Genomic DNA, 576,716 nt, shown 5'->3' on the forward strand with positions numbered 1-576,716 from the left:
TATAAATGGACCCTTATATCTACTCAGTTAACCTATTATAGCTAGCGATGTGCACAAATGTCTAGAAAAAGAGGACATTGTTATGATTGTGTTGTAATGATTGTTTCATGTGTATGTGAAAGAATAAGGTGCCACCTCCTTTAGACTACTTTGCCCAACAAGGAATGCCCATCATCTTGGGGACAATGGGAAAACTATGTCATTCAGTGGGAAGTGCTCCCTTCAAATCTTTATTATCACTATGGGAGGAGCAGATCTTCTCTTTGGCGCGGTCAAACTAACACCTTTTAAGGAGGCTACTTAACATGGAAGGTATCGTGTGTAGTATTTTATTATTACTTATTTGGAGGAAGAGTTGAGAACATTATGTTTGGTAGTATCTTGGAGAGAGTACTCAACTTAATAGGGGACACTCATTCAAGTCAAAGCAATGTCCATCATAGAAGAAGCATTTGGAGTTTATCAAGGCATAATTTGAGGGGGGCAAGGAATTTCAAAGAGATTGTTTGGGCTCAAGAAAGAAGATAAAGCACAAAAGACTTTGTGATTAGATAAATTTAAATTATATATTTTTATTATTTAAAAAATAATTATGAATATATAAATTATTTATTGATATTTAAAAAAATATTATAGAAGTTAAAAATATGATATTTTAATTTTTTTTCATTTAAAATTTACTAATGTTATTTTATTATAAAAGATAAAGTTAAAAATTCTATTTAAAGATTAGTTTGTATATTTGTTTCTCATGGTTTAATTGATAGGACAAACCCCTCTAAGCTTAGTTGAACATCATTTTAGGAGAGAGTAAATGTACAAGCAAGTATATATAAGACTTTCATAATTCCTGTCTTTTCTTTTGAATGATCATGGTATTATGCTAGAGTGATTAGTGTTTCAATTGGTGGAAATGATCTATTTTGAAGGTAAATCTTTGCATGTGAGAAGGACTAAGTTTGAGGTTCTCAATGCTCATTCTTTGATGTAAACTTGGATATTCATGAATCGTTCCACTGTAATAAATTTTTTGATGTTTGCATATGTTATTGGCTCAATTAATTCTGTGAGATTGTTATTGAAAATATGACTTGTTACTTGGGCTTTCCATTCCCTTAAAGGATGTCTTTCTTGATCCTCTTAGTTATAATCTCATGTTATGGTGATGGGGCATTTGTTTTTAGATCCTACAATCACTCTCATATAACCTAAAAATCCATTTAGATCAGCCATAGCATATTAGTGTAGGGCTTGATTGACTCTTCTTTGTATTGTTTTAAGCTCATTTTTATTTGGATTCCTTGACTAGAGAAATTTACTTACAATATCTAAAAAGTTTGAACAAAAATTTACACAAAAAAAATTCTAAATTTCTAGTTAAGTGAATACAAAATAGTGATGAATATCAGGTATATAAATAATTCTAAAATCAATCATAATGCCAATTAATCAAAAGATACCCGTAGGACAAACAAATAACTAAAATAAATAATCGTTGGTTTGGTGTCATTGGATTTATACAATGTAGTGTTCAAATTCAAGAAATATTGCTAATATTGAATATGTAGTGTTGCAATTCAATGGATTTTTAGGTTATATGAGAGTGATTGTAGGATCTAAAAACAAATTAGCTAGTTCACAATATTGAAATTAGCTTTGTTCGAGTGATTTTATCCATGGATAGAATTTGAAACCATATGTCCACCTCCACCCAACTCTTGAAGGCTAAGACTCAATGTTAAAACTTTTTCTTAAATATTTATATTTATGTTCAATTTATTTATTTTAATATTTATATTTAATTTATTTAAAAATAATGTTGAATAAGTGATCATTTTTTATAAATATATTTGAATCTTTTACACCACTTATTCAATAAACATTAATTTAAATATATATATATATATATATATATATATATATATATATAATTTCAAATATTTTTCTAAATTTTAAGGTGGTATTAAAGTAGTGTAGGTGGTGTGGTTTATTCTATTTAACTTCATGGTGAGAATTGATAAGGGAGTTGTATAATGCATTATATTACTAGCAACATGGGTACCAATTGATTGATTGAGTGGACTTGAGTGAACATTGAAGGTTTCAAAGGCTTAAATGTTTGAAAACATCTCATCCCACCCTCAAGTAGCTAGTAAGAGTTAGATTTTTTGTACACTTGCCAAACCCAATCAACACATAAGGAGAAAACCTATTACGAAAAATATTTGAAGCTAGGTGGAGAGGATAACATCTTTCTTTAACCATCAAATAATACCTCATTGATAATATGTGATATACTATTAATTAATATTGTGTGTGTGTGTATGTGTGTTGATTATTTCAATATATTATTAATTAATACACACCCAAAGGGGTTAGATCCAGTGGTGGAAAGTGAGGAGTTTTTCACCATTGGTCAAGGTTCAATTCACATGAGGACCTAGCATTGAAACCATGGGGGCACCTTGGGGTAGTGGCTGAACATGTGGTTGCACCCATAGAGACTATATTAAAAATGGTCTCATCACCCATGCACACATAAATGGATCAAAGCCCATCTCATTGTCCTTTTCTGATAAAAAAATGAAGATGGGGTGAACAGGGTGAGCACTCTTGCTGCCTCCCAACTTTAGCAACCAATCCAAGGCATACATGGGAGCTCTGCCACATGTCCCACATGCAAGCTATAATTAAAACAGGGGTTCAATGTAGGTGCTTGGGTTGTTTACGAAAACTGTCAAGCACTGCTGCCATTTCCATTCTGATCTAGTCTTTGATACCTTCATGTTGAATCCAAACATCCTTCGATCGTGTGAACTGGACGAAGGAATGATTATAGTGACAACTAGGTTCCTTGGCCCAATGTGGGAGGTATGTTATGTCAAATTTTCAACATATTGTTTGCATTTGTTCTACATTTGTTTTATGAATGGTAGGCATAAGCTTGGTCTACTCTCCCTCTTGGCCCCTATCACCTGCATGTTTCATTTCTTGCCCCAAGTATTTGGTTCTCTATTGTTTTAGCTATGTGCAGGGAGACTTACCATGTCGAGGGGAAGATATCCATGCCCTATGCATCAAGATAGTGATGGCCCCTCTAGTTCTCGGGTTGAATAGAGGGGCACCTACAGTCAAGGAGGACACCTTGGGAACACCTCTTCACAAGTGTTGGAACAAGCTTGAGAATATGTAAATATCTTCTAGGAGCAAGTAACTTCCATATTAGAGAATTGTTGAATAGGAAATTTGGGGGAGCATGGAGTGATTTTGAACTGGGATATTGATGTTGAATTAGAGAATTGGATTCCCAATATGGGGAACACTAAGGGGAGAGAAATAAAATATTGAAATAATGTAGACATATATTGGCACATGAAAACACTAGTGGGCAAGTTGTTGATGGAGAGGATTGTAGCCAAAGAATAAATTGTGCTCCAACGAGATGAAAATCTACTCAAGTTGAAAGATATTAGTGCTAAACTACCAACCTTGACTTAGCAAGAGCACAATCACCAATCCATCTAATGTTTCTCTAAGGCTCCAACATTAGGCAAATCATCTCCTCTATCGAGTGTTGATTACCATGTAAGATATGAGTCTCTAATCTTTTCTATATCTTTAGTCAATGAATTTGCAATATATAGGGTCTTATGTCTTTTTTTGGTTGATTAATAACTTCTTTGAACACACTCAAACTTCTCTTATGTCATGATTTTGATACTAAACTTATCTTAGAAATCATGGGTAAAAAATCTATTCCAATGCTATTGGTCTGGTTTCCCAAGTGTCATGCTAGTAGCACTGATAATTTTGTATAGTTTTTCTATTTAAATTTTAATGAAAGACTAGCTTATAGAAAAATTTATTATGGATTCCACAAACCACTAAGCTTTAATGCACCAAATCCTAAGCATTAACCCACTAAACAACCAATTAATCCACTAAATTGGACACCCAATAAGTGACTAAACCCATAACCCCAATGCTCAAACCCTTAATCCACCAACCCTTACATTGACCCATAACAATTGAACCTCAAAATCTAAACCATTAACTGCTAATCCCCAAAACACCAAACCTACTAACCTTTTAGCCATTCATCCACTAATTGTTTAATTCCTTAACCCACTAACATAGTAATTCTCTAATTGGTAACCCAATATAACCTATACCCACTAACCCACCAACACCTTAACCCATTGACGCACTAATCCATTAACCTTCTAACTATGAATCCATTAATGCCATAGTAATCCTCTAATCAATAACCCATAACCCACTAAGCCACCAACCCCTTAACCCATTGATGCACTAATCCATTAACTTTCTAACTATGAAACCATTAATGCCTTAACCAATAATCCACAAAATCCAAGTGCTAATTCATCCACCCATTAAAATTTCCTAACTCATTAAAAAATTACCCCCTAACTCATCAATTATTGAATGAGTAACCATTTAACCCACTAACCTTGAAACCATACCGCTAACCACTAACCTACTGACTTAATGACATCCTAACCCAATAATTAACAAACCCCTAACTCACAAAAGAAGTAAACTTATAACCACTATCCCAATAACCCCCAACTAACTAAGCAATTTACCCCTTGAATCATTAACCAAGTACACCTCTAACCATGATAACTCTAAACCCAACAAAAAAACCCATAAACTTATGAGGTGAAAATGGCACATTGTAGAAATGAACACTACATTCAACGTAAACTAGGTGAAATTCATAGGAAAGTGAAGTAGCGCAAACGAGGAACCGAAGAGGCCTAAAAGTCTACGATGAATTTGACTCTCTAATGGAGTCACTCGCAAGAGGCTAGGGTGGATAAATTGATTGCATAAGTTCATGAGCAAGACTAATCTATTGTTGAGACCATCACTCAATTAAAGATATGGTGGAATGGATGGGAGTCCATGGAATTCGCGTCGGTACAAAGGGGCAAAAAATGGGAACTTAATCTAAAATTGAAAATAATAATCTCATTGGCAGCACATATTATTAGTTTTCTCAATCTCACATAGAGGGTAATCCAATTCCTCCCTCTTATTTCTAAATCCTCGGAAAATCCTCTTCCCATAGTTCATCGGGGCCTAGGTATGAGAGACAGGAGGTTCAACACTCTCAATTTGATTTGGAAGCTATTACAAAAGGAACATTCCCTATGAACAAATCAGATGAGGAAAATGTTGGACATTGGATATACCAATGCTCGTGTGTTTCGCAAGATGGATTGACTGCCTCTCGTTGATCCTTATCTCTAGTGATGTGATCGTTCACTAACACAAACATGTTTTGATCTAACAATAATCATGATTCCCAACAATTGGTATCAGAGTGCAGGTCACAAGTTCGATACACATCCAGCTCGCGTTGGGGGGGATTGTTGGACATTAGATAAACTAGTGTTCCTCATGTGTTTCATGACATGAACTAACTGCCTCTCATGGATCTTTATCTTCGGTGATGTGTTTGTTGACTAACACTTGGAGGTTTTGGTTTAACGACAATCGTGACTCCCAACAAACAAGTGCAACAAGGAGCTCACCAAAAACATCTATGTAACAAAATATGCCCTTCATAGGCCAAGATTCTAGGAATGCCCTTATTAGATCAGTTTGTGCAACAATAAACCTACAATGTTAATCATTTTAGAACTTAGTTGCACAACCATAAGGTTTTATGGAACAAGGACATTGTAATTTTATTAATTGGCTAGGGTCGAATCCTACTCTATTTGTATTATGAAAAAAATTGTTTCAACCACGAATTTTTTCTAATGCAATGATAATCATTATTGTAATAAAATAAAATAAAAAATAAAAATTTCAGTTGTACAATTTGATTTGAACGATTCTCATGTAAAATTTGTTTAGCTTTATCTTTTCTTACAACTACATTAACCTCAGGTATATTCAACCCCTTCTTCTCATAGGGTAATGCTAATAGGGAACCAGTATGAGTGAGAGACAACAACTAGTCAAAAGATGGGATAACAAACATCGGGAATGATAACAAGTGTCAAGTATGAATAACATGCAATCCTACTATCATCCAAGCTTGCTATTTGTGGTCTTCCTAGATAGTGAAAGAAAGATCCTGAGAAAAGTCACATTGGACTAGGGACACATGATGGCCTCCTAGATGGAGTAAGGGAACAAAAACACAGCCAACAACAATCCATAATCCAATTTCAACATGTGATCCATACTAGAATGCCTTAAACATTAAATGAAATCACTTGAATGAAAAACTGATTAAGTATTTCATAGTAGATGATCCACGATTAGGCTATATCAATGAGTACACTAAACAAAATGGATAAAAAGCATTTGAAAATTGACTATCATGGTGGATCATGGTAAGGATGCTAATTGGCAAGCTGCAATGTAGGAAAATGTATATGGATGAGTAACGAGCCCAAAAAGGATTAAATCAAAATCTTTATTTCCGATTCTATTCTTTTAGTATAAAAGATTAATCTCATTCCGTACTTTTTCAAATTGTTAATTAAAAGAATTATCCTCACTTGAGTACTTGATTACCTTATGAAAAACATTTAAACTAATACAAAACAAGTGATATTTTATTTATCTGATCTTCATAAAAAGAAAAGTAAGATTGCTATAATCTGTTCTAAAATCCATTTTAATTCGCCACGTTAATAAAACAACGATAACAAATTTTTTTAATTACATTAACCAAGAGAATAATTTATTTATTTATTTTAATATCATGATCATTCAACTCTTTCCATAAACAAAATAAATTGTTCAAAGATCGTTTGTATATTATAAAATTGTTGTGCATATATCTAAGATAAAAACAAGCATATAAATAAAAATTAAAATTAAAAATCAAAGTAACAATACAAAACGACAACATAAATGATGGAATATGATGGCCTTTTCTGTCCAAAAAATTGAGCTTTATTCTTAATATTATCTACGTAAAGTTTGCTTTTGATATTATATGTTATTGTCAAGAATTACTCATACTGATATAGAATATATTAAGTTAATTAACCAAATGAGTTATAAGGATAGTAATCGTGTAACGTGTCATCACAAAAATAACATTTCAAAATAAACCAAAAGCACATTCATACAGAGAGATCATCTACAGCCAAGTTGCTTCCACCTTGCTTTAATTAGGCAGTCACCACTCAATTCGGCATGTTGTTCACCTGAGTTTTCTCCATGTTCATTTGGAGGACTGAATTTGGAGCAGCTGGGTTTGAATTTGCTGGAGGTTTTTGTCCAATCATTTAGCAGCGTGGTGAGCAATGTGAGCAGCAGTATGAGCATGGCTGAGCAGTGTGGTTAGCAGTGAACAATGAGCAGTGTGAGAGCAAGGAGTTTTTATGCAACAGAAGTATCGAGCAGCGAGAAAGCAACAACAAACGGATTCAAACATGACAAAGGAACCAGAAATTTCAGAGCATGTGGAGACAAATGATTTAGGACAAGTGAAAATTGCCTCATCCGCCAAAGCTGGGAAGTGGGTTTGGGTGAATGCCAAACAATATCGGGGAATTTTAAAACGAAGACTAGCCCGTCTAAAATGGGAGCAAGCAAGGAAGAAACAGTCTCAAAAGAAAAGTAATCGAGCCCTTCGCAAAAAGCACTCAAACAAGTCTCCTCCACAAGCACGTGGCAACAAGAAGTCCAAAGGAAAAGTCATTGATGATTCTATCTTATATAGTACAACATCCACACCTTTCACCTCGTCCTCTGATCTTTATGTGAAAGAATTGTTAAATGCAAAACAAAAGTTGGAGGTTTTAGAAGCTAAAGGGCAGGAAAGAGATCATAAAATTCATATAATAACGACTGAGAACAATAAGTTAACAAAAAGCAATAAAATTTTAAAAGAACAATTGGCATTGCTACAGGAAGCTCTCCTGATAGGGAAGACAGAACAACAACGCATGAAGGCGGATGTGCAAAACATAAAAAAAATCTGTAGTGTAAAGTACAGAGGTGGTGAATGTGAAATCATCCTAGGATAAAGGGAAAATGATTGCCCAAATAAACAACCATGAAGAGAACACAAGAGAAGAAACGAAAGGAGATTCCACAAAAGTTTCCAAAAGTTGAGCTTAAGTTATTAGCAATTCTGCTAATAAGGAAGGAGAAACAAATATTCAGGTTGACAACATGCAAGATAGTGACGGCAAGGAAAGAAAAAATAGGGTAGCAAACATAATTATTAAAGGGGTGAAAGACTATGAGAAAAATGAATGTACTTTTGACCTTGCAAGAGACTTCTTGAAAGACAAGTTGCTATGGCAAGGACAAATATGTCAAACATGGAGGGTGGGTAAGTTTAATGGGGAGAGAGCCAAGCCCATAAAAGTCATTATGCCTAGTTTGCGTGATAAATATATTATTCTAAGCAAGAAACATCTCTTGAGGGGCTCTTGTTTTTTCCTAGAAGAAGATTTAACTGTAAAACAACAGGAGGAAAGAAGGGAGGTTAAGGCAGCAAGAGATGAAGGAAAGAGAGCATGGATTTATAAAGGCAAAGATGTGATAGCGCAATTTGGACCTCATTCCAGAACACAGCAACAAGATGGTAATAAAGAAAAGGCAACAAACTCTTCAACATGAAATCAAAAAGCAAGGTCGGTATGGGAAAATAGGGACAAAGACTCAACTGTGAGTCTTGTATGTCAAAATAAATAGCAATCAAGTCATACCCAGGTTTCCTTAAGATTAGTTTGTTGGAACTGCAGAGGACGAAGACCTGGGTTAGGGCCTATTGCGGAAAATAGAGACATAATTTGCCTCATAGAAACACATGAGCATGAAGGGTGCAAGACACTTTTGTTTGAAAGATACTGGAAGATGGCAGTGTGGAACAGGGCAGTAGGGAATGGCAAAGGGCACGGGGGTATCATGGTTTTAGTAAGGGAGAAAGAAGGTCATCTTATTCAGTTAGAAAAAGAAGACTCAAATAAGCAATTCATTTGGTTTAAAATATCAGAAAATGGAAACCACATCAGAATTGCAACACGCTATTTTGCGCCACAGGTTTCAAAAATCTACAAAGGTAGAGGGCTTGACCACAAAGATCTATTTGCAGCTTTAAAAGCGGATATTGCAACATATTCACAGCTAAGTGAAGTCCTTATAATGGGTAAATTTAATGCTAAGACTGCAAGTGAGCAAGCTAGCATTATTTGTTGTAAAGATGATTGTGACCCTATTTGGCTTACAAAAGAAAGTAATCATCATTGGGAAAGAATTTTAGAGGACAAGGGTTGCAATCTCTTTGGTGAACAATTGCTTACTCTATGTGGAGCCTTTGATTTAGTCATTTGTAATGGCTTGACTAGATGGGAAAAGTCCAGTAATTTCATTTGCAATACTTACAATGGAGCAAGTGTGGTAGATTATGTAATTTGCTCGCATGGTTTGTGTGAGAAAATGGAATAAGTTCTGGTTGGAGATCAACTGTGGGATTTGAAATCGGATCACAAGCCAATTTGTTTATGTTTCTCTTGGATTGGAAAAAAAACAATTAGAGTAAAAAATTCAGCATGTCCAACAAATCTCCCACAAGGCAGAATTCTTTTGACACCAGAAAATTGTAATACCTTCAAAATGACGCTAGAGAGACTCTTTAAGATGGAGAAAATTACAATTCACAGCCTTCATAGTCATGAATTAACACATTTAATTCAATGTGCACTTGCAAAGTGCAAAAGAACAAAAATTAAGAAGTCCAAAACAAATTGCTTTCTGGTTAATGCTTGGTTTGACAAGGAATGCAAAAAGGAAAGGAGAATGTGGAAAGGCTCAAACAAGGATAACATAAAGCTCAAATTGTACAAGCAGTTATTAAGCAAGAAAAAGGCTAATTTCATGGTTTCAAGGAGGGAAGAACTAATCTTCCTTGGAAAAATAATCCCAAATTATTTTGGAAGGAGCTCCAACTGAAAAATATACAAATTGGAAATAATATTACATCTTCTAAATGGTTTGACTATGCAAGACATCTCTATGAGCAGGTTCCCAGGTTGACCCTCACCCCTTGGTCAACACTGATACCGAACTCTTCACGGTACAAGAGGTAGAGATGGGTATCAAGAAGTTGGGTGTTGGAAAAGCAAAAGACTTAGCTAAACTCCAAGCTGAATATCTAAAGTGGGGCTCAAAGATTCTTGCACCACACATTACAAAAATGTTCAACAACATCATACAACAAGGGCTCCCCACAGATTGGTCAATTAGTCTGGCAATACCTCTTTTCAAGAGCGGTGACATCAATAATCCCTCCAATTATAGGACCATCATGATAAACCCTTTGTTTGCAAAGCTATTTGGAAGCATGCTAGAAAACAAAATTAGCAAGTGGGCAGAAGAAAGAGATAAGCGTGCTAAAGGGCAAGCAAGTTTTAGACCTAAACATTCCATAGTTGATCATTGCATAACTTTAAGGCACATCATTGAAAAAGTTTGGGAGAAAAAGGAAGAAGTCTTTTGTTGCTTTGTTGATTTCAGAAAAGCGTTTGACTCGGTTCCTAGGGATAAACTTTGGCAGAGAATGGAGGAACTTGGGGTTCCTAAACATTTGAGAGCAGTTGTGCATAGGCTATATGAAGATGTGAAAGTCAAAATTAGAACTTCAACAGGCATTTCTGAAAGTTTTAGAAGCGATATTGGGGTCAAGCAAGGTTGCCCACTGTCTCCTACCCTTTTTGGTTTATATATCGACAAGCTTGAGGAGTGGTTAAATTCGCAAGGGGGTGATGGTATCTATTTGTGCAAGTTTGTTATAAGCCTTCTTTTGTATGCATACGACCTTATTCTGATTGCTAAATCGGCTCTTGGTTTGCAAGAGCACTTACTATCCCTTAAGCATTTTTGTAGAAGTGTGGGGATGCAAGTCAATATCAGCAAAACAAAAGTAGTGGTCTTCTCTAAGAAAAGAAAACATAACCAGCATAAGTTCTACTTTGAAGGCAACATTTTGGAAGAAGTTGTGGATTACAAATACCTCGGGATTGACTTCAACAAAAATCTAAGTTGGAATGGTTGTAGAAAGAAAAGAACTTTGGGGGGTTAGAAAGCATTTTATGCTTTTCAAAATAGGTGTAGAGAGGCAGCGTTATGGGACTGGAAGACCACTCAAACTCTTTTTGGGCTTCTAGTGATTCCGGTGATTCTCTATGGTTGTGAACTGTGGGCTAGCAGTGCCTCCGACATGTAGTGGAAACAAATTGAGAAAATTTAGAAGCGTTTGATTACAAACAAATTTAAGATTAAAAGTGCAGTTCCTTATGATATCTTGTTAAGTGAAACAGGGATTGCTCCTATTGAAGCAATTGCTATGGTGCGAGCCATAAGGTATTTAAAAAAAATTGAGCAAATGGAAGAGTGTAGATGGCCTAAGGTTGTCTTTAATGATAGATTGTGCAAGAGCAAAAAAACTTGGATGTAGCAAAATAACAAATGGGTTTAGTAAATGGGGTATTTGCTTGAATGCGTGTCCCATAAACAGCAAAGAGATAAAATCTTTTGTTATGGAAAAGTTCCACAAATGTACTTGGGATAAGGAACTAAGAAGAAAGAAAAATTACTATATTGAAGTGTTTAATCCCACTCATAATCATCAACCAAAAGCATACATAGAGGCCAATATTTCTTATAGAGCCAAAATTCTTATTGCTCAATTAAGGACTAATTCTCATCAACTCCGTTGTGAAACAAGGTGTTGGAAAAGGCCAAAGGAAGTGTGGGAGGAAAGGGTATGCATTTTTTGTTCTTCCGGAAAAGTGGAAACAGAAAAACATTTCATTTTAGAATGTGAGGCCTTCAAAGACAACAGGGAAAGTTATGCAGATATGCTGGCAGCTAGCTCTTGGGATAATCTATTTAGCGAGGGGTTTGTCGAGAAGTTGGGAGCATTTATTGTGAAGCTTCACAGAAAAAGGGCCGAATACATCAAACAGATGAAGAAGCAATCTGTCCCATAGGCTATCTTTAGCCTTGTGGACGTTAAAATAATTTCTTTCTTTCTTTCTTTCTTTCTTCTACAGTTAACTGCACGATCAGAATGCCAAAAGCTAAAAAGAACACCATAATATTAGGATCAAATGAAATGAAATGCAATGAAAAACCCATTATCTTTAGCAAAGATATCAATTGCTTTATCTTGAACAAGAAACTCATTTTATTCTCTTCCCGGATGTCTTCATTTCAATTCTCAAGAAAAACATTAATTAGTATTAAAATCTTGCTACAAGCAACAAAAATGTCTAGTGCTATGAATTGTCTCCAATGCACTAAAAGAGGTCCCCATTTTTTTTTAATGAAAACAGTTTCATGATGTATCTTTGTGCATGTTTAACGCTTCCCAAATAAAGGGTTTGCAACACCCAAGAAACAATGCATAGGCAGGGAAAATTTTAAGGATCCAAATTATCTATCTTATAGTGTACAAATCTTGATGAATCTTACTATTTCCTAAAATGCTACTATAAAATGTTTGTTAAAATATTCAAACTTCTAGGTTTTATATAGTTTCTAAAAAAAATTGCTGATCTTTAGACTAAAATACTTTTATTTTACAGAATTCGGGTGTAAAATTTTTGAGGAAAAATGAAAATTAGTGAACCTATTTTTGGAAAAAAAAACATGGAAAATTAGTCCATGGAAGAATTTTAGCGGCTAAAATTCTCGCTGCTTCCAAGTTGGGCACCATACCCTTTAAGAATTCTGGCTATTTCTAACAGGATCTCCTGTTCCGTTGACAAGAATTCAATTTTTCTCTGCATTCATCAGACATGAGGGAACTGTAAGAATTAAATAAGATTAACATTGGCTTATCAATCACTACCGGAAAACTATATCCCCAGACAAAATGCTTCAAGCCTTTGTAAACTGATAGAGATTCAGATTCCCCATTCTCACTTCTAATTGACATGCAAAGGAAGTGCCCATCTTTGGATGGTGACTATATGAAGCCTAAGCATTAAATTAAGACCAAATTAATCATTTGTAAGGAGTTTCACAAATATGGTAATAGAAAATTTCTTTTGGCGTTAGAGCATGTAAAGATCTTTGCAGTGAAAAAAAGAGAGGTGCTCCGTGTTTGTCTCCCTGCTAGTGTGTGTTACTCTATTGTAATATTTAAGACAAAAAGAGAAGATATCTTATTTTTGTGAATTATAGGGAATCTAACAAATGTGCAAATAGAAAATTTATTTTGGAAACCTAACATGGAAAGACCTTTGCCCCGGAAAAAAGTGAGAAGTTTCCGACAGTTTCTGCATGAAACACTAATAAAACAAGGCGAAAAAAAAGGAATTAACATCTTGTTTTTTTTCTAATAGTAAAACATAAAGAAACTGACCTACTATCTTACATTAAAGTTTAAAAAATAATAAATAAGCTAGAATAGAAGCATATTGTCATTGAATCCATTTGTGTGAATCCATTACGTGTGGAGCAGGATCATAAAAGGAGAGGTGAAAACATAAATGTTTATTAAATAGTATGAGGGTCGAAAAACATTGAAGTTTACACCTCAACCATTTTTTACCCCTCTTGGTGCTTAATAGATCTGGAGTTAAGAATCAAGAATTAAATTTTTCTATAGTAAAATACTTTCTTATGAAAGTATAAAGATCTATGGTAGTATACTTTTTTATGAAAAACAATTTGCCCAATGAAAAGGCATAGACATGATTTACATGTTCTATGGTGCTTAATAGATCTGGAGTTAAGAATCAAGAATTGAATTTTTCTATAGTAGTATACTTTCTTATGAAAGTATAAAGATCTATGGTAGTATACTTTTTTATGAAAAACAATTTGCCCAATGAAAAGGCATAGAAATGATTTACATGTTCTATAAAACTTATCACTATAGAAGGCTTATGGATGATTTCCATGTTTTATATAACTCATCACTAATTGGTAAAGGATCAATTTGATAATTATCACTCCTAAAAGTATTGCAATATAACCACTCAAGATTGCATTTCATAACATCATGGATCGAGCAGAAAGGTTGTTGAATTTTACTGGATTTGGCTAAAAATTGGAAACATGGACATGTTTTGAATATAGATTTTACATTTTTCCTTTTATTTATCGAGAGAGTATATTTATCAGAAGCAGTGATACTAAGCTGAAAACTTGACTGGAAAATGCAGGCTTGTTTTTCATTTTAAAAAACATCGATTGGATGAATAATAATTGGCCCTAGCTGACACAAATAATATAGAACTTTTAACCGTTCAAAATATTAAATATGGAAGCGTGACATAAGAGTTGAGCATTATCAACTGTGGCCTTTATTACCTTGACAGCTATCTTGGCTCCAAGCTACTAACCAACTTTCCACGTTTGAAGAAATATCATCCGTGAACACCTAAATTTTTATAAGAAAATATTGATCTGAATTCAAAGATGTACAAATTTGACCAACCTAAGGTTGGGCAGAGCACATCATATACAGTGTACACCATTGTAGACCCAGCTCAAAAATTGAGAAAAAATACCACTAAAAGGTATTATCCAACATGTTTTGAATATAGAAGATGAGCCATGCACATGTTGCGGAAAAATGTAACTAGGGTCGGTCTTCATAATTATATTTGAGTCATGCAATGTATATGTCAAAAGAAAAGAAAAATATTTTTTATTATTAAAGAAATTGACTTATTAAAGCATGGGTTTCATGCTTGGGTAACCATTTTTAGTTCAAAGCCTCCATTGAAGGCTTCTAGGGTGATGTCAAGTATCTTTGTCCATGTCATAATGTAAAAGTGTAATGACCTTGCTAAATAAAGAGCCATTACTGAGCGGTGAAACTGTAAAGATTGCTGAACTGTGAAACTGTAAAGATTGCTGAACTGATTGAAATGGTATTATTGATTTGATGAAGTACTTTGTGTGCACCTTTTGCTGATTTTAACTTTCCTACCTGTCATAACTTCTTCAAGTTTGTGTTCAATTCATCAAACGCTGAGAATGATCAATTCTCCAAACATTCACCAAACTTGGTTCGCACAATTCAGCCACAGCCATCTAACTCTGACATCATATTTTGCTATGGCTAAATTTTTTTTTTTTATGGATTTTGTCTAAGAGAGTCAAAAAATGCTTGAACCGTGCACTGAGCATGTGTTCCTAGCCCTCATAATCTAATGAATTTACTCTCGGTTCTCTGTCAAAGCTTAGAAGCTGATTCTAGGTGACAGGCCTATTTCAGGTGTCGTTGAGAAGGGAAGCGGTGGACTCATAGATGGAGAGAGAACCACCGCTAATAATCGGTACATAAGAAGAGGCCGAGGGGGAAGAGGGGCCCGGGGTTCTTGGCCTGAGAGGCTATTTGTTGTGAGTAGGAAAACTGATTCGGGTGCTGTTGAGAGGAGGAAGGAGAAATTTATACATACTGGTTATGAATCGGAACTATTGAGCCTTGCTTGTTTTGGAAGTTTCTGGGCACGGGGGAACGGTATGCATCGGTTGAGAAGCATACTGGATCGAGTATCTAGGTATATTCGGTTTGGCTGGGTGGTTTTGGTTATTCGGTAATGAGAGCGCGGGAGCAGTTCTGGAGCACCCTCACCGCAACAGCAGTAGCAGGCCAGGTAAGTACTTCATCAAATCAATAATACCATTTCAATCAGTTCAGCAATCTTTACAGTTTCACAGTTCAGCAATCTTTACAGTTTCACCGCTCAGTAATGGCTCTTTATTTAGCAAGGTCATTACAAAAAGACCCTTTTTGGGCTCTATTTGTCAAGAAAGAAATTTATCATAATGTAAATTAGGTCAATTAGGCCTCCTCCAACAAGTCGGCCTCAAACTCAGGGGCATAAACACCTATATAAAGGTAGCAACTCGACTTCATTTGACACTCTCACTCAACAAGTTCGATCTACAGTTGTAGGACGTTGGAAAGGTGCGAAATTCTAAGGAAGAAGAGGAAAAGTCTAAGGGAAAATAAGGTCTCTCTCAAGGTCTAGAAGTCGAAATTTCTCTTTTCTATCCTACACGTGCGAAGTTTTGGAGTGTTGTAGGAAGCTGAAATTCTGCAGTAGTTGGGGGGGCGAAATTTTAGAGAAGCTGGGAAGCCAAAATTCTAGATTATTGTTGGGTTGAAGCTGCTAGACAAGAGACTACTAAAGTTTGTTGAATCTACTTGGAAGGCTAACTTGGTGGAGGAGGAAGGTATGTTGGTCTGGTCTATCTCATTTTGAATCTATTGAAGGAAGAGTTTTTGATTGGGTTTTTCCCTATAAAGGGGTTTTAGCCTTGGCTAAGTGCCTACTTTTAGTGTCCTTGATATTCGTGTTTTACTTTGATGATTTCTTGATGAGAAGAAGATAAAAGAACATAAAGAAGCTAATAAGAACATAATAATATTACAAGTAATTATCAATATAAGAAAATATTTCTGCCTTTCCAATTTTCTAACATGGTTTCAAAGCTAAGATGAAGAAGGAATAGAAGGCAAACTGAAGATCTATTGAAGAAAAGGGGATCAATCAAAGGTCATTAGCGAAAAAGATTATATAAGAAGAGAAGCCCACTGTCTACAGGAACTATGACAACCTCAATGAAGGGATGAAACAAGCTAGAAGGAGCCTCCAACTACACGACATCGAAAAAGAGGATAGATTTTATCCTCAAAAAGAACAAAGTTTTGAATCTTGTTCAAGGAAAAGTCAAGAAACCTATTAAGGAAGCAGAGAAAGAGAAGTTCAGAGAAACTGAAATCTTGGCAATGAACCTAATAGTGTATGGAGTACATGATTCCATACATATCCAACATAGATTATGCTCAAGAAACATATGAGGCTTTCTCAAAATTATTCACCATCAAGAACATTGGACAAATAGCAAGCCTCAAGAATGAACAAAGAATTATTAAGATGAGGAAAGACAATATTGTAAAATCCTACTTTATAAGGATATGTAGAATCAGAGATGAACTCCAAGTAATAGATGAAGTTGTACCGGAAAAAGAGCTCGTAATTATTGGTTTTCTAGGCCTGCCGAAATATTGAGTGTTTTTGCACGAATTAACACTTGGAAGGATACTCCAACATTTGAACAAATATGGAATGCATGCAGTCAAGAAGAAGCCCGAATATCATTAGTAAACAACGAGGATGAAGAAGAAAACACCTCGATGCATATTCTTCTCATCACAAGAACAAGGGAACCCTCAAGAAGTTCAAGGGACCAAAGAAGAAAGTTTACCTATCCAAAATTGAATGTTACAATTGTCATAATATGGGCCATTATAAGAATCAATGTTTTCAGAATCCAAGGAATAAGAAGAGAGATAGGGATCAAGCAAATATTGTCGATAAAGCTCCACTGAAGAAGAACAAGATTGAGGAATTGGAGGTCAAGGACTTATACTACTAAGTCCTCTCCTACATATCCTTCTTAGTCTCATATTTTTTTCCTTTATGTTTTGATTTTTGGAGCTCATAGATCTAATATGCCTTGTTAGGAATTCTTGAATTGTTTTTGCAAGTTGTAGGTATCCCTCAAAAGGATTGGATTAAGAGGGAGCCTTCATCATTTTCCAAAAGACAAGTATATTGTTCTTTGTTTCACCTTTCATGTTTGGTTTCCTCCTCACATCAAGACTTGTTTGTATTATATGCTAATAACCTTTTCTTTGAATTTTCCTTGGTAGGAAAATATTGCAGAATACACAAAGGTTATGGAAGAGACTTCAAAGAATAAACTTGAAACATGGTAGAAGTTCTATTGCAAAGGAAGCCCTTCAAGAATTAATGTCCTACAAGGTTTGTTAAGGAACAACTCAAGGTGTGTCTTAGAGTATAAGCTTTGTTATAAAATTCTCTTCATGTAAAAGGTATCATCATTCTATTTTGAAATTTGCTCTACCTTAATGACAACGTTATGGCTAGAGTTTTGAATCACAAAGATTCTTGTTAGGGTGATTAATCATTAGATTGAATCTACTCTCATGATATTATTTGATCATTCTTGTGTAACCCTAACCTTTAGGGTTCATTATAAAACCCTAACCTCTTGTTGCTAAGGGTATGCCAATATTGATTATGAAACCCTTGTCTACCTAGGATTATTGATGAAATATAGAATTCCTATTCTTTTTTGATGTTTAGGTTTTGGTATTGTTATGATAAAAACCCTAGCCCTTTAGGGTTTGTTGTTAATGTCTAAGTTATGTATTGAAACACTAGATCTTTAGGGTTTGGTGAATTGCGTTTATGAGCAAAACCGTTGTAATATTTATAGTAAGATTCTAGGAATGAAATCCTAGGTGTATAGTCATCTGATTGAAACCCTAGCCTGGAGAAAATTATTGTGTATCTAACTTCGATGTATTGATATTGATGAGAAATGCTAGTGTATGAAATCCTAGATATGTATATGCGAGTATGCTAACCTAATTGTTGATACTCATGTTTTAGTTTGTAAATTCTAGGGTTTGTAACAAAGCCCTAGTAGAGATTGATATTCTACGAAATGATGATGTTGTTTTCAATTGTTGATATGTTTAAATTTGATGATGAAAATCTAGGGTTTGCAATAAGCTGAAATAAAGATTTAGGTGTTTGATGTCCAAAAAGGATGGGTAATGAGCCCAAAAAGGATTAAACCAAAATCTTTATTTCAAATTCTATTCTTTTAAACCCTACTCTAGTTCTTCCCTGTCATCATTGGCATTTCAACATCCCAACACCATGATCATAACAAAAAAAAGGAAACCTAAAAGATGAACCACATAGACATACCCATCATGCTTGTTGATTCTTGAGAATAACTTGCTACATACAATAGAGTGATGGAGAAGGACAAATGGGAAAGTGTCGGAGAAAAGAACATCCAGGTATTCAACATAGTAAATATACTAATTTACAACAAAAGGAGTAATTTAAAAGAAAAAAAACTAAGAGCCTTTCTCTTCAGATCTTGATGGTGGCTGAATGTAACTATGGCAACCTTCAATCTCCCTTCCAAGCTCCCACAAATTGCATTCTTCAACCTCCCTTCCAATCTCTTACAAAATCTATTCCCCAACAACTAACAAACAACCCACTCACGACCCTAGCAGAAATGAGTGAAATGAGAAATACAATAAGAGAAAATGGAGTGAATGTAATCCACCAAAAAACCCTATCCATGCCTAAACCAATATTTTGTAAACTTTTCTTGGTTCCTTTTACAGAAAAATCTCACACCTTAGTGCAAAGCATCACTAGGTGACTAAGACAATGAGTAACATGGGAAAGTTATCACTATCACTTCAACAACTACTCCACTCATTTTAGTGGTGGATACAATCCAACAAAAAGGAGGCTTCCCTAGTAGATCTTAGGGAACAAATGGCACAGTCAAACCAAGTCAAGAACCTCCTAAGGATTCTTCTTCTACTTCTTTCAATCTAGGAGATCAAACAATTAGGGTTTATGGTGGATTTCAAAGTAATTTCCAGATTTTAGTTCAAAGGGTCCTATGGCTCTTTTATAGGCTTAGTGTTAGTTTCTTAAAGCCCAAATCTGATTTCTATTATTTCGCCCCACAGAGAAAATGCTAAAAATTATTACAGCAATTAATGAACCTGTACAATTAAGGAATTTCTTGCAAATCATGGCCAGAATTCAGTCCATCCTTTTCCCAACGTTGTATGGCCTCCTTGGGATTCATGCCACCTCAAAAATCGTGCCAGAAGCTGCCCCAATTTGCATGCAGCAGATCTGCACTTCCATGCTTCCCTATGCTCACTTGTACGGTTTGTACGACCTACGCAATTGCACCCAGCAGCCTTGGGACCCATGCAACAGTATAGCCCCCATGAGTTTGCTAATTTGGGATGCATGCAGCCCCAAAAAGATCAACCTCTCTTCTCCTCAGCAATTTCTCTTCCTTGCAAATCGATTTCCTTCCTCTTCAGCTCAAAAAATGATTACTTGTTCAAGTGTTGTGTCTTTTCCTCTCCTTAGATCTCCTTTTATATATTTACAATGACTAAAACCCTAATATCTTGTCAAGATCTAATATTGATCACTTTAGATCAACAGTTAGGACTTAATCTCTCATTGACAACCTAAATAACTTTTAGTCATCAAGAAATAAAGTTGCTTTAATTTTATAAAAATAAAGCTAATATCTAAAGGGTGTCTTTCAGACGCTTCCACATGCTAGACACAACACAATGTAGAAGTACCTTTCCGAGCTACCACATCTAACACTTAGGTCAACCAATATAGGCTCAAGGAACACACAAACAAACAAACAAAAATACATTGCTGAAGTAAACTAGCATGAAAAATAGGAAAATTGTAGCAAAACACTAATTTATAGCAGCGAAACTAACCCAAAATATATGATAATAAAGTGAAAAAAATTAGGGCTATGTTTAAATCAAGCAAGAGAATTAATTACAACAATTTTTTTGTGATAAAAGGGCATATCACAGCACTAAACTCTAGACGTCAACCCTAAATTATCGCTGAAAATACACTTTAAATGACGTTTTTGGTTTTCCAATATGTTCAAAACCCTAGGTCCCAGGACAACGACATCCAAGCTAAATAGTGCTAAAAATAAATGATTTTGTTACAATTAAACCCTAATTTACCCTAAAACAATAAAAAGAATGATTTCTAAACTATAGGTGATTGTCATAACAAAGAGATCTAGTGCCTTTCTCAATGTAGGGCTAATGGAGTCAAGGATCACTAAGCTTGGGTCAAAAAGACATGGATTTAGGTTCAAATACTATGTACGTATGACGGTGTGAGTACATGTCCCTTTTGAAATATCACAACAAATCTTCTATCCTCGATAGGTGAGACTAAGAGCAAGTTCTTCCTCAACCCTCACACATGTAGCACTTCCTTAGCCTCCAATGACCCTCCAAACTCGAGTTGGAACATGATGGTTCCAACACCCCTTACTACATTGGGCATCGTTGCCAAGCTCCACATGTAAATCTGATCCTTTCTCTGTCAAACTGTTGAAGAAATCTCATGCTGCTATCATGTCATGTGATTCACCACCGTCCAAATACCAAGTACTCCTAACAATGGTGTTGGTAGATAGATAGGAGACCAAGAAGAATTCAAACTTTGTTGCAAACTGATCAACCTGTGTTGATGTTGTTGCCTATTGCAATTTTCCCTCCCCTTCTTCTCTAGACATTGTGATGCATAATTCCTATTCTTGAGGCAAAAGAAGCCAAGTCTCAAAGTAGAAGACAGGTTGGATGGTGCTACTAATTTCAGATGTTGGAAGACCAGAATACTTCTTATCTTGGAAGAAAATGACCTTCAAGATCATGTGAAGGAAGTCATTCCAGAACCAGAGGGAGTTGAGGAGAAAGCCAAGCATAAGAAGAATGAATTCAAGGCTAAGAGAATCTTGATAGATTCAATAAAGGGCTGTACGAAATTTTTATATGCTGGCAGCTCTCACAGTTTCAAAGATTTTGCAAGAATTTAATGGCCACAGCCCCAATAAATATTAGCTGATATAAAAAATTTAATAGCAAATTTATTTGAAACATTTTACAGCTACCTCTACCATTTTGTTTTCAGCTGATATGTAAGAAAATAAAACAAGCTCACACAGAAATTTTACATAGTGGTTTTGGTCTAAAGACCCTGGAAAAACACACAAGGGGAAACCAGTCTTCAAGGAGGATTTTAATTGCTTTTAAGGAAAATATTTGCAATAGAGATAAAGTCAACTTATCTCCCTTTTGAGTTGATGATGTCACTGCTAGGTCACTAGGAAATTCGAGCCCTCTTTTCAGTCATCAAACACAGATCTAATCTCTCTTGAATTCGTGCTAGAAGTCACCCAACTATCCATAAAAACTCATGCCAGGTTGAGCAGATATATAGCAGAAATTTTCTACCTCCTCACTGCCTCAAGTTCTGACTGCAAATTCCTTGAAATCTGAGCAGGAAGAGGCCCGAAATTTCCATTGTCTGGTCTCTTCCTTGATTCTCGGCCCTGTTCTGAATATGGCAGTCTTTAACAATTGGAACAGTCATTAAATCACCCACCGAGACTTGCTGAGACTCCCTCCCAACTTGTAATATCCCAAATTTTGTGAGCTTGTGAATTTTGCCCAATTTTTGGTAATATTAATTAAAGGGGGCAAATATTATTTTGGACTCTGGAGAAAGGTGACAATTATTATTTTATTGGAGATTAGTGGCAAATTATTAATTTATTAAAATGAAGGAAAGAGTCCCTTAGTGGAAAATGGCCCCCACCAATAAAATAATAATTAAAAGGGGAGTCTCGAAGCATGGGGAGAAATTATAAAAAGAGCAGGGACTCATTTGTTGATCATATTTTTGACTATTACACTTCACATTACATTTTCTCTTGGAGTTGTTTAGCACAAGAGTTCCAAGCAGAATTCCACCCTCATTTCGGAGAACTTCAAGTGTCTCCATAGTGAGAAAATTTGGGGAGTCCAATTCAAGATTTCCACAAAGCTTTGTTGCAGGTGTTCACCCAGTTCTGTGCACTTTCCGGGCGCAGAGGCAGTTTGTGGAGCACAAATTTCTTCAGCTAGAGTGAGTCGGGAGATCCAGTGATTTGCAAAGAGATCTCCTACCTTGAGACTGGAATTTTGGTAGTTTTTGCAGGGCATAAGTCTTGGCCATTTGGTGGGCCGAATTTATCCATTTTGGCAGTGCGCAAAGCTCACTAGAGAAAGCTTGCGCAAGGGAAGAGGGAAACTAATTTCCGGAGGAGATTGGCTGGAGGAGAAAGTAGTTTCCGGAGTGGATTTTGTGTGGAATTTTAGTGACATTTCAGCAGAGGATTTGGGAGTTTTTGGAGCATTATTTCACAGCAGTGCATGTAACCAGCTAGAGGGCCACTCGCACTATTTTATGGGCTCTCTCCTCACTTGGAATCAACCCAAACCTGTTTTGGGGTTTTGTGGGTATTTGGGGAGGAGTCTATGACTGCATTTTCAGTGTGATTCAGACAGTATTCAAGCCAGAAATCCACTTTCTTTCAGCAGTACGTTTTACTAGTCAGCTAGCAATTTGCACCACTTTGTGGGTTTCCTGGAGAGTTGGTTTGGGGCCAATCCCTTTCTAGGTTTTGTTGGCCTTGTTGAGAAAGTGCACCAGCTAATTTCTCAGAATTTTCTGAGCACTTTTTAAGGGAAAATTTTCCATTTCCTATCTGGCAGCAGCAGTAGAAATTTATTTGGTCAGCGTAGAAATTGGGGAGGAGCTTCTACAAAACTTGGGCTTCATTATTATCACCTGATTTTTGCCTTGATTGCTTGTAGTAAGCCCAGATTCTACTATTACCATCTATTGTACCCATTCTGTTCATATTAATAAAATGGCTCAGAGCTTTGGTTCATATTTTTGGTGTTTAACTCTTGTGCTTGCATGTTTTTGAGATTGCAGTTTGTAGTTAGTTCATAGCCTCTATTATTTCCTGCATTTTCCTATTAGGAATATTAAAGTGGTATCAGAGCATGATCTTGGCCAGTCGTGTGGAAGCTAACTAGATAATGGAGTTGATGAGGAAAAACCAACAGATTCTAGAGAGGATGCAACAAATGTTACATAATCATCAATGCAAATGCACGCACAACCGAACAGAACAACACCCATACGTATGGCCAGTCTGGCCATCCTACAATGCCTCATTTTCTGGACGAACAAGAGAAGGAGGGGAAGCCAGACACCTTTGCAGATTTGATGAGGTCTTTTGTAGATATGATTGACGAGTATGAGGCATTGGACACCAAGTTCAAGAGGGCTCCCTCGTTTCAGGAACACAGATCAAGAGTTGGATCATCATATTGGTGCACCACGGCCAAGGCTTGCTACATGAAGGGGATTCTCGAAACTGAGCATGAGGAGGAGATCGCGCATGAGGTAGATAACCCTAGTGTTTGTGAGGAGGACATAGATCGAGCTAATGTGATTCCAGAGTCACCACTATGGGAGAGCACCATGGTGGCATAAGTTGAGGCATTGGTCGAGAGAGCAGAGCACACACTCGTAGGGCCACCCATGGACGAGGTGCCGAGAGACACAAAGATGTCCATCGTTGATAAGGTGCCATTTGTTGTTGAGGTATTCATCGATGAGATGTTCAGGTCCGTGTCTAAGTTTTCAGACGATAGCAGCCGCCAACATATTGATGAGGCGCCAGGAGACATATCCGCAATTGATGGGTGCCAGGTGACACAAAGGTACCTAGAGTTGTGACCGTGTTTACATATGTTGGCTGCCCACAACAGTTTCATCAACTCTAGGCTGACCTTCTAGCATTGAAAAAGAAGGCCGTGACAGTCTAGAGACCATTATGCAACAGAATGAGGAGTTCAAGGGCATGCCAGCGGTTTGTGCCGAGTTAATGGCCAAGTTGGCTCACGCTAGGGAACGGTTGGATTCCCTAGCGACACAGCTAGAGGAGTACAAATTGGAGCGTCAGAGCAACCCTCTCTAGGAATACATAGATGGGGCTAGTAATGTTGTTAGATTACCTTTGCACATGGGAGAGAGAGAGACAGAGTTACCTAGACCGATCTCATGTGTTGGCCAAGACAGTGAGATGAGGCGACATGAGTTGCGAAGTGTGCAACGTTCGAATGTTGAGATTATTGCGCGTACTGGTACATTTACGTTCAATCTTGCCCTTTGGGTCAAATGCCAAGAGATTTTGAGTTGGTACCCGGTGGCATGGGCTAGACATATGCAGATGGTCATAGTCAGGAGTGAAGCTTACCAGGAGCTTTCACACATTGAGGGTACTGGAGGCCTAGGTTGGCATTGGGATCCAGGTGGGGCTTCCTATCATATATCAGACATGTGGGATGGCTATGACATCAATGAGATAGTTGACCTAATGACTGAGCACATACATTCCTTAGGGGAGTTCCAGTTAGCACTAGTGGCTAGGCGGTTTGTGAGTAGACTCCATGGATTGTTTTGGCATGTTTGTTGTGCATTGGGTCACAGGATGATTAACATTCTCTGGCAGGGGCTTGTTAGAGGAGGCAGCATGGGTAGCCCACCAAATAGGGCATTATGTGGAGACGATGCTCTCCCATTGATGTATTGGGCACATGAGCCATCAAGGATCGACACAACAATGATATCCCTTCTAGCAGGTGTGGAGTTAGGCCACTCAGGTCTACCAGGACAGATGAGGAGATATGACGTGCGTCGTGGCGGATTTACTAGCATTGTGGCATATACTATGGCACATGCAAGATACCATATGTTACAGGGTGGTACGACAGTAGGCAATGGTACCCAGGAGTGCACAAAGTTATGCCACAAAGTCCAATGTTATGCAGAGGGATGTGACCTAATGCATACAAACCCAATTTTAGACCATAGCATCCAGTGGTGTATAGGGCTATGCAGTGAAGAGCAGTGGCCTGCAAAGGAGAATGGAGGTGCATGATGGTGTGTCATGGTGCATGAGTTTGCACCATGGAGTACGAGGAGCGACTCATACTGCATTGGTTTCGCGGGTGGAGTGACAGATGCATTGCTACATATGAGACACCATAAGATAAGGGGTGACACAGTAGCAGGCGATGGCATTTAGTGGTATATAGCGGTATGCCACAAGGCACAATGGTATGCAGGAGTGTACAAGGACACATGGTTGTGTGCAGTGGCGTATGGTGCTGCACAACGAGATCTTGGAGCGTTATCTCCAAGGAGGACTCCTGATAGAGACGTTAGGCATATCATTGGGTTTGGCTTACCCGAAGTCAATGAGGGGATGGATGAGCGTATAGGGACATTGTGTTCAGTGGAGACAAGTCTTCAATTGAGTTATCAACAAATCTGAGGCGGAGAGAGGGACATCCATAAGATTACCTTTGAGTATCCATATGGGCTCTTGATCCTACCCTTGGGGACCTATACACCTATCACTCTCCAATATTGCCTACATTCATAGAGAGTTTGGTTTCTGCCCCTTGATGCTCTCAATACAGGCAGCAGGACATAGGAGGCTTACTTGAGACAATTGGATGGGACATAGTGTATCCAGAGGGAGACTTCTGGACAGTGGCATTTGGTCAGGGCAGGAGCTGACCGATACAGGCCCAGGGATTGTGTAGTTTGACGCAAAGGTATCATATGTTCCAACTTCCACCCCTGAGCTCACACTTAGGGGGATGATAGTGAGGGAGTCGCATGACGCACTTTCAGCAGGATCGTCTGAGGCGTTATATGAGCGTGAGGTATAGTGGATGATAGACTTTGTCTACAGGAGGGTGTCCAGACTCCAGGCAGTGTCCGGGTGCATCAGCGGGAGTCGGAACATAGAGTTCATTGTGTGGTCTGGTAGAAGCAAAGTAGTTTGGCATGTACAAGACTGATTCTTGATGAATGATGGCCATTTGAATACATACAGGAGTCAGAAATGAGGCACAGATGGGTTCTAGCAGATAGCAGGGCTTCACAGCCGTAGCCAGTGAGGATAGGGAGTTGTGAACTTCCAATGTGGTTTTGGGATCCAAGGATTCAGTTGACTGATGGATTGCTTCACTTCATGGTGAGTATGACCATGACAGCAGGTGATTCAACTCATTCTTTGGTTGACACATGGGGAAGCGTCGTGGTCCTCATCATATGGCAAGGTAGGTTACTGCTCAAGATCGAGGCTAGCCATGGACTGGTACACTCTCGCACTATTGAGTTGCCCTTGCAGGTTGGGCATAGCTTTGATCATGACAAATATTGTGGCCAAGCGTTACAGGAGAGGAGGCTTCGGTACGAGCATGCTGTGAGTCACGACCGAGATGTTGCGATGTCCGCAAGGCAGTTTCACACTGCGATGGGATAGGATCCTGACATCACAAGATTTGGCAGTTCAATTACCCTTAGGGATGAGTTGGTTCCTTCAGGGGAAGATCATTCAGATCTTCCATTGGGTTTTAGTGGTTTGTTGTTGGCATGGGTGACTTCACCAGCATGGTGGGATGACTAGTAGGACTCTATACCTGGTTGGACAGTGGGTGGAGCAAAGGGTGCTTCACGTTCATTAGGATGGCTTGGGAATCAGATCCTAGTATCGAGGGATTCCTCAATGATAGGATAGTGCATGGGGCAAGGATGACTCAGTGGCACATTTGGGATCATGGTGCTGTTGGAAGTGACTGTTTAGGCCAGCAAATAGTGGAGGCACTTGTTTAGGCATTGTTGGAGGACAAGCAATTTTTGGCGAGGAGCAATATCTCCAATTTTGTGAGCTTGGGTGTTTTGCCTAATTTTGGTAAATATTAATTAAAAGGGGCAAATATTGTTTTGGAGAAAGGTGACAAGAATTATTTTATGGAGATTAGCGACATTATTAATTTATTAAAATGAAGGAAAAAGTCCCTTAATAGAAAATGGCCCCCACCAATAAAATAATAATTAAAAGGGGAGTCTAGAAGCATGGGGAGAAATTATAAAAGGAGGGACTCATTTGTTGATCATCTTTTTTACTATTACACTTCACATTACATCTTCTCTTGGAGTTGTTTAGCATAAGAAGAGAAGTGTTGTTTAGAACAGGAGTTCGAAGTAAAATTCCACCTTCATTTTGGAGAACTTCGAGTGTCTCCCTAGTGAGGAAATTTGGGGAGTCTAATTTAGGATTTCCACAGAGCTTTATTGCAGGTGTTTGCCTAGTTTTGCGCACTTTCTGGGCGTAGTGGCAGATTGTGGAGCACAAATTTCTTTAGTTGGAGTGAGTCGGGAGATCCAGTGATTTGCAGAGAGATTTCCTACCTTGAGACTAGAATTTTGGTAGTATTTTGCAGGGAAGAAGTCTTGGCCATTTGGTGGGCTGAATTTCTCCATTCTAGCAGTGCACAAATCTCACTACAGAAAGCTTGCGCAGGGGAAGAGGGAAACTAATTTCTGGACAACATTGGATTGAGGAGAAGGTACTTTCCGAAGGGGGTTTTGTGTGGAATTTTAGTGGCATTTCAACATAGGATTTGGGAGTTTTTGGAGCATTATTTCACAGCAAAGTGTGTAGCCAGCTAGAGGGCCACTCACACTAGTTGGTGGGCTCTCACCTCACTCGGAATCAACCCAAAACTTTTCTAGATTTTTGTGGTTATTTGGAGAGGAGTTTGTGGCTACATTTTTAGCGTGATTCAGGTAGAATTCAAGCCAGAAATACACTTTCTTTTAGCAATGTGTTTTACTAGTCAGCTGGCAATTTGCACCACTTTGTGGGTTGCCTGGAGAGTTGGTTTGGGGCCAATCCCTTTCTGGGTTTTGTTGGCCTTATTGAAAAAGTGCACCAATTAATTTCTCAGAATTTTTTGAGCACTTCTGAGGCAGATTTTCCATTTCCTATCTAGCAGCAGTAGTAGAAATTTATTGAGTCAGTGCAGAAATTGGGGAGGAGCTTCTACAACACTTGGGCTTCATTATTATCACCTGAGTTTTGCCTTGCTTGCTTATATCAATCCCAAGTTCTACTATTACCATCTATTGTACCCATTCTACTCATATAATTAAGATGGCTCAGAGCTTTGGTTCATGTTTCTGGTGTTTAATTCCTTTGCTTGCATGTTTTTGAGATTACAATTTGTAGTTAGTTCATCACCATTGTTATTTCCTACATTTTCCTATTAGGAATATTACACAATTGCTCCACATACAAACACAGACTTCTAGCCTAAATTTTGGCCAGAAAAACCAAGAAACTCAGACCTAAACTGCTAACCCAAAATTCTCGGGATTCATGCCAGAAATTTTGGGTTCTGTGTTAGGGTTGTACGTTGTCCTTCGCTGCAACCAAAACTTCCTCTCCTTAACCCTGCAATCTCTGCCTCCTTGCTCTTTCCTCTCTAGCTCTCCTTCCTTTCTTCTCAATAGCTCATGAGAATAATGAATAATGAATTACTTTCCTTGTCCCTTTTGTCATCTTTAAAGGAGGATAAACCTAATGTTGGAACTTCTAAGTCTAACTGTTAGAAACCATTCATGTACTTTTCTGATTTATTTCTGCCTACTTGTTCTGATTAATTAACAAGTTATTTACCATGTAAATACTGAAAATAAATAGAAGTACATGCTCAACACATTATATATCATCAACTAAAGGAAACAAAACAAGCACACAAGTGACACCATTGTTTTTGGACCAATGTCCTCGGAAAAACCTAATGCGGGAAAATCGTTGCAGCTATCTGAGGGTTTTAATATTATGCAGTTTCTGAACACAATATGGGTGCCAAAACCAGCTCACCCAACAGAAAATAATCTCGGCATTAGTTCCTCTCTACTCGAAGGCAGATATTCCGGTTGAAACCCTGGATAAACACTCCTATAGCTCCCAGCTCCAATCTGCCCCACGAAAACCCCAGTGTCAACCTCTAGGGACTGCGTCAGACCTTTCTAGCCCAACATCTGCCCAGCGTCACCCTAGCTTGCCTTGCGTCAGCCCTTAGAGCCTCTTCGTCACCCACGTTGGCTCTTTGAGACACTGCGCAACTCCTCGCTGCCTCTGCGTAAGCCCTGGCTGGCTCTGCGTGAACCTTTGGCTAGCTCTGCGTCCCTCTCTCCCGGCTTCTGCGCTAATCCTCCTGGTACTATCTTTGCCTCTCTGCTTTTGTATTCATTGACCCTCAACTGCAATTTTGATCACTCTTTCGCCTTCCTCAGCAAACACTTCCTTAGAAAAATCGAAATCTTGATCAACTCGGTGTATTCTCCAAGTGACCCTCAAGCCTCCTTTTATACTTTTCTTGTTGAAAAATCAACGGCCGAGATTAATTCCCTAAGCAACGACTAAGATTAACTCTGGTTTGATCCATGACTTTTGGACCCTTCTAACACAATTTTATATTAATTCACATTAATATTTTATTTTCCCTAAGTTTAGACTTAGGGACTCCATTAAAAATATTAATTATTTTAATATCTCCCAAACTGTTTAGAATCTGCCCAAACCATTTTTAGGTATTGGAGATCTCATGTGCTTTAGCCTCTCCAATTTTTGTGGCTAGAGCACATCCGATGCTACCCCAAATCAACACTCCCTCTTAGCGAGGACTGTTCTCTAGTAATACTCTTCACTGAGCATCACCCTGATCATTCTGCATCGATCTTGGTGTTGATGCTAGGCTTATTGCCCAACATCCTCTGCACTGCTGCATCATGTACTGCTACCCATGGCCCTGCCACTGCCACTGCTGCATCCGTACGACAACCCCTCTCATCATGCTGCATTGTGCTGCCCATAGCACTGCCACTGCTAACTGTTGCACTGCAACTCAATTACTGAGAAGTAAGTAACTGATCTCCCAACTCTGACATCTTTGTCAGGCTAGAGACACCCATGATGTTGAAACTCCCTCTGTCGTTGACAAGTGCCCCTTTTCTGAGCTCTGCGCTGCTGCAACAACTCCATGCATCTCGCACTGCTGCCTCACGCTGTCCTGGGAATCCTACACTGTAGCTCCTATCGCTCCATCCGCATCCGTCTCTACTGACATCCGCCAGTACTGCTACTCCTCTTTGGGGCTCTCGTAGCAAAGGTATAATCCAAGAGGGTGGGTACCTCGAGGATCCTGCCCCTCATTGCCTGTAATCCATCTGACTACAGCTCGATGTCTCCCCACTTCTGCTCAAGTGGCGTGTGAACACTCATGGCATAGTCGTCATCTGTTTCCACTTCCTTCTCTGCCCTTGCTGGCGCAGCCTTGGTCCCGGAAGCCTCTCCTTTGCTCTTCTTCCTTGGACACTGGCTCGCATAGTGATCTAGTTCCCCACAGTTGAAGCATTTGACCTTGGAGAGGTCCTTCTTCTTTCGTTTCTCCCGCTTTCCCTAGATGCTAGGGCAACATCCTCCTCTTCCTCCTTGATTCTGACCCCCTTGCCGCTGCTTCTTGCCTTGTCAGCCTTCTGATCTCTTCTTGGCGAAGAGCCGCCCACATTTCCTCCCAATCTAGAAGGGTCGCCCTGCCTAGTATGCTCTGGACAAAAACCTCCCAGTCTTCAGAGACTGCATTCAGGGCTGTTCTCACCATCAATTCTTGATCCAGCGTGGCCCCTATGGAAGTCAGTTGATCCCGAATCTCCTTCAATCGACCGAGGAAGATGTCGATCTGTTCTCCCTTCTGCATTTGGTATGACCGCAACTGATTTTCTAGTAGCATCTTCCTTTGCACGAAAGTATGCTGATACAATTTCTTTAGGGCCTCCCACATCTCATTTGTCGTATTCTTCTCGGCAATATGTGGTACTATATGGTCCTTGACCCTGTCAAGGATGATGCTCTTAGCCCTCGCCATTGCATCCTCGTACTTATTGTTATCAGCCGGGTCAACTGGGACAGCTATTATCCTCAAGGCAAAGTGCTTGACATGATTCCTGTCTAGAATGGACAAGATTCTAGCCTTCCAGACTACGAAATTTGATGCTCCGTCCAGTATGTCCTGGTCTCTTACCTCGTTCTCTGCCATCTCGCTGCTCCTCTACTTCCCTCCTAGAAGTTCTTGGTGTGACTCCCTCTGAGCCTCACTTTCCCTCATGGAAACCCTTTTGCCAATGTCGAGATGCCCCCACTCCGATCGTTAGTGCAGTTGCACCACTAATCTAGATTTCTTGGTTGTAAATCCTTGGCAGCAACTCCCTCCTCCTTGGTCTTGCCCTGTTAGGTATTGTTCTGACCACAATACCCCATCAACTTCACTCTCCAACTTACCCACAGCCTCCCAAGCCCCAACAAACTGAAGGTTAGAGCTTCTAGGCTCTGTGCAATCCCGGCACCAGCAAAATCCGCACCTCTTGGCCACAGGCGTTAATCCTTCCTGACTGAGAAAGATGACCGGGCACTGCATAGGTCGAGTTGCTCCCCTCTGCCATTGTGCTGATCCTCTTCCCGGCTCAAACTTGATGATGCAGGCACTGCATCACCCCTTCCTTGCTGCTTCTCTGCTAGGAACAGCTTCTGTCACTTCGGAAAACTGTTTTCTGTTGCAATTGCTCTGCTCGGCTGATGTCCTCAATTCTCCTATGATCTGCAACCATGCTCTGATACCATGTTGGAATTTCTAAGTGTAACTGTTAGAAACCTTTCATGTACTTTTCTGATTTAATTCTGCTTACTTGTTCTAATTAATTAACAAGTTATTTACCATGTAAATACTGAAAATAAATACAAGTACATGCCCAACACATTACAGATCATCAACTGAAGGAAACAAAACAAGCACACAAGTGACATTGTTGTTTTTTGACCAATATCCCGGAAAAACCCAATGCAGGAAAACAGGTGCAACTATCTGAGGCTTATATTATTATGCAGTTCCTGAATACAATCTGGGTGCCAAAACCGACTCACCCAAAAGAGAATAATCTCAGCAATAGTACCTCTCTACTCGGAAGTAGATATTCTAGCTGAAACCCTGCATAAACACTCCGACAGCTCCCAGCTCCAATATGCCCCACGAAAACCACAACGTCAGCCTCTAGGGACTGCGTCAGCCCTTTCTCGCCCAGCATCACCCTAACTCGCCATGCGTCGGCCTCTAGAGGCACTGCGTCAGCCCTTAGAGCCTCTGCGTGACCTACGCTGGCTCTCTGAGGCACTGCGTAGCTCCTGGCTACGTCTACGTCCCTCTCTCCCGGCTTCTGCGCTGATCCTCCTAGTACTATCTTTGCCTCTCTGCTTCTGTATTCACTGCCAGTCTGCCCCTTAACTGCAATTCTGATCACTCTTTTTGACTTCCTTAGCAAACCCTGCCCTAGAAAAATCGAAATCTTGATCAACTCAGTGTATTCTCCAAGTGACCCTCAAGCCTCCTTTTATACTTTTCTCGTTGACAAATCAACGACCGAGATTAAGTCCCTAATCAATGGCTAAAATTAACTCTGGCTTGATCCATTAAATTTGGACCCTTTTACACAGTTTTAGATTAATTCACATTAATATTTTATTTTCCCTAAGTTTAGACTTAGGGACTCCATTAAAAATATTAATTATTTTAATATCTCCCAAACTGTTTAGAATCTGCCCAAACCTTTTCTGGATATTGGAGATCTCATGTGTTTTAGCCTCTCCACCAATTTTCGTGGCTAGAGCACATCCGATGCTACCCCAAATCAACACCTAACCCTAGAGATCTAATGGCTAAGATTAAATCTCAGCTCATTAGATCAAGGGTAGAGATCATTTCTCTCTCTTGACCCCTTTTCTCATGTTGTTTCCATCACTTAAAGAACTCCTAGTTACTTTAACATGTTTTGTACTATGTGCACTTTTTCTCTCATAAAGTCACTTTTAAAATATAAAAGTCGTGTTAATATTAAATAATACTTTGTACTTTTTCTCCCTAAAGTCACATTTAAATCATAAAGGGACTTAATTAAAAGGTACCTAGCACATGTACCACCTCATTAAGTGACTTTACTCCATGGCATTAATATAACACATAATGTCACATGACAAAAAGGTTATTAAAATGTTTTCCTAGAAAAAAAGCCAATGCACTAGGAAACATCTCCTTGGTACCATTTTTCTCAACAAGGACCACTTGATTCCACATGTTGTTGAGTTGAAGATTGCCAAAGAAGTGTATGATGCTTTGGCGGGATTCTTCCAGAGTGACAAGACTAGAAAGAAGTTAGCCTTGAGGCATTAGCTCCATAGTATCATGATGTCCATATCAGATTCTATTGTCTCTTATCTTATGAGAGTCCCTTAGTTGAGAGATTAACTTGGAGCTATTGGAGATACCATTAATGATGCAAAGCTTGTTACACTAACTCTCAGTAGATTTCCTTCCTCATGGGATCCATTTGTTCAGGGAATCTGTGCACAGGAAAAGTTGCCCAAGTTTGATAGGCTATGGACTGATTGTGTCCAAGAGGAGGCCAAATTGTTGTCGAAGGACAACTTGCAAAGACCACAAAAATTAAAATGAAGAAACTCAAGCTCTTGCAGCTCATGCAAGGAAAGATACAGGCAGAAAACTGGCTCCTATTTAGGATCAAAAGAAAAAGGCTATGTCAAAGATTAGATGCTTCAATTGTCATGATTTTGGACACTATGCCTCCCAGTGTCCTCAGAAGAAAAGGAAGGAAGAACAAATGCATCAACAGCCGATGTTGATGATGATGATGAACATCAACATCAAAAGAAGTAAAATGAATCTAAGCTTGATAAAATTGTTGATGAACTTTAGAAAGAATACTTTTTTTGTTTGCAGAATTGTCATTGATGTCAAAGAGTGAATGGGCCATTGACAAAGATGATACATAGCTCACATCATGTAGTTCAAATAATGTTGTATGGAGAAATGTAATTTTTGGAGTGTGAATTCCATTCACTATTTCTTACTTGGTTGTTGTTGGCACCTTGATTATGCTCATAAGAGACACAATTCGTCCCACATTAGTGCAAACTCTTTAGGCTTGTAACTACCGAGTAGCACAACCACAAAGAACGTGTTTGGTGTTCCTATAGGCCTCTCTGGCACTAAAAACATTCCTATGGAAAATCAGAGTATATTCTGAGATCACAAAGTTAAGCTAAGCCCACTCCACCCGACAGAGTGATGAGAATGAAACTGCGACAAGTGATTCATAACTTCTATCACGGTCTTGTATGTACTTTTGATAGATATCATTGGAAGTATTACCACTTTGAAGTCTCTTCTGGTTCTATGTTCACACAATGCATTGATTCACTTTACAGTGTTATTATCATCAAATATATGTAGAAGTGCCCCTAATGCAGAGCAGTGATGGTTTACTTCTTTGGTGTGTTGAGACTTATGCCCACCCCATACGAGATATTCATCATACAATAATTTCCTCCTGGGAAAAACAACTCATAATCCAATGATGAAAACGGTAGTTGTGTACTCATAACATTGTATAACAGGTCGGCTTCAACATAAAAATATGAATCACAGGTCATCTTCTAAAAGGACGTGATGGTTCGGCTTGTATAAACTAGTATAAATAAGAGACCGTACTTCTCCATTTGTCTAACCAACTCGTCTGAACAAAACGTAGAGTATTTTGGGCCTGAGAAGAGTATATAGGTTCATAACTCATGAACCTTAAGGTGAATTACATGAAGCAAGATTTGTTTATATTTTGTTCATGGCTGAAGGATATTGCAGGTCCTTTTGATCACAACCTGGATCATCTCTTTGGACTGTCATTGCCTCAAATCTCAGCCTAAGGAAACAACAGTAGTTTACCCCAAATTCAGTGTGACGTTGAGAGAAATCTTCGGCCTATCTATGGTCTGCAATTCCTCCCTGAGGTACCTGAAATTCAGCCCCCTCTCTGTGGATACTCGGTCACTATGGAGCTCTGAAATTTGGCCTCTTTGGAGCAAAAAGCTAAATCATTGTGGAAGCTCAGAATTCGACCTCTTTGGGGCAGAACACTCAGCCTTTATAGAGCACAAAACTCGTCCTTAAACTTAGCCTTTGTGAAGCACAGATCTCAGACTTGTGGAGCAGAAAATTTGGACCTCTATACCTTAGTCTGTGGAGTAGATTCTCAGCCCTAGACTAGGGCATCTTTGTGATATTTTTGACCAAGCATATCTGGAAGACAGTCCCTGTGTAGATCTGGAGTCACCGTTACAACAGATTTATAGAAATCTGTCAAGGCAATACTTTGAAGAACATTTTAGTGCAGCCCTTATAGCCTTTGTTTGAAGCAGACTTGAAGACATTTGTTGAAGCAGCTTCTGGAGACCCCTTGTTGCAGACATGACGCTGATCTGGAGAACTTGTTGAAGCTGATCTTGGAAGCAGACTTGAAGGTACCTATTGTAGCAGATTTTGAAGACTCTTTTGAAGCAGTGTTTTGAAAGTATTTTGAAGGGTTGGATCATGAGTTACATTGAGAGGATTGGAGTCCTCATACAAGGGTTGAACCTGGATTTATAGAGTCCTCTTACAAGATTGGAGCCTTGTGAGAGACCAGGTTAGAGCCTAGATTGATATTTGAGGATTGGAGTCCTCATTCAAGGTTCGAGCCTTGAAGAAGTTGGATACTTTGTTCTATGAAGAGGATTGGAGTCCTCACTTTCTTTATTAATAAATTTATTTTTATTATTTTTTGTGTTTTGGTATATTGTGCTTCTAATCAAAGAAAAATCTTAAGTAGCTAATTAACAATTGAAAGAAATATTGATTCACCCTCCTCTCAGTATTTCCAACACTTTTGACATTCATGAATCAGTTTTTCCCATGAAGGACAAGGATGAGGACTTCAACAAGGTCCAGGAGTTCAGGGGTCAAGTAGAAAACTTGACAGGGAATCCAAGGACATCAATGATTTTCTGCAAGGAGGCAAGGATCAAGAGGGAGTTGACAGTTCAATACAACCCTTAGCAATTTCTTCCTTGATCAAGAGATAAGTACTTCCATTCATATTTTTTTCTCCTTTTTATTTTTTGATCAGCCTCTTGTCCTTTTATTTTGTATGCTTTGGATATCAGAAATGATTGCTTGGTTAAGATATTTTCCTTTTTCCATGCGCTCCTAAATGGGGTTGGAGGAAAGGAAGTACAAGTCCATTGCAGAGGCTGCCAAGGTGATGATTCATGCAACAAAAGGCAGCATCGAGAAGTACAAAGCGAGGCTTTTTGGCAAGAGGGTTCTCTCATTAAGAGGGAGTGGAGTCAGTGGACTATGAGGAGACTTTACTCCGGTCGCCAAATGGTTAGGTTCTTGTATAGCCCAAGCGCTCGAGCATAAACTCAACAGGAGTGATTGGTGTTCGAAAGGGAGGATTCTACAAATTGTTAGGACATCTAGGACCATGCCATATGACTGAAAGAGCTTTTAGTTTAGAGGGAGTAGACAGTCAAGCAGATTGGAAGGAGTAACCTTCCAAGAGCATGTCATGGGTTGAGATTGTCAAACTAAATGCCCAAAGGAATAAGATCTCTAAGAGTACTATCCTTTTTATCAGGGGACCATGCCTAATAGTAGTGTGTGCTTCAGTCACAAAAAGAGCATCAGTAGCAGGAGGATTTGCTTCCATGACAAAGGGAGCAGCCAAGATTGCCACAGGAGGATCTACTTCAGTGTTAGAGGGAGCACCAACTCAGGGTGACCAAAAAGAAGTTGTGGTGATGGATCCAATGAAAGATGTTGGCCAATTTATGGTTGAGCTGAGGCATGCGGCAAAGCATGTGTTGAGGTACCTGCGTGGTATAGTTGAACATGGTGGTGCAGAAAGGAGCAATGAAACTCCAGCCCATAACCATAGTCGAGCAGATTGTAGACATTCTCAACGAAGTTTGTAAACTTCAGGGACAAGCTTGGCGTGATGTATAATGTCTCACTCAATAAGCGGGAGTGTTGATGTTTCTGCAACTTACAAAATAGGGCAGACTGTTGATTTTCCACGACACTTTACCTACAAGTCTATGTCTAAAATCACGATCATAAACACACTGAAATACCTCAACACTACTACTTTGCAGTTGCACAACGAAATAACATACATTAGTGAATCGACTAGTGCACATGACAATTTTTAACTTTTAACCCACTACTTGTTATATTACAAACTTTAATACAACAGTCTTAGGGCTCTCATACCAGGGATCATGTCCCTTACATACAACCCTGATACGAGGACACAACTAGGGCAAGATATCAACAACCATGACTACCAATCTGCCCTAAACAAAGTATACTTAACCTACTTGCCGAAGGTGCACATGCACAACACTTTTAGTCCACGTACCTTGAACACATCTAGCGAGTACTTTGCCTCACCATCTACTGATCACTATAACTTCTGCAACTTCAAAATGCTTGCATCTCCAGTTGCCCAATCTGCCACTATCAGCTCTCTTGGCTACTCCAAGAGTGACTGAACATAGGCTCACAGATCTGCCCACTAGCAATGACAAGGTTGTTCCATCATCACTGCTCTAAGGGTCTTTGTCATTTGCCCTATTATCATTCTGTTTGTCCTCCTACAATCCACTGAACTAGGGTACACAATCTACCCTCTTGTTGTCTCTTGGTAGCTCCAAGAATGACACGCCTAGGGCTTGCACAATCAACCCTCTAAACAACCTTTCAACTACCCTGAAAGATTGCTTCTCAGGGCATCCAAAACTACCCTCTTAACTGTCACAAGCCTGCTCCTTGTAGATAGTACTAGGGCATCACAAATTTGTTGTTCAAACCCTATGAATAGACCTCACTACTAGCACTCCACTTTATGACAGCTCCTGCACATCTTCCATACTTCTTACCACTGTTCAAACTTGGAGACACACTTATCCTCTTTCCAGACTCCTGAAATTAGCAGCCCTTAATACAGTGACAAGACAAACTTCTTGTCACGCTTCTTTGGGTCACTACTTTCCCAAACTAGCACAATAATCAAGGCTCTTTTGAACAAACTTTGATCGCAGAACTAGGTTCATTGTACATACACTGAAGCAACCCTAACTAGGGCTTCAAAATTTTGTCCTAAACCCTTTAGGACAAAACCTATCCAACCTTAGCAAATCATCAACCCAAGGTCACGAACTTGCCTCCATAGGAACTCGACATAGCTCATATGGAACCTCAGTTTTGGGCAATCACTTGACTGAATCTCAACCTCATTCATTGTCTTTGCAACCCCGCAGCTAGGGATACCTCAGAATTGTGGCTACCATCAAACACGTTGTCATACAATCATACAAAAACACTTGATAACTCTCTTCACGCACCTACGATCATTTGTGCAGTTTCTTGCGATAACACAACCCTCGTGTTGGAATTTCTAAGTCTGACATGTTAGAAACCTTCATGCACTTTACTAATTTATTCATACCTACTTGTTTTGTTAATTAAGAAGTTATTTACCATGTAAATACTGGAAATAAATACAAGTACATGCTTAACACATTACAGATCATCAACTGAAGGAAATAGAAACAAGCACACAAGTGACACCGTTGTTTTTGAACTAATGTCCCTGGAAAAACCCAATGCGAGAAAACTGGTGCAGCTATCTGAGGGTTTGATTTATTAAGCAGTTTCAGAATACAATTTGGGTACCAAATCTGGCTCACCCAACAAAGAAAAATCTCAGCAGTAGCACCTCTCTACTCGAAGGCAAATATTTTGGCTGAAATCCCGGATAAACACTCTAGCAACTCCACAACTCCAATCTACCCCACAAAACCTCAGCGTCAACCTCTAGGGAATGCGTCAGCCTCTTTTTGGCCCAGCGTTAGCCCAGCGTCACTCTGGCTTGGCCTGTGTCAGTTCTCTGGTCCTCTGCGTCACCCACGCTGGCCCTCTGAGGCACTGCGCAACCCCTGGCTAGCTCTGCGTGAGCCCCTTACTGCTTCTGTGTCCCTCTCTCTGGCTATTGCGCTGATCCTCCCGATGCTATCTCTGCCCCTCTGCTTTTGTATTCACTGCCCCTTAGTTGCAACTCTGATCACTCTCTCAACTTTCTTAGCAAACCCAGCCCCAAAAAGTCGAAATCTTGATCTCTTGGTGTGTCCTCCAAGTGACCCTCAAGCCTCCTCTTATACTTTTCTCGTTGACAAATCAACAGCCAAGATTAAGTCCCTAATCAATGGCTAAGATTAGATCTGGCTTGATCCATGACTTTTGGACCATTCTAACACAGTTTTATATTAATCGACATTAATATTTTAATTTCCCTAAGTTTAGACTTAGGGACTCCATTAAAAATATTAATTATTTTAATATCTCCCAAACGGTTTAGAATCTGCCCAAACCCTTTCTGGGTATTGGAGATCTCATGTGCCTTAGCCTCTCCACCAATTTCCGTGGCTAGAGCACATCCGATGCTACCCCAAAGCAACACCTCACACTACCTTGATTTATGCTCCAACTAGGAGTCTTGGACCTCCTACAAACACAAAATACTAATCTCAACCCTGTTACAGACAATTACCATAGATCAAACGAAAACATGCCCAAAAACATCATGCGTAGTCCTCCATGAACTTAATCAAACAAAACGTGAAACCGAAGACAAAACTCGTCCTTTCTACTTTGCCAACTTTGCTCCTTGAGGTTTGTGGCCTACTTGTGATCCTTCACATGATGATCTTGCTCTTGTGGATTCCTCTCAATGAACTAATTTCACCTCTACTTATATCAATCTTGTGTGAGTTCATTTTTCCTCAAGGGTCACCATTTTTAACCAGGCCAACTTGAGTTTTAGTACTCCAACATAGATAACTAAGAGATAAAAAGTATTTTCATTGTCCTTAGACCACACTATTGAAGCCATTGTTGCCCCTTAGCCTTTCAAGGGTGCCCCACACACTTTCAATGGTCAAACCATCCAAAAATCCACTTGGTTTCAAGCCCACAACTTTGGGTGTAAAACATTCAGCTTGGGTACTTTGCCCACAAAACCCTTTTGTGGTCGAACTTCTCACAAACCCAACACCTAGGGATGTGGAGTACCTCCCAAGCTGCATAAATCAACACTCCCTCTTAGCGAGGGACGCACTTCCACTGTACGGAAGTAACCATCATTTTCGACGACACTTGCCTAATCTCTGGCATTCACCACTACAACATACCTTGTAAAATGAACCACGCTCATCTCAGTAGTGTCTCCACCTCATCTCATCAAAATCTAAAGATTCAAACTTCCATAGGGCATCTCCCTCTAAAGCTAGACTCCCTCTAAGTCTACACAACCTCCACTGGTTCACACTGCTATTGGACTTGTGTCCTATAAGGTCAGGCCGAGTTGCGGTCAAACACGGGCCACATCACCACCGCAACCCAGCACAGCAAGCGATGTCATCCTCCTGGATCAAATACCACACATGCACATGGCTCCAATCTCGGATGTGTAACATCATGACCCAATGAAGAAACTAGCCTGCCATCATCTTGTCCATCACACGAAGCCAACTTGTCCATCCAAAGCACCCCACGAGGAGTCCCAACTATCCATGACAAGTCATCGAAAGTCCACGATCTACAACCTGCCTTACAACAAACTGTTGTTCACCAGGTTCTCCATGAATCCACTAGAACTCCCAGCCTATCTCATCAGCTAGCTAGTGGAGACCACATCTACATCTCCTCAACTGAACCTTTTGCTCCATCATCTAGATAATATAGCTCTCTCTGAGTTGCTTTGTTGTGCACACTCTGATCCACTAGCCCTTCAAAGTAGCTCCGATACCATGTTGATTTTTCCACTACACTTCAACTACAAGTCTATGTCTAAAATCACGATCATAAACACACTGAAATACCTCAACACTACTACTTTGCACAACAGAATAACATACATCAGTGAATCAAATAGTGCACATGACAATTTTTCACTTTTAACCCACTACTTGATATATTACAAACTTTAATACAGCAGTCTTAGGGCTCCAATACCAGGGATCACAACCCTTACATACAACCCTGATACCAGGACACAACTAGGGCTTGGTATCAACAACCATGACTAACAATCTGCCCTGAACAAAGTACACTTGACCTACTTGTTGAAGGTGCACACACTCATACCTTTTGTTGATTTGGGGTAGCATCAGATGTGCTCTAGCCGTGAAAATTGGTGGAGAGGCTAAAGCACATGAGATCTCCAAGACCTGGAAATTGTTTTGGAAAATTCCATCCGGATGAAAAGTTATTAAAATAATTAATATTTTTAATGAGTTCCCAAGTCTAAGCTTAAGAAAATAAAAATATTAATGGGTATTAAGAAAGATAAGGATGAGAAGCTTCTAAGAGATGAAGATCAAGTCTATTTTAATCTTAGCCATTGATTCGGGACCAGTGTTTTTAAAACCGGAACCGGTGACCGGACCGGTCCACCTAATGAACCGGTTTACCGACCGGAACCGGTCTAACCGGGACTGGTTTGGTCTAAACGAACCGGTTTTAGAAAAATACATTAAATAATTATTTTTTAATGAAAAAGACTATTTTTAAGATTTAAAACCATGATTCCAAGCCAATAGAGACAAAATATGCAAAGATTGCTCATTGATATACCATGTAAAGCCTTAAAGGTGAATATATCAAAATGGCACCGAGTGCAATACATATCATCGACAAAATACATAAGCAATGAGGCTCTAAATGGCCACTAGAGTGCAAAAATAAAGCCTACAAACTATGGGGCCAGTGGCCTACTACAAGACTTCAGTCTAGACTCTACATATATGATAATAGTAATACTATAATAGTGATCAACATTATCTCTTGAAGTTGAAACTTCTCATGAGTCTCAGTCATCATGATCAAACTCAGTTGGTTGAGTCTCGACTCCCAAACTGTGTAGCCACAAACTTCTCTATTGGTTCAGTGACTTGAGTCTCAAACTTCTGAAGGTATTCTGCCCTATTATTTCATTTGGTGCTCCACATGGCTTTGCATGGCCTCCTATCCCAGCCAAGTGTTGCTTGAACCTGTTAATACCCCCTCCTTGAATGGATTTTTGGCAATATTTGCAGATCATTTTGCCATCAATCATATCACAATGAGCCCATGCAGTATCTTCGGCTTTTGGAGGCATGATGACTCCCTGGATGGTAGATCATAGAAGTGAGAAGTTTATAACACAAAAAAAAAATTCATGGACAGCAGACTCAAATGAGGAATTATCAAGTGCAAATCCTTACCTGGAAATGCAAACTAGCTCCCTTAGCCTCCTCTTGAAGATGGCAACTCCACTGACAGCTACACACTATCTCCAAAATAGCTCCAACTCCAACTCCAAGATGACTACTTCAGCAAAAACTCCACACTCTCCAAGCTCACAAACAAACTCACAAACACTCACAAACACTCCAAATCAGTTGTGTGAGACAAATGAGAGTGAGAGGGGTGTCTTATAGCAAGTGTGAGGGTGTTTTTGGAGGGAAAACACCTTTCCCTGCCCCCCAAAACCCCTAAACCACCACTAACAGCCAAAACCGCAGCGCTTTTTCCTTTTGCCGGCGGCCTGTCCATAAACCGGCCGGTTCCGCCCTAAACCGGCCGGTTTTTACCGGTTAGGGCTATTTTTTGGGCAAGTGACTAAGGAAACCGGGTTAGAAGGGCCGGTTCGGACCGGCCAGGCCTCCAACCGGCCGGTTAGGCCGGTAACCGGTTTTCTGGGCCGGTTTTTAAAACTATGTTCGGGACTTAATCTCGGAAATTGATTCATCAACAGGAAAAGTATAAGAGAAGGCTAGAGGGTCAATTGGAGATATACTGAGGGAGACCAGTCAGTTCGCTTTTCTGGAGCGGGGCTTGCTGAGAAATTCGAACTAGATGATTGGATTGCAGTAAAAGGTAGCGAGTACGTAACTGAGAGGACCAGCGCAGAGATCAGAGAGGCAGGCGCAAAGCCACTCAGGAAGATGCAGACGCAACAGGACTGCGCAGTTACTGGAGGGCCTGCGTGGGTGATGCAGAGAGGCCAAGTGTTGATGCAGTGAGGCAAAGTGCTGACGCAAAGGGTCTGGGAGTTGCGTAGACGCTAGCTGGACTAATGCTGAGCCTAGGAGAGGTGTCAGAGAATTTATCTCTGTTGGGTGAGCCAGTTTGGCACCCTAGTTGTACTCAAGAAAAGCTAATTAATAAAATCTTCCTCTGTTGCACTGGTTTTCTCGCATTGGGTTTTTCCGGGGACAATTGTCCAAAAATAATTGTGTTGATGTGTTTGATCCTTGTGCTTGTACTTGTTTCTGTATAATGGCATGATATCTGCAGTAGAATTTATTTTGATATTTACTGAAGGGATTTACTGAAGAATAAGTAGGTAAAATAAATCAGTTGCTACAATAATAGATTTTTCACATGGTATCAAAGCAAGGAATCAAAGACAGGAAGGGAAAATCAATTATGGGTCGAGATCATGATGCATAGGCATCTACGTCAGGAGACTCATGCAGATTTTTCAGAAAATTGCCTAAAAGATAGTAAATTCGATTTCTCTATGTTGGCTTCCAGATTGGAAGAAGTTGCTTGTGTGACAAGCTCTGCATCATCAGAGGTATGGTATATAGACAGTGGAGCCTCCTAGCATATGACAAGAATCCGGGAATGTTTCTCAAATTATTAGGAGGAAAGGATGAATTTTTAGATCACCATGGGGTATAAAGCAAAGTGTACTCTAGTAGGGAAGGGAACCATAGTTTTTCAAACAGAAATGGGAGAGCGGTTCCATGCTACCAATGTGCTGCATGTGCTAGAACTGGGGATAAACTTATTTTCCGTATCACAGTTTCAAAGCAAGGGCTATGACCGTTTCTTCATTAAGGAGAAAGTATACGTCAAACACCCGGGTTGGAAAAAGAAAGTGCAGATCAGAATCAAAAGTAACAGGTTGTACATGTTACAACTAGAATCACCAATGGCACTGATAGGCAGTAATGGAAACAAGGATTTGAATGAACTATGACACAAAAGAATGGGACATTTGCAGCATGGGGCTCTGAGAATTCTTAGGAACACTGTAATAGGAGTTCCAAATCTTAATACAGAACGAGATGATGTATGCAAAGGATGTGCTTTGGGCAAGTATGCCAAAGCAACATTTCCTAGAAGTAAAAATAGGGCCAAGAGTGTACTAGGATTGATACACTCAGATATTTGCGGACCAATGTCCACTAAAGCTCTTAGTGGTGTCGAATACTTCGTCACCTTCATTGATGACCACTCCAAGAAAACTTGGATTTATTTTCTGAAAACCAAGGACGAGGTTTTCTGTCGATTCAAAGAGTTCAAGGCTCTAGTGGAGAATCTGATAGGGAAGAAAATAAAAGTTTTGCGCTTAGACAATGGTGGAGAATATGTCGATAAGGACTTCACTGATTTTTGCACTAGGGAGGGCATCAGAAGAGAGTGGACAACTCCTTACAATCCGGAGCAGAATGGAGTAGCAGAAAGGAAGAACAGGACTATCGTGGAAGCAGCTAGGGCCATGATGTATGATCAGGATATGCCAAAATTCTTGTGGGCAAAAGCATGCAACATGACAGTCTATGTCCAAAATAGAACTCCTCATAGGGCATTGGGCAAGATTACTCCAAAGAAAGTCTTCAACGGGAAGACACCTAAAGTCATCCATTTCAGGATATTTGGGAGTTTAGCATATTGCTGTATACCCGAGGAGAAAAGGAAGAAGTTAGATCAAATTGTAGAGAAAGGATATCTAGTGGGATATAGTGAGAATGTAAAGGCATATAGAATCTATCTTCCAGGGAGCAGGAAGGTAGTAGTTCGACGAGATGTGAAGTTCATGGAAGACAGGGTCTTGAGAAAATCTTGAGAAATGCCTTCCGAGGAGCAATCAAAAGATGAGCCATTGGTCAAACCACTTCAACCAGCGAAAGCCGAGAATTCTCCCTCAGAATAGGAAGAATCAAAGGAAGAGGAGATAACAGATGCACCTACTACCAGAGGAAGAACGAGCCAGGAACTTCGACAGATTCTACGGTATGCAGAAGATTTCATCGGTGCACCGAGAAACAATAAAAGGGAGCGAAAACAACCAAATAGATATCAGGCCTTAGTAGCTCAGGATGGGGAGCCTTCCAGTTTTCAGGAGGCCGCTCAACATCAAGTTTGGATGGATGCGATGGTAGAGGAATACAACTCTATAATGGTGAATGATGTCTGGGAAGTAGTGCCTAGGCCTCAAGACAGATCAGTGGTAGGTTCGAGATGGATCTACAAGATTAAATACGCTGCAGACAGCAGTGTCGAAAAATACAAACACAGGTTTGTGGCTAAGGGCTATGCTTAGAAGGAATTGACTACGAAGAGACCTTTGCCCCAGTAGCCAGGTATACATCTATTAGAACCGTGATATCTCTTGTAGCACAGATGGCATGGGAGATTCATCAGATGGATGTCAAAATGGAATTCTTGAACGGGGTAATAGAAAAGGAAGTATACATTGAACGACCAAAAGGCTTTGAGACACATGAGAAGAAGTCTCATGTATGCAGATTGAAGAAAGCCTTGTATGGGCTCAAACAGGCACCTAAAACGTGGTATGGTCGAATTGATGGCTACTTGCAGAAGATGGGGTTCTTCAAGAGTGATGCATATCCAAATCTCTACTATCTGGTTGTAGAGAATGAGCCTCTAATCCTAGTATTATATGTGGATGATCTCTTCCTGACAAGATCATCCAGGCTCAGCGAGGACTGTAAGAAGAATCTAGCCACAGAATTCAACATGAAGGATTTGGGACAGATGCATTGTTCCCTGGGGTTGGAAGTTTGGCAACAGAAGGGAGAGATCTTCCTTGGACAAGGGAGATATGCTACAGAAATTTTGAAGATCACCAACTGGAAGAAAATTGATGCATCAGAAGACAAGGATGTCGATCCCACCATATACAGGCAACTTGTAGGGTCCCTGATGTATCTGGTCAATACCACGCCAGACATTTGTTACACTATCAACACCCTCAGTCAGTTCATGGTGGAACCGAAGAGGGCGCACTAGGGCAGCAACCAAACATGTTCTCAGATATATACAGGGAACAGTCGATTATGGACTCTTGTGCACCAAGAGTAAGGATATCAGATTGAGTGGATTTACTGATGCAGATTGGGCTGGAAGTTCAGTGGATCAGAAAAGTACCTCTAGGTACTGTTTCAACATTGGATTGGGAATGACCTCTTGGTGCAGTAGGAAACAGAAATCCATAGCTCTAAGCTCAGTTAAAGAAAAATATATGGCCGCTAACACAACTTCGTGTGAAGCCATATGGTTTAGAAAACTGCTTTTGAACCTATTCAGAAGAAGGATGGAAGCGATCAGGATCATGTGTGATAATCAGAGTTGCATCAAGTTCTCTGAAAATCTAGTATTTCTTGATAGGTCAAAGCACATTGATATTCAGTGTCACTTTGTCAGAGACTGTGTCCAACGAGAAGTTATACAGTTGAGCTACACTACTACTGGAGAACAGGTGGCAGACATCCTTACCAAGGCCCTTGGAAGAACAAAGTTTGTTTATTTTAGGGAGAAGATGGGGATGATAAAGAATCCATTTTAGTAGTAGAAATGGGTATGATGTTGTAGTGCAGATGCAGTGTTGAGAAGAAGGACCAGCAACAGCACGGATGCAGAGGGAGTTGCAGTGCAGATGCAGTGTTGGGAGGAAGGACCAACAGCAGCACGGATGCAGAGGGAGCTACAATACAAATGTAGCAGTGGTAGTGGTAGAGCCATACGCAGCAGTACAAGATGCAGCAGTGCAAAGAATGTTGGGCAGAAAGGCCAAACATCAGCACACGTATCGGTGCCGGATGATCAGGGTGATGCTCAGTTGTGGAATATTACTAGAGCACATTCCTCGCTAAGGGGGAGTGTTGATTTGAGGTAGCATCAGATGTGCTCTAGCCATGAAAATTGGTGTAGAGGCTAAAGCACATGAGATCTCCAAGACCCAAAAATTGTTTTGGAAAATTCCATCTGGATGAAAAGTTAGTAAGATAATTAATATTTTTAGTGAGTTCCTAAGTCTAAACATAGGAAAATAAAAATATTAATGGGTATTAATAAAGATAAGGATGAGAAGCTTCTAAGAGACGAAGATCAAGTCTATTTTAATCTTAGCTGTTGATTAAGGACTTAATCTCGGTCGTTGATTCATCAACAAGAAAAGTATAAAAGAAGGCTTGAGGTTCAGTTGGAGATATACTGAGGGAGACCAGTCAGTTCGATTTTCTGGAGCGGGGCTTGCTGAGAAATTCGAACTAGAAGACTAGATTGCGGTAACAAGTAGCGAGTACGTAACAGAGATGCAGGGATAGTGCCGGAGGACCAGCGTAGAGATCAAATAGGCAGATGCAGAGCCACTCAGGAAGACATAGAGGCAACAAGATTGCGCAGTCACTATAGGGTCTACGTGGGTGACACAGAGAGGCCAAGTGCTGACACAATGAGGCAGAGTGTTGACGCAGACGGTCTGGGAGTTGCGCAGAGGTAGCTAGACTGACGGTGAGCCTATCAGAGGTGTCGGAGAATTTATCTTTGTTGGGTGAGCCAGTTTGGCACCCTAGTTGTACTCAAGAAAAGCTGATTAATAAAATCCTCCTCTGCTGCACCGGTTTTCCCGCATTGGGTTTTTCCAGGGACAATTGTCCAAAAATATTTGTGTTGATGTGTTTGATTCTTGTGCATGTATTTGTTTTTGTATAATGGTGTGATACCTGCAGTAGAATTTATTTTGATATTTACTTAAGGGATTTCGTAAATAACTTATTGAAGAATAAGTAGGTAAAATAAATCAGTTGTTGCAGTAATAGAATTTTCACACCTTTCAGTCCACGTACCTTGAATACATCTAGCGAGTACTTTGCCTTTCCATCTGTTGATCACTACAACTTCTGCAACTTCAGAACGCTGGCATCTCTAGCCGCGCAATCTGCCACTATCATCTCTCTTGGCTGCTCCAAGAGTGACTGAACATAGGCTCACAGATCTACCCACTAGCAATAACAAGGTTGCTCCATCATCCCTGCGCTTAGGGTCTTTGTCATTTGCCCTCTTATAACTCAGTTTGCTCTCCTACAACCCAATGAACTAGGGGACACAATCTGCCCTCTTGTTATCTCTTGGCAGCTCCAAGAATGACAAGCCTAGGGCTTGCACTATTGAATTTTCTAAGTCTATCTATTAGAAAATTAATCTGTATTCTACTGGTTTATTTCTTCTACTTGTAAATTCTAAACAAGTTATTTAAAACATTTAAATACCAAAATAAACACAATACAGTCACAACATCTACTGATCATCAACTAAAAGAAAACAAGTACACAAGTGACACCGTTACTTTTGGACAAATGTCCCCGGAAAAACCCAATGCCGGGAAAACCGGTATAGCTATTCAAAGGGTTATATTATTATGCAGTGTTTCTGAGTACAACTGGGTGCCTAACCGGCTCACCCGACAGAGAAAAATACACGACAACAATACCTCTATATTCGGAAACAGGTATTCAAAAAACCTGTGCAATGAAACCCTCTCTGGCACAACTAAAGCTCAGTGCTAGCCCTTTTGGTCTCTGTGTCAACCTCCTGTGTCAGTCCTCTGAGGCACTGCACAGCCTTTGGGACCCTCTGCGTCACTCCAACAGCCTCTGCGTGGATGACACAGTCCCTCTAGCCTCTGCACTGACTCTGCTAGGCTTTGCGTAGCCTAGACTAGTTGTTTCTCTCGCTCTTTACTTCTACATTGGTCTCTCAGTACTGTCTCTGCCTCTCTGCCTCATACTCACTACCCCTTGTTGCTGATCACTGATTCAACTTTGCTTAACAACCCCGCTCTAGCAAAATGAATGATTACTCTGGTGCGTTCTCCAACTGACCCTCAAGCCTCTTCTTATACTTTTCTCGTTGGTCCTTCAAGGACTGAGATTAAATCTTTAATCAAAGGCTAAGATTAGATTTGGCTTGATCCATGACTTTTGGAACCTTCTAACCCAGTTTTATATTAATATCCATTAATATTTTATTTTTTCTAAGTTTAGACTTAGGAACTCCATTAAAAATATTAATTATTTTAATATCTCCCAAATCGGGTACAATCTGTCCAAACAATTTCTAGGTCTTGGAGATCTCATGTGCTTTAGCCTCTCCACCAATTTTCGTGGCTAGAGCACATCAGATGCTACCCGAAATCAACACTCCCTCTTAGCGAGAACTGTGCTCTAGTAATACTCCTCACTGAGCATCACTCTGATTTTCCGACACTAGTCCCTGTGCTGATGCTAGGCCTGCCCACCCAACATCCTCTGCACTGTTGCATCCTATACTGCTGCCCATGGCTCTGCAAATGCCACTGCTGCATCCGTACGGCAACTCCCTATGCATCCATGTTGCTGCTAGTCCATCCTCCCAACATTGCATCTGCACTGCATCCCCCTGTCATCATGCTGCATCGTGCTACTGCACTGCAGCTTAGTTAGTGAGAAGTAAGTAACTGATCCACCCACCTTCTGACATCCTTGTTAGGCTAGAAACACTCCCAATCATGAAGCTCTCTCTGTCGCTAACAAGTGCTCCCTCTACTGACCTCTACGCTACTACAACAACTCCCTGCATCTCGCACTGTCGCACACCTCTCTGTGCCATCTTGCACTTGTGCAACACTCCTGTGTCTCTCGCACTGTTGTAGCCTACTAGCCTCGCACTGCTTGGGGACTCTTGCACTGTAGCACTCTCTGCTACTTCATCCGCATCTGTTTCTACCGACATCCGCCAGTCCTGCTACTCCACTTCGGGACTCTCGTAGTAAGGTATAATCCAAGAGGTTGGGTACCTCAATGATCCTGCCCCTCATTGCCTATAGTCCTCCTGACTACAACTCAATGTTTCCCCACTTCTTCTCAAGTGGCACATGAGCACTCATGGCACAATTGTCATCCTCCTTGACTTCTTTTTCCGCCCTCGTTGGCGCTGCCTTCGAGTTAGAAGCCTCTCCCTTACTCTTGTTCCTCGGACAACGGTTCGTATAGTGACCCAGTTCCCCATGATGGAAGCACTTGACTTTGAAGAGGTCCTTCTTCTTCCTCTTCTCCTACTTTCACGCAGATGCTAGAGTTGCATCCTCTTCCTCTTCCTTCTTGATCCTGACCCCTTTGTCGCTACTCCCCGCCTTGGTCAATCGTCTGATCTCTTCTTGACGAAGAGCCGCCCACAGTTCTTCCCAATCCGGAAGACTCGTCCTGCCCGCTATGCTCTAGACAAATGTCTCCCAATCCTCAGAGACTGCGTTAAGTGCAGTCCTTACCATCAACTCCTGATTTGGCGTGGCCCCTATGGAAGTTAATTGGTCACAGATCTCCTTCAACCGACCAAGGAAGACATCTATCTGCTCTCCCTTCTACATCTGGTATGACCTTAGCTGATTTTCCAAGAGAATATTCCTCTTCATGGAAGTATGCTGGTACAATGTCTTCAAAGTGTCCCACATCTCCTTTGCCATTTTCTTCTCAGCAATATGTGGGACCACATGATCCTTGACACCATCAAGGATAATAAACTTTGCCTTAGCCATTGCCTTCTCGTACCTTTCATTAGCTACCGGGTCAACTGGGATAGCCATCACTCTCAAGGTGAAGCCCTTGATATGATGTCTGTCTAGAATGGACAAGATCCAAGCCTTCGAGACCACAAAGTTGGACGCTCTGTCCAGCCTGTCCTGATCTCTCATCCCATTCACGACCATCTCATTGCTCTTCTGTCGACTCCTCTGAGTCTCCCTACTTCCCACCTGGAAGTTCTCGGTTCGACTCCTGCTGAGTCTCTCTACTTCTCGTATGGAAGTTCTCTTCTGGACTCCCTCCGAGTCCTGATTTCCGTCCTGGAAATCCTTCTGCCAACTGTCAAGTTGCTCCTCTCCGATCATCTCCGCAACTGCAACACTGATCCGAATTCCTTGGCTAGAAATCTCCCTCTGTAGCAACTCCCTCTACCTTGGTCTTGCACTGTTAGGTACTGTTCTAACCAAAGCACCCCACCATCTTCACTCCCACAAACTTCCCACAGCTTCCTTCGCCCCAGCAACTGAAGGATTGAGCCTCTTGGCTCTACGCAATCCTGGCACTGGCAAAACAGCTCCCTCAGCCAACTGTGTCAGCCCTCCGGCCCCTGCGTGAGCCTCTCTCTGCCCTCCTTAGCCTCTGTGTTGGCCTCTCTCTGGCTCAAACTGATGACGCAGTCCCTCTGCGTCAACCCTTCCTCTGTCGCTTTTGCAAGGATCAACTACTATCACTCGGGACAACTAATTATGCTGCAAATGCTCTGCTCAGCTGATGCTTTCAATTCTCCTGTGATCTGCAACCACGCTCTAATACCATGTTGAATTTTCTAAGTCTATCCATTAGAAAATTAATCTGTATCCTGTTGGTTTATTTCTTCTACTTGTAAATTTTGAACAAGTTATTTAAAACATTTAAATACCGAAATAAACACAATACAGTCACAACATCTATAGATCATCAACTGAAAGAAAACAAGCACACAAGTGACACCATTATTTTTGGACAAATGTCCCTGCAAAAACCTAATGCGAGAAAACCAGTGCAACTATTCAGAGGGTTATATAATTATGCAGTCTTTCTGAGTACAACTGGGTGCCTAACCGGCTCACCCAACAGAGAAAAATACACGGCAACAATACGTCTATATCCGAAAATATGTATTCAAAAATCCTGTCCCAAGAAACCCTCTTCGGCACAACTAAAGCTCAGTGCTGGCCCTTTTGGCCTCTACGTCAGCCTCCTGCTAACCTGCGTTAGCCCTCTGAGGCATTGCGTAGCCTCTGGGACCCTCTGCATCACTCGAGCAGCCTTTGCGTGGATGACGCAGTCCCTCTGGCCTCTGCGCTGACTATGTTGGGCTCTGTGTAGATTAGACTGGTTGTTGCTCTCGCTCTCTCTGCTTCTACGTTGGTCTCTCAGTACTGTCTCTGCCTCTCTGCCTCGTACTCATTGCCCCTCGTTGCTGATCACTGATTCAACTTTGCTTAGAAACCCCGCTCTAGCAAAATGAATCACTGATCACTCTGGTGTGTTCTTCAACTGACCCTCAAGCCTCTTCTTATACTTTTCTCATTGGTCCTTCAACGACCGAGATTAAATCTCTAACCAACGACTAAGATTAGATTTGGTTTGATCCATGACTTTTGGAACCTTCTAACCCAATTTTATATTAATACCCATTAATATTTTATTTTTTCTAAGTTTAGACTTAAAAACTCCATTAAAAATATTAATTATTTTAATATCTCCCAAACCAAGTACAATCTATCCAAACCATTTCTGGGTCTTGGAGATCTCATGTGGTTTAGCCTCTCCACCAATTTTCATGGCTAGAACACATCCGATGCTACCCCAAATCAACATGCACAATCAACCCTCTAAACACCCTTTCAACTGCTCTGAAAGATTGCTTCTTAGGGCACCAAAACTACCCTCTAAACTATCACAAGCCTGTTCCTTGTAGATAGTACCAGGGCATCACAAACCCTATGAACAATCCTCACTACTAGCACTTCACATTATGTCATCTCCTACACATCTGCAATACTTCTTACCACTGTTCAAACTTGGAGACACACTTATCTTATTTCCAGACTCCTGAAATTAGCTTCTTATAACAGGGATCTGCAGCCCTTAGTACAATGACAAGACATACTTCTTGTCACCCTTCTTTAGGTCACGACCTTCCCAAACTAGCACAAAAATCAAGGCTCTTTTGAATAGAGTTTGATGGCAGAACTAGGTTCATTGTACATACACTGAAGCAACCTTAACTAAGGCTTCAAACTTTTGTCCGAAACCCTTTAGGACAACTTATCCAACCTTAGCAAATCATCAACTCAAGGTCACAAACTTGCCTCCATAGGAACTCGACATAGCTCATATGGAACCTCAGTTTTGGGCACTCACTTGACTGAGTCTCAACCTTATTCATGTTGAAAAGTGTAATTAGGTTCGATCTTCATAATGACATGTAATTATGATTTTATGTAATGAGATGTAAAGAAGAAAAATAAAATTATTGTATTGCTTGCTTCATGGGTTTCATGAGCAAGAGATTTTATTTTTGAGTCAAGACTCCCATTGAGAGTCTTTAGGAATTATTTGTCATCTAGTCATAAAATGATAGTCATTGTCATGTAATGAAGTCATGTTACACATTGTGAAAGGTCAAACTTGTCTATGTAAAGTATCCTCCAAGAACTTGCTAGAAGAAGTCGGCTTTCCTACTTGTGAACATGTTGGCCTAAAGGACATGAGATCGGTGTATAAGTAGCCACACTCGACCTCACTTAGACGCAAGCGACTCGATAAGCATTCGATCAAAAAGAAGTGTGAAGTAGAGAGCCCAACAGTAGAAGTGCAAAGAAAATATAGCGAAGGAAGGTTTCTTTTTTGGATAGCGAAGAAAGGATTCTTCTAGAATAGTGAAGGAATGATTCTTCTGGGTATAGTGAAGGAAAGTTTCTTCTGGGATAGCGAAGAAAGGACTCTTCTGGGATCAACGAAAGGACTCTTCTGGGATCAACGAAAGAAGGATTCTTCTGGGCTCTATCTTGGGTTATATACTCTCCCACAAGTGAAGGAAGAAGGAATGAAGGCATCACAAAAGGAGACTAGCGTTTCTGATCTGAGGTAAACCAAAGAGACTAAGATTCTCTGGGTGACTGAGATTCTCTAGAAGTGACCAGTGAAAGCCTAGAGACCGAAATTCTCTAGAAGAAGCCAAGAAGAAGCAGTGTGAAGGATAGAGACCGAGTTTCTCTAGAAGCAATATCGATCTCTCTTAAGGAGACTAGCGTTTCTGATCTGAGGTAAACCAAAGAGACTGAGATTCTCTGGGTCACTGAGATAATAGAGACCGAGATTCTCTAGAAGTGACCAGTGAAAGCCTAGAGACCGAGATTCTCTAGAAGAAGTCGCGAAGAAGCAGTGTGAAAGATAGAGACTGAGTTTCTCTAGAGGAAGCCAAGGAGAGCAGTTCGAGATCAAGAAGAAAGTCAAGAAAGGGAAGAAGCAGAACATCAAGGTTAGTGACAGGGTTCTTGGGAGGATACTAGAGTCAAGGGTCTTTGTATTTGTCAATTGAAGATCTATAAGAAGAATTTTGATTGGTTTTTCCTCTCAAGAAGTGAGAGGTTTTGGCCCTGGCTAACTAGCCTACACACTGTGTCACTTGTCTTCTATTGTGCATATTGGTAATTGTCTTGATGAAAAGAACACAATAATAATATAATGAAGAGAAGAATATAAGCTAAGTAAAAAGTATATCACAAGCAAGTATCAAGCAGAGAAATCTTTTAACTCCTTATGCCCTAGATTTCTCAACATGGTATCAGAGGTTAGGTGTTGAAGTCAAGAAGGGGCATTCAATCAAGAAGACAGCAAGCCTCGTAGAAGGATTGTAGCAAATTCAAAGACTACCAAGGTCAAGATCTTCAAAATCCTAAATCAAAGAAATCTACACCAACAAGAGTCTTGAAACCATTCAAGAAGGATCGTGAATCAAGCTCTCTCTCATCAATCCCTCAAGAAGCAAATCCTCTATCAACATCAAGATTAAGAAGGAAGCAAGCAACAATCACTCAAGTAAGTCTATGACTATATATGATAATATCAAAATGTCTTTTTGCAAGGAAAGCAATAAATTGGTTGGGGCTGCAAATTACCTTGCATGGAAGAAAAGGAAAGACCTAAATCTTATTGAGAATGAGGTCATGGATCACATCAAGGGGTCAATAACCTAGCCTCCAAAGGAAGATACTCAAGCACATGCTAGATTCATGAAGGGAGAAGTGAGAGCCCAGAGGATTCTTATAGAATCTATAAAAGACTCTCTAATCCCATATGTATCAAAGTTGGAGACTGCAAAAGCTATATATGACAAATTGGTAGAGTTGTTTTCTGTAAGTATTGTAGGAGAAGTAATCTCATTAAGGCAAGAACTCTACAAACTAAAGATGTCCAAGGAAGATGGAATAGCCTCATACTTCATGAGGATATCAGAAATTCGAGATCAACTACATGAGCTTGGAGAAGACATGTCTGCTAGAGAGATGACCACAGTGGTACTGAAGGCACTACCATAAGAATGGGGTAACTTCACTTCAAGTTTATATGGGAAGAAAGAGACTACTCCATTTCAAGATCTATGGTCACTTTGTAAGATCGAAGAAACCAGACTAAAGGCAAAGGTTGATGTAGGACCAAATGAGTAGAATCAAGCATATGCTGCTATGACAAGAAGAAAAGGGAAATTTGGAAAGTTTGGTCCTCAAAAGAAAAATAAGAACATGGCTAAGGTAAGATGCTATGGTTGTCAGGAACTTGGGCACTATAGAAGAGATTGTCCTAAACGTAATAAGGACAAGAGAGATAGGGAAAAAGCCCATATTATTGAAGAAGTGAAATATCTGAAGAAGTAAAATATCTCTAGTATTACTAAGATGATCTTCTTCACTAGAAGGTACTTTTCACTTGTAATTTATAGATATGAAGCAGTGTAAATAAGATAGGATGCATCAGATCAGAAAATAGCATCGTGATAGAAGCATTAGAAGTAAGACTTATTGACATGGGAAGCGAAAAGAATGTCTGGAATAAATTATATTGATTATAAATAATAAGAGCTCTTGGAAACATCATTGAGATCTCAAGTAATACTTATAAAAAAGAAGTAGAGGTCATCATCGACTGAGATCATCATACAATAATCAATAGGGAAACTGTTGATTTCAAGTAGCATCAGATGTGCTCTAAGTCTCAAAATTTGCAAGGAGGCTTAGACACATGCATTCTCCAATACCAAAAATTGTTTTGGGAAATTCCACCCAGAAACAGTTTTATTAAAATAATTAATTATTTTTAATGGGACCCTAAGTCTAAACTTAGGAAATTAAAATAATTAAAGGGTATTAATATAAACTATAGGTGAAACTTCTAGAAGAAGGCGGAGATCAAGTCAATATGATCCTAGCCATTGATAAGAATCTAATCTGGGTCATTGACTGATCAACGAGAGGTTTATAAGAGAAGGCTTGATGAGCACTTGGAGAACACACTAACGAGAGCTCAGAAGTTAGATTTTCTGAAGCAGAGCAGCTGCCGAAGAGATTTTTGATAGTGATATTATGCAGTGAGAGGCAGGGATAGTTTTGGTTGGAGATTTCTCTTGATCCGAGAATACTCAGCAGAGGAGGCAGAGCGAGATCTGGTAGAGGTAGCGATGAGCCAAAAGCGACTGACACAAAGCTATGCAGGGCTACGCAGAGGCAGCATAGGTTGATGCAGAGGCAAAGAAGAAACCGTTAGGGAGTCTGAAATTTGTTGGAGAGTTCGATTTATGTAGCTAGAAGCCGGGGTGTGAGACCAGGAGAGAAGAAGTTTGAATCTCAGAGGCAAATCGATCAGCCGGGAAGAGTGACGTAGGTCCTAGACAGTGCGACGCTGGGTTGACGTAGACACTGCACAGAGGCAGTGCAAAGGCAACCAGGGGTTGTTCATTCAAGGGTTGGATCAGCCAAGATTTCCAATGATAGTGTGAGGTAATCTCACACATCTCTCTGTGAGTGATATTCTTTGTAACTGGATTGCCGGGAAGGCTTCTAGAGATTATATTCAGAAATTACTACTGCATAATAATAAAACCCTCAAATCTGCTGCACCAGATTTCCCACATTGGGTTTTTCTGGGGACTTTTGTGCAAAAATAACGGTGTCATTGTGTTGTATTCTTTTCCTGTTCAATTTCTTGTTTCGGCATATTATTTTAAATAGCGAATGTTGCAGTTGTATTTAATTCAATATTTACCATAGAACACAGTAAATAACTTGTATGGATTAACAAGTAGGAGAAGTAACATAAGTTTGTTGCAGTAGGGATTCCGGGTTTAGGAAGTTTCACATGGTATCAGAGCTACAGGTGGAGCAAGAAGAACAAAGTTGGAAGACCCAACATTGAAGGAAGAAGGGAGTTCAAAATTCCTACAGAGGCAGAAATTTGAACCCCCTAAGGGTTTCCGCATTTTTGATGAGGGCCAGATTTTCGTGGTAAATCTCTCTCTAAGTGAGTCGACAGAGAGGTAAGATTTCCATATCGAAATCTGTCAACAACAAAGGGAGTAGCGCAGCAGAAGCTCCAACAAAGGGGTTTATCTGGTGGGATGCAGTTGTCTGCAACCAACTGCTAGGTAGAAAAGATGTCAGAGGGAAAAGAGAGACATGGTTGAGGGAATTCTTCCTCAAAGGACTTCCTGTGAAGGAATCTGAATTCTCACTAGCTAAGCAGTAGCGGGAAGGGCAGATCTACAAGCTCCAGAAGGGAGTGCGTAGGCTAGTCTAATGTTGCACAGAGGAGAGAAGAGGTTATTCGACATTTCTATTTAGCAGAGATGGCAGCCAATGGACTGAGAGATCAGGAAAGGTTGGATGGGGCATTCAACTAAGTGAAATGGAAGGCAAGGATGTCATGTCTTCTAGATGAGCATTTTCTCAAAGTTTACATCGATAGCGTGGTAATTGAGCGCATAGATCCAGATCAACTCAAGAAGTACAAGGGAGAAATGGCGAAAACAAAAGGAATGATCCTCGATGGAGTGAAGGATCATAAAGTTTGTCATATCGCTAGTAGAAACAATGCCCAGGAGATGTGGGATGCATTGTCGACGTTGTATCAAGGATCTTTCGAGCAGCGGAAGATGTACCTCGAGCAAAAGATGAGATCTACACAGATGTAGTAGGGGGACGCATTGATTTGTACCTCACAAAGCTTCAGGAGACGCGAGATGAATTGACAGATGTGGGGTCAACACCTCAAGGTTCCGAGATGGTTAAATTGGCCCTTAACTCAGTCTCAGAGGAGTGGCAAGTCTTTGTTCAGAGCATCTTGGGCAGGGTGACTTTGCCAAACTGGGATGAAATGTGGGCAGCTCTTAAGGAGGAGCTGAGGAGGGACTTAGTCAAGTGTAAACTTGACGGAAGCAACAACAGTGGGTCGAAGCCCAAGGAGGAGGAAGAGAATGCAACCCTTGCATCCAAGGGGCAAAAGGAGCAACGAAGGCGGAAGAAGGACATTTCGGAGATCAAATGCTTTTGGCGTGGTGAACTGGGTCACTACACAACACAGTGTCCTCTTAGGAAGAAGGACAAAGATGAAAACCATGATCCGAAGGTTACAGCCGCGAAGATGGAGGAGGATGAGTTTTCCATGACAGCCGAGATACCTCCAAGAGGGAGGTGGCTGATTTAGAGTTGTAGTTCGAAAGAGCTACAAATGGGCAAGATCCTTGAGGAGCCCACCTCTCAAATCAATTCCTTGCTATGGGAGCCCATATTAGTAGTAGCAGGATGGGCTCGTGTCAGTTGGTTCAGAGGACTATCGGAGTGACAATTGCAGAGGCTAGTAGCGCAGAGCAGAGTTGGCAGTAGTGCAGATGGCACAGAGCATAGGTCAGCAGCAACGCAAAAGCTTCAGAGGGTTAACGCAGAGACTAGCAACAGTTAGACTCCAGCAACGAGATGCATCATATTGAACATCAGTTCAATAATTTGGGATGATTTTCAGTTGCTGATGCAGTAGCAGCCGCAATAGGATAAGGTTGTAGTGTGGATGCAGAGTTGGCAGTGGCAAAGCTAGCAGTAGCACGGATGCAGAGTTGGCAGTGGCAGAGCTAGCAGTAGCACGGATGCAGAGTTGGCAGTGGTAGAGCTAGCAGTAGCACGGATGCAGAGTTGGCAGTGGTAGAGCTAGCAGTAGCATGGATGCATAATTGAGAGGGAGTTGCAGTACGGATGCAGTGTTGACAGTGGTAGATGCAGCATTTGCACAATAGTTGGTGGACAAGATGTCAGACATCAGCGGTGCAGAAGGAGATGTTACAGGAACAGAGTAATGCTTCAGCAGGTTGCATTGCTAGAACACATTCCTCACTAAGAGGGAGTGTTGATTTCTGGTAGCATCGGATGTGCTCTAAGTCTCAAAATTTGCAAGGAGGCTTAGACACATGCATTCTCCAAGACCTAGAAATCGTTTTGGGAAATTCCACCTAGAGAGTTTTATTAAAATAATTAATTATTTTTAATGGGACCCTAAGTCTACACTTAGGAAATTAAAATAATTAAAGGGTATTAATATAAACTACGGGTGAAACTTCTAGAAGAAGGCGGAGATCAAGTCAATATGATCCTAACCATTGATTAGAATCTAATATGGGCTGTTGATTGATCCACAAGAGGATTATAAGAGAAGGCTTGATGGGCACTTGGAGAACACACTAAGGAGAGATCAAAAGTTCGATTTTCTGAAGCAGAGCAGTTGCCGAAGAGATTTTTGATAGTGATCTTTTGCAATGAGGGGCAGGGATAGTTCTGGTTGGAGATTTCCCCTGATCCGGGAATACTCAACAGAGGAGGCAAAGAAAGATCTGGGAGAGGCAGTGCTGAGCCAGAAGACGCTGACGTAGAGCTACATTGGGTCACGCAGAGGCAATGCAAAAGCGTTGAGGGAGGCCAAAATTTGCTAGAGGGTTCAATTTCTGTAGCTGGAAGCTAGGGTGTGAGACTGGGAGAGCAGAAGTCTAAATCTCAGAAGCAAATCGATCAGTCGGGAAGAGTGACACAGGTCCTACACAGTGTGACGCTGGCAGTGATGCGGGGGAGCGCCCCCCCCCCCTACGAACCCGCTCCCGAAGCGCGCTCCGGGCGGGAGCGGCTCGGGAGCGGGTCGGGAGCGCGCTCCCCAAATCGCTCCCGGACGGGAGCGATTTTCGGGAGCGCGCTCCCGTAAAAAAATTTGCGCTCCCTGGTCTGTGAGGGAGCGCTTCAGGGAGCGATCGCTCCCGCGCTCCCGGAGCGCTTTTTAATGCCCGGGAGCGATCGGGGAGCGATCGCTCCCTGATCGCTCCCGGGCATTAAAAAACGCTCCGGGAGCGAATTTTAAATTTCCGGGAGCGATTCGGCGGAAAAAAAATCCGCGGACCCGAAAAAAACAAAAAATTAAACAAATTTTTTTGGATTTATAAGCCCAATGGGCCAAAACAAAATCATTCTAATGAGATTGAGGTTGAGTTTGAGAGCAAAGGAGCAAGGAGCAAGAGCTGAGGAGCAAGGAGCCAGAGCTGAGGAGCGAGGAGCAAGTGCCGAGGAGCGAGGAGCAAGCTTGCAGAGGTAAGTAACTTAATCATTTAGTTAGTTTAGCTGGTTAGGTAGTTAATTTGGTTAGTTTCATTTACCTGTTTGAGTTTAAAGATCATTAATTTAAATTAAATTAATAAATTAAATGAATTAATCCCAATAAACTAAATTAATTTGCAGATTCAAGACTCAAACCCTACAAACATCAAACACGATGGACCTGAGCATTTTTATTGGCATTTTCCTCTTCCTGGTCCCCTTTCTGGTTATTATGGTGGTGGAGAGTAGGAAACGGAGGGGGCCTGAAACTGAAGAGGTGGATGAAGAAGCCGGAGGAAGTCAAATAGGTGAAAACCCCAGTGAGGAGGATGTGGAGGGTGAACATGAGGGTCAAAAAACTAAACAAGACCAAACTCCATTGTGGAAATATGTTCAGAGGCCTGAAACAGGGAGAGGGGGTGGAACCACTAAATTTCATTGCCCCCATTGCAACACTGATTTCACAGGCTCATACACCCGTTTGAGAAGACACCTTTGCGGGAAAAGGGCATGGGATGGAGAGAAACAAATAGGAATCAGAACTTGCGACGCGGTGTCAACAGTTGATAGAGCCAAATACATAAAGGAAGAGGAGGACGCCCAATACAAAGCAAAAAGATCAAGGGGTTTCTTTGAACCAAGCTCACAAAGAACTCCTTCAGCATCCTCCCAAGGCAGTGGATATGGACATGGAGGCTCAGGGTCATCATCTTTACGCCGTAGAACCATATCAGATTTCCTTGATGAGGGGTGTAGGAATGATGTGGATTCAAAAATTTACAGGTTCCTCTATGCAAATGGGATACCATTCAATGTTCTACGCTCACCTTATTGGCACGAAATGGTTTCTGCCATAAATGATGCCCCTAAAGGATACAAGAGCCCTGGGTATGACAAGGCAAGAACAGTTGGCCTTGATCATGAAAAAGCAAAAATATCACATTCTTTGAATAAAATGACAAGTTCTTGGACTGACAATGGGGTGTCCATTGTATCTGATGGATGGACAAATGTAAAAGGCAAGCCATTGATAAGTGTTCTTGCTGTGTCCCGAAGTGGTCCCATTTTTCTAGCTGCACATGATTACTCAGACAAGTTCAAGACCGCTATCAACATTGCAGAAGCATTGCTTGAAACAATTGAGCGTATTGGCCCATACAATGTCATCCAAGTCATCACTGATAATGCTCCTAATTGTAAGGCAGCGGGAGCAATTATTGAGGATAGATACCCGAACATATTTTGGTCTGGATGTTTGGTTCACACATTGAACCTTCTGTTGCATGATATTGTCAAAAACAAAAATGAACAATACCAATGGATTGGGGATTTGTACAAGAGAGGAAAAAAAATGATAAAATTTATTACAAATCATAGCAATACCCATGGCCTTTTCCGCAGTCACTCGAGATTGGAGTTGCTGAAGATTGCGAGGACTAGATTTGGTAGCTATTACCTCACCTTCAGGCGCCTTTTGAAGGTAAGAGAGGGTTTAGCTAGCATGGTATCAAGTCCAAATTGGCAGGTGTTAAAGGAAAGGGCTACAAATGTAGCTGACATTGCAGGTTTTGAAACGGTGGAGGAGGCCGCTCTTGATGGGCAGTTTTGGACAGCTGTGAGACAGGTATTGGATTTCACCAAGCCAATTTATAACATGATTCGGTTTGCAGATACAGACAAACCAGTGATTGGCGAGGTGTATGAGCAAATGGATACCATGTTGGGGGAAATAAAAGACATTGTTAATAACAGAGATCCCGACTTGTACAATCTGATTCACGATTGTGTGTGTGAACGGTGGAAAAAGCTTAACCTTCCACTACATTGCTTGGCGTATATCCTTACGCCAAAATACTACTCAGATTCTTGGTTGGGCAAACCTGCAGCAGGGGGTGGTGTTAGGACCAAACCCCATTTAGATCGAGAGGTAACTAAAGGATATCTGGATGCATTAGAAAAGTTGGTGCCTGACAGGGAGGAATGTGCAGCTGTGCGCCTTGAAATAGGCAGATACTTCACTGGCAGTGGTTTGTATGGTAACTTCCATGCAATGGACGACAAAGATAAATTTGATTCTCTCACATGGTGGGAAACATATGGCGGCGACGGATCAATTTAAACATATGGTGGGAAACATATGGCGGCGGCGGCGGATCAATTTATGTTTTTTTATGTTTTTTATGTCTATTTCATCATTCTACATGTTTTTGTTGACATATATGTATCAAAAATTAAAAAATATAAAAAATATATATATTTTTAAAAAATCGCTCCGGGATTCGCTCCCAAACCGGGAGCTTCTGAAAATGGTCGCTCCCGCTCCCACTTCCGCTCCCGCTCCCGCTCCCAAGTAACACTGGACGCTGGGCTAACGCAGACACTGCACAGAGGCAACGCAGAGGTAGCCAGGGGTTGTTCATTCAAGGTTTGGATCAACCAAGATTTCCAGTGATACTATGAGGTAATCTCATAGATCTCTCTATCCGTGATATTGTTTGTAACTGGATTGTCAGGAAGGCATCCAGAGATTGTATTCAGAAATTACTACTACATAATAATAAAACCCATTGTATTCAGAAATTACTACTACATAATAATAAAACCCTCAGAGCTACTGCACTGATTTTCCCGCATTGGGTTTTTCCGAGGACTTTTGTCCAAAAATAACGGTGTCATTGTGTTGTATCTTTTTCCTGTTTAGTTTCTTTTTTCAACATATTATTTTAAATAGAGAATGCTACAATTGTATTTACGTCGATATTTACCATAGAACACAGTAAATAACTTGTATGGATTAACAAGTAGGAGAAGTAACATCAGCTTGTTGCAGTAGGGATTCTGGGTTTAGGAATTTTCACAGAAACATTTGCTGGGTGAGGATATGAAAGATCCTCAAGTTTCTGTGATGGAATCCTTATCAAAGGATTCACCGATCTAGAAAGGAAGCAAATGTTTCATCAAGAATTCCAACTCGTGGGATTCAAGGGATGATGGTATGATGACATAACAATGAAGCAGGTCTAAAGGATAAAGCTCTTTCGTTCAAATGAAGTTGCTACAGGAAGTTTGGATGACCCAAAAGAAAGATGAGGTATGTATGCTTACATAGGTTATTATGAAAGTCATGTCATATGTTTGCAGATTATATGGATCACTATTTCCATCTTGGGAAACATGATCAAAGAAAATGGGGATCTCCTCCTCTGAAAGTTGCAGTAAGGCATAAGTCACACTAGAAGAAATCAACATAATATGTTCTCATATGAAGCATAAGGGAGCTGACTACAATTAATGAACTTTGATTAGAAGGTCCTAGGAATGAAAAGTGTGAGGAAAAAGGAGGGAGAGGTAATGAGATATGCAATAATGGTAGAAGGCATTCAACATTTGAGACCAAGAATGTTTGACTAGGATATCTCCCAGGAATATATAAAGACTCTGATGAAAGTTGGAAAAAGATAGAGACCCTTGACAATGGATATCTTTGGGAGATGTGTCAACATGTATGCAAGATGTTGATACCTACAGGAAGATGTCATGATAAAAGACCATCACAAAGGTAATTTTTGGTTTTAAGTGTTCATTTCTTATTTTTGAACTAATACCTGGATGGGCTTATGTAGGATCGCAAATCCCGACGGCCTCCCATGGCGGACGAGAAGAAAGACGAGGGGGCAGGAGATCCCATCAAAATCTTGCTCGAAGAAGCGCTCGAGCGACAACGGAACGCGATGATGGACAGCTTTGCGCAGATCCTTCAGCGGCTACCCAGAAGCGGCGCATCGGCTTCCAGTAGCTCCTCTGGAAACGCCACACCCTTTAAGGTACAAGTTAATTTTGAAATCCCCATATTCGAGGGTCAGATAGACGCCGATGCCGTAGATAAATGGTTAAATCTGCTAGAGGGTTATTTTTCTGTTCATGAATTTTCGAGTCGGGAAAAGATTGTTTTTGCTCTTCTCAAAGCAGCCCCCCACGTCAAGGACTGGTGGGAAACCTACTGCGAGCAGAAGGATGAAAGTACTGGCTCACTATTTTCAGCCGCACCCACCTGGGATTCGTTCCGGGATGCCATCAAGAAGCAGTACTACCCTGTCGGAAGCTATGAGGATGAATACATAAAGTGGACCACGCTGCGCAGGGAAGGGACCAAGATGTGCCGTAGTTCACCAATCTTTTCCATACCCTTCGCACAAAGTTGGGTATCAAGGATTCGGAGCAACATTTGATACTCAAATACCGTGGCTGCCTGCACAAGTACATCCAGGAAGAAATACAGTTCTTAAACATCCCCTCGCTCGGCGCAGCATACCGGTATGCCGTCAAGGTCGAGCAGAAGTTTAAACAAAAGAAGCGAGACTTTGGATCTGTGAATCCAAAGCAGGGGAAAGGTGCCCCTAAACCACAGAACAAAGGACAAAGCCAAGGCGGGACAGCCCAAGAAAACCAGTCGAAGCTGCAAGCAAAGAGCAACGCCGCGAAGCCGAGAAAGGACACTGGAAAATGGTGCGAGTTCCATAAGAGCTCCACTCACAACACAAGTGAGTGTCGGGCCAAGCAGTCACTGGTGGCTGAGCTAAAGGTTTCAGAATCAGATGCATGTTCCGACTCTGAGTCAGAACCCGATAAGGGGTATGAAAAAGGGAAGCAGATCATTGATGCGGATCCCAGCGCCACTGTTGCTATCGCAAAGATCCAGAAAAATGAACCCGAAGATCCAGAGGAGGAGGAGCGTCTCTTCCACTCCCAGATGTGGGTAAAGGGCTCCCCGATACAGTTCATTGTTGATAGCGGGAGTCAAAAGAACCTCATTTCGGCAGAGGTCGTGAAGCGGTTGGGCTTACCGACCACAGCACATCCACAACCATACACCATTGGGTGGCTTCACCAAGGGCGAGATCTTCGCGTGAGCCAGCAGTGTCGCCTTCCATACAACATCAAGCCCTTCACGGATGAGGTATTGTGTGACATTGCTCCCCTTGAAGTTTGTGATGTATTACTAGGACAACCATACTTGTGGAAGCGACATGCTGTGTATGAATCAAGGCCCCGTGCTGTTATTATTACATTGGGAAATAAGTTGTTCAGGATACCAGAGGTAGCACCACCTGCCGCCATCTCTTTGATTACTGCAAAACAATGCAGTAAGATCATTTCCAAAACCAGGAAATTTGTTTTCCTGATGATACGCCCTCAAGGGAAGAAGAAGACAGTGGCCGCGGCCTCCAAACGGGGTTCCTCTGCACGGCAACTACAGATGGACAAGATTGTGGAGGAGTACGAAGACATCTTCACCTCCCCGGCAGGGGTTCCTCTGCACTGTCAAGTCAAGCACTCCATCGATCTGACCCCAGGTGCGCCGCTACCCAATGGACCAATTTATCGGCGCTCCGTTCTGGAGAACAATGAAATCAAGAGACAGATTCAGGAGCTCCTGCAGAAAGGTCACATTCGTCCGAGTTCTTCGCCCTGTGGGAGCCCGATAGTGTTGGTACAGAAGAAGGATGGGACGTGGAGACTCTGTATTGACTATCGGGCGCTGAACAAGATCACTGTCCGTAATAGGTACCCGATCCCGCGGATTGATGACCTCCTAGACCAACTAAAGGGGGCGAAATATTTCAGCAAGATCGATCTGAAGTCAGGATATCACCAGGTACCAATTGAACCCTCAGATGTGTGGAAGACTGCCTTCAAATCCAAGGAGGGCCTCTTCGAATGGTTGGTCATGCCTTTCGGATTGACGAATGCTCCTACAACCTTTATGAGGCTAATGGATGACATCTTGCGGCCATTCACCAACTCCTTTGTAGTAGTATACTTGGATGACATTCTGATCTTCAGCCAGAGTTGGGAAGAGCACCTCCACCACATCCGACAGGTTCTCCAAACACTGCGGCAACACAAGCTATGTGCCAATTTGGAGAAATGCACTTTTGGCATGACCGAGGTTCAGTATCTGGGATACATCATTGATGAACAGGGGGTGCATGTCGATCCAGCCAAGGTCCAAGTCATTCGGGATTGGCCCTCTCCAACCACTCTAACAGAGCTCCGCAGCTTTCTAGGTCTTGCCAACTTCTACCGCAGGTTTGTGTTGGGATTTTTCATATTTCTTGGCCCTTGAGTCAAGTCACCAAGGGCGGGGCGAAAGCAAAATTCTTTTGGTCTGAATCTCAACAGAAGTCATTCAGGGAGTTGAAGGATCGCCTCTGCACGGCACCAGTGCTCGCGTTACCAGATTTACAACAACCATTTGAGGTCGAGATAGATGCCTCTGACTATGCTATTGGGGCAGTCCTTACTCAACATGGACATCCAGTGGCATATCACAGTGAAACACTTTCAGACACAGTCCGGAAGTACCCCACTTATGATAAAGAGATGTATTCCATTGTACAGGCCTGCCGACAATGGAAGCATTACATTTTGGGGAAGGAAACAGTCATCCACACAGACCACCGACCTCTGCAGTTCATACAGACCCAAGGGAAATTGCAGAATGATCGCCATCAGAAGTGGTCTACATACCTGCAACAGTTTCACTTGAATATCAAGTATAAAAAGGGCAGCACCAATAATGTTGCAGATTGCCTCAGTCGACCACCGATCATGGCGCTAACCACCGTGCTCAACTCTTGCGGGCACGAGACTTCTGATTGGCCACTTCTCTACAAAAGCGACCCAGAATTCGGCCACACATACCAGACACTCTTGGAGGGTCGGCAGGTTGCAGATTTTCACCTCCAGGATGCCCTATTATGCCACCTCGGTCACCTCTGTGTTCCTTCAAGCGAGCGTGCCAAGATGATTTGGGAAGCACACTACAGTCGGGCTGCTGGGCATTTCGGGGTCGAGAAAACAGTGGCAGTACTGCAAAACTATTTCTATTGGCCGAATCTTCGACAGGATGTTGGGAAGTACATCCGATCATGTACTGCCTGTGCCATTGCCAAACCGACCATTAAGAAGCAAGGCCTCTATACCCCGTTGCCTACCCCTAGTCGACCTTGGGAATCCATCTCCATGGATTACATGTCAGGCCTTCCTTCCACTAAGCATGGAAATGACTGTGTTTTTGTGGTCGTCGACAGGTTCTCAAAGATGGCCATTATGATGGCCTGCAAGAAGAATATCACAGCAGAAGCCACTGCTAAACTCTTCTTTGAACGAGTGTGGGTGCACTTTGGGATCCCACAGTCTATCATCTCAGATCGGGACAGTCGGTTTCTAAGCACCTCTTGGTCCAGTCTCTGGTCAATGCTGGACACCAAACTCACGAAGTCCACAGCCTTCCATCCTCAAACTGATGGCCAGACGGAGGTTGTCAATAGGATGATTGTGCACATTCTGCGCATGTATAACTCAAAGCATCCACGCACATGGGACGAGAACCTCCCCTACGTTCAGCACAGCTACAACCGAGCTCTTCACAGCTCCACTGGCCATAGCCCTTTTCAGGTGGGTTTGGGATTCCAGCCACTATGCCCCATTGATGTGGCCATGCCACTTGCAGCTACTCACATGAATTCAGCTCATGTCCAGTCCGAAACAGATAAGGCCACCAGCTTCATTGAGCGAATCCAACATATTCGCCAGCAGGTCCATGACATTCTTGAGAAATCAAATGCCAAGTACAAGCAGCGACATGATCAACATCGGGTGCCACACAAGTTTCAGGTGGGCGACAAAGTCTGGTTGCATTTGCAAAAGGAACGCCTTACTGGAGCCTATCGGAAATTGAGACCACTCCGATATGGTCCTTACACCATTACTAAGGCTATGGGAGACAATGCATTTGAGCTCAGCATTCCCCCATTCCTTGGCCTGCACCCAGTATTTAATGTGGACCGCCTTCGGCCATACTTTCCACCATTGCTAGACACATCCGACATTGCAGAACAGCTCAAACCCACAGAATTAAATCCAGATTGCATGGAACAAGCTGCAACTGATCGGATCATGGACACACAGATCAAGAACACTCGCCAACAGAATATCCAACTGTGTCGAGTTGTCAAAGCGGGCCAACTCCTTCAGCAGGGCAAGTGGCTCACCAGGGAACAAGTTCAGCAGAAGTTTCCTCATCTCATGGAGGAGCTCAACGCAATGGGGACCATTGCTTCCTAAGGGGGGAGGAATGATCCAGGTGGATATTGGTGGCCACCTGCCAAGTCCACCTGGACCCCCACCATTGTCTTTCTCAACATTTTCAGTTTCCTTAATTGTAGCACAACTTACTATTTTTAGCAGTTTTTCGGGTCCTGAACTTCCGGAGCCGTTTTGAGACCCTAAACGACGTTTTGAGACCCTAAGTGGTAGTGCTCGGATAGATCTTTCTAACGAGCTATTGTACGCGTCAAACGGAAATCGTATGCCAAAGTTACGACCCCGGAAAGTTGATGTACCAATTTACCCAAACGGGGCCCACAGTTTGTCGTTTCATCTCCTAGGGTTAGGTTTTGGAATGTTAAGGGTTGCCCATTGTTTCTCAACAATAAATAGGCCTTCGAGCCTCATTGTAACACAGTTCAGAGGCATGTAGCCATCACATCTCTTCTCAGAGATAAGCTACCATCGCCCTAGCTAGTTTATTGCCATTTCTGTTTGTAAGCATATTTCAGTATTTTCCATTAATGAAATGAAGTATTATTTCCGCTGCATCTTTGTGTATATGGTTATCTCTGTAATTTGTTGCGTTCCTGTTTAAATCCGGATCACTCTCTCACACGTGTGGCAGAAGGATGAATTTTTCGGGCAAATTGCAAGGTCGAATTTCAGGACTGTTGCAGGAGTTTGACCAACGTTGATTGAGCACTTTCACTCATCCTTTGATTGTGATTTGTGAGAATTTTTTGTTTTTTGCAAGCCGTACAGTTTGGCACAGGAACCGAGAATTTCTAGGTGCTTTGACCATAGGGCTCACCACAGGGTTGACCGTAGAGTTGACCAAGTTTGACCACAGTTTTCAAGACTGTTTTGGGCTGAGCTTGACCACCTTATCAGGCTGATTTTGACTGGGTTCGACCGATATTCAAGAGGACTGTTTAACTATTGCATTGACCATCTTTGACTTTTTGGTTAGGGCTGAGTTTGACTGCAAATTCCACAAGGTTGTTTTGACTTTGATTTGGCAAGTCAAATTTGACTTTTGTACTCTCTCTCTCTTTGTTGAACATTTGATATAATAATAAGAAGAATTGATCAAAGGGTTTTCTCCACATTAGGGTTTTTTTCCTAACATCTACCAAATCTGGTGTCCTCTCGTCTTGGCTTGTATTCTGCATTTTATTTTATGTTCTATCTACAGTTACTGTCAATGTGACTTATGGTTAATGTGATTGCTATTGGAAAACTGAATTGAAATTGTCATTGGGATGCTAAAGGAACATTGATGTATGTGCTAAGCATAGAACATACCATTGTTAACTAAAATTAAAATGGTATCAGAGCCCATGTGAACACAAAGCCCAAGCAAGAGAGAGAAAAGAAATCACGAAGAAAGGTTTATTGGACAAGTTTCAATGCCTTCTTCATCTTACTTCAAGACTGAGGACAAGCTCAATGAAAAATCTGACAACCATGCATGGAAAATGACTTTGGAGGAGCATGGAGTATTGGACTAAGTGTAGAGAAAAGTGGTGGAGCCTCCTTCAAATGCAACAGCTACTGCTCAGACGAAGTATAGAAAAGGTGAGGTCAAAGAAAAGAAAATTTTAGTTGATTCTATTCAAAAGCATTTGGTTGCCTATATCTATGATTTGGGAACTTCTAAGGAAATATATGATAAGCTGGCTGGATGTTCAAAGTGAACAATGCAAATCAAATCCTCTTTCTCAAAAACAAGTTGAAGGACATCAAGATGGATAAAGGGGATTCCATCCAATCCTACTTCATGAGGATCACACAAGTGAAAAATGACCTTTTATCTATTGGAGAAGTTATTGCTGACAGGGAGCTCAATCTCATTGCACTTGGGGGTCTTTCAAGAGCATGCGCTGTGTTTAACACCACCATTCTCAACAATGACAGGATTCCTAGTTTCGATGAATTATTGGCTAGATGCACTCAAGAGGAGACAAGGATTATGGAGAGAGACAAGCCTTCAAATGGAAATGAACCCACTGCTTACTCCGCTCATGCAAAGAAGAAAAATAATGTTGGTCCAATCATTAATGAGACAGGGTCGAGGGTTCAAGGAAGGATTCAAAGAAAGAAGAAAAAGAAGGTGTTTCAATTGTAATAGGATCGGCCACTATGCTAGAGAGTGTCCTCACAAGAACTCTCCAAGGGATGACAACAAAAACAACAACAAAGGCAATGGAAATCAAAGGAACACCAGGTTCAATAATAAAGGAAAAAGGAATGCTCCTGCTACTAGATATGGAAAAGGTCGACCCCCCAAAAGATCAACAAACTCCGGGTATGAGGAAAGTAATGTTGTAGAAAAACAAAAGGAATTTTATCACATTTCCGCTCTATCTACTGCCTCTCCTCCGGACACTTTGGATCATTGGTTGATTGATAGTGGAGCCTCAAGGCACTTCACTGGGTACAAGGAGGCCCTCTCAAATTTGGTTGAAAAGTAGACTAATTTGGACATCATACTTAGAGATAATGCCACCTATCCCGTGAAAGGAATAGTTACTGTCATTCTTCACTTAAATCAAGGTCAAACCATTCATCTACAAGAAGTATTGTATGTACCCGATTTGAAGAAGAACCTTGTGTCTATTTCTGCGATGGAAGATAAAGGCTTCAACGTAGCATTTATTGATGGAAAGATACGTATTTGGCAAAGAAACCCTAAAGATGCATTTATACTTGGATTTAGGGTTGAAGGTCTATATCAATGTTGCACTAATCGTTATCGGGATAATTTCGGCATGGGGAAAATTCGGAAAAAATCGTAAAAATCGAGAAAAAAATCGGTAATAATCGGGAAAAAATCGTTACATACAAAAATATTCATTTTTTTTCAATTTTTTTAATATCTAAACCATCTACAACATAAAATAAATACATTGACACATAAATATGATAAAAGAACTAATATATAAGATGTTTAATATCATTTCTAGTGCTACATCACACATAACAGTGAATCATGTCCTGAATAGTAAGTCCTGACTCCTAAGTCCCAACTCAGCCTCAAAATATCAACAAAAAATATAATAATGTATCTCATGAGTCATATCATGAGTCATAATGTCATATACAATGAAATGAACAAAATAACTAAAGTCTAATACTATTGATTTCCTCTGCCCCTCTTGCGAGAAAATGCCATAGCTTTCCCTTTCCCTCTAGATGTAGATGTTAGTGCTGGTGGAGTTGGCAGTGGGCTCTGTTGTGCTCTATGAGCTAAAGAACTAGGAGTAGGAGCTATAAGAGGTAGACCACGTCCTCTACTGGTGGCAGGGGTAGCCCGGGCAAGTGGTGTCACATTTTCTTCCTGTTTCTCCAACTCCTTCTCCTCCTCCTCCTCCCCCTCCACTACATCCTACACTAACCGATCATCAGCAGACTCCATGAGAGGCCTCTCGGCCTCAACCCTCCATGCAGCAGCAGTGTCAATCCCATCCAATGAGATGGCCTCCATATCAAGTGTTCTCTCAAGTTGCCTCACCCACAATCGAAGATTGTAGTAGACGTAGACCATGTCATTAAGTCGTTGGGACTCCAACTTGTACAAAGATCATGAAATAATAATTATAAAAAAAATATTGTTTAATGAATTCAAAAAATTATTTGGAAATTTGCAATATTTTAAATTTTGAAGTGTTAACCTGTTGCACTTCTTGTTGTGTATTTTTTCAAATACACTCCAGTTGCGCTCACATCCTGAGGAGCTACATGTTTGGCTAAGGATTCGAATGGCAAACTTTTGCAGAAGGGGTACCCTGGCACCATAAATTCTCCACCATGTATCTACAACAAAATTACAAACAAAATTTTAAATAAACATAAGAAAAAAATGGAATTTGAAGAGACAATGAAATTTGAAACAAACTAAAAAATATCTGGCATTTTAATTGAGATTTTTGTACGTTCTGCTGGAGATCGCACCATCCTCTGGACACAGGTTAAGAATCCATCCATGATCTCAGCATCAAATACGAACCCACATGTGTAAGAAAATGCGGAGTTCAGGTAGATCCCTGCAGCATGAATGGGACGATAGAGTGTGTTGTTTCATCGTTTATCAATCACTCCCCATAGGAGGAGTTGTCTCTGAAACCCCTCATATCCCTTATCATCATAGTAGGTCTGAATGGATTCTTTCGCCCTGTCCATGGCCTCATACAAATAGCCCATTGCGGGCTTCTCACCATCAACTAATCAAAGAACCTCTACCAAAGGTTCAGTAACGGCACACACCTCCTGCACTCCAGTCCAGAAGTCTTCCTGGTATGAAACTAGTCTACATATGGCCTTTCCCTCTGGTTTGAGGCTCATTGTCAAAGCACGCCACTCCTCTGAAAGAAACATTCTCTTCACATCCCACATAGAATTCAAGAGGGATTGAAGAGATATGAAACTGGTGGCTAACCATGTAATGGCGGGGCGCACCAACTCTTTGTTGTTGGTGAATTTTCTCATCAAGCTAAGCACAGATGTATGATTATATATAAATTTTGTAATGCTTTTGGATGACTCAACAATATCATTGACAAAGGAAATTTTCCCTATGTCCTCCAACATCAAATCAATACAATGTGCAGCACAAGGTGTCCAAAATAAAGTAGGATGCCTGTCCATAAGCATCCTGCCAGCAGCAACATAATTTGCAGCATTGTCCGTTATGACTTGGACAACATTTTCTGCACCCACCTCCAAAATAAACAAATCAAGCAAATCACATAAAGTTATTGCATCTTTGATTTGTGCATATGCATCAACAGATTTGATAAACATAGTCCCCTTGGGACAACTAACCAAGAAGTTTATAAAGGTTCTCCCCTTTTGGTCAATCCAATCATTTGACATCACAGTGCATCCTATTTGTGCTCATGATTCCCTAAAATCCTCCAATCTTTTGGTGCAGTCAAGCTTTTCATTTTGAAGAATCCGACCTCTAATGTCATGATAAGAAGGGATTTTGTACCCTGGGCAATAGTGGCAATAGCATCAACAGCAGGCTGGAAAAATGGATTATTCCTTACAATGCTAAAAGGAATATCACTCCAAAGGAGAAATTTGACCAGCAACTTGTCAGCTTGTTCTTTCTCAGTTTTTTTAAGCATTGAAGTGATAGATGGTTATGAAGCAAATGTGGTTCGAGGAACAAAAAATGATGAGGCAGCTACCGGGTTGGTTGATGCTGAAGTAGAACCACTGCCACTTTCTTGTTCAGCTGAGTTTTTTAGTTGCCTCTTCATTTCTGCTTTGGCCTCTCTAGTGTGGTCTAAATTTTCCAATGATTTCATGGCTTTTCGGATGATTTCAGGATTTGTCTCTGTGTAAGGCCCTACATCAAATCCATGGATTTGTGCAAGGTGATACTTCAATCTGTACACCCCCCCGGACATATGGTGCCCACACAACTTGCAAGACAAGTTTATTCTATCATTCCCTCTATCAGGTTCACCAAATTCCCAGAGAGGGTCCAATTTCCTTGGCATGTTTGACTTTGAACTTTGAAGTTGAAAACTTGAATGGTGTTTCGGTGAACCTATGGCAAAATAAAGATTACAATTTACAAGTTACAAACTTACAATTTACATTGTACAAAAACTAAAAAACAATTACATAAAATTTAAGAAACCCCATTCCAAACCCAACCAAAAAAACTAAAAAAATTACATTGGACAAATGTCAAAAACCCCATTCCAAACTCAACCAAAAACATAGAAAAAAACAATGGGTTATCCAGATTCCAAACCCAACCAAAAACAATGAAAAAACGAAAAAAAAGTTACAAAACAGTGAAAACACAAAACCTTGGTGCCCATACCGGTTTTATGGAGAAAATTCGTCTCCTCCTTAGCTCACACTTCGTTTTTCTCCTCCAGATAGCAGATTCAACTCCAAAATTACCAAGTGCTCACTCCAAGACTCCAAACCCCCATCGCGCGCTTGTTTGCTGTCCAAATGAAAAATAAAATCGTGTTTTTCACTTAAAATATGTGCTGCCCGACAGGTTCACGATTTTTTCATAAAAATCTGCCAAAAAAATATGGGTTTTTATCGTGCGATAATATCGTTTTTTTTTTAAATCGCGATAAAACGATTTTATCGCGATTAGTGCAACACTAGTCTATATCAAGTTGGAGGAAGTCCTTTGGGAGACTTGACTTGCGATGCTTCACTTCAATCTGAGCTATGGCACCGAAGGTTCGCCCACTTACATTACAAAGCCTTACCTAGGGTAAGGAAGATGGTCACAGTTATGCCCGATTTCAACATGAATCATGAAGGAGTTTGTCAAGGTTGTGCAGTTGGGAAACCCACAAGGGGTCCATTCCCTTCAAGTGAAAGCCAAACTATCGATATTCTTCAATTGGTCCATTCTGACCTATCTAGTATGTTTCCCATAACATCATTGGGAGGATACTTATACTATGCAATTTTTGTGGATGACTTCTCTCGTAAAAAATGGATCTACTTCTTGAAGAAGGATGAAGTGTTCAAATGGTTTAGTTCTTTCAAATCCTTGGTGGAAAATCAAACAGGGAAGAAGATGAAGATATTGTGAACCGAGAATGGAACTGAATATGAATCAAATGAATTCAATGACTTTTGGAGAGAGGTTGGCATTAAGAGAGAGACAATTGTTCCATACACTCCTAAGAAAAATGGAGTTGCTGAAAGGAAGAATTGAACAACCATGGAAGCCACCCGTGAGGAGAGAAGTTGCCAACACTGTTGTGTATGTTCAAAATAGGAGCCTGCATCAAGCACTAGATTTCAAGACACTCGAAGAAGTTTTCACTGGTAAGAAACCCGTTGTTTCTCATTTTAGAATATTTGGTTGTCCCATGTATTTTCATGTGTCTAAAGAGAAAAGAAACAAGTTGGAAGCATCTGGAAAGAAAGGTATATTTGTGGGCTACAATGAAAATTCAAAGGCATATAGAATCTATGTGCCTGGTCAAAGAGAAGTGGAAATATGCCATGATGTCACCTTCGATGAAGACATTGCACTTGGGAAGGCCAGAGCTCCCCATTCCAAGGAAAGATAATGATGAAGCTGCAGAAACGCTGGATGAACCTCTAGCATATGAGCTTATGCCCGATGTTGAAGGCCCGATGGATCCCATTGATCCACCTCCTGGTGATCCCTCTGCCTCAAGGAAAAGACCTTTGTGGCTTAAAGATGCTCTCGAAGATAATGAAAGACATATTAATCAAAGAGGGGCATTCCATGAAAACAAGAAGTCGAATAGGTATCAAGGGTACTTAGTTGCTATGAGTACTATTGTTCAATCTAAGCCATGTACATTCGAAGAAGTCGTAAAGCACCAAGTCTGGAAGGATGCAATGAATGAAGAATATGAATCTATCATGAAAAATGATGTCTGGGATGTGGTGCATAGATCGAAGGACAAGTCCGTAGCCACCTCAAAATGGCTATACAAAATTAAACATGGAGTTGATGAGAGCGCTGAGAAATACAAGGCCAGGTTGGTTGCTCGAGGTTTCTCTCAAAAGGAAGGAGTGGACTATGACAAGATATTTACACCGGTTACCCGATATACCACTATTCTATCGATCATTGCTCTCGCTACTTCTCAAGGATGAAGCCTACATCAAATGGACGTTAAGACTGCTTTCTTGCATGGCTCGCTTAAGGAGGAAGCCTACTTGGAACAACCTTAAGGATTTGAAGTACAAGATTGAAGAACAAATGTATGTAGGTTGAAGAAAGCCCTCTATGGGTTGAAGCAAGCCCCTAGGGGTTGGTATGAGAGGATTGATAGCTATCCTATGAAGCTAGGATATACGAGGAGCGATGCTGATCCTAATTTGTACTTCAAGGTTCAAAAGGAAATGCCTCTCATCTTGGTCATTTATGTAGATGATCTATTTCTAGTAGGTGCAAACCCTCTCATTTATCAATGCAAGAGGGAGTTGACTCCCGAGTTTGAGATGAACTTTGAAGGACCTAGAACTGATGCACTAGTTCCTAGGCAAAAGCCAAGTGAGATTTTCCTTCCTCAAGGGAAATACATTTTGAAGTTGCTCGAGAGATATGGGATGATGGATTGCAAGTCTGTGTCTACTCCGATGGAACTCAACTTCAAGAAAATATGTGGAAGTGTCATTGGGCCCGAATTGGCAAACCCTTCTGAATATAGACAACTTGTGGGGGCCCTGATGTTCTTGGTAAACTTTCTTTTGGACATATACTTCACTGTGAATACATTGAGTCAGTTAATGGTCGAGCCTCATCACACACATTGGATTGCTGCTAAGAATCTCTTGATATATCTTCATGGCACAATCAACTATGGACTGAAATATATTGTCGGGAATTTGAAGCTACATGGATATACTGATGTTGACTGGGCTAGAAGTGTAGTGGATTGAAAGAGCACATCAAGATGTTACTTCTCATTAGGGTTTGCTTGGATTTCATGGATGAGAAGGAAGTAGAAATCGGTTGCTTCAAGCACTCCCGAGGTCGAATACATTGCAGCTAGTATGGCCTAGTGTGAAGCTATTTGGTTGAGGAAGCTCTTCAATGAGCTATTTGAGCACGTGTTGCATACCACAATGATCTTCTACGACAACTAGAGTGGGATTCGCTTTTCAAAGAATCTCGTGTTCCACGATTGCTCCAAGCACATTGATATCAAGTAACACTTTATCTAGGATATGGTATAGCGGGGAGCAATAAGGCTCCAACATAATAGGACTGACGAGTAGGTTGCAACATCCTCATGAAGCCCTTAGGGAAGTTCAAATAGCCTTCCAAGAGAGACTTGGAGTCGTGGAAAGACCCTCCCATGAGGGCCCCGCTTGAGTTGGACATTGAGCTCTGGGAGCTCCAAGGGACTTGGATACTTCTCGGAGCTATGAGCGACCATAGCGTGAGTGGTTCACCTTGCCCTATTAGTGCGCTATGTATAGGGTGAGTGGTTCACCTTCCCCTATTGGTGCGCTATGTATAGGTTGAGTGGTTCACCCTCCCCTTGTTGGAATTTCTAAGTCTAACCCGTTAGAAACCCTTCATGTACATTCTGATTTATTCTTGCCTACTTGTTTTGTTAATTAACATGTTATTTACCATGTGAATACTGGAAATAAATACAAGTACATGCTCAACACATTACAGATCATCAACTGAAAGAAACAAAACAAGCACACAAGTGACACCGTTGTTTTTGGACCAATGTCCCTGGAAAAATGCAATGCGGGAAAACCAGTGTAGTTATCTAAGGGTTTTATTATTATGCAGTTTCTGAATACAATCTGGGTGCCAAACCGACTCACCCAATAAAGAATAATCTCGGCAGTAGTACCTCTCCTTCGGAGACAGATGCTCTGGCTGAAACCTCGGATAAACACTCCAGCAGCTCCTTAACTCCAATCTACCCCACGAAAAACCCCAGCGTCAGCCTCTTCTGCCCTCTGCGTCAGCTTTCCCGAACGTTACGGCTATTCCCGACAGTTCAAACTTCTACCCGCTAGTGAGCTTCCCTGGTTGTTCCGGCTATTCCTGGCAATTCCGGCTTCTGCCCTCTGCGTTAACTTTCTTGACTGTTCCGGCAGTTCCGGCTTTTTCCCTCTACATCAACTTTCTCGACTGTTCTGGCAGTTCCCGACAATTCCGGCTTCTACCCTCTACGTCAGCGTTCCTAGTTGTTCCCGGCAGTTTCGGCTTCTGCCCTCTGCGTCAGCTTTCCCAGCTGTTGCACTGATCCCCCGGCACTATCTTTGCCTCTCTGCTTCCGTATTCACTGCCCCTCAACTGCAACTCTTATCACTCTCTCGACTTTCTCAGCAAACCCTGCCCTAGAAAGTCGAAATCTTGATCAACCCAGTGTATTCTACAAGTGACCCTCAAGCCTCCTCTTATACTTTTCTCGTTGACAAATCAACGGCCGAGATTAAGTCCTTGATCAATGACTAAGATTAGATCTAGCTTCATCCATGACTTTTGGACCATTCTAACACAGTTTTATATTAATTCACATTAATATTTTATTTTCCCTAAGTTTAGACTTATGGACTCCATTAAAAATATTAATTATTTTAATATCTCTCAAACTGTTTAGAATCCACCCAAACCCTTTTTGGGTATTGGAGATCTCATGTCCCTTAGCCTCTCCACCAATTTTGTGGCTAGAGCACATCTGATGCTACCTCAAATCAACACTCCCTCTTAGCGAGAAATGTGCTCTAGTAATACTCCTCACTGAGCATCACTCTGATCATCTGGCATCGGTCCTTGTGCTAATGCTAGGCCTGTTTCCTAACATCCTCTGCACTGCTACCCATGGCCCTGCCACTGCCACTGTTGCATCCGTACTGCAATTCCCTCTGCATCCGTGCTGATGCCCATGGCTCTGCCACTGCCACTGCTGCATCTACACTACAACTCAGTTACTGAGAAGTAAGTAACTGATCTCCCAACTCTGACATCTCCGTCAGGCTAGAAACACTCCTGATGTTGAAGCTCCCTCTATCACTGACAAGTGCTCCCTCTCTAACTTCTACACTGCTGCAACAACTCCATGCATCTCGCACCATTGCACACCTCTATGTGCCATCCTGCACTGGTGCAACACTCTCGTGCCTCTCACACTATTGCAACCTACTAGCCTCGCGTTGTCCTGGGAATCCTGCGTTGTAGCTTCCTCTATCGCTCCATCTGCATCCATCTTTACTGACATCGCCAGTACTGCTACTCCTCTTCGGGGCTTTCATAGCAAGGTCTAATCCAAGAGGCTAGGTACCTCGAGGATCCTGCCCCTCATCGCCTGTCGTCCTCCTGACTACAGCTCGATGTCTCCCCACTTCTTCTAAAATGGCACACAGAACAAACAAGATCCTAGCCTTCCAGGTGACAAAGTTGGATGCCTCATCCAACCTGTCCTGATCCCTCAACCCATTCATGGCCATCTCTCTGCTCTTCTTGTCGATTCCTCCAAGTCTCTCTACTTCTCACTTGGAAGTTCTCTGTTCGACTCCTGCTGAGTCTACTTCTTGTCTGGAAGTTCCCTGTTCAACTCCTACTGAGTCTACTTCCCGTCTGGAAGTTCTCTGTTCGACTCCTGCTGAGTCTCTCTACTTCCCGTCAAGAAGTTCTCGGTTCGACTCATGCTGAGACTCTCTACTTCCCGTCTGGAAGTCGTCGGTTCGACTCCTCTGAGTCTCTCTACTTCCCATTTGGAAGTTCTCTTCTGGACACCTTCTGAGTCCCAATTTCCCTCCTAGAAATCTTTCTGCCAACCGTCAAGTTGCCCCTCTCCGATCGTCTGTGCAACTGCAACACTAATTAGGATTCCTTGGCTAGAAATCTGCCTCGGCAGCAACTCCCTCTACCTTTGCCTTGCCTTCTTAGGTATTGTTCTGACTACAGTACCCCACCAGCTCCACTCTGCAACTTACCCACAGCCTCCTAAACCCCAGCGAACTAAAGGTTAGAGCTCCTAGGCTCTGCACAATCTCGACACTGGCAAATCAGTGTCCTCAGCCAACTGCGTCAGCCCTCCTAGCCTCTGCGTCAGCATGTCATTGCCTCCCTCAGCCTCTGCGTTGCCTCCTCCTGGTTCAATCTTGATGACGCAGGCACTGCATCACCCCTTCCTCGCTGCTACTCTGCTAGGAACAACGTCTGTCACTCGGGACAACTGTTTTTTGTTGCTGCTGCTCTATTCCGCTGATGTCCTCAGTTCTCCTATGATCTGCAACCACCCTCTGATACCATGTTGGAATTTCTAAGTCTAACCCGTTAGAAACCCTTCATGTACTTTCTAATTTATTCCTACCTATTTGTTCTGTTAATTAACAAGTTATTTACCATGTCAATACTGGAAATAAATACAAGTACATGTTCAACACAATACATATCATCAACTGAAGGAAACAAAACAAGCACACAAGTGACACCATTGTTTTTGGCCCAATGTCCCCGGAAAAACCCAATGCAGGAAAACCGGTGCAGCTATCTGAGGGTTTTATTATTATGCAGTTTATGAATACAATCTAGGTGCCAAAACCGGCTCACCCAACAGAGAATAATCTCGACAGTAGTACCTCTCCTTCAGAGACAGTTTGAAGAGGTATTGCTCCGGCTAAAACCCCAAATACACACTCCGGCAGCTCCTCAGCTCCAATCTGCCCTACAAAAAACCGCAGCGTCAGCCTCTAGGGACTGTGTCAACCTCTTCTGTCGTCTACATCAGCTTTCCCGATAGTTCCAGTAGTTCCGGCAGAACCCGACAGTTCTGGCTTCTGCCCTCTGCGTCAGCTTTCCCGACAATTCCCGGCAGTTCTGGCTTCTGCCCTCTGCGTAAGCTTTCCCCGTTGTTTTCGCAGTTCCCGACAATTCCGACTTCTGCCCTCTACATTAGCTTTCCTGATTGTTCCGACAGTTTCGGCTTCTACTCTTTGCGTCAGCTTTCCCGGTTGTTTCATTGATCCTCTCGGCACTATCTTTGCCTCTCTGCTTCTGTATTCACTGCCCCTCAGCTGCACTCTAATCACTCTCTCGACTTCCTCAACAAACCCTGCCCCAGAAAGTCGAAATCCTAATCAACCCGGTGTATTCTCCAAGTGACCCTCAAGCCTCCTCTTATACTTTTCACGTTGACAAATCAACGGTCAAGATTAAGTCCCTAATCAACAGCTAAGGTTAGATCTGGCCTGATCCATGACTTTTGGACCATTCTAACATAGTTTTATATTAATTCACATTAATATTTTATTTTTCCTAAGTTTAGACTTAGGGACTCCATTAAAAATATTAATTATTTTAATAACACTGAAACTGTTTAGAATCTGCTCAAACCCTTTCTGGGTATTGGAGATTTCATGTACCTTAGCCTCTCCACCAATTTTCGTGGCTAAAGCACATCTGATGCTACCCCAAATCAACACCCCTATGATACCCCATGATGGTCGACATGTGTGTAGGGTGAGTGGTTCACCTTCCCCTATGATTGATGACACGTGTGTAGGGTGTGTGGCTCACCTTCCCCTGCGATTGAAATATGCATAGGATGAGTGGTTCACCTTCTCCTTATTGAAGAAAATGTAACTAGGTTCGGTCGAGGAAAGGGCAACTCAAGAACACTCATCAAGGGAAGACATCTACCAGGTTGAAGCATCAAGCCAAATCTACTCAAAGAAAAGGAGGCCTACCATCTATCATTCCTCAAGAAAGACTACATATCAAGAAGAAGAGCCTTACACAAAGGCACCTACAAAGAAGAACAGATCAAAAAGGGACCTACATCTTCTACAAGTTACCAAGCAAATCTCTTCATCAAGCAAGTCCACTTGGAGAAGGCAACTTGAAGAACATCAAGATCCTAGGAAGGTAAGCCATCAAGTCTTCAAGGAGGAAGCAAATCCATTACATCTCAAAATCTATCAAGAGAATGAACTCCTAGAACATGTCAAAGGGAATATCACTATCCCTTCTAAGGAACAAACTCAAGCCTTAGCCAAGTACAATAAGGATGAGACAAGAGCTCAAAGGATTCTAATAGAATCTATCAAGGATTCTCTGTTAGTTTTTGGTAGCATCGGAAGTGCTCTAGCCTTGAAAATTGGTGGAGAGGCTAAGGCACATGAGTTCTAAAGAACCCAAAAACCGTTCGGTGAAATTCTACCCAGATTGTATTTTATTAAAATAATTAATATTTTTTATAGGGTTTCTAAGTCTAAACTTAGGAAAATTAAAATATTAATGGGTATTAATCAAAATATGGGTGAGAATGATCTAGAAAACGGATCAAGTCATGTTTTAATCTTAGCTGGTGATTAGAGACTTAATATCGGTCGTTGAAGACTCAACAGGAAAAGTATAAAATAGAGGCTTGGAGTTCATTTGGAAAGACAACACGGAGAGAACGAATTGATCAAGAATTTGATTCCTAGGGCAAGGTTTGCTAAGGATTTCGAGTTAAGTGATCATTTCGCAGCAGAGGGGCAGTGAGAATCTGAGAGAAGCACTTTCCGGAGAATACAAACAGAGGCGGAGAGAGCTAGCAGAGCAGAAAAGTTGCCTGTCACACAAAAGCCGGAACTATCAGGAACGACCGGAACTGCTGGAACAGCCGGGAAAGATGACGCAGAGAGTAGAAGTCGGAACTGCTGGAACTGATGGGAATTGGCAGAATAGTCGGGAAAGCTGACGCAGAGGGCAGAAGAGGTGACACAAAAATAGTCGGGGTTAGCTAGTCTTGTGCCAGATCAACTAGAATTCTGTTGGGTGAAGTAAGGTAAAACTCACTTAGATTTTCCGCCAACATTTTCTCTGTAAAGGAATGCTAGATGAGCATCCTAGATTTGTATTCAAATATTTCTCCATAATAATAAAACCCTCAGAGTTGTTGCACCGGTTTTCCCGCATTGGGCATTTTCGGGGGCTATTATGTCCAAAAATAAGTGTGTCCTATGTATCTTGTTCCTTTCTCTGTTTTTTGTTTTATGAGATCAAATATTTAATTAGTGTAGGCTGCAGAAGTAATTTGCTTCAGTATTCAGAATAATAACTTGATGAATGTTCTTTAAAAAAATCAAGTAGGTGAAGTAGATTCAGATTTGCTGCAGTAGGGGTTCCTTGGACTAAGAATTTTCACATGGTTTCAAAGTGTTGATTTTGAAACAGAAAGAGCAGATCCAATGTTTAACAGTGAGGCTGAAAGATGCACTTGGCAACAGTTTGAATCCCCTTGGAGAGATTGCGCAATCCTTATTGGGAAGCTGATCCGAGGAAATCTCTCTCTAAGTGAGTCGACAGAGGTACGATTTCCGAATCGTGACCTTGTAGAGGCAGAGGGAGTGACGGAGAGCCCCAGCACAGTGCTAGAAGGGCGCAGTTTCTCCTGGGGCAGAAATCCGCTGGAAAATAACGAAGACACATAGTAGGGGAATTTTCTCCTCAGAGAACTTTCCGCCAGAAAGTTTGAATTTCTCACTTGTTGGGCATTTGTGCTAAGCAATGACTAGAGGAGTCAGTTCAACAATTGGGTGAGATGGCATCACATGGGCTCAGAGATTAGGACAGGTTGGACGGAGCCTCCAACTATGTCATACGGAAGACCAGAATCTTAGTTGTTCTGGAGGAATACGATCTCGAGGCCTACGTCAAAAGTGTTGTGGTTGTTCCTGTTGACAATGATCTTAAGAAGAAATACAAGGTCGAATAGGGGAAGGCAAAGAGGCTGATTCTCGATGGAGTTCAAGATCATGTGGTCTCACACTTGCAAGGCAAGGATACAACCCGGGAGATGTGGGAAGCCTTTTCTTCTCTATATGAAGGCTCTTCTGAATAGCGAAAGATGTATTTGGAATAGAAATTGTAGCGGACTTTGATGCAGAAGGGAGAAGGGCTGAACCTCTATCTTCAACGTCTTCGGGACACTAGAGACCAGCTTGCTGCAATGGGGTCCACTCCTCACCCAACCGTGATGGTGAGGATAGCCCTGAATGGAGTCTCGAATGAATGGCTAGTTTTCGTCCAAAGCATTTTGGGGAGAGAAAAACTACATTCATGGGAGGAGATGTGGGCAGCTCTTCAACAGGAAGAGTTAAGGAAGGACCTAGTGAAGGTCAACCTCAATGGTAGTAGTGGGAGTGGCTCAAAGACGGAGGAGCAGGAGGAAAATGCAGCTCTAGCATCGAAGGGACAATAGAAGCAAAAGCGGAACAAGGACATTTCGAAGGTGAAATGTTTCAGAGGTGGCGAGTTGGGTCACTTTGCTTCTTAGTGTCCTTTGAAGAAAAAAGATAAGGACGAGAAGCATGATCCTAAGGTTGCAGTTGTGAAGATTGACGAGGAAGAGTATAACATGAGTGCTCACGCATCTCCGGGAGGGAGATGGGGCAATATTGTGTTGTAGTCGGGAGGACTACATGTGGGCAGGATCCTTGAGGAGTCCACCTCCTGGTTCAATTCCTTGCTACGGGAGCCCAAGATTTAGTAGTAGCGAGATGGACTTAGTGTTAGATGATGCAGTAGATTGTTTGGGGGACAGAGGCAGTAGCTTGGGACCAGAGACTGATCAACGCAGAGCAAGGTTGGTAGCAGTGCAGTTGTCACAGTGCAGGAGTCAGCAACAACGCAAAAGATTCAGAGGGTCAGAATCAACAACAATTAGGTTCCAGCATTCATTGTATTATGTTGAACACAGTTAAGTTCAACTAATTTTCGATGTTTTCCAGTTGCTTCTCTCAGCGATTGAGTTGCAATACGAATGCAGTGTTAGTAGTGGCAGTGCCAACAACATAGTAGAAGTAGAATTTGAGAGGAAGCTGTAGTACAAATGCAGCAGTCGCAGTGGCAGTGTCATGGGTAGTAGTATAGTAGCAGCAGCAACACAGTGTTGGTGGCAAAAACAGTGTAGAAAGGGAGATGCTTCAGAAGCAAAGCAACATGCAGTTGGCCATTGTTGCTAGAGAACTTTTCTCGCCAAGAGGGAGTGTTAGTTTTTGGTAGCATCGGAAGTGCTCTAGTCTTGAAAATCGCTAGAGAGGCTAAGGCACGTGAGTTCTAAAGAACCCAGAAAGCGTTCGGTGAAATTCCACCCGGATTATATTTTATTAAAATAATTAATATTTTTAATGGGGTTCCTAAGTCTAAACTTAAAATTAATATATTAATGGGTATTAATCAAAATATGGGTGAGAATGATCTAGAAAGTGGATCAAGTCATGTTTTAATCTTAGTCATTGATTAGATACTTAATCTCGGTCGTTGAAGACTCAACAGGGAAAGTATAAAATGGAGGCTTGGGGTTCATTTGGAAACACACACGGAGAGAACGAATTGATCAAGAATTCGATTCCTAGGGCAGGGTTTGCTAAGGATTTCAAATTAAGTGATCATTTTGCAGCAGAGGGGCAGTGACAATCCGGGAGAAGGACTTTCCATAGAATACAAACAGAGAGGTGGAGAGAGCTAATAGAACAAAAAAGTTGCCTGTCACGCAAACGCTAGAACTGCCAGAACAGTTGAGAAAGTTGATGCAGTGGGTAGAAGCCAGAATTGCCAGGAACAACCGGAATTGTCGGGCACTGCCGAAACAACCTGGAAAGCTGATGCAGAGGGCAGAAGTCAGAACTGCAAGGAACTGTCGGAACAGCCGGGAAAGATGATGCAGAGGGTAGATGCTGAAACAACCGAAACAGCCGGGAACTACCAGAACTACTAGGAAAGCTTACGCAGAGGGCAAAAGCCAGAACTGCCAGGAACAGCCGGAACTACTGGAACTGCCAGAAAATTTGGCGCAGAGGGCAGAAGGTGAAACTGTCGGAACTTCCGGGACCTGCCAGAATAACTGGGAAAGCTAACGCAGAGGGCAGAAGAGGTGACGCAAAAATAGTCAGGGTTCACCAGTCTTGTGCCGGATCAACCGGAATTCTGCCAGGTGAAGTGAGATAAAACTCACTCAAATTTTCCGCCAGTATTTTCTCTGTAAAGGATTGCTAGATGAGCATCCTAGATTTGTATTCAGATATTTCTCCTGCATAATAATAAAACCCTCAGAGTTGTTGCATTGATTTTTCCGCATTGAGTTTTTCCAGGGACTATTGTGTCCAAAAATAAGCGTGTGCTATGTATCTTGTTATTTGCTCTGTTTTCTGTTTCATGAGATCAAATATTTAATTAGTGTAGGCTGCAAAAGTAATTTGCTTCAATATTCAGAGTCACTTGATGAATGTAATTAAAAAAAAAAAAAAATCAAGTAAGTGAAGTAGATTCAAATTTGTCGCAGTAGGGGTTCCTTGAGTGTAGGACTTTTCACACACAAGTGGGTGACCCCTATAGGAGAACTTTTCTCCTACATTTCTCTTCAGCCGACAACCAACAACCCCTTACAGCCACCTGATAGCTCGATGTGTTATTTTTCTCCACCACCTGAGCCAGTCATTGTGTGCCCTCCCTCATATGTTAGGTAAGAATTTTCATTATGTAATTGGGTGTTCATGCTTGTTTTTCTTGGGCACATTTGGACATGGAGTAGTGGAGGGATTCAGCGGAAACAACAGCCTTTGGTTGTACTCTTGTTCCCTTACCTCAACTTGAGGGTTAATTTTGTATCCTAGTCCCGTGGGATCTCCTTTACTAGCTACTGTTGAAATATGTAACTAGGCTTTGCCTTCATAATGATATATGTAATCATGATTTTATGTATTTAATGAAAAAAGAAAATTGTTATTCTTAAGGCATGGGTTTCATGCTCAAGGGAGATTTATTTTTAAGTAAGGCACCCATTGAGTGCTTCTAGGACTTTTCATTGAGTTTACAAGTCAATTGATTCATTGTCATGTATGAAAGACCCTTTTGGGCATGTTACATATTGTAAAGAAAATTTATTTGAGTAAAAAGAAAGTCAAAGACCTCATCATAGCGCAAAGATCAAGTCGGCCTACATGAAGGGACAAGTCAGCCTAAAGATAGCAATTTGTACCCTTCAAAAGCCTATATATAAGAAGGAACTCGACCTCATTTGGACACACTCTCAAGCAACTTTGATCTCCTCAAGATAGAAGTTGGAAAAGGATGAAGAAGAAGAACAAGACCGAAGTTTTGGGTCTCCCTCTCTCTCTTTTGTTATGGTTTCTACCGTTACTGGGCAAGAGAAAATTGTGACGCTGCATCGAAATTGTGAAGCTACATCAAAGTTGTGAAGTTGCAACTAGGTCGAAGCTATGAAAGGTTGAAACTGTGAATCCGCTAGAGAGGTCGAAGTTGTAGTAGAATTTGGTAGTTGAAGTTGTAGAAGAATTTGCTAGGCAGAAGACCTCGTCATGGCACAAAGATCAATTCGGCCTACATGAAGGGACAAGTCGGCCTAAAGATAACAATTCGTACCCCCCCCATCAAAAGCCTATATATAAGAAGGAACTCGGCCTCATTTGGACACACTCAAGCAACTTCGATCTCCTCGAGATAGAAGCTGGAAAAGGACGAAGAACAAGATCGAAGTTTTGGGCCTCCCTCTCTCTCTCTTTTGTTACAGTTTCTACAGTTATTGGGCAAAACGAAATTGTGAAGTTGCATCGAAGCTGTGAAGTTGCATCGAAGTTGTGAAGCTGCATCGAAGCTATGAAACTGCATCGAAGTTGTGAAGCTGCATCAAAATTGTGAAGTTGTATTGAAGTTGTGACACTGCATTGAAGTTGTGAAGCTGCAACTAGGTCGACGCTATGAAAGGTCGAAATTGTGAATCTGCTGAAGAGGTTGAAGTTATAATAGAATCTACTAGAGAAGTCGAAGTTGCAGTTGAATTTGCTGGTCGAATTTGCAGAAGAATTTGCTAGATCTCGAAATTGCAGTAGTTGCTAAGGAACTGCTAGAAGGAAAGCTCGTCAAGGGACTTGGTCATGGAGGGTCTTGGTCAAGGGTCATAGGAATTCGTCAATTGAAGATTCTATAAGAAGAGAATAATTCTTGTGGGTTTTCCTTTCAAGCAAAGAATTTTTTGCCCTAGTTGATCACTTATATCCTGTGTCCTTTTGTCTCAATGTTCTTTATGGTTTGGTAGTTGTTTGATGAAAAGAACACAATATAATTAATGTGAAAAATAATCTAATCAAGATAAGAAAAACTACATCACAAGCAATTATCAAAGTAAGAGAAATCACATAATCTAGTTGCCCTAGATTTCTCAACATGGTATCAGAGCTAAAGGTGACTATATCAAGGAAACGCGACTTAAAGGACACTCAAGGGTCAAAGCACTAGAAGATCATAAAGAGCATCAATCTTCAAGAAGGACCATTCATCTCAAGGATCATCACACCCTAAAGAAAGAAGACCTCAAAACCCTAGCTCATCCAAGGAAGGGTTATACACTTGAAGCATTCTTGAGAAGCTCACATCATCAACACGAAGATAAGATCTATAGGACCCTACCTCCACTTAAAGAAGGGCTACTCATTGAAGCATTTTGAAGTCTCTACATTCAAGGGACACAAGAAGAGGTGTTGTCATCATCATCAAGGAATCAAGGTGATCTCCCCCTCTTTGAAGGATCACATTTGAAGGAAGACATCTTTTATTATCAACATCATCATCAAAATCAAGAAGGCATCAAATCGAAGATATTGTCATCAAGGAGCATCTTCACATGACAAGTAAGTACCTTTATATTTATCACTGAATCTATTATCAAATGACTTCATTTTGCAAGGAAAACAACAAATTGGTTTGGTGATCAAACTTTCTCGCATGGAAGAAGAGGACGGATTTGATCCTCAGAAAATGAAGTCGTTGAACATGTTAAGGGATCAATTTCCAAGCCTCCAAAGGAAGAAGCTCAAGCTCTAGCAAAATGTATGAAAGGAGAAGTAAGGGCTCAAAGGATTCTCATTGAATCCATCAAGGATCGCCTCATACCATATGTATCAAAGTTGGAGACATCAAGAGAAATATATGACAAGTTAATAGAATTGTTCTCCATAAGTAATGTAGGAGAAGTGATATCTTTGAGGAACGAGCTGTACAAAATGAAGATCTCAAAGGAAGATGGAATAGCCTCATATTTTATGAAGGTATCGGAAATAAGAGACCAACTACAAGAGTTGGGAGAAATAACGTCCAACAAAGAAATGACCACAATAGTTCTCAATGCACTTCTAGAGGAATGGGGCAACTTCACATCTAGCATCTTTGGAAAGAAGGAAGCCACCCCATTCAATGAACTTTGGTCATTGTGTAAAATTGAAGAAACCATGTTGAAAGAAAAAAGAGACGTTGGATCAAATGAACGAATTCAAGCATTCGCTGCCATGGCTAAAAGAAAAGGAAAGTTTGGGAAGTTCGGTCCTCAAAAGAAGAAGAAGGATATGTCGAAGATCCAATGCTATGGCTGTTAGGAATATGGGCATTGCAAGAGAGATTGTCTGAAATTCAAGAAGAACAACAAGAGGAAAGAAAGCAATGAGGCTCATATCACCAAAGAAGTGGAAGCACCTGATAAGAAGAAATCCAAAGGGATAGATCTTCACTATTAGGGTTTCTCCAATACATAGAAAGGACAAGTGGGAGGTGAAAAGACCTCCACCACGGTAGTCAAGATGAGAAGCATTATGACGAGATGCATCTTTGTAGAAGATGGCATCATACTAGAGGCATATTGTTGAAGCAAGAGCTCATGAAATCATTAGAAAAGCTTGAAAGATAGTTGAAGTAGAAGTCTATATCAATCATCATAAGAAGGAAGTAGCTCTTGGTAACCTCATAAAACGCATAAGTAGTACTTATGGGTAGAAGAAATTCATCTAGCATAGAGTTCATCATACATGATCATCATTAGAAAGGAGCATTTGCAGGATGAGGATAATCAAGATCCTTCGTTGGAATCTTCATTAGAAGGTTCACCTCTCTTGGGAAAAGTAAGTGTCTCGCTGAGAATTCCACCTTGTATGGATTCACTGATTAGCAGGTTGATGGTATGATGACAAAGGAGTGCAGTTGGTCAAGATAGTTGAAATACTCTCAATTAAGAAAAGGAAGCTGTTGAAGAAAGCCTAGATGACGAAAAGAAGGAAAGAGGTATGTATGCATGTATTTAATTGAGCCATGTCGTCATATGGATGCATGGGTAAATGCTCTATCTCATGAGCATGATCAAAGAAAAGGGATCTCTTCCTTTGGAAAGATGCATGAAGGAATGATTCACATATTGAAAATATGAAATCAACATAATATGTCCTCATATGAGGTGGTTGACAAAGCTGAAGGAACTATGGATGGAAGTTCCTAGCGAACAATATGTGAAGAAAGAAAGAAGATATCGTGAGAAGTGCAACTATGGAAATCAACATCCGATGACTAGAAGAATTGGTCATGATATCTCCATGGAGAAGGCATAAAGACCATGGTAAGGTCTACAAAGAAAGGAGACCCTGGACATTGAAATTCTTGGAGATGTGCCTATGAGTGTGCAGGATGTTGATGTTGCAAGCAAGATGTCATGATGAAAGGCCATAACAAAAGGTAACTTTGATTTGAAGTTCATTTTTTATTTTTGAACAACATCTGGATGGATTGACACAAGGCTACCGAAAGAGAGTTGTGGATGTTATCTACAACTACCACTCATGTGGTTGGATGAAAGATCCTAAAGGAAGTATGACTTGGAAGAGGTAGTTGTATGAAGAAAAACCAAATGCAAATTAGAAGATCACTTTCCGATGAAGAAAATGATGACATGTCAGACATAGTTCATAAAGGAAAGTGATGGATGGTCGATGCCCTAGGAAGAAGTCCCAAAAGATGAAGGCTCCATAATGTTGAATATGAACTTCATGACATCAAAAGGAGCCCCACAAGCAGCAGATAGTCCCATGATCTCTACCTAGAGCAAAAAGTTGATGCAAGCAAGTCCCTAGTTAAGAGGGAGCTTGTGTACATTCCTTTTATAGGAATGGGTATATCCTCCCTAGTTGAGAGGAAGAGATAGACACATCATTCTTGTATTCACTTTGGGAAGAAAGAATGGAGGATTGGGTAAGCATCTGGCATCCAATACTCTTTGAGGATGAAGTAGGGCATCCAAGATAAGAGTAGTCGAAGAGGACCGATATTCTTTGAGGACTAGAATCCAAGATAAGAATAGTCCTGAAAGGACATATTCTGTGAACACCCAGGTGGGGTATGTACCTTGAGAGACAATGATGATGGTGTCTATAAGTCATTGGTCTCACCAGCATTGTGCTCTGATCTTGTGGAGAGATAGAGTTGTTAGTCAAGGCCTTGCTATGTGACAATGCTGGATGACATGATGCTAAACAGATGGATTACCAATCTAACTCTTCTTATGAGAATTCTTCAAATTGAGAATGTCCAAGTACCTTGTATGGATTATGAATACCTCCCTGGTTAAGAGTGAGTGTTGAAATATGTAACTAGGTTGTCTTCATAATGACATATGTAATCATGATTTTATATATTTAATGAAAAGAGAAAAATAAAATTATTATCGTTATTCTTGAGGCATGGGTTTATGCTAAAGGGCGATTTATTTTTAGGTCAAGCACCCATTAAGTGCTTCTAGGGCTTGTCATTAAGTCTACAAGTCAATTGAGTTATTGTCATGTCTGAAAGACCCTTTTGGGCATGTTACATATTGTAAAGAAAATTTACTAGAGCCAAAAGAAAGTCAAAAGACCCTCTAAGACCTCGTCATGACGCAAACATCAAGTCGGCCTAAAGATAGCAATTTGTACCCCTCAAAAACCTATATATAAGAAAGAACTCGACCTCATTTGGACACACTCTAACACAACTTCGATCTCCTCAAGATAGAAGCTGGAAAAGGACGAAGAAGAACAAGAACAAGATCGAAGTTTTGGGCCTCTCTCTCTCTCTTGTTATGGTTTCTACAGTAACTGGGCAAGATGAAATTGTGAAGTTGCATCGAAGCTATGAAGTTGCATCGAAGCTGCGAAGCTACATCGAAGTTGTGAAATTGCATCGAAGTTGAAAAAGCTGCATCAAAGTTGTGAAGTTGCGGCTAGGTCAAAACTGTGAATCTGCTGGAGAGGTCGAAGTTGCAATAGAATCTGCTAGTCAAAGTTGCAGAAGAATTTGTTGGAGGTCGAAATTGCAGTAGTTGCTAAGGAACCGCTAGAAGGAAAGCTCATCAAGGGACTTGGACTTGGAGGATCCTAGTCAAGGGTCATAGGTCTTGGAATTCGTCAATTAAAGATTTTATCAGAAAATAATTCTTGTGGGTTTTCCTCTCAAGTGGAGAGTTTTTGGTCCTGATTGATCGCTTATATCTTGCGTCTTTTTGTCTCACAGTTCTTTATGGTTTGTTAGTTGTTTGATGAAAAGAACACAATAATAATTAAGGTGAAAAAGAATTTAATCAAGATAAGAAAAAATACATCACAAGCAGTTATCAAAGCAAAAGATATCACATAATCTAGCTACCCTAGATTTCTCAATAGCTACTAGCTTTAAGAGTGGCACTACATGGGAAATCCTAATTTCGATTGCGTGGTCTCACTTCCCGATACCATATATCTCACTCCCCTCTGCTCATTACAAGCCCTTTTCACATTTTCTCCATCTAGATCCACATTTGTCCATTGGGTCCACAAGGTGTTAGTTTCCCCTTCCTCTTGCCCACACCTTGGGTTGGGCTTGGAATGATGCCCCAGATGTCGATGCAACTAAAAAGAAAAAAGCATAATTTGTCCACTTACCATAGGGAATGTACCGCAAAATGCAAAAGATGGTAGGACATGAAAATTTAGCACATCGACAAAAACCAAACATCACCTCTACCCCTTATCACTATAGCCATCACCCTAGTTCCTAGGGCCCTTATGAATGACCCCTACATCATTAAGGTGTTGAAGAATGTAACTAGCTTCGATCTTCATAATTGTACTTGTCAAAAGAAAATTTTATTATTAAAGAAGAATGACTTATTAAAGCATGGGTTTCATGCTTGGGTCGATGTTTTCTAGGTCAAAGTCCCCATTGAGGACTTCTAGGTTCTGTCTTGAGTCATTAGAGTCATTGTCATTATTATTAGACCCTTCTTTGGCTTTTGTATCATGTAAAAAGAATTATTTTTTAAGTCAAAATGGTAATCTGTCACCTCCACACCATGTCAACCCTGCCCTCAACAAGTCAACCTAGATTAGGGCAATTCAACCTCGCAAGAAGCCTATATATTGAGCAATTCAACTTCATTTGGAGAGCATTATCAACAATTTTGATCTCTAAGAAGCAGTAGTTGGAAAATAGTGCGAAGTTGCAGGAGAAGGAGAGAAGCTGTGAAGAGGAAAATCGAGTTTTTGGACTACCTTTCTTTCACACGTGTGAAGATATTGCGCTGAAGTCGGGGCTGAAATTTTGTCTCTGTTGCTGGGACAGAAATTTTGATCTGAAGTTGCACTTTGAAGAGTTGTGACATGGAAGGCCAAGTAAAGGACATCTACAAGGAGGAAGGGTTGACTTGGTGGTTGGAGGAGGTCTTTGTCTAGGTCTAAGAAGTCTAGAAGTGTCTCATCTTGAATTGAATTACTCAAAGAATGGTTCTTCACTGGGATTTCCCCTTATAGAGGTTTTGCCCTGGTTGTGCACCTACATATTGTGTCTCTTGTTGTTGTGATCTTCTCACACACATAATTTGGTAATTGCTTGACGAAAGATAATCCAATAAAGTAAAAGAGGCTAGCATAATTCACAAGTAATTATCAAGAAAGAGGAATCAAACCCTAATATCTACTAGCATTGATTTCTCAACATGGAATTAGAGCTTGTTGGGTTGTGTTATATTCTTTCCACAACTACCCCACATGCGGGGGGGTTATAGGTGGGTTGGCTAGCCTCCCTGTATGTTGCATCAGGCACTGCCGGGGTGGCTACCCCCCTGTCGGGGGGTATGCAGGGGGGCAATAGCCCGCTTGCACAAGGTTCTGGGCAGTGCCCTGGGAATTTTTTTGGACCCTATATTAGGTGGGCGGACCTACCTATGATTTTGTGCATGGATTTCGCACATGATTTTGGGCATGATGGTTTTTAGTCCATGGTATTTTGTAGATCTGGTCAAAGGAACTACGATAATGTTCTAATCCAGGGTTAATGGATTGGGGTTTGTGGATGCTTCAACATGTATATATTTGTATTGTAACATTGAAAGGAACATAATGAAAAATCAATCTGGTAATCTCGGTTTAAAGATTACGGGGAAAATCTCTATGTATATCTATTTTATGTTTTATGCTCTCGCCATTGTTTAGTTTCTGTTTTTAGAATTCATATGCACGTAATTTTTGTATGGGGTTAAAACTTACATTTGGTATCAGAGTTGTTTTGGCTTCAAGGGGACGCCTTTGCTGCTAAAGGGTTTTTGCTCGGGCCTGTGGTAGACCCTGTTCAATGGGAAATCTGTGGGATCGATTCTTGTGGTGAAAGAAGATGCCAAGCAGTGGAAAGATAAAGATCGGGAAATTTAATGGTCAAAGCTTTGAGTTGTGGAAACTCAAGATGGAGGATCTGTTGGTGGATAAAAATCAATGAATTGCGGTAGATCCAGGTCCTAAACCAACAATAATGTCAGCTGAAGACTGGGCGAAGTTGGATCGGAAGGCAAAAAGCACAATACGATTGTGTGTCTCAGATTCAATATTGCTAAATGTATCAGTGGAAGCTTCGGTGAAGGCTTTGTGGGACAAGTTAGGGACTTTGTACCAATCTAAGTCTGGTGAATAAATTGTTCCTATGGAAAAAAATGTATAACCTAAGGATGAAAGATGTAGACTTGGTGACAAAGCATTTGAACGCATTTAATACTGTGGTAAGTCAGTTATTATCTGTTGATATTAAAATTCAAATGAAGATAAGTGTATCAGTTTGTTGTGTTCTCTATCAAATTCGTGGGATAGTCTGGTTGTTGCAATAGGTAGCAATGCAACTGCTTTGTAGTTTGATGAAATAGTCAAATCCTTGCTGTCAGAGGAGATGAGACGAAAAAATATGGAGGGCCAAAATGGTGATGCCTTGTCTATACGAGGACGGTCCCAGAACAGAAACAAAAATAAGTCCTCGAGTGGAAGATCTAAATCTAGAGGAAGATCTAAATCTCCAGGAATACATGTAAAGGTGTGTTGGAAATGCAGAAAGGAAGGGCACTACAAAAGGAACTGTAAATCTCAAGCTCCTGAGAAAGAAAAGGAATCTGATGATGCTCCTTCTGCACAGGCAAAAACCACCTCAGATGAAGGTGGGGATGCGTACTTGGCTTCTTCTTCAAGTAAACATGTAAATCATGAGGCATGGTTGATTGACTCAAGTGCATCCTTTCACTTCACTCCCCATAGAGAGTGGTTCTGCGAGTATGACAAATACGATGGTGGTGATGTCTTCTTAAGGGATGACAGGAAGGCTAGAATCATTGGTCGCGGAAAAGTCAAGTTGAAGTTACAAGGTGGAAGGATTAGAACACTTTCGGGTGTTCTACATATTCTTGCATTAGCCAGAAATTTGATTTTTGTAAGCAAGCTGGATGATGAAGGTGTAAAAACAGTGTTCGAGAAAGATACCTGGAAGATGGTTCGGGAAGCAGTGGTATTGATGCAGGGAGTTCGGATTGGAACTTTGTACAAGCTTCAAGGTAGCACTGCTATTGATGGGAGCAACAGTTCTATGGTTCCTGAAAGTCGAACAAAAAATCTAGTGGTCTATGGAGAAAAGACCATGCTATGGCATCAAAGGCTTGGACATATTGGAGAGAAGAGTCTTCGAATACTTCATAGTAAAAGTATGATAGAAGGTATGTCTAATAGCTCTCTGGACTTTGAATTCAGTGAAAATTGTGTATATGGGAAGCAGAATCGAGTGAGTTTTCTCTCTGGTGGTAAGAGGGCGAAACAAATATTAGAGCTTGTGCATAGTGATGTGTTTAGACCTGTGTCGGTTCCATCACTGGGAAAGTCCGTGTACTATGTATCAGTTATAGATGACTTCTCAAGGAATACATGGATATATTTCCTCAAGAAGAAATATGAAGTCTTTAACAGGTTTAAAGAATTTAAGGCTCTCATGGAAATCCAGATAGAGAAGAAGATAAAGGTGCTAAGGACAGATAATGGTGGAGAACTTTGAAAGAAGGAATTTGAAGAGTTTTGTAAGAAGTGTGTTATAGCACGGCAGAAGACTATTCCATACACACCTCAACAAAATGGAGTTGCAGAAAGAATGAACAAAACGTAAGAAGCATGCTCAGTGGGGTTGGGTTAGGACAGGAATTCTGGGTAGAGGCAGTGGGGATTGCATGTTACTTGGTCAACAGATCACCTTCATTAGCGTTGAAGGATAAGATTCCACAAGAGGTATGGACTGGTAAGAAACCTTCTCTTTCACATTTGAGGGTATTTGGATGTGATGCATATGTACATGTTCCAAAGGAGAAAAGAACAAAGTTGGATAGTAAATCTGAAAAGTACATCTTTATTGGATATAAGGATGGTTTAAAAGGTTTTAAGCTTTGGAACCCAAAAACAAGGAAGGTTGTGTACAACCAAGATGTGGTGTTTAAAGAGGTGAAAGATGTTATTAAACATGATGTCCTACCAAAGGAACCCAAAAAGATAGAGTTTGAGCTGAAGTAGGAAGAATCAAACTCTACAACAGAAGAGGAATCTGAAGATGAAGAGCCACAAAATCCAGTTGTGAGAAGACCAGTTCGAGAAAGAAGGCAGCCAAAAAGGTATAGTCCATCTGCTTTCTGTTCAAATTTTGCTTTACTAATGATGATCACAGAATTATGAGGGAAGCAGTAGATTCAAAAGATGGCAAACTCTGGAAAGAGGCCATGGTTGATGAAATGGCATCTTTGCACAAAAATGAGGCTTGGGATCTGGTGGAGTTGTCTGCTGGAAGGAAACCCATTGGCAGCAAATGGGTGTTTAAGAAGAAGATGAATGCAGAAGGAAAGGTGGAGAAATACAAAGCTCGATTGGTAGAAAAAGATTATTCCGAGGTGCCGAGAATTGATTTTGGTGATATTTTTTCTCCTGTTGCAAAGGTAGTTTCTATTAGATTACTTTTATTTGTTGTTGTTACTTTTAATTTTAAGGTAGAACAGAGGGATGTGAAGACAACATTTCTTCACGAGGATCTAGAAGAAGAAATCTACATGAACCAACCTGAAGGATTTGCCGTGAAGGGTAAGAAAGAACTGGTATGCAAGTTAAAAAAGTCTTTGTATGGGTTAAAACCAGTGTTGAAAATATCGGTATCGGCAAAATATCAGCAAGGGTCCAGAAAATATCTTATCGGCAATATCGGCAAAAATATCGGCAAACATAAAAAATAAATTTTTCAAATTTTTAAATATAGCCGATATTTTGCCAATATTTTCAAAATATCACAATATTTTGCCGATATTTTCCGATATTTGCCGATATTTGGAAAATATCGCGATATTTTGAAACTATCGCGATATTTTCAAAACAGAAAATATCGCGATATTTTCTCGGCGATATATCGTTTTGCCGAAAATATCGCGATATTTTCGAATATCGCCGATATTATCAACAATGGTTAAAACAGTGACCAAAGATGTGGTATCAGAAATTTGATACATTTATATGGGGACTTGGCTTCACCAAAAGGAAAGCAGATCATTGTGTGTATTTTAAATTAATTAGTGACTGTGTTATTTATCTGGTCTAGTATGTGGATGATATGTTGCTGGTTGGAAAAGACAAAGAAATTATCAAGGATTTGAAGACCCAATTGTCCTCCAAACTCGACATGAAATATCTTGGTGCAGGAGACTATATTTTGGGCATGGAAATTAAATAAGATAGGGCAAAGAGGAAGCTCTGATTAAACCAGAGGAAGTATGTCGAGACAATACTGCAGAGGTTTAATTCGCGAGATAGTAAACTAGTGAACGATCCTATTCCTGTAGGTGTAAAGTTATCTGCTAAATAGTGTCCCAAGACACAAGAAGAGGAAGAGGACATGTCCCGTGTTTCATATGCAAGTGCACGCAGTAGCCTGATGTATGCAAAGGTCTGTACTAGACCAAACATTGCACATGCAGTGGGAGTATGAAGCAGGTTTATGTCAAAACCAGGGAAGGAGCAATGGACAACGGTGAAGCGGGTTTTCAGGTATTTCCGTGGCACTAGTGATTATGGTTTGTGCTACCAAGGAAGACCAGGATTGGACAGAGTTTTGGACATTCGTGGCTTTGTTGATGCAAACTGGGCTGGAGATTTGGAACAGGGAAGATCTACAAGTGGGTAGGTGTTTAACCTATTTGGAGGTGCAGTCAATTGGATGAGTAAGAGAAAATTTGTAGTGGCACTTTCAACTACAGAGGCAGAATACATGGCAGCCACTCATGCAAGCAAGGAAGCAGTTTGGTTGCAGAGATTGTGTTCAACTCTGGGGTTAGTACAGCGAGCTATAAGGATAGACTGTGACAGCCAAAGTGAAATTTTCTTAACAAAGAACCCTGCTTATCATTCAAAGACAAAGCACATTGATGTTTAGTATCACTTTGTGAGGGATATGGTTGAAGACAAAAATATGTTGCTGGTAAAGGCGGACACTTTGAAGAATACTGCAAATGCATTGACAAAGTCTGTGAGCACTGAGAAGTTCTCGTGGTGTAGAGAAACAATGGGCATTGTTGGGTTGGATCAATGACTAAGCTCTCCTGTGGCCCCCTGTGGAAAGAAAACAACAAGTGGGAGAATGTTGGGTTGCTTCTCTACATATCCCCCTATACATTGCGTTGGGCGCTGCGGGGGGTCACAAGAGGGGTTGCTACACCCCTGTCAGGGGGTATGCAGGGCGGCGATAGCCCTCCTGCTCGAGGTTCAGGCAGCGCCCCGCAAAATTTTTTGGGACCTTATATTAGGTGGGCGAACCTACCTATGGTTTTGTGCATGGATTTCACACATGGTTTTGGGCACAATGGTTTTTAGTCCATGGTATTTTGTAGCTCCGGTCAAGGAAACTATGGTTATGTTCTAATCCGTTAATGGATTGGGGTTTATGGATGCTTCGGCATGTATATATATGTATTGTAACATTGAAAGGAACATAATGAAAAATCAATCTGGTAGTCCTGGTTTAGGGATCAAGGGGAAAATCTTTGTGTATATATGTTTTATGTTTTATACTCTCACCATTGTTTATTTCCTGTTTTTAGAATTCATATCCAGGAAATTTCTGTACGGTGTTAAAACCTACAAGTCGGCCTAGATTAGGGCAATTCAAACTCACAAGAAGCCTATATATTGAGCAATTTGACTTCATTTGGAGAGCATCATCAACAATTTCGATCTCTAAGAAGCAGTGGCTGGAAAAGAGTGCGAAGTTGCAGGAGAAGGAGAGAAGCTACAAAGAGGAAAATCAAGTTTTTGGGCTACCTTTCTTTCACACATGTGAAGATATTGAGCTGAAGTTGGGGCTGAAATTTTGTCTCTATCGCAGGATTGAAGTTTTGAAATTGGGGGCCGAAATCTGTTGCTAGGACCGAAATTTTGATCTGAAGTTGCACTTTGAAGAGTTGTGACATGGAAGGCTAAGTAAAGGACATCTATAAGGAGGAAGGGTTGACTTGGTGGTTGGAGGACGAATTTGTCTAGGTCTAAGAAGTCTAGAAGTGTCTCATCTTGAATTGAATTACTGAAGGAAGAGTTCTTCACAGGGTTTTCCCCTTATAGAGGTTTTGCCCTGGCTATGCACCTACATCTTGTGTCTCTTGTTCTTGTGATCTTCTCACATACATAATTTGGTAATTGCTTGACGAAAGATAATCCAATAAAGAAGTAACTAAGGCCAACATAAATCACAAGTAATTATCAAGAAAGAGGAATCAAACCCTAATATCTACTAGCATTGATTTCTCAACATGGAATCAAAGCTAAGGTCGAAGAAGGTTGGACATCACATTGTTGGCTTGGAAGAAAAGGTTACTCCCTCTATGACAAGTTACTTGAAGATGGGGTTCAATATAATCAAAATTGCAGGAAGCTGGATTGGAAAGATCATCTACAACTTATCTAAGAAAGTCAAAAGCGAAGGGTTCTTGGTTGCACTCACAGGTACTCTCAATGATGACAACACATGGATCATTGATAGTGGAGCATAAAGACATATGATTGGAGAAAGCAGACAACTTCATACTCTATCAAAGGAACAATCATCTCATGCAGTGGAGCTAGGAGATGACAACAACTATGCAGTCAAGGGCCTTAGATCTACATCTTTGAAGGTGGAAAATGGAGCAAAGCTACACCTCCACAATATACTCTATGTTCCAAGTTTGAAAAAGAATTTACCTTCAACTTCTTGTTTAGAAGATAAAGGAGATAGGGTTGCCTTTGTTGATGGTAAAGTTTTGGTTTGGGGAAAGGATTCAAGCATTGAAAAAGTGAAGGTTATTGGAATTCGTGAAGGAAGACTGTATCGATTTATAACACCATCTCCTCAAGGCCTAGTTCACATCGAAATCAATCCTATCGAACCATGGCATAGAAGATAAGGGCATTTACATTATGTTAGTTTTTTGTAGCATCAGATGTGTTCTAGCCATGAAATTTGGTGGACATGCTAAAATACATGAGATCTCTAAAACCCAGAAATTGTTTCTAGAAATTCCGCCTAGAAGTGACTTAATTAGATTATTAATCAATTTTTAAATATTTGCTAAGTCTAAACTTAGGGAATATGGTTAATTAATCAATATTAATTAAGTCAAGGCGAGAATCATATACAAACCCACACGGATCGATCCAGAGATGATCTTAGCCAACAATTATGTTTTAATCTTGGTCGTTGGTGCTCCAATAGTGGATTATAAGAGGAGGTCTATGTGGTGATGGAGAAAACACTTCAGCGGTGCAATTTCTGAGCAGATCGATTTCCAGAGTAGCAGCAGTCAGTTGCAAGAGAGAGAGAGAGCTAGAGATCGTAGCAGTGCGAGAGGGGCAGAGACAATGAGTTTGGAGTCATTCCAGATCCGGCGAGTGCATCTGCAGAGAGGTAGAAGAGCCACAGAGGCTGACGTTGGCGCAAGGCAGCAGCCTCTAGAGGCAAGATCGAATTGCTGAGAGAGATTGACGTCTTTAGTTCCAGAGGCCAGGGAGGAGTCCCAGAGTGTCGGAGAAGCATCTTTCCAGTCAGCAAAAGGCAGAACAACTTCATCGGAGATCAATTTGAGGCTAGACATCTAGCAGGGAACACAGAACAACGTAAAGGTTGACACAAAAGGCCGAATTTTATTAGAATAATGCTATTTTAGTGTTTAATGCTCGTTTATGTATGTCTGTGATCTTATTAGCAGTTTCTTATTAAAAACTTGTTGTTTCTATTTCTTAGTAGAAACTTGTTGTTTCTGTAAATATAGTTGTATTATTTATTGAGCTTCATTGCTCATTGTAAATCAATTCCATTCATTGATTATGGTATCAAAGCTCGGGTATTTTTTCGAAATAATTTTTCATTGTTGAAAAAATTTCGTGCTTCATTTCGAAATCGCTCTCTAGGAGTTTGAATTTTTTTTTTCTTGGGTACATTCACATGACGTAAAGCTTCTGCATGTAATCCCTGCGCACAAGAAATGCATAATTGCGTGGGGGTTCCTGCAAGTGCATGAAGGAGTGGGCGATGGGGCTGAAGACCGAAGACGAACACCACATTCACCAAGTATTAATCGAGCGGCTGCTGTTTTGATCTGACGCTGTTGATCGAGCCGCCAATTCAATATCCCTGGACGTGAATATTTTCATGGTCGTAGCCAAATTCTCTTAAGAAGACCGAGAATCACCATTGTGAGACTACTGCCATCGCCCAGCGTCACAGTCTGCCAGCGCCATTGCCTCCCCGAGATCCCGAATTGAAGCAGACGATTTCTGCGAGGGTGAACGATCTCGTCGCTAATTCGCACTTGTGTTTTGTATCGTGGGCTTTCACAAGGACCGACTTTAGTATTTTCTTGTGGTAGGAAAGCGATTCTTCATTTTCGTTTTGCTCATTTTTCTCCGCGTTTCGGCATCGTCGGAGGCTACGTTATCGAATTCGTCTAACAAGAACAAGAACAAGAATTTCAATGGGCTGGTAACCACAATTCGTCGGAGGCTACGTTATCGAATTCGTTTTGCTCATTTTTCTCCTCTGTAAATTTCAATGGGCTGGTAACCACAATTTCTGGTTGAGGAAGTCTTAAGGCAGTGGAAGGATACCGAGACCCAGTCTACGGTACATCAGCAAGGCATTTGGGTTTTGTCTGGAGGCCCTAGGGCCGAAATTTCTATGTGGTTTCATATTGGTCAACGCATTCTGCTCAAGAGCCGCGGAAGTCTCTTGTGGTATGTTTGGACACACCAAGCTTGAGAAAAAAAGGGTTCTGAGACGCATTCTTTCAATTTCAGTAGGTTGCCGCAGCACGTTTTTTTTGTGCTTTATTTGTGAAATTTCCGGTTTCGTAATTGGACTTCATACACAACGGTGAAGTTTCTGCTTAAGTATGTTACTCGTTGAACTTTCTCATTTTCGACAACCGCTTCTTTGCCAAAATATATAGGATTTTGGAACTTTTTGAAGGCGTGACAACTGCATGAAGAACTGAATTGATTGCATCTCTGCAAATACACTTGCCAAACGGATGTTTTACAGCGTTTTTGCTAGCAATTCATGCATTAAGCTAGTTGTCCGAGGTTAAAGCTGAAGGAATTAGGGCACTTCTATATCTCGTTTTGTTTCTCCCCAAGGCTACCTAGGGCAGCAGTGAATCCCCTTCTTTATCTGTCAGATTTTGTCTGGATCAGCCGACATCTGCATTGAAATCCGTGTTGTTGTTTTCTGTGTCTTGGGAAACGTGCAGATGGCCTCGCTAACCAACTTGATGTTGGAAGGCAGTCAGTGCTTTAATGACACCAATTATAACATCTGGAAACAGAGAATGTTGACCATTTTTGAATATAGGCGTCTTGACCAACTCGTTTTGGGAAAAGAGCTCAGTCCTAGTACACCTGGTGCTAATCAAGATAAGTTTGATGATCGAAATCGAGAGGTTGTTATGCTTCTCAAACTCTTTGTGACTGATGATCAGTTACCACAGATTCCTTCCGGCAAGACAGCTGCCGAAATCTGGCAACATTTGAAGGAATTGCACGAGACATCCGACAAGAGCAGAGCTTTCTTTCTAAAGAATCAGTTGTTCTCCATCATGATGGACAAACATATGTCTTTACAGGAACATCTTAACAAGATTAAAGACATTTGAGATCAGCTCGAAGCCATTGGTTGGACCATGGAGGAAGAAGATATGGTAGTCATCACTCTGAAAAGTCTACCAAAACCTTATGAGCACTTCATAGAAACACTCAACATTACCTCCACTAATGTTGATCTAAAGTTTCCGGAATTATGCACCAAACTCCTGCAGCAGGATCGTTGGAAACAGCAGTTTGGTAGTGGTGTTTCATTAGCTTCCTCAGAAAATACCTTAGCTGCCAAATATCAGTCCTCTCAGTCCTTTCAGCAGCAAGGTTCTTCTCAGCCTTCAGATCCTACTAAGAAGAAAAATGTGCAGTGTAATTACTGTCACAAGTTCAGCCACATGAAGAAAGATTGCCGACAGAGGATTGCTTCTGAACAGAAGAAGCAGGGAGGGTCTCATCAGAAAGCGAATTTTCTAGAACATTTCGAGCAAAAGGAATCTACCTTTTATGCCTTTATGGCTAAGAGGTCCTTAGATCATGCCCGGTCTTCTACCTGGTACATTGACTCTGGTGCATCACGTCATTTTTCTCACAGGCATGACTGGTTTACTGACTTATCATCTTTCAGTGATTCCGTGGTATTCAGCGGAGGTGAGGAGTACACAATGGTTGGCAGAGGTATAGTTCAGATCCAATGTGATGGGCGCACACTCATCTTCCTGAATGTGTACTATGTTCCTGGTATGGAAATTAATCTGTTGTCTGTCAGCCAGATTATGAGGAACTCTCCTCAGCTCGATGTGGTATTCAGTGCGCACAAGTGCTCCATTATTGACAAGGAAACCCGTCTTACGGTTGCTGTTGGCCTAGAGGATCATGGCCTATACAGGCTTCTTGACACTAGTGATTCTCCAGAAGTGGCTCTAGCAGCTCGTGTTTCTCCCATCAGCACTCTGTGGCATCAGAGATATGGGCATCTAAACATTCAGTATCTCTCTCAGCTATCTCGGAAGGGACTTGTGTCAGGGTTACCTGATATTGAAACCCAGTGTTTGGGAGTGTGCGCCGCCTGTCAAGCTAGAAAGCAACATCGGTCTTCATTCAAGGATGGCGAATCTTGGCGCGCATCTAAGGTACTCCAATTAATTCATGCTGATATTTGTGGTCCTATGAATACATCTTCAGTTACTGGTTGCAAATATTTTTTTCTTATTGTAGATGATTTTAGTAGAAAGATGTGGGTGTACTTTCTAAAACATAAATCTGATGTATTTAGTATCTTTTAGAAGTTTAAGTCCTTAGTTGAAAAAGAGTCTGGCTGTAATATCATAACTCTTAGGACAGATAACGGGGGGGGGGGGAATTGTGTTCATCTGCTTTCTCCAACTTTTGTGATACCCATGGCATCAAATGCCAGTTAACTACACCTTACACTCCTTAGCAGAATAGTGTTGTCAAACGTTGCAACCGTACAGTTGTTGAAATGGCCCGTTCCATGTTACAATACAGGAGTGTTCTGAACAAATTTTGGGCTGAAGCAGTGTTTACTGTTGTCTATCTTCTTAACCGATCACCTACTCAGGTTGTTAAGGGGAAGACTCCATAAGAGGTTTGGTCTGGTCGTAAGCCTAAGATCAGTCACCTCAAAGTGTTTGGCTCGGTTGCATATGTTTGGATTCCAACTGCTAAGCGCTCTAAGTTGGATTCCAAAAGCCAAAAACTCATGATGACAGGGTACAGTGATCACCACAAGGCCTATAGGTTGATAGATATAGACACTGATCGTCTTATCTTCAGTCGGGACGTAGTATTTGATGAAGACAGAGGGTTCTTTCAGTCCCCTCCTTCTGAGCAGTGTTCTGAGGATCAGCCTCACAGTGTTCTTCTTCCGTTAGGTCCACCTGATGGGAGGGATGATGTAGCATCAGTATTTGATGATGCACTACCTGAGTTCCCTTTGGAAAATAATCCTCCTCTCGCTGCTCCTGTTGTTCCTGAGCCTCCTCCACCTACTCCAAATATTGGTTCTTCTACTCTCCGACCTAAATGGTGGGCTAAAACTATTGGTGATCTCCGGGATAATGAGCTCCTTGAAGGTAGAACTTCCAGAAATAAGAGCAAACAGCAGCCTACAGTAAATTTTTCTCTTATGGCTAACCTACACAGTGTTTTTGAGCCTCAAACCTATTTAGAGGCTAAGGGTATACCTGAGTGGGAACAAGCTATGGAAGCTGAATTCCAGAGTCTTTAGAAGAATCACACTTGGACCCTTTTTGATCTTCCTGCAGGGAAGAAGCCCATTAGCTGCAAATGGGTGTATAAAGTGAAATACAAAGCTGACAGAACCCTAGACAAGTATAAGGCTCGCCTTGTTGCTCGAGGGTTCTCACAGAAGGAAGGCATAGACTATGAGGAGACCTTTGCTCCTACAGCCAAGAGGAGTACCATACGGCTCATCCTTGCCTTAGCAGCTCAGTTCAGTTTGAAAGTCCATCAGATGGATGTAAAGAGTGCCTTTTTGAATGGTGACTTACAGGAAGAAGTCTACATAACGCAGCCTCTAGGATTCAAGGTTGCTAGTCAAGAACAGAAAGTCTGTAGATTATTCAAAGCACTCTACGGTTTGAAACAAGCCCCTCGGGCTTGGTACATGAAAATTGATAAGTACCTAATAGATCATGGCTTTCAACGGAGTCCATCTGATGCAAACCTATATATCAAACATACTGGTGATGATATTCTGTTTGTGGTTGTCTATGTGGATGACCTTATCATTACTAGCAGTTCAACACATTTGATCCATGGGATCAAACAGGATTTGTGCAGCACTTTTGATATGACAGATTTGGGACTTCTTCATTACTGTTTGGGGGTTGAAGTCTAGCAGACTGAGAACAACATCTTTCTCTCTCAGTCCAAGCATGCCAGAAGTCTTGTGGACAGGTTCAGAATGTAGGATTGCAAACCTACCATGACTCTTATGGAACCAGGGCTCAAACTTTCAGCTCAGTCATCCTCACCACTTGTGGATGAATCTTTATTCAGGCAATTAGTGGGCAGCCTCATCTACCTTACTACCACTAGACCTGATATCAGTTTTGCAGTGAGCTACATTTCACGCTTCATGACAGCTCCTAAGGCTGATCATTGGATAGCAGCGAAGCATGTGCTACGTTATGTGAGTGGCACTCCTAATTATGGACTTCTGTACACTCAGAGTTCAGATCCTACACTCAATGGTTACACAGATTCCGACTGGGTAGGTTCGGTTGATGACCGTAAATCTACAGCTGGGTATGTGTTTAGTCTGGGATCCGGTGCTGTCACATGGACTAGTAAGAAGCAGCAGGCAGTGGCTCTCTCCTCGACAGAAGCAGAATATCGAGGAATAGTTAAGGCATCTTGTGAGGCAGTTTGGCATCGACGTATGCTTGTGGATATGCATGTTTCCCAAGCAGGTCCTACTCCCTTGTTCAGCGATAATCAGGGAGTGCTCAAACTCGCCAAGAATCCAATCTTCCATGAACGAACAAAGCATGTGGAAACCCATTGTCACTACATTCGACAGCTTGTTGAAGACGGATCCATTCTGTTGTTGTATGTTCCCACAACAAAGCAACCAGCGGACATCTTCACCAAGCCCCTTGGTCCTGATAAATTTGTAAAATTCAAAGGGTCTTTAGGTGTTGAAAATAGATTGAGCATTAAGGGAGGGTATTAAAATAATGCTATTTTAGTGTTTAATGCTCATTTATGTATGTCTGTGATCTTATTAGCAGTTTCTTATTAGAAACTTGTTGTTTCTATTTCTTAGTATAAACTTGTTGTTTCTGTAAATACAGTTGTATTATTTATTGAGCTTCATTGCTCATTGTAAATCAATTCAATCCATTCATTGATTAAATTTCTGAAGGCAAGTCGTGCCAGAAGGTTGCCTGTGGGGTGAGGAAAATTCCTCACTAGATTTTTGCCAGTGTTTTTCTCTGTAGGATTGCCAAATTTAGACATCTAGTTGTACCCAAAATTTCTCATTGTTGCCTAATAATAAAACCCTTAATTGCTGCACTAGTTTTCCCGCATTGGATTTTTTCAGGGACATTTGTCCAAAAATAATTGTGTTATATTTTATGGGTGTGTGGTAGCATTTTTCAGCTTCCAACATTTTATTTTTCTGCGGAATTTTATTTGTGAAGGTTGCAGTGTGTTTATTTCGATCTTTGTCATCGTAGATAAATTGTTAAATTTAATTAACAATTAGGAGAAATAACACCAGTTGCTGCACTAGGATTCCCCTTTGGAATTTTCACATGGTATTGCAATCACGTTTTTCATGTATTTTTTATTTTTCATGAAGCAAGATCCATCGAAAGTATGCAACATGGGTACTCCTTGGATGAGGAATTAAATTTCGCATCCAACAGGTGCTCCCGCTCGAAATTTGAGTAAAACTGTAGGGAGATACGCTGAAAATACGAGTTGAAAAATTAGTTTTTTCTTTTTTCCCTCTTAAATTTGTTGATGTAATCTAATCTTATTTTATTATTTTCATTATTATTTTATAATATTCCTTAGGAAGCTCATTTTAGACTTCAAAATTTCTCTAATGAGCACAGCGTCCTATCACCTTACTAAATGGTGTTTGGTCAATTAACTTTTAAAAACCACGAAAAGTAAAATAAGTATGTTCTGTGGAATATAGTAATATACAGAATTTTCTTGTTCTTTTAATCATTATAACTTTACATAGAGTTGAATTTCTAACTTAAGTGGTTCTTCCTTTGTATTACGATTGAATTTCTTACAGTTTCTTCACATCGATCATAGTCCCTTTCACGTTGGCTAGAATTGTGTCAAACTCAGTTTCCTTCACAATGGCTGCAAAAGTAATGTTATTTTCTTTATAGGATGGTGATATCCTAGAGGATAGCAACATTCTTCCCTTTTATTTGCAAGTGATCTTCAATATAATAATTGAGGAGGATTTCCAATGAAATAAGTATTGGATTTGATGAACATGAAATACAATTGTCTAGTTTTTGCAGCCTTTTAGAAGTAATTTTTCATTTTCCTTGAGAGCAGACCTATTTATGATGAGATTTACTTTTAAATTGCTTTATGAAATATGCAGATCTATTTTTGTCTCCAGTGATCAATTTTGTCACATGAACTGAGTAATGCAAAGACACGACTTTGAAGGAGAAATTCTTCCTCTCTTCTTTCACTTCGCTCACATCAGAATTGACGTTGATTTTTAAAACCAGCATGACACTCATGATGATACATCAGTATAGTGGCAGAAATTACTTCAATGTAAATTGTTTTATTTATTCAAATCTAGGTAATTTTGAGTGAGTTGAAGACTTGAGAAGCTAGGATCATTTACTTGCTTTGGCATCACTGCAATTATGGGGGTCATATGTCATAGTTGACAACTAGGTGTATAACCATTTATAAAGGCATGTAGAAATGCACTCTAGCAATAAAAAGCGATAACATATGAAGGTTGGTGGTTGGAGGTCCCAAGTCCTCAGCGACAAGATCAACATATGGTAATGACCAAATCAAGCTAATTCAGAGAATGGAGATGGAGTTTATCATAGGTCCAGTAGAATTATTATCTTTCCTTTCCCATTCTGAGATGCAATGTAATATACATTAAATTTCTCAGTTTAACATGTTGGGGAATAGAATGTTATTATTGACAATGATAGTACTTTGGGTGATGTTGACACTCACCAAGATCAAATGAATATTATGTAAAAGACATCCAATAAACAAAGCATTCATAACAAAAGTGAAAAACTGCAAATGAATTAAAAAACCCTACCATAGGTTGGATATTGCAGCTGACAGTTATCTCCCAACATGGTGATCCAATCTGTGAGACAAAACAATGAGGACTTTCTCGCTCCAAGAAAACCTTCGGATTATTCTTTAGCATTCTTTTGATAGCTTCTGTGATATTAGGTATCTCTTCAAAGTCTTCAATTTGAATTAGAACTTTAGCAACCATGCCACGCCATTTAGCACGTGATTTGTTCACAATTACCTGCACAGGAAAATCTGGATTAGCAATGTTGAAGAAAAAGTTAGGCTGTATAGACTACTTTCAGAAAGAAACGTTTGTTAGCTTCATATCAAAAGTGGTGTTCTATTTTGAATAGTAATATGTAATTTGACTCCTAGACTTGCTTCTAGTTTGTAGCTTGTTCTTAGATCTTAATATATTTTTCTGCTTTAAGCATAGATATAGGAGATGCTTTTGCACTCCCACTTTGTACCAGCACTGTATGTACTATGTAGTGCCACTGAACTACCTCTATGGTCATTTATTGGACATTAATAAAATTATCTTATCTATCTAAGCATCACAAAGGTTGACTAAAATTGAACATGGAGTGGAAGGAAAAGTTCCAAACTAGAAAGCATGAGATGGCTCATAGCAGCAAAAACCTCAAAGATATGTTGTCACTGCTGCATCCTGCACTCTCCAGATTGAGTAGAACATAACATTGTGGAGGAAAATGAACAGAGGAGCAATGGATTTCAAATGTTTTGTTATGAGTTGTATGGCAGAGTAAAAGGTCAAAGACAATACCAGTTGTATAACAAGAAAAGTTTTAAATTGTTTTACATAAAAACTAGTGCATTTCTCTCCAAATTACCAATATATAGTCTGATTTGAATAATATGCTAAGGTTTTTCCAAAAATGGTATTTTTAGAGTTACCAAAAAATCTAGCAGGCCTTAGAGAGGAAAACCCCACAAGACAAGAGCTAGACTAAGTGCTAACAATGGGGTAGAGGCCCAATGTCACCTCAGCCAAAACCTCTTGCTCTTTACGGACTTTCACCGATCGGAGGAGTCCCGGTAGGAAGATCACTTAAAATGGATATGTCAATAACTATGTATGAAGTGATTTCATAAAGTCCATTCAAGGAGAGACACAATAAAGGCTCAATGCTTCAAGGAAGCTATTTCTCTCTCCAAGAAATACTTTAGATGAGAAGATCAAGACCTAGGGTTTGAGATATGCAATTGTAATATTTTTTCCTAAGGTTGAGTTTCTCAAGTGAAGCATGACCTCTCAAAGGAGCTTTATGTGATGATTAGACACTTCAAATAGGTTTTTCGCTTCCTTAAGGGACCTACTAAGGACTTGCGCTAAACCTAGGATTTTTAGCGATAATCGTGGGAGGAAATTCCTCCAAGGTATTCACTAGGTCAAGGTAAGAGAGAGGAAAGGGTCTCTTATGATTTATTCTATTGAGCACAAGGCTCATACAACCCTCAAGAAAGCCACTTATCCAAGGAAAACAAGATAGGTTCCCTTTTAGGGCACATCTAGTGTACAAGGATTTATGGAGATTTAACTGTGAGAATTCCACCAAAATTTGAGGTAATCAAGGGGAGACACAAAGGAAGAGTTCTATCCAAATGAATCCCAAAATTCTTCTTCCAAGAGAATTTTCTTGATGCCCTAGTTAGCCATCCTAGGATAGAGGGGCAAAATTTTAGAGAGGATAAAAGAGAGAAAAAGGAGAGGTTGATCTCCAATTTTCTCAGCGCAGTGCCAAATCCCTTGGACTATAGAGTCTAAGATGATTCAAAATGGCCAAAATTGTCCTTAACGAGACTAAAGATTGATGCCTTAGCTACCAATCTTTAACATTTACCCACTCAAGATTTATAGATTTTCATTTAAGAAAAGCAAAACTTCATCCACAGGGAACATTCATCTATTGACATGCAATGAGTAACATATGCAATTGTTGTTGAAGAATGTAACTAGTGTCGATCTTCATAATTGTATTCGTCAAAAGAAAATTATTATTAAAGCAAGGTTTCATGCTCATTTATTTATTTTCTATGTTAAAGCCTCCATTGAAGGCTTCTAAGTTTTGTCATGAGCCAATAGAGTCATTGTCACTTTTATTAGACCCTTTTGGGGCTTTGTATCATATAAAAAGAATTATTTTTGAGTCAAAAGTGTCATTTGTCACCTCCTCACCAAGTTGGCCCTGTCCTCATGAAGTCGGTCTGGATTCGGGCTATTCGACCCAACAGAAGGAGTGTACACTGTATATAGAGAGGCAACTCAACTCATTTGAGAAACACACTCAACAAGTTCGATCTACAAGAGAAAGGGCCAGAAAAGAAGAGTGAAGTTGAAGATAAAGAAGGAAGAAGTTGGGGAAGACTGTAGACATATATTGCAGGTCCGAAATTCTGAAGCTAGGAGCTGGGGGCCGAAATTTTGGATTGAAGCTGCATCTAAGAAGCTGACACTTCGAGACTTTACAAGGATCATCCACTGGAAGGAAGGGTTGACTTGGTGATTGGAGGAGGTCTTTGTCTAGGTCTAAAGGGTCTTGGATTGTCTCATCTTGATTTGAATATACTAGTGGAAGAGTTGGACTAGGTTTTCCCCTAGATAGGGGTTTTGCCCTGGCTGAGTGCCTACACCTTGTGTCTCTAGTTGTAATCTTCATTGTTTGGCATTTGTCTTGATGAACAGAACATAATAAATTGAAAGAAGAACTGATAACAAGAAAAGAGCAATCACAACAAAATGTCAAAGTCTAAGAGAAATCTACCTAAAGAACCTAATCCATATGTTGCCCTAGATTTCTCAACAATTGCCAACCAAATAGCCTTTTAACAATGATATTCAACAAATTAGGGCACAAGAGCATTATCTACTTACTACAATTCCAAACATTAGACATTATTCAAGAGAAATCTTCAACAAAAAGCACTTACAAGATGACAATAAGAAATATCCAACCATACACCAAGATGTAGCTCCAAAGGAGATCGAAATTCTAGCTCCAAACATCGAAATGCATCAAAGAACCTTCAATAGTGTACCAAGAGAAAAGTGCAAATTGTTAGTTTTTGTATCATCGAATGTGTTCTAGCGTGAAGAAGCTAGAATACATGAGATCTCCAAAACCCAGAAATCGTTTATGGAAATTCTGCCTAGAAATGACTTAATTAGATTATTAACTAGTTTTTTTAATCTTTCCTAAGTCTAAACTTAGGGAATATGGTTAATTAATCAAAATTAATTAAGTCAAGGTATGAATGTTCTAGAAACTCACATGGATCATCTTCAAGTGAATCCTAGCCATCGATTAAGATTTAATCTTGGTCGTTGGAGTCCCAACAGAGGATTATAAGAACAAGTCGATGGGCACTTGGAGAACACACTTGAGCAGCAGTTCCTTGTGCAAATCGAGCTAGCAGCAATAGAGAGACGCAGTGTCAGTGAGGAGCAGGGACAGTGATTCGAAGGAATATTTCCTTATCTGGAGAAGCAGTAGCAAGAGACTGATTTATTCCAGTGTAGGAACACGAGTGTAGGAACGCGCGAGTGCAAGCAGCACGAGTGTCAAGTTTGCTTAGGGAATATTTCTTCCAGATTTTGTTGCTATTTGGATTGCCAGTTGGGCAGCCATAGATGTACTTAGATTTCACTGCTGCATAATAAAATAAACCCTCACTGTTGCACTGGTTTTCCCAAGTTGGGTTTTTCTAGGGACATTTGTCCAAAAATAACTGTGTCAATTTATGTGTGTGTGCTAGCATTTCTTCCAATGTTTATTCTTTCGCATTTTTATTTGTGTAGGTTGCAGTGTAAGTTGTTTATTATTTATTGTAGGGAACAATAAATAAATTGTTAAATTTAATTAAAAAATATGAGAATAATTTCCAGTTGTTGCAATAGGATTCAGGTTTCCAAATTTTCACATGGTACCAGAGCACAGATGATCAACGAGAGAGCTCAGTAGCGAAGAAAGGGGTTTCATTGTTCAGTGTGGGTAGCATATCGAAACCCCAAAGTGCAGTGCAACCACTTTGCCAAGAGGCCGAATTTCTTGAGGAGATTCTATTTTTCTGAGAGAGGGACTGAAAAAATCGATATCTCTGTATCGAGGGATTCCAGAGGCAAAGGGAGCAACCCAGTATTTTCGCAGAGCAAATCTCTAGCTAGACACAGTAGTTTTGCAGCAGTTTGCTAGTGCAGAGCTAGCGTCAGGTGGAAGAAGAGCACACATAGAGGGAAAATTTCTTTAAGAGGATCGAGTCTTAGAGATCTAATTTTTTCCAATTGCAGATTGACAGTTGCTATGAGCAGATTTTCTCACTCGAAAAGGGAGTGCGAGTAGCAAAATCAGCAGCCAAGCATAGGGGGAGAGGGATATTTTCGAGGTTTATTTTTCCAATTTTGAGTTTCCAAATTTTGTAGCTCTACAGGGATGGTCGTACGAGATTCCCAAAAGAGGTCATGCGAGTTAGCCATAGTGCAAATCTAGGCAGCAGATCGACTTCTCACTGTTGAAGGAAGTGCAAGTTGTCTAGTGTGAGTTGTAAAGAAAGGAAGGGTCCCAGCTAGGGACTAGGCTCGAAAGGAGATAGTGGGGCACCAGATCCAATTAGAGGAGGAGTATGAGACTTTGGTGTGCCAGATGACCAGGGTCCAGCGCAGTTACAACAAGGAGATCAGTTCCAGATTTTTGCAACGAGACCATCACCTTTGCTACAAGAGCCCACAGTATCATAGTGGCAGGTTCAGTGTCAGCAGATGCAATTTGCCATTAGACAGTTGCAAATCTAGTTGTAGTAAGTATTCGGGAGACAGTTGCAAAGCTAGATGCAGTGACACAGGCAATGCAAATTGCCCAGTTGCGGGATGCAGGTGTAATTCCAGCCAAAAGATTCCCAGTGCAGAGCTACGCAGTCCAGTTTCCATTATAGGAGGACAATGCGAGTTGCCAAGAGGGTGCAGAGAGATTTCCCATAGGGAGATCGAGACTTAAGAGGAGTCTAGTTTAAGAGTGAGCATCCCTATGGAAGCTAGTACTTCAGGATCTAGGGAGATCATACACATTATTGCAGTAGTTGCAACAACAGTGCAGAGGTAGGAGCAACAATATGAGTTAAACAAAGTCCCAAAGTTACAAAGATGGGCAGGATCCTTGAGGAAGTCCACCTCTTGGATCAATTCCTTTCTATGAGGGCCCATAGTATGTAGTAGCAGGGTGGATCAGTGGCAGTAGATGCAGTCAGATGCCAAAATGACAAATGAAGAGTCTAGTAGCAGTTAGATGTTGAGGAGCGCAACACAGAGTTGGTAGCAGTGCAGGTGGCACAATGTAGAGTCAACAACAACACATATTCTTCAGTGACAACGCAGATACTAGTAGCAATAAGGACTTAGGTGATAGATTCATTATATTGATCACAGTTGATTCAATATTTAGGATGTTTCTTAGTTGCAGTTGTAGCAGCGACAGATGAGAGGGAGTTGCAGTGCAGATGCAATGTTGGCAGTAGTTCAACAGGGTTAGCAACAACACAGATGCAACAAATATCATATTTATGCAATGGTTGGTGGTTAGCAGTGCTAGTGTGATAGGAGATGATACAGAAACAGGGTGTTGTCCCAGGATGTGCAGTAGAGCACTAGAACACATTCCTCGCTAAGAGGGAGTGTTAGTTTTTGTAGCATCGGATGTGTTCTAGCCTTGAAATTTTGTGGAGAGGCTAGAATACATGAGATCTCCAAAACCCAGAAATCGTTTCTGGAAATTCCGCCTAGAAATGACTTAATTAGATTATTAACTAGTTTTTTTAATATTTCCTAAGTCTAAACTTAGGGAATATGGTTAATTAATCAGAATTAATTAAGTCAAGGTGTGAATGTTCTAGAAACTCACACGAATCGACTTCAAGTTAATCCTAGCCATCGATTAAGATTTAATCTTGGCCGTTGGAGTCCCAACAGAGGGTTATTATTATTATTATTATTATTCAATTTTAAGGTCACAACCAAACCAGACGCCAAATTGGTGTATGAGACCTCCTTGTTTGTGGGACAAGGGACCCACCTCCGAGCAGCGATTTGACTGTTAAGTCTACGAAGGCATACATACTCTACCCACCACTGGTTTCGAACCTATGACTTCTTAGGAGGAAATACATGCTCTTAACCATAAGAAGAAGTCGATGGGCACTTGGAGAACACACTTGAGCAGCATTTCCTTGTGCAGATCGAGCTAGCAGCCGTAGAGTTCGAGCCAGAGAGCTACGCAGTGTCAGTGAGGGGCAGGGACAGCTATTCGGAGGAAGATTTCCAGATCTGGAGAGGCAGTAGCAAGAGACTGAGTTATTCCTAGTGCAGGAACGTGAGTGCAGGAACGCGAGTGCAGGCAACACGAGTGCAGGAAGTGCGAGTGTCGGGGTTATTTAGGGAATATCTCTGCTAGATTTTCTTGATGTTTGGATTGCCAGTTGGGCATCCATATATGTACTCAGATTTCACTGCTACATAATAAAATAAAACCCTCACTATTGCACCAGTTTTCCCAAGTTGGGTTTTCCCTGGGACATTTGTCCAAAAATAATTGTATAAATTTATGTGTGCGCTAGCATCTCTTCCCGCATTTATTTTTCCGCAATTTTATTTTTTTAGGTTGCAATGTGATTTGTTCAGTATTTGTTGTAGGAAACAGTAAATAAATTGTTAAATTTAATTAACAATTAGGAGAATAGTTTCCAATTGTTGAAATAGGATTCGGGTTTCCAAATTTTCACACAAATTAGTTTACAAGAGAAAGATCCAAGTGATGATGATGATGAGTCACTCAAATGAGGTATATTCTATTTATACATGTCTAATCAAGTCTAATTTTAGCCTAAAGCCCCTCTTAGTTGTCAAATGATGGGAAAAAACTAATTGTGGTTACAAACCAACCACATAGCCAATGTGAAATCATAAATATTAACCCACAAGAGGGTCGAAATTGGTGGGCCTCTTGGAGGCATGTGTTGAGCTCCCTTAGTGCCAAGTTGAGTCAATAGGGCCTCAAAAATCATCCACTAGGGGTTGGCCCCTGGGTATCCAATGTCCATGCAAATCATCATGTGGACCCCAGTTTTGTGTTTGGGGGCACAAAACGGATCTCATGGGTGTCCTGGTGATAGAATAGCCTGTTTCTGCTCCAACATTGAGGGCTTAGAGATTGATGCTAGTCCTCCCATGTCTCAAAGGGTGAGATGACCTCATTTGTGCCTCGGATCAGCTACCAAACCATTAGTGCACTGCTACATCGACTAGGGACACACTAGTCCAAGTGCATCTTATGAATAATATGGGGAAAAGTGCAGATTGTTGGGGTGTTGTAGGTTCCCATGGAGTGGAATGATGCTCTGCAAGTGATAAGAGTCCCATGGCTCTCAATGCTTCACCTATAGGGTGTCATATGCTCCTCTAGTGGACTTAGGCCCCAGTTAAGTTGCCCAGCCCATGATGAAACCATCTGCCAATCACACATAATGTCCAGTGTTGCATCTTCACCATTAAGTAACATTAATCATTTGTGCATCTAAGTGAACCAAGCTTGTTAATCAAGGGCAAATTGAGACTTCATATGGGGCTTCCCTTCCAAATTTGGGGTTTTGATCTCGTAGTAGTGTTACCTCCCTAGGTAGGAGTGGCTAATAGATGATCCTATTAGGTGTTCCCAGCCCCTAAGGGGAAAGACATGTCCCTAGTACATCCTTCAGTTAATAGGTGGCATATGAATGATGACGAAATGGATGGGGACATAAGGGTCTCATGCAGAAATGCCATGGGTACAAGGATAGCAATAATGAGGGAAGTCGACATATTGAGTATATAGATGTAAGAAGGGAGCAATCGTGGATACATAAGTTACCCCATCCTTTGTTTTTCCACCCTCCTTTATTTGCCTTTTGCCATTTCTTGATTTTTCTTTGTATTATTGATCAGGGCTCCAGGAAATGAGAGCAAGTTATGAATGATGTATAACAATGATTACCCACTTAAGGTGGGGCAGTTCATCGCTCACCAAGAGTTGGAACGTGCATGGGTTCCTTATGATGTGAGGGGCACTCATGGGCCCTAGGAACCAAGGTGATGGCCATAATGATATGGGGTAGAGCTCTTGTTTGGTTGTTGCCCACGTATTATTATTTAATGTCCCGACCATCTTTTGCATTTTATAATTTTATTTTTCTTTTGTTTCTTGTTTGTGGCCATGATATGCTTTTAAGTCTCTTTTAGCTGCGTCAACCTCCCTGGCAATGTTTCAACGTCCGACCCAGAAATTTGGACAAGGGGTGGGGGTGTGTTAGTGCCTTGTGGACCTAGCAAAAGAAAAGGATGAAATAGGGCTTGTAAAGTGTTGAGGGGAGTGAAACATGTGGAACGGGAAAACAAGACCACGCTACCAAAATCGGTGTTTCAGTTAATAGGGAAGATCCCACAAGACTAGGATTGATATTAACACCCCCATTTAAGGTGAGGGAACAAAACCATGGTCAAAGCCCTTCCTTCTGCCAAGTCACCTAATAATCCATACCCAAAATGACCAAAAAAAGAACAAGCATAAGCACATGATTGCACAATGAAAAACATATCTTTTGGATCAGATTGCCCACCTTCTAACATATGCTCTTGACAAATGGGCGAGGAAACATATAACCAATGCAGGGAACGGAGATAAAACAACACATCACATCGGCTATGAGGTGGCTCTCAGGGACTGTTGGCTGCGGGCTGAAGAAGATGAATAGGAGCAAGCCTCTCCTAGTGGTACCCACTTTTGGAAGGCAACAGTTAGCACCCAAGATTACGCCTTTGTAATCTCAGTGTAAACTACGACATCAACACTTGTATCCCAAGTTGGCAGTGTTGGGATTACTTTGAGGTTTCTTGGTGACAGAGCAGTTCCAGGGACTAGGTTGATTATTCCATCATCAGCTTCACTACACGTTGTTCTTTTAGTTTTACTATTTTTGGACAGATGCATGTATCCTTTGCACTGCAAAATTTTGTACTTCAGATATGATTTTTAGTGCACATAGGATTGGCAATGAGAAATTCAAGTGTATCCAAAGCTTCCTATCAACTTGCATGCAATTTGATGGTACTAATACTTTTATCAAGTGACGCTACAATGTTCGCATGTCAGATCTGATGGCATATTCTTGTTTCTTAGTGTCACAAGAATTTAATGGACCTATTTTTAGTGATGTGCATGAGGTTTTGTCATGTTATTTTTAGTAGGTGGGCTTATAGTGCTCAGGTGTTAGATTTGATGGCATAAACTTGTTCCTTGGTGTCATGACTCTAGTGATTTATTTTCAGTGACATGCATAAGGTTTTGTTAGATTTCTATACTTAGAAATTGCAAGCAATGACATTAGACCATGTAGACAGTGAGCGTGATGTTTTGGGTTGCATGCAATTTCTGATAAATGCATATCTATTTAGGGGAATTTTCTATTTTTAGCGGCATGTATTTTTGACATTACAATATTGAGGAAGTGGTCTCATTGACGATATTTTGGCAATTTGAGTAAAACTGGTGAACTTACTATTTTAAGTATGTTCCTATTTTTGGCATGTCTTATTCCAACAACACATGAGCTAACAAGGATCATGCAAGTTTCTAGTTGTTGTGGTGAAGCTTCATTTTTCAAGTTTCCTACCTATTTCAAGATCCATGCTATTTCAGTGATTTCAACTCTTAATAGTGTAATGATACATGTGTTAGCTTTTGGGGTTACCTCAAAAAATTTATACAATGATTGGGGTATTTCATGAGATTTGGGGTATGTTACACCTCATATTGTATGAGGTTCCACGTCGTGATTTCATCACGTTGATGGAGATTTGCTACTGGCTCCCCAGAGCTTTTGGACTGATTTTGTTTTGAGGGGGAGGCAGGGGGTCAACTTGGTGGATCCTTTTCTCTTCATGGCATTAGATCATTTGATGGAAGCTTTTGCTTGTGGGAGTCTCAGTTTTCCTTTGGTTGGATGACTGTGCTTGTCAATTGGGTAGTTTCCTCACATGTACTTGCCTTGTTGATCACCCCTTGATTTCTTATTTGATAGTATTTTGGACCATGCTATCTCATTACCATGCGGTTATGATTTACTTTTTTAGCTTGGGGATACTATATCTTGTTCATGGATGATGAGTCTAGGCCCATAAGGAATTAGATAATGATAGTGTTGGGAGGTAGATAATTTATGATGTTGTTGATGTTTCTTGGTAACTGGTGTGTTGATGTATGAAGTTGTTGTCACTAGGTGGGGTTGTTCTACAAGGTTCTTATCTGTTGGATGTGTGATGGGGGTTGTTCCCCTCGTTTCAATAGGCATACATTTAATACATATGCACATTTTCATTTTAGCGGCACCATTGTAAGCCTCAAGAATGCAATTCAAAAGACTTGTATGTCGTGTGGAGGCCCTTTTTTATGGTATCCTAAGCCTATTATGGTCGGCCATGGCCGGTCCTACTAGTACCCGCTCTCAGCTCCTTTCGTCCTAATAGGATTGGATGACTCAAGGTGGATCTTTTGGGACTCATGGTTTATAGGAACCATTGGTTTTGTAGGGGTGCTCATACATTGTAGGGAAAATCCAGTCCATGTCCCACGTGCACCTATGTCTTTCCCACATGGTTCGTTCATTGAGTATATATGCATTCTTTGGTCATGGTATATTCATCATTTCATAGTTCTTCAACATGGCAAACTCTCAACGTGATTTACTTGTTTAGCATGGAGATACTATATCTTATTCATGGATGATAAGTATAGCCCCATAAGGGATTAGAGAATGATAGTGTTGGGAAGTAGATATTTCATGATGTTGTTAATGTTCCCTAGTGACTGGTGGGTTGATGTATGATGTTGTTGTCACTAGGTGGGATTGTTCTACATGGTTCTCATGTGTTGGATGTGTGATGGGGGTTGATCCCCTCATTTCAAAATGCATACATATGCACATTTTCACTTTTGCAACACCACTGTAAACCTAAAGAATGCAATTCAAAAGACGTGTACATCGTCTGGAGGCCCTGTATTATGGTATCCTAGGCCTATTATGGTCAACCATGATTAGTCCTACTAGTACCCGCTCTCAACTCCTTTCGTCCTAATAGAATTGGATGACTCAAGGTGGATCTTCTAAGGCTCATGGTTTATAGGAACCATTGGTTTTGTAGGGGTGTGTTAAATTTGGACAACTAGGTCCAAACTCCATGTTCTGATGCTCAGATTAAGAGGCTAATATTTTTGTTGGATTCCTCTTTCTGAGAGGTGTAAAATCCATATAAAAATAGTCTTAATCTGATGAGCAGAACTTATATTTTGAATTTATTATTCTTAATAAATTATATGTGCAAAGGTCAGCCAGTTTTGTAATGTAGGCTCACATGCCCAACAGATGTGTCACACACCCTCATTGATGGATATATATATACAGGAAAAGTTGGAGAGAATTTGAACACAACACAACTCACATCTTCCTCTCTCATCCTTAAAAGTACGAGCTACCTGGAGGACGAATTTCAGCCACACGTGGGAAGGACGAAGAGGATGTTTCTGCTGCTAGGGTTTCGCAGAAGTTTGACCAGCGTTGATTTTGGTCAACGCTTGGTGCAAACAAGCTAAAAACTTGTGGGAGGTTCGATTTTTGAAGGCCATACTACCTGGCACAAAAATCGAGGTCAAAGGGTTGACCGTTTTGCTGCTGCGTTGACTTTTAGCTTGCTGCCCCTGCGTTGACTTTTCAGGACAGCGTTGACTTTTGTAAAACTGACTTGGGTTGACTCATCTACTTGTTGGAGGGTTGTTGTGAAACATGCTGGGCTGGCTGACCAAAGGAGACTTTGCTGGTTGAAGCATCCTGTTGACCGCCGAAACAATCACATACATTTTTCTTGTTTCTGATTTGTCTTCTGTAAGATCTGCTTATATGTTCTATCTGCATTTTGCTTATCTACTTGTATGATTGCTGTGAGAAAAGTGAAATTGCTCTTAGCATAGAACATCTACAAAACTTTACATGGTATCAGAGGTGAGGTGAAGACAAACTCTATCTATAGCAATCATCATCGAAGGAAATGGATTCCTCTAAGCTTGAATTCAGGGAGAATGACAAGCTGACTAGAAGTGATGACTTCCATGCCTGGAAGATGTTATTAGATCTCAAATTAGAAGATCATGATCTCCTAGATCATGTGACAGGGAAGATTCAAGAACCTCCATCAAATGCCTCTGCTGCTGTTAAACACATTCTTGAGTAGTCTCCTCCTCTCCACGTCTGGGATTTTGGTGAAGGTGAGAGATATCATGAATGATAGGCTGGTCACTAAAGTAATGCCCTCGCTGCTACGTTGCCCCAGCTGTAGATACCTAGCCACAGGTGATACCCTAGATGCAGTGATGCCCTAGCCGCAGTAAGCAACAGGCTTATGAAGAAATATAAACGCAGTCAATTGGTCAATAAAACGTAGTCAACGAGACCTGTTCACGCAACAGAACTTTGCATTCCTCTCTGCCATTCTACGTAAACTTGGGACACATATATACGCTATACAGGTATGGCCATTCTATGTGAAGTTTGGATACATATACATGATATATATATATATATATATATATATATATATATATACGCCATACAAGTGTGACAATTATAGCCGCAGTTGAGGAATAATGAATCCGCAAGAAATGAAGGAGTCGCAGTAGGGTTTGACTGCACTTTGTTTCGGTTTTAGATACAGTTATGATCTCGGCTGTATGGAGCAGTAATGACTTCGATGAGGACACAACAGTGAGGCAAGTTCTGGGCTAAATACATTCTCAAATTGCAGGTGCAAATCTCGGATAGATGGACCAGAGAAGATCTCAGATGAGGATGCAGTTTTGGCATGAAGTCTGAGCTAATCATATTCACGGCCTAATAGAGATCACAGTGATCTTGAAGATACTGTCTCAGTCTCGGCATATAATCTCGTTGAAGAGAATTTCAATGATCACTGTGTCTACTGCAATCTAAGCAGTGACAATCAAATCAAGAGCTACAGTCTCGGTATACTCAAACGGAGCAGTGACGGATCAACTCTCTCGGATCAACGAAGGTCATCTTGAATATTATCTCTATTTCATATATATTACTGTCTCAGCATAACCAGATTAATGAAGTATGTTTAGGTGATGACATTGATTCTCGGCATCCCTGAAAAGGAGATGTATCATATCAATAGTCTCCATTGTATTCGGATCTAGTGATCTCGACATGAATATGATCTCAGAAGCAGTCACAATGACAAGGGTCACAAGAAGTAGTAACATGATTATTACAGTTTAAGTATAATGAAAGAAGCAGTACAGTGAAGTGTTGTCGTGGTCTTTATGGTGCAGAGATCCTAAGGGCAACCATTCTCAACAATAATACCATCCCTAACTTTGATGAGCTTCTGTCTAGATGTATGCAAGAAGAAACAAGGATGAAGGAATTTGATAATGAAAGAAATGCTGCCTATGTTGCTCATTCCCGAAAGAAGAACTCTGGTGGTTCCAAGGACAAAGGAAGGACTAAGACTCAAAAGAAGAAGGGTAAATGTTTCACCTGCCATAGGACTGGACACTATGCTAGAGAATGCCCCTTCCAGAAGAATTCTCCCGATAGTGACGACAACAACAACAACCGAAGGAATGGGAATCAAAGAAATGACAAATCCAAAGGAAAGAGGAAGGCTCACTTTGAAGGAAACCATCCACCTTCTAAAAGGACCAGAAATACCAGGTATGAGGAGTCTAATGTTGTTGATAAAAGAAATGAGTATATTCTAATATCTGCTCTCTCAGCTGCATCTCCGCCCGACACTATGGATGTCTGGCTAATCGATAGTGGTGCCTCAAGACACATCACCGGATTCAAGGAAGCACTTTCTGACATGGTTGAAAGGGATACTAATCTAGAAATTATCCTTGGGGATAATGCCACTTATCCTGTGAAAGGGACCGGGACTATGACCCTCCACTTGTCTCAAGGACAAGTCCTCCATCTACAAGATGTACTCTATGTACCCAAATTGAAGAAGAACCTTGTGTCTGTATCTGCCATGGAAGTCAAAGGATTCAATGTAACTTTCTCTGATGGAAAGGTACTCATGTGGAAGAAGAGCTTCAAGGAAGCTATCTCAATTGGTTTTAGAGTTAGTACACTCTACCAGGTTGGAGGGAGTCCGTTGAGAGCAATGACTTGTGATACTATCCGTCAAACCGAACTACGGCACCGAAGATTTGGACACCTTCATTACAAGGCTCTTCCCGAAGCAAGGAAGGTGGTGACAGGGATGCCTGATTTTGGAAATAATCATAAAGGTGTATGTAAGGGCTGTGCTGAAGGAAAACATACAAGGGGACCTTTCCCCTCAAGTGTCACAAAGACATCTGAGATATTGCAACTGGTCCATTCTGATCTTTCCGGTATGTTGCCTGTAACATCCCTGGGGGATGTTCTTACTATATGACATTTACTGATGACTTCTCTCGCAAAACCTGGATATACTTCTTGAAGAAGAAGGATGAGGCTTTCATGTGGTTCCGTACCTTCAAAGCCTTGGTGGAAAATATGACCGGAAAGAAGATCAAAATTTTGAGGACTGACAATGGCACTGAATATGAGTCAAATGAGTTCAAAGACTTTTGCAGAGAAGCTGGCATTAAGAGGGAGACTACCACTGCATATACTCCTGAGCAGAATGGTGTTGCTGAACGCAAGAATAGGACTATTGTGGAAGCTGCCCGTGCCATGCTTATGTGACCAGGGTCTTCCAAAGTTTCTGTGGGGAGAAGCTGCAAATATTGCTGTGTACATTCAAAACCGATGCCCTCATTCCGCTTTGGACTCCAAATCTCCCGAAGAGGTTTTCTCTGGTAAGAAACCTGATGTCTCACATTTTAGAATTTTTGGATGTCATGTCTATTTTCATGTGCCGAAAGAAAAGAGAAGTAAGCTGGATGCTACTGGGAAGAAAGGAATGTTTGTGGGCTACAGTGAGACTTCTAAGGCATATAGAGTCTATGTACCTGGTCAAAGGGAAGTAGAGATAAGCCATGATGTCACTTTTGACGAAGATGCTTCCCTGAAGAAAGTAGTAGATCTTCCTAGATCTGAAGGAAAGCCTCTCATTCTAGTGCTGTATGTGGACGACCTCTTCCTGACAGGTGATGACCCTCTCATTCATCAATGTAAGAGGGAGCTCGCAGCTGAGTTCGAGATGAAAGACCTAGGACTGATGCACTATTTCCTAGGCCTGGAGGTCTGGCAGAGACCTGGAGAGATTTTCCTTTCTCAAGGAAAGTATATTGTGAAGCTTCTGGAAAGATTTGGGATGGTGGACTGTAAGTCCGTGTCGACACCAATGGAACTCAACTTTAAGAAGTTGAGTGGCAGCACTGCAGGGCCTATCTTGACCAATCCTACTGAGTATCGTCAACTCATAGGAGCTTTGATGTTCTTAGTGAACACCCGTCCGGACATATGTTTTGCAGTGAATACTTTGAGTCAACAGATGGTTGAGCCTCATCATTTTCACTGGGTTGGTGCCAAGAATCTTTTGAGATATCTTCGGGGCACGATAAACCATGGGCTGAGATACACTGCCGGGAGTGTGATACTCCGGGGATATACTGATGCCGATTGGGCTGGCAGTGTGGTGGATCGTAAGAGCACATCTGGATGCTGTTTCAATCTTGGTTCTGCTTCGATCTCATGGATGAGCAGGAAGCAGAAGTCGGTGGCTTTGAGCACCGCGGAGGCCGAATACATTGCTGCTAGTATGGCCTGTTGTGAAGCAGTTTGGTTGAGGAAGCTCTTTAGTGAGTTGTTCCAACATGTGCTAGATACCACTGTAATACTCTGTGATAATCAGAGTGGGATTCGTATGACTGAGAATCCTGTGTTCCACGACCGATCCAAGCATATTGATATCAGGTACCACTTTATCCGGGATATGGTACAGCGAGGCGCCGTAAGGCTCGATCATATAGGAACTGATGAGCAGGTCGCGGATATTCTCACTAAGCCCCTGGGGAAGGTCAAGTTCCTAACCTTCCGTGAGAGTCTTGGTGTCGTGGAAAGACCCTATGATGTGGGTCCTGTTGGACGATGAGCTCTGGGAGCTCTGGGGGGCTTTGGGGATAGCTTCTCGGAGCTATAAGCACTCATAATGCTTCTGCCCCACCCTTGTGATTATTGAGCTGGTTCGCCACTCATTTAATCTGTGCCCCGTATGCATCCTACCCATTGAGTTCAGGGCTCATGGGAAGTACCTCTCATTTGGCCAATGGGGTGTGGAAAAGCTAGAGACTATTAGCAAAGACTGATGGACGCATCAGAGATTGCCGTACTCTCTATCTAGGATGGCATGGTCCAACCACTTGATCTGGGATCAAGATTTGTGAGGTCTGGGACCTCTGGACTGATTATGTCAGTCGGGGAATGATGTCTTTGTGACTGACCCACTTCTGTTATGAAATAAAGAAGCCAGCAAAGCAAGTTTCGGCAGGATGACTCACGATGTTAATTGCACTAATAGATGGAGTTCTCCCTAGTTGAGAGGGAGTGTTAAATTTGGACAACTAGGTCCAAACTCCATGTTCTGATGCTCAGATTAAGAGGCTAATATTTTTGTTGGATTCCTCTTTCTGAGAGGTGTAAAATCCATATAAAAATAGTCTTAATCTGATGAGCAGAACTTATATTTTGAATTTATTATTCTTAATAAATTATATGTGCTGATGAGCCCCAATTTTGGTACAATTTGGGCTCATTTTTGGCCTATTTTGCTTGCTCAAACCATTCATTTTTATTGTTTATGCATACACTTCTTAGTTTATTCATGTTGTTTGTAGGAGAAAGGATAGGCACTTTATCCACGTAGCTAATGCATTGTGATTCCAGGTTTTGGCATTAAAAAGGAGCAAAAGACAACGAAAAGGTGGCAAGGAGACAACGAGTTGGCATTGCTGACATAAGGAGAGGTTGTCCACGGTTTTGGGGGACATTCCTCGTGATCCTCACCAAGAACTCCGAGCCCACTTCAGCCTCCCTCCGAGCTTAATACACGGCCAGCTGTTCTACAGGAACAGCAATTCAAAACTGCTCTACAGGAAACAGCATTTATGACCATCCTACAGGATCAGCAGTTAAACTATAGATTGAACAGCCGAGCTCCTAGAATCATGGATATCTGTTGGGAGCATCGTTTTGTATAAGTATAGAAGCCTTAGCCTTGGTTAGGTTGTTGTTGAACCTCTCGTATTACTATTGTAATTTTGGAGCACAGCTCAAGTTTCGTTCTCTTTTGTAAGCCAATTTGGCATGTTATCAGATTATGAATAAAGAAGGCCACTTTTGAGTTAGTTCTGAGTTTTCTCAAGGAGCTATAGCTCTCAGGTGAGGGCCCAACCTGAGAGCCATAGTCCTCCTCCGTGTTGTAATGCATTTACCATTAGTTCCAGCACTTGAGTTTGCTTAGTTTCCTATGCAATTCGGATTTCCAGCTTGTTGGTTTAGTTGTTTTCATTAGCATAGATAGGACTGGTATGATGCTTTGCTTTCAGTATTCGAGTTTGATAGGTTGGTAGAATAAATCTCTTGGAGCTCCATCAAAAACAGGTTGCAAAAGGCTCACTGCCATCTCACCGTTGGGATTGGAGTGTAGACCATGATCAGCCACCAAAAAGAACAGCAGTCGTTTCATCTCCACGCAAGTTGCCACATGAACGTTTTTATTGAAAATCCATTCATATATTCTCGACATTGATCCATACTGCACTCTCACGCATTAGTTTCATTTCTTGTTTTCCATTTCGGATTTGTAGGTTTCATGGCATAATAGGTTAATGAATCTCTTGTTTTGATGCACAGGTCATTTGTTTCATTTACGCTGCTCTTTCTCAAGCCACTTCCTTCGTCGTTTTCTCCATCCACCTGCAAGTTCTATTCATCCTCTACCTCACTCACTTGCCCTCCAACTCTCTCATTCCACGTACCGCTCCATTTCCTTCACTCTCGTTGATTTCACCCTTCCAAAACATCAACCCATTGCATGCGCCCTTCCTTCGTCTGACTTGCCATTTCCTAAGACATCATTAGGTCCATCTCCATCTCCCTTAGCCTCCCACAACACTCCATCCACTCCTAAAATCTCCACGACCAACCATCCTGTAGACGTGCACAGCCATCCTGTAGAAAACAGAGTATCCTGTAGAATTCCCAGCAGCCTTCCTGTAGGAGGCCATTCACTTCGTTGCCGAGCTTCTGAACGTGAGGGACCTCTGTGGATGGGTGTTGAGGATCCTTAGGAACCTCTCCAAGCCTCCCCAACTTGTCCCACACTTTCCTTCCATCTCCATCCCACCTGCACAATCAAACCCTAGTTAGGCCAAGGTCACAATCACTCCACACACTTTAAGGAAAAACACAAAAACACATTTCTCATGATGCCAGTAGCTTAGACCCATGCATTCATACTTGTTAGAGGCAATGACAGCATTCATAAGAGTTGCACCCACATTCTTTGCATTATAGAGGATAGACTAGTTAAATTAGGGTTTCATAGATTTACATGCTTTAAGTTGCTTTTGATTCAGTTTGTCAAGTAGAGTAGCCTTTCTTTGAAGTTAACTTTCGTCCATCATTGATAAAGCTTCTTCTGTGAGCCTATAGAAGTTGGCTTAAGCCCTAGCGGACTTGTGCCAGCTGACCAAGTGACAGCTGCGACAAGGGCTAGTACTTGTGCATACAGCACCGTCGCTTCCAAGTTTGTACGAACTACCGGGTTGATAAAATTAAGAGACAGGAAGCCCCAGGAGTTGTAGCATTATTGCTACAATACTGGAGCTCACCATCTTTTTGGCGCCGTTGCCGGGGAAGCGTCAGAGTATTAGCACCTGTTGCTTTTCCTCTACTTTCCTACTCTTACCTTCTGCTAAGTAGTTTGCTTCATTTCCATTCTGCAAAAGTAGCATAGACTTTCCTGCTTTCTTAGACTAGTATTTCCTGCTTTCTTAGATTAGTATTTCCTGCTTTCCTAGATTAGTATTTCCTGCTTTCCTAGATTAATATTTCCAATTCCGCAAATTTCATTTGAGCAATCTAGTTAGTTGTAGATCACTTTGTTTCAGTTTTGCAGGTACAAAAAAAAAGCAAAAGCACTAAAAACAGAGAAGAGTCCTTTCCCTTTCATGCCTCGTAGGAACCGAGATAGATCAGGCAAATTCCTACCAAACACCCCCACCACATCACTAAGTCACCCTTCTCTCTTCTTTGGTGACAGTGACCCAGAGGAACCTATAGGTGAACATCCCGAGATATACCAAGACCCTATAGACGAAGAAGAGTTAGAAACCACTCCATCTGAAGCCATGGCTGATAATGGGAGAGAAGATGAGAGAATAGAAGGAGCTTTCCCCATCCGAGAAACCAATGGGGATATGAAAATGAAAAACATTAGCCCCTCTGCCTTGCCTCACTTCCATGGACTGACCACTGAGGATCCGGATACCTTCTTGTTTGAGTTTGCTGTCCTTTGTCGAACCTATGACTATACTGAGGATGAGCAAAAGTTGAAGCTTTTCCCTTCCACTCTCAAGGATGCAGCACTACGTTAGTTCATGGGATTACCTGGGAATAGCATCACCACTTGGGCTCAGATGCAGCAAGCCTTCAATACCAAGTATAGGGATTATTGTAGGTCCAAGGAAACCAAGGGAGAAATCTTTCGAATGACCATGCGGAATGATGAGTCTTTAGAGGACTATGAGGAGAGGTTCCAACTTAGCTATAAACGGGCCAGGTGCACACTTGACCCTGAATCCCTCAAGTTGGTTCTACTCCGAGGAGTCCCTGAAGATCTCCTAGACACCCTTCACATGTTAGCTGGGGGGGACATTTACCAACTGCCTTATGAGGACATCAAAACTGTGTTTCGAAATCATTCCAGGGCAGCTAGAAAACGAGGTAGAGGAAACCTCCTCTCCACCGGTGTCCCTTTCTCCAAACATGAGCTTACAAACCAATTAGAAGATCTTAAGAGTGAGGTGAGACATACCATTGCCATGCAGCTGGACACATTCAGGATCCAGCAAAAGAAAGAGGAAGCTGAGAGAGCCTTGGCTGTCTTCTGCCCTAGGTGCACCAGAAGACACCCTAAGAACGAATGTCCATTGCATTCGGTTGAAGTGTGTTTCGTTTGTGAGGAGGACCACCCAACAAATCAGTGTCCAACCTTGCCTGGGTTTAAAGCCATGTACCAGGGAACTGAAGCCCCCATTGAACCTCTCTACTTCATCAACCAAAGGAGGCCTCAAGGATCTAGACCTTATCAGCAGGGGATGCAAGGGGCATCTCAAGCTTATTACAACCCCAACCACTTGACTCCCATGCCTTCCTGGGGTCCCCCTGCTCATCCTTCCTGGTCAATGCCTCCTCCATGGTCTTATCCACCTCAGTACCCTACTCAACCTACTTCTCATCCATATCACTCACATACCCAGTCGCAACCTCAATGGAGTGCTCCTCAGTCGGGGTGGAGGCCCCAATACAACACTCCTCCCGCCATTTTGCCTCCACCACCAGTTCAACCTCAGCCTTTACCTCCTGCTCCTCCAAGGCAACCTCAGATGCCTGCTCAACCGAACCCGAACCCCAACAATAGACAGGCTCAGCAGGTATATACTGGGGAGACCTCGTGCCCTACCTATGCTGTGGAGATCCAGGAAATCAATCTTAGATCTGGAAAGATTCTTCCAAATCGCCAACCTCCTCCCCCAGAGGATGAGGAAAACCATCAGGAGAGTGAACCAAAGCCTACTCCACCCTTTCCTGAGAGATTAACCGCCACCACACAACCGAACCCAGAAGAAGATGAGCTTTTGGGTGAGCTCAAACAGTTGTGTGTTAAAATCCCACTTCTCCAAGCCATCAAGGATGTGCCAATATATAACAAGCTGATTAAGGAGAAGTGTTTCAAACACCCAGGCAGACGGAAGAAAGATGCCTCAACTATCAACGTCATAGGACAACTGTCTGACCTTATGCTAGGACAAGTCATCTGCCCAAAATACCTAGATCCTGGAAGTCCTGTAGTAGATGTACACATCAATGGCACCATTATCCCCCACACCTTGATTGATCTGGGGGCAGCCATCAATGTGATGACCAGGGACACCATGCTTAAACTCAATCTTCAGGGTTCCTTGAGAAAGACTTCGACAGTACTGCAGTTAGCAGATCGCTCCACCGTGACTCCCGAAGGGATTGTGGAGGATGTCTTGGTCTCAATTGATTCTTGGGAATACCCTGCAGATTTCCTGGTCCTGCAACCAAAGGCCAAGCTTACTGGATATCCTCTCATCTTGGGGAGGCCTTGGTTAGCTACTGCAGATGCTTACATAAGTTGTCGGGCAGGGAACATGACCATCAAAAATGGTCCCATGTCCAAGCAGCTAGTCCTATACCCTCCTGCCCAACCTTCTTTAGAGCATGATTTACCACTCTGGTTGGAGGACGGAGAGGAAGACGAGGTGTACTCTGCACCTCTGTGCACCCTAGATACCGCTAGAAGAAATTCTCCTACCGAGGATGATTTAATTGAGACCCTGATCCAAAATCCACCTTCCAGTGCACTATCTTTAGAGAAGTTGGCGGAGGATGCCCAAGCTAGCCCCTTAGTGGACCTTTGTACAACCAGCCCTGTAACTCCCAGAGTCAAAAGTGTGGAGTTCGGCCCTGAGAGAGCGTTAAAGATCAGCTCCTCTCTGTCTCCTTCCCAGGAGAAGGAGTTGTGTAGCCTATTGGCCAGCCACTTAGATGCTTTTGCTTGGAGCTATAAGGAGATGAAAGGAGTCCACCCCTCGGTCTGTACCCATCATATATACATCAAAGAGGATTGTAAACCAGTTAGGCAACCCCAGAGGAGAATGAATCCAGCCCTTAAGGACATTGTCAAGGAAGAATTGCAAAAACTGTTGGACGCCGGATTCATTTACCCCATCTCAGATAGTGAATGGGTGTCCCCTCTGGTGTTGGTTCCCAAGAAGAATGGGAAGTGGAGGATCTGTGTAGATTACCGTGAGCTGAACAAAGCTACCAAGAAGGACCATTTCCCTCTACCCTTCATAGATCAAGTGTTGGATGGACTGGCAGGAAAGAAGTTCTTCTCTTTCCTGGATGGGTTCAGCGAGTACAATCAAATCCAAATCAGCCCGGAAGACCAAGATAAGACCACCTTCACTTGTCCTTGGGGTACCTTTGCCTATCGAGTCCTTCCCTTTGGGCTATGCAATGCTCCTGCTACTTTTCAGAGAGCTGTCTTGAGCATCTTCTCGGAGTTGGTCCATGATGCAGTGGAAATCTACATGGATGACTTTACCCCTTATGGGGCCAACTTCCAGGAAGCATTGTCCAACTTGGGAAAGGTCCTAACCAAGTGCATCGAGATGAACTTGTCCCTTAGCCCTGAGAAATGTGAATTCCTAATGACTGAAGGGACAGTGCTAGGCCATACCATTTCTTCTCAAGGACTGCAGGTGGATCCTAACAAAATTGCTCTCATCAAGAGGGTTCCACCTCCTCAAAAAGTAAGGGATGTCCGGAGTTTCTTGGGATTAGCAGGATACTACCGGAGGTTCATTAAAGACTTCAGCAAGTTAGCCTCACCGTTGTTTGGTTTGTTGGCAAAAGATGTGGAGTTTAATTGGACTGATGATTGTCAGAAGAGTTTGAATGAATTAAAAGACAAGTTAGTGTCAGCTCCAATCCTAAGAGGTCCAAACTGGGCCCTACCTTTCCACATCCACACTGATGCCTCGAACAAAGCCATAGGTTCAGCCTTAGGACAAGTTGAGCAAAAACTTCCATATGCCATTTACTTCGTTAGCAAAAACTTGTCCAAAGCAGAGCTGAATTACACTGTAACCGAGAAGGAATTCTTAGCTGTGGTTCATGCACTGAACAAGTTCCAACATTACATTACTGGTTACCAGACTTTTGTACATACTGACCATGCTGCTATTAGATACTTGATGAATAAACCAGATGTGAATGCTCGTATTATTAGATGGTTACTTTTGTTGCAGCAGTTTGATCTAACCATTGTTGATAAACCAGGAAAAGAAAATGTTGTTGCTGACTTCTTGTCTAGATTGGATTTGTCTGCAGATGAAGATGGGACGGTGGATGACCAGATGCCTGATGAGCATCTGTTTGCTATCTCAGTACTCTCTCCATGGTTTGCTGACATAGCAAACTACCTTGTTTCAGCTCAGTTTCCTCCGCACCTCTCTTCAAAAGAGAAGAGCAAAATCATCAGAAAGAGTGCCTCATTTACATGGATTGAGGGCAACCTGTTCAAGCTTGGCCCCGATCAGATCTTAAGGCGTTGTGTAAGGGAGGAGGAAGTCTTTGACATTCTCCTCACCTGTCATGATGGGCCTTGTGGAGGACATTTTGCGGCAAAGAGAACTGCCTTCAAGATCCTGCAGGCAGGCTACTATTGGCCCACACTTCATCAAGATGTCAGAAGATATGTTAGCCAGTGTGACCAATGCCAAAGAATGGGGAAACCGACCCAAAGGGATGAGATGCCTCTCCAACCTCAAGTGACTCTCGAGCCATTTGAGAAGTGGGGCATGGACTTTGTGGGCCCAATCAATCCCTCTTCGAGGCAAAAATCCTACATCATAGTGTGTACTGACTACTTGACAAAGTGGGCAGAGACTAAAGCAATCAAAGCAGCAACTGAAGAAAAGGTGGTTGAGTTCTTAAGAGAGAACATCTTCTACAAGTTTGGCTACCCAAGAGAGCTGGTGACCGATCAAGGGAGCCAGTTCACCTCTAACTTGGTTGAAGATCTATTGGCTCATCACAAGATCAAGCATAGGACTTCCACCCCTTATCATCCTCAAGCCAATGGGCAGGTGGAAGTCACCAATAGAGCTCTAGAAGGGATCTTGACCAAAGTGGTAGACAGCAGCAGAAAAGACTGGGCAGATCGCCTAGTTGAAGCCACATGGGCTTACAACACCACTTGGAAGACCACCACCGGTTTCACACCTTATGAGCTGGTCTATGGGAAGAAAGCTTTGCTGTCCATTGAATTTGAGTATAACACTTTGAGGTTGGCAGCTCAGCTGGACCTAGATCTCAGCCATGCACAGCAAGAAAGGCTATTGCAGCTGAATGGACTGGATGAACACCGCATGCAGGCCCTCCTTCACTCAGAGGTGGTTCAACTTCAGAGGAAGGTGTGGCATGACCAACATCTCCATGACAAGCAATTTCAGCCGGGAGATTGGGCTTTGTCCAGATTCAAAGATTTCAAGGGGAAGTTGAGAACCAGATGGCTAGGACCATATGTGGTGGAACAGTGCCATGACAATGGATCTGTCCTCATTCGAACCATTGATGAGGAATCCATTCCCATGCTTGTAAATGGGCACCGATTGAAGATCTATAGAAGACCTCTCTCAAGACAAGAGTTTATCAGCACTATGGAGAAATCTGTTTTGGTCATAGAGAAGGGTTCTGCATCCACTTTGGGCATACCCTAAAGGATCTAAAACACAAAAAAAAAAAAAAAAAAAAAAAAAAGGAAAAAATAAAGATCCGTGGGTGAAAACCTCTCTGAGGCGCCCAAGGCAGGTAGTAGGGGTGAAAACCTCATTGAGGCGCTCCTATTGTCTTTCAAGAAAAAAGAGGAAAATAAAGATCCTTGGGTGAAAACCTCTCTGAGGCACCCAAGGCAGGCAGTGGGGGTGAAAACCTCATCGAGGCGCTCCTATTGTCTTTCTAAAAAAAAAAAAAAAAAAAAAAAAGAGAAAAAAACAATCAACACAATAAAAAGGTTTGCATGCAGATGTTCTATGGAGGAGAAGAAGCCTCTCCACTCCAAGCCAGGGGCCTTCATCATGCTAGCAAAGGATGTCATCAGCACCTCCTCCAAGAACAGCAATGTTTTTAAGGTATGTGCAGTTATTATCATGCTTTGGATCTTCTACAGGAGGATACAGTTTTTCTACAGGAACAGACAGTCTTCCTACAGGAAGACATGGATCTTCTACAGGAAAGTGCCAAATTTCTACAGGAAGCTCTGTGTTCTACAGGAAACTTCCTGTAGAAGGTTACGATGGCCGAAATGTGTTTCAAATGAAGATCTAGCGACTGAGGAGTGGATTGAATGCATGCATGTCAATGATGGCACCCCTGAACATTGCCATTATCGTCCTCCACCACCCTCGTCGCCATGCAACCCAGATCCCTGCAGCAGCACACCAAAGTAATCAGTTCTCGTGAGAAAGCACCTGTCAAAGAGAAATTAAGCACCGAGAACCATACCACATCCATGTTGATACATCAGAAGCGCTGGGATCATGATCGAGAAGCCAGAACCGCCAGCATGCAGCATACACCCGAGAAGAAAGAACGGTGACAAGACCCCTCGCGGGGATCCTGTAACAGTTCGACCTGCTCAAGTGAAGACCGTTCACAGCACCGCCATCTGAGATCAAACACGGGCGCATGAACGCAGATCCATCCACTCCATCGCCAGCATCCTGTAACCACGAGCCTACAGGAATGTGCAGCCACATGCGGCAGGTGGATCCATCGCTAAAAAAATCAGGAAATCATGTGCAGCCGCGCGCAGGTAAGTGTTCTAATCCTTCTCTCCATCAAACTGCATGATTATTACTTCGATTTGTTTTGCATGGCATAAAGGTGAATGGTTGAGCGGCCTAAAGGCCAGTGATGGGCCACGTCGGTTAGTAAAGGGATAGTCAGAGGACGAGGTGGCAGCCACGACGAGAGACACACGCAGCAAGCACGTGAAGATCAGTCCCGTCAACCGAGAAGTGAAGTTTAACCGAAAAGGGCGGCGGCAGATCTGTGGGAATGAATGCGGCAACAAACGAATGTGCAGGCGGATGAGGGGTGACGTCACCCAACGGTCCGGCGGGGACAGCTCACCCCCGCGCCACGAGCTGCGCCGATTCAAAATCTAATCGGCTCGATTAAGCGTGTATCTCCATCAACCTCACTTCAAAACTCGAGTAGATCCTCTGCTTACCTCTGCATGTTGACACGCCGAGCTCTCGGCTACCTGAACGCTAGTAAAGCACCTCTCGACCGCCAGCCAGCTAAAAGCTCTTCCCGAAGCCTGCACACTGCTCCTACAGGAACGCCGTCCTACAGGAAGCAGTTTCTACAGGCACGCGGCTCTACAGGAAGGTGAAGTCTTCACGTAAAAAAAGGTGGCAAAAAAGAGGTAACCCTGCAACTCCTTCCGCAATTGGTTTTTTAAAAGGTGGCAAGGCAATTAGTCACAGTGTGGTCATAAAAAAATTTTGGTTTGCCGTGCCTATACTATCGCTCCTACAGGATAGCTGTATAATCACACTGTGGTCTGAAAATTCATTGCATGTTCTGTCTTTAAGACCGAATTTCCTGTGTATCCACCACCTCGGGTACAAACACTGTGTTCATCATGCCTGGCGGGTTTATCAGGCGAGAGCCCACTAATTCAAATGCATTAAGGAGAAACCCGGCAGTGGTTGAGCTCTTCACTAGAGCACAATGGATGCCTTTCTGTGATAAACTACAGGGCTACGATGAGGAAGTAGCCGAGGAATTTTTGCAGGCTCTGCAGCCTAAATCACAGACGTTGGCCACGGTAACCTTCAGAGGTCTCCGCCTCAAACTCACCCCCGAGCATATCAGTCGGATTACAGAGTTGCCCATGGGTCTGCCGTGGGACAAAGAAGAGCGGAAGCAGAGCCAGCAAGCAAAGAAGGAGTTCTTCCCACCGGAAGAGTCATTCACTGAAGACAAAAATGGAGTCAAAAGGGCAAGCCTGTTGCCGCCATGGAACGAAGTCAGTCTACAAATTATGAAATATATCACCTGTGAGGGCCGATATAGCATTGTATATGCGTATCACTTCAGACTGCTTAACGAACTAAGACACCAGATTGACCTCCCTGCAGCACAGAGGTTGAGCATTCCTTACTTTCTACTACAATCCTTAATGGAGTGTTCCACCAAGCTCAAGGACGGAATTCCGGACCAGATAGCCCACCATGGGCTAGTCAAGCTCCTCGTGGAGGATGCTCTCCGCTCATATAAAGTTCCCCTCGCTTGGGAATCATTTAGGAACTTATCAAGAACGGGGAACATAAAAATGTTGCTTGAAGAAGCGGAATCCTCTAACGAAGAAGAAGACGAGCCGGCAGCCGGGAGTAAGAAAGGAAAAAGCCAAAAAGTTCCGGCTCCAGCACAGAAAAAGGAACGAAAGAAGGAGGAGGGAGAAGATGACAAAGTCAAAGAGGACACCCTCATCCTATCAGCAAGAGAACAGAGGTTGAAGAGCAGGGCAGTCAAAGCTGAGGTGGCCCCTGCCAGCCCAAGCACCTCGTCAGCTTCTGCAGTCAAAGCCAAACGCAAAAGCCACGCAACAAGGCAAGAGAAGGTGGTGAGAATTGCATCTGCAGGAACGCAATCACAGGCTTCTACAGGAAGCCCGAAAACGCAAACTCAGGCTTCTACAGGAAACCCGAAAACGAAGGCAAAGGTTTCTACAGGAAGCCCGAAGATCAGTAAGGAGCAGGCTTCTACAGGAAGCCCAAGAGCAACGACCAAGGCTTCTACAGGAAGCCCGGAAATTGCTGGGAAACAGGCTTCTACAGGAGGCCCAAAGATGGAGATAAAGGCTTCTACAGGAAGCCCGACAGTACAACCACAGGCTTCTACAGGAACCCGAAGACAGAGACAGGGGCTCCTACAAGAATCACTTGAGAGGTGTAAAATCCATATAAAAATAGTCTTAATCTGATGAGCAGAACTTATATTTTGAATTTATTATTCTTAATAAATTATATGTGCTGATGAGCCCCAATTTTGGTACAATTTGGGCTCATTTTTGGCCTATTTTGCTTGCTCAAACCATTCATTTTTATTGTTTATGCATACACTTCTTAGTTTATTCATGTTGTTTGTAGGAGAAAGGATAGGCACTTTATCCACGTAGCTAATGCATTGTGATTCCAGGTTTTGGCATTAAAAGGGAGCAAAAGACAACGAAAAGGTGGCAAGGAGACAACGAGTTGGCATTGCTGACATAAGGAGAGGTTGTCCACGGTTTTGGGGGACATTCCTCGTGATCCTCACCAAGAACTCCGAGCCCACTTCAGCCTCCCTCCGAGCTTAATACACGGCCAGCTGTTCTACAGGAACAGCAATTCAAAACTGCTCTACAGGAAACAGCATTTATGACCATCCTACAGGATCAGCAGTTAAACTATAGATTGAACAGCCGAGCTCCTAGAATCATGGATATCTGTTGGAGCATCGTTTTGTATAAGTATAGAAGCCCTAGCCTTGGTTAGGTTGTTGTTGAACCTCTCGTATTACTATTGTAATTTTGGAGCACAGCTCAAGTTTCGTTCTCTTTTGTAAGCCAATTTGGCATGTTATCAGATTATGAATAAAGAAGGCCACTTTTGAGTTAGTTCTGAGTTTTCTCAAGGAGCTATAGCTCTCAGGTGAGGGCCCAACCTGAGAGCCATAGTCCTCCTCCGTGTTGTAATGCATTTACCATTAGTTCCAGCACTTGAGTTTGTTTAGTTTCCTATGCAATTCGGATTTCCAGCTTGTTGGTTTAGTTGTTTTCATTAGCATAGATAGGACTGGTATGATGCTTTGCTTTCAGTATTCGAGTTTGATAGGTTGGTAGAATAAATCTCTTGGAGCTCCATCAAAAACAGGTTGCAAAAGGCTCACTGCCATCTCACCGTTGGGATTGGAGTGTAGACCATGATCAGCCACCAAAAAGAACAGCAGTCGTTTCATCTCCACGCAAGTTGCCACATGAACGTTTTTATTGAAAATCCATTCATATATTCTCGACATTGATCCATACTGCACTCTCACGCATTAGTTTCATTTCTTGTTTTCCATTTCGGATTTGTAGGTTTCATGGCATAATAGGTTAATGAATCTCTTGTTTTGATGCACAGGTCATTTGTTTCATTTACGCTGCTCTTTCTCAAGCCACTTCCTTCGTCGTTTTCTCCATCCACCTGCAAGTTCTATTCATCCTCTATCTCACTCACTTGCCCTCCAACTCTCTCATTCCACGTACCGCTCCATTTCCTTCACTCTCGTTGATTTCACCCTTCCAAAACATCAACCCATTGCATGCGCCCTTCCTTCGTCTGACTTGCCATTTCCTAAGACATCATTAGGTCCATCTCCATCTCCCTTAGCCTCCCACAACACTCCATCCACTCCTAAAATCTCCACGACCAACCATCCTGTAGACGTGCACAGCCATCCTGTAGAAAACAGAGTATCCTGTAGAATTCCCAGCAGCCTTCCTGTAGGAGGCCATTCACTTCGTTGCCGAGCTTCTGAACGTGAGGGACCTCTGTGGATGGGTGCTGAGGATCCTTAGGAACCTCTCCAAGCCTCCCCAACCTGTCCCACACTTTCCTTCCATCTCCATCCCACCTGCACAATCAAACCCTAGTTAGGCCAAGGTCACAATCACTCCAGACACTTTAAGGAAAAACACAAAAACACATTTCTCATGATGCCAGTAGCTTAGACCCATGCATTCATACTTGTTAGAGGCAATGACAGCATTCATAAGAGTTGCACCCACATTCTTTGCATTATAGAGGATAGACTAGTTAAATTAGGGTTTCATAGATTTACATGCTTTAAGTTGCTTTTGATTCAGTTTGTCAAGTAGAGTAGCCTTTCTTTGAAGTTAACTTTCGTCCATCATTGATAAAGCTTCTTCTGTGAGCCTATAGAAGTTGGCTTAAGCCCTAGCGGACTTGTGCCAGCTGACCAAGTGACAGCTGCGACAAGGGCTAGTACTTGTGCATACAGCACCGTCGCTTCCAAGTTTGTACGAACTACCGGGTTGATAAAATTAAGAGACAGGAAGCCCCAGGAGTTGTAGCATTATTGCTACAATACTGGAGCTCACCATGTGCAAAGGTCAGCCAGTTTTGTAATGTAGGCTCACATGCCCAACAGATGTGTCACACACCCTCATTGATGGATATATATATACAGGAAAAGTTGGAGAGAATTTGAACACAACACAACTCACATCTTCCTCTCTCATCCTTAAAAGTACGAGCTACCTGGAGGACGAATTTCAGCCACACGTGGGAAGGACAAAGAGGATGTTTCTGCTGCTAGGGTTTCGCAGAAGTTTGACCAGCGTTGACTTTGGTCAACGCTTGGTGCAAACAAGCTAAAAACTTGTGGGAGGTTCGATTTTTGAAGGCCATACTACCTGGCACAAAAATCGAGGTCAAAGGGTTGACCTTTTTGCTGCTGCGTTGACTTTTAGCTTGCTGCCCCTGCGTTGACTTTTCAGGACAGCGTTGACTTTTGTAAAACTGACTTGGGTTGACTCATCTACTGGTTGGAGGGTTGTTGTGACACATGCTGGGCTGGCTGACCAAAGGAGACTTTGCTGGTTGAAGCATCCTGTTGACCGCCGAAACAATCACATACATTTTTCTTGTTTCTGATTTGTCTTCTGTAAGATCTGCTTATATGTTCTATCTGCATTTTGCTTATCTACTTGTATGATTGCTGTGAGAAAAGTGAAATTGCTCTTAGCATAGAACATCTACAAAACTTTACAGGGTGCTCATACATTGTAGGGAAAATCTAGTCCATGTCCCATGCACCTATGTCTTTCCTGCATGGTTAGTTTACTGAGTCTATACACATTCTTTGGTCGTGGTATATTCATCATGTCATAGTTCTTCACCATGGCAATCTATCAACATGATTTACTTGTTTATCTTGGAAAGACTATATATTGTTCATGGATGATGTGTCTAGCCCCATAAGGGATTAGAATATGATAGTGTTGGGAGGTAGATATTTCATGATGTTGTTGATGTTTCCTAGTGATGGTGTGTTGATTGTATGATGTTGTCATTATGTGGGGTTGTTCTACATGGTTCTCATGTGTTGGATGTGTGATGGGAGTTGTTCCCTCATTTCAATAGGCATACATATGCACATTTTCATTTTTGCAACACCATTGTAACCCTAAATAATGCAATTCAAAAGACTTGTATGCCACATGGAGGCCCTGTAGTATGGTATCCTAGGCCTATTATGGGCGGTCATGGCCGATCCTGCTAGTACCCGCTCTTAGCTCCTTTTGTCCTAATACGATTAGACGACTCAAGGTGGATCTTCTAGCACTCATGGTTTATAGGAACCATTGGTTTTGTAGGAGTGCTCATACGTTGTAGGGCAAATCCAGCACATGTCCCATGTGCACCTATGTCTTTCCCACATGGTTAGTTTATTGAGTCTATACACATTCTTTGGTCATGGTAAATTCATCATGTCATAGTTCTTCAACATGGCAATCTCTCAACACAATTTACTTGCTTAGCTTGGAGATACTATATCTCGTTCATGGATGATGAGTCTAGACCCAGAAGGGATTAGATAATGATAGTGTTGGGAGGTAGATATTTCATTATGTTGTTGATGTTTCCTACTGATTGGTGTGTTGATTTATGATGTTGTTGTCACTACGTGGAGCTATTCTACATGGTTCTCATGTTAGATGTTTGATGGGGGTTGTCCCTGTTGGAAAATGTAAAGTGGCATCTTGTAATTCTTATTTTCCTTAACCTTAATATTTGCTTGTGAACTTTATTAGTCTTCTTTATGTTCTTTAGTTAGATATTTTCATCAAACAAATATCAAGAATAAAATAGCAACAATAGAGGACACAGATCAACTAGGGAAAAACCCCTCCAAGGTGAAAACCCAGAAAAACTCTTCTCCTCTTAGAATTTGCTTCAAATGAGATACAAACACCCAACCCTAGACCAAGTCCTTCTCCAAGTACCAAGTCAGCCCTTCCAACAAGTCCTTCCTTGAACCTACAACAACCAGCTACAACTTCAACTTGACAGCCCCAACCTTGCAATTTGCAAGGCTACTTTGACCCTTCAGTCTATTACCTCAGTACTACACCTTCAGCCTGTTTTGTACCTTTGGCCTATTTTGCACCCAGTGTTGTACCTTTGGCCTGTTAGGCTGTTACACAACCAGTTTTGTACCTTCGGTCTGTTTCGCACCCGATTCTATACCTTCAGCTTGTTCTGCACCCAATTCTATACCTTAATCCTGTTACACACCCAGGTTATGTACCTTTGGCTTGTTACGCACTTGGTTCTATACCTTTGGTAGAAACTTTAGATGTCATGCTCGAATTTTTTTTCTTGGTTGAATGAGGTCGAACCACTCCTTTATATAGCCTTCTCAAGGGGTCGAATTCCCTCCTTTAGGCCGACTTGATCTTTCCAGGTCTGACTCGTACTTTAGGAGATTCTAGCACTTTCTAGACTCAAAAATAATTCTTTTTATAAATATATTTTACCCAAAGGGTCTTATAAACATGATGTTAACTCCTTTGACTCATGACAATAATCCTATGACCTAAGAAACCCTAGAAGAATGAAGAACATGCCTACACCTAGAAGACCATCAATAAAGAGCATGAAACCCATGCTTTAATAATAATAACTTCTATTTTTATTTTCTTGTTTGTTACATAGGATACATATTGAAATGAGTACAACAACAATTATGAAGATTGAAACTAGTTACATTTTAAACACTCCCTCCTTACAAGGGAGGTATTCATAATTGCACAACTAGTACAACATCATATCTCAAACTGAAGAGTTCTCACAAGAAGAGTCGGATTGATAAACCATAATGTAAGAATCATCATGACCAACAATGTCACTGATGCCTAACTAGACAAGCTCGTCTTTAATTAAGAGCATTATGTTGGGAGGTTTTACATTTGATACCACACCACCTCTACAAGGTACATACCCCATCAGGATGTCCACAAGGTATGCACTTTTACGACTATTCTTATCTTAAATCTCCAATCCTGAGTCCTCAAAGAATATTGGTCCTTTTAGACTACTCTTCACTTGGATTCCTATCCTATCCTCAATGAGTGTTAGTACCTTCCCTTTCTTATATGTTATATCCTCAAGGAAACCACAAATGCTTATCCGATCCTTCACCATTCTTTCTTCATCACCTGAAGCAAAGAATGCACATGCTATGTTTCACATCACTCCCTCTCAACCAGACAAAACATCTCTATTCCCTTAGAGAATAGATCCTTGCTCCTAATTTATGAGTCTCCTTTTGCTCCCTCTCAAAACCAGAGGAGATTCCAGACTTCTTTTCAATAGTGGAAACAAACACCACAATCCTTATGGCTTGTCTTCATGAGAGTATCAGCGACCTGATCTTTATAGCTACATGGCTCTCTCTTTCCTTCGCATCTCTTGAGCTTGCAGGCATCATGGAGCCATCTTCTCTCTTCAAACTTGCGACAGGATCCAGGTCATCTCTCTCGCTCATCACTTTCCTCTTCAACATCACAGATAAAGGCATTGTATTGGGCCTTTCCAATCTTCAAGTGGATCATATCTTTCTCATGAAAGTGATCTCCTTTGACCTTCAAGTTATCATCTCGCATTGCTACCTTCTAGTTCCAAGATGAACACGTCTTGACTTCATAGTTGCCAGGTACCAGGTATTGAGCTTTCCTTAATATTTTCCATCCATATAGTTGAACTTGTTGAAAAATGTGTAACTAGGTTCGGTCTGAATAAGTATGAAATGTATTCTTGTAAATATAAAATGAAAAAGAAATTATTATTATTATTGAAGCATGGATTTCATGCTCAAGTTCTTTTATTTTATAGGTCAAGCACCCATTGAGTGCTTCTAGGGTTTGTTCTAGGTATAAGAGTCATTGTCATATATTGAAGACCCTATGGGCATATTGTAAAGTGTAAAGAAAAAAATATTGTGTTTTTAAAGTGTCAAAATACCTCCAAGATCAAGTTGGCCTAAATGAAGAGCCATGCCCAACCTTGAAGAAGCCTATATATAAGAGAAACTCATCCTCCATTTGGATCACTCACTCACTCATCTCTGATGCGAAAAGGCAGAAGAAGAAGAAGTCAAGAAGGAAGTGCGAAGAAGACGAAGAAAAAAAAGTCGAAGATGTTGGGCCTTATCTATTCTTCTGGGAAGGTCGAAATTAGGGTTTTCCTGCGCTGGATCTTCTGGGGTTCGATTTTGAAGGAGAAGTAAAAGGAAGGCAAGCGAAGGTCTCTTAGGGCATCCTACTAGCCCTAGGAATCAATTCAAGGCAAGCGAAGACAAGAGGAAGGCTATTAGAGGGAGATCGAAGTCTCCTAGAGGAGAAGCGGCAGTTGCTAGGGAGCAAAATTTTCGGATCTACTAGGAGGTCAAAGATATTGCAACAGGAGGTCCTGGTAAACTTAATTTTGGTGTTGATTTTTGGTAGCATCGGATGTGATCTAGCCATGAAAACTGGTGGAGAGGCTAAGGCACATGAGATCTCCAATATCCAGAAATCGTTTGGGGAAATTCTACCCAGATGGAGAGGTATTAAAATAATTAATATTTTTAATGGGATTCCTAAGTGTAAACTTAGGAAAATTAAAATATTAATGTGTATAAATATAATATGGATGTGAAAATTATAAATAACGAGGATCAAGCCAGAGGTGAGTGGAGCTGAGAGGGTGACGCAGTCCTTGGACAGAGCAGTGGAGAAGCTTGGAGCAGCTTTCGCTATCCAGCTAAGGAGTTGTCGTAATTGTTGTGGGATCGATCATCTGGTGGCTGATCAGCTAGAATATCTGTCTCTGAGGAGAGGTACTTTTGCCAAGGAAATTCTCTAAAGGGTAAGCCATTTCTGGAACCCTAGTTGTATTCAGAAACTGCATAAATAATAAAACACTCATATATGGTACACCGATTTTCCCGCATTGGCTTTTTCCGGGGACGATTGTCCAAAAATAACGATGTCCCTTGTGTGTTTGTCTCAATTGTTGATTTGTATATGTGTGAAGGTTGCATTTGTGTTTATTTCAGTATTTATATTGATAAATAACTTGTTAATCGAAAGAACAAGTAGGAGCTAATAAACCAGATAATGCAGTAGGGATTTCTAATGTGTCAGACTTAGAAATTTCAACACTTCGAGGGTATTTGTCTAAGTCTAGGTCATGGTATTCGTCAATTGAAAGCTCTGAAAGATAAAGAAGAGATTTGCGTGCTTTCCCCGCAAGAGGAGGAGTTTTGGCTCTGGATGCAACCTATATATAGTGTCACAATTCTTACTATTTTGGTTGTTATTTGATGTATTGCACATTAGTATAATAACGAACAAAGATAAAAAGTAAAAAGGAAACACAAATAGTTATCAAGTTAAGAAAATTAACATATTCATTGCCCCATTGAATTCTCAACATGGAATCGAAGCTTTGGGTTGTTGAAAAATTTGTAACTAGGTTCGGTCTTCATAAGTATGAAATGTATTCTTGTAAATATAAAATGAAAAAGAAATTATTATTATTATTGGAGCATGTGTTTCATGCTCAAGTTCTTTTATTTTATAGGTCAAGCACCCATTGAGTGCTTCTAGGGTTTGTCTTAGGTATAAGAGTCATTGTCATATATTGAAGACCCTATGGGCACATTGTAAAGTGTAAAGAAAAAATTATTTTGTCTTTAAAGTGTCAAAATACCTCCAAGATCAAGTCGGCCTAATGCGTTGTCAAGTCAGCCTAAATGAAGAGCCATGTCCAACCTTGAAGAAGCCTATATACAAGAGGAAGTCGTCCTCCATTTGGATCACTCACTCACTCATCTCTTATGCAAAGAAGCAAAAGAAGAAGAATTCAAGGAAGTGTGAAGAAGAAGAAGTCGAAGTTTCTAGGCCTTATCTATTCTTTTGGGAAGGTCGAAATTAGGGTTTTCACTCCATTGGATCTTTTGGGATTTGATTTTAGGAGAAGCGAAAGGAAGGCAAGCGAAGGTCTCTTAGGGCATCCTTCTAACCCTGAGACTCAAGTCAAGGCAAACGAAGTCAAGAGGAAGGCAATTAGAGGGAGATCAAAGTCTCCTAGAGGAGCAGCAGTAATTGCTGGGGAGCAGAATTTTCGAATCTACTGGGAAGTCGAAGACATTGCAGCTAGAGGTAATGGTAGACTTCATCTTGGAGGGTATTTGTCTAACTCTAGGTCATGGTGTTCGTCAATTGAAAGATCTCAAACATAAAGAAGAGATTTACGGGTTTTCCCCTCAAGAGGAGGGGTTTTGGCACTGGCTTGCAGCATATATATTGTCATTGTTCTTATTGTTTTGGTAGTTGTTTGATGTATTGCACATTGGAATAATAAGGAACAAAGCTAATAAGAAAAAGGTAACACAAACAATTATCAAGTTAAGAGAATTAAAATATTCATTGCCCTTTTGAATTCTCAACATGGTATCAAAGCTTTGGTTCTCTAAGGGCATCATGAAGATCTCCTCTACAATGAAGAAGTTCATCAAGAAAATTGCAAGCCATCTCAAGAAAAGTATCAAGGAAGCATGGAGATTCTTATTCTCTTCAAAGAAGGCATAAATCAATGAAAGGGATGAAGGTCTCTTCTCAGCTCTCTCTAGTACATTACAAGACAAAGGCATCTAGGCAATTGATAGTGGTGTATCAACGCACATGAGTGGCCACTCCAACTAGTTGAAGACCTTATCAAAAGGAAAATTTTCTTACTCTGTGGAACTTGGAGACAACAAAAGCTATCTGGTGAAGGGCATTGGATCAACTTCAATAAAATTCAAGGACGGAAGCAACATCCACCTCAAAAACATCCTATTTGTTCCAGGTTTTCACAAAAAAATTTACTTTCTATTTCAAGTTTAGAAGATAAAGGAGATAGAGTATCCTTCATTGATGTTTAGCGAAAAGACTCAAACATAGATCAAGCTAAAGTTATTAGTATCCAAAAAGGAAGGCTTTACAAATTAATATCTCCTATAAACCAAGCCCTAGTTCACACTGAGATTAGTCCATGTGAACTTTGGCATCGAAGGTTTGGTCATCTACATTTTAAAATTCTTTCAACTTTAAGTTCCATTGTAGATGGAATACCGAATTTGAAGGAGGATCATGAAGGTGTCTGCAAGGGATGTGCATTGGGAAAAAATACCAAGAGACCATTTGGAAGCAGTGCTTCACGATCGAAAGAAATCTTGGATCTTATTCACTCTGAAGTATGTGAACCTATGACTCCAAAATCACTTGGAGGCCATCTATACTATGTCACGTTCATAGATGATCACTCAAGAAAGACCTGGGTTTACTTAATGAAAACCAAGGATGGAGTATTTACAAAATTTCAAGAATTCAAAGCTGAAGTGGAGAACCTTACAGAAAGAAGAATCAAGATAATAAGATCTGATAATGGAGGAGAATATACATCTAAAGAGATTATAGTATTCTGTAAGGAGTCTGGTATTAAAAGGGAGATGATAGTCCCATACAATCTTGAACAAAATGGAGTTGCCGAAATAAAGAACAGATCCATTGAAGAAAGTGTAAAAGCAATGTTACATGATCAAGATCTACCTAAGTTTCTGTGGGGAGAAGTAACCAAGGAAACTGTCTACATTTAAAATCAATGTCCTCACAAATCTCTAGGTATCAAGACTCTGGAAGAAATGTTCACTGGGAAGAAGCCATCTATAGATCATCTCCGACTCTTTGGGTGTCTTGTGTATATTCATATACCAAAGGACAAAAGAAAGAAGTTGGATCCTTCCAGTATGAAGGGGGCATTTGTTGGGTATAGTAACTCATCAAAGGCCTATAGAATCTATATGAGAGATGGACATCACATTGAAGTTAGTCGTGACGTCATATTTGATGAGAGTATAGCATTCAAGAAGTCAAAAGAAATTTCCATAGATTCTGATGATGAAGAACTTCAATATTTGAGGAGGAAGTTGACAAGGAAGGAGAAGGAGCACACCAAGAAGAATAAGGGCCAAGTGACCCTGTTCAACCCATGGTCATCCCGAAACAAGGGAAAGCCCTAATTGGTGAAATCCACACTGCTTGATGCAGAAGGTCACGGGGTGGCACAAGGATCATTTGGAGAAAGTAAGAGACCCAAGAAATATTCTGGGTACGTTGCATACATGACAAAATTAATAGAAGCAGAACCATCCACCTTTGAAGAGGTTGAAGAACATCGAGAATCAAAGGATGCCATGAATGAAGAGTATCAATCTATAATGAAAAATGGAGTCTGGGAGACGGTACCAAGGCCCGAAGACAAATCTATGGTTACTTCCAAGTGGATCTATAAGATCAAGCATGCAGCTGATGGAAGTATAGATAAGTATAAAGCAAGATTTGTGGCTAGAGGGTTATCTCAACCTGAAGGCAGCGACTATGAAGGAACATTTGCTCCAATAACAAGATATACAAAGATTCAGTCATTAGTCTCTTTGGCAGCGTCGATGGTATGGACCATCCACCAAATGGATGTGAAGAATGCGTTTCTAAATGGAACTATAGATGAAGAAGTCTATATAGCACAACCCTTAGGATTTGAAGTCAAAGATAGGAAGGCATATGTTTGCAAATTGAAGAAAGCATTATATGGCCTCAAGCAAGCACCAAGGGCATGGTATGCTAGAATGGATGCATACCTACAAAGAATAGGCTTCACAAAAAGCTTTGCTAACTCAAACCTTTATATTAATGTTGTAAACAATGAACCTATAATTATTCTTCTGTATGTAGATGATCTTCTCTTGACAGGTGTAGAAGGTTGAATTGAAGAATGTAAGAAGCAACTGGCAACAGAATTTGACATGAAGCATCTTGGGTTGATGCATTACTATTTGGTACTAGAAGTCTGGTAAGGACCTAATGAAATCTATTTGGGTCAAGGAAAGTATGTGATCGAGATTCTAAAGAAGTTTGACATGATGGATTGTAAACCTACGGCCACTCCGATGATCACAAACTTGAAAAGACTAAGGAAATTTGATTCAAGCCCTATGGATCCTTCCAGGTATAGACAACTCGTTGCCTCATTGATGTACTTGGTGAATACTTGACCAGACATATGTTTTGCAGTAAATGTACTCAATCAATTCCAAGAGGAGACGAAGCATGATCATTGGCTAGCAGCAAAGCATATTCTGAGATATCTGCGAGGAACCATCAACTACTGTCTGAATTATGATAGAAGGAATGATGTCCAATTGATTGGGTATACAAATTTCGATTGGGGAGGCAATGTACAGGATGGAAGAAGCACTATGGGAGGATGTTTTAGTTTAGGATCCTCCATGGTCTCATGGATGAGAAGAAAGCAAGAAATTGTTGCTTTGAGTAGTGTTGAGGCTGAATATGTTGCAACATGTGAAGTAAGAAAACAACCAGTCTGGTTAAGGACGCTGCTATCCGACTTCTTTGAAAGACCGATGAACCCTATAGTGATACTTTGTGATAACACTAGTTGTATTCATTTGTCTGAGGATCCAACGTTTCATGGAAAGACAAAGCATATCAACAACAAGTATCACTATATTCAAGAGCTAGTACAAAATGGTGTGTTGTAGCTATGGTATATCTCCAGTGGTGCGCAAGTAACTGACATATTGACGAAGTCACTTCCGAACAAGAAGCTTGTATACTTAAGGGACAAGATTGGTTTGGTAGATTTGTCCTCCCTAATTGAGAGGGAGAGATAAACACTACATTGTTGTCTTCACTTGGGAAGAAAGAATGGAGGATTCGGTAACCATCTGGAATTCGATACTCTTTGAGAATGTGGTAGGCCATTCAAGACAATAGTAGTCGTGGACCGATATTCTTTGAGGATTGGCTACTCAAGATAAGAATAGTCCAATGGGTGGTCATACTCTGTGAACACCCGAGTGAGGTATATACCTTGGGAGACAATGATGATGGTGTCTATATATATCATTCGTCCCGCCTGCATTGTGCTCTGATCTTGTGGAGAGATAGAGTTGTTAGTCAAGGCCTCGCTATGTGACAATGCTGGTTAATATGATGCTAGACAGATGGATTACCAATTCAAATGAGATCTCTTCAGATTGAGAACGACCATGTACCTCTTATGAATACCTCCCTAGTTAAGAGGGAGTGTTGAAAAATGTGTAACTAGGTTCGGTCTTCATAAGTATGAAATGTATTCTTGTAAATATAAAACGAAAAAAATTATTATTATTATTGGAGCATGAGTTTCATGCACAATTTCTTTTATTCTATAGGTCAAGCACCCGTTGAGTGCTTCTAGGGTTTGTCCTAGGTATAAGAGTCATTGTCATATATTGAAGGCCCTATGGGCACTGTTATCACTCCAGGAAACTCTTCTAGGTTGTAGTTCGGAGATGCATGGTAACATATAAATCTTCAATATTGTTCTCTGAACGATTGGAATGGATTAAGGTTTGGGTCAAGTCCGATGACTGTTTCAACTCTGTTTTCACTCCAGACATGCATGAACACCCTCAGCTTGACAAGGCTTTAGACCACTAATGCTCAATAGTTTATAGATTGAATGGATAGATGGAGAATACTGATTGTACCAGCAAATGCATACATAAACATATATGAATGGCTAGCTACAGAAAGTAAATGAAGCTTGCAAATCTAATTTATCAACGCAGAGATAAGATGACAGTTATCTGGCATTAAACACAGAAGAAAACATGAATAACCTATTCAAGTGCAAGCTTAGAACAGAGGAGAAGATGGCAATTGAACATATAACAGCAAAAGAAGAAGTATTACCGGAATGAAGATGAGACGGTGAGAGGAACAGAGTATCCACAGTCTCCAAAAGTTGAACCTTTGTTTCTTCTAACTTCCAGCCATTTATAGGCTTTTACAATGCTCTTGAGCTCTCTAGGGCTCGAGATGTCTTAATCTATCCCCTCTGGCTTCTAACTACTTGATGCCATAATTAGACAAGCATGAGCACAGGGGCTCTATTTCTAACAAACACAGTAACCAAATTCTAGTCATTTCGTCGCGCTGTCAGGTGGCTCGCACGTGTTGTGATGTTCCACGATCATTTTTGTTAATTCAGTTGCATTGTGTTGTTGTTTTTTCCTCTTTCAGCCATGGATTCCATTATTTCAGTTCAACTGTCCAACTATCACAAACACTGACAGAGCCAACAACTTTCCTCCCCGGGTGACTGATGGGAAGCGGGGTACGGGGGCATATGGGCCATTGGATGGGATGGATCAACGGTCAAGATGGTGGTCAGGTGGCGGAGGGTGAACTACGGTGATGGTGAACGAGGGCCGTTGGATCGAGGGAAATGGATGGAGGAGATCGAACGCAGGAGGCCTGAAGTCGTGGCGGGAGCGGAATGAGTCTGAGCCGTCAGATCTTGGATGGGCAGATCGTACGATTATTGAGCAATAGAAGTGTTCGAAAGATAACGCCCGGGAGCGGTTTCATTTGAGTGGAAATTGTTTCTATCGGGCGGTAAGCGGTAAAGGTCGGAGCCCACTCGATTCCATTCATCGGGCACCACATAGCAACGGAGGAGAGAGAGGAAACCATCTTTATCGGGTGGGTATCCCTCTCGCTTGTTGCCCAAGTGATATGAGTGGTAGCCGTTAGATCTAGCGGGAGTGATCTAACGGTGAAGATTGATCGAGCGCGTCTCGTCGGTCGGGTGAAGTGCGAACCGTTCGATCAGTGGGAAGATCGACAGCGGGGGGTGTAGAGGTACAAGATGTCCTCAAGCAATGTGCAAAGGGCGCGTATGGGCGAAAAGGTAAGGTTTTCAGGGCAAAAATGGGTTAATTTTCGTAAGGCTAGGGAAAAAGTGGGTTTTGTTAAGATGTGAGGGTTGGGTTAGGATATGAATGGACGTGAATAGGAGTGGAAGAGTGAGGAAAGTGGGGTGATGGACCGTGTGGGAACATTTCCATGACAACAAAACAAACCATTTCCTTCCTTTAGCCTTGAAAAATAGCAGTGCTGCACCTTAGGGCTAACACTGGCTCCTTTTAGGGATGAAAGCCTCACTATGAGGTTCAAGAACTGTAGACTACTGCCTTCCCAGTAACAACTAAAACAAACTTACCTCCTAGTGTTCCATTGGGCATGGAGTTTATTTGCATAGAAACAAAAACTGAAAAACCTATTACAATATTAAGGCATCAAAGCCTCATATGAAGTAAAGTTTCAAAAACTGCCCATTGACTGGGCCATCAAAAACACCTTTCCCCTCTAGATTGTGCAGAATGAAAGTATTGTTCATCTAAACTTGAGCAATGACAAACGGTCCTGTCCATAAGGCATCAAATTTATCATGTTTGCCCTTCTTTTCCTTCAATGCATCCCATTTGAGAACCCAGTCACCAACCTGAAAACTGACCACCTTTGCCTTTCTATCAAAAGTTTCTTTGATCTTCTTCTGATGAATTCTTGATTTCTCAACCAGTTGTTCTCTGATCTGCTGTAATTCAACCAAGTTACTCATTCTCCTTGCCAAGTCATTCTCTTCATCCTGCTCTTTTTGCAAGAATTTGGCCACAGGGAGAATTAGCTAGATAGGAAAAACAGCATCAGTGCCATAAACCAGCTTGAATGGAGAATTTCCTATGGACTTCTTGTTGATAACCCTATCAGCCCACAGTGCAAACTTCAACTTGGAATCCTAGCTCTTTTTGTTGTCCTCCAACAGTTTTTTGATTATCCTTGCAAGACTCTTGTTAGATGATTTTTCCAGGCCATTGCCTTGAGGATAATATGAGATAGAATGCACCAACTGAATGCCCATGGATTCACACATGTCTATCAATTTTTTTTCCCTGAAAGTTGCTGCATTATCAGTGACTAGTTTGGTTGGGCAACCAAATCTAGTGAAAATATTCTCATTCAAGAATTTCATGACAGCCTGATGATTAGCATTCTTAGTCGGTATAGCCTCAATCCACTTGGTGAAATAATCAGTGGCTACCAAGATCCATTTATGCTAGCCACTAGAATGTGGATTAATCTCACCTATGAAGTCCAAGCCCCACTGCTGGAAGGGACCATTGGCATGTACTGGCTTCAAGGGTAGAGATTTCAGCTGTTGTCTTCCTGCAAACCTCTGACATTTGTCATAAGACCTCACAAAAAAAAAACACATCAGAGAACAGAGTAGGCCAATAATACCCAACTCTCAAGGTCTTGTGGGCTATGGTTTTCCAATAATGATGCCCTCCGCAGATGCTAGAATGGAACTGGTGCATGACTTCCACAGATTGTCCCTTGTCTAGACATCTCAAGAGGATCCCTGATGGGTCTCTCCAATAAAGTAGGTTTTTATTAATGCAAAATTTGGTTGATCTGAGCTGAATGGCCTAAGCTTGACTTGAGCTAGAGCCCTGGAGGGACTTCTAGCTTCTGCAAAAAATGAACTACGCTGGAATACCATTCACAGGTTGCTAGACTTTTAGCCAAAGACTGATTCTGCTCTTGCTCTCCATGAATTGCAGACTCATTTTCTTTTTTCGCAAGCTTATAACGTACATCATTATGGTCAAACAACTTCTCTAGAGGTACCAATCCTTTGGGTATATGGTTACTAGGCAGCTAAACAATGTTATCCTGACCAATTTCGTCCTTTCGCTTGGACTAGTTGCATTCTTCAATGGTTTCGTTTTCTTGGTCAAATTGCATTTCAGAAAATTCATCAATGACTTGTAAAAACCTATTGATTTCATCATCATCTTCAAAAAAATTCCAGTATTTGACATTGTCAAGCAGAGATGGTCTATATTTCACCTAAACTTCATAAGTCAATTTATGAGGCAAAGGAGGGATAAACGTGCTAGCAGACACAGTAAGGGAATCAGCAAGCTGGTTCTTCAGTCTAGGGATGTAAGAAATGCTGAAACTATTAAAAGAACCCTTGAGCTTCCATACCTCATCTCTGTATGCTTTCAACCTTGGATGCTTTGCTTGGAAATTTTTGTTCACCTACTGAATGATAAGGTCTGCATCTCCAAACACCTTCAATCCTTTGATGCCCATTTCTTTAGCAGCGTTTGAGCCCAATACCAAGGCTTCATACTCTGCTATGTTGTTTGTGACCTGAAAAGTTAACTTGAAAGATAAATGAATGCATTCTTGCGTGGGGGACACAAGGACTACACCGGCCCCTGCAGCGTCCTTAGAGCAAGCTGCATCAAAGAACATGTCCCAAATTTGTGGGCCTTCTTCCTCTTTGATTTGGCAAACCAGTTGCCTAAGCTGCATGGAGGCCAACTGGGATTCTTCAATCTGAAGAATACAGGCTCTAAAATCAATGTTGACAGCATAGATGGGATGATTAGTGGGATTCTTTTCATCACTGATGATATAAGCCAATTGAGCTTCTCTGTATAATCTCCTACTCTCACCTCCAAAAACTGGGACAGTAGCATAGAACAGATCATTTTGCAATGTTCCACCTAATATCTTGATCCAACCTCTGGAAAGCAACATGCCAAACTTGGAAGGTACATCTACTACCACAATATCCATCATCATGCTCTTCATAGGCAGCTGAGACAAGGTGATGGCTAGGTCTTTGATTAATCCCAAACATTTCACTTTTCTAGAGTCAAAAGAAAACAGGTCATGATAAGGCTTGGTAATGTCAAGACCTAATTCATCCATGACAGCCTTGGGCATTAGATTATGGCTGGCTCCTGTGTCCAGAAGGCAGTTATGAAGGATCTTGTCATGAATAGTCAAAGAGACATAGAATGATGGGGAGTTGTCATCATAATTTTCAATCATTGGGCTGAGAACAACAGTTGGTTTGTCATCTTGCAGATTTACATAGTCAGTGGAGGCTTGGATGGCTTTAGGCTCAAGGGCCTCGAGGATAGATCTTTTGAAGGACTCATTCTTCACTAGTTCAATCAGAGGTATAGGTATTCTTAGTTTCTGAATTTCTGATTCAAAACTAAAAGGAGAAGGAGACTTGTCAAGGCCTCTTACCTTGTGAGCTGGAGCTTTGAGGATGATGGGATCAACTATCGGTTGTTTCTGCTTATTGGCTTGCTGCATTGCAGGGATAGCCGGCTTTTGAATAGGAGTTTCCTTCACATTATTCATCTTCGACCTCAGATCATATCTGTGCTGATCATCAGTTTGCAGAACAGCTTCACCATCCCACTCTTGGCTGATCTAGTCATTGAATAATGACTTTTCATAGGCAGCTAAGGTCAAAAAGGAGGCACTGCCTTTGTGATCCATACAATGGATCTCATCATCTTCATCAAACTGCTCCTCTTCCATGACTACATTTTGAAAAGGGGTCTTCACCCTTTGGTCTTTTTTGGCATCTTTGCTTCTTTGCAGAATCTGCTACTTCTCATTAGCTCTTCTATATGGATTTGGATTTCTAGGGGCAAAGGTATTAGGAACTCTTCCTTTCCCAGGGTGCTGCTCAACCTTTAATTTGGAGATTTCAGAGGCTAATGACTCTATCATCTTGGTTATTTTATCTATCTTGGGGTCTGAAAATAATGAAGATTCGCCCCTCTGTCTCCTCCTATCAACATTCCCCTTGAGCTTCTCTGCAGCCATGATGTTTGATTCTACCTCCAACGTTGCATCCTGCATATCAGCCAAGGTAGCACATCGTCTCTCCCTCAATAGTAGACAGAGGTCAACATCAAAAGCACTGGCATAGGTGAGTTTAGCATATGTAGTGGTAGGTTTTACTTCAGCTGGTATCTTGTTATATATGCAGTTAAACCTCATATTAAAATCAGACAACAACTCACCATTTTTCCTCTTTAAGTTCCCAAACTCGGTGTGGTAGTAGAGTAGATCCTTCTTATCCCCCCAATTCTTTAGGAATGCATCATCTAAAGCCTCAATATCTACTATAGACCTTGGGGTCAGTTCTCTGAACCATTTTCTAGCCTCTCCATCTAGGCTTTGGACAAAGACTCTCATCCACACATCATCTTCGCTAATGTCCAAGTTATCAGCATAGCTATAGAATGATTCAAGATGCTCCTCAGCTGCAACACCTTCAATCCTAGTGAACTTAGGCATATACTTTTGATATTCTCTAGTAGGCATGGCATTCAAAGGAGTGGGCAATACTAGAGGTCCATACCTAGCAGCTATGATTCTTTCCATTTTGGTAGGTGCTTGTGGTCCTACATAGTTGTGGTGGCTATAAGGGTACTAGAAGTCTGAATGATAGAGGGTTGAGGAGTGACTCATAGGACTAAAGGAATATGATGGAAAGGAGGAGAAGCTTCCTTTGGGCTTACAACCAAAGAAGAACCAGAAGAATAAGGAGCTCTATGGATTTCTGAGATTTTTTCTTCACTACTAGTATTAGAAGCTATACTCTCAACATGTATTTGTTCTATTACAGGATTTTCTTGAAGAGATATAGAATATTGTTTAGAACTACCTGAACCTGATGCTCCTTTCTACAACGCCTTTCTTTCTTTGATGATTCTTTCAGGGTCAGGTACTGGGTCAACTTGTGGCTTCTGAGGATTTCTCCAAGTATGCTGCACAAACTGAGCTAGCAATATGGAGTGGAGTCGCCAAGAGGTTCGTCCTTCAGTAGAGTCGCCAGATAGATGATTACAACCCAAATAGTGTCCAGACTTTGTCTATCATCAAAGCTGGATCTGTGTCGTTCCCCAGGGAAGCTGAGCTTCAGTCTCCTCTCCCCAACAGCGGCGCCAATTATGTTATCACTCCAGGAAACTCTCCTAGGTTGTAGCTCGAAGATGCCTGGTAACATATAAATCTTCAATATTGTTCTCTGAACTATTGGAATGGATTAAGGTTTGGATCAAGTCAAATGATTGTTTCAACTCTATTTTCACTCCAGACATGCATGAACACCCTCCGCTTGACAAGGCTTTAGACCACTAATGCTCAATAGTTCATAGATTGAATGGATAGATAGAGAATACTGACGGCACCAGCAGATGCATACATAAACATATATGAATGGCTAGCTATAGAAAGTAAATGAAACTTGCAAATCTAATTTATCAACGCAGAGATAAGATGACAGTTATCTGGCATTAGACACAAAAGAAAACATGAATAACCTATTCAAGTGCAAGCTTAGAACAGAGGAAAAGATGGCAATTGAATATGTAACAACAAAAGAAGCTTGTATTACTGGAATGAAGATGAGACGCTGAGAGGAACAAAGTATCCACAGTCTCTAAAAGTTGAACCTTTGTTTTTTCTAACTTTCAACGTGTTGACCACTATGTGTCAACTTCCCAGCAGTACACCCCCTTTTCTTCGCAAAAAGGGATAGCGCTTGATCGACATGTCCGTGCCATTCGACAGTCATCGTCGACTTGATCATATTATGTTGTAAACCCAGTCTGCATGTGTGAATTGTAAATAATCTTAGCAGATATGAGTCATGTATGTAAATTGCCTAGGTGGACCTAATTTCCTAGTGATAATCTACGTTCCGGAAGGTTTTTTGTCTCACCGATCTATGATCGGCAGAGTTTTCCTTCAGCCTAACCCCAAAGCCGGAATGGATTTTGTCATTAGAATCTTAGGAGAATCCTAGTGTGTTAATTTGCTAGATTATAGTTGTCGCAGAACTGGGTGGTTTATGATGGTCTATGTCAAGTGGGTTCTCCCCCTTGAGATGTAAAGTTGTAAAAGTCATGATGTAAAGTGTCTTGAGGGTTAGAAAATGTTTTAATCCCCTCATAAGTCCTAAGTCCTAGGTCCTAGGTGATTTTTCCAAAGGCTAAGTTCGAGGATCCATTTAAAAATAAATTAAAAATTAAAAAATAACTAAAAAATAAAAATTTTAAAAAATAAAAAAAATTTATAAAATTTATAAAAAAAATTAAAAAAAAATAAAGTAAAAACCTAAAAATAATAATATTTTGAGTAAATAAATGCAGAATTTCAATTTTTTAATGCATCCAAAATTCGACGAATGAAATTAAGAGATATCTTGATCCTCATCAACGGTCGAGATAAGTTTGACATGGATCACTCGAACTAGCTGTTGGGGATTTTTCCTTTAAATAGGGTGTTAGGGGTCACTTGAGAGGGAGATTAGATCTGAGAGTCTGGTGCTAAAGAAAGCTCTCTTGTAGTCATTTTTTGTGCAATAAGGAAAGACTTTGGGGTTAAAAATCTTGTTGGTGTTACTCTTCTGGAAATGCTGTAAGATTGTTTTATTTTTCTGCATAATTTTATTTTCAGCCATTTATGATAGCTTAATGAAGATTGATCTAGGCATAGGTATCTTGTCTGATCTTTGGGGTTTGAATGATAGTTTAGATTCTGAGATATAGTGGCAGGTATCTCCATTTGATCAAGGTTTCACTATCGTTTTTTCCCTCTATGTTAATGGTTGATTGTAAGCTGTGCAGGAAATCTTAGTTTTGAGTTTACCGGGCGTTAGGGGACGTTCTCGGCTGAACTAGCCAACTCCCGGGTTGTGTTTTCTGAAAGAGCCCAGCCAGTTCTTGATCCCGGGCTTATCATTTGAAATTTTTTGTAAATGCATGCAGGGTTTTCTAAAGCACCTCACATTAAGTTTGAAATTCTGAAAATATAACTGTGGATTATTGACAAATCTGGCTGCTAAAGAGCCTTAGATATTGTAAATTCATAGCTGGTTTGCAGGGTTTTATTTTTAATCCTTGCATGTTGTTTCTGGGTATTCTTTTTTGCCATTGCAGGTTACAGATCTGAAGGTGAGATTCAATCTTGAAACCAGATCTAGGCCCTGGAGGGTAAGATCTGGCCTCAGGATCAGCGCCAACAAGGATATTTGCTTCAGAACCACCTTTTTCTTTTTGCAGGTGCATGTTTCTGTTGTTCAGGGGTTTGAAAATCCGGCAAATTTTTATAAGGGTTGAATTGACAAATCTGAACCAGCACGATTCAAAATTTCTATTAAAATTTTTGGAAAATTTCTTCAAGGGTTTCTGGGACATCGGTTTGCTACCTGCGTTTTCAGTTTCTCTGTTGTTGTTTAAGGTCGACTTTTTTTTTGACAGAAAATTTCGAAATTTTTTGCTGTCAGCTGCTGCCTGGGGTTTCATTTTCGTTGCAGGAAAATTTTGACTTTGTGTTCATTGTTGTTTTTCTCAAAAACTTTCGGAATTTTTAAGGTCTGTCTGTGGATTTTAAAACTTTTTTTTACGGGATCTGGAAAGCTTCTGGGTCATTTTCCTACCTTCGCTTTTCTCCTACGCTACCCTAAATTCCTCACGCGGCTGCCTATTCTTCTCAACCTGCATTGCCATTCCTCTTCCGTTGTTGTCTGCGTTTTTCTCACAGCTGCTCCTTCAACCTGCAAAACGCATAAAAAAAAAACACACGTTCATCCCCAAAGCCACCACGCAGCCTGCACACCCATTTTTTCAAAACCTTCGACCCTCTTTGCCTGCGTGCATCCCTTCAATTCTCAACCTTCACGCAGCTTCATTCTTCCATCTGCATCATTCACCCTTGATCTGCAAACCCGCAGTCCATACCTTCGCTCTCCTCTGTCCAGCCTTGCTGTCCATAAGTCTACAGGTTCATTTCTTTTTGCCGTCGTCTTGCTCTCCAAACTGCATCGAGCTCCTCACACACCTGCGTTCACACATATAACACAAAAAAGGAAAAGGAAATCACGTTTTTCTTCTCTTAATCTTTTGTACGCTTATGCATTTACGTTTTCAGTTGAATATTTTTTAGTTTTCTTAGTTTAAAGTAATGTTAGATTCAGATTAAAATTAAGTTTTACTTTGGCTTAGTTTTTAGCTAGTATTTTTAGTTTAATTTTTCATTTTTCATTTTCATTTTTTATTTTTAATTCAGTTTTGGTTTTGTCCAAAATCAAATATAAAAAAAAGGTATAAAAAAAGAAAAGAAAAGAAGGATATATAAAATATAAAAAGGGCTTAAAAGAATTGTTCTTTCAGGTTTCATTTTTAGTTTTGTTTATCTTTTACTTCATTTAGATTTAAACTTTATTTTAAATTTAGAATTTTATAAAAATATAAAAGGTTTAAAAAAGAATTCATTTTTTTTTTATTTTAATTATTTTTTGACTTTAGATTTAAATAAATTGTTACTTTAGGCTTAGAGTTAGCGGTTTAATCTTTTAGTTTATTTAATTTAGTTTTAATTTCTGTTTAAAGTTGGAGCCATAAAAATATATAAAATAAAAACTAATTTTGTTTCACAATAGAGTAGTCCCGTTTTTGTTTAAATTTTGATTTAAAAAAAAAAAAAACAAAACGAAACAAAAAATTCATAAAAATATAAAAAATGATAAAAGGTTTCCTTTTAGTTTAGTTTAATTTTTTAAATTTCAATAAAAAATAAATAAATAAATTAAATTAATTTTCATTTTCTTATTAGGTGTTAGGTTAGAATTTAGATTTAATTTTTATTTTTGTCACAGTTTGGTTAAGTTTCATTTTAGGACCAAAAAATAAAAAATAAATAAAAAATAAAAAATAAAAAATTTCATAAAAACAAAAAAGATTAAAAAAGAGTTAAGTTTTATTTTAAGATTTAGATTTAATTTTTATTTTTGTTATAGTTTAGTTAAATGTTATTTTATTAAAAATTCATAAAAAAATATAAAATTATAAAAAGGAAAAAAGGTTTTTTTTATTTAGTGTAGATTTTTTTGATTTTAAATTTTGTTTTATTTGAAAATATAAAAATATTTTGGGAAATTTTTTGCCTTGGCTCGGGAATTTCTTAGTTTTCATCGTTTCTGCTAAAGCTAAAATGTTGATGTGGGAATTAATGTTTAACATGCTTTAATGTTCATATAAAGATCAACTACATGAATGTGATCTCTGGTTAATATTTTACGTGGTTATGTATCGAACTTTATCTTTCGAAATTGCTGGAGAATCATTAAGCCATTGAGCCTTTATTGATTCTCTCGTATCTGGTAAAAGTTAAGCTTTGATGATAAACGATTCTTGATAAGTCCATATTTTTGTAGCATTTGACAATTAATCGTTTATTCATTCATTTCATAAGGCACTGGTCCATTATCTTCTAAATCAATTAAGTGTTTGTTCCCCCCTCGTGTCTCCCAACCCAACTGGTCCCCAGTTGGTCATCCATTTTCCGATAGGGTCTACCCCCCTTAGCCGCGGGAGACAGGCTTAAATGGAGAGATCAGGGATCAGGGTGACACCCCACGGTCTAAGCGTTGTCGTGACAATTTGTGCGAAAACACAATGATTTATAGGCTTTTACAATGGTCTCGAGCTCTCTAGGGCTCAAGATGTCTTAATCTATCTCCTCTGGCTTCTAACTACTTGATACCATAATTAAACAAGCATCAGCACAGGGGCTCTGTTTCTAACAAACACAGTAACCAAATTCTAGTCATTTCGCTGCGCTGTCAAGTGGCTTGCACATGCTGTGATGTTGCTGTTCTTTCCTCTTTCGGCCATTGATTCCGTTATTTCAGTTCAACTATCCAACTGTCACAAACACTGACAGAGCCAACAACTTTCCTCCCCGGGTCACTGATGGGAAGCAGGGTACGGCAGCATATGGGCTGTTGGATGGGATGGATCGACGGTCAAGATGGTGGTCAGGCGGCGGAGGGTGAACTACGGTGATGGCGAACAAGGGTCGTTGGATCGAGGGAAATGGACAGAGGAGATCGAATGCAGGATGCCTGAAGTCGTCGCAGGAGCGGAATGAGTCTGAGCCGTCAGATCTTGGATGGGCAGATCGAACGGCTATCGAGTGGTAGAAGTGTTCAAAAGATAACGCCCAGGAGTGGTTTAATTTGAGCAGAAATTGTTTCTATCGAGCGGTAAAGGTCGGAGCCCGCCCGATTCCATTCATCGGGCGCCACATAGCAACGGAGGAGAGAGAGAAAACCACCTTTATCGAGCAGGTATCCCTCTCGCTTGTTGCCCAAGCAATATGTGCGATAGCCGTTAGATCTGGTGGGAGTGATCTAACAGTGAAGATTGATCGAGCATGTCTCGTCAGTCGGGTGCAGTGTGAACTGTCCAATCAGTGGGAAGATCAACGAGGGGGGCGCGAAGATATGGGATGTCCTCGAGTAATATGCAAAGGGCGCGCATGGGCGAAAAGGTAAGGTTTTCGAGACAAAAATGGGTTAATTTTCGTAAGGCCAAGGCGAAAGTGGGTTTTGTTAAGATGTGAGGGTTGGGTTAGGATATGAATGGACGTGAATGGGAGTGGAAGAGTGAGGAAAGTGGGGTGATGGACCATGTGGGAACCTTTCCATGACAGCAAAACAGAGCATTTCCTTCCTTTAGCCTTCAAAAATAACAATGCTTCACCTTAGGGCTAACAGGCACATTGTAAAGTGTAAAGAAAAAAATTATTTTCTTAAAGTGTCAAAATACCTCCAAGATCAAGTTAGCCTAATGAGCTGTCATGTCAACCTAAATGAAGAGCCACATCCAACCTTGAAAAAGCGGCAAGCCTATATATAAGAGGAACTTGTCCTCCATTTGGAGCACTAATTCACTCATCTCTTATGCGAAGAAGAAGAAGAAGAAGTCAAGAAGGAAGTGCAAAGAAGAGGAAGTCGAAGAAGTCGAAGTTTCGGGGCCTTATCTATTCTTCTGGGAAGGTCGAAGTTAGGGTTTTCTCTGCACTAGATCTTCTAGGGTTTGATTTTGAAGGAGAAGAGAAGGAAGGTAAGAAAAGGTCTCTTAGGGAATCTTTCTAGCCCTAGTACTCAAGTCAAGGCAAGCGAAGTCAAGAGGAAGGTTATTAGAGGGAGATCGAAATCTCCCAGAGGAGAAACAACAGTTGCTGGGGAGCATAATTTTCGGAGCTACTGGGAGGATGAAGACAATACAGCTGGAAGTCATGGTAGACTTGATCTTGGAGGGTATTTGTCTAAGTCTAGGTCATGGTATTCGTCAATTGAAAGATCTGAAAGATAAAGAAGAGATTTATCGGTTTTCCCCTCAAGAGGAAGGGTTTTGGCCCTGGCTTGCAGCCTATATACTGTGTCACAGTTCTTACTATTTTGGTAGTTGTTTGATGTATTGCACATTAGAATAATAAACAACAAAGCTAATAAAAAAAGGTAACACAAACAATTATCAAGTTAAGATAATTAACATATTCATTGCCCTACTGAATTCTCAACATGGTTCTCTAAGGGCATCATGAAGATCTCCTCTACAATGAAGAAGTTCACTAAGAAAATTGCAAGCCATCTCAAGAAAGGTATCAAGGAAGTATGGAGTCTCTTATTCTCTTCAAAGAAGGCATCAATCAATGAAATGGATGAAGGTCTCTTTTCGGCTCTCTTTGGTACATTCCAAGGCGAAGACATTTGGGTAATTGATAGTGGTGCATCAAGGCTCATGACTAGTCACTCCAACCAATTGAAGACCTTATCAAAAGGAAAATCCACTTACTCTATGGAACTTGGAGACAACAAAAGCTATTCGGTGAAGGGCATTTGATCAACTTCCATAAAACTCAAGGATGGAAGCAACATCCACCTCAACAACAATCTATTTGTTCCAGATTTGCACAAAAATTTACTTTCTATTTCATGTTTAAAAGATAAAAGAGATAGAGTAGCCTTCATTGATGGAAAGGTAGTTGTTTGGGGAAAGGAATCAAGCATAGATCAAGCTAAAGTTATTGGTAAAAGAGAAGGAAGACTTTACAGATTGATCTCCTGTAATCCATCCCCTAGTTCACACTGAGATTAGTCCATGTGAACTTTGGCATCGAAGGTTTGGTCATCTACATTTCAAAATTCTTCCACCTTTAAATTCCATAGTAGATGGAATCCCGAATCTAAAGGAAGATCATGAAGGTGTCTGCAAGGGATGTGCATTGGGTAAGAATACCAAGAGTCCATTTGGAAGCAGTGCTTCACGGTCGAAAGAAATCTTGGATCTTATTCACTCTAATGTATGTGGCCCTATAACTCCAAAATCACTTGGAGGTCATCTTTACTACCACATTCATAGATGATCATTCAAGAAAGACCTGGATTTACTTAATGAAAACCAAGGAGGAAGTATTTACAAAATTTCAAGAATTCAAAACTCAAGTGGACAACCTTATAGAAAGAAGAATCAAGATACTAAAATCTGATAATGGAGAGAATATACATCAAAAGAGATTATAGCATTATGTAAGGAGTCTAGGATTAAGCGGGAGTTGATAGTCCCATACAATCCCAAACAAAATGGATTCACAGAAAGAAAGAACAGATCCATTGTAGAAAGTGTAAAAGCAATGTTACACGATCAAGATCTACCTAAGTTTCTGTGGGGAGAGGAAACCTAGATAGCGGTCTACTTTCAAAATCAATGTCCTCACAGATCTCTAGATAACAAGGCTCTGGAAGAAGTGTTCACTAGGAAGAAGCCATCTATAGATCATCTTTGAATCTTTAGGTGTCCTATGCATATTCATCTACCAAAGGAAAAAAGAAAGAAGTTGCATCCTTTCGATATGAAGGGGACTTTTGTTGGGTATAGTAATTCATCAAAGGCCAATAGAATCATTATGAGATATGGACGTCACATTGAAGATAGTTGTGATGTCATATTTGATGAAAGTATAGCATTCAAGACGTTAAAATAACTTTCCATAAATTTGGATGACGAAGAACTTCCGATGTTTGAGGAAGAAGTTGACAAGGAAGGAGAAGGATCACACCATGAAGAAGGGCCAAGTGAACCTATTCAGCCCATGGTCATTCCCGAAACAAGGAAAATACCTATTGGTTGAAATCCATACTACTTGATGCAGAAGGTCTTGGGGTAGCACAAGATTCATTTAGAGAAAGTAAGATACCCTAGAAGTATTCTGGGTATGCTGCATTGTTAAAATTGGCAACTAGGGCCAAACTCCATGTGGGTCATCTTATTTATGGCAGCTGATATTTTTTCTAGATTCCTCTCGCCGAGAGCTGTAGGATTGATCTAACGATTATCTGATTCCGACAACTATTTATGGAGATATGAATTTAGTTGTATTTACTTGACAAATTGTCAAGGTTGGCTAGCAACGAAATGTGTGGCACACATTCCCAGCACCAAGTGAGGTTGAGTCATTATTCATTCATCTCATCTCAACTCATCTTCTCTCTCCTCATCTAATTGGGCCAGCGAAGGAGTAGCTTCTTTCACATGTGCAAGAAGGACACATTTTCAATTTAGGGCAGCGTTGACTTTCCTAGGGCTGCGTTGACCAATCGAAGGGTTGTTTTGTGAAGCGTTGACCAAGGGCTGATCTATGCATGCTGTTTCGGTGTTGTGTTGACCGGCATTGACCAAAACGTTGACTAGTTAGGGCCGACTGCAGACAGCTGATCTTTGACTGATGTTTAAATTGTTGACCAAGCGATATTTTGAGCTGCCGAAGTTTGCTATTGAAGACCAAGTTCTTCAAGGTTTGACTAGAGGTCAATCTGGTGCTGTTTGACTAGGATTGACTTTGCTGATTTAGGGTTTGTTGTTGTTATAGAATTACAAATTTCTGAATTGTGTTATTTCTCTCTGCTGAACTATTGAAGATTATAGAAGAATTGATCAAAGGGTTTCCCCGCATTGGGGTTTGTCCCTGGCTAGCCACCACATCTTGTGTCTCTTGTCTTAACTTGTTTTCTGTCGATCTATTAATGTTCATTCAACATTTTACTTTATGTTTATGTGATTGCTAAACAATGGCTAATAAGAAGAAATCGAAGTAAAGTGCACTAAAGCATAGAACATACCATAAACTAACATGGTATCAGAAGTGAGGTGAAGACAAAGCCAAAGCAAGAGCAAGAGCAAGAGCAATCACCGAAGGTTGTTGAAGCAATCTCAAAAACTTCATGCGTTCCTCATCACACTTCCCCGCTGAAGACAAGCTCCGTGAGAAGTCTGACTATCATCGATGGAAGATGTCTCTCGATCTGACATTAGGTGAGTAGGAAGTGTTGGACCATGTGAGAGGCGGACGTTGAGCCTCCATCAAATGCATCTGCTATTGCTAGGAACAAGTGGACCAAGGGAGAAGTCAAAGCAAAGAAGATCATCTGGGACTCTATTAACAAATGTCTGGTGGCCTATGTCTCTGAGCTGACCACCTCCAAGGAAATCTATGATAGACTGGTAAGCTTATTTAAAGTTAATGATGCAAATCAAGTTTTGTTCCTTAGAAATAAGTTGAAGGAAATTAAGAAGGGAAAAGATGAGAGTATGCAAGCATACTTCTTAAGGATCACCGAGATCAAGAATGATCTCCTATCAATTGGGGAAGTCGTTCCTGATAGGGAAATGACCATCACAACTCTCGGAGGGCTCCCATCTGAATGGTATATATTTAGAACCACTCTTCTCAACAATAATGTAATCCCAGGATTTGAGGAATTGATGGCAAGATGCATTCAAGAAGAAACTAGGATGGAAGAGCAGGAAATGCCTGCACTTAGAGGCAATCCCGCTGCATTCTCCTCTCATGCTAAAAGGAGAAATAATTTCAGGGCCAAAACTAAAGGAAAGGTCAAAACGAAGGGTGGAAGAAAAGGAAGATGTTACAATTGCAACAAAATGGGCCACTATGCAAGGGAGTGCCCTGATAAAAAGGACTCACATCATGACGATGATCAAAATCACTCCCGAGGCAATCAAAGGAATGGTAGGTTCAATGGCAAAGGAAAGAGGAATGCCAGAAATCAAGGAAGTGGTCAACCCTCCAAGAAGGCAAGAAACTCCAGGTATGAATCTAACATTGTTAACAATAAGCAAGATGAATATTATCTACCAGCGGCCCTCTCTACTACTACTCCCTCGGACTCGCTAGGAAATTGGCTTATTGATAGTGGTGCCTCAAGGCACTTCACTGGTTACAAAGAAGCTCTCTCTAATCTGATAGAGAAGGAGACCAACCTGGAAATTGTTCTTGGGGACAACTCAAAATATCCTGTGAAAGGCGTAGGGAATGTCACTCTTCAATTGAATCAGGGTAATACAATTCATTTGCAAAAATTCCTATATGTACCTGATCTCAAAAAGAACCTGGTGTCCATTTCGGCAATGGAAGACAAAGGCTACAAGGTGGCCTTCATCGATGACAAGGTACGTGTATGGGAAAACAATTTTAAAGATGCTTTCACTCATGGGTTTCGAGTTGATTCATTATATGAGGTTGGAGGAAGTCCGTTGGGTGTCATGTCTTGTGACACATCTCTTCAGTCCAAACTATGGCATCGGAGGTTTGCTCACCTTCATTATAAAGCTCTACCCGATGTGAGACAAATGGTGACAGGGATGCCCGAGTTCAAAGTAGAGCAAGAAGGTGTATGTCCGGGATGTGCCGAAGGAAAGCTCAAAAGGGGACCATTCCCCTCAAACCATAGCAAGACCTCCAATATATTGTAGTTGGTTCACTTAGACATATCTGATATGATGCCTGTGAACTCCTTGGGAGGATATTTATATTAGCTCACTTTTACAGATGATTATTCTCGCAAGACTTGGAGTCTTGGATATACTTCTTGAAAAGGAAGGATGAAGTGTTCTCCTAGTTTCGTCACTTCAAAGCCTTGATCAAGAATCAAACCGAAAAGAAGATCAAGATCTTAAGGGCTGATAATGGGATTGAGTATGAATCCACTAAGTTCCATGACTTTTGCAAAGAGGCTGGCATTAAGAGGGAGACTACAACACCATATACTCCTGAACAGAATGGTGTGGCGGAAAGGAAGAATCGTACGAATGTGGAAGCTATCCGTGTTATGCTCCATGATCAAAGGCTTCTGAAGTTTTTATGGGCCAAAGCTGCGAATACCGCCGTATACCTGCAAAACCGATGCCCTCATCAAGCATTGGGTTCCAAGACTCCCGAAATGTTCACTAGTAAGAAACCTGACGTATCTCATTTTGGAATTTTTGGAAGCCCTGTATATTTTCATGTGCCTAAAGAGAAAAAGAATAAATTGGGTGCATCTGGAAAGAAAGGAATCTTCATGGGCTATAGCGAAAATACTAAGGGCTATAGAATCTATGTGGTTGGTCAAAGGGAAGTCGATATTAGCCATGATGTCACCTTTGACGAAGATATGGCTCTTAGCAAAGTTGACAATCTTCCTACTCTAAGGGAATCTAAAGAAGCTGACACCAGGAAACCAGAGGAAAAGGAAGATGAGACGATGCCCGATGTGGAAGAACCTATGGATCCTATTGATCCCCCTCCGCAAGATCCTTCCTCTTCTAGGAAGACGCCTTCATGGCTCAGGGGGACACTTGATGATGCTGAAGGACACATTGCACCTAGAGGGACTTTCCATGAAAGTAAGAAGCCGACCAGGTATTAGGGATACTTGACCATCATGAGCACGATCATTCAAAATGAGCCTTCGTCGTTCGCAGAAGCTATCAAGCATCAAGTATGGAAGGATGAAATGATTGAGGAATATGAGTCCATCATGAAGAACGATGTCTAGGATGTGGTCCCTAGACCCCAGGACAAAGTCGTTGTCACTTCGAAATGGCTTTACAAGATAAAGCATGGAGCTGATGGAAGTGCTGAAAAATATAAGGCTCATTTTGTCACTCGTGGCTTCTCTCAAAAGGAAGGTATAGACTATGACGAGATATTTGCACCTGTTGCCCGATATACCACCATCCGCTCGATCATAGCCCTTGTTGCGTCACAAGGATGGAACCTAAATTAGATGGATGTCAAGGTCGCATTCTTGCATGGTTCGATCAAACAAGAAGTCTATGTGGAACAACCTGAAGGATTTGAGATTCATGATTGGGAACCTCACGTGTGCAGATTGAAGAAAGCCCTCTATGGGTTGAAGCAAGCACATCGAGCGTGGTATGAGAGAATCGATAGCTACTTGATGAAGCTGGGATTCACTAGGAGTGAAGCCGACCCTAACCTTTACTTTAAGGTTGAAGATGACAAACCTCTGATACTGGTGTTGTACGTTGACGACCTCTTTCTGACAGGTGCAGACCCTCTCTCATAGACAAATGTAAGAGGGAGTTGGCTTCTAAGTTTGAGATGAAAGACCTAGGAATGATGCACTATTTCCTAGGACTGGAAATCTGGCAGAAACCAGGGGAGATTTTCCTATTTCAAGGAAAATATGTGGCGACGATATTGGAGAGATTCAGTATGGTGGATTGCAAGCCCGTGACTACCCCTATGGAGCTTGACTTCAAGAAATTAAGCGGTAGTGTTGCCGGATTTGCTTTACAAAATGCTACCGAGAATCGTCAACTCATCACAGTATTGATGTTCTTGGTGAACTCCTGTCCGAATATATGTTTTGCAATCAACACATTGAGTCAACATATGGTTGAGCCTTACCACACACATTGGATTGGTGCCAAGAATCTATTGAGATACCTTCGTGGCACAAGCACTCATGGAATGAGATACACTGCCGAAAATGTGAGATTACATGGATATACCGATGTTGATTGGGCAGGCAGTGTGGTGGACCGAAAGAGCACGTCCGGGTGTTGTTTCTCTTTGGGATCTGCCTCGATATCCTGGATGAGCAGGAAGCAAAAGTCGATGGCTTTTAGCGTCGCTGAGGCAAAGTACATTGCTGTGAGTATGGCCTCTTGTGAGGTGGTCTGGTCGCGGAAGCTCTTCACTGCGCTGTTTGGATTTACATTGGATACTAAAATTGATCCTGTGTGACAACCAAAGCGGGATTCGTTTATCAGAGAATCCCGTATTTCATGATCGTTCCAAGCATATCGAAACTAGGTACCACTATATCCGGGAAATGGTGCAACGGGGAGCAATAAGGCTCCAAAATATCAATACATATGAGCAGGTCGCCGACATTTTGACGAAGCCCCTGGGAAAGGTCAAATTCTTGACTTTCTGAGATCGAATTGGTGTCATTGAGAGACCCTCTTATGAGGGTCATGTATGATGCATACATTGAGCTCTGGGAGCTCCGAGGGCCTTGGGATACTTCTTGGAGCTACATGCGACCACAGGGCGACTCACCCTCCCCTAGTGGTGTGCTATGTCCAGGGTGAAAGGTTCAACCTTCCCCTGTGATACACTGTGGCGACTTTGGGACAGGATGATTAGTTCTCCTGTCGAGGCATCCTACCCATGCAGTCTGGGACTCATGGGAAGTACCTCTCATCTGATCAATGAGTAGGGAAATGGGGTTAGGGACCATTAGTAGTACTATCGATGGACGCATCGTTGTATCTACTGTACTCCCTATGCTAGGATGACCTCCATTGATCTGGGATCAATGATATTGATCTAGGATCAGTGAGAGTGGTATGACACACTCTAAGACTGACTTCGGGTCAGTGGAAGATGGTATGATACATCATCAATCATTTCTTCTTCTTCATAGTTCAACAAAGCCGAGCAGTGTAGGGCAATGCATTTGATGGCAGAGATAGTACCAACGGTCAAACAGAGTAGCAGATGGAGTTCTCCCTAGTTGAAAGGGAGTGTTAAAATTGGCAACTAGGGCCAAACTCCATATGGGTCATCTTATTTATGACAACTGAATTTTTCCTAGATTCCTCTCGTCGAGAGGTGTAGGATTGATCTAATGATCATCCGATTCCGACAAGTATTTATGGAGATATGAATTTATTTGTATTTACATGACAAATTGTCAAGGTCGGCGAGCAGCTAAATGTGTGGCACACATACCCAACACATCATTTAAGTACAATTGAGGTTGAGTCATTATTCACTCATCTCATCTTCTCTCTCCTCATCTAATTGGGCCAGCGAAGGAGCAACGTCTCTCACACGTGCAAGAAGAAGGACACGTTTTCTGTTTAGGGCAGCGTTGACTGATTTTAGGGCAGCGTTGACTGATTTTATGGTTGCGTTGACTTTCTAGGCAGCGTTGACTTTTCTAGGGTTGTGTTGAGCAATCGAAGGGTTGTTTTGTGAAGCATTGACCAAGAGCTGACCTGCGCATGCTATTTGGGTGCTGCGTTGACCAACGCTAACCAAAGCGTTGACCAGCGTTGACTGGTTAGCGCTAACCAGAGACTGTTGATCTTTGACTATTGCTTTGACCATTGACCAAGGGTTGTTTTGGGCTGCCAAAGTTTGCTGTTGAAGACCAAGTTCTTCAAGGTTGATTAGAGGTCAATCCAAGGCTATTTGACTAAGTTTGACTTTGTTGATTTAGGGTTTGTTTCTGCTGTTATAAAATTACAGATTTCTGAATTGTGTTATTTCTCTTTGCTGAACTATTAAAGATTAAAGAAGAATTGATCAAAGGGTTTCCCCGCATTCGGGTTTGTCCCTGGCTAGCCGCCACATCTTGTGTCTCTTGTCTTGGCTTGTTTTCTGTCAATCTATTAATGTTCTATTAACATTTTACTTTATGTTTATGTGATTGCTAAACAGTGGCTAATAAGAAGAAATCGAAGTAAACTGCACTAAAGCATAGAACATACCATAAATTAACATGCATACATGACAAAATTAATAGAAGCATAACCATCCACCTTTGAAGAGGTTGTAGAACATCGAGAATGGAAGGATGCCATGAATGAAGAGTATCAATCTATAATGAAGAATAGAGTCTGGGAGATCATATCTAGGCCCGAAGACAAATTTGTGGTTACTTCCAAGTGGATCTATGTAATATCCCGTTTCAGAGATATTCTCCAATACCCCAGTAAACTCCAACCAAATACATACAATGATATAATAACCGGGAAACTCAAATGATAAAAATGATAGAGGTGCAATATATAATAATATAAACGTGCAATATAAGCAGATACTCAAGAAATGCAGAGAGAAATGCTAAGCCATTTTATTATACTGAGCAATAGAATGAGTACAGGAGGTGATCAGAAAGATGGCACCTCGACTTGCACAAGGCAAGTGAAGAAATACACTCAGAATAGCAAAGGAATGGCCTCTCTCAGAACTGCATGGAAGCTGCTGGAGAACTGTCGTGCTGCTGCTGCTACTGGAAATCAAATGAGGATTTGGGTTGTTCCCCTCCTCGGAAAATGCTGAAACTCTGGAATCGGACTCTACTCAAGAAACCCAGAAAAACCCAGAAAGCTTTCCTAGAATAGCCGACCCCCGAAAATCACCCCCTTGGGGTTCTGCGCAGTCCCTCAATGCTCTGCGCTGCCACTGAATGAAACCCTCCAAAAATCTGCCTGAAACCTCTGCCAAAACTCTCCAATATGCAAGGGCTGATCCCCTGCTCAATCTCCCAGCACAAATCCTACTGCAAACCCTCAATCCAAAACTCCTGCCAGAAAGAACTGCGTCATCCCTCTCAGTGTTGCGCAGTCCTCCAAGGTGCTCAATCCTCCTGCCAAAATGTTGATGAAACTACTGTTGAAATGCTAATGGAAATACCTTGCCCGAGCAGGCACTCGAAGTCCCCCGGGGCTAAGGGTGAGATCTTCGAACGGAGACACTCAATGCACTAAACAGTGCTGCAGACTAGCTAAACAGCCAGTGTGCTCTAAGTCGAAGCGACTATCTCAAATGCTCATAACTGAATGCCAAAATGAGGAAGCTCTTCTTTCCTTTATAGCCTTTGCCTCTCTCAATCCCAAGGCCCACCTTCTCTAGCGTAATTCCTCTCTTGCCACGTGTTTCTTCCCTTCTGCGTAGTCCCTCCAAGTGTCTGCGTGGGCCCCATCTCTGCATCCCCCTTTGGCCCCCTTGGCTCCCCTTTAAGTCACAACGTTTTGCTACTAGGAAGTGACTTTTATTCTAAAGGCGAGTCATGTCCCCTTTTCCTCACCTTTTTATACGTAAATAACTATAGAAGGCAAAAATAAGCAAAATTGAATATTCCAATTAGCCATGGCTAATTAGGAATATTACAATCTATAAGATCAAGCATGCCGCTAATGGAAGTATAGATAAGTATAAAGCAAGATTTGTGGCTAGAGGGTTCTCTCAACTTGAAGGCATCGACTATGAAGAAACATTTTCTCCAACAACAAGATATACAACAATTCAACCATTACTCTCTCTAGCAGCATCCATGGGATGGAACATCCACCAAATAGATGTCAAGGCTGCGTTTCTAAATGGCACTATAGATGAGGAAGTCTATATAGAACAACCCTTGGGATTTGAAGTCAAAGATAGGAAGGCATATGTTTGCAGATTGAGGAAAGCATTATATGGCCTCAAGCAAGCACCAAGGGTATGGTATGCTAGAATGGATGCATACCTACAAAGAATAGGCTTCACAAAATGTTCTGCTAACTCGAACCTTTATATTAAGGTTGTAAATAATGAACATGTAATTATTCTTCTGTATGTAGATGATCTTCTCTTGACAAGTGTAGAAGGTCGAATTGAAGAATGTAAGAAGCAACTAGCAGCAAAATTTGACATGAAGGATCTTTGGCTGATGCATTACTATTTGGGACTAGAATTCTGGCAAGGACCGAATGAAGTCTATTTGGGTCAAGGAAAGTATGTGATCGAGATTCTAAAGAGGTTCGACGTGATGGACTGTAAACCTATGACCACTTCGATGATCATAAACTTTAAGAGACTGAGGAGTTCTGAATCAAGCCTTCTGAATCCTTCCAGGCATAGACAACTTGTTGGCTCATTGATATACTTGGTGAATACTCGACCAGACACATGTTTTGCAGTAAATGTACTCAATCAATTCCAAGTGGAGCCGAAGCATGATCATTGGATAGCAGCAAAGCATATTCTAAGATATCTGCAAGGAACCATCAACTACTGTCTGAAATATGATAGAAGGAATGAAGTCCAATTGATTAGGTATATAGATTCCGACTAGGGAGGCAGTGAACAGGATGGAAGAAGCACTACGGGAGGATGCTTCAGTTTAGGATCCTCCATGGTCTCATGGATGAGCAGAAAGCAAGACACCGTTGCTTTGAGTAGTGCTGAGGCTAAATAGGTTGCAGCATGTGAAGTAAAGAAGCAGTCTGGTTAAGGAAGCTTCTATCCGACTTCTTTGAAGGATCGATGAACCCTACAACGATACTTTGTGATAACACTAGTTGTATTTGTTTGTCTGAGGATCCAGTGTTTCATGGAAAGACAAAGCATATCAACAACAAGTATCACTATATTCGAGAGCTAGTACAAAATGGTGTTTTGCAGCTACAGTATATCTCCATTGATGAGTAGGTAGTTCACATATTGGCAAAATCACTTCTGAACAAGAAGCTTGTATACTTAAGGGACATGCTTGGTTTGGTGGATTTGTCCTCCCTAATTGAGAGGGAGAGACAGACACTACATTCTTGTCTTTACTTTGGAAGACAGAATGGAGGATTCGGTAACCATATAGCATTCGATAGTATTTGAGAATGTGGTAGGGAATTCAAGACAAGGGTAGTCGTGGACTGATATTCTTTGAGGATTAACTACCCAAGATAAGAATAGTCCAATGGGTGGTCATACTCTGTGAACACCATAGTTTTAAAACTCCGACTCCGACTCCGACTCGGTCGAGGATCGACTCCGACTCCGACTCCGAAACGGTAATGACCCGGCCGGCTCGATTTCAATGACTCGATCGTTGTAAAAAATACATGAAATACTTATTTTTCTTATAAAAAAACATAATTTTAAAGATTTTCATTCATGTTTCCAAACACACAACATTATAATATAGATGGAAGACAACATATGATCAAAGTAGGCTCATGAACCAATCCATTATATAAAAATGGTACCCAATGGCAATACATAGTCAACTGTCATACATGATCGATGACTCAAAACAAAAAACACATAACCAAGGAGGCTAGAAATGGCCTCTACAACAAAAGTAAACTGTGATGGTGACCAGATTCCAGTACTAGTACTACTGGCTAGTAGCTACTGCCAGAGGAGCCAAGATCATGTCGATCAATCTCTGGATCATCATCATCAGAGTCAGACACGGGGCCCCATGGCTCCTCCTCATCATCATCATCTCCAACTGCAACTGTAGAAGTGGTACCACTAGCAGGTTATGCAACTGCAGCAGATCCAAGCTGAGATAGAGTAGATATGCGGCTGCGCTTCTGTCGTGGCTGAGCAGAGGAAGCACCTACAACTGGAGTCCTTGCTGGCTGTGAGACTGAGGCTGGTGGATTGGGATTTGCATTCAACTGAACAGGTTGAAGTTGAACAACATGTTCAAGTTCAACTGATGTCTCCATATCTAAATCTAAATCAAGATCCTCATCAGGATCAAACTCTGCTGGACGACTCTCCACTACCCAATCTGATGTTGGATCAATGTCTTCCAACACAATGGGATCTGAATCAGGCCTTTTGTTCAGCGAATGGTTTCGTCTGAGCCGAAGGTTGTATTGGACATAAACTAGAAGATTTAACCGTTTTTGATCCAAACGGTTTCTCTTCTTTGTGTGAATCCTCTCAAAGACAGACCAATTGCGCTCACACCCAGATGCACTGCAAGTTTGACTCAAAATACGAATTGCAAACCTTTGCAATTCAGGACAATGGCCACCAAAGGCCTCCCACCATTGTGCTGCAAAACACATAGGAGTGTAATGAGTTAGCTCAACAAAATTACAAATTATATCTAACTTTCAAATTATAAACGATTTAACAAACTTTAAAAAAAAAGTAAAACTATTAAGAATTTGAAAATTGAAATTTTTGTTTACCTGGCTCATCTGCTTCTCTTGCAATCTTTGCTAGGTTCTTCCCAAAGGTACCTGAAGCATTGCTGAAGATTGTGGCCTGTCGGTGTATCTCCAGCTGATCAGACTCCAATGGGATCATGCGATCAATGCAATCAATCAGTCCATCTCTGACCTCCCCCCTCAAAGCTCCTGACTCCTTAGCTTTATAATGATACCGTGGGTTCAAAAAATACCCAGCTGCATGTATAGGGCGATGGAGTTGATTGTTCCATCTTTCATCAATGATTGCCCAAATGGGCCCATACTTTTCCACTCTATCCTTGTATACTGTCTTTATTTGCTCCTTTGCTTGATCCATAGCCTCATAAATGAAGCCCATAGCCAACCTTTCCCCATCCACCAACCGCAACACCTTAACTAGTGGCTCAGCAAGCTTCACAATCTCTGCTGCCTTTCTCCAAAAAGTTTCTTCATAGACTTTCCTTTTCAATTCTTTGCCTTCCGGTTTGTTAGACCATTTGCTATGATTCCATTCATCACTGGAAAACATCTTTTGCAAGTTTCTATGTTGGGAAAGCATAGATTGCAATGTCAAAAAATGCGTAGCAAATCTAGTGATGGCAAGCCTAATAATATCCTTGCCCCCAGTGTGTTTCCTCATGAGGCTCAAAATCAATGTATGATTGTAGATAAATTTTGTTATGCTTTTGGCATGATCTATAGTGTTTTTGACCCAATCTAATTTTCCAATATCCTCAAGCATGAGGTCTATGCAATGTGCAGTGCATGGGATTCAAAAGATGGTCTTGTGTTTTTCCTCTAACAGTTTACCAGCAAGAGCATAGTTAGAGGCATTATCTGTGATGAGTTGAACAACATTAGCCACCCCCACCTCCTCAATAACCTGATCCAATAGCTGAAACAACAAGTGGCCATCTTTTACCTTATCAGATGCATCAACTGATTTTAAAAACATGGTTCCCTGTGGGCAGAAGACAAGAAAGTTTATGATGGTACGGGCCTTTGAAGCCTTTTCCAACAGCATGTATGGCATCAAACGTAGGCTCATAATATGGTGAACGAGCAACATTAAAGGGGATATCAGCATCATACCACCATCTAGCTATGCACTCACAAGCAGTCTCCCTCAATTCTTTCTTCCAATGGTCATCTAAAGTGGGCTGCATTTGAATTTTACTAACTTCAGGACCATGTGCATCTGATGGAGAGGAGGGAGTGAAATAACTTTTGATAGTCACATCACCCTTTTTCATTCTACCCTTTCCCTTATCTTGAACAGAACCAAAAGAGGGAGGAACATATCGGAAAGGGTTGGATGTATCAGTTTGAGGGATAGAGGAAGAACCCTCAAAATCATAATGGGGGTTGAGAGCCATCATTTTTTGTATCTCCCTCTTCCTCCCAATTTCAGCCTGTATGTCTCTTTGCCTAGCCTTATCTTCTTTAAATTTCTCAACGCTGGCCAACAAATTCTTCCTAATCTCCCCAATTTCTGGTGAGGTACATGGGGTAATTTGGCCTCTAATCCCTGCCAAGTGTTGTTTCAGCCTATTAATGCCCCCAGGACCTTCCTTAATTTTCCTATGGCAAAATTTGCATTGCATTTGACTATCAACCATTTCAACATATGCCCAAGCAAGATCTCTTGCTCTAGGTGCCATTTTTTGACTAGGAAATGAAAGCAAACAATCTGAAAATGAAAAAAAAAAAAAAAAAAACCTTGATTCAATGTTCATTTATTTGACAAAAAACACTCTCTAAGCTTTCTAGATATGCACCTAAAATTTACTAAGCAAAAACAGATTTATAGAGGTGAAAAAAAATACCTCCAAGCACAAACTGCCTCCTCAAGCTTGCTCCAAGAATCAGCGCCTCAATGCTGCTCCAAATGGCTGCCCAAGGAGGTCCTCACTCCAGCTACAATGCTCCTCCAAGACTCCTCACTGCTGCTCCAAAACAAGCTCAAGAACTGCTCACTAACTCTCAAAGAAGACTCCCACTCAAATGCATAAGATTGTTGTGAGAGAATGAGAGCACTTGGGTGTGTTAAATAGGGTTTGGGAGGGGGAAACGGACCCCAAAAGTCATTTAGCAAATTCATATAACTGCTTGGAGTCAAAACCAACCAAAAAACACTTTAAAAATCCATTAAAAATTTATTAAATCGCAGTTTGACGTGTGCCTGGGCGTTTTTTTGTGACTCGACCAAGTCATAACGGAAACGGCCGAGTTGGCCGAGTCATGGCTGACTCGGCCAGTCGAACCGTTCCAAGGGTCGAGTCACAGCAGAGGGTAATGGCTCGGATCAACCCGACCGTTTCGGTATCAAAACGGTCGTTTCTTAAAACAACGGTGAACCCCAAGGTGGGGTACGTACCTTGGGAGACGATGATGATGGTGTCTATATATATCATTGGTCTCCCAAGCATTGTGCTATGATCTTGTGGAGAGATAGATTTATTAGTCAAGGCCTTGCTATGAGACAATGTTGGTTACTCTGATGCTAGAGAGATGGGTTACCAATCCGACTCTTCTTATGAGATCTCTTCAGATTGAGAATGGCCATGTACCTCTTATGAAAACCTCCCTAGTTAAGAGGGAGTGTTGAAAAATGTGTAACTATGTTCGGTCTTCATAAGTATGAAATGTATTCTTGTAAATAGAAAATGAAAAAGAAATTATTATTATTATTATTATTGAAGCTTGGGTTTCATGCTCAAGTTCTTTTATTTTATAGGTCAAGCACCCATTGAGTGCTTCTAAGGTTTGTCCTAGGTATCAGAGTCATTGCCATATATTGAAGACCCTATGGGCACATTGTAAAGTGCAAAGAAAAATTTATTTTGTTTTTAAATTGTCAAAATACCTCCAAGATCAAGTCAGCCTAATGAGTTGTCAAGTCGGCCTAAATGAAGAGCCACGTCCAACCTTGAAGGAGCCTATATATAAGAGGAACTCGTCCTCCATTTAGATCACTAACTCACTCATCTCTTATGCGAAAAGGCAGAAGAAGAAGAAGAAGAAGAAGAAGTCAAGAAGGAAGTGTGAAGAAGAGGAAGAAAAAGAAATCTAAGTTTCTGGGTCTTGGGAAGGTCAAAGTTAGGGTTTTTCTGTGTTGGATCCTCCGGGGTTCGATTTTGAAGCAGATGTAAAGGGAAGACAAGCAAAGGTCTCTCGGGGCATCCTTCTAGCCCTAGGACTCAAGTCAAGGCAAGCAAAGTCAAGAGGAAGGCTATTAGAGGGAGATCGAAGTCTCCTAGAGGAGCAACAGCAGTTGCTAGGGAGTAGAATTTTCGAATCTACTAGGAGGTCGAAGATATTGCAGTTGGAGGTCGTGGTAGACTTGATCTTGGAGGGTAATTGTCCGAGTCTAGGTCATGGTATTCGCCAATTGAAAGATTTGAAAGATAAAGAAGAGATTTACAGGTTTTCCCCTCAAGAGGAGGGGTTTTAGCCCTGGCTTGCCACCTATATATTGTGTCATTGTTCTTATTGTTTTGGTAGTTGTTTGATGTATTGCACATTGGAATATGTTGAATTTCTAAGTCTCACTGTTAGAAACCCTTCATGTACTTTCTAATTTATTTCTGCCTACTTGATCTAATTAATTAACAAGTTATTTACCATGTAAATATTGAAAATAAATACAAGTATATGCTCAACACATTACAGATCATCAACTGAAGGAAACAAAACAAGCACACAAGTGACACCGTTGTTTTTGGACCAATGTCCCCGGAAAAACCCAATGCGGGAAAATTGATGCAGCTATCTAAGGGTTTTATTATTATGTAGTTTCTAAATACAATCTGGGTGTCAAAACCGGCTCACCCAACAGAGAATAATCTCGGCAGTAGTACCTTTCAATTGGAGACAGATGTTCTGACTAAAACCCCGGATAAACACTCCGACAGCTCCTAGCTCCAATCTGTCCCACGAAAACCCCAGCGTCTGCCTCTAGGGACTGCGTCAGCCCTTCCTGGCCCACTGTCAGCCCAATAACCCCTGTGTCAACCTCTAAAGGCACCGCGTTAGCCTCTAGAGCCTCTACGTCACCCACGATGGCTCTCTGAGACACCACGCAGCTCCTGGCTGTAATATCCCTAACCTGAAATATTCCTCAAACCCCAACAAAATCTCAACCAGAAAAACGCACAAGTGGTATAATAGCCGAGAAAATCACAGAGATATAATAGTAGTGCAGCAACAATAATGTATATATGAAATATAAACATATACACAAGAAATGCAGCGAGAAATGCTAAGCGATTTATTATACTGAGTAAAGAAATGAGTACAGAGGTGATCAGAAGGACGGCACCTCGACTTGCATAGGGCAAGTGAAGAAATACACTCAGAATAACAAAGGAATGGCCTCACACTGATCTGCATCCCAACTGCTAGAAAACAGTCGTGCTGTTGTTGCTTCTATAAATCAAATGAGGATTTGGGGCTACTCCCCTCCTCAAAAAAGGCTAAAACTCTAGAATCGGACTCTACTCAAGAAACACAGAAAAACCCGGAAAGCTTTTCTGAAATGGCCGAACCCCAAAAATCACCTCCTTGGGGTTCTGTGTAGTCCCTCAATGCTCTTCGCTACCACTGAATGAAACCCTCCAGAAAACTACTTGAAACTCCTACAAAAACTCTCCAATATGCAAGACTGGTCCCCTGCTCTACCTCTCAACACAAATCCTCCTGCAAACCCTCAACCCAGGCTCCTGCCAGAAAGAACTGTGTCCTCCTCTTAATGTTGCGCAGTCCTCCAAAACGCTGATGAAACTACTGCTGGAATGCTGATGAAACTACTGCTAGAATGCCAATGGAAATACCTTGCCTGAGCAAACACTCGAAGTCCCCCGGGGCTAAGGGTGAGATCTCCAAACAGAGACACTCAATGCACTAAACAGTGTTGCAGACTAGCTAAACAGCCAGCATGCTCTAAGTCGAAATGACTATCACAAATACTCATAATCGGGATGATCCAAAATGAGGGGACTCCTCTCTCTTTTATAGCTTTGCCTATCTCAATCCCAAGGCTTACCTCCTCCTGCGTGATTCCCCTCTTGCCACGTGTTCCTTTCCTCCTGCGCAGTTCCTCCATGTGTCTGCGTGGGCTCCATTTTTGCGTCCACCTTTGGCCCCCTTGGCTCCCCTTTAAGTCACAACACTGTGTTACTAAGAAGTGAATTTTTATTCTAAAAGTGAGTTATGTCCCCCTTCCTCACTTTTTATTTACAAATAACTATAGAAGGCAAAAATCGAACAAAATGTAATATTCCAATTAGCCATGGCTAATTAGGAATATTACACTGGCTTCCTCTGCGTAGGCCCTAGCTAGCTCTGCGTGGCCTCTGGCTGGGTCTGCATCCCTCTCTCCCGGCTTATGCGTTGATTCTACCGGTACCCTCTCTGCCTGTCTGCTTCTATATTCACTGCCCCTCAGCTACAACTCTAATCACTCTTTCGACTTCCTCAACAAACCATGCCCCAGAAAATCGAAATCTTGATCAACTCAATGTATTCTCCAAGTAACCCTCAAGCCTCCTCTTATACTTTTCTCGTTGACAATTCAACGGCAAAGATTAAGCCCCTAATCAACGGCTAAGATTAATTCTGGCTTAATCCATGACTTTTGGACCCTTCTAACACAATTTTATATTAATTCACATTAATATTTTATTTTCCTTAAGTTTAGACTTCGGGACTCCATTAAAAATATTAATTATTTTAATATCTCCCAAACTGTTTAGAATCTGCCCAAACCATTTCTGGGTATTGGAGATCTCATGTGCTTTAGCCTCTCCACCAATTTTCGTGGTTGGAGCACATCCGATGCTACCCGAAATCAACAGAATAATAACGAACAAGGTTAATAAGTAAAAAGGAAACACAAACAGTTATCAAGTTAAGACAATTAAGATATTCATTGCCCTATTGAATTCTCAACAGAACTTGCCTCAACTGTCATCATGAATTCCTGCAACATCTTTTCCAGGTAGAAAAATAATATGTTAACCAGATAACCAAACCATAAATAAAATAGACTTACCTTACCATGTTGACCTTCTCGAACCATCAACATCCTCATCGACCATCTCCACTTGAAATTTCCTTCTTGCATCAGAGTGCCCAAGGATCGAACTTGATTACCAAGTTACAACTTTTTCTCTTCCGGAGATTGGATGTTAATTATCATCTTACATATTTAGAGAAAGTCTTAATCTCTCATACATCCTAAATTAAGTCAAATTCTATTCTTTTCCAGCATCATAAATACTTAAGCATAATTTTATAACCAACTTTCTTTTCACAAGATTCTATATATATGAATCTTATCCAAAGTTTTCTTTTAACATGCAATTTGTCATGTCCCTTCTCAAATACATTTGTAACAGGGTATTGCTACACAATTTTGCACAATTTTGGGTAAGGAAAAGAACCCAACATTTTCGACTTAGGGACTTCGGAGGAAATTCGACTTTATTTGGCTATTAGTGGAATGTGGGGCCACCCACATGTGAATTTGAACTGGGCCATACAAATGGCTTGGAGAGAAGTCGAATAGCTAGATGGAGTGGCCACATGAGGCAAGGAAGGCCCAAGGAGTTAAAAGGAGGACGAAGCTCTCATTTGGATTTATTCTTACACCTTGCAAACAAAATTACTCGACTGTTCGCTTTGTTGTTTAGCTGAGTTAACCAGCTGTTAAGCCACAAATCTCTCAAGCGAGAGATTCAACCTTTCCCTCACAGGACCTTCCGTACCCACCCTAGGGAGGCAGTTCCATAATCATTTCAAGAGATCCAGGAGTGTGTTACAACTTACAGCACTACCAGTCAGCCACCAGCAGGGAGTGCGTATTTCTGGCTAGATGGAGAATACGCAGGAGGAGTTGGAGCTATCATTGTTCAGCCATTTGCCAGGAGAGCTAGAGGATTGGGAGAGCAGACGTAGACCAGCATTTCTTGTGAGTTTTGGAGCCAGTAGAACCAGCAACCCAGCAATTCGAATTACTGGGCTTGGGGACAGCGCAGACCTCCAGTCCAGCATTTTTGTGGAGCTTAGGAGCAGGTGCCATAGGCCGCAAGCCCATCCAGGAAGTCAGGGGGTTGATAGTAGGGGTCAGCCAATCACTGTGGGACCATTTCCGGGTGGATTTACAGGCAGATTCCAGCGGGCCGAGTTTTGCAGTTGCAGCTGAAGTTGGGCTCCAAGGGGATCAAATTTCAAAATTCTAAACCAACCAAATTCTTTCATGGGTTTTTCTAGGTTTAGGCCAAGGAGTCCGACGTTAAAATCTTATAATTTTTTGGGCATAGGAAGTGGACTTTCCAGCCATTTGAACCTAGCAGAAACGCAGTTTTCTGGGCATTGCAGTGCAGATTGGTGCAACAGTTGGAGCAGTCATCGAATCAACCATTTTCTCACCTGGGTTTGGTCATGCTTGTCCATTGAGACAAGCCCTGGTGAACCATTCTATTATCCATTGTATTTTGCCGTCAAAGAAGTAATAAAATGGCTTAGAGGTTCGATATTTGCAGCTCTTCTTTGGGTGTTTAATGTGTATTTCGTTTTTATAATTTGTTGCACAGATTATTTGCTTTATATCACTTGTATTCCTATTTAGGAACATTACAGTGGTATCAGAGCCTAGTTCTTGGCTCAGTTGTGGGGATTTTCTCCTATGAGAGAAGGGGACCAACAGAACATCACATACCAAAGGCAGAGGTACCGGAGCAGAGAAAGAGAGCTGGAGATTACTCCAGACACAAAGGACAGAGGGAAAGCAGTGGTAGAAGAGGAGGACATGGTGGAACCCAAGAGCAGGGAAGAGATGGCTTTCGACAGCCTCCTCAGAGCCCTAAGTGACTTAGACAAGGGGCAAAAAGATATGTTAGAAGAGATAAAGTTGTAGAACAGAGAGAGGACCACTCCTAGAGGGTTTATGTTTGGGGAAACTTCTGGAGCCTCTCAGCCATTCAATCACCCCTCACCAGTAGCACAGCACCCTTCAGCTAGTAAGCCAACTCGTGCCACACTACCCTCTTTTGTACCAGTGGTACAAATCGAACCTGCAAGGGGTGAAGACCCCATTCAGATGGGAGACTATTTCAGAGAGTGGCAGTCTATGGATGCAAACTTCAAGGAAGCACTCTCTTTCAGAGATTTCTGCAAGCTCAAGCAGAGTGAGAAGAACAAGGGTTATGGAGGACAGGGAACCCAGAACTATGAGCTACAAAGGACCATAGGGAGGATGTACTTCCCTACTTTTGATGGCACTACCAAGTGCATGGCTAGGGCTTGGGTTGAGAAGATGGACACCTACTTCCAACTCAACCGGATGACAGAACAAGAAGCCATCAAGATGGCCACGCTGCACATGGAGGGGGAAGCCCATGACTGGTGGTTTCATGGCTTGGCCACCCTAGGGCATGCCAATGTGGCTTCTTATGAGGACTTCACCAGGAGGGTGGTGGAGCGTTTTGACCAAAGAGATCTAGAGGCCCATTTCAGAGAGTTAACCCAACTGCGCCAAACAGGGAACCCGAAGCAGTACATCTCAAAGTTTCTGCGAGTATTAGTGATGGTTCCGGATCTATCAGAGGCTAGGAGGGTGTACACCTTCAATAAAGGCTTACTTGAGCCCCTGCGTTGACTGGTGAAGTCACGCAGACCCTCCACACTGCAGAAGGAAGTTTTGTGCACTAGAGATCTACAGGGGGCCATCCCCAAGACTAGAGCGCCTTTTCCTGCACGGACCACTTTTCCACAAAAGGGGCATGCGACTAGACCTCCACCTCAGAGGACCACATAGGGGCGGGGGCAGCTAGATGATGAAACACAAAACGACCTCAGGAGGAGGAAGTTGTGCTTCACATGCAAGGAGCCCTAGGCACCAGGCCATGAGTGCACTGCCATTAGAGCACACTATATTGAGGTTTCTTCTAACAGTGACTAGGAGGACGAGGTGGAGCAGGAGTGTGGTGTGGGAGAGAGTGAGCTGACAGATAAAGAGCCACCACCACCACCTCCACAGGGAGGGGCATCCCTTGCCCCAACCAGGGTTGTCCTTGGTTCCTTGTGCAGGATTCCCAAATTTTTGACATTGAGGATCAGGGCGTCGTACAGGGGCAGAGGGTGTCAGTCCTAGTTGACAGTGGAGCCACCCACAATTTCATAGATGCCCAGTTGGTTTGGAGGAGGGGCCTCACCACAGCTGAGTTCGAGGGCTTTTTAGTCCTAGTACCAGGTGATTGTACCATTCAGTGCACTCGATATGTGCCTACTTTGACAGTAATTATGGGGAACTACTTGATGACGAACCATTTCTTTGTGGTTGATGTGCCAAATACCAACGTGTTGATGGGTGTCCAATGGTTGTATTCCCTTGGGCGAGTCACGACAGATTGGAGGAAGCCAGAAATGGAGTTCATTGGGTCGGATGGCAAACTGGTAGTTTTGAGAGGCATGCAGTCTTATCCACCTCAAACAGTCTCGGCCCACAAGATGGAGGCAGATCTGTGACATGGGGACATTGCATGGGCAGTAGAGCTAAGGATTTCAGAGGTTGGGGGACAGGCTCAACCACCACCACCAGACATACAGGCTTTGCTGGACAAATACGTAGTTGTGTTTGGGGACATTCCACCAGGGCAGCCACCAGACAAGGGATTTGAGCACACTATTGAGTTGGAGCCGGGTGTGCAGGCAGTGATCACCACCCCTTATAGGCATCCCAAGGCCTATAAGGACGAGATAGAGAAGGCCATTCAGGAGCTGTTAGCATTGGGCCATATCAGGCCAAGTTCCAGTCCCTTCACTTCTTCAGTAGTACTAGTGAAGAAGAAGGATGGAACCCTTTGTATGTGCATTGACTATCGGGCCCTCAACCGGAAGACACTGAAGAACCAGTACCCCATTCCCCACATAGATGAGCTGATGGATGAGCTTAGAGGAGCCAAGTACTTCTCTAAGATCGATCTGTGTTTAGGGTACCACCAGATCAGGGTGAGGGATCAGGATATCCCTAAGACAACTTTTCAGTGCCACTATGGGCACTTCGAGTTCCTGGTCATGCCATTTGGGCTGACCAACGCTCCAGCCACTTTCCAATCATGCATGAACCATGTCTTCTGGGGACAGTTGAGGAGGTTCGTGCTGGTTTTCTTTGATGACATTCTGATTTATAGCCAGACATGGGAGGAGCATCCCTAGCACTTAGAAGAGATACTACGCATCCTAGAGGAGCAGCAGTTTTATGCCAAGCTATCCAAGTGCGAGTTTGGCCTGACAAAGATGCTCTACCTAGGGCATATCGTCGGTGTTGATGGGGTGAAGTTCCATGAGGAGAAGATACGGCCCATCCGGGATTGGCCAATACCCCGAGATGTCACTGCGCTGAGGGGTTTCTTGGGCATTTGCACCTACTACAAGAAGTTTGTCAAGGGGTTTTCATAGCTTGCAGCACCCTTGACCGATTTGACCAAGAGAGGGGCTTTCGCATGGACTGATGGAGCACAAGTTGCCTTTGATTGCCTCAAGGAGGTGATGAGCAGTTGCCTGGTCTTGGCACTTCCTGATTTTTCTCAACCCTTCACCGTGGAGTGTGATGCATTCGCGGTGGGAGTTGGAGCAGTTTTGTCACCGTATGGATATCCAATTGCTTTCGAGAGTCAGAAGGTCCTACCACTTGACCTGTCATATTCCATATATGACAAAGAGATGTTGGCCATCATGCATGCATTGGCCAAATTTCAATAATACTTGGGAGGCAACAGGTTTTGAGTGAAGACTAATCACAACAATCTTCGTCACTTCATGGGGCAGCAGGGCCTCAATGACAGGTAGCAGAGATGGGTCAGCAAGATGTTGGCCTATGACTTCAACATAGAATATGTGCAGGGAAAGCACAATGTGGTGGTCGATGCTCTATCTCGAAGACCAGCTAGTTTATCCCTCATGAGCATCTGCCATGATGGAAGGCTCAGCTATTGGTGGACTACTCCAAGGACAGGAGGGCATGCGAGGTCTTGGAGGGCACCCCATGCAGATGAGCGCTACCGAGTGACGGATGAGGTCATCTATTACAAAGGGCACATTTTCCTAGTACCCAACTCGTAGTTAAGAGAGAGGGTGCTTAAGGCAACACATGACTCACAATTATCCAGGCACCAGGGATTCTAGAAAACATATATGGCAGTCAGGGAGAGATTCACGTGGAAGGGCCTCAAGGGGGACATGCTGAAGCACGTACAGGAGTGTGAGGCATGTCATAGGAAAAAGGGGGAGTTGATCCACCCTATACGATTGCTACAACCACTTCCCATCCCCGAGGGGAAATGGGAAAGTATCTCTATGGATTTCATCACAGGGCTCCCCAAAGTGCAGGGGAAGGACTGCATCTACGTAGTGGTCAACAGGTTGACTAAATATGCCCACTTTTTCGCCATCCCCACCAGATACACAGCTGCATAGGTTGCAGAACCATTCTTTGAGATTTTTAGGTTGCACGGGCTCCCCAAGAACATTGTGAGTGACAGGGACAACAGGTTCATGGGAGGCTTTTGGCAGGAAATTTTCAGGTTGGTAGGGACAGAGCTCGCTCCTAGCATCAGCTACCATCCTCAGACAGATGGCCAAACTGAGAGGGTTAATCAGTGGTTGGAGGGGTACCTGAGGAACTACATGATCGGTCAGCAGAGGGCTTGGATTCGGTGGTTGCATCTGGGCGAGTACTGCTACAACACCACCCACCACATGTCCATTGGTATGACTCTTTTCCGTGCTTTATATGGATATGATGCATTATCTTTTGCTGACATTGTTTTTGGAGACAATCAGGCCCCAAAGGCCAAAGATTGGTTCTAAGAGAGACAAGACATCCTCAAGGCTCTCAAGGATAACTTGGTGACAGCCCAAAATCAGCAGAAAGTGTATGCAAACTAGCACAGGATAGAGAGGCATTTCGAGGAGGGGGACTTGGCGTACCTCCGACTATAGCCTTACAGGTAGTCTACGCTGAAACAGAAGGCGCCGAGAAGCTACAATGTTAAGTTTAGGTATGTTCTGTGCTAGAGAAATTTATTTAATTTCTTTTTCCATATTAGCAATCACATCAGCATAAAGTAAACTATAGATAGAACATGAATATAAATCGCAGAAGACAAGCCAACACAAGAGGACACAAGATGTGGCACTAGCCAGGGACAAACCCCACAATGTATGGGGAAACCCTTGATCAATTCTTCTTTTAGGTTCTTCAAAGTTCAGCAGAGAAAGAGAGAGAGAGATAGTACATTTACAATAGACCTCAACACTTTGACTTGACTAGATCTAGCATAGATCATTTCGTATAACGATGAGATCAGTTGAAGACATTTTGTTTCAACTGATTCTTCAAGGTGATGGCTTCACCTATCGTAGTGTTGCATCTAGTCCACTTGCTACACCACTGCATGCTGCACTAATCACAATTATCATCATGTTGCCCATGTCCATGATCTTATCCCTCATCATGCTTCATGCTGCCCATGATCTCATCATGCTTCATGCTACTCATGCATCATCATGCTTCATGTTGCCCATGCTGCCCATGACCTCATCACTATGCTACCCATACATCATGTTGTACTCCAAGTCACTGTTGCATGTCACCGAGATCCATGTACCAGATCTCTAATCCTCTTTTTCATTGTTGCTGAGATCCTCCTTATTTCAGCACCATTGGAGCCATTATTACGGAGATCTTCACTCTTGCTTCATATCAACGTGATCCACTCATTGTGATATCTATGCTTTCATTGATGCACTAAGACAGTCATTATTGAAGTCATCACTATGTGGACGGTTGTAATATATCTTTGCCATCATTGTATATTTGTTGAGACAATGAGTCTCATTACTGTGTTATTATGTGACCCTTGTCACTGTTACGCTGCTGAGACTATTCTTCACTGCGATGACGTTATTCATTGCTCTTGGCATTGAGGTTGTGACTGCACCGAAACCCTAGCTACAGCAAACCCTACTGCAGCTCTTCTCTATGTGACTGCGCCTTCCATTGCAACGTATACCATATCTGCATATGACCTACGTATATGTTATGTAGAGTTGCTGTGTATTCTCTTCATGAACTGTATATATAGATCTTTATGAACAGTGGTATGTCATGTGGTCAGCGTGTATATATTCAACATTGGACAGCGTTGATATATGTCATATGAAACAGCGTGTACATATATGAACTACGAGTTAATTATTCCCAGCTTATAAATGTCATGATCAACATTCCATGACAGCGCATAGGGTCCAGCGTACAAGGTTTTGCATCCTCATAAGCCTGCGGCTTACTACGACTAGGGCTACCAAGAATAGCATATTACATTTCTTCATTGCTGTGTGAATTTCCATACCTGACTGCTTTTCTCGTATGGACAACGGGTTCCATATATGCATTGCTTTTCCTAACTGCGACTCCATATATGAATGCAACTCTTTGTAACTGCATTGCTTTTAAATAAATGTCACGTATATCCCGCATATGAACGTAACCATGAACACCATATAAGTGTGCGTGTAAGAATCTCCAGGACTTGTGTATCAATGACCAGCGCATAATGTTTCCTGGACAGCGTATTGAGGCCTCTCTTTGACAGCAAATTAGGGCATCCATTGACTGTAATTTAGGGCTCAGTTTACTGTTTTTGTTCTCCAAGTCTTGTAGGCCAGCGTATTACTCTTGGTGTCTCACTCCTCCAAAAACCCAAGACGTGGAGAGGAGGAGATCACTCAAGAATGTGTGTTCAAATGACATCAAATCCTCATCTATTTATACCAAAAACATATAGGTTGAATAGACATGACGTTTGGGGTTCTAGAGCCTACATAAGAGCTGGTCGGCTTGATAATAATTACATAATCAAAATAAATTCATATCTCCATAAATACTTATCAAAATCGGATGATCTTTGGATCAATCCTACACCTCTCGACAGAGGGATCCAATAAAAATATCAGCTGCCATAAATAAGTTGACCCACATGGAGTTTGGCCCTAGTTTCCAATTTAACATACAGCCTCACTTCTATTGGCCCTACCGGGTGATTAGACGAGTTGGGGAGGTGGCCTACGAGCTAGAGCTGCCTCTAGGGAGCAGGATCCATAATGTATGTCATGTCTCATGCCTTAAAAAGGTGTTGGGACAACAGGTGACAACAACAGTAGATTTACCCCCACTAGATGATGAGGGCCACTTGGTTTTGGAACCTGAGGCCATCTTAGAGAGCAAGGAAAGGACACTAAGGAGCACGACCATTAGGGATTTCTTGGTGCATTGGAAGAACTTGCCAAATGAGAATGCCACCTGGGAGGGTGAGCATATTTTGGAGCACCCAACTCTGAGGTTGCTTGGGGGCAAGCAACATTTGGGAGGGAAGGATTGTCATGTCCCTTCTCAAATACATTTGTAATAGGGTATTGCTACACAATTTTGCACAATCTTGGCTAAGGAAGAGAACCCAACATTTTCGACTTAGGGAATTAGAAGGAAATTCGACTTTATTTGGCTGCTAGTGGAATGTGGGGACACCCACATGTGAATTCGGACTGGGCCATTCGAATGGCTTGGAGGGAAGTTGAATAGCTGGATGGAGAGGTCCACATGAGGCAAGGAAGGCCCAAGGAGTTAAAAGGAGGACGAAATTCTCATTTGGATTCATTCTTACACCTTGCAAACAAAATTACTTCATTGTTCGCTCTACGTTTTAGCTGAGTCAACCAGTTGTTTAGCCACAAATCTCTCAAGCAAGAGATTCAACCTTTCCTTCAAGGGACCTTTCGTGCCCGCCTTAGGGAGGCAACTCCATAATCATTTCAGGATATCCGAGAGCATGTTACAGCACTACCAGTCAGCCACAATCAGGGAGTGCGTATTTCTGGCTAGCTGGAGAATACACAGGAAGAGTTGGAGCTATCATTGTTCAGCCATTTGCCGGCAGAGTTACAGGATTGGGAGAGCAGCAGTAGACCAACATTTCTTGTGAGTTTTGGAGCCAGCAGAACCAGCAACCCAACAATTCGAATTACTGGGCTTGGGGACAATGTAGAGGGCCAGTCCAACATTTTCGTGAGGCTTAGGAGTAGGTGCCATAGGCTGAAAGCCCATTCGGGAAGTCATGGGATTGATAATAGGGGTCAACCCATCACTGTGGGACCATTTCCGGGAGGATTTACAGGCAGATTCCAATAGGCCAAGTTTTGTAGTTGCAACTGAAGTTGGGCTCCAAGGGGGTCAAATTTCAGAAGTCTAAACTAGCCAAATTCCTTCGTGGGATTTTCTGGGTTTAGGCCAAGGAGTCCGGAGTTAAAAGCTTATAATTTTCTGGGCATAGGAAGTGGATTTTCCAACCATTCGAACATAGCAAACAAGCAGTTTTCTGGGCAGCGCAATGCAAATTGGTGCAACAATTGGAGCAGTCATTGAATTAGCGATTTTCTCACCTGGGTTTGGTCATGCTTGTCCATTGAGACACGCCCAGGTGCACCATTCTATTATCCATTGTATTTTTCCCTCAAAGAAGTAATAAAATGGCTCAGCAATTCCATATTTGCAGCGTTTCCATCGGTGTTTAATGTGTATTTCGTTTTTATAATTTGTTGCACAGATTATTATCTTTATATCACTTGTATTCCTATTTAGGAACAATACACATTCCTATGCTTCCATCCACCCATCTAGCTTCATGCCCTAAAATGACCCTACAACTTGACCCCATTGCATTCCTTGATCCCTTTACCAATATTAATTCTGCATTCCATGGAATGTATAGTAATACTACCCTTGTCATGATGCCTTTCCCAAGGACCTTTCATAGTGATGGTCCTCCCAAGATCATGATGATCCATTTAGCCAATATGACAATCGTTGAAATAGGTACCTAGGTTCGGTCTTCATAAATATGAAATGTATGCTTGATTCTTGTATATTGTAAAAAGGAAGAAAATTGTTAGTATTATTTTTGTAGCATGGGTTTCATGCTCAAGGTCAATTTATTTATAGGTCAAGCACCCATTGAGTGTTTCTACGGTTTGTCATTGAGTGGAGAAGTCAATTGAGTCATTGTCAGGTATGAAGGACCCTTTTGGGCATGTTGTATCATGTCAAGATATTTATTATAAAGTCAAAATGTCAAAAGACACCCTCCAAGACAAGTCGACCTACAAGCAGTTATTCGACCATCATGAGAAGACTATATATATATATATAAGGAAACTTCGACCTCATTTAGGAGACATCAAACAGGCAGCAAAGTGTTCGATCAAGAAAGAGAAAGGAGACCTAGAAGGAGCGAAGAAGAGAAGACTGATAAAAGAAAAAAGAGCGAAGTTTTTGAGATCTATTTTCGGGTTAAAGTCTCTCACACGTGCAAAGAATTAGGGCATCAATCTGTTGCAGAAAGTAAGAATTACAAAGCCATCAACAAATCGAGTTTTGGTGCCAAGAAGAATTACTTTGGAAGTTGAATTATCAAAGAAGAAAGTGCTCTCCAAGCAAAGGAAAGAAAAGGAATTTCTCCATATTTTCCCACACATGCGAAGCTAGGTTTTTTGCAGAAGAGGCCGAAGTTGCAGTCAAAGTGTTGCAAGTCTGAAATTGTAGTCAAAGGGCAGTTGTAGTTGTTGTGAAGTAGGGTTGATTTGAGTTGACCTTGGGAAGAAGCAAGCTCATCAAAGAAGAAGTTGACTTGGTCTTGGAGGGATCTTTGACAAGAGTAATAGGTCTTGGAATTTGTCATTTGAAAGTTCAAGAAGAGAATAATTCTTGTCAGTTTTCCTCTCAAGAGGAGAGGCTTTGGTCCTGGCTTATAGCCTACATTTTGTGTCTTCTTGTCTATTTGATCTTCATAGTTTGGTAGTTGTCTGATGACAAGTACATAATAATAATCAAGAGGAAGAAGAAGCCAATAACAAGTACATCAAGTTAAGTAAATAAACTTCACAAGCAATAATCAAAGTAAGAGAAATCACCCATCCTAGCTGCCCCTTGATTTCTCAAGTTTCAACATGGTATTAGAGCTAAGGTGACAACAACAAGACAAAGAGGCAGCATGAAGATCATCAAATTGAATAATTACACATAAGGGTTGGGCACAAGGAAAATCATCAAGGAGAATTAAAGCATCATGAAGCATACATTTTGGGCTAAATATAAGAAGCACCTCAAAGGACCTCACCTCCAAGGAAGAAGGAATTAAAGCATCTTAAGAAGACTCTATCCAAAGAAAGAATACATCATCCAAGGAATCATGGCAATCTCCCTCGTCAAGGATCACACCCCAAGCAATCTATGAAAACACCTCTCATCGTCTAGAAGAAGCATTGTCATCAAGAAGGCATCTTCAATTTTCAACAGCAAAGGAGTAGTGAAAGTCAACATCATCAAGAAGACATTCATTGGAAGATATCATCATTAAGGAGGTATCTTCATTTCGTCAAGTAAGTATTTTATGCTTATGTCTGAATCTACCATCAAAATGACTTCATTATGCAAGGAGTGTAACAAACTTGTTGGGTCATCAAGCCACCTTACCTAGAAGAAACAAATAGATTTGATCCTCGTAGAAAATGAAGTCATTGAATATGTCAAGGGTTCAATCTCCAAACCTTCTCAAGGTCAACCTTAGGCACTATCGAAGTATATGAAAGGAGAAGGGCTCAAAGAATCCTCATAGAATCAATCAAGGATTCTCTCATCCCATATGTAGAAAAGTTGGATACATCAAAAGAGATCTAGGATAAGTTGGTAGAATTATTCTCTGTAAGCACTGTTGGAGAAATAATACCTCTAAGAACTGAAATATACAAGATGAATGTATCAAGAGAAGGAGTAGCTCCATATCTCATGAAAGTATCTCAAATAAGAGATCAACTACAAGAGCTAGGAGAAGTTATCTCTGATCAAGAAATGACCACTATCATACTCAATACACTACCAAGTGAATGGGGCATCTTTGTGTCAAGTATCTATGGAAAGAAGGAAGCCACTCCATTCAGTGAACTTTGGTAATTATGCAAGATTAAAGAAACAAGATTAAAAGCAAAGAGTGATGTTGGATCAAGTGAACAAAATCAAGCATATGCAGCTATGGCTAGAAAGAAAGGGAAGCCTTGAAAAAGGTTTCAAAAGAAGATAGACATGTCAAAGATCCAATGTTATGAATCTAATGAATATGGGCATTTCAAAAGAAATTGTCCTAAACTCAAGAACAACAACAAGAAGAGAAAGGAAAGAAATGAAGCCCATGTCACCGAAGAAGTGGAAGAACCAGATAAGACGAGATCCAAGAAGGAAGAGGTGGTAGAACTCCACTATTAGAAGGTCTCTCACACACTTAATCTATGTTCAAGAGTATAGAAGTTAACTAGTAAAAGTAGAAAGCATCACAAGTATGATAGGATGCATCATAAGTAGTGATTGATATGGCATAAGTCATCATGATAGAAAGGAAATAGCTAATGACATCATCATAGAAGCATGGAAGGAAAGTCAAAGTAGAAGTTGACATGGTTGAAGCTTTCTCCATAGCACATAGCATCTCCATTAGAAGCATAAAAAACCATAGTAGCAGTTTGAATGAAGAAAGTCATCTAACAAGACAAGAAATCATCACACCTCATCATCATTAGAAGGAAGCACATGCAGAATGAGGATCATCAAGATCCTACATTGGAATCTTTATTAGAAGGTTCACCACTACATAGAAGAAGCAAGTAGATGGTCCACATTCCACATAATATGGGATCCACAGTTTAGAAGGAAGATGGTATGATGACATAGATGTGCAGCATGATAAATTGGTTGAAAAATCTTCATCTCCGAACAAGGAAAGGAAGTTGCTAGAAAAAAGTCTAGATGACCATGTGAAGGAAAAGGTATGTATATACTTGGTTATAGATAGATAAAGTCATGTCATATGGTTGCAGATAGAATGGTTGAATACTCTGTCTCATGAGCATGATAAGAGAGGAAAAAACTCTTTCATTAGAATGATGCATGAAGGCATGTATATAATGTGCTTTGAACTCTTCTATATATTGACAAGATGAAATCAACATAATATGACCTCATGAGGAATATGAGGTGGTTGTCAACTATGGCTCCTGTGATGAAGGAACTATGTATAGAAGAACTTGAATATCTGAAGAAGATGAAAGAATAGTTCATGAGAAGATGCATCTATAAGATAGCATAAGTGATCAACATTTGATATCTAGGAGGATTAGCTATGACATCTCCATGAAGAACGTATGGAGACCCTTGGTAATCTATGGAGACAGATTCATACATGTGCAGGTTGTTGATACTACTAGAAGTTGATGTCAGGACGAAAGGCCATCATAAAAAGGTAACTTTGATTGGATGTTCATTTTAATTTTTACGAAAGAAACTAGATAGGTTGAAACAAGGCTATTAAAAGAGGGTTGTAGAAGTCACCTACAACTAGTACTCGTGAGAATGGATGAAAGATCCTGATAGAAACATAACTTGGAAAAGGTAGTTGTATGAAGAAAAGCTAGATGTCGACTAGAAGATCACTTTCCAATGAAATGACGATGACATGACTATTTGTTCAACACTATGGTTTGTTGAAGGGAAAGTGATGGAGAAGATTGTCGATGCACGACAATGAATTTATGAAGAAGATGGCTCCATAATAAAGAAGTTGAACTTCATCCATGACATGACAATGCATAAAGAGGAGCCCTAGAAGCAGTTGATAGTACCATGATCTCCACCGAAGAGCAGATAGTTGTTGAAAATGAGTCCCTAATTAAAAGGGAGCTTGGGCAAGTCCCTAGTTGAGAGGGAGCTTGGGAATATTCTTTTTATAGGAATGAGTAGATCCTCCCTAGTTGAGAGAGAGAGACAAAAACACATCATTCTTGTCCTCGTGTTAAGAAGAAAGAATGGACGATTAGGTAAGCATCTAAACTCCGATACTCTTAGGCAAGAGTAGTCGAAGAGGAAATTCCTTGAGGATGTGTTAATCCAAGATACAAATGGTCCTAGAAGGACATATTTGAACATCCAAATGGGGTATGTGGCTTGAGCGACAATGATAAAGGTGTCTATAAATCATTGGTCTCCCCAGCATTGTACTCCAATCTTGTGGAAAGATAGAGTTGTTAGTCAAGGCCTTGCTATGTGACAATGTTGGTTGATATGATGAGATGCACTAATATAAGTTGATAAGATAGCTTATGAGATGGGTTACCAATCCGACTCTTCTTATGAGAATTCTTTAGTAAGAATTTCCAAGTACCTTGTATGTGTTATGAATACCTCCCTAATTAAGAGGGAGTGTTGAAATAGGTAACTAGGTTTGGTCTTCATAAATATGAAATGTACTCTTGATTCTTGTATATTGGAAAAAGGAAGAAAATTTTTACTATTATTTTTGTAGCATGGGTTTCATGCTCAAGGTCAATTTCTTTATAGGTCAAGCACCCATTGAGTGCTTCTAGGGTTTGTCATTGAGTGAAGAAGTCAATTGAGTCATTGTCATGTATGAAAGAACCTTTTGGGCATGTTGTATCATGTTAAGAAATTTATTATAAAGTCAAAATGTCAAAAGACACCCTCCAAGACAAGTCAGCCTACGCATAGGACAAGCCGTCCTACAAGTAGTTATTCGACCATCATGAGAAGCCTATATATAAGGAGACTTCGACCTCATTTAGGAGACATCAATAAAGCAACAAGAAGTTCAATCAATAAAGAGAAAGGAGACCTAGAAAGAGTGAACAAGAGAAGACTAACAAAAGCAGGAAGAGAGAAGCTTTTGAGATCTATTTTAGGGCTAAAATCTCTAACATGTGTGAAGAATTAGGGCATCTATCTGCTGCAGAAAGACCGAATTACAGAGCCATCAAGAAGTAAAGCTTTGGTGCCAAGAAGAGTTACTTTGGAAGTTGAATTATCAAAGAAGAAAGTGCTCCCCAAGCAAAGGTAAGAAAAGGGAAATTTCTCCATATTTTCCTACACATGCGAAGCTAGGTTTTATGCAGAAGAGGCCGAAGTTGCAGTCAAAGTGTTGCAGGTCAGACATTGTCATCAAAGGAGCAGTTGCAGCTGTTGTGAAGTAGGGTTGATTTGAGTTGACCTTGGGAAGAAGCAAGCTCATCAAAGAGGAAGTTGACTTGGTCTTGGAGGGGTCTTTGACAAGAGTCATAGGGTCTTGGAATTTGTCATTTGAAAGTTCTATAAGAAGAGAAGAATTCTTGTGGGTTTTCTTCTCAAGACAGGAGGTTTTGGCCCTGGCTTATAGCCTAAATTTTGTGTCCTCTTGTCTATGTAATCTTCATAGTTTGGTAGTTTTTTGATGACAAGAACATAATAATAATAAAAAAGAAGAAGAAGCTAATATCAAGTACATCAAGTTAAGAAAAAAGAACTTCACAAGCAATTATCAAAGTAAGAGAAATCACCCATCCTAGCTGCCCCTTGATTTCTCAACAACTTCTATCATGATGCTAGATAATCATTGGATGAACATTATGCAAAATGGTCTTATCTATCTATCTAGATGATTTCTATAAAGCAACTTAAATCATGTAAATTCCAAATATGCTATTATCATATGCTTTCTTCCTATGATGCTTATGCAAAACATACTATCTTAAAAGAAAGATTAGTCCTCATAAAGAACTTGATAGTCAGTGAACCTTCTTTAGTAGTAAAGATCCTTCACTTCTTCCTTCTTTGCCTTCTTCTCAGGTTCTCCCACTTCTTCCACTACATGAGCTTCACTCCTTTATTTTCTCTTCTTGTTTTGTTGGTTTGAGCAATCCCTCTTGTTGTCGCACAAAATGTCTAGGCACCGCAACAACGCTCAGAGTAAGGGTTGTCACTCTTGATCCTTACTCCGTTTAGACTCTCTCCTAGGCAAGTCAAGGGGGGTAGTCCCTAAGGTAAATGAATGAGAAAGCCTGTGGAACACGTGCTCCAGGAGATTTTAATGATGAACAACTTGATGAATTTAAAGCAAGCCTCAGTTAATTACGATAGATGGATAAGATAAGACACGATTACAAGATATAAATAACTACAGACTAGTGCCTTTTATATTGAATTAACCATAGACTATGTAATAACAAGTAACTACAGACTAGTGCCTTTTATATTGAATTAACCATAGACTATGTAATAACAAGTCATCCAAATAAAACTTATAGATGTGGCAAAGCGACGATAATGAACAGTTAATGTAAATTCCCAACACTTTAACATGCATGAGATTCCAAATTTAAAATGATCTTCATTTAATGGCCCAAATCTAGAACATTTAATTTCTCCTACAGCCAATATAATTTAGAACATTTATAGCATCTTGACCATAGAAAAATATGAAAAATGCATTTAATCACCGAATAATACTAAGGAACTTTAGGTTTAAATTTTAATTATTCCTTAGCAATAACTTCAATGTGATAAACAAATAAATCGAAGTGAATCAAAGGATTAAACAAATTAAAATTTTAATGGGCCATAGGCCACATAACAAAACAAAACAAAAATTAATGTGAAAGCAAATACCTTTAATTTATTTCTTTTAATTCAATTCCTAAGAATTTTTTTAGATTTTTAGAATTTTAATGATTTTTTAATTTTGAGAATTTTAAATTTTTTAGGATTTTTAAATGCTTTTTAGGATTTTAAATTTTATGATTTTTTATTATAATTTTTAATGAAATTTTTAAATGAAAACAACAATAAAAATAAAAAATTGAAATCATAAATCAAAGATAAAAACTAAGGAAATAAAATAAATAAATAAAAAAGGACAAAACCAAATCGAACTTTGTTGCTTTTTATGTTTTTTTTTAAATAAAATTTCAAAGAAATTAACCAAAATCTAAGGGAATAAAATGAAATCTAAACTAAAAAAAAAGAAATAAGAACCTAACAAAATCAAAACACATACATAGCAATTTTAAAAATAAAATCGAATGAGCTTTAGCTGTGTGTGCAGGTGGATGCAAAGAGCATCTCGACAGCGGCGACAAGGGAGGAAATATGCAAGAGAAAAATGGTTGTTGTAGCAAGAACGAGCAAGGAGTGTGCAGGGTGAGGAGGACAGCAGCGTTTGAGAGTAGCTCGACCGCAGAACGCACTAAAAGGAAGAGCGATTTGATGGAAGAGGGCTTGACAAAGGGTAAATAGGGACTGCGAGCAACAAACACGCCAGATGATAGAGGAAGCGCTGAAGCAGTGAATTTTTGGAGGATATGAGAGCAGCGAGGGTGCGGATTTGTTTTGCAGGATGTGTGGAGAAGAGAAGACAACGAGGAAGATGGCAGATGGAGATCAGGAGATGCTACGAACAGGGTTGCAATGGAGGCTACGCGTAGGCAGAGAGGTTCGATAGGTAGTGCAAAGGGGAACGGTAGCAGTGGGGAATGAGGGGAGTTGTGGCTGCGGGCTAGGAGAAAGGAATAACACAGGGAGTAGCGACAGATTGAAAGGGAGAATGGGAATGGAGCTCTGATGCAGGTATGAAGGTAGCAAGAAGAAGTGGGGTTTAGGCAGATGCAAACAGCGTGGAATGACTGCGAAATGATAGAAGAGGGAGGACGCAAATCGGAAGAGGGTGCATCTAGGTATGAGGGCCGAGGGTTTGAAGGCAAATGAGCAGCGTGGAGGGAAAAGGAACAACGCAGGGAGGCCTACAATGGCAGAACTGTTTGATATGCAGAAGAATGGCAGCAAACAGCCAAGAGATAAAGCAGGCAGGAGTTTGATGGCTGAGAGCGTTTAAAAAAAAAATCGAATTTGCAAGTGAAACGCAAAAACAAGGCAACAAATCCCAGAAACCCTTTGAAAGCTTTCTGGAAATTTTAATTAAAATTTTGAATTTACCTGCTTCAAATTTAACCATGAAACCCTCACGAAATTTCCAGATCTTATAAAATTTTTCAGATTTGAAGCTCTTAAAACCCTTAGAGTGTAAAATTAATTGAATAATCTCCCTGCAAAATTATGCTGATGAACCTCAGAGATTCAAATCTTACCCTCCAGGGCCTAGATCTAGACTCTGCACAGTTTTCTTTTTCAGATCTGTAGCTGCAGGACAACAATAAAACACCCAAACGATATATACAATGAGCCAAAAAAACTAAAACCTAGAAAACCCAAGTCAGAAAAATGGCAATAATTACAGATCTGTGTACATGAATAACAAATCTATCAGATCTAGGGAGTGTGAATCCAACTCGGCTCCCAGATTTGAAAATCTGAGGCTCTCAACAGCCAAATTTATCGATTTAGCACGGAAAAGATAAAAAAAATTAAAGTTTAAAGGAGGTGCTAAGCTCAAAACCCTTCATGCATCACCCATAAAAAATATCTTATGATAAGCCCAGGATCAAATTAAGCTACGCTCTTTAGAAAACACGGATCGGGAGTTGGCTGGTGCAACTGAAAACTTCCCAGAACGCCCGATGATTTAAAAATCATGACTTTCCTGCAAAACTCAATTCAATCATCAACATAGAGCAAGAAAACGATAATAAAATTCAAATAAATAGAGACACCTGCTATTATATTTAAAACTTAAATTATCATTCAAACCCCAACGACTGAGCAAGACACCTGTACTCAAACCACTCTTCAAAAAGCTGTCATCAATGGCTAAAAAGAAATCTATGCATGAAAATGACACATCTTACAATATTTCCACAAACAGTGACACCAGCAGAAATTAACCCTAAAGTCTTTCTTTATTGCTCATAAAAAAATTACAAGAGAGATTTTCGTTTAGCACACAATCAAAAGATCGGATGAACTAACTGACAAATGACCTCCTATTTAAAGATAAATCCTCCAATGGCTAGTTCAAGTGATCCTCGTCAAAGCAATCTCGACTGTTGATGGGAACCAAAATTTCTTTTAATCTTATCCATCGAAATTTTAAATTCTTGAGGAAATTCACATTTTTCAATTTAATGTATTTTAATTAATTCAAAAATTAAATTTTTGAATTAATTTCCTCAAAATTTTACTTTGACTTATCCCCAGGGACCGAAGGCTTAAAATTTAGCAAAATAATCAATTTACTTTAGTCCCGAGACCTCTTAAAATTTAATTTTTAAGGACCGACGAATTTTGCCTTCAGAAAATTTAAATTTATCTAGGACCTAAAATTAATTAAATTTCTGGCTTAGGATTTTAATTAATTTTGGCCAAAAAATTTAATTAATTAACCTACAAGGGGATAAATTATTTTTCCAACCCTCAAGACACTTTACATCATGATTTTTACATTTTTTACATCTCAAGGGGGAAAACCCATTTGCAAAAGACCCTCCCCCCCCGTTCGAAGCTCCAAAGCGCGTCCCGTACAGAAGCGCCTAGGAAGCTTCATCGGAAGCGGCGCTTCGGCTTTTTAAGCCGCTTCCTGGAATTTCCGAAGCGCCGCTTCCATGCCTCCGAAGCGCGCTTCGTACGGTGCTTCGGGCCTCAAAAGCGCGGCGCTTCGGAGCAGGAAGCGCACGCTTCCGTACGCTTCGGCCAAACAGGGCGCGCGCAAGGGAAAAAGACACTCTTTTTTTAATTTTTTTTTTAAGTTATGTTAACTCAGCATTAAGGGGGTGGGTTAGAGTGAGGTTAAAGTGAGGAATGAAAAGAATAAAGCCCCCATTCATTCCTCATTTTCTCACTTTGAGTTTATGAGAGTTGGAGAAGAGAAGAGAGGAGAGGAGAAGAGAAGAGAGGAAAGGAGAGGAGAAGAGAGGAGAGCTTGGAGGAGTGAAGAAGGAGGAGCTAGGAGAAGGAGGAGGAGCTTGGAGCAAGAGCTTGGAGGACTTCATCTACAAGAGCTAAAGAGGTAAGTTCAAACCCCAAACTCCCTTGTTTTTTTGACAATTTTTTTGTATTTTTCTCCTCCCTCTCCTACTCTTTCCCATTGTTTCTACTTGCTCCTTTATTTACAGGTTGTCCACCACCTATATCCATATTCCAAGATGGTGTTCTTTTGGCTTCTATGTATCATTCCACTCTTGGTTTTAATGATGGCAAAGGTGAATAGGAATAGAAGGGAAGAAACAGAAGAGGACAGTGGTGATGGTCCCAATAGGAGTGACCCAATGTATGATGAGGAGGAAGGGTTTGAAGAGGAAGGGGATGAACCTGAAGGGGACACTGAAACACAAGATGGGAAAGCTACATCAACAATCCTGTGGAACTATGTGACCAAACTTGATGGGGGAAAGGGTGGTGGATCTTACAAATTTGTGTGCCCTCATGGTTGTTATGGAGGAAAACCATATTGTGGTTCATATACCCGTCTGAGGAGGCATCTTTGTGGGGTGTTGGACAGTGATGAAAAAAAGGGTCCTATGGGGGTACAAATTTGCCCAAACATTTCAACTGAAGAAAGAAGAAAATACATCCAAATAGAGATGGCTGCACAACAAAAAAACAAGAAACAAAAAACTCATTCTGAATCAAGTGCAACCTCTAAATTTGGTAGTTGCTCATCTCCTCATGGTACTTCTGCAAGCTCTGGAGGTAGAAGAACAATAGGGGATTTCCTTAATGTTGCTGGGAGGGATGATGTGGATGGAAAGATAGTCCGTTTTCTTTGTGCTTGCGGTGTACCATTCAATGTGCTTCTCTCTCCCTATTGGCATGAAATGGTAAAGGCCATCAATGAAGCCCCAAAAGGATACAAGGCCCCCAACTATGAGAAAGCTAGAACAGTGTTATTAGAAAGAGAAAAAGCTAAGGTTCAAAGAGCTTTGACACGTTTTACAAATGAGTGGGTAGATTCTGGGGTATCCATTGTATCAGATGGGTGGACAAATATTAGAAACCAACATTTGATAAATGTTCTTGGTGTTTCTTCTAGTGGTGCAGTATTTATTGCATGTCATGACTCCTCCTCCATCACTGCATCTGCACAAAACATTGCAGATCTCCTATTGAAATCAATCAAAGATGTTGGTCCGAATAATGTGGTTCAAGTGATCACAGATAATGCAGCAAATTGTAAGGCAGCAGGAAAAATTATTGAGCGTACTCATCCACACATCTTTTGGTCTGGGTGCCTGGTTCACACATTGAACCTTTTGATGCATGATATTGTGAAACACAAAGAATGTGGGTGGATTGCTGAGGTTTACAGGAGAGGGAAGCAGCTCATTAAATTCATCACAGGGCATACAAGGGTAAACCACTTCTATGGCACTTACTCCAAGTTGCAATTGCTTAAAATTGCAAAGACAAGATTTGCTAGTTATTACCTCACCTTTAGGCGGCTAGTGAAGGTGAGACAAGCTTTAACTAATCTGGTGTGTGCTGAAACATGGGATGAAATTAACACTGACATAGATGGTGCTAATGCAGTCAAGGGCACTGTGCTTGACAGTTACTTTGGGGACAGGTTAAATATGTTTTGCAATTCACCAAACCAATTTATTACATGATCAAGTTTGCAGATTCAGATCGACCAGTAATTGGGGAGGTGTATGAGCAAATGGATAGCATGTTGGGGCAGATTAAATACATTGTTGAGCCTAGAGATACCACCTTGTACAATTATATTCGTGTAGACGTGGAAAACCAATGGGAAATGCTAAATGTTCCATTGCATGCATTGGTATATGTTTTGACACCTAAATACTATCATCCATCATGGCTTTCAACACCAGCACCTGGGGGGGAGCCGGAGAAAACCACACGAAGATCAAGAGGTTCACAAAAAATATATGGCTGCATTGAGTAAATTAATCCCTGATGAGGAGGAGGCTGCATTGGTACGGAGACAGGTGAGCAACTATACGCTCAAGACTGGTCCATTTGGGAGCATGCATGCAATTAAAGATCGAGAGACTTTTTCTGCTCTTGAGTGGTGGAACATGCATGGAGGGGGTACTCCACTTCTACAGAGTTTGGCATTGCGGGTGCTATCACAGGTGGTAAACACTTCTTCTGCAGAGAGGTGTTGGAGCTCTTATTCTTTCATCCACATTGTTAAAAGGAACGGGTTGAATTTAGACCGGGCAGAGAGCTTGGTTTATGTTCATTACAACTTGCGATTGTTGTCCCATTACTGTGAAGATGCAAAGTCTAATAAAGACTTGTTGATTTGGGACAAGAATCCAGAGGAGCCCAATTTGGAGGATGGGGTGTTGCGATTAGAGCAATTAGAGGATGCTCTTATCCAGGTATGTCCATTGTGGTATGAATTTTCCAATTTTCCCTTATAAAGCATTTCTCTAATTCATGTTTTTAACTTTTTTGTTAACTAGTGTTTTTTTTTTTTTGCATGAATTTTTTGAGCGATTCTAGGATGATGATGACCGTGTTGATATGCCACCCCCACCCCCATCTGGTCCCTTGGTTCCTAGGTTCCATGGTTCAACACCAACAGCAGGGGGTTCTTCTTCATCAGTTTCAGTGCCACGACTTCCACAGGCACCATCTTCTTCATTGCCACCACGTGGAGGCCCGCCACCACGTTCTATTCGTGGTGGAAGGAGGAGAGATTAGTAGATATATTCACAATCTACTACTTTTTGTCATAGATTACTCATTAGACTTGTAGACTTGTGAATTTGAATTTTGAACCTTTTTGGCTTGGCGGTGACCAAGTGACATATTTTGTAAACATTATTATTTGAATTTTGGACATGACAAATGTTGACAGTTGCTCACTTGCTAGATAAATCATAATATGCTCTATGTTTTATGTTTTATAATATGCTTAAATGTTTTATGTTTTATAATATGCTTAAAAATTTGATGTATGTTTGTAATAGCTAGAATATAGATGATTGTTGTACATACTAGTAACTACAATGGAATCATGGATGCCATATCTATCTTGATTTATGCAAAAATATGTATGTTTTCATGTCTTCTACAATTAATTTGGTATTTGGGATGTTTGTTTTGAGTATAAATGCAAAAAAATATAAAAATATATATATATAGCAGACGCTTCCGCGGACGCTTCGCTTCCTAGATTTTTGGAAAATGACGCTTCGGCATCTCCGCTACCAAAAAACGCTTCCGCTTCGCTCCCGCTTCGTGCAACATTGACCCAGTTCTGCGACACAAATATAATCTAGCAGATCAAGCAATTTGTAATAAAATAACCTAACCAGGTAGTTAGGATTATTCCCAAATCACTTTTACATAGACTCGATCTAAAACACTAAGACTCCACTAAGATCCTAGTGACAAAATGCATTCCGGATTTGGGGTAAGGCTGAAGGAAAACTCTGCCGACCATCCGAGAATGGATCGGTGAGACAAAAAACCTCCCGGAATGTAGATCGTCACCAGAAAAGTAGGTTTACCTAGGTAATTACATACATGACACGAATATGCTAAGATTATTTACATTACACACATGCACACTAGGTTTACATTATAAGATGATGATCAAGCTGATCATGATAGTTGGAAGACACGAACACATCGATTAGACACTATCCCTTTTGCGAAAAAAGTGGGTGTGCTGCTATGGGTCGTTGACACGTAGTGGTCAACACTTCTTAAAGTGTCCAAACTCATTGCACTTGAAGCATGGAACCTTGGACATGTCTTGCTTCTTGGACTTACCAAACTTTCACTTCTTTAGCTTCTTGACTCGGGCTAGAAAGGCTTGAGATTGCTCATCTGATCCAATATCATCCTTGACCTTGATCCTTGATTCTTCCAATATGCATTGGGCCCACAACTCATCAAAGGGAGTTGAATCCTTCTTGGAGTATATGCTTGTTGCAAAGTTGCTCCATTATGGTGGCAATGCATTCAGTACATAGATAGTTACTTCTGAATCAGTAATTGGTTCCCCAAGTGCGTGTCGATGGTCTCTTATTTGAGAGACTCTCATGAGAAAGGATGCCACATCCTCATCCTTTGATTTCTTCATTTTGTATAATTTATTCCGTAAAGACATATTTTGTCCTATTGTACTTACAGAGCACAAATTCACTAGCTTGTCATACATAGCCTTGGAAGTCTTCAAGTTTGTAACATGGAACAAACTTGACTTTGCTTGGTTCTGTGATTTCCCCAATAACAGATTCCACTAATTCTTGTTTTGTGAGTATCAACTCAATCCTTTTCCTCCATGCTAGATAGTTTGATGCCCCAACTGTGAAAATTTCACCACAACAATTGTATTGCAGGAACTGGAATTAATTCTTCTAACTGATAAATTAATTATTCAGTTTATTGCTACGACAACAATGCATTAATTACACTGCAATCTTCGCAAATAAAAATACTACGGAAGATAAACTGGAATCTGAGAAAATACCAGCACACACACACAAGGATATGACAGTTATTTTTGGACAAATGTCCCTGGAAAAAACCAACTTCGGAAAAACGGTGCAACAACTCAGGGTTTTTATTTAAGCAATAGTGAGAAATTCAGAGTACAATAAATATCGCCAAACTGGAGAATCTATCTAACAAGAATACTACCAAAAATTAACTTACGGATTTTACCCTCTCTCCGAGCAATCCTCTACTTGACTGCCTTTGAAAAGCTAGTCGTCCAACTAGCGTTGCGCAGACCCTACGTTACCCTAGCACAGACCCTCACACACTCTGCCTGAATCAGCTGCCAATCTAGTCATCCTGCCTACTACTGACTAGGAAAATGTTTTTCCAGCCCTCTAGAAAACTTTACCGGCCACTAGAATTAAAAATGTCTTCCTCTTCAGTTGGATCAAACTGCTATTCTGAGGCTCTGCACTACCTCCTAGAGAAAATTTTCGACCTCCTCTTTTGGACTTTTCTTAACTGGAAAAATTCCTCTAGACTCACAGTCTCTGCCCCTCTTTGTCTCTGCTTCCCCTCTATAGCTCGATCTCTTCCAACAACTATTGTTGCTCTCTAGAAAATCGAACTGCCCAAGGAAATCGATCTCAAGTGTCTTCCTCAATCTACCCATTGACTTCTTCTTATAATATTACTGTGGGACTCCAACGCCCAAGATTAAATCTTAATCAATGGCTAAGATTATTTCCTAGTCGATTCGTGTGAGTTTCTAGAGAATTCTCACCTTTCTCACTTAATACTGATTAATTAACCAGTTTCTTAATTTTAGAGTTAGGAAATATTTAAAAATTGGTTAATAATCTAATTAATACATTTCTAGGTGGAATTTTCATAAACAATTTCTAGGTTATGGAGAACTCTTGTGTTTTAACCTCTCCACCAAGTTTTGAGACTAGAACACCTCCGATGCTACAAAAACTAACACTGCCTCTTAGCGAGGAAGGTGTTCTAGTGTTGAATTGCTCCAACACCCTATCTTTGCATCATCCTCTGTACACAATGTTGATGTATGGCCATTGTGACTGCCTACCACTGCCCACCAACCACTGCGCAACTTTGATGTTGCATCTGTGTTGCTATTGACACTGCTAAACTGTTGCCAACTCTACATCTACATCGTAACTCCCTCTCAACTGCTGCTACTACAACTACAACTACTGCAACTGAGAATCATCCAAAACACTAAAACAACTATGTCTCTGTGCTACATTTGTCTCTTGAGCATCTGACTGCTACTAGCTACTGCACTGTCCACTGAAGAATCTGTGCTGCTACTGACACTGCTACTGAGCCTTCTGCTCTGCTGTCAACACTGCTCTATCCTCCTCAGCGCCTGACTGCAACTAGTCTGTAGCTGTCACTATGAAATCGGTCTGCATCAACTAACATTGATCCATCCTGCTACTGAATACTATGGGCTCTTATAGTAAAGTAATGATCCATGACGAGGACACCATAATGGACCCTTCCCAAACTTCTACGCAACTCTGGTACTATAACTCCATATCGGCCCACCTCACTCCTGGAGTTATAGTTGCAAACATGGCGAAGTCTTCCTCCCACCTGGAGGAAAACTTGTCTATCTCTATGGATGTTGTCGCCTAGTCTTTCTTCTCCAGCTTGTCCTTCTTCCTAAGAGGACACTGAGTACTATAGTGGCCAAACTCACCACACTTGAAGCACTTGACCTTAGATAGACCCTTCTTCTTCTTCTTCCCCTGTCCCTAACTAGGACCCTTTGATTCTCCTCTTCCTTCTCACCCTTCAAACCCTTACTATTACTTTTGTTGATGGAGCTCTTTACTAGAGCTCGCCTCATCTCCTCCCGCTACAAGTCTGACCACATTTTGTCCCACCTTGGTAATGTGTCGCATCCTAAGATGCTTTGGACAAAGACTTGACATTCCTCTGAGATATTGTTTAGCACCAAACGCACAAGCTTTGTAGGCTTCCTAGGACGACACATCTGCACAGTTTCAAGCTGCAAGGCAGACTGAGCAGCTGAGGGAGAATACTGTGAATTTCTGATGACAGTGGGTTCCGGCTGGGGAAGGGCACTCGAGGAAACCACTGCGTAGTTTTGGATGCCAAGGGATGTTGGGGTCTCTACGCACTGCGGGGTTTTAGCAGGCAAGGGAGGAAGCTTGGTGGTTGCAGAACCAAAGTGCAAAGTTCCGAGATGCTGGATGGGGCTAGGTTGCTTGGGAAATGGCCAAGTATGAGATTAGTGATAGATGTAAACAATGATAGGACTCGACTGCAATCGCACACGAACACTTAGTGACAAGACGTAGACCATCCAGAATTAATAAGACATACTTTGCTTGATGCAACAACCTTCGTGACAAGAGTGTGTGAGGTGAGTGTGAAACATGTTTATGTGATGACAACCACTCCTATGCACGCAATTCCCTTGAAGCAAAACAACATTCCCTTTGTATGACAAACAACAATCTGATAAATTTAGGTATGTTCTATGCTTAGAGCAATTTATTTCAATTTTCATAGTTAGCTCAATAGATTTTCCAAACTAGCAATCACATCAGCATTAAAGTAAACTGCAGATAGAACATAAACATAAATCGCAAAAGACAAGCCAAGACAAGAGGACACAAGATGTGGCACTAGCCAGGGACAAACCCCAATGTGGGGAAACCCTTGATCAATTCTTCTTATATGTTCTTTAATAATTCAGCAGAGAGAGATAGTACATTTACAACAGAAGTCAACACTTTGACTTATCTAGATAAGAGCATAGATCATCTCTAAAAAGATGATACATGAGATCAGCTGAAGACATGTTGCTTCAACTTATTCTCCAAGGTGACTCCTTCACCTATCATTGTGTTGCATCTTATCATCATGTTGCACCTCATCGTGTTGCACCATGCTGCATTGTTGTCCCATGTGCCATTGTTGAACCATCTTGTCATACAACATGTATCATGTGCTTGCCACAGCTATTCATGGTGTCCATGCTTGCCATGTTGCACCATGTTGTCCATGATTGTTGTCCCATTGTGCCACTGCTGCACAATGTCATTGTTGTCCCATTGTGCCACTGCCTCATCATTGTGTTGTCCCATTGTGCCACTGCTGCTAGTACTGTTGTCCCATCACGGCTTGTTATCCCAGCAACCCAACATTGTTGTTGTCCCAACATACTTACACTGCTCTAAATATGTATGTACCATTGCCTAGCTGTCCTAGTTTTACTGTTGTAACAACTATACCTAACAGTCATGCCCAAAACATATAGCAGCCTTTAACACTTCCTTCAACTCACAGTTCTAGGGTCCTTGACGGCAGCAATCTTGGACTGGTTAGGGTACTTCCAACAACCCTTCAATCTGCCAAGAAATGCCCTCCTTTACTGCGGCTGCCCTTCAGAGAAAGGAGGAGACCCTATACTGCACTTTATTATTTAAACATCGATGAAAACACTATTGCAGATTACACATACAAACAGATCATGAATCGAATTAAAATGAGACAATCACACAAGGGACATCGCTATTTTTAGACAATCGTCCCCGGAAAAACCCAATTCGGGAAAACCGATGTAGCATATAGAGGGTTTGTATTATTAAGCAATTTTTTGAATAGAACTAGGGTGCCAAATCTAGCTCACCCAACAGAGAATAAACCTGGCAAAAGTACTTCTATCTGGAGACAGATATTTTGGCAAATCCAGCAACTGGATGATCAAACCCCACAGATGACAATGTTGTTCCCAGTGTTGGGCAGTGATGACTCCTCCAAGCTCTGCGCTGGAACTACGTCACCTCCTCTAGGAGCTATGTCACCCTCCCAGTGAGCCTTCCTTGCTCATATATCGATACATTGAACTGCTGCTATCTTTGCCTCAAAGAAACCCCAGCGCTACCTCTAAATGATTGCATCAGCCCCTTTGGCTTCTGAGTCACCCTCTCTGGAGCTGTGTTGTCTCTCCTGGTGTTGTTGTGCATCTCTGCTATGTATTCTCGGCTTAGCCTGAAGTCCCTCTTCCGAACTATTGCTCCCACTGCAACTCAGATCACTTGCTCAATTTTCTCAGCAAACCTCACCCCAGAAAATTTGAATTGGCTGATCTCTCAGGGTTATCTCTAACTGACCCTCAAGCCTCCTCTTATATTTTTTTTGTTGATGAATCAACGGCCAAGATTAAGTCCTTAATCAATAGCTAAGATTAAAACAGACTTGATCCTCGTCACTTAGAAGTTGCTCACCCATATTCTTATTAAGACCCATTAATATTTTTATTTTCCTAAGTTTAGACTTAGGAACCCATTAAAATTATTAATTATTTTGATAACTCCTCATCTGGGTGGAATTTCTCCAAACGATTTTTGGGTCTTGGAGATCACATGTGTTCTAGCCTTCCACAAAATTTTGAAGCTAGAGCACATCCGATGCTAACCAAAATCAACACTCTAGCTCCAAAATTTTACGGAGGGGCTAGAAAACATGAGATCTCTAGAACCCAAAAATCGTTTGGAGAAATTCGACCCAGATGAGGAGTTATTAAAATAATTAATATTTTTAATGAGTTCCTAAGTCTAAAGTTAGGAAAATAAAAATATTAATGTGTATTAATAAAAATATGGGTGAGAAGGTTCTAAGTGACGAGGATCAAGGGAGTTCTAATCTTAGTTGTTGATTAGAGATTATATTGTTGATTTGGGGTGGCATCGGATGTGCTCTAGCCATGAAAATTGGTGGAGAGGCTAAAGCACATGAGATCTCCAAGACCCAGAAATGATTTGGGGAAATTCCACCCAGTTAGAGAGATATTAAAATAATTAATATTTTTAACGGGTCCCTAAGTTTAAACTTAGGAAAATAAAAATATTAATGGGTATTAATATAAAACTAGGTGAGAAGGTTCTAAATGACATGGATCAAGCCAAATCTAAACTTAGCCGTTAATTAGAGATTTATTCTTGACCATTGAAGACTCAATAGAAAAAGTATAAGAGGAGGCTTGAGGGCCAATTGGAGATACACCAAGTTGATCAGTAAGTTCAATTTTCTGGAGCGGGGTTTGTTGAGAGAAATCGAACCAGTGATAGGAGTTGCAGCGAGGAGCAGTGACTGCATAGCAAAGAGGCAGAGATAGTGTCGAAGGACCAACGCAAAGGCAGAGAATGCTACGTAGAGCTAACAGGAGCCACGCAGAGGGCCAAAGGGATTGCGCAGAGGCTACCAGGGCCTACGTGAGTGACGCAGAGGGCCAAAGAGCCTGCGCAGAGCCTCAGAGGGTTGACGCAGAGGGTTCCAGGCTGACACAGAGCCTCAGAGAGGTGTTGGAGAGAATTTTGTGGAACAGACTTGCCGAATATCTGCTTCCGAAGAGAGGTATTACTGCCAGATTGATTTCTCTGTCAGGTGAGCCAGTTTGGCACCTAGTTGTACTCAAGAAAGTTGCTTAATAATAAAACCCTCAGAACTGCTGCACCAGTTTTCCCAAGTTGGGTTTTTTCAGGGACGATTGTCCAAAAATAATGGTGTCCCTTGTGTGTTTGTCTATTTCTTTTAGCCGACAATCTATAGATGGTTGGAACTACATTTGTGTTTATTTTCAGTATTTATATGGTTAAATAACTTGTTAAGTAATTAAACAAGTAGGTGAAATAAACCAGATAGTGCAGGAAGAATTTCTAACGGGTTAGACTTAGAAATTTCAACATGGTATCAGAGCGTTGCAGATCACAGGAGAACTGAAGGCACTAGCTATATCAGAAAATTTGCAGCAGAAACAGTTGTCCTGAGTGATAGAAGTTGTTCTTAAGCAAAAAGCAGCAGAGAAGGGGTGACACAAAGGGCCTGCGTCATCAATTCGAGCCAGAGAAGGGGCCAACACAGAAGCAATGAGAGGCAGATGAAGCTCACAAAGAGCCACGTCATCCTACTCAGCCAAGTAGGAGTGACGCAGTTGGCTAGTGGAGCGATTTAGCCACTGTCGGGATTGTGCAAAGCCAAGAGGCTTAGTTTCTTCAGTTGTTGGGGCCTAGGAAGCTGTGGGCAGATTATGGATTGTGAAGTTGGTGGGGTGTTGTTGTTGTTGAAGCAGAACAGTACCTAATGGGATAGAACCAAGGTAGAAGGGAGTCGCTACCTAGGCGGATTTCTAGCTAAGAAATCCAAATCAGTGTTGCAGGAGCAAAGGAGATCGGAGAGGTGCGATTCCACTGTTGGTAGAAGGATTTCCAGGAGGGAAATCGAGACTGAGCAGGAGTCTAGGAGAGGATTTCCAGGAGGGAAATTGAGACTCAGAAGGAGTCTCAGAGAAAACTTCCAGGAGGGAAGTAGAGACTTAGAGGAAGTCGAAGAGAAGAGCAAAGATGGCAATGAATGGACTGAGGGGTCAGGACAGGTTGGATGGGGCCTCCAACTTTGTCATCTGGAAGGTCAGGATCCTGTCTGTTTTGGATAGACATCGCATTAAAGCCTTCGCCTTGAGAACCATGGCTATCCCAGTCGAACCAGCTGATGACGAAAGGTATGAGGATGCAATGGCGAAGGCAAAGTGCAAAATCCTTGATGGGGTCAAGGATCATGTAGTTCGGCATATTGTCGAGAAGAATACGGTAAACGAGATGTGGGATACCTTGACGACATTGTATCAAGGCACTTCCATGCAGAGGAGGATGCTACTGGAGAATCAACTGCGGTCGTATCAGATGCAGAAGGGGGAGCAGATAGATCTATTCCTCAATAGGTTGCAGGAGATTCGGAACCAACTTACTTCCATAGGGGCCACGCCAGATCAGGAGTTAATGGTGAGGTCCGCCCTGAACATAGTCTCCGAGGAGTGGGAGACATTCATTCAAAGCATTTTGGGCAGAATGAATCTTCCAGGATGGGAAGAGTTATGGGCAGCTCTTCGCCAAGAAGAGATCAGACAACTGACCAAGAAGAGAAGTAGCAGCGAAGGAGATCGAATCAAGAAAGAGAAGGAAGAGGATGCGGCTTTGGCATCTACGAGACAGCAAGGGAAGAGGAAGAAGAAGGACATCTCCAAGATAAAGTGCTTCCATTGTGGGGAGCTGACCCATTATGCAACACAGTGTCCCAAGAAGAAGAATAAAGGTGAGGCTTCTGAATCCAAGGCAGTGCCAGCTAAGGCGGAGAAGGAAGTGGAGACTGATAACGACTGTGCCATGAGTGCTCATGTACCTCTAGAGAAGAGGTGGGGTGACATCGAGCTATAGTCAGGAGGACTACAGGAGATGAGGAGCAAGATCCTTGAGGTACCCAAACTCTTGGATCAGATCCGGCTACGGGAGCCCCGAGAGACAGTAGCAAGATGACGGATGTCGGTAGAAGCAAGATGCGGATGGAGCGGCAGAACAGTGCTAGAGTGCAGGGATCTGTAGCAGCGCAGTGAGGGTTGCAACAGTGCGAGAGGCACAGAGGAGGTTGCAGCAGTGCAAAAAGGCACAGAGGTGTTTGCAGCAGTGTGAGAGGCACAGGGTTGTTGCAGTAGCAAAGAGGCATCAGAGGGAGCACATGATAGCAACAGAGCGAGCTTCAGCATCAGGAGGGCTTCTAGCCTAACAAGGGTGTCAGTAGTTGGGTAGATCAATTACCAACGTCTTAGTAACTGAGTTGTCATGCAACAGTATCAATAGTAGTGATATGGGCAGCATGATGCAGCATGATGAGAGAGGGGTTAGCAAGATTAGAACTCCCTTGATCCTCGATGTCACCCCACCTCTTCTCTAGAGGTACATGAACACTCATGGCACAGTCATCATCAGTCTCCACTTCTTTCTCCGCCTTAGCTGGCACTGCCTTGGATTCAGAAGCCTCACCTTTATTCTTCTTCTTGGGACACTGTGTTGCATAATGGGTCAGCTCCCCACAATGGAAGCACTTTATCTTGGAGATGTCCTTCTTCTTCCTCTTCCCTTGTTGTCCCGCAGATGCCAGAGCCGCATCCTCTTCCTCCTCTTTCTTGATTCGATCTCCTTCACTGGTACTTCTCGTCTTGGTTAGTCGTCTGATCTCTTCTTGGCGAAGAGCTGCCCATAACTCTTCCCATCCTGGAAGATTCGCTCTACCCAAAATGCTTTGAACGAATGTCTCCCACTCCTGAGTAATATCCCTAACCCGGAATATTCCTCAAACCCCAGCAAAATCTCAACTAGAGAAACGCACAAGTGGTATAGTAGCCAAGAAAATCACAGAGGTATAATAACAGAGATATAATAGTAGTGCAGCAACAATAATGTACATATGAAATATAAACAGATACACAAGAAATGCTAAGCCATTTTATTATACTGAGTAAAGGAATGAGTACAGAGGTGATTAGAAGAACAGCACCTCGACTTGCATTGGACAAGTGAAGAAATACACTCAGAATAACAAAGGAATGGCCTCACACTAATTTGTGTCCCAACTACTGGAAAATTGTCGTGTTGCTGCTGCTGGAAATCGAATGAGGATTTGGGGCTGCTCCCCTCCTCAAAAAAGGTTGAAACTTTGGAATCAAACTCTACTCAAGAAACCCAGAAAAACCCAGGAAGCTTTTCTAAAATGGTCGACCCCCGAAAATCACCCCCTTGGGGTTCTGCGCAGTCCCTCAATGCTTTGCGCTGCCACTGAATGAAACCCTCCAGAAACTGTCTAAAACTCCTGCCAAAACTCTCCAATATGCAAGAGTTGATCCCCTGCTCTACCTCTCAGCACAAATCCTCCTGCAAACCCTCAACCCAGGCTCCTGCCAGAAAGAACTGCGTCCTCCTCTCAGTGTTGCGCAGTCCTCCAAAACGCTAATGAAACTGCTGCTGAAATGCTGATGAAACTACTGCTGGAATGCCAATGGAAATACCTTGCCCGAGCAGGCACTCGAAGTCCCCCACGGCTAAGGGTGAGATCTCCAAACGGAGACACTCAATGCACTAAACAGTGTTGCAGACTAGCTAAACAGCGAGCGTGCTGTCAAAATGACTATCACAAATGCTCATAACCAGAATGATCAAAATGAGGGGGCTCCTCTCTCTTTTATAGCCTTTGCCTCTCTCAATCCCAAGGCTCACCTCCTCCTGCGTAATTCCCCTCTTGCCACGTATTCCTTTCCTCCTGCACAGTTCCCCCATGTGTCTGCGTGGGCTCTATTTCTGCGTCCCCCTTTGGCCCCCTTGGCTCCCCTTTAAGTCACAACGTTGTGCTACTAGGAAGTGACTTTTTATTCTAAAAGTGAGTTTGTCCCCCTTCCTCACTTTTTATTTATAAATAACTATAGAAGGCAAAAATCGAACAAAATCGAATATTCCAATTAGCCATGGCTAATTAGGAATATTACAATCTCCCCCGGCAAAATGTTGCTTGTCCTCAAGCAACTGAAGTGATGGATGTTGAAAGATCTTCTCACTCTCCCAAGTGGCATCCTCATCCGACAAATTCTTCCACCTCACCAAGAATTCCCGGACCGTCCTGCTCCGCAGCTGCCTCTCCCTGGTATCTGCTTCTGCTCCAAAAAGAACTCGACGCTGTTGTGATCAGTCCTCACCCAAAACCTGTTACCCACCAAATACTGTCAGTACTTAGCCAATGCATGCATGATGGCCAGCATCTCCTTGTCGTATATGGAATACAACCTCTCGTGTGGAAGGAGTTTCCGGCTCTCAAAGGCTATAGGGTGACCTCCCCGCATCAATACTGCGTCGATCCCCTCTCCCGATGCATCACACTCCAAAACAAATGGTTGTGTGAAGTCTGGCAATGCAAGCACTGGGCAGCTGCTCATAACCTCCTTGAGCCTATCAAAGGCTCGCTATGCTGTATCCAACCAACTGAAAGCCCCCTTCCTCGTCAAATCTGTCAGGGGTGCAGCAAGCTATGAGAAACTCTTGACGAACTTCCGGTAGTAAGTACAAATGCCAATGAATCCTCGAAGTTTCGTCACATTTCTCAGCTCCGGCCATTCTCTGATGGCCCTGATCTTCTCCTCCTGGACCCTCACTCTGTCCACCCCTATGATGTGTCCCAGATACAACATCTTCGTCAACCCAAACTCATAGTTGGAGAGTTTGGCATAGAACTGCTGCTCCTGTAAGATCCGCAATACGGTCTCAATGTGCTGGAGATGCTCCTCCCAAGTCCTGTTGTAAATGAGAATATCATCGAAGAATACCAACACAAACTTCCTCAACTGACTACGGAAGATGTGATTCATGCAGGACTGAAATGTAGTTGGGGCGTTGGTTAGCCCAAAAGGCATCACCAAGAACTCAAAGTGCCCATAGTGACACCTGAAGGCGGTCTTGGGAATGTCCTTCTCCCTCACGCGAATCTGATGGTACCCAGATCTCAAATCAATCTTTGAGAAGTAACGTGCCCCTCTCAACTCGTCCATCAACTCATCGATCCTGGGTATGGGGTACCTGTTCTTCAGGGTCTTCTTGTTTAGGGCCCTGTAGTCAATGCACATCCTCAATGTACCATCCTTCTTCTTCACCAGCACCACAGAAGAAGCAAAAGGACTCGTGCTCAGTCGGATATGCCCAAGAGCTAGCAACTCCTGGATAGCCTGCTCAATCTCATCCCGATATGTCTTGGGGTGCCTATAGGGGGTGGTAATCACGGCCTGTATGCCCTGCTCAAGTTTGATGGTGTGCTCAAACCCCCGATCTGGTGGTTGTCCTGGTGGAATCTCCCCAAACACTATGGCATACCGATCAAGGATAGACTGTATCTCTGGATGTACCGTCTGCCCTGTAGTCCCTGCCTCTGATGCACATAGCTCCACTGCCCACTCTATGTCTCCCTTTCGGAAGACTGCCTCCATCCGATGAGCCGAAACAGTCTGAGGCGGATATGTGTGTTACCCTCGTATCTTCTCATGCCTCCCTGTTTTCTCATCATCCCACTCCATATCTAGGGTCTTCCAATCTGTCGTGACCTTCCCTAGAGTGATGAGCCACTGAACACCCAGTATCATGTTGGTGTCCGGAATATCGACCACGAAAAAGTGGTCAGTCAATGTGTAGGTGCCCATCGTCACTGATAGCTCTGGAACATAACGAGCACACATCATTGTTTGATCTTCTGGGACCAAAACTGAAAACCCATCGAAGCTCTCTGTATGTATACCTCTCCGCTCAACCATCTGTGCATCGATGAAGTTGTGGGTTGCCCCACTGTCAACCAAAACTGATACTCGCTGACCACGTACTGTCCCCCGTACGCGTAGCATCAAATACTTGGGAACTCCTCGCAATGCTGCAAGGGCCCCTCCGGTAGGTGCAAAAGTTGCACCACCTGCTGCTGGCGGTGGCAGTGGCAAAGGACCCTGCACGGCATGACTGTCTCCTGCCTCCACATCATCCTCCTCATCCTCTTCCCGCTACTCTCGGAGAAGACCTCAATAAAATGTGCTTTGCCAGCAGCACATCTATGTCCTCGTGCCCACGGCTCCTGACAGGTAAAGCCCAACCGCTTCTTCTTGAGCTCCCTCCTGATATCGTCATCAATCTGTGCTCATCCTGGATTCCCCTTTGGAGGCGAAATCCTCACATCCTTCCCCTTAGATTGGAAAGTTTGTCTCTGTGCGTATGATCTCCGGGTCCTGGGTAGGACATCCTATAAATCCCGGGTCCTGTAATAGCATCTTGGAGTGTGGCTGGTCTAGTGGATCAGACTAAACCCTGAACTGGCTCTGCTAACCCCTCAACATACATATATATCCTCCGTGGCGTGGATAGATCTAGCACCATCACTGAAACCCTCAAGAAATCCGCAATGTAGGTCTCTGGGCTCCCGGTCTGCTTGAGCCTCATCAGCTCGACAAAATGGTGCTCGGGATCCCTCTGGTCAAATCTCTCTATCAATCTCCGGGTGAAGTCGACATATGTCGTCACCGTGGAGTGTCCGAGTGTAACCATCCCATGGAACCACCAATCCTGGGCCTCACCATCCAAATGTAACATCGCCACTTTGATGGCCTCTGCCTCCGACATCTGGTTAAGCTGGAAGTAAATGTCCAACTTCCCCACCCTAGACTTTGCTGAACTGTTTGATGAACCATCAAACCTAGGCAAGTGAAATCTACTAGCTGCACGGTGGGTGTCACCATCATGATAATGCCGGTATCCTCGGTGATGGTCGCAGGATTTACTGTTCCGCTGGAGCTTAACAAAGTCTCTGAATGAGAGGGCTTCCCTGAACTCCTGCCCATAGGCCTGGTACTCTGCAAAATAATCGCCAATATGACTAGGCTATGCCTCCTGCTGGGCTACAGCCCCCGTGTCTGCTCCTAAGAAAGTGGGCATGGTAGAGCATGTAGGGACATGTGAGGCCACCTGCTGCATAGTATCCCGCTGCTCTGGCAAATGGTGGGATGCACCCGATCCCTCCCCAACCTAGAAAACCCGTGGGCTTTCACGTTGTCTAGCCTCTACTGCCGTGAATCTCTGCCCCATCACCTCAATCTGCCTCGACAGATCCTGCATGGATTTGAGGAGCATATCCGCAAATCTCTTCCCATCATCATCTGCCATCGGATCCTCCTGCTCTGCGTCCACCACAGGCTCCCTCTGTCCTGCGTCCACCACAGGCTCCTCCTGTTCTGCGTCCACCACCGGAACACAGTCTCCCTCTCCGTAAGTGTTCTCCAACCTACGCCCAGTGTCCCTGTATCTCCGACCTCTGTAACAGATGTAGGGTTTTTCCCCTGGTGTCATAGATTGCTAGCTCCACAGGCTGAGCCAGATCTATGCTCTGATACCACTATAATATCCCTAACCCGGAATATTTCTCAAACCCCAGCAAAAACTCAACCAAAGAAATGCACAAGTGGTATAGTAGCCGAGAAAATCACAGAGGTATAATAACAGAGATATAATAGTAGTGCAGCAACAATAATGTACATATAAAATATAAATAGATACATAAGAAATGCAGCAAGAAATGCTAAGCCATTTTATTATACTGAGTAAAGGAATGAGTACAAAGGTGATCAGAAGGACGGCACCTCGACTTGCACCGGGCAAGTGAAGAAATACACTCAGAATAACAAAGGAATGGCCTCACACTGATCTGCGTCCCAACTGCTGGAAAATTGTCGTGCTGTTGCTGCTGCTGGAAATCGAATGAGGATTTGGGGCTACTCCCCTCCTCAGAAAAGGTTGAAACTCTGGAATTGGACTCTACTAAAGAAACCCAAAAAAACTTAGGAAGCTTTTCTAAAATGGTCGGCCCCCAAAAATCACACCCTTGGGGTTCTGCGCAATCCCTCAATGCTCTGCGCTGCCACCAAATGAAACCCTCCAGAAACTGTCTAAACCTCCTACCAAAACTCTCCAATATGCAAGAGATGATCCCCTGCTCTACCTCTCAGCACAAATCCTCCTGCAAACCCTCAACCCAGGCTCCTGCCAGAAAGAACTGCGTCCTCCTCTCAGTGCTGCGCAGTCCTCCAAAACGCTAATGAAACTGCTGCTGAAATGCTGATGAAACTACTGCTGGAATGCCAATGGAAATACCTTTCCCGAGCAGGCACTCGAAGTCCCCCGGGGCTAAGGGTGAGATCTCCGAACGGAGACACTCAATGCACTAAACAGTGTTGCAGACTAGCTAAACAGCGAGCGTGCTCTAAGTCAAAATGACTATCACAAATGCTCATAACCGAAATGATCAAAATGAGGGGGCTCCTCTCTCTTTTATAGCCTTTGCCTCTCTCAATCCCAAAGCTCACCTCCTCCTGCGTGATTCCCCTCTTGCCATGTGTTCCTTTCCTCCTGCGCGGTTCCTCCATGTGTCTGCATGGGTTCTATTTCTGCGTCCCCCTTTAGCCCCCTTGGTTCCCCTTTAAGTCACAACGTTGTGCTACTAGGAAGTGACTCTTTATTCTAAAAGTGAGTTATGTCCCCCTGCCTCACTTTTTATTTACAAATAACTATAGAAGGCAAAAATCAAACAAAATCAGATATTCCAATTAGCCATGGGTAATTAGGAATATTACAGCCATGAGTGCTCATGTACCTCTACAGAAGAGGTGGGGTGAAATCAAGCTATAGTCAGGAGGACTACAGGAGATGAGGGGCAGGATCCTTGAGGTACCCAAACTCTTGGATCAAATTCGGCTACGGCAGCCCTCAGAGACAGTAGCAAGATGACGTATGTCGATAGAAGCAAGATGCGGATGGAGCGACAGAACAGTGCTAGAGTGCAGGGATTTGTTGCAGCGCAGTGAGGGTTGCAGCAGTGCGAGAGGCACAGAGGAGGTTGCAACAGTGCAAAAAGGCACAGGGTTGCGAGAGGCACAAGGTTGTTGCAGTAGCAAACAGGCATCAGAGGGAGCACATGATAGCTACAAAGGGAGCTTCAGCATCAGGAGGGCTTCTAGCCTGACAAGGGTGTCAGTAGTTCGGTAGATCAATTACCAATGTCTCAGTAACTGAGTTGCAGTGCAGCAGTATCAATAGTAGTGATACAGGCAGCACGATGCAGCATGATAAGAGAGGGTTGCAGTGCAAATGCAGTGTTGGGAGAAACATCCAGCAGCAGCAAGGATGCAGAGGGAGTTACAGTAGAAATGTAGCAGTGGCAGTGGCAGAGCCATGGGTAGTAGTACAGGAGGTAGTCGTGCAGAGGATGTTGGGCAGCAGGCCAAACATCAGCACAGGTACCGGTGCTGGATGATTCAGGTGATGTTCAGTGGCAGAGCATTACTAGAGCACATTCCTCGCTAAGAGGGAGTGTTGATTTGGGGTAGCATCGGATGTGCTCCAGCCATGAAAATTGGTGGAGAGGCTAAAGCACATGAGATCTCCAAAACCCAGAAATGGTTTGGGGAAATTCCACCCAGTTAGAGAGATATTAAAAAAATAAAACTTTTAATGGGTTTCTAAGTCTAAACTTAAGAAAATAAAAATATTAATGGGTATTAATATAAAACTGGGTGAGAAGGTTCTAAATGACATGGATCAAGCCAAATCTAATCTTAACCATTGATTAGAGATTTAATCTCAGTCGTTGAAGACTCAACAGAAAAAAGTATAAGAGGAGGCTTGAGGGTCAATTGGAGATACACCAAGTTAATCAGCCAGTTCGATTTTTTGGAGCGGGGTTTGCTAAGAGAAATAGAACCAATGATCAAAGTTGCAACAAGGGGCAGTGAGTGCATAGCAAAGAGGCAGAGATAGTGTCGAAGGACCAACGCAGAGGCAGAGAAGGCTACGTAGAGCCAGCAGGAGCCACGCAAAGGGCCAAAGGGATTGCGCAGAGGCTACCAAGGCCTGCGTGAGTGACGCAGAGGGCCAGAGAGCCTGCACAGAGCATCAGAGGGCTGACGCAGAGGGTTCCAGGCTGACACAAAGGCCAGGAGGGTTGACGCAGAGCCTCAGAGAGGCGTTGGAGAGATTTTTGTGGAGCAGACTTGCCGAATATCTGCTTTCGAAGAGAGGTATTACTGCCAGATTGATTTCTCTGTCAGGTGAGCCAGTTTGGCACCCAATTGTACTCAAGAAAGTTGTTTAATAATAAAACCCTCAGAACTGCTGCACCGGTTTTCCCAAGTTGGGTTTTTCCGAGGACGATTGTCCAAAAATAATGGTGTCCCTTGTGTGTTTGTCTATTTCTTTTCGCTAATGATCTGTAGATGGTTGGGACTACATTTGTATTTATTTTCAATATTTATATGGTTAAATAACTTGTTAAGTAATTAAACAAGTAAATGAAATAAACCGATAGTGCAGGAAGAATTTCTAACAGGTTAGACTTAGAAATTTCAATATAAATCATGGTCGTTGATTCATCAACAGGAAAAGTATAAGAGGAGGCTTGAGGGTCAGTTGGAGATACACCAAGAGAGATCAGTCAGTTCGATTTTCTGGGCCGAGGTCTACTTAGGAAATCAAGCAAGTGATCAAGTGCAGTGAGGGGCAATTTGGCAAGGGATTTTCATTCGAGGCCAAAGAATACATAGTAGAGAGGCAGTGCAGTGCCGGGAGAGACAGCGCAAACCCTAGAAGGGTTGATGCAAAGACCAAAGAGCTAACGCAGAGGATGCATAGGGTTGATGCTGGCAGCGCAGAAGCTGTAGAAGCCGGCGCAGGCAGCACAGAAGCCGTAGAAGCTGACACTAGGCCTCAGAGGTAGCGCTACGGAGATTTTGTGGGGCAGACTAGGAGAAGATCAACAGAATCAAATTTCTGAGAGGTGATGCAGCTCCTGGAGGAGTGACGGAGTTCTAGCGCAGTGCTTGGAGCACCATCGCTATCCAGCACAAGGAATAGTCGGAGTCGTTGTGGGGTTTGATCATCTGGTTATTGAATTTGCTGAAATATCTGTCTCCGGATAGAGGTACTAGTGCCAAGAATATTCTCTGTGGAGTGAGCCATTTCTGGAACCCTAGTTGTATTCACGAATCTTCTTAATAATACAAACCCTCTATATGCTACATCGGTTTTTCCGAATTGGGTTTTCCCAGCGACGATTGTCCAAAAATAACAGTGTCCCTTGTCTTATTGTCTCAGTTTATTTCAGTTCATGATCTATATATTTGTGTAGGTTGCAATAGTGTTTACATCAATGTTTATGAAATTAAATAACTTGTTAATGCAAAGAACAAGTAGGAGATTATAAACCAGTAATTGCAGTAAGGGTTTTTGATGTGTTAGATTCAAGAATTTTCACAATTAGACACTTGAAGGTAAGATTTGTGTGAAATATTTATGTGCCCCTCGCATTAGATATGGTCCATAATGATGCTTTATTGGATTTACGTCCCTAATGAAGTTGATCTCACTTGATGTTGAGAGGTTTTTTTCACGTGGTATCACAAACGCAGCAGAGATCCCTTAAGGGGTAGCTTGACTCTCCTTAAACACCTTCCAAGGGGATATTTTCCCCATTCTAACAACAAACATAATTTTGCAGACCCGACATTGCCCTTCCAAAAATGAGTATTGGGCCTTCAGTAGCTTCCACATGCTTCTACACCTCTTGATGAGCCCTCCAAATGCTGAAACATTGAGCTTAAAAGCTTTGGCATTAGACTATTTGATGATGTGCCCAAATGAACCAAGGGCACCCTTAGGTTGGCCTTGACCCTCTTTGATGGACAATGCCTTATTCCAGAGCCCAGATGAGGATGGTTGTCACCAAGATGACTAGAAAGGGCTAGCTCATCCCTCTTTGATGCTAATGTTTTCCATAAGTGGTGCAACATAACTCCTACATGCATGGAAAGGGTCACGTAAGCCTTCTTTTGGATGATTTCATGGTGAAGAAGATACCTTTTGGAGATGTAAACATGCAGAGGTTTTATTGAAGTGAGGAGCACTCTTGGACCAATGCCTCACTTACTTGATGTATTATTTTATAGGTTGATGTCATGGCGGAGACAATTTTTCTCCCACACGTGTACATTATTTTTGGCATTTTGTTATGTTTTAAAGTTATTCCAAGGTCCACTTCTAACCTTTGACCTAGTTGAACACTCAAGTAAACTTGTTTTACGGCTTTGATTGTAAACTCATGAAAATGTGACTAGGTTACCCTCATATAAATAGAGTGTAGTCGCTTTTCATTTTCATCATCATCATTCATCACACTTCTTCTTCTCTAAAAGTGAGCACTAGCTCTTGTCTTCTCTCCAACTTGGCTGCAATGTAATTTCATGGTGTGAATTGTCATTTTGAGGAGGATTTTTGCATGAGAAGGCTTCTTGGGATAGATTGAAGAGATTCTAGTAGAAATTTTGTAATTTATTGTTTATCTTTCAATTTTTTGCAGTGTGAAATAGGGTTTCTATGTGAACCATGTTAAAATTGCAATATTTATCTTGAAACCTTGAATTCCTCATTCTATGTGAAATTGGTTCTTTTAATCCTTAAAGAGAACTCTAATATGTGCATCTCTTGAACTTAAAATCTCCCATTTAAGAAAGCCATCAGGGTTTGTAAGAAGAAGCTCTTGCCCTCTAACCCTCTTCACCAAGGTCGTCTTCATTCAATTTGCCTTAAAGACTCCACTGCCCATTTAGATCAAGGCACTAGTCTAGGAGGAGTTGATCAACCTTCCCTCTATAATTATTTTCTCCTCTCTAAATTCTAGGTATCTAGGTTTAAGGTTAGGGTTTTCTTGAAATTATGCTAAATACTATTTTACTTGATGTGTTCTCATCCTCATAATAGGGATTGCATTTAATAATTAAAAGAAGGGAAAATTTAGGATTAATTATGTAATAAAGCCTTATAATTAGGGCTAATGCCATCATTTCCACTGTCATTTTATGCATGTTTCAGCCATAAAAGCTCACTTGTATACCTTAAGCCTTGCATGCCTAATTGATAGCCTTCTTACTTTATTGATCCATCATTGTAAGGTTATTTCTTCTAGTTATTGTATGGCATTGCATCCCATATCAATGAATATTTATCAAACCATAACTTAGAACAGCTCACTAATCTATTTAAGTGGTCTAAGACTAGAGTATCTAAACCTTGATAATCATCCCAATCCTTAGACCTTGCATCACCTTGAACCCTTCTTGTTGAATATCCTTTAGGCGATCTATATAGGGAAGCCTCCCTTTGATTTAGTTTATCACTAAACAGTTGGAGAAAGGCCACTGAGGTGACAGTTGTGACAATCTCTTGTTGCCATAAGGTCTAGATCTGCCTAGAAAGGCTTTGCACTAGGCCTGCTAGATTTTGCGGTAACAAGTCACACTCAAGCAAACCTCCTAATCACCCAAGTGTATGGTTTCTTCTCTAGTTAATTTCCATTTAACCAAGAGAGACTCCTAATTTCCCTACTACACATTAACACTTCTCTAGTTTGACTCCACTTAAACTACACTCAAGGATACTTTATTTCATGACAATTCAAAGTTTTTCTAGTGAAACTCAAGTGCTTAGCTACTTCACTCTACTCTTTCTCTAGATCAAGAGAGTTCACATTCACTTGGACTAAGGGATACCTTCACTTGATGACGGTTGGATGGCAAGTTCACTTCTAAACTAATTAATGTGCATGAGGATGGTTTGCATTCCTAATTCGACCTCCCTTTCTCACTAATGCGCATACGATGAAAGAGTCATTAGTGGTAGGAGGTTGCTCTGGTTTTGAGAGGGAATCTTCTTCAGTAGCAACACACTCTCTCTCTCTCTCTCATTTTCTCTCTCTCTCTTCTAGATTCTACATTCTTGCACTGGTTTTGTATCTATCTCTTTGGTGCAATCAACCTCCTCATATATGCAGAATATGTCCATTTTCCACTCTTCTATAATGTTACAATCACTTTAGCCTTCTTAACTTCAATTAGCAATCAGTTAAATCTTCCAATAATTAATATCAATTGTAGATAGAACAGAAAATGCAACGTACAATAAGAGACAATCAGAAGAAATGACAAGAGCCACAAAAATTGGTCAAAGACCAAGGAAAAACCCCACAAAGGGGAAAACCCTTTCAAATTCTTCTTCTTATTAGATTGTCATAAAATGTTCAGCAAAGAGAGTACAATGATCCAATGAGTCAATGAGTCAAAGTCAATCCTTTGACTATCCAACAAAGTCAACCAACCAATATCAAATGATGAGCCAATAGTCAAATCTGTCCCAAGTCAAATCTGGTCAAAGTCAAAGTCTGCAAATCTCTCAAAGTCAATAGCAGTCAAATGTGCCTTAACTATTCCAACAATCAATAGTCAAACTGTCCTCCAAAAGCTTGGTCAACAGTCAAAAAGACTCGGCCTTCAATGCTGGTCAAATCTCAGTCAAAATAGCTCCAAAAATCATGGACAAACCTGGTCAACGGAGAGAGAAGGTTTGCGGTCAACTACAGTCATCATGCCCAGAAAACCTCGGTCCTTGTGCCAATAAATGCAACCTTCCAAAATAGGTCAAAGTCTGGTCAAAGCAATTCAAAAGAGCCCAAAACAAAGCTGCTCAACGCTAGTCAAAGTCTCCCAAACAGAAGTAAGAATTCAGGCAATAGAAAAAAAAGACTTCCTCCTTCACAAATGTGAAGAGAAGCCTGCAACTTTTCAGATGTACGAACCAATGAGAGAAGAGAAAGATGCTTGATGTGATGTCTCCAAATGAGGTGCCTTGACTTGTATTTATAGGCATTGAAAGAGGGTTAATCAGCCTTTTAGGCTGACCTTGACTTCTGTGCCATTGTGGGTTTTCACTTCAAAAATTATTTTTTCCTTAACCAAATTAAATTCTCCCAAGAGCAATTTGAGACTTCTCAGGATGAGGAAGATTGTCCAATGGAGGGAATTTGTCCTTGAACTGCGAAATTAACAGAATAAAGCATTGTCATGCCTTTATCTGGCTCTCAAAGCTTCTTGATGTTTTGAATATTTCTCATGCAATGTTTTAGAAGTTTTCAGGCCTTTATGTTGATAAGAAATCCGACATTTAACATGTTCTTTTCTTAGCTTTCTTTCACCATTTAAAGCTACCATTAAAGGAAATCGTACCATTATTTATTAAACATTTTTATAACCCCTTTTGGCTGCTTGGTCACATGGCAATGAAGTTTTTGAGTGATGTGTTTTATGTGTCTATTTTACAAATCTAAACAGAAAGCATTCATCCAAGTCTAGGACACCGCCTAAGGTTAGCAATCACCAACCTGAACAAGGAGAGGAATTTGCATGTGACATTATTGGGAAGATTCCTTTAAATCTTACACCAAAATTTCCACCACAGGTTCATCAAGTTACTCACTTTTCTGGGGAGTGGATTTTTGTACTAGCAAGACCTGCTGATTAGAGCCAAAGCCTAGAAGTGTTTTATAACTCTACTGTACTTATATTGGAGTATGATGAAAAAAAAAATATTCCTACTTTGTAAAACATGTTGAGCTGCGAATTCTTATCACTATAAAAGTTCCAATACATTTACTGATGATCTAAGCAGATTGGTATATGGTGAAAAATGTTGGAAAATGTAACCAGTGTCGGTCTTCATAATGAAAGAAAAATTATTAATGAATTTATTTTTTATTTTATTGCTTATTCAAGCATGTTCTTCATGCTTTAGAATTCAAAAAGAGTCGAAGACATTTGTAATTGAGTCATGTCACCTTTGACATTTTGTACGAAAAATAAGAGAAATTTATTTTTGTCTAAAAGAGTCAAAAAGGTTCAAATCGGCCCCCTCTCAGTCAAAGTCGGCCTTGTTGACCCTGCCGCCTACACCTACCTACAAGTTAGTGAGAAAAGCCTTCAACCCCACAAGGTGTGGTTGGTGGCAAGGAACTCAGAGAAGGGGTTGTCAAACTAATCTCAACTTTCTTTGTTTGAGCTATTCCTAGGTTAGCTAAGGGGGGTGGTTCCTAATGAAAAGTTAAGTTAAAAATATGTGAGTTTCTAGGAGAATCGTTAGAGTTAAATAGATTATCTCTTTAAGATTTATAAGCAAAAACTGATATGAGCAATAATCATCATAAGGTAAGCATGAAATACATAAACAACCAATGCCTTCCAAGTATTGCTCTTTAAGACATGAAATTGTATTTCGCTTAAACTGAAGTGAAATGCTTTCAAATGGAAAGCCAAAATACCCGTGAAAAGTGAAACAATAAATTGTTAGCACAAGATATTATAAATGCTTTCAAGATGAATAAGTCTACAAATCAGACTTTGTATAGATCAGCGAACAAAAAATAGGGGGAACCCTAGCTCTGTAGCCGCCGCGAAGCCCTCAGCCGCCATGGGTTCTCAGAACGCCCGGGATGCGAATGGATGCAAGATCCGCAGGCACAGATCAAGGGATCTATCACTCTCAGCAGACGCTCAGGTTGATTTGGTGATTGATGGAGCCGCAGACAAGAATACCCGTGCAGATCTATGGGTAGATTGTTCTGAAGCAGCGCGGCATCAGGCCCCCACTTACACAAAATGCCCATGGATACATCATCTGACCAACGGCGTAGCAGCCAAGGGCGCTCTAGCAGAGCCCCTAGCAGCGTATTCTCAGATCCGGGTTATAGGGAAGGAAAAGACTGCTTCTCAGGGCGATATGCCTCCTCTGCAAATAAGGCAAATCCAAGATACGAAAACCAAACTTCGTGCATGCTGCCTCTCTACACAGATCGGCATTGGTAAGGGGCATTCGGGCTTCTCAGCATCCTTTCAGATACAAATCAAGCTCATTACAGGTAAAACTATGCTACAATGGGTTAACCAGTCGGATCTAGTGCAGAATCCCAAGCACACACTGAGCATCAAATTGGGAATCCCCTCTGCAGCTCAACGGCTTCTCCATGAAGGTAAACAACTTGAGGACCCCTATCCCCTCTCTTTTTTCGGCATAAAGAAGGATGCATGCATTATTTTAACCCTTCGTTTGAGGGGAGGAGCGGCAAGAGAGTCATCCTCAGCAAAAGTATCCTCTTACAAAGAAGCAGTCCATGCTAAAAAGCCTGAAAAAACAGATCAGCCAGTTCAAGCTCCTCCCAAACCCTTTCTGGTTGACAAATCGGAAGAGGTCCCCTCTGTTGAGATCTCTTACCCTGACTTAGCAGATTACACCCAGCAATTTGCTGAAAGAGCCATCATATGCAGATTCAATGGCCTATGGCCACGCTCAAAGGATCTTTATGACTGGATCAAGGACAACTGGACGCACCGATGCAAGATCCACTTCTGCGCAAAAGGGTACTTTATAGTTTTGTTCGAAAACCTCGAGGACTACAATGAGGCCTTAGAAGAAGGCCCTTGGTTCATGGGTTCGGCAGGCCTCTTCTTAACCCCATGGTTCCCAGACTTTGATCCTGTTTCTGCAGTTATCACAAAAGCCCCTGTCTGGATCAGACTCCCAAATCTTCCAATTCACCTGTGGAGCACTGAGGTATACAGGCAAATAGGCAACACTTTGGGTTGTTTCTTAATGGGAGATTACAAGAGGGAAATGCAGGGTCTTTACACATATGCCAGAATCTGTGTGGAGCTAGATTTAAGCAAGGGATTGCCAGAGCAAATCAATCTCAAGATCAAGGACTCAGTTTGGACTCAGTTTCTAGACTACGAGAACACTGCTTTTAGGTGTCGCCATTGTCACCTTACAGGACACCTGCAGAACTCTTGCCCATCGTTGACAGCAAGATCGAAAAAGGGACTCAATGCAAAAACCAAGCCCAAGCGTTGGGCTCCCTGCCCTCCTCAGCCGACTGGAAACCCCAGCTCCCCAGGTTCGAAGGATGGGGATAGCGATGCAGAACCAGATCAGGAACCTCAGCCAATGGATCCTCCCATGAATACCATGGGCCATTCCCCGGGCACAGCTATCGCCCTGAAGCGCAGCCATGAGACCTCCTCAGAATCTGAAAAGGAATTTCCAGTATCAGAGTTTCCCAGTCTTCAAGTTGTCCTAGCTCATCCTCCCCAGGATGGCTGGACAAAAGTCAACAAAAAGAAAGGGAAAAAACAATGCGTTGGAGCTACTACCCCCATGGGGTAATGATTATTTGATATGTTGTAATTTTTTGCTATCTGTTGTTGCCTTTAGTTTGAATCTTTTTACCGGGACCGAGGTTGATGGATACATCATTTCCGGTCTGCCGGTCTCTTGCTTCTCCTGATTGTACATTATTTTCTACCTAATAGAATTAGTCTTTACCGAGAAAAAAAAAATAAGTCTACAAATCAAAGCATTGAAACTATCTTGCTCAAAAGGATACAAAAAGAACTCAAATGTTACACCAACACGACAACATGCAATTAAGTAGGTTCAATAGACTTTTAGGGATCCTCTACTTGTATTGAATCCTCATTGTGAGATCCAAATATTTGGGCAAGAATGAGATCTGAGGACTAGAATTCAATTGTAACTTTGCCTTAGCACTAATCAAATAAAATGAACCAAGAACAACATTCCATCACATTTGCTTTGGTTTAAAATCTCACATGCAAATCTTGTTTCAAGAGGCACTTTGGATGCAAGCATTGTAATCTCTTATTTTTGCAACAAGTTTGATTTTCTTGTACTTGGAAATTGACTCATCTTTTGGTTTAATTGCATATTGTCATGAATAGTTGATTTCACTTTTGTTGATTTCGATTGGCATCGGATGTGCTCTAGTCATGAAAATTGGTAGAAATGCTAAAGCACATGAGATCTCCAAGACCCAGAAATGGTTTGGACAGATTTTAACCAATGTGGGAGATATTAAAATAATTAATATTTTTAATTGAGTTCCTAAGTCTAAACTTCGGAAAAATAAAATATTAATGAGCATTAATATAAAACTGGATTAGAAGGTTACAAAAGTCATGGATCCAGCCAAATCTAATCTTAGCCGTTGATTAGAGATTTAATCTTGGTCGTTGAAGGACCAACAGGAAAAGTATAAGAGAAGACTTGAGGGTCAGTTGGAAGACACAATGAGGGAGACCAGTCAGTTCGATTTCTGGAGCGAGGTTAGCTGAGAAATTCGAACTAGTGGTTTGGAGAGCAGTAGGAGGCAGCAAGTACAAAATAGAGAGTCAAGATCAGCAACAGAAGACCAGCACAAAATTAGGAGAGGCAGACACAGAGCCTTTCAGGCAGATGCAGAGGCAGCAGGACACTATGCAGTCACTAGAGAGCCTGCATGGGCGACGCAGAGAGGCCCAGGGTTGATGCAATCAATCAGGGGCTGACGTAGAGTGTCTAGGAGCTACACAAAGGTCAACCAGACTAACGTTGGGACTGGGAGAAGTGCTGGAGAATTTTTCTCTCTGTTGGGTAAACTAGTTTGGCACCCTATTGTACTGAAGAATTGTTGAATAATAAAATACTCCTTTGCTGCACCGGTTTTCCCACATTGGGTTTTCCGGGGACTATTGTCCAAAATATCTGTGTCAATGTATTGATTCTTGTGCATGTGTTTGTTTCTGTATTATGGTGTGATATCTACAGCAGAATTTATTTTAATGTTTATTGAAGGAATTTCATAAATAACTTGTAGAAAATAAGTAAATCAGATGTTGTAGTGATAGAATTTTCACATGGTATCAGAGTGAGTAATCAGAGACAAGAAGGGAAAATCAGTTATGGGTCAAGATAATGATGCAGAGGCATCCACGTCAGGGAACTTGCACAGATTTTTAGAAAATTGCACAAGAGAAAGAGATTTAGATTTCTCTATGTTGGCTTCCAGGTTGGAAGAAGAAGTGGTTTGTATGACTAGTTCTACATCATCAGAAGTATAGTATATAGACAGTGGAGCCTCTTGGCATATGACGGGAATCAAGAAATGTCTCTCAGAATATCGAGAAGAGAAGATGAATTTTCAGATCACCATGGGGAACAAGGCAAAGTGTACTCCAGTAGGGAAGGGTACCATAGTTTTTCAAACAAAATCGGGAGAACGGTTCCGTGCTACAAATGTGCTGCATGTACCAGGATTGGAGATGAACTTACTTTCCGTGTCGCAACTTCAAAGCAAGGGCTATGACGTCTACTTCATCAAGAAGAAGGTATACGTCAAATACCTGAGATGGAAAAAGAAAGTGCAGATCGGGATCAAAAGTAACAAGTTGTATAGATTACAACTAGAATCACCAATGGCACTAATAGGCAGTCATGGAGACAAGGACTTAAACGAACAATGGCACAGAAGAATGGGTCACTTGCACCATGGAGCTATGAGAATTCTCAAGCGGACTGTAACAGGAGTTTCAGATCTGAGTATGGAACTAGATGATGTATGTAGGGGATGTGCTCTAGGAAAGTATACCAAGGCAGCATTTCTTAGGAGCAAACACAGGGCCAAGAGTGTACTAGGATTGATACTCGGATATCTGCAGACTTATGTCCGTCAAAGCTCTCAGTGGTGCGGAGTATTTCCTTACCTTCATTGATGACCACTCAAGGAAAACTTGGATTTATTTTTTGAAAACCAAGGACGAGGTTTTCTATTGATTCAAAGAGTTCAAGGCTCTGGTGGAGAATCTGACTGGGAAGAAAATAAAAGTTTTGCGCTCAAATAATGGTGGAGAGTATGTTGATGAGGACTTCACTGATTTTTGCGCTAAGGAGGGCATCAGAAGAGAGTGGATAGCTCCCAAAAATCCGAAGCATAATGGAGTAGAAGAAAGGAAGAACAAGACTATTGTGGAAGCAGCGAGGGCCATGATGTATGATTAGGATATGCCAAACTTCACGTGGGCAGAAGCATGCAACACAACAGTCTATTCAGAACAGGATCCTCATTAGGCATTGGGCAAGATTACTCCAGAGAAAGTTTTTACAGGGAAGATGACTGATGTCGATCATTTCAGGATATTTGGGAGTTTAGCATATTGCCGCATACTTGAGGAAAAGAGGAAAAAGCTGGATCAAACTACGGAAAAGGGATATCTGGTGGGATATAGCGAGAACGCTAAGGCATACAGAATCTATCTTCCAGGGAGCAGGAATGTAGTATTTCGACGAGATGTCAAGTTCACAGATGATAGGGCTTTTAGAAAGTCTCATGAGATGCCTTCCTTTGGAGCAGTAAAAAGAGGAGCCATTGGTTAAACCTCTTCAACCAACGGAAGTAAAGAATTATTCCTCGAGTCAGGAAGATTCACAAGATGAGGAGGAGTAGCTAACACTGCTGGCAGAGGAAGAACTAGCAGGGAACTTCATCAGATTCTGCGAGATACAGAGGACTTCATCGATGCGCCAAGAAACAGTAAGAGGGAGCGAAAACAGCCAGAAAGATATCAAGCATTAGTAGCTCAGGATAGGGAACCTGCCAGTTTCCAGGAGGCAGCTCAACATCAGGTTTGGCTAGATGCGATGGTAGAGGAGTAAAACTCCATTATGGTGAACGATGTCTGGGAGGTAGTGCCAAGGCCTCAAGACAGATCAGTGGTAGGTTCGAGATGGATCTACAAGATCAAATATGTTGCAGACGGCAATGTTGAGAAATATAAGGCCAGGTTTGTGGCTAAGGGGTATGCTCAGAAGGAAGGAATTGACTACAAGGAGACCTTCGCCCCGGTAGCCAGGTATACATCTATTAGAACCGTGATATCTCTTGCAGCTCAGATGGGGTGGGAGATTCATCAAATGGATGTCAAAACAGCTTTTCTGAATGGGGTAATAGAAGAAGAGGTATAAATTGAGCAACCAGAGGGTTTTGAGACACATGAGAATAAGTCTCATGTATGCACGTTGAAGAAAGCCTTGTATGGGCTGAAACAGGCACCTAGAGCTTGGTATGGTAGAATCGATGGCTACTTGCAGAAGATGGGATTTGTCAAGAGTGATGCGGATCCAAATCTCTACTATCTTGTTGTAGAGAATGAGTCGCTGATCTTAGTATTGTGTGTGGATGATCTCTTTCTGAGAGGATCATCTCGGCTCATTGAAGACTGCAAGAAGAATCTAGCCACAGAAATCGATATGAAGGATTTGGGATGAATGCATTATTTCCTGGGGTTGGAAGTTTGGCAACAAGAAGGAAAGATCTTCCTTGGGAAAGGGAGGTATACTACAAAAATCCTGAAAAGATTCAGGATGGAGGACTATAGACCCATGGCTACTCCAATGATCACCAACTGGAAGAAGATTGATGCATCAGAAGACAAGGATGTTGATCCCACCTTATACAGGCAGCTCATAGGGTCCTTGATGTATTTGGTCAATACTAGGCCAGACCAGTGTTACTTGGGAGCGGGAGCGGAAGCGGGGAGCGGGAGCGGAAGCGGGAGCGGGAGCGACCATTTTCAGAAGCTCCCGGTTTGGGAGCGAATCCCGGAGCGATTTTTTAAAAATATATATATTTTTTATATTTTTTAATTTTTGATACATATATGTCAACAAAAACATGTAGAATGATGAAATAGACATAAAAAACATAAAAAAACATAAATTGATCATTGAACCATATCACATCAATCATCTAGAAATTATAATCGTCATCAACCTTAGTAAAATAATAAATTAAAATAACATTCAATTCAATAACATTTATCATCATTGATCACCAAAGTAACAAGTTGTACTTGTAAGCCAAGTTTAACCATTACAAGAAGTAATATCGAAGATATTTCTAAGTCCTAACTTCTAACTGTTAACATGATATGAAATGTTAAAAATTTATAAAATGAAACATGAATAATGAGATAAAATGAAACAACTTTAGTCTTTCACAAAGCATCATATTCATAATTCACAATCATTACCAATGAGTTATAATTGCCAAGGCCCAACTTCAAACTTCAAATTTTCATTGTCACAGTGATATAATGTTTACAAAAAATATCATAATGTCATAATGATATGAAAGAGTCAAGAGTCAAGAGTCAAGGACTCAAAACTCAACACTGAACAGTTATGAAAACTAAAGTGACAAGTCTAATAGAAACTAAAAAAGACAAGTAAACTGTAAATCTACAAGTGGCCCTTGCCACGAGAGTCTCCAGGAGTATAAGTAGGTCGTGGCGGTCTTCTAGGAGTCTCCCGCCCAGACCGACGACCAGAACTAGAGCCTCCACGCGAGGGTGTCGATGGAGGTGGCGACAGCAATGGAACAAGACTCGGGCCCCGAGAACTGCTACTGGATGGTGGAGGTGGAGGTGGCATGGCTGCTGCAGCTGCTTCAGCTTCATCCCGTACAAGCTCATCTTCTAGTTCTTCCATATGTACAATGCCATCCTCCAAATTGTCGTCCTCAGGGTGATTGTCCCAAATTTTATATGTGGGATCTTCATTAGCCCGATCACAGTAATGGCTCAACAACCTCAAATTGTAGTGCACATAAACCAAGCTTTCTGCTCAGTTTTCGTTGAGCCTGTTTCTTTTCACATTATGTATATAACTGTAGGTGCTCCAACACCTCTCTGCAGAAGAAGAATTTACAACCTGTGCAAGAACTTTCAATACCAATTTCCGCAAAAGTCCGTCGCCGCCATATGTTTCCCACCATGTGAGAGAATCAAATTTATCTTTGTCGTCCATTGCATGGAAGTTACCATACAAACCACTGCCAGTGAAGTATCTGCCTATTTCAAGGCGCACAGCTGCACATTCCTCCCTGTCAGGCACCAACTTTTCTAATGCATCCAGATATCCTTTAGTTACCTCTCGATCTAAATGGGGTTTGGTCCTAACACCACCCCCTGCTGCAGGTTTGCCCAACCAAGAATCTGAGTAGTATTTTGGCATAAGGATATACGCCAAGCAATGTAGTGGAAGGTTAAGCCTTTTCCACCGTTCACACACACAATCGTGAATCAGATTGTACAAGTCGGGATCTCTGTTATTAACAATGTCTTTTATTTCCCCCAACATGGTATCCATTTGCTCATACACCTCGCCAATCACTGGTTTGTCTGTATCTGCAAACCGAATCATGTTATAAATTGGCTTGGTGAAATCCAATACCTGTCTCACAGTTGTCCAAAACTGCCCATCAAGAGCGGCCTCCTCCACCATTTCAAAACCTGCAATGTCAGCTACATTTGTAGCCCTTTCCTTTAACACCTGCCAATTTGGACTTGATACCATGCTAGCTAAACCCTCTCTTACCTTCAAAAGGCGCCTGAAGGTGAGGTAATAGCTACCAAATCTAGTCCTCACAATCTTCAGCAACTCCAATCTCGAGTGACTGCGGAAAAGGCCATGGGTATTGCTATGATTTGTAATAAATTTTATCATTTTTTTCCTCTCTTGTACAAATCACCAATCCATTGGTATTGTTCATTTTTGTTTTTGACAATATCATGCAACAAAAGGTTCAATGTGTGAACCAAACATCCAGACCAAAATATGTTCGGGTATCTATCCTCAATAATTGCTCCCGCTGCCTTACAATTAGGAGCATTATCAGTGATGACTTGGATGACATTGTATGGGCCAATACGCTCAATTGTTTCAAGCAATGCTTCTGCAATGTTGATAGCGGTCTTGAACTTGTCTGAGTAATCATGTGCAGCTAAAAAAATGGGACCACTTCGGGACACAGCAAGAACACTTATCAATGGCTTGCCTTTTACATTTGTCCATCCATCAGATACAATGGACACCCCATTGTCAGTCCAAGAACTTGTCATTTTATTCAAAGAATGTGATATTTTTGCTTTTTCATGATCAAGGCCAACAGTTCTTGCCTTGTCATACCCAGGGCTCTTGTATCCTTTAGGGGCATCATTTATGGCAGAAACCATTTCGTGCCAATAAGGTGAGCGTAGAACATTGAATGGTATCCCATTTGCATAGAGGAACCTGTAAATTTTTGAATCCACATCATTCCTACACCCCTCATCAAGGAAATCTGATATGGTTCTACGGCGTAAAGATGATGACCCTGAGCCTCCATGTCCATATCCACTGCCTTGGGAGGATGCTGAAGGAGTTCTTTGTGAGCTTTCAAAGAAACCCCTTGATCTTTTTGCTTTGTATTGGGCGTCCTCCTCTTCCTTTATGTATTTGGCTCTATCTGTTGTTGACACCGCGTCGCAAGTTCTGATTCCTATTTGTTTCTCTCCATCCCATGCCCTTTTCCCGCAAAGGTGTCTTCTCAAACGGGTGTATGAGCCTGTGTAATCAGTGTTGCAATGGGGGCAATGAAATTTAGTGGTTCCACCCCCTCTCCCTGTTTCAGCCCTCTGAACATATTTCCACAATGGAGTTTGGTCTTGTTTAGTTTTTTGACCCTCATGTTCACCCTCCTCCACATCCTCCTCACTGGGGTTTTCACCTATTTGACTTCCTCCGGCTTCTTCATCCACCTCTTCAGTTTCAGGCCCCCTCCGTTTCCTACTCTCCACCACCATAATAACCAGAAAAGGGACCAGGAAGAGGAAAATGCCAATAAAAATCCCCAGGTCCATCGTGTTTGATGTTTGTAGGGTTTGAGTCTTGAATCTGCAAATTAATTTAGTTTATTGGGATTAATTCATTTAATTTATTAATTTAATTTAAATTAATGATCTTTAAACTCAAACAGGTAAATTAAACTAAACAAACTAACTACCTAACCAACTAAACTAACTAAATGATTAAGTTACTTACCTCTGCAAGCTTGCTCCTCGCTCCTTGGCACTTGCTCCTCGCTCCTCAGCTCTGGCTCCTTGCTCCTTAGCTCTTGCTCCTTGCTCCTTTGCTCTTCCTCAGCTCTCAAGCTCAAGCTCAATCTCATTGAAATGATTTTTTTTTGGCCCATTGGGCTTATAAACCAAAAAATTAGTTAATTTTTTTTGTTTTTTCGGGTCCGGCGGAATTTTTTTCCGCCGAACCGCTCCCGGATTTTTAAAATTCGCTCCCGGAGCGTTTTTTAATGCCCGGGAACGATCAGGGAGCGATCGCTCCCCGATCGCTCCCGGGCATTAAAAAGCGCTCCGGGAGCGCGGGAGCGATCGCTCCCTGAAGCGCTCCCTCACAGACCAGGGAGCGCAAATTTTTTTACGGGAGCGCGCTCCCGAGCCGCTCCCGCCCGGAGCGCGCTTCGGGAGCGGGTTCGAAGGGGGGGGGGGCTCTCCCCCGCAACAGTGGGCCAGACATTTGCTACGATATTAACAGCCTCATTTAGTTCATGGTGGAAGCAAAGAGGGCGCACTGGGCAGCAACTAAACATATTCTCAGATATTTACAGGGAACAGTCAATTATGGACTCTTGTACACCAGGAGTAAGGATATTAGATTGAATGGATTTACTGATGCAGATTGGGCAGGAAGCTCAGTGAATCGAAAAAGTACCTTTGGATATTGTTTCAACATTAGATCAGGAATAACTTCTTGGTGCAGTACGAAACAGAAGTCCATGGCTCTGAGCTCATCCGAAGCAGAATATATGGCGGCAAGCACAGCTTCGTGTGAGGCCATACGGCTTAGAAAATAGCTTGTGAACCTATTCAGAAGGAAAATGGAGGCGACCATGATCATGTGCGATAATCAGAGTTGCATCAAGCTCTCTAAGAATCCAGTGTTTCATGATCGGTCAAAGCATATTGATATCCAGTGTCATTTTGTCAGAGACTGTGTCCAACGAGGAGCTGTACAGTTGAGCTACACTCCTACAGGAGAACAGGTGGCAGACATCCTTACCAAGGCCCTTGGAAGAACCAAGTTTGATTATTTCAGGGAGAAGATGGGGATGATAAAGAATCCATTTCAGTAGCAGAAATGCATATGATGTTGCAATGCAGATGCAGTGTTGGCAAGAAGGACCAGCAGCAGCACGGATGCAAAGGGAGTTGCAGTACAGATGTAACAGTGGCAATGATAGAGCCATGGGCAGCAGTACAGGATGCAGCAGTGTAGAGGATGTCGGGCAGAGAGGCTTAGTGTCAGCACAGGTATCGATGCCGTATGATTAGAGTAATGCTCAGTGTGGAGTATTACTAGATCACAGCCCTCGCTAAGAGGGAGTGTTGAGTTGGGGTAGCATCGGATGTGCTCTAGCCATGAAAATTGGTAGAAAGGCTAAAGCACATGAGATCTCCAAGACCCAGAAATGGTTTGGGGAGATTCTAACTAGTTTGGGAGATATTAAAATAATTAATATTTTTAATGGAGTTCCTAAGTCTAAACTTGGGAAAAATAAAATATTAATGAGTATCAATATAAAATTGGGTTAGAAGGTTCCAAAAGTCATGGATCAAGCCAAATCTAATCTTAGTCATTGATTAGAGATTTGATCTCGGCCATTAAAGAACCAACAGGAAAATTATAAGAGGAGGTTTAAGGGTCAGTTGGAAGACACACTGAGGGAGACCAGTCAGTTCGATTTTTGGAGGAGGGTTAGCTGAGAAATTCGAACTAGTGGTCTGGAGAGCAGCAGGAGGCAGCAAGTACAGAACAGAGAGTCAGGATCAGAAACAGAAGACCAGCGCAAAGGCAGAAGTGGCAGACGCAGAGGCAGCAGGAGATGGCGCAATCACTAGGGGGCTTGTGTGGGTGACGCAGAGAGGCCCAGGGCTGACGCAATCAATCAGGGGTTGATGCAGAATGTCTGGGAGCTACACAGAGTTCAACCAAGCTAACATTGGGACTGGGAGAAGTGCTGGAGAATATTTCTCTCTGTTGGGTAAGCTAGTTTGGCACCCTGTTGTACTGAAGAATTGTTGAATAATAAAATCCTCCCCTGCTGCACCGGTTTTCCCACATTGGGTTTTCCCGGGGACTATTGTCCAAATTATCTCTGTCGATGTATTGATTCTTGTGCATGTGTTTGTTTCTGTATTATGGTGTGATATCTGCAATAGAATTTATTTTAATGTTTATTGAATGAATTTCATAAATAAATTATTGAAAATATGTAGGCAAAGTAAATCAGATGTTGCAATGATAGAATTTTCACAACTTTCAAGTACTATTATATTGGGTTGCAAACTTAATTGCATGTTGTCATCTTGGTCTAACATTTGAGTTCTTTTTGTATGTTTTTAAGCAAGATAGTTTCCATGCTTTGATTTGTAGACTTATTCATCTTGAAAACATTTATAATATCTTGTGCTAACAATTTATTGTTTCACTTTTCAAGGTTATTTTGGCTTTCCATTTGAAAGCATTTCACTTCATTTTAAGCAAAATACAATTTCATTTCTTAAAGAGCAAATACTTGGAAGGCACTGGTTGTTTATGTATTTCATGCTTATCTTATGATGGTTATTGCTCATAGCAGTTTTTGCTTATAAATCTTAAAGAGATAATCTATTTAACTCTAACAATTCTCCTAGAAACTCACATCCTTTTTAACTTAACTTTTCATTAGGGACCATCCCCCTTACATCCTTTTTAACTTAACTGTTCATTAGGGACCATCCCCCTTAGCTAACCTGGGAGATAGTTCAAACAGAGAGAGTCTGAATTAGTTTGATAGCCCCTTCTCTTAGTTCCCTGCCACCAACCACACCTTGTGGTGTTGAAGGCTATTCTCACTGACTTGTAGGTAGGTGTAGGAGGCAAGGTCAACAGGCTTGTGTGGCTATTTGATACCTCATGGACAGCTATATATATAAGAGAAACTTCGACTTATTGGATCCATCAAGTTTCGAAGAAACAAGTCGAATTTTGTGATTGAAAGAAGGAAAAACAAGCCAAAGTTCAGAAGTGACAAAGGAAAGTCAATGGATATGAAGACCGAACCCTACTTCTGATCCATTACAGTCACACGTGAGAGTTTCCTAAAATTCTGTGACAGGACCGAGAAAATCTGAAGTATCCTACAGTTTTTGTCAAGGCCAAAAATCTGAGTTTTCCTAAAGTTGTTAACATGGCCAAGATCTTTGTAGCTGGAGCGAAGTTTGAAGAATGTTGACTATATCTTGAGCAGAAAGGAGGTTGACTACATTTGACTTTGACTTGAGAGGAGAGCTATTGTGGAACCTTTAAGTGAGTCTTTGGTCTTGAGTTGGATATCTCATTTTGACTTGATTCAATAAGAAGAAGATTGTTGGGTTTTCCCCCTTCTAGGGTTTTGCCCTGGCTTGAAAGCCTAAATTTTGTGTCTCTTGCTTTTTTGTGATCTTGGAAGAATAATTTGTGTAATTGCTTGATGAAGAAGGAACAATAAAATAACAAAAGAAAGAAGATTAATTCTCACAAGTAATTACCAAGTAAGAAAATCTACATTATCTTTGATTTTCTAACAAAAAATAAGATAAGCCTTCAACTTTAATAGATATTGAGTCATTGGTAGACAAAGACGCAGTAAAGTATGTGTAATCAGAAAACAAAACAGTATCTGTAAAATCAGCATGTATCTTCTCTAGTTTTGACGTATTAAGAGTATAGCTTAAAAGAGCCATTCATTGAGCTCTAGATGCATTTTTCCATATGAAAAAACATAAGAACACATTAACATGTTTTGAGAGATGGAAACATGGTAAATGTAGCTGCACTATCTACTAGAATTTATCCTGATTTGGTAGATTTTAAAATTTTAAATTAAATACCACTGATATTGCAGTATTAAGTTGCAATGCACTCCATCTTTGACTAACAACATTCACTAGTTAGCTACTCTATGTAAATTGTATTCTTTAATGCCCATTTTTGGCTATAGAGGACATTGAACTCCACATACATGCTTTCACTTATGTCCGACTCTTTCATCCAATAACAAAATTCAGTTTCAGCTTTCTCAAAACCTATAGCAGATAAGTGAATCATTCGTAAACAAACTAAAACAGAACTATGAAATACCTGGCTCGAAAAAAATGAATTAGGCACAATGACAGGATATTTATCTGGGTTCAGCATAGAAGTTGATGTCAATCCCATTTCAATCACTTGTCCTTCAATCGACCCAGCCTTTCAAGCAATCAAAAGATAGTCTTCAGTTATTGCCTGCCAATTTTCTCACTATTGATGCAAATGGTGCAGAAATTTTAGAATAAGTACATGAATGTTGATCATGCTACTATATAGAAGCCAGTTGATCATAGCTCATAACCTGATTCGAAGTTTTTAAAAGTTTCCTATGAATAGTTTGTTTCCTTTCCAAGCAAAATTCCATATCAGAATAAAATTAATGTGCACACAAGCATCAGTTATTTAAATTTAGGCTAACGACACCTTGTGCATCACTACCAAACACTAAACATTCTAAACATCAACACTGGTATACTTTAATCGTGTCTCCAATTGAGAAGGGCTGAGAAAATTGCATGGATAATCCGGTAAGCATATTGCCAAGTATGTCCCTTGCTGCAATTGCAGTTGCAATACCTGCAATGAAATTACAAAATAACTTAGTAACAAATTGAAACCAGGGTCGGATAGAAATATGTAATAGAGAGAAAATTAACTAAACTGATAGACAATCAATACTGCCTACAATGACTCCAGAGCACAACATTTATGTGAGTTGTTTACTTTTCCATGACCTCTGTAACAGGCTATACTTTCTTAAGACACTCTACTGACTTTCTCAAACATGCTTGATTCCGATGAAATGCAAGAGAATTTATACCAAACATGTAATTTCGACAATTCCTTCCATCAAAGACTATAAACACAAAGTTTCCTATGGAGATTAGAACAATAAAGAAACATCCATTTTCAAAATCCATTATACATACTTTGAATCCACCGGAAAAACAAATATAGAATGAAATCCAATGTAACACAAGACCCTGTTTGTGCCCATGGCTGTTAGGGAGCGGGAGCAGAAGCGGGAGCGGGCAGCGACATTTTCAAAAGCTCTCGGGTCAGAAGCAATTTTGGGAGAAAAGTTTATATAATATATATTTATATATTATATATTTTGCTGCATATGTCAACAAAAGCATGTAGAATGATATATTAGTGATAAAAAAAACATAAAAACATGGATTAAACCATATAACATCATTCATCTAGTAGTTATAATCTTCATCAACCACAGGTTCACAAATTACAAGTTCTCATTTATATAACATATAGAGGTGCACATAACCAAAATAGAATCGAGTGCAATCCATCTCTGAACCGAAAATACATCAACAAATAGGCTCTAGATGGCCTCTAGCATCCAAAAAAATCATGCTACAACAAATACCTACATATCATCAAAATCATTTTATATCTTGCGATCTTTGTCATTAATATCACCCTCTAAGCATTAACATAAGATAGAAAAAACACAGCATGTCAAATCAAGATTTTGTTTGAGTGATAGGTACATTTTTAGTAGGGTCATGAAATAGGAGTTTGACAACCAATGTCACTAACATCAAGGTACATAGAGGGCTTGGTGCTTTTGATTAGATACGAGTTCCATACCCCAGTACATGACAAAATCCAATGGAAACATTGCAATCCCCCCACTACTAAAATCTTGAAAAACTCATAAGTCTGCTGGATTACGAGTGAGATCTGAAATTCTACTTTCTCTATATGAAAGTTAATGAGGTCAGAACCACTCTCAAACATCTTGGGTCATTTCATGGTAATGTTAAAATGTTAAGTAAAAGGATGAGAATGAAAGATAAGGGAGAATTTAACATTACCGTGAATTGCATATCAATACTAGGGCTATAGGCTTGAATATTAGGTTGCACCACTCAAAAACACTTGTTTCTTTGAAAAAAATTGCATTTGAAACCTCTTTGTGAAAGAAAAAAAATTGTGAAGAAAGCCAAGGGGCGAATTTTATTTGCAGGAGCGCACTCTCGAGTTGCTCCCGCTCGAAGCGCGCTTCGGGAGAAGATTTGAAGAGGTGGGGGGGACGCTCCCCCGTAGCCTTGTTTGTGCCCATGGGGAACCTATACATGAAGTTCTGTGTTCCAAGGAAATTTGGGATGAGGACAAAACATATCCAAATAGTTGGGAACATTCCCAACATTCCTAGCACATCCCCCACTAGATTTGGCAATGTCCTTGTAGAGTTCCTACCTATCAAGGAGTGTTTCAATGCTCCTCCACAAGAACTGGAAAGTGTATACATCCTTGGCCCCTGTCAAGGAGACAATGGATACTCTTAAACAAGAAATAAGACATTTGGACATTGTCATCCTATCAAGTGTCTAGACACTCATCAATAGGGCTCAAGACACCCAAATGTTCCTACACCCACTAGGTGCCATATAGGCATTGAAACAAGATTGTAACAGGGTTGTTTCACCACCTAGTCAACGAAGTGTGGGCCCAAATGGGCCTTTCTTGGCATGAAAACTAATTTGTAATTTATTAAAAAATAAACACAAAAAATAAGAAACACTAGGTATTTTGCTTCGGAACACTTGTTGTTGGTCAAACTCTCACCTACGAGAAAATTCCTAAACCCAATGAGGGAACCAAGAGGTAACTCTCAAGCAACCCACTGTTGCCTCTATGGCATGTGAAAATTCCTTGAAATGCAACAACTGGAATTTTTCTTCTAATTGATTAATTATGCAATTTATTTGTTACGGCAAATAACGAATAAATCACTACAATTTCTTCACAATAAAAACATTGGGGAAAATAAACTAGAAACTGAGAAATAGATGCACACACACAATAAGAAATGACACCAATATTTTTATACAAAAGTCCTCGGAAAAACCCATATGGAAAAACCGGTGCAACAAATGAGGGTTGTTGGGGCGCGACCCCTCCTCAAACCTGCTCTTGAAGCGGGCTCTGCTCGAGAGCAGATCGAGAGCGACATCGAGAGCACGCTCCCTTAAACAATAAATCACTCCCTGGTTTTTCGAGAGCGAACAAGGGAGCGGTCAAGGGCCGTTCGCTCCCTTACCACTCCCATTCGCTCCCTGTGGGAAAAAAAGGCACAATCGTGCAGGGGTTTTTGGAGGGAGGGGAGCGGCAAAATAAATAAAAGGCCCTCCTCCCCTCCCACAATTCACCATTTGCATATGAGAAAGCAAGAGAGGGCTTTTGGAATTGGAGCTTGAGTTGAGTAAGAAGATTGAAAGGGTTGCCTGGGAGCTTCAGGAGCTTGCAAAGGAGATTGAAGCTTGGGATTTGTTACCCACCACCTATGGGTAGTATCCATACGAGAAAATTTTCTCCTAGATTGTCCTCAGCCGGCAACCCCTTGCAGCCACTAGATAGTTCGATGTGCCACTATATCTGCCACCTGAGCCAGCCATGTGATCCCTTGCCCATCTGTTATGATCGTATGTTTGAAGGTGGGCCTCCCAACCCCAAAGGTATGGCTTTTCATTGGTATAGTTGAGTAATTTTGTTTACTTATAATGGACACTTTGGGTATGGATTGTTGGGGGTATTTGGCAGAAAGAGTGCGCTAGGTCTGTACTCTTGTCTCCTCTGCAAGATTTGGTGGTTAGCCTTGTATCTTAGTCCCGTAGGATCTCCTTTACTGGCTATTAGCTTTAGGGCTGGCACTACATGGGAAATCCTGATTTTGGTTGTGTGGTCTCGCTTCCCATCACCATATACATCTCCCCTCCACTCATTTGAACCCGATTTATCACTTTTCCCATCCAGGTCCACATTTGTCTATTGGGTCCACAAAGGCTTAGCCTCCCCCTCCTCTTGTCCACACCTTGGGTCGGGCCTGGAACGATGCCCCGGAGGTTGATGCAACTAAAAGGAAAAGAAAAAGCACAATTTGGCCACTCTCAACAGGAAATGTACCGCAGAACGTAAAAATGGTCGGGACATACAAATTTAGCATGTGGGCAAAAGCCAAAGATGAGCTCTACTCGTTATCTATGGCCATCACCCTGGTTCCTATGGGCCCTAGATGAGCCCCCTACACATTGAGGAACCCATTATTGTTCCAACCCCTGGTGGGCAATGAAATGCACCATCTTAAAGGGGGTATCTATTGTTGTATCCTACACATCATGCTCTCATCCCCTGGAGCCCCGAGTAGTTATGAAGAAAAATCAATCATAGGCAAAAGGCATATGAAGAAGGGTGGAAAAAAAGGGTCGAGGTAACTCAGTACCACGATTGCTCCCTCCTACACTCATATACCCAAGTGTGGGCTTCTCCTATTATAGTTATCTTTGTACCATGGCATGTGGCTTGGAGCCTTCTCCTGATCCCCACTCCATTCCATCATTATATTACATGCCACCAACCACTTCATGGATGTACCATGGACATGTCACCCCCTTTAGAGGTAGAAACCACCTAATAGGGTCCATGGTTAACCCCCTTATTGAGCTTGGAGACACTTGTACATGCTAAAGCCCAATACGGAAGGGCATGCCATCATAAAATGTCCATTTTATTCCATGATTGGTAAGGCCTTTTACTTGATTATTCTAACAATTTGTTGTACTGGAAGGCAAGGGAACTCATTGGATCTTATGTAGGATTGCACGTAGGGTCTCCATTTGAGGTTCGTTTCCCTATACAGAGTCCAAGCCCTCCAGAGGACCACAGTGGCACTTGTAGGGTGAACGTAGAGAGCCATGGGCCTCCACCATAGCAAGGAGCACTTCATGGATCCCCAACACCATTCAGTGATTGCTCGTGTTCCACCTTTTTGGACGAGGATGATGCACTTGGATCACCATGCCCAGTCGACTCCACACTTGTACCACACACTTGGCAAAGGTTTCAAGGTCTAGATGAGGATGTGTCTCATCGTTGGAGACAAAGGGAGGGCTTATGTCATCATCCTAGCCCTTACAATTGGTTTACAGGCATTATTGATCCACTTGGAGACCCATGAGTATGTCATTGTACCCTCACACCCACTTGGGGACACCACATGGGACGTGCTTGGATATCAAGGGACACCTTATTCGCTATGTTTGGAGTTTATTCTCTCACCTTGGCACACTTTCAACTCCACTAGGCCTTCTCAATGGCCTAACGGCTCATTATGTTTACTATTTTGCCCTCTTGAGAGGCTTATCTTTCTATTTTGGAGCTATCTTGATGGGCTTGTCACCAAGGGATGTTATTATTGCACATTATTTTATTATTTGGGGCTTAATTAGGTCTAATTAGGAAAATTGAACTCTTTAGGAAGGATATAAATAGATGAGAGGCTCATTCATTCCTCTCATCATCACTTGGATTGGATTAGTATCTCTTGAGAGATTTCTGCACTTGTTTCTGGGTTGAGATTTTTGGAGTTTCTTGATGCACTATGATGTTTGGATTTCCGCTATTGTCTTTGAAGCTTCTTTCTAATGTGAAGTTGACGAATGGATATACTTCTCCCATGTAAGTGAAATTTTAATGATATTATTGTTATCTTACTTGTCTAATGCATATTATTGATATCATTATTCTTGTATGGGTTAAAATAATGCGAGATTCTTCTAGAAACCTTGAATAAGTGATTTAATGCATGCATTGCTCTTTGAGGGAGTGGGTGAATGTTCCTAGAGGAACCTCATAGGTTGAAAGCCCTCGAAACTTCATCCCCTTTGCAATTCGAAGTAGAAATCCGACTTTGTTGTTGCACCTTAAAAGGATAGCGAAAGACATCTAGGGCTCCTTTGCATATGAAAATTCTCGATCCAGGTGTATCTTGACTCTATTAAGCCCAAGAAGCAAGGCGTTGATCCTCGCATCCCTTTGGTGGTCAAAATTACCCCTCTTTTCTCATCTCTTCCAATTTTAGGCCTAACCCTGGTAGGTCACCTAGGGCATCAAGCGAATTCTTTGTAGCCATCCAAAACCCTTGAATTTTGGTCCACTACTGCGTTGGGGCTTTCTCAAAAGGTCCTCAAAGTTTAAGGCAAATACAACAGTGGAATCCCTAGATATAGCAAGCCCTAGCCATAAAACCATCTCTTTCCTTAGGTTGATTTGGGTTAGTGTCCTCACTTGGGTCATTACATTTGTATTTCAAAAGAGCATTTGTCATTTGATTCTATTCTCCTCCCTAAATAGGTAAAGCCCCTCTAGTATTGGTTAACTCCATATCCTTAACCTAGTTTGGGCCCACTTTGGTTCTTTGTGGTCCCACAACTTTTTAATTCACATCCCACAAGGGTCACATGGAAGCCATTTCTCCTTTAGGATTTTTAGGTCTAGGACACCTCTAGTTAAAGGATGTTCCCTGACCCTAGGTCTAGGTATCCTCCTAGCCCTTATTAGAGAGCTAATCACCTTTCTTGCAAAGAATGCAAGCCAATTATTTGAGTCTCTCTTGTGAATAGGCTTTAGGTATCACCATATCTTACCATTGATCCATCTTTCCTCATGATTCCTCTCATACCGAGACTCCTCCCATCGATGAAAGTTCGTAAAGAGCAGGGAGCCTTAGCTGAGGTGACAGTGGGCTATCGTTCCATTGTTGCCTCTTGACCTAGTAGTTGCTCTATAGGATCCCTTCCTAGGACCCCTGCTAGTTTGAGCGATAACAGGATTGAAGGCCAAAAAGGTAGGATCTAGACTCTAATCTAGCATTTGTGTTTTTTATATGTTCATTGTTAAATGAAAATGTTGTCTTCTCTTTCCCATTCTCATTGCTCCATTTTATTGCAGGCAAAAAACTATAACTCCACCAAAGTTCAAAACTTCAAACATCATGGCTATATGGCTTGGCATTCTCTTGATGTTGGTTCCTTTTTTTTGTGATTATGGTGGTGGGAAGTAGGAGGAGGATGAAGAAGGTGGAGGACGCCACTCTTGATAGTCTATGTTGGGCATGTGTGAGGGAAGTTTTGCAATTCATCAAGCCCATTTATAACATGATTCGTTTTGCAGATATAGATGCACTAGTGATTGGGGAGATGTATGAGCAAATGGATAACATGTTGGGGCAAATAAAAGATATTGTTCAGGAAAAAGATCCCAACTTGTATGATATTATTCACAATTTTGTGAGTGCACGGTGGGCTAAACTTAATGTTCCACTACATGCCTTGGTGTATATACTTATGCCAAAATACTACTATCCATCTTGGTTGGGCAAACCTGCAACTGTGGATAGGGTTAGGGCCAAACCCCATACAGATCCAGAGGTACAAAATGGGTATATGACAACATTAGACAAGTTGGTCCCTAACAAGGAGGAGTGTGCTAGATTGCGTCTTGAATTAGGCAAATACTTCACTAGCACTGGAGTGTTTGGTTCTTTGCATGCAATGGAAGATAGGGACAGATTTGATGCTATCACATGGTGGGACGCATATGGCAGCCAAGGACTTTTGCCAAAATTGATAAAAAACAGTGCTTTCACAGGTTGTAAATACTTCTTCTGCAGAGAGGTGTTGGAGCACCTATAGCTTCATCCATAATGTGAGAAGAAACAGACTCAATGAAAACCAGGCAGAAAGCTTGGTTTATGTGCACTACAACTTGAGGTTGTTGAGTCATTATTGTGATCAGGCTCGTAATGCTACGTCATATACAACTTGGGGCAACAACCTAAAGGAAGATAATTTGGAGGATGGTGCTCTACATCTAGAAGAATTGGAAATATAACTTTTGAAAGATGATGATGAAGCAAAAACAACCATGCCACCCCCATCATCCAATAACAATGCTCGAGTTCCACAATCTTTGCCTTTGTCGTTGCCGCCTCCATCTACATCTACATCCTCACGTGGAGGTCATGTGCCTTCTGGTTTTGGTCATCTGACTATGACTACTAGTAGACCACCACGGCCTTTTCAAAAATTAGACATTTCTCATTGCAAGGGCCACAGGAAGCAGTAGATAATGGATTTACTTGTCTTTTCTAGTTTCTAGTAGTTTTAACTTTTTTTATAATTGTTGACTCTTTCATATTTATTATCATATTTTTTGTAAACAATATATCTTTAAGTTTGAAGTTTGAAGTTGGCAATTATAACTCATTGGTAATGAATTGTGAATATCTTATATGATGCTTTGTGAAAATTGGAAGTTGAAACATTTCATTTCATGTTAGATATTCTTTGTTATCGTTTGGTTACTTGGTAATCGTAATGGTTACAAGTACAAGTCACAACTTTAGTGATCAACGATGATAAATGTTAAATATTGAATTTTGAAAGCTTGAAACTTTAAGATTGATGAGTCATGAGACTCGATATGTTGTATGTTAATAACTTGTCGACGTGGTTGATGAAGATTATAACTTCTTGATGATTGATGTTATATGGTCCAATCCATGTTTTTATGCTTTTTATATCTAACTCGTCATTCTACATGCTTTTGTTGACATATATGCATCAAAATATATAAAAATATATATTATATAAAAATTTCCTCTTGTTTCGCTCCTGAACCGAGAGGTTTTGAAAATGCGCTCCCCGCTCCCGCTCCCAAGTAACCTTGCTCCAACAAGATAAACTAGCCAAGAATATTAGTGAGACAATTTGTCTCACTTGACACTAATTCCAGCTCTGAATCTGGCTCAAACTAGGTTGCTCGAAACCCCTACGTTAGCCTCTACGCAGGCTCTAATCGCACTGCCTATCGAGCTGCTCTGATGTTGTCATTCTACCAACTCAGCCTCTGAAGATGACTCTCTTGGCCTTCTGGAAATTTTCCTAGCCACTAGCAACTGAATCCACCTCATATCCAGCTAAATCGAACTGCCCTCTAAAGTTGCCTATGCAAGCCTTGCGTAACCTCACTAAAGAATAGTGCGGCCCTCTTGTTGTTGACTCTTTGGCACTGGAAATCCACCGAAAATCACTTCTGTTACTCCCTCTCACTTCTGCTTTCCTTTTGGTTCCAACTCTTTCTCCCTACTCGAATTTTGTAGCTGGATAGCTTGATCTGCCAAGGAACTCACTATCCTTATGTGTCTATGTCCATCCCCATCGTCCTGCTCTTATAATCTCTCGTTGGCTCACCAACAACCATGATTAGATCCTCATCAACAGCTAAGACCATCTCAAACTCAATCCATGTGAATTTCTAGAGCATTCTCACCTTTCCTTAATTAATTGTTATTAATAAACCAATTTTCCTAAGTTAGACTTATGAAAAATTTAAATGATGCTTAATTAATTTAATTGAGACCTTTCGCAAGCTTATCTCGCAAAACCTTTTCTAGGTTTTGAAGATCTTGTGTTCTTAGCCTCTCTGACACAAATCGAGACTAGAACACCTGTCTGATGCTACAAAAACTAACACTCCCTCTTAGCAAAGAAGGTGTTCTATTGTCTTCCCCTGTAACATCTTCTCTCACGCTGTTGATATCTGACATCTTGTCACTGCCCACCAAGCTATTGTGCATAGTCTAATACATCTACCAACACCATAGTTGAATTTTTCTTGCATCTGTGTTGTTGCTAACATTGCACTGTGCCACTCTGCATTACTGCTAACACTGCTTTGCACTGCAACTGATCTCGTATTTTTTATGCTACTGCAACTAAGAACCAAACTATGGATCCATTGTGTCTCTGCAACTGTGTCCTAAGTCTCTGACTGCAATTAGCATCTACACTGTCTACTGAGTAACTGTTTGCGCCTTGACTAGTTTTGGGCCCCTCAATAACTGGCTGCTACTAGTCTCTACAACTTTCTCTCATGATCTGACTACGCCAACTAACACCAACCCTCCTGCTACTAAAAATTGTGGGCCCTTGTAGCAAGGGTGACGATCCATGAGGCAACACCTATCTGATGCTATCCTCCTTAGACCCTTCCCAAATCTCTGCAACTCTCGGGTCTAGAGTTCAATGTCTCCCCACCTCTCTCCTGGAAGTATAGTTGCATACATTGCAAATTCCTCCATCCTAGAGGACAACTCATCTATGTCTGTTGAAGTTGCAGTCCGTTTCTCCCCCTTCTTGTCCTTCTTCTTCTTAGGACACTAAGTGCTATAGTGACCAAATTCACCACACTTGAATCCTTTGATCTTCGACAGATCTTCTCCTTCTCTCCTCCCTTTGAGAATCACCCCTAACTGGGACCGTTCTTCGCCTTCCCTTTACTGGCAAGGGCTACGTTCTCGTCCTCCTTCTCAACCTTCAACCCTTTGTTGTTGTCGCTGCTAGCATTACCCTTGACAAGGTTGAGCCTTAGCTCCTCTAGTGTGAAATCTCCACAGACATTCTCAATCAGGCAATCCGTCACGTCCAATAATTCCCTGGACAAATGTGGCCCACTCTGGGGTAAACCCATTGAGTGTTATTCACACAAGCTCACTTTCCTAGGGTTTCTCACCTACAGCTGCAAGCTCATCTTGGACATCTCGAATGTTGATTTGTGTAGCTTGGGAGGTACTCCAAGCCCTAAGGTTCAGGATTTGGAGGGCAAAGCACCACAAGGGTCACTTGTGGGTGTAGGGACCAACCCTATAAACTTTTTTTTTTAAATACCAAAAATACAACCATAAGAAAATAGCATTGGGAACTCAAAAGAAATTATTAGGCATTATATAAAACTTTCATGAATTTCACTTTATTGAACATATCATCTAATTTACATGTTATTAACTAAAACCATAATGAAGTCATACAAAAGAATATTATAACAACATAGGTACCGTTCACCAGGAGACGAGATTCAAACTTGACTTGCCGCTATTTGTCCTCCGTCGTTGTCGGTTGCCTCCAAGTGTGAATGTCGACGTGCTTAATCCGAATGCAATGACCCACCAGTTGACCTCCCAACCTACTCCTTGGGTACTCTTCTTTCCCGCGGACCCCCAAGCTACAATGGGGTTTGTACAATGAAGGAATGTATTAACTGGTAGAGGAGAGCACTCTTTGGCTCAAGAGTCCCCTCTCTAAAGTCCTCTACCTCACCAAACTCACTATAGCTCATAGTCACTACTCTGACATAGTCTCATCCATCCAACAATAGGGTAAAGAAAAGTCCCTTCTCCCATGGCCTGCCCCTTCTTTTATAGGAGTCCTCATAGGTGACACTTGGCATTTCATGCATAATTAATTATTTTTGATAATTCAATAGTTTGATTATTCACCCACCCATGTGTCACTTTCTCATCAAGGATCTCCAAAATTATTTACTTAAATTTTAATTTAAAACTAATATTTTTTTCTCGCCTCAACAAGATTCCTATTTCTTCTCCTAGTTGTCTCTTGATCCCCCTTTTTTACTCCTTAATTTGTGTTCATTACTAAAGTCAATTGATAAATCAAGATTTGATCCCCTATCTACTCCCTAATTTAACTCAAGTTATCTCTTAGATGGATATTCTTATATTGGTTGTTGCCACATGGAGGTTCTTTAAATTTCTCTAAAATTTAATTTATTAATCTTATTTTAATTCACCATCCTCCTCTTAATTAGGTTTAACTATTTTAATTACTCTAGAAAAGAGTTGTGATTTGGCCCGACGAAAATTTTTTTTCCCGTAACGAGGGTTTTTGGTATCCATGGCTGCCGCTTTCACCCCGTCTGTCGTCGGCGCTGCAAGAGATGGCAAGGCGCTGTCAACCAACAGTGGCTACAGAAACCCCAACCGCGATATTTCTCTCTCAGACACGGACGCGCTCCCTTCCTTCGCTTTTCTGGGAAATACGCTATCTCCTCCGTCGGCCCGCAAGTGGGAGGAGCTGCCATGGTTGAAAGCCCAGATTCCCTACAGCCTCGCCACAGCCATGGCCATCAAGCCGGAGCTCTCATTGAAGCTCTCGGGGTTCCTTTCCCCCAGCAAGATTCGGAGCTCCAGGATGAGGATGAACCCTATGGCGATTAGCCATGAAATGCACAAAAATGGAAGAGATCTCGCAGGGACTGCTTCACAGGGGTTCGGGAAGAAGAAAGCCTGCGTCGATTGGTGGCCTAGGGTGAACGAGACGACCAGAGCCGAAGCACTTAGGTTGGTCGTTGCAAAGGTCGCCAAATCCGTGGAGGATGCGGGGCATCTGTTTGACAAAACGCCTCTTCGAGATTTTATCTCATTCAGGGGCCTGTACTCTGTTTTAGCTCAAATGGAATGCGCCGAAAAGGTTTTAAGTCGCCGGCTTAACTCCCAAGTCCCAGCAGAAGCATGGTCTAAGCAAAGCCTTGCAACTCTTTCAACCGTGAGTCTCAGAAGCACCTCCCTCTCAGACAGATGCGTGCTCTCCAGCCCCCCTGGCCATCAGGGCCTCAGTAGCCCGCAGAGAACAGAAATCTCAGAACCATTCCAGATTCTGATTGTCCTCATTTCCGGTAAGTCAAAGCTGCTGTGGGTGAGATCTACTGATCTGGTGCAGCACCTCAAGCTACACCTGGAAAACAAGGAGGGCTACCCGGCAATCTTTCAGCGGCTCCTCTATGAAGGTAAACAATTAGAGGATTCTTGTCCCCTGTCCTGTTACAATATTCAAAGAAATGCCTCCATTTCCCTGTCCTTGCGTCTGAGAGGGGGCGCTGTTGGACAGCCTTCTTCAGCCGCTGCCTTTTCATATAAAGATGCAGTCCATTCTCAGAAGCCTAAGGATAGAGCTCCTCCTGCTCAAGCTCCCAAGCCCTTCCTAGTGGACAAGCTGGAAGAGTCCCCCACCATTGAAATATCACATCCCTTGTTGGATACGCAATATCAGGTGTTTGCAGAAAAGGGCATCATTTGCAGGTTCAATGGTCTTTGGCCTAACACAGCAGACCTATACCAATGGATTCATGCTAATTGGACCAACAATTGCAAGGTTATCTTCTGCTCTAAAGGCTTCTTCATAACTCTGTTTGTTGATAGCGATGATTACCAAAAAGCCTTAACTGGAGGCCCTTGGTTTTGGAATTCGGCGGGTCTGTTCCTCACTCCGTGGTTCCCAGAGTTCGATCCCTCCACAGCAGTCATCACCAAACTCCCGATCTGGGTTAGACTCCCTAACCTTCCGGCGCATCTCTGGAACTTTGTTGTATTTGAAGCTATCGGCAATTCCTTAGGTCGCTACCTCGACACAGATCCCTCACGAGGGCTAAAAGGAATTTATACCTTCGCCAGAATCTGCGCAGAAATAGACATAAGTAGAGGACTTCCTGATCAGATCATTCTCAAAATAGGCGATTTCCATTGGGCTCAACCTCTGGACTTTGAGAATACAGCATTTCGGTGCAGAAATTGTCATCTCACTGGGCACCTACAAAGTTCGTGTCCTTCATTACCTTTCCAAAAAAAGAAAGCTAATTCCAAGCCAAAATCTAAAAGCTGGAAACCTCATGATCCTCCCCCAATGGATAGCTTTTCCAGCTCAGATGAAGACGATGAGGAGGAAGAGGAGGAAGTCATGGACGAAACCCCAGATCAGGTTTCTCATCCAGCGCGTCACGAAGAAGCAACTGTCCCTCCTGTCTCTCAAAAACGAACTCATGTGTCTTCTCCGTCAGATTCAGACAAGGAGCTTTCGGCTCCAGCCCAACTCAGCATACAAATCGTTCATGACCAACAAGATCCAGCTGGTTGGGTCAAAGTCGGCAAAAAGAAAGGGAAAAAAGGTCGACCGAATGATTCCACCCTCGTTGTGTAGAATCTTTGGTTTGGACCGGTTCTGTTTGCTCAACTCTACCCTAGTCTATTCTTCTCTTGGGAGCCGAGGTGGATTGTTTCCTTTCCGGCTGCCCTGTCAGTCTTGTGGTTCTATGCCGCCCTGCGTGGTGGGCAGTCTATTCTTTTCTTGTCTCTTGTAGCTTGGCCTGCTGTTCAGCGGCCAGTTTTTCTGCAGTTTTGCAGAAGTTTTGTACTATATTTTCCTTTAATACAAACGCTAACTTACACAAAAAAAAAAGGTTTAACTATTTTAGGATTAATATTTATCCTTACATTAATGTCCCTCTTCCCCCTTTTTACCTAATTAAACTACATTATCTACCTAATATTTTCCAACATGGGAAAGGTAGAGTTTTTAAGGTAAAATATTTTATTTCTTCCTACGATCCTCTTAACCCAAGTTTTATTCTTGATTTAATTACCTGGGTTTCTAACATCATTTACCCTTGGCATGAATTCACCTGGTTCTCATATCTTGATTATATTTATTAATTTATCTATTTTTAATGGTTCCAAGGGTGCCAAGCTTGGTTGTGCCCTTCAAGAACTTCTCTTGAAGTTCCAAGGGTGTCACACCTAACAGTTTATTTGTGATGCCAAGGGTGCCAAGTTGGTCGTGCCCTTCAAGAAATTCCCTTGAAGTTCCATGGGTGCCACGCCATTTGCCCTTCAAGCATTCAGTGGCTACGAGGGGAAAGTATAGGTGCAACGACAGAGATCACTATCATCTCTTATGTCGCCTGCTATAGTGAGACTAATGGTGTCGGGGATCAAGGAATCCGCCTTGATGTGCGCCCCTTGGTAAAATCCTCATGAGCGACTCAACTTTGAGACTTTCCCTCATGACATCGTGATCTTCAAGGCGAAGGTGTTTCAACATTTCCAGCCCAAGTCACGGCGAGAGTGCTAGTGGGTGAGATCAGGGACACTGTCCCACCCCTCCCATGTAGTTCCATCCAATTGTACAACCCTATCACCCATATGTGAGTCATTCGGCCAAGCAACTAATCTGTGCATGCAACCACTAACATATCATCAGAATATAGATAAAAATATATAGCAGGTTTTCAAAATTGACTTAGAATTTCAAAGACAAAATATAAATTTTCATCAAACCAAGTGTCGTCAACTCGTCATATGCGAGTGCCTCTGGTGGTTTCCTGCCATACTCAATAATCATCAGTAACAAGGTTTCTCAGTGTTAGTCATTGTCATAATAACATCATCAATATCACCTAGTCATTCGCATCATTATTCATTGTGAACCAGAACTAATGCAAGTAGGTAACATAGGGGACACATCCATCATGGCTATCATCATCATAACATCAATGGAAACATACATATCCATCAAAGCTATCAACATCGTAACATAAATAGAAAACATACCTACCCATCAAAGCTATCATCATCATGATATCAATAGAGAGCATACGTATCCTTTACTTCTATCATCATCATAAATTCAACAGAGATCAATCATAACCATTTATGATACAATCATCATAATATCAATAGAGAACATGCATAGCCATTAATGCTACGATCATCATATTACCAATAGATAACATAAATAACCATTAATGCTATCTTCATCATAATATCAATGGAGAACATACATAAACATCACAACCATTAATATCCTAACCACTAATAATAGAGTCATGTGTCTAGATCCTCAACCTGAGGTCCTCAAAGAATAAAGTGTGGGCCTTAGGGCTAAATAAATTTGAATGTCATATCATTGTCAGTCAACTAGAGCGGGGCACTACAGTGGGCTTGGAACCCAAGGATGGTGTTTTGCACCTGTTGTCGCGCAGATTGACACGACAACGCTCAGACCGGGGGCTGTCACTCTGATCCCCGATCCCTCCGTTTAAGCCTGTCTCCCGCGGCTAAGGGGGGTAGACCCTGTGAGATGATGAGACCAACTGTCGACCAGTTGGTTGGGAAACACGAGACACGATGAGATAAGCACTAAAAGGATTTAATTGATTTGGCAGACCAGTGCCTTAAGAGATTGTTGTTAAAACGATTACTTGTTAGATGATCTAGAAACATAAACCGTGAACAGCAATCATTTGTCATCAAAAGATATCAGCTAAATCACAATGACCAAAACGATATCCAGCAACTGAGAATTTTGAAAAAGATAAATGCATTTAAACCACCACGAGAATCGTAAATCATTAACCAGATATCGTATTCGTATCTCGACTTGAAAATTTTAGATCTCAGCATGAAAGATGATAATATGATGATTCCCAAAAAACAACTGGATCTGACAAAGAAATTTTCCACAATATTTTTTATGCTTTTTTTTTTCAAAAAAAAATAATTTTTTTTTTTTTAAAACCAAAATAAAACAAAAATTGAAATCTAGTTAAAATCTAATTAAAGTTAAATCTAAAACATAAAATAAAACCTAACCAAGCCTAAGATCTAAAATCTAACTATAAAAATAAAACTAAGGCTAAAATTTTATAAATAAATATCTTTTTTATTTTTCATATTTAAAAGCAAAAATTAAAAGACTAAATTAAAATCTAGATAAAACAAAACCTAAACTAAATATAAATTAAGATCTAATTAAAATCTACGTTAATTAAAATCTAAAATTATAAAATAAAATCTAACAAAAATAAAACACGAAAACTACAATTAAATCCTAAAGAAAATGAAACATGAATAATCTACAAAATGAGACGCTACGGGTAACTCGACACACTGTGCAGACTCGTGACCCTGGAGAATCGATATCTGGATACGCATAAACTTTCACTGTGACAGAAGATGGCTAAGCGTGAGCATGTTGAAAACCGCCTCGAATTTTACCTGGCCCGAAAAGACTGAGCACACGCAGAGAGATAGTTTGAAGAAGGATGGCAAAACGTGAATCGATCTCATACCTATCTGAGCACTGAACGCAGAATGAAACTCGGAAAACTTACGCTATTAACATCAAAACGCATCGAATAATTCAAAACGTTAACATATAATTTCATGAAAACCTAACGTATTTGAAATACGATCTGCTACGCTGACGGAAATGATATCTACGCATACCTAGCCCAACTGTATGATATGTTTACCTGCGTGATGGCCTGAAGTCTTCGACGGCGGAATGATTTACCTCTGATAGCTGTTAAAAACCCTGTTCTCTGTGGATAGATTTCGACCTCAGATTTTCTGGTCATTTCCATGCAGGATATTGAGAACTCATTCACGCACAATAAAACTCGATTTTCCTTGCCGGTGGAACTTGGTGGCTTGCATGGAATGAGTGTTGCTCGCCTAAACGCTGCGAGATTCGATTAAATCGAGGGATTTGGATGTTGTTTGCAGGTTCGATGGCGGATGGAGCTGATGGAGCAGTAGCTGCTGACAGGGCATGGGAGCCACGGGTGAAATCTGATTTACCTGCCAAAAATGATTTCGAAAATTTTCATGTGATAAAATGAAACCTAAGAACCCTAAACCCTAGCAAAATTTTAAACCCTAGAACAGCGGATTAATGTACAGATTTTTGGCCCCTTAACAGCCAGATTCAGCAATGAGCACAGAAATATTTTGAAGAGATACAGATTTCAGATTTTCACTGTGAAGAACTTCATAAAATCTCTCATGCAAATTAGAAAAATAAACTGAATGATAGACCCAGGATCAAATCCAACTGGGCTCAGCAAAAAATGCTTGCGGGAGTTGGCTGGTTCAGCCGAGAACTTCCCCTAACGCCCGTTAATTCTTCTTCAGTAAGGGTTTTCTGCACAGCTCAAGACAACCATCAGTAAAGAGGGCAAAAATGCTGCTAGATCTCAAAAAGTAATGGAGATACCTGCCATTACTTCAGAAACCCTAACAACGCTCAAACCCCAGCAAGTGAACAAGATACATGTGCTCACAATACTCTACAATAAGCTATTATTAATGGCTGAAAATAAAATATGCAGAAAATTAAACAGTCTCACAGCATTTCAAGAGAGTAACACCAGCAAGATATGGACCCCAAAGTCTTCTTTTATTAACCATAAACAGATTTACAAGAGAGCTTCTTTAGTACCAGACTCACAGATCTTGTTTCATTGAAATGACCCCTAGCACTCTATATAAAGGAAAGATCCCAACGGCTAGTTCGAGTGATCCATGTCGAAATAATCTCGACCGTTGATGAAGATCAAGACATCTCTTAATCTCATCCGTCGATTTATTAAAAAATAATATTTTGCATGCATTCACTTAAAATATTATTATTTTATTATTTAGGGTTTTTTGCATTATTTTATAATTTTTTGTTATTTTATTATTTTTTAATTTTTTAATTTTAATTTTTTATTTTTTTATTATTTTATTATTTTTATTTATTTTCTCAAATGGATCATCGAACTAAACCTTCGAAAAAATCACCTAGGACCTAGGACTTAGGACTCATGAGGGGATTTACCACATTTTTCAACCCTCAAGACACATTACATCCTGACTTTTACAATTTACATCTTAACGGGACAAACCCACTTAACATAGACCCTCATAAACCACCCAGTTCTGCGACACAACTATAATCTAGCAGATTGACACACTAGGATTCTCCTAAAATTGGAATGACAAAATCAATCCCGGCTTTGGGGTCAGGCTGAAGGAAAACTCTGCCGATCATGGATCGGTGAGACGAAAAACCTTCCCGGACGTAGATTATCATTAGAAAGTTAGGTCCACCTAGGCAATTTTACATACATGACTCTGATCTGCTAAGATTATTTACATTTCATACATGCAGACTGGGTTTACAATTAAACTGATCAAGCTGCTGATGACTGTAGGCTGGCACGGACACGTCGTTCAAGTGCTACCCCTTTCTGCCAAGAAAAGAGGGGGTGTACTGCATGGGTAGTTGACCGGTAGTGGTCAACAGCACCCAATCGTGTTTGGGGCAATTCCAGTAGCACATTTCTACATCTGACGGCATGAGACGATAGAGGGCGGAAAGGAGAATCCAACGCTTCAGGAATCGTCGAATTCCAAGCTGTAGAAGTGGAGAAATGAATTTTTGAAGTTGACTAGTTTTCAAGTCATGTAGGCTTGAAATAAAATTTCTCCAATAGATGTGTCTCTTCATCAATTCGCGGAGCCCCTTTATTTGGGCATAAATAAAGGGTTAGTTGATTCATTTAGAGCATTCACTTGGGCAATACATACCTAAGAGAACAACTTGCATAGCTCTGAAATTGGACGTAGCTAGGAGGCTGAGAACAGTGTGAAGGAGAGGATCTGAAGTCTGTAATGGAGGCCGAGTGAGCTGAAGTGGCAGCAGATTGTTTTTGGGTTAAAAGAGAGCCACAAAAGGGTTGTTTGTGGAGGCCGCAGCGATAGGAGGAGCAGTAGAGGAGTTGTTGACTGTTTTGGAGGGTGGACAATCCTCCCAAGAGGTTGTCGCAGCCCTAGATTGGACTGTTGAAGGGTGTCGCAGTCCTCTTAGGGAGACAGTCCCACGTTTAGGGTTGTAACTACCCTAGGAGAGTAGCACAAAGGGGCAGCAATACTTGGAGGAGAAACGCAGCAAGAGGAGCAATTTTTGGGCATGTTTGTTGGGTAGTTAGGGACTGTGGTTAGTGCCCTAACTAGTCCCAGAAATTGCAGCGTTGCAGCAGTCAAAACATCAGTGTTTTGGTATGTGTTGGGTCACAGTTTGGTGACCAGATTTGGATCATTGTAGCAGCGTGTTGGTGTCTTGTGGAGGACCTCCCGCGGTGGCGAATAGTCTATCCTAGGAGCATAATCGACAGTTTAGTATTGGGTGCCATTGATCTGATTGGAGGGCAATGTGTTGGCTACCCAAAGTAGCCCTAGAGCAACGTACAAGAAGGATGTTGTTTTTTGCGTGGTTGGGTGAAGTTTGCAGCCTTATGAGTAGATCTTTGAAGGACAAAAGAGGCTACTAGAAGGCAAATTGGAGCTCGGGAATTAGGCCTACCCAAAGAACAGATTTATGAGCCCGTGTACATGCAGCATTGTTAGGTGGCATCCCTCCTAGAGTCTCGATGTGTAGTGACCTTGATGAACTAAGGCAGTACTAGTGAGCAGTACAGAAGCGAAAGAGCGGCAGGACAAGATACGACATCGAAGCTGCAGCGAAGGTTGTCATTGTATCTTGTATATCATAGACTGTTGTATTATTCAGATTTGCTAAAAATTGTGTATATTTGTGCATATGTGATTTACTGCTTTATATTTCCACTTGTGCAAAGTAGTTTATGGTTGGAATTCTTGGTTTGGTAGCGTCAGTGATTTTAAGACTCTAACATAGACCCAGGGTCGTGGAAATTCAACATCGAATCCTAGTGAGATATGGAGTTACGTCCTCACCTTTCTTCAGCTTCGTGGTCCTTAGTTTCTCCTTGAGAACCATTTTCATGTTCTCTGATGGATCCTAGTATAACTTAATGACGGCATCCCACATTTCCTTTATCATATTCTTGCAATGTGTGGAACGATATGATCTCAAACTCCATCCAAAACCATCCTCTTGGCTTTGGCCCGATCAATGTTGCACGAAGCGGGGACGAAACAGAGACGTTTTTTGGAAGCGGGGACGCGGAAGCGTCATTTTCCAAAAATCTAGGAAGCGAAGCATTTGCTATATATATATATATATATATTTGCATTTATATTCAAAACAAACATCCCAAATCACAAATTAGATGTAGAAGACATGAAAATATGCATATTTTTGCATACATCAAGATAGATATGGCATCCATGATTCCATTGTAGTTACTAGTATATAGTATGTACATCAATGATTAATTATTCGAGCATCAACCATCTATATTCTAGCAATTACAAACATACATCAAATTTTTACGCATATTATAAAACATAAAACATTTAAGCATATTATAAAACATAAAACATAGAGCATATTATGATTTATCTAGCAAGTGAGCAACTGTCAACATTTGTCATGTCCGAAATTCAAATAATAATGTTTACAAAATAGGTCACTTGGTCACCGCCAAGCCAAAAAGGTTCAAATTCACAAACCTACAAGTCTAATGATTAATCTATGACAAAAGTAGTAAATTGTGAATATATCTACTAATCTCTCCTCCTTCCACCATGAAGAGAATGTGGCGGCGGGCCTCCACGTGGTGGCAATGAAGAAGATGGTGCATGTGGAAGTTGTGGCACTGAAACTAATGAAGATGAACCCTCTATTATTGGTGTTGAACCATGGAACCTAGGAACCAAGGGACCAGATGGGGGTGGCATCTCAACACGATAATCATCATCCTGGAATCGCTCAAAAAATTCATACAAAAAAAATGGAGGAAGCTCGTGATCCATACACTTCGTACTCTGAAGCTTGATGCTTCGTACGACCGAAGCGTCGTCCTAAACGCGTTTCAGGCACATGCTTCCTGAAATTTCCAGGAAGCGTGTTTATCAGCCCGAAACGTGTTCCGATTTTTCCGAAACGTGTTCCGGACGACGCTTCCCCCACGCATCCGTACAGATCACAGATCGGGGTTTTGATCCAGGGGGGGGGGGCCTTTCCTGCAACTCTGGGCCCGATCCTTCCTATATTCGTGGCACTGGATCGGATCTCTCAGTATAGCTATGATTGTTGTCACAAAATTCTCAAGTCATGCTCATCCAGTAGGAATAACATCCTAGCCTTCCAAATACCAAAGTTCAAGGCTCCGTCAAGTCTATCCTTTTTTCTGAGACCTGTTGCGACCATTTCTACGAAACTCAAAAATTGGGAAATAAACAGGAATCTCTTCCCTTTCCTACTCAACCTCTCTCTTTGCTACTCCCACTCCATTTTGGAATGCGTAGATCTACAACTCTCTGCCTCCAGAAGTCCTTCTCTGACACTCACACTACCTTCTACCTCAACTAGGCAACTCACTAAACCTTCCGGAAGTACTTCTCCGAAATCCAGCACACAATTTCCTGCTCCTAAAGCTCACATTGTCTGACTAGCAAAACTGCTACGGCCTACTGCAATTGAAAATCACGAATTTCCTCCTAACGGTTGGATCTAGAAACCCTCTGAGAAATTCCTATTTGTGTGTTTTTCTCTTCCACCCAACATTGATCTCTTACTGTTGGACTAGCTGCAAACCAACTACACCCAGATTTTCCCAACGAACTAACTAATCTGCTCACCAGAACCCTCTATCCGGAAAATCCATTACCTGTTGGAACTACTACTACAAAAATCAAACTTTTCCACCTATCTAGATCTGGAAATTGAATTTCCTGCGAAACAATTCGAACTGCCTAGTTTGCCTACACAAATCCTGAAAATTGTCCTCAAAACTCCCTCTGAACCTGCACAGATTTTCCTTCTCACTACTGAACCTCTGATCTGATAAAAAATGCTCTGGTACCGTGTAAAAATTCCTAGAAATGCAAAAATTGGAATTTATTCTTCTAACTGATTAATTATGCAATTTATTTGTTACGGCAAATAACAAAAAAATCACACTACAATTTCTTCACAATAAAAACCTTGCAGTAAATAAACTAGAAACTAAGAAATAGATGCACACACATAATAAGAAATGACACCAATACTTTTGGACAAAAGTCACTAGAAAAACCCATCTAGGAAAACCGGTGCAACAAATTTAGGGTTTATTTTATTATATGCAGCAGCGAAATCTAAGAAAAAATTCTCGATGCCAAACTGGAAATCCTCCAGCAAGATAAACTGGCCAAAAATAATAGTGAGACAATTTGTCTCACTCGATACTAATCCCAGCTTTGAAACTAGCTCAAAATGGGCTGCTTGAAACCCCTGCATTAGCCTCTACACAAGCTCTACTCGCATTGCCTGTGGAATTGCTCTGATGTTGTCATTATGCCCAACTCAGCCTCTAAATATGACTCGCTTAGCCTTTTAGAAATTTTCCCGGCCACCAGCAACTGAATTCACCTCCTCTCCGGCTAAATCGAACTTCCCTCTTGTTTACAGTGTTGGATACCACCAACATACAGGAGGTCTCCCCGATGTGAAGACCCAATTAGACCTCACACTGTTTGGAGTGGTAGCCCCATCCGAAATATCGGCCTGGCCACCATAACACAAAGGTTCGTCTTGGTTTCAACGGATAACATAAGAGGTTATAGACGTAAACCTTGAATAAGCAAGTAAATTGACATTTTGAAACACCAATTGCATGATGTAAAAGGAAACCTTCACGAGGGGAGACAAAAAGTGAGTCTCTGAGAGGAAAGTAATAGTACTATACTAGAAGAGGCACACAAGAGCATGGAAACATTCGTTAGAGAAATAGTTCACACAACAATATTAAAGCGAATGCAACACACATTCAACAAGATGAGTATCGAGGCCACCAAAATAGTTCAATTTCTATAGTACATATGAACTCAACATACACTGTAGGCATCCCAAGAATAGTCCTAAAACATTTGTGATACATGCATGAAAATGTGTTGGCTTATAGAGCTTCAATTATAAGGTGAAAGATCAAGTACATCAATTACAATGGCGAACACTAGTTCCAATAGTGGAACATTAAGTCACTACTTGCTTCTCCAAAGAATAGTTTTTCTCTCTTATGCCAAGTAGAGAAGCAAAGACTAGCTCTCCAAAGCTTAAGCCTCCAAAAGCCTTTTGCCTAAGTTATGAGGTTGCTTTTACAATAAGGGGACTGACCTTTCATATCCCCATGACTCTTGAGTTACCATCATGACTCTTGGACTTCTAATGTGTCCTTTGGACTTCTAAACAACTCTTTAACTTCCAATGTGTTTTGCAATTCTCTACATGACTTTTGGACTTCTCCTAAAGACATTTTGTCCATATATGACTAAGTGACTTTCCACATTCCACATATGACTCTTGGACTTCCACACATTACATTTTGTCTTTTACAATGATTACAATACTACATCATGACTTCCACATCATCATATGATGAGACTTGACATGTCACTATCTTGGAGAACTGGGACTGATGACATGGATCTACTTTAATGGTGACATGGCTGCCACTGCGTCTGTTCTTTGTTCATCTTCTGATCATAGCGCTTCCAACCTCCAAGGGGTCTTCAATCTTGGAGTCTCTAGGGCACTTCAATCATCAAGTTTCAAGTGTGTTCTTGGTTCTTTTGTGCTTCCTTCGTTTATCCTCTTTGCCCCGATCTTCTTCATGTGTGCTCGCCATGAGGTCCCTGGAATACCTGTTTTTGCAATCCCTCATGACGAGCAACTATTAGTTAGAAAAATTTCCTACTCTACAATGTTTTTATGCAAAAATTCTTGTTCGTGCCTTTTCGGTGCGCTTAAAATGGTCAAAGGAGCTTCAGGGCGCAAGGGCGTACTCTGAAAGGCTGAAGGATTGAGGAGGAGGAGCTTCGATGCTTTTGCATGCACTCATGCTCCCTAAGGAAGAAAGCAATCAAGGCAGGGTGCATGTCCCAAGTACGAAGGCCAAAGGGGAAGGCTTCGAGCTTCCCAAGTGCACTATGCGCTCAAGGGAAAGAGGGAGGGTGCACTCCCAAACGCTAAAGGCAAAGGCTCCGTGCCTTCAGGATGCGCTCATGCACCTAGGAGGCCTTGGGAAGGGCTCAGACACACTCTTGAAGGTTGAATGTGGGGCTTCGTGCCTTCGGGATGCGCCAGTGCGCTCAAGCAGTTTAGGAGGGCACAAGGCACATAGGGGAAGGTTGAAGGATTGAGCTTCAGGTCTTCAAAGTGCGCCAGTGCGCTCAAGGAGGGCGCACTTCTTCAAGTCGAAGGAGTGCGCTCAAGGAAGACTTAGTCAATTTGGAGGGTGCAGTTCAGAACAGGGAAGGAGATTTGTGTTTTTGGAGTGCGTCCAGCTCTCCAAGAGGTCGCAGGGCGCACTTCTGAAGAATGAAGGGTCTCCCATCAAGGCTTCAGAGTACGCTCGTGTGCTATTGGCCTTAATGGTATCAATTTGCGACCGAATTTTTTCTAAGTCTGGATGATTGGTCAAGGGATGAGCAGGATGAGTTCTGAACATAAAACCATGTGCGACACATAATAACTCATTGAGAGATCTTAAGACAAATCTAATCAATGATGAATATACATCAACACGCCACTTTATGCACATTCCCAACTATAAACGGTGAAGTGTCTGCGACTGCGACCCAAAAGTGTCGTTTCACAGCAACAAAGGTGTTATGACCATGAAATGCATATAGAGATGTTTTATTGGATGTGACGACAATTGAGAACACTTAGACACATGAAACACACTTGATACAACCATGAAGTAGGCTCCAAAATTAGAATGTAGTGAATTTTTCGAGGGTGTTGTAGTAGCGACAACACTTGGCGACACACTGGACGAACTTCAGCTTCTTTGTCTAGGAATAGCTTTCAGTTGAGGGTTAGACCATCAAGAAGAATTGACTAGCCCAAGTTCCCCTTTTCGACCCGGTTTCATACATAGCATCTTGGCTTTTCTCTACTTGGTTGAACTCACACAAAGATACACCATATCACAATCAGTTCAATTCAAGAAAGGGTAATGTGTGTGGCGAGTTTATGATATTCAGAGTATAGGTTTTCATCTCTAGTGTTGCTCCGCTGCCAACAGGCCTGGACAGTACTTTGACGGAGTCACTTCAGGAGCACAAACGTTGCTTCGCTACCAGCGAGCCTAATCAGTGCCCTAGTGAAGTCGCTTGCTTCACCTCCCCGCACAGGAAGTCTTTCTCTTCTTTCACCCTTTATTTATTTATTCAATAGAACTGTGCATTGGCACTTATTATTTTCAAGAAGAGGAAGAAGGATCCCGACTTATTGAGAGCAGAGGAGGTTGCCCCTTCAGAGAAGTATTTTGAGACCTTTGATATAGGTTTTCTCGCTTTAGATTTTCCCCTTATCCTTTCTCTACTAGATTGGACAAGCATTAACACACAGGTAGATTTACACCAAGTTGAGTAGTTTAGACACTAGCATAGGCGCAGATCTAATAGGTTCCCTCGAGGTTCTCCTCTTGGACGAATCGTATTTTCCATTTGGACTTAGCTCAACCTATGGCATTTTCCCAAACAAAGAAGGAGAACAACAAAAAGCCAAGCATTGTGGTTGTCACACTTCTCTTTTATTCCATGACAAAGTTCTTTTGAGCCATGCACTTTTTCACACAAGGTCTTATTAAGCAAACACGAAAGAAAAACATACAAAACCAAAAGCAGAAACAAGAGACAAAGCAAATGGAGACTGAAGCCAAAAACATCATAGAAAAACAAAACAGATGCAGAGACTAGATGGAGAGCAGGAAAGAAGGTGGATGCAATGCAAGAGGAGCTAAACACAACTAAGCCTACTCCTAACCTAATTAGCTAGAAGGTTAGGGCTAAGTGTAATGATATTTCCAATGTAACCATTGTCATTCCCGACCTGCAACCACAAAGATACAAGCAATTAAAAGAAATATAAAACAATGTGCAATAGAAAAGATAAGAACTTTGAAATCTTGCACAATAAACTGAAGGTCTTTCTTATTTCCAAAAGAATGTCATACCGAACAGTTTTCACCTGTTTTGAACTTTACCTTGTTCATGGAAATATCGATCGTACAAAGCATTTACCTGTGTTTTCAGTTCTTGTGAACATCAAAAAATATTGAAACTTGTTATTTGCATAGGGGCTTCCCAAATAAGATTGTTCTAACGGTTTAGCGATTAGAACAATCCTTCGTTAATTCGGGTAAGTGCTCAATCCTTTGCTTTGGTTTTTCTCTTGTTTCCTTGGAAAGGGTTTTAAGTAATTTATTCAAGTTATAATTGATCTTGTTGGTTTTAATGCCCTACCTAATCTTATTACAAACATTGTGATAATAACCTTCATCCGAATTGGATCATTATATTGTTTGTCATCCATCTCGATGCATTTGGAGTGGAAAAAGATCAGGAATCAACTCACGGGACCATTTTTACAGCGGGGACTAGTTTGGCGAAAAGGGGTCTGAAACCTTTCGGGAGTGTTTGAGGCATCAAACGGCGTTTTTGGGGGTTAAAACTTTGCCACTATAGCGCCACACCATTTCATGCTATTCTACACACAAAGGCCTTTCCAACGGCGCAAGAAGCGCATCAATCGGAGTCTCTACGCAAAAGTTATGTCACTCAGAAGTTGACCTTCCTGTTTTCACACCTATAGTCAGGGAGGACACCGTGTCAACCCCCATTATTCATGGAAAAGGGGCTACCCACATGTTTGTGATGTAAAAGACTCTAGAAGAGTCGATTTTGTAACTCTAGTTAATAGTTGATGTATTCAAACTTAACCACTAGTAGGCTATCGGGTTGTGTTATAACCGGGCCACTAGGAGGAAGAGGCATTCCATCCTTTCGAGAGCATTTTGTTCCATAGCTGAGCAAAGGTAGATAGGAGAGAGAGGAGGTAAAGCACACAGAAAGGATTTGTGCACTGTAGCAGCCCACAGGCCACATGCATTACTTCTTTGTACCTGCAGCCATATTTCCAGACAAAGAAAGAGAGGAAAGAGCCTCCCGAAAGGGTTTCCCAGAAAGGATATCTTGTGTCTTATGTGTGTGTGAGCTTATTTTGTCATTCTCTACTTTTCTGCATAATTTATATTCGCATGCATGAACTAATTACAGTTAAATCCACAAATCTTAAAGTTTAAGAAAATGTAATGGTGTAAAATTTCGATATTTTAATATATTATTATCAGATCTGTTGTGGCGAACTGTCCAAGGGAATATCCATTGTAGTTTACGGATCATTTGATATTAGCGCAAGTTTCTTTGTGTATTTGTGGATATTTTCACGAGATCAAGGTCGGCGGGGTCAAAAATTGTAAAACCCTAATCATGGCCGACGAATTTGTAAACGAACCTCGTGATCCTGCAGAGGTGAGGTTTTCGCGGCTCGAACAACAAGTCACGGATATAAACCACAATGTAAACCTCCTCATGGCGGCCTGTTGTCGCGCAGATTGACACGACAACGCTCAGACCGGGGGCTGTCACTCTGATCCCCGATCCCTCCGTTTAAGCCTGTCTCCCGCGGCTAAGGGGGGTAGTCCCTGTGAGATGATGAGACCAACTGCCGGCCAGTTGGTTGGGAGACACGAGATACGATATAAAAAAGCACTCGATGGATTTAATTAATTTAGCAAACCAGTGCCTTAAGAGATTGTGGTTAAAACGATTACTTGTTAAATGATATAAAAATATGGACCATGAACAGCAATCATCTATCATCAGCTAAATCACAATGCTCTTAGAATGACCAAAATGATATCCAGCGATTGAGAATTTTCAAAAAATGAATGTTTTAAACCACCACGAATCATAAACCATTAACCAGATATCAATTTCGCATCTCGACTTGAAAATTTAGATCTCAGCATGAAAGATGATAAATCCCGAAAATGATTGGATTTGACGAAGAGAATTTTCCGCAAAAATTTTTCGAAATTTTTTTTTTTTTTAAATTTAAAACTATATTAAAATCTAAATAAAACCTAACTTAAACTATAGAAAATAAATTAAAATCTAATTACAATCTAAAACATAAAATTAAAATCTATTCTAAATAAAATCTAAAATATTAACTATAAAATAAAAAAAAACCTAAGTCTAAAAACTAAATAAAATCTTTTTATTTTGAAACCAAACTTAAAAAAAAAAAAAATCTAATTAAAATCTAACATTTATAAAATCAAAACAAACATAAATATTTTTTCGATTTTTTATTTTTATGAATCTATACTTAATAAAATGAAACTACTTCAAAACAAAAGAACTAAAATTTAATTAAACTAACAAAACCCTAAATTTCAAAATCTACGTTAAACAAAATAAATCTACTAAATCAAAAAACTAACAAAACGAAACTATGATTGAAACCTAAATTAAACTTACGCAATGCCTATCCCTTTTTATTTTGAACAAAATACGGCTTAACACCTAACGAAATTGGATGAAGCTACGCTAAACTGCGGCATGAGAATGGCAGTATCCCGTGATGATTGGCTGCGATGGACAAAGGGAGCTCACCTGAAACGCTGAATTTTTTTTTACCTGCTACTGCTCCTGCGTGAGAAAGAGTTGGATTGAAGATGACGGCGGATGTGATTTACCTGGGATAGCAGCCTGTTCTGATTTGGTGCACACGTTGAAACAGGTTATTCGTCTGAGCATTGAACGATAACTCCTTCAAATATACGCCTTGATTCTGATCCGTGGTTGATATGGCAAATCGAAATGCGAATTTTTGCAAATGCGTACAGGTGACAGCAGAGTGATTTACGAATATACTGAGTGCTTTAATTCTCAAACAGCAGATTCACTGTATTACTGCTGCCGCTGCAGAGTATTTTGGTGATCTGAAGGAATTGAAGGGGGATTCTAATCACCAGATAGCAGCAAAAACGCCTTTGCATTCACATTTCTCCAGCGGTGATCAATAAAACGCGTGGATATTCCTGACGTTGCACCTATTGAATGGAAACTGAAAGTGCCGGGAAAATTGATCCTCGCTCAATCTCAAAGGCTCAATCGATTTTCGTTTTGAATGGGTGCCGTTTTCATCATATTTTTGTTGGAGAGATTATACAGCCTCATGGATCAATTCCATTAACATAAAACAAATTTGATCTTCATGATAATAATGCGTAGGTGACTGTGTGGTTTTGAAAGGCATGCGGGTCCACAGGTTCATGTCATTGGCAGCCTAAAAAAAAAGATCACTGAAAACCCTAATTAAACCTATATATAAGCAAAACCCCCAAAAAAAAAGCTAATTAATTTACAAATCTTGGCCTTTCTTCAGCCAGATTCAGCAAATAAGAACCGGAATACTTTAGAATATCAGATAAGCTTCAGAAATCTCTCATGTAAACCAGAAAAGAAATTTTAAATGATAAACCCAGGGCAAAATCAGCTGGGCTCTGCAAAGAAAAGCCTGTGGGAGTCGGCTGGTTCAGCCTAGAACTTCCCCAAACGCCCACCAATATCCTTCACCTAAAGATTTCCTGCACATCTCAAGCAACCATCAGTAAAGAGAGCAAGAATGCTGCTAGATTTCAGGAAATAATGGAGATACCTGCCATTATTTCAGAAACCCTAACAACACTCAAACCCTAGCAAGTGAACAAGATACCTGTGCTCACAATACTCTGAAAACAAGCTATTATTAATGGCTGAAAACTGAAATATGCAGAAAAATAAACATCTCACAGCAATTCCAAAGAGTAACACCAGCAAGATTTTGGACCCCAAAGTCTTCTTTTATTAACCAGAAATCAGATTACAAGAGAGCTTTTTCAGTTACTAACTCACCGATCGAATGATCTGAAATGACCACCTAAGACCCTATATAAAAGAAATGATCCCAACGGCTAGTTCGAGTGATCCATGTAGAAATGATCTCGACCGTTGATGAGTATCAAGACATCTCTTGATCTCATCCGTCGATTTATTCACTTAAAATATTATTATTTTATTAGTTAGGGTTTTTGCTTTATTATTATTTTTTTTTTAATTTTTTATTATTTTTTATTTATTTCATTTTTTAATTTTTATTTATTTTATTATTTTTATTCATTTTTTAAATTTTTTTTTAATTCATTTTAAAATGGATCATCGAACTAAGCCTTCGGAAACATCACCTAGGACCTAGGACTTAGGACTCAGGGGATTTAAAACATTTTTCGACCCTCAAGACACATTACATCATAACTTTTACAATTTACATCTTAAGGGAGAAAACCCCTTTAACATAGACCCTCACAAATCACCCAGTTCTGCGACACAACTATAATCTAGCAGATCAACACACTAGGATTCTCCTAAAATTCCAATGACAAAATCCATCCCGGCTTTGGGGTCAGGTTTGAAGGAAAACTTTGCCGATCCATGGATCGGTGAGACGAAAAACCTTCCGGGACAAAGATCATCATTAGAAAGTTAGGTCCACCTAGGCAAATTTACATAAACGACACATATCTGCTAAGATTATTCACAATTCATACATGCAGACTGGGTTTACAATTGAAATGATCAAGCTGCTAATGACTGTAGGCTGGAACGGACACGTCGTTCAGGTGCTACCCCTTTCTGCCAAGAAAAGAGGGTGTACTGCATGGGAAGTTGACCAGTAGTGGTCAACATCTGGCTCTACTTGGGGACACGTTGCTGCTCTGTAGGAATGTGAGAATCCAGAATCTGCATCCATGCAACACACAACAAAATATAAGTAGCGTCTGTCCAAAATCATCATATACATTAAGCACAGGAAAGATAAAAGCTCTTCATTTATTAACTAACTAATAACATGAAAAGTAAATCTAATCCTAAAAACAGAAATGAAATGCTGAAAAGACAAGGAGTAGGGATAGAAATACAATACAGAAGATGCCCCATGGCATCAGATATCATCTCTGAAGAACAGCTTGAGCATTTGGCCGTTCGCTGGTAGATCAAGTGGTTCGCCATCCAATCTGCTCAAGTAGAATGAGTTTGGCCCAGCTATATCTCTAATGATGTATGGTCCCAGCCACAAACTATCAAACTTCTTATGTTTTCCCGGCTTTTCATTCTTGCGATCCCAAAGTAAAACCATATCTCCAACCTGCAAAGATCTAGATCGAGAGCATTTATCAAAGCTTTTCTTAATATTAGATTGATTTTTACATATAGCGTCAAAAGCTGTCCGACGAGCCTCATCTAATTCCACAATCTGATCTATCCTATTCTGAACAACATCTTTATTAGTGGAAAAATTTTGGAGACGCTGATAGGCTGGCAATTTCAGGTGCACAGGTAAGGTAACATCCAAGCCATAAACTAATTCAAAGGGAGATTTACCAGTAGACTTCTTCTTAGTAATTCTGTCTGCCCACAAAGCATACTTGATTTTGCTGTCCCAAGACTTCTTGTTATCTCCTACTATCTTCTTGATAATGGTTATGAGATTTTTATTACTTGACTCAGCCAAACCATTACCCTGAGGATAGTAATTCGACGAATGAGATAAGACAATGCCATATTTGAAACAAAAAGATGTAAACTCTGAAGAACTAAAAGCCTTGGCATTGTCCGTAGTGATCTTAGCGGGGACACCAAATCTAGTAATGATGTTATTCTCAATGAAATCCATAATCACCTTTTCAGTGGCATTCTTAGCAGGAATGGCTTCGACTCATTTAATGAAATAATCTGTGGCAGTCAAAATCCAAGAGTAGCCATTGCTAGAATTTTCATGGAATTTCCCTATGAAGTCCAGACCCCAATGCTGAAAAGGTGCCTCTACAATAACAGGTTGTAGAGGAAGGGCAGCAAGCTTCTGCTTCCCAGTGAACAGTTGACAGGCTTGACACGTTCTAACATACTTGTGCACATCAGAAAAAATCGAAGGCCAATAATAGCCAGCTCTCAGGATTTTGTGGGCGGTAGTTCTAGCGGCATAATGACCACCACAAAATCCTGCATGAAATTCGGAGATTAATCTTTTGGACTCAACATCGTCAACACACCTAAGCACTATGCCCTCAGGATTTCTCCATCCAAGGCCATCCTTCATAAGGCAGTACTTAGTGGCTTTTAGTCTAAGAGCCCTTCTCTTATGAGCGACTAAGTGGTTAGGACATGCAAGATTGGTTAAGTAGTATACTATGTCCTTATACCATTCGTGCTCTGCTAATCTTCTCAACTCTGGCGAAGATAGATCGTCAAGGCAAAACAAACCAAGAGTCTTTTCATTACTTTCTGTTAACATTTGAGCTAAACCTTGGCCTTTGATCAGCTTGGTGGGTCTAATTTCTAAATCATACTCCTGTATCTTAGTAACCCACCTAGCACGAGTCCCTAAGCAATCAGTTTGAGTTAATATGTCTTTAATAGCAGAATGTGGGACGAAAGCAATGATCTTAGAATAACCCACATAAGTTTTAAAATGCTTAAGAGACTTGACCAGGGCATAAGCCTGCTTTTCCATGGTATTGTACTTCAATTCAGAGTTTTGAAGTGCTCTACTCATGAAAGCAATAGGCTGCTCGTGACCATCTCGATTCTTTTGAAGCAAGACACCGGCAATGGTATCTTCAGAAGCGAAAGAAAAAATCATAAAATCCTTGGAGTAATTAGGACTAACCAAGACAGGAGCTTTTGCAATAGCGGAATTGATTTCTTGGAAAGCCTTTTTGCCCTCTTCTTGCCAGACAAATTTTGCATCTTTCTTCAGAAGATTTTGAATGGGCTTAGCTATTTCTGCATAATTTGGGATGAATCTTCTAATAAAATTTATCTTTCCAAGGAAAGACTGAAGGGATTTAAGATTATGCGGGAGAGGAATCTTTTGAATTGCTTCAACTTGTTCGGGATCGATTTTGATTCCTTCCTTAGAAATGATATGACCGAGTAATTTCCCTTCTGTTACCCCAAAAACAAACTTAGCTGGATTCAAAGAAATTCCATATTCTCTACATCTGTCGAAAACTTGCCTAAGATGATCTATATGACTGATACCATCTTTAGAGAAAACAGTAAGATCGTCTTGATAGATTTCGATAATTTTCCCGATTAACCCTTTGAAGGCATAATCCATGGCCCTCTGGAAAGTAGCCCCAGCATTTGTTAACCCAAATGGCATTCTGATGTATTCAAAAGTACCCCACGGTGTTGTAAATGTGGTCTTTTGTCGATCTTCCTTTTTAACCCAAACTTGATTATACGCAATGACATCATTCCAGACCCAGTTACTCTTTGCAACAAAGTTTCCATGTTTGGCAAAGGGTAATTATCCTTTTTGCATGCTAGATTAAGGTTTCTAAAATCGACACAAAGTCTTATTGAACCGTTCTTTTTCCTAACAATCACCAAATTCGAACACCATGTCGAATGCCTAGTTTGAGCGATGATCCCTGCTGAAAGCATCTTTGCAAGCTCTTTCTGGACCAAGGGGGCTAATTTCGGATTAATTTGCCTAAGTTTCTGCCGAAAGGGTTTAGCATTTTCATCCTTTAAGGGAATAGTATGCTCCATAACATCTTCCCTATAGCCTTTTAATTCATCATAGGAAAAAGCTAAAACGTCTCTATATTCATGAAGTAAATCAGTTAACTTTTTCCTTTCCTCCAAACTAGTACCTTTACCAATTTTAACTATTTTCGGATTTTCAGAAGTTCCAATGTTGATTTCGAGGTACTCGCCTGGGTTCATCTTGTTTTCTTCTCTAAGCTTCGTGGCATCATGCCGATCAAAATGTTGCTCTAAGGCAACCACATTTCTAGGAGTAGGATTTATGATATGTTCATGATTTAAAGATCCATCCTCCTGAGAAATTATCCGAAAATCTTCAAACTCATCCAAACTATTGAGAAAACGAACGACTTGTTTTTCATCATTAAAAACTTGCCAATGCTCTGAGTTGTCTGGAACAGATGGTCTGAATATTACTTCCATTTTAATTTTATCGTTAATTAACTCGTCAGACAACTGGAAAGTGGTAGCAGCTACGGCAAGTTCGTCCGCCAAACTATTTTGTTCACGAGGGATTGCTTCAAGGTTAAGGGCATCGAAGTGCTCCATAGTATCCCACACAGCATTTCGATAGTTTCTTAATCTCTGATTTCTACATGTGAATTTGTTTTTAAGTTGCATGATAACCAGATCGGAATCCCCCTTGTTGCTAAGAAATTTAATCCTCAAAGCTTTGGCCAATTCAAGACCCAACAATATAGCTTCGTATTCAGCGACATTGTTGGTTGCTTCAAATTCTAAACGATAGGCAAACTTGAATATGTGACCAAGGGGAGATTTAAGCACTATTCCCGCACCTTTACCATGACTAGAGGACGCACCATCGAAGTACATATACCAGACGTTATCCTTAAGATCCTTAATCTCATCATCGGGAGGAATTATGAAATTGGACATGATAGAGTAGTTCCCGATGTCAGATTGTTCTCTAATTATTTCGTTATGAGGCTTCTTAGGATCTTCAACATGAAATTTCCTCTCGGGCTCTCTATTTAGCCTAACAAAACCATCACCGCTAGGAGAAGGAATCATAGCATATGACCAATTCATCTGAATGCTTCCTCCTAGATCAGAGGCCCACTTCCTAGATAACAGCATACCCCAAGCATCAGGTACATCAACGACAACAATATCCATAACAACCATGATGTCCGGGTAAACTGAAAGGTGAACTCGTAAATCCTTGATCAAACCATGTACTTCGATTTTCTTAGAATCCATAGCACATATATTATAGTAGGGTCTAGAAACTCTTAAGTTAAGCTGTTCCATGACCCTTTTAGTCATAACGCAAGCAGATGCGCCTGAATCCAACATGCAGTTATTCAATTTATACCCGTTGACTAATAAGGTGATAAAGAAGGGTTGATGATCTTTGTTATCAGCATCTACGCTTTGCAGATAAATAGGAGCATCATGATAGTCAACCTCGCGAATCTTCTGCTGAGAAGTGTTGACTTGAGGACCCTGAATTGCCTTTAGCAACTTGTCTTTTTGGGAAGGGATCTTAGCGATCTTAGATACAGGAACCCAGATTTTTGCATTGTTAAACCAACTTCCCAAATCAACATCTATTCCAGAGTTTATGCCAGGGTTTAGAGTTCGAGGGGGAATTTGATTCCCGCTCTGATCTTTATCCCTTCTTTGGTATGTCAAACCTTTATCTCTAGCAATTTCTAAAATTTTCTCAGGAGAGGGTTTCTCACCATATAACCTAGCCAAAATGTCATCTTCATTTTCAAGGTTATTAATACTAAAAGCAGATGAAGGATCCATAACATCATAGCTCCTTTCCTTAATCTCTATCCAATCATTCATGGGCACAGGAAACTTGCTCCCTACTACGTTTATTTGCTCACCTGTCCCAAACATTCCATTATCCAAGAGTCTTCTGATAATGAGACAAGAGGACTCTTCGTGAAAAGCATCGCAAGCACGACAGTAAGGAGGAGCATCATCTACCAGATTAGTAAGCGGATTAGGGGGTCTCTGCTCACTAGATTGACCCCTTCTTTGCCAATTATTATTTTTGTTATTATTATTTCGAGGCTGAAAATTTTGCGATTGCGTTCTTTCCATCTGAATCAATCTATTCTGCAAAGTGTTTATCTCCTTATTATGATTAATTTCCATAGTTTCAATTTTTTGAAGCAATTTAAGAACAAGCTCACTTTCTGGCTCTTGGACTGCTTTTCCCTTAGGTTCCTTTAGTTTCGTAGCAGCCCTATCAAAACCTGGGATTTCAGACTTCCCAGACGCTGCCTTGTCCTTTTCAAGCTCTACAGCTAAGGCTTGGCAATCTCGATAATCAGTAAGTTTAGCACGCCTTAACTCATAAGATGGTTCAGGACCAAAGGCATCAATGTAAAAATCTTGGAGAGTTTTATCTGTAGGTTTATAGTCTTGGGGTAATTCTCTAATAATACCATTAAACCTTCTATTAAATTCTTCAATAGTTTCATCCTCTCTTTTTTTTATCAGAGTAAGAGCTCTTACGAGATGTCTTCCCTCTCTCTTATCTCCATATTTTTCTCTAAATGAATTAATGATTGATTGTAAAGAGTTAAATGAATTTGGAGGTTTTTCTGTAAACCAGTCATAAGCATCACCTGCTAGAGTCAAGATAAAAAGAGTCATCCTGACATCTTCATGATCAAAATCAGGAGATCTAGCATACTTAGCCATCCATATATTGAAATCTCGCAAGTGGGAATTAACAGTAATGGCATTATCTCCTTGAAAATTAGGCAATTTGTCTATCCCAACAGATGGAATAGCATTGGGGGATCCAGGAATGTTAGAAAAATCACATGGGGCATACAGACTCATGGTGCTGCGCCTAACTTGACCTTTAAAGAGCAAATGAATATCGGAAAGGGCTTCTTGTCCAAGATTTGCAAGGAGTGTACGAGAAGCAAGTTTGTGTGATCGCACCCTGTAAACCTTTTCAGGATCAGGAGTGGGGTTGCACAGACTGCATGGATGTCTTATAGTGTACACTCTTGCAGATAATATAGGAAGTGGAGTCGCCACTTGAACAAGAAGTTAGACACAGAAAAGCTTGAAATGTAAGAACCAAGGACAGAAAAACTCTATCCCCGGCAACGGCGCCAAAAAATGTTGTCGCGCAGATTGACACGACAACGCTCAGACCGGGGGCTGTCACTCTGATCCCCGATCCCTCCGTTTAAGCCTGTCTCCCGCAGCTAAGGGGGGTAGTCCCTGTGAGATGATGAGACCAATTGTCGGCCAGTTGGTTGGGAGACACGAGATACGATATAAAAAAGCACTCGATGGATTTAATTAATTTAGCAGACCAGTGCCTTAAGAGATTGTGGTTAAAACGATTACTTGTTAAATGATATAAAAATATGGACCATGAACAGCAATCATCTATCATCAGCTAAATCACAATGCTCTTAGAATGACCAAAACGATATCCAGCAATTGAGAATTTTCAAAAAAATGAATGTTTTAAACCACCACGAATCATAAACCATTAACCAGATATCAATTTCGCATCTCGACTTGAAAATTTAGATCTCAGCATGAAAGATGATAAATCCCGAAAATGACTGGATCTGACGAAGAGAATTTTCCGCAAAATTTTTTCGAATTTTTTTTTTTTTTTTTGGATCTGTGAGTCTGTACTGAAAAAGCTCTCTTGTAAACTGATTTCTAGTTAATAAAAGAAGACTTTGGGGTCCAAATCTTGCTGTTGTTACTCTCTGGAATTGCTGAAACCTTTAGGTGAAGAATATTGGTGGGCGTTTGGGGAAGTTCTAGGCTGAACCAGCCGACTCCCACAGGCTTTTCTTTGCAGAGCCTAGCTGATTTTGGCCCTGGGTTAATCATTAAGAGTTTCTTTTCTGGTCCATCTAAGCTGTACTGCTATCTGAGGTTTTCATTCGGAATTTTAGTGTTGGATCTTCATCGGAAGCGACCTTTTTCTAAAAGAATTCAAAGCTGCTCAGTCCATACCAAATCTTTGCATGCGGCTGCCTCTCTCATACCCCTCTGAAATTTTCCACACTGCTTTCCTCACACAGCCGTCTTTCTGCGTCCTTGTTTTCATCAATCTGCACTCCAAGAAATTCAAGTTTTTTTTTTGGAACTGTTGTCATTATCTCTTGCCTATTGTGCCTGCAAGCGTTGAACATAAGCCCAGAATCCAAAAATCATGTGAAAGCAAAGTCGTTCCCTGCATTTCCGTCTCCCTACGCGTTATTTTCTTAGAATCTCTGCGTTGTTTCTTGTCAGCACGTTGCCATCCGAAGTACTGAAAAAAATCCATTCAACCCTGATTCTGTCACGCTGCTCAGTTCGAAATTTTTTTTTAAAAACACGCAGGCATCAGGGGAAACCGGTTTCCTTGATTCGGCAAACGCTGGATATGATCCCAGCTGAAAATCGAAATTGCCCAGCGCTCAGGTAATAACATAAATCCTTTTCGAATTTTGTTGAGGGAGATCACGTGGTTCATCAAGCGTAAGTCTATCTGCGCCTTTGGGTTTACGGTTCTCTTTCGAATAGCCGCGTTTGGGATTTATTACATGTATAGACTCGCCACAGGTATCCATTCTGCTACATCTGCAGCGTTATCAAACAGGTAAATCGAATTTTTTTTGCATTTCGTGGCCATATGTGTAGCTCAGAGCCCTCAGGCCGCAATCGAATTTCCTTTCTTTTCTCTGCGTTGCACGTTTTTTTAGATTTAGATCATAGTTTCGATTTTTTAGATGCTAAATGTGTGTTAATAAGTTTACGTAGGTTAGTCTTAGTTTAGGTTTTTTGATTTTTTTTATATTTAGGTTTTGTTAGATTAATCTTACGTTTAGGTTAGCGTTAGTATTTAGTTAGATTTTGTTTTTTGTTGATTTGTTTTAATTAGATTTTAATTGGTTTTTATTAGATTTGTTTTATAAATTTTGTAAATTTTCTTTTAGAATATGATATAAAATAAAAAATGGTTAGGCATAGATTTTATTTGTCTAACGTAGATTTTAATTAGGTTTTGTATGGTATTGATTTTAAATTTTTAGATTTTAGTTTATTTCTTTAGCCTTTAAATTTTAGAGTTTATAAATTTAGATTTTAAATTTCATTTTCTAAAAAAAAAAAAAAAAAAAAAATTTGGAAAATTACTTGGCCAGTTTCAGTGTTTTTATTCATGCTATATCTTTCATGCTGAGATCTAAAATTTCCAAAGTCAAGATACGAAATAGATATCTGGTTAATGATTCTTAATTTCGTTGTTGTTTAAAGCATTGATCAAAGTGGTTGGATATCGTTATTTGATGAATTTTGTGGTTTACTGGATATTTAATGCATTGTTCTCATTATTTGATGATAAATGATTGTTGTTTATGGTTCATGTTCTTATATCATCTAGCAAGTAATCATTTAAGCACCAATCTCATAAGGCATTGGTCTACCAAATTAATAAAATCATTCTAGTGCTTCTCGTCTCCCAGCCCAACTTTTTGGCAGTTGGTCCTCATCATCTCGTAGGGTCTACCCCCCTTAGCCGTGGGAGACAGGCTTAAACGAAGGGATCGGGGATCAGAGTGACAGCCCCCGGTCTGAGCGTTGTCGTGTCAATCTGCGCGACAACACGGCCCTAAGCAGTAAGCTGGGGATATTTGGAGAAGGTGGGGGTTCGAATGCAAAGGACAAATCAGAAGGGGCATCGAGAGATCGGAAAGACACGGAGAACCAGCTGAAAAAAGAACCCGGAAAAGATCAACCAAGTTCGAGTGTTGTGAATCAATCCCTATTCAAAATGAAAGCAAAAGTCGATATCAAGTCATAACACAGCGAGATCGACGCTCTGAAGCTGAACCACTGGTTGCAGCAACTAGAAGTTTTTTTCAGCGTCTATCAGATCAAGCAAGGGTAAAAGATCTAATTCACAGACCTGAAATTAGAGGGCCATGCACTAACTTGGTGGGAGAGATACACGGAAACCCTGAGGTTGGAGGGAGAACCTCCAGTGACTAAGTGGGAGGATTTCAAAACCTTCATTAAGTTAGTTTTATCCCATTGGGTACGTGGAGGACCAATGGATCCAGTAGCATTACTTCAGGCAAAAGTCGAGCCAAAGCGTGCAGAAGTACACCACAGAATTTAGAAAGATGGCTATAATGTTCGGTATCTCTCCAAAGAACCTAGATGTATGTGAAAATTTGGTTGCCCAAATTTCTACTCTAGCAACTGATTACGTTTCTTCTATTTGTTACCTACTGGAAAAAAAAATACATATATATATATATATATATATATATATATATATATATATATATTTACTGTTTCCTATAGTGAACACCAAAACTAATACACTACAACCTTCACCATTTTAAATTATAAGCAGAAACAAGAAACTGAACGAGAAAGAAATATGCAACACATCTACACAGTTATTTTTGGACAAATTTCCCCGCAAAAACCTAGCGTGGGAAAATTGGTGCAGCAACTGAGGGTTTTATTATTATGCAGTAGTAACTTTTGAATACAATCTTTGCATGCCCTCCTCGCTATCAAGTACAGAGAATATCATTGACAGAGAGATAATTGGGATTACCTCACACTATCACTATAGATCTGACTAATCCAATGTTGATTTGTGGTAGCATCGGATGTGCCCTAGCCATGAAAATTGGTGGAGAGGGTAAAGCACATGAGATCTCCAAGACCCAAAAATGGTTTGGACAGATTGTACCCGGTTTGGGAGATATTAAAATAATTAATATTTTTAATGGACCTAAGTCTAAACTTAGGAAAAATAAAACATTAATGGGTATTAATATAAAACTAGGTTAGAAGGTTCCAAAAGTCATGGATCAAGCCAAATTTAAGCTTAGTCGTTGATTAGAGATTTAATCTCGGCCGTTGAAGGACCAATGAGAAAAGTAGAAGAAGAGGCTTGAGGGTCAGTTGGAGAACAGACCAGAGTGATCAGTCATTCATTTTGCTAGAGCAGGGTTGCTAAGCAAAAGTGAATTAGTGATCAGCAGCGAGGGGCAGTGAGTACTGGACAGAGAGGTAGAGGTAGTATTGAGATACCAGCGTAGAAGTAGAGAGAGCAAGAGTAGCAACCAGTTCAGGCCACGCAGAGCCCAGCAGAGACAGTGCAGAGACCAGAGGCACTGTGTCATCCACGCATAGGCTGCTGGAGTGACGCAGATGTTGTTGCAGTGACGCAGAGGGTCCAAGAGGCTGCGCAGTGCCTCAGAGGGCTGATGCACAAGGTCTTGGGGCTGACGCATGTCAGTAGGAGGCTAACGCAGAGACCAGAAGGGCCCGCACTGAGCTTCAGTTGTGCCGGAGAGGTTTTCGTGGGACAAGTTTTCTAAATATAGAGGTATTGTTGCCGTGTATTTTTCTCTGTCAAGTGACTCGGTTAGGCACCTAGTTGTACTCAAGGAAATACTGCATAATAATAAACCCTCAAAATAGTTGCACCAGTTTTCCTGCATCGGGTTTTTCCGGGGACATTTGTCCAAAAATAATGGTGTCACTTGTGTGTTTGTTTCCTTTCAGTTGATGATTTGTAGATGTTGTGACTGTATTGTGTTTATTTCGGTATTTAAATGTTTCAAATAACGTGTTCAGAATTTACAAGTAGAAGAAATAAACCAGCAGAATACAAATTAATTTTCTAACGGATAGAGTTAGAAAATTCAACATGGTATCAAAGGATGGTTGCAGATCACGGGAGAGTTGAAGGCATCAGCTGAGCAGAGCATCTGCAGCAGAATCAGCTATCCCGAGTGAGAGTAGTTGTTCCTTGCAAAAGCAACAGAGGAAGGATTGATGCAAAGGGACTACATCATCAGTCTGGGCCTGAGAGAGGCCAGCGCAAAGGTTGAGGAGCGTAGAAATAGGCTCACGCAGAGGCCAGGAGGGCTGACGCAATTGGTAGAGGAAGTTGTTTTGCCGGTGGCGGGATTGCGCAGAGCCAAGAGGCTCAATCCTTCAGTTGCTGGGGCAAAGGATGCTATGGGCAGTTTGCGAGAGCGAAGTTGGTGGGATACTGTGGTAAGAACAGTACCTAACAGGGCAAAACCAAGGTAGAGGGAGTTGTTGCCGAGGCAGATTTCTAGCCAAGGAATCTGAATTAGTGTTGCAATTGCATAGACGATCGGAGAGGAGCAACTTGATGGTTGGCAGAAGGATTTCCAGGAGGAAAATCGGGACTCAGAGGGCGTCCAGAAGTGAACTTCCAGACGAGAAGTAGAGAGACTCGGAGGAGTTGAACCGAGAACTTCCAGACGGGGCGTAGAGAGACTCAGCAGGAGTCGAACCGAGAACTTCTAGGCAGGAAGTAGAGAGACTTGGAGGAGTCGACAAAGAAGAGCAGAGAGATAGCCGTGAATGGGCTAAATGATTAGGACTCGCTGGACAGAGTGTCCAACTTTGTGGCCTAGAAGGCCAAGATCTTGTCCATTCTAGACAGATGTCGTATCAAGGGCTTTGCCTTGAGAGTAATGGCTATCCCAGTTGACCCGGTAGCTAATGAAAGATACGAGGAAGCAATGGCTAAGGCAAAGTAAAACATCCTTTATGGGGTCAAGGATCATGTGGTCCAACATATTGTCGAGAAGAAAACGGCAAAGGAGATGTGGGACACTTTGAAGACATTATACCAGCATACTTCCGTGCAAAGGAAGATGCTCCTAGAGAATCAGCTAAGGTCATACCAGATGCAAAACGGAGAGTAGATAGATGTCTTCCTCGGTCGGTTGAAGGAGATCCATGACCAACTAACTTCCATGGGGGCCACGCCAGATCAGGAGTTGATGGTGAGGACCGCACTTAACACAGTCTCCGAGGAGTGGGAGACATTTGTCCATAGCATACTGGGCAGGGCGAGTCTTCTAGATTGGGAAGAACTGTGGGCGGCGCTTCGTCAAGAAGAGATCAGACGACTGACAAAGACGGGAAGTTCCAGCAAAGGGGTCAAGATCAAGAAGGAAGAGGAAGAGGATGCGACTCTGGCATCTACGACAAAGCATGAGAAGAGGAAGAAGAAGGACCTCTCCAAGGTCAAATGCTTCCACTGTGGGGAACTGGGCCACTATGCGAACCAGTGTTTGAGGAAGAAGAACACGGGAGAGGCTTCTAAGTCTAAGGTAGCGCCAGCGAAGGCAGAGAAAGAAGTCAACGAGGATGACGAGTGTGCCATGAGTGCTCAAATGCCACTTGAGAAGAAGTGGGGAGACATTGAGCTCTAGTCAGGAGAACTACAAGCGATGAGGGGCAGGATCCTTGAGGTACCCAACCTCTTGGATGATACCTTGCTACGGGAGCCCCGAAGAGGAGTAGCAGGACTGGCAGATGTCAGTATAAACAGATGCGAATGAAGCGGCAGAGAGTACTACAATGCAGGAGTCCCCAGGCAGCGCGAGGCTAGCAGGTTGCAGCAATGCGAGAGGCATGGAGAGTGTTGCAACAGTGTAGGATGGCACAGAGAGGTTTGCAACGGTGCGAGATGCAAGGAGTTGTTGCAACAACGCAGAGGTCAGTAGAGGGAGCACTTGTTAGCGGCAAAGGGAGCTTCAACATCGAGAGTGTTTCTAGCCTGACAGGGATGTCAGTAGTTGGGTGGATCAGTCACTTACTTCTCAATAACTAAGTTGCAGTGCAGTAGCGGTTAGCAGTAGCACAATGCAGCATGACGAGAGGGGGTTGCAATGCAGATGCGATGTTGGGAGTAAGGACCAACAGCAACACGGGTGTAGAGGGAGTTTCCGTACGGATGTAGCAATGGCAGTGGCAGGGCCATGGGCAGCAATGCAGAGGATGTTGCGCGGGGAGGCCTAGCATCAGGACAGGTACCAGTGCCAGATAATTAGAGTGATGCTCAGTGAGGAGTATTACTAGACCACAATCCTCGCTAAGAGGGAGTGTTGATTTGTGGTAGCATCGGATGTGCTCTAGCCATGAAAATTGGTGGAGAGGCTAAAGCACATGAGAGTTCCAAGACCCATAAATGGTCTGGACATATTGCACCCGGTTTGGGAGATATTAAAATAATTAATATTTTTAATAGAGTTCTTAAGTCTAAACTTAGGAAAATAAAATATTAATGGGTATTAATATAAAATTGGGTTAGAAGGTTTCAAAAGTCATGGATCAAGCCAAATCTAATCTTAGCAGTTGATTAGAGATTTAATCTTGGTCGTTGAAGGACCAACAAAAAAAGTATAAGAAGAGGCTTGAGGGTTAGTTGGAGAACACACCAGAGTGATCAGTCATTCATTTTGCTAGAGCGGGGTTGCTAAGCAAAAGTGAATCAGTGATCAGCAGCGAGGGGCAGTGAGTACTGGACAAAGAGGCAGAGACAGTACTGAGAGACCAGCGTAGAAGCAGAGAGAGCGAGAGCAGCAGCCAGTTCAGGCCACGCAGAGCCCAGCAGAGACAGCGCAAAGGCCAAAGGGACTGCGTCATCCACGCAGAGGCTGTTGGAGTGACGCAAAGGGTCCCAGAGGCTGTGTAGTGCCTCAGAGGGATGATGCAAGTCAGCGGGAGGCTGACACAGAGGCCAGAAGGGCCAGCACTGAGCTTCAATTATATCGGAGAGGGTTTCATGGGACAGGTTTTCGGAATACCTGTTTCCGAATATAGAGGTATTGTTGTCGTGTATTTTTCTCTGTCGGGTGAGTCGGTTAGGCACCCAGTTGTACTCAAAGAAATACTGCATAATAATAAACCCTCAGAATAGCTACACCAGTTTTCCCGCATTGGGTTTTTCTGGGGACATTTGTCCAAAAATAACAGTGTCACTTGTGTGTTTGTTTTCTTTCAACTGATGATCTGTAGATGTTGTGACTCTATTGTGTTTATTTCGATATTTAAATGTTTTAAATAACTTGTTCAGAATTTACAAGTAGAAGAAATAAACCAACAGAATACAGATTAATTTTCTAATAGATAGACTTAGAAAATTCAACATACAACCACAAAATGGAAAGCTAGAAAATGGCCAGCCCCTGGTTGCCTCTGCACAATCTCTACGCAATGACTGCGTAGGCCCTGCGTCACAGCCACTGGGGTCTACGTCACTCCTCCCAGTTGATCGATTTGCTTCTGAAACTTTGACTTCCGCCCTCCAGGTCTCATACACTGACTTCTGGCTCTTAAAATCAATTCTCCAGCAAATTTACGAATTCCCTCTGGGCTTCTATGCTGCCTCTACTGGCCCTGCATCAGCCTCTATGGCTCTGCGCCGCCTATGCTGGATCTCTCTCTGCCTTCTCTGTTGAGTATTCTTGGATCAAGAGAAATCTCCAACCGGAACTATCCCTACCCCTCACTGCAAAGGCTCACTTCGAATTTTTCACCGACAGCTGCTCTACTTCAGAAATTTGATCTTCTGAACTCTACTCGATGTGTTCTCCAAGTGCCCCTCAAGCATCTTCTTATATCTTTCTGTTGGACAACCAACAGTCGAGATTAACTTATAATCAATGGCTCAGATCATTTTGGCTTGATCCTCGTCTTCTTCTAGAAGTTTCACCCACAGTTTAGATTAATACCCATTAAATATTTTAATTTCCTAAGTTTAAACTTAGGGACCCATTACAAATAATTAATTATTTTAATAAAATTGTCTCCAGGTAGAATTTCCCAAAATGATTTTTGGGTATTGGAGAATGCATGTGTCTAAGCCTCCCTGCAAATTTTGAGACTTAAATCACATCCGATGCTACCAGAAATCAACACTCCCTCTTAGTGAGGAATGTGTTCTAGCAATGCAGCTCGCTGAATCATCACTCTGTTTTGTAACATCTTCTTCTGCGTTGTTGATGTCTGACATCCTTTCCACCAACTACTGCGCAAGTGTTGCATCTATACTATTGTTGACCCTGCCACTATCAACACTGCATCTGTACTGCAAGTCCCTCTCAATTATGCATCCATGTTGTTGCTAGCACTGCCACTACCAATACTGCGTCTGCACTACAACCTTCTCCAACTGCTGCTGCTACTGCATCAACAACGAAAAAGCATCACAAATTACTAAACAAGTGTTCATTTTGACGCATCTCATTGCTGGAGTTCTTATTGCTGCTAGTCTCTACGCTAACCCTCTGAAGCCTCTGCGCCACTACTGACTCTGCTTTGTGCCAACTGCACTATTGTCAACTCTAGCTTTGCGTTGCTTAGTCTCTGGCGCTCCTAGCCACTCCAACTGTCACTACGGCACTCCTTTGCATCAACTGACCTAGTCCATCCAGCTACTACTGACCTGGGCTCACATATCAAGGTATTGATTCGAGAGGTGAACTCCTCAAGGATCCTGCCCATTTGCAATTCTTTCGAACTACAATTCTATATCACCCCACCTCTGGGCGACATAGCGAACTCCTCCTGGATCTTCACGGCTGCAACGTTTAGATCATGCTTCTCATCTTTTTCCTTCTTCCTGGGAGGACATTGTGTTGCGTAGTGACCAAATTCACCACACCTTAAGTAGTTGATCTTTGAAACATCTTTCTTATTCTTTCGCTGCTCCTGTTGCCCCTTGGATGCGACGGATGTATTCTCTTCCTCCTCCTTGGGCTTCGACCCACTGTTGTTGCTTCCGTCAAGTTTACACTTGACCCAATCTCTCCTCAGCTCCTTTTGCTTAAGATTTGCCCACATTCCATCCCAGTCTGGAAAATTTTCCCTGCCCATGATGCTCTAGAAAAAAACTTGCCACTCCTCAGAAACTGAATTCAAGGCCAGTCTTCCCATCTCGGAACCTTGAGGTGTTGACCCCACAGCTGCAAGCTCGTCTCGGGTCTCCTAAAGCTTAGTAAGAAACAGATCACTGTGTTCCCCCTTCTGCATCTGCATAGATCTCATCTTTTGCTCCAAGGACATCTTTCCTTGCTCGGTAGATCCCTAATATAGCATTGACAAAGCATTCCACATCTCCTTCGCAATCCCTCTGCCCGCGATGCGACAGACCACATGAACCTTCACTTTCTCGAGTATCATTCTCTTTGTCTTTGCCATCTCTCCCTTGTACTTTTTGAGCGGATCTGGATCTGTAAGCACAGCTACCACACTGTCAATGTAGGTCTTGAGAAAATGTTCATCTAGAAGGCATGACATCCTTGCCTTCCAGATCACATAGTTGGATGCACCATCCAACCGATCCTGATCTCTCAACCCACTAGCTACCATTTCTACCACTCGAAAAAGTCGAATGAACTCCTCTCTTCTATTGTTGCTCAGCAAATCAGAATTTGAATTCCTGGCTAGGAATTCTCTCACGAAGAAATTCCCTCAAGTGTCTCTTCTTTCTTCTGACGTCTTTCTACCTAGCAACTGCATGTAGAAAACTGCGTCGCACCAGGAACCCCTCTTTGTTGAAGCTTTTTCTACGTTGATCCATCTGTGTCTGACAAATTTCAATCTGGAAATCCTACCTCTCTATCAACTCACTCAAAGAGAGATTTACCACGAAAATCTTGCCCTCCTGGCCTGAACTGCGCACTCCCTCTGGGGATTCGATTTGCTGCCTATGTAGCACTTCGACTTCCCTACTACCTTCAACGTTGGGCTCTTCCAGTTGTTGATTTGGGGTAGCATCGGATGTGCTCTAGCCACGAAAATTGGTGGAAAGGCTAAAGCACATGAGATCTCCAATACCCAAGAATGGTTTGGGAAAATTCTAAATAGTTTGGGAGATATTAAAATAATTAATATTTTTAATGGAGTCCCTAAGTCTAAACTGAGGGAAAATAAAATATTAATGTGAATTAATATAAAACTGTGTTAGAATGGTCCAAAAGTCTTGGATCAAGCCAAATCTAATCTTAACCGTTGATTAGGGACTTAATCTCGGCCGTTGATGTGTCAACGAGAAAAGTATAAGAGGAGACTTGAGGGTCACTTGGAGAATATAGTTAGGGAGACCAATCAGTTCAATTTCTGGAGCGGGGTTAGCTGAGAAATTGAGCTAGTGGTCTGGTGAGCAGTCCAGGAGGCAACAAGTACGGAGCAGAGAGGCGCGATCAGCCACTGAAGATCAGCGCTGAGGCAGGTGAGGCAATCGCAGGGCTTTCTCAAGCAGAAGGAGAGGCAGCAGAAGACTGCGCAGTCACTAGCTGGGCCTGCTTGGGTGATGCAGAATGGCCCAGGGCTAACGCAGTCAAGCAAGGGCAGACGCAGAGAGTTGGAGAGCCACGCAAAGGTTAGCCAAGCTGACGCTAGGATTGGGAGAAGTGTTGAAGAATTATTTCTCTCTCTGGATAAGCCAGTTTGGCACCCTGTTGTACTTAAGAATTGTTGAATAATAAAAACCTCCCTTGTTGCACCGGTTATTCTGGGGACCATTGTCCAAAATAACTGTATCAATGCATTGATTCATGTGCATATGTTTGTTTCTGTATTACGATGTGATATCTGCAGTAGTATTTATTTTAATGTTTATTGAAGTTATTTCATGAATAACTTATTGTGGAATAACTAGGAAAGGTAAACCAGTTACTGCAGTGATAGAATTTTCACATGGTACCAGAGCGAGTAATCAGAGACAGGAAAGGAAAATCAGTCATGGGTCAAGACCACGATACAGAGGCATCCACGTCAGGGGACTCATACAGATTTTTAGAAGATTGCACAAGAGAAAGAGATGTCGATTTCTCTATGTTAGCTTCCAAGCTGGAAGAAGAAGGGGCATGTATGACTAGTGTTGCATCATCAAAAGTATGGTATATAGATAGTGGAGCCTCGTGGCATATGACGAGAATCAGGGAGTGTTTCTCAGAATATCAAAAAGAGAAGATGAACTTTCAAATCACCATGGTGAACAAGGCAAAGTGTACTCTAGTAGGGAAAGGTACCATAGTCTTTCAGACAGAATCAGGAGAATGGTTTCGTGCTACAAATGTGCTGCATGTACCAGGATTGGGGATGAACTTACTTTCTGTGTCGCAACCACAAGGCAAGGGCTATGACATCTGCTTCATCAAGGAGAAGGTATACGTCAAACACTCGAGCTGGACAAAGAAAGTGCAGATCAGGATCAAAAGTAATCGTTTGCATAGATTACAACTAGAATCACCAATAGCACTAATAGGCAGTCATGGAGACAAGAACTTGAACGAACAATGGCGCAGAAGAATGGGTCACTTGCACCATGGAGCTCTGAGAATTCTCAGGAGCACTGTAACAAGAGTTTCATATCTAAGTACGGAACAAGATGATGTATGCAGGGGATGTGCTCTAGGAAAGTATGCCAAGGCAACATTTCCTAGGAGAAAACACAGGGCCAAGAGTGTACTAGGATTGACACACTCGGATATCTGCGGACCTATGTCTGTCAAAGCTCTCAGTGGTGTCGAGTATTTCTTTACCTTCATTGATGACCACTCAAGGAAAACTTGGATTTATTTTCTGAAAACCAAGGATGAGGTTTTCTGTCGATTCAAGGAGTTCAAGGCGCTAGTGAAGAATCTAACTGGGAAGAAAATAAAAGTTTTTCCCTCAGATAATGCTGGAAAATATGTCGATAAAGACTTCATTGATTTTTGCACTAAGGAGAGCATCAAAAGAGAATGAACATGTTAAGTTATGGTATGTTCTATGCTTATAACAGTTTACTTCTTTTTCTTATTATATTCCACCGATTAGCAATCACATGTACATAAAGTAAAGTGCAGATAGAACATTAAACGATCGACAGAAAACAAGCCAAGACAAGAGACACAAGATGTGGCAGCTAGCCAGGGACAAACCCCACAATGTGTGGGGAAACCCTTTGATCAAATCTTCTTTTATCTTCAATAATTCAGCAGAGAGAAATACTACAATAAATCTGATTCATATCAGCAATAGCAAACCCTAGATCAGCAGCATCAGCATTAGCGGCGTCATTATCAAACTAGGGCAGACCATATCTCACAAACCGACAGTCGAATTGACTTCATTCCACCACCAAAAGTTTCGGCTTCCAGAGGAGGTTCAGATGAACCTACAGCGCAGTTCAGATGAGGCGATCTTCTAAGCCACGCAAGTCAATCTTTACTTCTGCAGTTGCAGCTTCAGTTTTAGCAGTTTCCGGCTTCAAACTAGGGCAGTCGATATCTTGCAAACCGTTCGTCGGATTGACTTCATTCCACCACCAAAAGTTGCGGCTTTCAAAGGAGGTTCAGATGAACCTACAGCGCAGTTCCAAAGAGGAGATCTTCTAGGCCATGCAAATCAATCTTTACTTCTGCAGTTGCAGCTTCAGTTTCAACAGTTTCCGGCTTCAAACTAGGGCAGTCGATATCTTGCAAACCGTTCGTCAGATTGACTTCATTCCACCACCAAAAGTTGCGGCTTTCAAAGGAGGTTCAAATGAACCTACATCGCAGTTCCAAAGAGGAGATCTTCTAGGCCACGCAAGTCAATCTTTACTTCTGCAATTGCAGCTTCAAATTCAACAGCTTCCGGCTTCACATGTATGAGAGAGAGAGACCCATTTCAGCGCAGTAGAGAAGAGACTCATATCTGCGCAGTAGAGAGAGAGAGAGATGTGATGAGATGAGTGAGTGCAAATGAGGAAAAGTCCTCTTATATTTATACACAACGTTGGTGGGTGAATAAATGCGACTGTTGGGCTTCTAAGCCTACATGAGTTGTAGGTCGGCTTGATAATAATTCCATAATCAAAATAAATTCATATCTAGATGAATACTTATCGGAATTGGATGATCTTTATATCAATCCTACACCTCTCGACGAGAGGAATCTAATAAAAATATTATTAGCCATAAATAAGATGACCCACATGAAGTTTTGCCCTGGTTGCCAATTTTAACAGAACAGCTCCCTACAATATGGAGGAGAAAGAGGTAGCAGAAAGAATGAACAGGATTATTTTAGAAGCAGCTAGGGCCATTATGTATGATCAGGATATGCCAAAATTCCTGTGGAGGAAGCATGCAACACAATAGTCTATGTTCAGAACAGGACTCCTCATCGGGCATTGGGCAAGATTACTCCAGAGAAAGTCTTCACAGGGAAGACACCTGAAGTCAGTCATTTCAGAATATTTGGGAGTTTAGCATATTGCCGCATACTCGAAGAAAAGAGGAAGAAGCTGGATCAAACTTGTGAAAAAAGGATATCTAATGGGATATAGCGAGAACGCTAAGGCATACAGAAACTATCTTCAAGGGAGCAGGAAGGTAATAATACGACGAGATGTAAAGTTCATGGAGGACAGGGCTTTCAAAAAATCTTGCGAGATGCCTTCCGAGGAGCAGTCGAAAGAGGAGTCATTGGTTAAGGCCTCTTCAACCAACAGATATAAAGAATTCTTCCTCAGGACAGGAAGATTCTCAGGATTAGGAGGATGAGCAAACAGAAGCACCTGCTGGCAGAGGAAGAACTAGCAAGGAACTTCGTCAGATTCTGCAAGATGCAGAGGACTTCATCGATGCGCCAAGAAACAATAAGAGGGAGCGAAAACAGCCAGATAGATATCAGGCATTAGTAGCTCAGGATGGAGAGCCTGCCAGTTTCAAGGAGGCAGCTCAACATCAGGTTTGGCTTGATGCAATGGTAGAGGAATACAACTCCATAATGGTAAACGATGTCTGGGAGGTGGTGCCAAGACCTCAAGACATATCAATGGTAGGTTCGAGATGGATCTACGAGATCAAATACACTGTAGAAGGTAGTGTTGAGAAATACAAGGCCAAGTTTGTGGCTAAGGGGTATGCTCAAAAGGAAGGGATTGACTATGAGGAGACCTTTGCCCCGGTAGCTAGGTACACATCTGTTAGAACCGTGATATCTGTTGCAGCCTAGATGGGATGGGAGATCCATCAGATGGATGTCAAAACGGAATTTCCGAACGGGGTAATAGAAGAAGAGATATACATTGAACAACCAGAGGGCTTTGAAACTCATGAGAAGAAGCCTCATGTATGCAGATTGAAGAAAGCCTTGCATGGGCTGAAACAGGCACCGAGAGCATGGTATGGTCAAATAGATGGCTACTTGCAGAAGATGGGGTTTGTCAAGAGTGACGCGAATCTGAATCTCTACTATTTGGTTGTAGAGAACGAGTCGCTAATCTTAGTATTGTATGTGGATGATCTCTTTCTGACAGGATCATCCAGACTCATTTGGGACTACAATAAGAATCTAGCCACAAAATTCGATATGAAGGATTTGGGACGAATGCACTACTTCCTAGGGTTGGAAGTTTGGCAGCGGAAGGGAAAAATCTTCCTTGGGCAAGGGAGGTATGCTATAGAAATCCTAAAAAGCTTCGGGATGGAGGACTATAGACCTATGGCTATGCCAGTGATCACCAACTGAAAGAAGATTGATGCAACAGAAGACAAGGATGTCGACCCCACCCTATATAGGTAGCTCATAGGGTCCCTGATGTATTTGGTCAATACCAGGCCAGACATTTGCTACGTTGTCAACTCCCTCATTCATTTCATGGTGGAACCGAAGAGGGCGCACTGGGTAACAGCCAAACATGTTCTCAGGTATTTACAGGGAACAGCCAATTATGGACTCTTGCACACCAGGAGTAAGGATATCAAATTGAGTGGATTTATTGATGCGGATTGGGTAGGAAGTTTAGTGGATCGGAAAAATATCTCTGGGTACTGTTTCAACAATGGATCGGGAATGACCTCCTGGTGCAGTAGGAAACAGAAGTTCGTGGCTCTGAGCTCATCTGAGGCAGAATATATGGTGGCAAGCACAGCTTCATGTGAGACCATAGGGCTTAGAAAATTGCTTGTGAACCTATTCATAAGGAATATGGAGGCGACCAGGATCATGTGCGCTAATTAGAGTTGCATCAAGCTCTATGAGAATCCAATGTTTCATGATAGGTCGAAACATATTGATATCTGGTGTCACTTTGTCAGGGACTGTGTCCAACGAAGAGTTGTACAGTTGAGCTACACTCCTACAGGAGAACAGGTGGCAGACATCCTCACCAAGGCCCTTGGAAAGACAAAGTTTGACTACTTTAGGGAAAAGATGGGGATGGTAAAGAACCCATTTCAATAGCAGAAATGGGAGTGATAACAGCAAGGATGCAGAGGGAGTTGCAGTGCGGATGCAATTTTGGGAGAAAGGACCAGCAGTAGCACGGATGCAGAGAAAGTTGTCATACAGATGTAGCAGTGGCAGTAGCAGAGCCATGGGAAGCAGTACAGGATGTAGCAGTGCAGAGGATGTTGGGCAGGGAGGCTTAGCATTAGCACAGGGACCGATGTTGGATGATCAGGGTGATACTCAATGAGAAGTATTACTTGAGCACAGTCCTCGCTAAGAGGGAGTGTTGATTTGGGGTAGCATTGGATGTGCTCTAGCCACGAAAATTAGTGGAAAGGCTAAAGCACATGAGATCTCCAATACCCAGAAATGGTTTGGGCAGATTCTAAACAGTTTGGTAGATATTAAAATAATTAATATTTTTAATGGAGTCCCTAAGTCTAAACTTATGGAAAATAAAATATTAATGTGAATTAATATAAAACTGTGTTAGAATGGTCCAAAAGTCATGGATCAAGCCCTGGGCCGTTGATGTGTCAACGAGAAAAGTATAAGAGGAGGCTTGAGGGTCACTTGGAGAATACACTTAGGGAGACCAGTCAGTTCAATTTCTGGAGCGGGGTTTGCTGAGAAATTGAGCCAATGGTCTGGTGAGCAGTCAAGAGGCAGCAAGTACGGAGCAGAGAGGCGAGATCAGCCACTGAAAATCAACGCCGAGGCAGGAGAGGCAAACACGAGGCTTTTTCAGGCAGACGCAGAGGCAACAGAAGATTGCACAGTGACTAGCAGGCTAAGTCACTGGATTCGTCCTAAACCACCTGCGAATCCCGAATCCGGCGAATCCGACACGATTCGGTCCGGATTCATGTCCAAATCACAAGACACGTCGTGTCCGTTTCGGACACATCGTGTCCGAGGGCGTGTCACGATTTTCAGGGGCGTGTCGCGATTTTAGGACACGTGTCCGATTTCCAGGACTCGCTAAGCTCAGTGCGGGAAAGAAAAGGGCGTGTTTGCTCATTAATATTTTCATTTGGCAAGTGATTTGAGCTGTTGCAGCAAGAAGTAGAGCATTTTGGCAGCTTCATGATCAAGTCTAGGCCCTAGTATTGATATGTTATTCATGGTAATGTTAAATTCTTAAAGTAAAAGTGACATTCTCCTTAATCTTCATTTTCATCCTTTTAGTTAAATTTTTAACATTACCATGAAATGACTCAGGATGTTTGAGAGTGGTACCAGCCTCATTGGATTTCATATGGAGAAAGTAGAATTTTAGATTTCATTCAAAATCCAGCAGACTTATCAGTTTTTCAGGATTTTAGGATTGGGGGATTGCAACGTTTCCATTGAATTTTGTCATGTATTAGGGTATGGAACTCGTATTTAATCAAGAGCACCAAACCAAGAGCTTCTGAATATGACGCTCCCGCTCCCGCTCCCAAGTAACACTGTTCCTAATGATATGGGTCTGGACACCACTGTTGAGTTGGCTTTGGCCAACATGGATCTCAATGATTCAGTGCTAGAGCCTATTAGATTTGATGACTTAGAGGGGTCAACCTCCATACCAACAAATGTAGAGGCGACTATGGATACAGGGGAGGAGGAGGATGTAGAGGAGAGCAGTGGGGACCAGTGTTGATAATATCGGTATCGGGAAAATATCGGCGAGGGTCCGGAAAATATCTTATCGGAAATATCGGCGAAAATATCGGCAAAATATCGGCAAATATCGGCAAGCATAAAAAATGCATAATATATTCATTTTTTTTCAGATTTCTAAACATATAAAGCAATAACAACATGAACTAAACACATTGGCACATAAATATGAAGAAGGCATTGATATATATGATGTCAAATAGAAATGATACATCAAACTTCAAAGGCGATACCAAATCCTGCTGATCCCTGATAATTGTCCAATCAAGGACTCAAACAAAATAACATCACATATCCTGCTGATCCCTGATAGTGATAATTGTCCAATCAAGGACTCAAACAAAACAACATCACATATATAAAACTTTAAAAGTATTTCATCATCATGAGTTATAAACTTATATGTAGCAAAAGTTGCAAAACAAGTAAAACTAGCAGCTATCTATCTGAGACCATTGGCCTCTCCCTAGCAGCTTTCTTTCTGTCTTGTTCAACAATTGCTTCACGAGCTTTTTGTATAACCTCTGCACTAGAAACCATACAAGGCATCACATCTGCATCATATGCAGAGAGTTTAGCCAGATGGTATTTCAATCGTGTAATCCCTCTTGACATCTTGGTCCCACACAAGTTGCATGATATATATGCCTGATTTGCCCCACCAACAGCCTCCCCATACTCCCAAAATGGGTCCAAGGCTTTTGGCATATTTGACATTTGTAGTGAACTAATTCAAACCTAGGGCACAAAAAAAACAAAAAATTGGCATTAAATGAGTATAACTATACAGTGCCCAACAAACACTCAAGAAACTATTTTAATTTTTAAAGCAACATCTTCATGTTCAGAATTTAAACAACAAAAGCAAGCATAAAAAATGCATAATATATTCATTTTTTTCAGATTTTTAAACATATAAAGCAATAACAACATGAAATAAACACATTGGCACATAAATATGAAGAAAACACTGATATATATGATGTCAAATAGAAATGATATATCAAAGGCGATACCAAATCGTGCTAATCCCTGATAATTGTCCATTCAAGGACTCAAATGTGGAGAACCAATACAAAATAACATCACATATAATAATAAAAGTATCTCATCATCATGAGTTACATGTAGCATAACAAATAAAACTAGCAGCTATCTATCTACTGCCCTCTCCCCCTTTTACGGGAAAACATGATGGGTTGTTTGCCAGGCCTGCCCCTAGTAGTAGAAGGCCCTGACACTGCCTCTGCACCTAATGTCAAATAATGAGTGATAGGCATGGAGCTATGCTCTCCTATATCTATAGCAGATGGTGTTGATGCTGATGCTCCCGCAGTGTCCTCCTCCTCCTGCTCCTCCTCTAAGTGCTGCTGCTCCTCTGACTCTGAGTCCTCCTCTTGCTGCCCCTGCTCTAATGGATCATCTGCCACTGGCTCTAACCATGAAGGTGACTCCTCCAATATGGGCTCCTGAGACTCCACCCTCCACGGAGACAATACATCAATATTGTCTAAGGAAATGGCATCTGGATCCACTGGTGATTCTATTTGCCTCACTCGAAGTCGGATGTTGTAATGCACATACACCAAATCGTTGAGGCATGCGAACTCCAACCTGTAAGAGTGTCAAAAAAAGTAATGAGTCTTGACTCTTGACTCTTGACACTTGAAGGTCATAAATTAAAAATTAAAAATTACAATAAGTGTAATTGCTCAACTGAAGGCTTGAGTTCAAAGTTATACCTGTTGCGCTTTTTGGCGTGTATTTTCTCAAATACACTCCAATTGCGCTCACACCCTGAAGAGCTACATGTTTGACTCAAGATTTGTATAGCCAAATTTTGCAAATTTGGTACCCTTGCACCATAGCTTCGCCACCAAAGATCTACAACAAAATAATGAAATAAAAAATTCAAAAACTTAAAAGTTAAAAGTTAAAAGTTAAAACATAATTAAATTCAAATTTCTAATTTCTAATGAGTGATGACTTGTCACTTACGTGGCATGAAGAGGGCCCTTTCCTTAATGGCATCATCAAAGCCAAATAGGCCAACACAATCCTGATAACTCTGTACCTCGCGCTTGATTTTGCTACGAAGCTCAGAATCAGGTACCATCCTCTGAATACAGGAATGGAGCCCTTCCATCACCTCGCCATCAACACGAAATTTGCATTTGTATGCAAATGCAGGGTTGAGGAAGAGTGCTGCTGCATGAATGGGTCGATGAAGCATCCCTGTCCACCGACTATCGATCACATCCCATAACATCATCTGCCTATTAAGGCCAGCAGAACCCTTGTCTGCATAATAGGAACGAATGGCCTCCTTGGCCCTATCCATGCCCTCATACAAATAAGGCATTGCAGGCTTCTCTCCATCCACCAATCTAAGAACCTTTACTATAGGTTCGCTAACTGCACATGCTTCTTGTACTGCACGCCAAAATGTCTCAGAGTACACCATTTTTTCAATGGCTCTCCCATCAGGTCTCCTGCTGTATCTACAAGCACGCCAATCATCAGACACAAACATTTGCTTCAACTCGAACTGACATCGAAGCAAAGACTGAAGAGTAATAAAGGTTGTGGCAAAACGTGTGATGGCAGGACGCCGCAACTCCTTGTTTCTAGTGAACCTCCTCATAAGGCTAAGAACAAAAGCATGGTTATAAATAAACTTGGGGATGCTCCTAGCCATATCAACTGCCTCCTTGATGAAGGAGAGTTTCCCCATATCCTCAAGCAACAAATCAAGACAATGCGCTGCACATGGAGTCTAGAACAATGTGGGATGCCTCTCCATAAGCATTCTGCCGGCAGACACATAATTAGCTGCATTGTCTGTTACGACTTGCACCACATTCTGCACACCAATCTCCTGAATGAACCCATCTAACAACTCACATATCGTTGCTGCATCTTTGATATGTTCTGATGCATCCAACGATTTAATAAACATGGTACCTTTAGGACAATGTACCAAGAAATTTAGAAGGGTCCTACCCTTCCTATCTGTCCAACCATCAGACATCACTGTGCATCCAGTGACTTCCCATGCCTGTTTCAACTCCGCCAATCTAGAGTTGATGTCCTGTTTTTCTGCTTGAAGAATTGGCCCCCGCAACTCCTCATATGTGGCACTTTTGTACCCTGGGCCCACAACAACAATAGCATCACACATTGGTTGCCAAAATGGATTGGTTTTTGTGATGCTGAGAGGTAAGTCGCTCCAAAAAATACACCTCCCCATGACTCTATCTGCTTCTTGCTTCTCCTTTTTTTTATAAAGCGATTTTATGCCAGGTTGTGCTCCAGCTCCTGTTCGTGGAACAAAAAATGATGACCTCGCATTCACACTAGCAGTAGCGCTAGCATGTGATGGTGTGCCAGTTGTGGAGCCCCTCCCACTAGGGCCAGTAGGGCCACTACCCTGAACATCAAAATCAGGAGAAGATATCCCAAAAGATCTACCTGCACGTTCAGCTTTGTTTCTTTCCGCCTCTTCCTTCTTTCTGTCCTTTTCTTCAATTGCCTCAAGAGCTTTTCGTATAAGCTCCGGACTAGAAACTTGACAAATGCCAACATCATGTCCAGTGAGTCTAGCAAGATGGTATTTCAGTCGTGTAACCCCACCTGTCATCTTGTCCCCACACAATTTGCATGAAAGATATGCACGATTTGTCCCACCATCAGGGATCCCATACTCCCAAAATGGGTCCAAGTTTTTTGGCATATTTGTATTTTGTAGTGGGCTAACTCAAAAGGAAACCTACAGCACCAAAAAAAATTTGGAATTAGTAACTTAATAACTTAATAAGTAATACGAATTTACGAAATTCCATGGGTGCAGGTCTCAATATCAAATCCTCATTCTTCAAAGACAAATGGACTAAACTTTAACAAAGTTCTACAAGAAAAATCCAAAGGTCTTGAAAGAAAATTAAATTTTTAATAGCCTAGCTTTTAAAAGTGTAAGAGCAATAACAATCACAAGCAAGGATAAACATCATGCACCCTGCAGCAGAGTAATAAATGCTGTATATCCTAACCTATACAACATCTATTACTTTGATGTTGGTTACTTGTTGACCCTCAAAAGCAAAGGGATTAACTAAGGAGATAACACCTGGAAACATGATATGATAGTAAGGCAGCAGGCTATTGACATTGGACAAAGGACATAGACATCTGAATTTGATATTAGTACTAGTTTTAACTTTTGATTGACAAAGGAGATAAACACCTAGAAGCATCATATATTAGTACTTAGATTGAGGTTATAACTTATAAGGAAGGTGATTGACAAAGGAGAGAGACACTTGGAGGTGATATTAGACTTTAGTACTAGTTTGAGGTCACAAGCAAGGGGATTGACAAAAGTCAAACACCTGGAAGCTATCCCGATTCCCTGGTATCAGATTGAGGGAAGATAAGGCAATTCTTAAGCACAAGCAATAAGCTCTATGCAGATTTTCTGCTCAGAACCTTCATTTGACAGGCTGGGCATATGGATAATGGGACCATACACATTTGCAAGGTTCTGGGAAGGTATTCTATATGTGGCTTATTGCTTGCCCCAAAAAACACCATGCAGCCGTGTAATGATATGATATATCTGTTTAGAAATAGGCAGAACCATGTAAAGGTTCCAAGCTCCATGCATAGTTGTGCCCATTACGGCATTACCGATGAGTGATTGCAAGATGAGCGTTGCATTTTTCAACAATAATGTTGGGCATTAATACATTAACATTGGTGCTGGAAAAACATGTAACGCTGCCACCCTCACAATATCAACGCTACAATCTGCAATATCAATGCTACAATAACGGTGGGGCATTCACATAGTATAATGTTGGAGTATTTGTGTATGAGAGAGAAACATTACCAACGCTGGAGCATTACCAATACTGGAGCATTCGGTATGAGAGAGCCGCATTGATAATATATATTACCAACATTGATACCATTATCAATTATGAAGCAATAATAATATCGCATTACTTTAATATTTCAGTCAGAAATTCTGCAAGGAGGACGGGCTAATCTGATAGCATCCACTGAACATTAAGATAGCATACCTGTAAACCCTCCTTCGCAGCCAAAGTTCAAACCCTCCTTCGCAGCGTCTCCAGCTCTCACGAAAACGAAATGACGTGAACGGTGAAACAAAAAACCAAAAACCAAATTTATACAGCCCGCCGGCGATATTTACTATCGTCGCGCGATATTTTAGAAAATATCGCCGAAATCTCGCAAATCTCGCGCGAAATTCAAAACAGGCAAATATCGCGATTTTTTCGGGGCGATATTTCGGCTCGCCGAAAATATCGCGATATTTGCGAATATCGCCGATATTTCGGCGATATTATCAACACTGGTGGGGACCATGATGATGGGGGCAGTGATGCTGATTAATGCCTTGAGGCTTGTATACCTGTAGTTGTTTTATATTTTCTATTTCTATTTGCCATTGGCATTGCACCAACACTACCTATGTAGCACATTTTGATTTGATGACTTAATGAGAAAACTACAATTGTTAGTGTATTTATCTTACTATCTTGTAGTTGTAAGTTGTCTTTCAGTTATGAATTATGAATCATGATTTAAATTTTTAATAGATTTATCATTTATGTGACCAGTACCACTGACATTTATTTGAATTTTGTATGTACTCTGCATGCTAATAGCTATAGATGAAGATCTATGTTTGAAATCAATAAATTTGTATCATTAATTAAAATTTGTGTAAGAAATATGATAATATCTAATTTTTAATATATATATCTATATTTTTTTAATAAAATAATATATAACGTGTCCTGTTCCAGGGGGTCAGCGTGTCCGAATCCGACACCATGAATCTCGAATCCTACGTGTCCCGAATCCCCGTGTCAGGTGACTTAGCTAGCTGGGCCTGCATGGGTGACGGAGAGAGGCCCAGGGTTGACACAGTCAAGCAAGGGATGACGTAGAGGGTTGGAGAGCCACGCAAAGGTCAGCCAGGCTGGCGCTAGGAATGGGAGAAGTGCTGGAGAATTATCTCTCTCTGGGTAAGCCAGTTTGGCACCCTGTTGTACTGAAGAATTGTTGAATAATAAAAACCTCCCTTTGTTGCACCGGTTTTCCCACATTGGGTTTTTTCGGGGACTGTTGTCCAAAATAATTGTGTCAATGTGTTGATTCATGTGCATATGTTTGTTTCTGTATTACGGTGTGATATCTGCAACAATATTTATTTTAATGTTTATTGAAATAATTTCATGAATAACTTATTGTGGAATAAGTAGGAAAACTAAATCAGTTGCTGCAGTGATAGAATTTTCACACCAGCACTGCTCTCTTGTTTCACCTACAGCTCTGATACCATGTGAAAATTTGGTTGCCCAAACTTCTACTACAACAACTGATTACATTTCTTCTATTTGTTAATTACTGAACAAAATTATTCATTGTTTCCTACAGTAAACACAAAAACTAATACACTGCAGCCTTCACCATTTTAAATTATAAACGGAAACAAGACACTGAACAAGAAATAAATACACAACACATCTACACAATTATTTTTGGACAAATGTCCCCAGAAAAACCCAGTGTGGGAAAACCGGTGCAGCAGCTGAGGGTTTTATTATTACGTAATAGTAATTTTTTAATACAAACTTTGGATGCCCTCCTCGCTATCCAGTACAGAGAATATAATTGATAGAGAGATAAGTGAGATTACCTCACACTATCACTGGAGATCTGAATGATCCGGCCGTAGAATAGCCAGCCCCTGGCTGCCTCTTCGCAGTCTCCACACAATCACTGCGTAGGCCCTACATCACAGCTACTGGGGTTTGCGTCAGCCTCTATGGCTTTGCGCTGCCTCTGCTAGATCTCTTTGCCTTCTTTGCTGAGTATTCCCAGATCAGGAGAAATCTCCAACTAGAACTATCCCTGCCCCTCACTGCAAAAGCTCACTTCGAATTTCTCACCAGCAGCTGCTATGCTTCAAAAATTCGATCTTCTGAACTCTACTCGATGTTTTCTCCAAGTGCCCCTCAAGCAACTTCTTATATCTTTCTGTTGGACAACCAACAACCCAAATTAACTTCTAATCAATGGCTCAGATCATTTTGCTTGATCCTTGTCTTCTTCTAGAAGTTTCACCCACGGTTTAGATTAATACCCATTAATTATTTTAATATCCTAACTTTAGACTTAGGGACCCATTAAAAATAATCAATTATTTTAATAAAACTGTCTCCGGGTGGAATTTCCCAAAACGATTTCTCGGTATTGGAGAATGCATGTGTCTAAGCCTCCGTGCAAATTTTGAGACTTAGAGCACATCCAATGCTACCAAAAATCAATAATGTACTCCTCAAGTATTTGGGGCGTCTACACTGCCATCTATGAGCAAGTGATGTTATTCAAGCAAAAACCGATGGGCAAGGCTTGTGTATAGGCACAGTACCTAGGGAACATAGGCCTGAAAAGAGAGCAATCAAGTGGATTGAAGAAGAAGGAGCAACATGAAGCTTCTAAGGAGGGGAAAAAGAAGCAAAATTGGGAAAAGATAAAAAGACGGCAACCACGACACACCAATGCAAAGATCCTAGCAACCACTATAACATTGATGGCCATACAGAGAAGTGTTGGAAGTTGCAGCTAGAGAAAAATATGAAGAATAAGAAGAAAGGTAATAAGAAGAACAATCTCATGGCCATTGATTTGAGCAACCAAGTTGAAAGTAGCTCGGACATGGATGAGAAGATCGTCTGTACATTAGTGCAGAAAGAGGTGAATTTGAGTAGCCTTCAACAACAGGAAGAGAAAGAATGAGCAAACTCTTCCATATAAAGATACAGGTCAAGAAGACAAAGATTGATGCTTTGTTTGACTCAAGATCGCAGGCGAATCTCATTGCAGCAGAGTTGGTCAAGAAGTTGGGGCTGGAAGTTTGTGATCATCCAGACCCATATCCACTAGGATGGGTACATAAGGATGTAGAGCTAAAGGTAACAAAATAGTGCAAAATTAGACTTGCTATCAGCGTTGATTTTATTAATTCAGTAGATCTGGATGTGGTTCCCCTTGATGTATCTGGAGTCGTGTTTGGGAGCCCATCTATGTTGCAGGAAACGTCGCATAGAGGTCCGTTTCCGTACGGAAACGGTTACGAAATGAGGAAACGCATTTGGTACGACCGTGAAATGCGTTTCCGGCCGTACTGCCACGTTTCCCGAAATGGAAACGTGGCCAGTACGGCCGGAAACGCGTTTCAAGGCCGTACGACCCACGTTTCCTCATTAACTTGTGTTTTTTTAATTTGTTTTTTAATTTACTTTTAGGGTATGTTAATGACTTCTAGATGTGTGTCTAAAGTTATAAAAGTGAATTTTTGCCCTAGTGTTGATATGCAGTTCATCAGGAAGTTTGAGGCATATGCAGTTCATGGTAATGTTAAATTCTTAAAGTAAAAGTGATATTCTCCTTTATTTTTCATTTTCATCCTCTTACTTAAATTTTTAACATTACCATGAAATGACTCAGGATGTTTGAGAGTGGTTTCGCCCTCATTGTATTTCATATGGAGAAAGTAGAATTTTAGATCTCACTCAAAATCCAGCAGACTTATTTGTTTTTCAGGATTTCAGGATTGGGGGGATTGCAATGTTTCCATTGGATTTTATCATGTACTAAGGTATGGAACTTGTATTTAATCAAGAGAATCAAGCCCTCTATGCAGGGGAAACTCCCAATAATCAAGATCATGTAGGGTACTAAGGTATGAAACGTGTATTTAATCAAGAGCACTAAGGTCATTCGACTATGTAGGAGGAGACTCCCAATACAATAGTGGTCCTTCTAAAGAATGGGATGTGGATGCAGAAAATCCTGATTTGGATCTCTCTCTTGCAGCCTTATAGTCTTTATTGTACTTGCAGCCTCATATATTAATATAAATAAAGGCTGATTTTGAGATTTGGATATATAATAAACGTTGCTTTTGCATATTCCAATATTTTTATTTTCATTATGTGATCATTCATGAGTAAATGTGATGTAAATTAAATCTTAATGTTTAAGTGTAATAAATTATAATGTATCATTTATGCTTTATGATTGCACATATATATATATATATATATTGAAAATATTTAAAAATATATATATATATATATATATATATATATATATATATATATATATTTTTAAATATTTTCAATATATATATATATATTCGCGTTTCCCCGTTTCCAAAATTTGGGGAGGTCGCGTTTCGTATCACTTCCCGTTTCGGAAACTCGTACCCGTTTCCCCGTTTCGTGCAACTTAGCAGCCCATACATGTACATGCGTGATGCAATATTCATGGGGAGAGCTAACCAGTACTAGCTCATCAAGGATGGAAAATCTTTCATCATCAACACGCACAAAGGCAAGTCGAAAATTTCACTAGTAAGTGCCCACCAGGCCAAGAAATTGATCGGTTCCAGCAAAAGGTATGTTTTATTGTTTTTAAGAGAAAGTCAATCTGAAGAGGAGTCAATAAGAGGCAAGGTATCCTTGGAGGGGTGTAATAAGAAACAAAAACAACAATTGGATGAGTTACAGGCATACAAGGATGTGTTCCGAGAACCTATAGGGTTACCACGTAAGAGAGAAGTGGAGCACGAGATTTAGCTATTGCCAAACTCCCCATTGCCAAATATTGGGTTGTACAAGCAGTTTGTTATAGAAGCAAGTGAGGTGAAGGAACAGTTGCAGCAACAGATTGAATAAGCTGTCATTTGACCGAGTACATCACCATGTGGGTCACCCATCATCATTGTGCCAAAGAAGGATGGGACTTGGCAGATGTGGATAGATTACAAGTCATCCCCTTGATTTTGACAAATTGCCCTGCTTATATATTGCCACTTGTTTTTGCAAGTGCTCTGCTTATCTATTTCATCCCCTTTATTTTGAAAAATTGCACTGTTTATATATTGTCACTTTTGTTTTTGCTATTGCATTGTTGTTCTTCTAAGTAATCTTCCATAGGGAGAGATTCTTGTAAATTCTTCCAAGTAAATCTTCCAAGAAATCTTCCAAGTAATAATGTTGTTGATTATTGTAACAACATTAACAGCAACAAGTCGATTAACCTATTAGAATATCAGATAAATGATTGACATCCGATTTCTGAACAAAGACTTGTATCTACTCAAATATGGGTGACTGACTGTTTTGCTTGATTGGTTTATTTATTTATTTATAATATATGGGTTTTGGGTGTTGGTTGGTCGCTTCACATTCTTAGACTTTCTTTATTTTCTTTTGTGCCATTAATATTGCAAGATTTCAATTTTCCATAGGTAAATCTATTTAGGTCCCTTTTCACCTTTGATTGATTTGCTTTCTTGTTTATGCAATTTGAGGTGCATGTGAGTGTGAATGTACACACACACAAAAGGAAAAACATACATGCATAAAAAAGGAAAAACATGTTTATAAATCGTACGCTATGATTTCAGTTTAGTTTAATTAACTGTTATGATGTTGAGTATAATGTTACATGAGGTTTCGTGATATAATGATAGGAGGATAATGATGCACATGTGGTTCCTATAGTGATGATGTATCCTTATGATGATGATGACATGCATAGGCATTATGATGTTATGTCGAGGTATATTGACATATTCATTTACTACGTGATGATAGGTATTTAATCTTGAACACTCATGATGGATATGATATGCATAACGTGGCATAGGAATTATGATGCTATAATATGAGGTTTATTAACATATGGTTCATTTATTATGTGAAGTCATGATATGTCTTTGATACAAATATGTTGATGTTATAACTTATGCTGGTATTTCATGAGGTGAAGCATGTCATAGTTGCGTACAAATTTATGACAATGCATGAGCATGCAATTCGTTATTATTCATAACATTGCGATTAACAATGATGAATGTTCTCATGATGACATACAAGACTTGGCATGTGGAATATTTTCTATGATACTATGATGGTATAGCTAATGCATTGGTTGCATGTTGAGGTGTGATGATTGACAAGACTCCACAAATGGGCCGAGAGGGCCGATTTATTTGATGATCTCATGCGAGCCCATACGCACGAGGGAGAATAAGTAACACCATATGGGCTGGGGACAAACTCAATCAACACTACATATGCCAGTGGTTCCTTTGTCTTGTATAGCTCTTGATGGATAGCTCTTGAGGGGGTATGGGACCATCTTGAGGAGGCCAAGTACCTGATATTGTAGGCTAGGTGCCTAGTATTGGATTGGGATGCCAAAGTCTGGTGGGGGTGTAAGGACTTCAATGACTGGGGTTGTGCGACTTAGTAGTTGTGGAGGGAGTGGGCCAACCTTGCTAGATGCCCGGAGTCATTGAGTACCATACCGGATGCCTGCCTTGGGGCAGATGAGGTCCAAGTCGGGCGCGAGCCTTGGGGCCAGCCTTGGACTAGGATACAAACCGAGGAGGCTTATGCCTGGTTCCAAAAGTGGGGAAAAGGACAGAAATTCCTTGGGATTTCCTGGGTGTTGTGAAACTTTCGATGCCTGCTAGTTATACTAGTTCAACAGAGGGTGTCGGCGAACATGAAGTAATAAATAACAAAATAAAATGTTAAATAATTCAACTTAACTTCGGGACGAAGTTCCTTAAAGTGGGGGAGTATGTAATGTCCCTTAATAATAAATAATAAATAATATATTATAATATTAAAATTCAACAAAATAAATAATAAACAATAAATAAAAAATAGTAATAGTAAATAAATAATAAATAATAATAAAATAATAAATAACAATACTAAAGCTCTAAATAAATATAAATAAAAATAAACAGAAAAATAGTAAAAAAAAAAATAAAACAAGAAAGCAGTAAAAATCAATAAAGCTATCAAAAAGTAAAAACAAAAGAAATAAAACAAGAAAGTAGTAAAGTTGCATGTGGACACATGGAGTGTGTGCATGTGGTTCCCCTTCCAATGTTTGCTCTATTTAATAGATGGTGAGAAAGATGAGAGGCATTCCATCATCCATTCTCTTAGGAGAATAGTGTTGTGAGACAAAGGATTCCCTGGCAGTAGTACGTTGATTGAGGGCTCGGAGGTGACTAGTTGTAGCAAGATTTTGTACAATTGAGCCTATGGTTGGGTGGAGAGTCGTCCCCAAGACTTTGTTGCAAGTAGCAAAATTCAACTAGCGTTCCACAGGTAAGTTGTCTCTCCTCACATTTCTTTTGAAAGTTAATGTTAACTAGTTGATAAATTGCTTGTTGATTATAAATCGCTTGATTAATCTAATTAATTATGTGTTGTTATTTCGGGGCTGTTACAGGTCACCCATCATCATTGTGCCAAAGAAGGATGGGACTTGGCAGATGTGTATATACTATAGATTACAAGGCGTTGAATAAAATCATGCTCGAGAACAGATACCCCCTGCCCAGGATAGATGATTTACTGGATCATTTGCAGCATGAAAAATACTTCACCAAGTTGGACTTGAAGTCTGGATATCACCAGGTTCGAGTCAAAGAAGAAGATACATGGAAGGTTGCCTTCAAAACCAGGCAAGGTTTGTATGAGTGGTTAGTTATGTCATTTGGCCTATGTAATGCACCAGCTACGTTTATGAGATTAATGAATGATATACTGCGCCATTTTATAGATTCATTTGTTATTGTCTATCTAGATGATATACTAATATATAGTGCTACCTAGGAGGAGCATATTTCACATTTGAAGCAGGTGCTAGAAACATTGAAGAATCACCAGCTGCTAGCAAATCTCAAGAAGTGTGGGTTTGTGCAACAGTCTTTGGTGTATCTGGGGTATGTGATCGATGGAGGAGAGCTGAAGATAAATCCTTCCAAGATGGAGGCCATCATAAAATGTTCGGTGCCTACTAATGTTTTTTGAGGTCAGGACTTTCATTAGGGCAGCATAGTACCTGAGGAAATTCATAGCCTCGTTTTCAATGGTAGCAGAACCACTCCACGCCATAACAGCAAGTGGCAAGAGTTTCCAGTGGGGAAAAGGTCAACAAAAGGCTTTCGAGGAGCTAAAGAAGAAGATCAGTCAAGCACCAATTCTGGCATTACCAAACTTGCAGCAGCCCTTTGAAGTGGAGATAGATGCGAGTGGGTATGCTATGGGAGTTGTCTTGATGCAAGGAGGAAGGCCTGTTTGCTACCATTCTGAAGTATTTCATGGGGTAGTTCTTAACTACCCTACCTACGATAAGGAGCTTTATGCCATGGTGCAAGTTGTGAAGAAGTGGAAGCACTATCTGATGGGAAAGGAGACAGTAATCCACACAGATCACCAGTCGTTACAGTACTTGCAGGCCCAGAGTAAGCTACAACAGACTAAGCATTACAAGTGGATGGGGTTTTTACAGCAGTTTCATTTGGTGATCAAGTATAAGAAGGGCAGCACAAACAAGTTGGCTGATATGCTTTCAAGGCCACCCACATCAAAGATTACAGCTTTGGGGACTCTTATGCACATGGAGCCATTCACCCATGATGCATACAAAGAGGCATATTCAAAAGATGAGGACTTCAAGGAGGTGTATTAGCAATTGCAAAGTCAGAGTCATGTGCACGATGGCGACAACACCGTTGACTACCATCTCCAGGATGGGTTACTCTATAGGTTGGATAAGCTATGTGTTCCTAAAGGTGAGCGTTTACAGCTGATTAGAGAGGCTCACACCTCCAAGGTTGCAGGGCACTTTGGTGTAGGGAAGACAATGGCTAACTTGCAAAGGTATGTGTATTGGCCCAAGATGCAAGAGCAGGTAGCTAGGTTCATAAGAGGATGCATGATTTGTTGTACCAGCAAGCCTAGCAACAGGAAACAGGGTCTATATCATCCCTTACCTGTACCTACTCGTCCTTGGGAAAGCATTTCCATGGACTTTGTGGGAGGTTTACCGACAACCAGGAAGGAACATGACTACCTATTCGTGGTAATTGACAGGTTCAGCAATATGTGTGTTTTGATGCCCTATAAAAAGACCATCAGTGGACAAGAAGCAGCAAACTTGTTCTTTGGACAGGTTTGGGTGCACTTTGGGATATCAAGGAGCATCATTTCAAACAGGGACACAAGATTTCTCAGTGCATTCTGGACTACATTCTGGGAGAAGATGCACATAAAGTTGAAGAGATCTACAGCATTCCATCCACGGATAGATGGGCAGACAGAAGTAGTCAACAGGGCATTGGTGCAGCTTCTGAGGGGATACAACCAGTAGCATCTGAAGACCTAGGATGAAAATCTGGTATATATACAACATTCTTACAACAGAGCAGTCCACACTTCTACAAGAAACCCCATTTGAGGCTTGTTTTGGATATTTGCCACCTGCACCTTTGGATATTGCATATGGGCAGTGTTGACCACTATGTGTCAACAACCCATAACAGTACACCCCCTTTTCTCGCAAAAGGGATAGTGCCCGATGGATGTGTTCATGCCGTCCAGCTATCATTATCAGCTTGATCATCATCTTATAATGTAAACCCATTCTGCATGTGTATAATGTAAATAATCTCAGCGGATTCGTGTCGTGTATGTAATTACCGAGGTAAACCTACTTTTCTGGTGACGATTTATATTCCGGGAGCTTTTTTGCAATGTTCCACCAAGGTTCCGGGACGAGGGGGCGAGGGAGCGAGGGGGCGCAGGAGGGGCCTATGCAAAAGCTCCCTACCATTTTTTAGGAAACGTGGGGGAGCGTCAAGGTCTTAAAAATTTATAAATATAAAATATAATTTATTAATTAATAATTGAGTCCACTATAAAAGGTACGTTGTTTTTTTTTTTTTTTAATTCCAAAACAATGTCTTGGGAAAGCAAATCATCAAGATTGAAAATACAAACTTTTGCATATATAACATTGAATAGACATGAGAATAGTAACAACATCATAAAATTCTAATTCAATTTTTTAAAATAAATAAAAATAAAATATTATCAATTAAATAATATTATGATTTCAATAAAATTTTAAATTAAAAAAAAAAAAAAAAAAAAAAAAATTAATTAAAAACAAAACAAATTTATTTACTTATTAAATCATATTTTAAAATATTCCAACCATTATTATATACATTCACTTAACGTAAATACAAATATAAATGTGTAACTTAACAAAACATTAACCTTAATATAAACCTATATCAATCATATCAACCTAACAAACTAGTATAAGAATGGCTTTCGAAAAACAAAATCTAAACCATTTTATTTTCTGTATCATCCTTAGAGGACAAACCGCCATTAACCATAGAAATGACTTGAAAAAAAAACCATTCTCTCAATTATTATTTTATAACTATTTTAATAATGCATATAATAATTCAGCAGGTGGTTGACATACGTCCAATAGCTTTGAGTGACACCAAGTTCCATTCAAAAGATGGTTTCTGACCTGTCAAACTTTTCAGAGAAGGTGAGTGAGCATCGTGGCTTCCTTAGCGTATGCAGGTCTGTAGATTTGCAGCTTATATATATATATATATATATATATATATATATATATATATATATATTGCGGTTACATATCACTTGCAGCATATATATATATATATATATATATACTGCAGTTACATATCACTCTCTCTGCTCAGTCCAATTTCATGCTCACAGAGGTCAGGGTATTAAATGATGCTGCCTATATATTTGGCAATGACAAGCATGGATTGGGGAATCAAATCCTGCCCATATATTTGTCTCTTAATGAGTTCGGACTTGATAGCGGAACACTATGGATGAGTAAGGAGGCGTGGGGAAGGGCATAATAATGAAGACACGCTGTTGCAATTTTCCTCAAGTAGAAAGTACGAATTTATAAAATTTTCACAGTATATATATAATATTTTTTTGACTATTTGAACTTTCGAATTGTAGCTGGTTGCTATTGACGCCAGGTGTGGGAATTTATATAAATTTGAACGAAACTATGGATGAGTTTACATAAATTGAATCTACAGACAATGTCATACGTGAAAGTAATTATGTCCCCGGTTTTGCAACCGTAAATTGAATCTACAAACAACGTAATACATGAATGCAATTTTGTCCCCGGTTTTGCAACCGTAAATTGAATCTACAAACAACGTAATACATGAATGCAATTTTGTCCCCTTAATTAAAGATTAAGTTCAGCATTTAGTTCATTAAAAATTTAAAATGGTTTTTAATGCATTAAAGGTGTGCCACGTCCCCCCTCGTCCCCCCATGCCCCCCCACGTCCCCCTTTTTGGAAACGCCCCCTTAGGGAAGGGAAACGTTTCCTTGGTACGTCCCCCTGAGTTTCCTCCATTTTGGGAGCATGGGGAAACGTCCCCTACTCGTCCCCAAGTCCCCAGAGCACGAGGGAGCGAGGAAACTAGACCCCTAGGGGGGGGCGAGTCCCCGTGGAACACTGGTTTTTTGTCTCACCGATCCATTCTCGGATAGTCGACAGAGTTTTCCTTCAGCCTTACCCCAAAGTCGAAATGGATTTTGTCACTGGGATCTTAAGGGAGTCCTATTATTCTAGATCAAGTCTATGTAAAAGTGATTTGGGAATAATCCTAACTATTCGGTTAGATTATTTTATTACAAATTGCTTGGTCTACTAGATTATATTTATGTCGCAGAATTGGATAGTCTGTGAGGGTCTTTTGCAAATGGGTTTTCCCCCTTGAGATGTAGAGTGTCTTGAGGGTTGGAAGAATAATTTATCCTCTCATAGGTTAATTAATTAAATTTTTGGCTTAGGATTTTAATTAATTTTTGCCAGAAAATTTAATTAATTAACTTATGAGGGGATAAATTATTTTTCCAACCCTCAAGACACTTACATCTCAAGGGGAAAAACCCATTTGCAAAAGACCCCACAGACTACCCAATTTTGCGACATAAATATAATTTAGCAGACCAAGCAATTTGTAATAAAATAACCTAACCGAAAAGTTAGGATTATTGCCAAATCACTTTTACATAGACTCGATCTAGAACGATAGGACTGCCCTAAGATCCCAATGAAAAAATCCATTCCGGCTTTGGGGTAAGGCTGAAGGAAAACTCTGTCGACCATCCGAGAATGGATTTTACATAGACTCGATCTAGAACAATAGGACTGCCCTAAGATCCCAATGAAAAAGTCCATTCCGACTTTGGGGTAAGGCTGAAGGAAAACTCTGTCGACCATCCGAGAATGGATCAGTGAAACAAAAAACCTCTCAGAATGTAAATCATCACCAGAAAAGTAGGTTTACCTAGGTAATTACATACACGACATGGATCTGTTGAGATTATTTACATTATTCACATGCGGAATGGGTTTACATTATAAGATGATATCAAGCTGATGATGATAGTAGGACGACACGAACACATCGATCAGGCACTATCCCTTTTGCGAAAAAAGGGGGTGTACTACTATGGGTTGTTGACACATAGTGGTCAACATCTGGCTCTACTTGGGGACACGTTGTTACACTGGAGGAATGTGAGAATCCAGAATCTGCATCCACGCAACACACAACATAACATAAGTAGTGTCCATCCAAAAATCATCATATAACGTTAAGCACAGGAAAGATATAAGCTCTTCATTTATTAACTAGTCTATCATGGAAGATTCTAATTAGGAATAATGGAAGTTAATCATTCTAATCAGATGTCCATTATTTAGTATCAAATAAAGGCTATGCAAGCTAATCATGTCACTCTGCAAGAAAGATTCGTGAAAACTGAACTCAATCAAGCGAAGTTAATAGTAAGACATGCCAGAGAAATGGGTTCACTACATAAGAGGCTGGAAGAGAGGAAATCACAGGTCCTGTCTTGTTGTGAATATCCTGAGAAAAAGGCTAACTCCATTAACGAAGATTTAACTAAGAATGACATGATCAAAGAAGAAATTAAAAAAGGTCAAGTTATTACTCATGACACTTGTGCGATTGATCCATCATTCTTGACAGAGCAAATGAAAAATGAAGAAAGACATGTTACGCATATCTTACATACTTCATCTGAGAGTTTTGAAGCAGAATGTTCCACATCATCAGTGATACAGCTTGCCACAAAGAAAAAGCACAAGAGAAAGAGAATGAGAAAGCGATTTGATGCATTAGATGGTCACGAACAGCTTGATTTTCGGATAGGCAAAAGCCCTACCGTATACAAGATTGGACATGGCACATCCGAGAAATAGTTGATAGATTTGCCTAAAAGCAAGCAAATGCTCAGTATGCACTATATTGAACGCATCTGATGCCATGGGGCGTCTTTGTATTGTATTTCTAACCTTATGCCCTGTTATTTCGGTATTTCATTTAGTAGTTAGATTTGTGTTCTTCATGTTGTTAGGTTGGTTAATAAATGAAGAGCTTATATCTTTCCTGTGCTTAACGTTATATGATGATTTTTGGATGGACGCTACTCATGTTATGTTGTGTGTTGCGTGGATGCAGATTCTAGATTCTCACATTCCTCTTGTGCAGCAACGTGTCCCCAAGTAGAGCCAGATGTTGACCACTACGTGTCAACAACCCATAGCAGTACACCCCCCTTTTTCGCAAAAGGGATGGTGCATGATCGATGTGTTCGTGTCGTCCAGCTATCATCATCAGCTTGATTATCATCTTATAATGTAAACTCATTCTGCATGTGTATAATGTAAATAATCTCAGCAGATCCGTGCCGTGCATGTAATTACCTGGGTAAATCTACTTTTTTAGTGACGATTTACATTCCGGGAAGTTTTTTGTCTCACGGATCCATTTTTGGATGGTTGGCAGAGTTTTCCTTCAACCTTACCCCAAAGCCGGAATGGATTTTGTCATTGGGATCTTAGGGGAGTCCTATTCTTCTAGATCAAGTCTATGTAAAAGTGATTTGGGAATAATCCTAACTATTCAGCTAGGTAATTTTATTACAAATTGTTTGGTCTGCTAGATTATATTTGTTGCAGAATTGGGTAGTCTATGAGGGTCTTTTGCAAATGGGTTTTCCCCCTTGAGATGTAAAGTGTCTTGAGGGTTGGAAAAATAATTTATCCCCTCATAGGTTAATTAATTAAATTTTCTGGCCAAAATTAATTAAAATCCTAAGCCAGAAATTTAATTAACTCTATGTCCTAGGTAAATTTAAATTCTCCGAAGGCAAAATTCGTCAGTCCTTAAAAATTAAATTTTAAGAGGTCTAGGGAATAAGGTAAATTAATTATTTTGCTAAATTTTAAGCCTTTGATCCCTGGTGGTTAAGTCAAAGTCAAAATTTTGAGGAAATTAATTCAAAAATTTAATTTTTGAATTAATTAAAATGCATTTAATTGAAAATTTTGAATTTACTCAAGAATTTAAAATTTCGATGGATGAGATTAAAAGGAATTTTGATCCTCATCAACGGTCGAGATTGCTTTGACAAGAATCACTCGAACTAGCCGTTGGAGGATTTATCTTTAAATAGGAAGTCATTTTTCAATCAGTCTATCTGATCTTTGGATCGTGTGCTAAGTGAAAAGCTCTCTTATAATCTTTTTATGACCAATAAAGAAAGACTTTGGCGTTGATTTCTGTTGGTGTTACTCTTCATGGAAGTATTGTAAGATGTATCATTTTTTCATGTGTAAATTTATTTTTAGCCATTGATAATAGCTTCTGAAGAGTGATTTGAGTACAGGTATCTTGCTCAGTCGCTAGGGTTTTAATAATAGTCTAAATTCTAAATGTAATAGTAGCTATCTCTATTTATCTAAGTTTTATTATTGTTTTCTTGCTCTATGTTGATCGCTGAATTGAGTTTTCCATGAAAGTCTTGATTTATGAGATCATCAGGCATTCGGGGAAGTTTTCAGTTGGACCAGCCAACTCTCGATCCGTGTTTTCTGAAGAGCCCAGCTTAATTTAATTCTGAGCTTATCATAAGATATTTATATGGGTGATGCATGAAGGGTTTTGAGCTCAGCACATCTTTTAAAATTCAAAAAATTTAAATTTTTTTGTGCTAAATCGATAGATCTAGCTGTTGAGAGCCTCATATTATTAGATCTAGGAGCGGAGTTGGACTCACACTCCCTAGATCTGATAGATCTGCCATTTATGTACATAAATGTGTAATTATTTTTTAGTTTTCTGACTTGGGTTTTCTGGGTTTTAGTTTTTTTGGGTCATTGTATATATCATTTGAGTGTTTCTTGTTGTCTTGCAGTTACAGATCTAAAGGAGAAAACTGTGTAGGGTCCAGATCTAGGCCTTGGAGGGTAAGATCTGGATCTCTGGGGTTCATCAACATCATTTTTGCAGGGATTTTATTCAAAAGAATCTTGCAGTCCAACCCTTTTAAATTTTTTTTAAATCTGGAAATAATTTCACCGGGGTTTCACTAATAAATCTGAAGCATTAAAACACAATGGCGTGAAATTCGTCTTCCTGGGTTTATCTTAAGTTTCTGGCTATAGTTCCTTTGCTGCCTGGGATTTTCTAGAAAATTCCGAATACAAAAAAAAAAAAAATATATATATATATATATATATATATATATATATTATTATCCACGTTTAAATTTTTTTTAAATCTGGAAATTTTTGGGTCGGCTTGCATTTTTTTTGGGCTGCCAGCCACCTGTGTTTTTTGCAACTCCAAGGTTGCCTTCAAAGCCCGCAAATTCCTCCAGCCATCAAGCCTTGCCTTCGCTACTGCCATTGAGCTTCTTTTCCGTCCATTCCTGCTTCCTCAAACCTGCGTCAGTGCCTACACCCTGTCCGTCGACTTGCAAAACCCTCACTCCTTTGCTCCCTAGAACCCTCTCCCTCCACGGAACCATCTTTCCGAACTACACCCCTCAATCCGTTGTCCGTATCCTTGCATGCTAGCCAACCCCTTCTAAACTCAGTTTCCCTTCGAAATGCTCTGACGGCTGCAATACGTCCTTCAACGCTGTCCCACCACCTTCCTCGGTCTTCTTATCGCTGCAAGTTCTCATCCTCACGCAGTCCTCAACCCTCTGACCTGCAACAATATCCCTCAACCCTCACGTTGCTTTCTTTGAGCTCTGTCGCCGCCATCATTCCCCCTTCCAGCCCTTCACTCAACCCTCAACTTTCCCGCATACCTGCAAACAACAAAAACCCCTGCGGCTTTCCTCATCAAACCCTCACGCATCCATCCCCGTCGAGTTGTGTGCATCCTTTATGCCGTCCAACCTACCTTGCATTCACAATAAGAAACACTTCGATATTTTTCTTTTATGCGTTAGGTTAGTTAGTTCTTTTATTTCATTTGTATTTTAGTTAGGAATTAGGGTTAGCGTACGTATATGTATTCTAGTTTCATTAAATTTTTTAGTTAGGTTTGATTTTAATTTTTGGTTTTGGATTTCTTTTTATTATTTTTATTTTCTTATTTCTTTTTCTTTTCATTTTTATCTTTTTAGATTTGTTTTTGTAATTTATGACTTTTATTTTGACTCAAAAAATATAAAAGTTTTAAAAAAATCTAAAAATATAAAAATTCTTTTAACATTGATTTTTTCCTTTCTTTATTTTTCATTTAAAATCCCAAAAAATAAAAAATCTAAAAAATCTTAAATATATATATATATATATATATATATTCTAAAAGATTAAAAAATCTAAAAGGATTTTGTGACTAAAGAAATAAAACAAATAAAGGGATTTGTGCTTAAACATTAAAATTTTTAATGTGGCCTATGGCCCAATAAAAATTCGATTTTTTAACCCATTGATTTGTTTTATTTCTTTAGTTATTGCCTAAGGAATAATTAAGTTTTAAATTTGAAGTTCCTTAGTGTTATTAAATGCATATTTCTCTATGGTCAAGATGCGATAAATGTTTTAAATCATATTTACTGTTGGAGAAAGTTAATTGAATCTAGATCTGGGCAGTTAATGAAAATCGTTGAAAATTGTTTTAAATCTAGAATCTCTTGCATGTTAAAGTTTTAGGCATTTACATTAATTGTTAATGATCATCGCTTTGCCACATCAATAAGTTTTCTCTGGATGACTTGTTATTACTTAGTCTATGGTTAATTGAATACACAAGGCACTGGTCTGGTTAATTCAATCCATCTATCGTAATTGACGGAGACTTACTTTAAATTTATCAAGTTGTTCATCATTAAAATCTCCTAGAGCTTGTGTTCCACGGGCTTTCTCATCCATTTACCTTAGGGACTTCCGCCCTTGACTTGCCTAGAAGAGACTCTAAACGGAGTGAGTAAGGATCAAGAGTGACAGCCCTTACTCTAACCGTTGTCGCGGTGCCTAAACATTCTGTGCGACAATAGGCAACAAGGAGTGAGGGAAGATCTTACAGGAGATGCTTGGAGGGCTGAAAAACTTATATAGAAGATCAGGTAGATCCATCTACAGGTACAGGAAACACTACAGAAGTTGCAGGAGAAGTATAAGGCCAAGCATGATCAACACAGAACAGAGAAATCATTCAAGGTGGGAGACAGAGTATGGCTACAGTTGAACAAGGAGAGGCTGCAGGGGCCTGGTAAGAAAATCAAGGCTCTAAGGTATGGTTCCTTTGAGATACTGGAAAAGGTGGGTGATAATGTCTATCGACTCAGTTTACCACCATATATGCGCATTTACTCAGTTGTGAATATAGAGAATTTGAAACTCTATAAGCCTTCCATGCTAGATCAGGAAGAGGAACAGGTCCTACCTTCTGTGGAGGATTTGGCACCAGACGCTTAGGCAAAGTTGATAGAAGATACAATTTTGCAGAAGAGGTCCAGAACTACAAGACAGGGGCAGCATGACCTTTGCAAGATTGGGTTGAAGGGATAACTTTGAGGCAAAGCTAAATGGTACACAAAGAGAAGGTGGAGGAAAAATTCCCTCACCTCATTTAGTAAAAACTTTTGGGGACCAAAAGCCTCCCAAAATGGGGAGGTGTGATCCGAATTGGATCATTATATTGTTTATTATCCATCTCGACGCATTTAGAGTGGAATAGCGCAACACCTTTTAATGTTATTCTACACATAGAGACCTTTCCAACAGCACAAGAAGCACGTCAATCGGAATCCGTATGTAAAAGTTATGTCACTCAGAAGTTGACCTTCCTATTTTCACACCTATAGTTCATGAGGATGTCGCATTAGCCCTCATTATTCATGGAAAAGAGGCTAGCCACATGTTTGTGATGTAAAAGACTCTAAAGGAATCTATTTTGTAACTCTAGTTAAGAGTTGATGTAGTCAAACTTAACCACTAGTAGGCTATCGTGTTGTGTTATAACCGGAGCACTAGGACGAAGAGGCATTCCATTCTTTCGAGAGCATTTTGTTCCATAGCTGAGCAAAGATAGGAGGTAGAGCACACAGAGAGGATCTGTGCACTGTAGCATCCCACAGGCCATAGGCATTACTTCTTTGTACCTGCAACCATATTTCTAGACAGTGAAAGAGAGCGCGCGGCCTCACCTTCCAGTTGGGTTTTCTCCCGAAAGGGTTTCCCAGAGAGCATATCTTGTGTCTTATGTGTATGTGAGCTTATTTTGTCGTTCTCTACTTTTCTACATAATTTAATTCACATGCATGCACTAATTACCTCGTACAGTGTTCCACGAGGACGCACCCCCTAGGGTGGGGGACATGCTTCCTCGCTCCCCCACGTTCTCGGGAAGGGGAAACTTTTCCCCACGTCCCCTTTTTTGGGGAAACTCAGGGAAACTTTGGGGGGACTTGTTTCTAGCAACGAAATATTTTTGCTAATAACAAATAAAAACATAAAAATTACAAATTTTAACATAACTAAAAAAATGAAAAATTAAAACTTTAAAACATAATCATTCACACCTCTCATTCATTTCTCATTAACCCTATGATTTTACCTTGCCGCTTGACATTTTCCTTCTGCTGTCGCTCAACATTTTACCTTGCCGCCCGAGATTTTCCTACTGTCGTCGCTCAACATTTTCCATCGACGAGGGTCTGAGACATTTGGAGTTGCGATTTTCATTTGTGACTTGGAGCTGCCAAATTGGAGTTGTGATTTATTATTTAGTACTTTTTGAGAAATTTACTAGTATTTCATTGCTTTCTATGATTACTTTTAGTTTAGCATTCTTTGGCTATTTTAGACTTCAACGTAATGTCATTGTCATACGATGAATTTACTTTTCGATGTGCATTGTGTAATTTCAATTTTCAAATGATTAATTTAATTTAGATGTACATTGCATAATATTAATGCCCATTGCCAAATGATGAATTTAGATAGAACATTGCATAATGTCAAATGATGGATTCAATTTAGTAATTTACTTTTAGATTTACAATTTTACATTGATGATTGCAGAAATGTCAAATGATAATTTTGATTCATAATAGTCTAATACCAAATGATGATCATATTTAGATGTACATTTCATAATTATTAAGATTTATTATTTACTAACTTAGTTATTGACATATTGTTGGGATTTTATTTTTTATTTTTTTATATTAAATTTTTTATAATTTTATAATTTTTATGAATTTAATGTCCCCCCGTTTCCCCGAAATTTCCCTAAATTTTGGGGTTGCTTATATATGTCCCCCCCTTGTGCGTATCCCCGCTCCCACGTTTCCCCGTCCCGAAAACTCGGTGGAACATTGTGTACATATACTAATAATACTTATCAGAATCAAGCACAAAGAACAATCATTCAGCTAGTAGGTTATTATCACAATGTAAGGTAATAGGATCAAGTAGGGCATTACATTGGTGAAGGTGCTTCCCATAGATAACCCATTCTTATAGGGCCTTTGTCTTCATATCTTATCTTGATTAGATTAGATATTATTCTACCTTAGGGTTCTATTTTCTTAACCCTAATCATTAAAGGAAGACCAACTCTTAGAGGGGCATACTTGTTGACCCCATAAGCCCTAGTGGGAATAAGGCACTTGTCTTCTCCCAACAACCAACCAAAAAACTTAAAATCTAATATTTTTTATTTTCATTTCAAGGTTTTATCTAACATTTGGTGGGCTGATTTACCAAATCTAGAAAACACATAACAGCAAGAAAAATCAAATTTGGAGAAACCCTAAGGCTAGGGTTTGGTACTCAAAGGTTCATATTTACTCATACCTAGCTTATGTTTCATTTCTAGATTATTGTTACAAGTTTATCTCACATATCTAGTGATGGAATTGATCTATAAAGTGCCCATAATTGCTTGTCTTTCATTTGGAGATCTTATTGGTCAATACTAATGCTAATGTTGGAAACCCTAGCTTGGATTCATCGTCATTTATCAAGTTCTTGCTTATTTCATTGTTATATATCTTTCAAATTTGATTCTAAAAGTTGTCGGGCTGTCATTTCATTACGTATCTCTTGCCCTAGTGAAATCATACAAGATGTCTTGTGCTCAAGTGGATAACCTCTCTCTTAGATGATTCTCTTTTCACTTCAAATTTGAAATTTCTGTGTCAATTGATCATCAAAACAGATATAGAAATTGTGGACAGCCTTAAGCTTGTCCTCGTTCTAGTGTACAATTGATTGATAATCAAAGCACACATTACACCATTGATTTATGCTAGTTGATTACACTCTTTGTGCCTTAAAGTAGCTTAAAAGTGGTGCATGTCTAATCAACCTCTTCAAAGTTTCATTTGTTGAGTGATAATAATTTAGTAACTAGTTACAAATCTGAAGTTGTTACTTGGTTTATGTTGATTTGGGGTAGCAACGGATGTGCTCTAGCCATGAAATTTGGTGGAGAGGTTGGGGCACATGAGATCTCCGATACCCAGAAAGGGTTTGGGCAAATTCTAAACAGATTAAGAGATATTAAAATAATTAATATTTTTAACGGAGTCCCTAAGCCTAAACTTAGAGAAAATAAAATATTAATGTGTATTAATATGAATCTGTGTTAGAATGGTCCAAAAGACATGGATCAAGCGAGATCTAATCTTAGTCGTTGATTAGGGACTTAATCTCGGTCGTTGATATGTCAACAGGAAAAGTATAAGAGGAGGCTTGAGGGTCACTTGGAGAACACACCAGAGTGATCAGTTATTCTATTCTCTAGAGCGGGGTTTGCTAAGAGAGATAGAATCAGTGATCGGAGAGCAACTGAGGGGCATTGAGTACAGAGAGACAGAGAGGCAGAGATAGTGCTAGAAGAGCAGCAGAGCAGCCAGAGAGAGTGACACAGGAGTAGCCAGTGCTCACGCAGGGCCACGTAGAGGCAGCTAAGTGATGCGCAGAACACCAGAGAGGCTAGCGTAGCTAACGCAGAGACTCAGAGCGCTGACACAGGGCCTCCTGGGGCTGACGCGGGCCAAGATAGGCTGATGCAGGGCTAGCGCTGGGCTAGGAGAGGCTGACACGGTCTAGATTGGGCATACGTTGGGGTTTCTGAGCAGTTTTGTGCTGAGGAGCTGCCGAAAGGATTATCCAAGGTTTAAGCCAGGAGATTTGTCAGAAACCAAGAGGTGTTACTGCCAAGGAAATTCTTTGTTGGGTAGGCCAGTTTCGGCATCCATATTGTACTTTGATATTGCTTAATAAGAAAACACTCAGATAGCTGCACCGGTTTTCAAACATTGGATTTTTCCGGGGACATTGGTCCAAAAATAAGGGTGTCATATGGTGTGTTTGTTTCGGTTTCTTTTTAGTTGTCGATTTGTAATATTTTGAGCATGCACTAGTGTTTATTTTCAGTATTTACATTGTAAATAACTTGTTAAGGAAAATAACAAGTAGGTAGGAATAACTCAGATAAAGTGCATGGAGGGTTTCTAACCAGTGTTGATAATATCGCCGAAATATCGGCGATATTCGCAAATATCGCGATATTTTCGGCGAGCCGAAATATCGCCCCGAAAAAATCGCCATATTTGCCTGTTTTGAATTTCACGCGAGATTTGCGAGATTTCGGCGATATTTTCTAAAATATCGCGCGACGATAGTAAATATCGCCAGCGGGCTGTATAAATTTGGTTTTTGGTTTTTTGTTTCACCGTTCACGTCATTTCGTTTTCGTGAGAGCTGGAGACGCTGCGAAGGAGGGTTTGAACTTTGGCTGCGAAGGAGGGTTTACAGGTATGCTATCTTAATGTTCAGTGGATGCTATCAGATTAGCCCGTCCTCCTTGCAGAATTTCTGACTGAAATATTAAAGTAATGCGATATTATTATTGCTTCATAATTGATAATGGTATCAATGTTGGTAATATATATTATCAATGCGGCTCTCTCATACTGAATGCTCCAGTATTGGTAATGCTCCAGCGTTGGTAATGTTTCTCTCTCATACACAAATACTCCAACATTATACTATGTGAATGCCCCACCGTTATTGTAGCATTGATATTGCAGATTGTAGCGTTGATATTGTGAGGGTGGCAGCGTTACATGTTTTTCCAGCACCAATGTTAATGTATTAATGCCCAACATTATTGTTGAAAAATGCAACGCTCATCTTGCAATCACTCATCGGTAATGCCGTAATGGGCACAACTATGCATGGAGCTTGGAACCTTTACATGGTTCTGCCTATTTCTAAACAGATATATCATATCATTACACGGCTGCATGGTGTTTTTTGGGGCAAGCAATAAGCCACATATAGAATACCTTCCCAGAACCTTGCAAATGTGTATGGTCCCATTATCCATATGCCCAGCCTGTCAAATGAAGGTTCTGAGCAGAAAATCTGCATAGAGCTTATTGCTTGTGCTTAAGAATTGCCTTATCTTCCCTCAATCTGATACCAGGGAATCGGGATAGCTTCCAGGTGTTTGACTTTTGTCAATCCCCTTGCTTGTGACCTCAAACTAGTACTAAAGTCTAATATCACCTCCAAGTGTCTCTCTCCTTTGTCAATCACCTTCCTTATAAGTTATAACCTCAATCTAAGTACTAATATATGATGCTTCTAGGTGTTTATCTCCTTTGTCAATCAAAACTTAAAACTAGTAATAATATCAAATTCAAATGTCTATGTCCTTTGTCCAATGTCAATAGCCTGCTGCCTTACTATCATATCATGTTTCCAGGTGTTATCTCCTTAGTTAATCCCTTTGCTTTTGAGGGTCAACAAGTAACCAACATCAAAGTAATAGATGTTGTATAGGTTAGGATATACAGCATTTATTACTCTGCTGCAGGGTGCATGATGTTTATCCTTGCTTGTGATTGTTATTGCTCTTACACTTTTAAAAGCTAGGCTATTAAAAATTTAATTTTCTTTCAAGACCTTTGGATTTTTCTTGTAGAACTTTGTTAAAGTTTAGTCCATTTGTCTTTGAAGAATGAGGATTTGATATTGAGACCTGCACCCATGGAATTTCGTAAATTCGTATTACTTATTAAGTTACTAATTCCAAATTTTTTTTGGTGCTGTAGGTTTCCTTTTGAGTTAGCCCACTACAAAATACAAATATGCCAAAAAACTTGGACCCATTTTGGGAGTATGGGATCCCTGATGGTGGGACAAATCGTGCATATCTTTCATGCAAATTGTGTGGGGACAAGATGACAGGTGGGGTTACACGACTGAAATACCATCTTGCTAGACTCACTGGACATGATGTTGGCATTTGTCAAGTTTCTAGTCCGGAGCTTATACGAAAAGCTCTTGAGGCAATTGAAGAAAAGGACAGAAAGAAGGAAGAGGCGGAAAGAAACAAAGCTGAACGTGCAGGTAGATCTTTTGGGATATCTTCTCCTGATTTTGATGTTCAGGGTAGTGGCCCTACTGGCCCTAGTGGGAGGGGCTCCACAACTGGCACACCATCACATGCTAGCGCTACTGCTAGTGTGAATGCGAGGTCATCATTTTTTGTTCCACGAACAGGAGCTGGAGCACAACCTGGCATAAAATCGCTTTATAAAAAAAAGGAGAAGCAAGAAGCAGATAGAGTCATGGGGAGGTGTATTTTTTGGAGCGACTTACCTCTCAGCATCACAAAAACCAATCCATTTTGGCAACCAATGTGTGATGCTATTGTTGTTGTGGGCCCAGGGTACAAAAGTGCCACATATGAGGAGTTGCGGGGGCCAATTCTTCAAGCAGAAAAACAGGACATCAACTCTAGATTGGCGGAGTTGAAACAGGCATGGGAAGTCACTGGATGCACAGTGATGTCTGATGGTTGGACAGATAGGAAGGGTAGGACCCTTCTAAATTTCTTGGTACATTGTCCTAAAGGTACCATGTTTATTAAATCGTTGGATGCATCAGAACATATCAAAGATGCAGCAACGATATGTGAGTTGTTAGATGGGTTCATTCAGGAGATTGGTGTGCAGAATGTGGTGCAAGTCGTAACAGACAATGCAGCTAATTATGTGTCTGCCGGCAGAATGCTTATGGAGAGGCATCCCACATTGTTCTAGACTCCATGTGCAGCGCATTGTCTTGATTTGTTGCTTGAGGATATGGGGAAACTCTCCTTCATCAAGGAGGCAGTTGATATGGCTAGGAGCATCCCCAAGTTTATTTATAACCATGCTTTTGTTCTTAGCCTTATGAGGAGGTTCACTAGAAACAAGGAGTTGCGGCGTCCTGCCATCACACGTTTTGCCACAACCTTTATTACTCTTCAGTCTTTGCTTCGATGTCAGTTCGAGTTGAAGCAAATGTTTGTGTCTGATGATTGGCGTGCTTGTAGATACAGCAGGAGACCTGATGGGAGAGCCATTGAAAAAATGGTGTACTCTGAGACATTTTGGCGTGCAGTACAAGAAGCATGTGCAGTTAGCGAACCTATAGTAAAGGTTCTTAGATTGGTGGATGGAGAGAAGCCTGCAATGCCTTATTTGTATGAGGGCATGGATAGGGCCAAGGAGGCCATTCGTTCCTATTATGCAGACAAGGGTTCTGCTGGCCTTAATAGGCAGATGATGTTATGGGATGTGATCGATAGTCGGTGGACAGGGATGCTTCATCGACCCATTCATGCAGCAGCACTCTTCCTCAACCCTGCATTTGCATACAAATGCAAATTTCGTTTTGATGGCGAGGTGATGGAAGGGCTCCATTCCTGTATTCAGAGGATGGTACCTGATTCTGAGCTTCGTAGCAAAATCAAGCGCGAGGTACAGAGTTATCAGGATTGTGTTGGCCTATTTGGCTTTGATGATGCCATTAAGGAAAGGGCCCTCTTCATGCCACGTAAGTGACAAGTCATCACTCATTAGAAATTAGAAATTTGAATTTAATTATGTTTTAACTTTTAACTTTTAACTTTTAAGTTTTTGAATTTTTTATTTCATTATTTTGTTGTAGATCTTTGGTGGCGAAGCTATGGTGCAAGGGTACCAAATTTGCAAAATTTGGCTATACAAATCTTGAGTCAAACATGTAGCTCTTCAGGGTGTGAGCGCAATTGGAGTGTATTTGAGAAAATACACGCCAAAAAGCGCAACAGGTATAACTTTGAACTCAAGCCTTCAGTTGAGCAATTACACTTATTGTAATTTTTAATTTTTAATTTATGACCTTCAAGTGTCAAGAGTCAAGAGTCAAGACTCATTACTTTTTTTGACACTCTTACAGGTTGGAGTTCGCATGCCTCAACGATTTGGTGTATGTGCATTACAACATCCGACTTCGAGTGAGGCAAATAGAATCACCAGTGGATCCAGATGCCATTTCCTTAGACAATATTGATGTATTGTCTCCGTGGAGGGTGGAGTCTCAGGAGCCCATATTGGAGGAGTCACCTTCATGGTTAGAGCCAGTGGCAGATGATCCATTAGAGCAGGGGCAGCAAGAGGAGGACTCGGAGTCAGAGGAGCAGCAGCACTTAGAGGAGGAGCAGGAGGAGGAGGACACTGCGGGAGCATCAGCATCAACACCATCTGCTATAGATATAGGAGAGCATAGCTCCATGCCTATCACTCATTATTTGACATTAGGTGCAGAGGCAGTGTCAGGGCCTTCTACTACTAGGGGCAGGCCTGGCAAACAACCCATCATGTTTTCCCGTAAAAGGGGGAGAGGGCAGTAGATAGATAGCTGCTAGTTTTATTTGTTATGCTACATGTAACTCATGATGATGAGATACTTTTATTATTATATGTGATGTTATTTTGTATTGGTTCTCCACATTTGAGTCCTTGAATGGACAATTATCAGGGATTAGCACGATTTGGTATCGCCTTTGATATATCATTTCTATTTGACATCATATATATCAGTGTTTTCTTCATATTTATGTGCCAATGTGTTTATTTCATGTTGTTATTGCTTTATATGTTTAAAAATCTGAAAAAAATGAATATATTATGCATTTTTTATGCTTGCTTTTGTTGTTTAAATTCTGAACATGAAGATGTTGCTTTAAAAATTAAAATAGTTTCTTGAGTGTTTGTTGGGCACTGTATAGTTATACTCATTTAATGCCAATTTTTTGTTTTTTTTGTGCCCTAGGTTTGAATTAGTTCACTACAAATGTCAAATATGCCAAAAGCCTTGGACCCATTTTGGGAGTATGGGGAGGCTGTTGGTGGGGCAAATCAGGCATATATATCATGCAACTTGTGTGGGACCAAGATGTCAAGAGGGATTACACGATTGAAATACCATCTGGCTAAACTCTCTGCATATGATGCAGATGTGATGCCTTGTATGGTTTCTAGTGCAGAGGTTATACAAAAAGCTCGTGAAGCAATTGTTGAACAAGACAGAAAGAAAGCTGCTAGGGAGAGGCCAATGGTCTCAGATAGATAGCTGCTAGTTTTACTTGTTTTGCAACTTTTGCTACATATAAGTTTATAACTCATGATGATGAAATACTTTTAAAGTTTTATATATGTGATGTTGTTTTGTTTGAGTCCTTGATTGGACAATTATCACTATCAGGGATCAGCAGGATATGTGATGTTATTTTGTTTGAGTCCTTGATTGGACAATTATCAGGGATCAGCAGGATTTGGTATCGCCTTTGAAGTTTGATGTATCATTTCTATTTGACATCATATATATCAATGCCTTCTTCATATTTATGTGCCAATGTGTTTAGTTCATGTTGTTATTGCTTTATATGTTTAGAAATCTGAAAAAAAATGAATATATTATGCATTTTTTATGCTTGCCGATATTTGCCGATATTTTGCCGATATTTTCGCCGATATTTCCGATAAGATATTTTCCGGACCCTCGCCGATATTTTCCCGATACCGATATTATCAACACTGTTTCTAACTAAGTAAACTTAGAAACTTCAACATGGTATCAGAGGGTGATTGCAGATCACAGGAGGACTAAAAGACATCAGCCGAGCAGAGCAATAGCAGTAGAAAACAGTTGTCCCGAGGTGATAGAAGTTGTTTCTAATAGCGCAGAAGCCAAGGAGTGTGATGCAGAGCCAACCAGGGCTCACGCAGGACCACGCAGAGGCAGCTGGGAGTTGCGCAAAGCCTCAGAGAGGCCAACGTTGCTGACACAGAGGGCCATAGGGTTGACGCAGGGCCTCCCAGGGCTGACGCAGACCCACCTGGGGTGATGCAGGGCCAGCGAGCAGCAGAGAGGGGCTAACGCAGTCCACAGATAGGCAGTTGCTGAGGTTTAGAAGGCTGCAGGAATATTGCAGAGTGGAGTTGTTGAGGTACTGTAGTTAGAACAGTACCTGACAGAGCAAGGCCAAAGGAGTTGCTAACGAGGGTTTCCAACTGAAGAACCCGGATCAGTGGTGTGGTTGCACAAGACAATCAGAGTAGGGGGCATCTCGACAAGCAGAAAAAGGATTTCCAGGAGGGAAATCAGGACTTAGAGGGAGTCCAGGAGAGAACTTCCAGACGGGAAGTAAAAACTCAGAGGAGTCAAACAGAGAACTTCCAGGAGGGAAGTAGAGAAGCATCATGGCACTACATGGAGTAAGAGACCAGGATATACTGGACAGAGCATCGAACTTCGCAGTCTGCAAGGCCAGAATCTTATTCGTACTTGACGGGAATCATGTCAAGAACTTCGCCTTGAAGGTAATAGTTGTCCCAGTCAACCCCAGTGATAATGATAGGTACAAGGAGGCGATGGCAAGGGCCAAGAGCATTATCCTTGATGGGGTCAAGGATCATGTAGTACCACACATAGCCGAGAAGGAAACAGCATTTGAGAAGTGGGAGACTCTCAAGACACTGTACCAACATACTTCTATGCAGAGAAGAATGTTGCTTGAGAATCAGATGAGGTCGTATCAGATGAAGAAGGGACAATCGATTGACACCTTCCTCCGAGCACTGAACGAGATCCGAGATCAGTTGACTGCTATAGGGCGACACGGGATCAGGAGCTAATGGTGAGGACAACCCTAAATGCTGTCTCAGAAGACTGGGAAGTATTTGTCCAGAGTATACTAGGCAGAGGGACACTTCCACCTTGGGACGAGAGGCGGGCAGCTCTTTGACAGGCAGAGATCAGACGAAAGTCGAAGATGGGTAGCAACAACAAAGGGATCAAAGTCAAGCAAGAGGAGGAAGATGTGGCCCTAGCATCTGAGGGAAAGCAAGAGAAGCGGAAGAAGAAAGCTCTCCAAGATCAAGTGCTTCCACTGTGGGGAGCTGGGTCATTATGCGACCCAGTGTCCAAGGAAGAAGAGTAAGGGAGAGTCTTCCGAGACTAAGGCAGCGCCAACATGGGCAAAGAAGAAAGTTTTGACAGACAATGACTGTGCCATGAGTGCACACACGCCACTTGAGCAGAAGTGGGGAGACATCGAGAGGTAGTCAGATGGACTACAGGCGATGAGGGGCAAGATCCTCAAGGTACCCAGCCTCTTGGATTAGACCTTACTACGAGAGCCCTGATGAGGAGTAGCAAGACTGGCTGAGTCAGGTAGAGATAGATGCGGATGGAGCGGCATAGAGAGCTACAGTGAAAGAGTCCCGAGACAGCGTGAGGCTAGCAAGCTGCAGCAGTGCGAGAGGCACAGGAGTGTTGCACCAGTGCAGGATGGCACAGAGAGGTGGGCAATAGTGCGAGATGCAGGGAGTTGTTGCAGCAGCGCAGAGGTCAGAGAGGGAGCACTTGTCAACGGCAGAGGGAGCTTCAGCATCAGTGGGTGTCTCTAGCCCAACAGGGAGGTCAGTTGGGAGATCAATTACTTATTTCTCAATAACTGAGTTGCAATGCAGCAGTGGGCAGCACAATGTAGCAGATGAGAGGAGGTGCAGTGCAGATGCAGTGCTGGGAGAAAGGACCAGCAGCAGCACAGATGCAGAGGGAGTTGTTGTACAGATGCAGCAGTGGCAATGGCAGAACCATGGGCAGTAGTACAGGAAACAGCAGTGCAAAGGATGTTGGGCAAGAAGGCCTAACATCAGCACAGGTACCGATGCCAGATGATCAGAGTAATACTCGGTGAGGAGTATTGCTAGAGCACAGTCCTCGCTAAGAGGGAGTGTTGATTTGGGGTAGCATCGGATGTGCTCTAGCCACGAAATTTGGTGGAGAGGTTGGGGCATATGAGATCTCCAATACCCGGAAAGGGTTTGGGCAGATTCTAAACAGATCAGGAGATATTAAAACAATTAATATTTTTAATGGAGTCCCTAAGTCTAAACTTAGGGAAAATAAAATATTAATGTGTATTAATATGAATCTGTGTTAAAATGGTCCAAAAGACATGGATCAAGCCAGATCTAATCTTAGTCGTTGATTAGGGACTTAATCTCGACCGTTGATATGTCAACAGGAAAAGTATAAGAGGAGGCTTGAGGGTCACTTGGAGAACACACCAGAGTGATCAGTCATTCTATTCTCTAGAGCGGGGTTTGCTAAGAGAGATAGAATCAGTGATCGGAGAGTAGCTGAGGGGCATTGAGTACAGAGAGACAGAGAGGCAGAGATAGTGTCGGGAGAGCAGCAGAGCAGCCAGAGAGAGTGACGCAAGAGCAGCCAGTGCTCACGCAGGGCCACGCAGAGGCAGCTAAGTGTTGCGCAGAGCACCAGAGAGGCCAGCGTAGCTGACGCAGAGGCTCAAAGAGCTGACGCAGTGCCTCCTGGGGTTGACGCAAGGCCAGCGCTGGGCTAGGAGAGGCTGACGCAGTCCAGATTGGGCAGACGTTGGGGTTTCTAAGCAGTTTTGTGTTGAGGAGCTGCCGGAAGGATTATCCGGGGTTTCAGCCAGGAGATTTGTCAGAAACCAAGAGGTATTACTGCCAAGGAAATTCTTTGTTGGGTAGGCCAGTTTCGGCACCCAGATTGTACTTTGATATTGCTTAATAAGAAAACCCTCAGATAGTTGCACTGGTTTTCCCACATTGGGTTTTTTCAGGGACATTGGTCCAAAAATAATGGTGTCATATGGTGTGTTTGTTTTGGTTTCTTTTTATTTGCTGATCTGTAATATGTTGAGCATGCACTAGTGTTTATTTTCAGTATTTACATTGTAAATAACTTGTTAAGGAAAATAACAAGTAGGTAGGAATAAATCAGATAAAGTGCATGGAGGGTTTCTAACTAAGTAAACTTAGAAACTTCAATAGTTTATCCTTCACATCAGATTTGGCACACATCCACTAGCTCCTAACCCTCTCACTTAAGTAGATAATTAGCGGCTCGTGCCATTTTTTTAGATATACTACTTTTGAAGCATTTAATCACTTATTGGGATCCTTACGTATCTAATTGGTATACATATTGTGGATTCACTGAAGTAAATCATAGGCTTGTATGGTGATAATTCACTAAAAAGGTTTACTTTTCATAGAAAGGCATACCCCCCTTGGCTTCTAGGATTTGCCCTAAATTGAAGAGGATATTGTATTGGGGAGACAGTGATGAAAATCCCATCTTCTTGCCCTAGCACCTGTGGTTGGACTTTCCACAAGAATGTTGGTTCAAGCAGTAACAAGGAGCAAGATGCTAACCCTAGGAGCATGAAATTAAGGTTCATAGGGAAGCCCTAAGAGAAGACAAGGAGAGAGATACATCTTGGATGCTCTTGAAGAGATTGATCTTGTGTGACGCTAAGGTTTGCTCTTGTGAATCGTGATGCTAGGGTTTGTGCCATCATGTAATCATTGCAAAAGAACATGGCACTGGGAATGGTGATGGCATGGACAATGGAGCTAACGCACTGCATGATTGTAAAGTCTTGTTCTTATGGGAATTGAGGCTAGGGCAAGATGATTGAGAGACTAGATTGATGAGTCTTGCAATTGGAGTCATGTTTTGCTCAGAAGAACACTTCGTTATTGTATCCTTAATTTTCCATGGAGGTCTTGGTGTGTTAAGTTATGGTATGTTCTATGCTTATAGCAGTTTACTTCTTTTCCTTATTATTTTTCACAGATTAGCAATCACATGTACATAAAGTAAAGTGCAGATAGAACATTAAACGATCCACAGAAAACAAGCCAAGACAAGAAGCACAAGACGTGGCGGCTAGCCAGGGACAAACCCCACAATGTGTGGGAAAACCCTTTGATCAAATCTTCTTTTATCTTCAATAATTCAGCAGAGAGAAATAGTACAATAAATCTGATTTATATCAGCAGTAGCAAACCCTAGATCAGTAGCATCAGCATTAGTGGCTTCATCATCAAACTAGGGCAGACAATATCTCACAAACCGATCGTCGGATCGACTTGATTCCACCACCAAAAGTTGCAACTTTCAAAGGAGGTTCAGATGAACCTACAACGCAGTTTAGATGAGGAGATCTTCTAGTCCACGTAGGTCAAACTTCACTTCTGCAGTTGCAGCTTCAGTTTCAGCAGCTTCCTTCAAACTAGGGCAATCGATATCTTGCAAACCGTCCGTCAAATTGACTTGATTCCACCACCAAAAGTTGTGGCTTTCAGAGGAGGTTCAGATGAACCTACAGCGCAGTTCAGAAGAGGAGATCTTCTAGTCCACGCAGGTCAAACTAAACTTTTGTAGTTGCAGCTTCAGTTTCAGCAACTTCCGGCTTTACATGTGTGAGGGAGAGACCCTTTTCTACGCAGTAGAGAAGAGACTCTTTTTTGCGCAGTAGAGAAAGAGAGATGTGATGAGATGAGTGAGTGAGTCCAAATGAGGAAAAGTCTTCCTATATTTATACACAACGTTGGTGTTTGAATAGATGCGACTATTGGGCTTCTGAGCCTACATGAGTTGTAGGTCAGCTTGATAATAATTCCATAATCAAAATAAATTCATATCTCCATGAATACTTATCGGAATCGGATGATCTTTATATCAATCCTACACCTCTCGACGAGAGGAATCTAATGAACATATTATCAGCCATGAATAAGATGACCCACATGAAGTTTTGCCCTAGTTGCCAATTTTAACACTCCCTCTCAACTAGGGAGAACTTCATTTGTAATCTGTCTATCGGTCGTTACTATTCATCCATCAAATGCACTGCCCTGTACAGCTTGACCCTTGCCCTGCTCTGCTCTATTCTGCCTGTTCTGCTTTGTCTTGTTCTGCCATGTACTGATCTGTACGGCTCTGCTCTGTTATGCACTGCTCTGCTTTGTTTTGTTCTTCTCTGCTTTTGTCCGAATTATGAAGAAGAAGAAATGATCGAGGATGTATCATACTGACTCAAAGTCAGTCTCAGAGTATGTACCACTGGTCCCAGACCAATCTCAACCAACCCAAAGTCAGTGTCATAGTGAGTACAACTCCACTGGTGCCAGACCAGTATCATCCTCCACTAACTCAAAGTCAGTCTCAGAGTGCGTACCACTGGTCCCAAACCAGTCTCAACCGACCCGAAGTCAGCTTCATAGTAAGTACCACTCCTACCACTGGTCCCAAACCAGTATCGTAGTCTCAGAGAGTGTATCACTAGTCCCAGACTAGTCTCAACCGACCCGAAGTCAGCGTCATAGTATGTACCACTCTCATTGGTACCAGACCAGTATTGCACTAACACGAAGTCAGTCTCAAAGTATGTACCACTGGTCCCAGACCAGTCTCAAATGACCCGAAGTCAGTGTCATAGTATGGTACAACTCCTACCATTGGTCCCAGACCAGTATCATTGATCCTAGATCAATGGAGGTCATCCTAGCGTAGGGAGTACAGTAGATACAACGATGCGTCCATCGGTACTACTATGGTCCCTAACTTCATTTCCCTGCTCATTGATCAGATGAGAGGTACTTCCCATGAGTCCCAGACTGCATGGGTAGGATGCCTCGACAGGAGAACTAATCAATCCTGTCCTCATAGGAGAACACATCAATCCTGCTACAATTTCCATGGAGAACACATCAATCCAGGCCTCACAGGAGAACACATCAATCCTACTACAATCGCCATGGAGAACACATCAATCCAGGCCTCACAGGAGAACACATCAATCCTGCTACACAGAAGAGCGAATCATCCTGTTCCACAAGAAATCGAATCATCTTGTCCCACAAGAGAGCGAATCATCTTGTTCCAATGCGCACCGCCAGGGGAGGGTGAGTCACCCTATGGTCATATGTTGCTCCAGTACGAACCGCAAGCCCTCAAAGCTCCTAGAGCTCAATGTATGCAACATGCAGGACCCTTGTACAAGGGTTTCTTGACGACTCCAAGTTGTTTGGGAAAATCACAGATTAGATCTTTCCTTGGGGCTTTGACAAGGTGTATCGACCTGTACATCATCTTAATGCGATGGAGCCTCCTTGCTCATCGACTTACCATATTCCAGATGATGTCTATCTGCTGGAGCAATTGACGAATACGAGATTCCTCAATAATCGAATCCCACCTCTGGTTGTTACAAAGAATCACAGTGCTATGTGTTCAAACAGCTCACTGAAGAGCTTCCCCAACCAGGCAGCTTCATACGAGATCATACTCGTAGATATGTATCCGGTCTCGGCAGTGCTTATGGCAACCTACTTTTGCTTCTTGCTCATTGTTATGTAAAAAATTAGTTTATTTTAGGTTTAGTTAGATGAAAGGGCACGATCATAAGATCATGCCCTTTCCCAAAGGGTGTCCATGGCAGTATTTAAGCCAGGAGCCCTTTGTAATCAGACATCATCTGTCTATTCATTTATTAATAAAATATTTCTATATATATTTCTGTTATCCAGAAGTTTTTACACTTCATCTGGTATCAAAGCGAGTTCGTTCTTCGGGCTCTATTGATCTGCACCCTGTCCGATGTCCGCCGTTATCTGCACACCCTGTCCACGGTCTCTCTGCCTGACACCGCCCTCAATCCACACCACGTCCGATACATACATACGCTGCCACTAGTGCGATTCGTTGTCATCTGCCTGGCACCGCCCTCATTCCACACCACCTTAGTCATATAACAATTCTTTATTATATAATTTGTTATAAAGTTTATATAATAGATTATATAATAATTGTTATATATATAATATATATATATAATTTAATTATAACTTATATTATAACTTTAATTTATATATATAAGATTAATAATTATAAATTATAATTATTATAATTTATAATTAATTAAAAATATATATATATATATATATATATATATTATTAATTAAATTAAATTATTAAATTTAATTAATTTAATTATTAAAAAAAATAATAATTAAATTAAATTAATAAATTAATTTAATTTAATTATTTAAAAAAAAAAAGGGAAGGAAAAATATTTTAGCTGGCAAATAAATACACGCCTCCGCAAACCCGCTCAATGTCGACAATGACAATGGCGGATTTTCAAAAAAGGTTGTTGGATGTAGAGCAAAAGATAAATAACAACCACGACGAGGTCAGTAGAAGATTAAATGAAGTCGAGAGCAAGCTGGGGGAGCAAGCGGACAAAATCAAAAATCTTGAAGATACGACAAATCGAATAGAGATAAAAATGGAAAGTCAGTATGTCCAAACAGAAGTAAACTTCAAAGAGGTCTTAACAATGCTAAAAGTTCTGTGTAAAAGGTCGAATTGTACGCCCGAACAACTACTGAAAGAAGGTGAAGAGAATCAAGAACACATCTCGTCGGATTCAACTAAGTCCACAGACTCTCATGACAAGGTTGAATCCCCAAAAAAATCAGCGACACCCCACCAAGAAGCAAGTAACACAGTCTTTACAAACAAGCAACTCTGGGAAAACTTTACCAATCAACACCCTTTTTTCGCTCAACCAGTGGCAACATACCAGCGAAGGGCAAAGGTCGAGATGCCTAAATTCGATGGGAACGAAAAAAACAATGTTGCATGGATAAATAAAGCAGAAGAATACTTTGAGATATATGACATCACTGACGATGACGAAAAGCTCAGACATGCATCCATGAAAATGGAGGGAGAAGCATATAATTGGTATATGTGGTGGAAAAAGACAACACACGTCATTAGCTGGAGGAGATTTAAAGATGCATTCTTCAAAAGATTCCAAGGTGTAAAGGAAGAAGAGTTCTTTTCAAAACTCATCAAATTACGACAAAAAGGAAGTGTGGACGAATACACTCAAGAATGGGAGACCTTAGTAACACGAGTACCTGGGTTATCAGAATCTCGTCTAATTCAGTCATACATCTCGGGACTCAAAACCCATTTACAAGCAGAACTTGAGATGCATGATATTACATCTATAGAAGAAGCAAGACGAAAAGCAAAAACCGCCGAAAAGAAATCCGAACCAATATTTTGGTCAACAGTGGAAAAAGCTTATGCAAGACGAAGGATACCCCAGTATGTGGACTCAAGTAATACAAGATATGTTCCACCACATCGTCGTGAAGATGAAAAATCTAATGTGGAAATGCAAAGGATAAAAGAGGGTAAATGTAAACGTTGTGGTGAGAAGTGGGACCCCAAACATAGATGTGCTAAAGGAAAAGAACCAAAGAACCTATATAATTGTGAAGTAACCAATGATTCAAACAGTGAAGATTATGACGTAGAAGACACAGAAGACGCTCCAGAATTTTCACCAGAACTAGATGATGGAAGTATTCCACAAGTATCATTATCAGCTATGACAGGTATATCACAACCTCAGACTTTAAAGTTAAAAGGACACATAAAGAAGAACAACGTAGTGGTTCTCGTCGACTCTGGAAGCACACACAATTTTTTAGATGCAGCCATGGCAAAGAGACTCAATATATTTTCATTTCCCTTACCAAACATGAAAGTGATGATAGCTAACGGTAAGAAGATTGAAAAGGTGGGAAAATGCCATAAGGTTAAATTGCAAATTCAAGACTTCAGTTTAGAGTCTCCGTTTTTCATAGTACCATTAGGAGGAGTAGATGTAGTCTTAGGTATCCAATGGCTACGAACTTTAGGTACTTATGCCGCCAACCATCAAGTACAATTTATAAAATTCAAATGGGGAGGTCAGAAGTACAAGCTACACGGATTCCAACCACCAGAAAATCATGTTGTATCATCATCTCAGATGATGAAGCTGAGTCGAAGAAGAGCACCTGCTTATGCAATACAATGTCACCAATTAGAAATGTTATCTGCAAATATGACCAGAGAAGAATCACCAGAGATTCAAGACCTACCTATGAAGATGCCGCCTAATACAGAAATTGAGCGTAGAACAGAAGTTAAAACAAAGTCAAACCCCATCAACATCAAGCCATACTGATATCCACATCTCCAAAAAGCGGGAATTGAGAGATTAATCCAAGATCTTTTAAAGTGTGTGACTTTGATCATCTTGGAGTATCTGATCAAGTGGAAGGACTTACCCGAAGAAGACGCTTTCTGGGAGAATGAATCATTCTTCAACAACATCCGTCGTTACATATGCTTTGAGGACAAAGCATTCTTTCGACAGGAAGGCAATGTTATGTAAAAAAATTAAAAATTAGTTTATTTTAGGTTTAGTTAGATGAAAGGGCACAATCATAAGATCATGCCCTTTCCCAAAGGGTGTCCATGGCGGTATTTAAGTCAGGAGCCCCATTGTAATCAGACATCATCTGTCTATTCATTTATTAATAAAATATTTCTATATATATTTCTGTTATCCAGAAGTTTTTACACTTCACTCATGCATTATATCGAAGCAGAATCCAAAGAGAAACAGCACTAAAAAGTGCTCCAGTGATCCTCCACACTACCTGCCTAATCAGCATTCGAATAATCATGCAGTTTCATATTTCCGGCAGTGTATCTCAATCCATGAGAGATTGTGTCCTGAAGACATCTCAGAAGATTCTTGGCACCAATCTAGTGAGGCTCAACCAAATATGAGCTCACAATGCTAACTGCAAAACATATGTTCGGACGGAGGTTCACCAAGAACATCAACGCGAATGAGTTTTTGAAACTCAGAGGCATTTCCCAAATCTGGTCCGACATCACTACCATATAACTTCTGAAAGTTAAGATCCTCAAGGTAGTCACAGGCTTGCAGTCCACCATACCGAATCTTTTCAGAATCTTTAGCACATATTTTCCTTGAGATAGGAAAATTTCCCTTGGTTTCTACCACACTTTAAGTCCTTGGTTCTTCATTTCAAATTCAGAAGCCAACTCCCTCTTACATTTGTGAATGAGAGAGTATGCACCTGTTAGAAAGAGGTCATCCACATACAACACCAGTATGAGAGGCTTGTCATCTTCAACCTTAAAGTAAAGGTTAGGATCAGCTTCACTCCTAGTGAATCCCAGCTTCATCAAGTAGCTATTGATCCTCTCATACCATTCTCGGGGTGCTTGCTTCAACGCATAGAGAGCCTTCTTCAACCTGCATACATGAGATTTTCAATCATAAATCTCAAATCCTTCGGGTTGCTCCACATAGACCTCTTCTTTGATCGAATTGTGCAAGAACGCGGTCTTGACATCCATCTGATGTAGGTTCCATCCTTGTGAAGCCACAAGGGCTATGATCAGGCAGATGGTCGTATATCTGGCAACAGGTGCAAATATCACATCATAGTCTATACCTTCCTTCTGGGAGAAACCACGAGCAAAAAAACGAGACTTATACTTTTCCGTACTTCCATCTGCTGCATGATTTATCTTGTAAAACCATTTGGAAGTAACAACTGTCTTGTCCTGGGGTCTGGGAACTACTTCCCAGACATCATTCTTCATAATAGACTCATATTCTTCGATCATAGCATCCTTCCATACTTGATGCTTGACGGCATTTGAGAATGATGAAGGCTCATTTTGCATGATCATGCTCATGATAGTCAGGTATCCTTGATACCTATTAGGTTTCTTACTTTCATGAAAGGTTCCTCGGGTTGAAGCATGTCCTTCAGCATCATCAAGTAGCCCCCTAAGCCATGAAGGCCTCTTCCTAGAAGAGGAAGGCTCATGTGGAGGAGGATCAATCAGATCCATGGGTTCTTCTACATCAGGCATTGATTCATCATCCCTTTCTTTCAGTTCCCTGGTGTCGGCTTCTTGAGAGCTCCTCAAAGTTGGAAGATTGTCCACCTTGCTGAGAGCCATATCTACGTCAAAGGTGACATCATGACTAATCACGACTTCCCTTTGACCGACTACATAGATTCTATAGCCTTTAGTATTTTCACCATAGCCCACGAAAATTCCCTTCTTTCCAGATGCACCCAATTTATTTCTTTTCTATTTCGGCACATGAAAATATACAAGGCTTCCAAAAATTCTAAAATGAGAAACATCAGGTTTCTTACCGGTGAACTTTTCTTCAGGAGTCTTGGAACCCAATGCTTGATGAGGGCATCGATTTTGTACATATATGGAAGTGTTTGCAGCTTCAGCCCATAGAAACTTCGGAAGTCTTTGATCATGTAGCATGGCCCGGACAGCGTCCATAATCGTGTGGTTCTTCCTTTCCGCCACACCATTCTGTTCAGGAGTATATGGTGCAGTAGTCTCCCTCTTGATGCCAGCCTCTTTACAAAAATCATGGACCTCATTAGATTCATATTCAGTCCCATTATCAATTCTTAAGATCTTGATCTTCTTTTCGATTTGATTCTCGATCAGGGCGTTAAAGTGTTGAAACCAAGAGAACACTTCATCCTTCTTTTTCAATAAGTATATCCAGGTCTTTCAAGAATAGTCATCTATAAAAGTAAGATAATATGAATATCCTCCCAAGGAGTTCACAGGCATCATACCAGATATGTCTGAGTGAACTAGTTGTAATATATCGGAGGTCTTGCTTTGACTTGAGGGGAATGGTCCCCTTTTGAGCTTTCCTTCGGCACATCCCGGACATACACCTTCTTTCTCTACTCGGAATTCGGGCATCCCTGTTACCATTTGTCTTACATCAGGTAGAGCTTTGTAATGAAGGTGGGCAAACCTCCGATGCCAAAGTTCGGACTGAAGAGATGTGTCATAAGACATGACACCTAGCAGACTTCCATCGACCTGATATAATGAATCAACATGAAACCCAAGAGTAAAGGCATATTTAACATTATTTTTCGATACACGTACCTTGCCATCGCTGAAGGTTACCATGTAGCCTTTGTCTAAGATGGACACCAGGTTCTTTCGGAGGTCAGATGCATTTAATACATCCTGGAATTTCTAGCCTTCTTGAATGGTTGTCCTCTTCCTTGATTCCCAACTCTCCTCTTACCTTTGCTATTGAATTTGTCATTTCGTTGATTGCCATCAGAGGGATTTTGATCATCGTCCCGGTGTGAGTCCTTTCTATCAGGGCACTCCCTTGCATAGTGACCTGCTTTATCGCAGATGTAACATCATCCTTTTCTTCCACCCTTAGGTCCAGCCTTTCCTTTTGATTTATTCCCGGAATTATTTCTTTTCTTAGCATGAGAAGAAAAGGCAGCAGGAGGACCTTTAGGCATGGGCATTTCTTGCTCTTCTACCCTTGTTTCTTCTTGAATGCATCTAGCCATTAATTCCTTGAAACCAAGAATTACGTGGTTGTTCAAAAGAGTAGTCCTGAACACGTACCATTCAAATGGTAATCCTCCAAGAGTCGTGAGTGCGATTTCTGTGTCAATAATGGTCTCCCCAATAGATAGGAGATCGTTCTTGATCTCGGTGATTCTTAAGTATGCTTGCATACTCTCATCTTTACCCTTCTTGATTTTGCCTCAACTTATTTCTAAGAAACAAGACTTGATTTGCATCATTAACTTTAAATAAACTCACCAATCTATCGTAGATTTCCTTGGAGGTGTCCAATTCAGAGATGTAGGCCACCAAGTGCTTGTCGATAGAGTCCCGGAGGATCTTCTTTGTTTTCACTTCTCCGGTTTTCCATTTGTACCTGGCAGCAGCGGATGCATTTGATGGAGGCTCACCAATATTGCCTCTTACATGGTCCAGCACTCCTTGATCTTCTACGGTTAGATCGATAGACATCTTCCATCCGTGATAGTTAGCTTTCTCACGGAGCTTGTCTTCGGCAGGAAAGAGTGTTGAGGACCCCATAGTTCTTTTAGGGTAGCCTTGGCAATCTTCTCTTCGGTGATTGCTCTTGCTCTTGCTCGGGCTTTGTCTTCACCTCAGCTCTGATACCATGTTAAGTTATGGTATGTTCTATGCTTATAACAATTTACTTCTTTTCCTTATTATTTTCCACAGATTAGCAATCACATGTACATAAAGTAAAGTGCAGATAGAACATTAAACGATCGACAGAAAACAAGCCAAGACAAGAGACACAAGATGTGGCGACTAGCCAGGGACAAACCCCACAATGTGTGGGGAAACCCTTTGATCAAATCTTCTTTTATCTTCAATAATTCAGCAGAGAGAAATAATACAATAAATCTGATTTATATCAGCAGTAGCAAACCCTAGATCAGCAGCATCAGCATTAGCGGCTTCATCATCAAACTAGGGCAGACGATATCTCACAAACCGACCGTCGGATCGGCTTGATTCCACCACCGAAAGTTGCAACTTTCAAAGGAGGTTCAAATGAACCTACAACGCAGTTTAGATGAGGAGATCTTCTAGTCCACGTAGGTCAAACTTCACTTCTGCAGTTGCAGCTTCAGTTTCAGCAGCTTCCTTCAAACTAGGGCAGTCGATATCTTGCAAACCATCCATCGGATTGACTTGATTCCACCACCAAAAGTTGTGGCTTTCAGAGGAGGTTCAGATGAACCTACAGCGCAGTTCAGCAGAGGAGATCTTCTAGTCCACGCAGGTCAAACTTCACTTCTGCAGTTGCAGCTTCAGTTTCAGCGACTTCCGGCTTCACATGTGTGAGGGAGAGACCCTTTTCTGCGCAGTAGAGAAGAGACTCTTTTTTGCGCAGTAAAGAGAGAGAGAGATGTGATGAGATGAGTGAGTCCAAATGAGGAAAAGTCTTCCTATATTTATACACAACATTGGTGTTTGAATAGATGCGACTATTGGGCTTCTAAACCTGCATGAGTTGTAGGTCGGCTTGATAATAATTCCATAATCAAAATAAATTCATATCTCCATGAATACTTATCGGAATCGGATTATCTTTATATCAATCCTACACCTCTCGACGAGAGGAATCTAATGAACATATTATCAGCCATGAATAAGATGACCCACATGAAGTTTTGCCCTAGTTGCCAATTTTAACATGGTGCTTGTATTGATGCAAGAGATGAAGACCTTTGGTTTAAAGACTCAACCCTAGGATGGACACATAGACATGGACGCTACGGCTAGAGTTGTCTTGCCATGTACTTGTGTGATGCAACATGGTTAGAGTTTGCAAATGCTAAGGAAGGCAACAGTGCTAGTGTGGAGAGCTTGTGTGACAAAAGCTTGTTGTATGTGCCAAGGAGGACTCACCAAGGTTGATGATAGCTTGTAGAGGATCTTTGGTGGACTGACCAACTTTGGTTGGAAGTGAATCCTAGCTATAGGAGGAGTTGGTGACTAGGGTTTCCTTATGGTTTCCTTACTTAGGGTTTGAAAAGCTTAACTTATATTGGCTTTGTCATAACGCTGTATTACATACTTGTATTTCATCTTATATGTGCGAAGTTTCCAGCTGCCCAAATGTTGTGTACATGAAGATATGATTTTCAGCTTATGTTATCTTCTTCATTGAGTACATTGCAGCACTTGTAGTTCATGGTGATCTGACATACCATGTAGTTTAATTAGTTCAATGATTCAACACATCCCCGGAAGATAAACAAACGAATGTGTTGGTGTTATAATCTGTTGTAATGTGACATTTCAGATCTGTGTTATACCTGGAGAAGTCTACCCTAAGGGCTGTAGCATTGTTGTATCAAAATACACTCATATGGTAGTTATTCTCTTGGTCTGCCAGCTAAAATTTGGTTAAAGGGAACTTAAATATTACAGCTGTAATTAAATATTTCAGTTCAGCGTTGAGGCTGAAAATTCACAAGGATTAGTTCTAGGAAACCTTAGGTAAATGGGTGAAATTTCAAAATTGCATTAATTGCCTGGTTCTTGAAATTTCTACAAGCTTTCCAATCATTGTGACTTGTCACCTAAAAAATGAATACGGAAGAACTGGATATACACCTACATTGCATAAATTGGATAGTAACCAAGCAAACTGAAAATACACAAAATATATATACAAGCCAGGTTATAACTTATAGCTCAAGAGTTGAATATGTATCAACATATACATGATTGTCATATAGATAGCTAATTGTCAATCAAATGGAAAACATACAAGTACGGTGTATATTTATATGTGTTTATGAGCATAAAAGAGACTCACCTCCTATTCCCCCTACGGTTAAAATGGACTGTACAGCAACTCCACAAGCCTCAGCTAAAGCCATTCCTCCCAAAACAAAAAGGCCAATGGAAGAGAGTTTGTCTAAAGCCAGGAATTTTTCCCTGTCAAGCCCAGCAATCTGTTTGACAGCAGGTAAACGAGAAAATACATTTCTTTTCCACCTATGGAGAAACCATAGTACTGAGAGAACAGCCGCACCTCTCCAGATTTGTGGCATGTATTGAGCAGCAACTGTGCTGGGTGCAACAATCAAACCCCTGTACCAAGTCTGAAGACAGTCAGGTGTTCACAAATCTAAACAAATAAAATCACAAAAGCTGCTTTAAAGCAATCAAAACCATCAATATTGTCAATCTGTTAATACCGTGAGGAAATCACTATACCAAGTGACAGCAATTGTTAAGAAGATACTCTCCCTTCATTCTGGAAAATACCTATCCACTAAACGACAATTTACAAACTTCTAGTATAACTTTATAAGCATAAGCCACAGTCTATTTAATATTCAGGAGATATAAAGCTTGTCCAGTAGCAAAGCTATCCTGTGCTCTCCTGCCTTCTCTCTTAGTTCATCCCATGCTTGCTATATCAGATCACTCTAAATAGAGCAGAAAGTAAGTGTTTTAGGATATGTAGCTTGCCAAGAAGGAAAATGACTCACAACTGTGAAAATGCCATGAAAGTGATTAAATATCGTACAGGGTCCTCCAAAGCACCCCAAATACTTTTCTCATAGATCACCTGATCCTGTCCTAAGCGCCCCAAAGATAATGCTATGGAACCTTGTTCAGCATACCGATGAAGCCTTCTGAGCATTCTTGGCATGACCAGCCAGGCTAATATTGATGCTAGCATTGTCCAGCCAGCTGGCATAATGGTATCTTTTACATAAGGAGATGAGTCCATCCATTGCTGCAAAACTGGCATAAGCTCATCTGATGTCTCTTTGGCTTTTGTTCCTGCATACATAATAGCATCTTTAATGGATTTTGAAGCACTGTTTGCCATATCCATCCATTCACCCCCTGCTGTATCACTGGCTCCAGTAGCTGGTCCTGCATCAGATGTAATTGAATCTTCTGTGGCTAACTTCTCATTCAATTTGTCAGTGGTTCGGGAAGAATATTTTCGATAAATTTGGAATAGTTTCCCAGATGTACAAGATGATAAACAAGTAAGCCCATGATATGAAATCTTGCCTTCAAATTGATGGTTCTGCAGACCAATATTATTAGTGTTACACGCCAAGGACCCTCGTAAAAGCTGATTTGAACTGGAAACTGAAATATTATGTCCACCATTCCGATTTTCTATAGATTCTAACCCACTGACATAATGAACATGACAAAGTGCTCCATTGGATATCCTCAATGGGCATGATGGTATATCAGTATGAGAAAGGCTATGATATAAGTGAGAGGGCTGGTTGGACCATAAGAATTTGGAGACACGATTAGATTTACGCAATATGGAGCCATATAGCGATGCATAGAGATAAGCCATCATTCATAATAATTATTTTCTATTCTGATAAGCACAAAACACTAGCAAACCCCATCATAGTGCAATGTATTAGATACAACAACTTTGGTTTGTATCATTCATCAGGAATATTAGTGTCCACAAAGCTATGTAGAGTTGACCTGCAAAGAAGACCATTTGGCAGTCAGAAAACAATCAAACAGATCACCCGTAAGTATTCTATTTCAATAATCTTCCTTCAGAAATTAGACTTCAGGGGTGAAAAAGGTTTCTTCGTGTTCTTAGATGCCAAATATATGAGGGGAAAGCAATATTAAAGGAAATGATCCCATAAGTTCGCTTTCAAAATATAGTGCACATTGCACACTGTATACAATGCTGACCAGATCTATAAAATAATATTGCAAGTTCAAATAAACTTCATTTAATATCTAACTCAAAATAGACCTCAAACATTAACATATATAAACAAACAGAAAACAGAAATGAAATGATAAATATGGCCAGCATCAAATTTAAAAACAAAACCCACAAGAGCAGAATAATCAGAACTTGGAAATATCAAAAACTATGCCATTCAAAAGAGTAAGCAATATCAAGAAGCAACTTTGTAGTTGAAGAATCCTCCCATGCGATAGAAAAATTCTCTAAGATGTTGTAACGAACAAACAGTGTAACAGCATACACTGTTAGCTGTTTGTAGTTAAAATGTAAAATACACAATGTATTATAGATAATATATATTGATAGAATGTACATTGGTATCAAAGCATAAACAAACTTTGTTCGTTACAGATGTCACATCATTTTCAGTATCTAAACATAAATATTTTTGTTCAATCTAATGTCCTAATTTTGGTGACTAGTACACTCCAAGGCTCAAGCACAGCTATGATTCGTTTCGAAATAGAAGTTATAAGTTTGAAAACAGAAATAATTAAAGAAACCAAATGCTATTATGTAATACCTACCTGCTCACCACCTTCCCTCTGGGAGGACAAAATGAAATTGTATGATCATGTGGACTTGGTATGCCTTTGAAGTTTGGAGGTTTATCCCTGGGTTGCAATGGAGACCTCCCCAGGGTACCCCCACCCGGGACCATGCTTTTGGGCAAAGCCCTGTGGGAGAACTCACGGGAACATGCTAGAAACTTCCTTGACCACACTCCCTAGAGCACTTTGGGAGAATCCGCCCTCTGGAGAACTCCAAGGTGCCCTCCTAGGTGCACTACTAACACCTCTCCCATGCACTCCCAAGGTCACTCCTGTAATATCCCCAATTTTGTGAGCATGGGACTCACTAAGGAATTTTTCCCAATTTTAGTAATATTAATTAAAAAGGGGCAAATATTATTGGAGGAAGGTGGCTAGTATTTTTTATTGGAGAATGGCAGCAAATTATTGTTTTATTAAAATGGCGGCAAAAGTCACTTAGTGGAAAATGGCCCCCCACCAATAAAATAATATTAAAAAGGAGTATAGAAGCATGAGGAGAAATTATAAGAGGAGAATGAACTCGTTTTGTGGATCATCTTTTGACTATTACACTTCACATTTCATTTTCTCTTGGCGTTGTTTAGCACAAGAACCAAAGTGTTGTTTAGCACCACGAATTCCACCCTCATTTCGGAGAACTTCGACTGTCTCCCTAGTGATCTAACTTGGGAGTCCAAATCAGGGCTTCCCTTGAGCTTCATTGTGTTAAAAATTGGCAACTAGGGCCAAACTCCACCTTGGACAGCTCATATGATGGAGATCATATTTTTATTGGATTCCTCTGTTCGAGAGGTGCAAGATTGATCTAAAGATCATCTCATTCTGACAAGTAGAAATGGAATTATAAATTTATTTCTTCTATGGACAAATTGTCAAGGTCAGCCAGAAGTCTAATGTAGACTCATGAAACCCAACAAATGTGTCTCTTCACCCTCAACGTTGTGTATAAATATGAGAGGCCTTTTCCTCATTTGGACACACCATCAACACATCTTTCTCTCTCTTCTTCTCATTGGTTCGTACAGCAAACAGGAGCATCTCTCTTCTTCATGCGTTGACTTGGGTTGACTGGAATTATAGGCAGAAAATCACAGATCTATTTTGGGCCAATTGCAGGGACATTGACCAGCGTTGACCAAGGGTCAAACCTTCTCCTTTGACTACGATTTCAGGCAGAAAATCCGATCTCTCGAGGCTGCATCTTCTGGCACAAAAATCGAGGAAATTGCAGCAATTTGACCTACGTTGACCGCAAGCATTGACCTACGTTGACCAAGTTTGACCAAATATTTCAGGACTGTTTTGGGTTGATTCAGATTGTCTTTGGAGGCCAAGTTGACTGGGTTTGACCGAGCTCATTTGGAGGAGTTTCTCTGTTGGTTTGACCAGCATTGAATTTCTGGTTAGGGCATCCTATTGACTTCTATTTGACTAGATTGTTTTGACAGTGTTTGGGCAAGTAAATTTTGTATGATGTACTCTCTCTCTCTTGAACTTTTGAAGAATAATAAGAAGATTTGATCAAAGGGTTTTCCCCACATTAGGGTTTTTCCTTGGCATCCACCAAATATTGTGTCCTCTTGTCTTGGCTTGTCTTCTACTTATTGTTTATGTTCTCTCTGCATTTACTATCAATGTTAAAGTGATTGTTAATCTAGAAACTGATATTCGACTTATAAGAAAAATTGAAATAAATTGCTCTAAAGCATAGAACATACCATTGTTATCTAAAATTAACATGGTATCAGCGTTGAGGTGAAGACAAAGCCCAAGCAAGAGTGAGAAAAGCAATCACTGAGATTTGTTGGACAAGGACAAGATTCAATGGCCTCCTCATCTTACTTCAAATTTGATGACAAGCTCAATGATAAGTCTGATTATCATGCATGGAAGATGTCTCTTGACTTGACTTTGGAAGAGCATGATGCTATGGACTATGTGCAAGGAAAGATTGTTGAACCTCCTTCAAATGCACCCGCTGCTGCTAAGACAAAATACAAGAAAGGTGAAGTCAACGCTAAGAAGATCATCAGGGATTCTATTCATAAGCATTCAGTTGCTTACATCTCCAATTTGGACACATCTAAGGAAATGTATGACAAGTTGGTTAGCATGTTTAAAGCTAGCAATGCAAACCAAGTCCTCTTTCTCAAGAACAAGTTGAAGGACATAAAGAAGGGAAGAGGAGAAGATATCCAATCCTACTTCATGAGGATTACTGAAATCAAAAATGATCTTCTATCAATTGGAGAAGTTATTGCTGACAGGGAGCTCACTCTCATTGCCCTTGGAGGTCTCCCTCGTGAATGGGATGTGTTCAATACTACTATCCTCAACAATGACAGGATTCCAAGTTTTGATGAATTGTTGACTAGGTGTACTCAAGAAGAGACAAGGATGATAGAGAGAGACATGCCTTCAAATAGGAATGATCCTACTGCATTCTCCGCTCATGCTAAAAAGAAGAACAATGCAGGTTCAAAGAAGCAAGGTCAAGGAAGACAGGGATTCAAAGATGGAAGAAAGGGAAGATGCTTCAATTGTAATAGGTTTGGCCACTATGCTAGGGAGTGTCCTAATAAAAGGGATACACCTCAAGATGATGATAACAACAACAACTACAACAATTTCAGGGGCAACAACAATCAAAGGAATGGCAAGTTCAACAACAAAGGAAAAAGGAATATTCCTGCTACTCAGTATGGAAATGGTCGACCTCCCAAAAGATCAAGAAACTCCAAGTATGAGGAATCTAATGTTGTAGATAACAAGCAAAAAGAATTTTATCTTATATCTGCCCTCTCTATTGCTTCTCCTCCGGATACCTTGGGAAATTGGTTGATTGATAGTGATGCCTCAAGGCACTTCACTGGCTATAAGGAGGCTCTTTCAAATCTGATAGAAAAGGATACAAATTTGGAAATCATTCTTGGAGACAATGCCACTTATCCCGTGAAAGGGACTGGGAATGTTACTCTTCAATTGAATCAAGGTAACATCATTCATCTACAAGATGTACTATATGTACCCGATCTAAAGAAGAACCTAGTATCTATCTCGGCGATGGAGGACAAAGGATTCAAGGTGGCATTCATTGATGGAAAGGTACGTGTTTGGAAAATAAATTTCAAAGAAGCATTCACTCTTGGATTCAGGGTTGACAGCCTATATCAAGTTGGAGGAAGTCCACTAGGAGCTATGTCTTGCACAACATCTCTTCAATCTGAATTATGGCACCAAAGGTTTGCTCATCTTCATTATAAGGCTCTACCCGATGCAAGAAAGATGGTGACAGGTATGCTCGAATTTAAAGTAGAACATCAAGGTGTTTGACTGGGTTGTGCTGAAGGAAAACATACAAGGGGACCATTCCCCTCAAGTGACAGCAAGACTACCGACATTTTGCAATTGGTTCATTTTGATCTATCTGGTATGTTGCCCGTGACATCTTTGGGAGGATATTTGCATTATGCTATCTTTGTGGATGACTTCTCTTGCAAAACTTGGATTTATTTCTTGAAGAAGAAGGATGAAATGTTCTAATGGCTCCACTCTTTCAAAGCCTTGGTTGAAAATCAAACAGGAAAGAAGATCAAAATATTAAGGACCGATAATGGAACAGCATATAATTCAAATGAGTTCAATGACTATTGTAGAGAAGTTGGTATTAAGAGTGAGACTACTACTGCATATACTCCCGAGCAAAATGGAGTTGCTGAAAGAAAGAATCGTTTATAGAAGCCACCCGTGCCATTTTTCGTGATCAAGGTCTTCCGAAGATCCTATGGGGAGAAGCTATCAACACTGCCACATATGTTCAAAATAGATGCCCTCATCAAGCATTGGACTCCAAAACTCCCGAAGAAGTTTTCACCGGTAAGAAACCTGATGTTTCTCACTTTAGAATTTTTGGTAGCCCTGTGTATTTTCATGTGCCGAAAGAAAAGAGAAGTAAATCGGATGCATCTGGGAAGAAAGGAACATTTGTGGGCTACAGTCAAACTTCAAAGGCATATAGAATCTGTGTCTGGTCAAAGAGAAGTGGAAATAAGTCATGATGTCACCTTCGATGAAGATGTTACCCTTGGGAAGATTAGGGACTTTCCTATTCCAAGGAAGGACAAAGAAAAAGATACAGGGAAGCAGGGAGAACCGCAAGATGAGCCAATGCCCAATGCTAAAGGACCGATGGATCCCATTGATCCACCTCCCCATAAGCCCTCCTCCTCCAAAAGAAGACCCTCATGGCTCAGGGACACTCTCGAAGATGTCGAGAGACATATTGCACCAAGGCGGACATTTTGTGAAAGTAAGAAGTCGAATAGGTACCAAGGGTACTTAGCTTCCATGAGCACCATTGTTCAAACTGAGCCTTGCACATTCGAAGAAGCTGCGAAGCACCAAGTTTGGAAGGATGTTATGAATGAAGAGTATGAGTCGATTATGAAAAATGATGTCTAGAATGTGGTCCCTAGACCCAAGGACAAATTTGTTGTCACCTCTAAATGGCTCTACAAGATCAAGCATGGAGCTGATGGAAGTGCTGAAAAGTTCAAGGGCTTCTCTCAAAAGTAAGGTGTGGACTATGATGAGATATTTTCACCTGTTGCTCGATATACCACCATCTATTCGATCATTGCCCTTGCTACCTCTCAAGGATGGAATTTACATCAAATGGATGTCAAGATCGCCTTCTTGCATGGCTCACTTAAGGAGGAAGTCTATGTTGAACAACCCAAAGGGATTCGAAGTTCAAGATCGGGAGACACATGTATGCAGCTTGAAGAAAAGCCCTCTATGGGTTGAAGCAAGCTCCTCGAGCTTGGTATGAGAGGATCGGCAGCTATCTGATGAAGCTGGGTTTTACAAGAAATGAAGTTGATCCGAAACTTTACTTCAAGGTTGAAAATGGTAACCTCTCATATTGGTACTTTATGTGGACGATCTCTTTCTGATAGGTGCAAACCCTCTCATTCATCAATGCAAGAGGGAGTTGGCTTCCGAATTCAAGATGGACCTAGGATAGATGCACTACTTCCTAGGCTTGGAGGTCTGGCAATATCCAAGTGAGATTTTCCTTTCCCAAGGAAAATACATTGTGAAGCTACTTGAAAGATTTGGGATGGTGGATTGTAAGTCTTTGACTACTCCAATGGAACTCAACTTCAAGAAGTTATGTGGAAGTGTTGTTTCACCCCATTTGGGAAATCCTTCTGAGTATCGTCAACTCATGGTGGCCCTGATGTTCTTAGTGAACTCCCGTCCAGACATATGCTTTGCAGTGAATACATTTAGTCAATTTATGGTTGAACCTCATCACATACATTGGATTGCTACCAAGAATGCCTTGAGATATCTCTGGGGCACAATCAGCTATGGACTAAGATACACTGTCGAGAATTTGAGGCTCCATGGTTATTCTGATGTTGACTGGACTGGCAGTGTGGTGGATTGTAAGAGCACATCGGGATGTTGCTTCTCACTAGGTTCTGCTTCGATATCCTAGATGAGAAGGAAGCAGAAATCGATTGCTTTGAGCACCGCCGAGGCCAAATATATTGCTGCTAGTATGGCCTCCTGTGAAGTTGTTTGGTTGAGGAAGCTCTTTAGTGAGTTGTTTGGACATATATTGCATACCACCGTGATCTACTGCGACAACCAAAGTGGGATTTGTCTTTCTGAGAATCTCGTGTTCCATGACCGCTCCAAGCATATTGATATCAAGTACCACTTTATCCGAGATATGGTACAACAGGGAGCAATAAGGCTCCATCACATTGGGACTGATAAACAGGTCGCAATTATTCTTACAAAGCCCCTGGGGAAGGTCAAATTTTTAACCTTCTGTGAACGACTTGGAGTCGTGGAAAGACCCTCTTATGAGGGTCTCATTTGAGTTGGATATTGAGCTCTGGGAGCTCCAAGGGGCTTGGGGTACTTCTTGGAGCTATGAGTGACCATAGGGTGACTGGTTCACCTTCCCCTAGTGGTTCGCTATGTACAGGGTGAGTGTTTCACCTTCCCCTGTGATACCCCATGATGGTTGATATATGCATAGGATTGGTGGTTCAACTTCTCCCATGGCATATGAGCAAGATGAGCGGTTCACCTTCTCCTATGGCATAGGAGCAGGATGAGTGGTTCACCTTCTCCTGCCGATACATCCTATCCATGTAGTCCGAGACTCATGGGAAGTACCTCTCATCTGGTCAATGAGTTGGGAAATGAGGATAGGAACCATAGTACTACTGATGGACGCATCATGTAATACCGTACTCCCTATGCTAGGATGTTTGGTATGATCTGGTATCAATTAAGACCGACTTCGGGTCAATGGAGAGTGGCAAGGTCATGTGACTCACTCTCGATCATTTCTTCTTCATTATTTCTTCATGGTTCAGCAGAGCAGAGCAGAGCAGGGATGTCAGAGATGGTACAGATTGACAGGTGGATTTCTCCCTAGTTGAGAGGTAGTGTTAAAAATTGGCAACTAGGGCCAAACTCCACCTTTGACAGCCCATATGATGGAGATGATATTTTTATTGGATTCTCTTTCCGAGAGGTGCAAGATTGATCTAAAGATCGTCTCATTCTGACAAGTAGAAATGGAATTATGAATTTATTTCTTCTACGGAAAAATTGTCAAGGTCAGCCAGAAGTCTAATGTAGGCTCATGAATCCCAACAAATGTGTCTCTTCACCCTAAACGTTCTGTGTACGATTGAGGTAGTTTTCCAATGGGCGTCTAGGCTCCAAAAACTATATTGGCACATTATCAAGAGTGTGGTTGGCAAGAGCAGGACGGGTCCGCATACACTAAGTCTATTACAAGTATCAGATACCCATCTCTTGGTTGCATTTAGGGGGTAGCTATTTGCCACATGTGGTTTCCAGCAGTCATCGGTACTACACAGTGACAGGCACAGGGTAGTTGAGCATGCATCATATTAGTTCATGATATATGGAGCATATATATTGGTTACACGTAGGTCACTCTATCTAGTAATGAGCAGGGTCATGGCAGAGAGTGATCTAGTTCAATCTTAGGTTGACACATGGGGGTTCACAGAGGCCTTCATCATATGGCGAGGCAAGCTTTCCGTGTTGTTGTTGTTGAGAAATCAATGCTAGTAGGATTAGGGTTAGATTTCTCTTTCTTGATAATTACTCGTGAATTATGTTGGCTTCTTTTACTTATTTGTTATATTATCTTTCATCAAGCAATTACCAAATTATGTGTGCATGAAGATCACAAAAACAAAAGACACAAGATGTAAGCACTTTGCGAGGGAAAAAACCCTAACTAGGGGAAAACCCAATCAAAGTCTCTTCCTTCAATAGTTTTTCTTGAGACTCTTCAACCTAGGCACAGACCTCCTCCACACCAAGTCAGCCTTTCCTTCTCCGATCCAACCTTCGACCTAGTAGCAGCAGCACTTCGACCATAGCAACTTCGACTTGGCAGCTTCCAGCATCAACAGCAGCTTCGACTTTGACAAGGAGACTTTGATCTCCTAAACTAGCAAACACGAGGGAGATACCAAAACTTCGATTTTGTCCTTCCCTTCTTTTTTGACCAAACTCGCACTACTTTATCCCTCCTTCTTCACCTTCGCACTTTTCCAAGTTTCCACCTTCAGGTATCGAACTATGTGTGAGAGAGTGAGATGCTCTAAATGAATTCGAACTGCCTTGTATATAGTCTTTCAATGAGGTCGAATTGCCTTCCTTAAGGCCGACTTGATGTGGAGGTTACATAATTCATCTTTGACTCACAAAATAATTCTTTTTACATGGTTCGAAAGCCCAAGAAAGGTCTCATAAAATATACAATGACTCTTTATTAACCCTATGAGTCCACAATGGGGACTTTGACTAATAAAATGATGACCCAAGCATGAAACCCATGCTTTAATAAGTCATTATAACCAAAAATTAAAAAAAAATATTTTGACAAATACATTTTATGAAGACCGAACCTAGTTGCATTTTTCAACACTCCCTCTTACTAGGGAGGTATTCATAAGGAAGGTCTCAAACTATATGAACAATGAAGAGTTTAAGCACCACAATGCCATGGACTAGATTCCTGACCAGGGCAATCTATCCAAGATCTCTCAAGAGTTTAGGCACCGCAATGCCATGAACTAGATTCCTGACCAGAGCAATCTATCCGAATGGAACTAAGATGGACTAAAGCTTTTAGCCTCTCTAGGTACCATGATGGACTAAAGCTTTTAGCCTCTCTAGGTACCATCAGACTTGCTAACCATCAACCCAGGGATCTAGGTGCATATCTAAGGTCAAAGCTCCAGGACCAATGCCACCCTCTCTACTTCGGGAACTAGACATCAACACATAGTGTCGGCCAGATGTCCTCCCAGGCAATGTGTGTCACACACAAGGCCTCAACAAATCTCTTCCAAACTTTTATTATCATCACGAAGATCAACAATATCAACTAAACCAAGCATACTTCTAAGATATTCAAACTTCTTATTAGGAAGAGACTTTGTTAGTATATCAGCTACCTGATCATTTGTCAGGACATATTGTAGCTTCACGATCCCATCCTGCACCAAGTTCCTAATATAGTGGAAATTATTGTTGATATGCTTCGTCCTAGCATGAAATGTTGAAATTTCTAAGTCTAACACGTTAGAAATTCTTCCTACATTATCTGGTTTATTTCATCTACTTGTTTATTATTCAACAAGTTATTTAACCATATAAATACTGAAAATAAACACAAATGCAATCTCAACTCATATACAGATCATCAACTGAAATAATAGACAAACACACAAGGGACATCGTTATTTTTGGACAACCGTCCCCGGAAAAACCCAACTAGGGAAAACTGATGCAGCAGTTCTGAGGGTTTTATTATTAAGCAGCTTTCTAGACTACAACTAGGGTGTCAAACTGGCTCACCCAACAGAGATATCTATCTGGCAGTAATACCTCTCATCGGAAGCAGATATTCAACAGTTCTGCTCCATGAAAATCTCTCCAATGATTCTCTGAGGCTCTACGTTAGCCCTCCTAGCCTCTGCGTCACTCTGAAACCCCCCTGCGTCAGCCTTCTGCTGCTCTGCGTTGGCTCTCTGGCCTTCTGCGTCACCCAAGCAAACCCTGCTAGCCTCTGCGCAGTCACTCTGGCCCTCTGCGTGGCTCCTACTGGCTCTGTGTAGCCTCCTCAATCTCTGCGTTGGTCCTTTGGCACTATCTTTGCCTCTCTGTTATGCACTCACTGCCCCTCGCTGCAACTCAGATCACTTGTTCGAATTTTCTCAAGAAACCCCACTCCAGAAAATCGAACTAACTGATCAATCTTAGTGTATCTTCAATTGACCTTCAAGCCTCCTCTTATACTTTTCTTATTGAGTCTTCAACGGCCGCGATTAAGTCTCTAATCAACGACTAAGATTAGATTTGGCTTGATCCATGCCATTAAGAACATTCTCACCCAGTTTTATATTAATACCCATTAATATTTTTATTTTCCTAAGTTTAGACCTAAGAACCGCATTAAAAATATTAATTATTTTATTATCTCTCTAACCGGGTCGAATTTCCCCAAACCATTTCTGGGTCTTGGAGATCTCATGTGCTTTAGCCTCTCCAGCAATTTTCACGGCTAGAGCACATTCGATGCTACCCCAAATCAACACACCCTCTTAGCGAGGAATGTGCTCTGGTAATGCTCCACTACTGAACATCACCTTGATCATCCAGCATCGGTACCTATGTCGATGTTTGGCCTGTTGCCTAACATCCATTGCACTGTTGCCTCCTGTACTGCTGCCCATGGCTCTGCCACTGCCAATACTACATTTGTACTGCAACTCCCTCTCAACATGTTGCATCATGCTGCCCATAGCACTACCACTGCCACTACTGCACTGCAACTCAGTTACCGAGAAGTAAGTAACTGATCTACCCAAGTATTGACATCCTTGTCAGCCTAGAAGCCCCCTGATGTTGAAGCTACCTCTATTGCTATCTGGTGCTTTCTCTGCTGCCTCTGCGCTGCTACAAACATCTATGTGCCTCTTGCACTGCTGCAACCTCCTATGTGTCTTTCTGCACTGCTGCAACCACCTCTGTGCCTCTCGCACTGCTGCAACCTCCACTGCACTGCTACAAACCTCTGCACTCTAAGATTGCCTTGTCGATCCATCTGCATCTTGCTTCTATCGACATCCGTCATCCTGCTACTGTCATTCGGGGCTCCCGTAGCCAAATATGATCAAAGAGTTTGGGTACCTCAAGAATCTTGCCCCTCATCTTCTGTAGTCCTCCTAACTACAACTTGATGTCTCCCCACCCCTTCTTTAGAGGTGCATGAGCACTCATGGCACAGTGATCATCCATCTCGACTTCTTTCTCCGCCTTAATCGAAGTTGCCTTGGAGTCAGAAGCCTCTCCCTTATTCTTCTTCCTGGGACACTGGGTTGCATAATGACCTAGCTCCCCACAATGGAAGCACTTTACCTTGGAGATGTCCTTCTTCTTCCTCTTCCCCTGTTGTCCCGCAGATGCCAGAGCCGCATCCTCTTCCTCCTCTTTCTTGATTCGACCTCCTTTGCTGCTACTTCCCGCCTTGGTCAACCGTCTGATCTCTTCTTGGCGAAGAGCTTCCCACATCTCTTCCCATCCTGGAAGATCAGCTCTGCCCAAAATGCTTTGGACAAATGTCTCCCAATCCTCAGAGACTGCATTCAGGACAGTCCTCACCATGAACTCCTGATCCGGTGTGGCCCCTATGGAAGTAAGTTGGTCCCGAAATCTCTTACAACCTGTTGAGGTATAGATCTATTTGCTCCCCCTTTTGCATCTGATACGATCGCAGCTGATTTTCCAACAGCATCTTCCTCTGCACGGAAGTGCCTTGATACAATGTCGTCAAGGTATCCCACATCTCCTTTGTCGTGTTCTTCTCGGCAATATGCGGTATCACATGATCCTTGACCCCATCAAGGATTATGCACTTTGCCTTCGCCATTGCATCCTCATACCTTTCATTATCAGCTGGGTCGACTGGGATAGCCACGGTTCTCAAGGCGAAGCCCTTGATGTGATGTCTATCCAGAACAGACAGGATCCTGGCCTTCCAGATGACAAAGTTGGAGGCCCCGTCCAACCTGTCCTGATCCCTCAGTCCGTTCATTGCCATCTTCGCTCTTCTACTGGACTCCCTCTGAGTCTCGACTTCCCTCCTGGAAGTTCTCTCCTAGACTCCCTCTGAGTCTCGATTTCCCTGCTGGAAATCTTCCTGCCAACTATTGATCCGCTCCTCTTCGATCCTCTTTGCAACTACAACTTGGATTTGGATTTCTTGGCTAGAAATCCCTCAAGGCAGCGGCTCCCTCTACCTTGGTTCTATCACGTTAGGTACTGCTCTGCTCTGACAGAAACAACACCCCACCAACTTCCCAATCCATAATTTGCCCACAACTCCCTAGGCCCCGGCAACTAAAGAACTGAGCCTCTCAGCTCTGTGCATCCCGACAAAGGGTGAATCACTTCTCTAGCCCACTGCGTCAAGCCTACCTGGCTGAGTAGGATGACGTGGCTCTTCGTGAGCCTCTTTTGCCTCTCTCTACCTCTGCGCTAGCCCTCTCTGGCTTGAAATGATGACACAGGCCCTTTGCATCACTCCTCTGCTGCCTTATGCTTAGGAGCAGCTCTGTCTCTCAGGACAGTTGCTACTGCGACAAATTTCTGATATTGTTGGTGCCTTTAGTTCCCCTGTGATCTGCAATGCTCTGATACCATGTTGAGATTTCTAAGTCTAACACGTTAGAAATTCTTCCTGCATTATCTGGTTTATTTCACCTACATGTTTATTACTCAACAAGTTATTCAACCATATAAATACTGAAAATAAACACAAATGCAGTCTCAACTCCTATACAGATCATCAACTGAAATAATAAACAAACACACAAGGGACACCGTTATTTTTGGACAATCGTCCCCGGAAAAACCCAACTTGGCAAAACCGATGCAGCAGTTCTGAGGGTTTTATTATTAAGCAGCTTTCTTGACTACAACTAGGGTGCCAAACTGGCTCACCCAACAGAGATATCTATGTAGCAGTAATACCTCTCTTCGGAAGCAGATATTCAGCAAGTCTGCTCCACGAAAATCTCTCCAACGCTTCTCTGAGGCTCTGCGTCAACCCTCTTGGCCTTTGCGTCACTCTGAAACCCCCTGCATCAGCCTTCTGCTGCTCTGCGCTAGCTCTCTAGCCTTCTGCATCACCCACGCAGGCCCTGCTAGCCTTTGCGCAATCACTCTGGCCCTCCGCGTGGCCCTTGCTAGCTCTGTGTAGCCTCCTCAATCTATGTGCTAGTCCTTTGGCACTATCTCCACCTCTCTATTATGCACTTACTGCCCCTCGTTGCAACTCAGAACACTTGTTCGAATTTTCTCAGCAAACCCCGCTCCAAAAAATTGAACTGACTGATCAATCTTGGTGTATCTCCAACTGACCCTCAAGCCTCCTCTTATACTTTTCTTGTTGAGTCTTCAACGGCCGAGATTAAGTCTCTAATCAACGGCTAAGATTAGATTTGGCTTGATCCATGTCATTTAGAACATTCTCACCCAGTTTTATATTAATACCCATTAATATTTTAATTTTCCTAAGTTTAGATTTAGCAACCCCATTAAAAATATTAATAGGCTCACTTGGTCCTTCTTCTTCTGGTATTGTAGAAGGGTTGTCGAGTTGTACTTCTTCTTCTTCAAATATAGGTAGATCTTCATCATCGGAATCAATAGGAATATCCTTTAATCTTTTATAGGCTTGATTCTCATCAAATATAACGTCCTTGCTTACTTTAATGTGTCTCCCTTCCTTGATGTAAATTCTATATGCCTGTGAGGAGAGACTATAGCCAACGAAGATCCCTTTAATGCTTGTAGAATCTAGTTTCTTTCATTTGTCCTTTGGAATGTGGATGTAAGCAGGACTCCCAAAGATTCGAAGATGGTACACACTTGGTTTCTTCCTTGTGAATGCTTCCTCGGGTGTCATATTTTCAAGAATTCTATGAGCACTTCTATTTTGAATATATACGGTTGTCATTGTTACTTCTATGAAAATTCCTAGTCCAAGGAACCCCTACCGAAGCAAATTTGAATCTACTTCACCTACTTGATTTATTCTTTAAATTACATTCATCAAGTTATGCTTCTAAATATTGAAGCAAATTACTTCTGCACACTACACATTTTTAATATTTGATCTCATGAAACAAAAAACAGAGCAAAGAACAAGATACATAGGACACACTTATTTTTTGACACAATAGTCCCCGGAAAAACCCAATGTGGGAAACCGATGCAGCAGCTCTGAGGGTTTTATTATTATGCAGGAGAAATATCTGAATGCAAATCTAGGATGCTCATCTAGCAATACTTTACAAAGAAAATACTAGCGGAAAATTTGAGTGAGTTTTACCTCACTTCACCCAGCAGAATTCTGGCTGATCCGGCACAACACTGGCTAACTCCAACTATTTCTATGTCACCTCTCCTGCCCTCTGCGTAAGCTTTCCCAGTTGTTTTGGCAATTCCCAACAGTTCCAGCGCCTACCCTCTGCATCAACTTTCCCGACATTTTTAGATTCTGCCCTCTCCATTAGCTTTCTCGACAGTACTAGATTCTGCCCTCTGTCAGCAGTTCCGGCTTCTACGTGACAGACAGTTTTTCTACTCTACTGGCTCTCTCCGCCTCTCTCTTTGTATTCTCTGGAAAGTCCTTCTCCCGGATTCTCACTGCCCCTCTGCTGCAAAATGATCACTTAGTTCGAATTTCTCAGCTTCCTAGCCCCAGGAATCAAACTCTAGATCAATTCTCTCTCTCTGTTTGTGTTTCCAAATGAACCCCAAGCCTCCATTTTATATTTTTCCTGTTGAGTCTTCAATGGTCGAGATTAAGTCTCTAATCAACGGCTAAAATTAAAACATGACTTGATCTGCCTTCTATATCATTCTCACCCATATTTTGATTAATACCCATTAATATTTTAATTTCTCTAAGTTTAGACCGAGGAACCCCACTAAAAATATTAATTAATTTAATAAAATACAATCCAGGTGGAATTTCACCAAACAGTTTTTGGGTTCTTTAGAACCCATGTGCCTTAGCCTCTCCACCAATTTTCAAGGAGAGAGCACTTCTTATGCTACCAAAAACTAACAGCTTCTCCCCATAAAAATTTTGGTAAGTCTTGATCAAGGAGCATTGTTCGTACACCTTCTTCAATTGTCCTATTCTTTCTTTCGGCCACTCCATTTTGTTCGGGATAGTAGGGAACAATAAGCTCCCTCTTAATTCCTACTTCTTTACAATATGCAATCAATTCTTTAGAAGTGTATTCCCCACCATTGTCGGATCTCAAATTAGGGCTTTCCACTTCACATCTAAACTCTTTGAATTTCTCAAATACTTCATCCTTTTTCTTGAGAAGGTAGAGTTGTGTCTTCTAGAGTGATCATCAATAAATGTTACATAGTAAAGATGACCTCCAAGTGATTTGTCAGACATGGGCCCACACACATCAGAATGTATGAGGTCTAATATTTCTTTAGACCTTGTTTCACTATTTGAAAATGGTTTTCTTGTATGTTTTCCCAAAGAGCGTCCCTTGCAAACTCCTTCACAATCTTCATTGATATCGGGGATGCCTTGAACTAGATGTTTAAGAGTGGGAATGACCTTGTAGTGAAGATGACCATATCTTTTATGCCATAGCTCAATAAGAGTGATTTCCATAAGAACTAGGGCTTGAGGAGGTGGTGTAATGTCTCTATACAAGCTTCCTTCACGAACTCCAATAAATCTAGCTTTATCAATACTTTAACTTTTTCCCCAAACCAAGACATTTCCATCAACAAAAGTAACTTTATCCCCTTTATCTTCTAAGCAAGACATTGAAAGCAAATTCTTTTTCAAACCTGGAACATATAGTATGTTGTTGAGATGTAGTTTTCCTCCATTCTCCAACTTCAAAGATGTTGATCCCAGGTCTCTAACAGCGTAGCTTTTGTTGTCTCCCAATATCACTACATGGGAAGATGGTTCCTTTGATAGAGTTTGTAGTTGTTTCTTTCCCCTGTCATATGCCTTGATGCTCCACTGTCAATGATCCATGCATTATCATCATTAAGTGATCCTATAAGAGCAACTAAGAACCATTGACTTTTGACCTTGTTGAATAAGTAGTACACAATCTTCTTGATCCATCTTTCTGTCAAATTGAGTCTCATTCTCATCATAGAGCGAGTAATCATTTCCTTCAAGCCAATGAAGTGATCTTCAATCTTCTTTGACCTTAGGTCTGATACCATGTTGAGAAATCAATGTTGGTAGGATTAGGGTTAGAGTTGTCTTTCTTAATAATTACTTGTGAATTATGCGTTGATTTGAGGTAGCATCGGATGTGCTATAGCCGCGAAAATTGGTGGAGAGGCTAAGGCACATGAGATCTCCAATACCCAGAAAGGGTTTGTGCAGATTCTAAACAGTTTGGGAGATATTCAAATAATTAATATTTTTAATGGAGTCCCTAAGTCTAAACTTAGGGCAATTAAAATATTAATGTGAATTAATATAAAACTATGTTAGAATGGTTCAAAAGTCATATATCAAGCCAAATCTAATCTTAGTCGTTGATTAGGGACTTAATCTTAGCCATTGATTTGCCAACAAGAAAAGTATAAGAGGAGGCTTGAGGGTCACTTGGAGAACACACCAAGAGATCAAGATTTCGACTTTCTGGGGCTGGGTTTGCTGAGAAAGTTAAGAGAGTGATCAGAGTTGCAGCTGAGGGGTAGAGAATGCAGAAGCAGAGAGGCAGAGATAGCACCGAGAGGATTAGCGCAGTTACCGAAGAGAGGGACGCAGAAGCAGCCAAGGGTTCATGTAGAGCTAGCCAAGGCTCACACAGAGGCAGCCAGGAGTTGCGCAATGCGTCAGAGGGCTAGCGTGGGTGACACAGATGGCCAGAGGGTTGACACAGTGCCTCCAAAGGCTGACACAAACCAAGTCGGAGTGACGCTAGGCCAGAAAGAGGCTGACGCAGTCCCTAAAGGCTGACGTTGGGGTTTCGTGGGGCAGATTGGAGCTGTGGAGCTGCCAGAGTGTTTATCTGGGGATTCAGCCGAAATATATGCTTCCGAGTAGAGAGGTACTACTACCGAGATTTTTCTCTGTTGGATGAGCCAGATTTGGCACCTAGACTGTATTTTGAAACTGCTTAATAAATCAAACCCTAGGATAGTTGCACCGGTTTTCCCGCATTGGGTTTTTCTGAGGACATTAGTCCAAAAACAACGGTGTCACTCGTGTGCTTGTTTCTATTTCCTTCAGTTGATGATCTGTAATGTGTTGAGCATGCATTTGTATTTATTTCCAGTGTTTAAATGGTAAATAACTTGTTAATTAACAGAACAAGTAGGTAGGAATAAATCAATAAAGTGCATGAAGGGTTTCTAACGTGTCAGACATAGAAATTCCAACATGGGATCAGAGGGTGGTTGCAGATCACAGGAGAACTGAGGACATCAGCAGAACAGAGCAACAGCAGCAGAAAACAGTTGTCCCGAGTGACAGAAGTTGTTCCTAGCAGAGTAGCAACAAAGGAGGGGTAACGTAGTCCCTGTCGTCATCAAGATTGAGCCAGGAAGAGGCAGCACAGAGGCTGAGGGAGGCAAAAGCAGGCTCACGCAGAGGCCAGGAGGGCTGATACAGTTGGCTGAGGAGGTCGATTTGCCGGTGTCGGGATTACACAGAGCTTAGGAGCTCTAACCTTCAGTTTGTTGGGGTTTAGGAGGCTGTGGGTAAGTTGCAGAGTGGAGCTAGTGGGGTATTGTAGTCAGAACAGTACCTAACAAGGCAAGGCCAAGGGAGAGGGAGTTGCTGCTGAGGTGGATTTCTAGCCAAGGAATCCAGATTAGTGTTGCAATTGCACAGACGATTGGGGAGGGGCATCTTGACATTGGCAGAAGGATTTCCAGGAGGGAAATCGAGGCTCAAAGGAGTCATACCGAGAACATCCAATAGGGAAGTAGAGGAGCAGCGAAATGGCACTACACGGAGTAAGAGACTAGGACAGACTGGACGGAGCCTCAAACTTCATAGTTTGGAAGGCCAGAATCTTATCCATACTAGACAAGAATCATGTTAAGCACTTCGCCTTCAGGACAATAGCTATCCCAGTTGATCTTGAGTTCATTAACTAGATTATGAGTTGTATTCAAATTACCTCTTTTACAGTGCTTATTAATGGGGCCGCCTCTCCTTTCTTTCATGCTCAAAGGGGCCTTCAGCAAGGGTGCCCATTATCGCCTCTTTTATTTCTTCTAGTGGAGAAAGGTCTCAGTTGTCTTCTGGAAGAGGCAAAATCAAATGGATCTTTCCATAAATGCATGGTTTCTCATACTCTGGCCATCTCACATCATTATTTGTGGATGACATCCTAATCTTCTCTAATGGTGATCCAGGCAAGGTGGGGGTTCTGAAAAATATCCTCAATCTCTTTGGGAAGGCCTCTAGGATGTTAATAAATTATCAAAAATCTTCTCTTATTGTCACAAATCTGGATGTTGACACTGTCCAATCTATCATAGTCATTCTTCCAATGGATTGCTCACAGCTAGATGAGGGGATCAAATACTTGGGCTTTATGCTAAAACCCAATTCATATCGAAGAGAGGACTAGCATTGGTTATTGACTAAGGTTGAAAAGCGGATCAATTCATGGAGTCATCATTGGGCCGTCTAGTGCTTATAAAATTTTCTCTCGAGGCAATTCTGATATATTGGTCATCCTTGGCATGGATCTAAAAGGGGTTCTTGAGCGCATTCAAAGGATTTGCTTCAAGTTTTTATGGTCTGGTTCTGGTTCGGATGCCACTATTCCATGGATTGGTTGGAAGAAAATTGCAAAACTGAAAGGTTTGGGTGGCTAGGGATTAAATAATATCTTTCATTTTTCCCATGCTCTAGCGGCAAAGGAGGGATGGCGACTTCCGTCATCTCATAGCTTGTGGACCAAGGTTATCATTGCCAAATATATCTCACCTCTCTCAGTGGAATATTGGATCAGGTTGGTGAACAAACCTTGTCAAAACATTTCCATCTCCTAGCGGGTTGTTTTGAATACCTTTGAAACTATTCAAAGTGGTTTGGTGTGGAGGGTGGGATTAGACACTCGTGTCTGTTTGGGTATTGATCCTTGGCCGAGGTGTCAACAGGACTATCTTCTTCCATCTCAATTATTATCATCCCTTGGGGATCGAGGACTATGTAAACTTGCTCATATTGTGGACCCCATTTCTACAACAATATGGTTTCAAGGATGGAAAACGGCAACTGATTTGGGCATCCCGAGAATGTCTTTTAGACAATGGCACTCCTACATACATGCACTTCATTTGGGGCACGTTAGAATTTCTAATAAAGAGGATGAACGCATTTGGACAAGGGTCAAGTATGGTTCTTACTCTCCAAAGGCAAGGAATAATTATATATTTGTTGCTCTACACCCTCCAGAGAGTAAATGGTGGTGATCTCAAATGTGGAAAATTAATTGTCCACCCAAAGCAAAAATTCTATTTTAGTGCATTTTGAGTGGTAAGGTCCCATCTTGGATGTCTTATAGAAAATGTTTGCAATTGGTCCAGGTTGGTGTGCCCTCTGTCGACATGAAGGCGAATCGATTAACCACCTATTTATGCACTGCACTTTCTGTAAATCTAAATGGGATCAATGTCGCATTATCAACTCTGAGGTCTCCTACTAGCAGGGCTAATCTGTAGAATCTGCCTAGCAACTTTGGTGCTCTCACCCAGCCTCTCACAAGTTTTTGGCCCTCCCTCTAATTATTTATTGAGGCATCAGGATCGCTCGCAATAGGGCGATCTTCCAGGACCACTTCTCCATTCCTTCCCTTATTGCAACTGAGGCAATGGCGATCATATGTCAATTCCCTCGGGACCTTGAACCTCGTCGTTCTTGTGTGATTGCGGAAGACTACCCAAACAAATCTATCCCTTGGACTTTTTTCTATGGCGCCTCCTTGAATATGGGTGCGTGTAGCGGTGTCGGTTTCATTCTTCATATATCCCCTGTACACTCATTTCATATTTCCATTGGATTAGGGGTTGGCTCTAACAAATTTGCAGAATTACATGCATGTCAATTCCTTCTTGCTTTTGCCATAGACCAAGGAGTGTCTCATATTCAGATTTTTGGTGACTCAAAATTAGTGATTTCATGGATGACTGGCTCTCATACATGCAGGAATTACATTTTGCAACCTATTTTGCTTGATTCTATGAATTTAAAAAATATGCTCACATCGTGTTCATGTCAACACATATATAGGGAATTGGATCAAGATGTTGATGGTCTTTCAAAGGTGGCTCTCACCTTGGAAAATCATTTTGTCCAGGTTTTGGAGGTGCTCAATGGCCTTTCTACTGTTAATTCATTCAAACATGCTCCAAACCTCCCTCTTAGGGTTATGTTGACGGTGTTGGAAATATGTCAACCAAGGGGGTCTCCCCGATGTGAAGTCCCAATTAGACCTCACACCGTTTGGAGTAGGAGCCCCATCTAGAGTATCGGCTCGGCCACCATAACTCTAAGGTTTGCCTTAGCTGCAATGGATAACATAAGAGAGTATGCACATAACCTTTGAAATCAGCAAGTAAGTTGACACTGTGAAACACCAATTGCAATGTGTAAAAGGATACTTTCACAAGGGGAGAGAGAGGAGTGAGTCTCTGGAAGGAAGTAATAATACTAACCTAAGAGAGACACACGAGAGCATGAAAAGATTCATTAGTTATCTAGCGAAGTAGTTCACATAGACACAACGATCATTAAAACAAATACAACACACATTCAACAAGATAAGTACCAAAGCCAATGAAGTAGTTCAATTTCCTTAGTACATATGAACGTAACATATACCGCAAACATCCAAAGAATAGTCTTACAATATTCACGGTACAGGCATGAAAATGTGTTGGCTCATCGAGCTTCTGATTATTAGGTGAAAGATCCAAGTACATAGTTACAACAACGAGTCACTAGCTCCAATAGTGGAACATTAAGTCACTTCTTGCTTCTCCAAAGAATGATTTTTTCTCCTACGCTAAGCTAGAGAAGCCAAGGCTAGGCCTACAAAAGCCTTTTGCTTGAGTTATGAGGGTGTATTTATAACAAGATGGATGACCTTTCATATCCCTTATGACTCTTGAGTTACCCTTATGACTCTTGGACTTCTAATGTGACCTTTGGACTTCCATATGACCTTTGGACTTATCCTAAATACTCTTTTGTCCATATATGATTATGTGACTTTTCATATTCCACATGACTCTTGGACTTCCACATATTACATTTTGTCCTTTCCTTTTTATAATTACATCATTACATCCACAAATGATGTGGCAAGACACATGGACACACATGACATTGCGATGACACTTGCATAAGTCACAACTTGACAATGATGACATGGACTTCATGATGAGATGGCAATGCCAAGTTGTTCTTCTTGTTGCTTTGTCTTTAATCTTTATGAGAGGTTGCTTTGTTCCTCATCTTCACCCTCCAAGGGGTTGAATGATATGGAGTCTTCATGTGATCATGATCTTTGATCTTCTGTCGTAAGCTAATGCCCCTTCATCTTCTTGCTTGACGACTTCTTCATGGTTCCCACTTCACAAGTGTCCTCTCGTATGTTCTCCTTTGCATCCTCCCTGAACACCATCCTGTCATGTCAAGATATAGTACCTACAGATGAAATTCACTCGTGACAATATGACATCGATTCAGAAATCTCCTAGTCTAGCTTTCTACATGCAATGCACTGGTTGATCTAGAACAAGGTACTACGCTGAGGAGGAGACTCAGGGATTGTGCAGTGCGCAGTTCCATGAGACAAGAGTGTAGCTTTGGTGACTATGAATGCACAATGTGCAGCATCTGAGGGTTAGCGAAGGAAGACTGTACAGTTGAGGGAGTTAAGGGGACAGCAGTGAGGGCTTGCTCACTGAAATTGTGTAATGCCCAGTGCTGGGAGATAGAGGCACAAGACTGCGCAGTTGGGCAACTCAGTGAGACAGTGAAGAAGGCTTGCTCACTGTGATTGCGAAATGCGCAGTGCAGGGAGGCCAGGGACTGAAGATCGCGCAGTTGAGCAAGTCAAAGATGTAAACCAGAAGGGCTTGCTCACTGAGATTGCGCAATTCAAAGGAGAGACTAAGCCACTTGATTACGCAATTGCGTAGTTCAGAGAAACAGAGAGACAGATTGTTGACTGAAATTGCGCAACGTGCAATAAAAGACTAACTGGAAGGCAAGATTGCGTAATTCTAAGCGGAAGGACGCAGTCGTTGAGCACTCACTGCACATTGCACAGTTCCAAGAGGCAGGGATGCATGAGTAGGGCTTACAACTAAGCAATGTGCAGTTCAAAGGGGCAGAGAGGGTCCAGGTTGGTCAAGCAAAAAGTCTTTCGGATTTTGACTAAGTGTGGGACAAGTGAGGCAGAGATGAAACCAAAGTAGGACTTGAACATGATCACACACTGAGAACAATTGACGACACAACAGTAAACACTCAGCACTCAGAATCAACATGATACCCTTAATGCGACAGCAAAACAACATCCTCCTCCAAGTGCGTCACTTAGGATACACTTTGCGATGACAGTGACGACACCAGTACAACAGTGCATAAAACTTGGGGAATGTGTCTAATGCGTGTCTTTATGATAGATGGAACACAGTAGTGTGGGAGAATGCATGAAAACTGTGCTTCAAGAATGTACAAATGACTCGCTTTGACTAGATGCTACATTTCCCTAACCACAAGACAACACTTGTGAAAGTAAGTGAAAAGTGCCAATGACACTTACAAATGCTGAATAAAGTGAAAGCGACATATGCCAAAGCGAAACTAACATGAAAACGACACTTGTTAAAGTGAAAGCAAAAAAAAGCGACAATCGCAAATGTGAAAGCAACACTTGCAAAAACAAAGGTGCGACAAAGCGACAGTTGAGAAAACTCACCGAAATAGAAGTACAATCGCAATCAAAATGAGGAAGACTATCAATAGAAAGTGTGCATTGACTACCAATACGTGTTGCACAGTACACGGTGATTATGGATTGCGTAGTCACTGTCACTAGTGATTGTGCACAATGCCTATCTGAGCTTGTATAGAAAGATGTGTCTTTGTGAATTCATTGAAGACCGAACATGTGTGAGCAAGTGACTTTGACACTTAGAAGAAGACTTAATACTTTGCAAAACATTGGACAACCATGAAGTAACCATGGAATGACAGATCACAAGATCTTAGGCTCCAAAATTCAAGTGCAAGCAAAATTTTGGAAAGCGTTTGTCACAGTGACAACAAGTTGTTGGGAAGCCATAGTTCATATATATGTTGGATATTAATGATATTTATAATATGTATTTTTTTTTTTCTTTTTATCAGATAGATTGATAAATAAATGATAGACAAACCAATTAAACTGTTATCTTTTTATGTATGGATGATTGATATGATCATGACATGGATGATATGGGGAACTCTTTAAAGTCTTCCTGGACTTGGTATCTTTATTTATAACTCTACAGGGAAAGATGAACTGACTAAACTACATACACACTACAGTGTATTTATAGAATGTAATTTTCGTTATCCTTAATAAAAACTACAAATTTTTTCCTGCAGATATATATATATCGAAAAAAATCGCACGGTGGCGATTTTTACCCTTGGCCAATTTTATCAACAGCAAAAATTGACATTTTTTACCAAGCAAAAAACCATGATAATATCATAAAAATTGTGAAAAAATCGTGACAAGATCCAAAAAATTGTCAGCCATAGACAAACGCTCTTTAAATGGTTTTTTGAATCATTTTGCAAACATAAAGAAGGGTTTGAAGAGCAAAGAAGGAGGAGACTATTTTTCTTCTTCTTAAGAGGATGTCAAAGTCCAACACCAGCCCCAGGGCCTACCAATTTGGATCTTCTTCTAGAGGACGTCAGAGTCCAATGCCATGCCCAGGGCTGCCTTCTTCTAGAAGAAAAGACATTACCATTGCTTGTTGAAGAAAGTGTAACTAGGTTTGGTCTACATAAATGTAATTTTGATCTTTGTACTTGTAAAATAAAAGTAATATTATTTTTGTAAATTATAAAATGAGTTTCTTGCTCATTACATAGGTCCAGCACATGTTGAAGTGCTACAGGAAAGTCAAAGAGTCAAAGAGTCAAGCACAAGCACAATCCTCTTGAAGAAGGCAGCAAGAAAAACGATGTAAAACACAGTCATGTCTGCCTGCAAATGAATTAAAAGAAGTCATGTCGGCTTGCAAAAGGAGACACAACACTTCACACTGACACGTCGGCTAATTATGGAGGACAAACAACTATAAATACCCCGCTAGGGTCACCACAGAAAGACAGAAAAACTCAGACTCTCTGTAATTTCGTATGGGTGCAGGAAGCTCTAAAATTTCGGATGGAACAGTAAGGTACAAGATCTCGGTGATGAGTACAGTGTCTCGGTGCAAGCAAATTACAGTGATAAGTGTGTCTCGGCCTCCTCATAATCACAGTCTCGAAATGCTGAATGCAGTCATGACACATACAAAAACGCAGTCACTATCTCAGTGATCTCTTAGTAATATACTCTCGGTCTAATTATGATGAAAGAGGATCACGATGATCCCACAACAATATACACAGTCTCGGCATTCTTGTTCTGAAGAAGATCATACACTCTCAGTATAACAGTAATGATAAGGATCTCGGTGATCCTACAAGAATACTCTCAATATACATACATATCTCAATATGGACCTCGTTGTTATGATGGTGATCTCAATGAAGGTGCAGAGATTATCTCAGTGAAGCAGTAATGATGATGATGATCTTAGTAGTAAGAAGAGGATTGGTGTCTCGGTCTTGGAGTGGCTTGATAGGTCAAGGGTCATGGTCTTGGTATTCGTCAATTGGAATCTCTATAACAAGAATTTTGAGCAAGTTTTCCTCTTCAAGAGGGAGAGTGTAGAAATTTCTGTTTTCCCACCCCGGTTTTCAGTTTCTCCTTATTTCTCCCATATAGTTAAATGCCCTTTCCCATAACCATACATTTAACAAGCTGGAAAAAATAAATTTGCTGAAAACACAAATTCTGGAAATTTTACAGAATGCTGGAAATTGCAGAAATAAAAATCAGCAGTAATAAACAGCCATTAAAACACATTTAAACACTGAGATTTTTGGTCAATGTGACCCTGGAAAAACCCCCTACAACTCTTGGGGAAAACCAGTTTGAGAGCTCTTCTTTATTTCTAAAAAATGTCTTTTTACAGTAAGAGAAATATTCAGCAAAAAACAGCAAGCAAACTTTTACAACTTATCTCAGCCTTGCTGAAACTCCGCCCTGCTGAAACTCCGCTGCTGAAACTCCGCTCTGCTGAAACTCCGCAACTCACTGTCCAGAAATCTCCCTTGCTCTCTTGCTCTCCTTCTCTCAATTTGCTCATGAAAGAATTAATGACCTTTTCCTCATTTTCCTCCTTTAATCTAACCCCAAGTGACTTTTGGGTGATCCAAGTGACTTGGGTGATCCCTAAATCCAATGGCTGAAATAGATTGAGATCTAAGGCTGAGATTAAATGCTCATTTAAATCTCACTTTTTATTTTTTAATTCACCTCACTTTAATAAAGACCCACTTAGTCATTTATTTCCAAAGTCACTTTACCTTTCTAATTTTTCATTGACTTTATAAAAGTCACTTTAAAATTAGACTTAGTAACTTTATCACTTAAAGTCACTTTTAAATTAGATTTAACTTTATAAAATTATAAAGTCACTTTAGGAGAAAAATTAAATTCTTTTGGACACTTTTCCATAGACCAAAGATCAAAGCCTAAGGGAACCACCTGTCCTCCGTACCAAATTTCAACACTCCCTCTTACCACGGAAGGTGTTCCTCACCACACCCATCTTGTCTCTGAAGTAGACATGCTTGCCCCGTGGTAAGGCTTTGGTAAGAATATCTGCAACCTGCTCATCAGTGGAAATATACTCAAGCTTCACAGCTCCCTTCTGAACATAGTCTCTGATGAAATGATATCTGATCCCAATATGCTTTGACCTGTCATGAAATACTGGATTCTCCGTGAGTTTAATGCAATTCTGATTATCAGAGTAAATCACTGAAGGTCTCAACGGCTGACCAAATAAGCCAAACAACATCTTGCGAAGCCAGATAGCCTCACAACTAGCTAGACTCGCTGCCATATACTCTGCTTTCGTTGAACTCAGTGCTACTAACTGCTGCTTTCGGTTGAACCATGACACTACTGCTGAACCCAACCCAAAACAACACCCTGAAGTGCTCTTCCTATCAGAAGCACAACCTGCCCAATCAGAATCAGCGTATCCTGCCAATCTCACTCCATCTCCCTGCCTGTAGTCCAGACCATAATCCACTGTCCCCTGCAAGTACCTCAAAATGTGTTTTGCAGCCACCCAGTGAACCTTCCTAGGCTCACACATAAACTGACTCATCGTGTTGACTGCAAAATAGATATCTGGTCTAGTGTTGACCAAATACATCAAGGAACCAATTAGTGCCTGTACAATGTGGGATCCACCAACTAGGAATCCGAAGCATGAAGCTTCTTCCAGTTGGTGATCATCGGTGTCAACATGGGTCTACAATCCTCCATGTGGAATCTGCTAAGGATGTCCACAATATACTTCCCTGCCCCAGGAAGAAATGCCCCTCCTCCTGCCACACCTCCAAGCCCTAAAAGTAATGCATCAAGCCGATGTCCTTCATCTCAAACTCCGTCGCAAGATCTCTCTTGCAGTGCTCTATGAGTCTCTCTGCACCTGTAATGACCAAGTCATCCACATACAGCACCAGAATGAGAGGCTCCTCACCAATCACAATAAAGTAAAGGTTCGGATCTGCCTCACTCTTTGTGAAACCCATCCCCTACAAATATGTACCTATCCTGGAGTACCAAGCTCTGGGAGCTTGCTTCAGGCCATAAAGGGCCTTCTTCAGTCTGCACACATGGGACTCCTTCCCATGCACCTCAAAGCCCTGTGGCTGCTCAATGTACACGTCCTCCTGTATGAAGCCATTGAAAAATGCAGTCTTCACATCCATCTGGTGGATCTTCCAACCCATCTCTGCTGCTATCGATATAATGGAGCGGATCGAAGTATATCGAGCCACGGGAGCGAAGGTCTCCTCATAATCAACTCCCTCTACCTGGGAGAACCCTCTAGCCACAAACCTTGCTTTGAATTTCTCAATGCTGCCATCTGCAGCATGCTTTACCTTGTAAAGCCAACTGGAAGTAAGATTTGCCCTCAGGCCTCGGCACCACCTCCCAAACATCATTCTTCATGATAGAAGAATACTCCTCCTGCATGGCCTCTCTCCAGACCTGCTGGCTAGCTGCCTCCTCATAGCTAGAAGGCTCAGAGTCAAGGATGTTGGTAACCATCGCCATATAGCTACAAAACCTCTCAGGTGGTCTACTCTCTCTGACCGGCCTCTTCGGCTCAGCAACAGATGTGGCATCTCTCAAGGTGTCCTGAAGTCACTTGGGTTCCTCTTCCCTGAGCATGCTTCTCCCATAGGAGAATGAAACTCCTCCTCCTCATCACCATCAGTAGCCTGAACTCCTGACTGTCTGTCTGTTGTTCTCGTGCCTGCACCTGAACCTGTAGAAGCTGAGGTACCGTGTGAACTGTCCATCAGTGGACTCCCTAGTGAACTGCTTTGTGAACTCCTCTGCATGCCGCCCGGAGCACCACCCCTCTGGCTCGGCGAGCCACTGCTCACTGACGGACCTGACATCCTCATAGATGTACCTTCGGATCCTCCTGATCCCTGCCCACTGGATCCCTGCGACTGACTCAACTGCTGCTGAGGGTCTGGTTGATCCAGATACTCTAACTCCCGTGACCTCCTAAAGGCCCTGTCCTCCTCGAACTTCACATCCCGTCTGACAACAACTCTCCTTTGTGCAGGAATGTAAATCCGAAAGGCCTTTGAGGTCTCACTGTAGCCCACAAAGATACCCTTCTCTGCGGTGGGCTCTAGTTTGGTCCTCTTCTCCTTGGGTATATAGGAGTATGTAATGCATCCAAAGATATGAAGATGACCAATATCAGGCTTCTTCCTAGAGAAAGCCTCCTCCGGAGTCATGTGCCCCAAGGCACGATGCGGACTCCTGTTCTGCAAGTAAACAGCTGTGTTGCAGGCCTCTGCCTACAAGAACAATGGCAACCCCTGATCATGTAACATGGCTTTGGCAGCCCCTATGATGGATCTGTTCTTCCTCTCCGCAACCCCGTTCTGTTGGGGGTTGTAAGGAACAGTGAACTCCCTCCTAATGCCTGCCTCCGCACAATAGTCAACAAACTCTCCAAGGGTGTACTCTCCTCCATTGTCCGACCTCAAGGATTTGATCTTTCGACCTGTCTGTGTCTCCACAAGAGCTCTAAACTCCTGAAACCGCTTGAAGACCTCACTCTTGGTCTTCAAAAAATAAATCCAGGTCCTCCTGGAGTGATCATCAATGAATAAAACATAGTACTCATATCCACTCAAGGAAACATGAGACATCCGACCGCTCACATCGGAATGAATCAAATCAAGTATCCCAGTCGCTCTGCTGTCACTGCTGGGAAGAGGGGGGGATTTGGAAAACTTGCCCATCGCACAACCTCTGCAAGTATCAAAGTGATCAGTACTGAAATCTGGCAGACCTGTAGTGATCTCCCGCAATGTCCTCGAGGCTCCATGATACATATGTCCCATCCTGCGGTGCCAAATCTCACACAGCTCAGAACTGCTAGCTCTGCTGTCGGTACTATTGCTCAATGCCAGAAGGGGCTGCAATGCAAACTTGTACACCTTTGCATGGCGTACACCTATCACTATAGCTGAATCAGCTGGAGTGCCCCTGGGATACATCAACACCTGTCCTCCCCTGAACAGTACCTCATATCCTCTGTCCTCCAACGCTGAGACGGATATGAGGTTCTTCCTCATCCCTGGCACATAAAAAACATCTGACACTTTCAAGGGAGGTTTGGACTCCCTCTGAAATGTCAATGTCCCCACCTCGACTGCTCTAGCAACTCTGTCATCACCGAGTACTACCTCTATATCAGTGCCACTCTCTGAAAGCTCTAAGAAGTACTCACGGACTCTTGTCATGTGACGTGAAGCCCCACTGTCCACATACCAGATACCTGAAGATGCTCCGCTAATCGAGGGAAAAGCATGCTCCCTCTGAACCTGTGTGGCAGGTGATCCTGCACTAGAGGACTCACACGTAGTGAACGCAAACTCCCGGTCAAAACAACCTGCAAAGTCCTCAATCTCTGCTGAAGCTGCCACGTCCTGGTTCTTCCCTTCTTCTTCTTCTTCTCCGGACACACAACTGCATAGTGTCCCATCTTTTGACAATTCCAACACTTCACCTTGGAATAGTCCTTCTGTGTGTTCCCCTGTTTACCTTTACCTTTGCCCGCACCACTGCTTGTGGAAGCCTGCTTCTTCCCTTTGCCTTTCTTGCCTCCTGCCACCAATGCTACATCCTCATCTTGCTCAACTGGCTTGGCTGCCCCAAGCTGACCTTTCTTGATCTCTGTCTGAATGCAATCATCCCAAAACCTCTCCCATGTGGGAAGGGTCTCACGTGCACAAACCCCATCAGCAAAGTTCAACCATGAACGGGGGAGGCCATTCACTGCAATCCGCACCAACTCAGTGGGTGGAATGGCCTCTCCAATTGCTGCCAACTCATCTCTCACATTAGTAATCTTTGTGAGATATCTAGCTGCACTATCATTACCCATCTTAATGTTCTTCAGCTTCTCCTTCAGGACCATCTTCCGGTTCTCATTGGTACTCTGGTAGAGATTGCACAATGTTGTCCACATCTCATGGGCATTGCTCTTTCCTCTCACATGAGGAATGCAATGGTCTTTGATTCCGTCTAAAATCAGCCTTTTACCCTTGTTGTTCTTTTTATTATAAGCTATCAACTGAGTAGCATCAGTAGGCACAACAACAGGGTTCTGTGTGGTATGCACCATGATATCCCAGACTTCTGCCTCCTCAAAGATACTCTGCATTCTCTCCTTCCAAACGCTGTAATTTGTATGCCCATCCAGCCTATCCTCCACCCTCAATCCCAATGACATCCTATTGTCCTAAAACTGAAAAATAGCACTGTTGTAGTAAAGATAAAACTGTTGTTTATGAAAAAAATCAGCTTGCTGGAATTTTCTGACTGAAAAATCAGCAGCTGTAATTTTTCCTTTTTCTATCCCAAACTGTGCTTCAGCACTCAAGCTCTGATACCATGTAGAAATTTCTGTTTTCCCACCCCGGTTTTCAGTGTCTCCTTATTTCTCCCATACAGTTAAATGCCCTTTCCCATAACCATACATTTAACAAGCTGGAAAAAATAAATTTGTTGAAAACACAAATTCTGGAAATTTTACAGAATGCTGGAAATTGCAGAAACAAAAATCAGCAGTAATAAACAGCCATTAAAACACATTTAAACACTGAGATTTTTTGTCAATGTGACCCTGGAAAAACCCCCTACAACTCTTTGGGAAAACCAGTTTGAAAACTCTTCTTTATTTCTGGAAAATGCCTTTTTACAGTAAGAGAAATATTCAGCAAAAAACAGCAAGCAAACTTTTACAACTTATCTCAGCCTTGCTGAAACTCCGCCCTGCTGAAACTCCGCTGTACAGACTTGCTGAAACTCAGCCTTGCTGAAACTCCGCCCTGCTGAAACTTCACCCTGTTGAAACTCCGCTCTGCTGAAACTCCGTTGCTGAAACTCCGTAGCTCACTGTCCAGAAATCTCCCTTGCTCTCTTGCTCTCCTTCTCTCAATCTTCTCATGAAAGAATTAATGACATTTTCCTCCTTTTCCTCCTTTAAGTGACTTTTGGGTGATCCCTAAATCCAATGGCTGAAATAGATTGAGATGTAAGGCTGAGATTAAATGCTCGTTTAAATCTCACTTTTTATTTTTTAATTCACCTCACTTTAATAAAGACCTAGTCATTTATTTCCAAAGTCACTTTTCCTTTCTAATTTTTCATTGACTTTATAAAAGTCACTTTAAATTAGACTTAGTAACTTTATCACTTAAAGTCACTTTTAAATTAGATTTAACTTTATAAAATTATAAAGTCACTTTAGAAGAAAAATTAAATTCTTTTGGACACTTTTCCCTAGGCCAAAGATCAAAGCGTAAGGGAACCACCTGTCCTCCGGTACCAAATTTCAACAGAGAGGTTTTGGCCCTAGCAGAAAGCCAACATCTTGTGTTCTTGTCTCTTGTATCATGGTAATTGTTTGAAGTAAGAAATACACACACTAATGATATCAAGAGAAGATTGTGCTAATAAGCAAAAGTTAGAATACCTCACAAACAGTTATCACGCTAAAAAGAATCACATTAACTCTAATTGCCCTAGATTCTTCAACATGGTATCAGAGCTAAGGTGCTAAAGTCAAAGGAAGGGCAGCAAATAGAGACATTCAAGGATCAGCGTCAAGAAGGGCAGCAAATAGAGACATTAAAGGATCAGCGTCAAGAAGGGAAGCAAAGCAAGGACAGTCTTGGAATTTCTCTACACATCACAGTCTCGGAGTTGACAACAGTCCCGAATCTTCAGTTCAGATACTCTGAGATTTTCATATCAAGGAACAGTTTCGGATATCACAGTCTTGATGGCAATCACAGTCTAGGTGTCTGCACAGTTCCAGTTCATACTACAAACTCAATCATGATCACAGTGACTTGACAATTCTCAGTGTTATAATAATGTTCCTTGCTCAGTATTCCAGTAATGTTTGATGGTGCAGCTCGAGTTAAAAATATGATGCACAGTAATGCATAGGAACCTCAATTCGGTGCTAAGAATAATCAGTGGAAAGTTTCAGTATCTCAGTGCTACTCATAGTTCAAAGGCATACCTTTATGAATAAATGACATACCACGGAATGTCACAAGGATGTGTCAACACAGTACTGCACGATATCAAGAATAATCACATCATACATTGCAGTGATATCACTTCAGAAGAAGAACACAATGCCACATCTCGGATGAGCATTATGACAGTACTCTCAAAGTTCTTGATCTCAATATCATGGATCAAGTAATCTTAACATATTATAAAAACAGCAGTGCTTGGTGTTGAACAATGCAAGAAAGTCTCAAGGGAAGTCTTGGAACTCAGTTGTACTAGGCAGCTCAAGCAAGAATCTCATTGAAGGAGATCATTCAAGAAAGCATCAAGGTGAAGATTTCATCTTCATGTGCCAAGTAAGTATCTTTCATAAATACAATTTTGATTAAATGACTTCGTGTTTGCAAGAAGATCAATATACTAGTTGGGTCATAGAAATCCCTTGCATAAGAGAGGAGGATAGATATAGTCCCCAGAAGAGAAGTCATATGAAATCAGTCCTAGGTCCTCTCATCCCTATGTAGCAGGAGAGGGGACATAAAAGAGAGATGTGATCCATGATAATAAAATAATCATCATTGTTCTAACTGATAGGCAAGGTAACAAATGTCCATGAACAAGAAGGTTACCTCATTCAACAATTTGTGCTAGAGAAAGACAATTTGATGGCTAAAGTATTGAAGGATAAAGGGCTCAATCATGTGCACAAAGAAAGAGAAGTCTGACAAGATAGAATAATATAGATAAAGATTATGGAAGCTCATATCACCGGATAGATGGAGGAACCTAAAGAAAAGGACCAAGGAAAGAGGGAATAACAAACCTTTGCTATGATTGGGATAGTATCCCTCACAAAAAGGTACTATCATAAGCTTTTGTTATAAGATATGACAATGATAATAAGATGCATCGTGGGAACTATTAACTTGATTTTGAAACGGATGAAGAAAGGCGGGATGAGATCAGGGAGCACTTGGAGGAACCCTAGATGGATTAGCAAAACCCTAACTGCACCATGGGCGATGCCCATCCCATGGCAATTCTGACCCCGCTGATGGTCTGGTTTGGCTGGTTCTCTGACCTTGGAACGGCACCGTCGCACCTCCTGTTACGTTTTTTGTTTCTCAGGCAAGGTATCGGTGGATCTTCCGTTCTCCCGACAGCGTGCCCTCAGTCACGGGCTGCACCTAGCATGGAGGGGGCGGAGAAATCAATGGTCCCCCACTCCCTTGAGACCAATAGAACTTCGCACCATGTCGTGTCACTCCCGGGTCATTCTGCTGCTCCTAGGCGTCAGCTATCATCCTCTTGCTCCGCCCTTCGTAGAACTCATCCATTTGCCGCCCATACATCCACTGTTCATCTTGAAGACGACCCTGGGCTGGATTGCCCAGCTCTCTCCCCTGCAATGCTGAATCTTCTTAGTTCCTGTTTACAAGCATCTCCATCTTTTGACGCGCCGCTCCCTCAACTACCTCTCATCTTCGCCCCTCCCGGCTTCGCTTCCATCCCTGTTTTGCGACCAGAAACCCCTAACCCTAACCCTAACACTCCTGTACACTCTGGTCGTTTTAGCTCCCCCATTCCCACCCCCTCCACCCTGAACAGTTAACCAAGGGATCCGCGGACTACTGAAGGATTCCCCGACGACCAGGTACTCAGACAAGCAAAAAAAGGGCAGGTGCCTTAGGGTTGGTGACAGAGATATTAAGCTAGCACTAGGAGAGGACCTAACGATGGGAGAAGTGGACAACATCGCCAAGAGGAGGAATTACCCTGTAGAACGGCTGAGACTCTGGACTGAAGAAATCTGGGGCTCCCTCCTCAAAGAGCTCCCCATCATCCATGTTCTAGCAAGGGGTTGGTTGCCCTTCGTTTCCATCGGGAGGAATACACAGACTGGATCCTCTCCAGATTTTGGCATATCGAGTTAGCGCCAGTTTTGTTGAAGCGTTGGGACCCCTGGTTTGATCCAGAGCGCGAACAGCTTGGAGCTGGTCTAATATGGGTTTGGCTGTCGGGCCTTCCTCTAGAATACTGGACCCCCTCGATCTTCAAGAGAATTGGGGATGCCCTGGGAACCTACCTAGATCAGGACCAATCTTTTGAATCATCAGGGATCATGACCATGGCCTGAATTCTAGTGAATCTGGATACTAGAGTTGGACGTGAGGAGAAGATTACTCTGCTCTCGCAACATTACGCACGCAGGCAAAACCTGGACTGCGAAGGGGTGCCTTTCCGATGTCATCGTTGTCATAAGGTTGGACACCTATACAAGGACTGCCCCTTGCTCTCGAAAGCAATCCCGGCAACAATGGGTCCGTCACAAAGGCATTCAAAAGAGCCGATGGTAGATATGCATCCCCCAGATCTGAATCTCACTAAGGATGATGCTGGAAACACTGTCCAAACTTCCAGTGCCTACCAGATGCCGCCTCCATCTCCTCCCAAGACCAGATCCAGATCTGCAATGGAAGCAGCTCCGTCTTCAGGTACTGTCTCTACTCCCTTCTCCGTCTTTCATTTTGATCATTTATCTGTCTCTATGGTATCACTTGCTCCTTCCACCTGCTTCAATTTGGACCCCATTAATTGCTCCTTGAATCAACCCCAGCCTATTTACTCCACTAACCCTCCGCTGATATCAAGCCTGGTCGACCACCCTTCATCAAAAAAATCTCCTTAGGGCCCTCATGCCTATAATAACCTTCGGCCCCGCAGGCCTTCCACACTTGAGTCCCTGGGACTGGGTATCATCCACGCCCCCTCCGATCATAAGCCTGCTAGAGGGCGTCCCTCCAAACTCGCCAAAGCTATCAAAATTGTCGGGGTTGACGTTGCCCTGGGCCGTCAAAAGACTCAAAATACAATTGAATGGGTGCTTAGAGCAGAAGACCCCCCCTCCATGGTTTCCCGATGAAATGGCTCTCCTTCAACTATACAGGCCTGGCTAGCCCTCAAAAGAAATTGGCTCTCAAGAGACTCATATCATGCGAACCTTGTGATATTATATTCCTACAAAAAACTCTAGGGTCCTCTGACCAAACTGTTAAATACTCCTGAGTATACTACTTGGATGGCATTTTCAAGCCATGGATGCAGCTGGAAAATCTGGGGGCCTTGCCCTCAGGATAAATCCTCAGACCATTAGAGTGATCACATCTTGGGGAGGTCTTGGCTTCCTTAGCATGGATCTCTTCACTACAGCTCTGGGAAAACAGATCCATATCATTAATATCTATGCTCCCTATCAAAATAGACTGGATTTCTAGAATCATCTTCTGGACAGACCACTGACCAACCCTTCCACTATTTTGGGAGGTTACCTTAACTTCTCCATTGGCCACGAAGAATCATGGGGTCACCACTCTCAACTCGATCCTCTCTCGGATCAGCTGAGCTCCATATTTGATCAGAAAGGCCTCATTGACGTCCCTATGAATAAGAAGATGCCAACCTGGCATAACAGAAGAACTGGAGAGGTTGCCTTAGGAAGAAGACTGGATCGTTTCCTAATCCATGAAGAGTTGTTGATGACTTTAAACAACTACAAACAATGGGTAGGCTCAGGTGGCATATTGGATCACTCACCTATTTACCTGGAATTAGCAGATGCTTCAGCCAAGCCTCAGAACCCATACAAGTTCAACTTGTCCTGGCTAATGGACCCTGACTATCTCAAGATGGTCACGGACTTCTAGAATTCACACCCCCTCCCTGTCGAGAGATGGAAGGCCGTCGGGTTCTGCAATAACCTATACCATCTTAAACGACTTTCGATTGACTGGGCCAAGCAGAAGAAAGTCAAGGAGGATCGGGCCATCTCTGAGTTAGAATCTTTGATTGCCAATCTCACGGACGAACAGGGCAGGGGTTATAACACCATAGATTCCAAATTGCAGCTAGTGGAGATAGAAGCACAGAGAGCTAAGATTCTTCTGGCTCGAGAGGAGACTTGGAGACTCGGAAGCAGGGCCATTTGGCTACAAGCGGAGGATGGCAACACAAAATTCTTCCATAAATTTGCAAATGGAAGGAAGGCCGGCAACACCAACTCTCATGCTCAGCTCTCTAACTTAGGTATCCTGCACTTCAAACAATTGTTCAAATCCCCTCCTGGTGCTACGCTACCTGATATCATCCGTCTTGTTGGGCATTTCCCTAGATTCGTAGAGCCTGATAGCTTGGAGGACCTCACTAAACCTGTGACTTTGGGGGAGTTGGAAAGCACCCTCAAATGGTTCAAAAGAGATAGGAGCCCGGGTCCGAATGGCTGGCCGGTGGAATTTTACCTTACCTTTTTCGACACTCTTGGACATGACCTTCTAGCTGTGGTTGAAGAATGCCGAGTCCAGGGCAGATTACATGATCCCATCAACTCCACATTCATTGCCCTTATCCCCAAATCGGACTCCCCCTCATCTTTTAATGACTTCAGGCCTATATCCCTCTACAATTGCCTCTACAAGATCATAGCCAACCGCATTAAACCCATCCTATCGGAGCATATCTCCCCGGAGCAGTTTGCCTTCCTACAAAACCGGCAAATCCATGAGGCCATTGGAACTGCACAAGAGGCTCTTCACTCCATCAAGATGAAAAACCTTAAAGGAATGATGCTCAAAATCGACCTCTCCAAGGCATTTGATAAGGTTAGTTGGCTATATATCAAAATGATACTTACCCACTTGGGTTTCCCTCCGACCTTCATCCGATGGATCATGTGCTGCATTAATTCAGTCTCCTTTGCCATCCTTATCAACGGTTCTGCCTCCCACTCCTTCCGGGCCGAGAGGGGACTCAGACAAGGATGCCCTCTTTCCCCCCTCCTTTTCCTCCTGGTTATGGAAGGCCTCAGCAGAAGGATTGCCGCAGAGAAGGATGCTGGGAACCTCAAAGGACTAAAAATCACAGATCAATGCTCTCTGACCCACCTACTATTTGTAGACGACATCCTCATATTCTTGGATGGTGGGATTCAGGACATCATCACCTTCTCAGGGACTCTGAGCCTCTTTAGCTCTGCCACCGGGATGGATTGCAACTAGATCAAATCTACCTTATCCTTTTCTAGATGTTCTTAACAGGAAATCAACCTCGCACTGCAAAATTTCCCATTCCAAATTTTGGCCCTTAAGGATGGGTTGAAGTATCTGGGTTTCAAGATAAAACCAGATGGATACAAAATAGCAGACTGGATCAGGTTGATCACTAAGATCGAAAGAAGACTCAATCTCTGAAGCCATCAGCTACTCTCCAGAGCTGGTCATTGGTACTCATTAAATCGGTCCTAGAAGCAACACCAGTAAAATGGATGTCCCTGGCCTGGATCCCGCAAGGAATCATTCATAGGATTCAGAGAATCTGCTACAATTTCTTATGGAAAGGAAACAAAGAGGGGAGGCTATATGCTTGGGTCAAATGGAGCAGCATTGCCCTGCCAAAAAAGTGGGGCAGGTGGGGTCTAAAAAATTTATCTACCTTCGCCCAGGGGCTTGCCGCTAAGCTGGGATGGATGTTCTTGAAGCATAGGAGCTTGTGGACCGATGTGATCTTCTGCAAATACATCTGGCCGACTCCACTGTCGGACTGGATTAGACTTCCTATCTGGAACCGAAAGAACATTTCGGTCATCTGGAGGGCAGTTCTAAACACCCTCCACACAATCAGAGAAGGACTCACTTGGCAGATAGGTAATGGTGAGGAGGCCCGCATTTGTGTTGATCCTTGGATTGGATGTGGGAATGCACATCTACTTCCTCAGGCCCTTATAGAATTTCTAAATCATAGAGAAATCTTTTTCTTTGCACAGATTGGTGACCGACAAAACACATTTGTTTTCAAGCAAGCTTGGTTATCAGGGGAGAATTTAGACATCCCAGATAGATGGCTCGAGGACTGGGGAACATACTTGCGAGCATTATCCGAATCTCACGTCACTAGCCTTCACTCAAGTCGGCTTACAATGTAAAGATAATTCGAGAGAGATCATGTCGGCCTAATGGACATGGACAAACAAGTATATATAGCAATGCTCAGCCTCATTTGGAGGACATAAATTCAGTGAAGGAAATCTCTAACACAAGTGCGAAGATCATACTAGAAGGAGCCTCTAAATCAGCGAAGCAAGAAGGAAGCATAGCGAAGTTCGCTGTGCACTGTCTTGGGCTAGTTTACTCTCACACATATGAAGGTAGCATATCCGAAGTTGTCAAGAGGAGGCCGAAGATTGTAGTCATACATAAGTGTTCTTGTTTAGGTGAAAATCTTCGTTGAAGGTAGTCGAGTAAGATACAGAAAGAGTCTCTCTCTTGAAGAGACTATTCAAGGAACAAATCTAATCTAGGGTTTTTGTCATCAAGAAGGGGGACTGCAAACCTAAAGAAAGAGGCCGAAATTTTGAAGGAAACCAAGAAAAAGAAGAGGAAAATAAGCGTTCAAGAGGAGGCTAGTGACTTGGTCTTGGGAGGGCTCTAGTGTCAAGGGTCTTTGTCATGGTCTTGGTATTTGTCAATTGAAAGTTCTATAAGAAGAATTTTGTTTGGGTTTTCCTCTCAAAGAGTGAGAGGTTTTGGCCTTGGCTAACAAGCCCATATGTTGTGTGTCTTGTCTCTTTATTGTTCATGATTTGGTAATTGTCTTGATGAAAAGAAAACAATAATAACTCAAGAAAAGAACATCGTAGTCAAGAAGCAGAAAGACTATCACAAGCAATTATCATAAGGAGAGAAATCACGATATCACCTAACAATTGATGCCATAGATTTCTCAACATCATATTGTTGGAAATACTAAGAGGGGGGTGAATCAGTATTTATTTTCAATTGTTACTATTACCAGTTTAGATTCTTTACAATTTTAATCAAAGAAATGAAAAAGATTGAATACAATATCTGATGAGTTTTGCCAAGCACCAACTTGGACTTTGATGAGGCTCCAACCTCTAGGGCTCCGACCTTGTCTTACCAAGGCACCAACCTTCAATTTAGAAGCACCAACTCCAAAGACACCAATCCTTCCAATTTTGAGGCACCAACCCCAAGGGCTCCGACCCTATAGATTTACTCTATCAAGAAATGTTTGATTGTATTATACTGCTTCCGAGAACTTCTTTACAAAACCCTATCCTTGTAGACTTTGCAACAGATCATTGTCTACGCTATGCCTTCACTTCAGGTCCAATCCTTCCAAGATGAATTAGGTCAAAAGACTATCCTCCCGTTCTGTCTTTAGTTTCCTTCTTCTCGGCCTTTGGCTTCTACTGCACCTTCTCTGTCTTTTCAACCTTCGGCTTCCTCTGTCTTTTCAAGTTCACGAGTTGTGAACTTTTTTTAATTCTTCTTTGTGCCCAATGCCCAATTGATTCCTTTAGTGAAACGTTTTAACTTGTACTTATACGAGTTTCACCAATGACTTGAGAGACACGTCTATTGGAGGGAGGCTGACTTGTTTATGTACAGAGAGACTAGAGAGGCTATAACCATATTATAATAGAAGTCTGGCGGTCCCCACATGCCACATCACCGCTAATCGCAATTGCAACTTTCGGAGGTCTCTTACTACACAATATATCGAAGGGGCCCTTTTTAATATTTATCTAAGGCCCACATGGAGGTCCCACATTCTATGTTATTAATTGCAATCGCAATCTACCGAAATCCCGCAATCGCAAACTTTGGAGGTCTCTTACATGCTCATAACATAGTCGATTGCCCTATTGCCGACGGAGTGGATGCGATATAATATTTAAACAATCTTTAACAAATCCGTCGAGTCCACAACCTTTATCGCAATCGGCGGTTTGGCCATGTCAACTCTTAAGATTTGTGATATGACTCCCGATGAGGCAGACACGATATAGCATAACGGTGTATCGCTAAGGTCCGGCGGATCCGCAATACACATATTGCAATTAGCGGATTTGGGGTGGTGATACATAATAATCTTTTATGATTTGCGATTTGTGACAGATGCGATATTGTATTAAGGCTTATTGCAATGGAACCATCGGGTCCGCAATACATATCGCAATCGGAGGATTTGAAGGCTTCAAGACTTGCGACACGGTGGATGCGATATTGTATAGGGTTGTTACCATAACATGTTTCGGGTTCGCAGTAATATTGCAATCGAGGTTTTACGCGGTGACAACCCTTTAAGACTTGCGATATGAAACTTCTGATGCGACAAATGCGATATTTCTTTAAAGCTTGTTCTATTTGAATAGTCGGGTACGTAGCTCAAATCGCAATCGCAAATTTTCAATGTGACACATAATAAAGTGATAAAGTCACCGATAAACCGTCGATATGTTAACTCCGATGCGCTGTGGACTTTTGTTAAAGGGATTCCACAATTTGTTTCTTAGATTGGGTTCTTAGCTCCTCCGATAACACTGTTTATGTTCCTCCGCCAATGTGTTCCTCTTTGCTTCTCAATGGCTTCTCCTCTTTGGCTTCTTGCTCCTGTTGTTTCACGGATCTGCTTTACTTGGCTTCACATCATTATTTAGTATCCAGAATATTGCCATATTGACATCAATGACAATCTAGATCAACAATCTCCCCATTTTTCATTGAGGGCAATATTCTTCTTCTCTCCCCCTTTGACATCAATGGCAAAGGAGTGCACAAGGACTCCCCTTGTTGAGTTGTTCCCCCTGTCAAACTGCTCCACCTGTCAAACTACATTTTAAGAATCGATTTAGTGTGATGCTAGAGAAATAACCCCCGTCTTTTGACGGAGATGTTCAAATGCTTCTCGAGGAAGAGGTTTGGTGAAAATATCTGTAATCTGTTCCTTGGTATTGATATTCCAACTTGATGTTTTGTTCAACCACCTGTTCACAGAGAAAATGATACTTGATTGGTGTATGTTTGGTTTTTGAGAGCATTAATGGATTTTTACTAAGACTGATAGCACTTGTGTTATCACAATAGATGGTGATTGGTTGTTTAGTTTCTATGTTGACATCCTTCAAAGCTTCATTTATCCATAGTATTTGTGTACAACAGTTAGTTGCGGCTATATATTCGGCTTTAGCTGTAGAGATATAGATGATTGTTTTTTGCTAAGCCAAGCTACCAGGCAATCTCCCATAAAAAATGCATTTCCACTAGTGTTTTTACGATCATCCATGCTTCCAACCCAATCAGCATCAGTGTAAGTTGTCACTGTAGTATTTGTGCATTTAGGATACCAAAGACCAAAGTCAAGGGTTCCTTTCAAGTATCTGAGAATTCTTTTCACAGCCAACATGTGGGATTGCTTAGGAGCTTATTGAAATCTTCCCACCATTCCCACTGCTTGCATAATGTCGGGCCTTGTAGCAGTTAAGTATAAGAGAGCTCCAATTATTGAGTTGTAAAGAGTTGCATCTACCGGGGGGGATTCATCATCTTTGCTTAATTTGCAGTTTGTGGTCATTGGTGTGCTCATAGGTGCACATTCTTCCATTCCATATCTTTTAAGCATATCTTTGAGATATTTTGTTTGAGAGATAAACATGCCTATTGTGGTTTGTGATACTTGTAGTCCAAGGAAGTAGGATAGCTCACCAATCATTGACATTTCGAATTCTTTTGACATATTTTGAGCAAACTCATGGCTCATTTCATCATTATTTCTAGCAAAAATCAGATCATCAACATATACAAGGGTGATTAGTAATTTATCCTCATCCATCTTCATGTAGAGATTACTTCCTGCCACCCCTTTTTGAAGTTTTGTTGTTGTAGATAGTGATCCAATCTTGTGTACCACACTCTAAGGGCTTGTTTCAAACCGTATAATGCCTTTTTCAACTTGCATACAAAATATTTTCCTTCTGCTAGATCAAAACCTTCTGGTTGCTCCATGTAGACTTCTTCCTTGAGTTCCCCATTCAGAAATGTTGATTTTACGTCCATTTGATAGACTTTGAATCCTTTTGAGCATGCAAATGCCAAGAACATCCTTATAGCTTCCATACGAGCTACCGGTGCAAAGGTTTCCTCAAAATCGATCCTTCAATTTGTGAATAACCTTTACAGACAAGTCTTGCCTCATTTCTGATGATTTGTCCATCTTCATTCATTTTTTTTTTGAACAACCACTTAGTTCCAATTATATTTGTATCCTTTGTACGAGGCACCAGCTCCCATGTCTCAATTTTCTCGATTTGAGACATTTCTTCTTCCATGGCTTCCACCCAATGAGGATCCTTACTTGCTTGAGTAAAAGTTTCTGGTTCTATCATAGATAGGAGAGCAACATCATTTCTCTTTGGTGTACTTGTCATCCTTCTTCGGGTTTGTATTCCTTCATCTACATTACCAATAATCTGCTCTTCCAAGTGATTCTTTTGGAGGAATTTCACTTTTAAAGGAGTTTGAGATGATTCTTTTTCTTTTTGTTTTTCTTGATATTTTTCTTCCTTTTCAGGTTCTTCTTCACTTTCTTCAATAAAGGGGTCAACTTCATGATCTTCAATTTTCTTTTCTGGAAGCTCTTCATCAATCTTCACATCAATACTTTCCACTATTTTCCGTAGTCGATTATTGTAGCATTTGTAAGCTTTGCTTATGGTAGAATACCCAAGAAATATTCCTTCGTCAACCCGAGAATCAAATTTTCCTAGTGAGTCATCAATGATCTTTATGAAGCATTTGCTTCCAAAAATCCTGCAGTATTTTACTGAAGCAAGTCTTCCTTTCCATAATTCATAAGGAGTCTTCTCATTATTTGGTCGTAGTTGAGTTCGATTCAAGGTATAAACTATTGTCCCGACTGCTTCCTTCCAAAATTTTGGCTGCAAGTCAACTACTAGTAACATAGTTCTAGCCATTTCTTGAACAGTTTGGTTTCTCCTTTCAACTACCCCATTTTTCTTAGGTGTTCTAGCAGCAGAGAGCTCTCTTTCAATTCCATGTTCTTTACAAAATTCATCAAATTCTTTTGATGTGAATTCTCCTCCTCTATCCGTTCTAAGACATTTAATTTTGGAATCCTTTTCATTTTCTACAAGAGCTTTAATATTCTTAAAACATTCAAATGCTTCAGATTTATATTTTATGAAATATACCCACATCATTCTAGTATAGTCATCAACAAATAACGAAAAATACCTTTCTCCTTGGAATGCTGGAGTTCTGGTTGGCCCACATAAATCTGCATGAATGATCTTTAGAGGTTTTGATGTGGAGAACTCCTTAGTCTTGTGGTTGGTTCCAATTTGCTTGCCATGTTGACATGGGCCACATACAACTTGATCTGGTTTGGACATCTTTAGAATGTCCCTTACTGCATTGATTTTGTTGATATTGATCAAGTTATAAAAACTTGTATGCCCTGGTCGTCTATGCCACAACCAGCTTTTACCTGTTTCACTTAAATAACATTTATCTTCTTGAATTTTGTTCAGAATGTAGACGTATCTGATGTTCTAACTCCTTTTGCCACAAGTTCTCCTGAGGAAGAGTTCCTTATTTCACAATTCTTAGCGTTTGTCCTTGATTACAGATTTGGCTAACACTCAAGAGATTGTGTTTGAGCCCATCTACCAGCAAAGCATTTTGAGCCTTTCCTTTTCGATTAATAAGGGTAACGGTTCCTTTTCTAGCAATTTTGGCATACCCACTCCCAAATGATACATTTCCTTCCTTTTAGTTTAATGAGACAAACTTCCTTTTGTCACCTGTCATATGTCTGGAGCACCCACTATCCACAAACCAAAGATTTTCCTCACTGTGAGAACATAAAGCTAAACCACATTTATCCATATTGGGATTTTCATCTTTTGCTTCTCTACTTTTGAGGGGGCAATTTTGTTTGCTATGTCCATTATCATTACATAATGAGCAAATTGGATCAAATTTGGCCAAAGGATCAAACGAGTTGAAAGTCTTGATTTGTCCTTGCCCTTTGAGACTACATGGTTTGTTTGTCTGATTCTTCAATCTTGGTGCTTCATTCTTACGAGCCATGCAATGTTTAGCTTGATGACCAAAATTTTTACAATAATAACATTGTCCAAGAAAGATAGTTTGGTACCTGTTATAATAGCCATGATTTGAATAAACCTTCTTCCTTGGAGTTGCTCTTTCTTCATTCTTTGGATTTGAGTCGGGCCTTTGATGAGATGATTTTTCTTCTTTTGGATTGCTGCAAAGTACGTTGGCATAGCTTCTTGTATTATCCTTGGCACTTGATGAAAAACCGATCCCAGACTTGTCACTTTGAGATTTTTGAGTGTTGAGAATGTGATCAAGTGTTTGAGAACTTTGCCAAATTCTTTTGATTTGTTCCATTTCCTTTTTGAGAGATACTATTTCAGCTTCATGTCTTTCACATATAATGTCCTCCCTTCTTTTAGCTTCCTCTTTGTTCATTTTAAGAGAGATAACCTTCTTTTGTAACTCCTCATTTTCTTCAATGGTACTTATCAATAATCCATTTGTATCTTCTTCATTTTCCTATCGTAGTTTATCATCTTCAATGAATGCCATAAATAGTACTTCCTTGCTTCCAGCATAGTCATTCTCTTCATCTGATTCATCATTACTTTCTTTGTGATGGAAGATATCTTTGGATGATTTCTTCTTGATGACCACATATTCATCCTCATCAGATTCATCTTGTTTAGAGAGGAAATTCTTCTTAGTAAATCCTTTCTTTTTGTATATCCTTCCTCATTATCACCGTCATGCTTATGAGGAAATTTTGCAGCGTAATGACCTATTCTTCCACAGTTGAAACAAATAAGAGAATGCTTACCTTTTTTTTTGGATACTTTCTTTAGTCTTCGTACAAATTGAGCCAATTCAGATTCAACATCGGAGTCATCACTACTGGTATTCCATCCTTTTTCCCTTTTTTTATTTTGAGGCCTTGAATGCTACATCTCTGGAACTTGGGATTCCTTTTCTCATCTCATAGGCAGTGAGGATTCCATGAAGTTCATCCATTTTGAGAGTGTCTAGTTCCTTCATTTCTTCTATAGCACTTATTTTGGAGTCAAATCTGTATGGGAGAGATCTTAAGACCTTTTGAACAACAGTGCTTTCTTCAATATTTTCTCCCAATCCTTTAAGAGAGTTGACTACTTCAGCGACTCAGAGGAAGTATGATGCAATATATTCTTCATCATCCATTTTCAGACTTTCGGACTACCTCCTATGAGTTTGAAACTTTGCCTTCTTAACGTTGGAGTCCCCATCATATAAGCTAACCAGTTTATCCCATACTTCTTTGGTCGAGTCACAATTCAAGACTTTTGTAAACTCAAAATCAGTAATTCCACTGGTAATGGAATTTAGAGCTTTGGCATTGGCAATGTACGCTTTCCTTTCATCTTAATCAGTAGGAAGAGTGGGAGGGGCATTGTAACCATTCAGAACAATGTTCCAAACTTCAGGTCTAAGGGACATTAAGTAGTAAGACATTCTCTTTTTCCAAAAACCAAAATTAGTACCATCGAACAAGGGAAGCCTTCCTGTTGTCATTTCTTGATTCTTCATTGTAACTAAGAATCCTTCTTCCTACTGTTAGGTTGATTCTGAAGAAGCTGGCTCTAATACCAATTGTTGGAAATACTGAGAGGGGGGTGAATCAGTATTTCTTTTCAATTGTTATTATTACCAGTTTAGATTCTTTACAATTTTAATCAAAGAAATGATTTTATTAAATATAGAAAAAGATTGAATACAATATCTGATGAGTTTTGCCAAGCACCAACTTGGACTTTGATGAGGCTCCAACCTCTAGGGCTCCGACCCTGTCTTACCAAGGCACCAACCTTGAATTTAGGAGCACCAACTCCAAGGACACCAATCCTTCCAATTCTGAGGCACCAACCCCAAGGGCTCCGACCCTATAGATTTACTCTATCAAGAAATGTTTGATTGTATTATACTACTTCCAAGAACTTCTTTACAAACCCCTGTCCTTGTAGAATTTGCAACAGGTTGTTGTCTGCACTATGCCTTCACTTCGGGTCCGATCCTTCCAAGATGAATCAGGTCAAAAGATTGTCCTCCCATTTTGTCTTCAGTTTCCTTCTTTGCTCGGCCTTCAGCTTCTATTGCACCTTCTGTGTCTTTTCGACCTTCGACTTCCTCTGTCTTTTCAAGTTCACGAGTTGTGAACTTTTTTTAATTCTTCTCTGTGCCCAATGCCCAATCAATTCCTTTAGTGAAACGTTTTAACTTGTACTTATACAAGTTTCACCAATGACTTGAGAGACACGTCTATTGGAGGGAGGCCGACTTGTTTATTTACGGAGAGACCAAAGAGGCTATAACCATATTATAATAGAAGTCTGGCGGTCCCCACATGCCACGTCACCGCTAATCGCAATCGCAACTTTCAGAGGTCTCTTGCTACACAATATATCGGAGAGGCCCTTTTTAATATTTATCCAAGGCCCACATGGAGGTCCCACATGCTATGTTATTAATCGCAATCGCAATCTTCCGAAATCCCGCAATCGCAATTCGTGAAAGTCCCGCAATCGCAAATTTTGGAGGTCTCTTACATGCTCATAACATAGTTGATTGCCCTATTGCCGATAGAGCGGATGCGATATAATATTTAAACAATATTTAACAAATTTGTCGGGTCCACAACGTTTATCACAATCAACGGTCCATCGGGTCTATCGCAATCGGCGATTTGGGGTTCACACCCTTATCGCAATCGGCAACCCGCAAAACTATTGCAATAAGTGGTTTAGCCATGTCAACTCTTAAGATTTGTGATATGACTCCTGACGAGGCAGACTCGATATAACATAACGGTGTATTGTAATGGTCCGACGGGTTCGCAATACACATCGCAATCGGCAAATTCGGGTTGGTGATACATAATAAACTTCTATGATTTGTGATTTGCAGCGCATGCGATATTGTATTAAGGCATATTGCAATGGAACCATCGAGTCTACAATACATATCGCAAAGGCTTCAAGACTTGCGACGCGGTGGATGCAATATTGTATTGGGTTGTTACCCTAACCTGTTACGGGTCCGCAGTAATATCGCAATTAGGGTTTTACGCGGTGACAACCCTTTAAAGACTTGCGATATGAAACTTCTGATGCGACGGATGCGATATTTCTTTAAAGTTTGTTCTATTTGAACAGTCGGGTCGACAGCTCAAATCGCAATCGCAGATTTTCAATGTGACACATAATAAAGTGATAAAGTCGTCGATAAACCGTCGATATGTTAACTCCGATGCACTATGGACTTTTGTTAAAGGGATTCCACGATTTGTTTCTTAGATTGGGTTCTTAGCACCTCTGATAACATTATTTATGCTCCTCCGTCGATGTGTTCCTCTTTGCTTCTCGATGGCTTCTCCTCTTTGGCTTCTTGCTCCTGTTGCTTCACGAATTTGCTCTACTTGGCTTCACATCATTATTTAATATCCAGAATATTGACATCAATGACAATCTAGATCAACAAGTATCAGAGCTAAGGTGCTAAAGTCAAGAAGGGGCATCTAATCAAGGAGACACACAAGGATCAAGAAAGGGATCAAAGCGAAACAAAGAATACCAAAGCGAAAGCTCAAGGTCTACATCATACCGAAACCCTAGACCAAAGAAATCCACTTCAGCAAGAGTCTTAGAATCATCATCAAGGAGGAAGCAGAGAGAAAGTCGAAACCCTAGAAGCATTTCTAAACTGCACTCATTCACCACTGAAGAATGTCAAAGTATCTTAGGCTAGAAGGCTAAAGGCATTGTCATCAAAAGGTTCTAAGGCAGTCTCCCCCTCATTGGAGCAAGGACCTCCTTATCCTTAAAGAAGGTCATCCAAAAATCATTAAGACATCGTCATCAATCATCATCAACAAAGAGATCAAGTTGAAGATTCTATCTTCACTTGACAAGTAAGTATCTTTTCTTTTATAAACAAATAAAATGACTTCATATTGCAAGGAGATCTATAAGTTGGTTGGGTCATCAGACTTCCTTGCATGGAAAAGGAGGATAGACATAGTCCTCGAAGCAAATGAAGTCATTCATCATGTCCATGGAAAGGTCTCCAAACCATCCAAAGATCAAGCATTATCTGAATACATGGAAAGGAATCTAAGGGCTCAAGAGATTCTTATGAAATCTGTCAAAGATCCTCTCATTCCCTATATAGCAAAGCTGGAGACATTAAAACAAATATATGATAAGCTGGTAGAACTATTTTTTGAAAGTGCGATAAGAAAGATCATATCGCTTAGATCTGATCTATACAAATTGAAGTATCAAAGGATGAAGGGATATCTACATGTCTCTCAAAAGCATCTCAAATGAGAATTCAACTGCAAGATCTAGGAGAGATGATATCTGATAAAGAAATGATCTTCGTTGTTCTAAATGCATTAACTGATGAACAAGGTAACCTCGTACCTAATACTCATAAGGAAAAGGAAGCTATCCCATTTAGCAACTTGTGGCTTCTATGTAAGAAAGAAAAAGACATGTTGAAGGGAGAAAGTAATGAAGAACCAAGTGAAAGGGGTCAAACATTTACTAAAAGAAAAGGACTGTTCAGTAAATTTGGTCCTCAAAAGAAAAAGAAGAACATGGCTAAGGTGCAATGTTATGGATATCAAGAATATGGGCACTAGAGAAGAGATTGTCCTAAACTTAAAAGGGACAATAACAAGAGAAATAAGGAAGAAGCTCATATTACCGAAGAAATGGAAGAACCTGAGACAAAGAAGCCTAAGAAGGAGGAAGTGAGAGATCTCTACTATGACTTAGAGAATCTCCTTCACTAAAAGTATTGTTCTGTTGTGTAAATTATAGATAGGAAGCATTGTAAATAAGACTGGAAGTATCATATTCGAGTATGGCATCATGATAGAAGCATTAGAAGATCTTATGACATAGGCAACATGAAGGATGTCTGGAACAAAATCTATGGCAATCAACTATGTAGGATATAGCTCTTGGAAACCTCATTTAAAGCTCAAGTGATACTTATAGAAAAAGGAAGAAGTCATCTAGGACAAGACTCATCATACATCAGTCAAAAGGTAACATCTGCAGGATAGGATATGAAAGATCCTCAAGATTCTCTGACGGAGTCTTCATTGTAAGGTTCACCAATCTAGAGAGGAAGCAAATGTTTCATCAGGAACTCCAACTTGTGGAATTCATGGGATGATGGTATGATGACATAAGAGATGAAGTAGATCAAGGGGTTGAAGCACTTTTCAATCAAGGAAGCTATTAAAAGAAGCCTAGATGACCTAAAGGTAAATGAGGTATGTATGCTTGTATTCAATATTATAAAGTCATGTTGTATGGTTGCAAGTAACATGGATCATTGCTCTATCTTGAGAAGCATGATCAAAGGAAAGGAATCTCCTCCTATGAAAGAATGCAGGAAGGCATGGATCACACTAGATGAAATCAACATAATATGTCCTCATATGGAATATGAGGTGATTGACTGTAACTGGAAGAACTCTGATTCGAAGTTCCTGGGAATGTCATGTGTGAAGAAAGAAAAGAAGAGATCATAGACTATGCAACCATGGAAGAAGCCATTCAACATCTGAGACCAAGAAGATTTGACTAGGAAATCTCTCGAAAAGATATGAAGACTCTGATGGAAGTCTGAAAAAATGGAGACCCTTGACAATGGATATCTTTGGGAGATGACATTGATGCAAACTAGAAGATGTCATGATGAAAGACCATCACAAATGTAATTTTGATTTAAGTATTCATTTCTTATTTTTGAACAAATATCTGGATGGGTTTATGCAAGTCTTCCAAGGGAAGAACAGTGGATGTCTTCCAAGAGGACCATATAAAAGGATGTAAGATCCTTCCGAAAAATATGGCATGAAGAAGGCAACATGACATGAAGCAAGGCTAGATGTAGACTAATGGATCGCTTTCTGATGAAAGGAATGATGACATGGATGAAAGTGATGGATGGTATGAGTACATTCCTTTATTGGAATAGATATGTCCTCCTTAATTGAGAGGGAGAGATAGACAACTTATTCTGGTCTTCACTTGGGAAGATAGAATGGAGGATTGGGTAATCATTTGGCATCTGATACTCTTTGAGGATGAGATAGGGCATCCAAGATAAGAGTAGTCGTGGAGGACCGATATTCTTTGAGGACTGGGAATCCAAGATAAGTATAGTCTTGATGGAACACACCATGAGAACCCGGGTGGGGTATCTTCCGGGAGAGACAATGATGAGAGTGTCTATAAATCATTGGTCTAGCCAAAATTGAACTCAATCTTGTGGAGAGATAGAGTTACTCAAGGCCTTGCTATGTGACAATGTTGGTTGATATGATGTTATACAAATGGGATACCAATCTTATTCTTCTTATGAGAACTTCTTCAAATTGTGAATGACCAAGTACCATTATGAATACCTCCCTAGTTAAGGAGTGTTGAAAAGTGTAACTAGGTTCGACCTCCAATGACATGTAGTTGTGATTTTATGTAAGAGATGTAAAGAAGAAAAATTAATTTATTGTAATGCTCGCATCATGGGTTTCCTAAGCAAGAGATTTTATTTTTAGTTAAGGCTCTGATTGAGAGCCCTTAGGGATATTGTCATCTAGTCATAAAAGTCTACAGAGACATCGTCATGTAATGAAGGCACGTTACACATTGTAAAGAGTCATGTTTGTCTTTGTAAGTGACCCTCCAAGACATTGTCACTAGCCCTCACTCAAGTCAACTTACAATGTAAAGATATTCGAGAGCGATCATGTCCACCTACTCTAGAGATCATATCGGCCTAATGGACATGGAAAACAAGTATATATAGCAGTGCTTGGTCTCATTTGGAGGACATCAATTCAGTGAAGGAAGTCTCTAACACACGTTTGAAGATCATACAAGAAGGAGCCTCTAAATCAGCGAAGCAAGAAGGAATGACAGCGAAGTTTGTTGTGGACTGTTTTTGGCTAGTTTACCCTCACACGTACGAAGGTAGCAGATCCGAAGATTGCAGTCATACATAAGTGTTCTTGTTTGGGTGAAAATATTCGTTGAAGGAAGCCGAGTAAAATAGAGAAAGAGTCTCTCTCTTGAAGAGACTATTCAAGGAACAAATCTAATCTAGGGTTTTTGACATCAAGAAGAGGGACTGCAGACCTAAAGAAAGAGGTCGAAACTCTGAAGGAAACAGAGAAGAAGGGGAAAGCAACGTTCAAGAGGATGCTAGTGTTAGGATATTCCGACACATAAGAAATAATTAAGTACAACTTGGTCTAGTGTATAGTTAGGTAAAGTGTGTTTCTTTAGTATGTACTGTTTGTAACTTACAATTCAACAGTCATGATATGTTCTAGACATGAAGTGATTCGACGGTTCATGCTCTCATCGGTATTACCAGCACTTGATCCGTGGCTTAACACCCGATTAGTCCATGATTAAAGAGCATGGAGGGTCATTTGTTAGGTGACCATTCATGAGAGAAGCTTATGTAAATTTTCTTTCTCTTACATTAATAAATTGCCTAAAGTGGCCGCGTTGGCTCAAGTCATGGATTGTTTCCCTCTTTGAGGGTTTTAACCACGTCAAGAATACTAGTGTACTGATATGTGATCTATTTGTGAACGGTGCCCTTTGGTGTTCTATCTAAGGAACTTACCCTGTAAATTCCTACATGGTATCAGAGTTATTCGAGGACTGCATCCGTTGGTGATCCAAATCCGAAGCCAGTACAACTGCATCCGACTGTCGTCTCCTAGATCCACTATTTCTGACTGCTTTCGGGCCAAGAGTGTTGAAGAATCTAGGGCAAAGTAGTGTTATGATGATTCTTTGTTACTTGATAACAATTTGTGATGTACTTTTTCAATTTATCTTCTTCTTCTTATTATTGTGTGTTTCATCAAACTGCTACCAAAACAAAATTACAAGAACACAAAGTTTGGCTCTCTGCCAGGGACAAACCCTCTCCACTCTTGAGAGGAAAACCCTTTGTAAGATTTCTCTTATTGAAGCTTCTTATTTGAACAACTGCCAAACCCTAGACCCTTGACTAGGATATCCTCCAAGCATAAGTCAAATCCTTCCTCCTTCTACACTGTCACTTCCGGCAGTTTGTCTTCCAGCACTTCGTCTTTCAATTAGAGTATTTTTCACTTTAGAAAGATGGACTTCTTCACAAGGCTTGTGAGTCCTTGGAGGCTTGATCTCTTCACCCAAACAAAAGACTGTTAGCTTGTTGTCATACCCTTGCTACACCTCACACGTGTCACTGTTTCTAGCCCTAGAAACAGTCCTTCATACTTTATTTTTTTTGCTCCCTTACTTCGTTTAAGAGTTCTTCCTCCACACTGGAGTAGGAGGCCCTTGTAGGCCTAGTTACTAGCCCAAACCATAAAGAATATGTCACTGCAACTTTACTGCTGATCTGGCCGCAATCTGTCCCTTATTTCTTCGCATGTGTGGTTGTAGCTGCTTCAGAAATGGCCTCCTTAGATTCGTTGTCTTGTCTCCTTAACTTGCTGTCCTCGTTACCCTTTTTCTCCCCTTGTCTTCGTCCTTTTTAGCCTTCCTCTTGTATGCGGATTTCAGAGTGAGTAATGCATTACCTTTTAGAGTGGACAACCTCTATAAATAGAGGTTTGTTCCTCCAATTAAGCCAACATGACTGGATGCCTTTAGGCCGACTTATAGTTTGCTTCATAAATCATTTTTATTCATTGTTTTGTTGCTCGTAGACTTCGTTGGTGCTAGGAGAGGATTTGACCATGCTTGGAGGTGTTCCCATGACCTTGTATGATGACTTACATGATGTAACATGCCCTCAAAGAGTCTTATCATAATTACATTTTGACTTTGACTCTCTAGAAGCACTTCAAAATGTGTTTGACCTATTTTCAATGAGCAAGAAACTCATTAACAAATAATACAAAAACAATTTCTCTTTTCTTGAATAAGTAAAAATATCAAAATTACATTTATGAAGACCTAGCCTAGTTATATTTCCTTCAACACTCCCTCTTAACAAGGGAGGTATTCATACAAAATTACAAGATGTTTGGCAATATTCAATCTTGAAGAATTCACATAAGAGAAACCAGATTTCCAATCCATCTGTTATAGCATCATATTCATCAGCATTGTCATAGTGCAAGGCCTTAACTAACAGCTCCATCTCTTTACGAGACCATGAGCTACAATGCTGATAAGACCAATGATTTATAAACACCTTCATCATTGTCTCTCAAGGTACATACCCACCCGGGTGTCCATTGAGTATGACCTTCTAGGACTATTCTTATCTTGGGTTCCCAGTCCTCAAAGAATATCGGTCCTCTTGCCTACTCTTGTCTTGGATCCCCTACACATCATCAAAGAGTATCGGATGCCAAATGATTACCTAATCCTCCCATTCTTTCTTCCCAAGTGAAGACAAGAATGGTGTGTCTATCTTGTGTCTACATTTCCATTCATGGCCTTCATCTAGACTTACGGCTGTTAGTCCTGGTCTAGTGCATGACCCATGAAATGGAAAACACAATTGTCACTCCTTTGTAATCAAGGGTGATTCAAAAACTCCCTCTTGATGAGGGACTTGTCAGAGCTCCCTCTTAATTGGGGACTCTTTCCTTCATCAGCAACTTCTTCGTGGGTCCTTCAGCTACTTGATATCCTTCCTTTCTTGATGTCATAAAGTCTTCGATCGAACTTCTTCTAGTAGGGCACCATCCATCGATCACTTTCCTTCTTGGCTTGTCATGTCATTACTTCATGGAAAGTGACTATCATATTTTTCTTGTCGTCTTGGCTACTCCTTTGTCATCTTTTCCATGCTTCGAAATACCCTCCTCATGGATGCTTCATAGTACTTGCTAGGTTACATGCTTTGACCTAGTAGCCCATCATGACTTCATCCTGATATTGCTTCAACATTGCCTCTTTTGTTGGATGGTTTCTTCATCACGACATCTCTGTAGAGTAGAATCAGTTATTTGCACCTTTTATATCTCCAAGGCCTTCATAGGTGTCAAGGGTCCTTTCTTCTTTTATCAAAGTTGTCATGCCTTCCTCCAGGAGATATCTTCAAGGCCAACCGTCAGATAGTGTTTCTCGGTGACCATGGTGTTATTCACATGCTTGATCTCTTTCTTCATTTGCTTCTCCTCAGATAGATAGGTCAACCATCTAATGCCTCTTGTGAGAGCACTCCTTCATTGCTTGCTTTATGGACTTGTCAGCATTTCTTATGCCTCTTAGGTGAGAATATTCTTTTGTTGACCTTCATCGCATTGTAGTGCATGCCTTCGAACATGTCCTTGGTGAAAGAGATTCTTTCATGCTAGATCATGTTATAGAACTATACCCATGACTTAATAATATACAAATGATAACATGACTTAAACTTTGATGCATACATACCTCATCTTGATTCTCCTTTGATTATCCTTTGGTGTGGCCCTTCTTGCTTTATCTTAGCTTGCCTGCATATCATCCTTTTCTTGAATCCCATGAATGTGATTCCCAATGACACATCTGCCTTGGTTCATGAACCTTCTTTCGAAGATTCCATCATAGGATCTTGAGGATCCTAGTCTTGCAAATGGTTCCTTCCTTTGATGACGTAGGTCTTCTAAGATTCTTATCGTGGTCAAGTTTTCTTTCATCATGTATGAGGTCCTATACTAGGTATGCTTCTTCTACATGAATACCTTGAGGTACATTTGTCATGCTCCTATATTCTAGAAGATATTTCTACTTATGCATTTTTGTTCTTCTCATAAATGATACATCTACATGAGTGTCTAGAACTCTATGTACATCATGCTGCTAGATTCTAGAGGATGTTTCTAGCAATGCAATTTTAATTTATTCCTACATGCTCCTATTCTACTCAAAACTTTGAATGAAGCCTAGAAGTAAAGAGTTCGACCTAGTCATAGTAGAGATTCGGAGGATCTTCCTTCTTTTGCTTCTTTCCTTCTTCTTTCATCTCTTGAGCTATGTGAGCTTCTTCCCTCTTCCTTTTGTTATTGTTGTCCTTCTTAAGCTTAGGATAGTTCCTTTTGTAGTGTCCATATTCTTGGCATCCAAAACATTGGATCTTGGACATGTCTTTGTTGTTTGTTCTTCGTGGACCAAACTTGCCAGATTTACCCTTTCTTTTGGCCATGGTAGCAAATGCTTGCTCCTTTAATCCCACATCTTCTTTTGCCTTAAGTCTGGTTTCCTTCGTTCTGCATACAGACCACATTTCACTGAGACCGGTTGCTTCCTTCTTGGCATAAATGCTAGATGTGAAGTTTACCCACTCCTCAAGTAGAGCATTGAGTATAAAAATTGTCATCTCTTTATCAGACATGACTTCCCCAAGCTCTTGAAGTTGATCTCTCATTTCAGATATTTTCATGAAGTAGGGAGTTATTCCTTCCGTTATTATTTTCATCTTGTATAATTCATTCCTCAAAGATATTACTTCTCCGATGATGGATACCAAGAATAGCTCTACTAACTTATCATAAATTTCTTTCGATGTCTCAAACTTGGAGACATAGGGAATGAGACAGTCTTTGATTGATTCTATCATAATCCTTTGAGCTCTTGTCTCATCCTTATTGTGCTTGGCTAAGGCTTGAGTCTGCTCCTTAGCAAGGATAGCGATATTCCCTTTGACATGCTCTAGGAGTTCATTCTCCTTGAGTAGTAGATCAGTCCTCTTCTTCCATGCAAGAAACTTATTGGTGCCAACCAATTTATTGCTTTCCTTGCAAAAAGACATTGATATATATTCAGAAGGGGACATGTACTTACTTGATAGATTTTGAGATGTAATGGATTTGCTTCCTCCTTGAAAGCTTGATGGCTTGTCTTCCCTGGATCTTGATGTCCTTCAAGTTGCCTTCTTCAAGTGGATTTGCTTGGTGATGAGGTTTGCTTGAAGACTTGTAGCTTGATGTAGGTCTTCCTTCAATCTGCTCTTCTTTGAAGGTGCCTTTATATAAGCCTCTTCTTCTAGCTTTGTAAATCTCCTAGATGAATGATGAATTGTAGACCCTTCTTGTCCTTGAAGTGGTTGAGACTTCTACGCTTGACACTTCAACTTTGTAGATGCTTCTGCTTGATGAGTGTTCTTGAGTTGCCCTTTCCTTGATGTGTCACCTTAGCTCTGAAACCATGTTGGAGAATCTAGGGCAAAGTAGTGTTGTGATGATTCTTCGTGACTTGATAACAATTTGTGATGTACTTTTTCAATTTATCTTCTTCTTCTTATTAGTGTGTGTGTTTCATCAAACTGCTACCAAAACAAAATAACAAGAACACAAAGTTTGGCTCTTTGCCAAGGACAAACCCTCTCCACTATTGAGAGGAAAACCCTTTGTAAGATTTCTTTTATTGAAGCTTCTTATTTGAACAACTGCCAAACCCTAGACCTGTGACTAGGATATCCTCCAAGCATAAGTCAAATCCTTCCTCTTTCTGCATTGTCACTTTCGGCGCATCTTCTGGCACTTCTTCCGGCAGTTTGTCTTCCAACCCTTCGTCTTTCAATTAGAGTCTTTTTCACTTTAGAAAGATGGACTTCTTCACAAGGCTTGTGAGTCCTTGGAGGCTTGATCTCTTCACCCAAACAAAAGATTGTTAGCTTGTTGTCATACCCTTGCTACACCTCACACGTGTCACTGTTTCTAGCCCTAGAAACAGTCCTTCATACTTTATTTTTATGCTCCCTTACTTCGTTTGAGAGTTCTTCCTCCACGTTGGAGTAGGAGGCCTTGTAGGCCTAGTTACTAGCCCAAACCATAAAGAATATGTCACTACAACTTTATTGTTGATCTAGCCACAGTCTGTCCCTTATTTCTTCGCACATGTGGTTGTAGCTACTTAAGAAATGGCCTCCTTAGCTTCATTGTTCTCTCTCCTTAACTTGTTGTCCTCGTTACCCTTTTTCTACCCTTGTTTTCGTCCTTTTTAGCCTTCCTCTTATATGCGGATTTCAGAGTGAGTAATGTGTTATCTTTTGGAGTGGGCAGCCTCTATAAATAGACGTTTGTCCCTCCAATTAAGCCGACATGACCGGCTGCCTTTAGGCCAACTTACAGTTTGCTTCATTAATCATTTTATTCATTGTTTTGCTGCTTGTAGACTTCATTGGTGCTAGGAGAGGATTTAACCATGCTTGGAGGTGTTCCCATGACCTTGTATGATGACTTACATGATGTAACATGCCCTCAAAGGGTCTTATCATAATTACATTTTGACTTTGACTCTCTAGAAGCACTTCAAAATGTGCTTGACCTATTTTCAATGAGCGAGAAACTCATTGACAAATAATACAAAAATAATTTCTCTTTTCTTGAATAAGTACAAATATCAAAGTTACATTTATGAAGACCTAGCGTAGTTATATTTCCTTCAATAGAGAGGACTAATCTATTGTGTTAGGAGCATTTGTTTCAGTGAGGAACCCCTTCCGTTTCACGCGAAAAGGTTTTTGGTAGCCCGAGCTATGTCATTTTTAAGATCTGGAGGTATACAGTCTTTATTTGCAGTTTTAGTTATTTATCTCTCTGTTCATTTCAGTTTATTTATCTCTCTATTTTTAATTACCAAATCTATACCTTTCATTTTTGCGTATGCTCTTTGCCCCGTGACTCTGTGCGATTTGGGCAAACCAGAAACAAAAAGAAAAGATTTTTCTTATGCGTATGCTCTTTTCCGTCGTGCCTTAAACCAGAAACATTGAGGAAAATATATAGTTTCCAGCCAAATCTAACTTTAAGTCGTAAGGCTTGGATTACTTTTGTGTGTTCGTTTTGGGTTGTGCGTTCATTTTTTTTTGTAGGCAAAAATGGGTTTTTCAAGTAAGCACACGGTCTAAAGCTTCAGGTGAGCAAAAAAAAAAAACCCTTCCTCTTTTCCAAAAATTACTAACCTTTTAAACTAGCTCACTTGGTCCAAATTTACTTTATGAGAATAAAGGTCTTGGGTTCAAGTCTTTCTTTTTGTTGAGTTACTTTTTCAAAAAGCACATGTAACTTATGTTTTAAAGTTACTTTATGTAAAAGTGTTCTCACCCATTATAAAAAGTGAGTCACTTATAATTCTAAAGTCACTTTATCTTTTATTTAAGTTACAATTTAGTGGATAGTTCATAAAATACCATTGTAAAAGTGACTTTCACTTATTTATAAAAGTGGGTCACATAAAGTAATCTTTTTTTAAAAGTGAGCTAATTAGATTAAGTTTGGAAACGGGGGGGAGGGGGGATTTAAATATAACATTATCATTCACTTCCCAACATTCACGTGGTTCGTTGGCATCTTCAACAACTTTTCTTCAAAAAGCCATAACTTCTTCATCCGGAAGCCGTTTTCAGAGCCGTTTTTTTTTAATCGGCTAATTTTTCGAGATCTTTCCATTGGAACACTTAGTTTCAACATCTACAGTTTCAGTTTCTTTTAAAATGGAAAGTTCATGCCTAGTTATTCTTGACAACACCAACTACTTCCAATGGCTATCCTACATTGTGGATTTACTTAAAAGTAAAGGTCTTTATAGAATAGCCTCAGGCCAAAAGTCTAAACCTAAAGATGAAGATAAGCAAGCCAAATGGAAAAATAAGCAAGATCAAGCATGTGGGTTGATAGGGATGTCTATTTCTCCAAACCTTAGATTTCATATCGCAGAAATTGATACCCCTGATGAAGCAATGAAACAACTCAATAAAGTTTTTGGAATTAAAAATGAAATTAGAGCCCATCAACTCGAAAATGAGTTGCTTATGTTGGACCCCAATAATTTTTCTTCCATTGAAGATTTTTTGTCCAAGTTCAAGACCCTTAGACTTCTCTTGGAAGGTGTTAAGGTTAAGAAAGAAGATGGTAGCCTTATCTATTACATTCTTACTAAGTTAGAACCAGCCTACTCTGTGTTTGTTTCCACCTTCCATTCTACTCGAGAAGCCTTTATTTGTCAAGGACAAGTCTATAAGTCCCCCTCTTTTGATGCATTTTGTGATTCTTTAATAAGAGAACAAGAAAAACTCTTACATCTTGGTCTTCTTAATATTGGAAACTCTTCTAAGAAAGCTTTAGCAGCCCAGCAGCAACCAAATTCAAAGAATCCTAAGAAGCAGCATCCTAAAAAGAATGGTCCTAAACCAAACAAGGGTCCTAAGAAATTTCAGTTTCAAAATGAAAAATCAACTCAACAAAATGATAAGACAACTAAAAACAAATGGAAGAAGACTGATAGACATTGCAACTTTTGTAATCGTGATGGCCACTTAGAATCCAAATGCTTTAAGAAGATGGAAGCCTTGGAAGCAGCAATGAAGAAGCATAACATGCATTTGGAACACTCCTCAACTTCAACTTGATCTTCAGGAATAGCACTTTTTGCATGTGGTTGTCAAGCATCTCGGTCTGGTTATGCACTCAATGTATCTTCTTCTTCTTCTTCTCATTCTCATGAGTGGCTCATTGATTTTGGAGCTTCTTATCACATGGCCAAAAACAAAGCCATGTTTTCTTCTTTAAATTATTGCAACACCAAAAATATATATGTTGGTGATGATAGATCTCTTAGTGTTATAGGGACTGGAACTATTCATCTAAACAATGGTCAATTTAATGATGTATTATGTGTTCCTACCTTATCCTACAACCTTCTATCTGTATATCAGATAACTCATTCAGGCGAAGGTAAAGTCGTTGAATTTTCACCTTATGATGTTGTAATTAAGGACCTAAGAGATCCTAGACAGATTTTAGCTACTAGCATTGTTGATGATTCTACAAGGTTGTATAAGTTTAACAACTTTGGGTCATCAACTCTTCCATCGGTATTTGTTGCTCATAACGATGAAGTGAGCAAACTTTGGCATGAGCGATTTGGTCACTTAAACTATCGCTCCCTTCAAAATCTATGTAAAGAAAATATGGTGGCAGGTCTTTCTATGGTATCTTGCAGAGATGGTGTTTGTTCCGGATGTGTACTCGGAAACATCATCGGGATAGTTTTGAAAAACGTGCCTCTTGGCATGCCTCAACCCCTTTACAGCTTGTGCATAGTGATTTATGTGGTCCACTTCCAATTCTTTCATTCTCTGACTACAAGTATTTCTTAACTTTCATTGAAGATTTCTCCACACGCACTTGGGTATACTTCTTAAAAGTCAAGAGTGAAGTCTTTAACATGTTCTTGGCCTTTAAGGCCTTTGTTGAGAAACAATCTGGACATCAAATTCTTAAGCTAAGATCTGATAATGGCGGAGAATATGTTAACAAAAAATTCATCAACTTTTGCACTGAACATGGAATTCAATTGCAACATATTGTTTCATATACTCCACAGCAAAATGGTGTAGCTGAAAGGAAGAATCACACCTTAAAGGAAATGGCTAATTGAATGCTTCAATCTAAAGGACTTAGTCTTAATTTTTGGGCAGAAGCAATTAACTGTGCAAATTACATAGTAAATCGCACTCCTACTAAGGTTTTAAAGAATATCACTCCAAAAGAAGCATGGAGCTCAATTAAACCAGATGTAAGTCACTTTCATGTTTTTGGAAGTGAAGCATGGGCCCATATTCCAGATGTAAGTCACTTTCATGTTTTTGGAAGTGAAGCATGGGCCCATATTCCAGATGAGAAACATTAAGCCTTAGAACCTAAGAGTGAAAAATGTATTTTTGTTGGGTATTCTGAAGATGTCAAAGGATATAGACTTCTTCAACCTAAATCCAAAAATGTTATCATTAGAAGAGATGTAAAGTTTGTTGAAAATATATGGGCCTACGAGCCTAGTTCAGCGGATGTACCACCTCTCTCTATCCCTTCTACTTTTGAAAATATTCCTTCTTCAGATGATGACAGCGAGGATGACAATCCTCCCCCAAATTCTCAGGATCCTCCTTCAGCTCCTCAGCGTCCAAAATGGGTCCGCGCTACTCGGGGTGCAGCAGATACTCTTGCAGGTGATCCTACATATCAACGTCGTACACTTTCTCAATTCGATAGAGCCTCTTCTTTACTGGCTCAAGCTTCAACGAATTATGATCCTGACACCTTTCCAAAAGCTTCAAGCCATCCAAATTGGGACACAACTATGAATGAAGAATATCGTTCACTATTGGCAAATGATACATGGGACCTTATTCCTCTTCCAAAGGGACAAAAACTTGTTAGATGCAAATGGGTTTACAGAACCAAGTTTGGACCAGATGGAAAAGTTGATAAACATAAAGCTCGTCTTGTTGCTAAGGGTTTTTCACAAGTTGAAGGCATTGACTATACTGAAACCTTCTCCCTTGTTGCCAAAATGAACTCTATCTGCCTTGTTCTTTCCCTTGCTGCGTCTTTCAAATGGGAAGTCCATCAGATGGATGTTAAATCTGCTTTCTTGCATGGGGACTTGCCTGAAGAAATCTATATGGAACAACCTCTTGGCTTTATACAAACAGACTCCAACCTTGTATGTCAGCTTAAGAAATCCCTTTATGGTCTCAAGCAAGCCCCTTGGGCTTGGTATGTCAAAATGGAGCTTTCTTTTAGATATTGGCTTTTTTAGGTGTCATTCTGACAATACTATCTACACCAAGAAAGTGAGTAAGTCTCTTATCATTCTTGTTCTTTATGTTGATGATCTTATCCTTACTGGTAGTGATCCCAACCTTATAAACCATGTGAAGTCCAGCCTTAAAAAGCAATTTGAAATGACAGACTTGGGGCACTTGCATTATTTTCTTGGTCTTCAAGTCTTGCAATCCAAAGAAGGTATTTCCCTTTCACCAGTCCAAGTATGCTTGTGATCTTCTACGCCACTTTCACATGGAAGACTGTAAGCCAAGCCCTTCTCCCTTTCAGTCTGGAGCCAAACTTTCAGTCACTTGTACTTCCCCTGAAGTTGATGCTACCTTATACCGTCATCTTGTTGGAAAACTTTTGTATATGACCCATACTCGTCCTGACCTTTACTTTGATGTTGGCCTTGTTGCTCGTTTATGCAAAACCCACATGAAATTCATTGGAAAGCAGCTAAAAGAATACTTCATTATGTTTGAGGTACAATTCAGTTTGGGATTCATTACAGTGCAGAAGCATCTCCTCTATTGGTTGGTTTCACTGATTCTGATTGGGTTGTTGACCCTGATGATCGGAAGTCTACTGCAGGTTATGTCTTCACTCTTGGTTCTGGACCTATTACATGGGCTTGCAAGAAACAAAGTGCCATTTCTCTTTCTTCAGCAGAAGCAAAATATCACGGCGTCGTTGAAGCTAGTAAGGAAGCCCTATGGCTTCGTCAGATCCTATCAAAGTTTGGTTTTCAGCAGCAGCATCCGACTACACTTTGGTGTGATAATCAAAGTGCCATTCAACTATGCAAAGATCCAACCCAACATCAGCGTAGCAAACACATTGAACTACACATGCACTTCATCAAAAAGCTCATTCATGACCATGTTCTTCAAGTGCAATATTGTTCAACCGATGATCAAGTTGCAGACATCTTTACAAAGGCTCTCACAGAGGCAAAGTTTACTAAACTTCGATTTATGGTTGGAGTTCAGGAAGTTGTCACTAAGGGGGGATAGGCTCTAATGCCTCCTTCCTTCTCCTATTGTGTCATCTTTGTACATCCTTCAATCCTATCCCAAGTTGTTCTTAAGGGGGGATGTTAGGATATTCCGACACATAGGAAATAATTAAGTACAACTTGGTCTAGTGTATAGTTAGGTAAAGTGTGTTTCTTTAGTATGTACTTTTTGTAACTTACAATCCGACGGTCATGATATGTTCTAGACATGAAGTGATCTGACGGTTCATTCTCTCCTCGGTATTACCGACACTTGATCCGTGGCTTAACACCTGATTGGTCCATGATCTCTATTTAAAGAGAATGGAGGGTCATTTGTTAGGTGGCTGTCATGAGAGAAGCTTATGTAAATTTTCTTTCTTTTACATTAATAAATTGCCTGAAGTGGCGGCGTTGTCTTAGGCCATGGACTGTTTCCCTCTTTGAGGGTTTTAACCACGTCGAGAATACTAGTGTACTGATATGTGATCTGTTTGTGAGCGGCGTCCTTTGGTGTTCTATCTAAAGAACTTACCTTGTAAATTCCTACACCTAGTGACTTGGTCTTGGGAGGGCTCTAATGTCAAGGGTCTTTGTCATGGTCTTGGTATTCGTCAATTGAAGGTTCTATAAGAAGAATTTTGTTTGGGTTTTCCTCTCAAAGAGTGAGAGGTTTTGGCCCCGGCTAACAAGCCTATATGTTGTGTCTCTTGTCTCTTTATTGTTCATGATTTGGCAATTGTCTTGATGAAAAGAAAACAATAATAACTCAAGAAAAGAAGATCGTAATCAAGAAGCAAAAAGACTATCACAAGCAATTATCATAAGGAGAGAACTCACCTAACTATTGATGCCCTAGATTTCTCAACACACCAACCACTGCGTAACTATGATGTTGCATATGTGCTGCTACTAACACTGCTATAATGTTGCCAACTCTGCATCTGCACTGCAACTCCCTCTCATCTGTTGTTGTTGCAACTACAACAACTGCAACTAAGAAGCATCTTGAATACTGAATCAACTTTGTTTGTTGCATCTGTCTCCTGAGTTCTAACTGCTACTAACCACTACATTGTCTACTAAAGAAATTGCGTTGTTGTTGACTCTGCACTGCTGCCAACACTGCATCACTCCTCAGCGCTTCACTGCTACTAGTCTGCAATTGTCACCCTAGAATCTGACTACATCAACTAACACTGATCCATCCTACTACTGAATATTGTGGGTCCTCGTAGCAATGTAATGATCCATGAGGAGGACACCTCATAGACCCTGCCCAAACTCTGCGTTGCTCTGAGACTATAGCTTCATATCGCCCCACCTCTCTCCTGGAGGTATAGCTGCAAACATAGAAAAATCTTCCTCCAACCTAGACGACAACTTATATATCTTTGCAGACGTTGTCGCCTGGTCCTGCTTCTCCTACTTGTCCTTCTTCCTGAGAGGACACTACGTACTGTACTGGTCGAGCTCGCCACACCTGAAGCACTTGACCTTAGATAGGTCCTTCTTCTTCTTCTTCTCCTCATGTCCCTGACTACGACCCTTTGATGCTAGGGCCACATTCTCTTCTTCACCATTCGTGCCCTTGCTGCTACTGCCGCTAACGGTACTCTTCAATAAAGCATGCCTCAACTCCTGTTGTAGGTCTACCCACATCATGTCCCATCTAAGTAATGTGTCTTTGCCCAATATACTTTGGACGAAGACTTGTCAATCCTCTGAGACACTATTCAGTGCCAACCGTACAAGCTCTGTGGGTTGGGGTGCCTCCCCAACGGATGCTAGCTGATCTCGGACCTCCTGAATCCTGGTGAGCAAGGGATTTATGTCTTCACCCTTCTGCATCGTGATGCTCCTCAACTTCTCCTGGAGGAACATCTTTTGCTGCTCGGAAGTACCCTGATATAGCTGGACGAGAACATCCCACATCTCCTTGGCAGTACCTTTGCCAACAATATGTGAAACTATGTGGTCCCGGACTCCATCTAGGATCAGCTGCTTCGCCTTCGCCATTTCTTTCCTGTACTCCTTCAATTGATCCGCATCCTGGGGAACTTCTACCACATTCTTTGCATAGGTCTTCAGGCCATATTCATCCAGTAGGAAGGACATCCTAGCCTTCTAGATGACAAAGTTGGAGGCTCCCTCCAACCTATCCTGATCTCTAAACCCAGTTGTGGCCATCTCTGGATCTGATCGAAAATATCCCTCTTTCCCTCTACTCGGTTGTTGAATCTTCTACTCGCACTCCCTTCTATAGTGAGAAAATTTGCTCACAGCTATTACCAATCTACAACTGGAAAAAATCATATCTCTAAGACTCGAGATCCCCTGAGAGGAATTTCCCCTCTGAATGTGCCCTTTCTCTTCCACCAGACGATAATTTTGCTTCTACAAACTGCTGCAACACCCTCTGCGACCAAACAAGGAATCTACCCAACGAAAATTTGAGCTATTATTGCTCCCTATGCCCCCTAGAATCACTCGACTGGCAAGCTGAATTTTTCTGCTAACCTACACTGAAAACCAAACTTCCCCAAGCAACTCGATCTGCCTGGCTAAAGCTCCACGCAACCTCCAAAAATTCTTGCTTCTACTTCTGAGCTTCCCCACCTGATCAATCACGCTCTAAAACCATGTGAAAATTTCAATCCTATCACAGCAACTGCAATTAATTCTTCTAATTGTTAATTAATTAACAATTTATTTGCTATGACAAATATCAAATAAATCACATTGCAATCTTCACAAATAAAATTTTGAAAAATAATAGCGCTGGAAACTGAGAAATATTCTAGCACACACACATAAAAATTGACACAATTATTTTTGGACAAATGTCCCCGGAAAAAACCCAACTTGGGAAAATCGGTGCAGCAACTGAGGGTTTTATATTATTAAGCAACAGTGAAATTTTGAGTACAATCTGGATGCCAAAACTTGGCAATCCACACCAAGAAAAATTTGGCCGAAATTATCCGAGGGAATTTTCCTTCCTCCACGAGCGACCCCAGCACAATTAGGCTTAAGAAACTCATCCTTCTAGAACCCTTGCGCAAGCCTCTACGCAGTGCTTACACAGACTCTTTAACATTTAGCCCAGAACTGCCTCTCATCAAGTCATTTTGCCTGTCTCTACTGTTGGAAACGATTCTCCAGCCTTCTGGAAGACTGTCCATGCCTCTGGAAGCTAAATCAATTTTTCCCATAACCAAATTGAATTGCCCTCTGAAGTTGTTTCTGCAGTCCTCTGTGCTGCCGCACTAGGAATAAATCGGCCTCTCGTTATTGCCTCTCTAGATCTGGAAATCTTCCTCTGGATCATTGTCCCTACCCCACTCTGCCTCTGCTTCCCTTCTTTGGCTCGAACTCTTCTGGCAACTGATGTTGCTCTCTAGAAAGTCGAACTACCCAAGGAAATCGACCTCAAGTGTGCGTTCTCCATCTACCCATCAACTTCTTCTTATAATCTTTTGTTGGGACTCCAACGGAAAAGATTAAATCTTAATCAATGGCTAAGATCATATCAAAGTCGATCCGAGTGAATTTCTAGATCATTCACACCTTATCTCAATTAATTCTGATTAATTAACCCCTTTCCCTATGTTTAGACTTAGGAAATATTTAGAAATAGGCTGATAATCTAATTGAAACACTTCTAGGTGGAATTTCTGTTGAATTTCCACAATCTTGGGTCTAGGTTAGCATCTTAAAATCTTTGACGCTACCAAACCAAGAATCTCAACAAGAACTACTTTGCACAACAGAAAATATAAAGAAGTAAATCACATATGCACAAGTATACACAATTTTTAACAAATATTGTACAATAATGTACAACCCAATCTTTGTTATATTAAACCAAATCCGAATAATACAACAATCTATGGTTTACAAGATACAATGACAAACTTCGTTGCAGCTTCAATGTCGTATCTTGTCCTGTTGGTCCTTCGCTCTCGTACTGCTCACTAGCTGCCCCTTAGTCCTTCAAGGACAACACATCGAGACTCCAGGAGGGTTGCGACCTAACATTGTTGCAAGTCACTTCTGTTGCATGTACACGGGATGATCCAATCTACTCTCTAGATAGGCCTAATTCCCGAGCTCCAAACTGCCAGCTAGCAGTCACCTTTGTCCATCAAGGTACTGCACTTCAGCACCTATCTTCACCCAACCTTCAGCTCCTCTTCGTCACTTCAAGATAGCTAGTCTAGGGCTACTTTGGGCTATCAACACGCTGCCCTCCACCAAACCAATTATGCCTAATTCGTCACTGTAGATTATGCTCCTAGGATGGACTCTTCACCACCACAGAAGGTCCTCCAAATGGCACCCACAGGCTACAAGATAAACTGATCCAAACTAATCCAAAAACAAGGATCCAACACCTCAACAACACATCTCAAGCTCATTGTTTGAGGTCCACTCCTATGCTGCCACTTAGGCCTGGTTAGGGCATCATTACAGTCCCATATCCAACCTTCAATTCTTCCCAATTTTGTTGTTAAGGAGTGTAGTTGCCCTTTATTAGGAGGTTGACCCTTCTTGCTATAATTATGGGCAGTCTAGCCCTCACCAACAACCTCGGCCTACCCTATATTGCCTGCAGCTTGCTACAGCAAGGCACCACAGGCCTGCAACAGCTTGTTTAGGGTCTGCCTCCCCTCCACTTGGCCCTCAAACAGCCCAGAATTCCACTCCCTTGCTTCAGCCTCCAAGAACAGGCCCTCGACCCTCCTTCCTGCACTTCGACCTCCTTAAAATGCCCTTGAAATTTCGTTGGTCTGTCCTTCACTTATGCGGCCCAAAACAAAGTTATCTTCTAACTTCTATGAGCTTTTCACTTGTGTGTTGCACAAATGGATGCTCTATAGCCTCCTCTCCACCTTTTATTTATACACATAAAGAGGGCTCCACGAATTCATTTGAAGCGACATGTCCCTTGGACCAAGCCTTCATGACTTCACTGTCCATAATTAATTGTCAACTTCAAAAATTCATAACTTCATTTCTAGAGCTCCGATCTGAGTGATCTTTGGAGCGTTGGAATCAGCACGCCAAGCTCTATCACCTCAAATTTTCTCATGCTCAAATTCATCATGGTTTTGACCCAAATCCTGATGGGTGCAAAACCCCTACCTTGGGTTCCAAGCCCACAAGTGACCCTTGTGACATTGTGCCCTCCAAACCCTGAACCCTAGGGCTTGGAGTACCTCCCAAGCTACACAAATCAACAATTTCCAGAAATGATTTCTCAGTTATGGAGAACTCCTTTGTTTTAGCCTCTCCACAAAGTTTCGAGACTAGAACACCTCTGATGCTACAAAAACTAACATGGTGAAATCCAGGGCCCATTTATCATTCCCACATGTCGTCACATGCCATTGAATGGTAAAAGTACTTGTTCGATGTTATAAGGCACTAACTCAACCCCTTAGCCAAACCCCATGGCAATATGGTCAAAACCCATTGAAGTAGGGAGCATACGGAGGCCTCAATGCTAACTGGACCAATTTCCCCAACCATATTACATGTTTTCTCGGTCAATACCCATGACCTAAAGGAGATTATTCACTCCTTGATGCTACAACATCAACACTCCCTTCAACCAAGGGAAGCATTCTCAATCACTCCAAGCTTATCCCAAAAGTATGCCAACTTCATCCAGAAATAGAGGCTTTGTGAGAATGTCAGCAACCAGTTCGACCATAGAAATACATAGGACCCTCATTGTTCCTTTTATACCACGCGCTTTGTCTTGTCATAATGTCTTGTCCTATGAGTAGCTTCCAAAGCCACACTGCTTCACAACTCGCCAAACTGTAATATACTTTGCTTCATATGTTGTCAGCGTCATGCTCATCATAGTAGCCCCCAAGTTTGATCATCATTCTCAAACCAATCTAAATCTGTGAATCCCTCCAGCTATACAAGACATCTCTCAATCCATATCCAACTATACCATGTCGATACTTCAACACATGTTTTGCCACATGCCTTGGCTCAACCATAAATTTACTAGCTTGAATCCATCACCATGGTTGGTTTTCAGTCACCCTAACTGGGTGCTCCCTCTAACGCTAAAACAAATCCTGCTAAGACAATCCAGGCTACTCCCTCTACCACTCAGCTTCATTAGATTGGATACTATGGGAATGGCCTTGGACTTGTCATCCATCATCCCAAATCTCTAAAGGATCGTAATAATACACTTATTTTTGACCAAGGAAGATCTCACCTGACTTTTGTCATACTTCTACTCGCAAGAAGTAAAATATCCAACCAAGATCCTTCATCTTGATACTAGCGATCAACTCCCTTCTATCAAGGAAGCAAATCTTCCTACCATTGCTACTTCCTCTAATAAGTGAGTCCTTCCATCAAGATTTCTCAGATACCCATACCAAGCCCGAGACTCGTACAAAGCATTCTCCAGTCTGCAAACATGAGATCCCCTCTCATGTACCTCAAAGTCCAAAGGATTTTCCTTGCACACTACTTCTTCTTGACAACTGGAGCAAATGTCTCCTCATATTCCTCTTCCTGGGAGAATTCTCACTTTGTACTTCTTTATGTTGCCATCTACCAAATGCTTGATCTTGTAAATCCACTTTGAGGTCATCACTGAATTTCCACAGGTCTCAACACAATGACATCCTTCAAACTTGCTGGCCTGCCTGCTCCCTCTGAACTAGGAGCTCTTCTAGTCATGAGGTACAATTATAGATGTCAATACAATTTCTCTCTCAACAAATCCCTGACCTTGGGAGAATCCTCTTACCACAAATTTTACTTTGTTCTTCCAATACTTCCACCTGCTACCAGGGACTTGGCAACCTTCACGACGTACCTGCAATCCTCACTAGGAGGTCCATGGAATAAGGATTATAACCCAACAAAAGAAACAAAGGCAAGAGGCTAACTAATAGCAAAGCAATAATAATTATAAAGTATATAAAGTACTTATCTTTTGATCTGAGGATTGTAGGGAAATGTCATCTCCCTCTTGATCTTTGCCTTCTCACAGAAAGCATTGAAATATGTTTGCAAACTCATTGACCCCGTCCTCATCATAAATATGTTACCTTCCTTTCCTACCTTGCATGAGCTAGGGTTTCTTCATTCAGCAGAAACATTGATCTAGGTCTGGATCTAAGGTTTTATCCACAAACCCTAGGGATTTCACATCCAAGACTTCAAGTCTTGTAGGGTTTACAAACCCTAAGATTTCCAATTTTCATCTACACCTTGGAAGTCCAACAAACTTTGTCATATGCAAATTTTCTTGCCATATCCAAATGTCCAAAAAACCATAAAGCCCCCATGCCTCTGCATATGTGATGAAATCCATCATGTCATCAAATAATCAAGGATGTTCCATCTTGATATCAGTCCAAGCAAATGTATCAAGATTAATGGTCCATTATAGCTTTTGTAGGGCTTGTATTCTACCTCCATCTAGCATTGTAAAGAAACAACGCCCTTCAACTATCAACAAAGGGCATAATATAGCAGGTCGAGTCATAAATACAAATCTCCAATGAATACTTCATGAAAGCAAAAGTGTCTTCAAGGGAAGGAATGGCATTCCATTGTCCTCTATAGCATTTTACAAGAGAACTTGCACCATCAACCAACTCTTAATAAGTAACAATCTTCAAATGGTCCAGACTTCCATTATAGAAGAGTCATTAGCAAATTTTGTCCTCAGAGTAGTACAAACTATTTAGCAGATCTCAACTGATTACTCTCAGTCCTTACAAACCAAGTAACCTCAAAACCATTGTAGCAGCAACAATAATTTGTCCTTTACAAGGACAACTCCAGTCCTGAAGGTGACTCAATCTTCGTAAGAAAAAATTCGGTCTCAAAAAAACTAATGAGGAACTCAGCGTCTTTTTCACTGTAAACTTACGAATGCCCCTTTAATTACCATGTCAACAAAATTGAACTCTGCCTCTTTCCATTGGATACAACTTCAGGCTATCTTCTAATGCTCTCACAGAGGCTTCTTTTATACAAGATTTACCCTTCTTTAATCATGACAGTGTTCATCTTTAATACAAGGCAACATATCACACTACAGGTTGACAAGAGATTTTTGTACAAGTGTACTTCATAATCAATTAGCCCCTTAGGTTTAAAATAGCACATGTTCATTAATAATTTCCCATAGCACTTCGAAGAATGTTTGAGATCCAAAACTCCTTATCAATTCATCAAATCAGGTCCTTAATAAGCCTTCCCTTGATGGCCATTTCCTTGTTGCAAAAATCGGCCCAAGGTCTTTTTTATAGTCCAAAATTCATTCTCAAATCAGACATAGAATAAATTCTCAGGTCCTAGTCTTCTTGAGTGGTTCTTAGAGAAATTGTCCAATTCAACAAGAGATACAAACTGATTTCCCAGTCAAAAACAAAGTCAAACTGACCAATAACCAACCCCGGGTCAAACCTAATCAAACAGAGACAAATTCAGCCTCCTAAAATTTCGATTTGCTGCCTCATAAATCATCCTTCTTCATGCCTCAAATTCATCCTCTTATTCTACCTTAGATTTGTCCTCTTTAATCTCCTACGTGTGAACAAAGCCAGTAGAAGATGGCGATTTGAATTATACAAAGAGGAGGAGGTCGAATGGCCTTTAATAGTGATCTTAATGAGTCTGAATGGGTGTCACTCCACGCTGGGCCGACTTGATCATTTAGAGTCGACCTTACATTTTGGAGGAAAAATTCATAATTCAAGATTCAAATTTTTCTTCTTTGGTAGTTGACTTGAAATATACATTTGTATTTATCATGAAGACCAACCATAGCTACAAAAATTCAATACCTAATTCAGTGTTGTAGTTGGCGGTGGCCAAGTGGCCTATTTTGTAAACATTATTATTTGGTCATGACTCATGTTGACAGTCACTCACTTACTAGATAAGTTATTTGAATGTTTTATGATTTTATCTTCTAAATGTCTACTTTCTATTATATGATTAAAAATTTTATACTTTCTACCTTCTATTATATGTGATATGCTTAAAATTTTGATGTATGTTTGTAATTGCTAGAATCTAAATGGTTGATGCTCGAATAATTAATCATTGATGTACAATGGATGCAATACCTATCTTGATTTGTGTACAAATATGCATGTTTTCATATATAGCTAGAGGGAGAGAGAGACGTTTCAGAAGATTTTTGGAAAATCAAGCTTTTGACACTTCACTTCCAAAAAAACATCAATGCTTTGTGCAACATTGGGAAGGCCACCTCGTTATTAGCCTGGAAAAAATACACCCTAGGAAGGCCACTTCACCATGACCCCACAATGGCAGGATGTCTTTAGGCAAATTACTGAATGAATGCCCTGTTTACAAATCACATTGGCATTGTGGTGGGATCTAAAACATGTGGGATTTAACACAAGCCCCTTCCTCTTTCTGAGCATTTCAATATATGTAGAAAAAGAAACTCCATAGGAAGGCCACCTCATCATTGGCCTGCATTGACAGGATGGGTTAGGCACATTACTGAATGAATGCCCGGTTTAAAAATCGAATTGGCACCGCCGTAGGATCTAAAACATGTGGCCTTTTAACTCAAAACCCTACGCTTTCTGAGCACTTCGAAATATTTCGAAAAGGACACTCATTAGGAAAGCCACCTCATTGTGACATGTGCGTTGGTGGGATGGCTTTAGGCACATGACTGAAACTCTAACGAATCTTGGATCACGGGATGAACCATTACTCTCATCAATTGTAAAAATACGCAGCTCATTAAACAGTCAAATAAACATTATTCACGATACGTGTTTCATAAATTTTTCAATGAATGAGTATGTTGCTCATTGATACTAACGAACCAAGGAACTGCGTCTGTTTAAGAGAATCTTCGGTTACAGTTCGCATTCGCAGAGAAACCAATAAATAATATATAAAACAGCAATGGGTGTATGAAAACATTGTTACTCTGATTTGAACAATTGTAGAGCTCGCAGCCTTTATATATGGAGAGAGACAATCTATTCAAAGCTGTACCTGATATATGGATGCATTACTGAGACTCGATAAAAAAATAATTGCAGGCAGCGTCCGTCTTCCCTTTTGAATCGCACCGCCACTCCCAAACTAATGATAGAATTCTGAATTTAGGGGGGGACTCTAGTTGCTTATGTTCGCTGCTACGCCCTCCAAATTAAATTTCATATGCCTTGAGTCTTTCCAGCATTATGTTATCGCTTTCCCTGTTTTCTTTGCGGTCATTTTGAACTTTACTCGGCGATCGAGGCAAATGCTTTTTCGGCGAGGGTCCAAGTCGATAGATCAAATTTGACACATAATAATGAAACCCATTTGGTAAAAAAATGGAAGAATTTACCAGTAACTTTCATCATTGTTTAAAGATGAGAAATTAACTAACAAGTTTAGATTATGTATTATATGGTTTAGTTTTTATAAAAGGTCAACAATATATATAAAAGGTGTGATAGATTTATGAGTTTTAGTGGATGCATGGTTGTGATGATAAATTGTTAAAAAAATAATTTTATTCATTTTCTTCTTTTGTTATAACGTGTTTACAATTTGGAAAGTGAAAATTGTTTCAATTATGAATTGTTTTAAATAACTATGTCAAAGTGTGTCTGATGTATTTTCTAAAGGAATATAATAAACCAAAAGATTAGGTATCAATGCTTCTAATGCATTGTGATTTAGATTTAAAGGTAAAGTAGTAGTATAATGAAAGTAATGGTAAAGTGTTATTTGTTTTCTCGTTTTGATTTAAGGAATATTTTGAGTAAATTTATTTATATTAAGGAAAATGATTTGTAAAAAAAAGGCAAAATTAAATAATAAATGTTAGTTATTTTGTATTCATATATTTATTTTTAAAAATGACAAAATTAAATAATAAATATTGGTTATTTTGTATTCATATATTTATTTTAGATTTATTTGTTTACATGAAATTTGTGAATATAACAAATCTCAAAGATTCAACTATATAAATGATTGATAAAATGTTATAGATATTCTATTATAGTAATTAGTCATTAAATATCTTACAATATTCTAAAAATCCTTATTATGCAATGCTTTGCTTTAGAGTCAAATTAATGTTACTAGCGTAATGCATAAAATATTAGCATAAACTGAAATTAAAATGAAGGAAACTAAGCAAATAATGCACTATCCACATGAGCTCGCAGTGCTCAAACTAGATTGTGATGGGGTGTACTGATAAGGCACTTCGTGATGTGAAGGTCAATGATTCAAAACTCCGTGGGCAAAAATCCAACCCATGTTAAGGGTTGGTGTGGCCCAAGACGGGAGTGATCCCCAAGTGATTTTGACAGCTTAGATGCCCCTCGGCCATGGTTTCTCAAGCCAACGGTTAAGCATGCAGTCATTTATGGACTCATACAATTTAGCAAACAAACAAAAATGCATTATCCACGTAATGAATAGAGGATGTACCTTGGGAAAACCCATTATAGAAAAAAACCCTATTATAAGATTTGAGCAAATAAAATATATTTATGCTACCTATAATTCAAATGAAAAGGAAAATAAATTAGTGAAAAATATGTTAGAGTTAAATGGCAAATGATTAATCATTTATAGCAACAAACATTTGCTCTAGGTTATTTTTGTCTTCATGTATTCATTTCCTTCTTGTAACTTATTTGTTTTCATTGTCGATTTTTACATAAAATTTGTGAACATGACAAATCCCAAAGATCCAGTTACACAAATGATCTATAAATTACTCTAGTGATCTGAAATGGATCATTATATTATTTGTCATCCATCTTGTTGCTTTCGGAGTGGAAAAAGTAGAGGAATCAACTCACAAGACCATTTTTACCAATAGGCCCCAATTTGGCAAATTGAGGTCTAAAACTTTTCGAAAGTAATTTGAGGCATCAAATGACGGTTTTGGGGGGTAATATGTGTTACAAATGCGTAAGAATAACCTCAATCAAATTTTGTATGCAAAAGTTATGCCACTTATAAGTTAGTCTTCCTACTTTGACCATCATAATTCAAGAGGATGCCACGTTAGCCCCCCATTATCCATGGAAAAGGGGCTAGCCATGTGATCATGATGAATAAGACTCTTGAAGATTCAATATTGTAACTCTAATTAAAAGTTTAAGGAGTCAAACCTAACCAGTAGTAGGTTATCAGGTTGTCTTATAATTAGGCCACTAGGAATAAAAGGGGTTCCATTATATTCGAGTGCATTTTGTCCCATAGTTAAGTAAAGTAGCTACTAGTGGATAAGAAGGAGAAAAAATAGAAAGGATTTGGGAACTATAGCAACCCATGGGCCACAAGCCTCGCTTCCTTGTACTTGCATTCATTTTTCCATTAAAAAAAAAAGGCACATGGGAGTCTCACCTTCCAGTCTGGTTTTCTCTTGAAAGGGTTTCCCAAGTTATATCTTGTGTTAATTTGTGGTTTGTGAGTTTTATTTCAATGTTCTTTATTTTCTGCATAATTATAATTTTCATGTATACACAATAAATAGATAACTAGCATATCTCTAAATCTAAAGAGAAATAAGCCACCATAGTGAAGATTTTAGATTTTCTAATATATTTAGTAGATTTGTTGTGACAAATCGCCCAGTGGAATATCCACGACAAACTATGGATCACATGTATCTTCCACTAGACTAGTTTATCACGAAAGATCTCAAAGTATTTTAAAATCTCTTATTATGCAATGTTTTACTTTGTATTCAAATTTGATTTTACTAACATAATGCATTAAGTAGTAGAAGAAACTGAAACTAAAATGAAAGAATCCCAACAACTAATGCGACATCCACACAATAAGCACAAAATATACCTTAGGAAAACCCAATATGGGAAAAACCCAGCTAGAAAATGAGGTATGTGCTCTCCCTTTTTTCATAGTTAGAGAATGCAAATAAAAATAAAGAGGCACTTACTATTGAGTTGCCATGGAAATTGTGGCCAGTATAGTTATTATAGGATCCAACTTCATCAATTATGCTTCAATATCCCACTTACATATGTTCTACTCAACTATGAAATAGTAAACAATAAATAATGATGGAACCCCTTCCAATCCTAGCAGCCTAATATTGGTCATAATGCAAGAATCATTTAGGGTTAGGTTTAGGGTTTTAACATGCTTTGATCCCAATTAATATTAGGGTTTTGGATAATGTAGAAGCTTCCTAAAAATCTACATATGACTAACTCCACGTGTGCAAATAATGTGAACTAATGAAGCATTCATTTAGTATCATGGTGATCAATAGGATATGTCAACTTGTGAGAGGCATAACTTCCACATACAAATAGTTGAGTTGATCTTCACTCTGCACCATTGAAAGTATTGATGCATAGAATAGGTTAAGAGGCAATAAGGCCTCAAACAAGCTTCAAAATGTTCTCTACCACAAATCACCAAAGTGGTGCATACCCCTAAAAGGGACCCTTTTGGCTACTATCTCAAATTTTTCTACCCACATAGTATTAAAAAAGATGGAAAGAATATATAATAATCCATTTTGGATCAACAGACCATTCACCCTTAAAGGTATCTAAAAGATTTCAAGTCTAAGAATTGCTTCGAAAAAAATGTGCAACCAACAAGAAGCCAATAAGAAAGACATTGTGTCACTCATAGACAAAGTTATAGGAACATTTACCTAGTGGCCAATAAAACATAATGTATTCTTCAAACAATTTTAACAAGTTATAAGGAAACTAAATGCTCAACTACAACATATTAGAGACGCCCACTACGTGACTCTCATATGTGTGATAGTCACTACTCATTTTTTTAGGAGAATGACATCCTAAAAAAGACATGAAAACAACCAAGTGGCAACATTTGAGTAGATGTTTCCTTTGCTTGATTCAAGATTTTTTCTTAACTCTTTCTCATGTTCATTTTCATAGTATTCAATGTTGGTTTATGCCAATCTCATGTATTCTTAGTGTTTATCATGTTGCTTTATTTAGGATTAAAACCTTCTACTTTAATAGCACTTGCACGGAATAAGCATGCAAACTAACATGTTGTTGTGTTACAAGTATACACGTGAAATAAAAAGAAACCAAAGAAGATATATGAAAACTCATAGTAACAACAATGAAATGTCTTTCATATTGAATGTCTTCCATATTTTCGAGATTGGTGAGGACCTCATATCATTTTTTTAAGGGAGCATGTCTATTGGCTTTGCTAATCTATGGTGATTGGACTTGAGGAGGGTGCTTTAAAATCTATGGTTTATGAGGAGTAGCAAGAGCCTCCCTAGATCCCATGGGAGGACCTAATTGCCTAGCCTATATGCAATTACCTTTTGGTCACCTCCATTGTTCCCCATTCTTAGGTTGCTTATGGAACACTTCAACTTTAGGGGAAATTTCAAGCAAAATGGTTGTATTCATGATACATTTTACACATGAAAGGGATTTAATTTACTTGTTGGATGAAATATTAGATGTCTAGTGAGATTTGAGTAGCCTAAGAAAATCTATTCTCCAAGTCCAACTACATGCAGATCTTGGCACACACAAACATTCCATCCCATGGTTTGGCTTGATCAATATATTTCTCAATGGAACTGCCTATGTTTACAATAGTTTATTCATTCCAATAATAGAAATTGATAGTTTCTAATATTGGAATATATAAACAGATGACAAGGTATGCCATCTATTTCTTTGTCTTGCAAACTATTTGCATATTTCGGTATCCTTCGAATTGTCATCTTCGTTGACACAAGACAGTAAGATCCTTGGAGTGATAAATAAAATTGTCGAGCTCAGAAAGGATCTGACCATCAAAAATCAATCTTTTGTAGGATCTTGCGATTACTAGAAACTTGTGATGAATTGTTTTCACAGGACTGGATGGTGAAAACTTTAATATTCTTCAGAAATTAATTTTGTTGTTTATGTTCTGAGTGAAATAAATTCGTAGATTGATTGATGTGTCTATTCTTGTGATTTGGATGTAGATAAGGATTTCTTCTTGTTAAACTTCCCTGGAACGAGTGTGTGGTAATTTCCTGATTTACTTTTGGCACTGATGTAGTTATAGATTCTTTACTTGAAATCTTTGATGTTTGAACCATAACTTTTGATTACATCTTCACTTCAATTAGTTTATCCTCTTCTTGATTTGTGATATTCACTAGATCAGTATTTATTCCTTTATCTTCAACTTGGACTTCTACATTTGATGCTTCCTGTTGAAGGAAATGTAACTAGGTTTGGTCTTCATAAATGTACTTTTGATATTGGTACCTATTCAAGAAAAGAAATATTATTTTTATAATATATGTCAATGAGTTTCTTTCTCATTGAAATAGGTCTAGCACATGTCAAGTGCTATAGGTGAGTCAAATAGTCAAAAGGAAATGTTGAAGGCCTTAAGGGCATGTTACGCCATGTATTAGGGTCAAGAGAATGCCTCCAAGCAAAGTAAAGTCCCCTCCTATGCAAAGGCACCATCAAAGAAGCTCCTGCAAGCATGTTACACCACCAAAGAAGCCATCTGAAGCAAGTACAACAAGTCAGCCTTCTAGTCGGCCTAAAAGGAGGGACAGTCCTCTATATATAGAGGTTTTCCACTCCACCAAAACGCACTCACTTACCTCTGAAATCAGGGCAACAAATGAGCAAATAAAGGTTGAAAAAGAGACGAGAAAGGGAGCCTCTAGTGCACCATTGAAGGAAGGAAGAACATTGAATCTTAAAGGATTGTTTCTAGGGCAATTTACAGTTACACATGCGATGACAGGGAAAGATGTCTGCAGTCGTAATAGCAGAAACCCATAGTTGGCATATCTCTCTAATTAGGCTAGGAGACTAGACCTATAAGGTCTCCTAATCAAGCGAAGGAAGGAAAGAGCTTACCATATCATGGAAATTACCACATGTGCGGAAATCTAGGGTTGCAAGACAATCATATCAAGTCTGCACGAACAGCTTGAAGAAAGAGCTCATGTGGTCAAGTAGAATAAAGGGATCATCGCAAAAAAAGTGACTTATCAAAAGGTGTCTCTTCTAGAGCAAGTACAACAAGTTCTATCAACAATTGAGAGAAGAACGAAGTGCCGGAAGAAGGAGGTCGAAGTGTCGAAGAAACAAAGTGCCGGGAGGACTTGACTTGTGCTTGGAGGATATTTAAGTCAGGGGTCTAGGGTTTGGCATTGATCAATAAGAAGCTTCAATAAGAGAAACTTACTAAATGGTTTTCCTCTCAAGAGAAGAGAGGTTTTGGCCCTGGCAGAGAGCCAACATCTTGTGTTCTTGTTCTTATCTTTTGGTAGCAGTTTGATGAAGTACACACACATGCATTAATAATAAGAAGAAGAAGATTAAGCTATTAAGAAAAAGTAAAAAGACTCCACAAATTGTTATCAAGTAATGAAGAATCACACTACACTTATTTTCCCTAGATTCTTCAACATGGTATCAGAGCTAAGGTGACACATCAAGGCAAGAGCAACTCAAGAACACTCATCAAGGAAAGTCATCTACAAGGTTGAAGCATCAATCCAAATCTACTCAAGGCAAGAAGAAGAGCCTTACATAAAGGCACGTATGATCCGAATGGAAAATGGCATCAACCCATGGTACTTATCCACCCATATTATTGATCGACCCATGGAATTTACCCATGGTATTGTAAATGGCATCCACCCATGTATTGTAAGTGACATCCACCCATGGTATTCATTCACCCATGGTAATTGACCATGGTATCATGACATCCACCCATGGTATTAATTCACCCATGGAATTGGCCCGTGGTATTGTGAAATCCGCCCATGGTATTCATTCACCCATGGAATTGACCCGTGGTATTGTAACTGAAAAATACTATAAGTAACAAGTCACATTTTGTAAAAGGACAGATTGTTCGCCACAATGTAGCCTTTACAGTTTAGAGGCATGTAGCCACCACATCTCTTCTCAGAGATAAGCTACCATCGCCCTAGCTGGTTTATTTCCATTACTATTTTAAATAAAAGTTTCTTTGTGGTTTTGTTTATTGGGCATTCTCCTCTTTTTCTTCTGGCAATTCAAATTTTCAGATCTTGGGGGTCCCTACCCCAAGATCCATTGCAAGTTTTCAGATCTTGGGGGTCTCTCCCCCCAAGATTCATTTCAATCTTTTAGATCTTGGGGGTCTCCCCCCAAGATCTGGATCAGTGGTATCAGAGCAGGTTATGATTTCATGGGAATGAGGGTTTGATGCATATTTCAGTTTCAAAATATTCAACAAACTTCAGGCATGTGCTATAGCCTCCACAGAGCATTTTCTTGGGTCAAGCAGGAAGAATTTTTCTTTTCTCAATTTTTTGCAGGAATATTTTTGGGTGGTGCCTTTGCAGATCAGATATGAAATATTTGGTACAAAATTTACAAAAACAAATACCAGATCTAGATTCCTCTCGAAAAATCACCCAATTTAAAAAAAAAAGGGTCAAATCGGAGTTCGGATGCGGGAGATATCGCTGATTTAAAATCAGCTATTTTATCAGAATTTTTGTGACGGCAGAACTGTTGCAGCGCAAATTTGAGATCTCAAAGTGTCCAGATAAGGATCTCCAACTCATGGGAAAATGCAAAATGATCCTTCTGCTTCTAAAAACAGGTTATAATAAATATTTTGAGTTATATTGGCCGAGTTATGTCCATTTTAATTCTGGAGCAGCATTTGGAGTGGGTTTCCAATGGAGATGTGCCCTCCCACCCCACTTTAGTAGGCACCTGCTTCACATTCATCAGTTTCAACATAACAGCATTCGGCTTGGGTTATTTGGAGACGTGCCCTCCCACCCCAGGCTATGTAGACACCTGCTACTTTATCAGCAACCAACATCACGGTTATGGGTCATCCACAAACATCGAAGTCCATTTGCTAGGCCGCACACTGTCAGTATCACAGTTGGTCACAAGCATTACAGGGTATCTCTATCCTCGGATCTTCATGATTACGGGTCATCCACAAACCCACACTTCATCGAAGTCCATTTGCTAGGCCACACACTGTCATCATCACAGTTTGTCACAAGCATTACAGGGTATCTCTATCCTCGGATCTTCGTTCATCATGGTTATGGGTTAACCACATAAAACCATTATCTTCAGTGGCTCTTCATATTCAACAAAGGCTTCACAGGAGGGAACTTTACGCAATGGGGACCATTGCTTCTTAAGGAGGGAGGAATGATCCGAATGGAAAATAGCATCAACCCATGGTACTTATCCACCCATATTATTGATCGACCCATGGAATTTACCCATGGTATTGTAAATGGCATCCACCCATGGTATTGTAAGTGACATCCACCCATGGTATTCATTCACCCATGGTAATTGCCCATGGTATTGTGACATCCACCCATGGTATTCATTCACCCATGGAATTGGCCCGTGGTATTGTGAAATCCACCCATGGTATTCATTCACCCATGGAATTGACCCGTGGTATTGTAACTAAAAAATACTATAAGTAACAAGTCACATTTTGTAAAAGGACAGATTGTCCGCCACAATGTAGTCTTTAAAGTTCAGAGGCATGTAGCCACCACATCTCTTCTCAGAGATAAGCTACCATCACCCTAGCTGGTTTATTTCCATTACTATTTTAAATAAAAGTTTCTTTGTGGTTTTGTTTATTGGGCATTCTCCTTATTTCTCTTCTGGCAATGCAAGTTTTCAGATCTTGGGGGTCTCTCCTCCCAAGATCCATTTCAATCTTTTAGATCTTGGGCCCCCCCCCCCCAGAGAGCCAACATCTTGTGTTCTTGTTCTTATCTTTTGGTAGAAGTTTGATGAAGTACACACACATGCATTAATAATAAGAAGAAGAAGATTAAGCTATTAAGAAAAAGTAAAAAGACTCCACAAATTGTTATCAAGTAATGAAGAATCACACTACACTTATTTTCCCTAGATTCTTCAACATGGTATCAGAGCTAAGGTGACACATCAAGGAAAGAGCAACTCAAGAACACTCATCAAGGAAAGTCATCTACAAGGTTGAAGCATCAATCCAAATCTACTAAAGGCAAGAAGAAGAGCCTTACATAAAGGCACGTACAAGAAGAGAAAATCAAAGAAGGACCTACATCAAGCAAATCTCATCCTCAAGCAAGTTCACTTGGAGAAAGCAACTTGAAGAACACCAAGATCCTAGGAAGGCAATCCATCGAGTCTTCAAGGAGAAACCAAATCCACTACATCTCAAAATATATCAAGTAAGTACATGTCCCCCTTTGAATATACATCAATGTAGTTTTGCGAGGAAAGCAATAAATTGGTAGGTACCAATCACTTTCTTGCATGGAAGAAGATGATTGATTTACTTCTCAAGGATAATGAACTTCTAGAACACATTAAAGGGAATATCGCTATCCCTTCTAAGGAGAAAACTCCAGCCTTAGCCAAGTACAATAAGGATGAGACAAGAGCTCAAAGGAATCTAAAAGAATCCATCAAAGACTCTCTCATTCCTTATGTCTCCAAACTTGAAACATCAAAAGAAATCTATGATAAACTAGTAGAGCTACTCTCAGTAAGTAGAGTTGGAGAAGTGATATCTCTTTGAAATGAGTTGTACAAGATGAAGATATCAAAGGAAGGAATAGCTCCCTACTTCATGAAGATCTCTAAGATGAAGAATTAACTTCAAGAGATAGAGGAAGTCATGTCGAACGGAGAAATGACAATTGTAGTACTCAATGTTGTACCTGAGGATTGGGGCAACTTCACATCAAGTATATATGCAAATAAGGAAGCCACCCCACTAAGTGAATTTTGGTCTCTATGCAAAATAGAGGAAACAATACTCAAAGAAAAGGAAGTCGTGGGATCAAAGGAGAAAGCTTTTGCTACCATGGCCAAGAGAAAAGGAAAACTAGGCAAATTTGGTCCACGAAGAACAAACAACAAAGATATGTCCAAAATCCAATGCTATGGATGTCAAGAATATGGACAATACAAAACGAATCTTCCTAAGCTTAAGAAGGACAACAACAACTAAAGAAAGACGGAAGAAGCTCATATGACTCAAGAAATGAAAGAAGACAAGAAGCAAAAGAAGGAAGATCCTTCAGATCTCTACTATGACTAAGTCAAACTCTTTACTTAAAGTCAACTTTCAAAGTTTTGAGTAGTATAGGAGCATGTAGAAATAGAATAAAATTGCATGACTAGAAACATCTTCTAGAATCTAAAAGCATGATGTACATAGAGTTATAAACACTCATGTAGAAGGAGCATTTATAATCCAACAAAATGCATGGTTAGAAATATCCTCTAGAATATAGGATCATTATGGATATAGCTCAAGATATTCACGTAGAAGGAGCATACCTATTACAGGACATCATCCACGATGAAAGAAAAAATGATCATGATTAACAATCTTAGAAGACCTTCATCATCAAAAAGAAAGAAACATTTGCCAGGTAAGGATTTTCAAGATCCTATGATGGGATCTTCAAAAGAAGGTTCATGAACCAAAGCAGATGTCTCATTGGGAATCTCATTCATGGGATTCAAGAAAAGGATGATATGTAGGCAAGCTAAGATGAAGCAAGAAGGACCACACCAAGGACAACCAAATGGAGCTAACATGATCAAAGCAGAATCAAGATGAGGTATGTATGTATCAAAGTTTTAGTCATGTTATCATTTGTATATTATTGAGTCATGGGAATAGTTATATAACATGATAAAGTATGAAAGAATCTCTTTCACCAAGGACATGATCGAAGGCATGTACTACAATGCAATGAAGGTCAACAAAAGAATATGCTCACATAAGGAGTATAAGATTGCTGATTACGAAGCAAGAAGAAACGTTGACTAGTCCACGAAGCAAGAAATAAAGAAATGCTCTCACAAGAAGCATAAGATGGTTGACCTATCTATCTAAGAAGAAGCAAATGAAGAAAAATATCGAGCATGTGAAGAACACCATGATCACCTAGGATCACTATCTGACAAGATACTTTGAAGGTATCTCCCGAAAGAAGGCAAGACAACTCTGACAAAGGAAGGAAGGACCCTTAACACCTATGAAGGCCTTGGAGATATGAAATATGTAGATAACTAATTCTATTCTACAAATATGTCGTGATGAAGAAGCCATCCAACAAAAGAAAAAGCAATGTTGAAGCAATATCAGGATAAAATCATGATAGGCTACTAGGTCGAAGCATGTAAACAAGAAACTGCAACGAAGAATCCATGAGAAGAGTGTTCTGAAGCATGGAAAGATGACAAAGGACTAGCCAAATTACAAGAAAACTTGATGTATGGCAAGAAAGACACTTTCCACGAAGGAAACAATGACATGACAAACTAGGAAGGAAAGTGATCAATGGATAGTGCCCTCCCTAGAAGAAGTTAAAACAAAGACTTCATGACATCAAAGAAATGAAGGATATCAAGCAGCTGAAGGACCCACAGAGAAGAATTTATTGATGAATGAAAGAGTCCCTAGTTAAGAGGGAGCTCTAATAGGTCTCTAATTAAGAGGGAGTTTTGGATCACCCATTATTACAAAGGAGCGATAGTTGTGGTTTTCCATCTCATGGGTCATGCACTAGACCAAGACTAACATCCATAAGTCGTTTGGGAAAATCACAGATTAGATCTTTCCTCGGGGCTTTCGCAAGGTGTATCGACCTGTACATCATCTTAATGCAATCGAGCCTCCTTGCTCATCGACTTACCATATCCCAGATGATGTCTATCTGCTGGAGCAATCGACGAATACGGGATTCCTCAATAATCGAATCCCACCACTGGTTGTTACAGAGAATCACAGTGGTGTCCAATGTAAATCGAAACAACTCACTAAAGAGCTTTCACAACTAGACTGCCTCACAGGAGGCCATGCTAGCAGCAATATACTCTGCTTCGGTGATGTTCAAAGCATCCAACTTCTGCTTTCTGCTCATCTAGGATATCGAAGCAGATTGTAGTGTACCTAGGGGGGATAATATGGGGTACAAAGGGAGGTACCCAAGGGAATAATGTAATAATGGGATGGGCCATAGTAATAAATAAGGTGGTTAACCCGTATCATGTAAGGGACCACAAGTAGTTAGTAAAAATGTAATGGGCCCATGGTATTAGATAGATGGTATTGAGGGAACCATGGTAATGACCCATGGTATTGTATGCATGAGGCCTATATAGAGGCTAGAGACTCCACATTGAGGGATATCAAGGAAGATTGTATGAATAAGCATATTGCTTGTGGAGTGTTCTCCTTCCTTAAGGAGTGAATATATGGCGTTGCCCTACCTTAAGGGTTTTGATCAATAAATTGAAGCATTTCTATATTTAGATCTTATTATTCTTGGGTTTATTTCTATTATCTTATATTTTCATATCAGATCTATAACAAGTGGTATCAGAGCACTTTCTTGGGCAAAAGTGGAGAATTTCTTTTTTAATTTTGTGCAGGAACTTTTTGGGGCGGCGAGTTTGCAGATCAGATCTGTACATTTTGGGGAAAAATCTGCAAAATCTAATTGCAGATCTGGATTCTTTGTGAAAAATACCCAACTCAAAAAAAATCGGCTGAATCGAAGTCTGGATGAAGGAGATATCGTTGATCTAAAAATCAGTGGTGTTGTAGACATTTTTCAGGGCGGCGAATTTTTAGATCATATATGTACGTTTTGGGGCAAGATCTACAAAATCTAATTGCAGGTCTGGATTTTTTGTAAAAAAATACCCGATTTCAAAAAAAATCGGTCGAATCGAAGTCCGGATGAGGGAGATATTGCTGATTTAAAAATCAGATGGGTTTGCAGATATTTTTCGGGTCGGCGAGTTTGCGGCGCAGATCTCTACATTCTGGTGCACAATCTGAAGAATATAATTGCAGATCTGGATTGTTTGTGAAAAAATATCCAGATTCAAAAAAAAAATCAGTCGAATCGGAGTCCGGATGAGGGAGATATCGCTGATTTAAAATAAACTCATTTTTTTAGAATTTTTGGTGACGGCAGGAGAGTTGCAGCGCGGATATGAAATTCCAGTGCCTAGATCGGGAATTCTACTACATGAGAAGATGCAGAATGGTGGTTCCATTTCCAAAAATAGGTCATAATAGGGATTCTGAGCAATATTGACGGAATTGTGGCCATTTCAAATTTTCGCCAAGTAAGTGAATTTTTTTCAAAACACTCTTCATGGCGGCTATTAAATTTACAGGGAGAGATGATAGCCCTACTATTGAAGAATTCATATAGAGACAAAAGTTCACATATGGGACACTTTGGAAGGTTTCAGTGTGGTTTAATTTCAAAGATGAGGCTGCCAAATGGTGGTTCTCACTTGACAACAAGCAGTTGACCAAACTTTCAGATGCAGAATTTGAAAGAGTCCTTTTAGACAAATGGTCTTGTGCTAGAAAAAAGGAGAATGAGACACGTAAGGGGTTATTTTCTACTGGTGTCTCATTATTGCAAGTTCATGGATTGATTCAGAAGGAGAATATCGTTGTGTCTATAGATCCTATTTGCAAGCATAATTTTATCAATGTTAATTTGGCAAAAAAATTGCAAGTTCCAGCCAAACACATTGAAAACACACAGGTTGATGATGAGGATGTTCAAGTTTATAAGGATTTGAAGCTTTCTATGGATAAGTATGTGTTGCATGGTGATTTTTATACTTCAGATATGGATAACATGGATGTTGTTTTGGAATATCCTTGGATGGAATCCGTGGGTACTATCAATATTAATGTGCAGAAGAAATTCCTGAAGCTTTGGTATAAAAATAAGAAAATTACATTAGAAGATATTTCCATCAATAAACAGGTAGAGTCCACGGAGGTTGAAGCAGAAGATGTTCCAGGGACTGACATATCAGAAGATGAGCCATTGATGGTCAACAACCACACACAAACATCAAACCAGGTACCAGAAAAACAAGTAGAGGTGGAAGCAGAAAATGTTACATCAGAGGGGGACTCAGTGGTTGAAGTAATATTGAAAAATAAGAAACAACTACAGGCACCGCAAGAGGTACGAGATACCCATCAAGCTCCATTAGGTGGTGAATTAAAGAAATATACGTCGTTGGTTAAAACTTCAGCATATCACCACCCACATCACCCTGCAAGAAAACAACCAACAAGATGGCAACAAATTAGGCATAAGGACAACAACCCCCACATGATAGATAGAGAGGAGTGGTGATCCACCTACTACACATCAACACAAAAGAGCTACCACAGTCAACTTCCATCTCAAGCGAGCGAGGCACCAACGAGATCGAGGGTTCACCTTTCTCTTGGATGGCTAGATGCATGTGCATGGTACCAGTGGACTACTCTTTTGAGTAGATCTTATTATTTGTGTTCTTCCCATGTTTTGGGGACGAAACATGTTAAGGGGGGTGGAATGTAGTGTACCTAGGCGGGATAAAATGGGGTATAAAGGAAGGTACCCAAGGGAATAATGTAATAATGGGATGGGCCATAGTAATAAATAAGGTGGTTAACCCGTATCATGTAAGAGACCACAAGTAGTTAGTAATAATGTAATGGGCCCATGGTATTAGATAGATGGTATTGAGGGAACCATGGTAATGACCCATGGTATTGTATGTATGACGCCTATATAGAGGCTAGAGACTCCACATTGAGGGATGTCAAGGAATATTGTATGAACAGGCATATGGCTTGTAGAGTTTTCTCCTTCCTTAAGGAGTGAATGTATGGTGTTGCCCTACCTTAAGGGTTTTGATCAATAAACTAAAGCATTTCTATATTTAGATCTTATTATTCTTGGGTTTATTTCTATTATCTTATATTTTTGGATCAGATCTATAACACAGATCCCAAGGTGAAACAGCACCTGGAAGTGCTCTTATGGTCCACCACATTGCTTGCCCAATCAGCATCAGTATATCCAAGTAGTCTCACATCTCCGGTAGTGTATCTTAACCCATTAGTAATTGTGCGACGAAGATATCTCAAAATATTCTTGGCATCAATCCTGTGAGGCTCAACCAAATATGAGCTCACAATGCTAACTACAAAACATATGTTCGGACGAAGGTTCACCAAGGACATCAATGGGAATGAGTTTATGAAACTCAAAGGCATTTTCCAAATCTGGTCTGATATCACTACCATATAACTTCTAAAATTTAGGATCCTTGAGATAGTCACAGGCTTGCAGTCCATCATACCGAATCTTTCCAATATCTTTACCACATATTTTCCTTGAGATAGGAAAATTTCCCCTGGCTTCTGCCACACTTCAAGTCCTAGGAAATAGTGCATCGGTCCTAGGTCCTTCATTTCAAATTCAGAAGCCAACTCCCTCTTACATTTGTGAATGAGAGGGTCTGCACCTGTTAGAAAGAGGTCATCCACATACAACACTAGTATGAGAGGCTTGTCATCTTCAACCTTGAAGTAAAGGTTAGGATCGGCTTCACTCCTAGTGAATCCCAGCTTCATCAAGTAGCTATCGATCCTCTCATACCATGCTCAGGGTGCTTGCTTCAGCCTATAGAGAGCCTTCTTCAACCTGCATACATTAGATTTTCAATCATAAATCTCAAATCCTTCGGGTTGCTCCACATAGGCCTCTTCTTTGATCAAACCGTGCAAGAATGCAGTCTTGACATCCATCTGATGTAGGTTCCATCCTTGCGAAGCTAAGAGGGCTATGATCAAGCGGATGGTCGTATATCTGGAAACAAGTGCAAATATCATAGTCTATACCTTCCTTCTGGGAGAAACCACAAGCAACAAAACAAGCCTTATACTTTTCCGCACTTCCATCTGCTACATGATTTATCTTGTAAAGCCATTTAGAAGTGACAATTGTCTTGTCCTGGGGTCTGGGAACTACTTCCCAGACATCATTCTCCATGATAGACTCATATTCTATGGTCATAGCATCCTTTCATACTTTATGCTTGACGACATCTGAGAATGATGAAGGCTCATTTTGTATGATCGTACTCATGATGGTCAGGTATCCGTAATACCTGTTAGGTTTCTTACTTTGACGGAAGGTTCCTCGGGGTGCAGCATGTCCTTCAGCGTCATCAAGTACCCCCCTAAGCCATGAAGGCCTCTTCCTAGAAGAGGAAGGCTCAGGTGGATAAATAGGATCCATGGGTTCCTCCACATCAAGCATTGTTACATCATCTACCCATAGCGACAGCTTCCACAATCGTACAGTTCTTCCTTTCCGCCACACAGGAGTATGTGGTGTAGTAGTCTCCCTCTTAATGCCAGCCTCAGATATGCTTGAGTGAACCAATTGTAATATATCGGAGGTCTTGCTATGGCTTGAGGAGAATGGTCCCCTTTTGAGCTTTCCTTTGGCACATCCTGGACATACACCTTGTTTCTCTACTTGGAATTCAGGCATCCCTGTCACCATTTGTCTTACACCGAGTAGGGCTTTATAATGAAGGGGGGCAAACCTCTGATGCCAATGTTCAGACTGAAGAGATGTGTCATAAGACATGACACCTAGCGGACTTCCATCGACCTGATATAATGAATCAACACGAAACCCAAGAGTAAAGGCATCTTTAACATTATTTTTCGATACACATACCTTGCCATTGCTAAAGGTTACCTTGTAGCCTTTGTCTTCCATTGCCGAGATGGACACCAGGTTCTTTTTGAGGTCAGGTGCATTTAATACATCCTAGAATTTCTAGCCTTCTTGAATGATTGTCCTCTTCCTTGATTCCCAACGCTCCTCTTACCTTTGCTATCGAATTTGTCATTCCTTTGATTGCCATCAAAGGGATTTTGATCATCGTCTCGATGTGAGTCCTTTCTATCAGGGCACTCCCTTGGATAGTGACCTGCTTTATCGCTGATGTAACATCGTCCTTTTCTTCCACCCTTAGGTCCAGCTTTTCCTTTTGATTTAGTGCCAAAATTATTTATTTTCTTAACATGAGAAGAAAAGGCAGCAGGAGGACCTTTAAGCATGGGAATTTCTTGCTCATCTACCCTTGTTTCTTCTTGAATGCATCTAGCCATTAATTCCTCGAAACCAAGAACTATATTATTGTTCAGAAGAGTGGTCCTGAACACGTACCATTCGGATGGTAATCCTCCAAGAGTCGTGAGTGCCATTTCTCTGTCAGTAACAGTCTCCCCAATAGATAGGAGATCATTATTGATCTCGGTGATTCTTAAGAAGTATGCTTGCATACTCTCATTTTTACCCTTCTTGATTTTCCTCAGTTTATTTCTAAGAAACAAAACTTGATTTGCATCATTAACTTTAAATAAACTCACCAGTCTATCGTAGATTTCCTTGGAGGTGTCCAGTTCAGAGATGTAGGCCACCAAGTGCTTGTCGATAGAGTCCCGGATGATCTTCTTTGTTTTGACTTCTCCATTTTTCCATTTGTTCCAGGCAGCAGCGAATGCATTTGATGATGGATAAACAATATTGCCTCTTACATGGTCCAACACTCCTTGATCTTCTAGGGTTAGATCGATAGACATCTTCCATCCGTGATAGTCAGCTTTCTCACAGAGCTTGTCTTCGGCAGGAAAGAGTGTTGAGGACCCTATAGTTCTTTTAAGATAGCCTTGCCAATCTTCTCTTCAGTGATTGCGCTTGCTCTTGCTCGGGCTTTGTCTTCACCTAAGCTCTGATACCATGCTAAGTTATGGTATGTTCTATGCTTATAACAATTTACTTCTTTTTCTGATTATATTCCACATATTAGCAATCACATGTACATAAAGTAAAGTGCAGATAGAATATTAAACGATCGACAGAAAACAAGCCAAGACAAGAAACACATGATGTGGCGACTAGCCAGGGACAAACCTCACAATGTGTGGGGAAACCCTTTGATCAAATCTTCTTTTATCTTCAATAATTCAGCAGGGAGAAATAGTACAATAAATATGATTTATATCAATGGTAGCAAACCCTAGATCAGCAGCATCAGCATTAGCGGCTTCATCGTCAAACTGGGGCAGTCAATATCTCACAAACCGACCGTCGGATCGGCTTGATTCCACCACCAAAAGTTGTAGCCTTACGAGGAGGTTCAGATGAACCTACAACGTAGTTTAGATGAGGAGATCTTCTAGTCCATGCAGGTCAAACTTCACTTTTGCAGTTGCAGCTTTAGTTTTAGCAGCTTCCTTCAAACTAGGGCAGTCAGTATCTCGCAAACCGTCCGCCGGATCGACTTGATTCCACCACCAAAAGTTGCAGCCTTCAGAGGAGGTTCAAATGAACCTATAGTGCAGATCAGAAGATATCTTTTCATCCACGTAGGTGAAACTTCACTTTTGCAGTTGCAGCTTCAGTTTCAGCAGCTTCCTTTAAACTAGGGTAGTCGATATCTCGCAAACCGTCTGTCAGATTGACTTGATTCCACCATCAAAAGTTAAGGCTTTCACAGGAGGTTCAGATGAACCTACAACACAATTCAGATGAGGAGATCTTCTGGTCCACGCAGGTCAAACTTTACTTCTGCAGTTGCAGCTTCAGTTTCAGCAGCTTCCAGCTTCACATGTGTGAGAGAGAGACCCTTTTCGGCGCAGTAGAGAGAGAGAGACATGATGAGATGAGTGAGTGCAAATGAGGAAAAGTCCTCTTGTATTTATACACAAATGATGATGTTTGAATAGATGCGATTGTTGGGCTTCTGAGCCTACATGAGTTGTAGGCCGGCTTGATAATAATTCCATAATCAAAATAAATTCATATCTCCATGAATACTTATCGGAATCAGATGATCTTTATATCAATATTATACCTCTCAACGAGAGGAATCTAATAAAAATATTATCAACCATGAATAAGATGACCCATATGAAGTTTGGCCCTAGTTTCCAATTTTAACAAATTTCCACAATCTTGGGTCTAGGTTAGCATCTTAAAATCTTTGATGCTACCAAACCAAGAATCTCAATGAGAACTACTTTGAACAACGGAAAATATAAAGAAGTAAATCACATATGCAAAAGTATACACAATTTTTAACAAATATTGTACAACCCATTCTTTGTTATATTAAACCAAATCTGAATAATACAACAATCTATGGTTTACAAGATATAATGACAAACTTCATTGTAGCTTCAATGTCGTATCTTGTTCTGTTGGTCCTTCGCTCTCGTACTGCTCACTAGCTACCCCTTAGTCCTTCAAGGAAAACACATCGAGACTCCACGAGGGTTGCCACCTAACACTGTCGCAAGTCACTTCTGCTGCATGTACACGGGCTAATCCAATTTACTCTCTAGGTAGGCCTAATTCCCGAGCTCCAAAATGCCAGGCTAACAGTCACCTTTGTCCATCAAGGCACTGCACTTCAGCACCAATCTTCACCCAACCTTCAGCTCCTCTTCATCACTTCAAGATAGCTAGTCTAGAGCTACTTTGGGCTATCAACACGCTGCCCTCCACCAAACCAATTATGCCTAATTCGTCACTGTAGATTATGCTCCTAGGATGGACTCTTCACCACCACGGAAGGTCCTCCAAATGGCACCCACAGGCTACAAGATAAGCTGATCCAAACTAATCCAAAAACAAGGATCCAACACCTCAACAACACATCTCAAGCTCACTGTTTGAGGTCCACTCCTATGCTGCCACTTAGGCCTGGTTAAGGCATCATTACAGTCCCATATCTAGCCTTCAATTCTACCCAATTCTGTTTTTAAGGAGTGTGGTTGCCTTTTATTAGGAGGTTGACCCTTCTTGCTATAATTATGGGCAGTATAGTCCTCACCAACAACCTCAGCCTACCCTATATTGCCTGTGGCTTGCTACAGCAAGGCACCACAGGCCTGCAACAACTTGTTTAGGGTCTGCCTCCCTTCCACTTGGCCCTCAAATAGCCCAGACTTCCACTCCTTTGCTTCGGCCTCCAAGAAGAGGCCCTCGACCGTCCTTCCTGCACTTCGACCTCCTTAAAATGCCCTTGAAATTTCGTTGGTCTGTCCTTCACTTATGCGGCCCAAAACAAAGTTATCTTCTCCCTTCTACGAGCTTTTCACTTGTGTGTTGCATAAATGGATGCTCTATAGCCTCCTCTCCACCTTCTATTTATACACATAAAGAGGGCTCCACGAATTCATTTGAAGTGACATGTCTCTTGGACCAAGCCTACATGACTTGACTGTCCATAATTAATTGTCAACTTCAAAAATTCATAACTTCATTTCTAGAGCTCCGATTTGAGTGATCTTTGGAGCGTTGGAATCGACATGCCAAGCTCTATCACCTCAAATTTTCTCATGCTCAAATTCATCATGGTTTTCACCCAAATCCTGATGGGTGCAAAACCCCTACCTTGTGTTCCAAGCCCACAAGTGACCCTTGTGGCACTCTGCCCTCCAAACCCTAAACCCTAGGGCTTGGAGTACCTCCCAAGCTATACAAATCAACAATTTCCAGAAATGGTTTCTCGGTTATGGAGAACTCCTTTGTTTTAGCCTCTCCACAAAGTTTCGAGACTAGAACACCTCTGATGCTACAAAAACTAACATGGTGAAATCCAGGGCCCATTTATCATTCCCACATGTCATCACATGCTATTGAATGGTAAAAATACTTGTTCGATGTTATAAGGCACTAACTCAACTCCTTAGCCAAACCCCATGGCAATATGGTCAAAACCCATTGAAGTAGGGAGCATACAGAGGCCTCAATGCTAAGTTGACCAATTTCCCCAACCATATTACATGTTTTCTCGGTCAATACCGATGACCTAAGGGAGATTATTCACTCCTTGATGCTACAACATCAACACTCCCTTCAACCAAGGGAAGCATTCTCAATCACTCCAAGCTTATCCCAAAAGTATGCCAACTTCATCCAGAAATAGAGGCTTTGTGAGAATGTCAGTAACCAGTTTGACCATAGAAATACATAGGACCCTCATTGTTCCTTTTATACCACGCGCTTTGTCTTGTCATAATGGTCGTCTGCCGCACTTGATCAAACAATCCTATGAGTAGCTTCCAAAGCCACACTGCTTCACAACTCGCCAAACTATAATATACATTGCTTCATATGTTGTCAGCTTCATGCTCATCATAGTATCCCCCAAGTTGAATCATCATTCTCAAACCAATCTATATCTGTGAATCCCTCCAGCTATACAAGACATCTCTCAATCCATATCCAACTATACCATGTCGATACTTCAACACATGTTTTGCCACATGCCTTGGCTCAACCATAAATTTACTAGCTTGAATCCATCACCATGGTTGGTTTTCAGTCACCCTAACTGGGTGCTCCCTCTAACGCTAAAACAAATCCTGCTGAGATAATCCAGGCTACTCCCTCTACCATTCACCTTCATTAGATTGGATACTATGGGAATGGCCTTGGACTTGTCATCCATCATCCCAAATCTCTAAAGGATCGTAAAAATACACTTATTTTTTACCAAGGAAGATCTCACCCGATTTTTGTCATACTTCTAGTCCCAAGAAGTAAAATATCCAACCAAGATCCTTCATCTTGATACTAGCGATCAACTCCCTTCTATCAAGGAAGGAAATCTTCCTACCATTTCTACTTCCTCTAATAAGTGAGTCCTTCCACCAAGATTTTTTAGATACCCATACCAATCCCGAGACTCGTACAAAGCTTTCTCCAGTCTGCAAACATGAGATCCCCTCTCATGTACCTCAAAGTCCAAAGGTTTTTCCTTGCACATTACTTCTTCTTGACAACTGGAGCAAATGTCTCCTCATAATCCTCTTCCTGGGAGAATCCTCACTTTGTACTTCTTTATGTTGCCATCTACCAAATGATTGATCTTGTAAATCCACTTTGAGGTCATCACTGAATTTCCACAGGTCTCAACACAATGACATCCTTCAAACTTGTTGGCCTACCTGCTCCCTTTGAACTAAGAGCTCTTCCAGTCATCAGGTACAATTATAGATGTCAATACAATTTCTCCCTCAACAAATCACTGACCTTGGGAGAATCCTCTTGCCACAAATTTTGCTTTGTTCTTCCAATACTTCCACCTGCTACCAGAGCCTTGGCAACCTTCACGATGTACCTGCAATCCTCACTAGGAGGTCCATGGAAGAATGATTATAACCCAACAAAAGAAACAAAGACAAGAGGCTAACTAATAGCAAAGGAATATAAATTATAAAGTACTTATCTTTTGATTTGAGGATTGTAGGGAAATGTCATCTCCCTCTTGATCTTTGCCTTCTCACAGAAATCATCGAATCGGTTTGCAAACTCATCGACCCCGTCCTCATCATAAGTATGTTACCTTCCTTTCCTACCTTGCATGAGCTAGGGTTTCTTCATTCAGCGAAAACATTGATCTAGGTCTAGATCAAAGGTTTTATCCACAAAACCTAGGGCTTTCACATCTAAGACTTCAAGTCTTGTAGGATTTACAAACCCTAAGATTTCCAATTTTCATCTACACCTTGGAAGTCCAACAGAATTTGTCATATGCAAATTTTCTTGCCATATCCAAATGTCCAAAAAGCCATAAATCCCCCATGCCTTTGCATATGTGATGAAATCCGTCATGTCATCAAATAATCAAGGATGTTCCATCTTGATATCAGTCCAAGCAAATGTATCAAGATTAATGGTCCATTATCGCTTTTGTAGGGCTTGTATTCTACCTCCATCTAGCATTGTAAAGAAACAACGCCCTTCAACTATCAACAAAGGACATAATATAGTAGGTCGAGTCATAAATACAAATCTCGAATGAATACTTCATGAAAGCAAGTGTCTTCAAGGGAAGGAATGACATTCCATTGTCCTCTATAGCATTTTACAAGAGAACTTGCACCATCAACCAACTCTTAATAAGTAACAATCTTCAAATGGTCCAGACTTCCATTATAGAAGAGTCATTAGCAAATTTTGTCCTCAGAGTAGTACAAACTATTTAGCAGATCTCAGATGATTACTCTCGGTCCTTATAAACCAAGTAACCTCAAAACCATTGTAGCAGCAACAATAATTTGTCCTTTACAAGGACAACTCCAGTCTTGAAGGTGACTCAGTCTTCGTAAGAAAAAATTTGGTCTCAAAATAACTAATTAGGAAATCAACCTCTTTTTCACTGTAAACTTACGAATGCCCCTTTAATTACCATGTCAACAAAATTGAACTCTGCCTCTTTCCATTGGATACAACTTTAGGCTATCTTCCAATGCTCTCATAGAGGCTTCTTTTATACAAGATTTACCCTTCTTTAATCATGACAGTGTTCATCTTTAATACAAGGCAACATATCACACTACAAGTTGACAAGAAATTTTTGTACAAGTGTACTTCATAATCAATTAGCCCCTTAGGTTTAAAATAACACAGGTTCATTAATAATTTCCCATAGCACTTCGAAGAATGTTTGAGATCCAAAACTCCTTATCAGTTCGTCAAATCAGGTCCTTAATAGGCCTTCCCTTGATGGCCATTTCCTTGTTGCAAAACTCGGCCCAAGGTCTTTTTTATAGTCCAAAAGTCATTCTTAAATCGGACATAAAATAAATTATCGAGTCCTATTCTTCTTGAGTGGTTCTTAGAGAAATTGTCCAATTCAACAAGAGATACAAACTGATTTCCTAGTCAAAAAGAAAGTCAAACTGACCAATAACCAAACCCGGGTCAAACCTGATCAAATAGAGACAAATTCAACCTCCTAAAATTTCGATTTGCTGCCTCATAAATCATCCTTCTTCATGCCTCAAATTCATCCTCTTATTCTACCTTAGTTTTGTCCTCTTTAATCTCCTACGTGTGAACAAAGCAAGTAGAAGATGGTGATTTGAACTACGCAAAGAGGAGGAGGTCGAATGGCCTTTAAATAGTGATCTTAATGAGTCTGAATGGGTGTCACTCCACGCTGGGCCGACTTGATCATTTAGAGTTGACCTTACATTTTGGAGGAAAAATTCATAATTCAAGATTCAAATTTTTCTTCTTTTGTAGTTGACTTGAAATATACACTTGTATTTATCATGAAGACCAACCATAGCTACAAAAATTCAATACCTAATTCAGTGTTGTAGTTGGTGGTGGCCAAGTGGCCTATTTTGTAAACATTATTATTTAGTCATGACTCATGTTGACAGTCGCTCACTTACTGGATAAGTTATTTGAATGTTTTATGATTTTATCTTCTAAATGTCTACTTTCTATTATATGATTAAAATTTTGATACTTTCTACCTTCTATTATATGTGATATGCTTAAAATTTTGATGTATGTTTGTAATTGCTAGAATCTAAATGGTTGATGCTCGAATAATTAATCATTGATGTACAATGGATGCCATACCTATCTTGATTTGTGTACAAATATGCATGTTTTCATATATAGTTAGCGGGAGAGAGAGACGTTTCTGAAGATTTTTGGAAAATCAAGCTTTTGACAGTTCGCTTCCAAAAAACATCAATGCTTTGTGCAACATTGGGAAGGATTTTTGGAAAATCAAGCTTTTGACACTTCGCTTCCAAAAAACATCAATGCTTTGTGCAACATTGGGAAGGCCACCTTGTTATTAACCTGAAAAAAATGCACTCCAAGAAAGCCACTTCATGGTGACCCCACAATGGCAGGATGTCTTTAGGCAAATTACTGAATGAATGGCCTATTTACAAATCACATTGACATTGTGGTGGGATCTAAAACATGTAGGATTTATCACCTCTTTTTGAGCATTTCAATATATGTAGAAAAAGAAACTCCATAGGAAGGCCACCTCATCATTGGCTTGCATTGAGAGGATGGGTTAGGCACATTACTAAATGAATGCCTAGTTTAAAAATCGAATTGGCACCGTCGTAAGATCTAAAACATGTGGCCTTTTAACTCAAAACCCTACGCTTTTTGAGCACTTCGAAATATTTCGAAAAGGACACTCATTAGGAAAGCCACCTCATTGTGACATGTGGGTTGATGGGATGGCTTTAGGCACATGATTGAAACTCTAACGAATCTTGGATCACGGGATGAACCATTGGAAAGGGCTAATTAGTCATATATTGGGTATTTAATACCCTCAGAGCAGTAGGCGACTTAACCTGATAACACGGGAGCGGGCAAATTCGGCATTAAATAATATTTGTCCGCTCCGTGTTATCGGACTAAGTGACGTGCTACTCTGAGGACATTAAATACCCAATATATAGCTGGTTAGCTCCAGCCATGAACCATTACTCTTGTCTATTGTAAAAATACGCAGCTCATTAAACAGTCAAATAAACATTATTCACGATATGTGTTTCATAAATTTTTCAATAAATGAGTATGTTGCTCATTGATGCTGAGGAACCAAGGAACTGCGTCTGTTTAAGAGAATCTTCGCTTACAGTTCGTATTCGCAGAGAAACCAATAAATAATATATAAAACAGCAATGGGTGTATGAAAACATTGTTACTCTGATTTGAACAATCGTAGAGCTCGCAGCCTTTATATATATAGAGAGAAAATCTATTCAGGGCTGTACCTGATATATGGATGCATTACTGAGACTCGATAAAAAAAAAAAAATTGCAGGCAGCGTCCGCCTTCGCTTTAAATCGCACCGCCACTCCCAAACTAATGATATAATTCTGAATTTTTTGCGGGGACTCTAGTTGCTTATGCTCGCTGCTACGCCCTCCAAAGTGAATTTCATATGCCTTCAGTCTTTCCATCATTATGTCATCGCTTCAAATGCTTTTTCGGCGAGGGTCCAAGTCAAGAGATCAAATTTGACATATAATAATGAAACCCATTTGGTAAAATATTCAAGACTTTTTTAGATTGCGACTTCATTACAACACAACAATTGGTATACTGATGGGTCTTTGTTAAGTTTTGTCCACGGTGTTCACGTGCCACTTGTTTGTGCTTCAAACGTTTAATGATACCATGGAGGGTTTATGGGAGTAACATGGTGAAATCGAACTTAACTTTTACTTACTTGACGAAAGAGTTTTAAATAAGTTAGTTGTAAAAATAAAAATAGAAATAAATTAACGTAACTATAAGTGAAATGGATAATCAATCGACTTTGTATTTTTTTATAAATAAGTAAATTTTATGGTATGTGTTGGTGTTGAAATAAAATAATAAAAGAGAAATTTATTAATTATCAAGATTAGGGGTATAATTATATAAGTAAAATGATTAATTAATATAGATAAATTTAGAGTAAAATTAAATTGTTTTTTAATAATTAAATAAATTTTGTGTATATGTGTTAGTGTTGAAATAATCGATATAAGATAATAAAAGAGAAATTGATTAACTATCAAAATTAAGGTTAGAGTTTAATATAATATGTGAAGACAACAAAAAAAAACTATTTTATTTATTCAATCTCACTCTATTTTTTTATTAAAAAACAAAAAATTATAAATTATAAAGAACATTCATTATTGTTTAAGTATGAAATGTTAATGAGCAAGTTTAGATTATGTATTTCATTTTTTTACAAAAAGGTGAACAAAGATATATATATATATAATAGATAAACGGATTAATCATATCATTAGGATTGATCAAATCTTAATGATGTGAATAATCCAAAAGACATTTATCTACAATATAGATCACAAAAGTCTTAAAGTAAATATTATTCATCACTATTATGATAAATTGTTAAAAGAATAATCTTTTTTTTTTTTTATTAAAACTTAATAATAAATAATATTTTTTTAATTAAATTTTATTTACAATTTGGTAATAGATAATAATAACAAAATATTATATATTCTCTTATTTTAATTTAAATGTTATTTTGAATAATGTTATTTAAAAAAAAATCCAACAAAAAAAAATATCAAAGTTAAATAGTAAATGTTGAATCATGTATACTCATTTTCTTCTTCATGTATTTTCTTTTTCATACTTATTTATTTTTAATCAAATTTTATAGGGAAAAAAAATAGAAGAATTTACCAGTAACTTTCATCATTGTTTAAATATGAGAAATTAACTAACAAGTTTAGATTATGTATTATATTGTTTAGTTTTTGTAAAAGGTGAACAATATATATAAAAGGTGTGATAGATTCATGTGTCTTAGTGGATGCATGGTTGTGATGATAAATTGTTTTTTTTTTGTAAGCTTCGGTGGGACCCTCTCATTTTACAACTTTTTTACAACATTTTACAACCTCGCAGGATTCGAACTTGGGTGGGGGGTGTGAAAGCCATCCGCCCCAGCCATTACATCATGCTAAATTGTTAAAAGAATAATTTTATTCATTTTTTTCTTTTGTTATAACGTGTTTACAATTCGGAAAGTGAAAATTGTCCCAAACATCTATGTCAAAGTGTGTCTGATGTATTTTCTAAAGGAATATAATAAACCAAAAGACTAGGTACCAATGCTTCTAATGCATTGTGATTTAGATTTAAAGGTAAAGTAGTAGTCTAATGAAAATAATGGTAAAGTATTATTTGTTTTCTCATTTTGATTTAAGGAATATATTGAGTAAATAGAATTTACCTATATTAAGGAAAATGATTTGTAAAAAAAATGGCAAAATTAAATAGTAAATGTTAGTTATTTTGTATTCATATATTTATTTTTAAAAATGGCAAAATTAAATAGTAAATATTGGTTATTTTGTATTCATATATTTATTTGTTTACATGAAATTTGTGAATATAACAAATCTCAAAGATTCAACTATATAAATGATTGATAAAATGCTATAGATATCCTATTATAGTAATTAGTCATTAAAGATCTTACAATATTCTAAAACTCCTTATTATGCAATGCTTTGCTTTAGAGTCAAATTAATGTTACTAGCTAATGCATAAAATATTAGCATAAACTGAAATTAAAATGAAGGAAACTAAGCAAATAATGCACTATCCACAAGAGCCCGCAATGCTCAAACTAGATTGTGATGGGGTGTACTGATAAGGCACTTCGTGATGTGAAGGTCGACGATTCAAAACTCCGTTGGGAAAAATCCAACCCATGTTCAGGGTTGGTGTGGCCCAAGACGAAAGCGATCCTCGAGTGATTTTGACAGCTTAGATGCCCCTCGGCCATGGTTTCTCAAGCCAACGGTTAAGCATGCAGTCATCTATGGACTCATACAATTTAGCAAACAAACAAAAATGCATTATCCACGTAATGAATAGAGGATGTACCTTGGGAAAACCCATTATAGAAAAAACCCTATTATAAGATTTGAGCAAATAAAATATATTTATGCTACCTATAATTCAAATGAGAAGGAAAATAAATTAGTGAAAAAGATGTCAGAGTTAAATGGAAAATGCTTAATCATTTATATCAACAAACATTTGCTCTAGGTTATTTTTGTCTTCATGTATTCATTTCCTTCTTGTAACTTATTTGTTTTCATTGTCGATTTTTACATGAAATTTGTGAACATGACAAATCCCAAAGATCCAGTTACACAAATGATCTATAAATTACTCTGCTGATCTGAAATGGATCATTATATTATTTGTCATCCATCTTGTTGCTTTCGGAGTGGAAAAAGTGGAGGAATCAACTCACAAGACCATTTTTACCAACAGGCCCCAATTTGGCAAACTGAGGTCTGAAACCTTTCGAAAGTAATTTGAGGCATCAAATGACGATTTTGGGGGGTGATATGTGTTACAATGGCGTAAGAATAACCTCAATCAAATTTTGTATGCAAAAGTTATGCCACTTAGAAGTTAGTCTTCCTACTTTGACAAACATAATTCAAGAGGATGCCACGTTAGCCCCCCATTATCCATGGAAAAGGGGCTAGCCATGTGATCATGATGAAGAAGACTCTTGAAGATTCAATATTGTAACTCTAATTAAAAGTTGAAGGAGTCAAACCTAACTAGTAGTAGGTTATCAGGTTGTCTTATAATTGGGCCACTAGGAATAAAAGGGGTTCCATTATATTTGAGTGCATTTTGTCCCATAGTTAAGTAGAGTAGCTACTAGTGGATAAGGAGGAGAAAAAATAGAGAGGATTTGGGAACTATAGCAACCCATGGGCCACAAGCCTCGCTTCCTTGTACTTGCATTCATTTTTCCATTAAAAAAAAAAGCACATGGGAGTCGCAACTTCCATTCTAGTTTTCTCTTGAAAGGGTTTCCCAAGTTATATCTTGTGTTAATTTGTGGTTTGTGAGTTTTATTTCAATTTTCTTTATTTTTCTGCATAATTATAATTTGCATGTATACACAATAAATAGATAATTAGGATATCTGTAAATCTAAAGAGAAAGAAGCCACCATAGTGAAGATTTTAGATTTTCTAATATATTTAGTAGATTTGTTGTGACAAATCGCCCAATGGAATATCCACGACAAACTATGGATCACATGTATCTTCCACTAGACTAGTTTATCACGAAAGATCTCAAAGTATTTTAAAATCTCTTATTATGCAATGTTTTACTTTGTATTCAAATTTGATTTTACTAACATAATGCATTAAGTAGTAGAAGAAACTGAAACTAAAATGAAAGAATCCCAACAAATAATGCAACATCCACACAATGAACACAAAATATACCTTACGAAAACCCAATATGGGAAAAACCCAGCTAGAAAATGAGGTATGTGCTCTCCCTTTTTTCATAGTTAGAGAATGCAAATAAAAATAAAGAGGCACTTACTATTGAGTTGCCATGGAAATTGTGGCCAGTATAATTATTATAGGATCCAACTTCATTGATTATGCTTCAATATCCCACTTACATATGTCTACTCAACTACAAAATAGTAAACAATAAATAATGATGGAACCCCTTCCAATCCTAGCAACCTAATATTGGTCATAATGCAAGAATCATTTAGGGTTAGGTTTAGGTTTTTAACATGCTTTGATCCCAATTAATATTAGGGTTTTGGATAATCTAGAAGCTTCTTAGAAATCTACATATGACTAACTCCACGTGTGCAAATAATGTGAACTAATGAAGCATTCATTTAGTATCATGGTGATCAATAGGATATGTAAACTTGTGAGAGGCATAACTTCCACATACAAATAGTTGAATTGATCTTCGCTTTGCACCATTGAAAGTATTGATGCATAGAATAGGTTAAGAGGCAATAAGGCCTCAAACAAGCTTCAAAATGTTCTCTACCCCAAATCACCAAAGTGGTACATACCCCTAAAAGGGACCCGTTTGGCTAATATCTCAAAATTTTCTATCCACATAGTACTAAAATAGATGGAAAATATATATAATAATCCATTTTGGATCAACAAACCATTCACCCTTAAAGGTATCTAAAAGATTTCAAAATATTCAAGAATTACCAAAAAAAAATTAAATCCATGAGGATAGTCTAAGAATTGCTTCGAAAAAAATGTGCAACCAACAAGAAGCCAATAAGAAAGGCATTGTGTCACTCATAGACAAAGTTATAGGAACATTTACCTAGTGGCCAATAAAACATAATGTATTCTTCAAACAATTTTAACAAGTTATAAGGAAACTAAATTCTCAACTACAACATATTAGAGACACCCACTACGTGACTCTCATATGTGTGATAGTCACTACTCATTTTTTTAGGAGAATGACATCCTAAAAAAGACATGAAAACAACCAGGTGGCAACATTTGAGTAGACGTTTCCTTTGCTTGATTCAAGATTTTTTCTTAACTCTTTCTCATGTTCATTCTCATAGTATTCAATGTTGTTTTATGCCAATCTCATGTATTCTTAGTGTTTATCATGTTGCTTTATTTAGGATTAAAAACTTCTACTTTAATAGCACTTGCACGGAATAAGCATGCAAACTAACATGTTGTTGTGTTACAAGTATACACGTGAAATAAAAAGAAATCAAAGAAGATATATGAAAACTCATAGTAACAACAATGAAATGTCTTTCATATTGAATGTCCTCCATATTTAAAAAGAAACCAAAGAAGATATATGAAAACTCATAGTAACAACAATGAAATGTCTTTCATATTGAATGTCTTCCATATTTTCCAGATTGGTGAGGACCTCATATCATTTTTTTAAGGGAGCATGTCTATTGGCTTTGCTACTCTATGGTGATTGGACTTGAGGAGGGTGCTTTAAAATCTATGGTTTATGAGGAGTAGCAAGAGCCTCCATAGATCCCCTGGGAGGACCTAATTGCCTACCCTATACGCAACTACCTTTTGGTCACCTCCATTGTTCCCCATTCTTAGGTTGCTTATGGAACACTTCAACTTTAGGGGAAATTTCAAGCAAAATGGTTGTATTCATGATACATTTTACACTTGAAGGGGATTTAATTTACTTGTTGGATGAAATATTAGATGTCTAGCGAGAGTTGAGTAACCTAAGAAAATCCATTCTCCAAGTCCACCTCCATGCAGATCTTGGCACACACAAACATTCCATCCCATGGTTTGGCTTGATCAATATATTTCTCAATGGAACCGCCTATATTTACAATAGTTTATTCATTCCAATAATAGAAATTGATAGTTTCTATTATTTGAATATATAAACAGATGACAAGGCATGCCATATATTTCTTTGTCTTGCAAACTATTTGCATATTTCGGTATTCTTTGAATTGTCATCTTCGTTGACACAAGACAATAAGATCCTTGGAGTGATAAATGAAATTGTCGAACTAAGAAAGGATCTGACCGTCAAAAATCAATCTATTGTAGGATCTTGCGATTACTGGAAACTTGTGATGAATTGTTTTCACAGGACTGGATGGTGAAAACTTTAGTATTCTTCAGAAATTAATTTTGTTGCTTATGTTCTGAGTGAAATAGATTTGTAGATTAATTGATGTGTCTATTCTTGTGATTTGGATGTAGATAAGGATTTCTTCTTGTTAAACTTCCCTGGAACGTGTGTGTGGTAATTTCCTGATTTACTTTTGGCACTGATGTAGTTATAGATTCTTTACTTGAAATCTCTGATGTTTGAACTGCAACTTCTGATTACATATTCACTTCGATTAGTTTATCCTCTTCTTGATTTGTGATATTCACTAGATCAGTATTTATTCCTTTATCTTCAACTTGGACTTCTACATTCGATGCTTCCTGTTGAAGGAAATGTAGCCAGGTTTGGTCTTCATAAATGTACTTTTGATATTTGTACCTGTTCAAGAAAAGAAATATTATTTTTATAATATATGTCAATGAGTTTCTTTCTCATTGAAATAGGTCTAGCACATGTCAAGTGCTATAGGTGAGTCAAATAGTCAAAAGGAACTGTTGAAGGCCTTAAGGGCATGTTACGCCATGTATTAGGGTCAAGAGAATACCTCCAAGCAAAGTAAAGTCCCCTCCTATGAAAAGGCACCATCAAAGAAGCTCCTGCAAGCATGTTACACCACCAAAGAAGCCATCTGAAGCAAGTACAACAAGTCAGCCTTCTAGTCGGCCTAAAAGGAGGGACAATCCTCTATATATAGAGGTTTTCCACTCCACCAAAATGCACTCAGTTACCTCTGAAATCAGCACAACAAATGAGCAAGTAAAGGTTGAAAAAGAGACGAGAAAGGGAGCCTCTAGTGCACCATCAAAGGAAGGAAGAACATTGAATATTAAAGGATTGTTTCTAGGGAAATTTACAGTTACATGTGCGATGACAGGGAAAGATTTCCGCAATTGTAATAGCAGAAACCCATAGTTGGCATATCTCTCTAATTGGGCTAGGAAACTAGACCTATAAGGTCTCCTAATCAAGCGAAGGAAGGAAATAGCTTACCATATCAAGGAAATTACCACACGTGCGGAAATCTAGGGTTGCAAGACAATCATACCAAGTCTGCACTAACAGCTTGAAGAAAGAGCTCATGTGGTCAAGTAGAATAAAGGGATCATCACAAGAAAAGTGACTTATCAAAAGGTGTCTCTTCTAGAGCAAGTACAATAAGTTCTATCAACAATTGAGAGAAGAACGAAGTGCTGAAAGAAGGAGGTTGAAGTGTCGAAGAAACAAAGTGCTGGGAGGACTTGACTTGTGCTTGGAGGATATTCAAGTCAGGGGTCTAGGGTTTGGCATTGATCAATAAGAAGCTTCAATATGAGAAACTTACTAAATGGTTTTCCTCTCAAGAGAAAAGAGGTTTTGGCCTTGGTAGAGAGCCAACATCTTGTGTTCTTGTTCTTATCTTTTGGTAGCAGTTTGATGAAGTACACACACATGCATTAATAATAATAAGAAGAAGATTAAGCTATCAAGAAAAAGTAAAAAGACTCCACAAATTGTTATCAAGTAATGAAGAATCACACTACACTTATTTTCCCTAGATTCTTCAACATGGTATCAGAGCTAAGGTGACACATCAAGGAAAGAGCAACTCAAGAACACTCACCAAGGAAAGTCATCTATAAGGTTGAAGCATCAATCCAAATCTACTCAAGGCAAGAAGAAGAGCCTTACATAAAGGAATGTACAAGAAGAGAAAATCAAACAAGGACCTACATCAAGCAAATATCATCATCAAGCAAGTTCACTTGGAGAAAGCAACTTGAAGAACACCAAGATCCTAGGAAGGAAATCCATCAAGTCTTCAAGGACAAACCAAATCCACTACATCTCAAAATATATCAAGTAAGTACATGTCCCCTTCTGAATATACATCAATGTATTTTTGCGAGGAAAGCAATAAATTGGTAGGTACCAATAACTTTCTTGCATGGAAGAAGATGATTGATTTACTTCTCAAGGATATTGAACTTCTAGAACACATCAAAGGGAATATCACTATCCCTTCTAAGGAAAAAACTCAAGCCTTAGCCAAGTACAATAAGGATGAGACAAGAGCTCAAAGGAATATAATAGAATCCATTAAAGACTCTCTCATTCCTTATGTCTCCAAACTTGAAACATCAAAAGAAATCTATGATAAACTAGTAGAGCTACTCTCGATAAGCAAAGTTGGAGAAGTGATATCTCTTTGAAATGAGTTGTACAAGATGAAGATATCAAAGGAAGGAATAGCTCCCTACTTCATGAAGATCTCTAAGATGAGGGAATAACTTCAAGAGATAGAGGAACTCATGTCTGACAGAGAAATGACAATTGTAGTACTCAATGCTCTACCTAAGGATTGGGGCAACTTCACATCAAGTATATATGCAAATAAGGAAGCCACCCCACTAGGTGAATTTTGGTCTCTATGCAAAATAGAGTAAACAACTCAAAGAAAAGGAAGTTGTGGGATCAAAGGAGAAAGCTTTTGCTACCATGGCCAGGAGAAAAGGAAAATTAGGCAAATTTGGTCCACGAAGAAAAAACAACAAAGATATGTCCAAAATCTAATGCTATGGATGTCAAGAATATGGACAATACAAAAGGAATCTTCCTAAGCTTAAGAAGGACAACAACAACTAAAGAAAGAGGGAAGAAGCTCATATGACTCAAGAAATGAAAGAAGACAAGAAGCAAAAGAAGGACGATCCTTCAGATCTCTACTATGACTAAGTCAAACTCTTTACTTAAAGTCAACTTTCAAAGTTTTGAGTAGTATAGGAGCATGTAGGAATAGAATAAAATTGCATGCCTAGAAACATCTTCTAGAATCTAAAAGGACGATGTACATAGAGTTCTAAATACTCATGTAGAAGGAGCATTTATAATCAAACAAAATGCATGATTAGAAATATCTTCTAGAATATAGGATCATGATGCATATAGCTCAAGATATTCATGTAGAAGGAGCATACCTATTATAGGACATCATCCACAATGAAAGAAAAATTGATCATGATTAACAATCTTAGAAGACCTCCATCATCAAAAAGAAAGAAACATTTGCCAGGTAATGATGTTCAAGATCCTATAATGGGATCTTCAAAAGAAGGTTCATGAACCAAAGCAGATGTCTCATTTGTAATCTCATTCATGGGATTCAAGAAAAGGATGATATGTAGGCAAGATAAGATGAAGCAAGAAGGGCCACACCTAGGACAAACGAATGGAGCTAAGATGATCAAAGCAGAATCAAGATGAGGTATGTATGTATGAAAGTTTTAGTCATGTTATCATTTGTATATTATTGAGTCATGGGAATAGTTATATAACATGATAAAGTATGTAAGAATCTCTTTCACCAAGGACATGATCAAAGGCATGTACTACAATGCAATGAAGGTCAACAAAAGAATATGCTCACATTAGGAGTTCAAGATTGTTGTCTACGAAGCAAGAAGAAATGCTGACTAGTCCACGAAGCAAGAAATAAAGAAATGCTCTCACAAGAAGCATAAGATGGTTGACCTATCTATCTAAGAAGAAGCAAATGAAGAAAAATATCGAGCATGTGAAGAACACCATGATCACCTAGAATCACTATCTGACAAGATACTTTGAAGGTATCTCCCGAAAGAAGGCAGGACAACTCTGACAAAGGAAGGAAATACCCTTAACACCTATGAAGGCCTTGGAGATATGAAATATGTAGATAACTAATTCTACTCTACAAATATGTCGTGATGAAGAAGCCATCCAACAAAAGAAAAAGCAATGTTGAAACAATATCAGGATAAAATCATGATGGGCTACTAGGTCGAAGCATGTAAACAAGCAAGTACAACGAAGAATCCATGAGAAGAGTGTTCTGAAGCATGGAAGATGACAAAGGACTAGCCAAATTACAAGAAAACTTGATGTGTGGCAAGAAAGACACTTTCCACGAAGGAAAAAATGACATGAAAAACTAAGAAGGAAAGTGATCAATGGATAGTGCCCTCCCTAGAAGAAGTACAAACAAAGAGTTCATGACATCAAAGAAAGGAAGGATATCAAGTAGCTGAAGGACCCACAGAGAAGAAGTTATTGATGAATGAAAGAGTCCCTAGTTAAGAGGGAGCTCTAACATGTCCCTGATTAAGAGGGAGTTTTGGATCACCCCTTATTACAAAGGAGCGATAGTTGTGTTTTTCCATCTCATGGGTCATGCACTAGACTAGGACTAACATCCGTAAGTCATTTCGGAAAATCACAAATTAGATCTTTCCTCGGGGCTTTGACAAGGTGTATCGACCTGTACATCATCTTAATGTGATGGAGCCTCCTTGCTCATCGACTTACCATATCCCAGATGATGTCTATCTGCCTGAGCAATCGACGAGTACGGGATTCCTCAATATTCGAATCCCACCTCTAGTTGTTACATACAATCACAGTGGTATCCAATGTAAATCCAAACAGCTCACTGAAGAGCTTTCGCAACTAGACTACCTCACAGGAGGCCATGCTAGTAGCAATATACTTTGCTTCGGCGATGCTCAAAGCATCCGACTTCTGCTTCCTGCTCATCCAGGATATCGAAGTAGATTGTAGTGTACCTAGGGGGGATAATATGGGGTACAAAGGGAGGTACCCAAGGGAATAATGTAATAATGGGATGGGCCATAGTAATAAATAAGGTGGTTAACCCGTATCATGTAAGGGACCACAAGTAGTTAGTAATAATGTAATGGGCCTGTTAGTGTCAGTCTTTACAGCCTTCCTCCAGTGATCAAATGTGCTCTTACATAGTGATTTTGAAGTGTCAAGGTCAAATTTTGTCATTTTAGTGAGTCTTCAAGCAAAATTTGGTCACTAGGCATTAGGCCTAGGGTTTGCCCAAATGTCAGTCCATGTCATCATTCAGCTGAGCCTATCATCATTCAGAGGTTTGTCATCGTCATGTCAGTGTCTAATGGGTCATTTTACACCATGTTCATGCTTCAGTTGTGCCTAGGCAAGCTCATTTCCCTCTCCTAGGGTTTTGAAAGCCAATTTCTCTTGGGCGGCCAAATCATCGGCAAAACTTGTTTCCTGATGTTAATACACCTTCCCCTATCCTTCATGTACCTTATCAAACACTTCCCATCCCTTAGATCCGCCAAATTCCTCATTTTTGCACAAACCCTAGTTTCTAGCTACAACTTGGCAATTTTCTAGGTTTGGCCTGTGTTTTTCCCTTTTGGACCCCTTCCCCTCGCTCAATCTCTGAGATTCCACTTTCCCCTGCTTCCTAACATCCCTCCCCATTCCCAAAAATTTCCCCAAGAATTTATAAGCCCTCTGTCCCCTTCATTCCGCTTCATTTCGACAAAATTCCTTGTTTCACACATCGGGACAAGTTTCACTCAAAAGCTGTTTCTGAGCAATCAAAGATGAATTTTTCAAAACTGAGAGAGGTTTTTGTCCACAACATGCCAAGGAAGAAAAACCTCCTTCATTTTTTACACAGGTGTCATGGTTTGAGAGAAATGTCAAGAATACCGTTGCCTTAGGAGAATCAAAGGCACCTCTGAAGTGACCTTGGGAAAATCAAGTTTTCTCCTAGCTTGGTTGGCCAAATGACTTGCTTGATGGGTAAATTGATAACTAGACACGAATATCTTTCCAATGAGCTATCCTGCGCTCAATTTGGGGTTGAGGAAGGCATTCAAAAGTTGACTGCAACAGCACTCTTCCTTGAGGCAGCCTCATTGGACACTTTTTGACCAGTCTTGGGAGATTTGATTTTTGACAGGTCAAATCAACTCCAAATTGAAAAATTCCGGTTGGGTTGGAAAGTAGACTCAAATACCTTTCCAACGAGCTATCCTGCGCCTGATTCCAATGCCGGAAAGGCCCTCAAACAAGGCTGTGAACGTGCGCGACCAAACGGAGGTGCGCGACCAAAAACAGGCCAACGCACTGTGTTAAATTACACAGGCGCGACCAAACGGAGGTGCGCGACCAAAAACTCTGTCTGCCGTAAAACTCACCTAAACTTCAATTTTCTTTCAAATTTGCTCGGATTTCTTCAAGGTATGCTTCCCTTATGATGTTTATAATCATGCCATGGATGAATAAGGAGGGTTATGGTAATTTTATCATGCAAGAAATTAATGAAAAATAGGTTAAGTGACTTGATGTCTTTGCAAGCTTATGTTAGGTTGTATTGTTTGTTTTTCAAGGTAATTTTTCCTTTATTCCCTTCCATTAGTTTCCCATTATAAATTCACATGTGTTAGAGTGTCATTTTCATTGATCTCATTTGCAAATTAATGCTAGACCCCATCCCAATTTCCTAAAAACCCTAACCCCTCCTAAACCCTATTTCAAATCCTAATTTCTCCCATGCATCTCCCATGCATCCTACTCAAACCCTAACACTTTGTCACACAACAAAATGAAAAAGAAACATTGTGAAAAGAAAAAGGAATATGATGGCAAATGCATGCATATGAATATCACAAAAAACAAAGTAATATCACTATGCATAGCCTAGACAAGACAAGAGCAAAAGAGACATATTGCTGTGTAAAAATCAGAGGCAAGGTAACTAGGTGGCTGTCATGACAAAGTTAACAATATACAGCTGTACATGTTGTAAAAATGAACATTTTGCTGTGGTAAGGTTTGCATAAGAACATGGTATATCTCCCTAACCTCAAACTCTGTTTTCCTACCCTTCCCTTCATTAAAACCCTAATTCAATTGCTTATCCTTTCCCTAAAATCCCTATGCAATTGATACCCTTCCCTTTTGACAAAGTATGTAATTGAAGACCCTAATTCACATATGACAAAAGTATGAAAGCTGCCAGCATTGTAAAGGACTGCTGTTATGAAATATGGTTGGCAGCATTGTTGATGGGTTCCTACTCCCTAACCCTAATTCCCATATCCCTCCATCTCCCTAATTCCCTTGATACAGTCCCTTTCCCATTTCCTTTTCAAATTGTCATAAAAACCCTTCTCTTCCCCTTGTAATCAAAATAACAAAATCCCTGTTTCCCAAAAGCATCAATGACCATTTCAAAAGCTATAAAAAAACAGAGTATGCTCTTAATAGACATTCAAAGACAAAATGAAATGAGCAGCCTGTTAAATGTTGATAGTTGATGCTGCCTTATCCCCCTATGCCCATGACATCCTTCCCTCCATCATGATGAAAATCTATATTGTCCTTTCCCTTGGTGATCATAACACATATTTCCCTAATACAGTATTTATTTGCAAATGATGAAAGATGAGATGGCATGTTTAGCATTATGTGATGTTTTCCTTCAGAATTCCCTGCTTATCTATATATTTTTTCCCTTTCCTATATGTAAATTCCCTCCCCTAACATTTCCCTCATGATTTTTCCCCTTGAAAACAACATACTTCTCAGCATTTTGCAGGCAGGGCAGCAGTCATCTTTGCCTATTTGTTCCACCTCGCTCAATAACATCATGTCAACCACTGAGACTAATGAGCAAGGTGATGACCGATCTTCATCCACGGAGGTTGAGACACAGCAGAGGCCTCGTAAGGGTGGCAAAGGTGGTCATCACAAGAGAGAAAGAGCTGGATGAACTATGGAGAATCCGCGGTAACAGAGGCTTAAACCGCAGGAGGCCCGGTGACCCATTGCCCGGTGACCGGGAGACTTGGTACATTCATGAGATTACTCGTTTGGAGAGATTGTTGGAGAAGGCAAATCATGACAAAGAGCTGCTCCGCAACATGAAGACACACTACTGGGCCAGATTACATGTTTGCAAGGCGAGAATGAAAATTCTCCAAAGAAAGCTATCAGAGGCCCAGGAGGGGAAGAAAAGGACAAATCCACTCCGCATCTTGGCTGAGGTCTCCCTCACTCATCATGATACTGATCAGCCTTGATTTAGCATCACAATGTGAAAATTTTGAGAATTTTGGAGCATTTTGGAAATTTTTGGTAAAATTACAGGTTTTGCCCACGGTTTGGTCTCACCCCGGGTGAGACCATTTTGGAGGACTGCTCGGAATTTTGAAAACTTGGCATTTTTGGAAAGGGCATGAAAAAAGAAAAATTACCAGTACTTGGGAGCAGCCTAATTTTGAGATTTGAGCCTCCAAAAGCTCAAAATACATCAAAAAAATGACTTTCTGCCCACTTTTTGAGTTGCAGAAAGTGACCTTGGGAGAATCAATTTTTGAGGGGTCAAATCAACACCAAATTCAGAAATTCCACTTGGGATGGAAAGTAGACAGGCCAAGCTTTCCAATGAGCCATCTTGCACCTGATTTGGACCAGTGGAACCCACTCAAAAACAGCTGTGAAGGGGCGCGACCAGAACTTCCAGGGGCGCGACCAGAACTTCCAAATTTGCCAGAATTGCCATTTTCGGTCAAAAAACACTGTTTTGACTATGGTTGACCATTTTTACTTGTAGATGATGGATGAATGTAATATTTTCATGGCACTTTGATAGGTTTTATCTTTCTTTACTCTTCTAGAAGCTTCTTTGATGTAAATAGTGAAAAATTAATGCATGGATGAGTTAGCTAAGTAATAGAGGCAAGTTGTTGGGCTGCCTATTTTCTAGTTCTTAGTTTAGAATTAGTTCAAACTGCTCCTAGGAAGCTGAGCTCGACCCCTAGAGGTGGGGAAAGGAGTTAGATGGTCTAGGAGGTCTATATTATGCTCTCTCCTTCTCATTTTCATGGTTGGACTCTTGTGGGAGAAAGCATTATTGTGTATTGTACATCTACTTCTGCAATTTAAGGAAAGGAAGGCCAGGGTTTTGCAGACTTCATTGTGGATTCTTGTGGATCATTGTGTTGATGGTGTGTCTTCTAATTGTTACTGTAAGTTTGTTTATGTGTTACATCTCTCTTTCTTTGCTGCTAATTGAACAAGATGAAGTGATAAAGTTTGAATTCATGCATGCCATGCTCAGCTTTTAATTCTGTTCAATATCTATGTTTTCCACTGTTTAAAGAGGATTCAAAGTCCTTGTTTGCCCTCTTTAACCTCCTCTCTTTCTTCCCTGATCACTCATCCAAGCCAAAGGCATCAGCACAAGTTCCTACCTTGCCCCAAAGAACCCCCTGCAAAAACTGTGCTCCATCCCCGCACCCTAAATTGCACTCCCTCCAATTGCCACCAAAAAACCAAAAATCTTTAAATCAACCCCCCTTTATCAATTTACTAGCCTAATATCTTTGATCCTAATTGGTCAGCCTAATTATATTATAAGATCTATCAAATCTGACCCGAGAGAGCCTTCTCATACCTCGTAGGGCTAGCTACGAGGTGAAATGGTTTGATGTAGCCTTGAGAGTTTGTCTATCTCAGCCTAGGTGAATTCCAAGCGCTAACAGGGCCCATGGTATTAGATAGATGGTATTGAGGGAACCATGGTAATGACCCATGGTATTGTATGTATAAGGCCTATATAGAGGCTAGAGACTCCACATTGAGGGATGTCAAGGAATATTGTATGAATAGGCATATGACTTGTGGAGTGTTCTCCTTCCTTAAGGAGTGAATATATGGTGTTGCCCTACCTTAAGGGTTTTGATCAATAAATTGAAGCATTTCTATATTTAGATCTTGTATTCTTGGGTTTATTTATATTATCTTATATTTTCAGATCAGATCTATAACAAGTGGTATTACAGTAGTTTCTTGGGAAAAAGTGGAGAATTTCTTTTTTAATTTTTTTGCAGAAACTTTTTGGCGCGGTGAGTTTGCAGATCAGATCTATACATTTTGGGCCAAAATTTGCAAAATCTAATTGCAGACCTGGATTCTTTGTGAAAAAATACCCAAGTTCAAAAAAAAAAAATCAGTCGAATCGGAGTTCGGATGAAGGAGATATCGTTGATTTAAAATCAGCTTCTTCTTCTTCTTCTTCTTCCTTTTTTTTTTTTTTTTAGAATTTTTGGTGACGGCGAGAGAGTTGCAGTGAAAATCTGAAATTCCAGTGCCTAGATCCGGAATTCTACCACATGAGAAGATGCAAAATGGTGGTTCCATTTCCAAAAACAGGTCATAATAGGGATTCTGAGCAATATTGACGGAATTGTGGCCATTTCAAATTTTCACCTAGTGAATTTTTTCAAAACACTCTTCATGGCTGCTATTAAATTTACAGGGAGAGATGATAGCCCTACTGTTGAAGAATTCATACAGAGACAAAAGTTCACATATGGCACACTTTGGAAGGTTTCAGTGTGGTTTAATTTCAAAGATGAAGCTGCCAAATGGTGGTTCTCACTTGACAACAAGCAGTTGACCAAACTTTCAAATGCAGAATTTGAAAGAGTCCTTTTAGACAAATGGTCTTGTGCTAGAAAAAAGGAGAATGAGACACTTAAGGGGTTATTTTCTACTAGTGTCTCCTTATTGCAAGTTCATGGATTGATTCAGAAGGAGAAGATCGTTGTGTCTATAAATCATATTTGCAAGCATAATTTTATCAATGTTAATTTGGCAAAAAAATTGCAAGTTCCAGCCAAACACGTTGAAAACACACAGGTTGATGATGAGGATGTTCAAGTTTATAAGGATTTGAAGCTTTCTATGGATAAGTATGTGTTGCATGGTGATTTTTATACTTCAGATATGGATAACATGGATGTTGTTTTGGGATATCCTTGGATGGAATCAGTGGGTACTATCAATATTAATGTGCAGAAGAAATTCCTAAAGCTCTGGTATAAAAAGAAGAAAATTACATTACAGGATATTTCCATCAATAAACAGGTAGAGTCCACAGAGGTTGAAGCAGAAGATGTTCTAGGGACTGACATATCAGATGATGAGCCATTGATGGTCGACAACCACACACAAACATCAAACCAGGTACCAGAAAAACAGGTAGAGGCGGAAGCAGAAAATGTTACATCAGAGGGGGACTCAATGGTTGAAGTAATATTGAAAAATAAGAAACAACTACAGGCACCACAACAGGTACGAGATACCCATCAGGCTCCATTAGGTGGTGAATTAAAGAAAGATACATCATTGGTTAAAACTTCAGCATATCACCACCTACATCACCCCGTAAGAAAACAACCAACATGATGGCAACGAATTATCCAGAAGGACAACAACCCCCTCATGATAGATAGAGAGGATTGGCAATCCACCTACTACACATCAACACAGAAGAGCCGCCACGGTCAACTTCCATCTCAAGCGAGTGAGGCACCAGCTAGATCGAGGGTTCACCCTTCTCTTGGATGGCTAGATGCACGTGCATGGTACCAGTGGACTACTCTTTTGAGTAGATCTTATTATTTGTTTTCTTCCCATGTTTTGGGGACGAAACATGTTAAGGGGGGTGGAATGTAGTGTACCTAGGGGGATAATATGGGGTACAAAGGGAGGTACCCAAGGAAATAATGTAATAATGGGATGGGCCATAGTAATAAATAAGGTGGTTAACCCGTATCATGTAAGAGACCACAAGTTGTTAGTAATAATGTAATGGACCCATGGTATTAGATAGATGGTATTGAGGGAACCATGGTAATGACCCATGGTATTGTGTGTATGACGCCTATATAGAGGCTAGAGACTCCACATTGAGGGATGTCAAGGAATATTGTATGAACAGGCATATGGCTTGTGGAGTGTTCTCCTTCCTTAATGAGTGAATGTATGGTGTTGCCCTACCTTAAAGGTTTTGATCAATAAACTGAAGCATTTCTATATTTAGATCTTATTATTCTTGGGTTTATTTCTATTATCTTATATTTTTGGAGCAGATCTATAACACAGATCCCAAGGTGAAACAACACCTGAAAGTGCTCTTATGGTCCACCACACTGCTTGCCCAATCAACATCAGTATATCCAAGTAGTCTCACATCTCCGGTAGTGTATCTTAACCCATTAGTAATTGTGCGATGTAGATATCTCAAAAGATTCTTGGCATCAATCCTGTGAGGCTCAACCAAATATGAGCTCACAATGTTAACTACAAAACATATGTTCGGACGGAGGTTCACCAAGGACATCAATGAGAATGAGTTTATGAAACTCAAAGGCATTTCCCAAATCTGGTCTGATATCACTACCATATAACTTCTAAAAGTTAAGATCCTTGAGATAGTCACAGGCTTGCAGTCCATCATACCAAATCTTTCCAATATCTTTACCACATATTTTCCTTGAGATAGGAAAATTTCCCCTGGCTTCTGCCACACTTCAAGTCCTATGAAATAGTGCATCGGTCCTAGGTCCTTCATTTCAAATTCAGAAGCCAACTCCCTCTTACATTTGTGAATGAGAGGGTCTGCACCTGTTAGAAAGAGTTCATCCACATACAACACTAGTATGAGAGGCTTGTCATCTTCAACCTTAAAGTAAAGGTTAGGATCGGCTTCACTCCTGGTGAATCCCAGCTTCATCAAGTAGCTATCGATCATCTCATACCATGCTCAGGGTGCTTGCTTCAGCCCATAGAGAGCCTTCTTCAACCTGCATACATGATATTTTCAATCATAAATCTCAAATCCTTCGGGTTGCTCCACATAGACCTCTTCTTTGATCGAACTGTGCAAGAACGCGGTCTTGACATCCATCTGATGTAGGTTCCATCCTTGCGAAGCCACAAGGGCTATGATCAAGCGGATGGTCGTATATCTAGAAACAGGTGCAAATATCATAGTCTATACCTTCCTTCTGGGAGAAACCACAAGCAACAAAACAAGCCTTATACTTTTCCATACTTCCATCTGCTGCATGATTTATCCTGTAAAGCCATTTAGAAGTGACAATTGTCTTGTCCTGGCATCTGGGAACTACTTCCCAGACATCATTCTCCATAATAGACTCATATTCTATGGTCATAGCATCCTTCCATACTTGATGCTTGATCGCATCTGAGAATGATGAAGGCTCATTTTGTATGATTGTGCTCATGATGGTCAGGTATCCGTGATACCTGTTAGGTTTCTTACTTTGACGGAAGGTTCCTTGGGGTGCAGCATGTCCTTCAGCATCATCAAGTATCCCCCTAAGCCATGAAGGCCTCTTCCTAGAAGAGGAAGGCTCAGGTGGATAAATAGGATCCATGGGTTCCTCCACATCAGTGATTGTTACATCATCTACCCATAGAGACAGCTTCCCCAATCGTACAATTCTTCCTTTCCACCACACCATTCTGCTCAGGAGTATGTGGTGTAGTAGTCTCCCTCTTAATGCCAGCCTCAGATATGCCTGAGTGAACCAATTGTAATATATTGGAGGTCTTGCTATGGCCTGAGGGGAATGGTCCCCTTTTGAGCTTTCCTTCGGCACATCCTGGACACACACCTTGTTTCTCTACTTGGAATTCGGGCATCCCTGTCACCATTTGTCTTACACCGAGTAGAGCTTTATAATGAAGGGGGGCAAACCTTTGATGCCAAAGTTCGGACTGAAGAGATGTGTCATAAGCCATGACACCTAGCGGACTTCCATCGACCTGATATAATGAATCAACATGAAACCCGAGTAAATGCATCTTTAACATTATTTTTCGATACACATACCTTGCCATCGCTGAAGGTTACCTTGTAGCCTTTGTCTTCCATTGCCGAGATGGACACCAGGTTCTTTTTGAGGTTAGGTGCATTTAATACATCTTGGAATTTCTAGCCTTCTTGAATGATTGTCCTCTTCCTTGATTCCCAGCTCTCCTCTTACCTTTGCTATTGAATTTGTCATTCCTCTGATTGCTATCAAATGGATTTTGATCATCGTCCCAGTGTGAGTCCTTTCTATCAGGGCACTCCCTTTCATAGTGACCTGCTTTATCGCTAATGTAACATTGTCCTTTTCTTCCACCCTTAGGTCCAGCCTTTCCTTTTGATTTAGTCCCGAAATTATTTATTTTCTTAGCATGAGAAGAAAAGGCAGCAGGAGGACGTTTAGGCATGGGCATTTCTTGCTCTTCTACCCTTGTTTCTTCTTGAATGCATCTAGCCATTAATTCCTCGAAACCAGGAATTATATTATTGTTCAGAAGATTAGTCCTGAACACGTACCATTCGGATGGTAATCCTCCAAGAGTCGTGAGTTCCATTTCTCTATCAGTAATAGTCTCCCCAATAGATAGGAGATCATTCTTTATCTCGGTGATTCTTAAGAAGTATGCTTGCATACTCTCATTTTTACCCTTCTTGATTTTCCTCAGTTTATTTCTAAGAAACAAAACTTGATTTGCATCATTAACTTTAAATAAACTCACCAGTCTATCATAGATTTCCTTGGAGGTGTCCAATTCGGAGATGTAGGCCACCAAGTGCTTGTTGATAGAGTCCCGGATGATCTTCTTTGTTTTGACTTCTTCGTTTTTCCATTTGTTCCAGGCAGCAACGAATGCATTTGATGGAGGCTCAACAATATTGCCTCTTACATGGTCCAACAATCCTTGATCTTCTAGGGTTAGTTCGATAGACATCTTCCATTCGTGATAGTCAGCTTTCTCACAGAGCTTGTCTTCGGCAGGAAAGAGTGTTGAGGACCCTATAGTTCTTTTAGGATAGCCTTGCCAATCTTCTCTTCGGTGATTGCGCTTGCTCTTGCTCGGGCTTTGTCTTCACCTAAGCTCTGATACCATGTTAAGTTATGTTATGTTCTATGCCTGTAATAGTTTACTTATTTTTCTTATTATATTCCACAGATTAGCAATCACATGTACATAAAGTAAAGTGCGGATAGAACATTAAACAATCGTCAGAAAACAAGCCAAGACAAGAAACACAAGATGTGGCGGCTAGCTAGGGACAAACCTCACAATGTGTTGGGAAACCCTTTGATGAAATCTTTTTTTATCTTCAATAATTCAGCAGAGAGAAATAGTACAATAAATCTGATTTATATCAGCAGTAGCAAACCCTAGATCAGCAACATCAGCATTAGCTGCTTCATCGTCAAACTAGGGCAGTCAATATCTCACAAACCGATTGTCGGATCGACTTGATTCCACCACCAAAAGTTGCAGCCTTAAGAGGAGGTTCAGATTAACCTACAGCGTAGTTTAGATGAGAAGATCTTCTGGTCCATGCAGGTAAAACTTCACTTCTGCAGTTGCAGCTTTAGTTTCAGCTGCTTCCTTCAAATTAGGGCAGTCGATATCTCGCAAACCGTCCGTTGAATCGACTTGATTCCACCACCAAAAGTTGCAGCCTTCAGAGGAGGTTCAAATGAACCTACAACACAAATCATAAGAGGAGATCTTTTGGTCCAGGTAGGTCAAACTTCACTTCTGCAGTTGCAGCTTCAGTTTCAACAGCTTCCTTTAAACTAGGGCAGTCGATATCTCGTAAACCGTCCGTCGGATTAACTTAATTCCACCATCAAAAGTTGCGGCTTTCAGAGGAGGTTTAGATGAACCTACAATGCAGATCAGATGAGGAAATCTTCTGGTCCATGCAGGTCAAACTTTACTTCTGCTGTTGCAGCTTCAGTTTCAGCAGCTTCCAACTTCACATGTGATGAGCCCCAATTTTTGGTACAATTTGGGCTCATATTGGCCTACTTACCTTGCTCAACCATTCATACTTTACCACTTATGCATTCATTTCTTAGTATATTCGTGTTGTTTGTAGGAAGAAGGGCAGGCATTATATCTATGTGACTATACATGATGATTTCAGGTTCTTGGCATTAAAGAGAGCAAAAGACCACGCAAAAGGAGACAAGGAGACAGCAAAGGTGACATTGCGGGTTCATAGGGAGGTTGTCCACAGTCTTGATGACCCTCCTCGTGATTTTCACCTTCACTCCGAGCTCTAACAGCTCTCCCCACCGAGCTTAAAGGCAGCCAACACGTTCTACAGGATCAGCAGTTTTACAGCAGTTTGACTTTCAGTTGGACAGCCAAGCTCCACGAATGGAGGAAGCCAGCTTGATCTTCATTTTGTATAAATATGAAGGTCGTAGCCTTTGTTAGGAGCTTTTTGAACTTTTGGACTGATATTGTAATTTTTGGAGCATAGCTCGGTGTTTGTTTTTGTAAGCCAGTTTTGGCATGACATCAGACTTTTGATTATGAATAAAGGCAAGCAGATTTGGATCTAATTATGAGCTTTTAAGGGAGCTATAGCTCTCAGGTTAGGGCCCAACCTGAGAGCAATAGATCTCCTCTTCTTGTAGTGTTATTTACCTTTCTTTCCAGCATTTTGTTTACTTGTTTTGATATGCATTTCAAGAACACAGTTTGCTGATTTGATTTCTTTAATAGGATTGAGTAGGATTGGTTTATGATTAAATTACTTTCAGCTGCTTAGATTCGGATAGGAGGTTTGTAATACACAGGAGCTCCAAGAAAAGGTTGTTAGAGATCACTGCCATCTCTGTTTAGGGATTGGGGTGCAGTCTATACCAACCACCAAAAAAACACAGTCTTTTCTACCTTCATGCAAGCTGCAACACAGTCGGTTTAATCGTGGATCCTTCCATGCACTTTTTCTCTTGAGCCATACTTCGTCATTGCAATTCCATGCACGACTTTTCTTCATGATTTACATCACTGTTTATTGATTTAATAGCACAGGTAGCACTGGTTAATGAATTCTCGTTTTTGGTGCAAGACATAAGTCATTTGTTTTATTTACACTGCTCCATATCATTCTACTCCCTTCTTCTTCTTCTTAACCTCTCCTCAAGCCACCTACTCGACCTCTGTTCAGCTCGTTTACCTTCCAACTCATCCACTTCCACGTAGCCTCATCTTTTTGACCTTTCGTTGCTGCCATCCTTCTATCCACCAACCAACTCTGTGCACTATCTCTCCATCTTGTTCCTCTGCCCCTGAGCCATCACAAGTTCCATCTCCACCTTACCTACCCACCCAAACCGTTCCATCACTTCACCATCACTCAAAACTTCCACTTACAGCACATCCTGTAGAAGTTAGCAGACTTCCTGTAGAATTCCTTAGTTTCCTGTAGGATCCCCTGCAGACATCCTGTAGAAGCCTGCAAACTTGGTTGCTGAGCATCTGAATGTTGTAGACTTCTGGGGACTGATGCTAGGGACTCTCTGGGACCTCTCCCAACCATCTTGACCTTTCCCAAGCTTTCTTTCCCTTTGCACCACCTCTGCACAGCCAAACCCTAATAAGAAACAAAGTCATAATCACTCCATCCACTTAAGCAAAAATACAAAAACAATGTTCTTTTTCATAGAAGTAGTTTGAGTTCATGCATTTCACATCATTAGAGGTAATGGCATCCTTTTTAGACATTTGCACTCTCACTATTGCATCATAGAGGTCAAACTAGTCAAATTAGGGTTTACTAGGGTTTCATGTTTTGGTTGGATTTCAGTTCGCTTTTGCAAAGTAGATCAATTTCCCTCGAGATAGCCTTCGTCCATCATTTAGAAAGCTTCTTCTGAAGAGCATATAGAAGTTGGCTTGAGCCCTAGCGGACTTGTGCCAGCTGACCAAGTGACAGCTGCGACAAGAGCTAGTACTTGTGCATACAACACCGTCGCTTCCAAGTTTGTACGAACTACCGGGTTGATAAAATTAGAGATAGGGAGCCCCAGGAGTTGTAGCATTATTGCTACAATACTGGAGCCCACCATCTTTTTTGGCGTTGTTGCCGGGGAAGCGTCAGAGTATTAGTAATTGTTGCTTTTCTTCTATTTTCTTACTCTTGCCTTCTGCTAAGTAGTTTATTACATTTCCATTCTGCAAAAGTAGCATAGACATTTCCTGCTTTCATAGATTAGCATTTCCTGCTTTCATAGATTAGCATTTCATTTCTGCAAGCGTAGACTAGCATTTCCATTCCTGCAATTTCATTTTAGCAAAGTAGATTAGTTCTTTCCTGCTTTCAGTTTAATTCTGCATCTTTATAGTTAGCTGTAGATCAATCTGTTTCAATTTTGCAGGTACAAAAGAAAAAAAGCAAAAACAATCAAAAAAGAAAGTCTTTTCCATTTCATGCCTCGTAGGAACCGAGATAAATCAGGCAAATTCCTACCCAACACCCCCACCACATCACTGAGTCACCCTTCTCTCTTCTTTGGTGACAGTGACCCAGAAGAACCTATAGGTGAACATCCCGAGATATACAAAGATCCTATAGTAGAAGAAGAGTTAGAGACCACTCCATCTGAAGCTATGGCTGACAATAGAAGAGAAGATGAGAGAATAGAAGGTGCCTTCCCCATCTGAGAGACCAATGGAGAGATGAAAATGAAGAACATTAGCCCCTCTGCCTTACCTCACTTCCATGGACTGACTACTGAAGATCCTGATACCTTCCTGTTTGAGTTTGTTGTCCTTTGTAGAACCTATGACTATACTGAAGATGAACAAAAGCTGAAACTCTTCCCTTCAACTCTTAAGGATGCAGCATTACGCTGGTTCATGGGCTTACCTGGGAATAGTATCACCACTTGGGCTCAGATGCAGCAAGCTTTCAATACCAAGTACAGGGATTATTGTAGGTCTAAGGAAACCAAGGGAGAAATCTTTCGGATGACCATGGGAAATGATGAGTCCTTAGAGGATTATGAGGAGAGGTTCCAACTAAGCTATAAGTGGGCCAGGTGCACACTTGACCCTGAATCTCTCAAGTTGGTCCTGCTCCGAGGAGTCCCTGAAGACCTCTTAGATACCCTTCACATGTTAGCTGGGGGGGACATTTACCAACTGCCTTATGAGGACATCAAGACTGTGTTTAGAAACCACTCCAGGGCAGCTCAGAAACGAGGTAGGGGAAACCTCCTCGCAACTAGTGTCCCTTTCTCCAAACATGAGCTTGCAAATCAATTAGAAGATCTCAAGAGTGAGTTGAGACAGACCATTGCCATGCAACTGGACACATTCAGAATCCAGCAGAAGAAAGAAGAAGCTGAGAGAGCCTTGGCTGTCTTCTGCCCTAGGTACACAAGGAGACACCCTAAGAACGAATGCCCATTGCATTCGGTTGAAGTATGTTTCGTTTGTGAGGAGGACCATCCCACAAATCAGTGTCCAACCTTACCTGGGTTTAAAGCCATGTACCAAGGGACAGAAGCTCCCACTGAACCTCTCTATTACCTCAACCAAAGGAGGCCACAAGGATCTAGACCTTATCAGCAGGGAATGCAAGGGGCACCTCAAGGTTATTACAACCCCAACCAATCGACTCCTATGCCTTCCTGGGGTCCCCCTGCTCATCCCTCCTGGTCCATGCCTCCTCCATGGTCTTATCCACCTCAGTACCCTACTCAACCTACTTCTCATTCATATCATTCACATGCCCAGCCACAGCCTCAGTGGAATGCACCTCAGTCAGGGTGGAGGCCCCAGTACAACACTCCTCCCGCCATTTTGCCTCCACCACCGGTTCAACCTCATCCATTACCTCCTGCTCCTCCAAGGCAACCTCAAATGCCTGCTTAACCGAACCCGAACCCCAACAATAGACAGGCCCAGCAGGTATACACTGGGGAAACCTCATGCCCTACCTATGTTGTGGAGATCCAGGAGATCAACCTTCGATCTGGAAAGACTCTACCAGATCGCCAACCTCCTCCCCTAGAGGATGAGGAAGATAAACAGGAAAGTGAACCAAAGGCTATTCCACCCTTTCCTGAGAGACTAACAGCCACCACACAACCCAACCCAGAAGAGGATGAGCTTCTGGGTGAGCTCAAGCAGTTGTGTGTAAAAATACCACTTCTCCAAGCCATCAAGGATGTGCCAATATACAACAAACTGGTTAAGGAAAAGTGTTTCAAACACCCAGGCAGGCGGAAGAAAGATGCTTCAACCATCAATGTCATAGGACAACTGTCTGACCTTATGTTAGGACAAGTCATCTGCCCAAAGTACCTAGATCCTGGAAGCCCTGTAGTAGATGTCCACATCAAAGGCACCATCATACCTCACACCTTGATCGATCTGGGGGCTGCCATTAATGTGATGACCAGGGACACCATGCTCAAACTCAATCTTCAGGGTTCCTTGAGGAAGACCTCGACAGTACTGCAATTAGCAGATCGCTCCACTGTGACTCCCGAAGGGATTGTGGAGGATGTCTTGGTCTCTATCGAATCTTGGGAATATCCTGCAGATTTCTTGGTTCTGCAACCCAAGGCAAAGATTACTGGATATCCTCTCATTTTGGGAAGGCCTTGGTTAGCCACTGCAGATGCTTACATAAGTTGCCGTGCAGGAAATATGACCATCAAAAATGGTTCTATGTCCAAACAGCTAGTCCTATACCCTCCTGCCCAACCCTCCTTAGAGCATGACTTACCACTCTGGTTAGAAGAAGGAGAGGAAGAGGAGGTGTACTCAGCACCTCTGTGCACCTTAGAGACCACTAGAAGAGACCCCCCAACCGAGGATGACTTGATTGAGACCTTGATCCGGAATCCACCTCCCAGTACACTATCCTTAGAGAAATTGGTGGAGGATGCCCAAGCTAGCACTTTAGTGGATCTTTGTACAACCAACCCTGTCACTCCCAGAGTCAAGAATGTGGAGTTCGGCCTTGAGAGAACGTTGAAGATCAGCTCCTCCCTATCTCCTTCCCAGGAAAAGGAGCTGTGTAGCCTATTGGCCAGTCACCTAGATGCTTTTGCTTGGAGCTATAAGGAGATGAAAGGAGTCCATCCTTCGGTTTGTACCCATCACATATACATCAAAGAGGATTGTAAGCCGGTTAGGCAACCCCAGAGGAGAATGAATCCAGCCCTTAAGGACATTGTCAAGGAAGAATTGCAAAAACTGTTGGATGCCGGGTTCATCTACCCCATCTCAGATAGTGAATGGGTGTCCCCTCTGGTGTTGGTTCCCAAGAAAAATTGGAAATGGAGAATCTGTGTGGACTACCGAGAACTGAACAAAGCTACCAAGAAAGACCATTTCCCTCTACCTTTCATAGATCAAGTGTTGGATGGACTGGCAGTTCTTCTCTTTCCTGGATGGGTTTAGCGGGTACAACCAAATCCAAATCAGCCCGGAAGACCAAGATAAGACCACCTTCACTTGCCCTTGGGGTACCTTTGCCTACCGAGTCCTTCCCTTTGGGCTATGTAATGCTCCTGCTACCTTCCAGAGAGCTGTTTTGAGCATATTCTCGGAGCTGGTCCATGATGTAGTGGAAATCTATATGGATGACTTTACTCCTTATGGGGCCAACTTCCAGGAAGCATTGTCCAATCTGGGAAAAGTCCTAACCAAATGCATTGAGATGAACTTGTCCCTTAGTCCTGAAAAATGTGAATTCCTAATGACTGAAGGGACCGTGCTAGGCCATACCATTTCTTGCCAAGGGTTGCAGGTGGATCCTAACAAAATTGCTCTCATCAAGAAGGTTCCACCTCCTCAAAAGGTAAGGGATGTTCGGAGTTTCTTGGGATTAGCAGGATACTACCGGAGATTCATTAAAGATTTCAGCAAGCTAGCCTCGCCATTGTTTGGCTTGTTGGCAAAAGATGTGGAGTTTAAATGGACTGACGATTGTCAGAGGGCTTTAAATGAATTGAAGGACAAGTTGGTGTCAGCCCCAATCCTGAGAGGTCCAAATTGGGCCCTACCTTTCCACATCCACACTGATGCCTCGAACAAAGCCATAGGTGCAGCTTTAGGACAGGTTGAGCAAAAACTTCCATATGCCATTTACTTTGTTAGCAAAAACTTGTCCAAAGCTGAGCTGAATTACACTGTAACCAAGAAAGAATTCTTGGCTGTGGTCCATGCACTGAACAAGTTCCGACATTATATTACTGGTTATCAGACCTTTGTACATACAGACCATGCTGCAATTAGATATTTAATGAATAAACCAGATGTGAACGCTCGTATTATTAGATGGTTACTTTTATTGCAGCAGTTTGATTTGACCATTGTTGACAAACCAGGTAGAGAAAATGTTGTTGCTGACTTTTTATCTAGATTGGATTTGTCTGCAGATGAGGATGGAACGGTGGATGACCAGATGCCCGATGAACATCTGTTTGTTGTTTCAGTACTCTCTCCATGGTTTGCTGATATAGCAAACTACCTTGTTTTAGCACAGTTCTCTCCGCACCTATCTTCCAGAGAGAAGAGCAGAATCATCAGAAAAAGTGCCTCATTTACTTGGATCGGGGGCAATCTGTTCAAGCTTGGCCCCGATTAGATCTTAAGGTGTTGTTTAAGGGAGGAGGAAGTCTTTGATATCCTCCTCACTTGTCATGATGGGCCTTGTGGAGGACATTTTGCAGCAAAGAGAACTGCCTTCAAGATCCTGCAGGCAGGCTACTATTGGCCCACACTTCATCAAGATGTCAGAAGATATGTCAGTCAGTGTGACCAATGCCAAAGAATGGGGAAACCGACCCAAAGGGATGAGATGCCTCTCCAACCTCAGGTGACTCTTGAGCCATTTGAGAAGTGGGGTATGGACTTTGTGGGCCCAATCAACCCTCCTTCGAGGCAAAGGTCTTACATCATTGTGTGCACTAACTACCTGACAAAGTGGGCAGAGACCAAAGCAATCAAAGCAGCAACAGAAGAAAAGGTGGCCGAGTTCCTAAGAGAAAACATCTTCTATAAGTTTGGCTATCCAAGAGAGCTGGTCACCGATCAAGGGAGCCAGTTCACCTCCAACCTGGTTGAAGATCTACTAGCTCATCACAAGATCAAGCATAGGACTTCCACCCCCTATCACCCTCAAGCAAATGGGCAGGTGGAAGTCACCAATAGAGCATTAGAAGGGATCTTGACTAAGGTGGTGAGCAGCAGCAGAAAGGACTGGGCAGATCGCCTGGTTGAAGCCACATGGGCTTATAACACCACTTGGAAGAACACCACCAGCTTCACACCTTATGAGCTGGTCTATGGGAAGAAAGCTTTGTTGTCCATTGAGTTTGAATACAACACTTTAAGGATGGCAGCTCAGCTGGACCTAGATCTCAGCCATGCACAACAAGAAAGGCTATTGCAACTGAATGGCCTGGATGAGCACCGAATGCAGGCCCTCCTTCACTCAGAAGTGGTTCAATTTCAGAGAAAGGTGTGGCATGACCAACATCTCCATGACAAGCAATTTCAGCCGGGAGATTGGGCTTTGTTGTATGACTCCAGATACAAAGATTTCAAGGGGGAGCTGAGAACCAGATGGCTAGGGCCATATTCAGTGGAAAAATGTCATGACAATGTATCTGTGCTTATTAGTACCATTGATGAGGAAGCCATCCCCATGCTTGTCAATGGGCATCGATTGAAGATCTACAGGAAGCCTCCCTCAAGACAAGAGTTCATCAAAACTATGGAGAAGGCAGTGTTGGTCATAGAGAAGGGTTCTGCCTCTGCTTTGGGCATACCCTGAAGAATCTAAAAAAAAAAAAATAATAATAATAAAGATCCTTGGGTGAAAACCTTTCTGAGGCGCCCAAGGCAGGTGGTAGGGGTGAAAACCTCATTGAGGCGCCCCTATTGTCTTTTCAAAAAAAAAAAAAAAAAAAAAGATTGGAAAAAGATCCTTGAGTGAAAACCTCTTTGAGGCGCTCAAGGCAGATGGCAAGGGTGAAAACCTCAATGAGGCGCCCCTGTTATCTTTCAAAAAAAAAAGAGAAAAAAAAAAGAAAAAAACAAAAGAAAAACAAGGTCAGCAGATTCATTATGTAAAATTGCATGCAGGTGTTCTATGGAGGAGAGGAAGCCTCTCAACTCAAAGCCAAGGGTCCTCATCATGCAGCCAGGACACCTCACCAGCACCTCCTCCAAGAATCCTCATTTTCTCCAAGGTATGTGCAATTTTATTACAGCTTGAGTCTTCTACAGGAAGACGCAGATTTTCTACAGGAAAATGCAGAGTTTCTACAGGAAGATGCAGATCTTCTACAGGAAGGTGCAAACTCTCTACAGGAACGCATCCTTTCTACAGGAAGCGCTGTATTTCTACAGGAAGCTTCCTGTAGAAGCTCAGAACGGGCCAGAATTCATTTCATGAGGAGATCTAACGGCTAAGGATCGGTTTGGATGCATGCATGCCACTGTTGTCAACCATGCACATTGCTGTTATCTTGTTCCACCATCCTTGTCGACATGCAACAAAGTACCTGCACCAGCAAAGCAGATCGATGAGTCTCGAGGAAAAGCAAATTGTAAATGGAAAAAGCGCTAGAGATCTCACACCATATTCATCACAGTCAGCCTGAAGCTCCGAGAGCATGATCGTGAGGCCATCCATCGTCGTGCAGCATGCACCCAAGGAGGAAGAACTGTTCCAAGACATCCCGCGGGAGTCCTGTAACAGTTAAGCCTGCTGGAGTGGATACCATTCACCGCGCAGGCCATATGAAGTGAAACGTGGGCGCATGCAACTGAAGCATCCCATCCATCGACAGCAGCTCATGAACATGGACCTCCGGGCCTGTGTAAGTTCGCCAGCAGCAGGTAAATCGACTCATCAGCGTCCAAAGAGCCGAAACATCGTGTGCAGCCATGCAGGTAAGTGTCTCGACCCTTCCTTCCATCAGATTGCATGAATGTTACTTTGATTGATTGCTTAAGTGTAAAGGTGAATGGGTTGAGCCGTAGTATGGTCAGTTGGCCGGCCACGTCGGCCAGTCAATAGTCTGGTTGGATGTATGGGTGGCGGCCGTGACAAAAAGAATGGGCAGCACGCACGTGAGAGAAATCCTGTCGAGAAAACGAGTTCAACAGAAGGGGCGGCGGCAGATCCGCGGGAATTGATGCGGCAGCAAGTGAACGCACAGTTGAATGATGGGGTGACGTCACCCAACGGTCTGGCGGGGACAGCTCACCCCTGCGCCACGGATTCCGCCGAATTCAAAATCTAATCGGCTAGATCGCATTCATGCATTTAGCAACCACCGGTTTGAACTCGAGCGGCCATCTTGATCCTTCTGCAGTGTGATACGCCGAGCCTTTGGCTATCAGAGCGATTGAGAAGCACGCCCAAGGCGCAGACCGACTGCAGTCTCTCCCGAAAATCGCGCGCTGCATTCTACAGGAACGCTGGCATTCTGCAGGAACGCTGCATGCTACAGGAACGCTGTCATCCTACAGGAACGCAGTTTTCTACAGGAAAGCGGGTGCCTCACGTAAAAAGGTGGCCAATTAAAGAGGTAACCCTGAACTCTTCATGCAAATGGTTATTAAAGGTGGCAGAATTGTCGTCCACAGTCTGGTCATAGAGAAACGGTGAAATTGTTGTCTGCTGTGCCTATACTGTCATTCTATAGGATGTCGAGTAATTAAACTGTGTTAAGTCCTCAGGGATAAGTTTTGTGGGTTATGTGCATGACATTCTACACTCTGTCTCAGTAAACCAAAATCTCTTCCACAATCACCACCTCTGATTAAGAAACTTGTTTTATCATGCCGGGTGGTTTTATAAGACGAGAACCCACTGATTCAACCAAATTGAGGGAAAACCAGGAAGTGGTAGAGCTCTTCACACGGGTTCAATGGATATCTTTTTGTGACAAATTGCAGGGGTACGATGATGAAGTGGCAGAAGAATTTTGCAGGCTCTGAAGCCGAAATCCAAGACACTGGCCACAGTGAACTTCAGAGGTCTAAGCCTCAAGCTCACCCCGCAATATATCAGTCGGATTACTGAACTTCCGATGGGTTTGCCATGGGATAAGGAAGAAAGAAAGTTGAGCCAGCAAGACAAGAAAGAATTCTTTCCACCTGAGGAGGAATTCTCAGAGGACAAAAATGGGGTGCGAAGAACCAGCTTGCTGCCACCATGGAATGAAGTCAGCTTGCAAATCATGAAATATATAACTTGTGAAGGCCATTTTAGCATCGTGTATGCATATCACTTTCGGTTGCTCACTGAATTGAGGCACCGGATTGATCTTCCTGTAGAACAAAAACTGAGCATTCCTTATTTCCTGTTGCAGTCTCTAATTGAGTGTGCCACAAAGCTAAAAGAGGGCATACCAGATCAGATAGCCCACCATGGGTTGATCAAGCTTCTTGTGGAGGATGCGCTGCATTCATATAAGGCTCCCCTCTCGTGGGAATCATTCCAGAATTTGACAAGAGATGGAGACATTAAAATGTTGATTGAAGAAACGGGTTCCTCCAGGAGTGAGGAACAAGAAGCAGTGGCCGAGGGAATGAGAGAAAAAGGCCAGAAGACCCCGACCACAGTGCAGAAGAAAGAACAAAAGAAGAAGCATGAGGAAAAGGATGACAAAGAAAAAGGTGGCACACCCATCTTTTCAGCAAGAGAAAAGAGGTTGAAGAGCATAACGGACAAAGCTGAGGTGGTCCACATCAGCCCAAGTACCTCATCAGCACCTGCAACCAAAGAAAAAGGCAAAACCCAGGCAGCAAAGCAAGGAAAGGTGATGACACCCGTGTCTACAGGAAATCAGAAATAGGCTTCTACAGGAAGCCCGAAAACAGAGATAAGGGCTTCTACAGGAAGCCCGAAATTGGCAAAAGGGGCTTCTACAGGAAGCCCGAAAATCATTGAAAAAGAGGCTTCTACAGGAAGCCCGAAAATTACCAGAGCAGGGGCTTCTACAGGAAGCCCGAGAGTGGCTAAAGCAGGGTCTTCTACAGGAAGCCCCGAAAAGGTGAAACCCAAAGAGAAGAAGGTGGATATTCTGGCACGGGAGGCAGCAGCTGTATTAGCTGGCCTCAACATGCCACCTAAGCCGAAAGAAAAGAGGAAGAGGGAGACCCCTCTATACTTTAAAGCTCGAAGAAGTGTTAGGATAAAGACGGGCAAGCCACAAACTCCGTCCAGCAGCCCGATTGTCATCGAAGATACACCTGCTTCTCCCAAGGAAAAGTCACCCTCCAGGATCACAGTCACCTACGAGAAGGGAAGTCCAAAGAAAAATACGTGGCAAGAAAGGTTAGACCTGTTGACTGAAAAAACTCGGCTACAGGAAGCTGAAAATGTTCTACAGGACACTCTGGCCCGGCTACAGGAAACAGAGAAAAGGGAAGGAGAAGGACCCTCATCACCACCAAAGGAGGGTGAGGTAGAGCCACCTGAAGAGGCAGAAGAAGTACATATACCAGAGCCCAGCCCTCAGCCTAGTCTGAGTTCATACTACATCTTTTTAGAGGCGGGAAAAATCATACCGCAGAAATTTACTGTACCCTTATTTTTTTGCATTAGAGGAAGAAAGAGTTCGTTCCCACACATGGATGCAGATCGCCAAATCAAAGGGTGTGGCGGACATAGGCCCTTTACAAGAGCAACTCAAGGAGGTCAGGAGTGAATTCACCATGGCTAAACATGTGGCTAATTGCCAACGTGTGCTTCTACAGGAAGAAAATCAGAAGATGAGATTGCAGCTACAGGAACTAAGGGCAGGGGCAGGAACATCCTCCAAAGACATCACAAAAGAACAACAAGGCAAAAAGGAGCTGACCACCGGTCTTGAAGAGCCAATGACACTTCTACAGGAAGCAGAACAGCAAACAAAAATTGAAGTGCAAGCTCTAAAAGAACAGCTGCAACAAAAGGAAGCACAATTGCCCTGCATGGCCAGTTGGGCCATGGAGGCAATACAGTGCAGACCACCTGCAAAATCCTATGGATTGTACTTAAAAGATCAATGGCTGCAGTTCCAAATAAACACCTTGGCACAAAGAGGTATTTCACATATCCAAAACCCACAACAATTTTCTGAATTGTGCAGTACTAGTTCGTCAGAAGACAAAGCCAAATTAGCAGAGTTTTACCTCCACAATTTGGCTTTGCCTAATGAAGTCTCCTGGGATCCCAATATTGCCTTGGGTGATATGCAATTGATGGCGTTCGCTTCATGGTTAAACCATGAGGATCAAAGAGCAGCTGAAGCAAAATCGGTCATGAACCGAGAAGTGAGCAAGCCACTGTTCATTCGAGCAGAACCAGAGGATCCGGTGGCACTCATCTCAGCCCACCAATAGTTGGCTACTGATCCCACAACTTCCTTGAGATTTATGGACCAACAGGCCCAAGCCATAGCTCACTTTGAAGACATGGAAAGGTTGTTAGGAGAAAGTGCTGCCCAAGCATGTGCACGCAGATGGAATACCTTGGCACACAGCTTGAAAATCCGAGAGTACCATACCCCCATTCGGATGAGGGAAGCTTTGGCAAGGGTTGACCTTTACAAGAAATCCATGCAAAGCCTCCAGGCCAGCTGGATTGGCCTTAAACTCAGCCCACCACTACTGCTAGGGTTGACTGAAGGCAATACAAAGGAGGATGACAGTCAACAATGGGAAGAGGTGAACAGGAAAGCAGGGTTTCATATCAACAAAGAGGACACTACCACAGAGACTTGGGATGTAAGGGAAGCAGTGAAAGCAATGAAGGATGAAGATTTAGACTAAGTTGCTCAAGGATGAGCAAATAGTTTAGCTAGGGGGTGATGATGAGCCCCAATTTTTGGTACAATTTGGGCTCATATTGGCCTACTTACCTTGCTCAACCATTCATATTTTACCACTTATGCATTCATTTCTTAGTATATTCGTGTTGTTTGTAGGAAGAAGGGCAGGCATTATATCTATGTCACTAATACATGATGATTTCAGGTTCTTGGCATTAAAGAGAGCAAAAGACCACGCAAAAGGAGACAAGGAGACAACAAAGGTGACATTGCGGGTTCATAGGGAGGTTGTCCATAGTCTTGATGACCCTCCTCGTGATTTTCACCTTCACTCCGAGCTCTAACAGCTCTCCCCACCGAGCTTAAAGGCAGCCAACACGTTCTACAGGATCAACAGTTTTACAGCAGTTTGACTTTCAGTTGGACAGCCAAGCTCCACGAATGGAGGAAGCCAGCTTGATCTTCATTTTGTATAAATATGAAGGCCGTAGCCTTTGTTAGGAGCTTTTTGAACTTTTGGACTGATATTGTAACTTTTGGAGCATAGCTCGGTGTTTGTTTTTGTAAGCCAGTTTTGGCATGACATCAGACTTTTGATTATGAATAAAGGCAAGCAGATTTGGATCTAATTCTGAGCTTTTAAGGGAGCTATAGCTCTCAGGTTAGGGCCCAACTTGAGAGCAATAGATCTCCTCTTCTTGTAGTGTTATTTACCTTTCTTTCCAGCATTTTGTTTACTTGTTTTGATATGCATTTCAAGAACACAGTTTGCTGATTTGATTTCTTTAATAGGATTGAGTAGGATTGGTTTATGATTAAATTACTTTCAGCTGCTTAGATTCAGATAGGAGGTTTGTAATACACAGGAGCTCCAAGAAAAGGTTGTTAGAGATCATTGCCATCTCTGTTTAGGGATCGGGGTGCAGTCTATACCAACCACAAAAAAAACACAGTCTTTTCTACCTTCATGCAAGTTGCAACACAGTCGGTTTAATCGTGGATCCTTCCATGCACTTTTTCTCTTGAGCCATACTTCGTCATTGCAATTCCATGCATGACTTTTCTTCATGATTTACATCATTGTTTATTGATTTAATAGCACAGGTAGCACTGGTTAATGAATTCTCGTTTTTGGTGCAAGACATAAGTCATTTGTTTTATTTACACTGCTCCATATCATTCTACTCCCTTCTTCTTCTTCTTAACCTCTCCTCAAGCCACCTACTCGACCTCTGTTCAGCTCGTTTACCTTCCAACTCATCCACTGCCACGTAGCCTCATCTTTTTGACCTTTCGTTGTTGCCATCCTTCTATCCACCAACCAACTCCGTGCACTCTCTCTCCATCTTGTTCCTCTGCCCCTGAGCCATCACAAGTTCCATCTCCACCTTACCTATCCACCCAAACCGTTCCATCACTTCACCATCACCCAAAACTTCCACTTACAACACATCCTGTAGAAGTTAGCAGACTTCCTGTAGAATTCCTTAGTTTCCTGTAGGATCCCCTGCAGACATCCTGTAGAAGCCTGCAAACTTGGTTGCCGAGCATCTGAACGTTGTAGACTTCTGGGGACTGATGCTAGGGACCCTCTGGGACCTCTCCCAACCATCCTGACCTTTCCCAAGCTTTCTCTCCCTTCGCACCACCTCTGCACAGCCAAACCCTAATAAGAAACAAAGTCATAATCACTCCATCCACTTAAGCAAAAATACAAAAACAATGTTCTTTTTCATAGAAGTAGTTTGAGTTCATGCATTTCACATCATTAGAGGTAATGACATCCGTTTTAGACATTTGCACTCTCACTATTGCATCATAGAGGTCAAACTAGTCAAATTAGGGTTTACTAGGGTTTCATGTTTTGGTTGGCTTTCAATTCGCTTTTGCAAAGTAGATCAATTTCCCTCGAGATAGCCTTCGTCCATCATTTAGAAAACTTCTTCTGAAGAGCATATAGAAGTTGGCTTGAGCCCTAGCGGACTTGTGCCAGCTGACCAAGTGATAGCTGCGATAAGAGCTAGTACTTGTGCATATAGCACCGTCGCTTCCAAGTTTGTACGAACTACCGGGTTGATAAAATTAGAGATAGGGAGCCCCAGGAGTTGTAGCATTATTGCTACAATACTGGAGCCCACCAACATGTGTGAGAGAGACCCTTTTCTACGCAGTAGAGAGAGAGAGAGAGATGTGATGAGATGAGTGAGTGCAAATGAGGAAAAGTCCTCTTGTATTTATACACAAATGATGATGTTTGAATAGATGCGATTGTTGGCCTTCGGAGCCTACATGAGTTGTAGGTCGGCTTGATAATAATTCCATAATCAAAATAAATTCATATCTCCATGAATACTTATCGGAATCAGATGATCTTTATATCAATCTTATACCTCTCAACGAGAGGAATCTAATAAAAATATTATCAACCATGAATAAGATGACCCATATGAAGTTTGGCCCTAGTTGCCAATTTTAACAAATTTCCACAATCTTGGGTCTAGGTTAGCATCTTAAAATCTTTGACGCTACCAAACCAAGAATCTCAACAAGAACTACTTTGAACAACGTAAAATATAAAGAAGTAAATCACATATGCACAAGTATACACATTTTTTAACAAATATTGTACAATAATGTACAACCCAGTCTTTGTTATATTAAACCAAATCTGAATAATACAACAATCTATGGTTTACAAGATACAAGGACAAACTTTTTTGCAGCTTCAATGTCGTATCTTGTCCTATTGGTCCTTCGCTCTCATACTTCTCACTAGCTGCCCCTTAGTCCTTCAAGGACAACACATCGAGACTCTAGGAGGGTTGCCACCTAACACTGCTGCAAGTCACTTCTGCTGCATGTGCACGGGCTGATCCATTTTACTCTCTAGGTAGGCCTAATTCCCGAGCTCCAAACTGCCAGGCTAGCAGTCACCTTTGTCCATCAAGGCATTGCACTTCAGCACCAATCTTCACCCAACCTTCAGCTCCTCTTCGTCACTTCAAGATAGCTAGTCTAGGGCTACTTTGGGCTATCAACACGCTGCCCTCCACCAAACCAATTATGCCTAATTCATCACTGTAGATTATGCTCCTAGGATGGACTCTTCACCACCACAGAAGGTCCTCCAAATGGCACCCACAGGCTACAAGATAAACTGATCCAAACTAATCCAAAAACAAGGATCAAACATCTCAACAACACATCTCAAGCTCATTGTTTGAGGTCCACTCCTATGCTGCCACTTAGGCCTGGTTAGGGCATCATTACAGTCCCATATCCAGCCTTCAATTCTACCCAATTATGTTGTTAAGGAGTGTGGTTGCCTTTTATTAGGAGGTTGACCCTTCTTGCTATAATTATGGGCAGTATAGCCCTCACCAACAACCTCGACCTGCCCTATATTGCCTGCGGCTTGCTACAGCAAGGCACCACAGGCCTGCAACAGCTTGTTTAGGGTCTGCCTCCCCTCCACTTGGCCCTCAAATAGCCCAAATTTCCACTCCTTTGCTTCGGCCTCCAAGAAGTGGCCCTCGACCCTCCTTCCTGCACTTCAACCTCCTTAAAATGCCCTTGAAATTTCGTCCTTCTGTTCTTCACTTATGCGTACCAAAACAAAGTTATCTTCTCCCTTCTATGAGATTTTCACTTTCGTGTTGCACAAATGGATGCTCTATAGCCTCCTCTCCACCTTCTATTTATACACATAAAGAGGGCTCCACGAATTCATTTGAAGTGACATGTCTCTTGGACTAAGCATGCATGACTTGACTATCCATAATTAATTGTCAACTTCAAAAATTCATAACTTCATTTCTAGAGCTCCGATCTGAGTGATCTTTGGAGTGTTGGAATTGGAATGCCAAGCTCTATCACCTCAAATTTTCTCATGCTCAAATTCATCATGGTTTTGACCCAAATCCTGATGGGTGCAAAACCCCTACCTTGTGTTCCAAGCCCACAAGTGACCCTTGTGGCACTGTGCCCTCCAAACCCTCAACCCTAGGGCTTGGAGTACCTCCCAAGCTACACAAATCAACAATTTCCAGAAATGATTTCTCGATTATGGAGAGCTCTTTTGTTTTAGCCTCTCCACAAAGTTTCGAGACTAGAACACCTTTGATGCTACAAAAACTAACATGGTGAAATCCGGGGCCCATTTATCTTTCCCACATGTCGTCACATGCCATTGAATGGTAAAAATACTTGTTCGATGTTATAAGGCACTAACTCAACCCCTTAGCTAAACCCCATGGCAATATGGTCAAAACCCATTGAAGTAGGAAGCATACGGAGGCCTCAATGCTAACTAGACCAATTTCCCCAATCATATTACATGTTTTCTCGGTCAATACCCATGACCTAAGGGAGATTATTCACTCCTTGATGCTACAACATCAACACTCCCTTCAACCAAGGGAAGCATTCTCAATCACTCCAAGCTTATCCCAAAAGTATGCCAATTTCATCCAAAAATAGAGGATTTGTCAGAATGTTAGCAACCAGTTCGACCATAGAAATACATAGGACCCTCATTGATCCTTTTATACCACACACTTTGTCTTGTCATAATGGTCGTCTCCCGCACTTGATCAAACAATCCTTCTAGTAGCTTCCAAAGCCACACTGCTTCACAACTCGCCAAACTATAATATACTTTGCTTCATATGTTGTCAGCTTCATGCTCATCATAGTAGCCCTAAAGTTGAATCATCATTCTCAAACCAATCTAAATTTGTGAATCCCTCCAGCTATACAAGACATCTCTCAGTCCATATCCAACTATACCATGTCGATACTTCAACACTGTTTTTCCACATGCCTTGGCTCAACCATAAATTTACTAGCTTGAATCCATCACCATGGTTGGTTTTCAGTCACCCTAACTGGGTGCTCCCTCTAACGCTAAAACAAATCCTGCTGAGACAATCCAGGCTACTCCCTCTACCACTCATCTTCATTAGATTGGATGCTATGGGAATGGCCTTAGACTTGTCATCCATCATCCCAAATCTCTAAAGGATCGTAATAATACACTTATTTTTGACCAAGGAAGATCTCACCCTGCTTTTGTCATACTTCTAGTCCCAAGAAGTAAAATATCCAACCAAGATCCTTCATCTTGATACTAGCGATCAATTCCCTTCTATCAAGGAAGCAAATCTTCCTACCATTGCTACTTCTTCCAATAAGTGAGTTCTTCCACCAAGATTTCTCAGATACCCATACCAAGCCCGAGACTCGTACAAAGCTTTCTCCAGTCTGCAAACATGACATCCCCTCTCATGTACCTCAAAGTCCAAAGGTTTTTCCTTGCACACTACTTCTTGACAACTGGAGCAAATGTCTCCTAATAGTCCTCTTCCTGGGAGAATCCTCACTTTGTACTTCTTTATGTTGCCATCTACCAAATGCTTGATCTTGTAAATCCACTTTGAGGTCATCACTGAATTTCCACAGGTCTCAATACAATGACATCCTTCAAACTTGTTGGCCTGCCTGCTCCCTCTGAACTAGGAGCTCTTCCAGTCATCAGGTACAATTATAGATGTCAATACAATTTCTCTCTCAACAAATCCTTGACCTTGGGAGAATCCTCTTACCACAAATTTTACTTTGTTCTTCCAATACTTCCACCTGCTACCAGAGCCTTGGCAACCTTCATGACTTACCTACAATCCCCACTAGGAGGTCCATGGAATAATGATTATAACCCAACAAAAGAAACAAAGACAAGAGGCTAACTAATAGCAAAGCAAAAATAATTATAAAGTATATAAAGTACTTATCTTTTGATTTGAGGATTGTATGGAAATGTCATCTCCCTCTTGATCTTTGCCTTCTCACAGAAATCATTGAAATCTGTTTGCAAACTCATCGACCCCGTCCTCATCATAAGTATGTTACCTTCCTTTCCTACCTTGCATGAGCTAGGGTTTCTTCATTCAGCGGAAACATTTTTCTAGGTCTAGATCTAAGGTTTTATCCACAAAACCTATGGCTTTCACATCCAAGACTTCAAGTCTTGTAGGGTTTACAAACCCTAAGATTTCCAATTTTCATCTACACCTTGGAAGTCCAACAGAGTTTGTCATATGCAAATTTTCTTGCCATATCCAAATGTCCGAAAAGCCATAAAGCCCCCATGCCTCTGCATATGTGATGAAATCCATCATGTCACCAAATAATCAAGGATGTTCCATCTTGATATCAGTCCAAGAAATGTATCAAGATTAATGGTCCATTATCGCTTTTGTAGGGCTTGTATTCTACCTCCATCTATCATTGTAAAGAAACAACGCCCTTCAACTATCAACAAAGGACATAATATAGCAGGTCGAGTCATAAATACAAATATCTAATGAATACTTCATGAAAGCAAGTGTCTTCAAGGGAAGGAATGACATTCCATTGTCCTCTATAACATTTTACAAGAGAACTTGCACCATCAACCAACTCTTAATAAGTAACAATCTTCAAATGGTCCAGACTTCCATTATAGAAGAGCCATTAGCAAATTTTGTCCTCAGAGTAGTTCAAACTATTTAGCAGTTCTCAGATGATTACTCTCGATCCTTACAAACCAAGTAACCTCAAAACCATTGTAGCAACAACAATAATTTCTCCTTTACAAGGACAACTCCAGTCGTGAAGGTGACTCAGTCTTCGTAAGAAAAAATTCGGTCTCAAAAAAACTAATGAGGAACTCAACCTCTTTTTCACTGTAAACTTACGAATGCCCCTTTCATTACCATGTCAACAAAATTGAACTCTGCCTCTTTCCATTGGATACAACTTCAGGCTATCTTCGAATGCTCTCACAGAGGCTTCTTTTATACAGGATTTACCCTTCTTTAATCATGACAGTGTTCATCTTTAATGCAAGGAAACATATTACACTACAGGTTGGCAAGAGATTTTTGTACAAGTGTACTTCATAATCAATTAACCCCTTAGGTTTAAAATAGCACAGGTTCATTAATAATTTCCCATAGCACTTCGAAGAATGTTTGAGATCCACAACTCCTTATCAGTTCGTCAAATCAGGTCCTTAATAGGCCTTCCCTTGATGGCCATTTCGTTGTTGCAAAACTCGGCCCAAGGTCCTTTTTATAGTCCAAAATTCATTCTCAAATCGGACATAGAATAAATTATCGAGTCCTAGTCTTCTTGAGTGGTTCTTAAAGAAATTGTCCAATTCAACAAGAGATACAAACTGATTTCCGAGTCAAAAACAAAGTCAAACTGACCAATAAACAAACCCGGGTCAAACCTGATCAAACAGAGACAAATTCAGCCTCCTAAAATTTTGATTTGCTGCCTCATAAATCATCCTTCTTCATGCCTCCAATTCATCCTCTTATTCTACCTTAGATTTGTCCTCTTTAATCTCCTACGTGTGAGCAAAGCCAATAGAAGATGGTGATTTGAACTACGCAAAGAGGAGGAGGTCGAATGGCCTTTAAATAGTGATCTTAATGTGTCTGAATGGTTGTCACTCCACGCTGGGCTGACTTGATCTTTTAGAGTTGACCTTACATTTTGGAGGAAAAATTCATAATTCAAGATTCAAATTTTTCGTCTTTTGTAGTTGACTTGAAACATAAATTTGTATTTATCATGAAGACCAACCATAGCTACAAAAATTCAATACCTAATTCAGTGTTGTAGTTGGTGGTGGCCAAGTGGTCTATTTTGTAAACATTATTATTTGGTCATGACTCATGTTGACAGTCGCTCACTTACTACATAAGTTATTTGAATGTTTTATCTTCTAAATGTCTACTTTCTATTATATGATTAAAATTTTGATACTTTGTACCTTCTATTATATGTGATATGCTTAAAATTTTGTTGTATGTTTGTAATTGCTAAAATCTAAATGGTTGATGCTCGAATAATTAATCATTGATGTACAATGGATGCCATACCTATCTTGATTTGTGTACAAATATGCATGTTTTCATATATAATTAGAGGGAGAGAGAGACGTTTCTGAAGATTTTTGGAAAATCAAGCTTCTGACACTTCGCTTCCAAAAAACATCAATGCTTTGTGCAACATTGGGAAGGCCACCTTGTTATTAACCTGGAAAAAATACACCCTAGGAAGGCCACTTCACCATGACCCCACAATGGCAAGATGTCTTTAGGCAAATTACTGAATGAATGCCCTGTTTACAAATCACATTGGCATTGTGGTGGGATCTAAAACATGTGGGATTTAACACAAGCCCCTTCCTCTTTGTGAGCATTTCAATATATGTAGAAAAGGAAACTCCATAGGAAGGCCAGCTCATCATTGCCCTGCATTGACACGATGGGTTAGGCACATTAATGAATGAATGCCCGGTTTAAAAATCGAATTGGCACCGTCGTAGGATCTAAAACATGTGGCCTTTTAACTCAAAATCCTACGCTTTAGCACTTCGAAATATTTCGAAAAGGACACTCATTAGGAAAGCCACCTCATTGTGGCATGTGCGTTGGTGGGAAAGCTTTAGGCACATGACTGACTCTAACCAATCTTGGATCACGGGAACCATTACTCTCATCAATTGTAAAAATACGCAGCTCATTAAACAGTCAAATAAACATTATTCACGATATGTGTTTCATAAATTTTTCAATAAATGAGTATGTTGCGCATTGATGCTATGGAACCAAGGAACTGCGTCTGTTTAAGAGAATCTTCGCTTACAGTTCGTATTCGCAGAGAAACCAATAAATAATATATAAAACAGCAATGGGTGTATGAAAACATTGTTACTCTGATTTGAACAATTGTAGAGCTCGCAGCCTCTATTCAGGGCTGTACCTGATATATGGATGCATTACTGAGACTCGATAAAAAAAAAAAAATTGCAGGCAGCGTCCGTCTTCCCTTTAAATCGCACCACCACTTCCAAACTAATGATAGAATTCCGATTGGGGGACTCTAGTTGCTTGTATTCGCTGCTACACCCTCCAAATTAAATTTCATATATGCCTTGAGTCTTTCCAGCATTATGTTATCGCTTTCCCTGTTTTCTTTGCGGTCATTTTGAACTTTACTCGGCGATCGAGGCAAATGCTTTTTTGGCGAGGGTCCAAGTCGATAGATCAAATTTGACATATAATAATGAAACCCATTTGGTAAAATATTCACGACTTTTTTAGATTTCGACTTCATTACAACACAACAATTGGTATACTGATAGGTCTTTGTTAAGCTTTTGTCCACGGTGTTCACGTGCCACTTGTTTGTGCTTCAAATGTTTAATGATACCATGGAGGGTTCATGGGAGTAACACGGTGAAATCGAAATTAACTTTGACTTACTTGATGAAAGAGTTTTAAATAAGTTAGTTGTAAAAATAAAAATAGAAATAAATTAACGTAACTATAAGTGAAATGGATAATCAAAATAAATTAACGTAACTATAAGTGAAATGGATAATCAATCTATTTTGTATTTTTTTATAAATAAATAAATTTTATGCCTATGTGTTATTGTTGAAATAATTGAAATAAAATAATAAAAGAGAAATTTATTAATTAACAAGATTAAGGGCATAACTATATAAGTAAAATATTAATTAATATAGATAACGTAACTATAAGTGAAATGGATAATCAATCTATTTTGTATTTTTTTTATAAATAAGTAAATTTTATGCCTATGTGTTAGTGTTGAAATAATTGAAATAAAATAATAAAAGAGAAATTTATTAATTACCAAGATTAAGGGCATAACTATATAAGTAAAATATTAATTAATATAGATATATTTAGAGTAAAATTAAATTGTCTTTTAATAATCAAATAAATTTTATGCATATGTGTTAGTGTTGAAATAATCTATATAAGATAATAAAAGAGAAATTGATTAACTATCAAAATTAAGGTTAGAGTTTAATATGATGTGTGAAGACAACAAAAAATATATTTTATTTATTAAATCTCACTCTATTTTTTTATTAAAAAACAAAAAAATTAAAATTATAAAGAACATTCATTATTGTTTAAGTATGAAATGTTAATGAGCAAGTTTAGATTATGTATTTTATTTTTTTACAAAAAGGTGAACATAGATGTATATATATATAATAGATAAATGTCTTTCGGATTAATCACATCATTAGGATTGATCAAATCTTAATGATGTGAATAATCCAAAAGACATTTATCTACAATATAGATCATAAAAGCCTTAAATCACATATATATATATATATATGAGTATGAATTTTAGTAAATATTATTCATCATTATAATAAATTGTTAAAAGAATAATCTTATTTTCTTTTTTTCTAATTAAAACTTAATAATAAATAATAATATTTTTTTCTAATTAAATTTTATTTACAATTTGGTAATAGATAATAATAACAAATATTATATATTCTCTTATTTTAATTTAAATGTTATTTTGAATAATGTTATTTAAAAAAAAATCCAACAAAAAAAATATCAGAGTTAAATAGTAAATATTGAATCATGTATACTCATTTTCTCCTCCATGTATTTTTTTCTTCATACTTATTTATTTTTAATCAAATTTTATAGGGAAAAAAATGGAAGAATTTATCAGTAACTTTCATCATTGTTTAAAGATGAGAAATTAACAAACAAGTTTAGATTATGTATTATATTGTTTAGTTTTTATAAAAGGTGAACAATATATATAAAAGGTGTGATAGATTCATGAGTCTTAGTGGATGCATGGTTGCCATGATAAATTGTTAAAAGAATAATTTTATTCATTTTTTCTTTTTGTTATAACGTGTTTACAATGTGGAAAGTGAAAATTGTCCCAAATATGAATTGTCTTAAACAACTATGTCAAAGTGTGTCTCATGTATTTTCTAAAGGAATATAATAAACCAAAAGACTAGGTATCAATGTTTTTAATGCATTGTGATTTAGATTTAAAGGTAAAGTAGTAGTATAATGAAAATAATGGTAAAGTATTATTTGTTTTCTCATTTTGATTTAAGGAAAATTTTGAGTAAATAGAATTTACTTATATTAAGGAAAATGATTTGTAAAAAAAATGGTAAAATTAAATAGTAAATGTTAGTTATTTTGTATTCATATATTTATTTTTAAAAATGGCAAAATTAAATAGTAAATATTGGTTATTTTGTATTCATATATTTATTTTAGATTTATTTGTTCACATGAAATTTGTGAATATAACAAATCTCAAAGATTCAACTATATAAATGATTGATAAAATGCTATAGATATTCTATTATAGTAATTAGTCATTAAAAATCTTACAATATTCTAAAAATCCTTATTATGCAATGCTTTGCTTTAGAGTCAAATTAATGTTACTAGCGTAATGCATAAAATATTAGCATAAATTGAAATTAAAATGAAGGAAACTAAGCAAATAATGCACTATCCACATGAGCCTGCAGTGCTCAAACTAGATTGTGATGGGGTGTACTGATAAGGCACTTAGTGATGTGAAGGTCGACGATTCAAAACTCTGTGGGCAAAAATCCAACCCATGTTAAGGGTTAGTGTGGTCCAAGACGGGAGCGATCCCCGAGTGATTTTAACAGCTTAGATGCCCCTCGGCCATGGTTTCTCAAGCTAACGATTAAGCATGCAGTCATCTATGGACTCATACAATTTAGCAAACAAACAAAAATGCATTATCCACGTAATGAATAGAGGATGTACCTTGGGAAAAACCCATTATAGAAAAAACCCTATTATAAGATTTGAGCAAATAAAATATATTTATGCTACCTATAATTCAAATGAAAAGGAAAATAAATTAGTGAAAAAGATGTTAGAGTTAAATGGCATCAATCCAAATCTACTCAAGGCAAGAAGAAGAGCCTTACATAAAGGCACGCACAAGAAGAGAAAATCAAAGAAGGACCTACATCAAGCAAATCTCATCATCAAGCAAGTTCACTTGGAGAAAGCAACTTGAAGAACACCAAGATCCTAGGAAGGCAATCCATCAAGTCTTCAAGGAGAAACCAAATCCACTACATCTCAAAATATAACAAGTAAGTACATGTCCCCTTCTGAATATACATCAATGTAGTTTTGCGAGGAAAGCAATAAATTGGTAGGTACCAATCACTTTCTTGCATGGAAGAAGATGATTGATTTACTTCTCAAGGATAATGAACTTCTAGAACACATCAAAGGGAATATCACTATCCCTTCTAAGGAGAAAACTCAAGCCTTAGCCAAGTACAATAAGGATGAGACAAGAGCTCAAAGGATTCTAATAGAATCCATCAAAGACTCTCTCATTCCTTATGTCTCCAAACTTGAAACATCAAAAGAAATCTATGATAAACTAGAAGAGCTACTCTCGGTAAGCAGAGTTGGAGAAGTGATATCTCTTTGAAATGAGTTGTACAAGATGAAAATATCAAAGGAAGGAATAACTCCCTACTTCATGAAGATCTCTAAGATGAGAGGTCAACTTCAAGAGATAGAGGAAGTCATGTATGACAGAGAAATGACAATTGTAGTACTCAATGCTCTACCCGAGGATTGGGGCAACTTCACATCAAGTATATATGCAAAGAAGGAAGCCAACCCACTAAGTGAATTTTGGTCTCTATGTAAAAGGAAGTTGTGGGATCAAAGGAGAAAGCTTTTGCTACCATGGCCAAGAGAAAAGGAAAATTAGGCAAATTTGGTCCACGAAGAACAAACAACAAAGATATGTCCAAAATCCAATGCTATGGATGTCAAGAATATGGACACTACAAAAGGAATTTTCCTAAGCTTAAGAAGGACAACAACAACTAAAGAAAGAGGGAAGAAGCTCATATGACTCAATAAATGAAAGAAGACAAGAAGCAAAAGAAGGAAGATCCTTCAGATCTCTACTATGACTAAGTCAAACTCTTTACTTAAAGTCAACTTTCAAAGTTTTGAGTAGTATAGGAGCATGTAGGAATAGAACAAAATTGCATGACTAGAAAAATCTTCTAGAATCTAAAAGCGTGATGTACATAGAGTTCTAAATACTCATGTAGAAGGAGCATTTATAATCAAACAAAATGCATGGTTTGAAATATCTTCTAGAATAGAGGATCATGATGGATATAGCTCAAGATGTTCATGTAGAAGGAGCATACCTAGTACAAGACATCATCCACGATGAAAAAAAAATGATCATGATTAACAATCTTAGAAGGCCTCCATCATCAAAAAGAAATAAACATTTGCAGGGTAAGGATTTTCAAGATCCTATGATGGGATCTTCAGAAGAAGGTTCATGAACCAAAGCAGATGTCTCATTGGGAATCTCATTCATGGGATTCAAGAAAAGGATGATATGTAGGCAAGCTAAGATGAAGCAAGAAGGGCCACAACAAGGACAACCAAATGGAGCTAAGATGATCAAAGGAGAATCAAGATGAGGTATGTATGTATGAAAGTTTTAGTCATGTTATCATTTGTATATTATTGAGTCATGGGAATAGTTATATAACATGATAAAGCATGAAATAATCTTTTTCACCAAGGACATGCTCGAAGGCATGTACTACAATGCAATGAAGGTCAACAAAAGAATATGCTTACATAAGGAGTATAGGATTGTTGACTACGAAGCAAGAAGAAACGCTGACTAGTCCACGAAGCAAGAAATAAAGAAATGCTCTCACAAGAAGCATAAGATGGTTGACCTATCTATCTAAGAAGAAGCAAATGAAGAAAAAGATCAAGCATGTGAAGAACACTATGATCACCTAGAATCACTATCCAACAAGATACTTTGAAGATATCTCCCGAACAGAGGTAGGACAAATCTAACAAAGGAAGGAAGGACCCTTAACACCTATGAAGGCCTTGGAGATATGCAATATGCGAATAACTAATTCTACTCTACAAACATGTCATGATGAAGAAGCCATCCAACAAAAGAAAAAGCAATGTTGAAGCAATATCAAGATAAAGTCATGATGGGCTACTAGGCCGAAGCATGTAAATAAGCAAGTACAACGAAGAATCCATGATAAGAGTGTTCTGAAGCATGGAAAGATGACAAAGGAATAGCCAAATGACAAGAAAACTTGATGTATGGCAAGAAAGACACTTTCCATGAAGGAAACAATGACATGACAAACTAGGAAGGAAAGTGATCAATGGATGGTGCCCTACCTAGAAGAAGTTCGAACAAAGACTTCATGACATCAAAGAAAGGAAGAATATAAAGCAACTGAAGGACCCACATAGAAGAAGTTGTAGATGAATGAAAGAGTCCCTAGTTAAGAGGGAGCTCTAACATGTCCCTGATTAAGAGGGAGTTTTGGATCAACCCTTATTACAAAGGAGTGATAGTTGTGTTTTTCCATCTCATGGGTCATGCACTAGGCCAGGACTAACATCCGTAAGTCTAGATGAAGGCCATGAATGGAAATGTAAACACAAGATAGACACAACATTATTTTCTTCACTTGGGAAGAAAGAATGGGAGGATTAGGTAATCATCTAGAATTTGATACTCTTTGAGGATGTGTAGGGCATCCAAGACAAGAGTAGGCAAGAGGACCGATATTATTTCAGGGTTGTTAACCCAATATAAGAATAGTCCTAGAAGGTCATACTCAGAGAACACCCGGGTGGGTATGTACCTTGAGAGACAATGATGAAGGTGTTTATAAATCATTGGTCTCGCTAGCATTGTAGCTCATGATCTCATGAAGAGATGGAGTTGTTAGTTAAGGCCTTGCACTGTGACAATATTGATTGATATGATGCTATAACAGATGGATTGCAAATCCAGTTTTTCTTATGTGAATTCTTCAAAATTGATAATAGCCAAACACTTTGTAATATTGTATGAATACCTCCCTAGTTAAGAGGGAGTGTTGAAGGAAATGTAACTATGTTCAGTCTTCATAAATGTACTTTTGATATTTTTACTTATTCAAGAAAAGAAATATTATTTTTATAATATATGTCAATGAGTTTCTTGCTCATTGAAATAGGTCTAGCACATGTTAAGTGCTATAGGTGGGTCAAATAGTCAAAAGGAAATGTTGAAGGCCTTAAGGGCATGTTATACCATGTATTAAGGTCAAGACAATACCTCCATGCATATTCAAGTCCCCTCCTATGCAAAGGCACCATCATGGAATCTCCTTCAAGCATGTTACACCACCAAAGAAGACATCCGAAGCAAGCACAACAAGTCAGACTACAAACTATACTCAAGTTGGCCTAAAAGGAGGGACATTCCTCTATATATAGAGGTTGTCCACTCCACCAAAATGCACTGACTTACCTTTGAAGTCAACGCAACAAATGAGCAAGTAAAGGGTGAAAAAGAGACGAGAAAGGGAGCCTCTAGTGCACCATCGAGGGAAGGAAGAACACTGAATCTTAAAGGATTGTTTCTAGGGAAATCTACAGTCACACATGCGAGGACAGGGAGAGTTGCATGCGGTCATAACAGTAGAAACCCACAGTTGGCATATCTCTCTAATTGGGCTAGGAAACTATACCTATAAGGTCTCCCAATCAAGCGAAGGAGAACGATACTCAAGCACAGGAAGAAAATAGTTTACCATATCAAGGAAATCACCACACGTGCAAAAATCTAGGGCCACAAGACAGTCATATCAAGTCCGCACCTACACCTTGAAGAAAGAGCTCATTTGGTTAAGTAGAAGAAAGGGATCATCACAAGAAAAGGGACTTATCAAAAGGTGCCCCTTCTAGAGCGAGTGCAACAATGTATATCAACAATTGAGAGAAGAAAGAAGTGCTAGAAGAAGTAGGTCAAAGTGCCAGAAGGATTAAGTGCCAAAGAAACAAAGTGTTAGAAGGACTTGACTTGTGCTTGGAGGATATTCCAGTCAGGGGTCTATGGTTTGGCATTGATCAATAAGAAGCTTCAATAAGATAAATTGACTAAAGGGTTTTCCTCTCAAGAGAAGAGAGGTTTTGATTCGAATTTAAATAGGAACGCAACAAATTACAGATATAACAATAAGTATAGAGATGCAAAAGAAATAACACTATCTTTCGTTAATATCAAATAATGAAATATGCTTATAAACAAAATGGGAATGAGACTAGCTCGGGGGATGGTAACTTATCTCTAAGAACAAATGTGGCTGCTACATTCCTTTGAACTTTGTTACAATGAGGCTCAATGGTCTTTTTATTATTGAACAATAAGAGAAAACCCTAAACAACCAAAACCCTAACCCGAGGAGATGTAACACCAAGAGTTTATGGGCCCCGTTGGGGTTAGTTGGGCAACCAACTTCCTAGGGTCGCTACTTGGTCATATTATATCTGTTTGATGCGCATGATACCTTGTTGGAAAGATCTCTTTGAGGACTACAACTGAAAATATGATTTTAAAGAAATTGCTCGGATTTCATATTGCCAAAAAATGTCGTTTACGGCCTCAAAACGGCTCCGAAAGTTCAAGACCGGAAAAACTACCAAAAATAGTAAATTGTGCTACAATTAACGAAACTGAAAGAAATAATGGTGGGGGTCCACATGGAATAGGCGACTGGCCACCAATATCCACCTGGATCATTCCTCCCCCCTTACGAAGCAATGGTCTCCATTGCGTTGAGTTCCTCCATGAGATGAGGAAACTTTTGTTGAACTTGGTCCCTAGTGAGCCATTTTACTTGGTGCAGGAGTTGGCCAGACTTGATAACTCGATACAGTTGGATCTTCTGTTGGCGAGTGTTCTTGATCTGTGTGTCCATGATCCGATCAATTGCATCTTGTTCCATGTAGTCTAGATTTAACTCTGTTGGTGTGAGTTGTTCTGCAATGTCGAATGTGTCCAGTAATGGTGGAAAGTATGGTCGAATGCAATCCACATTAAACATTGGATGTAGGCCAAGGAATGGGGGAATGTTGAGCTCAAAATCATTATCTCCCACAGCCTTGGTGATGGTGTATGGCCCATATCGAAGCGGGCGAATCTTGTGGTGGGGCCCAACGAGGCGCTCCTTCTGCAAATGTAGCCAAACTTTGTCGCCCACCTGGAACTTGTGTGGCACCCGATTATGATCATGGCCATGTTTGTACTTAGCATTAGATTTGTCCAATATGTCATGGACCTATTGGCAGATGTGTTGAATGTGCTCAATGAAGCTATTTGCCTTGTCGGCTTTGGACTGGACATGAGCCGAATCTGCCTGAGTCGCTGCAAATGGTATGGCCACATCAATGGGACATAGTGGCTGGAATCCCAAGCCCACCTGAAAAGGGTTGTGGCTAGTCAAGTTGTGCAAAACCCGGTTGTAGCTGTGATGGACATAGGGGAGGCTCTCATCCCATGTGTGTGTATGCTTTGAGTTATACATGCACATAATGTGTACGATCATCCTGTTGATGAACTCTGTCTCGCCATCAATTTGGGGATGGAAAGTTGTGGACTTAGTGAGCTTGGTATCCAGCATCGACCAGAGACTGGACCAAAATGTACTAAGGAACCTGCTGCCCCAATCTGAGATGATAGACTATGGGATCCCAAAGTGTACCCACACTCATTCAAAGAAGATTTTAGCAGTGGCTTCTATTGTGATACTCTTCTTGCAGGCCGCCATAATGGCCATCTTCGAGAATTTGTTGATGACCACAAAAACACAAGAATTGCATGCTTAGTAGAAGGAAGGCCTGACATGTAATCCATGGAGATGGATTCCCAAGGTCAACTAGGTGTAGGCAGCTGAGTATAGAGACCTTGCTTCTTGATGGTTGGTTTGGCAATGACACAGGCAGTGCAGGATCTGATGTACATCCAGACATCCTGTCGAAGATTCGGCCAATAGAAATACTTCTACAGTACTGCCACCATTTTCTCAACCCCAAAATGCCTAGCGGCCTGACTGTAGTGTGCTTCCCAAATCATCTTTGCACGCTCGCTCGAAGGAACACAAAGGTGTCCCAAGTGGCATAACAAAGCATCCTGGAGGTGAAAATATAGAAATTGCTGACCCTCCAAGAGCGTATGGTATGTGTGGTCGAATTCTAGGTCACTTTTGTAGAGAAGTGTCCAATTAGAAGTCTCGTTCCCACAAGAGTTGAGCACGGTGCTTAACGCCATGATCGGTGGTCCGCTGAGGCAGTCTGCAACATTATTTGTGTTGCCCTTCTTGTACTTTATATTCAAATGGAACTGTTGCAAGTATGTGGACCACTTCTGATGGCAATCATTCTACAACTTCCCTTGCATTTGTATGTGCAATGCTCAGTGGTCTGTGTGGATGACCGTTTCCTTCCCCAAAATGTAATGCTTCCATTGTTGGCAAGCCTGGACAATGGAATACATCTCTTTGTCATAAGTGGGATACTTCCCGACTGTGTTTGAAAGTGTCTCACTGTGATATGCCACTGGATGCCCCTGTTGAGTAAGGATTGCCCCAATAGCATAGTTAGAGTCATCTCTCTCGATCTCAAATGGTTGTTGCAAGTCTGGTAATGTGAGAACTGGTGCAAAGCAAAGGCGATGTTTCAACTCTATGAATGCCTTCTGTTGAGATTCAAACCAAAGCTTTCAATCCTTTCATGACTTGACTCAAGGGCCAAGTGTTATGAGAGGAATCCAACACAAACTTGCGGTAGAAATTGGCAAGACCCAGAAAGTTGTGGAGCTCTTTTAGAGTGGTTGGGGCTGGCCAATCCTGAATGACTCAGATCTTGGTTGGATCCACATGCACCCCTTTTTCATCAATAATGTATCCCAGATATTGAACTTGGGTCATGCCAAACGTGCATTTCTCCAAATTGGCACACAACTTGTGTTGCCACAGTATTTGGAGAACCTATTGGATATGGTGGAGGAGATCTTCCCAACTCTGGTTGAAGATCAAGATGTCATCCAAGTACACCACTACAAATGAGTTGGTGAATGGCCACAAGATGTCATCCATAAGCCTCATGAAGGTTGCAAGAGCATTCGTCGACCTGAAAGTCATAACCAACCATTTGAAAAGGCCCTCCTTGCCTTTGAAGGCAGTCTTCCACACATTGGAGGGTTCGATTGGTACCTGTTGATATCCGGACTTCAAGTCGATCTTTCTGAAATATTTTCCCCCCTTGAGTTGGTCCAGAAGGTCATCAATCCACGAGATTGATTACCTATTCCGGACTATGATCTTGTTCAGCGCCTGATAGTCAATACAGAGTCTCCAAGTCCCATCCTTCTTCTTTACCAATATGATCGGGCTCCCATAGGGCGATGAACTAGGTTGAATGTGACCTTTATGCAGCAGCTCCTGAATTAGCCTCTTGATTTCATCGTTCTCTAGAACGGAGCGCTGATGATTGGTCCATTGGGTAACGACGCATCTGGTGTTAGATCGATGGAGTGCTTGACTTGACAATGCAGAGGCACCCCTGCGGGGGAGGTGAAGATGTCCTCGTACTCCGCCACGACCTTGTCCATTTGTTGTTGTCGTGTGGAGGGGCCCTGTCTGGCTGTCATGGTCACCGTATTCTTCCTTCCTTGAGGGCGTATCATCAGGAAAACAAATTTCCTGGTTTTTGAAATGAGCGTATTGCATTGTTTTTGTAGTAACAAGAGAGATGGCGGTAGGCAGTGCTACCTCTGGTATCTTGCACAACTTATTTCCCAATCCAACAAAACAGCGCGAGGCCTTGACTCATACACAACATGTTGCTTCCACAAGTATGAATGGCCTAATAATACATCAAAAATATCAAGGGGAGCAACGTCACATAATACCTCATCCATGAAGGACTTGATGTTGTATGGAAGGTGACATTGTTGGCTCACACACAGATCCCATACTTGGTGAAGCCACCCAATGGTGTATGGTTGTGGGTTTGTTGTGGTTGGTAAGACCAGATGCTTCATGACCTCTACTGCAATGAGGTTCTTTTGGCTCTCCACTGTCGATAATGAACTATAGTGGGGAACCCTTTACCCACATATGGGAGTGGAAGAGACGCTCCTCCTCCTCTGGATATTCAGGTTCCTCCTTTTGGATATTTATGGTGGCGATGGTGGCATTGGGCTCTACATCAATAATCTGCTTCCATTTATGATTCCCCTTGTCGGGTTCTGACTCAGAGTCAAAACATGCATCTGATTCTGAAGCCTTTAGTTTGGCCACCAGTGACTGCTTGGCCCAACATTCACTTGTGTTGTGGGTGGAGCTCTTATGGAACCCACACCACTTTCCCGTGTCCTTCTTCAGCTTCGCAGTGTTGTATTTTTCTTGTGGCCTTAGCGGGTTGTCCTAGGTCATCCCGCCTTGGCTTTGTCCTTTGTTCTGCGGTTTGGGGGCACCTTTCCCTTCCTTCAGATTCGCAGATCCAAAGTCTCGCTTCTCTTGTTTAAACTTCTATTCGATCTTGACAACGTATCAATATGTTGTGCTGAGCGAGGAGATGTCTAGGAAATCCATCTCGTCTTGGATGTATCTATGTAGGCAACTACGGTACTTGTGTATCAAACGTTTCTCATAATCCTTGATACCCAACTTCATGTGAAGGGTATGAAAAAAATTGGTAAACTCTGGCACATCTTGGTCCCTTCCCTATCGTAGTATGGTCCACTTTATGTATTTATACTTGTAGCTCCCAAAAGGGTAGTACTGCTCCTTGATGGTGTCCTAGAATGAATTCCAAGTGGGAGTGGTTGAAAACAGTGAGGTCGTACTTTCATCCTTCTGCTCATAATAGGTTTCTCACCAGTCCTTGACGTGGGGCGCGGCTTTACGAAGAGCAAAAGTAATATTTTCTTTGCTGGAAAAATCATGAACAAAAATTATCCTTCTAGTAGATTCAACCATTTATCTATTGCATTTGCATCTATTTGGCCCTCAAATATGGGAATGTCAAAGTTTACTTGTACCTTAAAAGGTGTGGAGCCTCCAGAGTGGTTGTTGGATGTGGATGCGCCGTCAATGGGCAACCGTTGAAGGATCTGGGCAAAGTTATCTATCATAGTGTTCCTTTGTTTCTCGAGGGCCTCCTAGAGCAATATTTTCATAGGATCCCCTGCTCCCTCGTCTTTCTTTTCTTTCTCCATGGGAGGCTGTCATGATTTCTGAGGCTGGTCTTGCAAAGGTTCGACCAGTTTGAGCCCTAACTCCTTATATCCCGACCTCGTTGGGGACATGCAAATAAAAACAAAGAAAGAGCAGACCGCTTTGATACCACTGATCCGAATTTAAACAGGAATGCAAAAAATTACAGATATAACCATAAATATAGAGATGTAGTATAAATAAAACTATCTTTCATTAATATCAAATAATTAAATATGCTTACAAATAGAATGGAAATGAGACTAACTCGGGAGATTGTAGCTTATCTCTGAGAATAGATGTGGCGGCTACATTCTTCTGAACTTGGTTACAATGAGGATAAAGGGATTTTTTTATTATTGAACAATAAGAGAAAACCCTAAACAACCAAAACCCTAACTCGAGGAGATGTAACACCAAGAATTTATGGGCCTCGTTGGGGTTAGTTGGGCAACCAACTTCTTGGGGTCGTAACTTGGTCATATTATCTCCGTTTGATGCGCATGATACCTCGTAGGAAAGATCTCCCCGAGGAATACAACTGAAAATGTGATTTAGATTTCGATGAAATCACTAGGATTTCATATTGCCAAAAAAACGTCGTTTAGGGACTCATAACGGCTCCGAAAGTTTAGGACCCGAAAAAATTGCCAAAAGAAGTAAAATGTGCTACAATTAAGGAAACTAAAAAACTGAAAGAAACAATGGTGGGGTTCCACATGGAATAGGCGGGTGGCCACCAATATCCACCTTGTTCATTCCTCCCCCCTTAGGAAGTAATGGCCTCCATTGCGTTGAGTTCCTCCATGAGATGAAGAAACTTCTGCTGAACTTGGTTCATAGTGAGCCTTTTTCCTTGGTGCAGGAGTTGGCTAGCTTTAACAACTTGATATAGTTGGATGTTCTGCTGGCGAGTGTTCTTGACCTGTGTGTCCATCATTCAATCAGTTGTAGCTTGTTCCAAGCAGTTTGGATTTAACTCTGTTGGTGTGAGTTGTTCTGCAATGTCGGATGTGTCCAGTAATGGTGGAAAGTATAGCCGAAGGTGATCCACATTGAACACTAGGTGCAGGCCAAGGAATGGGGGAATGCTGAGCTCAAAAGAATTATCTCCCACAACCTTGGTGACGATGTATGGCCCATATCAAAGCGGGCGAATCTTGTAGTGGGGCCCAACAAGGCGCTCCTTCTGCAAATGTAGCCAAACTTTTTCGCCCAGCTGGAACTTGTGTAGCACCCGATGTTGATCATGTTGCTGCTTGTACTTAGCATTGGATTTGTCCAATATGTCATGGACCTATTGGAAAATGTTTTGAATGTGCTCAATGAAGTTATTTGCCTTGTTGGCTTCGGATTGGACATGAGTCGAATCTGCTTGAGTCGCTGCAAATGGTATGGCCACATCAATGGGACATAGTGGCTGGATTCCCAAGCCCACCTGAAAAGGGTTATGGCTAGTCTAGTTGTGGAGAGCCTGGTTGTAGCTGTGTTGGATATAAGGGAGGATCTCATCCCATGTGCATGGATGCTTTGAGTTGTACATGCGCAGAATGTGTACGATCATCCTGTTGACGACCTCTATTTGGCCATCAGTTTGGGGATGGAAAGTTGTGGACATAGTGAGATTGGTGTCCAGCATCGACCAGAGACTGAACCAAAATGTACTAAGGAAACTGCTATCATGATCTAAGATGATAGACTGTGGGATCCAAAAGTGTACCACACTCATTCAAAGAAGAGTTTAGCAGTGGCTTTTGCTGTGATACTCTTCTTGCAGACCGCCATAATGGCTGCCTTCGAGAATCTATTGACGACCACAAAAACACAGTCGTTGCCATGCTTAGTAGAAAGAAGGTCTGACATGTAATCCATGGTCGACTAGGGGTAGTCGGCGGAGTATAGAGACCTTGCTTCTTGATGGTCAATTTGGTAATGACGTAGGCAGTGTAGGATCTGATGTACTTCTTGACATCCTGTCGAAGATTCGGGCAATAGAAATACTTTTGCAATACTGCCACCATTTTCTCAACCCCGAAATTCCCAGTAGCCTGACTCCCAACTCATATTCGCACGCTCGCTCGAAGGAACACAAAGGTGTCCCATGTGGCATAACAGATCATCTTGGAGGTGAAAATCTAGAACTTGTCTACAACATTATTTGTGTTGCCCTTCTTGTACTTGATATTCAAATGGAACTGTTACAGGTATGTGGACCACTTCTGATGACAACCATTCTTCAACTTCCCTTGCATCTGTATGAACTACATGGGTTGGAGGTTTGTGTGGATGACCGTTTCTTTCCCCAAAATGTAATTCTTCCATTGTCGGTAGGCCTGCACAATGGAATACATCTCTTTGTCGTAAGTGGGATACTTTCAGACTGTGTCTGAAAGTGTCTCACTGTGATATGCGATTGGATGCCAGTGTTGAGTAAGGACTGACCCAATACCATAGTCAGAGGCATTTGTCTCGATCTCAAATGGTTGTTGCAAGTCTGGTAATGTGAGCACGGGTGCAGAGAAGAGGTGATGTTTCAACTCTCTGAATGCCTTATGTTGAGATTCATACCAAAAGAATTTTGCTTTCGATCCTCCTTTGGTGACTTGACTCAAGGGCCAAGTGATATGAGAGAACCCCAACACGAACCTGCGATAGAAATTGGCAAGATTTAAAAGGCTGCAAAGCTCCATTAGAGTGGTTGGGGCTGGCCAATCTTGAATGATTTGGATCTTGGCTGGATCTACATGCACCCCCCGTTCATCAATAATGTATCCAAGATACTGAACCTAGGTAATGCCAAAAGTGAATTTCTCCAAATTAGCACACAACTTGTGTTGTCGCAGTGTTTGGAGAACCTATCGGATGTGGTGGAGGTGCTTTTCCCAACTCTAGCTAAAGATCAAGATGTCATCAAAGTATACCACTACAAATGAGTTGGTGGATGGCCGCAAGATGTCATCCATAAGCCTCATGAAGGTTGCAGGAGCATTCGTCAACCCGAAATGCAGAACCAACCATTTGAAAAGGACATCCATGGCTTTGAAGGTAGTCTTACACACATCATCGAGTTCGATTGGTACCTAGTGATATCCGGACTTCAAGTTGATCTTGCTGAAATATTTTCCCCCTTGAGTTGGTCCAGAACATCATAAATCTGCGGTATTGGGTACTTATTCCAGACAGTGATCTTGTCCAACGCTCGATAGTCAATACAGAGTCTCCAAGTCCCATCCTTCTTTTATACCAATACGATCGGGCTCCTACAGGGTGATGAACTCGACCGGACATGACCTTTCTATAGCAGCTCCTAAATTTGATTCTTAATTTCATCGTTCTCCAGAACAGAGCGCCGATAGATTGGTCCATTGGGTAACAACGCACCTGGGGTCATATCGATGGAGTGCTTGACCTGATAGTGCAGAGGCAGCCCTGCTCATACTCCTCCACAACCTTGTCCATTTGTTGTTGTTGTGTGAAGGGGCCCTGTCTGGTACTTGTGGCCACCATCTTCTTCTTTCCTTGAGGGCGCATCATCAGAAAAACAAATTTCCTAGTTTTTGGAATAAGCTTACTGCATTGTTTTGCAGTAACCAGAGAGATGGCGGTAGGCGGTGCTACCTCTGGTATCCTATACACCTTATTTCCCAATGTAACAATAACAACACGAGGCCTTGACTCATACATAGCATGTCGCTTCCACAAGTATGGTTTGCCTAATAATACATCACAAACATCAAAGGGAGCAATGTCACATAATACCTCATCCGTGAAGGTCTTGATGTTGTATGGAAGGCGACAATGTTGACTCACGCGCAGATCCCATCCTTTGTGAAGCCACCCGATGGTGTACAATTGTGGGTGTGTTGTGGTCAGTAAGCCCAGCCACTTCACGACCTCTATTGCAATGAGGTTCTTTTGGCTCCCGCTATCGACAATGAACTATAGTGGGGAACCCTTTATCCACATCTGGGAGTGGAAGAGACCCTCTTCCTGCTTTGGATCTTCGGGTTCCTCCTTCTGGATATTTGTGGTGGTGACAGTGGCGTTGGGCTCCGCATCAATAATATGCTTCCCTTTCTCATTCCCCTTGTTGGGTTCTGAATTAGAGTCGGAACATGCATCTGATTTTCAATCCTTCAGTTCAGCCACCAATGACTGCTTGGCCCGACACTCACTTATGTTGTGGGTGGAGCTCTTATGGAACTCACAACACTTTCCCTTGTCCTTCTTTGGCTTTGCAGTGTTGTCCTTTGCTTGTGGCCTTGGCGGGTTGTCTTGGGTCATCCCGCCTTGGATTTTTCCTTTGTTGTGAAGTTTGGGGGCACCTTTCTCTTGCTTCAGGTTCACAGATCCAAAGTCTCGCTTCCTCTATTTAAACTTCTGCTTGATCTTGACGACGTATCAGTATATCGTACCGTGCGAGGAGATGTCCAGGAATTCCATATCATCTTGTATGTATCTATGTAGGCAGTCGTGGTACTTGAGTACCAAATGTTTCTCAGATTCCTTGATACCCAACTTCGTGCGAAGAGTGTGAAAAACTTTGGTAAACTCCGACACATCTTGGTCCCTCCCCTGCCGCAGCGTGGTCCACTTTATGTATTTGTCCTCGTAGCTCTCGACAGGGTAGTACTGCTCCTTAATGGTGTCCAAGAATGAATTCCAAGTGGGGGCGACTCAAAATAGTGAGATCGTACTTTCATCCTTCTGCTCACAATAGGTTTCCCACTAGTCCTTGACGTGGGGGGCGGCTTTGAGAAGAGAAAAAAAAATATTTTCCTGACTAGAAAATAATGAACAGAAAAATATCCTTATAGTAGATTCAACCATTTATCTACTCCGACTACATCTATTTAGCCCTCAAATATGGGAATGTCAAAGTTTACTTCTACCTTAAAAGGTGTGGATCATCTAGAGTGGTTGTTGGAATTGGATGCGCCGTCGGTGTGCAATCGTTGAAGGATCTGGGAAAAGTTATCCATCATCGTGTTCCTTTGTTTCTTGAGGGCCTCCTCGAGAAATATTTTCATAGGATCTCCTCCTCCCTTGTATTTCTTTTCTTCCCCCATGGGAGGCTGCCAAGATTTCCGAGGATTGTCTTGCAAAGGTTCAACCAGTTTGAGCCCTAACTCCTTATATCCCGACCTCGTTGGGGACATGCAAAGAAAAACAGAGAAAGAGCAGACCATTATGATAACACTGATTCTAATTTAAATAGGAATGCAAAGAATTACAAATATAACCATAAATACCAAGATGCAATAGAAATAACATTATCTTTCATTAATATCAAATAATGAAATATGATTACAAACAGAATGGAAATGAGACTAGCTAGTGGCTACATGCCTCCAAACTCCGTTACAATGGGGCTCAAGGGCATTTTTATTATTGAACAATAAGAGAAAACCCTAAACAACCAAAACCCTAACCTGAGGAGATGTAACTCCAAGATTTTATGGGCCCCGTTGGGATTAGTTGGGCAGCCAACTTCTCAGGGTCGTAACTTGGTCATATTATCTTCGTTTGACGTGCATGATGTTGAGCACTAGAGAAGGTATGTTATTATCATTTATTTTGTCATCTTTTCTTTAAAATTCATAACCTCTTTACATTATGAACTAGGTATATGACAAGAGATTATGATAAAATCTAGAAGATTTATGTGCAACGTAAGATGACTAATAATTACCCTTTTCTATGCAGAAAAAGGGGAAAACGGAAAATTACCAATCTGAAGGAAATGACAAGACGCCATCAATTGTTGTCCCTTTGATAGGGAACCGCATCCAAACAAGAAGATCCAGACTGGAGCGTACAAACCAAGAAAAGGAAGAGGAGATACCAAATCGGCACAAGAGAACGAGAAGATGACTGAGAGCTAACAGTATGGCGAATCCCTCAGGATCCTCTGATCCTGAGGGATCGCTACCTTAACGATTCTCTATATCATTGATATCTCCGCTCGGCTGTTATAAGAAGGGGCAGCACTGCTAGCCCGAAAAAATACTATTGTTGTTTTTATGAAATTCTCTTTTGTACTTGAAACTTTGATCATCGACTCTCTCTAAAAGAGCGATTCGCTGTAACTCTGTTTTGATGTTTAATATATAAATCTTGTTGCCATTCCATCTTTGATTCTGGAGTAATTATAAGCAGTGCGTCCCTGGAGGCTAAGGGCCCGACCCTGGTGGATCACTTGCTTCCTGTACTATTAATTCTCGATTTCGAGTCGTGTGTGGTTTGCTTTCTCTTATCTATTTCGTTCAGTAATCTGTTGTTCCTTATTTCATGTATCAGCTCTGTTATATTTTGATTCCCATTCGAATAGTAAGGTTATTCTCTGCATAAAGATGTTATGTTACTTGTTCTGAAGTTATATCGTGTTGCTGTTACATAACATTGTTGTTCCTTAATAGATTGTTGTTGTTGTTCGATTACAGAGTAACAATACTGTGTATACATAAATCGGTATCACCGTCTATTTATCTACGATTTACTTTCAAATGTGATTGCTGTTCATTTCAACTGTTGTTCCACCGTGATCGCAATTGTTGTTTCTTTATAACTGGGATTATTTATTATTATGTCGAAACTCGGATTACTGTTCCTTTAACAGACAAGTGTTGCGTATAGCATTTGGTTTAGTTTGCTGTGTATTTACATTTGGTTTAAGTTGCTGTTCAATATTTCATAGCTTCCTTTAATTTGCTGTCCCATTTATGTTTGCTGTTTAAATCATTTATGAGTGAAGATTGCAATTACTATCCATTTTGTAGGTTAAAGCTTTGTTGTTCAATTGAGTTAAACAGATTAGTAGCTGCTCTATTTCCTGACATTCGAATTATCATTGCTTTAGCGTGCACAAATGATCTGAAACTGTAGTGAATACTGACAGTTGCTGTCCAGTTCCCAAGTTGATGATCTTTTCCTTAATTTGTCTCTTAGTTACATCAGTTTACAAAGGGATGAGTTATCACTATTGCACCCTTGACTGATAAGTTGTTGTAGTGAATGATTTAGATCTCAGAGTGCTAAAAGTTTCTTCCTTTGAAAATAGATTTCATTTCAAGCATTCGTTTACTCGTGTATTCAAAAGCACTATACGACTAGCATTACTTTGACAAATGACCGCCTCAGATTCTGACAACACAGCTCGATATTATGCAAGAAAAACAGAAACAAGCAGACGCAGAGCAAAATCTGGCAATCTTCTGTCCCAGATGCAGAAAGAAACGCAGCCACAAAGAGTGTCCATTAGATGCAGTTCAAGTTTGTGCCATTTGTACAAAAGACCACTCTATAGAGAGTTGTCCCTCACTTCTTGGTTTGAAAGCAGTATACAAAGAAGCGGAAGAACAACCAGAACCGATGTACCTACTTAATCAGCGTCCTCAATGGCAGTCGTGACAATCAGGTATGTTCCCTGATCCAACTTCTTCTTTTTAGCCTCCGCAATATCATGCTCAACAATATAATGCAATGTGGCAAAATCAACCCCCTTTCCCAAATTGGACACAAAAACCATTTCCTTCATCCTCTCCATGGTCGAATAAAAAAAGTCAATCTAATTGGCCAAATTTTCCCTATGCTCCACCATATTGGCAAAATAATGCGTATCCAACACAATGGTCCCCTCCTACTTCACAGAGTCAAGCCTGGCAAACAAACTGGCAAAGACTAATGAATCAACCAGTAGGAACCATTCCCCTCCCTCAACCCACACTGCCAGCACTACAACAAAAACCCTAGTCCAATTTAAGACCGCAACTCCCAGCCCAACCAAACCCAAACCCAAATAACAAACTGGTTCAATCTATTCAAATAATTGAAACACCAGAACTAGAAACCGATCTAAGGGAGTGTAATGAACTTCAATTAAGATCTGGGCGCATTATAGAAATAGAGGGAGATAAAACTGTTCAAGTTGAAAATTAGTTACCTATAGAACAACCACTACAAGAAGAAGATGTGATCAGACAACAGACTCATGATCAACCAACCACATCTTCTTCCCCATTCCCAGAACAACTAATTGTGCCATGTCCTATAGAACATCCTGATTTTGATATTTTGGGAGAACTTAAGAATTTGTACATAAAAATTCCACTCCTCCAAGCCATCCAGGACATTCCAATATATGCAAAGACCATTAAAGAGCTATGTATAAAAAAACCAAGGAGGAGAATAACAAATAACCCAACAGTCCAAGTAGTTGGCACCTTATCTGACTTGTTATTAAAAAGATAAACACCTGTTAACTATGAAGACCCAGTAAACCCGATAGTAACAGTACAAATCAATGGACAAACCTTTTCAAATGCCTTAGTTGATTTAGGGGCTGCAATTAATATTTTAACAACTGCCACTTGTCAAAAACTGGGCATTACATCAGTAGAGTTGACTTCCACTTTATTAGAACTGGCTGACCGATCGGTGGTTAGGCCAGAAGGGACACTACATGATGTCATGGTAACTGTTGATTCCTGGGAATATCCTGCCAACTTTATGATAATAAACCCCAAAAACTGACTTGATGGACATCCATTGATTTTAGGCAGACCTTGGCTTGCAACTGCTGATGCTAATATTCGCTGCTAACAAGGCAACATGACTATAACTAGAGGGAGTAACATCAAGAATCTAGCCCTATACCCTCCCGCCGAGCCAAGTGTCACAATAATAAGAACTAACAAACATCCTGTATCATACCTAACCAAAAACATTAGATCCCCATTAACCATAGAAGATGCCCTCAATTTTAAAGATCAAACAAAGGATGATGTTATTAACAACTTTATTAACAAGGCTGAATCCAGATCCCATATACAATGTAACATGATAGAAATAGCATTTGATAATGAAATAAAAGAAGATCCTCTCAAAGACACTCACGATCAAACAATACCTACTACCTCTGTGTCAAATAGCAAAACTGTAGAGATTGAGTTAGGAAAAGCTTTAAACATTAATAGCAACCTGACTTCCGAACAAGAAGAGAAGCTAATCCAACTACTGAGAAAATACAAGGAAGCATTTGCATGGGATTATCTGGACATGAAAGGAATCGATCCCTAGTTATGTACACACCACATTTACACAGAAAAGGATGCAAGACCTGTTCACCAACCCCAAAGGAGACTTAACCCTCATCTAAGAGACATTGTGAAAGCTGAACTACAAAAAATTTTAGATGTGAACTTTATTTATCCTATATCCGATAGCAAATGGGCCTCTCCACTTGTAGTGGTGCGAAGAATGGAAAGTGGAGGATTTGTGTAGATTATAGAGAACTAAATAAAGAAACACAAAAAGACCACTTTCCCCTTCCATTCATTAACCAGGTATTAGATACTTTAGCAAGAAAGAAATTATTTTCTTTCTTGGATGGCTTCAGTGGATACAATCAGATTTAGATTGCCCCTGAAGACCAAGACAAAACTACTTTTACTTGTCCTTGGGGAACATTTTCCTACAGAGTTTTATCCTTTGGCCTATGCAATGCCCCTGCCACATTTCAAAGGGCTATCCTCAACATCTTTTCAGATTTAATAAATGAAGGGCTCGACGTATACATGGAGGATTTTACAATACGGAGATGATTTCGACCCAACATTAGACACACTAGAAAGAGTGCTGTAGCGATGCATTGCCACCAGGCTCTGCTTGAGCCATGAAAAATGTTATATGATGATGACTGAAGGACTCATCCTAGGCCATTATATCTCAACAGTTATAATACAGGTAGATCTGGCCAAAATTCAGATAATCTTGTTAATACGTACTCCTACCACACAGATAGAGGTATGCAGTTTTCTTGGATTTTCTGGTTATTATAGGAGATTTATAAAACATTTTTCTCATATTGATGCACCTTTATATGCACTGACAGGAAATGTTGACTTTGTTTGGACAGATAAATGTGACCATGCTTTTGAGGATCTGAAAAATCTGGTGTCAATAACCCCAATACTCAAAGGCCCAAATTGGGACCTGCCATTTCAAATTTCATCAGATGCTTCAGACACAGCTATTGCAGCAGTCCTTGGGCAGAACGAAGATAGAAAACCATCCGCAATCTATTACATTAACAAGAATTTGTCTCCTACTGAGTTGAACTATACCGTTACTGAAAATGAATTTTTAGCTATGATTCATGCTGTCAATAAATTTAGGCATTATATCACTGGATATCCTGTTGTTTTATATACAGATCACTCTGCCATAAAGTATTTAGCAAATAAACCAATCACAAATGGTAGAGTAACCAGATGGCTTATTTTATTGCAGGAATTCGATATCACAATAAAAGAACGACCTGGAAAAGAAAATCCTGTAGTTGACTCTCTCACGAATGCCAAAACCAGTGGATGCAGCAGCGGTCGAAGATCAATTTCCAAACGAATATTTGTTCGTTGTTACTGTCAAAACACCTGGTATACTGATGTTGCAAATTATTTAGTAGTAGGCAAGTTACCAAAACATCTGACTCCCAATGAACGAAAGCAGATTGTCCAGCGTAGCACCCGATTTTCTTAGATTGGGGGCTACTTGTTTCATACAGGGTCAAACATGCACATCAGGAGATGCGTCCATGAAGATGAAATTTTTGACATTTTGAAATCCTGTCACGATGGACCATGTGGCGGACATTTCGCAGATCAAAGAATTGGTCACAAAGTGCTGCAAACAGGGTATTATTGGCCCACAATCTTCAAAGAAGCAAAGAAGTTTGTTCAAGCTTGTGACAGTTGCCAAAGGGTAAGACGCCCTAGACAGTCAGACAAAATGTCCTTGAACCCACAGCTAGTCATTGAACCATTCAAACGATGGGCACTCGATTTTGTTGGTCCAATCAACCCATCATCAAACCAAAAAACATATATTATGGTAGCAACAGAATATGTCACTGAATGGGTTGAAGCAGAGGCATTGCCAAGAGCTGTAAAGGATTCCGTTATTCAGTTCCTATTCCACATATTCGTGAGATATGACCTCCCAAGAGACATAATCACGGACGGAGGACCACAGTTTGCTGGTAATAAAATTGCTGCAACACTAAAAAACTATTATATTCAACATAAAACTACTACTCCATACCACCCACAGGCGAATGGTCAAGTAGAAAACACGAATAAGGTAATAGAAGCAATATTGACAAAAACCATTGCGTCACATAGACGCGATTGGGCCACAAGATTGCCAGAAGCCTTGTGGGCATATAAAACAACATGGAGAAGCACTACTGAATAGTCACCATATCAACTAGTATTTGGAAAGGAACCCATCTTTCCAATAGAATTCGAAATACAGACCTTGAGAACAGCACAAGAAGTCGGTCTAGATTTAAACGAGGCCCAGATGAATAGACTACAACAGATCAACGAGTTGGATGAAATGAGGCTCTCCACTCTTCAACAACAGAGAGCCAAATGGCATGACGCCCTCATAAAAAAGAAAATCTTTTGAGAAGGAGATTGGGCGCTCCTATACAATTCCAGGTTCCAAGAATTTCCGGGAAACTTCAGACTCGCTGGCTGGGACCATATGAAATCCAGAAGGTACATGATAATGGCACCATTACTTTAACCACCATCGCTGGATCTGGACATACCTTTAAGGCAAACGACCACCGAGTTCGATTGTACTGCAAACCACTCACTCGGGAATCCTTCTACCAGCGACTCCGGGAAGATTCCTACATGCAAATTTTGGCTGAGGAAGCGAACTCTTCCTCACCTCTGGTTCATTAACTAATTTGATTGCTTTTAAATTTTGTACATAATTCTTTTGTTTTCTTTTTTGTACAAATTTCTGCATTTTTGCAATTTTTGCATTTCGCTGTTCCTTTCGGATGAAATAGCATTTTCACCATTCTATTGTTCCTTTTCGAAGGAACAACACTTATACATTTTGTTGTTCCTTTCTGAATGCTTAGCATTCTCACTGCTTTGCTGTTCCTTTTTGAATGAACAACGATTTTTGCATTCTGCTATTCCTTTTCGAAGGAACAACAGTTCCACTATTTTGTTGTTCCTTTCTGAAGGAACAACACTTCTGCATTCTACTATTTCTTTAAGAAGGAACAACATTTTTGCCTTTTGTCGTTCCTTTCCAAAGGAACAGCAGTCCACCATTTTGTTGTTCCTTTCCGAAGGAGCAGCACTTCCGTATTTTGTTGTTCCTTTCTGAAGGAATGGCACTTCCACATTTTTGCTGTTCCTTTCCAAAAGAGTAGCACTTTCGCATTTTTGTTGTTCCTTTATGAAGGAACGACACTTCCACATTTTTGCTGTTCCTTTTTGAAGGAACGACACTTCCACATTTTTGTTATTCCTTTCCGAAGGAACAACACTTCTGCATTTTTTGTTGTTCCTTTCCGAAGGAACAACACTTTCATTTTTTGTTGTTCCTTTACGAAGGAACATCACTTTCATTTTCTGCTGTTCCTTTCCGAAGGGACAACACTTGCATTTTTTGTTGTTCCTTTCTGAAGGAACAACACTTTCATCTTCTGCTGTTCCTTTCCGAAGGAACAACACTTGCATTTTTTGTTGTTCCTTTCCGAAGGAACAACACTTTCATTTTTCTGCTGTTCCTTTCCGAAGGAACAACACTTTCATTTTTTCGCTGTTCCTTTCCGAAGGAACAACATTTTCGCATTTTTTTGTTTGCACTTGTTTTCTTTGCTGTTCCAATTAAGGGACAACTACTGTTCCTTTCAATAAACAAGCAATTTCGAGCATATTTTTTTTCTCCTTTTGCTTGCTTTTTTTGTACAGTAGTTGTTCTATCTTGAAGACAACATTTTTAGAGTGCATTTTCTTCTTTGTGTGTTTTACTATTTCAATCATTTTTTGAGTTATGCTCATTTAAAGCACAACTATACAATCATGCAACGAATACAAAAACTTGAGGATATTGAAATTAACAAATTACATAAAAATCGTTATCTTTACAAGAAATTGCTTTGAGTTGATAAGAGAAAAGAGGAAATGACACAACTATTGATCACCTTGCTGTCATTATTCTACTAATACCGATATGATTGGTTATATTTATCATGATGGTTCTTCCTAAATTCCCATAATTCTCTTTGATCATTACTAATGAATAAGAATAAAGGGCATATTTTTCTATTGAGATGTTAACACTTCTTCCACCATCCCTACTCTTAAGGAGTGTTGAACCACCCTCTGTATATAAATAGGAAAAGTACTATATACAAGAAAAAAAATGTTTATATGATTGCTAACGAGGTTTGTCAAATGAAGGATAGGGGGTCTCATCAAGAGGCAGCCTACCATGATCATAAGGAAGAAAGTGAAGTGGCATTCCCATTATGGCCACCACACTAGGGATATGGTCCAAGAGGCACATCAGAAAAAATCAAAAGTCATTGGAACAGGAGGTCTCATCACGAGCCAGCCTGCCCACCTTTCACTCCTTCCTGGTGAATGGAATTATGGTTTATCTGGTTACCAAGCCAGCATAATGGCTTCCATTCTGACTTTTCATAGCACTTTCCTAAGCATACACAAAGGATTATGGTTCCATGGGTGAAATAAACAACTATGTCAAGGTTATGGACACCTGTGGGCAACAGAGCTCTGTTGATGGTATTGAAGTCATATTCCTTATACACCAATAGCAATTATAAAACCCTTCTTCATATATCTTTGTAATGGGTCAAATGAGATTATGTACATAACCCCTCCGAACTTTTAATACATGAAAATCTATTACAATCAATTATGACGGAAAAAGTTGATAATGATCGCATTTACCTTTTATGCATGTTAGTTGTCCTATCCTCCAATTCTCGCATCACATCACGACATTCTCTTATTTATTAAGCGATTCCATTATACACCTCGATTTTGGAAATCCGCTCGTTCTTGTAAACATGGCATTCCTGTATATGCTGTTCCTTTATGACTCTGTACTATGGCAGTTCAGCACGCTGCTCCTTCATTTGAAGGCCGAGGACGACCTATCACATTGCAGGGGGGGTAGGTGACCTCATAATTTCTTGGCATACGTGTCAGCTTATCATTAAGAGAATTCTAACTCAAGAATAGCAAAGCTTAACGGTATATTGTTTTCCAATTTGCATGGCTTGTTGTTCCGAAGCTATTTCCGTGTTATGCTCTACAACAATTAGTAGTAATTTGAAATTCGAACAAGCTTGCTATTTCGTCATTTTCTCTGTGTTTGCTAAAAGTTTGAACAACCTGATGTTCCATTACTGTCTCTGTGTTTTTATTTACAGTGTGCTAAGCATGGGAGGAAGATTAATTCACAGAGAACCACAAGTGTTGATGGTCTTTGATGCTACACGAGAGATCCTAACAAGGGCAGGATGGATAGTTTATCTCAATCGTCTAAAACAATCCAACGAGACGGTGGCAATTGAATTTTTGTAGAACTTGCAAGAACATCACTCCACGGTGAGAGGGAGAAATATAGCAATCACCGACGACATAATTGCAGAGGTTTCGGGACTGCGAGCTACTAAACCTGTGTGGACTTTGAAAAAGGTGAGACTACGAGACGCCATAAAAATCTTCCAAGATGAAGGGCAGAACCTGACTGTAAGAGGAAAGGGAGTTTTACCAGCAGCCTTGGGAGAGTCGTGGGCAGAGTTGGCGAGAATCATCCAGAGCTACATCACTTGTGAAGGCAGGAAAGACGTGGTAAGACCACGCCACCTTAAACTTTTAGCTGTGTTAAAACAAAAATGCGCTGTGAATTTGCCTGCGTTTTTAAATTCTTTATTACATGATGTTGCCCAAAGCATGAAGAAATCTCGCCATGTAGAGTCAGTAGTAAGCCATCACGGGTTGATATGACTTATAGTTAGCTACAGTCTTGCTCAGTAATAGAGCAGTTGGGAAGAATTGATTTTCACAATAGACGGGGGATTGGCTTCGCCAGCCCCAAAACGAAAACATGCTGCTAGTATATCGAATAAACCGCTGAAACGAAGGAAATCCGTTAGATTGGCATGGATCATAGGGAGGCTGGAAAATTCCCACGGGAACACCAGTCATCCGGTGGAAATAGATGATTCAGGGGATGAGCAACCCCCACAATTGGAAGGAGAGGAGAACGAAAAAGAATTGGAGGAAAACGATGAAGGAGAACTAGAGGAAGAGACTGAGAAATATGGTCAGGAGGAAGAGGAAACAGAGCAACGTGGAGGAAGCCCACTGTAAAACCCGCTGCAAGAAGATGAATTGGCCCAGATTTTGGCCAATATGGGGGAATATGCTCAACCTCTCAGCCCACTAAACCTCCACACCAACGAAGGACATAAGGAGCATTCTGCTCATGACAAAAAATACATCCGAGGAACTGTGCGATGAGGAAGAAGGACCGCAGGAGCACTCTGTTCATGATAAGAGTGCATCCGAAGAATTGTGTGATGAAGAAGATGAAGAAGAGAATCACTCTGCCCATGATGAAAGTGTATCTGGAGAGAAAAGTGATGAAGTTGAAGAAGAGGAACAATCTGTTCTTAGCTAGAATACACCAGAGGAATTCCACAAAGAAGAAGGGGTGGAAGAAGAAGTTACCCATGAGACAACAGGACAAGCTAGGGTTTCTACCCCTGAACAACCCGATCAACAGAACAATGAGGAAGCACCCCAAGAAGAAAATCAGGAAATTGGTCAAGGCGAAGATACAACACTGGAGGTACAAAGCCCAGGCCCGAGTAAACGAACGATTGTTCCTTCCAAGAAAATAGAGGAAATCAAAAGATTACGAAAGGAACAACAAAGACTGCTTAACGTGATAGCACGACTTCGACAACAAATAAGGGTTTTGAAAATGGGGAAGAAAGCAAAAAGGACCTCGGTGGTAAAACATGCAACCGCCCCGACGAAACCCCTTAAGAAAAAGATTAAGAGGACTCAAGTCCAGCCTGCCATTCAAAACCGAAAGGAACAACATCTGGCTGTTGCCCATGTCGAAATACAAACAGAGAACGTAGCGGCCTGTAATAAGGCAATCCAAACAGAGGCACCGTCCTCTAAGGAAACTTGGACCATAAAACGTTGTGACAAGAAGACCCAAGTAGATCTTCTACCTACAACTATTCTTTTGGAAAAGGATCCAAAGACAACAACTCTGCGAAAAGATTTGGCACAGGGCCAGCAAACAATAGAGAAACTCATAGAGCAGACTGTCCCTCGAGAAAAATACGAGAAATTACAACAACAGCTGAAGGACATTAATGCATCAGCAACTCAGGCCTTTGAAGGATGGCGAAAATCAGAAGAAAGAGTCACAAAAGTAACTCATAGGCTAGACGTAGTCATCAAACAAATGCATACCTTATGCTCTCTGTATAATTATGTGCTAGCATGTAGAGCACCTGCTAGGAACTATGCTTTGTTTTTAATGGAACAATATTTACAATTGAAAATTAAAGCTGTTAAAGCAGGAGTGCCTATATAAATAAAAACCATTGATGACTTCATAAATTGTTGTAAGCATTATCGGGTGAAGGTTCAGAGATTATTATGTGAATTTTATTTGCACAACCTTGTATTAGATGGAGAAACAGAGTAGAATCCCAACCCTTTCGTGGGTGATGTCCAACTGCAGGCATTCATTTCTTTTGGTGTTAATAAAATAAAGTGACTTAAAGCCTATAATGCCTTTCAAAGACAAGAGAATGGATTAGACTTATGGGTGAGAGATGAACCTAGATACCCACTGTAGTTATGGAATAAACATAGGAACCTATTGAGGACTCCAAGCGTGATTGAGGCATTGGGACCTATTCACACAACAATCAATCGACAAGGGATAGAATACTTCTTTACCATTAAAGACCTTGCCATTGCAGCTGCCAAATTCCGATATCAGACTTCTAATATGAACATCCAACACAGTGAACCGTTTAATTATGAGAACTTTAAGCTAGCTGCTGACCGGTTGGGTCTCTATGGTGACCTTATTTTGAGAGAAGGCCCATCTTGGTTAGGCTGTAGGTTACGAAGTCCGGTCATTTGGCATCCTGCACCGGGATACCAAGCCTTATATGAAATGTCTGAGGGTCAGACAGGACATATTTTTGAGCACCTAGCTAGGCATCATGACTGTAGACCACCTCATGAGATCCCTTCTCCATCCTATTCCCTCACTACCTTGCATGTCAATTACAATGTTTTCACAAGGGCATGAAAAAGGGTAAGCAGGGGGGTGTGTTGAGCACTAGAGAAGGTATGTTATTATCATTTATTTTGTCATATTTTCTTTAAAATTCATAACCTCTTTACATTATGAACTAGGTATATGACAAGAGATTATGATAAAATATAGAAGATTTATGTGCAACGTAAGATGACTAATAATTACCCTTTTCTATGCAGAAAAAGAGGAAAACCTGAAAATTACCAATCTGAAGAAACGACAAGACGCCATCAACTACTATCCCTTTGACAGGGAACCACATCCAAACAAGAAGATCCAGACTGGAGTGTACAAACCAGGAAAAGGAAGAGGAGATATCAAATCGGCGCACTGCTAGCCGATGTTATATACCTAGGGGGGATAATATGAGGTACCAAGGGAGGTACCCAAGGTAATAATGTAATAATGGGATGGGCCATAGTAATAAATAAGGTGGTTAACCCATATCATGTAAGGGACCACAAGTAGTTAGTAATAATGTAATGGGCCCATGGTATTAGTTTGATGGTATGAGGGAACCATGGTAATGACCCATGGTATTGTATGTATGAGGCCTATATAGAGGCTAGAGACTCCACGTCAAGGAATTATGTCAAGGATTATTGTATGAACATGCATATGGCTTGTGGAGTGTTCTCCTTCCTTAAGGAGTGAATGTATGGTGTTGCCCTACCTTAAGGGTTTTGATATTAATAAAGAAGCATTTATCTATATTTGATCTTGTTATACTTGGGTTTATTTCTATTCTCATATATTTTCTGGGTTATATTTATAACAAGTGGTATCAAAGCACTTTCTTGGGCTAAAGTGGATAGTTTTTATTTTTTATTTTATTTTTTGCAGGATTTCGGGGGCGGCGAGTTTGTAGATCAGATCTGTACATTTTGGTGCAAGATCTGCAAAATTTAATTGCAGATCTGGATTCTTTGTGAAAAAATAGCCGATTCCAAAAAAAAATTGGTTGAATCGGAGTTCGGGTGAAGGAGATATCGCTGATCTAAAAATCAGTGGGGTTGCAGACAATTTTTCAGGGTAGCGAGTTTGCGGTGCAGATCTAGACGTCCTGGTGCAAGATCTGCAAAATCTAATTGTAGATCTGGAATCTTTGTGAAAAAATACCTAAAAAAAAATCAGTCGAATTGGAGTCCGGATGAGGAAGATATCGCTGATTTAAAATCAGCTCTTTTTTCAGAATTTTTGGGTGACGACGGGAGAGTTGCAGCGCAGATTTGAAATTCTAGTGCCTGGATTAGGATTTCTAGGGATTCTGAGCAATATTTACTAAATTGTGACAATTTCAATTTTTCTCCAAGTAAGTGAATTTTCTGAGAACCCTCTTCATGGCGGTATGTTTTATAGGAAAAGATAATTGTCCTACTATTGAAGAATACATAAAAAAAACACAAGTCATTATGGGCACATAATTGGAGAACTTTTGTAGTGTTTAATTTTGAAGATGAGGCAGCCACATGGTGGGGATTACTTAACCAAAAGAAGTGTTCCAGTCTACCCGATGAAGAATTTGAAAAATTACTTTTAGACAGATAATCTCATGTTAGAAAACAAGATAAGGAGAAACATGTGGGGCTATTTCCTACTGGTATAGCCTTATTGCAGGCTCATGGATTGATTCAGAAGGAGAAAATCATTGTGTTTATAAATCTGAGTTGCAAGCAAAATTTCATAAATGTCAACTTGGCAAAAAAATTGCAAATTCCAGCAAAACACATTGAAAACACCCAAGTGGATGATGAGAATGTTCAAGTGTACAAGGATTTGAAAATTTCTATGGATAAGTATGGGTTGCATAGTGATTTTTATGCTTTAGATATGGATAACATGGATATTGTTTTGGGATACCCTTGGATGGAATTAGTGGGTACTATCAATATTAATGTACAGAAGAAATTCCTGAAGCTCTGGTATAAAAAGAAGAAAATTACATTACATGATATTTTCATTAATAAACAGGTAGAGTCCAAGGAGGCTAAAGCAGAAGATGTTCCAGGGTCTGACATATTAGATGATGAGCCAGTGATGATAGACAATCAAACACAAACAGAGGCTGAAGCAGAAAAGGTTACAGGTGTTGATACATCAGAGGAGGGCTTAGTGGTTGAAGTAATATTGAAAGATAAGACACCACAGCAGGCACCACAACATGCACCAGATAACAGTCAGGCTCCCGTAAGGGGTGAATTAAAGAAAAATCCATTGTGGGTTAAAACTTCAACATATAATCACCCACATCACCCCGTAAGACAACCATCAAGATGGAAACCAATTAGCCACACGGACAACAACCCTCGCAGGATAGATAGAGAGGAGCGAAGATCCACCTACTACACATCAACACTGAAGAGCTACCACAGTCAACTTCCATCTCAAGCGAGCGAGACACCAGCGAGACCGAGGGTTCACCTTTCTCTTGGATGGCTAGATGCACGTGCATGGTACCAGTGGACTACTCTTTTGAGTAGATCTTATTATTTGTGTTCTTCCCATGTTTCGAGGACGAAACATGCTAAGGGGGGTGGAATGTTATATAACTAGGGGGGATAATATGGGGTACCAAGGGAGGTACCCAAGGTAATAATTTAATAATGGGATGGGCCATAGTAATAAATAAGGTGGTTAACCCATATCATGTAAGGGACCACAAGTAGTTAGTAATAATGTAATGGGCCCATGGTATTAGTTTTATGGTATGAGGGAACCATGTAATGACCCATGGTATTGTATGTATGAGGCCTATATAGAGGCTAGAGACTCCACGTCAAGGAATTATGTCAAGGATTATTGTATGAACAGGCATATGGCTTGTGGAGTGTTCTCCTTCCTTAAGGAGTGAATGTATGGTGTTGCCCTACCTTAAGGGTTTTGATATTAATAAAGAAGCATTTATCTATATTCGATCTTGTTATTCTTGGGTTTATTTCTATTCTCATATATTTTCTGGGCTAGATTTATAATAGCTGGAAAAAAGACTATTGTTGTTTTTATGAAATTATCTTTGGTCTTGAAACTTTGATCATCGACTCTCTCTAAAAGAGTGATTCGCTATAACTCTGTTTTGATGTTTAATATATAAATCTTGTTGCCATTCCATCTTTGATTCTGGAGTAATTATAAGCAGTGTGTCCCTGGAGGCTAAGGGCCCGGCCCTGGTGGATCACTTGCTTCCTGTACTATTAATTCTCGATTTCGAGTCGTGTGTGGTTTGTTTTCTCTTATCTATTTCGTTCAGTAATCCGCTGTTCCTTGTTTCACGTATCAGCTCTGTTATATTTTGATTCCCATTCTAATAGTAAGGTTATTCTCTACATAAAGATGTTATGTTACTTGTTCTGAAGTCATATCGTGTTGCTATTACATAACATTGTTGTTCCTTAATAGATTGTCATTGCTGTTCGATTACAGAGCAACAATACTGTGTATACACAAATTGGTATCACTATCTATTTATCTATAGTTTACTTTCAAATGTGATTGTTGTTCATTTGAACTGTTGTTCCACTGTGATCGCAGTTGTTGTTTCTTTATAACTGGGATTATTTATTACTTTGTCAAAACTCATATTACTGTTCCTTTAATAGACAAGTGTTGCATATAACATTTGGTTTAGTTTGTTGTGTATTTACATTTGGTTTAAGTTTCTATTCAATATTTCATAGCTTCCTTTAATTTGCTGTCCCATTTATGTTTGTTGTTTAAATCATTTCTGAGTGAAGATTGCAATTACTGTCCATTTTGTAGGTTAAAGCTTCGCTGTTCAATTGAGTTAAATAGATTAGTCGTTGTTCTATTTCCTACCATTTGAATTATCATTGCTTTAGTGTGCACAAACGATCTAAAACTGTTGTGAATACTGATAGTTGCTGTCCAATTCCCAGGTTGATGATCTTTTCCTTAATTTGTTGTTCAATTACATCAGTTTACAATGGGATGAGTTATCACTACTGCACCCTTGACTGATAAATTGTTGTAGTGAATGATTTAGATCTCAGAGTGCTAAACGTTTCTTTTTTTTTTTTAAATAGATTGCATTTCAAGCATCTGTTTACTCTTGTATTCAAAAGCACTATACTACTTGCATTACTTTGACAAATGACTGCCTCAGACTAAGTACACTCTTTGAGATAACAAATCGTGCCTGGATTGACAATTAATGTAGGGTAAATAGAGGTGAGAAAGACCCTTTTTACCGCTCGACATTTTGGCGCTGTCGCCGGGGAGGAGTGTAGCCATTTGTTCTTTTTAGAGTTGTGTAAGTACCTGCTAGGAAAGAATTGGGTTTTAAAAATGGAAGGTAAGAACCTACGTACGGAGCATGTAACAGCCCTACTTCCCTGCCCGCTTTCCTGCGGATTTGTTGTTTTTTTGGGTAGAAATTAGCATTTGATTTGTGTGCATGACTAAGAAGAAAAAACCTGAAAAGAATCCTAAACCACTACCCAAACCTAGAAAATCTAAGGGGTCGGTGACCCTTGGCCGATCAACCTTTATAGATGAAATCCTTGAGAAAGCAGAATCTCAGCCTTTAGTAGGACTTAGAAAAGTTGCTTCTAGACAACCTACTAGTTCCCTTTAGGCCACAGGACCACCATCTGTAGCCTTGGCTAAGGTGCATAGCCAAACTAAAGAGCAAGATTTTCAAGAAATTGTGAATTCTAGCCCAAAATCATTACAAGAAGGGAACCTTAGTAACATCTGCGATGGAAGAGGAGAAACAGGGGAAACTAAAGAACCAAGATCTCCTCTTGGGATAATTCAACCATTAAGGAGCCCAGATAAGGGAAGTGCTGTAAAGATCATCCAAAATGAAGAATCCCCCCCAAACATTAAATCAACAAGGAACTCTCATTATCCCAGATCAAGCAAGTGTTTTTAAGGCCTTTCTTGCTCCTCGTCAGCCTAGGAATACCCTCCTAGACATCCCAGACGGTTATTGGCATATATTTGACCAAATGGTCCAGAACCAGCAAAACACCCAAACCTCCACACTGCAATATCCCATTGTGGATACTGCAGCCAATGCACCCATGAAGGCCATTCCTCTCTAACACATCCCTACATTCCATGGCCTTACATTAGAAGATCCGGATGCATTTTTATTTGAATTTGATGTGCTGTGCAGAGGATATGACTATACCATCGATCCCCAAAAACTGAAATTATTTCCCTCTACATTAAAAGGGGCTGATTTAAGATGGTTTATGGGGTTGGGTGGAGGTGTTATAAATAATTGGGATCAAATGAAAAGTGTTTTTCTGAAAAAACATCAGGATTACTGTGGGTCTAGAGAGTTAAAAGATGAAATATTTCAGATGGTAGCTAGACCTAATGAAACATTAGAGGAGTATGTTGAACGTTTTCAGTATAATATTCAAAGATATCCTTATGCATCATTACCCTCACCTGATAATGTATTAAAAACAACATTAATTAAAGGAATGAAGGAACAATGGATTGAAACACTAAATATTATGAGAAAATGAGATATTTATCAGGAAAAGTTTGCTGACATTATTGATTTATGTATCAGTAGTTCGAGAGGCAGCACAAGACTAAAACTAGCAGAACATGACAGGTTTACAAGAGACAACAAGATCTCTACAGAAGGAGTAACTCACGCAGAAATTGGAAATTTATTAGAGAATTTCAAAACTAATATATTGGGGACTCTGACAACACAACTCGATATTATGCAAGCAAAATAGAAACAAGCAGAGGCAGAGCAAAATCTGGCAATCTTCTGTCCCAATTTCAGAAAGAAACACAACCACAAAGAGTGTCCATTAGATGCAGTTCAAGTTTGTGCCATTTGTACAAAATAACACTCTATAGAGCGTTGTCCCTCACTTCTGGGTTTGAAATCAGTATACAAAGAAGCGGAAGAAGAACCAGAACCGGTGTACCTACTTAATCAGCGTCGTCAATGGCAGCTGTGACAATTAGGTATGTTCCTCGATCAAGCTTCTTCCTTTCAGCCTCCGCAATATCATGCTCAACAATATAATACAATGTGGCAAAATCAACCCTCCTTCCCAAATTGGACACAACAACCAATTCCTTCATCCTCTCCATGGCCGAATCAAAAAAGGCAATCTAATTGGCCAAATTTTCCCTATGCTCCACCATATTGGCAAAATAATGCGTATCCAACACAATGGTCCCCTCCTACTTCACAGAGTCAAGCCTGGCAGACAAACTAGCAAAGACCGATGAATGAGCCAGCAGGAACCATTCCCCTCCCTCAACCCACACTGCAACACTACAACAAAACCCCCAGACCAATTTAAGACTGCAACTCCCAACCCAACCCAACCCATACCCAAATAACAGACCGGTTCAATCTATTCAAATAGTTGAAACACCAGAACTAGAAACCGATCTAAGGGAGTGAAATGACCTTTAATTAAGATCTGGGCGAATTATAGAAACAGAGGGAGATAAAACTGTTCAAGTTGAAAATCAATTACCTATAGAACAACCACTACAAGAAGAAGATGTGATCAGACAGTAGACTCTTGATCAACCAACCACATCTTCTCCCCCATTCCCAAAACGACTAATTGTGCCACGTCCTATAGAACATCCTGATTTTGATATTCTGGGAGGACTTAAGAATTTGTACATAAAAATTCCACTCTTCCAAGCCATCCAGGACATTCCAATATATGCAAAGACCATTAAAGAGCTATGTATAAAAAAAACCGAGGAGAATAACAAATAACCCAATAGTCCAAGTAGTTGGCACCTTATCTAACTTGTTATTAGGAAAGAGAAACGCCTGTTAAGTATGAAGATCCAGGAAACTCGATAGTAAGAGTACAAATCAATGGACAAACCTTTTCAAATGCCTTACTTGATTTAGGGGCTGCAATTAATATTTTAACAATCGCCACTTGTAAAAAACTGGGCATTACATCAGTAGAACTGAATTCCACTTTATTAGAACTAGCTGACCGATTGGTGGTTAGGCCAGAAGGGACACTACATGATGTCATGGTATCTGTTGATTCCTAGGAATATCTTGCCGACTTTCTGATAATAAACCCCGAAAACCAACTTGATGGACATCCATTGATTTTAGGCAGACCTTGGCTTGCAACCGCTGATGCTTATATTGGTTGATGATAACGCAACATGACTATAACTAGAGGGAGTAACATCAAGAATCCAGCCCTATACCCTCCCGCCCAGCCAAGTGTCACAATAATAAGAACTAACAAACATCCTGTATCATACCTCACCGAAAACATTAGATCCCCATTAACCATAGAAGATGCCCTCGATTTCAAAGATCAAACAAAGGATGATGTTATTAAAAAATTTATTAACTAGGCTGAATCCAGATCCCATATACAATGTCACATGATAGAAGCAACATTTGATAATGAAATAGAAGAAGATCCTGTCAAAGACACTCACGATCAAACAATACCTACTACCTCTGTGTCAAATAGCAAAACTGTAGAGATTGAGCCAGGAAAAACTTTAAACATTAATAGCAACCTGACTCCCGAACAAGAAGAGAAGCTAATCCAACTACTGAGAAAATACAAGGAAGCATTTGCATGGGATTATCCGAACATGAAAGGAATCGATCCCCAGTTATGTACACAACACATTTACACAGAAAAGGATGCAAGACCTGTTCGCCAACCCCAAAGGAGACTTAACCCTCATCTTAAAGACATTGTGAAAGCTAAACTACAAAAGCTTTTAGATGTGAACTTTATTTATCCTATCTCCGATAGCAAATGGGTCTCTCCGCTTTTAGTGGTGTTAAAGAAGAATGGAAAGTGGATGATTTGTGTAGATTACAGAGAACTATATAAAGCAACACAAAAAGACCACATTCCCCTTCCATTCATTGACCAGGTATTAGATACTTTAGTAGGAAAGAAATTCTTTTCTTTCTTGGATGGCTTCAGTGGATGCAATCAGATTCAGATTGCCCCCAAGACAAAACTACTTTTACCTGTCCTTGGGGAACATTTGCCTATAGAGTTTTACCCTTTGGCCTATGCAATGCCCCTGCCACATTTCAAAGGGCTATCCTCAACATCTTTTCAGATTTAATAAATGAAGGGCTCGAAGTATACATGGATGATTTTACATCATACGGAGATGATTTTGAACCAGCATTAGACACACTAGAAAGAGTGTTGCAGCGATGCATTGCTACCAAGCTATGCTTGAGCCATGAAAAATGCTATATGATGATGACTGAAGGACTCATCCTAGGCCATTATATCTCAACAGTTGGAATACAGGTAGATCAGGCCAAAATTCAGATAATCTTGTTAATACCTACTCCTACCACACAGACAAAGGTACGCAGTTTTCTTGGATTTTTTGGTTATTATAGGAGATTTATAGAACATTTTTCTCATATTGCTACACCTCTATATGCACTAACAGGAAATGTTGACTTTGTTTGGACAAATAAATGTGACTGTGCTTTTGAGGATCTAAAAAAGCTGGTGTCAACAGCCCCAGTATTCAGACGCCCAAATTGGGACTTGCCATTTCAAATTTCATCAGATGCTTCAGACACATCTATTGGAGCAGTCCTTGGGCAGGAAAAAGACAAAAAACCATACGCAATCTATTACATTGGCGAGAATTTGCCTCCTATTGAGTTGAACTATACCGTTACTGAAAAAGAATTTTTAGCTGTGATTCATGCTATCAATAAATTTAGGCATTATATCACTGGATATCCTGTTGTTTTATATACAGATCACTCTACCATAAAGTATTTAGCAAATAAACCAATCACAAATGGTAGAGTAACCAGATGGCTGATTTTATTGCAGGAATTCGATATCACAATAAAAGACCGACATGGAAAATAAAATCCTATAGTTGACTTTCTCTCACGAATGCCAAAACCAGTGGACACAACAGCGGTCGAAGATCAATTTCCAGATGAACATTTGTTCGTTGTTACTGTCAAAACACCCTGGTATGCTGATGTTGCAAATTATTTAGCAGTAGGAAAGTTACCAAAACATCTGACTCCCAATGAACGAAAGCAGATTGTCCAGCGTAGCACCCGATTTTCTTGGATTGGGGGCTACCTGTTTCATACAGGGGCAGATATGCACATCAGGAGATGCATCCGTGAAGATGAAATTTTTGACATTTTGAAAGCCTGTCACGATGGACCATGTGGTGGACATTTCGCAGATCAAATAACTAGTAACAAAGTGTTGCAAACAGGGTATTATTGGCCCATAATCTTCAAAGAAGCAAAGAAGTTTGTTCAAGCTTATGACAACTGCCAAAGGGCAGGATGCCCTAGACAGTCCGACGAAATGCCTTTGAACCCATAGCTAGTCATTAAACCATTCGAACAATGGGTGCTCGATTTTGTTGGTCCAATCAACCCATCATCAAACCAGAAAAAATATATTCTGGTAGCAATAGAATATGTTACCAAATGGGTTGAAGCAGAGGCATTGCCAAGAGCTACAGAGGATTTCGTTACTTAGTTCCTGTTCCACATGTTCGTGTGATATGGCCTCGCAAGAGACATAATCATGGACGGAGGACCACAGTTTTCTGGTAATAAAATTGCTGCAACACTAAAAAACTATCATATTCAACATAAAATTACTACTCCATACCACCCACAGGCGAATGGTCATGTAGAAAGCGCGAATAAGGTAATAGAAGCAATACTGACAAAAACCATTGCGTCACACAGATGCGATTGGGCCACAAGATTGCTGGAAGCCTTGTTGGCATATAGAATAACATGGAGAAGCACTACTAGATATTCACCATATCAACTAGTATTTGGAAAGGAACCCATCTTTCCAACAGAATTCGAAATATAGACCTTGAGAACAGCACAAGAAGACGGTCTAGATTTAAACGAGGCCAAGATGAATAGACTACAATAGATCAACAAGTTGGATGAAATGAGGCTCTCTTCTCTTCAATATACTGCAGTAATCCAACAACAAAGAGCAAATGGCACGACACCCTCATAAAAAAGAAAGTCTTTCGAGAAGGAGATTGAGCGCTCCTATACGATTCCAGGTTCCAGGATTTTCAGGGGAAACTTCAGACTCGTTGGTTGAGACAATATGAAATCCAGAAGGTACATGATAATGGCACCATTACTTTAACCACCATCGATGGATCTGGACATACCTTTAAGGCAAACGGCCACCAAGTTCATTGTACCACAAACCACTCAATCGAGAATCATTCTACCAGCAACTCAGGGAAGATTCCGACATGGAAATTCTGGTTGAGGAAGAAAACTCTTTCTCACCTCTGGTTCATTAACTAATTTGATTGCTTTTAAATTTTATACATAATTCTTTTCTTTTCTTTTCTGTACAGATTTCTGCATTTCTGCAATTTTTGCATTTTGTTGTTCCTTTCAAATGAAACAACATTTTCACCATTCTGTTGTTCCTCGAAGGAACAACACTTCTGCATTTTGTTGTTCCTTTCCGAAGGCTCAGCATTCTCACCGCTTTGCTGTTCCTTTTTGAAGGAACATCTATTTTTGCATTCTGCTATTCCTTTTAGAAGGAACATTAGTTCCACTGTTTTGCTATTCCTTTATGAAGGAACAACACTTCTACATTTTGTTGTTCCTTTAAGAAGGAACAACATTTTCACCATTTGCCGTTCCTTTCTGAAGGAACAGAAGTCCATCATTTTGCTATTCCTTTCTGAAGGAGAAACACTTCCACATTTTCGTTGTTCCTTTCTGAAGGAACAACACTTCCACATTTTTGTTGTTTTTTTCCGAAGGAGCAACACTTAGACATTTTTTTTGTTCCTTTCAGAAGGAACGACACTTCCACATTTTTGTTGTTCTTTTCAGAAGGAACAAGACTTCTGCATTTTTTGTTGTTCCTTTCCGAAGGAACAACACTTTCATTTTTTCTTGTTCCTTTCCGAAGGAACAACACTTTCATTTTCTGTTGTTCCTTTCCGAAGGAACAACACTTGCTTTTTTTGCTGTTCCTTTTCGAAGGAACAACACTTTCATCTTTTTTTGTTCCTTTCTGAAGGAACAACACTTGTGTTTTCTGCTATTCCTTTCCGAAGGAACAACACTTTCATTTTCCTGCTGTTCCTTTCCAAAGGAACAACACTTTCATTTTTTCGATGTTCCTTTGTGAAGGAACAACATTTTCACATTTTTTTGTTTGCGCTTGTTTTCTTTGTTGTTCCAATTAAGGGACGACTACTGTTCCTTTCAATAAACAAGCAATTTCGAGCATTTTTTTTTCTCCTTTTGCTTGCGTTTTTTGTACAATAGTTGTTCTATATTGAAGACAACATTTTTAGAGTGCATTTTCTTCTTTGTGTGTTTTACTATTTCAATTATTTTTTGAGTTATGCTCATTTAAAGCACAACTATACATTCATGCAACAAATACAAAAACTAGAGGATACTGAGATCATCAAATTACATAAAAATCGTTATCTTTACAAGAAATTGCTTTGAATTGATAAGAGAAAAGAGGAAATGACACAACTATTGATCACCTTGCTGTCATTATTCTACTAATACTGATATGATTGGATATCTTTATCATGATGGTTCTTCCTAAATTCCCATAATTCTGTTTGATCATTATTAATGAATAAGAATAAAGGGCATATTTTTTTATTGAGATGTTAAGACTTCTTCCACCATCCCTACTCTTAAGGAGTGTTGAACCACCCTCTGTATATAAATAGGAAAAGTGCTATATAAAAGAAAAGAAAAAACTTTATATGATTGCTAACGAGGTTTGCCAAATGAAGGATAGGGGGTCTCATCAAGAACCAGCCTACCATGATCATAAGGAAGAAAGTGAAGTGGCATTCCCATTATGGCCACCACACCAGGGATATGGTCCTATAGGCACATCAGAAAAAATAAAAAGTCCTTGCAACATGAGGTTTCATCACGAGCCGGCTTGGCCACATTTCACTCCTTCATAGTGAATGGCATTATGATGTATCTGGTTACCAAGCCAGCATAATGGCCTCCATTCTGACATTGCATAGCACTTTCCTAAGCATACTCAAAGGATTATGGTTCCGTGGGTGAAATAAACAACTCTGTCAAGGTTATGGACACCTGTGGGAAACAGAGCTCTATTGATGGTATTGAAGTCATATTCCTTATACAAAAATAGCAATTATAAAACCCTTCTTCTTATATCTTTGTAATGGGTCAAATTAGATTATGTACATAACCCCTCCGAACCTTTAATACATGAAAATCTATTACAATCAATTATGACGGCAAAAGTCGATAATGATCGCATTGACCTTTTATGCACGTCAGCTGTCCTATCCTCCAATTCTCACATCATATCACGATATTCTCTTATTTATTAAGTGATTCCATTATACATCTTGATTTCGGCAATCCGATCGTTCTTGTAAACATGGCATTCCTGTATACGCTGTTCCTGTATGACTCTGTACTATGGCGGTTCAGCACGCTGCTCCTTCATTTGACGGTCGAGGACGGCCTATCACATTGCAAGGGGGGAGCAGGGGACCTCATAATTTGCTGGCATACGTTTTAGCTTATCATTCGGAGAATTTTAACTCAGGAATAGCAAAGCTTAATGATATATCATTTTCCAATTTACATGGCTTGCTGTTTCGAAGCTATTTCCATGTTATGCTCTGCAACAATTAGCAGTAATTTGAAATTCGAACAAGCTTGCTGTTTTGTCATCTTCTCTGTGTTTGCTAATAGTTTGAACAGCCTGCTATTCCATTACCGTCCCTGTGTTTTTTTTTACAGTGTGCTAAGCATGGGAGGAAAATCAATTCGCAGAGAACCACAGGTGTTAATGGTCTCTGATGCTTCACGAGAGATCCTAACAAGGGTAGGATGGATAGTTTATCTCAATCGTATATGACAATCCAACGAGACGGTGGCAATTGAATTTTTGCAGAACTTTCAAGAACATCACTCTACGGTGAGAGGGAGACAGATAGCAGTCACCAACGACATAATTGCAAAGGTTTCGGGACTGCCAGACACTGGACCCATGTGGACTCTGAAAAAGGTGAGACTGCGAGACGCCGTAAAAATTTTCTAGGATGAAGGGCAAAACTAAACTGTAAGAGGAAAGGGAGTTTTACCAGCAGCCTTGGGAGAGCCGTGGGCAGAGTTGGCGAGAATCATCTAGAGCTACATCACTTGTGAAGGTAGGAAAGACGTGGTAAGACCATGCCACCTTAAACTTTTAGTTGTGTTAAAACAAAAATGCGTTGTGAATTTGCTTGCGTTTTTAAATTCTTTATTACACGATGTTGCCCGAAGCATGAAGAAATTTCACCATGTAGAGTCAGTAGTAAGCCACCACAGGTTGATACGACTGATAGTTAGCTACATTCTTGCTCAGCAACAGAGCAGTTGGGAAGAACTGATTTTCACAATAGATGGGGGACTAGATTTGCCAGCCCCAAAACGAAAACATGCTGCTAGTACATCGAATAGACCGCTGAAACGAAGGAAATCCATTAGATTGGCATGGATTAGAGGAAGGCTGGAAAATTCCCAAGGGAACACCAATCAACCGGTGGAAATAGACGATTCAGGGGATGAGCAACCCCCACAATTGGAAGGAGAGGAGAACGAAAAAGAATTGGAGGAAAACGATGAAGGAGAACCAGAGGAAGAGACTGAGCAATCTGGTCAAGAGCAAGAGGAAACAGAGAAACGTGGTGGAAGTCCACTGCAAAACCTGCTGTAAGAAGATGAATTGGCCCAGATTCTGGCCAATATGGGTGAATATGCTCAACCTCTCATCCCACTAAACCTCCACACTGAAGAAGGACCGATGGAGCATTCTGCTCATGACAAAATTACATCCGAGCAACTGTGCAATGAGGAAGAAGGACTGCAGGAGCACTCTGTTCATGATAAGAGTGCATCTGAAGAATTGTGTGACGAAGAAGAGGAAGAAGAGAATCACTCTACCCATGATGAAAGTGTATCTGGAGAGAAAAGTGATGAAGATGAAGAAGAGGAACAATCTGTTCCTAGCCAGAGTACACCAGAGGAATTCCACGAAGAAGGGGTGGAAGAAGAATTTACCCAGGAGACAACAAAACAAGCTAGGGTTTCTACCCCTGAACAACCTGATTTGTAGAACAATGAGGAAGCACCCCAAGAAGAAAAGCAAGAAATTGGTCAAGGCGAAGAAACAACAGTGGAGGTACAAAGCCCAGGCCCGAGTAAACGAACGGCTATTCCTTCCAAGAAAACAGAGAAGATCAAAAGATTATGAAAGGAATAGCAAAGACTGCTTAACGTGATAACACAACTTTGACAACAAATAATGGTTTTGAAAATGGGGAAGAAAGCAAAAAGGACCTCGATGGTAAAACATGCAACCACCCCGGCGAAACCCCTTAAGAAAAAGATTAAGAGGACTCAAGTCCAGCCTGCCATTCAAATCGAAAGGAACAACATTCAGCTATTGCCCATGTCGAAATACAAATAGAGAACGTAGCGGCCTGTAATAAAGCAATCCAGACATAGGCACTATCCTCTAAGGAAACTCGGACCATAAAACGCTGTGACAAGAAGACCCAAGTAGATCTCCCACCTACAACTATTATGTTGGAAAAGGATCCAAGGACGACAACTCTGTGAAAAGATTTGGCACAAGCCCAACAAACAATAGAGAAACTCATAGAGCAGACTGTCCCTCGAGAAAAATATGAGAAATTACAACAGCTGCTGAAGGAAATTAATGCATTAGAAACTCAGGCCTTTGAAGGATGGTGAAAAGCAGAAGAAAGAGTCACAAAGGTAACTCATAGGCTAGACGTAGTCATCAAACAAAAGGATACCTTATGATCTTTGTATACTGATGTGCTAGCATGTAGAGCACCTACTAGGAACTATGCTTTGTTTTTAATGGAACAATATTTACAATTGAAAATTAAAGCTGTTAAAGCAGGAGTGTGTATAGAAATAAAAACCATTGATGACTTCATAAACTGTTGTAAGCATTACGGGGTGAAGGTTCAGAGATTATTATGTGAATTTTATTTGCACAACCTTGTATTAGATGGAGAAACAGAGCAGAATCCCAACCCTTTCATGGGTGATGTCCAACTGCAGGCATTCATTGCTTTTGGTGTTAATCAAATAAAGTGGCTTAAAGCCTACAATTCCTTTCAAAGACAAGAGAATGGATTAGACTTATGGGTGAGGGCTGAACCTAGAGACCCACTGTACCAGGATACCAAGCCTTATATGAAATCCGGTCATTTGGCATCTTGCACCAGGATACCAAGGCTTATATGAAATGCCTAAGGGTCAGACAGGACCTCTTTTTGAGCACCTAGCTAGACATCATGGCTGTAGACCACCTCATGAGATCCCTTCTCCAGCCTATTCCCTCACTGCCTTGCATGTCAATTACAATGTTTTCATGAGGGCATGAAAAAGGGTAAGCAGGGGGGTGTGTTGAGCACTAGAGAAGGTATGTTATTATCATTTATTTTGTCATCTTTTCTTTAAAATTCATAACCTCTTTACATTATGAACTAGGTATATGACAAGAGATTATGATAAAATCTAGAAGATTTATGTGCAACGTAAGATGACTAATAACTACCCTTTTCTATGCAGAAAAAGGAGAAAACGGAAAATTACCAATATGAAGGAAACGACAAGACGCCATCAACTGTTGTCCCTTTGACAGGGAACCACATCCAAACAAGAAGATCCAGACTGGAGCGTACAAACCAGGAAAAGGAAGAGGAGATACCAAATCGGCGCAAGACAACGAGAAGATCACTGAGAGCTAACAGTATGGCGAATCCCTCGGGATCCTGTGATCCTGAGGGATCGCTACCTTAACGATTCTCTGTATCATTGTATCTCCGCTCAGTTGTTTTAAGAAGGGGCAGCACTGCTAGGTCAAAAAAATACTATTGTTGTTTTTATGAAATTCTCTTTTGTACTTGAGACTTTGATCATCGACTCTCTCTAAAAGAGCAATTTGCTGTAACTCTATTGATGTTTAATGTATAAATCCTGTTGCCGTTCCATCTTTGATTCTGGAGTAATTATAAGCAGTATGTCCCTAGAGGCTAAGGGCCCGGCCCTGGTGGATCACTTGCTTCCTGTACTATTAATTCTCTATTTCGAGTCGTGTGTGGTTTTCTTTCTCTTATCTATTTCGTTCAATAATTTGTTGTTCCTTATTTCATGTATCAGCTCTATTATATTTTGATTCCCATTCGAATAGAGATTATTCTTTGCATAAAGATGTTATGTTACTTGTTCTGAAGTTATATCGTGTTGCTGTTACATAACATTGTTGTTCCTTAACAGATTGCCGTTGTTGTTCGATTACAGAGTAACAGTACTGTGTATACATAAATCGGTATCACTGTCTATTTATCTACGGTTTACTTTCAAATGTGATTGTTGTTCATTTGAATTGCTGTTCCACTGTGATCGCAGTTTTTGTTTCTTAATAATTGGGATTATTTATTATTATGCCGAAACTCAGATTACTGTTCCTTTAACAAACAAGTGTTGCGTATAGCATTTGGTTTAGTTTGCTATGTATTTACATTTGGTTTAAGTTGTTGTTCAATATTTCATAGCTTCCTTTAATTTGCTGTCCCATTTATGTTTGTTGTTTAAATCATTTTTGAGTGAAGATTGCAATTACTGTCCATTTTGTAGGTTAAAGCTTTGTTGTTCAATTGAGTTAAATAGATTAGTCGTTGTTCTATTTCCTGCCATTTGAATTATCATTGCTTTAGTGTGCACAAACGATCTGAAACTGTAGTGAATACTGACAGTTGCTGTCAAGTTCCCAGGTTGATGATCTTTTCCTTAATTTGTTTCTCAATTACATCAGTGTACAAAGGGATGAGTTATCACTACTACACCCTTGACTGATAAGTTGTTGTAGTGAATGATTTAGATCTCAGAGTGCTAAAAGTTTCTTTTTTTGAAAATAGATTTCATTTCAAGCATCCGTTTACTCTTGTATTCAAAAGCACTATACTACTAGCATTACTCTGACAAATGACCGCCTCAGACTGAGTACACTCTTTGAGATAACAAATCATGCATGGATTGACAATTAATGTAGGGTAAATAGAGGTGAGAAAGACCCTTTTTACTGCTCGACATTTTGGCGCCGTTGCCGGGGAGGAGTGTAGCCATTTGTTCTTTTTAGAGTTGTGTAAGTACCTGCTAGGAGAGAATTGGGTTTTAAAAACGGAAGGTAAGAACCTGCGTACGGAGCATGTAACAACCCTGCTCCCTTGCCCGCTTTCCTGCAGATTTGTTGTTGTTTTTGGGTAGAAATTAGCATTTGATTTGTGTGCATGACTAAGCAGAAAAATCTTGAAAAGAATCCTAAACCACTACCCAAACCTGAAAAAGCTAAGGGGCCGGTGACCCTTGGCCGATCAACCTTTATAGATGAAATCCTTAAGAAAGCAAAATCTCAGCCTTTAGTAGGACCTAGAAAAGTTGCTTCTAGACAACCTACTAGTTCCCTTCAGGCCACAGGATCACCATCTGTAGCCTTGGCTGAGGTGCATAGCCAAATTGAAGAGCAAGATTTTCAAGAAATTGTGAATTCTAGCCCAAAATCATTACAAGAAGGGAACCTTAGCAACCTCTACGAAGGAAGAGAAGAAACAGGGGAAACTGAAGAACCAAGATCTCCTCTTGGGATAATTCAGCCATTAAGGAGCCCAGATAAGGGAAGTGCTGTAAAGATCATCCAAAATGAAGAATCCCCCCTAACATTAAATGAACAAGGAACTCTCATTATCCCAGATCAAGGAAGTGTTGTTAAGGCCTTTCCTACTCCTTCTCGTCAGCCTAGGAAAACCCTCCTAGACATCCTAGAAGGTTATTGGCATATATTTGACCAAATGGTCCAGAACCAGCTAAACACCCAAACCTCCACACTGTAATATCCCATTGTCTATACTGCAACCAATGCACCCATGAAGGCCATTCCGCTCCAGCACATCCCTACATTCCATGGCCTTACATCAGAAGATGCAGATGAATTTTTATTTGAATTTGATGTGCTGTGCAGAGGATATGACTATACCACCGATCCCAAAAAACTGAAATTATTTCCCTCTACATTAAAAGGGGCTGCTTTAAGATGGTTTATGGGGTTGGGTGGAGGTATTATAAATAACTGGGATCAAATGAAAAGTGCTTTTCTAAAAAAATATCAGGATTATTGTAGGTCTAGAGAGTTAAAAGATGAAATATTTCAGATGGTAACTAGACCTAATGAAACATTAGAGGAGTATGTTGAATTTTTTTAGTATAATCTTCAAAGATCTCCTTATACATCGTTACCCTTACCTGATAATGTATTAAAAACAACATTAATTAAAGGAATGAAGGAACAATGGATTGAAACACTAAATATTATGAGAAAATGAGATATTTATTAGGAAAATTCTGTTGACATTATTGATTTATGTATCAGTAGTTTGAGAGGCAGCACAAGACAAAAACTAGCAGAACATGACAGGTTTACAAGAGACAACAAGATCTCTGCAGAAGGAGTAACTCGCAGAGAAATTGGAAATTTATTAGAGAATTTCAAAACTCATATATTGGGGACTCTGACAACACAGCTTGATATTATACAAGCAAAACAGAAACAAGCAGAGGGAGAGCAAAATCTAGCAATCTTCTGTCCTAGATGCAGAAAGAAACACAACCACAATGAGTGTCCATTAGATGCAGTTCAATTTTGTGCCATTTGTACAAAAGACCACTCTACAGAGAGTTGTCCCTCACTTCCTGGTTTGAAAGCAGTATATAAAGAAGTGGAAGAAGAACCAGAACTGGTGTACCTACTTAATCAGCGCCGTCAATGGCAGCCGCGACAATCAGGTATGTTCCTCGATCCAGCTTCTTCTTTTCAGCCTCCGCAATATCATGCTCAACAATATAATACAATGTAGCAAAATCAACCCCCCTTCCCAAATTGGACACAACAACCATTTCCTTCATCCTCTCTATGGCCAAATTAAACAAGCCAATCTAATTGGCCAAATTTTCCCTATGCTCCACCATATTGGAAAAATAATGCGTATCCAACACAATGGTCCCCTCCTACTTCACAGAGTCAAGCCTAGTAGACAATCTGGCAAAGACCGATGAATTAGCCAGTAGGAACCATTCCCCTCCCTCAACCCACACTGCCAACACTACAACAAAACCCCTAGTCCAATTTAAGACTGCAACTCCCAGCCCAACCCAACCCAAACCCAAATAACAGACCGGTTCAATCTATTCAAATAATTGAAACACCAGAATTAGAAACCGATCTAAGGGAGTGCAATGACCTTCAATTAAGATTTGGGCGCATTATAGAAACAGAGGGAGATAAAACTGTTTAAGTTGAAAATCAGTTACCTATAGAACAACCACTACAAGAAGATGTGATCAGACAGCAGACTCATGATCAACCAACCACATCTTCTCCCCCATTCGCAGAACGACTAATTGTGCCACGTCCTATAGAACATCCTGATTTTGATATTCTGGGAGGACTTAAGAATTTGTACATAAAAATTCCATTCGTCCAAGCTGTTAGCGTTTGAAATCTCACCTCAGGCTGAGAAGGCAAATCTCAAAGCTACATCAAACCATTTCACCTCGTAGCTAGCCCTACGGGGTATGAGAAGGCTCTCTCCGGTCTATCTCGGTAAATTTTCAATAGGAAGAGATGACCAATCAAGGTAACACAGATATTAGGCTAGTAAACTGATTTGAAGGTTGATTTGGGGTTTTTTTGGGGTTTTTGGTGGCAAATTGAGGAGCTGCAATTCAGGGTGCGGGGATTGGACACAGTTTCTGTAGGGGGGTCTTTGGGGCGAGGTAGGAGCTTGTGTAGATGTCTTTAGCTGAAGTGGATGATCAAGGAAGAAAAAATAGAAGCTAAAGAGGGCAAACAATGACTTTGAATCCTCTCTAGACAGTGGAAAACATAAACATTAAACAAATTTGAAAGCTGAGCATGGCAAGCATGAATTCAAACTTTATCACTTCATTTGTTTAATAAGCTGCAGTAAAGAAAGAGATGGAACACATAAACACACTTACAATTACAATAAGAGAACACACCATCAACACAAGAGTCCACAAGAATCCCAATGATGTCTGCAAAACCCTGGTCTTCCTTTTCCTCAAATTGCAGAGATACAAGTAAAATATACAATAGGAGCTTCTCCCTCAAGAGTCCAACCATGAAAATGAGCATGAAAGTACATAATATAGATGATCTAACCTCTTCCGCACCTCTAGGGGTCGAGCTCACCATCCTAGGAGCTGTTTGAACAACTCCTAAACTAAGCACTACAAAATAGGCAGTGAAAACCACTTGCCTCTACAAACTTGGAAACGAGTTCATACAGTCAATTTTACTCTTTTACATGAGGAAAACTTCTAGAAGAGTAAAACAATAGTAAAAGTACCCAAAAAGTGCCACAAGTACAGTCAAAAAGATCATCATCGACCTCAGCAAGTCAAACTGGTGTTAATCTGCAAATTCCGGGCTGAACTGGTCAAATCTGGCCAAAATTCCCCAAGGGGTTGCGCACATCCAGCTGAAGGGGTTGCGCACTTTGGAGGCCTGTTTGGTGGCCTTCTCGGTATCAGAATCAGGTACAGGATAGCTCGTTGGAAAGGTCTCTGAGTCTACTTTCCAACCCAACCAGAATTTTTGGATTTGGAGGTCATTTTCCTAGTCAAACGTCAATTCTCCCAAGACTACTTCTGCAGCTCAAAAAAGGGGCAGAAAGTCAAAATTTGGCTGTATTTTGACTTTTTGGAGACCCAAAACTCCATGAAAACTCAAGCTAATCCATAGGCATGTGTAACTTTGCATGAAAAATCCATCAATGTTGAGTTTTCGCAAAACGGAGCTACGAGGACAAAGGGTCTCACCGGGGGTGAGACCCCTTGAGAAGCCAAAACCTGTAAATTGCCCAAAAAATTCACAAATGACAAAATTTTCTCCAAATTTCTTGAAATTTGGGCTGGGAGTCCCCAATCAAGTACCATGCTCAGTCAAAGAGGCTTTGGCCAAAATTTGGAGTGGATCGGGCGTTTTCCTTCGTTTTTGTGCTTTGGCCAACCGTCCTTGGAGCACCTTCGTTCTCGCCGGTATTTTTGACATTTCTTTAAAACCATGACACCTGTGCAAAAAGTGAAGGAGGTTTTTCTTCCTTGGCATGTTGTGGACAAAAACCTCTCTCAGTTTTGCAAAATTCATCTCTGATTGCTCTGAAACATTGTTTGAGTGCGACTTGTCCCGATGTGTGAAACAAGGAATTTTGTCGAAATGGAGCGAAATGAAGGGGATAGGGGGCTTCTAAATTCTTGGGGAAATTTTTGGAAGTAGGGAGGGATGTTAGGAAGTAGGGGAAAGTGGAATCTCAGAGATTGAGTGAGGGGAAGGGGTCCAAAAGGGCAAAACACAGGCCAAACCTAGAAAATTGCCAAGTTGTAGCTAGAAACTAGGGTTTGTGCAAAAATGAGGAATTTGGCGGATCTAAGGGATGGGAAGTGTTTGATAAGGTACTTTAAGGATAGGGGAAGGTGTATGAACATCAGGAAACAAGTTTTGCCGGTGATTTGGCCGCCCAAGAGAAATTACCTCCAAAACCCTAGGAGAGGGAAATGACCTTGCCAAGGCACAACTGAAGCATGAACAAGGTGTACAATGACTCATTAGACACTGAGATGATAATGAAAACCCTATGAATGATGATAGACTCAGCTGAATAATGACATGGACCGCCATTTGGACAACTTTAGAAGGAGTGAAAGCAAACCCTAGACCTAATGCCTAGTGACCAAATTTTTCTTGAAGACTCACTGAAATGACAAAATTTGACCTTGACACTTCAAAATCACTTTGTAAGAGCACATTTGATCACTGGAGGAAGGTTGGAAAGACTGACACTAACACAAGCCATCTAGGACATTCCAATATATACAAAGACTATTAAAGAGCTATGTATAAAAAAACCAAGGAGGAGAATAACAAATAACCCAACAGTCCAAGTAGTTGGCACCTTATCTGACTTGTTATCAGGAAGAGAAACACCTGTTAAGTATGAAGACCCAGGAAACCTGATAGTAACAGTACAAATCAATGGACAAACCTTTTCAAATGCCTTAGTTGATTTAGGGGCTGCAATTAATATTTTAACAATCGCCACTTGTCAAAAATTGGGCATTACATCAGTAGAACTGACTTCCACTTTATTAGAACTGGCTGACCGATTGGTGGTTAGGCCAGAAGGGACACTACATGATGTCATGGTATCTGTTGATTCCTGGGAATATCCTGCTAACTTTCTGATAATAAACCCCAAAAACTGACTTGATGGACATCCATTGATTTTAGGCAGACCTTGGCTTGCAACCGCTGATGCTTATATTGGCTGCCGACAAGGCAGCATGACTATAACTAGAGGGAGTAACATCAAGAATCTAGCCCTATACCCTCCCGCCCAGCCAAGTGTCACAATAATAAGAACTAACAAACATCCTGTATCATACCTCACCGAAAACATTAGATCCCCATTAACCATAGAAGATGCCCTCGATTTCAAAGATCAAGCAGAGGACGATGTTATTAACAAATTTATTAACCGGGCTAAATCTAGATCCCATATACAATGTCACATGATGGAAGCAGCATTTGATAATGAAATAGAAGAAGATCCTCTCAAAGACACTCACGATCAAACAATACCTACTACCTCTGTGTCAAATAGCAAAACTGTAGAGATTGAGCCAGGAAAAACTTTAAACATTAATAGCAACCTGACTCCCGAACAAGAAGAGAAGCTAATCCAACTACTGAGAAAATACAAGGAAGCATTTGCATGGGATTATCCGGACATGAAAGGAATCGATCCCCAGTTATGTACACACCACATTTACACAGAAAAGGATGCAAGACCTGTTCGCCAACCCCAAAGGAGACTTAACCCTCATCTAAAAGACATTGTGAAAGATGAACTACAAAAACTTTTAGATGTGAACTTTATTTATCCTATCTCTGATAGCAAATGGGTCTCTCTGCTTGTAGTGGTGCCAAAGAAGAATGGAAAGTGAAGGATTTGTGTAGGTTACAGAGAACTAAATAAAGCAACACAAAAATACCACTTTCCCCTTCCATTCATTGACCGGGTATTAGATACTTTAGTAGGAAAGAAATTCTTTTCTTTCTTGGATGGCTTCAGTGGATACAATCAGATTCAGATTGCCCCTGAAGACCAAGATAAAACTACTTTTACCTGTCCTTGGGGAACATTTGCCTACAGAGTTTTACCCTTTGGCCTATGCAATGCCCCTGCCACATTTCAAAGGGCTATCCTCAGCATCTTTTCAGATTTAATAAATGAAGGGCTCAAAGTATACATGGATGATTTTACATCATACGGAGATGATTTCGACCCAGCATTAGACACATTAGAAAGAGTGATGCAGCGATGCATTGCCACCAGGCTCTGCTTGAGCCATGAAAAATGCTATATGATGATGACTAAAGGACTCATACTAGGCCATTTTATATCTCAACAGCTGGAATACAGGTAGATACGGCCAAAATTTAGATAATATTGTTAATACCTGAGTATCCAACGACCTGCCATCTCTGATCCTGACCTCTCCATCCAACCTGTACTCACCATGAGACCTGTTGCCATATGCCCCGTTAGTTCTATCCTCCTGCTCATGGCTAATCCGAAGTGGTCTCTTTCTTTGCAATTCTGACAAACTCTGAACTATCACTACATTTACCTCTACTTGTTTCTCTTGTCACTGTATGATTCTGTCATTCTCTACCTTACAACTCCTTACTTTTCTCAGTGTGTCTTCCAAATCAGAAGAGTACCCAACACCACGTTGCTTATCTAATCCATAGGGAGAGTCTTGGGAACTGTAGTTTACCATCTTGATAGTCATCTTTGATATTCTTCTTGCAAGGTATATCATGTTAGCTAAAGCGTATCAAAATGAACTAATGTACCTTAGCATAATTCGGGGAGCATACCTCATCTGCAAGATCAACAAATCAACGTAATACATGTATAACATAATCATGACATCATATATAAATATAACACATAAGCATATAACCATATAACCATATAAACATCATTCTGGCTAGAGTCCAGTCATCAATGCATGGCCATATCAACTACACATACCATGACCAAATGCATGACAACAACCACCACATCATTGTAACTTGACAACATGTGAATATTAACGTACATAAACAATTTATAATCAACCATACGCTCATGATGACACACTACTCAACAACACCATCAACTTCCCATGGTGACGTCACTACAACCATAACCCATACCATACAAATGAAACAAGCACATGGTCTTACAATACAAGAAACACATATGCAACCGACATGAATGCATGACCAACACACAACCCATCCAGTCTAAAGGGTGAACCATGCTCTGGTACCACTCTGTAATGATCCTTTTGTTGAGAAATCTAGGGCATTAATATTAGGTGATTTCTCTTCAATTAGTGACTACTTGTGAATGCTTTTACTTCTTTAGGTTACGATCTTCTTTACTTAGATTATTATTGTTCTTATTTATCAAACAGTTACAAATGCATGAACATAAATAGACAAGAGACACAGAATGTAGGGTATCCGCGAGGGCCAAAACCTCTCACTCTTTGAGAGGAAAACCCACACAAATTCTTAAGAGCTTCCAATTGACGAATACCAAGACCAAGACCCTTGACCTAGTAGCCTCTCAAAGATCAAAACACAAGTCCTCTTGATGGTTAGTCTTCGTTCGTATCAACCTTGCCATCACCGAGATCTTCATCACTGCCTTTGATACTAAGATCTTCATTTCTCTCTTGACTTCATTGATTCCTTCACCAAGCCCTTTTCTCTAAGATGGAAACTCAACACAATAGTATTATCAATGAACTAGGTTTGCAACAAATTGTTGTATCATCAATATTGTCTTTCTACACTTGATGTGCCACCAAGATAGGGAGACACCAAGCTTATCTTTTGTTAGCTTGTACACTTGACCGAATCCTTTTTACTGAGACAGACTTTCACATTCCATCCGAATTGTTGATCAAGTAGATATGAACTAGTCACTATGCTCATCTTACCGAAATCAAGAGGGATCTAAATTCCCTTAACTGTGATTTGCCCAAATTGTTCATTGTATCTTTCTTGTTATATCTATCCACCCAAAAACAGAGATTTGAACTTACTTGATGAATGTAATAGAGTTATGAACTTATCTTCACTGCCATTGCCCTCACAAAACCACAGAGAGACTTTCAAATTTCTCATTGTAATTACCATATGGAATCTTAGGGATATTCTTGGATTTATTTGTCTGAAATGCAAAGACCCTGCACTTATATATATATAGTAGTTTGTCCTATAAATAAGCCGACATGTCCATATGAAGGGGTGTGTCTTTTCATGGAGAGCCAACATGAATTATTCATTGTTTTGAGGTTGACTTCAAGAATAGAACTAGTGCTTGTCATTGGAGGGATTTCTAGACATATTATAAACTCAAATACATTGTTATATCCCCAAGAATGGTTCTTCATACATTACATAGACTCTTTGACTTTTAATGACCAATCCTAAGGCTCTCAATGGGAGCCATCTAAAACAAAATCACTTGCTCATGAAACCCATAAAGAAAGGCTTACAAAAATAATTTTATTTTCTTCATTATATCATTTAAAAAAGTCACAATTACATGTCATTATGAAGATCGAACCTAGTTAAACTATTCAACACTCTCTCTTAACTAGGGAGGTATTCATAATGGTACTTGGTCATTCTCAATCTAAAGAATTTCTCATAAGAAGAATCAGATTGGTAACCCATTTTTCTAGCATCATATCAACGAGCATTGTCACATATAAAGGCCTTGACTAACAAATTTATCCACATGATCAGAGGACAATGCTAGCGAGACCAACGATTCTTATACACTGAAATCATTGTCTCTCAAGTTACATACTCCACCCAGGTGTTCACAGAGTATGACCTTCTTTGGACTATTCTTATCTTGGATAGATAGTCCTCAAATAATATGGATCCATGACTACTCTTATCTTGGATGCCCTATCTCATCCTCAAAGAGTATCGGATGTCAAATTATTACCCAATCCTCCATTCTGTCTTCCCGGGCGAAGACCATAATGATGTGTCTATCTCTCCCTCTCAATTAGGGAGGAAGTATCAATTCCAATAATGGAATGTACTCATTCCTACAGAAGGAATGTACCTAAGCTCCCTCTTGGCTTAGGAATTTCCAAGTTTCTTCCAAGTAAGAAACTTGGTTCCAGGCTCACTCTTAATTAGGAACCTACAATAGCTCCTTGACCAGCTGGTTGAATAGCTCCTTCCTTCGATGTCATGAATTTCTTTGTCCAAAAGTCTTCATCTTTTGTGGCTTCTACATAGGGCACAAACCATCCATCACTTTCATCCACGAGTCAGTCATATCATCATTCATTTCATTAGAAAGTGATACATCAGTCTTCATCTAGTCTTGCTTCATGTCTTGTCGCTTTCTTCATGCCATATTTTTTGGAAGGGTATTACATCCTTCTATATGGTCCTCTTGCAAGTCATCTACAATTCTTCCCTTTGGCAGTCCTGCATAATCCCATCCAAATATTTGTTCAAAAATAAGAAATGAAAACTTAAATCAAAATTATCTTTTTGATGGGCTTTCATCATGACATCTTCCTATAGGTATCAACATCCTGCATACATGTTTACACATCTCCCAAAGATATCCATTATCAAGGGTCTCCATCTTTTTCATAATTCCATCAGAGTCTTTATATCTTTCCAGGAGATTTCCTAGTTTTATATTCTTGGTCTTTTGGATGTTCACTGCCTTTATCATGGTTTCATATCTCATGATCTCTTCCTTCCTTTCTTCACACATTCCATTCCCAGGAACTTCCAATCAAAGTTCCTTAATTGTAGTCAACCACCCCATACTTCATATGAGGACATATTATTTTGATTTCACCTAGTGTGACCTATGCATTCCTACATCCTTTTAGAGGAGGAGATCATTTTCCCTAGATCACGATTCTCAAGAGAGTAGTGATACATGTTACCTGCAACCATATGACATGACATTATAATATTAAATACACACATACATACCTCATTTACCTTTAGGTCATCTAGGCTTCTTTCAACAGCTTCCTTGATTGAAAGGATATTCAACCCCTTGATATGCTTCATCTCTTATGTCATCATACCATCATCCCATGAACTCCATAAGTTGGAGTTCTTGATGAAACACTTGCTTTCTCCCTAGATCGATCAACCCTTCAATTAGGATTTCATTAGAGAATCTTGAGGATCTTGCATATCCATATCTGACAGATGTTTCCATTTTGACTTGATGTATGATGAGCCTTGTCTTAGATGACTTCTTCCTTTCCTTAAGTTTGAAATGTGGTTCCTGTTAGTGTCAGTCTTTCCAGCCTTCCTCCAGTGATCAAATATGCTCTTACAAAGTGGTCTCAGAGTGTTAAGGTCAAATTTTGTCATTTCAAAGAGTCTTCAAGCAAAATCTGGTCACTAGGCATTAGGTCTAGGGTTTGCTTTCACTCCTTCTAAAGTTGTCCAAATGTCGGTCCATGTCATCATTAATCTGAGTCTATCATCATTCATAGTGTTTTCCTCATCATTTCAGGTTCCATTGGGTCATTTTACACCTTGTTCATGCTTCAGTTGCGCCTAGGCAAGGTTCATTTCCCTCTCCTAGGGTTTTGGAGGTAAATTCTCTTGGAGGGTCAAATCATCGGAAACATTTGTATCCTGATGTTCATACACCTTCCCCTATCATTAATGTACCTTATTAAACACTTCCATCACTGAGACTCCCCAAATTCCTCATTTTTCCACAATCCCTAGTTTCTTGCCACAACTTGGCAATTTTCTAGGCTAGGCCTGTGTTTTGCCCTTTTGGACCCCTTCCCCTCACTCCATCTCTAAGATTCCACTTTCCCCTACTTCCTAACATCCCTCCCTACTTCCCAAAATTTCCCCAAGAATTTACAAGCCCCTCATCCCCTTCATTTCGCTTCATTTCCACAAAATTCCTTGTTTCACACATCGGGATAAGTTTCACTCAAAAGATGTTTTAGAGCAATCAAAGATGAATTTTGGAAAAATGAGAGAGGTTTTTGTCCAAAACATGCCAAAGAAGAAAAAACTCCCTCACTTTTTACACAGGTGTCATGGTTTTAGAGAAATGTCAAAAATACAATCGCCTCGGGAGAATTGATGCACCTCTGAAGTGACCTTGGGAAAATCAGGTTTTCTCCTAGCTTGGTTGGCCAAATAACTTTCTTGATGAGTCAAAGGATAACTAGACAAAAATATCTTTCTAATGAGCTATCATGAGCTCAACTTGGAGTTGAGGAAGGCATTCAAAAGTTGACTGCAACAGAACTCTTCCTTGAGGCAGCCTCATTTGGCACATTTTGACCAGTCTTGGGAGATTTGATTTTTGACAAGGCAAATGGACACCAAATTGGAAAATTATACTTGGGTTGGAAAGTAGACATCCAAGGATTTCCAACAAGACAACCTGAGCTCAATTTGGATGCCGTTAAGTGCCCCAAAAGTAGGTGGAAAGGCGCGCGGCGCATAGGGCTCAGGCGCGCGACGCATAGGGCTCAGGCGCGCGACGCACAGGGTTTTTCAGCACAGTTTTCACCTTTCAGCTTAGAAACTCGGCCAGTCTTCACCAGTTTCACCTCCTGAGATGATATTTGACCAAACATGATGTAATATGATGTATGTGAGGTAACATGGCACTTATTTATCTCCTTCTAGATGGTTCATTCACAAATTATCAAGAAATTAATGTAATGAATCAGTGTCCTTCTTTTTAGAGGTAGGCTGTTTTGGTCAACTAGATTCTTGCTCCATGTTTAGAATTGGTTAAACAGCTCCTAGGATGATGAGCTCGACCCCTAGAGGCAAGGGAATGAGTTATCTTTCCTATATTATGTATTTTCTTAGTCATTTTTAGGGTTGGACTCTTGGGGAAAAGGTTTTGAGACTCTATTGTACATTTTACTTCAGCATTTTGGCAAAGGAAAGACCAGGGTTTTGCAGCACTATTTGGAATTCTTGTGGCTTTATGTCTTGATGGTGTGCTTCTTTCAGTACTTGTAAGGATTTATGTGTATCATTTTCCTTCTCTCATCTTCTGCAATTGAACAAATGAAGTGTTAAGGTAGAATTCATAATCTGTAATGCTCTGCCTTTAAGTTTGTTTGATCTCCTATGTTTTCATCTGTTTAAGGAGAACTCTTGAGGTTTTCTTGCTCTCCTTAGCTCCTCACCTGTCTGATCTACCCACCTCATTAGCTTTTAAAGCATCAAACAATTGCCTACCTTGCTCCAACCAGACCTCTGCAGAAACTGTGTCTCATCTTCGCACCCAAAATTGCCTTTCCCTTTGATTCAACAAAAAACCCAAAAAAAAAATCACCTTTAAACCTCTGCACTTAATACCTAGCCTAAGATTAGTTACAATTTCAGTCATCTCGAGCCTCATTGATTATATTTTTCCGAGATTGACCCGGAGAGAGCCCTCTCCTGTCCTCGTAGGGCTAGCTACAAGGCTGAGCGTGGTTTGATGTTGCCTTGAGTTTTTCCTTCCTCAGCCTGGGGAAAATTCGAGCGCTAACAGTTCCCAAGAGCTATATCCTTCATATTTGGCTACCATGGATTTGTTCCAGACATCTTTCATGTTTCCTAGTGATGTCATGAGCTCTTGTTTCTAATGCTTCCTTGATGCCATGATGCATCTTATTTTTTACTATAGCCATATCCTATAATATAAGATTTATAAGCTATGTAAAGACCTTTTGTGAGGGAGACTATCTCATCATAGTAGAGATCTCTTACTTCCTCTTTTCTTGGACTTCTTCTTTTCGGCTTCCTCCACTTCTTCGGTGAGATGGGCTTCTTCTCTTCCTCCTTTGATAATGTCTCTTTAGGACAATATTTCCTGTAATTTCCATAATTTTTACATCCATAACATTGAATCTCAGTTAAGCTATTATGCAACCAGCTAAAAAAATAGAAGAAAGAGATAGATCAATGACTTAAAATGTAGCCTCTTCGAGGGGGAAACCTCCTTTACATTACACAAATGAACAATTCTTGGATGATACAAATGAAAAGACCTCCTTTATATATATATGGGTCTAAGGGTCACAATATAATCATAGCCGACATAACAATAATAATATAAGGGCACAACAATAACAATGGTGGGCTTCTATGGGGCACAATAATAACAATACGGGACCACATGGGCACAACAATAACAATAAGGGGTACAATGACAATAATAATAAGGGAATACATTAGTATTATAGGGACCTAACATGTCCCTCTCCTTCAAAAAAGTGTTGTCCTCAACGCTTGAGTAGTTATGGATGCTTCTGTATAAAATTCTCATCCTCCCATGTAGAATCTTCAGCAGGTAAGTTCTTCCACTTGATGAGATACTCTGAAATTGATCGATTTCGCAGCTGTCAAGTTCTTGTTTCTGTGACTGCTTCATGTTCCAATATGATTTTTCCTTCCTCGTCAAGCTCTGACAATATTGTTTGAACTGGGAACTTGTCAGCTATAACCTTCTTTAAGCATGAAACATGGAAAACTGGGTGCACTCGGGAAGATGTATGAAGTTCTAATTTGTATGACATAGTACTAATCTTTTGCAAAACCTTGTACGACCATAATACTTTGGTGATAATTTATTATCCTTCTTAGCTTGCTTGAGGGACATTTGTTTGTATGGTTGTAGCCGTAGAAATACCCAATCACCTACATCAAAACTTCTTTCACTGTGATGTTGATCTCCCTGTTGTTTCATTCTATTCTGTGCCAAAGTGAGGTTATCCTTTAAGAGTTGGAGAACTTTTTGTTGATGCTCGATGTGATATTCCACTACTTGAACCTTAGAATTTTCTCTTAAATATGATGTGATGGACAGTGGATGATATCCATATTGCGCCATAAATGGGGTCATTTTTGCTGCAGTGTGGAAGGAAGTGTTATACCACCATTCAGCGAGAGGCAACCATTTGACCCATTGTGTATGTTTATCAGATAGAAAGCAACAGAGATATCCTTCCAAACATTTGTTCACTATCTTAGTTTTCCATTCAGATTGAGGATGATAAGATGAGGTATGAGATAACTGAGTACCAAGGCAAGAAAATAATTTTGTCCAAAAATTTCCAGCGAAAATAGGATCTCTGTCACTTACAATAATCTTTGGCTTTCCATGTAGCTTTTGAATTGTTTCCATAAATGTAGTAGCAATTGTACTAGCTTTAAATGGATGAGATAATGTGCAAAAGTGTGCATACTTAGTAAGTCTATCAACTACCACCATGATGACACTCTTTCCTTCGAACTTGGGTAATATGTGATAAAATCCATTGAAACCTCATCCCAACGTTGACTTGGAATGGATAAAGGTTGTAATAGATTTGGGGTCTTAATTGTCTCAACTTTATTTTGTTGGAAAACCAAACATTCTGCCACAAACTTTTAAATATAAAATTTACGGCCATCCCAAAAAAATTCATTCTTAACCATGTGGTAAGTTTTTAAAAATCCTAAATGCCCTCCTAAGGGAGATGTGTGCAATTCCCTAAGAATCTTTTGTTTGAGTTGGGAATTCTTACAGAGGTATAAGTGATCTTTGTACCATAACGAATCATTTTTCCAGCTAAATGTATAAGATGTATTGGGATATTGCTGCAACTTTTGAATGAGTGCCCACACTTCTTTGTCATTCTTCCATTCATCCTTGCTTCATTTATCCAATCTGGTTGGATAATAGAAATGGCACAAAGAAATGCTTCCACATCCTCATCCTTTCTTGAGAGTGCATTTGCAACAACATTTTGCTTCCCTTTTTTTAGATGATTTCAAAGTCATAACCCAACATCTTTGTGACTCATTTTTTCTACTCTTCTGAAGATAATATTTTTTCTAAAAAGTATTCAAGACTATCATGATCTGTTTTTACCTTGAAGTGTCTTCCCATTAGGTAAGGTCGCCATTTCTTAAGTGCATGTAGTATTGCCAACATTTCCTTCTCATAAATAGCTTTGTGTAAATATTTCCCTTTTATTGGACGACTTTCGAAAGCAATGGGTCTTTCTTCCCGCATTAAAAAAAATACCAATTCCATTTCCCAAGGCATCACATTCCACAATAAAGGTTTTTGTGAAGTCTAGCGTAGCTAAGACCGGTGCTTGACGCATTGCCTCTTTAAGATGTTCAAAGGCCTTCATTACTTTTGGAGTCCAAGAAAATGCGTATTTCTTCAGTAATGTTGTTAGAGGTGCCGCTATTCTCCCATAATTCTTAACAAACATGCGATAATACCCTATCAACCCGAGAAATCCTCACAGATGCTTTATGGATGTGGGGATTTTCCATTCCTTGATGGCTTTAATTTTTCTAGGGTATACCTTAACACGTTCATGAGATACAATATGACCCAAATATTCCACCTCTCGTACTCCAAAGAAACATTTGGAGGTTTTTGCATATAATTGTTTCTCCTCCAATAGTTTGAGCACTCTGTCAACATGTTGAACATGACCCTTCCAAGACTTGTTGTAGATTAGTATATCATCAAAAAAATACTAACACAAATTTTCTAAGGGTTTGAAAATGGAATTCATCAAAACTTGAAATGTAGAAGGTGCATTGGTAAGGCCAAAAGGCATGACCAAAAATTCATAATGACCCTCATGAGTTCTAAATGTTTTTTTCAGAATGTCTTCAGTCTTCATTCTGATTTGATGATGTCCTGAAGGAAGGTCTAACTTGGTGAAGTAAATTGCTCCATGCAATTCATCAATGACATGAATGGGGAATTTATCTTTAATAGTGAGCTTTTTGAGCTCCCTATAATCTGGACACATGCACCATGATCCATCCTTTTTGTGCACCAATACTATTGTAGTAGAGAAAGAACTTTGACTAGGTTGAATTATACCAGCCTCTAGCATTCCTGCAACCATACGTTCAATTTCACTCTTTTGGGCATAGGGATATCTACAAGGGCTGATGTTTGGAGGAACACACACTGGAATTAAATGAATAACATGACCATGTTCAGAAATAGGTGGGAGGCCTTTGGGAGTCTCAAATACCCTGGAATGATTGTCCAAGACTTTTTGGAGATCTGGAGAAATAGATGATTCCAATGTGGGAACCTCTAGCGAACATAATTGTGCAATTATGCCTTGTTGTTCTTTCTTTAGAAGCTTTGTCATACCGTTAGAGTTGATTATCTTTCCCGATTTCTCTATGATACCCCCTAATTCAACTTCTTTTCCTTTCGAAACAAATTTCAAGAAAAGTTCTTGAAAATTAAAACTTAACGTACCCAAAGATTATAGCCATTGGACTCCTAGTACAACATCAGCACCACCCATTGGAATGGAAAGCATTGGATTATTCAACACATATTCTCCCATGGATAGCTTGATATTATGGTACTGTCCAGATCAATTTATGGTTCCTCCATTTGCAACCATCACTTGACACTCTGGTGCTAGATATAGGAAGCAATTCAATTCCTTGGCTATCTTACAATGAATAAAATTATGGGTACAACTCGAATCAATCAACACTATTACCTTTTTCTTCTTGATATGTCCTTCTATCTTGATACTTTGAGTGGTAATTCCGGCCAATGCATTACAAGATATGGTTGGATTCATTTCTTCTTTCTCTAGGGTTTGTTCCTGGTGTGTATCCTCTTCTTTTGATGTTTCTTGTTCCTTTTTTTCCTCCTCTTCAAAATCTACGTAAAATAATTTCTTCTCAGCACACTTATGACCTTTAGTGTATTTGTTATCACAACTGTAACAAAGCCCTTTTTCTCTTTTTTCTTCCAATTGTTGTGGTTTCAAACTTGTAGGTTGTGGAAGGCTAGGGGCAACAACACTTCCATCTTTATAGCTGTGAGTGGTAGGCTTCCCTGTTTCCATAATTTTGCTTTCAATTTTTCTTGCCAACCTAAATGCCTTCTCCAATGAATCAGGTTCCCAAAGGCGAATCTCATGTTGGATGTTATCCTTTAAAGTCCCTGTGAACACATCAATCCTATGCTCCTCTGAAATATCTTTTACCCATATATTCAATTTTTGGAAGTCCTCAATGTGCTCCACCATTGAACACTTTTGTTTGAGATTTATCAATTGGCTAAAGTGTTGCTTTTTGTATCCTCATAATGTGCTCTCATTTCTTCCATAAAATTTTCCCAAGTGACAATTTGTTTACGAGAGAAAAGCCATCGATACCATACAAACTGATTAGATTCCAAATATAAAGTTTCAATGCGTACCTTCTGTGTGATTTTCACATTATGGAGATCGAAATATTGCTCCATGTGTAGTATCCATGTTACGGGATCCTTGCCATCAAACTTCATCATATCGATCTTTGAAACATGGTGGGTCTTCAATCCAACGTTAGATTCTATGAAATCATGAATAACGTTTCTTTTTTTTCTCATCACGAGTTTCCTTTACTACCCTTTTGCCATTAGTAAGCATTTCTTGTAGCAACTTTTTGCCATTAGTAAGCATTTCTTGTAGCAACTTTTTTCCATTAGTAAGCATTTTTTTGTTTGAGCGCGATCTTGAAATTCCTGTAACTCTATAATTTTGGATCTCCAAGTTCTGAAATTGTGGCCTGTGATAGCCCTCTGAGTCTTCCTTCCAACCTCGCAAGTCTGATCGCAATTGGATCCCGCGATGACCTAATTATAGACTAGTTCTGTAGAGAGAACTTGTATGACGTGCCACATGTCACTGTTTCGACCTTAAGTTCTGGAAATGATATCCAACAAACTAAAGTTCGTCTGCTTTCTGTCAGTATTTACTAAATTTGAATCAGATGCTCAGAGAGAAAGTTATGACGATTTTCCCAAGGTGACCTATTTGAGATCCAATTCAGGTGCCTGCAAAAACCCTAACTTCCTTAGTTCATATCTCTGAAAATATAGCTAGACAAGATCTGAAATTAGGTCTCGCGGTTCATCATGATTTTATCTCAAATGGGTTTTAATTTCAGTTTCTGAACCTTCGTAGAAACAAATTTATAACAAAAATTCCACGATGACCTGTTTGAAGCATTGAAACCCTAGAATCCAAGCCTCTGATACCAATTGTTATACAACCAACTAACAAAATAGAAGAAAGAGATAGATAAATGACTTAAAATGTAGCCTCTTTGAGGGGGGAACCTCCTTTACATTACACAAATGAACAATTCTTGGATGATATAAATGACAAGACCTCCTTTCTATATATAGGGGTCTAAGGGTCACAATATAATCAGAGCCGACGTAACAATAATAATGTAAGCGCACAACAAAACAATAGTGGGCTTCTATGGGGCACAATAATAACAATATGGGGACCACATGGGAAAAAAATAACAATAAGGGGTACACTGACAATAATAATAAGGGAATACACTATTATTATAGGGACCTAATATATGCTCTTCTTTATTTTCTAAGGAACAAATTTTCCAAACTTCCCTTTCCTTCCTGCAAATGTTTGAGCCCTTTAACCTTCAACACTTTTTTCCATCAACCTATCTTCTTCTATATTGCATAGAAACCATAAGTTTTCAAGATATCTTTCTTATCCACATGGATATTTGTTACCTTATTCATTAGTTAGTGCATTTAGAACAATGATGATTATCTTCTTATCATCTCTCCCAGACCTCGCAGTTGAGATATTATGAATATATCCCTTCATTCTTTTATACCTTCATTTTTTTGTAGATCAGATCTAAGTCATGTGACCTTCTTTATCACATCATCAGAGAATAGTCTTACGAGCTTATCATAAACATCTCTTTGATGTCTGCAATATTTCTATATGAGGCGACCTTTCATAAGTATCCCTTTCCATGTATTCAAATGAGACCTTTTCATTCATGTGTTCAATGACTTCACTTTCTTCGAGGACTATGTCTATCCTCCTTTTTCCATGCAAGGAATATTGATGACACAACCAACTTATAGATCTCCCTTCAAATACGAAGTCATTTTACCAAATTTGGTTAAAGAATGAAAGATACTTACTTGACAAGTGAAGATGAAATCTTCAACTTTATCACTTTGATGATGGTTGAAGGAGATGTATTAGTGCTTCCTTTTGGATGATCTTCTTCCAAATGAAAAAGCCTTTCTTCAATAAAGAAGATTACTCCTTTTATGATGACAACGCCTTTTGATTTAGCAACTTTTGATGATGGTGATTATTGAGGATGTTTTGCTGTTGTAGAATAATTCTTTGATGTAGATCTTGATATTTTGCTTTAATAACCTTCGACTTCCTTAGATGCCTTTCTTGAAATTCGATCCTTGAGCGTCTCTTTGATCAGATGCCCTTCCTTTGACTTCTGCACCTCAGCTCTGAAACCATGTTGAGAAATCTAGGGCATTATTATTAGGTGATTTCTCTTCAATTAGTGACTACCTGTGAATGCTTTTACTTCTTTAGATTACGATATTCTTTACTTAGATTATTATTGTTCTTCTTCATCAAACATTTACCAATGCATGAACATAAATAGACAAGAGACACATAATGTAGGCTATCATCCAAGGCCAAAACCTCTCACTCTTTGAGAGGAAAACCAGCACAAATTCTTCTTATAGAGATTCCAATTGACGAATACCAAGACCAATACCCTTGACCTAGTATCCTCCCCAAGATCAAGACACAAGTCATCTTGAAAAACACTCTTCTTTCATTTCGACCTTGACATCACTGCCTTTGATACCGAGATCTTCATTTCGCTCTTGACTTCACTAATTCCTTCACTGATCCCTTCTCTCTGAGATGGAAACTCAACACAGTAGTATCATCAACGAAATGTGTTTGCAATGAACTGTTGTATCATGAATACAGTCTTTCTGCACTTGATGTGCCACCAAGACAAGGAGAAACTGAGCTTATCTTATGTCAGCTTGTACACTTGACTGAATCCTTTTTACCAAGACAATATTCTCCATTCCATCCAAATTGTTAATCAAATAGATACGAACTAGTCATTATGCTCATCTTCCTGAAATCAAGTGGGATTTGAATTCCCTTAACTATGATTTGCCCAAACTTTTCACTATACCTTTCTTGTTGTATCTATCCACCCAAAAACAGAGATTCAAACTTACTTGATGACTGTAATAGAGTTCTGAACTTATCTTCACTGCCATTTCCCTTACAAAACCACAGACAGACTTCTGAATTTCTCACTGTAATTTCCATCCGAAATCCTAGAGATATTCTTGGATTTCTCTATCTGAAATGCGAAGAGCCTACACTTATATATATAGTAGTTCGTCCTATAAATAAGTATACATGTCCATCTGAAGGGGTGTGTCTTTTCATGGAGAGCCGACATGAATTCTTCATTGTTTTAAGGCCAACTTCAACATCAGAACTAGTGCTTATTGTTGGAGGTTTTCTAGACATATTATAAACTCAAATACATTGTTATATCCCCAAGAAGGGTTCTTTATACATTACATAGACTCTTTGAATTTTAATGACCAATCCTAAGGATCTCAATGGGAGCCATCTAAAAAAAATTCACTTGCTCATGAAACCCATGAAGCAAGGCTTACAAAAATAATTTTATTTTCTTCATTACATAATTTACAAAAGTCACAATTACATGTCATTATGAAGACAGAACCTAGTTACACTTTTCAACGCCTCCTCCCACATCTACCGAAGTAACCGACCATCTGGGGTAAACATGTGACAAGAAGTTACTATGATATGATTAGAATCCCTATGTGTCAGTCAAGGAAGTCGAATCGACGAAAACCCACAACACATGCCTTTTGTACCTGCTAAAGGACTCCCAAAATGCATCCTAGTCATTCCCCTAACTAGAACATGGATCCCATTGAGTTTTAGACCATTAAACCCCTGGAATCTCCTTACATATGGACAAGGGTGCATCTGAAAACCTCCAGGCGCACGCACAACATGGTTATGCATGTGTTTAGGGACTTTTCTCCTTAGACCTGTGTTTGTGACTCCAAGATTTGTGCCATTTTTCAAGCCCATAGTCCAAGTCACTACCCAGAAACCCCTGCAGGTTTTAGAATCCATAACTTACATGATGACAAGACTTATAAATCAAAATATGCCTCCAGGACTAGGCCTGAACATCCCTAGTTGGGACTGACATTTTGTCAAACACTTGGCATCATTGTAATCTACAAGAAATGAATACGAGATAGAGCATAAATAACTGATAACTCATATGAGACTTGACAAGAAGGATCACCACCCTCTTCCCTTAACTATTTTGACATCAATTATGTCTTGCATCCATTATCCTTTTAATTACAAGTAAATAAATGAAATAACCACGACTATAACGAGTCACATAACCATGCTTATAACCAGCATTAAACCATGTAAATAACAATGAGATAACAACTATTAAGGCGACATAATAACAAGTACACAAGTAAGAGAACTTAGCTTTTATTAAACATAGGTAAGACCACCCAACCGTACACATGGTTGAACCAATTTTTTCTTTCAGACAATCACCCCCATGCCATATTTCAAGCTTGAATGTGGGACCTCATGGATAAACCAATCCAAAAACAACCAAGGGAATGTAGAGGCTAAACCACCTCCACCCTCACCAAACCGTGATCTCACCAAAACTGGTACTGAGGTCCCAAAATCCAAAGCAAGCTTGCAATGCCTCCGGATTCCATCATTATCCTTGAGGAACTTTTTGTCTCCTTATCTCTCAGGCTTTACCGCAATCCACACCAGATCACTAGGCCCTAAACCGAGACACCAATCTCTGGGCTTTGCTACAATCCACACCAAATCACTAGGCCCTAATTGAGACTCCACCCTCAGGCTTTACCGTGTATCCTACCAAAACTGGTCAAGGGATTCCTAGGCCTTTGGGAATTTTCTTGAGACCACCTCCGCCCCAGATTCTGAAACCATCCAGCAATTCCAAAGCTCAAAACTAAGAAAAAAATCCCATCACACCATGGCTATCCAGAAAAAGGCAAGGAAAGGTTGAAAACCACTGTCATAACCCAGAAAAATCATGCCACTGAAAACAAGAGAACCATATACCAACATGCAAAGCCATGCATGTCAAAACTAGCTAGGAAATCACACATGCAATATGTTACCTGCAAGTATTCTTGTTGAAGTTGCTTGATCCTGCTCTTCCTTGCCTTATCTTTGCTTTCCTTTATTTTCCTTGTCCTTCCTTTTCTTTATTTTCCCTTCCTTGCTCCAAATCTCGAATGCTCCAAGGAAACTCTAAGTGTTGAAGAGTGTGAGAGAGAAAGAATAATGAGAGAGCTCCAAAAATGAAAAGACAAAAGGTTACTTTGACCAAACCTGAGCAAAAGCTTGCCCACTGATACTCATAAGCTTGTTTATCAATGATGCCTCTATTTTCTTCATTTTTCGTTATTTTCCTTCAATTTACTCCTCACATGCAACTTGTGACCTTTGACATTCCTTTTCTGCTACTTTCCTTTATTTTCATAAATAGATGTGCCAAAAAATACATTCTTGCATTTTTAATTCCTTAGCCATTTCCTTTGCCAATTTCCCTTAACCATAAACACATCCAATGATGCCCACTAGGATATATTTCCCAACAATAATCTTGGAATAAGTGTCCCTTAAATGTGGTCTTATTTTGCCTTTATTAACATTTTTTACATGAACTTTTAACCAGGGGTTGTTATAAAGCATGCGGTGGAGGGGAAGTTTTTTTTGTAGGTGACGAAGGCGGAGCAATTGGATGTAGGTAACAAACATATAAGACCTTTCTAAGGAGTGTAATTAATTCTCTAACTAGAATTCCTTCAAGCGACAATTGGCGTCTTCTTCCAGGGTCTACTACACTAGCAATAAAAAGAGTAACATTGTGTTAATTTTTCGAATTGTTTTGTTTCAGTTGTTTTGGATAGTCTACATAGTGGCCTACACGGTGTCTGAGAATGTTCGATGGTAAACTATTTTTCCTTTTTTGTCTTCCTATACTTGTTGTTCTCTGTGGGTTTCTCCTTTTTCTCTCGATGTATGTAACTTTCCCTCTAGGATTTTACTTGTGTTTAACATCTCAACCTTTCTCCCCTTCTCATTAGTGTTGTTTCCATTCCTCAATTCTGGACCACCAATCTTAAAGGAAGGTGTATCGAGGTGGGTATCTGGTACAACTACTCTTGGGCATCGTGTGGGGAATTACTGGTCAAAATTTATTTCTATGGCTCTTGCTTTTTCTTGGTTTTTAAATGTCCCATTGTATCTTGTGGTCAACCTTGTGTTCTTGGAATCCTCTCTCCATTTCAGTGGCCTAATAGATTTCTACCCCTGCTTTACAGGTAGCATGGGTCGAGCCTAACTTCCATTTAAATTCTTGCATTCTCATGATTTTCCTCCCATCCTGTGCCAATAGGCTATAGTTATAAGAGGGGCCACTTACTACCAAGAGCGTCCCCAAAGAGGTTATACATGTATCCATCAACAAATAAAAGATTTTTCCTCGTACAATCAGGAGCTCACACGAACTAATGTTTAGAGTAAACCACACATGCTTAGGGGGAAGCTTCCTCTCATATGATTACCTTCTCAGACACAAAGGCTCTAATAGAGTGGGCTTATTGGATCCCTGATACAAGGAACATGAGGGGATGTTTCAATCAATACATGCAGATTATGGATCTTTATTGACTGATGAAGTCTCTATTGGGATGGACTATCTTGGATCGACATGAAAATTGCATGGATATTCTTCACTATATTGAACACCTACATAGGCACATTAGCAATATGGATTGGAGAAAGAAGAGTTTTAAACAACATCTCAGCATTCCTTTAGCAATGGAAGGAAATTTAAATGACCCAAAAGCACCAATCGAGGTTCCAATATCAGATTCAGACCCATCGACTTAGGTGTGACATGTTTCTAGTTATTGACTTTATGTTTTCATATGTTTATGGACAAGGCCATTTAGGCCAACTTCTTAGTCATATTTTGTTTTATTTTGGAGATGTTATGTAACACCCTCCTCCCACATCCACCCAAGTAACCAGCCAACCGAGGTAGACATGTGAGGAGAAGTAACTATGATATGACTCAACTCCCTATGTGTCATTTAAGGAAGTGGAACCGACGGAACATATCACACAGACCTTCCACATTAGCAAAATAACTCCCAGGAGCCATCCCAATCACTCAAGTAACGAGCCCCTGAGACCAACTGAAGTTTTAATTAATCAAACACCTAGACGCTCCCTTGATATGGACAAGGGTTCATATGGGAGGCTCCAAAATCTTCCACAGTAAGGGAAAGGGAGCTTACAGGGACTTTTTTCCCTAGTGATTTGCCTTCAACTTCGGGATTTGTGCCACTTTTTTAGGCCCAGCGCCTAGGTCACTGCCCAAAAATCAATGATAGGTTCAGAAATGAAATTTCACAGAGGAACAGAGATACATTTGCAAAAACATCAACAAGGACTAGACTAGACCCCTACTATCCATGATAGGCATTTCATCAAGCTTGTCACAAACATGAAAGCTACAGATATTAACAACAAAACTAAGCATAGGGGTGTCATGCTTATCTAAGATTCACTACGAGGCATTATTTCCTTATCACATTAGATGCATTATCGTCTATTAGGCAATAGATACATTGTTAAATCAATTACAAGTAAAAACATGGTGAGAGCCATACATCATCATTGTCATAATAAATATTCATAACCAGCATAATAACAACAAAAATACCAAGGAAACATCAACCATATAATCCACATATGAACCAGTGTAATGCCCATGAAATAACAAGGAGAAATAACCTCATATTAATGAATGCAATGACCAACCATGTTTGGGACTCCCACGAACCAACCGACCATAGATTGACTAAACCAAATCTTTCATTCAGCCAATCACCGTTGTGCCATATTCCAAGCATGAATTTGGGACTTAAAACCAATCTCAACCTGGGCTTCCCGAGACTACACCACCTCACCCTCATCAATAGAACTAGGCTTTACTGCAATCCATCTTGGATCACTAGGCCATAAAACAAGCGTGGATGCCACCCGATTTCTCCACCCACACCATGAGAAATTTCCCTGTCTCCTAGTCTCTAGGCTTTACTATAATCCACATAGGATCGCTAGGGCCTGACTGAGACTGTTATCACCAAAAAATTGATCATCTAGCCTAATTTACTAGATGGATCGAAGTACACCATGTAAAGTCAATTTTACCATAGTAAAATTGCTTTCACTGTGAGAAATTACTTAATAAACCACCTTTGTTAAGTAATTTATAGTTAAACCCATGAAGAATAATTAAATAAATCATTATCTATTTGATTTTCTTCTAGGAATAATTAATTAAACCATTGTTTTATTACTATTCATTGTCAAATTTGACTCAATCATGAAAAATAAATAGATAAATCATTATTTTTCTTATTTTTCTCTAAGAATAATTAACTAATCACTGATTAATTATTATTCTTTGTTAAATTTGATTAAATCCCTTAGGAATAATTAAATAAATCCTTATTTGTTTATTATTCCTTAACTAATTCCTTGAGATGATAAATAAATCATTTATTTATTTATTATTTCTAAATAAAAGTTTAAATATGTTTTCCCTTCTAAACAAATATAATAAAATATTCCAAGTGGTTATTCTAAGAGTGGGATCAATAATATTTTATTATTGGTCATTATTCGAGGATAACTCAATATTTTGTTATAAATAGAAGGGTTTTCCATTCACTATTCACTTTTGATTATTTTCATTGTTGCACTCACTGTTGTAACTCTGATTATTTGCATTGTCGCACACCATACTTTTGTTGGGTTTATGCATTATAGAGGGGAGAGACTCTACACAAGCTGAAGACATTTGAGGATAGCCAAGAACCCATCCCATAGAGGGGGACTGGTAACATTTATATGTTCTCTTCACAGGTGTTATTAATAAAATTATTCTTTACATGTCTGGTTTCCATTGGATGATTGGAGTTATTACTCTTTCTCTTTGTTGTTTAACTACGATTGTGGCATAGATCCGAACTTTGGCATGTTTTGTTTCTATAAGTTGCTGCAGATCTACAATGTTTAGCATCCATTTATATTGTTGAGATTGTTTGTCATCCACAATCTTAAGTGGGTTCTTTTCATACATCTTTGAGAAGAAAACACTACAACAAAATTGGCGACTCCACTGGGTTTTATACTTCAAATCCAGAAACCTGGGTGACCTTTGGTTTTCAGCTTAAGGTTTCTTATTTTTTTCAATTCTATTAATGTTTCCTAGTTTTTTAACCCTAGATCTGATAAATACCTAACTTCCACAAGCTTTCTGGTCATTTCTGCAAGTCACAGGAACCAACCACGACAAAGGCGTCACTTTTTTCTGAGATTTACCAACTGGGATCCACAGAACATAAATTGCAGTTTTTAGCCCAAAAAGTGCAATATGGGCTTCAGAACGCACCTTTCAGCCCAAAAAGTGTGATCCCTGCAAAGAAACAGGTCAGTACCTGCGATTTCTGGGTTTTAGGGTTTTTCTCAAATCTGTTTCTGGGTTTTGCAGAGAGTTGTCTGCTGGGTTGTCTGACCTCTATCTCATCCCGCTTAGGCCTTGATCCACTCTGATTTACTTTTCGAAGTCGAATTTAGCCTCCCCTAGGGCTTCTAGTACGCTTCCACCTTTTTAGGAGGAGTTTAGCTGAGTGAGTAGTATGAGTTTCTGTAGCGCTTTCAGCCACATTTTCCAGATCTGTAATATTTTGTTTCAGATATGTTAAGATAGGTTACTACCATCCATAGTTTCACATTTAAGCTTTTTTGGTCATTTGCCTTAGGGTCCCATCGATTTCCTTAGGTGTTTCACCCATATCCCTATATTTTTGCAGTGATCTTCCCTCTGGTTTTTTGCTATTGTTGCACCAATATCCAACAGCTTAGCGTCACTTGATCGCAGTCACACCGACATTTAGATCTTTTGACCATTTTAGTGTATTTTCCATTGTTTAGCCACCAAGCAGTACAATGTTTGCAAACCCAGTTTGGGTGGGGTTTAGTTAACTATTTTGTTGTTCATTTTCTATTATTTATTTCAGTTTATTTTCATCAATCTTTTTCTTTTTTACAAACACGATCTAGGCTTAATCAATTAATACACTTGCACACACAAGCACACCTTAAGCGAAGGGCGCTTGGTTTACACCATTTCCGTGTTCCGTGTGCCCTACCATCATTGCGCCACTAAGGCATGTGTCACGAAGACTATTAGGCCTTCACCCCCAGTTTCCGCTTGGGCATATCACTCCTCCTCGTCGAGTTCGAGTTCGTAGCTCTCCAAGTCCGCATACTGACTCTTCTCCTGGTTCTTCTAATTCCTCATCTAATTCTGAGCCTCCTTCACTACATATCGTCACCATGTCTGGACCCACAGCTGGTGCAGAAACCCAACCTGGTGTTGGCTCCGGTTGTATACCAGTGGTCACATCAAGCGGAATAGTCTCAGGAACCGTTCCAACAACCCCAATGCTCCCCTTTATGGCTAGGTTAAGTCTATCGAATCTTAACCAGTTAATAAATGACCCCATGCACCATGATGCTAGTTGGCACTCTATGCCGACTAAGCTTCCCTCAGACATCCCAAAGTTTGAGGGTATTACTGGAGAGGATCCTACCAACCATGTTCGATCCTTCCACATGTGGTGTTCGTCCAATTCCATACCCGATGACTCCAATCGTCTTTGGCTCTTCCAACGCACGCTCATTGGAGACGCTGCAAAATGGTATGTAGACCATCCCTTTGCCTCTCATTCCATTTTCACGACGCTTGCTAAAGTGTTCCTTTCATATTTCCAGTTACCTCTTCGGTACAACACTGGTACGGAGCTATTGACCACATTTTGTCAGTCCTCCGCCACTCGCCTTTCTGACCATGTTCAAGAGTGGCGTCGAAGGAGGAGCACATGTCGTGCCCCACCTTTCAAAGACTATGTCTATCTAGATTGGTTTCTTAAGAGCCTTTTATCCCCCATCGAGAAAGATGTCGCATCCCATTTTCCTCAGACCAAGGAAGAAGCTCTCCAGATCGCTCTAAGATATTATATAATTTATGCACAATCTGGTTATGTATATATCGTCATTCCAGACCTCCCTCGTCTTGGAAGTGCCAATGCACCAGGGGCATCTCATGCCACCGACGGTATCGTTGGATCCCTTTCACACTCTTCGCCATATACTCAATAGAGTTATGGCTACCCGCAGGGGGCACCAGTTCCTCCAACACTTATGCCCCTCCTACTAGCAACATGTTTCCTAGACCCCAACCCATCTACCAAACTGTTGCTCCTCCTTATGCATAGCCGAGCGCTCCAGCCCCTCAAGCATTAGCGCCACAGCCTCCCATGCATCCTCAGCCCCAGCAGCCACCGCCCCCTCAGGGTCAGGTGTTTGTGCAACAGAGTGCTACCAATCCCCCAAATTCGAAGAAAAAGAATAAGGGGAAGGGTAACAAGGGTAACCAAGGTAACCAACCTAGTGAACCCCAGGGGAACCAGCCTAACACTAACAACCAACAACAGGGCGGCCAGCCCAAGCAAAACAAGGCTATTCGTATGAAAAAGCCTTGCGCATGTTGTGGTGTACAATGCCACTATACACATGAGTGTCTCCTTTTACCCCAAATGCACCAAATGTGGGAAGCTCAAGCAGCTTCTTGAGGTCAACAATCACCTCAGAATCCTACGCCACCTCAACCGACCATACTCACAAATCCTTTCCCTCAGTAAGGATTTGTTTTTGCTCAACCTCAGTTAGATCAAGTAGCCCATCTCCCCCAATCTTCTGGTCCCGATGACTACCAGATCCTGATGATGAACTCTAATGAGGTTAACCCCTCCAATATCAACCTACAAACTCGGTTGCACCAATATGACAAGCCCTCCAATTCCTCTGCTACCGATTCCAAAACCAAAGTATCTCCTGAGCCTCTTATGACACCAAATGGTCCTTTACAGATCCCTAAACCTAAATTTGACGCCATTCCCAAGATCCAAAAGGGACCTTTATGTTGTAATGCGCTTCTAACGGAGATGCCCATACATACAATATAGTAGACGACTTGGCGCAATCACCTGCCGCCATGTCGACACTAAAAGTCCTCCAGTCATGCCCTTCCAAAAAGAAAGCTCTACTAATTGCCTTAGGCACAGTGGACCCTTCTGACGATAATTTGATTGTCTTCTGGGTTGATACATTAGAGCACCCCACATTACCTTCATCGGTTTCTTTCTAGATACCAGTTAGAATTCGTAATGCCATCATCTCCTTATGCATTATTAATGAAGGCACATCCACCTGTGTGATGTCTGTTGTTATTTGGAAACATTTAAAGTCACTTGAGTTGTCCCCCTCCACCATCACTTTACGTGCTTGGGATGGACACTCCTCCCATCCCCTCGGCATGTACCACAACTGTCCAGTGACCCTTGCGAGCAAGAATTTCCATGTCGACATTGAAGTCATTGATGCCCCATTGGATTGCAAAATTCTCTTAGGTCATAGTTACAAAGATTCCATGTCAGCTGTCACGTCTGTGGTGTTCCGCAAGATGTGATTCCCCCATGAAGGGATGATCGTTACCATTGATCAGTTGAATTACTACGAGCCAACATCCGTGACCTCTCCCGAGTCCATTATCTCGTCAACGTCCGACAAACAATATTCAACTTCTTCCACCAGTGTCTCACCCAGAGTTTATAAAGATTCCTCATTGTTTGGTACCTTCCCTAGTCCTCCCCCTCCCATTTTTGAACCTACTTCCATGAGTGTTTTCATGTTACAAGCGTCACAGACTGCCCTTAAGCAATCTGGTACATATGATCAACAACCAGCTCCTCAACACCCTATTGTTTCTCTTCCAGCTGAACCCTCTGGACCCACTCCCCTAGGACCTCCTCCATTTGTGGGTGCCTCTCCTATGTTCCCACCAGGAACTGTTCCTCCAAGTCTCAACCATCCAGGAGCTATTCCACTGGGACATTATCTTGTCGGCCAGATACCTTTCTTATTCCCCCCTCCAGGAGTTTTTTCTGTACCTGTCATGGCTTCGTTGGTCCTTCCTAACATGACTCTAGGGATCCCAGTATGGTACATCGATCCCCCTGCAAACATTTCGCCTGGTCAGCCAAGACCATATCACGCTTTGACCCCGGTTCAACTGGTCCCCATGACCCCTGCTACTACTTCAGTGCCATTACAACCTCAATAGGAACCAACTCCTGTTGCGAAAGCATCTAGCCATGGGGGCAAAGCCAAAAGGAAAGATTTGAAGGACAAGGCTCCCCAAGCTCCTCCAGCCCTAAGGCCCCAAAGCCGTCACCCCCATGCGCTTTGTGTCAAGTTGTTGGGCACGCCACCAAAAATTGTCCTAAACTTCCTCAACTTAAACCTTTGGTTCATGAGGCATTCCCTGAGTCAAATATTTTGGAAGTCCATGTTAACTTACCGGTCCCACCTAAGAAACTCAAAACGCTTTGCACAAATCATCCTTGTGCCCTGTGTGATCTTCATGGTCATTCCCATTGTTTCCATCGTCTCGATGAATTTCGTAATTGCCTTAGGGCGATTCGTGAATATGAGGCCACTCGTAGTGGAGCCTCTACTCCTCTACCTATGTATTCTAGTACCACCAGTCAACCAGAATAGGGAGACTCTGTCCCTACTATTGTGATCCCTCCCCCCAATGTCGAGATGATTTCCTCGCAGGAAAACCTTTCTGAGGTTTCTACGCACACTTTTTTCGAACATCTTTCAATAGAATCCTAAGTCTCAACATCAGTGGATCCTCCATGTACCAGCGCGTCATATACCATTCAAGATGATGCGTATGTGAACCTTCTTTCTTAGGTTGATGCACCAGGTAACGTCGGTGCATCATGTAGTCAATCTTCCTCCCGTTCGCCAATCTTCCATTCTGATAAGGACACCATGGAAGCTATGTCTACCCCTGATTACCCTTGCACTTAAGTAAGGGGGCATTTCTTTAGAGGTTTTTGAAGACCATTTCCTTCCTAATTCTCTCAATGTGCTCTACCTCAAGAAATTTCTCTCATAGCACATCCCTTTGATTTGTGTGTCTTTATTTCTGCCATGAAGTTAGGTAGATTGCATCATCTCATCCGTTTTCTTTTGCACCTTTCAGATGGATCCATCATCCACACCATATATCAGTCATGCCGATGGTGCAAGTTGCTTTTTACAGAACCTAGCCTTAGCAGCCTGGGCCATTTTTACCCCCATGCATACGTTAGTCCTTTCAAACGACATGTGCATTGGATCTGCCACCAATAATCAGGCCGAATATGATGCAGTGATAGGTTTTTTAGTTGATGCCCTTGCTCCTCACATCCTTCATCTTCATGTTCATTTAGATTCCTTGCTACTTGTCATGCAATTGTATGGTGTGTCTCATGTGCATAACCAAGTCCTATTTAGAAAATATCTACGAATGAAGCTATTGGTACGTGAATTTGAAACCATTACATTCAGTCATGTGCCTAGAGCCCAAAATCACTATGTATATACCATTGCAAACAACATTTTAGATTGGCATATATCACATGTATACCACAGAAGACAACCATAAACAAAACAAATGGCCAACCACCATTGTCATATAAAATGCATAATCATATTATGTATCATAAAAGTGTTTGGAGCCATAGCTCTAAATACATCCGACATGCCCATAACAGTTACAAAAATCATAATCAAAGGGACTCGCATGTCTTTTCATCTAGTCATTGTCCAGCGGATCTCGCGCCAAAGGCTCTGCTCTACCTACACGTAGATCACGTACTGCCTAACCTGCCATCGCCACGCACCGCACAATTGCACTCATCTGTGTATCAGTCCTCTAAGTCGTGCCATCCGTGATCTGAAACCTCGATCAAAAGTACATCAAACCTACGATGAAAATTAGCAAGCAGCGCAGTATCCTCTGGACCTTGCTATGATGATGACGTCCCCCGATCTGCAGCCCCAGGCGTTGCGACTCGGCCTGCATATCCTGCCAACTTCACTGGTGCTATGTCTGCATACAGCATATTTCACACTAAGTACCATATACATGTGAAAGAAATATAAAATGCACCATAAAACATAGCAACTTAACACTTACTGTCTGGTCCACATGCTCGTCCGAGCAGAAGTGGCAAGTCAAGATCCCCCTGATAATTCATCCCACTATAAGGGTAATCGTCAATGTAAAGGGGCATATGATCCCAGTGTGCGAAAAAAATTGAGTCGCAACACCCGTCCGACTCCCCCTCCTCCTCTCTGCAGTAGCTGCCCCCAGCAACGCATCTTGGGCTCTTGTGGGCCCTCATCTCAAATATGTACATAAGGACGGATAGTGGGTATCTTCTCAAAGAAGAACGCACATAGTATTGTACCAAAAGCACAATCATGATTCACTTGCCTCTTGCAAAGACTCAACTATCATTTCACACACAACAACATCATCTGGGACCACCCATAGTAGGTCCCGGCCAAAACACTCTCAATTAACATCATCTTCCCACCAGTGATGTGGTGGAACACCTGGCTGCATAAGACCCGTAGCACAGCTGCGGCAACGACCTGTGTCTCTAGCCTCTCTAGATCAACACGCAGGATAGTCGTACCCTTGACATGAACACCCCATCAACAATGGTGCTCCATGAACTCAGTAATGTTCCTCCCACAAGGCAACACTAGATGAATATCCCCCACCACTCCGAGGGGAGGCAGTCCGGTCAAAAAGTAAATATCTTGTAATGTGAGCTCGATCTTGTGCCCCTACATGACAAAGACCTCCTGGTCTAGATCCCAATAGCTCACAATTCTCGATAGCAAGGGCTCACCTGCCCTCATCAGTGGGTTCTCTACCAACTTGAGAACCCCATAACGAGTCAATGCCCCTTGAACCGCTTGATCCCCCTGGATCTCGGATTGAAGAGTATCCAAGTCTCGTTCACGCTAGTTGATTTTCAGCTCTTCCATGCCTGCAAGACACCATTTGTCTTGTCAGTACAGAGAATAAAACAATGGTCTACATTGATCAGCCTACAAGCCCCACCAATCCAGTAGACCAACCCTTCCTCCAGGCACAAATCACATTTTTCAGCCCATCAAGTATGAGCTCACAGGTTTCCAGTTGTTTCCTATGAGTTAGATCACACTTCTGGACCCAGAAAGTGCAATGCGACCGTGAGCAAGGGAAAGGGTCTCTCAAGGCACTGCCAGGTGCCAAAAATCAGGAAATATACCAATGAAATTGAAGAGATGACTAAGGCCACCTACCTGAAAGTCGCAAATCCTGATTTAGGGCCTTTTCCTCCTCTCCAAATTCACCACAGCTCACTTAGCAAATGAATCCAAATTGGAGGTGTTAGCGCTTGGAATTCACCTAGGCTGAGATAGACAAACTCTCAAGGCTACATCAAACCATTTCACCTCGTAGCTAGCCCTACGAGGTATGAGAAGGCTCTCTCGGGTCAGATTTGATAGATCTTATAATATAATAAGCTGACCAATTAGGATCAAAGATATTAGGCTAGTAAATTGATAAGGGGGGTTGATTTAAAGATTTTTTGGGTTTTTGGTGGCAATTGGAGGGAGTGCAATTTAGGGTGCGGGGATTGAGCTCAGTTTTTGCAGGTGGGTCTTTGGGGCAAGGTAGGAGTCTATGCTGATGCCTTTAACCGAAAGAGATGATCAGGGAAGAAAGAAAAGAGGCTAAAGAGGGCAAACAATGAATTCGAATCCTCTCTAGACAGTGGAAAACATAAATTTTAAACAAAATTGAAAGCTGAGCATGGCATGCATGAATTCAAACTTTATCACTTCTTTTGTTTAAATAGCAGCAAGAGATCAAGAAATGGAACACATAAACACACTTACAATAACAGTAGGAGACACACCATCAACATAATAATCCACAAGAATCCACAATGAAGTCTGCAAAACCCTGGCCTTCCTTTTCCTCAAATTGCAGAAAATACAAGTCAAAAATACAATAGCACTTCTCCCTCTAGAGTCCAACCATCAAAATGAGAAAGAGAAGGCATAATATAGAAGGTCAAACCTCTTTCCCCACCTCTAGGGGTCGAGCTCAGCTTCCTAGGAGCTGTTGCAACTAATTCTAAATCAGTCACTAGATAATAGGCCAGCTCAACAACTTACCTCTAAAACTTAGGAAGCTTATCTATGCATTAAATATTCACTATTTACATTAAAGAAGCTTCTAGAAGTGGTAAAGAAGAGTAAAAGTATCTAATGCCATGAAATTTACACAATAATCCATCATTTACATGCCCAAATAGTCAACCAAAGTGAAAATAGTGCTTTTCTGGCCGAACTAGTCAAAAATTGGCAAATCTGGAGGTTTTGGTCGCGCCCCTTTGCAGCTACTTTTGAGTGGGTTCCACTAATCCAAATCAGGTGCAAGATGGCTCATTGGAAAGCTTAGCCTGTCTACTTTCCATCCCAAGTGGAATTTCTAGATTTGGTGTTGATTTGACCCCTCAAAAACCATTTCTCCCAAGGTCACTTTCTGCAACTCAAAAAGTGGGCAGAAAGTCATTTTTAAGGTGTATTTTGAGCTTTTGGAGGCTCAAAACTCAAAATTAGGCTGCCCCCAAGTACTGGTAATTTTTCTTTTTGCATGCCCTTTCCAAAAATGCCAAGTTTGCAAAATTCCGAGCAGCCCTTCAAAATGGTCTCACCCGGGGTGAGACCAAACCGTGGGCAAAACCTGTAATTTTACCAAAAATTTGCAAAATGCTCCAAAATTCTCAAAATTTTCAGATTTTGATGTTAGATCAAGGCTGATCAGTACCATGATGAGTGAGGGATTCCTCAGCCAAGATGCGGAGTGGGTTTGTCCTTTTCTTCTTCTTCCGGGCCTCTGACAGCTCTCTTTGGAGAATTTTTATTCTCGCCTTGCAAACATGTAATCTTGCCCAGTAGTGTGTCTTCATGTTCCGGAGCAGCTTGTTGTCACGGTTTGCCTTGTCTAACAGTCCCTCCAAGCGCCAATTTGCTCGGATGAGCAATAACTCTCTATCCATGGGCAGTGGGTCCCCAGGCCTCCTGCGATTGATGACTCCGTCAAATCGCATTCTCCATAACTCATCCAACTCCTTCTCGGTCTCCAGCTGTTTGGTCCGCTGCTCTAAATAAGTGATAGTCCACTGAGCCATCTCAAGCTTCCGCTGCAACACAAGGTTCTCTTCCTTGAGCTCATAGAAATCTGAAGAAGGAGGAGAATGAGCATCACGACCAGTGAAATCATCATGTGCCTCGCCAACTGCCTCATCCTCAATCATGGGCTGCTTGCCCTCTCGTACTGCCTGTGCCGATGAAGAAAGCGAGGCCCCTTCCACCTGATGTGGAGATAACACTCGCTGCTCTGATGATGAAGACGAGACCCCTTCCACTGGCTGTAGAGAAAGTACTCGTCGGGCTGCTGCAAATAAGGTCCTGTGACCTCTCTGATATGTGACCCGAGGAGAAGAAGCCATGTGTCTCGGGATGCTGGTCTCGGGCTGATGTGATGGCCCTCCCTCCTCATGAACTGCCTCAGGCCCTAAATGTGGCTGTGTGAAAACATCTCGGGAGATGAAATCCGCCCAAGGGATGCCCTGCTGGCTCAGCTGATGGGAAACTACTAGCTGAATAAGACCATGATGGCATAGGCTCCGGAGCTGCTGTACTGGAGTCTGTCTCCGAAAGGTAGTGGCTATCCTCTGAATGTCATGAAATAAGAATGCCGAAATGTTCATCATCCTCACTCTGGTGAAGTGCATCATCATGCGGATATGACAAGAAAATACTCGTGAGAATCTCCCCTCGCATGTGAAGTAGTGCATAATGAGTCTCATGGTGTCTATATACTCTGCTCGGAGGAACTTGATAGGAAAGTTCCTTGTCAAGTGATGCACATGGGCAGGCCTAACATATGGCTCATAGTATACCCGGTCCACCCACTTGCGCTTCGGCCACACCTCACCCACATTGGGTATCCCGGTAGCATCTGTGATAGCCTCTGGAGAAAACACAAAATTCACCCCTGCAAGGGTGACCTGCCTGTCATGGAGATGGAGGACAAACAACCGGGCCAAGTCTCTGTGATGCTGGATGTGTGACAGCCTCTCACAAAACTGAAAACAAGCCATATGTTGAAAACAAGACACTGCCAATGGGCAAGCCTGCAACTCTGTCAATGATGTGGGCTCTTCCCTCCTGTGATGACCACCCTTGCCTCCCCTACGAGGCCTCTGCTGTATCTCAATCTCAGTAGATGATGATCGGTCATCACCTTGCTCATTAGTCTCAGTGGTTGACATGGTGTTATTGAGCAAGGTGGAATAAATAAGTCAAAATGACCGCTGCCCTGCCTGCAAAATGCTGTGAAGTATGCTGTTTTCAAGGGGAAACATCATGAGGGATATGTTAGGGGAGGGAATTTACATATAGGAAAGGGAAAAAATATATATATAAGCAGGGAATTCTGAAGGAAAACATCACATAATGCTAAACATGTCATTCCATCTTTCATCATTTGCAAATGAATACTGTATTAGGGAAATATGTTTTATGATCACCAAGGGAAAGGACAATATAGATTTTCATCATGGAGGGAATGAAAGTATAAGGGAATAGAGTAGCATCAATCATAAACATTTAACAGGCTGCTGCTTTTATATTTTGTCTTCAAATATCTTTCATGAGCATACTCTGTTTTTTCCACATTTTGAAATGACCATTTGATGCTAATATGAAACAGGGATTTTGGGTATTAGATTGTAAGAAGAAGGGAAGGGGATTGCTGTGATCATGTTACAATGGAAGGGAGAGGGAATTGATAACTTGGGAATTAGGGAAAAGAGAGGATATTAGGAATTAGGTTTGGGGGGACAGTGAAACCCTTTTAATAATCACTGCCAACTAATTTTTGTAACAACAATTCATTTAGGACAGTGGTAGCTTCATCATGCTTTTACCATGGGGAATTAGGGTTTGACTGTGTGCTTTGATCATAGGGAGGGACATTCAATTGCCTAGGGAGTTTAACTGAAGGGACAAGCAATTGAATTGGGGTTTACATAGGGAAATAGGTAGGGAAAAACAGAGTTTTGAGAAAGGGGATGAAAACCATGCTAATAAGAAACCCTAACACAACAAAACTGTTTCCTTTGACAATTATGCAGCTGTATTTTTGATGAATTTTGTGATGACTTTAACACAACTTTGAATCTTTGACATATACACAGCAAAATGACACTTTTCTTTATTTTTTATAAGGCTATGCAAATGACATTTTCACTGTTTTTACAATTTCTTATGTGCATGCCTTGTCATCACTTTTTATTTGTTTTTTTTTATAATGTTTCTTTTTCATTTTGCTGTGTTTTTATACATGAATTGCTGTGTGTAGTAGTGCTTAGGGTTAGAGCATGATACATGGTAGAAACAGGGTTTGGAATAGGGTTCAGGAGGGGTTAGGGTTTCATGGAATTTGGGGTAGGTTTTGAGTATTTTCTTTGCAAATGAGATTAATAAAAATGACATCCTAACACCTGTGATTTTATATTGGGAAAATGAATGGAGGGACTAAGGAAAAAATTGCCTTGAAAAACAAACATACTACCTAACATTAGCATGCAAAAACATCAAGTCATTTTAACCTATTTTCTATGGATTTCCTTGCATAAAATCATGACCATAATCTTCTTTTGCAACCCCAACACCATTACACAAAACGTGGAGGAGGCATACCTTTAAAAATTGGAGTGAATTTGAGTGAATTTGAGCGTTTGGGAGAGTTTTTAGGGCGGGCAGACTTTTTGGTCGCGCAAGCTGCCAGTTTGGTCTCACCCCTCCGTTTGGTCGCGCCTGTGTAATTTAACACAGCGCGTTGGCCTTTTTTTGGTCGCGCCCCTCCGTTTGGTCGCGCAGCCTCCAAAAGACTGAAACTTCTGCAATTTGCCCAATTCCGCTCTCTAATCGCCTTTTGCTTGTAATTTCTTGCTCCAAATGCACAATGAAGACCTTTCAAGAGGGAATTTGCTTTTATAGGCTCATATTTAAAAAAAAATTGACTTTAAAAACCCACTTTATAATGTTTAAACCTTTGTATTCTCTTTAACACTATTTTAGAGTCTTTTTGTCCTGGAATGAGCTTTTTGATGCGTTTAACTCCGTTCTTCTTGCAGGTTGACCGCCTGATGGACTGTAGCGAAGGAACCAGGGTTGTTGCCGGCACTTTTACAAATTTTTGAAAATTTCTTTGTTTTTTCAAAATCCACATGACCTTGTAATTAAAAACAGTGTTTTTAAATCCAAGGCATAAAATGAGCTGTAGCTGAAGAAGATGACAATGAAACATATGTACAAAACTCCTTCCGGCTTGCTGGGCACTTACTGACCATGACTCATGACCTTAAAATGATTTTGACTCAAAACCCTAAACCTAAGACCATGGGACTTTAAGACAAAAACAAGAACAAGCCTGACTCAATTATATTGTTGTATGACCTGATCCAGCAAAGCCAAGAAGACAAAGACCAGCTCCTCCATTCAGTGTTATGGCATGCCTAGCGGGATGCAAAACTGACACTGATGAGACACCTATAAATGCATATGCAAAGAGTTATTGATCACTGATGGAGGGCTCAAGACCGACACTAACAGGAGGGAAAACGTCCTTTCATAGAAAAATCCCAAAATTTTCTATCGCCCATTGCAACTAGACCATAGCTTAGTTTGACGAACCATTAGCACCGTTTGAAATCTCTCATCGAGATCTAAAATGGGTCTTCCTTAGTTTTTTATGATTTGACACTTCACCCAGAAACCATTTTTCCAACAAGGCCACTTCGTCATCTCTCAAAATCGAATTTCGTCATGAGTAACCATCATTTACTCATGTTTTCATGGTCCCCACTAGGCCTCGTCTGTGTGGCAGCGTCATCGAGTCACCCATGTTCAAAGTATCCACGATGAGTCACCCTTGGAATCTTGGAGTCTATTTCATGTCCCATCATATCATGTCACAATATTCCATCCATATTTGCATTTCATTCATCCTGTGTTGCCCATTTTGGCCTCCAATTATACTGTCCCCATCCCCTCTAGAATTGAGTGATTTGTTGCCAGGTCAACCATGCACTTTATGCTATAACAAGGATAGTCGTCTGTTTGTCCCTCAGTCCCACTTTTTCCCCATTATCCCTGTTGTCAGTCCATCAGTCACATTACTATTTCCCTCATGCTTTAGTTGAGGATGCTCATTGCCTCATCTATCGTGCACCCTTTTTTCTCAACATCAACTCATTTATTCCAAAAGAACAACCTAGAGGGCGGTGTATCTCGATTCTAGCTTCCATTTTTTTCGGCGCCTTGGATCGAGTAAAGGGTCTCATTATTTCCCTTTGAATTGGTCATTTCATGTTCGTGATCCATACACTTGATGGTCCAGTGATGCAACAGATTGTACTAGTGATTCCCGGGTGTGTGTGTGTGTGAGATGTTTTAGACCTCATGAGGGGGTGGCCCTTCAGGTAGCCTCACACATGCCTGGATGCATACCTATTATGCTACAACCTCATATGTAGTTCTACAGAGTTGATGGGTTCGGTTCCTACCGATCACAGTGTTCATCACATGCACATATCCTCTAGATGATCCATTCAGTTTTGCAGAGCCCTTCCTTGCTCAATGGGGCTTCTCTAGTTGTTCTACCCTCCCTCCCACCCATTTTTATTTAGGGAAGGGGCTTTGTATCTCATGTACTCAGATATTATTGTATTCAATCTTGGCTCATGTTTTTAGCAGGTGCATTATGTATATGGGACACATTGTATTATTTTATGGCTCTGTTATGCGAGCATGTCATGTACCATTCAACATGTACTTCATTGCTCAGTTTTATAATTATGGAAAACCATTATTTTTGTACTAAGTTATCTTGGCAGGTATGGGTATGCCTCCCCCACCTCATTGAGGTTCGGTACCACAACATAAAAGGAGACTTGCATTAGTCTCGCCCCCTCTGTCCCTATCCTCTTTTAATTCAGCTTCATTGTTCTCTCTCTCTCTCTCCTTGACTCCCCTGTGTTGTCTAAGTGATTGTGTCTTTACAACGTACTTCGGTCATATGTTTTGCTCCTAACACTCGTATGTTGGGGGGCAATCTGTTATCACCAAAAAATTGATCATCTAGCCTAATTTACTAGATGGATCAAAATACACCATGTAAAGCCAATTTTACCATAGTAAAATTGCTTTCATTGTGAGAAATTACATAATAAACCACCCTTGTTAAGTAATTTATAGTTCAACCCATGAAGAATAATTAAATAAATCACTATATATTTGATTTTCTTCTAGGAATAATTAATTAAACCATTGTTTTATTATTATTCCTTGTCAAATTTGACCCAATCATGAAAAAACAGAGAGATAATTATTTATCGTATTTTTCTCTAAGAATAATTAATTAATCACTAATTAATTATTATTCTTTGTTAAATTTGACTAAATCCCTTGGGAATAAATAAATAAATCTTTATTTGTTTATTATTCCTTAACTAATTCCTTGAGATGACAAATAAATCATTTATTTATTTATTATTTCTAAATAAAAGTTTAAACATTTTTTCCTTCCTAAGCAAATATAATAAAATATTCCAAGTGGTTATTCCAAGAATGGGATCAATAATATTTTATTATTTCTCATTATTTGAGGATAACTCAATATTTTGTTATAAATAGAAAGGTTTTCCATTCATTATTCACTTTTGATTATTTTCATTGTTGCACTTACTGTTGTAACTCACATTATTTTCATTGTCGCACACCATATTTTTGTTGGGTTTATGCATTATAAAGGAGAGAAATTCTACACAAGCTGAAGATGTTTGAGGATAGCCAAGAACCCATCCCATAGAGGGGGACTAATAACATTTATGTTCTCTTCACAGGTGTTATTAATAAAATTATTCTTTACATATTTGGTTTCCATTGGATGATTGGAGTTATTACTCTCTCTTTGTTGTTTAACTACGATTGTGGCATAGATTCGGACTTTGGCAGGTTTTGTTTCTATCAGTTGCTGCAGATCTACAATGTTTAGCAACCATTTATATTGTTGATATTGTTTGTCATCCACAATCTTAAGTGGGTTCTTTTTGTACATCTTTGAGAAGAAAACACTACAACAGAGACTCCACCCTCTAGGATTTACCCCATATCTTTCCATTCACGGCAAGGATTCCTAAGCCTAATAAAGGGAAACCACCTCTAGGCTTTACCATATATCCCGCCAATAACTGGTCGAGGATTCCTAGACCCACCGAGGCACACAGTACCTGGCTTTACCGTAACCCACAGTCAGGTTCAAGGGTCACTAGGCCAGTGGCTTTGTCGCAATCCACAGTCCGGTTCAAGGATCACTAGGCCATGTGTTCTTTCTTTTGGAGATCCACCTCACTCAGCTTCGAATCCATATGAAAATCCAACTCAACCAAAACATGAGAACCCCATCACACTATGGCTATCTAGAAATGGAAAGGCTAGACTAAAGACACTGTCACACCTGAAAAACTCATGCCATGACAATAAAGGACCACATGCAATACCATGCATGCCAAATCTAGCAAGGAAATCACACATGCAAAGCGATACCTACAAAGAATCTTCTTGTAGTTGCTTGACCCTGCTCTTCCTTGCTTGCTCCTTCCTTTCTCTTTCCTTATTTTCCTTTCTTGATCCAATGCCAGAGTGCGCCAAGAAAATTCTAAATGTCCAAGAGTGAGAAAGAGAGAGTAATGAAAGAGCTCCAAAATTGAATTGACAAAAAGTTTACACTGACCAAGCCTAAGAAAAATCTTATGAACTGATCCTCATAAGCCTTTTTATCAACGAGGCCTCTATTTTCTTCATTTTCCATTATTGTCCTTCATTTTCCTCCTCACATGCAACCTGTGACCTTTCACCTTCCATTTCTCCTAATTTCCGTTATTTTTATAAATAAAATACCAATTAATGCCTTTTGCCTTTTCAAAGTCTTTGTCATTGCCTTTTCCAAAATACTTTGGCCATAATAACCGAAATAAATACCCACTAGGATGTTTTGCCCACCACTCAACTTGGAATAAGTGTCCCATCAACCATGGTTATTATTTTGCCTTTATTAACTTTTACATGGAATTTGGACCCGGGTTGTTATATGTTAGAACTTAGTTATCCCTCTCCTCATTATGAAGAGTGTACTTTTTGATTTGGTATGGTTTCACCAATGATAGATAGACTTGATTGATTACAAACCATGTTGTAAATATCAGTTCCACGAAGTAATATAATTCACCCTAGAAGAAAAAAATTATAAGAAATTTATATTAATTTATAAACATTAATACAAATATCAGTGTCAAATCCCACCAATGTGGTTGGATTTTGAGGGTTTTATTATATAAGGCTATTAAGGTTTGAAAGTCATGGTAGTTGGGAGAGATTCCAAAAGAATATAGCCATGTTAAGGGTGAGTGTGGCCTAGGCCAGGTGCGATCCTTAGGTGATTTTGACAACCTAGATGCCCCTGGGTTATGGTTTATTAAACCATCCCCTAGTCTTGAAAGTCATAGACGTACTAGAAAATAAAAAAATGATGCAAATATCAATTATAAAAAATATTTCAAAGGGATATACAAAATAGATTGTTTTAATGGAAAGTGTTACATCAAAGCCTCAACAATCATTCCAAGTAAGGAGAAAGAACATGGAGCAAAAATCAAGCATGAACACATACACAACCTAAGTTCTTGCAGAACACTCCACCAAGACCAAGCACCATATTTTCTTAGAGAACAAATAAATTGTCGCAAAAGAATACCACTATTTCGAAATGCAGATCAACAAGGGTCTTGAGATAGTTAAGAACCATGACAATTTTCAAGGAGATGAGAGACTATAAGTAAGTGGAAATTGGATCTCTTTAATTAAGCAACTAAATACTTAATAAGACAAGGTTTGACTTATTTAGAACATGTAATTTTTTCCCCTTCTATCTCTTTTATTTCCTTTCCTTTCTTACCTTATCCCCTTTCTCTGTATCGCCTTCCCTCATATCCTATTATGTTGCCTTTTTATCTCTTAAGCCTTTATTAATATACCATCTATTGATATACCTATTATGACCTTATATTATATTATATATTTCTCATTTCTTATTATTATTGTTGGGTGTGTGTTATATTCTTTCCATGGGTTTCGCACATGGTTTTGGGCATGATGGTTTTCTACCCATGGTATTTTGTAGATCCGGTCAAGGGAACTACGATTATGTTCTAATAAAGAGTTAATGATTTGGGGTTTATGAATGCTTCAGCATGTATATATATGTGTTGTAACATTGAAAGGAACATAATGAAAAATCAATCTCGTAGTCCCAATTTTGGGATCTAGGGGAAAATCTTTGTGCATTTGTTTTGTGTTTCTTATCATTGTATATTTTCTGTTTTTAAGAATTCGTTTGCTAGTAATTTATGTACAAGGTTAAAACCTACATTTGGAATTAGAGTTTTTCGGCTTCAAGGGGATGCCTTTGCTACTGAGATTTTTTTCTTGAGCCTGTGGTAGACCCTTTTTAGTGGGAGATCTACAGGATCGATTCTTGAGGTGAAAGAAGATGACGAGCAGTGGAAAGATAGAGATAAAGAAATTTAATGGTCAGAGTCTTGAGTTGTGGAAACTCAAGATGGAGGATCTGCTGGTGGATAAATATCAGTGTATTGCGGTAGATCCGGGTACTAAACCAATGACATAGATCTGAACTTTGGCAGGTTTTGTTTCTATCAGTTGTTCCAGATCTACAATGTTTAGCAGCCATTTTTATTGTTGATATTGTTTGTCATCCACAATCTTAAGTGGGTTCTTTTCATACATATTTGAGAAGAAAACACTACAACAGAGACTCCACCCTCTAGGATTTACCGTATATCCTGACATTCACCGGCAAGGATTCCTAAGCCTAATCAAGGGAAACCACCTCTAGGCTTTACCGTATATCCCGCCAATAACTAGTCGAGGATTCCTAGACCCACCGAGGCACACAGTACCTGGCTTTACCGTAACCCACAGTTGGGTTCAAGGGTCACTAGGCCAGTGGCTTTGTCATAATCCACATTCTGGTTCAGGGATCACTAGGCCATGTGTTCTTTCTTTTTGAGATCCACCTCACTCAGCTTCGAATCCATACGGAAATCCAACTGAACCAGAACATGAGAACCCCATCACACTATGGCTATCTAGAAATGGCAAGGCTAGACTGAAGACATTGTCACACCTGAAAAAACTCATGCCATGACAAAAAAGAACCACATGCAATACCATGCATGCCAAATCTAGCAAGGAAATCAAACATGCAAAGCGATACCTGCAAAGAATCTTGTTGTAGTTGCTTGATCCTGCTCTTCCTTGCTTGCTCCTTCCTTCCTCTTTCCTTCTTTTCCTTTCTTGATCCAATGCTAGAGTGTGCCAAGAAAATTCTAAATGTCCAAGAGTGAGAGAGAGAGAGAGAGTATAATGAAAGAGCTCCAAAATTGAACTGACAAAAAGGTTACACTGACCAAGCCTAAGAAAAATCTTATGAACTGATCCTCATAAGTCTTTTTATCAACGAGGCCTCTATTTTCTTC

At 40.6% G+C, this 576,716-nt stretch overlaps 1 protein-coding gene across 3 annotated transcripts; it reads right to left on the bottom strand.

The window, feature by feature from the left end:
• Positions 1 to 12,223: 12,223 nt before the first annotated feature.
• On the bottom strand, positions 12,224 to 485,415 carry LOC149189055 (mechanosensitive ion channel protein 1, mitochondrial-like). Of its 3 annotated transcripts, none has more exons than XM_089411754.1 (7): positions 485,330 to 485,415; positions 343,044 to 344,025; positions 342,362 to 342,639; positions 240,889 to 240,989; positions 240,465 to 240,572; positions 109,351 to 109,572; positions 12,224 to 12,791 (listed from the first exon to the last, which is right to left on the bottom strand). In XM_089411754.1, exons 2-7 carry the CDS (start codon positions 343,886 to 343,888, stop codon positions 12,684 to 12,686), a joined length of 1,662 nt encoding a protein of 553 aa, XP_089267880.1. In that variant the 5' UTR covers positions 343,889 to 344,025; positions 485,330 to 485,415; the 3' UTR covers positions 12,224 to 12,683. The 3 variants fall into 3 exon arrangements, with proteins under 3 accessions (XP_089267880.1, XP_089267879.1, XP_089267878.1); XM_089411753.1 differs by lacking the exon at positions 485,330 to 485,415 and adding an exon at positions 442,021 to 442,159; XM_089411752.1 differs by lacking the exon at positions 485,330 to 485,415 and adding an exon at positions 416,542 to 416,796.
• Between the last annotated feature and the right edge of the window lie 91,301 nt (positions 485,416 to 576,716).

The sequence above is a fragment of the Pinus tabuliformis genome, chromosome 3_1, assembly GCF_031772625.1.
Source record: "Pinus tabuliformis cultivar Carrire ecotype Pingquan chromosome 3_1, CPIR1, whole genome shotgun sequence".
Classification (NCBI taxonomy): Eukaryota; Viridiplantae; Streptophyta; class Pinopsida; order Pinales; family Pinaceae; genus Pinus; species Pinus tabuliformis.

What these genes read in the sequence shown, in the direction of transcription:
- LOC149189055 (XM_089411754.1), bottom strand. Translation starts at nt 343,888, where the DNA reads ATGATGGCTTATCTCTATGCATCGCTATATGGCTCCATATTGCGTAAA. An exon ending in TTCATGGCATTTTCACAGTT is followed by an intron (nt 342,640 to 343,043) that starts GTGAGTCATTTT and finishes GACTTGGTACAG; the next exon opens with GGGTTTGATTGTTGCACCCA. An exon ending in CAATTGGAGACACGATTAAA is followed by an intron (nt 240,573 to 240,888) that starts GTATACCAGTGT and finishes ATTGCTTGAAAG; the next exon opens with GCTGGGTCGATTGAAGGACA.